This window comes from Gopherus flavomarginatus, chromosome 24 (genome assembly GCF_025201925.1).
Source record: "Gopherus flavomarginatus isolate rGopFla2 chromosome 24, rGopFla2.mat.asm, whole genome shotgun sequence".
Taxonomy (NCBI): Eukaryota; Metazoa; Chordata; order Testudines; family Testudinidae; genus Gopherus; species Gopherus flavomarginatus.
Window position 1 is genome coordinate 8,915,850 of NC_066640.1, and position 576,716 is coordinate 9,492,565.

At 46.7% G+C, this 576,716-nt stretch overlaps 7 protein-coding genes and 1 non-coding gene across 23 annotated transcripts; 3 read left to right on the forward strand and 5 right to left on the reverse strand.

Moving 5' to 3' along the window:
* The first annotated feature begins 31,045 nt into the window (after positions 1 to 31,045).
* Positions 31,046 to 33,733, forward strand: FEM1A (fem-1 homolog A). The gene has a single exon (XM_050934193.1). The coding sequence runs from the start codon at positions 31,181 to 31,183 to the stop codon at positions 33,218 to 33,220; it is 2,040 nt and encodes a 679-aa protein (XP_050790150.1). The 5' UTR covers positions 31,046 to 31,180; the 3' UTR covers positions 33,221 to 33,733.
* An 11,328-nt stretch (positions 33,734 to 45,061) lies between these two features.
* On the reverse strand, positions 45,062 to 50,058 carry TICAM1 (TIR domain containing adaptor molecule 1). The gene is made up of 2 exons (XM_050934188.1): positions 49,898 to 50,058; positions 45,062 to 47,696 (listed from the first exon to the last, which is right to left on the reverse strand). The coding sequence occupies exon 2, from the start codon at positions 47,456 to 47,458 to the stop codon at positions 45,344 to 45,346; it is 2,115 nt and encodes a 704-aa protein (XP_050790145.1). The 5' UTR covers positions 47,459 to 47,696; positions 49,898 to 50,058; the 3' UTR covers positions 45,062 to 45,343.
* A 1,680-nt stretch (positions 50,059 to 51,738) lies between these two features.
* LOC127040264 (perilipin-3-like) lies at positions 51,739 to 69,459 on the reverse strand. Of its 2 annotated transcripts, XM_050934190.1 has the most exons (8): positions 69,376 to 69,459; positions 59,894 to 59,973; positions 59,174 to 59,369; positions 56,424 to 56,506; positions 54,925 to 55,600; positions 53,729 to 53,928; positions 53,347 to 53,475; positions 51,739 to 53,257 (listed from the first exon to the last, which is right to left on the reverse strand). In XM_050934190.1, exons 2-8 carry the CDS (start codon positions 59,954 to 59,956, stop codon positions 52,676 to 52,678), a joined length of 1,929 nt encoding a protein of 642 aa, XP_050790147.1. In that variant the 5' UTR covers positions 59,957 to 59,973; positions 69,376 to 69,459; the 3' UTR covers positions 51,739 to 52,675. The 2 variants fall into 2 exon arrangements, with proteins under 2 accessions (XP_050790147.1, XP_050790149.1); XM_050934192.1 differs by lacking the exon at positions 69,376 to 69,459 and having other exon boundaries at positions 59,174 to 59,298; positions 59,894 to 59,919.
* A 5,366-nt stretch (positions 69,460 to 74,825) lies between these two features.
* Positions 74,826 to 83,247, reverse strand: ARRDC5 (arrestin domain containing 5). Its single transcript, XM_050934237.1, has 3 exons — positions 82,995 to 83,247; positions 79,676 to 79,887; positions 74,826 to 75,308 (listed from the first exon to the last, which is right to left on the reverse strand). Exons 1-3 carry the CDS (start codon positions 83,245 to 83,247, stop codon positions 74,826 to 74,828), a joined length of 948 nt encoding a protein of 315 aa, XP_050790194.1.
* A 1,735-nt stretch (positions 83,248 to 84,982) lies between these two features.
* UHRF1 (ubiquitin like with PHD and ring finger domains 1) lies at positions 84,983 to 113,451 on the forward strand. The gene is made up of 17 exons (XM_050934425.1): positions 84,983 to 85,152; positions 87,881 to 88,049; positions 94,812 to 95,075; positions 95,525 to 95,700; positions 96,284 to 96,499; positions 101,603 to 101,709; positions 101,899 to 102,085; positions 104,425 to 104,548; positions 104,640 to 104,747; positions 105,776 to 105,880; positions 107,264 to 107,370; positions 108,366 to 108,528; positions 108,640 to 108,777; positions 110,253 to 110,367; positions 110,474 to 110,631; positions 111,153 to 111,251; positions 111,936 to 113,451. Exons 2-17 carry the CDS (start codon positions 87,891 to 87,893, stop codon positions 112,080 to 112,082), a joined length of 2,373 nt encoding a protein of 790 aa, XP_050790382.1. The 5' UTR covers positions 84,983 to 85,152; positions 87,881 to 87,890; the 3' UTR covers positions 112,083 to 113,451.
* A 3,535-nt stretch (positions 113,452 to 116,986) lies between these two features.
* On the forward strand, positions 116,987 to 274,243 carry KDM4B (lysine demethylase 4B). Of its 8 annotated transcripts, XM_050934416.1 has the most exons (23): positions 116,987 to 117,098; positions 148,912 to 149,074; positions 154,698 to 154,873; positions 155,754 to 155,868; positions 161,183 to 161,376; positions 188,100 to 188,149; positions 193,062 to 193,165; positions 198,197 to 198,334; positions 223,145 to 223,341; positions 227,815 to 227,853; positions 232,801 to 232,973; positions 239,809 to 240,332; positions 247,488 to 247,608; positions 250,703 to 250,881; positions 254,348 to 254,570; positions 258,952 to 259,028; positions 259,230 to 259,285; positions 259,989 to 260,097; positions 266,810 to 266,995; positions 267,085 to 267,249; positions 268,338 to 268,457; positions 270,762 to 270,854; positions 273,446 to 274,243. In XM_050934416.1, the coding sequence occupies exons 2-23, from the start codon at positions 148,934 to 148,936 to the stop codon at positions 273,629 to 273,631; spliced, it is 3,366 nt and encodes a 1,121-aa protein (XP_050790373.1). In that variant the 5' UTR covers positions 116,987 to 117,098; positions 148,912 to 148,933; the 3' UTR covers positions 273,632 to 274,243. The 8 variants fall into 8 exon arrangements, with proteins under 8 accessions (XP_050790373.1, XP_050790374.1, XP_050790375.1 ...); XM_050934417.1 differs by lacking the exons at positions 266,810 to 266,995; positions 267,085 to 267,249; positions 268,338 to 268,457; positions 270,762 to 270,854; positions 273,446 to 274,243 and adding an exon at positions 260,816 to 260,907; XM_050934418.1 differs by lacking the exons at positions 254,348 to 254,570; positions 258,952 to 259,028; positions 259,230 to 259,285; ... (4 more) ...; positions 270,762 to 270,854; positions 273,446 to 274,243 and adding an exon at positions 251,238 to 253,042.
* A 44,194-nt stretch (positions 274,244 to 318,437) lies between these two features.
* PTPRS (protein tyrosine phosphatase receptor type S) lies at positions 318,438 to 562,495 on the reverse strand. Of its 8 annotated transcripts, none has more exons than XM_050934407.1 (34): positions 562,309 to 562,495; positions 450,990 to 451,157; positions 425,520 to 425,665; positions 424,203 to 424,344; positions 407,570 to 407,758; positions 394,359 to 394,469; positions 378,088 to 378,357; positions 375,459 to 376,040; positions 373,366 to 373,499; positions 373,049 to 373,193; positions 366,866 to 367,171; positions 364,823 to 365,016; positions 364,332 to 364,358; positions 361,750 to 361,867; positions 356,117 to 356,707; positions 355,341 to 355,438; positions 353,841 to 354,094; positions 351,923 to 352,016; positions 351,446 to 351,661; positions 349,001 to 349,158; positions 345,416 to 345,528; positions 342,592 to 342,639; positions 338,054 to 338,151; positions 334,904 to 335,027; positions 331,100 to 331,275; positions 330,365 to 330,484; positions 330,087 to 330,241; positions 325,605 to 325,890; positions 324,405 to 324,583; positions 323,210 to 323,336; positions 322,962 to 323,087; positions 320,560 to 320,714; positions 319,609 to 319,744; positions 318,438 to 318,534 (listed from the first exon to the last, which is right to left on the reverse strand). In XM_050934407.1, the coding sequence occupies exons 2-34, from the start codon at positions 451,075 to 451,077 to the stop codon at positions 318,466 to 318,468; spliced, it is 5,775 nt and encodes a 1,924-aa protein (XP_050790364.1). In that variant the 5' UTR covers positions 451,078 to 451,157; positions 562,309 to 562,495; the 3' UTR covers positions 318,438 to 318,465. The 8 variants fall into 8 exon arrangements, with proteins under 8 accessions (XP_050790364.1, XP_050790366.1, XP_050790365.1 ...); XM_050934409.1 differs by lacking the exon at positions 562,309 to 562,495 and adding an exon at positions 557,587 to 557,851; XM_050934408.1 differs by lacking the exon at positions 562,309 to 562,495 and adding an exon at positions 508,713 to 508,863.
* Positions 562,496 to 563,249: 754 nt separating this feature from the next.
* TRNAR-CCU (transfer RNA arginine (anticodon CCU)) lies at positions 563,250 to 563,322 on the reverse strand. Its single transcript has one exon. It is a non-coding gene; the product is annotated as a tRNA-Arg (tRNA).
* Positions 563,323 to 576,716: the final 13,394 nt, after the last annotated feature.

The following is a 576,716-nucleotide window of genomic DNA, read 5'->3' on the forward strand; positions in this document are numbered from 1 at the left end:
CAGCAGAGAACCCAACTAAGAAAGCAGAACTGCTTGCTAGAGTTTTCCAAAGCTGTTTTTAATCTTAATCCTGGCTGTGGATCATATCGCTGTGCCTCCATTCACTACTGTCAAATGGGCATAGCTAAATTTATCCTCTTCCCAGACCGCGGGGGACTGGGAGACTTAATTAGCTGACACTTGTAAAGCTCCTGAAATCCTGGGGTGAATGGGACCAGAGAAGTTCGAACTGTAATTACCTTGTCACGTCTGGTTTGAAAGGAAGATTATCTATCTATCTATCCCCAGACACACCCAGCAATGAATCAATCTGTCTATATCATCCCCATACACATCTATCTATCTATCTAACCTGATCTATTTATTATCTTATTTTATCTTCCTAATACATTCAATCTCATCTAGCTAGAATTTTTTTTTTATCGCACTCCTCGCCATGGCATGCTGATTAGATTTCAGACATAGGCCTATTTATTCACCCACTTTTTTTTCATGCCACCTGAGATAGTTCACATTGAAGCTGATTGGATAATATTTGTTGAATAATTTATTTGATTAATTTCATGACTTATAAAAGTAAATTATATGATTTTCCCACCTCCGCTCACCTAACTCTTGTATGTACCCAGGGTGTTTATTCCTCTGCCAGTACATAATAGTTCACTTGAAGGAAAGCATTGGATACAACAACTGTTACCTTTTAGGAGAATGTAGTGCACCAGAGCCCTGCTGTCAGCAAGAGATTAGACCCCATTGTGTGTAACCTACATTGATCTATATAGTGCATCTATACTCCATCCCATGAGGAATGCGGGTATGTGATACAGAGCTCCAGGTAGTTAAGTGGGATGCAATGTATGTAATAAGCTTCAGTGGTGTGACAGACCTAGTTGCATAGTTTGTGATCATGCAGGACACGGTGATAATGAATATAGCAGGGATAGTAGCTTTTTCAAGTGAGGCTTATGGCTTTGCAATACTGGCTCAGAGAACACTGTGAAATTTGAGGACCTCCCTGCACTCCCCTTTGCAGAGCCAAACAATCAAGTCACTGGAGGTTGGGAGTATTCTGGAGATCAGCTCCCACTTGAATTTTTACTGCTCCTCGGCAATCAAACTGCGCCCATTTTCCACTTCAGTGCTTGTAAACGCCTCAGAGTCTAAGCTTTTCTCTGTGCTCTCCAGAGCAGCACCCCAGCACAGATTTGCAAACAGTCCTCACCTAGGGCTGGCTAGGAGCCTGGCAAAGATAATTACATTCAGACCATTGCAGCAGAACTTCCTTGGGCTCTCACAGGTGCAACCTCAGCCTAATGCAGGAGTTACGATGCTGAACAGGCTTCCATTAGGGGGGCTATCTAGCTAGATTGATGCCCATCCACCCGCAAGGAAAGAGCACCTTGTTAAAATGCACACCACTAGCTCCCAAGCACAGCATCTTGGCTGGGCTTCATTAAATCACAAAGCCATTCCAGGGGACATTGTTTCAGAGAGGAAAGAAATTCATTCCTTTTCAGCAGCATGCTTGGTCATTCATCATGGAGAGAATGAAGGTTTGGATAGGGTTCGGTTGAAGGCTTGGTTATATTTTGACACCAAAGCATAGAAAACCAGCCATTTTTGTCAAAAACGAGTCAGATTTATATTGCAGGTTCTTTGAGGTAGGAATGATCTCCTGCTATGTGTATGTGTAGTAACTGGCCCAATGTGGATGAGGCCTCTACACGCTACCATAATATAAATAATTAGACCGTACAGGTCTCAGTTCTGTTTGAGGGATCTGGCTATATGTGCATGTGCACCACTGTCCTCTGCTGGATGGAGTGAAAACTGCTCATCTGTGCATCAGAGGTCCTATATATTTCATGGAGAATCTCTAGAGCCCTGCAAATCTGCAGATATCCACATTATATCCATGCACCATTTTTGTGCATTGGGTGCTGATACAAATTTTGTATCTGCTCAGGATTCTAAGAATCTCTGCCCTTGGCGCTGGTAGGCAGTAAGGAAGTGCTTCACTCTCTTCTCAGACATTCCTTTCAGCTGATATGCAGGACAGCAGGAAGCAACTGCATTTTATTATTGTATTACCTTTGAGATGGTGAATGGGGGACTGCTATGATCCAGGAAATAGTAGTCCCTCTGAGACAGGAGTTACTTATTAAATAAAAGAACTACAAGCAATAAATACAAGCAGGAATCCACCCAGCTTGAGTCCCAGCTTTCTTTTACTTGTTAACCAGGGACCACACCTCATCTGGAACTCTACAGCAAACACAGAGCTGCTTAGTGGCTGACTAAGGTACTGCAAGTAAACATCTCATTGCTGGGACTAGGAGGGAGGGCAACAAAAGGACTCCCCCTCTCCCCAACCCATTCATCCCACAAGCTTTTATTTCCTGTTAAATGTCATGAAAAATGCTGCTCACTCTTAGCCCCCCACACATGCCTCTTAGGATTAAGCATGGAGTCTATTTATTCACCTAGCTCCGCTCCATTTTAAAAACCTACTGTCTCCAAAAGGGCTGTCTTAAAAAAAAAAATGTACAGCACAAGGGGATGAAATTGCTCACCAACAAAGGGGCCTATCAGCAGCCCATCAATAATGTGCCAAAGGCCAAAACCTGCCTTTCAAAGAGGCTTTGCAGCCACTGCCATGCACTTGGAGAGCAATTAAGGGACGTGAGCAACATGTTGATTATCCCACCTGTCATTTCCACTCGTTCTTTGGGAAGGGGGGAGCGCTGAGATGACTGAGATCAACACACAGCCCAGGCCTGCGTAAGAAGGGCAGGACTGCAGGCTGCAGACGGGCCAGGGGAGAGAAGCTTGGGGGGGGCGGGGAGGAAAGAAGAGAGGAGGGGAGGGAACAAGGATAAGGATTGTAAAAAACAAACACAAGGAAACTAGAGGCCTAAGGAAATAGGCTTGGAGAGTTGTCAGTTACTGGAGGAGACTATCTGGGAGGATTGGAGTGGGAGTGGACGATCAGGATGCTAGCAGATCTCCAGAGGGCAGGGAAAACTGGGGCATTGGAGTCAGACAATTCATTAGGGAGGGGGCAAAGGGGGGAGGAATTGCAGGATCCCTGAGGCAGGTTAGGGGAATGGAGAATCCTGTGGGGAGGCCAGATTGGGGGATTGGAAGATCCTTGAGGGAGAGGAAGAGGCTGATTGGAGAGTTGGAAGATCCCAGGAGGGAGTGGCAGATCAGGGGAATGGTGGTTCCCTGAGGGAGTGGGAGGGGCAGATTGGGGGACTGGAGGTTTCCTGGGGTGAGGGAGAGGCTGGTTGGAGGATCCCTAGGGCAGGTCTCAAGTGGGGATGAAAGGTATCAGGAAGGGGAGACTTGCCATTTTTACAAATCAGAGCTTGGGGGCAATAAAGCAAATTGTTTTCTCAGTCATCTAGTAAAGACTCATACTCGTCGAGCAATGTATTGGGGAGAAACCCTTTGGCCAACCCCTGAGTCGCCGAGGGGGGCCCAGGAGGGACTGGGGAGGAGAGGGAACTGGTCAGATTTTATATGAAGGGTCCACCTGTAATGAGTTCATAAGCAGTGACCAAAGGATGGCCCGACGTTACAGGCATGTTGCAGACAGGACTGGTACACGCCAAGGTGGCTCTGATCAGTAGCAGGTGTCAGAGAGAGTTATAAGCATCATTTTGACCTGCTGGACTCTATAACAATTGATTATTCCTTGATGACAACAGCTTGCAATCATGCAGCAGCCCTTTCTATGCGACTCATGAACATGCCCCTAGAAGTGACTGGGGTACGTTTATTTCCAGGGAAGCTACAGAACGGAGAGAGATGTTCCACAGGGAGATTACAATGGGAGGTGGACTAGATAGGAAAGCTTGTGCCTGGAGGGCAGTATAGGCTCAGTGGGGCTGCGGGTCCTTTAACCAGGCGGCAATTCGACATCCAAACTGCCCTCTGAGTCAGATAATGGGGACTGAACAGCACTCAATTTTATCTGGATCAGCTGCAAAAGCATAGCCCCAGCTCACCGCAAAATGGTGCGGAGGGACTATAGCTGCTACTCCAGCCTATACACAGAGCAGGGGATTGGCAGGTGGGTGAGTCGTGTGTCTGCATTGCAGACCTGTGCACTGATCCCAGGCTAGGGGATGGATTCCATCTCTTTGATCCCCTGCACCCTGAATTGCCAAAGTTCTCCAGCTCTGTTCTGTTCTCCTGGTTCTCACTGGACACGCCGAACAAAGCTAGTCAGGAATTTTTCAATCAACCTGTTTTTGATGGAAAATACTGAATATCCGAAACTGAAACTGTTTGCAAAACAGAGTTGATTTTGACCAAGCTCCCGACTCCAAAATACTGTAGGAGGAGCAGGGAAAAGGTTCTGGAATTGTCAAAACATCAAGTGTTGACATTATTGAAGTTTCAATTTTTCAAGTTGACACAAATTTTTGTTTTGAAATTTTAGTAAGTTTGGACTAAAAATGTTTTTTTTTAAAAAAGACAAGAGATGGGAATTAAATGTTTCAAAATGATCTACACAAAATGTTTCAATGGATCCAAACTGAAAATGTTTTTCAAATTTTCATTGTGGGAAAATTTTCACCACTTTGACTTTTCCTCCTATTTGGGACAGGAACATTTTTTGATGCTCACAGGATAGGACAACCATTTCCCGCTCAGCTCCAACTTTGAATGCCCTTTCTTGCTTCCTTACCACTCACAGGTGCCCCTGGCTGTTTTTTTCCATGCTTGGAATTGGGTACCTTCCACCTAACGTTGACGTACTGCCCAGGTTTGGAGAAGGAGAGGTTTCATCTCTGGGGTCGCTCTCCCAGAAGAAGTAATCTTGGCTGATGACTTTCACTGCAGATGCAGACATACCTTGTTGTCGTTTCAATAAGCCCCCAGCTGGCTCCAAGTCACCTCCAGATTTTGAACCCCCTGACACATTGAGGTGTTTAGACTGAGTGTCCTGCTCCAGGCCCTCCTCCATCTTAAACATCATCCTGGGGCAAATTCCTGGGTGATTGGACATTACTGGAAGTCAAAAGACTCAGCAAAAGAAAGACCCATCAGGTGACTTGGCTCATTTCCCCCAGCTAAAACAGTACCAATCCCTACAGTATAATAGCCAATGTTTTGTCCAGTCTGACTGTAAATGTCTCAGCTAGGGATGGAATTTCCTCCAGTTCCCCTGGGAGGCACCCCACAGCCCTCAGGAAGCTGGTCCTGAGATTCAGCCCTGATTGCACCCAGATCCCTCCACGTAAAACAATTGCTATTCCTCCCTAGAGTGTACCTGGGGACTGCCCCACAATTCACGTGCATCTTCAGTTCTTGTAATCGGTCCTTCCAAGGCCTGGTGTAGACTGGGCCATGTCGCACCACTGTAGTTATACCAGTGTGAGTCCCCAGGATAGACACCCTGCTTTGGGGTAAGATGGGGCCTCCACCAGTGTGCAAGCTACCAAGGTAAACTGCACCAGTGTAAGCCCGGTTTTGCACCAGAGAGGTGGGTCTGTTAGAGATTTGCACGGGTGCAATTTTCTTTCACCAAGAAAAACCCTTATTGCCTCCAGCCTCTTTCTCATTTTTGTTGCTTGTCAATAGCTCAGTAAATTCAATGGGTGAAATCCTGACCCCACTGAAATTAATGGGAATTTTGCCATTTACTTCAATGGGGCCAGGACTTCTCCGGATGCCTTTTTCATCTACACCCCACCCCTTTCATCTTTGTGCATCCCAGATGCAGTCCTGTGTTATCATATAATCATAGAAATGTAGGTCGAAAGCTTTTCCTAATGTCTAACCAAATCTCTCGCTGCAGATCAAGCCCAATGCTTCTTGTCCTGCCTTCAGTAGACATGAAAACAACTGATCATTGGCTTCTTGATAACGGCCCTTAACATATTTGAAGATTGTTATTGGTTCCTCCCTCGTTCTGTTCTCAAGACTAAACATACCCAGTTTTTTTTAACTTTTCCCCCCAGGGCAGGTTTTCTCTGGACTCTTTCCAACTTGTCCACATCTTTCCTAAAGGGAGGGACCCAGAACTGGACACAATGCTCCAGCTGAAGCCTGACCAGTGCTGAGCAGAGCAGGACAATTACCTCCCATGTCTTACATATGAGGCTCCTGTTAATACACCCCAGCATGATATTAGCCTTTTTCACAACTGCATAACACTGTTGACTCACATTCAATTTGCGAAACAGTGTAACTCCCAGTGTAACTTTTCAGCAGTATGACCACCTGGCCAGTAATTCCCGTGTTGTAGGTGCACATATGATTTTTCCTTCTTATGTGTGGTACTTTGCGCTTGTCTTCGCTAAATTTCATCATGTTGAATTCAGACCAATTCCCTGATTTGTCATTGTCATTTTGAATTCTAATCCTGCCCTCCTAGGTTGGTTTCATCTGCAAATTTTATAGGCACACTCTCCACTCCATTATCCAAGTCATTAATGAAAATATTGAATAGTACCGGACCCAGGATTGACTCCCGCCTGGCCCCAGTTTGACAGCGAACCATTGACAACTACTCTTGAATGAATTAATTAGTAACCGTGAGTGAGCAAGAAAATCCTAATCAATTGCCCCTTCCTTAGGGAATTGGACCCTAATTAATAAATGATGATTGATCACTAGTAACAGAAGAGCAGATAACAAATGCTACGTATTTTCTGCAAAAAAAACAAATGAAACAAAAAATTTTCATTTTGTTTAAAATCTTCTCTGAATTTTTCAGTTTTTCAGCTAAACAAAAAACAAAGATTTTGTTTTTCATTTTTTCCTCTTCCTTTTCCCCCCCCTTTTAATGGATAGAAAAGTGGGGGGAGGGCAGACAAATGAAAAAAGGTAAAAATTTTTGGGTTTCAGTCTTTTGTCAAAGAAAAAAAGGAATTTTTGATCAAAACATTAATTTCCCCTGGGAAAATAGTGCCATTTTTCAATGCAAAAATGTTTTGAGAAAACATTTCAATCAGCCCTAACTGATTGATAAATCATCATCATCATTATAATCAATATCTAGTTCCAAACACATGCTAGAAATACCTGTGCAATGAAATTATGTGCATGTACATGTGTGAGTGGGTCTACACGCATATTTGACTGCATGCAGACATGTGTATATGTCCGTAGGAGCGGGACATCCACCTGAGCACTTCCTGCTCTCTATCCCAGAGAACCGGGGGTACATTTGCGGGGTTTGCAAGGGCAGGAGACTATACTGGTGGCATGTCCCCTTGTCTCTCTCTTTCCCTGGGCTGACAAAATAGCAGTGGATGACCTTGCCTCACAAGGTAACCCTGGGTTGCAATCACTTTGAAACGGCCCAGGAGAAAGGGAAGATTATGACGGTTCCACTCGGAGCCTGAAATAAAGCCTCTAAACAGTGTGACAGGCAAAGAGGGCTAGTTTGCTTTTTACCTGCTTGTCTCATCGGGGCGGCTCGCCTCCCTGTCACCCTTGCTATCTGTGTGGTATCCCCACCACACAGTTGCTTGGAGCCTTTCACTTTAAATAAAGTGAATTTTGGAGTGTGGTATTACACCCCCCTGGGTTCGGCTCTGGCGACTACAGTTTCAAGCTTAGAGTGAAAGTCTCCCCTGCTACTTGTTTTAGAGTTAGAGTCTCTAGGAACGCAGACAGACCAAGGATAGTGACCACACAGACACTCACAAGTACAAGGTCTAGTCTGTTTTACAAGTTTTATTAAAGTTACAATGAAAGTTATGATTACTCAAACATATGGAAATTCTATACAGACCTATGCACAAGCTACAAATATAGTGATACTCACATCCTTAACAACACGGTTAGGGTCTGATGGGTCTCTCATGGGTTGGTCATCAGCAGAGGGATGGTTCCTGCTGGAGTCTCCCATAGGGAGCTCAATTTTCCCGTTCTGGGCATCCCCTTTTTATAATGTGATTCTGTCTATACCTACACTCTGTGCATGTCCACCCGCTTTTCTCTTATTAGTCTGTGTCCCCTGGAAACTTAAGGGATTCAATTTTTCTGTGTCAGTTCCCTTTCTTTTCATTAGCATGGCCGCACAGCCTGTATCCCGTGGTTGACACGTCGGAGACAGATGCGCCTTTACAGTATTTTTATGATCTAATACTAATCTTCTGGGTAATTTTGCACAATATTACCACTTGGTACCTCTTTTCCCATAATCCAAGAGCACTGGGTTATTTTCCAGTTACTTATGTCATCATTTCTTCTCTCCAAGGCCTAAAATAGCTAAGCTAAAGTCTTGCAGACCTCAACCTTATGGTCACTTGCATTTCAGCTTGTCTTACTTATGTCTATTACTTGGTTCCTTTAAATACTGTTCAATCTTATACTTTTATAATCCTACAAATTAACTTTAATTAACATACAATAAATATACATCATATATCATATTAATTAATTATAACACCGCACAATCAATAAATAATAAACTAAAATCATTGGCTACACGCTTATACAAGCCCAGCGCTGAGTATGTGCCCGTGATCATGTATAAACCCCACACGGGCAGTGACAGGGTTCTGGGGAAGCAGAGAGACCAATTAGCCTATTCTTTGGCACCTGGAGGAGAGGTAGGTAATTAAGAATTAAACCCAGCTGGGGAGAACCAGACTCTGTGGTTCCTATAAAGTAAGGACAAGAGGGGGAAGAGACCTAGGAGAGAGGGAGGTGGGAATTTCTTCTCTCTGGTTCCCGCCAGGCCTGCTGGAGGGAGTTTGTATCCCGGGACTATGCCTGAAAGAAGAGGGCAGAAGGAGACTCCTAAGGAGAAGAGAGACTCTAGGGAAGAAACCCTGTAGGTCAGTGGCTCGGGAGGAGCCTGGGGTGCTGGGAGAATGCTCTGGGAGGGAACGCTCTGTAACAGAGCGAGGATGAATTCACCAGAACCGGTGAGAGGGACGGAGAGTCGGTGGGGAACTGAGCCCAGGAAGTGCTCTGGGGGAGTTTTGAGTCCTGTTACCCTGGAAGGGCTGAGACACTGAAGTGTGGCCTGGTTGCAGGGCCAAGTCGCTGTGAAGACCCCTGAGGTCTGGAGGAGGGAGAACAGAGAGGTTGCAGTGCTGGGTCTCACCATGGGACGAGGAGACTAGGAGAGTGCCCTCATGGACAGCAATGCATGGAAGTGGTTCTAGTGCTGAAGGGCCCGCTAATGCCAGCAAGCTGCACTGAGGCACATAAGCCCTAGTCATAGGTGCCAACTCCGTGGGTGCTCTGGAGCTGGAGCAGCCATGGGGAAAAATTAGTGGGCGCTCTGCACCCACTGGTGACCCAGCTCCCCCCTCCTTGCCTCCTTCTCCCCCCCCCCACAGCACACTGCGTCCCCGCTCCTCCCCCTCCCTTCCAGCAATTCCCGCCACCCCACCGCCTAACAGCTGTTTGGCAGCACTTACAACTTTCCAGGAGGGAGGGGGAGGAGTGGGGACACGGCACACACAGGGGAGGAGGCGGAGAAGATGTGGGGCGGGGACTTGGGAGAAGGGGTGGAATGGGGGTGGGGCAAGGGCAGTGCAGGGGTGGAGCCAGGAGTTGCAGGGGGTCAAGCCCCTACCGGGAAGAGGGGAAGTCAGCACCTGTGTCCCCAGTGGAATGCTTGAGTTCAGCTGCACGGATAATAATGCCCCGTGCATACTGTGCCTCATCAGCTGGGCACAAACACAAGCAGGAGGGCCCGATGCAGATCATGCCATGGACCTGATGTGCAAGGACCCAATATAGACTGTGCCGCATTGCAAGGCCATGAATGCACATGCCAGGGCACCGCGCAGACTGGGCCCGATTGTATGCACACTCAGTGCAAGAGCCCAATATAGCCGGCATGCCTTGGGACATGGAGCTAATGTAGCCACGAGAATCCGTGCCAAAGAATTTGCCCAACCACACAAACATTAATGGAAGCACACAAGCACAGTGCTGTGACGCTCTGTGGAGAGCAATGCAAGGATAAGCATTCACAGCTACATTGCAGCACGAACTTTGGCCCTGAGAGGCAATGCACTGCTTTTAAACCCTTAACCCATAGCTACACATTATTCTTATGTCTCACAGATTTGTGGGTGGGTACGCAGGCATGCGTCCACACGTGCTTTGCAAAACAATCCGAGAGGCCCAAACTCTGGTGACTGCAGAGCAGCTTCTTATCTCTAAAAAAGAATATTCATAATAAAAATAATTTTACTAGCTAAACATCGGGAATAACCCGGCAAGCGGGTGTGAAGAGACGGATCAAAGAACGTTCTGAGGAATCCCCTGCAGGACCAGAAGGATATGTTAACGGGGCATTTGAGATGTGACAGGAGGCGCACAATGCAAAATAGGATGCAAAATGGCTAAAAGCAGCTTTCTCATCCTCTCTAACTCCACCACTCAGTGAAGCCGGTAGGTCTATATGGGCCTCACTGGGCTCCACCCTGTCGAGCGCAGCTGGTCAGAAAATGTCGACGAAAAAATATTTTTCGAGGGGAAAAATGGTAATAAAAATGTTTTAACTGTTTTGTGACAATGGGGGTTTGTTTTCCAGCCAGCTGTCAGCACGAAGGTGCTTTCCAGACCAGGACACATATACTTCCCCCTTTATGGGGAGATTTGCAGTGACACAGTGGTAAGTTAGGAGCCCAACCACTGTTGACTTGCAATGGGAACTAGGCACCTGCCATTTATGCCTTTTGAAAATCTCTCTTAGGCCAAGGTTTTCAAAAATAAGAATCTAAAAGTTAGACTACTAGGTCCACATTTAGGATCCTAAATAGGTGACCTGATTTTCACAAGCAGTGAGTATCTAAGGCAGGATTTTCAAAGGGGCCTAAATGATTTGGAAGCACAAGTCCCAATGTAATTTTTGCACCTAAGTCACTTAGGTATCTTTTGAAAATCCCACTCCTAGCACCTCCTGTGGAAGTCAATCGGTGTTGCTGGGTTCTCGGCACTTCTGAAAATTGGGCCTCTGATTTAGGAACTGAAATCATAATTTAGGAGCCTAACTTTAGTCTCCTATGACTGAAAATCTTGACCTTAATATATTTTTTTCCCCGACAGCCAGGCTACCTAACGGCCGTGTTTTCTTTATCAGCAGGTTTGTTTTCTGTTAGCGCAAGCAGAGAGGCAGGACGCAAAAGAGACGGCTGCTTCAAAGAGATGGACAAACTGACTGTTCCTGACAAGGATGCTGCAATCGGACACACACGTAATCCTCCGGAAAATTCATCTCAGTAAGATGGCCTTGAAGGGGTAATTAAAATGCACTGAGTGAAGGCTGCACCTGTTTACAAGGGAGTATGCTGGTAAGTCTTACTGATACGTTTCAGGGGCAGGGAGCAAAGAGGGATGGGGCAGCAGAGAAAAAAAGAAGTGGTGAGGAGGAGGGAAGAAGAGATGGAGGAAGAGGGAAAAGCGAGAGGAGAAACAGAAAGCAGGCACGGGGGAAATTGGGAAACACACTTCCTGTTGGAACTGTTCTATCTCCTCTCCTGACCCTGGTGCTCACATGTGCCCAGTCCCTCCTGCCCTCTCACACCCACTGATGGAAACTCCAGGAGGTGTCCCTAAGCACTCCAGACACCAGATCAGGTGCTCAGCTGGTGTAAATTGGCATCACTTCGTTAAAGTCCAGGTGGTGCTACACTGGGCTATGCCGACTTACATCTGCTGAGGATCTGTCTCCATGACACTTATTATCAGCCTCTCGGCTCTTCACGCTAGCAGCTGAAACTTGCTGTTTCTTGTCCTCTGATTTGTGTGTCTGTGAAACACACACAAAGGGGCATATTCTCCTCTGTTACTTACACCACTGAAAATTAGGGTGACAGACAGCAAATGTGAAAAACTGGGACACAGGGTGGCGGGTAATAGGAGCCTATATAAGAAAAAGACCCAAAAATTGGGACTGTCCCTATAAAATCAGGACATCTGGTCACCCTACCAAAAATCCAGAGTATCTCAGTTGAAGACAGAGTTATTCTGGATTTATACCCACTTTAGTGAGTAGAATCTGGCCCTGCAAACCCCCATAAACCAAAAAGAGATCTGTATTTTGATAACAACTTTTGCCTAGGAACTAGATGTTCCTTAGCTGAGAATGCCAAGGCCTTTACGACCAAATTCTGTGCTGTATAAACAATGGAGCTGTGCCGCTTATGCCAGCAAAGAACGGAGTATGGCCAGAGTTCGATCATCATACGGAGCAGCAGAAAGCTACTCTAGATGGCAGTGAGAGATCTCCAGACCTCTGAATGGGGTAGGAGCGCAAGAGAGAGAAGAAACTTCAATGTAGAATTCAAAGCTGGCGCCGCCACCCCACGGCAAGGAACAGCATTGGGTAGTTAGCCAGGTACGTGCTCAGGTGGATCTGTCTTCCTGAGAGACATCAAGGAAAGGAGGCAGGAGTAGGAGAGGTCTAGAAATCCTGAGTCCCTTTGTCATAGGGTCAAGTCTGTCCTTCATCCTGGGACATTGATAAGCAGAGGGCCATGCAATCTGCTCTGGGTGGGTGTTTCAGAGAAGAACTCCTGTCTGCTCCATATGGAGATTACAGGCACTCCTGATGCTACTTGTAACAATGGAGATGGAGATGGTGGTTAACTGTGTGTCTTGCCAACAACTGACTCCCCACCCCCACTCATGCACTACTGATGTATGCCCCACTGGCTACCTCCTTCCACCCTAGAGGTGGCTGCATGTCAGTGGGGCTGCATGTTCACTCTAGACATATAAGCTATTAGCACTGTGTCACAGAGTTTCCGGGCAATGCTTTGGAACTGCTCCCTACAAAGACAGTCAGGACTTTGGTGAAGTTTTCTCTCTGTGAGCAGACTGTTTTCAGGGCAAGCTTATATGGCTTCCACCTTTCTGAGTCTGACATTGGAGAATTTAGCATTTTCTGCCCCTCTGTGCACTTTCCACAGCGAGTCTACCTAGGCAGGGTCCTGGGGAAGCCAGAGGGTCCAGCACCCCAACTTTGCAGTTAGACGTGACTCTTAGCCAGCCAGTAAAACTGAGGTTTATTAGACGACAGGAACACTGTCTAAAACAGAGCTTGTAGGTACAGAGAACAGGACCCCTTAGCCGGGTTCATCCTGGGGCACAGCGAGACAGACACCTATGTTTGCACTCACTCCAGGTCCCCAGCCAGCTTCAAACAGAAACTTTTCAGCCCCTTCTCTCTGGCCTTTGTCTTTTTCCTGGGCCAGGAGGTTACCTGATCTTTCTGAACACCTTTAGCTATCCCCTTGCAGGGGAGAAAGGCCCCGGCCATTAGTTGCCAGGAGACAGAGTGTCGACCATTTATGCACACTGGCCTTTATCCCACCACCTAGAGACTTAAGAAATGCATAGAGGAAACTGAGGCACCCCTACAGTATTTAGAGGAAACATTAAGAACAGTTCCACTTTGTCACACACTGCAATCCTCCCTCTGCTACAGCCAGGGTTTTCAACTTTTTTTTTGTTTGCAGACCCTACAAAATTTCAAATGGCAGTGCAGATTTCTTGGGAAATCTTAGACACAGTCTGTGGATCCCCAGGGGTCTGCGGACCACAGGTTGGAAACCACACTGTGCTACCAGCTGGGATTCCCTGGGACTGGAGTGATTCGTTCTCCAAGCAGCCAGAGGCTGAGCTGAGCCAGTAATTCAAATAGTGCTTGCAAATGTTTCTGTCTCAGATGTTTTTATGGCAAAGAGCCTCCTGTGAACACCAACCCTCTTACTGGGGTGGCTGGCTGGGATCCCAGAGTTAAGCCAGGTGATATTGTTCCTGTTCTCTGATTGCTGGAGCATACAAGCGTGCCTGGTGTGAATGCTATCACATTTGCTTTCTGCAAACGCTGACCCCTGGGCTTCTGAATCCTGCTCCCCACCAATGTCTGTGCCAGGACACTTGGCCCTGCGGACATTCGTGGGAGGCGAGCGCAAGAGAGTTGAGTGTAGCTGAACAAAGTCCTTTAAGAATGCGGGTGGATATTTGCTGGCGTTTGCCCAGCTGCGTGCAGAGACATCACCACTTGGAAACAGGATTCCCATTAGAGCTGGACGATATTTTTTTCGGCAAATCGTTTTTCATTGAAAACTGCCTGGGAGGTGGGGAGTATTAATTGAATTTGGGTCAAATTCAGCAAATAGTGTTGGTTGAAAATACTTTTTTTTTGAAAAACTTAAAATGTTTAGTGTAGACATTTTTATTCGAAATGGCGTTTTAATGTCATGTTTGGCCAGGTTTAAAAAAAAAAACAAGGTGAAAACACTCCAAATGTCTGAATTGAAATGAAACACCCTCCCCCAAATCAAGTCAATTCAATGTGTGTTGGTCACTTCAGAAGGAAATCTTTTTTGTGTTTTTCAATTTGTTGACAAATTTTGAAGTCATTTTGGTTCAAATCAAACCAGAATTTTAGGAGGAATTTTTTAGTCCAGACCCTGAACCATTATTCACTCAGCTCTAACTCTCCTGGACTTCTCCCCCTTTCTCTCTCAGATTTCTGTCCCTTAGTTGCTCCAGAAGGGAGTTGTGGAGTATATACCTTCCCCTAAAAACTGCAGCCTAATCACAGGAGAAAGCCAAAGGCTAGAGACATAGGCACAGATCTGCTGAGCCTCTCTACCCTCCAATGCTCCCGGGCCTCAGCAGGGAGCATGGAAGGCAGAAGGATCTGAAAAGGAGAATAGAGGCTCAAATACACATTGGGTGAACTTCTGCTTTCCGTTAAACCCATGGAAAACAAAAGCAGCTCCATTGATTCAAGTGGAGTTGCTCTGGATTGACAGTGGTGTAAATGATAGTGAGTCTGGCCTAGTAAGTAGTTCCCTAAGAGCCTGATTCTGACCCTACATGGCTTTCAGCCCAGGATGACTCCACTGAGTAAAGGGCACTCACTCTGGATTCATGTTGGTGTGAGAGCAGGAGCTGCTGGAATTTCACCCAGGGTTTGCAATTAGCAGTGAGGGTGGGGAAAGGGAATAAGAGGTGTGGCCACCACAGAACGAGAGTCAGTCGAGTAACGATCCTAGTTAGGGTCTGATACTGGAGTGCTTCTGGGGTTTCGATGGTTGCAGGATCAGTCTGTGAATGGACACCAAAGTGGTGGAGAGCTTGCTATAGTATGATTTTTTTTTTCAAGAGGGGAATTGGGTCCTGATTCTTCATTTATCCTGGTGTAAATCAGGAGTCACTCCATTTTATCATTCGTAGTAATTACAGTGTCCAGAGGCCCGAGCTGAAGTCAGGGCCCCATTGCTGGGTGCTGCACAGTCACAGAGTGGGAGACAGATCCAGCCTCAAAGTGTTCCTAGGCTACATCAGGCGTCCCCAAACTTTTGAGGGCCACGTCCCCCCTTACACACCCCTGGAGCTGGGAGCAGGGCGCAACTGTGTGGGGGATGCTGATGGGGTAAGGGGGCCGAGGCTGGGACCTCAGGGATGGAGCTGGGGCCAGGAGCGGAGTTGCAACCGGGCTGCGGTGGGGGCTGGCAGCTGGGCCCACAGCTGGGGGTGGGACCGGAGCAGAGCTTGGTGTGGGGAGGGGCTGGGTGGTACTCCCTCCCCACCCCCCATGGGGGCTGGTCCAGACCCCCTGCACCCCTCTGAAGGTCCCGCCATACCCCCCTCTAAGAGGATGCGCTCCCCTTTGGGGACCTCTGGGCTAAATAGATGAGACAGACGAAGAGGTGGGAAGGAAACACGGGTCAGATTGTAAAATATCTCAGCATCCAATGTGCAGTTCCTTCAGACATCAGGCCACTTATTTTAGTGCCTAAAAGGGAACTAAGCTTTTGTGAAAACTCTGACCCGACGGGACTTGCCTGAGGACACTCAGGGAGTCCGTGGCAGAATCAAATCCCCATCTCCTAAGTAATAATGTAGTGCCTTGTCCTCAAAACCTGGTCTTCTGCTTTAAGGTTCCCTGAGACCATGTGGAATGATGTTGAAACCCCTCCATTTCTCTCTCTTTCTTTGTTCCCCAAACATCCCTCCCTTCCCCTGCCCCCAGATCCCATGTCTCATGTCCCTCCATCCTCCTGGCTGCCGAGCAGCTCTTTGACTTTTCCATCAGTAACTCTAAAGAGCATGTTTGAACCAGGCTGGCTGGTCTCCCTCCATCCCCATCACCCAGCTCCAAATCAGGCAAATCTCATCGATCACAGCAGCTCAGGAAATATCTGGTGTTTTGTTGTCAGGATGATAATAACATTGCCATGGTGAATGGGCTGCTGCAGGCCTGACCCATGGACACCTGCAGGGTCTGTTTAATTGCATTTAATGACAACTCCTGTACAGAGCCGCGGTGCCAGATTTATTTATTTTCCGTCACATTGGCAAAGCACAACAGCTCAGAATATCATTTGCACTGAGCATTTCCACCCCGTCTCTCCTTAAATCATTTTAATAAATTACCAATCAGGTAAAGTGGGCACCATCAGTCTGAAGTAGGGGGAAGATTTAACTCAGAGGAAATAACAGCAGTAAGGCCATGCTGTTCGTTCCACCGCTCCCTGGGTCTGCTACATAGGAAATACGGTTTGTTTAATTTACAGCCTGGAAGCGCAGCTGGGGATCTCTTCAGGAAATGCCAACCTCTTCCAAGATAGCTTGCAGCTACGCTCCTTGAGCCCCATTCTCTCTGACTGGGCTGGTTCCAGCGTGCTCGCAGCCCAGTTTAGATCCTGTCTGTATCTGTGGCAAGTTACAAGGGAAGCTATGGTGGACTCCAGCACCACTGCTTGCAACAGGTGCAACCTGTAGTGTAGAGAGACAATCAATTCCTAAATTAGTATTTACTTACTGCACTCTGATTGGCTGATGCTCACTGTCCCCTGAGCCAATCACATAAGCATATCAGGGTTTATTTCCCCTATTGAATTCCGAATAAGCTGGTTTCTGACTGCTGGCAACTTGACTCTTTTTTCCTAAACATGTGCATGACTTCAGCAATCTGATTGGCTGGCACTGATTCCGTTGGGGATCGAATTAAGGTGGGATTTCTGGTTAGTTCCCAGTCTCTGACTTGAAGCGGGATTCCCCTGCCTCTGGTGGGGCTACCTCGCCTTCTTTGAATCCCAGTCACGGATCTGTTTTATCTTCAGGTGTTAGGTCTAGCGTTGTGCAGGGCTGAATTTCCCCGAGTGGCACCAACCAATCAACCAAAATAAAATCTTCCAGGGGCTCAGTTACCCTAGGTCAGCATTTGTCTGCTTGGCAACCCCCTTATATGAAGTCAAAAATGTTCATGACCCCCTGACATTTACTGGAAAAATAACGTAAAAATATCCCCCTTCTCATCCCCCCACCCCCAGCCAGCTGAAGAGCACCGCCCTGAAGTTTGAGAGCGTCTTCGAAGAGTTTTCTCATCCCCTTTTCAAGTCACTTGGCTTGAAAGTGAGGCACAAGCCTAATACATACATGGGTGTAGGGTCTTGTACTTATTCTGTCAAATATCCATTGATTTAAAAGGGAATTTGTGTTTAAAAAAAGGGGGGGGGCAGATTCTGATGATCTTATGCTGAATGGCTATGAGCCAGGATGGGCAGGGACGGTGTCCCTAGCCTCTGTTTGCCAGAAGCTGGAAATGAACAACAGGGAAAGGATCACTTGATGTTTACCAGTTCTGTTCATTCCTTCAGCGGCACCTGGCATTGGCCACTGTTGGAAGACAGGACACTGGGCTGGATCAGGGATCAGCAACCTATGGCAAGCTGATTTACAGTGGCACACTGCTACCAGCCTGGGGTCCCTGCCACTGGCCCCACTCAGTCCGCTGCGGGCCTGGATGGACGGAACCCCGGGCCGGCAGTGGGCTGAGTGGGGCCGGCGGCCGAGACCCCGGCTGGCAGGGGCCAGTGAACAGAAACCCAGATTGGCAGTGGGCTGAGCCGCTCAGCCCGCTGTCAGCTGGGGTCCCAGCTGCCGGTCCACTCAGCCTGCTGCCAGTCTGGGGTTCCATCCACCAGCCCCTGTAAATGTAAAATGTATGATTGGCACGTGAAACCTTAAATTACCGTGAATAAATGAAGACTTGGCACACCACTTCTGAAAGTTTGCTGACCCCTGGTCTAGATGGACTTTTGGTCTGATCCAGTATAGCTGTTCTTATTTTCTATGAATAGTGCTTTACTCCTTCACAATTATTATTTTGTATCTGTATTGCTCTAGTGTCTAGGAAACCCCAGTACTGGACTCGGATCCCGTTGTGCTTGGTGCTGTACAAACATCAAACAAAAAGATGCCCCAAAGAGCTTATGATCGGGGTATGCCTGTCCTGTCATCACAGGGTGTGGCTGGAGCTCGAGTAGATACAGCCAAGCTAGCTTTCATCTAGCTAGTTTGGGTCCTGGAGCCACAAAGCCAAGGCAGCTGGGCTTGTATGGCTCTCACTGAAGGACACACTACCGGGCTTCACTGCTCTGGGGCCCAAGCTGGCAAGCTCGAAGGTAGCTCAGGATGCCTGCCCAAGCTGCAGTCGGGCCCAGTGATCGCACCATACACGTGCCCTTTGTGTAAGACAAAAGACGACAAGTGGATATGAAATTGATGGGGCATTTTGCCAAGGAAGTTGCTACGTGATGTGAGTAAAAGTGGTTGCTCTCGCCCCAAGGGGACCCTCTGGATTTGCCCCAGTGCTCCATTTCACAGTAATGTATTGGTCATTGACTGCTGCTTCCAAAGGGACTTTGGGTGGTTGAGAGAAATTGGCCTTTTCAGCCACAGAATAAGCACCCAGCCATGCACTCCCTGCTATGTTTAGTTCATGTCTATCTCTCAGGCACTAGCCAGCTACTCCCTCTGAAGTCACCTGTGTATGTCAGGGCAGAACTCAGCCTGTTATTTCCCACTCTTCAGTAGCAGCCTGTGAAACAAAGAAAGAAGGCTGTTTCACAAAGGTCTCAGTCGCAAAATCCAGGTAATAACCAGCATCTGGAGAGGTCATTACATCAACCGGGTGTCGAGTAACACCTGGACAGCAGCTCCAGCCCGTCACCAGGACAATGCAGGCAGGACTATTCTCACTATTAAATAAGACCACCTGGACATCACCCGATATCTTTTATCAGCTCTAGCCATTGCAAACACTCGCGCTACCCGGGTTAGCACAATGGACTTATCTGCTGAGCAGCACAAACTCCCAGATTAAAATGTCCATCTGGAGTCAGACTCAAAAGTCCACAGAGAGCACAAGGGAAAAAAACTGAGTTGAGTGCCTGGGTTGTTTGCTTGTTGAAGGGCTTGAGCACCTTTCTCAGCACTAGCGCACAGACCCTTCCCTCAGGGAGAGTCTGGAACAGACACAGCTTTGCAAAGCTAAGGCCAGAGCAGCCTGGGTTTGCTGGATGAGAGGAGATGACAAACAGTGTGAACCTGCTCTCGTGAACTGTGTTCACACAGGGACAGTCGAAGATCAGACTGAAGGGAAGAACGACGCAGGGTAGATGCCTCTGTCTGAGCTTTCCATGGCTCAGGTACGTCTGCCTCAGGGTATGTCTACACTACGGGATTATTCCAATTTTACATAAACCGGTTTTGTAAAACAGATTGTATAAAGTCGAGTGCACACGGCCACACTAAGCACATTAATTCGGCGATGTGCGTCCATGTACCAAGGCTAGCGTCGATTCCCGGAGCATTGCACTGTGGGTAGCTATCCCGTAGCTAAGCCATAGTTCCCGCAGTCTCCCCTGCCCATTGGAATTCTGGGTTGAGATCCCAATGCAAAAACAGTGTCACAGGTGATTCTGGATAAATGTCGTCACTCAATCCTTCCTCCGTGAAAGCAACGGCAGACAATCGTTTAGTGCCCTTTTTCCCTGGATTGCTCTGGCAGACGCCATAGCATGGCAACCATGGAGCCCGTTTTCCCTTGTCACTGTCACCATATATGTACTGGATGCTGCTGACAGATGCGGTACTGCAGTGCTACACAGCAGCGTTCATTTGCCTATGCAAGGTAGCAAAGATGGTTACCATCCCTATTGCACTGTCTGCCATTGTAAATTGGCGATAAGATGATGGTTATCAGTCATTTTGTACCATCTGCTGCTGTCATGGGTGCTCCTGGCTGGCCTCGCTGAGGTCGGCTGGGGGTGCATGGACAAAAATGGGAATGACACCCCGGGTCATTCCCTTCTTTATGTTTTGTCTGAAAATAGAGTCAGTCCTGCCTAGAATAAGGGGCAAGTCTACTTGAGAACCAGAGAGCACAGCCGCTCCTTGTCAAAGCCCCAGAGATCCCGCAGAAATGATGAGCTGCATGCCATTCTAGGGGGTGCCCCTGCAACAACCCCACCCATTGCTTCCCTCCTCCCCCAACCCTCCTGGGCTACCTTGGCAGTGTCCCCCCACTTGTGTGATGAAGTAATAAAGAGTGCAGGAATAAGAAACACTGACTTTTTAGTGAGATAAAATGAGGGGGAGGAAGCCTCCAGCTGCTATGATAGTCCAGGCAGTACAGAATCTTTTCTTTAGACATGAAAGGGGGGGGGAGGATGATAGAGTTCAGCGTCCAGCTGCTATGATGAGGACGGTTACCAGCTATTCTGTACCATCTGCCGGGAATGACCGGGAGTCATTCCCATTTTTACCCAGGCGCCCTGGCCGACCTCACCGAGGCCAGCCAGGAGCACTCACAGGCTGCTGCTGATGATGGATAGCAGCCATATTGTACCCTCTGCCACCGGGAAGAGGATGCTGGTGTTCAGCGCTGCAGCACCCCATCTACCAGCAGCATGCAGTAGATATAGGGTGACACTGAAAAAAGGCGAGAAATGTTTTTTTTTCCCTTTTCTTCTGGGGGGGGGAAGGGTGTAAATTGACGACATATACCCTGAAACACCCAGGAAAATGTTTTTGACCCTTCAGGCATTGGGAGCTCAGCCAAGAATGTAAATACTTTTCGGAGACTGCAGGGACTGTGGGATAGCTGGAGTCCTCAGTACCCACTCCCTCCCTCCATGAGCGTCCATTTCATTCTTTGGCTTTCCATTACACTTGTCACACAGCACTGTGCTGTGGACTCTGTATCATAGCCTGGAGATTTTTTCAAACGCTTTAGCATGTTGTCTTCTGTAACGGAGCTGTGATAGAACAGATTTGTCTCCCCATACAGCGATCAGATCCAGTATCTCCTGTATGGTCCATGCTGGAGCTCTTTTTGGATTTGGGACTGCATCGCCACTCGTGCTGATCAGAGCTCCACGCTGGGCAAAGAGGAAATTAAATACAAAAGTTCGCGGGGCTTTTCCTGTCTACCTGGCCAGCTTCCAGAGTGGTCACAACGGTGCACTGTGGGATACCGCCTGGAGGCCAATACCGTCGATTTGCGGCCACACTAACCCTAATCCGACATGGTAATACCGATTTCAGCGCTACTCCTCTCGTTGGGGAGGAGTACAGAAATTAGTTTAAAGAGCCCTTTATATTGATATAAAGGGCTTCGTTGTGTGGACGGTTGCAGGGTTAAATCGGTTTAACGCTGCTAAATTCGGTTTAAACGCATAGTGTAGACCAGGCCTCAGCCTCACCCCACAGGGAGCTCTGGCACAGAATAGCTGTTGGCTTTGCCTTATGAGTTGCTATTGCCCCATCACAGGCTATCCAAGAGATGTGCAAGACATTCAGAGAAGAGAGCTGGGACGTGGAAGCAAAGCTGAACAAAAATTACAATCGCGCTCAGAAGATCCAGGGAAGACGAGGGGGAGGAAAGAGCATCACTAGTAAGCAAACCACACTAATTTCACTCACGCAGTAGGCTTAGGCTGGGTTCAAGGAGACTCCAGGAAACTCCTATTATCTTGGTTTTCTCCTCTCTACGTGACTGCTTCCTTCTAGCGTCCCCAAATACCTATTGCATTGACTCACTGGGACACAACCAGGAGACGGCCGAGTTGACAGTGCTTTGCACAGCAGCCCAGCACCGGGAGAAGCTGGAGGTGGAGAGGCCAGGTGAGCAGGAGGTCCTGCCGAGTCCCTGTGTGCTTCAAACAATGTGATCTGCATCCTCCTGGGGGGGTGTGGTCCCCTCGCTGAGAGAATGGAGTGGGAAGTCTCAGTGAACCCCCTGACGTGAGACAGAAGGTTACAATAAGATGTGGGACTGACCCACAGAGGGCACTTTGGAGAGGGTATTGGCCCACTAGGGCAGGATCTGGGGCCTGCAGGAGGTGGGGAAAAATCAGAAGAAAAAATGAAAGAGCATTTCCTTAAGGCATTAGGAAGAAGTGCTGACACTCATGGTCTGGCTCTGTGTGGAAGACTAGTGATTTTGTTGTTCTGACTTATAAAAGTGACAACAAATCATAGCCTGCCATACAGCACGGACCACAACTGCCCACCGACAGGACCTGCTGCCATACGGCCTGGACCCCAGCAACCTACCGACAGGACCCGCTGCCATACGGCCCAGACCCCGGCAACCCACCGACAGGACCTGCTGCCATACGGCCTGGACCCCGGGAACCCACTGACAGGACCCGCTGCCATATGGCCCAGACCCCGGCAACCCACCGACAGGACCCACTGCCGCACGGCCTGGACCCCAGCAACCCACCGACAGGACCCACTGCCGCATGGCCCGGACCCCGGCAACCCACCGACAGGACCTGCTGCCATAAAGTACGGACCCCAGCCACCCACCAACAGGACCTACCGCCATACAGCATAAACCTGAGCCACCATATGGCCCGGACCCTGGCCGCCCACCGACAGGACCTGCTGCCATACAGCACAGACCCCAGCTGCCCACCGACAGGACATGCTGCCATATGGCCTGGACCCTGGCCACCCACCGACAAGACATGCTGCCATACAGCCCAGACCCCGGCAGCCCACCGACAGGACATGCTGCTATATGGCCCAGACCCCAGCCGCCCACCGACAGGACCTGCTGCCATACAGCATAAACCTGAGCCGTCATATGGCCCAGACCCTGGCTGCCCACTGACTGGACCCGCTGCCATACGGCCCAGACCCCGGCTGCCAACCGACAGGACCTGCTGCCATACAGCACAGACCACAGCCGTTGACTTTCTATGAGGCTTTGGGGCTATTGAGAATGTTACCCTACAAATATCGATACCTATGCAGACTTTATATGGAACTGATACAGCATGTCTGAAAGGACAAAAGAAGTCCATTGATCTTCTAATCCCTGGCTTTAAGGTTACAAACCCAGACTGCACTCCTAGGAGCCACAGAGTCCATAACTCCAGGCCATCGAGGTTTCCCTTGTTTCTTTGTGTGCAGTTGGCAGCAAAGGGAAAGCATTTTCTAGCGCTTAGAACACAAGATTGGAACTCATGCCTCCTGGGTTCTATTTCCAGTTCTGACACTGACTTGCTGTGTGACCTTGGAGAGCAAGTCTCTCCCCTTGCCTGTGCCTCTGTTTCCCTGTCTGTAAACGAAAAATAACATTTTCTACCTCTTACAGTAATGACATCACATATGCTGTTATCTAGCTAAATATGTCTCTGTCCCTCATCATCTCACAATCATTAATATATTGCTCCTCACAGCCCCTGGAGTAAGAACAGGAGTACTTGTGGCACCTTAGAGATTTAAAAAATTATTTGAGCATAAGCTTTTGTGGGCTACAGCCCACTTCATCAGATGCATAGAATGGAACATATAGGAAGAAGCTATATATATGTACAGAGAGCATGAAAAGATGGAAGTAGCCATACCAATGGTAAGAGGCTAATTAATTAAGATGAGCTATTTTCAGCAGGAGAAAAAAAACCTTTTGTAGTGATAATCAAGATGGCCCATTTTAAACAGTTGACAAGAAGGTGTGAGGATACTTAACATGGGGAAATAGATTCAATCTGTGGAATGACCCAGCCACTCCCAGTCTCTATTCAAACCCAATTTAATGGTATCGAGTTTGCATATTAATTCAAGCTCAGCAGTTTCTCGTTGGAGTCTGTTTTTGAAGCTTTTCTGTCGCAAAATTGCCACCTTTAAGTCTGGTACTGAGTGATCAGAGAGGTTGAAGTGTTCTGCTGGTTCTCCTACACTCTTGGAGTTGTATCTACAGACAGATAACAGCACAGGGGAGACTCAGTGCTTTCCCTAAGGGCACCCAGGAAGATGGTAGTTGAACCAGGGACTCATTGCATCTCAGTCTGGTACACTATCCACTACACCATTCTTCCTTCCACCCACTAATCAGTCCTTCCTGTTTGTGGAGGGTTGGGTTCTGCAATCCTTAGCTGAACGACTTCTTACCAATTGTTATTATGGTCCTGGATGGGCAGTAAGATGGAAGCTGGAGCAACATTTACACCAGGAAACCCAATGCTAAAGAAATTCAGCAGCTCCACAACACAGCAGCCTGTGATGATGCACCAAAGGACAGGCCTGTTTCCCCTTGCCCACCCACCGAGTGCAACACTCATGCCAGTCATGAGAAATTAAATCTGCAAAAATTCAGAGGGCGGCAGCGCAGCCGCTAATGTCCAAAATTGCCGGGCTTGTGCCTAATGGAAAGGAAACAACATTCATGTAGCGTTAGCCAACGTGCCTCTCGCTCTCCCCTGTCTGCTGCTGGCTTATTAAAAACCCTGCTTCCCAGGTACTGTGGCCTCAGTGCCCTATTTAAGCAGAGGGAATAATGTCATCGCAAGCCTTAATGATTAAAGTAGTTACAGAACAAAAGCCCCTGCGGTGTGTTGGATATTGGGTCACTGTCCCTGCTAATGTCACACTGCCATTTCTTGGTATTTTTAGAATTCTCCCCTTTGTAGAGCAAATTTATTCTTCAGCTGCTTAGAAGCACAGGGGACATTGTCCTCTGACAGCCTAGTAGCAACAGGCAGGCTTCCTCTGGCTCCTGTAAATTGGCCATGCCCCTGAAAGCTGCTTGGAGAGTGAGATTATGAACTGAAGAGAAACCTAACTGCAACTCCAGAGCCAAACGGTGGGAAAGTTCTGAGCCAGACCCAGTCATCAGCACCAGCATTCACACTAGAACCAGCTGAATGCAAAGATAAAATTGCCAAACGTGTCCAAGTGACATAGGAGCCCATTTTCAAAGGTGATTTAGGCACTGAAGAAGCCTAACTGAAAGCCAAAGGACGTAGGCACCTAAATCATTTATAAGCTTTTGGAAATTTGATCCCAGATCCAAACCACTCCCACTCCAGACCCATGATCACACCGCGTCACTGTGGTTCTGAATCAGACATCCAACCCCTTTTATTATCTATTTATGGTAGCACCCAAAGGCCCCACCATAGATCCAGACCCCAGCACACTGGGTACTCTATAGACAAAGAGTGAGACACAGGATCTACCCACAGAGAGCTGGAAGTCCTAATAGACAAGGCATAGATTATTTTCCCCATGTTACAGGTGGGGAGCTGATGCCTAGCGGGATTAAGTGATGTTCCTAAGAATGCACACGGACTCTGTGGCAGAGATGGGAACTGAACACAGATCTCCTAAGTGCCACTTCAATGCCTTAACCACAAGGGCAGCCCTCCATTTGCTTGTCAGAGCGCCGTCTTTATTCCAATGAAGGCGATTGCATAACCACGCCTGCAGCCGGGACTGTGTAATTCAGCTTGTCTGAAAGGGAACATGAAACGGCAATATAGAGAAAAATTAACCCTCCTGGCACACAGCCCTGTCAAAATGTCTCATTTTCACCTTCTCTTCATCCCCTCCAGTATTTGATTTCCCAGTACATTTGCAGAGTACTGCATAAGGTTTTATCTGCACCAGCTCCCAACACCTTAATGAGCGTCCTACCTGCCAGGGGCATGACAGCTCAGACCGCAGAGCCTTCTGTTAAGTCAGTGGTTCAAATCCGCCCCTTGCCAGTCAAGGACAAAAGTTGCTACTGAAGGCTGTTTGGTAGCCTGGCAGAAATGAGATGAAGGCATCAGACCCGTCCTAGGAAGTTACAACCTGCCCATGGTATCTGAAGTTTATCCCATACACAGAGCTGAGCCCCGGCACCTCTGGGCTTGGCAGTTCGTAGCCCTGACACCTCTGTATGAAAGTAAAAAAATTGCTTGAGCCCCAGGACCTCTTTCATTACAAATTAAGCCCTGCCCACACCGCTGAGATAAGAGAGCAGTTTGCCTGAGGACAGGTTGAACACATCCCAGTAGTCAGGGATGTGGAATAGTCTTGGAATCAGAAGCCACGGAGGTGGTTCCCTGTGTCTTTCCCAATGAGATTTGCTCACACTTTCCTGGGCCAGCTGCTATTCACTGGCTGTTCCCATCCCTCATTGCTGGGTCCCAGCCCAGCAGAAGTGGGAGCTGCGGCATTCAGAATCTTCTCCAATGACCAGAGGGCAGAAATATCCTTTGTCAATGTAACAAGGTAGTGGCCTCTTATGACCAGAAGAATAATCACCCTGTTCGTGGGTCCAGGGAAAGTGGATGGTGGCCTCACAGCGGTCATTTGAAGAGAGGAAGTTGATGCTGGTGAAGAGGCAATGTCTGGGAGAGGGAAGATGTAGGAAACCCCCACATCACTGTTCCTTCAAGGGCCCTGTAGACATCAGTAGCTCAGCCAGAGGTTACAGAAGTGGGTGGGGGCAGTTCTGTGGCCTGCAGCATGCAGGAGCTCATACTAGATGATCATGATGGTCCCTTCCGACCTTAAGGTCTAGGAATTTGGGCATGGGCAGGGCAAGGCTCCCCTCTCTCCCAGTCAAGCACAGACAGGTGTTTGGGGTTATTAGACCCACCTGGGAAGGATTAAGAGACTCATTAGATGAGTAGGCATGGGAGGCTCCAAGCCCCAAAATAGGGAGAGGCTGGGGGGTCGGGGAGAAGAACCAGCCCTAGGAAGGCTGAGCAAACAACCCCTGATTTTGAGGGGTTCAGCTACAGTCCAGTGAGGCCAGAACTTAAAGCCACGGTCCCAGGAATCAGGACTGTGGGACCCTAGATGCAGGGACAGCTCCAGGTTTTCTGCCGCCCCAAGCGGAAAAAACAAACAAACAAACAATTGGCAGCACTTCGGCGGCAGCTCAATCGCGCTGCTCCATTCTTCAGCAGCACTTCAGCAGCAGAAGAAGAGAGGGACTGAGGGACCCGCCGCCAAATTCCCACCGAAGACCTGGATGTGCCAATAATGGACGGAGTGTCGCTGCTGCCCCTTTGTATTGGCCCCAAGCACCTGCTTCCTTCGCTGGTGCCTAGAGCTGGCCCTGCCTAGATGTGAGGGAGAGAGCCACAGGCTGGGGAGGCAGGACTGAAAGCAGAACACACAGGTCCCAGCAAGGCGAGCTGTGAAACCCCTGCCCTGAGGGAAGAGTGTACAGGCTAGGGAGACATGGACTGGGAACGCACAGGCCCCATGACGGCAGGCTGTGAAACCTTGAAAATAAAAGGGGAAGTGAGTAATTTGAATAAATTATACCCCACCCTCCCCTAGGGGAATATTGTTTTAAAGACTCTGAGTATATGTGAATTATTTTGGGGCTCAGAAGAAAATGGAGGCAGGGTGCCAGCAGGACCACCTTGGGCCACAAGGGTGCACCCTCAATGGCCTCTGTCTACAGTCAGTCAGTTAAAGGAGGCAGGGACTGCACATGGGATGCCTGCAAGGAGCAACTTTATTGTCCTCGCATTGGGCAGATTGTTGCACTTCTGATGCTGTCAGTGGGAGGAGCTTCGGAGAGCAAGGAGTGAGGACATGGAGGGATTTGGGTGGAAAGAAGCTGGAGCATCCCAGGCCTTGGTCCCTCGTTATACCTGAGCAGCTTCTTAGCATTGCCGCCGAGCCAATTTCTTTATTCATAGCACAGATGTTTCTAGTGGCTGCGTTTCTGCTCTAAGATGATGCGTGGAAGATGTCAAATGCCTTTGGTGGAGCAGCTGGAGTAAGGCTTTGGTTTAAGTACCCAGTCGCGGGCCCGAAGGAGCCTGCAGGGTGCTCCCCTAGATGCCACATACCTCTCGTAGAAAGGGCGTTACGATGGAGTTTTAGTTAATAGCCACTTCAGATTAAAGCGTCAGTGCATCTGATCACTATAGCAACATGAAGAGGCAGGGAGGAGAGGAAATGTGTTTCCCCCAATGTCTTTGCCTTGAAATTGGAACTCATCCAGTCTTTTAAGTACCCCAGGTCTCCGGCATGGATGCTCACACACAAGAACACGTGTTCACACAGAATATTCTCACATGTATGCACATGCATCCAGGCATGCCCACACAGACCATGCTGTGACACATCTGCTCGTGCACGTACTGATGTGCCCACAGATGGAGACTCACCAACACAGAACTACAGTGATCCCATCCCGCACCTGTACACTCTGACTTCTGGCATGTATTCACTTGTACACACATAGATGCTAATGCACAACCACTGTTCTCATACATATATAAACACAGGTGCACCGGCACACGCATTCCCTCCTGTGTGCACAAGAGACACAGGAACACACACAAACACCTCTACACAGCCATTGTAGCCTCCTGCACACCCACATTCAAGCACAGACCTGTGCTTTTGCACGCAAACCTGTGCCAAGGACACGCGGCCACTCATGCTCCCTCACAAACATCCGTGTACTTTTGCGCACGAAGCCACTCAGAACTTTGGCACCTGCCGTGCACAAATCCTGCTGTCTCACACATGCAACCACCGCCTCACGTGGGAGCTAAGGCACAAATCCCTTGGCCCTGATTCTCAGAGCTGAGCACCTGCTGCTCCCACTGACTTGAGGTAAAAATCCGGCTCATGCTGTTTGTTATGCAAAAGCAGTTTCTTAGCAACTAAAATCATATTCTCTGTTCAGGCAACACCCATTAGCAGGATAATCCCAGGTAATTCCAGACAGCTATAATTAAAACATAATGAGTAAAATCCACCCCTGTGTGGATACCCAGCATGAGGCACCTGAGCCCTCAAAACAGGCCTCCTTAACTGTGCTGGCCCTCTGAGCAGGGCTGAATCTCACCCATAAGTGAGCATCCCGCAGGTATTTCATTGATTTCCTCTCATTTGGTTTGACAATATGTTTGACTCAGATCCTCAAAAGGATTTAAGCACCTAACTCCCATTGATTTCAACTGGGCCAATTAAGACGGTGGTTTCTGAGCTGTGGACACTTTTCCATTAGAATTGAGACCCAGCAACTAGCTTCGGCGAGGCCATCAAAGAGTAGGAAGCTGAGATCACTGGGCACCTAGGCTGAATTTGAACACCTTGGATTTCAACTTCTACAGATGAAACGCCCTTTGGCCAGTCTCCTGCATCACCCAGTCCTCTGGGGTGGCAGCTGGCTACCTACTTGTGATCCATTCTGCCACTCATCAGCAATGTAGGCAGGACAAAGTCATGGAAATAAATGGTTCAGTTGAGGAAGGCCAGCCTGCTTTTATAACATTAATGTAACGCTCTAACAGAACTTTACACGCTGGGAATGGTGCCTCTGCACAACGAATACAAGTTGGGGATGATCTCTGGTCTCCCCCATGTGCTTCTCTGTTCATCAGAGACTGAGAAGATCTTTGGAGGTGACGCTCGCAGTGCCCAATTCAGCCCTGGTGCAAGCAGGTGCAGCGACGCTGAAGTCAGTGCAGCAGTGGCTACTTTCACCAAGGGCTGAATTATGTATTTCCTGACTCCAGTCACACAATATAAGCTTATGTGCCTTGTCAGGTGGCAGGAGTCAGCACACACTGGTCCCAGTGGCTACTGTTACACACATTCTGATTGTTCTCTCTAGACCACGTTGTCCCAGCCAGGAGTTCATGGGACCCTCCTGAAAGCTTTACTAAAGACAAAAAATCCTCATAGATATATCACGGGTGCTGCATTTACCTTTGTAAAATATACCAAGTTAGGGCTGTGCCAAGCACAGTGCACGGCACAGCTGTATTTTTGTGATGTTGATCCTTCTAACTACTGTATTTGGAGTTTAACCAGTTCAAGACATTTTTAAAAATAAAGGTATCAGATTCAATTTATACATATTATGAAGTCACAACTGAAATCTTAAAAAGCCAAGGTTCTGTCTGCTTTGAAGAAGATACAAAGCACTTTTTGCAAGGCTCTTGGAAAGCCATCATGTCCTTGGAAAAACATTTGCCTTCTCTATCCTGATGTGTGCTGGGACCGGTTGACTGACCCTAAGTGGCTGCATCTCCTTCCACAGAGGCCTGTTTGATGTCACTACACAAAGTGATAGGTGCTATATAGACATCTAAGCTAGAAGGAGAGATGGATGGAGAGATAGTGGGATGGGTAGAGTGGGTGCTGGATGGATAGTGAGGGAGAGGAGGGAGGGTGGGATGGGGAGAGGGGATGGTGCAGGGGTACTGTGAGCCATTGAACCCAACTATAAACCCTGTATATGATGGAAACCACTTCAAACCAGGGGTGTGGCAACCTATGGAACGAGGTAGATGGCTGGATGAAGAAAGAGGGGGAGGTCGCCCAGTTACATCCATTGACCAATGCCCGTTGCATGCTGGGTACAGTTGCCAACTTTGGTTGGATGAATTCCTGGATGTTTAATCACATGACATACTATTTAACTTAACAATTAATCTTTAATTCCTGGAGACTGCAGGGCAATCCTGGAGGGTTGGCAACCCGATCACGCACTACAATCCTATCCCCAGGCCACAAACCCTCTGGCAGGTGTTCATTTGCACTAAATGCTAGGAACCCATCTGGGAGGGGGAGGGATGAATTAGGACCTGTACAGATGCTCACAGACTGGTGAAGTTAGACAACTACGTTTCCCAGAACCCCCTACGCCCACTAGAGGCCCGGCAGGCTCCCAGAAAGGCGTCGTTCCCCATTGCCCTTCTGGGAAATGTAGTCTCCGATTGGCCAGCCTCCCCACGCTGGCTGCGAAAGAGCGCCAACGGCAGAACTACATTTCCCAAACTCCACCTCGCACGCTCCCGGCGTCGCCCGCGGGCTCCGCTCGCGGAAACTCCTTCCCGTTGCCTCCTGGGAAAGGCAGTCTCCTGCCCGCCGGGTTCCTAGTGACAGGCCACGGCAGAGCGGCGCCGGATAAACTACGCGTCCCAGAATTCCCCGCCCCTTCGGACGCTCGGGGGACGCCATTTTGTTTTGTCTGAAAACCCTAAGATGGCGGCGGGGGAGAGGCACTGAAGGTTGCCGGGGTCTCCGTCGTTCGGTCCCCGTCCCTCTCTCGCGCCCCCGCCCCGGGCAGCCGCCCCATGGCCAGGGGGGGCCCGGGCCGCTCGCCGTGGCCATGGACCTGCGCACGGCCGTCTACAACGCGGCCCGCGACGGGAAGCTGAAGCTGCTGCAGAAGCTGCTGGGCAGCCGGAGCCGGGAGGAGCTGGAGGCCCTGACGGCCGGGCCGGGCGGCGGGGGGACCCCGCTGCTGATCGCCGCCCGCCACGGGCACCGGGAGGTGGTGGAGTTCCTGCTGGACCACTGCGGCGCGCGGGTGGAGGAGGGCGGCTCGGTCAGCTTCGACGGCGAGACCATCGAGGGGGCCCCGCCGCTGTGGGCCGCCTCGGCCGCCGGGCACCTGGCGGTGGTGCGCTGCCTGCTGGAGCGGGGGGCCTCGGTCAACCAGACCACGCTGACCAACTCCACCCCGCTGCGGGCCGCCTGCTTCGACGGGCACCTGGAGATCGTGCGCTACCTGGTGGGCGAGCGGGGGGCCGACCTGGAGGTGGCCAACCGGCACGGGCACACCTGCCTGATGATCTCCTGCTACAAGGGGCACCGAGAGATCGCCTGCTACCTGCTGGAGAAGGGGGCGGACGTCAACCGCCGCAGCGTGAAGGGCAACACCGCCCTGCACGACTGCGCCGAGTCCGGGAGCCTGGAGATCCTGCAGCTGCTGCTCCGCTCCAAGGCCCGCATGGAGCGGGATGGTTACGGCATGACCCCGCTGCTGGCCGCCAGCGTCACCGGGCACACCAACATCGTGGAGTACCTCATCCAAGGAGGGCTGCAAAACGAGGAGGGGGACGAGATGTCGGGGAACGAGGCCGGGGACTGCACTGCAAGGGGGTGGCAACAGAGGGGTTGCGCTCCTGGCCAGGAAACGCATCCGTGCTGCCCCGAGGAAGTGCAGCGTGAGGGCCAGAAGGGATGCGGTGCCGTTAGCCAGGATGAACAGCAGGGCCCTTATGAGCGCTGCAGTCGAGCGGCTGCTGTAGAAGCCCTGGAGCTGCTGGGAGCCACCTTTGTGGATAAGAAGCGTGACCTGCTGGGGGCTCTCAAGTACTGGCGAAGGGCCATGGAGATTCGGCACCAGGGGGGGCAGTACCTGACCAAGCCTGAGCCCCGGCAGCTGGTGCTGGCTTATGACTACTCCCGGGAGGTGAGCACCCTGGAGGAACTAGAAGCCCTGATCACTGACCCGGATGAGATGCGCATGCAGGCGCTTCTGATCCGAGAGCGCATCCTGGGCCCCTCTCATCCGGACACCTCCTATTACATCCGTTACCGGGGGGCTGTCTATGCTGACTCAGGCAACTTTGAACGCTGTATTAACCTGTGGAAGTATGCCCTGGACATGCAGCAAGGCAACCTGGAGCCCCTCAGCCCCATGACTGCCAGCAGCTTCCTTTCTTTTGCTGAGCTCTTCTCCTATGTGCTTCAGGACCGCTCCAAGGGCACCTTAGCTACCCAGCTGGGCTTCTCCGACCTCATGGGTGTGTTGAGCAAAGGGGTCCGGGAGGTAGAGCGGGCGCTTCTGCTTCACAAGGACCCAGTGGCCGACTCTGCACAGTTCACCAAGGCACTAGCCATCATCCTCCATCTGGTCTTCCTGCTGGAGAAGGTAGAATGCACCCCTGAGCAGGAGCACCAGAAGCGCCAGACCATCTACTGCCTGCTGAAGTGCAGTCCCAGGGCCAAGAACGGGTTCACACCCTTGCACATGGCTGTGGACAAGGACACCACCACAGTGGGGCGCTACCCAGTGGGCAAGTTCCCGTCGCTCCACGTTGTGAACCTGCTGCTGGAGTGTGGGGCTGACCCAGACAGCCGTGACTATGACAACAACACCCCGCTGCACATCGCTGCCCAGAACAACTGCCCACTGATCATGAGTGCCCTGATGGAGGCCGGGGCCCACATGGACGCCACCAACGCCTTCAAGCAGACAGCTTACGAGCTGCTGGATGAGAAGCTGCTTACCAAGAGTATAATGCAGCCCTTTAACTACATCACCCTCCAGTGCCTTGCTGCCCGTGCCCTGGACAAGCACAAGATCCCTTATAAGGGCTTCATCCCTGAGGAGCTGGAGGCCTTCATTGAACTTCATTAGAGTGGGAGGACTGAAATCACCAGTCTTTCCCACGAACTGGCTCATCATCCCTAAGAGGAAGGGAAATCCGAGGTCTGGAGGCAGATCCTTTCCCTGGGTGCTGGAAGCCTTCGTTGCACTGAGGCAGGCTGCAGCCATTGTCCTTTCCCATCATGGAGCTTATCCCTACAGGGGAAGGGAACTCAAGAGCTTGTTGCTGTGGCTGGCTTGCTTCCTCTTCATCCCCAGGTGCCAGAAGCCTTCACTGAACTGAACCAAGAGGAAGCTGCAGCTGCTGCCTTTCCCCTTCGCCAACCGTCTCATCCTCAAGGGAGAAGGCAATTGGAGATTTTGTAGGAGGTTCCCCTGCATCCTCCCGCCTTTCCTCTTCCCACAAGTGCTGGATTAATTCGGTCTTTATGCTTTAGGGTTGCTACAAATTCCCATACGTGCACCTCTCCTGTGCTCCTTACCCCAAGGGACTGACCCACTAGTAATGCAAGCAAAGGAATAAAACATCCACATTCAGTTTAACCTAGTCCCTCTTTCCTTCCCACATTTGGCACATGAGCCTAAAAGCTGGGTGGCTAGTGCCCAGCAGGGCTAGTTGCCATTTGCGCAACTTCCCAGCGGGGTGATTTCCCCCCACGCCCGGCCCGAGTAGCCATGTAACAAGTGGTGCAAAATTGTGAGATTTTTGATGGCTGTTTGCAAAGCTGGATTTTCTTTTTCCCCGCCAGAGCCAGGCCCTGGTCACTCTGCAAGATTTCTCCAATCCTGTACTTACATCTCAAGGACAACCTTAGTAACGTGGTTTTGTCAGCAAACCCTGGCTTATATGAAGGAGGGGACTTATAATTTAAAAAATAAAAATCTCTATGGATTTGTGGCTGACAAGATCTTACCAATTTGGCACAGGCCAACCCCCTGTGCGTACATAGGCTTAGCTCTGCATGGGCTCAGCGGGGGTTGGCCTATCTAGAATGGTCTGCAGGCCAAAACCATGTTACTTGAGCTGGTGCTTAAGATCCCCTTTTTCAAGCCATTCCAGGATCAGAGAATGTTTGCAGGGTGGGCTGAGCTTGGAGGTTTCTTTAAAGCAGATGAGCATTCGTTGCAGTGTGGGGTGGCCCATGGTTGGAGGAAAGAGCAGGCAAGGAATGTTAATGAAGGATGATTTTTATTTTATTTTTAAAGGTTGAATGGCACTGATCCACTGGGCTTTGAAGTATCCTGTTCTGAGAACCTCCCTTGAAAGGGCCACTGACGCTGCTTGTTGGCTTTTGGTTCTTTCTGCAGCTATACTACGTATGGTGCTAGTTTAAAGATTGAAATAAAAATCTCTTCATCTGGCTACTCTTGGGGTGAGCTGGTTTTTGTTTAAATAGGACCTGGACAGACGTTTCTTACCTGTTCCCTCAGGGCAGGTATTTGTCCACCTCAGCAGAACCTTGCTTTGTGTTGAGCAGTTGGTGCTGCCAAACATGATGCAGTCCCTGCATTTTATTTTGTCTCAGCAGGAATGACTTTTTTAGCAGCCAGTGGCTCCTTTCTTGGCCCACTCAGAGCAAAATGCATAGCTAAGGATGAAGCAGCTTTCAGGAAAAGTCAGGATGATCAGGAGAGCAGGACCTGCACTGTGATCTAACGAAGCTGCTCAACTAGTATTTACAGGCCAGCTAAACCATAAACCTCAATAATCCAATGTTCTCTGCCCTTTAAGGGTATTGTAGAGCTGCCATTTAGTTTTGCAGTGTTAACTATTAAATAAATGTTTTTATTTATGAGGCAAGAAGTTTTAACTCATTATCAGGGTGTAAAGTGCAGGGTTAATTTAGGTACAATATTTTTTTCCTCCTTGTGGCTGATACAGATTAAACTGCGCAAATGACTTAACTTTGTGAGCCAATGAGTGCTCCTAACTTCAAATAATAAAACAAAACAAATGCTGATGGAGTGCAAACGCCTTGGAATTCCTTGATGCTGGGACCGTGTTTTCAGGGTCTCGGTTTCATTGAGGGGTGGGGGAAGACAGTGAAATTCTTTGGGCAATAAATGGGAGGAGTCGCTCATAAGAATGGCCAGACTGGGTCAGACCAAAGGTCCATCTAGCCCAGTATCCTGTCTTCTAACAGTGGGCAATGCCAGGTGCCCCAGAGGGAATGAACAGAACTGGTAATCAGTGATCCATCCCATCGCCCATTCCTAGGTTCTAGCAAACAGAGGCTCGGGACACCATCCCTGCCCATCCTGGCTAATAGCCATTGCTGGATCTATAATCCATGAAGTCAGTGGATTTCCACAAGAGCTCAGTGAGCCATGCTAGCATCTTGTGTTGCTGGATTTAGGGATCTTAATTTAGCAAAAAACAGATGCCTACATTGTCTGTTTACACTTCTACCTACATTTCTCTGTTTTGTCACTGAAAATAGTTTCCCTTCTGTTTCTAGTTATGCTCACTTTCTGGCTCTCTTGCATTAGCACCATGCTGTTGGGCTTGGGTTGCAAAAATTGCATGAGAAGGTTTAAACGCAAATGCATTATTTTACTCAGCATTTAAAATGAACGAAAACATTCACTGACAGGAGATTTCTAAAACTTCTTAAGTCTATTTCAATAAGACTTTAAACTTCAGGCCTAAACTAGCTGACTGTCCTTGAACCCTGAGTTTCAGTTTGGTCACGGCTTTTGGGCCAGACCCTCAGCTGGTGTAAATCAGTGTAACTCCCTCAGTGTCACTGAAGCTGTGGGTACTGATTTTAAAAATACAGGCTCTGGGAAGATTGTCCTAAGTGCCTACAGATCTTAGGTGCTTCAGTTGCTGAATGGCCAACTTAAGTTATCTTAAAGGTGCCTTGACTTTCATAGGGCAGATGCTCGGTGCATTCTGGGAGTCAGGCCGCTTTAAGGTGTCTCAGGTTGGATATCCAAATTACTAGCCACTTGGAAATCTTGGCTGTGGCGTGAGGTTTTGTTTTTGTTTTTAAAAGGGACCGATTCATACTGTGACATTCTAGCTGCCCTGGGCCCCTGCAGGACACCCTTTGATTAGCTTCCCTCTTGTACCCAGGGCAGTCATGAGGCTAGTAATGGAGAGCCCTTAAAGGGTGGTAAAAAATCTGAAGCTGTGACCATGTGATCAGGTAACTGTGGAATCTAGCCATTGATTGGAGCCTCATGAAAGGGGAAGCTTAACATGGCAGAAAGGCCAAATTTATTTTGCACCTTGCAATTGCATGTTGATGGTAATTACTGGGTAAGTGAAATCACTGCATGAATTGAAGTATAATTACCATGTAAGAGCTATTATTTACTGTAGGTGTTGGCTGGGCTGACTGCCGTGCAGGGTAGAACAGGCACTTGGCAGGCGCAGTGAAATGTTTAGGGACTGTTTTAGTAACTGGATGATTAGCTGGGGCGGAGGGTAGAGATTTTTCACTAGGGCAGTCATAAACCCTGGCTTATGTCGCTCTCCTGAAATGATCCTGCAAATTCTCCCTCTACAGATTTCTCTTTAGTTTTGCTTACCAAATTCCAGCTCTGATTTCCCACACTCAGCTCCCCAGGCCGATTAATGGCTCCTGTGCGGGTGTCTGTAGAAATGCATAGAAGGGAAAGATTCACCTGAGGCTTTGCTGGGGCCAGTTGCTAGTGCCCTTCTATGGAGATCTTCTAGGCTCCCCGGATCATCCCCTACTCATGTTATATGAGCAGTGTTTACAAAGTGCAGAGCCTGGAGTTTAAAGATAGGGATAGCATCAGCATTTCCCTGGCTCTCCGGGCATAGCAGGAGCACTTAGAGGGTCGCAAATGCTCAAAAGTATCTCTGGTGAAGACAGGATCTGTGTGGCAACCCTTGGGGGTGTGTCAGTGTTATGTGCTTCCTTGGGCAGTCATGGGGTGCAACCCACGTTGGGGGTTCCAACTACTCTATACTTGACTGGCCTGGGGGACAGCTGAAACTTTCGGAGAAGCTGGCGTGCAGAGAAATGGAAGTGCTGTTAATTAACATGGGGGGGGTATGCACCGTGGATTCGGTCAAGTCAGAGTTTTGGATAAAGGGCATTTGGATGACTGGAATTATACTGTATCGCACTAGAGACACATGACACAGACTGCTCGCGTGCCGAAATGAGAAATGGCTATGGAGAGCCCTGCTGGAGCTCAGACAAGCCTGGGTGAGACTGTAAATGTCCCAGCAAAGTCCTCTCTGTTCCTGGGTGGTTGGGAGAGAGGAACACACAGCGGAATTCTCCCTGACCCCAGTCCCTTCAGGACGGGGGGGAGGCTGGAAAGCACACAGTAAAATTCTTTCCTCGCCAATCTGTCTCCCTTCCCCTTTGCTTGTTGCACGTTCTATCGAATTCAGCGGGACTGCTCCTGTGAGCACAGGTATTTGCCCATAGAGCATTTGCAGGATCAGTTCTATAGTTTGGCCACAAGCATACAGACCCCATTGTGTTTGCCCTGCATTGTTTGTGTAGGGTGGTAGTGCCTCAAGGAGGGGGAGGCCTATTGTCCTAGGCACTGTACAGACACACAACAAACAGCTGGATCAGATAGAACAGACCAGAGGAGTACAAGGTAACAGACTGTTAGTCTGGTGACAAGCAGTGGTCCCACCATGCCATGGTTGAGTGTTTTGTAGGTGAATTTTAATGAGGCTCTTAAAACATACCTAGTACCTCCCCTTGAGAATGTGCATTGAGATACATACACGCAGCTCTGTCCTGACTGCTCCTGCCAACCAGCCTGAGTGCTCCCTAGTTAAGGAAATCTTCCATCCCCAAGGGAGAGTCCGTGATTCCCGTGTGGGAGTCACAGGCGAAGGCCATGGCTGGTGTTAAAGGTGAACTGTAAAAGACAGAAATGGGGCTGTGGCCTCTTTTTGCTTTCCTGACTGGTGGGTTTTGTGTGTGTGCACTTGAAAACCAAACGCTTGGTTTTTACACCAGTAATTCAGGACTTGGCAATAAATGGCAAAAGCACCTGTGAGTGTTAGGCACCTAAATCCCATTCTCCAAAGTCCCTTAGCTGAAATGTTTACCCCTTTTCTGCCCTGGTTTTCCTGGCCGTGTCTTTGGTTGGCTGAAGAGTTAGGGGAATGGGGACCTCGCTGGTACCAAGTGAAAGCTGAGCGGTTGAGGGGGCAAAGGGATTTGGAGTCATTCTGGTTGAAATGCTGTGAGTTTTGCTTGGCAGTAACACCCATTGGCTTCAAAGCTGAAAGTGTCTGGAAGGAAAAAGCACCTTGTCAAAGGTTCTGTTCCTCCCCTGTCTTTCACATGAGAGCTGAGAAAGCTCCTCCCCCCGTTCTCTGGTCCTCCCTGGAGATCTCTGGCAGAAATGGGTAACACTTGACATTCCTGCTACATCTAAAGTGTGAAAAACACACAGTCAAATTTCTATAGGCCTCCGTTCCCAATCTAACTCATCCCAGCAAACGGGTCCCATCTGTACAAGCTACATCAGTTGCCCTCTGTTGAGCTGTCAGCCCCGTCACCTGAGCAGTCAATTCCGCTTCTCCATAAATGTGTCATGTGAAACTGGGGAGGGGGAGTTACATACTCTGTTCCCTAGGAAAGGGTGGCCCTGGGTATCAGACCAGGCAGTGGTAACACAATACCTAGGCAAAGGAAGGTTACACAAGGGGAGGGAAAATGTTGAGAAGGAAACTCTGTTTGGATCCAGGCCCCTGGGTCCTGCCATTCCCTTTGGAAGCCCTGAGCAAAGGCTATAAAAAGCAAGTCGCGCTTGCCATTACCGAGCCCCCTTACGCAGCTAAAAACAGAAGCGGAGCTGTTCTGACAGTGGAAGCCACAGCCTGTGGGGTTGTTTATAAAGGGGCAGTGGGGTGCAGTCCCTGGTCTGGCCGGCAGCGGGGGTGGGAGGCAGGTTGTGCAGAAGGTTGGAGTGTGTGATTAGGCCAGAGGTGGACAAACTACGGCCCGTGGGCTGGATCCTGCCCCCCCAGTGGGCTGGATCCAGCCCGTGGGATTGCCCCCCCTTGGCGCCATGTGCCCCGTGCCACTCTGCAGAAGTGGCTGCCATGTCCCTGTGGCCCCCAGGGGGCAGAAGGATCTATGCATTGTCCATACCTCTAAACACCGCCCTCCCAACTCTCTGCCCGCACCTCGCACCCCTCCTGCACCCTAACCCCCTGCCCTGAGCCCCCGCCTGCACTCTGCACCTCTCCTGCACCCCAGCCCCCTTCCCTGAGCCCCCTCATGCACACTGCACCTCTCTGCCCCAATCCCTTGCCCTGAGCCTTTTCTGCACACCGCACCCCCTCCCATACCCCGCACTCCCTCCTGCACCCCTGCATACAGTTTCCTCACCCAGATGTGGCAAGGTGCTGCCATATGGCTTGACGGATAGAGGCAGGGGGCCAGGGTACTGGGTTGTCCCCTGGGTCCCTTGCCGGTGTTGTGAGCCATCTGATTGCTAGATGGCTACATGGCATTTGAGAGCCCCCTACTGCCAGACTTGCTGAGTGGCGTTTCAAGAGACAAATGACCAGGGAGGTGGTGGATAGTTTACTCAAAGTATCTGTATCTGTGATATTGTAAATCCCCATTAAGGTGAAGGTCTGATTCCAACACCCACAGGCCCGCCAGTGCAAATCCTCCCACTGCATCCTTAACTCTCACTGACCCTAGGCACGCTCAGGGCCTTGTGAGGGCTACAATATGTACCAAAGCACAACAGGGCGTGTTAGGGGTGGAGTGCTGGCCAGCTCTCTGCAGCCCTGGTTTCGTCCATCCACAGAGAGTCTGGCTTGGGCTGCATCCTCTAACCCCCAGGGCTAGTAGTATTCAGTGGATGCTGACAAACACTTGGGAGAGCCCAAGGGATGGGCCTAGACCTGAGTCAGAGAGAACCGTGCTGCCACCCAGTCACAGCTAACAGTTGGCAGCATCAGCGGGCACAGAGTATTTTTTCCCCCCAAGGTGGGTTAGCTTAAACCCTGTCACGGACTAACCCAACTTACCAGGCTCAAGCATGGGGGCAGGCTGGGTTCAGAGAACACCACTCATTTCAAACTCTTTCCAGGCAGGGCCTAGACAATGTACAGAAACGGTCCTAGTCCCATGCCTGACTCTGTTCCCTTTGCTGTTACTGAAGATACTTACAGAAGGTCATACTCCCTCCCAGCCCACCCCCTGCGTCCTGGTGTGCACTTACTTTCATTTGATTATGTGCTAACTTGCCCTGGCGATGATGCTATTGTCACCGTTTTTAGCACTGCAAGATCAAAGCAGAGAAACCTGGCTGGGAGAAAGCCCTTCCTCAGCCACGTTATTATTTGTATTACAGTAGCACCGAGGCTCCAGCTGAGGTCCAGATAGCTGGGTGCTGTACAAACACATGGTAAGAGACAGACCGTGCCCCAAAGAGCGTGTGATCTAAATAGAAAAGATGGACAAAAGGGAGTGTTCTCTCTGTTTTACAGGTGTGGAATTGAGACCCAGGAGATGAAAGCCTCCAGGATATTTAGCCTCCTAATCCCCATCAGTGGGAGGTAGGAGTTGAAATACATTTGAGGATCTGGGCCAAAGTGACTTGCCCAAGGTCCCAGAGGTGGCCTGTGGCAGAGACAGGAATTGAACCCAGTTCTCCCAAGTCACCTCCCAGTGTCTTAACCACAAAAACACCCCTCCCCCCTGAATAGCTTGTTTCCAAAGATACTAAGCTCTCATTGACTTTTTCTGGAGCTGGGGGTGGTGTGGCGCTCCCCTGAAAATCCAGCCTTGGGAGCAAAAAAACTGATGGGGGGATGGGGGGGGGGAGTCAGGATTTGTGTGGGCAACTGGCAGTTCTGCTTAGCCGAAAAGTCCCTCTTGGAGGAGGTGGAAGGTCAAGGGAAGCTACAGCAACGTATCAGGTATTTTGAAATATTTTACATTACAGCCAGGAACTTCCTTTCTGCTGAGTATTTCCCCTAAATACCAAACGTTTCTCTGGCTGTGACTCAGCCCGGCAGCTCTTCCTGGGAGAGGCTAATGGAGCTGAGTGCCCCACACTGAGGCTGCACCGCACCCACTTCTCATTTTGCTCCGCTGCTTGTGTCCAGAGAGGTGCCGTGAGGAACGTCAGCGCCTTGAAAGGCTCTTGCTGTTGCACACAAAAAAGGCCTCGATGACGGTGCACATAACTCACATGATGCAGCAGCTCTGGTAATGATGGAGACAAGAGAGCCACAGAAACGGCCTGTGCACCACCCCGACGCTGTTTTTTTTTAATGAACTTTGCATGTGATCATGGCCCAATGTTTACAGTGTCAGACCCTGATATATCCATTCTGATTGTTTCCCAAAAGGCCTCACGTGGTACTGGCACTAGTTTTTCAACAGCCAGCAGGTAGCTTTGAAAGCATGGATGGTGGGCACTAGCAAAGCAGGGTGTTCTGACTGTGTGAGAAGACCTGTGCGTAGGGAGAACCGCAGCTGCTGGCTTCAGGCACTGCTCACTGCTCTCCGCCCTGAGGCTCTGGAGGAATGAGCTGGAGTCTCTTTGGACTTGTGCATCCTCTGCAGAATTGTTGGCCGAGTTCTAGTGGCAGGGCCACCTGTTCAACCCCCCTCTCTTCAAATGAGACGCACACCACTTCCCGGTGTAGCAGACCTCGGCCAGCAGAACCCCGTCATGGTGATAAGAAGTGAGCCAGACAGAAACCAGTTCGACGCTGCTGCACGACAGCTGTAATATGGAAGATGCAAATCCCAGACATGCAAAGTTAGAGAAAGAAATCAGGAACCTGCTGTACATTTCAGCAGTGGGGAGGACTTTGATTTGGAACAGCAGTAAAAAGCTAATTGAATTTTGAAAGTCCCAGGTAACAGTCACCCTTTTATAAAGACCAGTTATAAGCGTTTGTAAGCCTCATGCTCCGTTCTAACCTACAGCCCTCACCAGCACTAAGTCCTGACCTGGATTTGATCTTCCAACTCCTGGAGTGCAAATTTACAGGCCCTCGGCTTCATCTCCTTTTTGTTTCAACCAATCAGCCCTTTCCACGTTCTTTCTATTTAATGATTTTTTGCTTTATTTGAATTATGAAAACACTTTTCCTCTTTAGCTTCCTGCAGCCAGCAATGTATCAGGGAGGGCCCCCCAACAGGATGAATTAGAACAAACCATTACCTAACACTGGGCAGTTTTCCACCCTCACAGGAAGTTGTAGTGGTGCAGTCTGAGTCCCAGGTAGTGCTGGGAGAGGGTATAAAGAGCAGCGCTCATGCTAGCGGCTTTACAATGGAGTGGTCCACTGGGAAGGACATTGCGATGGCTTCACCTGGATGTAGAGGAAGCTCCGGCCAAGTAAAGAGCTGTTTCCCCCAAAGAAGTGTCTGGGTCTCTCCTTTTTGTAACTCGAGGAGGAAGAAAGAAGCCAGCTCTGCAGCTGGGCTCTCCAGGTCCATCTTTCCCCTTAGGGCTTTACATGTAGCTTCAGTGAGACGAGACAGCCTTTTTGTAATAGTCCACCACTTGGGTTTTCTCAACCCCAGGGCAATTTGCTCTGTCTCTCGCTGAGCCCACTGAGTTGGCAGTACTGGTAGATAGAACAGCCTCCCCCCCAGCCCACATACACCCTGCACCATGACCACCATCCTATTCTTTCTTAGGGCAAAATTTGCTCTAGCAGTCGGTGGACCACAATATATAGGGAGCATCTGTGTTTGCACAGCAGCTAGTGAGGGCCCTGCTCGCACTGTAGGGCCTTCAAACACAAGTATAAGAGATGTAATAAGTAGACAATTCCTCGCCCTCCCCCCATCAGCCATTTTCATAAAATTGCTTTTCAGACTAGAGCCATATATGGGAGATTTCCCTTATGGCTTCCACCATTGTGCGCATTGCCAGCTTTTGGGCCTATCACGGGTCTTTGCATTATTTGGTCTTAAAGTCCCAGCACCTGGAGTCAAGTGATTACATAAGAATCTCAGCTTTCCTTTAAAACAGTTATGTTTCTGGTCCTTACGGTTGCAATTAAACCCCCTCCAAAGACTCAATCCCAGCAGGGAAATAAGAAGAACCCAACACTTATTAAAGTCCCATGATTTTTAAGCCAATCTCATAACTTTTTTGGAGGGGTGGGTGGGGGGGGCGGAGCAGGGCTGATTCATGATGTTGGATTGCAGAGGGATGGCCCTGCAGGTTTGTCCTCCTAATGCTGCACGGAGGACAAAGAGAAATAACACATATAAAAACTACATTGACCATATAGTTTGAAGGTTGAATCCCAAATTTAAGGGTGCAGTGACAATCCTAGCTTGCCCTGTTGGAAGCGTTTATTGCTATATCCATAAGGGGAGGCTACACATGTCCTCTGCAAATAAAGAAATTGATTAACTCTATCTTAATTAACTGGCAATTACATCACAGGTGCTGTGAATGGCCCCTTATCTAGGCATTTCTAAAGCATTCATCCCTGTGGCATCTCTGTGGCAGTTTAACACGCCTTGATTAAGTCCTTGGACATGGACAGTTGCATTAAGTAACATCTGCTGTACATTTGTCTGGACCATTGTGCTGTAGGTTGTTCTGAGCTTTCACAGAGTGCTTTAAAACTGTGGTACAACCTCAGTTGTCCTAAGGTGGTTGGGACACACCAAATCTTTGGATATTGAAGGGTACAAGCGCTGGGGACTTTAACGGTCAGGCTCACTGGAGCTCCTGAGTACCTGCAGCTTTACCAAGTGTTGTTTGCATGGAGTGAGCACTGTTGTGTTGCTGTTTGGAATCAGGAGTGAAGAGATTTTGGGCCTGGGCTGGTACATTTTCATTACAGTTTTTTGCAAAGGTCTTTCATAGTCTGCTAGCTGGTTCCTCCAAGGATGGGCAATTGGCTGGCTTGCCTAAGGCCAGCCTGTTCCACAGGACGTTCACACTTGCAAGGTGGAGGAAAGACACTTGCCCTTTGACTTCGTGCTGGGCCCAGCGCAGTCACACAACTGGATTTGTTCTGTCACCTTCCTGCCAAGGCTCCGCAGCCCTGTGTTGTGGGGTTGATGCAGACTAGTCAGGGATTTGATTTGTTTCCACCTGAAGTTGCACATCGACACCCACTTCTGCACGCACACCCGCAGGTGTGCCCACAAACACGGGGACCTGCTGTCTATGTTTTCTACTGACCGTTATCACAGGGGGAGAACCTCTTCCCAGATTCAGGTGCTTCTGGTAACCCTCTCCCCGACTTGCCTCAGGGATCATATGGCCACAGAGTGAGTGGCACTTCAGCATTTTATCCTTGTTTCTCACCAGAGGGTGCTAGACAAGCTCTTGGCAGCAGGTAAGGTGCTGCAGGGTATTGAAGTGCAGGGATCATCATGCTGCTCCGTTGGAGCGGGTGACAAAGGGGTGCATCACTCTGTGCTTGTTTGGGGATTGATAATACTTAGCCCTTGCCCTGTAGCTCTCCACTCACTTCACAAAGGCATATAAGCACCACTATCCCCATTTCTCAGAGGGGGAAACTGAGGCACAGTGTGTGTAGGGGAAGGCCTAAAGGAGTGGCCACTGATTTTTTTTTTTTTTTTAGGTGACACCCTAGGGCCCCAAGTATCCACCCCTCCCACTGAAGGCAATGGGAGCTCCAAGAGTCAGGCTCCAGGCATCTCAGGCTAACCATTTTTGAAAAACTTTGGCCTAAAGTAACTCACCCAAGGTGATGCAGCAAATCAGTAGCAGGGCCAGGAATAGAACCCAGGAGTCCCAGCCCCTGGCCCTATCCATTGGGCCACGTTGTCTCCTCCTTGCTATTGGCACATAGGACAGGTCCTAGAGTGGTAGCATTAAGAATAAGACCAATGACTGCCCTTCCCACCCTGGCAAGAAGGCAAAAACATAGAGGAAGAGGAATAAATTAACTAAAATTTATTTCAAAAGACTTTGAGTCCCTCAGGAGTTCTGGGAAATATTTTCCCAGGAATTTGAGTCTCATTCTCATTCTCTTCCCTCCAGCAGAAAAGACGGTCACTTCCTTCCACGCTCTCCATGTTCCACCGGAGGCGAGGAGGGGGACCTGTCCTCACCAGGCAGGCAAGTAACAAAGACCACAGCCCCTGCCTTAGGCAGCTTGCAATTTAGCAATGAAACTAAGTGCTACTTTCTCCAGCCCATGCTGAGTTCCGGCCCCTCCAATCAGTGACTCTCACTGGTCTCTTCATCAGAGCTCTCAGCCACCAGCCTGCTCCTCTCCACCTGCATCTGATTGTGGTCCCCAATCTGCACCATTTGAGCATTCTGAATGATGAGGGGCTGGGGGCCTCCTGACCCCTGCATCATGTTTTGGTGGCTTGGCGGGAGGATGAAGTGCTGGGAAGGGGAGGGAGCCGACTGGGTGGGCATGAACTGACTAGCTGGGTGAGGCTGGTATGTGGCAGAGGGGGCAAACATTGGAAGAGAAGATGCCTGGAGTTGGAGAAGCTGCTGCAGAAGTTGCTGAACTCCTGCAGGATACGGCAACAGTCCTGGCAAAGGCATTTGGGATAGGTAGCCAGGCTGGGACCCCAGGTTCAGACCAGCTAAGTTCTGTTGCAGCATCTGGAGGTGTTCCTGGTATTGCAGCTGTTTCCTGTGCTGCTCCCGGATGTGCTGTAACTGGCTCCACATCACCTTCAGCTCATTGATTCTCCTGAGGCGGAAGGTGTTCTTTACTGTATTGGAGAACACAGGGGAGTTCTCATCCAGAGGCACCACCCCCACCAGAATGGTGGGGATTGGACACTTCTTTGAGGGGTTCTCCTTGGGCACGAAAGGGATGACCGAGTTGTACTTGGGCCGCCGCTGGAGGGAATCCATCAGGGCCGTGTTCATCTGGTGCATGCAGAAGCGGGACTGGAAGTTCTGGGTCAGCAGCAGGAGAGTGAAGGCAGAGTTGTCTATGGCATCCTGGAAGCAAGTGAGCTGGCACTGCCCAGGGATGAGGAACTCCTCACAGAATGTGGCACCGTCGGGCACCCCCATGCTCTCCAGCATCTCCTTAACCCGGCAGGCAATGGCCACATCTTCGCTGGCGTGCAGGACAACGAAACTGAAGAATCTTTTCTCACCACAGTCCAGCTCTGGTGTGGGGGCGGCTGCTGCCTGGGAAGGAGGGGGGCCCCCTGAAGAGGAGAAGGATGCCGTGTCTGCTTTCTCTGTTAGGACATAGGAATCTTCCACTGGCACTCGGATGGAACCAGCGGCTGGCCCTGCGGTACACAAGCTAGGGAGTTTGGTAGGTGACTCTTGTTCTGGCTTTTGGACCACGTGCTCTCCTGGTTCCTGCAGTTCTGCTGTCAGCATGGTGGGAGGGTCAGTGCATTCCACAGGACAGTCCACAGCACTCAGATGCGGAAGTGGGGTTTTGGGAACTGGAAGAGATGGGGGAACAAAGCTACCGGCCTGAGAATTCTCAGATGGGTGTCTTCTTACTCCGCTTTGCAGAGGGGGTGCAAAGGAACTGCTGACCCGGCCAGCGTCCTGTGGGCCGTGGCTGACTCTCCCTCTGCCAGGCTGCACGGTGCAGTTCGCGGCACCCCCACAAAGCTTGCTGGGCTGCAGGACGTGGTTACGGTGAGCTGAGCAGGTGTGAAACTCCATCGTGGGGGACTGGCTAATCTCAAAGTGGCTGATGAAGGAGGCCGGGCTTCCAGAAGAACGCAAAGTCTGTGGCCCCGAGAGAACTGATCTGCTCCCGATCTGCACTGGGGGGCTTCTCACCACTGGCGCCAGGCTGGCAGTGGGGAAATGCCCAGGGTCAGACCTCAGTGTCTTAAAGTCATTACCTGTCTCCGTGGGGCTGAAGTCGATAGCGCACTTTTCCTGAGCCTCGGCCAAGATGCTGCTCAGTCTGTCTCTTCGAGGATCTTTGCTGGCTCTGAAGGCCACAATGGCAGCCTTGTAGACATTGTCCCTAGCCAGGTGAGTGCAGAGATTTTCCTCTACCAGCAGCGAGTAGATCCGTGCCAGGGCCAGCAGGGCACCTGCCTCCTGCTGGGGAGTCAGTGGGTTCTCGCTGCCTGCAGTACCCCATTTACACCTCCAGATGCAAAGGGCTCCTTCATCATCACCCAAAGCGTCCAGGCATATCCTTGCCTCTGACTCTCGTCCCAAAGTCAGCAGGACCATGGCTTGCAACAGCTTACAGCTGCTTGTGCAGGGTCTCATGTGCTTCAGCTTATGTTTGAGGCTAACGAGTCTCTCTTCTGGGATCCTAGATAAAATGCTGAAGACCTCCTTAAAGCCTGGCTGGATCTCGCCAGCCTCTGCCATCTCTTCAGCTGGTTATCCAGACAGTTTGCTGAAGAAGCAGGTGATGAAAAAAGCATATTACTGCCTCTGGATGCAGGGACGGAGCAAAGGCCTGTGCCCCTGTTGTGTTTTGTAAAGCACCTGGCACGCTTTGGTAATACATAAATCCTTTTGTGCTCAGCAGCTCTTCTCCCAAATACTTTCAGGATCAAGGGGTAGTGCTGCCATCCTCATCCTCTTTAAAGCTCACCAGCTGGATCTGCAATCAAACAGAATGGGAAGTTACAGAAACGTGCCTGGCAGAGTCTGGGCGCTCCATGCTAGGTTGGCCCAAGGTCACTGTGCTGTCAGCATTGCGTCTACACCACACCTTTTTAAAGAATGTCACTCCTGTTTAGTATGTAGATAGTCTTTGCCATTTGCTTGGTATTATTCATCTTTACTACATACATTATTGCTAGTGTGTATATATAACTGTAAGCAAATAGCAAAGCTATAAACACTTGCTATATACATTTGCAATGCACACCTTAAATAATCAGTGCTAAGTTACTGACACAGTTAGGAACATAAAAATTGCCAGACTGGATCCGAACAATGGTCCATCTCATCCAACATCCTGTCTCCAACAGTGGCCTATTCCAGATGGAAAGTGCACAAATCCTCTTAATGGGCAGGTATGGAATAAGATGTCCATAGGGAAAGCATCTTCCTGAGTCCAGATTTATGTCCTTTCAGTTAGTTTATGCCCTTAAGCGTGAGGGTTTATATTAATTACATATATACAATCTCATGTAATTGTGGATGTTCACATTATCCATATTTAATCCCTCTTCTGAATCTTGTTACGATCTTCGGACTCACCAATGTCTTCTGGCAGCAAGTTTAATTTAATATCAGAACTCACTCTAGTAGGGTGGAGAGGCCCGGACCAGAAGCGGAAGGTTGATGCGTCTGTCAGTCAGGAGGAATACTGGCTATAGAAGACCAACAGACTATCTGACCCTCTGGAAAAATCTTCCAGTATTTAAAGGTGCATCAGAAAAGAGTGCCCTTTAAAAAACGCAAACAAAACAAAAACTCCCACAACAATCTAGCTTTCAGGGGGAAATTTACAATTTCACTCAGTTTTTAGCTACTAGTTTTTCTACCTCACAAAAACCCTCTGATTGCTTAATGTATGAGATCAGACATATATCTAAGGAAGTTATCCTCCCTCTCCATGAACAATTCTGGTTCACAGAAACTTCTTCAAAAACAAAAACAAACACAACGATCACAGCCCTTTCAAAACAGGTCCAACTTTGTGAGTGGTGATATTGCATTCATCATCCAAGGTTCTGTTTATGCACTCTGCACCACGCGAAACTATTTTTTTGAAAGGGGGAATTGACACTTCGAACATGTTCATGGTGCTCTATGAAATGACTTATTAAAAAATAAAAACAAGCTTGGCAAGTAACAGTGGCTAAGCTAGCAGCTGAAGAGCAGGTAACGTTTTGGAAAAGAGGGACCTCAGTCAAATTTTAAGATTTGGTTTAATTTTTTTAGAAACCTTTACTTCCTGCAGGTGGAAACTGGAGACATCAGTCTCCTTCCGCTCCGCACCCACCTTCCTCTATACCTGTTACTTTACTTTACCTTTCTAGTCTTCTGTTGTTGTTTTTTTGTTCTCTCATTTGGGGCTGGGTGGGATTCTTCAATAAAAAAATCACTTTAAGCAAAGAAGTGTGCTGAGCAGGCCTCTGTTGCTAATCCTTTCCCCATTCAGTCTTTCAAATCCATATGAAGTTGGGATCTCCCCCCCCCTTTCCAATTATTTTGTTTGTATTTTGAAACATCCTCCAATGGAAGCTATTAGAACAGTAACTGGGAAGTAAAGTGCAGAATCAGGAAATCTGCCCAGAAGTTAAAGATCGTAAAATCCTGCTTCTCCCAAGGAGTCCCTTCCCTGCCATCCTCCCCTACCCCTCAACATTTGTGTGGTGTAAATCGACATAGGTCCACTGACATCACTGGAGTTATGCCAATTTACACCAGCTGAGGATCTGCTCCCTACCAGTTTACCAATTCCTTCCCAGGGTATTTGGAACCAAGATTCCTCTCCTGCTGTTCTTTACCAGTCCTGGAAAAGTACCAAGGCCAGACTTTTCTCCAACTTTGCTGGCTAAAGTCGGGGCTTTGATTATTTTGCATTTAGGGGCCGAAACAGGATGGCAGGCTCCTCGTTCTGACCAGGCCAAGTTTGAAAATGTTGCCCTGGCTGGCAGCAGCCATGGGATGAATGCAGCTGGGACTTGCGGGTTGGATCCAGCTTTTAGCTACACCCCAAAATCTGCTGGCAGAAACGTCCTGGCTCCTAGGACCTTGTCCTCGTCCCCGCTTGGCCCCTCGGAAGGGCATGGCTGGCTGGCTGCACTTGTCACCTTCCTCTTCCAGGGCCCTTGCAAGGGCGATTACCTGGGTCGCTTGGGTGCACTGAGCGTGGGAGTCCTCAGCCGCTGTGCGCCCGTGTCCCAAGCCAGGTCCCGAGCCCCGCTGGCCGCCGGGGCGAACGCGGATCCGAGACGGCCGCGGGGAGGCGGAAGTTGCCTGACCCCGTTTCACATGGCCCGGGAGGAGGAGCCGCGGCCGCGGGGTTGCCCCGTCGCCGCCCGCGGCAGCAGCAGCCGGAGCCCGCGGGCGCAGGGGGCGGTGACGTAACACGGGGAAGTGGCTACATGTCGCTGGCTGGTTACAGCGCGTTCCAAAGGGGGCGGGGCTATGGAGGACACTCCCCCCACGGTGGAGGGATGGGGGGCAGGCTATGGGGGAGCTCAGCCCCTGGAGGGGAAGGGGGAGGCCGGGCTGGGGCGCGGGGGGAATCTCGCCCCTCAGCAGGAAGGAGCTGGAGTGTGGAGAGCCCCATGGGGACCCCCCCCAGCGGGGCTATGGGGCGCTCACCCCCTTGCAGAAGGGGGGGGACAATGGGGGATGTCGCCTCCATTGAAGGAGAGAGGGATCTCGCCCCCCGGGGGAGGGCTATGGGGAAATCCCACTCCCAAAGGGAGGTGAGTGGGCGTGGCTCTCTCCCCGCGGGGAGAGCTAGGGGGGAATCCCTGCCCCAGCAGAGGAGGTGGGAGTTAGAGGGGAGTCCCTGCCCCAGCTGGCGGGGTGGGAAGCTGTGGGGGGGAAACTGGCTCCCAGCAGGCGAGGGAGGCTGGAGAAGTTCTTCCCCCTCCTAAGCAGGCCAGGGCTGCTCCAGGGAATTCAATCCTGTGCCCTTCCACGTGCAACCCCGGGGCAGGCGCCCATGCGCTGAGATTGGGGCTCCCCCCGCGGTACCCCGCACCAGCCAGAGGCTGGACTGATGCGCCTCCAAGTCCAAGGTGAGCCCGCACTGTTCCCACCAGCCGAAGCCAGGGGGCGCGCTTGCCATAAGTAAATCTACACTTCTCCCGGGGCTCCAGGTTTGGCTCTGGCAGGCTGAGGGTCGGGCAGACCCTTGTAGCGATTTCTTTGCAAACCGCAGAGAAGGGTTGGGGTAACATGCAGCCCGCTCTTTTCCTGGGACAAGGCTCCCAGTTCCCCGCGGAGCACAGAACCTGCTTCACTCTCCTTCTCAGCAGCAATCTGACACCATGTTACCGGGTAACCTGCAGGGGATGGTGCACCTCACCTGTTCCAAACAGGATGGTGGGAGGGCAGCTCAGTGGTTTGAGCATTGGCCTGCTAAACCCAGGCTTGTAAGTTCAATCCTTAAGGGCCATTTAGGGCAAAATCAGTACTTGGTCCTGCCTAGTGAAGGCAGGGGGCTGGACTCAATGACTTTTCAGGGTCCCTTCCAGCTCTATGAGATAGGTACATCTCTATATATTCTAATATTCCAGAGTGACAAACACCTGGGGAATGGACACAACATTAGGGCTGTTCTTTCAAAAACTTACAACTGAACCTTGATTTAACGCAGCGCTGACACTTTCCTATGCAGAAGAAAAAATGTTGCTTTTAACCATCTTAGATGACAGAGATAGTTTCCTTACCTTTGCAAATCTTTTTTTAAACCTTCCCTTTATTTTTTTTTTTTTTAGTAGGTTACATTTAACAGCACTGTCCTGCATTTGCTTTTTTTTGGTGTCGCTGCTGCCTGTGTACTTACCGCTCCAAATGAGGTTTGTGGTAACTGATGTTCATAACTGTGAGGTTCTACTGTATGTATATTTAGTCAAGAGCTGAACTTCAGTCTTTAAGACGTTAGTCGTAGAGTTTAAGGCTACTAGTGAGATTTTGAAGACCATGTTGCCATTTCTCCATAAATTCAAGCTCAGCACTTCGTTTCTGGAGGGACTATTAGATTAAGCATCAGTAGTAAAGGAGTCAGTAGGAGTTGATCACCAAGACACACCAGCACCAGTCCTTCCCACTTTATAACTCAATGAATCCCACAACCATGGCAATGTTGGATCCATCTGAGCAACTCCTGGCAAAGCTGCTGTTAGCCATTTTTTTCAGTGGCTGCAGAGCGCTTGGGGTGAATCTGACATGCACAAAGTTAGTTTTTTGAGTGGGATTTTTAAAAGCACTAAATATGTTGGGAGCACAAGTCCCATTGCACATTGGCACTTAAAAAAAAATCCCTCCCTTGATACTATTTCTGTGCAAAAGAAAGATTTGGAAATGGTCTTGGGAAGGAGACATCCACAGCTGCTGCCAACTGTCCTGCTGATGGTCTTAGCCCTGCAGGGAGAAGTACAGTCAGGAAAGAGGTAGTATATTGTAGTGTACATGATGGACAGCTATAACAATTAAGAGAAGGAAACAGTATCAAAAGTTAAGGGCATCATTTTGTTGTGTTAAGCTGTCCACAGCTTGGACGCATGCGTGACTTTTTGCAAGAAATGCTGCTTTCCTCTACATCTGTCCACAGCTAGGCATAGCAATCCATGCATGGACTGCCACAGGCGTGCAGCTCTTATGGCCAACACTGCGAATCCCCCCTCCCCCACCTCAGTACAGGGTGCTTCAGAAATAAGGCAAGAGCGATAGGTGCACAGTCAAGCCACTTTGGTAGGTGAATTTCCTGCAAGATACAGCTAGATGAGCTGACTGTATGTTAGCTCTGAGCATGGGCTAGTGTGTCAGGGGTAGGTGCAGAGAGGCAATCACCCTCCCTTTAATGGGTCTGGCAGATATATGAGTGACTAAAACCTACAGGAAAGTTCTGTTCTTCTGGAAGCTGGCTGCAATAGTTGGAACATTTCAAGGATCTTTCTTTGTTTTTTCAGCCACCGTCTTCTCTGATGCCCCGGTCAACTCCTCTAGTGCTTTCTTCAGTGCTTTCATTGCCTCCTTTGGTGCTTTAGGTATCTTGGTCTCCTCCTTCAGTGCCACAGCCATCTCCTTCTCTGGTGCCCTGGGGACCTCAGCCACCTTCTTCTGTGCTGAAGCCACCTCTTGCAGTGCAGGCGATATCATCTCTGTCATCTTAATTTCTTTCGGCTCCTCTGTGGCTTCTTGGGTCGCTCTGACTGACGGAGCGAAGGGGCCAACGAGCCAGTTGAGGGGAGTGTTGTGTGTGACGTACTCCAGTAGGGCATCCAGAGACTCCTGGGCCGTTGTCACTTTCTCCCGGCTCTGGGTGAGGGAGCTGCTGGAGAGGTCCTGGAAGGAATCAGCTCTGGAAAAGGAAGCGTGGAGCTGCTGCACGTTGTCAACAGCCTGCTGCACTGTTTCCTGGATGTTGCTAGGGAGGCCTTGGATGCTGGATACCAGATTCACATAGGCAGAGTGCAGCTGCTGGGTGATGGTACGCACCATGGCTAGAGTATGAGGCTCGACCTGCTGAGAGGAGAGTATTGGGTAAGACCTATATTGTGAAACCAATGTTTAGTGCACCATCCGTCCCTGTAAGTGCTCCCCACTAGAGATACCTCAGGCTGGGAAGCACCTTTAGCTGGGCTCCCTCTCTGCTGGGTCTGGCTCCACTCAATCCACAGCTGTTGAAGCTTCTCCAGCCTATCCTGAAGCTTATGCCCAACGCCCTGTTTTAGGTATTCGATCTGGCAGGGAGACAAGAATGATCATTGCAGATACCTGTGATCAGCAAGAAGCTCTTCAATGCCCAGTCCCTCTTACATAGTGGGGTCCCGAGAAGAGGAAGCAGACAGTACCACACCAAGGAAGCTGCTGCACATCAAGCAGAGATGAGAACGTAGGTAGATGTGTGACCCAGAGGGCACCCTGGGAACAGAGCGATTTAGCACTGGGGTGGAAAGCTTTGCACTGCCAGGGCGGGAAAGGGAGTGTACTTACTAGGTTTATTGCCAGCTGGAGTTGGGAAAGAGTATCCTGGATGTTTTGTTTGGCGAGCTGCAGCTTGTTCAGGGAGTGCTGGTAGGCTTGATCGCGGACTTTGTTTGAGAGGGAACCCAGGCGCACAAAGTAATTCTGCCGCTGTTTCTGCTCTTCCACGGAGGCCATGTTGAAGCCCTCGATGGCTATGGCAAGTTTAACTGAAGAGAACAATCGTATAAGGGTCAGGTTATCAGCAGAAATGCCCACCCTCAGCGATGGTCCTCTCGGGCCCATTGCACAAGATCGTCGACACACAGTCTAGCACTAGCATGACCTAATGGCCCCACTCCTTGTCTCTGTGCCTCTGTTTCCCTATCTGTAAAATGGAGATAATGATACTGACTGCCTTTTTAAAGCATTTTGAGATCAACTGAAGAAAGAACTAGTGGTGATTATTAGTGCTCAGACACAGGTTTTGAGAGGACAGCAGCTGCCTGAAGGGATGAAGAATGCACGTTTGTTTGTTTGTTTTTTGCACGGATCTCACCTGCTTTTACCCACCAGTTTCAAGGCAAATAAGACAAAGCAGTAGCTAGTGAACATCGGAACCTCCTCCCTGTGTCGCATGCCAGCTCCTAATGTTGAGAGAAAGTCATTGGGGTGACAAGTCTAAAGCAACTTACCTGTCCCAAGACCGGAGAAGGCCTCTGCCATCTAGCAGAAGCAATAGTTCTGAGCTTGGATGGAGGAGAGGGGACTGCATTTTCTATTGCTAGCATATGCTGTAGAGCAGTGGCTCTCAACCTTTCCAGAGCACTGTACCCTTTTCAGGAGTCCGATTTGTCTTGCGTATACCCAAGTTTCACCTCACTTAAAAACTACTTGCTTACAAAATCAGACATTAGTATACAAAAGTGTCACATCACACTATTACTGAAAAATTGCTGACTTTCTCATTTTTACCATATAATTATAACATAAATCAATTGGAATATAAATATTTTATTTCCATTTCGGTGTATAGTATATAGAGCAGTATAAACAAATCAGTGTCTGTATGAAATTTTAGTTTGCGCCGACTTTGCTAGTGCTTTTTATGTAGCCCATTGTAAAACTAGGCAAACAGCTCGATGAGTTGACATCCATGTACCCCGACGGGTACATGTACCCCTAGTTGAGAACCACTGCTGTAGAATGGCTAAGCACTTTCTCACCCAGTTCCTCATTTGCCATGGGGAGGTAATGATCCACCAGCGTCCCTGATTTCTCCAGCACAGCATCCACTCCACTCGCCACCAGCTGTCCCGCTGCCTTGGCTTTATTTAGGCTGTTGGTCACCACAAGACTGGTCATCTCCATTCCGTCCTGGACAGCCTCTCTGCTCCGTCCTACAACTGTATTCACTTTGCTGGTCACGATGTCCTTTGCACCACAGGCAGCTTCCTTGGCAGTATTGACAGTGGAGGACACCACTGATTTGGTCAGCTCAACGCTGTCCTGGACAGTCCCTCTGGTCAGGTCCACTGCTTCAGTCACCCTGTTGGTCACAATGCCCTTTGCACCATAGGCAGCTTCCTTGGCAGTATTGACTGTGGAGGACACCACTGATTTGGTCAGCTCAATGCTGTCCTGGACAGTCCCTCTGGTCAGGTCCACTGCTTTGGTCACCCTGTTGGTCACAATGTCCTTTGCACCAGAGGCGGCTTCTTTAGCAGTACTGACAGTGGAGGACACCACTGATTTGGTCAGCTCAATGCTGTCCTGGACAACATCTTTGGTTACATCTACAGCTCCGGCCACTGTGCTGGTGACCGCATTTCTCGCGCCATAGGCAGCATCCACAGCACTCATCACTTTAGTAGACACCATCTGCTTGGTGTCTGAAATGACCTAGAGGGGAGAGCCAGAGGAAAGATTATTGTGCACTCACTCAAAGACTGGTATCTCCCCACTGGAAAAAACAACCTCAGATACCCCTTCCTTCCCAAGTGGCCCTTCTCTAGATAAGTAGTGGCATGGCTTGGTAATGTCATCCATTAGTTCCCAAAGCTGTAGGGCAGGGGTCCCCAACGCAGTGCCCCAACGGGGCATCTAAATGCGCCTGTGTCCTGGCCGGCGGTGGAGCATCCGCCGAAATGCCGCTGAATTTCTGCAGTGTTTCGGCAGTGACACCTCTCGATGACGTCAATTGCTGCCGACAAGCGACATCCTTGAGAGGCGTCACCACCGAAACGCCGCAGAAATTCGGCGGCGCCGCCGCTCAATTATGTCACTTGCCGTCGGCATGCGATGTTATCGAGAGGCGTTGCCGCAGAAATGCCGCCGAAATTCGGCGGCATTTCGGCAGGTGCTCCACCGCCGTCACGGTCCTTCGTCTGGCACCTGCCAGACAAAAAGGTTGGGGACCACTGATGTAGGGCCAACAGGCAGCATGAACTGGTGTAGCTCCATGACGTCAGCGCCACTTACACCTGTCAAGGATCTGGCCCTTAGCCTCTCTGTCAGTGGGAAGCTCCTTTTCTAGCCCAAACACTTGCAAAGCAAATGTCTCTTAAATCAGAGTTCACATTGCTCTGTCTCTACCTCTCGGCTAAGTGCTGCAACCCATCTGTTTCCCTATGGCAGACCTATGCCTCCCTGTCCGTAGCATTGGCCCTCGAGCAAGTTGTAGCTTCCCCTCCTGGGGCAGGACTCTGGTTGCAGAGACACTTACCTTCTCCGTAGGTTGTTGAAGGAAGGGCAGGCTCTCCTCCAGTTTGTCCAGTCCCTTGCAGGCGTACTCGTTTACCGATGCGACTAGAGAGAGGGAGAGGCACAGACTTAGTTCTCTGAATCTGTTTCAGTTTGGCTCCTGCTCGCAGTGGCAAGGCCAGGCAGAGGGAGCCTGGACGGCCAGGATAAAAGCTTCACAAAGACAACACAACCGGATTGGTTTGTGTAGCCTTGCGGCCATGCCATGCCCTTTGGGGAACCTGACCAGGAAGTTGCTCCATGCAGAGCTTAGCACACTTCTCCATTGGAGGGGGTGTCTTTATTGCTCAGTTGCAGCCACTTGGGAGCCATATTAACTGGGAGGAAGGGATCCTGTTGGGCCTCCAGCTGAAGGTTGGAGGATAGGAAGAAAACCTCAAGCTATGGGACAAAAAAGACTAAACAGCCCCTCTTGCCCAAGAATGGAATAGCTGAGTAGTAGGCACCCCGGACTCCGATTTAATACCAGGCTCCAGTACTACCCTGGGTGAAATGCACAGCGTCCCAAGTTCTGGATGGCAAACATGTCCAGCAGGTTAGAGGACACAGAGTGGCACAAAGGGCTAGATTCCAGTCTCACTGGAGTCAATGGCAAAATCTTCCATTAATTTCATTGGGCTCAGGATCTGGCTGAACCCATGGGGCAGCAGGGTGGAGGAGTCAGCAGTGCTATGGTTAAGCAAAGAAGTGAAATGGAGGAACTGTTTGGTTCCTTGCAGTCTGTGCCAAGCAAGCCCAGCTATTGTTGGAAAGAGTTTGTTAAGGTGGATGGGAAATATGGCTACGAGAGGAGACAGAATCATGGAGATGTAGGGTTGGAAGGGACCTCGATGGGTCATCAAGTCTAGTCCTCTGAGCTGATGCAGGACCAAGTAAACCTTGACCAACTCTGACAAGGGCTTGTCCAACCTGTTCTTAAAACCTCCAGTGATGGGGATTCCACACCCTCCCTTGGAAGCCTGGTCCAGAGCTTCTCTATTGTTATAGTTCAAAACACTTATTATGTTCCCCACTCAGTCTTCTTTTCTCAAGACTAAACATGCCCAGTTTTGTTAACCTTTCCTCACAGGTCGGGTTTTCTAAGCCTTTTATCACTTTTTTCCCCTCCCCTCTGGATTCTCTCCAGTTTGTCCACATCTTTCCTAAAGTGTGGCACTCAGAATTGGACCCAATATCCACCTGAAGCTATGCCAGTGCAGGGTACAGCAGGACAATTACATCCCTGTCTAACGTATGACACTCCTATTAATATACCCCAGAATGATATTAGACATTTTGGTAACTGCATCACAATGTCAATTCAAATTCAGTCTGCGATCCACTATAACCGTCAAGTACCAGGGGGTCGCCATGTTAGTCTGTATCCACAAAGACAACAAGGAGTCTGGTGGTACCTTAAAGACTAACAGATTTATTTGGGCATAAGCTTTCGTCAGTAAAAAAGTCTCACTTCTTCTATAACCCTCAGATCCTTTTCAGCAGTGCTACTGCCTAGCTCGTTATTCCCCATTTTGTAGTTTTGCATTTGAATTTCCTTCTTAAGTGTAGTACTTTGCACTTGTTTTTATTGACTTTCATCTGGTTGATTTCAGACCAATTCTCTAATTTGTCTCGGTGGTTTTAAATTCTACTCCTGTCCTCTAAAGTGCTTGCAACCCCTCCCATTCTGGTGTCATCCACAAATTTTATAAGTGTAATCTCCATTCTCCACATCATTAATGACAATATTGAACAGTACGGGACCCAGGACTGACTATGAGATACACCCTCCCAGTTTGACAGCAAACCAGTGATAACTGCTCCTTGAGTATGATCTTTCAACAAGTTCTGGACCCACCTTGTAATTATTTCATCTAGTCCACAGTTCCCTGCTTTGCTTATGAGACTGTCATGCGGGGGGGGACTGTATCAAAAGCAGGGGCGGCTCTGTGTATTTTGCCGTCCCAAGCATGGCAGTCAGGCAGCTTTCGGTGGCGCACCTGCGGGAGGTCCGCCGGTCACGCGGATTCGGCGGCTTGCTTGCGGGAGGTCTGCTGGTCCCATGCCTTCAGCATACCCGCTGCTGAATTGCTACTGTAGCCACAGGACCGGCGGACCTTCCGCATGCAGGCCGTCGAAGGCAGCCTGACTGCCACCCTCACAGCGACCGGCAGGCTGCCCTCCTCCCCTCCCCCACAGCTTGCCGCCCCAGGAACGCGCTTGGTGTGCTGGTGCCGGGAGCCACCCCAGTCAAAAGCCTTACTAAAAATCACAATATATCAGGCCCACAGCTTCTCCCCATCCACTAGACCAGTAACCCTGTCAAAGAAGGAAATAAGGCTGGCTTGGCATGATTTGTTCTTCACAAATCCTTGTTGGCTATTCTTTATAATATCCCTGTATGACTCGGAAATAACTCAGATGCCAGTTGAGGAGCACGTATAGTAGGAAGGGTGTTAACCCCAAAGCTGTTTTTTCTCTTCCTGCCCCATATTGGGCGTCACAAACAGACCTTAACCACATCACCAATACTCTCAGCAGTTCATGCCATGGGCTAATGTGCTGGGATGGGAGAATGAGCCAGCTACCTAATGCTGCTCTCCTGTCAAACAAGTCTTCCCTGCTGGTCTGTGTCCTCCCGCTCTGCGGCCATGCAGTGTAGTCTGAGATGTCCCATGAGGATTCTCCCACCCCTGCACAAGGGAGGAATCGCCTGTCTTGGTGTTTACTCACTCTGAGGTTCCAGGTGGCTTAGAATTGGCTGCACGCCACCAACTGCGCTGCCCACTGCCATGGCAGCCACGGTCTCTGCCATGCTGCAGATGTTGCTGATGTACGGATGTATCCCCCTGGTGTAGCTGTAAGCAGAGGAGACCAGGTTGTAGGCAGAGCTGATAAAGGGCAAGCTGGCCACCCTGTTTACTACGTTCTGAGCAAGGGAAAGAAGAAGTGACATTAGTAGCAGATCCTATGGCTGGTGGGTGAATATAAACTGTAGTCTGAGCCATGCATATTCCCAGAGAGGGCCTTTATGGAAACCACTCTGTCCTCTATCTGCTCAAGCACAGTGACAGAGAGGTGAAGGGACCTTCTCAGAGCCACACTAGGAGTCAGTGACAGAGCGGGGATTAGAACTCAGGACTATGCTTCCTTGTCAGTCATGTACCGATTTAACATCACCCTACCTGGATATAGCACTGGAACCCATGACAGATTGGTCTCCCAAATTTCAGCCTCATGGAGCTCCCCCAACATGTGACGTTACCGCCCTCTCCCGAGCAAGAGGAAACTGCATTCTCCATATTAAACTAGAGCCTCAAAGCAGTCTGTGTGGCTGGACTCCTCTCTTGCCTGGATGCTGGGATGCCGGCATGAGTTAGTGCGCTGAAACACCTGTTGGCAGGTGAACCGAGGATTACACTTTATAATACTAGCTACCCGTGTTTTACGTACCACTTGCTGCTTTTCTTCAGCCTTTGGAGGGCCAGTATTCATGGCCTTGTTTCCAGATGCCATTGTAAAGTTGAATGCAACTGAAAGGAGAGAAAAAGAACAGTTACAACATTATGCGTTAGCCTTGTGATATTGCCAGCAACAGCCGGTGGACAGTATAACGCCACATGCACCTGGATTATTGGCCACCACAGTTTAGGAACTTCAGAGCTTCTCTTCCTATTCCTTACAAGAAGAACGTGAAGATATTCTAATAGCTCCATCTAGTCATAGAAATTTCATGAGTTAATGTGAATCTTTACCAGGGACCAGAATGCGCATGTAGGAGGGAAGCAATATCAATCTACCCAACCTTCTTCCACCATCCCAAGTCAGCTGGATGTTCTCACTAAAATAAGCAGCACTGAAATTGCATGGATACATTAATTTCTTAGACATCAGAGTTAGCACCCCAGTGAGATGAATTGGGGCAGTACTTACCTATATGAGGCCTGATATCTGTCTAGAAGACAGAGACACTCAGGCATCAGTTTCATGTTCTGAATGTCCTCTCTGCAGCTATAAAGTCTAGGATGCTTGAATAAAAGCTTGCACCCTGCAGAAGGTGATGGCTTGTGGCACTGCATGTTGTTCCTCATCTTACTATAATTAATCTTGGCAGAATTTGAGGTGTATTTTTTTAGAATTTTGATGGATAATATAGATTTTTATTTTTAAGCACTTTTTGATTTTTATCAATTTAAAATTTTCATGGTTGTGGGAAATTAGAGGAGGTTCAGACAATAATTATTTAATGACAGCAGACACTGAGATTCAAAAAGTTAAAGCTTTATAACCATTAAAATGCAAACTGGCAACATCACATGTCAAACTATACAAAGTTAATAGCCTTAAATCAAACTCATACATTTCTCAAGCAGAATTTTTCTTATTTTGCCAATCTTTAAATTTTGACCATCCTTGATGGAAATATGTTTTCATGGGTTTGAGTGTGTATGGTGGAACTGACGTTTATCGACATTTACCGATAAAAATTGAATCCTTCCAAGCTTAACTGTAAAGACGAGAATTAACAATCCAATATGTCATCTTGACAATGACTGTTGCAAGAGAGAAACTGCATCTTAGCCGTGGAATGAGTGGGGAAGGCAGGTTTTCAGAATTCTAATTTTGGAAACCTGGTTAGCTCATTGTCATGATATAATGACAATGGTGTTTAAAGTTCTATTTTTAAGACAACTGAACTTGCTTAACAACAGCATTGAAAAGCTCAGATTTCCCCCATTGATTCTGACGTTAAGCTGGGTTTCCCCATGTCTCGGTCTATGTCCCAACAGGATGTAGTGTTTGAGAGCACCCTGGCAAAACCTTAACTCCCATGAGAGAGACACACAAGGGCCAATCGCCTAACAGGGATGCTGACACAGTGGCAGGCACTTCCACCATTAACAATTTTATGAACTAGTAACAGTGACTGCCATGTTTGTTTCAAGACTCATTTGACACAGTCCTCTGCGAGGCCACTGATCTTGGAGTCTCTCTCGCCGCAGCTCTGCCTACACTAGGGATGCTTTATTACATTCCCCATCACTGGTAACACCAGTTCAGCTTGTATCGGGGTGGTTACCCGCTCCTGCCCTTTGCAGCTTAAAACAGCCCGGGAGAGGGCTGTAGCTGGAGCCAGAAGCCTGGGTTGATGGCAGGAGTGGCTGCAGCTGGAGGCCATGCCCCAAACTGAGCGATAAGGCTGTATACGAAGGCTAGGGAAGCCAGAGGCAAAAAGAGTCTTCCTCTGGCTGTAGAAGGAGAAGGGCCTGGCTGCTGGGAACTAGACAAGGTACCTAGCGTGGGGCAGGGCTGGGGAAAGGCAGCGGAGCTGGGGAGCTCCTGCCTGGAAAGCCCCAGGCTGCGGCCTAGGATTAGGCCAAGAGGTACTGGGGTTGCAGGGTGCAACCCAGGGGTAGGCCAAGGCAGCAGGTCCAAACCCCTTTGCTGATGATGAGTGGCTGATACTGCAGTCTGCCTCAGGGCGTGGGGCTAGACAATGACTGGCAGTAGCCAATACTGAAGCGAAGTGGGGATAGAGGGTGGCGGGTTCCCAGGGAGGGGAAACCCTAAGGAAAAGGGGTTGCTGCCAAGGGGCCGAACCCCATGTAAAAGGGCACCGGGTCCAGGGAGTGACCCGGGGGCCAGCTGGGACAGGTGGATTACTGGCCTGCAGAGGGCGCTCCGAGCTGGAATATTGAGCTAATTCCTGAAGTGACCAGCAGGAGGCGCTGTTGGGGTGAGGCCGCCCGGTTACAAGCTCCACCAGCAATAGCAACTTTGGAAGTCTTAGAAATTGGGGGGGGGGGGGGCGGAAGGAGGTGGAGTGGAGAGGAAGAGGGTATATCCTGCTGCCTTGACTTGCTGGCTAGTTCAGTTCATTTATTTTGTCCGTTGGAGTTGCTATGCTGCCGGATGCCTGTTCCCACTGATGTGTTCGTCTGTTGCAGTATCACCTACCCTACAGAGCAGACAGATGGCTCCTGCCCTGAAGAGCTTACAATCAAATTCAGGGCAAGATGCAACACTGGATGTAAGCAGTAGGGAGAAGCTGAGGAAAGGAGGACAAGGAAATCCTTGAAGACAGCATGTGTTAGAATAGGCTAGGGGAGACTGAAGAAAATACACAATATCGCTATCAGCGTCCTTACCAACCAGCTACTTGGTTGTTATTGGTTGATGTTTTATGGCAACCATTGCAGCAGTCTCTAACCGACTCTCAGAGCACCGAGGCCCCAATTCAGGAGAGTACTTAAGTCTAATTCTACTTGAGTCTAATTAGACTCATCCTGAAGTCTCACTGAAGACAATGTGACTCAACTGTGCTTAAGTGCTGCCCTGAACTGTGACCCTGGAGCTTGTGGACTGGGCTCTTGGGAGGCACGGGCTGTAGCAGTGGCAGGCACAGGAGTAACAATTTGGCTGCTTTTCGAGGGGCACTTTCTGTGCCCCCTGTGGCTGGAGGAGCTGCCTCCTCCCCCTTCCCCAGCAGCCCTGGGGTCAGAGGAGTTCTGTGCCCCTGCTGACTGGGCAGGGGCTGTCTCCCTGCTTGCTCCCACCCCCCTTGCACATGCCTCTGGGCTGTGGTATTTAAGTCTAACACACATAGTGTGGATGGACTTCTGGCTGCCCTGACATTTTTAACTCTGCACCGGTTAGACCGCGTTTTGTGGATGTACAGCACCTGGCACAATGGAGCCTTGATCCTGAATTGGGCTCGGTTAGGCCCCGCCGCTGTACAAATTTTAATAAGAGTGTTAATGCTGGTGGCAGCATCTGGCGAGCTGTTTCCACCTGCTGCAGCCAGCGCTGCTTGGTAAGCCCTGTGGGTACAGCACCTTGCGCAAGAGGGTGCCTGAACAGGGGGCCCACTAGGCACGGCCACAATCTAAACAACACCTACCCTGGCGAAACAGCACCAGGGTCTGTCTGCACTGCTGAGCCGGCCCCGGTGATTGACACTACCCCAGCACCACAGCAAAGCCCTGTCCTGTTCCTGTGTCCTCCTCACTGGCGCTGTGCTGCCCAGCGTGCATGGGTCTTTGTGTTGCACTGAGCTGAGACACTCTAGGGTGCTTTCCCAGTGAACTGTGGGAGAACTTGTCTATCTTTCTGGGCACGCGGTGCGGGCGAATGGTGGGAAGGTGCTGTTGTCAGAGGTGTTGTCAGAAGCGCTACCGGTATGGTGCTCTGCTCTGCTCTGCTCTTTCCTTGTTGGTATCACTCGGCTGCGTGCATGTATTCCCTCTGTGTGTGTGGCCAGGTGTGTGTTGTCAGATGCTACCGGTGCGGTGCTCTGCTGTCTCCTTGTTGGTATCCTTCGGCTGCGTGCGTGTGTTCCCTCTGTGTGCTGCCCCAGCTCTGCGCAGATAGCTGACACAGCAGACCCGAAGAGAACCTCCAATGACCACAGAGTCTAGTAAGGTACGAAGGCACGTCGGCCAGGTTTATTGCCGTATTGGACACAATAATAGTTCCCTCCAGATCGTTACTCTACAGAGCATACTACGAGTATGTGCCCACGGTCAATGGACTCGGCTCAGTCAGTGGCGGGACTTTCCACTGTTCCCTAGGCCGGACCAAGACATCGCCCCAGGGATGCCTTCTTATACACAGGTACAAACAAGTTACACATCGCTCCTGACGTATTGAGGTGCAACCCCTCTACATAGTAAGGTGCCGCCTCTCACCTTGTACATGTTGGTTCGATCAAAACAACTCTATCCATCATTTTACCCTTTTGCCCGTCATTGGGATGGGTCGGTCTGTTCTTTCTTATCTGTGAAATGTTCCAGTATAAGGTGTTCTGGTACAGTGTTTATACTTCAGTATGCTAGGTGAATATATGTTTATGCAACATCAGCCCTTTCCTTGCCAACATCTGTGAACTGAGCTGGCCTTCAGCTCACAGCTTGACTTTGCTTTTTAGCTAAGTCTAGACCATTACTTTAGTTCAGGCCTCAGGCCTCATGCTGGGCCTTTATTAGGGCTTTCACTTACTACAGGTGCCAGAGGACTGTCAGCACTCATGTGGTTTGTCCCGCATCCTCACGGCAAAGTGGCTAGTTACCAGCCCTGGGGGAAGTAGCACCTCCCACCCACCCCGCAAGCAGGCCAGCTTGCCTGGCTTGAAACTAACACCCCACTCGGGTGAGAAGATTGTGTGTGGATGGGAGGGGGGTTTGGGGCAACACCCGGGTGAGGGCTCGGGCTAACTCTGCTGTGAAGACAAACCTCAGTGTTAGCCAGCCTGGGAAATTTGTAGAAAGTTTTCCTAACGTAGGCAGGACCTGGGAGTGGTGCAGGGCCGCCCGGGGGGGGCAAGTAGGGCATTTTGCCCCAGGCCCCGCAGGGGCCCCCACAAGAGTTTTTCGGGGCCCCTGGAGTGGGGTCCTTCACTCGCTCCGGGGGCCCCGGAAAACTCTCGCGGAGCCTGGGCCCCCAGAGCTTCTTCCGCTCCGGGTCTTCGGCGATGGGGGGTCCTTCCGCTCTGGGGCAGAAGGACCCCCCGCTGCCAAATTACTGCCAAAGCAGGACCCGCCACCGAAGTGCTGGGTCTTCGGTGGTAATTCGGCGGCGGGGGGCCCCCGCCGTGGGCCTTCGGGGCACTTCGGCGGCGGATCCTGGAGTGGAAGGACCTCCCCGCTGCTGAATTACCGCCTAAGCGAGGGCCCCCCACTGCCAAAGACCCCAGGCCCCCGAATCCTCTGGGCGGCCCTGGAGTGGAGAAGGCCCAGTACCAGGAATCAATAGGCTGCTCACAGGACGCACCAGCAGCTAGTGGATATTCCTCTTACACTTTCAGGAGGCTGGTTTGTTGTCAAAGGCTAGGCTGAGTCAGCTGCAGCATTTGGTAAAGGAACCCTTCTGCCCTTCCACACACACACACACACACACACACACACACAGCGCACAGATGATGCAACACCATGCTGGGCATCTCCTGCCCACAATTAGTTCTTGTTTTCAGTCTGGAAATGCACTTTGTTTTTGCAATATATCTCCCTGGCCTTGGAGTCTGGGGCCATGGCTACACTGGCGCTTTACAGCGCTGCAACTTTGGCACTCAGGGGTGTGAAAAAAACACCCCCCTGAGCACAGCAAGATACAGCGCTGTAAAGCCTCAGTGTAAACAGTGCCGCAGTGCTGGGAGCGTGGCTCCCAGCGCTGCAAGCTACACCTGTAGAGGATGTGGAGTACACACAGCGCTGGGAGAGCTCTCTCCCAGCGCTGGCGCTGTGACCACACTTGCACTTCAAAGCGCTGCCGTGGCAGTGCTTTGAAGTTTCAAGTGTAGCCATAGCCTGGGTTAATCTAGAGTTAAAACCTTGCACTGTAAGATTGTCTCCTAATTAGTGTATCAATAAGTAAGGACAGAATAGCTCAGTGGTTTGCGCATTTGCCTGCTTAAACCCAGGGTTGTGAGTTCAATCCTTGAGGGGGCCACTTAGGGATCTGGGGCAAAAATTGGTCCTGCTAGTGAAGGCAGGGGGCTGGACTTGATGACCTTCTCAAGGTCCCTTCCAGTTCCAGGAGATTGATATATCTCCAATTATTACCTATTACTCCTTGGGCAGCCTGAGAAAAACCAAGGGCCTGAGTTTCCTCTCACTCTCGCTGGTACAAATCAGGATCAGCACCTCTGGCATTAAAGGAGATCTGCTGGTGCTAAACTAGACACTACAGGCCTGGTTTTGGTACAGTTTTCAATATGTGAGTGACACGGTGCTTGGGGCATGAGCGTGTTAAAACACAGTTTGCACGTGCCTGCGTAGGTGGGACCAGCCCTTCTTACAGCGCCAGTCTCTGCAGCGTAGGCAGGCCCTTGCAATCCTGCGGCCTGATTTTTCAGAGATGCTGAGCAGCCTCACGCTCCCATTGACATCGGTGGATATTGCAGGTGCTCAGCACCTCTAGCAGGGGAAAAATCAGGCCACTGGTATCTCAAGACTTTTTTTTTTTTTTTTTTTTTTTTTTTTTGCTAGTATAGCTCAATAGTGTTCAGTGACTGAAACTTCCATCTGATTGCAGAGACCAGAAGCCTGTTCATCCCTTTGAAATGACTTGCTGTTGCAACAAAAATGTTTGATCCTAGTTGGAAGAGGACCTCTTTCAGACAGGCCAGTCTGCTCTTGTGGAATACCCCAGCTTGCTTTCCCAATTCAGCACATTCTGGACATTGCTGTCGGCAGAGGATGGGCAAGATGTTTGCTCAAGACCACATGAGGTTCTGCTTATCAAAGTAAGGACTAAGCTGCTTCCATTGCTTTATCAGCCTGAATGTGAATTGCTTGTGTGAGCCACGAGATGGCTTGAGTGCAAAGTCGTTTTTACCTACATGTGGAAACAGGCTCTGCTCCTGTTTGCTGCTGGTTATGTCAGCTTTATTTGCTACATTCTTATGCAAACAGAAATCTGGGATCTCATCAGTCTGGAAATCTGCTTCCCGCATTCAAGTAATCTTTGAAGTCCAGCCTCTCTCCTCTAACTGGCAAGGACTGATTGATCAGTAGGAACTAGGAAATTAGGTAGACTGGATAGCTAATGACTCTTTTATGAGAGACAGCTAGGGTTAATAGTTTAGATGGGAGGAGGGAACACTAGAAAGTATGTGAATGGGTGTGTGGTCTTGTGGTTAAAGCACTTGACTCTGTCAGGTGTCCTGGGTTCCTCAGGTGTCCTGGGTTCTGTGCCTCAGATTCTCTGTCTGGAATGTGGCGCTAACAACAAGAGTTGGTTGTAAAGTGCATTGTGTTCAGAAGAGGTATCACAGCCAACATTTTCAGAAGTGGCCAGTGATTCCCAACATGGGCCTTAGGTTTCAGAATTGCTAGGAGATGTGGCTCCATAGCTTCTCTGACAATCAGGCCCAAGAGGTCTTGCCCTGGCCCCCCAAAACTGATGCACCCACAAAACATAAATGTCACAGGCTGCCTTTGAAGACATTGGTCCAAGGAGTTTTGTAACATGGTGTGAGGCTGTGCATGAGGTAAACCAAGGGTTCTCAACTTTTTTCTTTCTGAGCCCCTCTCTCTAACACTATAAAAACTCCATGCTACAAAACATATTTTTCTGCATATCCAGTATATTAAAAGCCAGGGCCAGCATTAGGGGATAGCCAGCAGGGCAACTGTCCAAGGCCCCACACCATAGGGGGCTCCGCAAAGCTAAGTTGGTTTCATCCCCAGGCGGCAGGGTTCAGGCTTCAACTTCGGCCCTAGGCAGCAAGGCTCAGGCTTCGGTGTTTGTCCCTCCCTGGGCTCCAGTGACTCTAACGCCAGCCCTGCTTTCTGGTTTATTTTGGCGGACCCTCTGAAACATCCTCAAGGCCCACAGCGGGCCTCGGACCTCTGGTTGAGAACCACTGATGTAAATGACCCGTATGGATTGAGTAGAGAGTCAGACTGTGCTCTGGTCTTTTCATTGCATCTTGTCTACTGTCTATCTTGTTTACTCTGAAATCTTTTAGGTCAGGGACTCTATGTGTATCTTGTACAGCACAGAGCATGTTGTCAGTGCTTAATAATTAGCACAGCTGGATTCCCTGTAAGGTTTCTAGCAGAGCCTTGTGTAATTAGTTGCTTTTTCTTCCCTTGGAAGCTAGTGTCTAAAGCAGCAACACTAGGCATATACAGCTACCACCATTTTTCAGGTCCTGCTATTATCCTACTGCAGAAATACCAGATGTCTGTATCATGCCTATGCCAGATGGTCACCACTACAGAAAACTTACAGGCAGGTCTCAAGGTCCTGGAAACTGGAGCGAGCCCCTAAGGTTTAACTCATCAGTTTCTCTTAGTTATTGGATTGCTGACCTCCCCTTGGATAGCCACAAAGTCTGTGTTAACATTAGAGGTAAACGGAACTCAATAAGTCAGTTCTTTGCCTATAGCCCACCTCACTTCACAAGGGATCAGCTCTCCCATGGATTGCCTTCCATTACTCGCTTCTCAAAATGTTTTCTTCTGCAGGCAGCACTAAGCAATCACACCAAGAATTAACTGAACTTTCAGGAGCATCCTCACTACCAGTAGCAGGCTTCTGAAAACCACATGCCCCTTCTAATTTCTATTATGGTCACATCCATAATAGGTCCAGGGGTGGAATTCGGCACCGTATAGACATAGGACGATGTGTCTGCCCTTGAAGAGCTTACAGCCTAGGAAGACACCCCTCCCCCGCCCGAAAAAAAGAACTGCACAGAAGGTAGGGAACAAAACAAATACACATAAAGCTAAGTTGTGTGTATGTGAGAGAGAGAGAGAGTAGGGTGACCAGATGTCTCAATTTTATAGGGACAGTTCCGATTTTGGAGGCTTTTTCTTATATAGGCACCTATTACCCCCCACTCCTGTCCCGATTTTTTACACTTGCTGCCTAGTCACCCTAGAGAGAGACAGAGAGAGAGAGAGATTGTAGGTCTTGTTAGCGCTGGTCTCCCCACAGCTCTTTAAAAGTCTCTCTCCCATAGGCAGATGCATGGGGAAGGGTTGAGAAAAGGGCAGCCTTAACTGGCTACTTTTCAGCCTTGCTTGCCCTCTCAGTTTGGAGATGGTCTTGGAGAGACCAGGGATAAAAGGTCAAAACCAGGGGCCCGATTCTTCCTTTCCGCTGCAGTTTGTGTCGTTTTTATGCCAGACATTCGGATCTGGTAGCGTTTCACACCCATGTTGCACGGCTGTAAATAACTACACAAGGGGGGGGGGGGGCAGAGAAAATCTGACGGGCCCCAAATCTCCCCAGAGCAGAGAGTGATGGGCAGGCTGACAGTTTGATTCTCCAGCTGTCTGAGCTCCCTCCGGGTTGCAGTGGAAACGGTTAGTTCCAAAGATCCCAACCCAGCACTGAGCTGGGGTAGAGAGTTCGCCTGAAATTGAACATGCCAAGCTACCAAGTATATCCAAGGCTGCAGTCCTACACCTGCCGCCCGGGCTTACCTGGTGTCGTGTCCCCTGCTCGCTCCGGCGCCTGGGAGCCTTTTGTCCTCCCGTGCAACCGGCAACGTTCTATGCGGAGTCTGGCTCAGGACTGCCCTGCTCATGACAGACAGCTGGAGAACGCCAATCCAGGAGCGGCACTCTCCATCCTGGCCAATCAGAAGTGGGATGTGGGTGGGACAGGCGGGGCTAGAATGTTGGAAACTGGGGGAGAGGGCAATGGCAACGCAAGATTGCAAAGGGGCCCCTGCCCTGGGCCGGGAGCAGAGGGGAGGTGGCTCCAGTTCTCCAGAAGCGGGAGGTAGGAGAGGCCCAGCTCAGCCCAGTGCTTCCAAGGGCTCCCAGTCCCTGCCTGCCTGAACAAAGGTGGGGAACTGCAACAGTTACTGTTCTGCTTCTCAAAAGCATCGCTCCGGTGGACATGGGTGGTGGGCTGCTGGTGGCATGTCCTGAAGGAGCTAGTCAGGAAGAGCATCCGCAAAGCATGGTGGGGGTTCTAGGTGCAAGCCCCCATAATAGCAAGAGGTTGGGGGGGGGCACCCCTGTAGGAACTGCCTCTCTTCAGGGGGCACATTTATCGGGGAGCTGGGAGTGACTTCCTGGGCACTGCAGGGCTTGGGGACAGCACGGCATGTCGAGGTCCATTCACGTGGCAATTCAGTGTTTGTTTTCACAGTGCTTTTATGTATTCCTGAGTCTAAGGAGATGCTTCTGAGTCTTTCTCTCCCCCTCCCCCAATTGACTGGCATAGGGTGGTATTGGTGCAATTCCCAACTCACCCTCTCTGTTTCCTCTGTCTGCTGCTGAACTGCCAGAAGTAGCTTCATCCCCATGAAACCCACCCTGTCTACAACCCCCAAGATGCCTTCTCCACCCCCATGAACTCCCATTGCTTAAATCCTTGAGTTACCACACCCTGCAGCTCATTTTTATGCCACCCCAATGCCCATCCTTGCTGCTCTGTATGAAGGAGGGCGGCCTGGCTCCTGCAGAGAAGCTAGTAAATTAGCCAGAGACCCCAAATGTTATGGGGTACCCCATAAATAAAGAGTCACAAAAGCAATCCAATGTGCACAAAGTGCCTCAAAGAACTGGAGTGCATGGTCTGACTAAGCCAGAATATTTACCTTCCAGTGCTCTCCTGCCCCGAGGCCAGGTCCCATTGCTAACAACGGAGGTGGCTGGTCCCTCCTGTTCTAAAATCTTAGCTGGCTACAGATTGGCACACGCAGCAGTGGGCTGATACATGTGACTGTGCCTCCATGCTGCACAAGGAGGAAATGACATGAGCTCTTTGGGGCAGGGACTTTTCTTTGTACAGTGTCCAGCATAATGGCTCTCTGATCCTGATTGGGATGTCTAGGTGCTTCTGTGATAGAAATAATAAATAATAAATATAATGAATACTTTGTTCTGCTGTAGCGTCTTTCATCCTGGGATCTCAAAGCTTGTTCCAAACAATTGTTAGCTGAGTTCCACAACACTCATTATTATACCCATTTCACAGAAGGGGAAATTGGGTCACAACAAGGAGTTAAGGCCAAAAATTTTCAAAAGTGGATCCGTTATTCTGAGTATTGTAGTTTCTGGGTGAGAACTTAGAGTCTGATTTTTCATGTGATCCACAGGATGCACTGAAATGACTAGGATCTGGGGGTGTTGGGGGCACTTGTGGAAATCTGAAGTTAGGTTGCCAAAAATGTCAGCTTCCAGAGTCAGTTGCCACTTTTGAAAATTGGACTGCGTGTGACTTGTCACATTCCTAGGTGAGGTGGTAAATGATGATGTAAATTAAATGTCAGTGGGTGAAAGGGAGCCTAAGTAGGCCAGTTTTGGAAATGGTGGTGAAAGTCTTTTCAGACATGTGTCTGTTACGCCATTCAAGGCATGTCAACAGGCAGCGCAACTTGGGAGCAATCTAAATGTGCTGCACGTGGGACTGTAACGTGGCACAGCAGTTGGTTGGATGGATTTGAATGGCTATTGGCTGTCTAAGTGACAGGTGGCATGGGTGTGCATATCCCAACTATGATGATTAATTATATATATATTGCCTTAAGTGTGGGTGATCTGAGCCTCACCATCTACTGTATTTATCCTCACAACATCCCTGCTATTATCCCCACTTTACGGATGGGGAGATATGGTACAGAGGGGCTAAGGTTGGGGTCTGCAAGGGGCTTAGGTGTCTAATTGCTACTTTAAGCACTTAAGTCCAGCATTTAGGCTTGGTCTACTACAGAGTTAAGTCAACATAAGGCAGCTTATGTCAACCTCATTGTGTCAGCGTCTGCCCTAGAATGCTGCTTCCACCCAAGTAAGTGGCCTCCTATCCTCATACAATAACTCCACCTCTATGAGAGACGTAGCACTTGTGTTGGTGTAGTTAGGAAGGCGCAGTGTCCATGTACACACTGTGTTATTTACATCAGTTCTTGGCTGTCATTCTTGTCCCTTTCATGACTGCCTCTGGCTCAGAGCAGCACTGCTGGACTCACAGCTGGAGTCATGAAACTGACAAGAATGTCAATTTCACTGTTGGTAGAATCTATGCTATGAAATTGAGCCTGGCACTGGTCTCACAGCTGCCCCTCCACCACAGCTGTCAGCCAGGCACTGAGCTCACAGCTGGAGCCCCCACCCTGGAGTGACAACCTCCTGTTTCCCACTCACATTTGCCCCAGTTAGTGGAGCTCCATTCAGGTGCATGCATCTGGCCATGCAGAAATGTTTGCAGGATCAGAGCCTTAAGCTGTATGCTCCCCCAACTTTCTCTCCACCTCCCTCCCCTGTGTGGACCCTCGTAGCCCAGTATCTTCTGCCTGGGGACCAGGGTCCCTGAAGTGCTGCAGCCTAAGGGTCACATGTGACCCAGAATGTCTTAAAAGGTGGCAAGCGCAGTGTAACTGCAGTGGGGAAGCCATCACTGATTCACCTCAGGTTTGTTGTGCTGGCAAACTCTGCCAGCAAGCCATTCCCAGCTGCCTATCAAGGCAGATGCAAGGAGGAGCAAAGACGATTTGTGAGGGCAACACTTAGCTTTGGTTTCTAAATGGCACATAAATCAAACATGGCCCTCGGGTTACTCGTGGTGCCACAGAGCCCAGCTGCCCCTCCTCCAGGAGCTGAGGAATGACGTTATTTACTACCCATGGCTGGTGGGTGCAGCCCACAAGGTCTTTGCCAGCCCTTGCAGGCGGCGATGGGTTAATAAACACTGGCTATCATTCCTGCATCCTTCTTTCCCCTGCTGCTTTGGGATTCCACCTCCTCATGTTCCCCTCCTCTCCCCTGCAGAGGCGCCTTTGTAGAAAGGTTCTAAGGTTGTAGAAATATTTTCAGCTGATAGCCTTGATTAAAAACATTCCCCACCCTCTCTGCAGCATCTTCGCTCCTTTGGGGACTACTGGCCAAGGCCATCATCTGTGGGGGAAGGAGCGTGGCGCATCCTTGTGCCGAACCAGATCAATAGCCCCAGCATGTTGGGTATGCAGACCCCTGAGCAGAGCAAAGGAAAAGGTGTAGGTGGAGATTTTTGCTGGAGCAGTAGCCTTTAAACATAGTGCTGGAGCTGCCACGGCTTGTTGTCAGCCTGCCTGGCCTGGTGAAGAGAACAAACTGTACTTGGCACTGGTTATATCTGTACTTTTTAGTTCCCAGCCCTGCGCTGGGTGCTGCTGGGAATCCTCGGGCACGGTGAGGAGGAGTGCTCCTCTCCAGGCTCCAGAGAAGCAGTGGATCCACTCCACAGCTGCCCGTCTGCCCTAAGAACTGGCGTAGCTCATGCTGCCGGAGTCTTTTTTTGCAGTAGTCGTATTAAGTCTGGCGAGGGGGGCTCTCGCCACCAGGTGGCCTTAGTCTCAGCAAGCTCTCTTTGCCTGAGGGAGAAAGGTGCTATTGTCCCTTAAGAAGCCTGGGGGATACCTCAAGGGCCTTCATTTTCAATTTTCATTTTGTTTAAAATTTCCTGGGAATTGATCAGTTTTTATTACCAAAAAAGAAAAAAAAATCACAGTTTTCTGGGTAAATATCAGGGTTAGTACTGAGGAATGTGAGGACAGAAAAAAAGCAACAAGTAGAGAAAAATAAGCATATTGAAAGTAAAAGCAGTTTAATGCTCTGATACGTTTCATGAACTGTACGTTAACAGTATGTGCACATGGAGGCACATGTCTGTATATGTGCATCTTCCCCACTACATTGTCCAACTTTAACAGACAGCGTCACATTTATACCAAGACTAATGTATTATTAACAGAAACACATCTACCTATTGCAGTGGATTGGATGTTCTGAACTTACTCAGTCTTTTCATGGACTGGACTGGACTGGTTCAAAATTTGAGTGAAAAGCAGGAAAACCCCAATAATAGCTTTTGTAAAACGTGGGAACTTGCTGGTAAAAATGGTTAAAAACTGGAAACAAAGGGCCATAGGGATACTCCAGTCAAGCACCTGGCTGTAATTCTGAGATTCCCTCCTAGCCCGACTCCTAGGCTGTATATTGTTTTCCTGGCTAGGGGATTGCTACAGTGCCTGGCAGCCTCCTTTCTGCACCAGAAGATGCAGAGGGGTCTCATGTATCTTTTGCTTCCTGTATACCTGCTGCCTGGTCCCCTTCCCACCCTGGTGGCTTCATTAGTGCCTTCCCAGCCTCTGCCCCACCCCAGGCTCCATATGCAATCCCACACAGCCTGGTTTCTTTCCCCAGCCTCCCCTGAAGCTACCCAATTAGCAGGCAGGCTGGCTTGTTCCCAGCCCCCTGCGGCTGGCTCTCCACCTGCCAGTTCTCCACCCAGACCTGCTCCTCCATTCTTCCCTGGACTTGCCAGCTCCACACCTTTAGGTGTTGTCTCTGCTCCCACTGTGTGTGTCCATCCCTGGGGGCAGCTATTTAAAGGGTATTTGTTGTTCTGGGTCCAGGCCACTGACCTGGGTCTTCCTTCTCACCTCCAGACAAACCATGACACAAGACACTTGGGTGGGTGAGGAATGAACCTGTGGATCTGCTCCAGTATCGTCCTCATTCTACAGAGCAGGAACCTGAGGCACAGAGGAGGAAAGTCACTAACCCAGTGAGTTAGCAGCAGAGCTGGGGTTAGAACCCAGGTCTACTTGATGACCATGCCTCTGGTCTAACTAGAGCACATTGCAGCCCTGAGCTGGGAGGCAGGCAGTGTCTCTTGGTATTCTCACTCTGCTCTTGGGTCCTAGCTAGCCCCACCCTCCCTCATTTTGTGACTCATTCTGGCATCTCGGCCCAATCCAGAACCCGCTTGTGCAAAGGTCTGTTGTGAAATGAGGCAGCTGGCACACACGCGTTTCACAGCAAATCTTTATTATCTGGACCTCAGCAAACTTGTTCCTGGATCACTGTATAGAGATTCATCTGAAAATGCTGGGTAGGTACATGTGGTCACTTTGCTTCTGGTGCAGATCTGCACCCCTCTGCTAGTCCTCAGGGATGCCTGCAGCTGTGGTTCTTATGATGATAGGCACTTTGGCCACGATTGTGTTCATGGACCAGGGAAGGTAAACTGTCCCTATCAGCTCATACCGGACTTCCATGATTTCGTTGGCTATGAGCATGCTACTGACAGACAGTAACTTGGGCAGGGAGAACATGCTGGTGATCCTTGTGACCTCAAAGGGGGCTGCCTTGGTCCTGGACTCCAGCCTCATCACTTCATTTCGATCTTCTAAGGAGCGCTGTTCTGCCCTGATGGTGTAGCCCAGGTAGAGGATGATGGAGTACAAGGCAAAAACCACCTTCCTGATGGACCTGCCTGTCTGGTTGTCGATCTCGGTCATGAAGATGATTTGTTCACCGGGAGCGAATGTGTTTTTCTCCAGGGAAATCCGGAGGATGACGAGGCCATGTTTGAAGCAGCAATGATAAGCTATGTGCTTGTCGACTTCCACCACCAAAGGGTACTGCATGGGGGTGGGGGAAGGTAGAGTACGGTGAGTGCCTATCACAGGATACAATATGATTGCCTCGGTTCCTTACACACAGGGAATTGCAGATGCAGGAGCAGAGGCTGCTTCACACTAAAAGAAATCTGCAGACACCCAAAGCTTCATGCTGCATGTGTGGCCCTTTGTACTTCGTAGAAGTGGTGAGGATAGACCTCATATCCTTCTCCACAGGCCCCTGTCACTTGAGCTATAGGAGAATTTTTGTTAGCAGTACAGGGCATATGACACACAGCTTAGCAGTCCTGATTCCATCAAGGAGAGAGCAACGGAAATGCACACAATATATATTTACACCAAATTCAGGGGAAGGCCACAAACAGGCCATTAAAAGTAGCATTTTCTCACCATCTTGATGGAGTGATTAGCATTAGGTCTCAGTAAGGCAGGCAGATTGTATGCAGTGCAAAGTTCACTCAAGGGCTCAGACCCCCAAAGCAAAAGAATAACATGAATAGTCACACTTCTCTAGCCTTTTCCATCCACAAACCTCAGAGGTTGCTACAAACAAGAATGAATGAAGCCTCATCATCCACCCTGGGGGGTAGAGAAGTGTTATCTCCTGGGGCCCACTTCAGGAAGGAAGCTGGCAGAATTTGCTGATGGTGCCATTTAAAGCAAACAACTAAAGATAGTAGTAAGGTTAGGAATCACTATAGTATTTACACCACCCCATAAACCGTGTATGGGGCTGGGGGCTGCCAATAATACAAGTGAAGTAATGAAAGACCACAGGCCTGAATCAGCACTCACTTACGCTACCGTAATTCCATTGACTTCAACAGAGTCAATCCTGATTTACACCTGAGAGTGAGAGAGCAGAGTTTGGCTCTACTGTCCAGATCTTCATTTACGCTCAGGCCCTTTTACACCACTTTGGCAGTGCAAAGGGTCCGTAGGGTAAATGGGAATCAGGCCCCATGTCTCTACCATAATGAATTTGCAGTCAAAGGGGCTAATCCTGACACATGTGAGTAGCTCTACTTACCCATTGAGTTCAGTAGGACTACTCACGCGAGTAATATTTTCAAGACTGATCCCTGGGTATATGTATAATGTAGCCATGAAATAAGAATGTGCATAATTATTGTTCAAGGAAAACGACGTGCGAGGAGGCTGTGTACTGGAAGCTTTGAGATGCTGAATGATTCAGGATCCCTTTTTTGTCCTGTACCATTTTGGCTGGGACGTTAATGTTCCCTGCACCTTTCAGATGTTCAAGTCACTATCAACTCTCTTCTCTTCTTTAGTGTTAAATCCAGTCTCTGCCCTTACGCCACGTCCTTAGGGACACTTGACACTCCTGAAAAGAAGTTATTTCATCCTAGTAGGCTCAAGTGACTCTACAGCTTCTGGCTGCCCCAGGAACCAGGGTTGCTGAGGGGGAGATTTCTCCTGACTCTGCAGGGAGCATGGATTTCAAGGCCAGAAGGGACCATTGTGATCACCTATTCTGACTTCCTGTATAACACAGGCTAAAGAACTTCCCCAGAATAATTCCTAGAGAACATCTTTTAGAAAAGACATCCCATCTATATTTAAAATTTGCCAATGATGGAGGATCCACCACGACCATTGGAAAATTGTTGCAAGGGATAATGACCCTTACTGGTGAAAATGTTTTCCTCACTTACAGTCTGAATTTGCCTAGCTTCAACTTCCAGCCTTCGGATCGTGTTAGACCTTTCTCTGCTGTATTGAAGAGCCCATTCCAGGCATTTGTTCCCCATGTAGATACTTACAATGTGTAATCAGGTCACCCCTTAAACTCCTCTTTGTTAAGATAGACTCAAGTAGCTTAATCTACTTATCACTATAAGGTATGCTTTCTAATCCTTTACTCATTTTTGTGGCTCTTCTCTGAACTCTCTCCAGTTTATCAACATCCTTCTTGAATTGTGGACGCCAGACCTGGACAGCGTATTCTAATGGCAACTGCACCATTGTCAGGAGTAAAATAACCTCTATACTCCTACTTGAGATTCCCCTGTTTATGCATCCAAGGATTACATTAGCTATTTTGGCCACAGCATTGCACCCAGGAGCTCATGTTCAGCTGATTCTCCACCAGGACCACCAAATCTTTTTCAGAGTCACTACTTCCCAACATAAAGTCCCTCATCCTGTAACTATGGTCTGTATTCTTTGTTCCTAGATGTATACAATTACATTTAGCTATATTAAAGCACATACTGTTGTGCTTGTACCTAGCTTACCAAGCAATCCTGTCCTCTTCAGTATTTACCGTTCCCCCAATTTTTGTGTCATCTGCAAACTTTATCAGTGATGATTTTATGTTTTTTTCCAGGTCATTGACAAGAATATTAAATAGTATAGGGCCAAAAACTGATCCCTGCAGGACTCCACTAGAAACCCACCCCTTACACGATGTTTCTTTGTTTACAATTACATTTTGAGACCTATCAGTTAACTAGTTTTTTAATCCATTTAATATGAGCCAAGCTAATTTCATATTGTTTAGATTTTCAATCAAAATGTCATGTGGTACCTAGTCAAATGAGTTACAGAAGTCTAAGTATGTGACATTGACATTATTAGCTTTATCAACCAAATATGTAATCTCATAGAAAATATATCAAGTTAGTTTGACAGGATCTATTTTCCATAAACCCTGGCGATTGGCATTAATTTTATTATCCACCTTTAATTTTTGTATTAATCGAGTCCTGTATTAACCGTTCCATTATCTTGCCTGAGACTGATGTCAGACTAACAGGCTTATAATTACCCAGGTCATCTCCTTTTCCCATTTAAAATATTGGCACATCATTAGCTTTCTTCCAGTGTTCTGGAATATCCCCAGTGTTCCAAGATTTACTGAAAAGCAACATTAATGGGCCAGCGAGCTCCTCAGCCAACTCTTAGAAAACTCTTGGAGGCAAGTTATTTTGACCTGCTGTCTTGACCTGCTAAATATCTAACTATAGTAGCTACTGTTTAACATCATCCTGAGATACTAATGGAAGGAGTGTCATCATCATATATGACATGACTACATCGTCTGTTTGTTTCCTAAATAAAGAACAGAAATATTTATTGAACACTTCTGCTTTTCTGCATTATTACTAATAATTATTCAAGATGCATCTGATGATGCTTATTGGCTCCTCTTAGTAATATAGCCAAGTAGATGCAAAAATTAATTCCAGTGTTTCTGTTGATTAAATCATTGTAATTTTAACAATGATCTTCAAAGGAAACAGATAATGGTTGTATGATTTTTTTTTTCTGCTTTATGATATAGAGAAGAGGCCTGGAAGTTCTTTTTCCCCCAATGCCTGTTCTTTTTTTAAACTTCCCTATAAATATCAGGAAAGTTCAGCCTGTACGCTTGAGAAAGAAGCCACAGGGAACACCTGCAGCACATCTGTTGACCAACGTGGGCTAATGAGACCACGTTACTCCAGTGCTCCATCTCTTCACTGGCTGCCAGTTGAATATCAGATTGGGCTAGAAAGCCCTGGTGGGGCTGAGGCAAATGATGCTACCAAGCCTAAAGTCATGGGGGTCCCTGTGGGATGGACTGAAATGTGAGGATGACGTTTTCCTTTTACAGTGTCACTTGATGTGGAGCCCTGAGGAATCGAAGTGTCTCCTCCTTTCACCCTGGCTCTGTTGAGGCACATCTCCTATTTCCCCTATTCTCCTCTTTAATAGGAAACTTCCAGCCACTAATTCCCCAACTGCCCTCCACAAACATACATGCTATCCTATTGCTACCCTTTACCATCCATGGAATTGCATCCCCTTAGCTGACAAGGCTGAGCAATTAGGTAGGAGAAGGTCATGCACTGACTCTTAGGCTTGGCCTGCACACCACTTTTGTACCAGGATAACAATGTCCATCAGGGGCATGACTTTTATTGTTAAGCATCTTTATACCAGTGTAACTGCATCCACTTTTGGGGGGGCTGGAGTGTACCGCTTTAAGTATACTGATGTACCTAGAAGGTCGCACATGGTACAGCACGTAGCCATGCCCTTGGAGTGCACGGCCCCTGATTCAGGTGGCTTTACTGTGGGTCCCCATATTTGTTTGAACCAGCTCCCAAGTCCTGGTCTTGCTCTCCAAAGCACCTCGTAGGCCAAACTATGTGTCTTTGGAAAAGGGGAGAGAGGAGACAATTCTAGGATCTGTGTGTAGACCACCTGTCTGGACTTATGTAGTTTTGTAAGGGCGCTCCAATACCATGGGGATGGGCCTGGCAGAAACAGCTAGCTAAACCTCATTGGGAGCAGCACTGGACCCTTACACTCTTTTTCTCTCCTCCTGTCACAGGACGAATATTCTCTATTTACCTTACCTGGGATTCTATTTTATTTGTAGGGAGGCTAGAGGAGGTCCCTTGCACCAGTAAATATTTCTTCTGCTTGGCTAAGATGAGCTCTCGGGTGGCGCAGGAGGCTTTGAGGAAGTAGGAGACACGGGCTATGTTGCTGGTGAATGTCGATGGAAGTCTATCAGGTAAGTTGAAATGGAAGTCAAAGATGTGGGTGCCTGAAGCCAGCCAGTTACCTGAAAGCCAAACGTCACTCCCTCACTTACTGAGCTAAAAGATCACCTCTTATTTATGGCCTGTCTTGCGTTCTCGATGGAATTTTTTTAATGAGGATAGCAACCCACAACTGCTTGCAAATTATTGTTAAGGGTCTGCTCCTGCCAAATGCTGAGCGCTCTGAACTTTGAATGTGGTCACTAGGCATGAAGGGTGCTCAGCAGCTTTTAAACCCTACAGAAATCAGGCAGTGGAATGAATATCTACTTCTCCTTTACTGGTGTCACTGGATACAACAAACCCTCACAGAGCCTAATTCTCCACAGCCTGGCTTTTTGTGTTTTCAGTTACACCCGTGCAAAGTAGGGGTAAAATTTCTATCAGATCACTTGCACCAGTGATAATATTTTACTTTCGCTTTGCATTAATGTGAATGACACAAGATGCAAGGCCATGGAAAACCATTTCAGTGTCTCTGCTTCTGCCTCTTTCTTAAATTCAGTTTGTAATGTAAGCAGGTGCAATTACATTTAATTTAATCGAGAGGTTTAGGAAGCCACTAAGCCGATTACCCTTACGAATGGCCCAGGATAGAGGACTCTGGAGATCTGTTGTTGGCAGCCCATACCCCGATTGGGGTGACGGGCATGAGTTAGTGAGTGAGTTCCTGCTCACACCGGGCTAAAGTTGGCCGTGTCTCACTTTGAACTAATAAGACCATCTTTCTGATACAATCCCCCACATAAATGTACTATTTTGGGATTTAGAATGCCTTTTTTTTCAGTTTAGTTTAAACTGCTTCTAAAGAGACATAAGCTAAACTGAAAAAGGCACTCTAAATCCCCAAAGAGAATGTGCACATAGGGAGTTATACTGCATTGCTACGGTGATATAATTATACTGGTATAGGACTGCTGGTAAATTCTGTGAGAGAAACCTTGAGAGTTGTGGTTTCTTAGTATCTCTGAAAATCAGGCTGTTTATTTAGGAGACTAAATATGGATTTACGTGCCTGCCTTTAGGCCCCTAATTTTGAAACATTTGGCCTTTTAGATACAGAGTTGAAAAGTGTGATAGAAGCACTGCTTGTTACTATTATGCTAAATATCGGAAAGATAATTTCACCCTAGATTTACAATAACACCTAGCACAACTTTCAACTTGTAGGAGGAATTTACTTGCCACAGCGAGAGCTAATAGGTCAAATCCAAGACTTGATTGCACATGTAGGAAAAATGACCTTTCCGGTGGGGCATAGCCTTTAAATCCTAATAGTCTAGGAGGAGTTGAAGTCTGACCATTGGAGATCATAGGTCAAATCCAAGATTTAATGCATTGACATGCAGCCTAACCTTCAACTCTTAACTGTGTAGGAGTTGTTCACAACCCACTGCTTTTATATTCCTGTAAACACTGGGGGTTAACTAATTGTGTACATAAAAACACAGTAAGACCCCGACTAATTTTCTTTACCTCCTTTGTGTAGCTCATAACTTCCCTGCCTCTCAGCAAGGATATAACAGCATAAGCTGTAGTGAGGTCTCATATTATCAAGACTTCATTATTTTTATAAAATGTATTGTGGTACACTTATCAGCACATAAATAAATTAAAAATGATAGTTGACAAAATAAATGAAGAAAGTACATTGATACCTGGTCTACACTTAAAACTTGTCTGCACTTAAAGTGCTACAGTGGTACAGCTGCATCCTAGTTCTTCATTGTAGACCAGTGGTTCTCAACCCCTGGCCTGGGGGCTGCTTGCAACCCAATCAGTGCATAGCTGCAGCCCATGTGACATCCTCAGGGCCATACAGGCACATGATAAAGCTCCATATGCAGCTCCGTGGTAAATAGGTTGAGAACCCCTAGTGTAGACACTACCTACACCGAGAGGAGGGATTCTCCTGTCAGCATAGATAATCCACCTCCCCGAGAGGTGGTAGCTACGTCAGTGCAAGAATTCTTCTGTCAGCCTAGCGATGTCTATATGGGGACTTAGCTTCATTGGTTTAACTACGTCACTCAGGGCTGTGGATTTTTCACAGCCTTGAACAATGTAGTTATGCTGACCTAATTTTTTAGCGCAGACCAGGCCTTAGAGGTTTTACTGGCATAGCTGTGTGTCATCTAGGGGTGTGATTCATAGCTATGCCAGTAAAAGTCCTAGAGTAGATGTGATTATACTGATGTAATTGTGCTTATGCTATTACAGATTATACTGACTGGGAGAACTGGCATATGTTATACTGGTATAATCACTTTTATCCCAGTATAAATGTGTTTACTCTAGAGGATTTTGCTGATATAGCTATATTGATATAACTATACCAGAAACCCCTTCCTAGTTTAGACAAGGTCTTAGTGATGCATTACTGTGACTATATGCATAGATATGTATACACACTTACTATGGGCCACATTGTGATTCCTTTCTTCACACTAAGTGGTACCTTACTCCACAATAAATCCTTAGATTTCAGTGGGACTATGCATGGTGTAAACTACTACTACGTGAGAGTAAGGGTCTCAGACTGGCTGTGATGTGCAAAATATAATCATTCACTTTAGGTCTCCTGTTTTCCTTTTCTCCTAATACGAGGACAAGGGGACATTCCCAGAAATTGAAAGGGAGCAAATTTAAAACTGATAAAAGGAAATACTTTTTCTGCACAAACACAGAACTAACCTAAGGATATCCATTACCACCATTTTTCATTTACACTTTTTAAAAAATGTAAATCTAAATAAATAAAGCCCTCACAGAAGGCAAGGGTTCAGTGGGAATAAAAGGGACTGGACTGTTACATGGATGATGAGATCATTCAGAGTTTAAAATTATACATTTTTTTTAAAAAGTGCCCAAAGTTTAGCTCCTTGCTCCAGGGCTTAAGCCAACCTCTAATCAATAAGGGTTAGGAAGAAATACTTCCTGTGCAGGTTATCACATAACTGCCTAATGAAGTGTTTCTTGCATTTTCCTCTTAAGTAGTTGGGGTAATGACAGGATACAAGGCTAGAATGATCACTGATCTGATCCAATATGGCAATTCCTGTGTTCACGAGTGCAAAATTAGTGAGGTTTTACTCTGTGTTCTTTGGCCTCTATGGTTCCAATTCCTTACCCTCTATATAGAATGTCTTTGTTTTATTGACGTAGTCAGCCTTGTTATTGCAGATAATGTTTCTGCTGTAATCCTTGTCAGCATTAGTCTCTTCATTCCACTGCAAATAGCCCCTTCCCACAAGCTCTGCCTTCACTGTGGGGTTGATCAAAGAGTTGTTAAGGGTCAGAATCACTTGGCCAGCTACGCTGGACCCTGCCAAATACACCTTTTCTTCAGGCAGCACCAGGCTAATCGATTTCACCACCGACATCGGGGAAGAACAGAAGCCAGCTCTTGTCTGTGCTTCCTAAGGATCTTGCGCGTCTGTGATGTCAAAGGTTTGTGACATCACTCCACTTCCAGTGGGTGCTGAGCAGCTGCAGTTCTGCTTGGCTTTGATAGCAGTGCCAGGTGTCCTGCAGCTTTCAGGATTTGCCCCATTAATGATGTTATTATTTAGTATTGTATTATAGTAGTGCCTAGTGGCCCCAACTGAGATCTGTGTCCCATTGTGCTGGGGCCAAATATACATTCAAAATAGACAAGACAAAGACTGGGAAGGAAAACAGAGACTAGAGCCCCAGTCTTGTGATTTCTGAGACTCTTTTAGGGATTTGATTATTCCTTAGAGAGAGGGGACACTTCAGGAAGACAGTTTGAGGGGTCATGGCCATCAGGGGAGGGCACTTGCTTATCTTTGCCAAGTTTCCTTGGAGCTTGCATGCATTACTTTTTGTCAGCAAGTGTCTTTTGAGGTGTCACGAGGAATCTGTCTGCTGAGAGGTCCATTGTTCTGCTACCCTTCGTTTCAGACTGAGTAATGCGCCATATTTCTTGCGCTTTTTATGAGCCACAGGGGAAATGCTGGGCTTTTGCCTGCAGACCAACTTTTCTTGCAGGCACTGGCCCTGCTTCCGGAAAGCAACGAAGCACATGCTCAAGTCGGTCAGGTGTTTAACTGCTTTTGATGCCTTGATTTCTTTTGCTAAACTGTTATCCTGGGAGATGAGCTGAGTAAAGGAGAGAGAGTGCATGATATCAAAGGCGTGCCCTTCAGAGAGATCTTCATGGATGGAAGGAACAGAGCCCGCTCTGAGCTGCTGGGCTCTTTCTTCTCCTTACCCCTCTGCTTTTTGTGGAAATGATATGTGTCCAGAAGCTCCTTGTCTCAGATCTCCTGTGGTACCTGAGTGGAAGGGGAGAGTTCTGCTTGCCAGGGGCAGCAGCTCTGACTAGCTGTCCTTGCAGAAGAGACCGGAAATGGGGAAAGAGAATCCATCAGGTGTTTTCCCCAGGGGGTAGACCTGTAGCTTAGGGCAGAGGTGACAGGTCAACATTTGTCATCACAATACATTGCAAGCAAGGGGGATGGAGTTCAAAGTGTAATGGACGGGAGATGGTTGCTCCATAGGCCATTACCTCGGATGACCCTTCTCACTGTGAACTAGAGTCCTGTCCTCTCCTGTGGTTTACTGCCTATAAACTCCCGGCCCCGTTGTGCGGCCTGGCTGTGCGCTGTTAAACTTCACCCCTGTTCCACCCCAGAGGAGGCAGCATTCTCCTACGGAGCGATTTCTGGCGGGACGTGGCGCTGAAGAGGGCTGAGGTGGAAGGAGTTGTGGGCATTTTACCATCCACGGGAGAGAGCTCACCGCTTCCAAAGCCAGGCTGGAATGAGCCTCAGCACCCAGGGGCTCATGCGTCTTGACCCGGGCTGGCAAGGCTGGGAACAAAGCAAGCCCCAGGCGGGATGCAGCGGCACCTTCCATCTACCGTGCTTCGGTCCCCGCATCCCAGCGCACCCACCCGTGCTTGCAGGGTGCACCCCCCTCGCTGCAGCAGCAACCCTCCCCTCGCCCCCGGGTACCCCGGGCCGGGCGTGGGCTCCTCCCCGTCTTCCTCATTCCCGCCACCAGCTACCAATCGGCAGGAGCCCGCCCCACCCTGGGCTTTTCCGCGCCAAACTCCAAAGCCAGCCGCCGGGTTCGCGGGCGGTAGCAGTCGCTGCGGGGGGAAAGCTGGGGCGAGCGGCTCCGGCTCCTGGCGCTTCCTTGGCAGCCCGTGGCACTAGATCCGGCGGCATTGCATTGAGTCCAGGAGCGGACGGAGCATCGCTTGCACACGCGCGCGCCCTTCCCCAATCTCCCATCCCATTGCAGGCACCCGATTGCGAAAGGTGAGTGTCTCGTGGTGGTCCCGCAGTGGGGCTGGCTGGGGAGGGGGTGAAGATGGCAATTGCTTATTTGCAGGAAAGGGCTTTGCAGCGTGAGCGGGGGCCAGCCTGTGGCAAATGGGAGACTCTTTGCCTCTCTCCCCACCCCTAGCAGAAACCAAGTCTTTGCAAACATCGGAGGTCCTGTAACTGTCCCAGCTGGGATGTAACCTGCAGCAGATGTTCTAGGGTGACTGATACATTTGTTTGTAAAGGATTATTTATAGCGATAAGGAGGGAGGGGAGAGGTTATCTCATCAGTGGTATCCTATAGGAAACTTGCTCAAGTATGAGATCAAGTCACTGCAAAGGTCCTGGTGCCCCTACCTCTTTTGAAATACCAACGCGGAACGGAGCAACTTACGGTTTTTGTTTTTGCATATTTTTAAAAGTTTCTTGTAGAAGGGAGGAGCCATTCGCAGATTGCTTATTCAGTGACAGCAGCTAGGAAGCAGGGGATCCCCTGAGCCCGCCTCCCAAGTGCAAACAGAGAGAGGGCAAGCCTATGCCAAAAAGTGCCTTGCTATAGCAGAAAATGCCAACGGGCAGGGAGACATTTTGAGACTCGCAGGGTGTTTATAATGTCGATATTTAGAAGATGGGATCTTGCTCGTACAAGGAGCATCTATCTGCTGTGGGCTGCCCAAACGGTGGGATACACACACAGTAGAGACAGTCCCCGTCTTTTAAGCAGTCTGTCTTTTCCCCAGCTCAGTCCTTTACCCGCAAACTATAACTGGTTCATGGTATGTCAGTAGAGTTAAAAATTGTGTGCTCCCAGGTATGGCATAATAAACGGATTCTACCTTTTCCCGTCTCCAAGTACAAGTTCTCTGTGCCTCAGCCCTGAAATGCAATGGAAAGGCTGTCTGAAGAATGCAATCGGTTTTTATTTTTAAAGCCTGTTTTTAGAGAGGTTAATAGGTTTAGGTAACCAGCTGGCAGAGTCTTCACCGTTTCAGAAAGTGAACACTCCATTCCTGCTGCCGGGTGCTGAGGTGGAACCCAGAAATCTTGCAGTTATATGTGAAATTCATTTTAGGGACCGGTGGGGAGGGTGGGTTTGCAGATTGTATTGGGTTGCCATTGCATGCACAACTTGGAAATACCTCCTTCTGAGAAAATAAATCTAAAATAATTGAAAGTTTAAAATGCCCTATTCCCGGGTGGCATTGAGAGCTTGCCTGTGATTTGAGCTCTGTACTTAGAGAGAGCTCTCTGGGTCTACATGTTTATTGGCAGTGAATGACAAACAAGGAACTCCCTCCCAAGTTCACACAGGGACCAACTTACTGTTAAAAAGGTGTCCTGCTGTTCTGAGGTTCTAAAATTTAAACCGCACATGGTCACGTCTTTCTACCTCACTAACTCTCTACTTCCTTGAAGAGGATTTGCAGATCGCCATAGACTACCCTCAGATGTGCAGTTTACATTCCCCTGTCCCCACCTCCGCAAGTACTCCCTGATAGTATGTAGGTGTTTGTTTTAAAAGGCCTCCCTTGCCCCTAGAAATAGAATTACAGAAGCTGGCGGCAGCACAGCTTTTGTGGTCTCTGCATGCACTTGGAGGACTGCTGACCACATTCACCATATGCTGCCACTGAATATGCAAACAAGTTTCCCCTCATCCTAAGTGCAAGTTGCAATGGACACAGAGTTCCTATACACTGGTCCCTGAGATGCAAACGTGGGAACAGGCCTTGTGACTCTTCCACTTGTTCATTCTTAACCTATATAGTATGGGCTTTTTGGGGGTGCTGGTGGAGGAAATTGGATTTGCACAAGACAAATTAATTGTCAGCCTATGACAATTTGGAAAGGAACGTTGCAAAATATAAAGGGAGCGTGGGGCAGATAGATTTGCACCCTCAGTGGCATCTCTGGTTGCCTATTCCACGGGCCAGGCCCTTGCACCCCTTCTCGCTGACCCTTTAGAACTGCCCCTTTAAAAAGCCTGGCAGCTGTCTTCTTTTATTTACATAACCACGCGAGATGTGTGTAGTGGGGGGGAAACTCCGCGAGATTTAAGAGAGCGTTTCAATTGTGGCGCGAGATACAGTTGGCGCGCGGTGCCTGCCCGCGAGGAGGGAGACGGATGGCCTGGCGCAGCCTAATCAACTAGGTTGCGGGGAGGGGCGGGCTTTTAGGTCGTTGGCCAATCGGCGTTGAGGCCGGCCGGCTGCGAGCCAATAGTTTGGGAGGAGAGGGCGGGTCCTCGGAGCGGAGGGAGGGTTAGGGTGAGAGGTCTCATTGATTCGGTGGCTGAAGAGCGAGCGTCGCCCCCACTGGCTGGCCCCCAAGTTGTGACTGAGGTGGGCGTTTGGGAACGTAGCGAGCGGCCGGGGTGGGTTCAGGGCCTGGGGTGAGGGCTGCCTCCCGCAGCGGGAGTGGCCGGCTTGGGGAGATCTCCGGGGGGGCTGGTCCTGGGTTGTTTCCGGCGCTGGGGGTGTCCGGCCGGCCGGGGTGCGAAGGGCTGAGGCGGGATGGTCCCTAAGCGCGGGAGGGGGGGGAGTTAAACGTCTCCCTGGAGCGCGGTCTCGCGGAGAGCTGCCCCCCAGGATGGGCGGGGGGGGCGGTGCCAGGCGGGTCTGCCTGCAGGATCTGGGTGTGGAACCAGCCCTAGACCCGCCCCCCCATCCTGGGACATCCCTGTTGCTAGGTGAGTCACCCGCTCCCCCTTCGTCCTTGGCAGAGCCGCCACCATGTGGATCCAGGTGCGCACCATGGATGGCAAGGAGACCCACCGGGTGGACTCGCTCTCCAAACTCACCAAGGTGGAGGAGCTGCGGCTGAGGATACACGAGGTGTTCGGCGATGGCGTGGAACCTGACAGGCAGAGGCTCTTCTACCGGGGCAAACAGGTACCTGCTCTGTTCCCTTTCTTAATGTAATGAATCGGCGCCCTCCTAAACCCCCCCTCACATTCCTCTCCCCATAGCGCGTGGGGGTGAAACTCCCACCTTCTCTATCCCCTGGGCTGCATGACATCAGACAAGGACTCCGCCTTAAACTGTGATCAAAGAAAGTAACAAGTCTAAGGGTAGTGTTAGATGTTCCCACCCCGCTGGAGTGACCAAACAGTACAGTACTATACAAATCATTACTTTAACATTCATTCACATCTCCTCTTGCTCTTCTGATGTTTATGTTGGCAAAGCACTGTGGCTTTGAATTCACTAAAAAAAGTAGTGTTAATGTTGTGACAGCCTGTACCCCATAATTCACCCTTTTACAGAACTATGATACATTTTGTACAAAGTATACCTCGTGAGATATCATTTGAAAACTCATAATGTGCTGATTATTATTGTTGTCCTTTTAAAACTTGTGGCAACATTGCATGTACAGTTATAGGATTCCTCTGTTTGGAGTTATTAAGACATGTTTCATGTCTGAGAGGAGCAGCCACAAATTAGGTGTCAACAAAGGACCATCACCTGGTTATGTGGCTATTCTTTGGCAGGGGAGGTGGGTGAAAATCTAAATCATGACAAAACAGCTGAGGGTTCCTGTCCAGATAGACTTTGTCTCCATAACCTCAGCTGGAGATGTTTCTCGAAGAGAGAGAACTATAAGAGGAGAGGGGAGATGCCCCAAATTATTCCTCTCTTTCTCTAGCTGTGGCATCCACAACACTGAAGAACAAGGGAAACAGTTTTGGCCTGGGGAAGGGATCCTGACTGAAAGAATTCAGCTAGTAAGACTGCTAGAACATGTAATGAGAGAGAAATTAAGATAGGCATTAGTTGCATTTTACATTTATTTTCTTGTAATCAATTCTAACTTTTATGCCTTGTCATCACTTAAAACCTATCTTTTGTGGTTAATAAACTTGTTTTGTTGTTTTATCTAAACCAGTGTGTTTGGATTGAAGTGTTGGGGAAACTCCATTTGGGATAACATGATTTGTGCACGTTGTTTTCTATTAATAAAATTATGGACTTTATATGAGCTTGTATTGTCCAGGAGAGAGCTGGGGGAAAATCTGGGACTGGGAGTTTGCTGGTGTTGCTCCGCAGTGTAATTCATAAGTGGCTAGCTGTAGCACTCGTACAGTATAATTGGGAGTAATTTACATGCTGGAAGCTGTGTGTGAGGAGACTAGGAATGGTAACCTTCACAGTGAAGCATATAAAAGGCACCTCAGTTTGGAGAACTGAGGGAACAAAACTGTTAATCAGTCCAGATTGTACCCTGGGTAAATCAAGCACAGCTTTCATGTGGTGAAGACATAGTCTGTGTGGGCCTTGAGCATTACTATGTAAAGGGAATAGTATATCTTAGTATATGAGAGAGCCTCCCTGCGATTCGGGGTATGGTCGTCGTGTTCCCCCCCCCCCGACCCCCCCCCGAGCCCATTGTTTACCATCTTTGTTATTTGAATGCAGTGCTGGCAAAGATCTATTGAAGAGATGGTGGTTGTGTGCAGGGAAGAATTTACCTTTCTTTAGCTCTCATGAGTGAGAACCACATGGTATTGGGTGTTAACAGGGTGGGTTTGTGGCTTAGCAGAAGTAACTAGTTCAGGTAGCATGTCTGTTAATAGAATAGACCAAGAAATTAGTGTAAAGACAAAGGGGCTGGTTAAACAGCGCATTTGAGTAGAATATAGTGATTCAAACTGGAGAAGTACAGTGGCAAGTTTTGTCTGGTGTCAGCTGGAATAATTTTGTTTTTAAAACTATGGATTATGCTGCCATCTAGTGATTTTTTTTTTCCTTACACGTTTCTCTACTTTGTGTTTGGGATGTTCCATGAGGGATGGTGCTTGGCTGTACTTGCTGTAAACTTAGGGGATACTCCCATATACAGTCAGTGTTGGCTTTAATAGTAATTTTCATAAGCTGTGTATTTTTTCAATTTTAGTTCAGCTGTAGCTGTATAATGTGTACACACACACATACGGTCAAAGAGGGTAGGGAACATAGTTGTGGTCTGCTCAATATGAACCATTGTCCAATTAGAACATAACTTGTCTTAACTCCCCTAAACTTAATCTTCAATCAGTTTAACTGCATAGGTATGATGGTGAAGTATGATTTACAGACTGATCCAAGGGCTTGTCAACACATTGATCTGTTCAGAAGCAGCTCAATATGTGGACACGCTTATATCAGCATAAGAGTGCCCTCTTCTGGTTTAGTTTGCTGTTCTCGAATAAATGTGTCCGGACATGGAGTTATTCGGAAATAAATACTCAATTTTAAATTCACACCTTATCTTATTCTGGAATAATATTCATGTATGGGCAAGTCCTAAGATTTTTGATGATTGTGAAGAAAATTAATTGGCTGTAAACCAACTGTAGTGTTTTCCTGAGTCTGCAGGCAAACAGGTCAGTGCCTCTTGTTCAGCGCTTCATCAGTTAGTTCTGAATAATTTATTACTGCTAATTAGAATCTGATGGGTGGTGGTGGAAATGTCACTCATCAGTTTCATGTTGCTTTGCTTGAGAAAGCTATGACCTGCAGCTAAGTCAGGTGTTCAATTCATTTGGTGGTAGGATATAAAACAAAGGCTGTGGGAGTGTGGAGAATCTCTCCACCATCATAGTAGTCTGGGGAGTGCTTAAACTTGACATTTTAAATAAAAGGGATGGAGTCCCTGAACATCGTTCAGTGAGAGTGCTCTAAGAGACATTCTAATACCTCTTCTAGAAACTGGGCTTCTCACTAGGACACTAGTCCTGGACTTCACTAGTGGGGCCGTCATCTTTCATTTTTCATATCTACCTCTGTCTATGGAGTCACATACATGTTGTAATGTCTGCAGTTGTGCACACACATTGCACGTAAGTACTTTGTGCAAATAGCTGAAAACAGACCGCTGTTGTGAAGTAGATGACTGAATAAATAAATGAAATCTAGGAGTTGTCTGCTGTCTAAGATCCAGATCTATTCCTAATCCTGGTTCAACATCTTGGTGTTTATCCAAAGTAGGACAGCTCTATTTTAGTTGGTCAAAGGGTACTTGTAAGAAAAAGGCAGTTACTGAGTCTGTGAAATCACATGGTATCTATGAAAATCAGATTTTACTAGGATCTGTGTGATCTCAGATTGTTAGGTTTAGTGCTAAGTTTTTCAAGTTCTGGAATTTTTACTGCTTTGAGGGGCTATAAAGATCTTGATTCACAGGAAGTAGTCTGTCTCTGTAAAACCTGATAGCAGAGCTTTTTAAAAATCATGGGTAGCTGCTATCAAGTTAAACTTTGGCTTGGTAATCTCGAGTGATTCAGTAATATTACATTCCTGACATTATGTTGGATGTTACATTTGTGTAACAAGAATGTGTTTCCTTCCACAAGAAGTTACTACTACTATGACTAGCTGAATTTGTAGTAAAATAAGCTTAAAAGGCTCTTAAATACAGTGCTCATATCCTACACTGATTTGCATCATTAAGTTACATTCTAAAGCTTCATGCAAACTTCAGCTTGGCTAATTGGAAATTAGAGTGCTTGGAGATGGAAGAAACCCCTTTTATTTTACTTGACATTTTTGCTTTAGCAGCACGTATAACCAATTTTTCCCTCAATTATGGTTACTGCCTTCTGTTAATTGTTCTAACAAAAACAAACCCCACAGTTGTAAAGGGAACACTTGCCACTTGTCTGAGGGAAATAGCTAGGGTTTGTTCAATATGAATCTCCTGTCATGCTGGCTGGCTGCTAAATTCTCAGAATGCGTGTGGTGGAGTACTCTAAGTACAGTGTTGATGTATTGGGGTACCATCGGAAAGCTGAGAGGTTATTTTCTTGTGTTCATGCAGAACTATGCACCAAGCTGTATGCCTTGGGAGCTGCCAGAAGTACATTTGAGTGAGATTCTGCAGAGATTGTTCGCGTATTTGGCATATGAAGAAGGATTCCTTTTGAAGGAGTCAAGAGGATAGAGAATATTTTGGAACAAATTTGAAACAAATGCAGAACTTTAGCTCTCATTCAGTGCTTAAATGCCATGGTGCCTTTATAAGTAACTTGAATGTGTACAGACACTAACAAATAATGGCTGTTCTAAAATATTTGGGGTCCTGTTTCACAAATTGGGGCCAATCTTATCTTGGAATCGAGCTATCGGGGTAGTAGGTGGAATCAGGCTGTTTGTTTCTTCCCTTTTTAATGTTATTGCTAGAGTTGGAAGATTAAGATGAGTTGCAAAGCTGGTCCAGGGGCCCAATCAGCTATTTGCTTTGCTTGCGCTTAAGGCCAGCCTTGCTTTTTTGGTAAACATTTTTGCTAAAGAAGTTGTCCCATAGTACTTTTCTCCAGTGTGGACACAGTTCAGAGAAACTTTATTTTTTTTTTTAAAACCCTACCAATCAAATACTGGTAGCCCTGATGCAGGCAAGGTTCCTGCACCCAGAACTGTTTTATGGGTGTTCACCCACGAAAGCTTATGCTCCAAAACATCTGTTAGTCTGGAAGGTGCCACAGGACTCTTTGCTGCTTTAACCACTGATGTAACTTTACCCTGCTAAAAAACAAGCCTAATCAAATATGTACCAGAGTTATGGACCCCCTCTGGTTTTAATACCTGACCCAGTGGAGATATTTTGTTGTTTTCCTAGTGTAGGTGGGGCTTTGAGAGTCTGAGCTTTGGTTGCCATCATCCTTGAAAAAAAGAACTTGAATGGTACTCTTGTGAAAGCCATTATTAACATCACTGCTTTCTTGGCTGGAGAGGTGATTGTTCTTTCCTCCCTTCCTAGCTCCCTACCTCCTTGCTTTAGCTCATTTTTTGCATGGTCTGTTAGTGAAACTTGCTGATGTTTTTGCTTCCTGAAAAGCTGATATTTAACAAAGAAGGGTTTTTGTAAAATACAAGATTTGCTCTAGTTAATATGTGGGTAAAGATAGTAGTATAGTCGGGACTTTTAACAAGAATTCTTCCAAAGGTGAAGTGTCTCAAGGTACTCCTATTTAAATAAATGACTATTGGACATTGACACACTGGGGCCTTGAATTAATAAGAGCTTTGGGAACAGTTATTAACAGAGATTAAAACTTCCTCTGCAAATTGCAGTGCTTTTGGCAGAGCGTAGATAAAGCAGCATATTGTTATTGTTGGCTATGAAGGAACTAGTGCTGCTGTTTAGATCCCCAAGGTATCTTATTTTGTTTCACCTTGTTTTGGGTGAGGCAGGGAATGTAGCTTGCACAGATGTTAGCATCCTCAAATGCATGAGGGAACCAAAGAAAACTTTAAAAAATGCAGACTTAAGAGAGCTGTGAAGTGTAATACTAGTACTGGATTGCTATGTATTTAATGGAGTATTCTCTAGTATGAGATCAGAGGGACTGGACCACAAGAGACTCATTCAGAGCACAGAGATGGAATAATGGACTCTGATGGAGAAAATGTTTGAGGGTAGGGTTTAGGATGAGATTTTTCCCCAACATAGTGCCTTTCCTGATTTGAAGTCTGTCAAGTTTGTGATCTGATTCTTATTGCAAAATGATGGAAGAGGGAAAAAACCTCCAATAATAAAACATTTTGCATCCGATATTGCTGCTTTCAGCATGTCATCTAGTACTCTATGCTCCTGTGGCTGCTCCTTGTGCATGTTCTCTCATCCTGTGCTGCTCTCTTCTTGACTGTGTCCTTTTGGTGTTCTCTATGCTATTCTTCTGATACTTATTGCTAGTTGGAACCTGATTTTTGTGATACCATTACTCTGGTAGTAAGTATAAGAAGATTCAGCTGATTCTCGATTTTATGGATTTGATTAGTGCTATGATTCTTCATCTATTCACAGGAAATAACTTGACCTTTGCTGTTCTTATCCATATTTCCAGTAGTAGCCCCATAACTATTTTATGCCATGAATCATAATTCATTCTCAGTGATTCTTCTGAAGTGCAAGTTTTTGTGGTTAACTTGTTTCCCGCTGATAGAGAACAAAGCTCTGAGGATCACTTTTTTTGTGTGGTTTGGGCTGGGAGGAATGATGATTTCCTGTAGAATTTCTATTAGTCAGACCTTAAATATGTGGTGAAGCTTGTCTAAATTGCTAAACTTTCTCCAGCATCAAGTCTTATGCTTTAAATCTGGAATAGTAGTACTTCAGTAACTTCAAGAACTTTAAAAGGTACAGATTTATTTGGTCATCTATTTATATAGTCAAAAGTCAGAGTTCTGCCGTTGTGCAATGCCACTTTTCCAAATTTTAATTTAACTTTCCTTCAAGTTAGCTTTGATTAGACACAGTCCAGTCTTGTGAATCTGTAGACTAATTCCAGTGACTACAACTTCTGCTGGCTTTGCTGACCAGCTGCAAAGTGAAATTAAGACTGGTTCATTTCACACTGCCATTCAGAACCTAGTTAGAGAAGTGGAGTGACTTGGCCACTGAAGCAGTTCTACCATAGCGCGGATGCATTTTTTTTTTCTCCAGTATTTGCATCCGAGTTTGTTCTATGAACAAAAAAATTTCCAGACAGTAAGAATAAAAATCTGCTAGACACTCAAATGTTTGAAAATTACAAATATTGCTTAATTCTTGTTAGTGCTTTTCAAGTATAGTTTGTACATATACCTGCAAATGTAATCAAAGGCAGTTTTGAGTTGGCTTTAAAATATAAATGAAATTTAACTAGATTGTTACTTTCTCAATTTATCCTGTAGATGGAAGATGGTCACTCCCTCTTTGACTACAATGTTGGATTGAATGATATTGTTCAGCTACTTGTAAAACAGAGCCCTGCTATGCTTCCTACTGTTAATAAAGAGAAGGACTTGGAACTCTCAGATACAGACTCTGGCTGCGGCTCAGGCCAGAGTGAGTCTGATAAGAACTCCAACAATGGCGAGGGTGCAATAGAGTTGGAGTGTCAGCCTAGTACAGTAGCACAAGCTGACTGGGTTGATCCAGGATTTGGACTCTATAAGGTGAGTGTACGCTAGATTCCTTTCTCAGGTACAAAGTACTATACAGAAATGAACAGCAAAGCCTCTTTCTAAAACCTTTGAGAAACTGTTTGCTCAGAACAAATACCTTTTTTACATGCTTTTTACAGTGGAATTTTTAAGGTATGAGTGTTTTTACTGACCGAGTACAGACTATGACCATCTTGCAAGGCTGTCCTACATTATTTACTAAACCAATGTGTGCTTGATGATGCACAGGACAAATGTTAAGACAAGTCCTGACCCTGTCAGAGAGAGAGGGAGAAGTCAGGATGTGCTGTGGGACCATCAAGAGAGTTCAAACATAGTTTTTTTTGGGAAATATAACTAGCCACTTGTAACAATCTAAGCCCTGTAGAGAGTGGCTTAATTGAGTTTCAAGCTTCCTCTGAAAATTTATTTTGGAGAGTTACATGTCTTGCTTTGTTTAGATCAACGAGTTTGTAGATGCTCGGGATATGAACATGGGAGCATGGTTTGAAGCCCAGATTGTAAATGTGACCAGGAAAGAGAAGGCTGCAAATGAATCAAGTGATAGTGATACAGAGTCTGAACTGCAATCAACTGCTGCTGAAGAAGATATCCTATATCATGTGAAATATGAAGAGTGAGTTATAGCTAATGAAGGTCATTTGATGATGTTGGAGCATTTGGTCATGTAGAGAAGCAAGATTTTTGGCCGGGTTTGCACTAGAAAGCTTTATCAGCATAGCTGTATTGGTAGGAGTATGAAAAAAAAAATTCACACCTTTAAACAACAAAGCTATACTGGCGAAAAAGCCCTTTTACTGGTATAGCACCTTCCATTTGGAGAAATGTTTGTTAAAGCTGCATTTGGCAACATAGCTCTGCCATCTGTAGTGCCAAACCATTTTAAGTGCAGACAGGCTGTAACACTGCCAGCTTGTCTGAACTGTTTGCACTTTAAAACTAGAGGATAAGTAGACCAGAGTGGAGAAGTGTCACTTTTTTGTTGAAGACTAACTAAATGGCCAAAATATTAAATGGGATGCAGCACTGAGAATTTTGGTGTGCCCTATTCTAGCAATGGATATGCTGGGAGAGAGAAGAGAATCAACTTGAACAGTTGAATGTTATCGTGGCATTGACTGTTCTTAAAAACAGGTGGTTAATGTAATGTGAAAATTAGATTATATTAAATAATGTAACCCTTTTTTCCCCCATAAAAGCTACCCAGAGAATGGAGTTGTAGAACTGAGTTCAAAAGATGTACGTACTCGAGCACGGACTGTTTTGAAGTGGCACCAACTAGAAGTGGGGGAAGTGGTGATGGTCAACTATAATCCTGATGAACCAAAAGAGAGAGGTTTTTGGTATGATGCAGAGATTCTGCGAAAACGGGAAACCAGAATGAACAAGGAGATGTATGCAAAGATACTGCTTGGGTAAGTAATCCTGATCCTAAAAGAATGAAATAGAGATGTAGAGTCCCAAAATGACTTTGAAATGTTCTGTTTGCAAGTATTGCTCTTCTTGTCATTGCCTTCAATAAAGAAACCAATTACTTCCAACTCTTTTAAAAAAGCAAACTTGGTTATGGTGCTAATAAGACTAGCAAGCTGAATGGAATGTAAAATTCTAACTCTTAGGCCTTGGCTACACTGGCCCTTTACAGTGCTGCAACTTTCTTACTCAGGGATGTGGAAAAAACACCCCCCTGAGCACAGCAAGTTACAGTGCTGTAAAGCGCCAGTGTAAACAGTGCCGCAGCGCTGGGAGCGCGGCTCGCAGCACTGCAAGCTAATCCCTATGGGGAGGTGGAGTACATGCAGGGCTGGGAGAGCTGTCTCCCAGCGCTGGCGCTGCGACCACACTCGCACTTCAGAGCGCTGCCGTGGGAGCGCTCCCATAGCAGCGCTGTGCACTTGGAAGTGTAGCCATACCCTTAGCTATTTGTTTTACTTCTGTGGTTCATTTTGATTTGGACAACGGATATTAGACCAGTGAGTTCCACTTGTTAGTTTTAATTCCTGACAATGATTATGAACATTGTCAGGAAAGGTCTACAGTCAGATAAAAAATTTTGAGAGAGCGAGAGAGCGAACGAACGAACTCATGTTTCCATTTTACAAATGCTGTGTAGAAAAATCCCTTTGTGTATAAGTTGCCATGTTAAGCTCCTTTTGACCAAGTCCTGATCGAGAACATGAAGGTAGATGCAAATATCTGGACCCTATGAACCCATGCCTTTTGAGAAAAAAGTATATTTAAAAAGAGGCAGTGTTCTATTGTTACATCATTTAAATGTTAAACTTTTTTTTTTTCTAGGTCTTATCTGCACACTTTTATTTTGTGTTTGGTGGCAGTTTTTAATTTGCACATTTTTGGCCAACCTTGCAAATGGCTTATACTCAAATCAGTGGCAATTTTGTTTGTGTATAGTGAAGTATTTGAATGTGGCATTTGGAAAAAGAAGACTAAGATTTCAGGGAATGTTCTAGGCATTGATCAGAACCCTGTTGATTTTTAGGGAATTCAGAAAACTGAAAATGGGGGGGCATATAGTGTCTCTCTCAGCTCTTTAGCAAACCCTAGCTTCTAGAATCTAGAACCTCTGCAATTGTCTACAGATCAAAGAACTGCTTGATGGTATCCATTAATACCTTCCAGCATAATAAACTTGTTCACCTTTGCTCATCATATCAATAGTTTTAATATATTAACACACTGACTTTTCTCCAAGACAGAAAAATGAATAATGGCGCAGGAGGAAGTACACACACAGTCTCTGGAATGGGAAGGGAGAATAGGGGAAGGGGAAAGGTTGGGCTCACGCAGTCCCTTACATGTGAGGGAAGAGGGTAATGAAAGTTCATACAGAGCCCTGCCATGGGGAGGGAAAAATGGAGCATGCTGGAATAGGGGTGGGGGTTGCTGTTTTGTGATTTAGCCCTGACCACTAAGGGATTGTCAGGACTTTCTCTGTAACTCTGGTTGCCTTAAATGGTAATGCTGCTGTGGCTTAAAGCCCTGACACTAACAAGTAGCGTGCAAGTCACACCCTCGCGTCCACCATCCAGTTACTTTTTGAAAAGTAACCCCAACACCCGCTTCATCTTGAATTTCCTCAAAACAGTCTGCCTCTGTAGCATCCAGTCCTCTCCTGTAACATTAAAAGAACAACATTTAACCACCTGTGAAAGAGGCAATATACTGCAATTCATTAAATGAATTTTTGACAAATACTTATTTCAATCACAGCACTGAATTGGTTTAGAGTAAAAGTAAAACACTTATTAAACAAAAAGTCAGAGGCTTAAGTGATGCCAACTATAAGGAGTAAAGACAGAAAGGGTTACAAATAAGTAAAAATGTTTCTAAGATGAAAATGCAACTTTGGCAAGTTACAATCTTTGCTGAGCAGGTTTCTCACCTATATTCAGTCCCTAGAGACTTCAACAGCCTTGGTTGAAGACCCAATGTTTTGTGATTTCAAGAGCTCTGGTCCCTAAGTGATGGACCACTAAGTAGTTTTCTCTCCTTTTTTATAGTCCAGGCAACCTTTAAAATGTATTATTTGAAAAGTAAGCCCAGACTAAGCTGCTCTCTCCTGCTTGATAGGTTTGTTTACCTTATGTGTTAATGTATCTTCTTTGTCTCTGCCTGATGATCAGGCAAATGCATGTTCCCTTGACTAAGGCACAATGTGCTTATGCATTCCTTGCCAAACACACTTTAAGAATACAATTATGTGCTAGAATTATATCTTTTATACATGACCTACACATATATCACTCTAATATTAATGATGAGTGAGTTATTAGTTTTTCCAATGAGATGTTACATGACACCTGTTGGATATATATCTTAATACTGTTAGGTGTAGTATGTCGGGCCTGATGAGTTACTGACACAGAACAATGAATTACCAATGGGTCTTTGTGTTATGGGGGGCATACAGAATCCCTAGTGGGTGATGGGAGTTTGGAGGATCCTGGTAAGGGGGAATGGAAGGTGTGGGAGCAATAGGGATACACTCTAGACCTGGTATAGGGGAATGGGAAACACACAACGCATGCCATGGGGGGGATATAGGAATGGCACAGAGCTACTGGTGTGGGAGCAGAATGGGGGACCCTGGTATGGGAGGAGGGTGGGGTGGGGGGCACATTGAGACCCTGGCACAAAAGAGATTGGGAGGAAATGTAGGGAGTTCTTGAAAAAGAGTGGGATGAGGGGTGGCACATGGAGTGTTCAGGTTCCATAATAAAAGTTTGCAACCTTTTGAGGCTATCGTAATAATTTAAGCATAGTTTTTTGCTGAGAAACTCTTCTGTGCTGTAGGTTCAAAGTCTGCAAAGTTCAGCTCAGCCCCTAAATCTACTTCAGGTAGTGTTGCCTCCAGCCAATCTTGTCTGCTGTGTTAAGGGATATTAAACCCTTCATGGGTGAATTTATTTAATGTGAAAAGGAATTCAAGTTGGTAGTAAGGATTGTAAACTTTCAGGCAGAGGCTGTCTTTTGGTCTCCATTTGGAATCTAGGTGGAGTCCTGGTCCATGACTAGAGCTCCTAGATGCTACCTCAAAACAAAGAACAGTATGGGTGGGAGACCAGGCTAGAGGTGCTGGAAACAGCCTGGAATTGGTGGGTGTGGAGTAGTCAAAGTGCAGCTAGAGTAAAGAGGCTGTTAATAGAGGAGGAATTTGCTGTGGAACTGGATTGAAGAGGCATTGGTTGGCCAATGGCAGAGAAGCAGTGGCATAAGGCAGGCATGTTCCAGGTGGGTGTGGAAAAGACAATTGAGGAGGGTGGACATGCTGTAGTGGAGGAGCAGACACTAGAGCCTGGGAAGAAATGACCAGCTGCGTAAACAAAGCTTTAGTTTTACATAATAGCCCTAACTTGACTGAAATAGCTCCTTGGAATGAATTGATTAAAGCTCCTGTCATTTTTGTAAGAACAGGCATTACTGGCATGCTTTTAAAGAAACAAAACAACATCGTTAGCACCTAACTCCGAACCCAATCACCATTTAATGCTCCGTTGCAAAGACTTGGGGAACTTAACACACATTTTAAAGACTTTTTTTCACACAGGTTTTGCACCACTATAACTATGGCCACGTCCAGACTAGGAATTAAAATCGATTTTAGATACGCAACTTCAGCTACGGGAATAACGTAGCTGAAGTCGAATTTCTAAAATCGAGATACTCACCAGTCTGGACGGGGCGCCATCGATGTCCGCGGCTCTCCGCGTCGATTCCGGAACTCCGTTCGGATTGATGGAGTTCCGGAATCGATGTAAGCGCGCTCGGGGATCGATACACCGCGTCCAGACTAGACGCGATATATCGATCCCCGAGCAATCGATTTTAACCCGCCGATGCCGCGGGTTAGTCTGGACGAGGGCTAAAAAGCACTTTTTGTACAGGAATAACTGCATCTATACTCAAGTATCAGAGGGGGAGCAGTGTTAGGCCTTGGCTACACTGGCAGTCTACAGTGCTGCAAACCCCCCCCCCCCCCCCGAGCACTGCAAGATACAGCCCTGTAAAGCACCAGTGTAAACAGTGCCCCAGCGCTGGGAGCGTGGCTCCCAGCGCTGCAAGCTAATCCCCATGAGGAGGTGGAGTACGTGCAGCGCTGGGACCACACTCGAAGGGTATGGCTACATTTGGAATTTCAAAGCGCTGCCGCGGCAGCGCTTTGAAGTGTGAGTGTAGTCAGAGCGGCAGCGCTGGGAGAGAGCTCTCCCAGCGCTGCATGTAAACCACATCCCTTACGGGTGTAGCGTGCAGCGCTGGGAGCCGCGCTCCCAGCGCTGCTGCCCTGATTATACTGACGCTTTACAGCGCTGTATCTTGCAGCGCTCAGGGGGGTGTCTTTTCACACCCCAGTTGCAGTGTTGTAAAGTGTGAGTGTAGCCAAGCCCGAAACTTCAAAGCGCTGCTGCGGGAGCGCTGCCGCGGGAGCGCTTTGAAGTGTAAGTGTAGCCATACCCTTAGTCTGGATCTGTAAAAGCAGCAAAATGTTCTATGGCATCTTACAGACTAACAGACGTACTGGAGCATGAGCTTTTGTGGGTGAATACTGACTTCATTGGATACGACGTCGGTATTGACCCATGAAAGGTCATGCTCCAATACGTCTGTAAGGTGTCACGGAACATTTTGCTGCATCTATACTAGGGTGTTTTTGTGTTACCTTTAACTATATCTGTTTCTAAATCAGTATAACTGCCCAAAAATGGGGTATAGACCAGCGGTTAGTACTGTTGCTGCTGTCCAGCTGCAGACTAAGGCCACATCTATACTATGGGCACGATAGCAACATAGCTACAGGGCTGTTGCCTCATTGACTATTATAAATCTGTTAATTGATCATCTTGTACATGATCCAGAATGCTTAATTGAAATTACTTGTGATCCAGGATATACTGCACCTGCCTCCCAGTCTGCATTACGTAGTATACCTGTGCAGCAGTGAGGTTGGTTTGTTTTTTTTTAAAGGCTGATTTTGTTGACTTATGAATTTCTACCCTTAGGGATGCTGGTGATTCCTTGAATGACTGCAGAATTATCTTTGTGGATGAAATTTACAAAATTGAAGAACCTGGCAGTGTTAGTCCAGCTAGCACCAGCCCCTTAAAAAGTGAGATGTTTTTTTTTCATTGTCCTTAAACTTTACACTACATCCTATTGTTATGATGATGGTATTGGATACCCAAGAAAATTAAACTTTTTAATATGTTTGTGATTCGAGGCTTTTTGTCCATTTTAGTGTAACTAGTATTTTCTGAAATCTGAAGCAGCAGTAATTGTTGTTTCTGTGTGTTCATAGGGCAGAGTGGGCCAGTGTGTAAACATTGTAAAGATAACCCAAACAAGACCTGCAGGATGTGTGCCTGTCATGTGTGTGGAGGTAAACAGGATCCAGATAAACAGCTAATGTGTGATGAGTGTGACATGGCTTTCCACATCTACTGCCTCAACCCTCCCCTTAGTAACATACCAGATGATGAGGACTGGTAAGTCATGAAAGTGCCTGCTCAGTATTGTAACTTGTATGTATGTAGACTTTAGGTAGTGAAAAGTGTAAGGCCTTGTGTACACACATACACATCTCTGAAGGTGTGTGTTTTAACCAATTTTGTTATACCAGAGCAAGACCCCATGAATGATGATAAAATCAATTTAAAGCTGAATTATAGCTATTTAATTTTAGTTCAAGTCAATTCCTTTCCTTAACTATAATTCAGGTTTAGATTGGTTTGTTTGTTTGTTTGTTTGTTTTTTTAATTGATTTCAAGAGATTTTGCTCATATTTATTAACACACTGTCAGACATTTTTGTAACTTTGGCCTGTCTGTGCTCTAATGTCGCCCAAACACCCAGTGTAGATGTGGCTAGGTCTACAGAATTTTTCTGTTGACCTAGCACCGCCTGTTGGAGAGAGTGATTAACTACATTGATGGAAAAGCCTTTGTCAATCTAGAAAGCGTTTACACCAGTGGTTCTCAACCTCTTTACCAGTGTGGGCTGCATATACAGCTCTGTCATGTGGGCCACATCCATACACTATATATTCTAGCCATGTGGCCCTGAGGATGTCTCATGGACCGCGGCTGTATGCTGATTGTGCCACATGTTAAGAACCACTGGTTTACGCTATGGTGCTACAATGTCACGCTTGCGGTGTCATAGCTGTGCTGCTATAGCAGCTGTGCTGTAGACAGGCCTTTTTTGTGTATAGTCAAGGCCGAAATGTAAAAAATAGTTTTGATGGAGGCTATGCCTTCTAGAAGTATTAGGATATAACTATGTAAGACTTTACTAGCCCTATTAAGCTATGCCTTATCTAAATTCGGATGGATCTTTGTGAATGAGGCCTTGTCTACACTACAGGGGAAATTCTATCTAAGCTACGCAATTTGAGTTACATTAATAGCATAACTCAAATTGACGTAGCTTAGATCTACTTACCATGGGGTCCACGCTATGCAGTGTCAACTGGAGTTGCTCTCCCATTGACTCCCCCGTCTCTTCTATCGATCTGGTGGAGTACAGGAGTCGACTGGAGAGCAATCTGCAGTTGATTTAGTGGGTTTTCACTAGATCCACTAAATCGACTGCAGCTGCATCGATCACTGCTCGTTGATCCCCCTAGTAAGCGTAGACGAGCCCTAAGACTGTTCTGAGCTTTGGATCATTTGATGAAACACAAATGTTAGTTTATAGTACTAAAAATATGCTGGGCTTCTTACAGAAACGTATGAAAACCAGGTCTGTGATTCAGTTAAAAATCTAAAATACATTTAGTAACAAAGCGAAGTTTATAGCATCATAAGCATGGGGTTTCTTCAGCCAGATTATTACTCTTCTTATAGGTAAGTTTCTTGAATGGTAGTTCTATGAACAGTGCTGATTTTGTGGAAAGCAAAATAAGCAGCCACTTTGCTGCTGTTAACACTCACCAATCCAGTTCGAAAATATGCAGCACATACATTTCACAAGTTAAAACTTTCTCCTGGTCTCCTTGGACTAAATTTTCTAGAGTGATTAGTGATTTGGGGGGGTGGGGGCGGGGATTGCTTCAGTTGACTCCTTAAAGGGGTCTTCAGTACTCTGGGACTCAAGTCCCTTTTAAGGCATCTCAACTTGGGCAAGCAAAATAACTAGATTGGAGGGGGGGGGTGGCTGGGCGGAGCAGTAGGCACTCTTCTCTCAATGCTGCATTGTTGTGGAGGTGATGATGGCTTATGTACTTTTAAAACTAGGACATACAGATATCTTATCTGATAAATGCTCTCTTGTCAATGTGATCTTTACAGTTGCTAATCTGACTTGTAGTCTTCATTGATAGAAAAAAATGTAGCCCTTTGGCAGAATGTGAATGATGCAATTTGTTTTAGTACAGGTTGCAGTCACTTGCAGATCCTATCCATAGTGGAGTCAGAATGATGCCAGCTAGTTGAACAGCTATTGCAGACTTTGTGTATGTCTTACCTTACCCATCATGAACAGGCCTTTTTTTTTGAGACCCATGTCTGCTAAAACATGCTATATGTTAACATTCTTTTCTCTTCCACATGCTCTGTTCCAACATTCCGTAAATTGGCTTTATAATATTTCTCAGAAACAGCCCTGTCTATGGTGGCCAGGAAAGCTGTGCAAGAACCCTGTCTGAACAGCTGTAGTTAGTACAATTTTAATTCTCTTGTTGAGAGGCTGTCAGTAAGGGGTGTACGCAACTTCAGATAAACTTCCCAAGTTTCTACTTTATAACCCACCAATACACTCTGAGAAAAACACCATTTTTAACTTGAGGGGCTACCACAAGCTAATTTTTATTGGCTGGCAATTTTAGGTATTGCCCTGAATGTCGGAATGATGCAAGTGAAGTGGTTTTAGCAGGAGAGAAGTTAAAAGAAAGTAAAAAGAAGGCAAAGATGGCATCTGCTAATTCATCCTCTCAGAGAGACTGGGGCAAGGTTGGTGTAAAGCTTGTTTTGTCTTGTATATTAATATGTAAAGCATGATGATCGATGGCAGTTCTTAGATATGGCTTTCTCATTGAAACAGGGTATGGCATGTGTGGGTCGCACGAGGGAATGTACCATTGTCCCCTCTAACCACTATGGACCAATTCCTGGGGTTCCAGTTGGCACCATGTGGAAATTCAGAGTCCAGGTATGAAATAACAGTGCTGGAGTGAACTTCCAGAGTGGAAAATGGGAATGATGTAACTCCTTGCCCAAGGAATTTGAATCGGAAGCTAAGTTGGCACACTTGCCACAGGACTTCAGCGTGCAGAGAGGAAAAGACTGGCTTTGTCTGTTGCGAGTGTGAAGTGTGGGGAATTGTTTTGTCTTACACTTTTGATGTAAAAAAGACATGAAACATTTTAAAAATACAAACACAAGCAGACAGAAAAAACAATCTTCTACAGTCTTGCTGGAAACTTCCTTTGAGGCCCTAGATATGTGAAAAAGGGGGGCTCTTTCACCCCATAATTGAAGGGAGTGAGGAGTGTGAACTGAATTAACCAGAATGCTTCCTCCCTCGCCCCCAAACTTTTGTGTTATGAACAGTTGGAATAAAATTGCTTTCCCTCTCAACAGTTTCACTTCCTTGATATCTGGAACATCATATACTTCCTAGTTGTTTAGCTGGCAGTCTTCCAGCACAAACATTAAGATAAAACCTGAATTTCTGATGGTTACCCTCACATAGTCAAGCTATTGTTTTAGAGGGGGAAAAAAGTAGATTTGCCCTTTATGGGTTACTCTTAAGACTTCATTTGTTCCTCCTCTCTTCAACCTGAAGTTATAGGGCCCAATTCATTGTTTTTCTACACCTTGGGGAAAGCAGATGCAAAATGCGACTGTATTGATTTGACATTATTTTACACTCACTTTGCACTGGTGTAAATGACTGCACATTGTGCAGGGCAACAAGTCAGGACTCTTATCTGTTGGAAGATGTGTAATATTAGATATTTCTTGATACAGGTAAATAGGAACACATGAAAAGATTCTATTTTTGTACATACAAACAAATATCTGAAAAGGATAAGGAAAACAAAAAAAGAAAAGTTGTGTGGGCCATCAGCAACTCAGTTGTGCACATGCATTGATTCATGTTGGTGCTAAATAATTGCAGCTATTTGTGGCCTGTTGGAACAGCTGTCCAGTAAACTTTCTACTGATCTCTTCTAGGTGAGTGAATCTGGTGTTCACAGGCCCCATGTAGCAGGTATACATGGCAGGAGCAATGATGGTGCTTACTCCCTGGTCCTGGCAGGAGGTTATGAAGACGATATAGTAAGTGAATCTTGGAACTGTTTACTCTCTGGGATCTTTTGTAGAGAAGATCAGAGTACTGAATTACAAATTTGTATTTAAAACAAACACTTGGGTTCATCTGATACTCTTCATTCTACATCTCATCTTTCATCTGAAGAACTTAACACCAGTTCGGACAGGGAGAACCAGGCAAAGAAAAAACATAACCCTGAATAATAGGATATTCTTGCTTGGAATGAGAGTCGGACAAATTAACTAAGCTTATATGACACTTGTGCAGCCTATCCCCTCTCCAGGAAACACTGTCCTCTTCCTAGGAGACCCATTTCCCACTCTAAAAAGTGCACAGAGGACCTCCTGTTTCCTTCTTGCCATATCTCCCTGTGTCAACAGTATTCAACACAGAGTTAGGAAGTACAATTGAACCAATACTGTTAAGTATTTGCCTGTTGGCTTTGTGGGGTGGATAGGTTTGACTGGCACTGACTTTGCCCAAGGATACGTCTCATTCTTCCACCTCTTCCCAGCCTTATTTCCCCCAATGGGTGCCTCCACAATCCATGAAATAGCAATTTGAAAACATAAGATATAACTAGACTGCCCAGTGGCCTAAGGCTTAAGTTTACTAGCCACAGGGTCACACTTTGGCAGATTTATGTCTACTATTGCAAGGACCAAGGGGAGGCAAATTGTATCCCCCCTAATTCCAGGGCTGCAAGGGCTGGTTTGATTTCCTGATGCAGGCTAGTGGGGAGCCCTTGTAACTTGTGCTGTTGGCCCTGTCCTGGGCTATTTTAAATAGGAACAGGAAGCTGGGTAAAAGAGAGGGGGGCAGAAGCTGTGAAGTAGGAAGTGGGTTCTCTCTGGCAGCAGGAGACTAGCCTGACCAAACTTGACTTTGTTCGAGAGTTTTAAGTTTTTGGAGCTCTGAGTCCTGAGGTGAGGACTATATGACATGTTTCCAAATATTTCAGGAAAGGAGCAATTACAAGAAAGTGGTTTTGCTGTTTCGTTACTGTGTGTTGGCTTTTCCTCCCCCAGATCTGCTAAAGTGAATTTATTGATGCCCATTTGGAAAAGTAAGGTTCAGGCTCCCCTGCAGTGCTAGAGCTGATCACAAGTAGGTGCATAGGGAGTGCCAACGCCTTTACAAGTCCCTTGTTCTGGTGCTGTACACCAGTAGTCACCTTGTTCCTGTCCTGTGGCTCCTTTTGTAGTGGCTACCCCAGCACAAAGACCTACAGGACAACTGACTCTGGCAGAGCTGGGATTAGGAATCTGAATCCCCTGTTCTCTCCACTAGTTCAGTGTATTAATCTGTACTATTGCACTAGATCTGTATTTATTTTGTTTCAGCTGTTTTGTGAGTATGAATTACTGAACAATCGATGTATATTTCAGGATCATGGAAATTCTTTCACTTACACGGGGAGTGGAGGTCGTGATCTTTCTGGAAACAAACGTACGGCAGAACAATCTTGTGATCAAAAACTCACCAACATGAACAGGTTGGAAACATTCACGCTGTGCCTCATGAAACTCAGAAAACCAAGAATAAGAGATCTTCAAAGTTATGGCTTCGCTGTGCATGATGGTTATACATCAACGTGTAATGGGAAAATTCCCAGTAGGACACTAGAAATGGGATTAGACTCCAGATTTAATATTTGCTGCAACCTCCAAGAACAGAGGGATGAATTATAACACAAGTTTTCAAACTGTAGCCTGTGGTACATTCATGATCCGTACAGCACTTGCTACTGATCTGCGGAGATGGCTGGTCACATAGGACTGTTCTGCTCCACCTTATTTTTAGCTGCTAAATTACATTAAAACAACCAAAAACACCTTTTAAATCCTTTTGTTAGTACTCTTTCAAATAATCAGGCACTCTTGTTGGCAAGAAGATGTGTTTGTGAATGGAAGGTAATTGAGAGGCAGGACAGGCAATGTATTTGATACTCTGTGTATTCAAATTTGGTGATGAGGATCATTATCATGTTTATACCCAGGTGATTGGCCTTTCCTGAAAGTTAATATTTCTCACTTTTTGTCTGGGCAAAGGAATAAACAAAATGGGTGGGCAAGATTCCATACTGTCACCTGGAATTTTAGAAGAACAGAGTTTGAATACCTTTCTTACTGCAGGGAGGAGTAAAAGCACAGATTGGCGATAATAAGTACACCCCACTACTGAAAAGGAGATAGTGGCTGAGCAAAACCGGTCATGTCAGACTCCATGGTAACAGTGATTGAGAAACTACTAGCACTGGTTGAATCTTGGCTGTATATCTCTATTCTGCATTGTACAACCCTATGTTGTGTTTCCTGCTTTGGCTTTGATATATGTGCTGCTCAGAGGGGTACTGAACATTAGTACTACCTTACAGTACTTTGTATTCATATCCTTTTTAGTAGGCTTATTACTAGGCTTTTGTTGTTTCATGTCTGCTTCTGGATAGTTCTTCCCTAGTAAATACATTAAATCGGGTTATTCTTGCAGAGCTCTAGCTCTGAACTGCAGTGCCCCCATCAATGATAAGGATGGAGCAGAGGCCAAGGATTGGAGAGCTGGGAAGCCGGTCAGAGTGGTGAGGAATGTAAAGGGAGGCAAACACAGCAAATATGCTCCCCGAGAGGGAAACAGATATGATGGAATATACAAGGTAAGCAGGCATTCCCACCTTGGAATGAATTGGGAGAGGATGATGACTGATGTTTGGTTATGGCAGAAATGTTTCTGTAGCTTCTAAGGGGCTTATGTCCTTCCTTTTTAGGTTGTGAAATATTGGCCTGAGACGGGGAAATCTGGCTTTTTAGTGTGGCGTTACCTACTTAGGAGGGATGATGAGGAGCCTGCCCCCTGGACCAAGGAAGGGAAGGACAGGATGAAAAAGCTTGGCCTAACAATGCAGGTACATGATTCTTATTGAGTAACTAACTGTTCCTGCTGAAAGAACTAGGAGTGGAAGGATTGTTATATTGTCCTTTTACCTTGGCAGATGTTTAGGACTCTCTGCTTTGTCTCTTTGAAGAAGGAACTTAAGAATTAGAATAGTACTTTCTTGACTGAGGACCTGCACCTTTATTACTGTGAATTGTTTGTTACCAGTCTATTAGCATATCTGAAAACTAAATTTGGTTTAGTGGAATATATTCACTGTTTACTCCAAAATACAGGCAAAATGTACTTAGTCCTACTGGAACTCTTCTGTCCCAAACTGGTGTTCTTTGGAATATAGAGTTTTTTGCTGCTTGTACTCTGCTAGCAAATGTATCTGAAGACTTTGTCCTCATAACTCTCAAAGGTGTCACCCTTTCCTGTTGCCCTTAGAGCTGGTCATAGGGTGAGTGATTATGGTCAGTGGAAATTGGCAACTTCTTAATCACAAGTGTGATCTGAGTTCTGTCTGTTCACCTTACTACACTAAATTTTTACTCCTGTTGCTGCAAAACCGGCACAGTACAAGGTAGGTTGAATTGAGATTCTCTTCTGGCTAGCACGTCGGCAACAGAATGGTTAATTTCTAATAGCAGGGCCAAATTCTGCTGTTGTTGTTCGGGTGCAAATAGGATTGTTTAGGCAAAATTTAGCCCATGAAATCTTACAGGTGGTGATGTACAAATTAGGAGTAAATCTTAACTTCCAGAGACCAGTTTGAGCTTGTTGAACAGGTAGTTAGTAAAATTCCCTTTATTAGTGAAGCAAACTTGATCTGGGCTCATTGAGGTATAATAAACATGGAATCTCACAGTACAAATTTGTGTCACCTTTTTGGAGTAGAACTGCAAAAAAAATTTTTTTTTTTAATTTTTATTTGCTAGCAGCGGTTCCCAGTGTCACTTGTCAGCAATGTATTTATCAGTAGGAAAATTTGAACTCTTGGAGCCAGGAAGCTGCTACTTAATGGATCTCTTTTGAGACTGGTTCACAGAATCCCAGGTTACAAGCAAATGATGGGCAATTTTATTCTTTGTCTTGGGTTTTCTAGGAGAAGCTTCTGCCTGAAATCCTTGCAGTGTGTTTAATATCTACTGATAAATACCATCACTAAACTTGAAGTTCTTAAATGGCATAATTGTAGCGTGATATTTTGTTGCTCCATTTGTTTACATAGACTTTTCCCTACCATTTGTCTGTAAAGTTATGGACTAGGAAGCCAGAAAGCTTGACGTTTCTCATTTTCTGTAGCCTGAGCCTGACTTGTTTTCCAAAGGAGGAGGGGCAGGAGGTTGAGAACTGGAATATCTTTTTCTAAACTGGCTTTAGATCATTTTGATTTAACCTAATCTGAGAGGTCCTACCGATGAGTGGTATGTTTGCATCTGATATTTTATCTTTTTCTCCTCCTCTTTCTCTCCCCCCCCCCCCCCCAAAAAAAAAAAAAAGTATCCTGAGGGGTATTTGGAAGCTGTTGCAAACAAAGATAAGGAGAAAGAAAATAAGAGAGGTGATGAAGAGTGTGAAACACCAGGGAAGGGAAAGAGGAAAAGGAAATCAGCAGGTTGGTATAATAGGCAAGTGAAGGTGACAAACTCTTTCTGTAGCTCTTTTAGTGCTTTAGCAAGCTGAATATTTTGTCTCTAAAAAGGTACACGTGCTTTTTTTAGGTGATGAGATAAAGCTCCCTGCCTCTCCTAGAGGGACTCCAAAAAAGACTAAAGTTGAGCCATACAAGCTGACATCCCAGCAAAAGGCTCTTATTAAAGATGATGAATCCAATGAAAAACTATGGAATGAAGTACTAGAAGCTCTCAAGGATGGACCGGTATGTCAGATACTCCTCAGCCCAGAACCGTAGTAGCAATAGCTACCTGTTTGTCTTCAGATATGTGCCTCTTGGCCTCAGTACTTACGGGGGAATAGCCTTGTTGAATTCCATGGGAAACATTCCTTTGCATCAGCAAGGGTGAAGGGATGGCTATCTTCTTTCAGAATGCTGCAGCCAGGACTGCTGTGCATTGAATCCTGTTTCTGGCTTCCTCAGTTGTTCTAAGCTCTTCAGAAAAGAATAACTTGCAGAAACCAATTCTGTTCAATTATGTCAACTGCTGTTTTGCTACCTTGAAGTCCATAGCATGACTCAAATTGAATACTAAATATTCTGATTGCAGAAATCTGTTGTAATTTAGGTTCCTTTCTTGGAATTCTACAGATTCTGCTTTCATCTTCAATTTAAGAAAATCTCTAGCACTTCGCAGTTTTATGAATGGCGTCTTCAGTAATTTGGATTGTGCTGCATGTTTAGAGAGCAGTAGCAATGGAATGACTCCGTATTTTCTTTCCTAGAAATTCCTGAATAAAGTGGAAGAAACCTTCCTGTGTATTTGCTGTCAGGAGGTGGTATTTCGGCCAGTCACAACAGTGTGCCAGCATAATGTGTGTAAGGTGAGTAGCCAGGATATCTGTTGCCCATTAAGAAAGCGGTGAATTTCCATACTCAGAATAAAACTTCTCTACAGCCTTTAAGAATTGTATTATGCCTTGACAATTATGTAATAGTTCTTCTCATCAAGGTGTCTTTCTATCTTGGTTACGGTCACGTGAATAATGGTGACTTGAATGTTCTGTGACACAAGTGCCTGTAATGAATTATCCATTGTTCTGTCCTGCCAGCATCTGAGTAAGAGACAGCAAAAGATTAATCACTGTTGGTTGAGTAAGCCTGCTAGCCCACTTAACTGTTGTTTGCAGGGTTGTTGGTACCAGGATATGAGCAGGACAAGATACTGCCTCACCCACCTCGTCACCCCCCACTTTAACTTGTAAATATGATTGTGAGAATTGTTGTGAATTATTTCCTGCAGAGACATTGGCTGTTCTTAGCAACTATGGAGTTCTTGCTCTTTAATAGTGTAATTATATATTGAAACAATCCATATCATATATTTAAACCTCGTGTCTGACCAAATTGCTTCACGGAAGAAAACATGCAAATACTTCCACTGGGTTTTTGTCAAGTGAATGGACTTTGCACATACCTTCCCCTCTGCCCAATAGGGGCTGTGTAAAACGAGCAAAGCTCTGCAACTTAAATCTCTGAATGTCCTTTTCTGTTTCTTTCTCTCCCAGGATTGTTTGGATCGATCCTTCAGAGCAGACGTGTATAGTTGCCCAGCTTGTCGCTATGATCTTGGCAAAAACTATACTATGCAGGTGAATGAAACGCTGCAGGCCCTTCTAACTCAGCTCTTCCCTGGTTATGGCAATGGACGATGATTCTGTAAAGCACTTCTAACTTCCTTTTGTTTAAACTTGTTAATGGGTTTTCAGTGGGCTTAATTTAAAGAAATAGTTTCCCTTCCCCAAAAAAGTTTTAAGTCTTCCTTGTTACAAAATCTATAAACTTTGCGAAATCTTCTTTTGTATGTTTGTGGGTATTTTGTTTTTGTTTAATGTTGGATTTTGCATTCCTATTTTTCCCCGAAACCTGCCGTTCATCAGCACAGTTTTTTTTAAATGGATTTACAGACTGCTTCTGGTAAGGCTGCATGATCATGTCTCAATGTTCCGTTTATTTTTTATTCAGAAAATGGCTTATTTGCTTAGAACAATCTTTATGAAGTCTATGGATTTGGCCATAAAAGTAGATCTGGGTATCTCCCTGGCAGAATTTTGATGCTCCAGTTGTACAAGATGGTTCCTGGCTTATGACCTGTGACCTAGGTTGTTTTTTGGTAACCTTTTTTTTTTTTTCCCCCCTTGTGCTTGTATCAAATTTTATTAAAAGCCATTCCCCACCAGTTTTGTACACAAAGCCTTCATGCATTAGCCAAGTAGTTGGGGCAATAAGAACTACTACCTCAGTTGGACTTGTCTCTTAGGGAACTATTTGTTCAACCAGGTGCTATTTTCTATCCAGAATGCCATAGTAGAACATACTAAAGCCATTTTTAAGTGCCTTTGGTCCTTTATGGGAAAGACAGGGGTCTGAATTGCCAATTTTGTTTTCAAGCACTGTAATGTTTAAATTGCCAGCCGGATTTCTTTTGGGTAAAAGTAACACTGTAGCTGTATGTCATTAGTATGGAGTTGCAAATTTTAAGGTTTTTTCCTGATGCTAGATGTATTATCGTAACGTGCATTTACTTTTTCACTGCATTTCTACCTGGAAATGAAGAAGTTGTTGAAGATTTTTAATTAAACATCTTATGATTGTACATGAAACCAGGAAACCTTAATTTTGTGAACGGAATGTCTTTTCCTAACAGTACCAAAGTTAGCAGTTTAATACCTCATCAGGGACTTTGTAATTACACTTTACAGCACACAGACTGGAACAAATGCCTTAACTTCTACCCTTTTTTAAAATTATAATGTTAATATGTTAGGGAAAAACTTTTTTATAGATTTTTGCTGAATTTGTCAATTTTTGTAAAATGTGCAAGTTTAAGTTCTCAAAATAAATATCTTTTCAGATTAAAATGTTTGCCTTCGTCTCCTTAAATTTTGAGATTGTGAAAATATTGAAATTAGTTAAAATCTAGATTGAGATTCCTTTGAAAATCCCACCCTAGATCTGTAGTATAAATATGAGAACAAGGTAGAAATTTGACTTTAGAAAACTTTGTACTCTTAACCCCTTTTGTTAAAAGATTTTCTGGAGGATTGTATTCGTGATTCATTATACAGAACTCATTAAAAATTCTGACAGAAGTAGAAATCTTGTCAAGGTAATAGAATAAGATTGTGGAAAATAATAGTGATAAAATATCTTTGAAAGCTATTGTATTGATTCTGTAAGAAAGGATTATATAGTAATTGAAAAACAAAACGATCTTGGTACAATCCTGTATTGACTTTGACACATACATATGTAAAATATTCCTGCAGATGTACACTTCTTTATATGAAGGCTCTAGCTATATGTGAAAAACTGTCTTCCTCTTACATTAAAGAATAAAATGAACATTCTGCAGTTTAAGGCTGTTGAAATGTGCAGAAGAGTGCTTCATGTAATCTGTTAGACACAATTCATTGGAATAAGGTTTTCTTGTTTGCCTTTGAGGAACTTCCCTATGGCTTCTACCTTTTAACACCCCCCCCCATAGGAAAACTGAAAAAAAAAAACCTATGTGGTGGTAGATGGTTGAGAGGAAGGCTGCTGTGGCCTCTAAAGATGCTCCAGAAAACTGCAGGGAGCTCCCTGCAAATTCCTGAACTGTGCTTTATTGCCAGGGCACCCCCAATCAGTTGGAAATTTTGTTTGTCTACACCACACAGAAAAATCCACTGTACAGAGTCTCTGAGCCCAGATCAGTTGACTCAGGCTGATGGGTCTTGGGCTGTGGGGCTAAAAACAGCAGTATAGATGTTCCTGCAAGAGGCAGAAGGATCTTGGAGAACAAATGTTTTGACTAGAAAGTTTTTTGCTGGCATACTGCTACAGACAGCTATTTTGGCAGAGTGTGTTCATATCTGTCTGCTTTTGCCACTGCAGTGTCCTCACAGCAGCTGATTGTATCACCTAAAGACTTTTTGTATGGACATCCTCGTATCTCTGCACTGCCTTCTGGCACTTTATCTTGTGGGAAATTTTTGCAGTGTATTGTGCTGCTGTCTACTGTGGGCTACCATCACTTTCAGGGAACTGTGAGACTTTGAGGTCTGTTCCGTCCAATAATGTACTCCCCCCCCCCACACTTTTTTCCATCTTGCTGCTAAAAACATAGATTCAGCACAAATCGTGGGACTGAGCCAGTAATTCTCTTCTATTTGTGGAACCACAGTAGCTGGACATATAGCAGGGATACTGAGGATGAATGAATGAATAGACTGTGAATGAAGCTGACTAGCTGCTGCAGGTATTCAGACTGAGAGCGCACAGTGGAGTGGTGGCTTTGGTCCTGTACAATGAGGAGAGAGGTAGTGGGATTAGATCATAATCCATATCTGGAATGACCAGCAGTGGTTCCAGAACTTTTTGGATGCACAAGGCCATGTTCTGGAGTTCTGTGCCAAGCTCACCCCAGCCCTGCAGTTTCCAGATACCAAGATAAGAGCTGTTCTGCCAGTAGAGAAGTGGGTGGCAATTGCTGTCAGGCTATGGACAATCAGTCTGGTGTTGGAAAATCTGCAAGGGGTGTGTGTCACTGATGTAGGTATGTTTCCTGCTGCACAGGATTGTCATACTGTGCAACCTGCAGGAAATAGATTGATTCAATGAAAAGAGCTGGTAAGGTGATATATGGGATACATATCCCAATTTCCTCCCAGTTGTCGGTCTTCTCCCCCAACTTTTCACACACCCAATTGCTTCTCAATACATAAATTGAAGAAGTACTTCTCCATGAATATACAATCACTGTCTCACCATGGGTAACTTACTGACATGGAAAGCTGTCTGGTCAGAGAAGGCTGCTCTTTTCTGTAGGAATATAGGCCTTTATAGGACAAGCTGAAAGCAGGGACACTTTCCCCAGAGCAGCCTACTGATGCCATAGTGAGATTGCAATACCGACTGTGATTCTCTGGTACTGAACCTCTCATTGGCTTCCTGGCTTATGAAGTCATTCAGTGGGTATCTGGACAGAAGAAAGATTTAAGTATTGCCTGAGCAGGTGCAAGATGGGTGTGGAGTGTGTTTTGGAAAATTGAAGAGCAGGTGCATGTGTCTCATGACCATGCTTGGTCTCAGCAAAAAAAGATATTCCTGTTACTGCATGCTGTGTATTGCATAATATCTGCAAGGCCAAGGGGAAAATGCTATTACCAGGTGGAAAGGTGCTGGCTTTTGATCAGTCTGAGACCATTACTGATGCTACTGTAAGTCTGTGCAGGTAAGGGAAGTGTTAAAAGCATACTTATAGTATGCAGTACCTAGCCAGTTACCTGGTTTATCCGTTGTGGGGAGGGGGAAGAGGAGCCGGCTGTGGGGCATTTGTATCAGTGTTGTATGACAGAAAAGAAATTGGGTTTTCACAAAACTTTTTGAATTGCATTATAAATGTTAAAAATTCCTGAGGGGCAGTGGACTATATGCTGCTATTCCTACCCCCAGGTGTTGCTGCAATTTAGATGTCAAAATTGTTCTTCTTGTAGACTAGACAGAACTTGGATGCAAAGGATACTAGGGCAGGGAGGACAGGTGTCTGGAGTGAGTTCTTCAACCCTTGCCAGAAAGAATAGTTAAGCACTACTGTGTATTCTTCCCTTAAATACAAATAGAGGGGATTGGGAAAGATCTCTATAAAATCTTAAATGTGTAGTGTAGCTTTTTAAAATCTTAATTAAAAGTTACGTTCTTTTCCTGCCACACTAATGTAGCAGAAGAGCACAGTTGCAAGAAGGAAGTATTTGTAATGCTTGTGGAAACTTGCACTTGGGACCTGCACTTACTTCTCAACAGCATTTTTAGTGTAGGCCGGGTTGGTATAGAATGAGGTGCAGGTGAAGGGGTGGTGGCTGCTTTACAAGGGCACTGTACATAGCGCTGCAGCAGAATTGCATGCAGATGTGTGTGCCCAGGGTGCAGCCTGGGTCTCCGCTGTACCCTTTGCCCGATGTTAATATCGTTCAGAACAGGCCCTTAGAGAGCAGCACGTTCATATCTTGCACGACGGGTTTGTGGTAGGGTGAGAGGAGAAGGAAGGTGCAGCCCTGTCTCAGTCCCTCCTCTCCCTGGGGAACAGCCCTTGGGCCCCTGCCCTATTGGTGCACAGAGCCCTGCAACCCCCCTGCTTGGAGCTGTGCCGCTCCTCACGTACTCACTTCCCCGCAACTGAGCCTGACAGCGGGGACGGGGGCGGGCTGACTGGCACCTCAACCAGCCCCTCCCCGTGCGTTTCACCTTATCTCACCCAATAGCAACGTCGCAGGGGCGGGACCGTCTCGTTCTTCCAGCGGGTTGGCAGAAGAACGCTGAGTGGCGTGAGCGCAGGCAATGGGCCTGCCTGATTCGGCTCGAGGGGTGGGCGGGCCGTATGGGAACGGCCTCTACCACTGAGGAAGCGCCGTTGGCTTGTTGTTCGGAAGAGAGGCCAGGGAGTAGTGGACGCCGCTGTCAGTCACGAGCGAGTCCACCACTGGGCGCGGAGGTAGGGGCGGCCGGGGCCAATGAGGGAGGGAAGGGGGCGGGCGGCAGGTGCTGGCGGTGGGATATTGCCAATAACCAGCCTCGGCCCCCTTTCCGCTGTACTCCCTCGCCCCCGGGCCGCGCCGCGCTGTGCTGCCTGGGAGCTGCGGGGTGGCCGCCGAGGAGGCGGTGCAGGGACGGGAGACCGGCCGCAGGCTCAGGTAGGGCCCCGCCCGGGGGACGGGGATTCTCCTCAGCGGCCGGGCCTGGGGCTCGGGCTCCACCGCCAAAGCTTCACTCCACCCCGTCCTGCCTCCCCCTCACGGGACCCGGCCCGGCCCCGCTCCCCCCGACCCCCCTTCCCTCCCTGCCCGGCACCCGTCCCTTCCGCCGCCCCCGGTGCGGCCGGGGCCTCCAGCCTGCGCCCTTCGGGGCTGGGGCCCCCTCAGGCGCTACCCGCCCCCGGGGTGGGGGAGTCCGCTCATGAGGGCAGCGGGGAAGCGCCTGCTCCCTCAGCCCCCGTCCCCTCCCCGCTTTGTCTCGGGGGTGCCTCGCTGCTGTTATTTTAGTACCGTTAGCTGAGCCGGCTGCTCCGAGCGCCCCCTTCCCACCGCCCGCTCTTCCGCTGGGCCTGGGGAGGCGCGTCCAGACCCCGAGCGAGCTGACTGAGAGTCCCCAGATCTGCCCCGGGTGGAGTGTGTGTGTGTGGGGGGGTAAGGCTGGGAGAGCAGGGCGGGGGCTGTTGGGGGAGGGATTGGCGAGCTTGGGGGTGGGGGGAGACAGTTGCGGGGGCTCCCGCCCCCAGGGAGCCTCCCCCCCATATGTCTGTTAATGTCTTGTGAAAATAAAGCGAACTGGGTGGGCATGTGGGTGAACATGATGTGCCAAGGCCCCAAATTTCTCTCAGTGGGCCTGTGCAAGCCCCGGGTCTTTGGGTGTGTGTGTGTGTGTCAGTGGGCTTGTGAACAGTTGTTACATGCTGGAGGATTTATTGATGCAGCGAATAGTAAATGAGCTGGTTTACAGCAGGATTTTCCTCTGTGAAATGAGATGTTCGTGTTAGTGTGTCTTTTGGGGCGGGGGGGGGTTGTTTTGCTTTTGGTAGCTGCAGACAGATCTGTGGTGTACTTTTAATATCTCACTAGTTCACCAAAAGCTCTTACTTAGTGGAAATGTGGGTAATACTATTATACTGGAATTGGCACCGTCTTGGAGCAATATTTAGACTTTTAGCTTCTAATATAATCCCAGTGTTAATGGAAATGTCCTTGTTTATATTTAGAAAATTTTGCCCTGCAATGTTTGTGCTGCAAACATTGCAGCTCTGTGCTGCTGAATGAGAAAGTGAAAATGATTAGCTGGGTAGTTTCCAAACTGATCCTGAGCTGGGAGTGGTCTGCAGAGGACTAGTTGTCTGGTCATATTGTGCTGTCCTCCTCTTGTTTCTAGCTGATAAATTGTGTTTTAAAAATAACTGGAAATATACTTTTCTGTCTCAGTGGTAGTATGTGATTACCAATAGGAGGGGAGGTGGGCTATCTCTATGCTTGAGTATGAGTGTCTTGTGGACAGTCTGTTAGTTAAACTGTGATCTAGCCTGCCAAAAAGTTTGGTAGCCCCTAAACTGGAGACCTTGCATTCTTCAAGATGAAAGTGTTACATGGAGATGGAAGCACAACATAAACTGTGAAAAGTAAACTGGATTATAGATATGCTTTTAGTTTTAACCATTTTTTGCCCAATTTTAACACTTTGTGTTTTTTCTCTGGTATTTTATATCTCTTGTAATGAACAAATATGTTATACATATGGATATTACCTCAGTGTAAAATCCAGACCTCATAAAATTCAGTTAGCAACCCATTTCTCAAAATGAGGATCAAAACCTCATTAAAGAAGCTCTGACAATTTGAAATTCAGCCTGTTTTTTTAAGTGTTAAATGTTAGAGGTTCTACTTTAGCTTCTGAGATTCCCTTCTACTTTTTGTAGCTTTATGTTCCCAGTTACCTGTTTTAAAAGTTTGTGTCCTGCCACTGTGTATCTTAATTGGAATGTCATATGTAAGCTGCAGGAGGTAGTTGTCCTGCTGTACTCAGCACTGATGAGGGTTTAGCTAGATATTGTCTGGTTTGGGACACCTTGCTTTACGGAAGATATGTCCAAATTGGAGAAAGTCCAGAGAAGAGCAACAAAAATGATTAAAATGTTTAGAAAACCTGACATATGAGGAAAGATTTAAAAACAAACCTGGACATGTTAAGTCTTGAGAAAAGAAGACTGAGGGGGATGGATCTAATAGGTTAAGGGCTATTATAAAAATGATGGTGATTGATTGATCGGGTCCACTGAAGGTAGGGTAAGAAGTAAGTTGCTTAAGTTGCAGCAAGGGATATTTAGGCTAGATATTAGGAAAAATGTTCATACTTTTAAGGATAGTTAAGTATTGGAATTGGCTTCTAAGAGAGGTTGTGGAATCCCTGTCATTAGAGGTTTTTAAAAACTGGTTAGACAAAACACCTGTCAGGGATGGTTTAGGTCCTAAACCATCTCTGACAGGTGTTTGTCTAACCTGTAGGTATATTTGGTCCTGCGTCTGCATGGGGGATGCTGGACTAAGTGACCCATCAAAGTCCCTTCCAGCTATACAATTCTCTTGTTTTGTTTTGAACTGAACTGCTGTTGGATCAGATGTAATGGAAACATATTATAGCCTGCAGCCCACACCGGGGTCTCATCCTTTACCACAGTAGTTCTCAAACTTTCCAGATTACTGTACCCCTTTTAGGAGTTTGATTTGTCTTGTGTACCCCGAAGTTCCACATCACTTAAACTATTTGCTTACAAAATCAGACAAAAATACAAAAGTATCACACTATTACTGAAAAATTGCTTTTATCATTTTTACCATATAATTATAAAATAAATCAAGTGAAATAAATATTTTATTTACATTTTGGTGTATAGTATATAGAGCAGTATAAACAAGTCATTGTCTGTATGAAGGTTTAGTTTGTACTGCTTTCGCTAGTGCTTTTTACGTCGCCTGTTGTAAAACTAGGCAAATATCTAGATGAGTTGATGTACCCCTTTGAAGACCTCTGTGTACCCTCCAGGGTTATGCATACTAGTGGTTGAGAACCACTGCCTTAACAGATAGGGTAGAAGTGTGCGTTACTTACTCATTTACAGATCATAGCAGGCACCTTAAATGATCAGAAAGAAATTCAGGTATCTTCCATATTCAAAACTTAAACTGTTCTTGTGGAATTACCTTTCAGAGGAATTTTAATGATTGGGAAAAACTTGTATAGCCAGCCATAGTGGGTAAGCGCTTTGGCTGTGTGATTTCTGGGAAATTTATCAGCAGTTATATAGTTAATAGTTTTCTGGTAGGATAATCAACTGTGATATGGTAAACAATGTCTTGGCATTTAAGTGGCCATAATTAGGCTACAAAGTTTACACCTCATTAAGATGAATAGGGAAGTTCACACTTGATGATGTTGTTTCAGTCTGTCTTCTTGCAGGCTGAGGCAATCATGCATCAGTTTAACACATTGTGAAGTGTCTTTGCAACCATAAGGGCTAGAAACTTTTGAATATTTTTAAATTAAATTGAAACGCTGGGAACACAGAAAAATCTAGGAGACAATGAATGATTTTTCCACCCCCTTCTCTCCTGACTTTTCAATGTTTGGGTTGAAATATAGAAAGTGCATTGTAGTGGCTGACCAATGTATCTCCATTTGTTACCTGCTTGCATCTATGGGCAGCAATACATACAATATAATGTCCATTAGCTGTCACCTATGTTCCAAATTGAATTGGCAGTCTAAGAGTGAGAGATTCTTTTAATACAGTTAGAAGCCATTATGGTTTTTCTGTGGCAATGGAGGATGGTGTGTTTGAATAATAGGTTTATAATCCATGTGCTGCATTATGTACTAAATACTGATTTAAAAATTATTGCATATAAAATCTGAATCTCTCAGATGTTAAAGCCAGTTTTAAAATACAAAGTAATTTATCTTTATCATGGGCTAAGTACAAAATCCTCAATCACTAGTTAGTTTTCTTGGCAAATATTTTCTGTCACTGGTAACATATACAGGAGGCCAGACTAGCTGATCTGATGATCCCTTCTGGCTTTAAATTCTATAAATAGAGTGTGTTTTAAGTTTGTTGGAGGAAACAAAAGTTTACACTACTCTTGGGCTGACTTCACAGGGTTTCAGAGCAAAGGGATTAGCTGTAGTAATTACTTTGAAGATGCTATAAAGAAGGTTACACACTCTCCCCCAGTAGCAATGTACTTGGATATAATGTCTATGGCAGTGGCTCTCAACCTTTCCAGACCACTGTACCCCTTTCACGAGCCTGGTTTGTCTTGCATAGCCCAAGTTTCACCTCACTTAAACACTACTTATATACAAAATCAGACATAAAAATATGGAAGTGTCACTGCACACTATTACTGAAAATTTGCTTATTTTCTCTTTTGCCATATAATTATAAAATAAATCAATTGGAATATAAATATGGTATTTACACTTCAGTGTATAGTGTGTATATATAGAGCCGTATAAACATTTCATTGTATGAAATTTTAGTTTGTACTGACTTCACTTTTAAGTTTTTTATGTAGCCTATTCTAAAACTAGGCAAATATCTCTAGATGAGTGGATGTACCACCTGGAAGACCTCTGCGGGGTACACATACCCCTGGTTGAGACCCCCTGGTCTATAGTAAACCATTGTTGAGGGGGATGGCATTTTCCCATCTTGGATTTGTTCTACTGAGCTAATTCTGTTTGCTACTAGAGTTTTTTCTTAGTCTTGGACCAAATATTACCTCCTGTTTGCTCAATTGATTAATATATCCATAAGATTAGTTAACAAATAGGATATGGTGGTAGGATAAATATATTTAAATTTATACTTATAAAATGAAATACGATTTTTAAACCATATAAGTTGTGCAACTCCATAATTATGTACTTGTTGAATGGCTGAAGGCACTAGAAAACACACCTATGCTTTATTGTGCTGTTTTGGTGTAATAAGATCTTTGATCTTTCTGTGCTTAGACTATGGTGATGGTTTGCAACATTTCCTCTGCACTTTCACACCAATTACTTTGAGTGGCTAGTATATTCATTTTCCCTATCCCCAAAGAGACAGAGCTGGTTCACAGATTTTATTTTTAAACTTAATTTTGGAGTCATTGTATTTGAAGCTGCAGTTCAGTGAAATACAAGGTAATCTTGTTAGCAGTTCACAGAGTTCATCAAGAGCCTGCCTTGAAATGTTTGAGAACTAATGCTGCTAAGAATCCGTAATATTTTAATGTAGAGCACTAGAAGAGAGCTCAGTAGGTCTTATGTCTTCCTACGATATTTGAATAAATGTTGTTGTGATATTGAACAAATAGGGCAATAGTTCATTGTTGGCCTAACAACCAGCATTTTTTTGGATCAGTAATGCATATATTAGGGTTTGAAATTGTAGACTCGAGAGAACAGAGCTGCTTATTAAAGCCGAATTGAAGAACTTTTATCTTTATAAGACATTAAGGGAACAGGGATACTATCTTGCTGCCTTCTGTGTGACATTTATGCTGCGCATATTCATGTCTTTGCTTTTTTTCTTTGTATCCAAGGCACCTTTTTAAATATTATTTTCTGAGAAAGTAGCTTTCTTTGTTCCAGATTTTGTTTTAACTTTGTGTTTTTAATTTGCAACTCTTCCTACAACCATAACTTTTTAAACACTTAAAATTCAGGAAACAGATTTGTATAATGTACATTTGAAAACTGTTTTTACATTTTTCCTGGCTGGAAAGCTAATATGTGTAAAAACTATCTTAATTCATACTAATGCAAATGCTTTTTGATGCTTTAAAGGTTTCTTCCAGAATAGTATTTTACTAAGGTATGTTTACAGAGGCAAGTAGAATATACTCTGCTTCTAGGTCCCTTCTTTCTCTCTGCTGTCTTTCTTTTTCTGAGCTGATCATTTTCTGGCAGTGCAGCTGCTGTAAAGCATGGAATCTAGGTCAGTGTGTCACACCCACTGTAGGCAGGGCCTATGAGTATCTGGTATAGAGAGTACAAATAAAAACCTGAATTCATAGGAAAGTAAAGGCATTTATTAAAATCTCATGGGATGAACCGTAAATATCTGAAGTTACAACCTCATGGACTACCAGAATCCAAATTGCTGAAAATGTTATTGCAGGATTGTAATCATGGTAGGGTTGCTGAAGGGGGGTTGTTGGGAGTTAATCTTTATGAAGCAATTCATGTGCTATAGGAGTTGTGTTGAGTGGTGGAGTAATTAGGTTATAATGTAAAATTATTTCAGCTGCTCTGATACAAACAGCAAAAAGACTGTAGATCACCTCATAACATCAAGTTTGCAGCACTCTGAATCAAGTGCTGTGGAAAGAACTTAAAATTATTGTTCTAAGTAGGAGTATAAGTAAGAGGTGTACTAGACTTTTCAAGTTACCATGCCGAGAGGAAGAAGCTGCCCCTTGCCACAGCCTTGGCATTTGAAGTGGAGAATCCTGAGGGCTTATCGACACTACAAAGATAGGTAAGCTTAACTATGTTGCTTGGGGCTGTGAAAAAAATCACTTTCTATGCAGTGTAATTAAGATGACTTAAACCTCAATGTAGACACTGCTCGGTCAACGTAAAAGTTCTTCCAAGCATCTAGGAGAGGGGTTGGCAACCTTTCAGAAGTGCTATGCCGAGTCTTCATTTATTCACTCTGATTTAAGACTTCACATGACAGGAATACATTTTAAGGTTTTTAGAAGGTCTCCTTCTATGTCTATAATGTATAACTAAGCTATTGTATGTAAAGTAAATAAGGTTTTTGAAATGTTTAAGAAGCTTCATTTAAAATTAAATTTAAAATGCAAAGCCCCTGGACCAGTGGCCAGAATCCGGACAGTCTGAATGCCACTGAAAATCAGCTTGTGTATCACAGCTTGCCTATTTCTGATGTAGGATAACTGCTTTTCGGAGAAATGTAATTACTACAATAATGAAAGAAGCCCTTCTGTTGCTGTAGTGTCTACGCTACAGTGTCTTGGCAGGGAACACGGTAGCGTTCCTAGTGTAGACATTCCTTCATGTTGTGGTGTTTGTATCCTGGCTAAGTTCATTATCTGAAGTGCTTGCATTACGAAGAAACTAGGCTAGCACCCAGGATAGCAATGCACATTAGTGTTAGTTTAGGCTTTGTGACCCCTTCCTAAAATTTAATCTGTCAGTGTTGCTAACCTTAGTGATTGTTTTGCCGATTTGGGCTACTCTTCAAAGGCCTTTTGGTAACAAAAGATATTGAATCAGCAACAGCTGACATTTGGAGCTACAAATTACTGTCTTGTGGCAAAATTTGGGCAATTTTACTTAGAGCCCTGCTGCTCCCCAGTTGCTGTTCTGGTGGCCTTTTAAATGAACAGCTACTGGGGCACATTCACAGCTGGACCAAATACACCTCTCCCAATAAGCAAAAGCCATGTGTTATGTGCACTGTTGGGAACAGAGCCCCATTAGCCATAGCAAAGCAGAGCTTCTAACTGGCAGTGGGTTGTATCCTGTTGGACAGGGAAGCAGCCAATAGGAAGGCACGGGTGGGGTATAAACCTGGAAGTGGCTCTCATGTGACTCAGTAGAGTGGTCGCTGCTGTACCGTTTTGCAAACCTCCGGGTTTTTTTTATTTTTTAATGGCCAAAATTTGAAAATTTTGAAGCAAATTGTCTTTCAGTGATTTGAGTTGTGAACACTGCTTTGTGTTTATCCCTGTGCAATTTCTGTCAGCCAGAAGGCAGTTCTTAGACCTGCAAACTGCTTTATTCTCTATAAGTGGGTGTATGCAAATGAATACCATGCCTTGCACGAAGGCAGTTAACTTTGTATATATTGATGTTCTGAATCCTAACTCTTGGGTGTCCTCTGCATTAGGAGGAAAGGTGCTTCTTTCAGTTGAATTAGCTTAGTTGAACTACTTTTAACTCAGTTCTTCTTGTCGAATGTGAGGCTTGCCAAACCCATGTGCAGCAGCCTCATCAGTGATGTGCAGAGCCCTGAGATCACCACCGAATCTGGTCTGAATGTAGTTGCAGTGAAGTGAGACATTGTCTGTTGTTGGTCACAGTCACATGTGGGATCCTTTCATTGGTCTCATGGGTAACGGCTGGCTGCATGTTGATCCTGGCTTGTTTGAAATTGTTTCAGAAGAGTGGTGTGGCAAATCAAAGCTGGCTACATGCATGGTCAGGTCAGTTATAAGATACTGATTTTTGACGTCAGCTGCAGACCATTCTTCATGCCATGTCAGCATCACAGAGAAATCTGGCCATTGAAAGTGGGTCCACGATGGGTGCCTCGATGATAAGCGTGCTCTTGGATGGTCAGAGAGGTTTGTGTATAGTGGCATACTTGGGTTTGCTCTGATCTTCTCAAACATTCTGGCTGTAGCATCCTCACAGTGGATGAGTGATGTTGCATAACACATGGTGCCATGGTATTGGTGTGGGTCAAAATGTCCCAGTTACGATGCTCATGGTTGAGTTAGAGTCAGCCAACTTGTTATGAGACAAATGAAGCCAGATTGGAGCATAGAATTAATAGGGCTAAATCGGATGATTGCAGAGCTTGAACATTTACTCATGAAGTGAAGGCCTATTTGCTTAGAAGGTTATGTGATCTCACCTTAGCTGCAGTTTTCGTCAGGCTGTTAAGATGTGTGTGGGATCTATCCAAGGTTATTCTGAGGTAAACTGGGTGGGCTGTTTCAACAATTTTTTAACTCAATTGACAACCCCAGATAACCCCAATCGAGTTGAATTGTCTCAGCTGAACTAACTCATTTGAAAAACTTTCCCCACCCACATACTCCCCAGCCGTCTAGACAATGTCTTGGCTATGGAATGAGCTAATGGGACTATTGCAGTATGCAGTTATCTGCAGTTGGGACTATACTTGGTCCTAGATTTGGTCTATTTATGAGGCTGCTGCTTCTCTTTATTCTGTGAAACCTCCTTAGGCTTTCACATATTTCCTGTAATTTTAGGGCAGAGTAATAGATATTCATTCCTCTGGGATCTGGGTATGAACTTAGTTGAAATAAACTCTGCAGTCCTGCTCATATTGATAAGCTAGTACTGTAAAATAATTTACTAAATACTAAGTTACATTGCTGTCGCTGTTAGATTAAAATGTATAAAGCACTTTCTGCTTTTAAACAGCTGCTTTGTTTGTGATTTCAACTTTACGTGGTTTTACTTCATGTTGAAGTACTGTTTAAAGAACTGTCTTGTTCTTGCCATATTCAAAAGGAAGTTGTTGAGGGAATTGTAGCTATTAATGTAACTGCATTATTTTACTCGTTATCTCATTCCTTGCTCAGTTTCAGGTATGGTAAAATCCACAATTTCTGAGACTTCCTCATGGGTTTCCCTGTTGCTGTATTTTATGCAATTTAGAACTTTAGGAAAAAATAAAAAAAACTAGCTAAATAGAGTGAAATAAATCTAAATAACTGTTTTGCATTTTCACACCAAGTATATACACAAGACAAAGGCCAGAAAGAGAATACGTATTTAGAAATTTGGTCACCCTTTTTAATGTACTCACAGGAAGAGGGCTCCCAGAATCGTTAGCCAGGTTCTTTGAATATTAACCTGATCCTGAATAAGTAACCTATGATGTAGTAAGTTAATATTTTATTGTAACTTTGCCTTCATAAAAAGTGTGGTTAAAAAAACAAAACAAAACCCACACCCCTTCAAAAAAAACAAAAAACTTGTGCAGCCAGCCAGATACTTAATAGTACTAAGAGGTGAAAATTTCAATTGCTTATGTTAGTGGACAACTAACTTTAAAGCCTGATTATGGTCACTTAATTGGTAACATAAACTTTAATTGAAAATCTTAAGAAACTTTAATGGATTGTCTATATTTAAAAAAAAAAAAGGGGGGGGGACACGAGGGAGAGAGACTTGGACCAATGTAATTAAATAGGTATAAATCATGCTTAAACTGAGTTAGTTATTGAGCTAACCTAAACCAATATAAGTGCAGGTACATTATTAGTTTGCATAAGTGTAACTAAAATCAATGTTGTTATGCCAGTAAAAGTTTTCTTAAGCGTGTTAACTGAGGCTTGGTTTACATTTAGTGTGGGTATTCTACTCTTGAGAATAGCCCACTTCCTCTTTAATTGAATTGTCTTGTTATCACTGACCCCCAACTTGGTAAGGCAACTCCCATCTTTTCATATGCTGTGTATATATATATACCTGCCTGCTGTATTTTCCACTTCATACATCTCATGAAGTGGGTTTTAGCCCACAGAAGCTTTGCTCAAATACAGTTGTTAGTCTGTAAGGTGCTGCAAGTACTCCTCATTGTTCTTGTATACACTGAACACTCTTAATTCTCCCTGCCCTTGCATGAGCAGCAGTGGAGGTTCACCAATAATATTGATGGGGAGGGGTACTATTATAAGTGGAGCCTCTGCAGCTGCTGACATTTTAATGACTTATTACTATTTGTATTACAATAGCATCTAGAGGCCTTGACTAAGATTAGAACTACACTGTAGAAACATAGCAAGGCAGTCCCTACTCTAAAAAGTTTTGCCTCCTATATTTGTCTATTTAAATTGTAAAACAGGCACAGAAAGGGGAAGTGACTTGCCCAAAGTACTGCAGAAGGTTAGTGGTAGGTGAGATTAGAGGGAGGTCTCTGGACTCCTAGCGCAATGCTTTAGCATTAAGCCATGCTGCCACTGACTCTCATCTAGACATGCTCAAATCTGAGTTAGAGGACACATGTTAAAAACGCTAACAGCAAATCTATGCTATTGCTGCCACTGTTATAACTGTTGCCTTGTTAAAACAGGGAAATATACAGGCATAATAGTAATGCTGTATTAGTACTGGTGTAACTCCCTATGTGGACATACTTATTCTAGAATGAGTGCCTTTTTCTGAGTTAGTCTGTCACTAAGGCACCTTTTGAAGAAACAACATGAAACTGACCTGATTGACAGTTTCACTGCTGCCCACAGGTTTGGAGTAGCAGCAGGAACCTGACCAGGCTTGTTTAGTCTGCAGTGCTGCTGTTTGGAAAAACTACCAGCTGGAGCAGTCACAAGAGAACTGATTGTCTGCAGACCAGGGAAGACAACACTGCATTGCTTACCCAGGTTGTTCATAGTATCAGAGATACCTTTCCAAATGTGAAGTCAAGCAACTTGGAAAAATTAAGTCACTATGTTGAAGGTGCTTCAGCCCATTTCAGATATTCCAGTGATGTGTGAGATATAAAAACTTTGATAGATCTGGTTGGATTGGTGCATACTAATTCTCATGGAAAAACAAAATTGTCAAGTAAGAAGTGAATTTACTCACCCAGCAACCTAGATGGCAAAATTAGACTGGATGCTTTAAATATCTGTTCAGTTTCATGCTTTTAACTGTACAAAGCTGCAAAGCTTGAATCACAAACAATGTGAGAATGTTCAAATCCCAAAATACTTGAATTTAAACTGGAAAAAAGTTCTATTAAGCTTTTTTTCAAAAGTTGAGCCTACATTATTAGTATTTATTTATGTAAACTAATAACAGATCAATAAGGTGAGTGTACATGGTGGTAACCTCCCTTGCTGAAAAGTACAAGATATACCTTGAGGAAGAAGGTCTGAGTGCAATATACATTTTTTTAGCCTTAGAACTAATACACATTCTGTAGTTTATTTTTTTGTGCGCGCACTTCTTGTATGAGAGAAGAACCTTACATTTTCAATTATCTGAGCCATTTAGACTTGACATTGTTATATCCAATCACCTTCTCATCTGCTTTTTAGTAATTGGGGTTCCTTGTGTTCATTATTTCACGTTAGAGCAAATTGTTCTTGGACTAGATATGCCTGTCTGCTTTAAAAGTGTATAATTCAATGTTTTCAGATTCCTTAGGTAGTGTAATGAGCTGTGAAAGTTAATTTTCTTTATTGTTAATGGTACTTCCACCAGACTTTGACAAGTGCAGTGATGTTTGTTGTCTGTATTGATTAGATTAAGTGGTTAGTAGGTTCAATGTTCTGTAATAAAAGGGCAGTTGTACTGAAGAACACCAATAGTCTTGTATCTATTGAGTATAAACTACAGGTAGAGGCTGTTAGGGGCTTTTTTTGATGGGAGGAACAGATAAGCTCCTCTAAGTCCTTAATCATAGAATCTCAGGGTTGAAAGGGACCTCCGGAGGTCATCTAGTCCAACCTCCTGCTCAATGCAAGACCAATCCCCGGACAAATTTTTGCCCCAGATTCCTAAATGGTCCCCTTGAGGATTGAACTCTCAACCCTGGGTTTAGCAGGCCAATGCTTAAACCACTGAGCTATCCTTAATATCTTGCATTGCGTTGGGACTCCTCTCTAGAGAAAAGGAATGTTCCTTCGCTGCTAAGGCCTGGTCTACACTACAAAGTTAGGTCTATGCAAGCTGCCTTGTATCAACCTAGTTGTGCATGTGTCTAGACTTAAATTTGTCTCCCGTAAATGGAAGCACTCCGTTACAGCAATGCAATAACTGCATCACCACCCTGAGTTCCACTATGTATGTGTATGAGGAACCTGAGTCACAGGCTCCTGCTATGACCATTGAGGAAGAGGAAAATGGGGGAGATGCAACTGGGGAGGGCCGAGCTATGCCACAAACCAGGATCTGTTTGAAACTCCACTACTGTATCTAGTCAGTCGTAGTAGCTGAGCACAAGTGTGCCTGATGCAGGAGAAGGAACCTTGAGTAAGTGTGTAAATGTATTTCCCATTACAGTAATGTACTGATGGTGCTCCCAACTTAACAAGACACAGCTATCAACTTATTTATTTACTCACGTTAGAAGAGGTAGTGGTGAAACGAGTGGTAAAATTGTTATCTGCTTCATGTTCCCCTGTAGAGTTGAGTGAATTGCTTCCAGGCTGGCCATGTGGAGCAGTTTATGTACACAAGGATGATCCTTGAATCCTGAGAGATTTTGATTAAACTTTCATGGAAGTACTCTGAAATCTCCCAAAGGTTTATAGGGATGGCAGCCTTATTTCTTCCTCAGTGATAGGACATTTTCCTGCGCCACTCAGAGGCGCCAACTTTTTCTGGCGCCGGTGAGTGCTCGACACCCCCTCCCCAGCTCTACCCTGCCCCCATTCCAACCCCTTCCCCAAAGACTCCCCCACCCCACCACTGGACCCCTTTCCCAAATCCCGGCTCCGCCTCTTCCCCGAGTGCGCCGCGTTCCCCCTCCCTCCTAGCGCTTTCCACCGCAAAATGACTGTTTCGCAGCAGGAAGCCTGAGAGCTAGGGGGAGAAGCAGGGAAGGCGCGTTCAGGGGAGGAGGCGGAGTGGAGCACCCAGGGAGCTGGCACCTATGGTGCCACTCATTCAGTGGTAACTTTGGCAGGCACGATTGTAATAAACAGGCTAGTTGAATATGAGCCTGGGCAACTCTGGTTCGCCAGCAACAGCTGTGCTCTTATGTGCCTTTGTCATACTCAGGAGTGAGATGCCAGCTAACATCACCACTACCTGTGGAAAATGATGTTAGTTTCCAGTGCAAATGCCCAATACACATATATTCCTGCAACAGCCTCCTCAGTTCTCTCACTCCTGACAAGCACTCCAAAGCAGAAGTGTCAAAAGCATTTCTTGTTTAAAATTTTATATGACTGAGGGAAGAGCGTTCTCTGTCTTAACTTTTGCTGTCTGTTGTGACTCTACTGACAATGGTACCTCTGCGTTTTACCTGTAGCTGCTGCTATTGTGGCCTTGAGGGATTGCCCTTCCGCACCTGTGGTGCGTCTAAGCCAGATGAGGAGGAGAAAGGAGAGGACTTGGGATGACCTGTTCAGTGAGATGCTGCAAGCCAGTGCTGCATCCAGACCATAAGCAGAGGGCTTGGAGGGTGAATTTTGCAGACTGTGTGGAGAAAGGGCCAGGTGTTCTGTCAGGAAAAGGAGAGGGAGATTCATCAGGGCATAATGGGGCTTTTCCAGCAGCAAACACAAGGTTCAATAATCACAGGCTTGCCTCTCTTTGCAGTCCATTGAGAACTCCATTGTAGCACCTCCCTACACCCCCCTCCACATTCCTTCCCTTCCCACTCCATGCCAGGGGACATTCAGGACAACGACAGCTTTACATATGCTGTCTTGTGAGAGCTGCAGTTGCTGTATTTGTAGCTAAACTTGGCATGTACTTTGTTTCCCTTCTTGAGCTGTGTTCCATAATGTATTTGTATTTGCTTTCAACTTGCACACAATTTTTTTGTAGTGGTTTTCTTACTCAGTAAAATTCTATTGTTTGGAAAATAATTCATCTTTATTAGTTCTCACATGGTACAGAATGCCTAGAGGTACTGAAAGTATGCATTTGTTTTACAGTGATACACGACTCATAGCATCAGTGACAAAAGCAGTTTTGTGGTTCTTGCTGTATGTTTATGATTAATAGATGCATTGTCAGGATTACATTCATTGACGTACACCAAGTACCATGCAATTCCAAACAGGCCCCAAAACAGCAGGGCCAGGTAGAGCATAGTATACCACAGTGCATTACTGTGACTCACTGTTAGTTTGTTCAAAGGCTTTCCTCAACCATGTATTTCCTCATTGAGCTCTACTAATAGCCCTTGTGCTGGGCTGTTCAAATTCAGGAGACAGCCTCTGCACCTTCACCCTATGGCATCTTTTCCATCTTTGCTTCACAGATATGCAGGAAGATACAGCAGGCAGCTATAACCATTGGCAGGGTGTGGCTTTTTTTGTGTGTTGTTTTTTTCTTTTCACTGAGGTCCACTTTTGTGAGTAAACAATGCCAATGTCCCTTCAGTCTACCAAAAGCACATTCAATTGTCACTCTGCTCCTGCTGAGCTGGTAGTTGAATCTTTCAAGGTGGCTAGTGTAAGGCTTCATGAACAAGAGGGTAGTCTATGGGCCCAGCATCACCACTGGCATTTCAACATCACCAATGATAAACTGCTGGTCGGGACAGAAAGTCCCTGCTTGTAGCTTTCTGAACAGTTCAATGTTCTTAAAGGAGTGAGCAACGTGTACCTTCCCCGGCCAGCCAGCACTGATGGTGGTGAAGCATCCCTGGTGATTCACTAATCCTTGCATGTGTATAGAAAAGTAGCCCTTTCTGTGTATGTGCTCTGTGCCAAGGTGTTCTAGTGCTATCTATCACTTCACTGCAGTTCAGGAACTTCATTGCTGCAAATTCATCCTCTGTGTTCTGAATGTTGTCTAGAGTTGCAGTCCTGCATAGCAGAAGACAATTAATGGCCCTGCACATTTGCATGGAAATGGCCCTCACAGTGGATTTTCTAATTCCAAAATGATTTTCCACTGACCTGTAGCAATCCAGCATTGCAAGTTTCCACAGTGTGATCATTGCTCACTTTTTTCCATTGTCAGTGCAGCTCTCATTCTGGTCTCCCTGTGTTGGTGGGTTGTGGCAAGTTTGATGCACAGATCCAGGAATGCGGCCTTGTACATAAGAAAATTCTGCAGCCGCTGCTCATCATCGCAAGCCTGCATTACAATGTGATCCTACCAGTCAGTGCTTGTTTCTTGGTTTTAGAATCAGCATTCTACCATCTGCAGCTGTTCTGTGTACACCAACAGCAGCCATGAATTGAATATTGCTGTGTCCCAGAGCAGTCTGGCCTCCACAAAATCATCCTTTCCCCAGTGATTTGGTTTTTGTGGGTCTGCAATGCTGGAGGATTGTGCATCCTGTGCTTGCAGCGGTCATGACAGTAGTGCAGAGCTGTGCAAGCTTTGGTTAGATGAGATGGACAGTGAGGAAGCCTATGAGGGTCCATGGGATTTTTAAAAAGGGATGAAAACTATGGGATGTGGATGATGATATGGGATAGAGACAGTTGATGCTGGGAAGACCCTTTGCTACTAGTCACCCCTGGCTGGGAGCTTATGTTCAGCTTATCGTCCACCACAACCCCCAAAGCTTTTTCAGTCACTGCTTCCTGGGATAGAGTCCCTCATTGAGTATGGCCTATGTTCTTTGTCCCTAGATAGTTACATTTAGCCATATTCAAACACACATTGTTTGCTTGTATTCAGTTTACCAAGTGATGCAGATCACTTTGAATCACCAACCTGTCATACTCATTATTTACTACTCCCTACAAATGTTAAAAAATGTAGGGCCAAGAACCTGCCGGACCCACTGGATGCACACCTGCTTGATAATGACACCCTGTTTACAATTACCTCTTGAGACCTATTGGCCAGTTTTTTTATTCCTTTAATGTGTCAGTAACTCCTCACTTGAAGTTGTCCTGGTTAACATTGTTTCGTTGTTGATCAATTAGGGAACATGCTTGTTTAAAGCTGTGCAATGCTCCCCGCTAATGTCATTTGGCAGCCGCCTGCTTTGTCCACTGCTTGCAGGAAGAGCAGCCTGTTGCAGTTAGCTGGTGGGGGCTTGGAACCAAGGTGGACCAGCAGCCTCCCTATAAGCTCCCCCATAGGCTCCCGATCCCCTAGGTTCCCTGTGCAGCTAGGTGCCCAGCAGGCTAGCAATTGCAGCTGGCCCTCCCCCCACTGCCATGTGCTGCTCCTGCCCTCTGTCTTGGAGCTGCTCCCTAGGACTCCTGCTTGCTGTTCGGGGGGGCGGAGGGGAGGAGGAGAGGGGCTAATGTCAAGGTGTTCCCCTGCTCCTGCACCCTGCTTACCCCATCTTCCATAGAGCAGGGGGGACACACAGCAAGGCTCAGGACGGAGGGAGCTTGCTGGTAGCAGCTGTGGTCTCAGCAAGCTGATCTAATAAACAAGGCAGTGTACTTAAAGGGAAAATGCTCATCTCTCTCTCACACATTGTGTGTCTCTGTCTGTGATGCTGTCTCCACTCCCTCCATTCCTGCTGCTTTGTAGAGTGTGAGAGTTAACCCTTGAGGACTCAGCCAATTGCTAATTGATTAAGGCATTCCCTGGGAAATATCCCACCCTCTGACTCCACCTCAACCAAGCTTCACAATCATCACTGTGTACCAGTATTAAATTGTTAGTTTAAAACTTATAGAGTGTGTGTGTAGTCTTTTGTCTGGTGGGAAAAAAAAATTCCCTGGAACCTAAGCCTCTCATTTACATTAATTCTCGTGGGGAAATTGGATTCACTTAAAATCGTTTCGCTTAAAGTTGCATTTTTCAGGAACAAACTACAACGTTAAGTGAGCAGTTACTGTATTTATTGAACACTTCTGCCTTGTCTGTGGTGTTGATAATTCTACCATTTCCATCTAGTAATGGACCAATACCACTGGAAAAACTTTGTAAACTCACAGCTTGCACATGCTCAGTAGAGACTTCTTAAAGTTTAACAACTAAAATCTCCACTGAATCCATCTGCATTGAAGATACTCTGGCAACTTCCATATCCTGTGTGTGACTGGACAGTGTACATGCCATCCTGGCAGAGTGACTGAGCATGCTCCAGCACAGGGCTACAGAGCTGAGAATGACTTTCTCTATAATTGCTGCTGTGTGCCAGGAAAAGGCAGATATTGGAAATGAGAGCATGGAGTTTGTCTTCTGTGTTCTGTGACCACCCTCAACTTGCTGTCACTCGGGTAGCATTGAGGAGAAAGCTGAATTGAAAGCAGCAGGGGGGACAGAAGGCAGACTAGGGCTTTGGAAAGGAGTGGATTGAGACAAGGATCCTGGTGGGACTGTGGCTGGCTGGCAAGGAGACTGGGAGCTGGGGAGAATGACAGACTGGGACTGTGAGCTGAGGAGGGGAGGGAAAGGAAGACTGGAACTTATTGGGCAAGGAGACTAGGAGCTGAGGGGGGCGGGTTTCTGGGAATCAGTAAAGGAAACAGGAGTTGGGGGGGGAAGATGGGACTGGGAGGAGGAATAGGAGATCTGATGAGGGGGTGTGGGGGGAGACTCACAGATTCCTAGTGGCAGGGGGAAATGGGCACTGGGAGAGACAGTTCTGACAAGGAGTTGGGATGGGGGAGAACTGGGACAGTGTGCAAGTGAGGTTTAGGAGACTGAGATTGGATGAAGACCCCAGGAAGGGAGAGTGGGACTGAAAGCAAGTGTAGGGGAGAGGCAGACAGATAGGATGAGGAATGAGAAGAGGGGGACTATACTGAGTAGGCAAGGAGACTGGGACTGGGGTGACAAACCGGATGAGTGGGGACTGGAACTGGATGTGCATATCTGAGGAGGAATGCAGATGTTCTGGTGTGAGGTTTGCCATATTCTCTTCAGTTGTCTGTAAACTTTAGTCACTGCTGGAAGGTGTTGATGACAAACTTGTGCTCCTCCATATTGGCCTTGCTAAAGGTCATTATGCTTGTGTCATCAGCATATGTGCACCAATAGTGATCCATCCAGATGAGGATAAGGAGGATTTCTGCCAAACCCTTGATAGCATCATCAGGTTGGTCCCATGTAATCTCTAGGTGATTTTAATGGCAGGACTGGTCATGACTACATCATGGGGCAATGTGATAGGTCATGATGGAGTTGGTAATGCAGGCTCTCACAGCTTGCTACTACTTTCCAAATGCACTGAATATAACCTTATCACCAGCAGTGTTTCAATAGGCCAACAAGCATAAGATGACCTGGATGCATCCTTGTTTAAAACACTGACGTGATTGGTTACATTATTGTTTGGTGAAGAGATCTCCAATGTCAGACTCTCTCATGTCATGAGAGGCTTCAAATGCGGGTCAGACCATAGATTTATAAGAAGTCAAATGTCTTTTAGTACTGCTCTCAAGCAACATAGCAACTCAAGCTAGTGGGGAAAAAAAATCAATATTTCAAGCCTGGAAAACTGAGACAAACAGTTTGAATTCCCAGAGAAAATCATGGAGGTATTTCCCTCAGTTACAGTATTCTCCCAGTGGATGTTGAGGCGTGCTGGAAACATTTTTGGGACACTGCATATTATATGGCTGGTGAAGTTCTTGACTTCATCAGGAGGAAACATCAGGACTGGTTTGATGAGGATGATCCCCAAATATGTCTGCTCTTGAATTCACTGCATGCTATCCATTGACAACATAGCAGACAGAGATTCAGCATCCAGGAAGATTGCATCATCAAGCAAAACAGATGGTTAGACCAGACTTTGGCAAATGAAAAGCCCATGGTGTGAAAAGAAAGCAATGGAATCAAAACTGGCAACAGATAACGAAGACGCCAGAAACATTTTTGCTGGCCTTCAGGCTGTGTGTGGCCCCAAGTGCAATGGGATAACCCTCATACAAACTGTGGACTGCAATAGACTCTTAGGGCTGGTCTGCACTAGAAAACTTGGTATGTTGCTCTGGGGTGTGGAAAAAAATCCACACCCCTGAGAACTGTAGTTGAGCCGACTTAAATTTGTGTATGTGGAGGAGATGGATTACCTACATTGATGGGAGAGCCTCTCCCACTGGCATCTGTGTTGCTGTAGCTTTTCAAGTGTAGACCAGCTCTTAGTTGACTGAAGGATGGAATGTTTTAGTTAGCTTCTCCATCACCCTCCCAGTGCTTCTCAGGAATCAAGCAATGCTCTTCTTCAACACCTATTAAAAGAACTTGTGCTTTTTCCCCGCCTTATGAGAAACCATAGTAGTAATCATGCAGATGTCATAAATGAAACCACCTAGACTAGATGGCTTTCCAGCAGAGATCTGTAAGCAGGTCCCTATCACAGTGCAAGGCACCTCACGTGGCACTCCTGCATTGTCTGGGAATGAGAATCGATGCCACGGGATTTCAAGGATGCCAGCATTGTTCACCTCTATAAATGTAAGGGTGACAGAGCAAACTGCTAATCCCTGTAGCTCTTCCCTATTCTTTGTTGCTCAGAAAATTCTTGTAGGGGTCAGACTGAATATACTGAACACCTACCTTGTGAAAACCATCCTCCAGGACTCTGTGTGGATGGGGCACTATAGACATGATCATCCCAGCCCCCCAGCTTCAGGAAAAGAGCTGGGAGCAAAATTGTGGTCTTTGTATGGTGTTTGACATAGCTAAAGCTTTTTTTACTTTGTAAATTGTGAGGGACTCTGGAAACTTTTGTTCCTTTTTGGATACCTTGCGAAGTTTTTCTGTCATTTGGCCCTTCCATAATGAGGATGACGGTCACAGTGGTGGAAACTGGTGAGATATTGGACCCCTCTTCAGTCACAGTGGCTCCTAGGCAAGGTTGCAGTCTGGCTCCCACACTTTTTACATCCTTTTTTTGGCTATGCGTATGGATTAGTTTCATGATACTGATAGAGTATTTATCTATTTCCACACTGCTGAGAAGTTGTTCAATCCAGAGTGCTTCTGTGTTTGCACAAAAGTGGCAGATTTACTCATTTAAGGGGCTTTTATTTGCTGAGTGAGCAGCCAGTGTATAATCATCAATTGATGACATTTAATTTATAACTGGTCACTTTGCTTGTGTAATCATTCATTTTGGCTTCACAGTCAGCCTAAAGAGAACTGAAATACTGTACCATCCTGTGCCTGGGGATATGCACGCTTACCCAATTATTAAGATCAATGATGCGCCTCGTAAGTCTGTGGACAAGCTTTGCTATCTAGAGAGTATGCTGTCTCAGAATGGTACTATTGATATTACTCACCATATAGCCAAGGCCAGATCTGCATTTGGAATGCAGTCACGCTGCCTATAGAATGATGGAGTTGTCAAAATAAGCACTAAACTAAATGTTGGTAGTGGTGGTGTTGTAGTAGTAGTGTTGGTCCCAGGATATGAAAGACACAAGGTGGGTGAGGTAATCTTTTATTGGACTGACTTCTGTTGGTGAAAGAGAGACTCACCTTGTTTCTCACTAAACTAAATGTCTATAGAGCAGTTTGTGCTTACTAACACTTCTGTATGGTTGTGAGACCTGGACAGCAAGTCACTGCCACATTAGGAAACTTGATCAATTCTGTATGCAGGGTCTTAAGTCTGGTCTCTTTGCAGGGTCATATGGGTGGGACAGGATTCCCAATATCAAAATTCTTAATTGTTGTTGCATGTCTGATGTGCAAATTATGCTCAAAAAAGTTCAGCTGTGTTGTCAAGCGATCTCATTTGACTCAAACAGCCAAGTGGTCAGCTAAAGCCAGCCACCGAGTCTCATGGTGGCCAATGCAAGCAATATAAAGACACTCTGAAGCTAAACTTGAAAACATGTCAGGTTTACCCCAGCAGCTAGAAAACAACATAAATGAGAGAGCAAGGTGGTAGGAATTTTTCATGTCAGAGTTGGAAGGGACCTCAGGAGGTCATCTAGTCTAACCCCCTTCTCAAAGCAGGACCAATCCCCAGAGAGATTTTTGCCCCAAATCCCTAAATGGCCTCCTCAGGGATTGAACTCACAACCCTGGGTTTAGCAGACCAATGCTCAAACCGCTGAGCTATCACTCCAACCCCTTACCATTAACCACTTTGAAGCAAGGCACATTACATGATATGCAATACATGAAGAGCACAAACAAGGGTACAACAGCCTGCTGTGGTCTTGGACAATTTTGTCAGTCCCACATGTAGCTGTCTGAGGTTCTTGCGTTGGTCTGACCTTGCATATGTGTTCAACTAAAACGTTTGCTGAATTTTCATATGTTGATGTTGCATGAGACTCCATTATCACATAGGAATAAGAGTGGAGGAGGATAGAGAGAGATGTATGGAAGGTCTGGGAGAGTAAGAGTGGCAGTGATAGGACCAAGGGACAAGGATTGGAGGAAGTTGGGACAAACAGCAAGTCAGCTAGCAGAATGTCCAGAGTTCACACGTATGTTTGTTTTTTAATAAAATTTAATTGTAGAACTGCTTTGTTTTTGTTTTTTTCTTCTCTCCCCAACTGCACTTTCTTCAGTCTAATCAGTCCCTTGAAAGATCCAGCCATATTTCAACTGGATCTGGTGTTTTTGCAACAGATCAGAGACATGGTCACTCACCATTACTGCTTATAAGTAATTTGATTCAGCTCAGTGATACTCAGGCTGAAGTTCATCAGCTGCAAGTGGCTCTTTAATGTGTCTCCTGCAACTCTTTGCAGCAAATGATATTAAAACACATGGGATTTAATTATTAACCAATAAGCATGCTTTTACTATGTTGTTAACCAATTGTAGTTGATATATTTGGCCAGTCACTTTGCAGTGAGAAATATATATACACTAAACATTTCACCAGTTATGCTGTTTAAATGTGAATATATAGTACTATAGTAAATGAAATAATGAATTCACACTATTGTGGCTTTTTTGGGTAATGCTGAAGGTGTATTTGGCTCCTGAACCACTGAGGTCTGAGTATCACTGGTTTAGTTTGTGTCCAGGCAGCAGTTTGGGGATACTGTGTGCTCATTAGCACATCCATACCTACTCTATACCTAATCATGTGTGTATCTGGGTTAGTTAACCCATAGCAAACTTCTGACCCATAGAGGATAAAGTGCCTGCATGACATACACACAGGAGCATCATCAGCACATGAAAACAATGCATTCTGGGGATGTCCTACCACACACTGCCAATAAATGGTTACAGACTTAGTTAAAAATTATAGCATGAAGTGCGACACTGTCTCAAGAAGTGGGCCATGTTATGGTCAAATTTGGGAAACACTTCTATTGTAAATTGACTTCACAGGAGAGAAACAAAGCTGAGTAAATGAGGGAAGGGCAGAAGATTCAGTAATTTTTATATTTAGTGTTTATTTAACTTGATGACTAATGCACCTTTAGAAAAAACATTCCTTCTCCAAAGTGTTCAACAGCCTCTTATCCGTTACTGCTTGAATTATGGCCTGAGAGCTCACAGTTCACATGCTCAGAAACTCCCAAGAGGTCCTTCAGCAAACTCAGAGAAGACCAGACTTGACAGTCCTAAGGGCTTGTCTACATGGGGCAATTTACCAGTGTTACTCCTCCTGTGTTGACATTCTTCTTTCCCTGTGTAGATCAGACCTGATATTTCTAAGTTAAGATAAAGAAGAAAGTCAGATTTTTTTTGCAAACAGCTTTCCAGACCTTCATACAACATAAATAGGCTTTGAAGGATTTAATTTTTATTGGTAAACATTAATAAGCATTGAGTTCATGGTACAGCCTCAAACAATTTCCATTGATAATAACTGAAATGTACTGATAGGCAAAGCAAGAAAAAGGCTGCTTAGAACTTAGCTTGACTTCAGATTATTTACTTGGACATGGGATGTTGACAATTTGTGTTTTAACTGTTATAAAGTTGTAACTGCTTGAATCTCAGCACCTAGTATCATTAAATAATTATCTGATCCCTCCCATAATTTCCTGCATTGTGAGAATTTAAATAGATAAAAATAAAATCAATTAAAACACACTTTTCTGCAGCTGTGAACATTTAAATAAATTATAAAAATGTTCAAACATTGATATGTCAAAATTATAAAAAAAAATCAAACTCAGCGAAGTCTTAACATAAACAAAAAGGTTTTAAGCCCATTTTTAAAAAAATGTTTGTGCTAACATTGTTTCCTCCTTGAAACTGCAAAACTTCTGATGGCATGGCTTGTTGCTTCAGCTGCTTTCTTGCTCATCCAGTGTGATTGGAAGATGGTGAGTAGCCAGCAGTAAAGTGGTTCAGTACTTTACAGTGAAGGGTGGTGTGCAACACAACAGCAATTTTCAAAGCAGTTGTAAAGAAAAAACACTGGTCTTTCCACCTCAAAAGCCAGGTGTCAGAGTGCTCCGTTGGAGCGTCCATGCTTCTACTCATGTAGAACAGCACATGGCCTTGGTTGGTAACAGGATGTCGTTTACATACAGGTGTCCCTCTGCTGATCCTTTTATAATGAGAAATGAGAGAACTGACTCCCCTGGCCCTCATGGGTGTTATAGTTAGCTGTTGTAATAGTTTGATTAGGTTAACTGGCTGAACATCAAGTGTTATCTGAGGTGTCTGTTAAGATTCTCATTAGAAAAATGACATCAGATTAAACATTATGAAAAAAATCCAAGGTGCTTTGCTCATTCCTTTTGTGTGATGCTCCAGGGCACTGAAATACACATTATTGTCTTGCTTTTTCTGGGGCATTCATAACTGTGATAGATGAAATAACCTTCCATGCATAAGACTATTCACATTGTTGTTACAGTTTTAGCATACGCTGCTAGTTATCCTCTCCTGGCAGATCGAGCGGAAAGCAGAATGATGGGAAGGAGTTTTGAGAGAAGATGGGCTAAGAGCTGGCTATGAATACTTATATTGCAGTCAGGGAACTATAATAAAGCTGCCAAAAATGGGGAGGCATCCCTGGAACAGATGGCCTCAACAGTATTAGCATGGATTCTCCTCAAGAAGGCATTCCTGAGTCCGTGCCCTATCCCAGAATCTTTTAGGTCAGTTTTTAAACAGTGCTACTACTGGACTTGAATTTGATTCTTCTGCTTGTGCAAAGGATCTTTGTGCATTTTCCTGATGCAGTTTGTGCAGCCTTTTGGGTGAGAATTTACATGCTTGTTCTTTTGTAAATCTCATCTTGAAATTTATTCTTGAGTGTTCACTCATCATCCCTGGTTTGAATTCAGCACCAGCTTGCTGGCTTTCATGGTAAATGGCATTTTCCTGAATAACGAATGAGAAAATTACTGATTGATGCACCTGCATCAGATGCTAATTAGCTCCACTGGTCAGTCCCTGGCAACAGGAGATACTATTCACTCTCCAGTATTATTGTAAAACGTTTATATACTACAGTATGTGTAAATGGTACATACAAATGGAGATGAAACATGTTTCCTGCCCAGGAACTTGCAGGCTTAATATAGAAGCATCCCAAAACATGTTAAGTACTATGTAGAAGAATATCTTCACTCACCACTGAAATGCAACCTCTCTATGGTGAACTGTGTCAATTGCTTAAAGGGATTATCAATTTGAAGATGATTATTTCTGAGAATTATTTAGCTATTGCAAGTAAATTATAACTCATAACACTACTAGAGTAGAGAGGACTTGGGGGAAGGGGGGAATGATGCAATCTGTTTGTTTTTCCAGTCTGTTGATTTTGTGGCATTTGACAGCACTTTGAATAGTTGGTTTTACTGTCTTGCTGATGAGCACTTGTACCTCTCATGTTCTGCTCTGGGTGATGAGCTCTCCTGCCTGCCCTTTAGGCTCTGCAAAGAGGGTATATACTGGTAGCTGCATTAGCAAAGCTGCAACTGAAGAGGCTCAAGGCAGATGTGTACACAGAGGAGGATGGGATAAGAAGAAATGGGCCCAAACTTTTTTGGTGGTGCTGGTTTTGGTCCTGCAGTAAAGAACACCTTATAAACACAGCCTTAACTTGTAAAAAAAATATTATTTAAAAGGGTGCATTATCAGAAGCCCCCCTCAAAGTTCTCATTAATATTAGACATAAATGATATTATACCCAACTGAAACCATAGGGAGAATTTTCTATCACTGTGACCAGACTTAACACCTACTTTAGAAGAATAGGCTGAGAGGTTTTTTAATTATAGGTGACAAGTGCCTGTCTTTTGCAAAAACATATTTCTTCCCAGAACAGTGCTGAGCGTTGGTTCAGTGTTAACAAACATAGAAATGTGTTGCCAGCATCACTTACTGCAGCACCTGGATTTTTTTCTTGGTGGTTTCCCATCCTAGTACTTACCTGGCCTACACCCAACCATGCTTTACTTTGTGAGATCTGACAAAGTCAAAGCCCGAGTGGCATTGCTTCGTGCAGGTTGTAGTAACCCATTTTACATACTTTAATCCTTAAAAGTCCTTTACTGCCCTCTAGTGATATTCCATGAGTATAGTGAATAGAGGCACACAATTTAAAATATGTAAGTGTCTCTCTTCATAGTTAAGTTTGCAATCAGAGTTCCATTAGGACTTATTTTTGGCCATCCTTGTAACTTTCTAAATTAATACTTGAAAAATTTACCATTGTGAAGTTAACATGGCTCATGGTGAAATAGAATGTTTACTGCAAATTTGAAGGAAGTTATCCAATTGCTATTTGAGTTGATGGAGATTTAAAAAATGACTCATCTGCATTTTTATGAAGTGTCTGATGCGTCTCTCTCTCCATACACACTGCAGATTTAATCAAATTATAATGCAGGGTTCGCATACTAAATAGCTTCTATCATAACCTTGAAAAACTAGTACTCAGGCAACCTAGTGAATGAGTTTCTGTCATTGAAACAGATGGAGGAAAAGAAAAAAGCATGCTGCCACCCTTTTAAATGACAAACACTTACTTCCATATACATACTGAATTAGAGAGGGCTGAAGTTGGTGGAAAAGCTTAGCTGTCGTCATTCATTCAGGGCCAACCACTTGCACATAATGAACAGAGGAAACTGAAGGTTGTGGATAAGCCATCAGCTATCATTAGGCCTTGTCCTAAACATACAGGGGGTACAAGTTGTACAACTCCTACCCCCCTGTGGACAGTTACATTGGTATAAACATACTTATTCTGGTATAGTTCATTCTCATAGGGGAAGGGGAATAAACTATACTGGCGTTATCTATCTTAGAGTTTGCTCTCTGTCACCGACTATCTGAGAGACTTCATAGAGTTTCTGGCGTTCTTCCCTTTATGGTGTCAGAGTTCTGCTTGCTTTTTTTGTGTGGATGATTTGGGGTGAGGTTGGGAGGGATTCTGGAATAAAGGGGAATTTGGGTTGTGAGTATCATGGTGAAAAGGCTTTCTCAGAGAGAGAGGCTTTGCTAAATTTCCAAAAGATGATCAGGCTCTGGATTTGCTTGATCTCGTCTGGATAATTGTTCATAGCTGACTATCCTTGACAAAGAATGCTTTGTCCCCAGTTCTTGCTTGCCTCATCCTGGGCTTTGTGGTGTGCATTGCCCCAGAGGCGGCATTCATAGATTGAAATTTGGTCTTTGCTGTAGCTTGACATATTAATCGCTTTGAAAACTTGGACCAAGGCCTTAAAATGGCACCAGAAGCTGACTGAGAGCCAGTGGAGGGAATTGAGCACACACCTGATGTGATCATGGCAGCCTGAACCAGGGAGAAGATGGGTAGCCACATTCTGTACCAACTGGAACTTGTGCATAGTCTTCTCATTTCATGTTGAATACAATGAATTTACTCCTAGGGGAATTCTGAACCAAAAAGTTAAAAATTCTGTGGATAATATTTTAAAATTCTGCGTATTTTATTTGTTAAAATAACACAATATAATCGTGCCAGTTTCAATCATTTTGGTAACTTATTTCAAAACACCTGTCAGCAAGTATATCTGTAGCAATACAGACAACAAAAGAGATTCCCACAGGAGCAGAAAGTTAAAGAAACCCCTATGACAACCCAGTTCCTGTTTTCTGTTATGATTTTGTTGGATGACTGAGTCTGGTGTGTTATGTGCCAGCTGGGCACATCCTGGGGGGAAAACTCTGCCCCTCCGGTCTTTTAGTCAATTCGTGTTTTTTCATCCGGCCACTGTAGGGTTACCATATAGAGGTACCCAAAAAGAGGACACTGCCAGGGGAGGAAGAGCTGGAGGGGGGGAGTTACAGTTGCGGGGCCCCCCTGCCCCTGAAACCTGCTCTTCCCCCCCACCCTGAGCCCAGCTATGGGGTTAGACACCTGCACCACCCCTTTTTCCCCCTAGAGCCCAGGGATCAGAGGGTGTAACAGCCTGATACTGGTCAGGCTGGGTTTGTATGAAATTTCCTGTGGTGACTTCAGTGTTGGACTGTGCAGGGCTGAGACTGCACAAGGCCTCCATCCCTGCTGGGCTGGATGCTGCGCTCACTGCATGCTGCCTATTTCCTTCAGGGTATGCTAGAAACTGGAGCAGCTGGGAACCCCTTCCCCTCCCACAGGCAGTTTCCTCTATTTGCTATCTGGGAAGCCAGGTTCTGTTGCGTCCAGTGGCCCCTAGTGGTGGCCAACAGTTCTGCAGTGTCAATTCTGCTGGGGAAAAAATGAAATTCTGTGCAGAATAGGATGACCATCTTCTCAAAAGGCAAAAACAGACACATCAGGAGCCATGCTCCCAGCCTCTCCTCTTTCCCTTAAGGCCTTGCCCCCTGACAAAGTCAGAAGCTGAAGTTGGGCTGTGGTAAGAGCTGCCCAGGGAGCCAAGGCTACTCCACCTGCCCTGGATGGATGCCCTGTGTCCCCACTCCCCTGGGGCAGGTGGAAGGTCTGGGGTTCCCTGCAATGGCCCAGGCTCCCTGGGCAGCTCTTACTACTGCCCAGCTCTGGCTTCTGGCCTGGCCAGGATGGGGGCCTCGTGGCAATGGGGGACAAAGGCCCACCTCAGCCTCCCTATTGGGAAGAGGCTGGCACTGTCTCTGAGCATTGCACTGGCGCAGAGCAGTGCTGCAGGGAATCTGGGATATTGCTGTACCAGAGTCATTCAGACTGGGACTTAAACTCTGCATTTCAGGCGTGTCTTGCCCAATTCGGGATGAGTGGTCACTCTAGCTCAGAACATTAATTCTGTGCAAATTCTTCATTGTGTAGTGGTGCAGAATTCCCCCAGGAGTATGAATTACAGCTGGTGACATGCATGGATTACTGTGGCCCAGTCCTGATCCATGAGGAAGGAACAAAGTTTTCTGGCAAGCTGGAGGCAAAAAAGAAAAAGAAATTGAAGCTACTTGGTCAACAGGTTTAGCAAGGAATCAAACAGAATCTTGAGGTTTTGCACTACTTTCACTAATGGGGAATGTGTACCTTTAGTGGAGCATGAAGACTATGGGCTGGGCTACACTTATGAGTTACAGCGCATTAAAGGAGCTCCGGGCGCACTAGCTCGCTACCTGCCCACACTGGCAAGGCATGTAGAGCGCTCCGACTCCCCAGCTAAAGTGCTCCTGGTACTCTACCTTGGCGAGTAGAATAACGTTTGAGGCGCCCACGCTGGAGCACCCCAGTGAATGAGGTGTTGTATTACTGCACTCTGATCAGCCTCCAGAAACGTCCAGTAATCCCCTTAAGTGGCCACTTTTGTCATTGTTTTGGATATGCCCTTTGAAAGCTCTGTTTGACAGCTGGCTGCTTATCTGCTCCAAGACAAAGCAACCATTACTGTGGAATGCTGTGTGTGTGTGTGAAAGAGAGAGAGGCAAGGGGGGGAGGTCTGCTGCTGTCTGAATTTACAAGACCACGTGCTGACATGCTCTCAGCCCCTCAAAAACCCACTCTCTCTCCCCCCACATACACGCAACACACTCCCTGTCACACTCCACTCCCCCCATTTTAAAAGCACGTTGCAGCCACTTGCATGCTGAGATAGCTGCCACATTGCACTGCTCTCTGTGACCGTTGCAAGAGCTGCTAATGTGGCCATGCCAGCGTGCTGTCAGCTGTCAGTGTGGACAGAATACAGCACTTTCCCTACTGTGCTCTACGAAGGCTTGTTTAACTCAAAGCACTCTACGTGTGCAAGTGTAGCCATGTCGTATGTCTTATCTAGCTCTCTGAAGTTTTTCCCCTTTCCGACCAGCTTTATTCTAGTCTTGCCTGGTCCAGCTCTTCTACATCCAGGGCACCTCTACGCTGGTATAACTGTGACCACAAAAGGGATTGTACCAGTATAGCTATACATGTTAAAAAAAATCACACCCCTAACGAGTAGTTACACCAGTACAAAAACTGTGTATCAGATCTGTACACTCTAATATTGAAAAGAGTGGAATGTAAATATAAGTCATAAGCCTCAGCAAAGGAAATAAACTGTGTTAAAATGAAAAACAGGACTGTGCTGTTTTAATCCACATTAAAAAATGTTTGTTGGAACAAAACATCTAAATATAGTGTAAACCTTCTGGAGTCAGCAGCAGCAAGGGCTGGGTTCAATATCCAAGGGTCCGTCTTAACAATACAACACAGAACTGGCTTGAGCCCCACCCAGTAATCTGGGAAAATTAAACACCACCCCTGGGTGCCTCTGAGGGGCAATACTTCACCACTCGCAAACAGTGAGTCTGGGTTAGCAGAGAACGCTTTTAATAAACAGGGCAAGGAACCTGGCATTAATCTGTGAAAACACCATGATTTGCACATATCTGACCATTAGCAAAACTCCTGCCCAGAGTACATTGGCCAGTGGCCTTTGCCTCCGTTTCTCACCTTTCAGTGTGAATGCCCAACAAACAAATGTCCCTTTTAACATGCCACTTCCCTCTTCCTCCATCCCACCCCACTTACAGCTGCTGTCCTTGGTCAGCAGAGAACCAGAGTTCAGAAGTGGGTTCATGTGAGTTCGTCTCCAACAGGGACGTGACGGAGAGGGACATCAAGCAGTGCCTTAGTTCTGCTACTGCCACAACTGCTCAGTTACCATTGTCCACCTGTGTCACTGCATGTTGTCATTTGTCGTGGCACCATTCACTTCACCACTCCATCATCTGCTCTGCCACCGATGTCCCTGTGCCATCACCTTCTACTGCCACGTGCCTCTTTACTGAGACCTCTGTGAGTCAGTCTGTTGAGGTTCCATTCGGCTCTCATTGATTTTAGCTGCTAGTGAGGGAACCTCACTGCTAGTACAGGCTGGGCCATCCCTTCCACAGAAACACTGTCCTGCAGCAAGTCTAAGGCTATGTCTATGCTAGCACTTTTGTCGACATAACATATGTTGCTCTGGGTTGTGAAAAAACACCCCTCTGAGCCTCATAAGTTGCACCGATATGAACATCGCTCTGTCGATGGGAGACCCTCTCCCACTGACATAGCTGCTGCTACTCGCTGGAGGTGGTTTAATTATGTCTATGGGAGACCTCTCTCCCGTTGGCATAGAGTGGCTACACAAGCTATCTCACAGTGGCATATCTGCATCAGTACAGCTGTGCCTCTGTAAGCCTGCTAGTGTAGACATGGCCTGTGGCTCATCACTTAGACCTGATTAGAGCTGAAATCACTGAAAGTGATTGCTTGACAAAACAAAAGACTGTCAATGGAGCCTAATCAGCTCTGTTTTTAAACAGTGGAGAAGAGCAGGTCAAATGGTGCCCTGACTCTTAGGAGAAGCCCACACCACCAGGCAGAAACACCTGTCCTCACCCTCTCTCCCTCCACTGCGATTTGGCCTCTGTACCCCATGTCAGCGAGTTCAGTTCAATTGAAGGTGACCCCCTCCATCAGGACAAGCTTCAGCTATGTCTACACTACGGACTTTTCAGTGGCACAGCTGTGCCACTACAGCCGTGCCGCTGTGAGGTCTCCCGTGTAGCTGCTCTTTGCTGGCGAGAGAGCTCTGTCCGGTCAACATAACTAAACCACCCCCAGCGAGCAGCGTTGGCTATGTCGGCAGGAGAGTCTTTCCTGCTAACGCAGAGCTATCCACACAGCACTTTTGTGGGTGAAACTTAAGTTGGTCAGGGGTGTGGTGTTCATTTTTTTTTTTCCACACCACAACCAACAAAAGTTTCACTGATAAAACTGCTTGTGTAGACAGAGCCTTAGTACAGTCCTGCTGGCCTTTACTCTTACAATAAGGATGGCAAAATTTCATTATCTCTGTATTCAATACTGAAGTGATTTGTAACTCAACTCCAACCAAAACTGATCACTTGGGCAACACAGATGTCTGCTGGATACCTAGGCATAGTAGGTGTGTTCATGTAAATACAATCTGGCCATGAAATCTTACACTCCCCCCACCCCACCCCCAAATCTCATAACTAGATGTCAGGGAAAAGCATAGAATTTTTGTTTGCAGTTGTGGCTCTGCATAGTGTAGATAGGCAATGATTATAAAAATATAGTGTTAAAATTGTTTCTGGCGAAAAGCTCGCCATCTCCTTACCAATGGGGCTCTGAAATGTTTGATCAGTGGGGAAAATGGAGAAGCTTGCATATGTTTATCTTGAGATTTGTACAAGAGAATGTGAAGAAAGGAATGTTTTTTTGGTTTTTTTCCCCCCTTTTAACTTGTCTGCTTTCTCTCTCTCTCTGTCACTTCCCCACCCCTTTGCCTTTTCATTTTTCAGGTGCTGAAAACTCACTGGAAACATGGGGTCTGAAAACCCAAGTCCACAGAACCCTGGCTGTAAGATCATGACCTTCCGTCCTACCCTAGAGGAGTTTCAGAACTTTGGGAAATATGTTGCCTTCATCGAATCGCAGGGAGCTCATAGGGCAGGGCTTGCCAAGGTGAGCTTGATCTCGACATACTGGGTTTAGAGAAGTTGAAAACCTCATAGGTGGAAACCTCAGCATTGGGCTTATGAACTGTTGTACTGGAAACAATATCTCAGTTGAGAAGTACAAATTATGTTGCAAGGAAGGAATCTGGGGACAGGTGTCTACAAAACAGTACTAGCAAGAAACAGTTTGCTTTTATTTAGTGTTGCTCTTTCTTTGAGTGTTATCAAAGTTGTCTACATGTAATGTGCATGAATAATCCAGGCAAAAATAGCAGCCAGTATGTGCCTGGCTGTAGTTTGTATGTTGTTTGGGAACTAGAACATTTTTGTTAATGAGGAGACATAATGGCCAAACCATTGTGATTATTCCATATTCTTCAAACATAAGTGATTTTAATGTCTAGCTGGAGAACTAGACACTGACTTGTGTTAACATGATGTCTGAAAGACTCCTATCTAATAGCGTGTGCCCCTTAGGCCTGAAGCAGCATGACTTATAATTTGAATGTGTGCTGGGAGTCAGAACTCTGAGTTTTGCTTCTGGTTCTGCTGTGGACATGCTCTGACCTCAAGCAATTTACATAGGATGCATATTTTAAAATGCCAAAGGGAGTTAGTGCCCAAATCCCAGTGGAGTTATGCTCCTCATTCCTTTTGGCACTTTTGAAAATCATACCTATAATTTCTTTTAAAACAAACAAGGAAGTATTTTTTCACACAACGCACAGTCAGACTGTGAACTCCTTGCCCGAGGAGGTTGTGAAGGCCAAGACTGTAACAAAGTTTAAAAAAAGAACAAGGCAAGTTCATGGAGGATAAGTCCATCAGTTGCTATTAGCCAGGGTGGGCAGGGATGGTGTCCCTAGCCTATGTTTGCCAGAAGCTGGGATGGATCAGTTGATGATTACCTGTTCCATTCATTCCTTCCGGGGCACCTGACATTCCACTGTGGGAAGACCGGATACTGGGCTAGATGGACCTTTGGTCTGACCCAGTATGGCCATTCTTTTATGTTCTTTGAGCCTGTTTGCACATCGTTAAAAAGTAGTCAGTATTCCCCCTGATAGGGAGGTGAGTGGGTTTATTGTGAAGTGCTCTGAAGTAGTTTGAAAAATGTTATTTTGGTGTAAATTATTACTGCATTCCCATGTAGCATATCTGCTAACTATCCCTGCCCTTTAAAAAGCACCCCTAGTTCAGTGTAGTTCAAAGGTATCCCTATTTTTCTTCCCAAATGTCTGTTTGCTAATGTCAAGCTGGCAGGCATGTATGAGCGGAAACACCGGAAATTCAGTCAGAAAAGGTTTACTGATTCTGCAATGTTTAAAATTTATTTTTATTTTTGATTAACAAGTAATCCTTGTACACCTCTACCCTGATATAACGTCACCTGAGATAAAACAAATTTGGATATAACGCGGTAAAGCAGTGCTCTGGGGAGCGGGTGGTGGGGAGAGGGGCTGCACACTCCAGTGGATCAAAGCAAGTTCAATATAATGCTGTTTCATCTATAATACTGTAAGATGTTTTTGGCTTCCAAGGGCAGCGTTGTATCGGGGTAGAGCTGTATAACATTTAGTGTTAATCCTTGCAATAAATGTATTGAATAAACATGGCTGGTGATTAGTCAGAGAAGTAGATGTCCTCAGTTTGTCCTTCTTTAGGGGAAAAGAAAATGGGGTAAATTTTGTCAGACGCTCAGTTGATTATAAAAATAGTCATTCCTAGTTTAAAAAAATGTATTCGAATTTTTATCTAACGTCTCAGTGTAAGATAGAAAACACAATGAAACTAAGTACTGGGTCATTGTGAGAGCTGGTCATATCTGATTTCTAAGTTTAAACTCTATAAACATAAATGTTAGAGAAAATCAGGGCAAATAAACTAGGAAAAATCCTTTTGTGATCATATCTTGCATCACAGATTGACTAATTTGTCCTAACAAGAGAGATATACACTTGGCATTTAATGGAACAAAATAGAGCCCACACACAGAAAAGTGAAACTGTTAGGCATGATAGAATAGCTCCTTGTTAAAACAGGTCAATTACTGCTTTTATTGCAAAATGGAGCCTGGTATTGATAAAAAGCTCTCCATGAAGTGTTTCCTTGCTCACTCAAGCGCACTAATGATTTAATTCTCTCCGAGTCCTCTGGAGTAGATTATTGTAACTAGTCTAAAAACTGTTGGTGAATTCAAATCTCAGAAAGAGGTAGCTTTTCCAATAGTACTATGTCCTCAGCTTTGCAGAATATTGGTTTTGTACCTTGACAACTTTGTCCAGACACGGCCTTCTAATTGGCAAAAAAGCCCACCTTACTCTGGAGAAACCGTTTCCCTGACAATCAAATCTATCCTTCTTCCATATCTATCAATCATAATTAATCTCTCTCTTTTTTGTTTAAATTTGTATGTTTTATTCTTCAAGTTTGAAATACATTTCCTTCCTCATTGTCCTTCGACATGCACCTTCCATGCACAAGGGAACCTCCTCAGCATTTAGGCCTAGAATTATTCTATTTAAATTGACACTTTCACCTTCCAAACTCTACAGTGCTCTGCAGCATCTTTTCACACCTTCAGCATTTGCCTGAAAGAGCCAGGAAACAGTGGGACATCTATCCTTAAGGAGAGCCAATGGTTATATCTTTAGTGGCTCACTTCTTAAAACGAGTGCTCTGTCCATCATCTTTGTACTTTTGTCTTGCCTTTTCCCTTCCTAAGCCTTTGTGGCTGAGTCTATACAAAGTCTATTATCTCTACCTAGGAGTTTACCCAGCAGGATTTCCCTGACCAGTGCGGACACACTTTTATTTATTTATTTATTTATTTTGTGTTGGGATGGGGGCAGGGGGGAAGGCCTGTGCTCTGTAACACAGCAGACCACCTGCATCTCCCCAGATGGCATCTAGTGTCGTTTTATAACACTACTTTTAGCACAGATCTCAGACAAAAATCCCCATCTGTGCCAGCCAGAGAATCTGTGCTGGCAGAAGCTATTTAGACATGGATGTTGCTGGTAGGGCTACAGCCATAATATGGAGAGGACCTCTGTCTTTTCATCAAATTTTGCTTTTCTTTATGGTAAGCCTCTTCTAATGGTTTTCATTGCTTAAAATAGAAAGGATTCCTTTTCAATCCAGCTTTGGCACGAACTAATAAGCATATGAATTCTAAATATGTGCCCCTTTATTTACTTCAACTAGGTGCTAGCTGTAGTATCTACTTATGTATCAGAGGGGTAGCCGTGTTAGTCTGGATCTGTAAAAGTGGCAAAAGAGTTCTGTGGCACCTTATAGACTAACAAATGTATTGGAGCGTGAGCTTTTGTGGGTGAATACCCGCTTTGCCACAGAACTCCTCATCTGCTTTTGGCCATTTATTAAGCACAATGACAAGAAATATTGCACTGGAATAAAGAGAGTTGGTTTGAAATAACCATACTGAGTACTTATATAGAACTTTGTTTTCCAAGCAATTTATAAACACTAGCTACCTAATTAAGCTTCTCAATGCCCCTGTGAAGAAGCTGAATATTATCTTCATTTTCCAGATGGGCAGAAAGGCCTACAACACAGTTCTTCTCATGGTTGTTTTTGGCCCATCTATTTTACAAACCATGATGATCCTGCCACGTGGCCTGAGTGTGAAGAGAACTGAAGTTTGCTTACTCCCTTTGTGCCCTAATCTATCAGCCTCTTCTTGTAGCAAGGTCTTCTAGTCAGTAGGGCAGGCATGTTGAAGTCCTTCCTAGATATTGAAATTTAACAGTGTTGTCAGTGGGTTTCCCAGACATGGCTAAAAATTGTTTTGTTTTTACTGATGATGGAACCTAACTGTGGCTTAATAGTGTTCTTGAATTGTGCTGCTCAAGGTTTTAGCATGGTTTAGAGCAGGGGTGGGCAAACTACTGCCCGGGGGCTGCATCTGGCCCTTCAGAAGTTTTCAATTCGGCCCTTGAGCTCCAGCTGGGTAGCAGGGTTGGGGGCTTACCCTGCTCTGTGCATACTGGGGCTCTGCGTTGCTCCTTCAAGCAGCTCCCCCCTCCTACGCATAGGGACAGTTGGGGGCACCACACACTGTCCCCACCCCAAGCACCACTCCCGCAGCTCTCCTTGTCCAGGAACAGCGGCCAGTGGGAACTGCAGGGGCGGTGCCTGCGGATGGCGCAATGTGCAGAACTGCTTGGCCACGCCTCTGTGTAGGAGCCATGGGGGGACATGCTGCTCCTTCTGGGAGCTGCTTGAGGTAAGTGGGTCTCAGAGCCTGCACCCCTGACCCCCTCCTGCGCCCTGATCTCCCTCCCACCCTCTGAACCCCTCGGTGCCAGCCTGGAGCACCCTCCTGCACCCCCAACCCCTCATCCCCAGCCCGGAGTCCTCACCGTCTCCTGCACCCCAGCCCTCAATTTCATGAGCATTCATGGCCTGCCCTACGATTTCCACACCCAGATGTGGCCCTTGGGCCAAAAGTTTCGCCCACCCCTGAGCTAGGGTGTCCAATTTTGGTTGGATGTATTCCTGGAGATTTCATCACATGACATCTTGAATTAAAGATTAATCTTTAATTGTTGGAAACTCCAGGACAATCATGGAGAGTTGGCAACCCTATGTGGAAGAGCTCTTATAACCTGTTTTGAAACCGTCTTTCTAACCCAGTCCTGATCTACTGTTCCAGGGAAAGTACTTTAGCATTTCCTCTTGCAAGAATAATGTATAAAAATCATCAGGCTAATTCTGTTCCTGTTTAGTGTAGGGAGAGCTTGAGAGCCCTTTGAAAGCTCAGAAGGGTTTAATAATCTGTAGACTTGAGTGTGACAATCTCAGCAGGGTTTGCCAGCCTTCTTCATGTTACCACTGGTCCTGAAATCATTCCATGAAGCAAATTAAAAATAGAGTAGTACTGCAGGTATCCAATAGAAAAGAAGTTCTGCAGTTATGGGCCTGTTCTAACTCCTAGTGAAGGCAATGGGAGTCTTGAGTTGGATTGGGTCCTATGCTGAGGTGTATTCCACAACATACTGCTAACTGGGGCAATTCCTTTCCATTTTCACCAGGTTTTAGCTCCTATTTTCCATTTTGGGGTAAAATCAGGGCTTGTACAAACTTATAATGGAAAAGAAGCAAACTACTAATTGCTTGTTATAATTGAGTTATACCAAACAATTTCAGTCGTGTTGTGAATCTCCCTATTTTTAATTGTTTTTCCACCATGGAGAGGATAGTGTCACTAGAAATCTCTGAAAGGCTCTGATATCAGTGGGTGTGGGTACTGTCTTGTAATAGGGCTGATAGTGGATTTATTACAGTTTCTTAGGGTGGAGGAGAGGGAAAAAAATGCCACTTTCCAGGAAAGAAGGGTATAAACTGTTTTGATGTACAGTGAAAGTCTAAACTAACTTCAAAAAATATTTCTCACCATTGATCTTCCTCTGGTTCAGCTCCATCAGTGGGAGAGGCTTGTAGTAGACAGGCTGCCTGTGTTTTAACCACTGTCACCTAGGCCTGCTCTAAGCAGAGTTAGATGGACTGCAGCAGTGTGAAATATGCCTACACTAGTGTTTGTCTTAAGAAGTTAAGTGTCTGCATGGCATAGATGTGTCTTTTGTTTTTCTTTCCTCCTCTTTCAGGTGATTCCTCCCAAGGAATGGAAGCCCCGAAAGACTTACGATGATATCGATGACATGGTCATCCCAGCGCCTATCCAGCAGGTGGTGACTGGGCAGTCGGGATTATTCACCCAGTATAATATACAGAAGAAACCCATGACGGTGGGAGAATACCGGCGTCTGGCCAACAGTGAGAAGTATGTAATTGTTATGAGTGACAATCTGGTGTGGTATTGTGAATTGGGAGGGGCAGTTGGAAAGCCTTTCTTCTTTACAAGCTGGGAAGGAATTGCAGCCAAACTTGTTAAATTGGAAACATTCTGGTGGGAATGGCTTGTACTTGTAATGTTTCAGTTTTGTAATTGGAGGAGGCTGTGCTGGAGCATCCTCGTATGTTCTGCTGAACATGTACAGGCACCCTCCCTTGACCCAGCCTGGGCCGAACCTGCCACAGCTGGGGGCTAGGCACCCGACCCAGCCCAGCCCTGAACCTGCCGTGTCTGGGGGACAGGCGTGCCTTTCCGAGCCCTAGCCCAACCCGGACCTGCCGCGGCCAGGGGAGAGGTACCTCTCCTCCCCAGCCCAGGTTCTGCAGCAGGAAGAGAGAGCTGGAGGGTGGGGGGCAACCTCTCTCCCCACTGTAACCCCAGGGAGCCCCACTGCACCCTAAACCCCTCATCCGTGTCCCCAGCCGGAGCCCTCAAGCCCACCCCCCGCACTCCAGCCCTCTGCCCCAGCCCTGAGCTCCCTCCTACATTCCAAACCCCTTGGCCCTACCCCGCCACATTAATTTTGTTATGTGCACCAATATGGAGGTGATGTGTCACACAGCTTCATGTCACACATCGGCTCCGTATTGGTGCGCACAAAAAAATTCATTCCCCACATGGGTGGGAAAAATTTGAGGAAACACTAGTTGCAGCCAATCAGTTACAGTAGGCAGAGCAGAGTGATTAACTAGGTGTTCGGATATAGGTTCCTCTGGGTCTGCTAAGTAGCTCAAAGTGTAAAAGACAGTAACTATACTTGTTGAACATCTAAGTTCCTAAACTCTTAGCTTTTCCTTTTGCTGGTCAGGTACTGTACTCCTCGTCACCAGGATTTTGAAGACCTGGAACGCAAATACTGGAAGAATCTGACATTCGTCTCACCAATTTATGGGGCAGATATCAGTGGCTCACTATATGATGCAGTAAGTGATATGTACATACTTTTCAGCTGCTTGTTAGATAGACCATAACGTTTAGTTCCCACTGAATAAATAGCAATAATACTTCTGCAGTGCCTTGCAATGCACTAGAATTGCTTTGCACTTTACAAACAGTTAATTTAGCTTGGCAACACCTATGCAAGGGCAGGTATTGTCCCCATTTTCTTCATGGGGAAACTATGTGGTCTGATTTTCAGAGTGCTGGGCAGTGGAGTCAGTGGAAGCTGAGAGTGCTTGGCTTCTCTAAGAATCAGACAAAAAGTACCTAATCAGAGATCACACAAAGCCTCTAGCAGAGATGAGACTGGAGATCTGTTCTCCTGATTCATCCGCAACACCGTTAAAGAAAATGGCCACCCAGTTAGAATGGACTGTCCAACCAGATGGACTCTAGGAAAAGCAAGCGCACCTGCCACCTTCCTGTTTTGGGTGGGTTTTTTTTTCCCTTTGGAAAAGCAGCCAAAGAGTGAAATAGATTTCTGCTGAAATGCTGTGGCGATCCGGAAACAACACTTTAGGCCTTATGCTGGTAGTAAAAAATTATCTTCACTATCTGTAAATACAACCTTTTAACGGAAAATAACACTCATTTTTGAGGAGATAAAGTAACGGACTATAAACTGATAATCTCTTTTTTTTAATACATCTAAAATGTTTGGTTAATGTGGACAGTTTTATTTATAGGCAAGTATTTTAGAATCCGAGTACCCTGGCAAGTAAACAGGTACTATATTATATTAAGGATAAAGCTGGATTGGACCAATGAAGGGTCTTTTCTTTCCCTAATATCTGATTTTTACAGACTTTGCCTATTTTTAAACCATCTAAAACTGTAATTCAATCTGCCTTAACAAAGAGTAACTAATTTTTTGTCTTTAAATATGTAAATGCACATTTATATAAAATATTTTAAACTAACTTCTAAACCAGACTCAAATCTACAAAATATTTGTTATTAAATGTGGTAGTGTATTTTTTTTTTTGTACACAGAGTTAGGATTTTCAAAAGAATTCACCCTTGGTCTAACTCTGCTCCTGTTGAAGTCAATGGTGAAATGTTCTTATATAAACCATTTTAGCTTCATGGATGAGTAGGAAATTGATATGGATTTCTAATTCTTTATTTTGGGTATAGTTGTCCTGCACACACCTATCTACACTGAGCTGGGATAAAGAGTGAACACGTTTCACTGGTTAGACTCCAATGTGCAGAGCAGAGCAGATATCCAACTGGAACTACAGGGGTTATTTAGGTAACTGTAATACCTCTTTTCAGAGGAGTGGACACCTTTTTTATTGGTTGCGAGTGTCCTAAGACGACTTTTGTGTGTTCACTAGGGAAAGTGACTAGATCAGGGGTCGGCAACCTATGGCACGTGAGCCAATTTTTAATGGCACACTGGGGCCTGCCGGGACCCCAGTGTGCCATTAAAAATCCTGCCAACGCTGCAAGCTGCAGGGTCTGCGCTCGCGGGCTGGAGAGTCGGGCTGAGCACAGCAAGCCTCTGGCCCCGGCCCCTCCCCCTCCTTCCCCCCCCTTCCCCATGAGCACAGCGCTCTGGAGGCCGGGGATGCGCGCTCCTGCGGGGCAGCGTTTGGCTCTGTGGGAAGGGAAAGACAGTCCCCGCTGATCTGGAGTCCTGCCGCCGCGCGCAGCCCCACCCCGCCCCTCAGAGCAATGCGCGCGTGGCGGCGGGACTCCGGATCAGCGGGGAGCCTCATGGAAAGGGGTCTGGGTCTGGGGGAGGGGGTTGAATAAGGGGTGGGAGCAGTCAAGGGACAGGGAGCAGGGTGGGTTGGATGGGAGGGTGATTAGTGGCGGGGGTTTGTGGAGGGGGCAGTCAGGGAGCAGGGGGGGTTGGATGGGGCATGGGAATCCCAGGGTCTGTTAGGGGGTGGGGGGTGGATAGGGGTCAGGGGACAGGGAGCAAGGAGGGTCCTGGGGAGGCAGTTAGGGTGGGGGGATCTCTGGAGGGGACGGTCAGGGGAGGGAGCAGTGGGGCGTTGTATGGGTCCAGAGTTCTGGGGATCCTGTCAGGGGGTGGGGAGCGGTTAGATAGGCATGGGAGTCCGGGGGGTTCTGTCTGGGTGCAGGGGTGTGGATAAGAGTTGGGGCAATCAGGGGACAGGTAGAGGGTAAGGTCCTAAGGGGGGCAATCAGGGGACCAGGGGCAGGGAGGCTTAGATAGGGGGTGGGGTCCCAGGAGGGGGTAGTCAAGACAAGGAGTGGGTGGGGTTGGGGGTTCTGGAGGGACAGTCATCCAGCCCTCTGCCCTGAGCCCCACACCCTCCCCCAGGCCCCTGCCCTGAGCCCTGTACCATCCAGCCCTCTGTTGACTCCACCCCCCCCGCGTGACCCCAGCCCTGACTCTGGCACCCTCACACATACCCAGCCCCCCTACCCTGACTGTTGCACCCCCCTCATATGTGCCTAGCCCTCTGCCCTGGCTTTTGCATCCCCTGCATCCCGAGCCCCCCCCCACATCACCTGCACCCCGCACATCCCCAGCCCCACCCTGAGCACCAAATGGGAGCTCCTGCACCCGCACTCAAATTCCCACCTGCACCCCTCACACCAAATGGGAGCTGCCCAGGTAAGTGCCCCCACACCCAAACCACCTGCCCCAACCCTGAACCCCCTCCCTCATTCTAGCTCCTGGCCAGACCCTTCATCCCCAGCCCTGTGCTCAGTCCACTCCCACCCTTAGCTCAGGGCAGAGAGAGAGGAAGAGAATGGGCCTGAACCAGGGAGATACCTGCTGTATGTGGGCAGGGCCGGGACCCCAGACCGGCAGCGGGCTGAGGGGGTCCCGCAGCCAGGATCCCGGCTGGCAAAAGCCAGTGGATGGAACCTCTGAGCGGCAGTGGGCTGAGTGGGCCAGCAGCGTAAGATCAACATTTTAATTTAATTTTAAATGAAACTTCTTAAACATTTTGATGATCTTGTTTATTTTACAATATAGCACTAGTTTAGTTATATAATATATAGACTTGTAGAGAGAGACCTTCTAAAAAACATTAAAATGTATTACTGGCACGTGAAACCTTAAATTAGAGTGAATAAATGAAGACTCTGCACAGCACTTCTGAAAGGTTGCCAACCCCTGGACTAGATAGTGGTTATAAAGAACTTCTAAAAATCAGAATAAGGTTCTCTTTGAAGAGGAGAAATATACAATGGTCCCCTCATCCTTCTTTCGTTTTGAGTAGAAAACTGCATCTCTGGAGTGTTGACTGACTGGTTGTAATATTTAGACAGTTAAAATGAGATCACACTGTCAAATGTGTAGTGCTTCTGTATACGCAACAGAGCAAACATTGGGAACAAACATTCTACACTAGAGCTACTTGACTGTATAAAGAAAAATACACCCTCCCCCCCCACTTATCTGATTTGGAATAAATACACGTTATTGAGGCCTTCCACAGCAGTGGTTACTCAAAATGTTTGTTGACTTGACTTAAATACATTAATATTAGTGTCTCTTGCATGCCTGTGGCATTTTCTAGTGATGATAACCTGGATGAAATATATTGTTTTTTTTTTTTTAAAAGAAAGTTTTTCAAAATTGATTTTTGCACCGGTATTTGAACCTTGTAAGTAGGGGTTATTCACTTCAGATAAACAGATAACCTGTAATTGGATTACCAGACATTTAAATGTATGCGCATGCTCTTCGTAACTGGCTTTGTCTTAATATTTATGTTGCTCCCATCACTGAGGTTTTGGAATGCTCAAATATGTAGTTACGTTACACCTATTGTTCCACTTCCTTTTGTGTTTTTATTGGGATCCTTTCTGAGGTGCTGTGCAGGTTGATGTAAAAGTGGAATCAAGGGACACTTACCTTTAATGTGTTCCATGTTTCCATGTATTGAAAAGTGCATTTGAATTGGTGTTTGGCATAACAGTAGAGATACTTTTAATATGGTTGTGAAAAAGGTTTAATTTAACAGTTAGCCATTTAAACCATGTTAAGTTAAATTGCTTTTTAAAAGCAATAGTGTGGATGCAACTTGAATCTCTACTAATCCTATAGGTGCTGCAAGCAAGCTGAAGCAGGTATTTCAAGAACAATTTTGAATACATACGGGGCACTCAGAGGGGGAGGGGGAGGGTACTGCTAGCTTCCTTTTGGAAATTCTGCACTCGGTCAACCTTTCCGCTACCATCTTGTGCTCATCTGTGGTCTTTCCAGTCTCTACGGAGATGGAGAAAACCAACGAACAGGAACTGTTAAACTTTTTTTCTCTCCACTGTTGCTTCTCTTAAAATCTTGAAAATAGCAAAATTCCACATCCCAATTTTGTCTTCATGACATCTTTAGGCCAGCATTTGAGGTGGGCCACTGTAATTTTACTTTGGCTTTGCATGTATTCTCCTTAATTAAGGGCACTTTTGAAAGCACTGAATCTAACAGTCTGTTCAGTGAAGGACTGCTGCTGCTTTAGAGCCATCTACTGGTATAGGCACTATACAGTCCAGTGCACTTGATCAGTGTCCTCAAAGGGGATCCTTCACTTGAAAGTTATTTGAAAAGAGCGTGTAAATTTACTTTACTGTCACTCAATTTTATTTTTCTGATTGAGTCAGTTTTCCAGTGGTGGAGCCCCCACAGAACACACGTGCCTGCTCTGGAGATAATGCAGCTTCTGATTAAACACTATCTTGAAGCCTTACCAAAGAAGTAGCAAAACCTTTCCTTAGTATATGGTGAACATTTATTTAAAAAAACAACAAACAAATATATTGGAAATGATTGGAACTTAAAGGGACTGAATTAGTGCAGACACAGAAGCCTGTCTGGAAAACACAAGACGTTAGAATAAATTTATATCCAAATTTTAGGCTTTAAAGAGAGAAAATTTTGGATGTGAACATAATTCCTTTTAACCTTTTTGTGTATCTTATAGCTTTTGTAATCACTTGGGGGGTGGGGGGGGGGAAGAGGAGATGTAGGGCATAAACTGCACTGCATAAAATATATGGATTTAAAAAAAAAAAAGATTAATCTTTATATAAAAGAGTAGCATCTGACTTCATATTAACCAAGATAAAAATGTTGCAAGATCTATCACTGTCATGTTTCAAAGCATGCATTGATCCCTCTTTGGGCTCAGGAAGTTAGCCCTTATTTCTTTGTTGTGTCGTGTTGTACCTATGACGTACCTGACTTCAGCAAATTTTAGAGACAGAATACTGGAGCAGATCAAGGATTATCAGTCTGTTCTGCTAAAGCAGCTCCTGATACGTTTCTGCTTTGAGTATGCTGAATGGAGCCCTCTTGTCTTGTAGGATGTAGAAGAATGGAATATTGGGAATCTGAACACCCTGTTGGACATGGTGGAGCATGAATGTGGGATTATCATAGAAGGTGTGAACACCCCCTACCTTTATTTTGGCATGTGGAAAACAACATTTGCATGGCATACTGAGGACATGGATCTCTACAGCATCAACTACCTACATTTTGGGGAGCCGAAATCCTGGTAAGTGGGTAGAATGTTGATGAGAGAAATAGTCGTGAACCTTTGTCTCTGCTCGGACACTATCCTAGCCTCATGTTCTGCTTCTATATAAGGTCTTGTGTATCACCCCAATACACAACCTTGATAGGAAGCCAACTGCTAGTAATTGACAGTAAGATGAAAGTGAATATATTTGGTCATAAAGTTGACATCACTGTAAGTTAGTACCCCTTAGACTTTAGATTAGTTATACTGACATAAACAGCTGGCTTCTTCCATTGCACAAAAAACTCCTGAAAACCCAGTCTACACTAGCATTCCTTTGCAGGCTATTTCAATAGAGGTCTACACAGGCTCTCCTTCCCCACTCTTTCTCTCCTACTTGCCATTTGAATACATTATCTTTCCTTCACTTCTCTGTCTTGCTGTCTCACTTTTTGAAGTATAAGTCCTGGCTCTGACATCCTCCTTTAAGGGTGTCCATAAGAGAATAGGGCTCTTGGGGAGGGAAGGGGATAAAAACAGTGAGAGCTGTATTTCAACATTGAGACTTTTTGTAATGAATGCACAGGATTGAAGCTGAGAGACATAAGCAAACAGTGACAGTGAAACATGAGCACTGCCGAAGCACTTCAGTATTAAAACACTGCAGTCCTCACATTTTGCTGTGGGGCAGACGGCATCTGTTATCGTAAGCTTCTGCAGTTCAATATGCCAGATATTCCCAATCTCTGGAGGAAGATGAGGGAATTACTTCTTCCTGGCTGATTCTTGAATCAGCATATTAAGTATTTTTTGGAGGTGCTTATGCATTTCCTGGTTAAAACTAACTTTCTATGAAAATGATCAATAAATAGGGTGAAATGGAGGAGTCAGGGAAGATGGAATTAAATAGCTTATAAAAAGCCTGTATATTTGGTTTCCACAGGCTTCCTTCTGTTTAAAAGTATAACCAGAGAGACTTGGCAACCCAAAAGAGTGATTTGCTGAGGATCTTGATGTGACTAATAAATATTGACATTTGCATGCAAATTCAAGCTTAAATGTCACAGTAAAGCTCTTGTCTCTGTGCCCTGGCACTGGCAGACAAGATCTTTCCGTCTCTCAACAATATGAGTCCCCAGTGATGCCACTTATTTCCAGGCTGATAGAGCCTGCGGGTGTATGAGAGTTGCCAGGAGGAAAGAGCCTGTAATGGCTAAATATGGTGTTCCATTACAATACAGAGGGAATGGGGGGGAGGGGCTGGTCTGTGTCACATTCAGCTGTGGTCTTGGTGCAAATCTTTGAATCACCCAATGGAAGATATTAATCTATTTTTGTGGCTCACCTGGCTTCACGGTTTCTCTTATTCAGGCAGAGGTGAAAGGACCTACAGGAACAGTTATGCACTCTATGATAAACTAGTGTGACTTGAGGAGAAGTGGATCTCTGGGCTCTGAATAAAAAGTGACAAACTTTCATTTTAGATACCATCAAGTTGTCTTTGTCTTTGGAAGCAGCACATCTAAAATCATCTGTATTTGGTCCTTGGTTTCCACTAGGTGGTGCCAGAGGCACATCAGAAATTTTTACTGTCCTTTAACTATGTAGCAGTGAACATGAGGAAAGGTCAAGCGTAAAGTCTTGGTTTTGGTAGTCTAAAGCCACACATCAGCAAATAGATATAAGTTGATGTAAAATGTGTGCTCTGAAATGCTGCATGCAGAACCCGTCTTTAATGTAAACAGGGTTTGCATTTGGGGACGTGGTTTTAATGACACCTGTCACTCCTTTACACCTTTGTGCATAGTCAGCCCCTTCTCCTTTGTTTCTTGAGGTTTTTCATTCTTTACTCCAGAAGAGGAGTGTTGCCTTCAGAAAACAGGAATGAGACCAGTTTATCTCTTGAGAGAAACATAGGCCCAGCACCAAAATAGCAGCTGCTGCTTTGTGTACAAAGATCCTACGCAGTAGCATTTGGATTTTGTGGGTGAAGGTTTAAGAATAAAGGCTGTGGGGGTTCCATTCCATGGTTAGCACGAAAAGCGAAAAACGAGTATAGTCAAAATGACATTGAATTGAATGATGGGCGGAATCGCCCGCACTACAAGTACAGTATTAAAATTGTTGTTTTTCTCTTTTTTGTTTTTGTTTTTGTCGACCGCGTAAAGCTGAAATTCCGCATGTTAAATCCGTGTAAGATTCAACAGACCTGTAGAATCTAGAGAAAATAAGCCATTTTTAAATGGCACTGTAGGTATATGAGGCCTGACTTGGAATGTTGCCCTTCTACCCTGCATTTTTCCAGTTTCACAAATTCTTTGTGGAGTAATATAAGTAACGGGCAGTGATGCTTATCAAAAGGACAACCAGCCCTTCCTGTAATGCTGTTGCGGCTTCCCTCAATACCAGTTCTGCATTAAACAGTGGGATTCCCACAAGTTAGCCCCTGTTTCTGTGGGAGAAGTAGAGCTTGTAGCTAAAGATGGCTGTGTGTGCTGCACAGTTACCTGAAGGACGCAAAACAGAAGAACTGAAAGCTCAACCTGTGTTGTAGAGCCAACAGCTGCCAAAGTGCTTAGAGGGTTTCATCTGCTTTTGTTTCTTTCATCTTGCTCAGGAGTTGGGGGTGGGGGCAGGTGAAGCAAGAGGAGACCTGCAAAAACTGAATCCCAGTTCCTAGTGGAGAAGTAAAGAGGAATCACAGTTGTTGGAGAGAGCAACCACCAGACATTTGTGCATGGGCTGGGGAGGAGAAATGATAAAACCTGCTTTTAAAGGGACTTACGAGATTTGTGTGTGTATTTATTTTTTGTTTTTTGCCCATTAAAATTACAGGAGAGTACTCTGCAACTGGTGGAGAGCTGATTGTGCCACGTTTAGCAAAGGAGAGTGGATAAGATTTTAGAGTAACCCAGCCATTCAGTGTCTGGGCAGGTTTTGTATTGTAAACAATTACATAAAGTAAATATTATGAAAAAGAAGGATGTTGAGGTCAGGCCGTGGGTTGGGCAAAACATTTTTCTGTTGGGCTGAGCTTGTTATATAGATGACAGTCTCTAACACAAAGGTAGATGTGTTTTGACAAGATGCCATTGCTGGTTTGGCAGGACTTCCGCTGTTCCCTTAAGCGCAAGACTAGAGCACATCACTTGCCCAGGTCTCTTCCTCCTTGCTCTTCACCCTGACAGCTCCGATTAATGATTTCTGAAGCTCTTCTGTGAAAGCACATCGATAAGGAGTCTGGAGTCTGCAAACGGCTCTGAGCAGACCTGAGAATTTTCAGGCATGCTAGCCAATTCTCATTTCCCAGCTATGGTTGCCATGCTGCTACAGATCAGTGGGGGGAGCTCCTGAACTTCAGAGCAGAGACTCCTGCACAGCAGGCTGGCCTCAGAAATGTCTGTAATGATGGTTCTGTTTTTCTGGCCGCACCTCTGTGGAAATTTCCCAGCGTTCTTCATCCTTTTTATAGACTCTTCGACCCTGGCAGTGATCATCTTAGAGGCACCTCGGGGAATAGCAGGAATGGAGAGAGTTACAAACTCGACCAGTTTGGCTCTGTGCTCTGCAATAATAGAGGGAGGGCTATTGTTAGGTTGTAAGCTAGAGATATTTCTACACTGAAACTGAATGATCCTTTCTATATTGGTGATCTTCCACCTGCTCGAAGTAGTCCATCAAATAAATAAATATACCCCCCATACACATGTAAATATAAATATTTTTCTTATCCACATCATTTTTTTTAGGTTTCTTTAGTTTAATCCAGAATGATGCTGTCAGGTCTCTAGTGAATAGTCCTGCTTTGCAGTGGAGGGGATCTTGCCCAGCCTAAAAGGCTACTTATCCTCCTCCTGCTGGGAAGGGGGCAGAAATCAGGCTAAATGAGGTTGCCTCCCAGACTCTGGCCCTGCTGGGTTCTGCTGGAATTATCCCTCTCCAAGTTTTACTTTTCAGTGGACTTGGTAAAGGGAAGAAGCCCTTCAACTCTCCTCTGGGAGGGTGAGGAAAGTTTGGACTGTGGAAAGCCACCTCAGGACTCTTTCCAGTGAAGATAAAGTGAATATGATAAGGCTCTCACAAGAGAGGGAGGCATGCAATATAATATGGGAGAGAGATTTTGTGTGGATGAGTCTCAGTGGGTAGTGTGCCCAGAACAAGTCACTGTGGAGTAACCTCTCCATTCCTGTCCTCTGGGGTAGGTCAGCCTCCCACAAAGCATGGATTGTGTATGTTGGTATGGGAGTTACAATTAATGTTTGCATTTCGGAGGATGACGATGACTTCTTAGGACCCTGAGTATAAACTGTTTGTACAGCTGCTTGTTTTGTGTATGTGTGTGTCTCTATTTCATTGCACAGAAGCCCTGGTGCCAACGCCTCCTTGTGTTACTTCACTTTCATAGACTGAGCAGAACAAACTGTGGCAAAATCAGTTCCTCCTCCAGTCTCATTTCCAAGGGAAGCAGATGCGAAATGTTGAGAGTAAAGTGAAGTGCACAGACAGTGGAGGGTCATCCAGTGATAAGAGAGATAGAAGGCGTCAAGAAGGGCAGCTTTCTCTCTGCTTCCAAACTCTCACTAAACAATTGCCGCGGTCCCTCAGCTTCTAGATCAGGGGTAGTCAGTTATTTTTGTCAAGATCTAAATTTCTTGGTCAAGGTATAATCAAGGATAGACTCCAGAGAACATAATAAAACAACAACAATAATGATGATTAAATAAAAAGATTTCAGGGTCCATTCAAAAGTGTGTGGCTGTCCATATTTGACCTGTGGTCCGCCTATTGACTTACACCTCTTCTAGGTCATCACACACATCCTGGGAGAAGAGGTGGGTAACCGTGTCTGTCCTCAGCTGGTGCTGTTCCTGCTTAGAGATCAACCCAAAGGGGGCACTGTGTTTTGCTTGCCTCTTGTCGGAAAAGCTTGATCATACCTCCTTTGATTCTCCAATGTTCAGATTCGTCTGTAGCGTGTTGTGATGACCATGTGGCTGTCTCACACCCAGCAGAGGCCATTCTTTGAGGCATGAGGTAGGAAGGGGGCACCTCGACTCAAACAACGCTTCAGGAAACTTTGAGCTGTTGAGTAATTTCATTTTAAGCTTCACAGTCATGGAGCTGCCAGATTGAGTCTCTTGCTTGCATGTCTCTCCCTAATTATAATATACTGTTCCTCTTACATTAGTAGCTTAATTACAACCTTTTCATAGTCTGTCTTCATTTTCTAAAGTTTGAATTTATTCCAGTTTGCAGCCTGTATTAAACCTCTTGTGGTAGGAGTTTTTGCTGTCTCAATTATACGTATTATGTATAATTACCTTATATACCCATATGTGGAGCTTTAAAATGCAGCAAATTGTCAAATGACGTTAACAGGAGACTTGACTTTATAATGGCAAAAGCAACTAAATTGAATGCCAAGACCAATGCTCTCAGCTCATCACACTCTGCTGAGGGATGTCTTTTGTCTCAGCCTTTCTGAACTCAAAAGTTTGTGTTGAAGCCATGACAATAGTAATGCTACAAGGTGCCATATACTGAGGGTATGTCTGCACTACCCACCGGATCAGTGGGTAGTGATGGATCTGTTGGGGATCGATTTATCACGATTACACTAGACGCAATAAAAATCGATCCCAGATTGCTCTCCCACCAACTCTGGAACTCTACCGCGGCGAGAAATGGAAGCGGAGTCGACAGGGGAGCAGCAGCAGTCGACTCACCACTGTCCTCACGGCCAGGTAAATCAACCTAAGATACGCCGACTTCAGCTACGCTATTCGTGTAGCTGAAGTTGCGTATCTTAGGTCGACTCCTGCCTCAGTGTAGACCTAGCCTGAGTTTATATAAGTTCTCTTGTATCCTATGTTGAAGCTTGGTCACTATATCCATTCAAAGCTGCAGTAGCAGTCATGCAGATTTAAGGTATCTGAATCAGCCCTCGAGGGCATAACGCTGCTTTGTACTGTCTGTTGCCATCTGAAGATTTCCAAGTGCTTTCCAGACATTGCCTCGAAACAGCCTTCTGAAGTAGGTGAGTGTTAATATGTACCCATTTCACAGAGCAAGTTAGTAGCAGAACTGCTGTCATTGGTTCCCTTTATGCAGCTTGTTTAGTCTGCTGAGATACAGTTAGAGCATGAATTCCTAACTTAGAGGGTGCAGTTAATTACAATTGAACAATTTTTAATTGTGTTCTGGGCTTTAAAAAAGCTGGCCATTGAGGTTAAAGCTAATATAGTCTTTAATCTACCCTTGCCCTGAAGTGCACAGCTGAGTTACATTTGAAATATGTCTTTGCCCTAGTATGAAGAATTATTCAGTACCTAAACAAGTCCTTAAATTGTGAATGAGTTTGATACTGTGGATTTAGTTGGTTATGTACATGAGACAGTAAGTCTCATACTGTTAGGTAGCCTCAGATCTGTGGTGTGGAGCCCACTGAGTGTGTAATAAGGGTGTGTCTTAGATGTTTTGAGAGCATCCCTATATATGGATAGTCGCATTATTGGATCTTTTTTTCCCCCCAAACACCAGTGGAGTAATGTTCTATAAAACTTTCTCTCCAAAAACATAGCTTGAGTCAAAGCAATGTGGGAGGAGGCTTCCCTGCATAGGCTAAATCTCTGTCCACAATGGTCAGGAAACCGTATGAGAAACTTGCTTGCCTCAGCCATACTCGTAACTAGCCTGTTTCTGATCCCAGCATTCTTAGGGCCTGAAATGGGGAGGTAAATTTGACAAATGTTTGTTTCCGTGCTCAGATATTGTTTATCTGGAAATGGAATGTATTTGAGAACCCTCCTTCCTTCTCTCTTGACCAATGGCACAGACTGTAGCAGCTGCAAATGGAAAAGATTTGATAGTTTGACTGCAGATTTTGTTTTTCATTATTGTCTCAGGGTGCATTGCAGCTCTCTTGGCCCGAACCCTTGCCCTCCCCGTCCTCCAGGATAGAAGATGTAAATCCCTTGGGAATGATCTTGGATAAAGAAAATGACCTGCCTAATGCTGTTGTGAAGCTCAGCTGTGCCAGCTTCTTTCCTTTCCAGTGCTAAATGCAGAGGCAGGACATTTTATCCTTGCTTGTCCCCATCTCCCCTATGTGGTGTTCTTTACCCCTCACCCACTTTAACACACCCTCACATATGTTGCAATTTGCTTTGAGCTTGGTGCAGTCTCATTTCAGACTGCTGAGTTTAGTGTTTGGTACTGAATTGTCTGGCAACGGGGGAGTTGGGAGGGATATTTGTCCCTCACCCCATTATTGCCTTCTGGTTATTACTCTCCCACAGCGGCAACAGCACAAGGATGTTCAAATGTTTAATCAATCATTTGTGTGATCAAACTTGATTAGTGGGATCCCTTTAACCCCGTACACTCTGGAGAGCATGTGAGTCTCTTAAGGGTAGATTAGCTGGAAATTTGAATGTGCCTGTTAACCTTTAGGAAACTGAGAACACTTTAAATACATTGCACTGAGAGTTTTTTCCTTTGATTCATCTTCATGTAGATATTTCTCTGCTGTGTTTATTTTCTTCACTCTTTGCTTTGAGAGATTTTCACAAGAGAAAATATTTTTTTCTTCCTACTGACACCTTCAGCAGCCTCACATGGGAAGCATATAGGGCTGGCTTGTTTTAGTATTTGTGCACTGCGCCCTTGCATTGTTTGCATGTTCCATTCTGGCAGGAAAGATTTATGGGTTTGGGGAAGTAGGGGGAAGGCCATTCATGCAGCGACAGGAAATTTGTGAGCTGCAGGGAGCCATCCAGCCTCTGTTCCTCCATGTAATCTGTTTTATGGTTCTGCAGTTTTGAATGGAGGGAGGGTAGAATTTATGATGGTGATTGATTTATGGATTAGTCGAAGCACCATTTGCGCTTGGGGTGATTTGCCAAAGCAAGGCTCTTTTCAGTTGGGGGGTGTGTGTGTGTGTGTGTAGCGGGGGCAGAGTAATACATATTCCCTTTATTTCTTTTAATGGGGGATATTAAGAGGCAGAGCAGCTCCCCCTACTCCCTTCAGTAACCCAACTGTGTTTTGGTCAAAGCTGCTCTGGAATGTGGCTTCTGCATTAAGAATCTGTGCGTGCATGTTGATCACTCTGGGATTCATGAAAGGAATGATGTATTGAGATGCAGAGTTGCATCCCCCTGTAATTCAGTGATAGATGGGGGGAATGCAGCAGTGAGTTATTAATACAGGCTTTCAGGCTTCATATACCGCAGTCATTAGTTAATCAATACAAACCAAACCATACTGCTGATATTCAAACAAGCCTTCTTGCAGACTCCCATGCTGCCTGAGCAGACACAGTTTGGCCTGCAGGTGGTGCTATAGTGAAGGACGCAGTGATCACGTGAGGCAGGAGCAGTGCTGCTTTTACACTTTGTTCTTAGGTTCCAGAGAACTGGTGTATTATAGGGAGGCTGAAGCTTGGATGAGTTGAATGGTTTTAATGCCATTAGAGAACCAAACAGTTGCCCATGAGGAATCGTTATTCAGCTACTGAACTGTCGCACTTGTTTCTTTGCCCAGAGCAGGAGTCCACAGTTGAAACAATAAGAAATTCTCTTTAATCAGATAAGTGTTTAAATGATTGTGTTACATTGCTGTGGACGTTTTGTAAACTGATAATTGTCCCAACATGTACTGTGCACCAGAACCCAGGTGGTGCCCCCCATGTGTTCTTGGGGGGGAAAAGCCTTCAGAGAGACTCTCCAGCTAGTAGGAGCAGTCAAAGCAGAGACTGCTGCCCTGCAGGAGAGGATGTAAAAGGGGACCCTGCTGGGCCACCCCTCCCCCAGCATCCCCACATCCCTAGAACTGTGCATGGGAGATCTTCCCACACACTGTGAGCGCAGGTGATGCTTCCCTTCCCCCACAATGTAGTCATAGAATCATAGAATCTCAGGGTTGGAAGGGACCTCAGGAAGTATCTAGTCCAACCCCCTGCTCAAAGCAGGACCAATCCCCAACTAAATCATCCCAGCCAGGGCTTTGTGAAGCCGGGCCTTAAAAACCTCTAAGGAAGGAGATTCCACCACCTCCCTAGGTTACCCATTCCAGTGCTTCACCACTCTGAGTGAAAAAGTTTTTCCTAATATCCAACCTAAACCTCCCCCACTGCAACTTGAGACCATTTCTCCTTGTTCTGTCTTCAGGTACCACTGAGAACAGTCTAGATCCATCCTCTTTGGAACCCCCTTTCAGGTAGTTGAAGGCAGCTATCAAATCCCCGGGGCCGGCGCTTCCATTTAGGCGACCTAGGTGGTCACCTAGGGCGCCAGGATTCGGGAGGGCGGCAGGCTGCTCCGGTGGACCTCCCACAGGCGTGCCTGCGGAGGGTCCGCTGGGCCCGCGGCTCCGGTGGAGCATCCGCAGGCATGCCTGCGGCAGGTCCACCGGAGCTGTGGGACCAGTTTGGGGCAGCGAAATGGCTAGAGCCGGCCCTGCGCCTAGGGCGGCAAAAACCCTGGCGCCGCTCCTGCAAATCCCCCCTCATTCTTCTCTTCTGCAGACTAAACAATCCCAGTTCCCTCAGCCTCTCCTCATAAGTCATGCACTCCAGCCCCCTAATCATTTTTGTTGCCCTCTGCTGGACTCTTTCCAATTTTTCCACATCCTCCTTGTAGTGTGGGGCCCAAAACTGGACACAGTGCTCCAGATGAGGCCTCACCAATGTCAAATAGAGGGGAATGATCAAGTCCCTCAGTCTGCTGGCAATGCCCCTACTTATACAGCCCAAAATGCCGTTAGCCTTCTTGGCAACAAGGGCACACTGTTGACTCATATCCAGCTTCTCGTCCACTGTAATCCCTAGGTCCTTTTCTGCAGAACTGCTTCCTAGCCATTCGGTCCCTAGTCTGTAACAGTGAATGGGCTTCTTCTGTCCGAAGTGCAGGACTCTGCACTTGTCCTTGTTGAACCTCATCAGGTTTCTTTTGTCCCAGTCTTCTAATTTGTCTAGTCTTGAGGAAACAGTGCAGAGAGGAATCAACCAGAGGTTCCAGCTGTTCAGAGCAACTATAGAAGGAGCGAAACCAGGGGCCTGGAACACTGAAAGAATTACTTACAGTTTTGGCTGGGCATCGTCTGCCCCAAGTTGATTGGCTGTTTGATCTAAATCCTCTTCCCTCAGTCGCTTCACCTCAGCTCCATTCCACAGCTGCCCCTCTTACCCTCTGCTCCCTGCTCTGTTCCCCTCATCCCACTTCCCTTCAATGTCCCCTTGCCACTTGCTTTTCTTTTCATTTGGCTGATCATCTTATAACTACCTCCCCTGTTCTCCAAAAATAATGGCGCTAATACGACATTTCCTGTCATCGCGTTGTTCATTTGGCTCGTTATGCCCCTTTCCCCCACCCTGTACCTGTCTTGTCTATTTAAGTTGTAAGATCTTCATGGCGACGACTGTCTACTACTGTGTTTGTACAGTGCCTAGCACAGTGGGGCCCCTCCATTTTTGGTTAGTTCTAAGGCACTACTGTAATAAACATGATTAATAATAATTGATGATTTCATTCCTTTTTCTACAGCAGTGTGTCTAAATGCGTTCCAATTCTGCTGGCTTAGCGTATAATGCATGAACTGCCTTCTCCCCCAGCACGAATAATTCATCACAGCTATATAGTCCCAGTCTGGATTGAGAGAGGCCCATCTTTGATGAGAGAGAAGGCTCTTGCTGAAACTCAATCTTCTGTTTTGCAAGTGTCTGCTCAAAGCTCAAACCTGATCTATGGAAGTCTGACAGGATCACAGATTGGTTTTAATAACTTAGGCTTTTGAACAGTGCACTCTGTCATTGATACAAGATGTGAAGGAAATAGAAGTGTTTTCCTTCTCCATATAACCCTCTCAGCCTCATCTGACTTGAGCCCTGTGGGAGAATGGGCTTGTAGACTCTGGCTTCATGTGGCAATGGCAAATGGGCTGGCTAAGACTGAAAGGACCCACCAATGGCACTGGAGGACTGTTTTCATTCATGCCTTCTTAATATTTGGGCACGAGTCAAGTTTTTCTTTTTACTGCACTTGTGCCATCTCAGATCAATTTCCTCTTCTGAGTAAAGAGTAATTTAAAATAGCAGAATTCCTACAGTGTCTGATATTTATAGTGCTCTACACCAACTAAGTTCTATGTAAGAATCAACTATTTAATCCTCCTCCTGTGTGAGGAAGGTTATTAAAAATGCACTTCACTAGACCTGGGAGGTTGGGAGGCATAAAGGAACCTAGGGAAGCCTCTCATTGACCTGTATGTTATCTGGAATACCTCTTAATTTTACTCTTCAGTGCAGTGGGGGACTGGAGCAGGGATACTGACTTCAGACTGGAAGGTGCTATTGTCATGTGAAAGGATATTTTGTCACAGCAAAACCCGCTACTCTGTAAAGTTCCTGCTAGAATGGGCTGCTTCTCCTCTTCAAATTCATTTAAAAGAGCAACCAAAAAAAAAAAGAAGGGGGGAGAGGCTTCCAGATGAGGCCACCATCACAAATGGACAGATTTGTTTTGTTCTGCTGCAGGCATTTTGTTCTGCTCCATTCCAAGAGCAACAAGGGGGGTGCATGCGTTTTTCAGTGCCCAGTGAAGGGGACAGCTTTTGCAGGCTAGTTGGTAAAGGATAAGAACATCTGTTAACGTATTGCCAGGCACTTAGTGGTCTCCCCCCACAGTGCATGTGCATAATTCTGGCTAACATTAATAAGAGTTACATACGCTCATTAAGGAGGAAATAGGTCTCTTAATCTTTCTAGACTTTCTGCCAATAAACATTGCACTATGTTTCTTTCTATGCTGCACTTCTACTCTGTTCTGCCCCCATGAAATGGCTGTTGGAAGTATAGGATAGTATTGTGGAGGGTTTTGGGGGTATTTTGGTGGGTTTTATAGGCATTTTAAGGTGCCTTACTAGTAAGAAGGCGGCTTCAGTTAGTGCTGATAAGTTGTACGGGTGAATCTGACCTAGTAGTCCTTAAAACTGGGACCCTGTCCAGAAGACAGACAGAATTGGAAATCTGTGAAATGTGAGTGCACTTTTATCTGACACACTGAACTCCTGATAACACAGGTTGAGGTTTTTCATTTTAATCCATAAGAATTTATTAAATTTCCTGTTGTGGAACAATGGATGGAGGCCTCTGTGTTAACTCCTCACTTGGAGAAGTGGTTTAATGCTGTGACTAAAGGGGCCAGCGTAGCCAGGAAGCTGTAGAAAATGTATAGCACAGGCAGCACTCTTTGGCTCTCCCCTCACAGGGACTTCACCCTCAAGTTGTACACCTTGTCCAAATCACTCTGTCGTCTCTGATATCAAGGGCTAGGGGGTGGGATCTTGTGCATGTAGGATAGACAGGATTGTATAGCCAGCCTGACAGTGAAAGAGGAGTTATTTTGGCATTTTCTTTTTTACCCAAGCTGACTTCTGGTAAGGAAATGTCAGCATGTTGCTGTATGAAATGCCCTTTATATTGCCAAGAGTTACCAGGAGCACCAAGGTGGTCTCTCCCTTGTGAGTAATGGAAGGATCTTAATTTCCCTGGCCGGGAAAGTCAGGCTTCTTTTGTGGAGGAACATGTCATTCTCTCCCCCTACCCCCACCCCCACCCCACCCACACACACAGTTGTGACTGCTGGGTGCCGAATACCCACCATTTTTTTTCCCATGGGTGCTCCAGCCCCAGAACATCCACAGAGTCTGTGGCTATGGTTTTCAGCAATGGATACTCTATCTACCTCTTTCCTTCCTAAATAGGCAAAACTTCCTTCTGGATATGATAAGATACAGCTGAAGAGATCATAGAATCATGGAATCTCAGTTTTGGAAGGGACCTCAGGAGGTCATCTGGTCCAACCCCCTGCTCAAAGCAGGACCAATTCCCAACTGCACAGGCTTGCAGAACTTGTGTGTTCTGAGATGGGATTTCCTAATTCTAAATTACAGCACAAGATGGTGCAAACTTTATTGGTGGGTAGTGGACTGAGTCTCCAGTAACCTGTGCCTTGGGGCCAGATTGCTTCCACTATAAAGGCTTATTCAATGGCAACCTGAATCCTGCATCAGAACTACTGTTGGCTCCACCTCCAGATACCTCTCATTATCATGAAATCTGTGAGGTGGTGATTTGGATGGCAAGAAGGTGGAACAAATTCTACTATTAGGCTGATGTCAATTGGAAGTAACTTCTGTGACTATGGATGTAACAAAGCAGATTGTGGCCCATTGTCGTCTTTGCATATATAAAATGCTTTGTAAAATGATGGTACTGTTGAGGTGGAGATGAAAGCTCCTGTTTAATCTAGAGGGCCGGCTTTTGGCAGTGTAGCTGCCTGTCACTGCAACAATAAGGTTCTTCTGTTTGTTAAATGGGGTATAATAAGACAAAGAAGGACTTGATGTAGTTGCAGGCCAGAGAAATCAAATGTACTCTTGCAAACATCTTAAATTTTTCTCGATGCTTTTAGGTCACATCACTTTTTCCACACAGGGCACCTCTCTTGGTTCACTTTTTGCACCTGTTCCTATAGCAAGGCACCCTCTAATCTCCATTCCACTAATTATTATTGTAAATAAAGGAATTCATATGGAATCTTTAGTGTGTTACTTTTGTTTATCCCACTCTTAGACAAGTTTTCCTTTCCGCCTCGTGCTTAAGGCCTCACTCATTTGGACCCCAGCTGAACAGCTGGGGATGGCTGTGAGCAAATACCATGTTAAAGAGGAAAAGGCTTCCTCCTTGTTCTGTGCTCCTTTCTTATGTTCACTGTGAATCATCAGGGAACATCTGATCTGTGTTCATGCTGTGCGCATGTTAATTTCATTGAGGTCTGTGTGTGCAGCTTGCAGAGCAATTTGCAGAGAGCCTAAGGGTGACTGTGCAGCCTGTACTGCAGTCACTTGTCCTGATCTTCCTCCCGTGATGGCTCCCACAAGATTGTATTTGACCACCTGTCTGCAGAGCTTATTTTTCCTTTGCCTTTATAATGTGGGTTTATTTGATGCCTGTGTATCTGTAATCTTGTTCTGTCATTACCTATTTACACTTTATTGTGGTTTTCTGAGCAGATACTCCCTAGTCTGTGTTTATCTTGTGCACTTGTGTGTTTCAATAAATGTCATTATTTGAAATCATTGACACTGCTGGTTAAAGATACTAAATTCCATCATCCATTGTCCCATAAAATGATCCATTAAAGATAAAACTGCAGAGATTAAGGTTCTTTCCTCGGAACAAGGAACTCTCTGATCCGTGTGAGATCTTATCTCCAAAGCAAGTGTGTGTATTCATAATGTAAAAGATTCACAACAGAAGGGGGCAGACAGGGAGGCAGAGGTTTTCCTTTCCAGATGGTGATCCTCTGACGTTAAAAGATGGTTGCTTAAAGCAGATATTGTTCAGTGTCAGACAGTTTCGGATATCAATGAGGAGAAGTAAGTGAATTGGGGCCTGCCTTTGGTGACTGAATTTATTACTTGGGTGGTGAAGGACTGTGAATTAATGGGGAAACCTGGAGCAATTGCAGTGTTTCTAATTCATTCTTAAGTTGGCCTTAACTTGCAGACCAAATGTTGACACTGTTTGGACAACTATTGTAAATATTCTCCTATCCTTCCTAGTAAGGGCAAAAATACTGTTTGTGCTTTGCGAGACCCACTAAGGTTAGTTTTTTTATTTTTATTTTTTATTTTTTTGTTTTAAAATAAAGGTGACCAACAAAGGATTTTAAAAATATTAGGCTTGTGCTCTCCCTCCTCCTAGCTCTCTCCCCCCCACTTTTCATTATGGATAAAGGCCAGAAAAGTGGATTTGTTTATGTTATCTTCTATTTCTTCCCCCACCCTCCCCCATTAGAAACAGGAGTATGACATTTGGTTTTCATGGATGACTGGGGGTGGGAGGGAGGGATATCTGTGAATGTGGTGATATGAATCTTCAACAGACACACCCGTTTCCCAGTATGTTAGGTAGTTGTAGGAGTTAAGAAAAACACAAATTAAAAATCTGGCTAAAAGTTCCTTCCTCTCTCAATTGCTTAAGGATTATCCTCCCACCCCAAGCTGTTAGAAATTCAAGATTTTCTGCTCTGAAAGACACTTTTGACTGAAGAACTAAGAAAACAATACCAGAGTCAATAGTGAAAGCTGAGCAATTGAGAAAATAATGGATTTTTAGTTGTTTAAAACTTCAGATTCCAAGACCAGAACGACTATTGGGATCATCTGCCTTGATCTCCTATATAACACGTGACATCAAATTTTCCTAAAATAATTCTTAGAACAGATCTTTTAGAAAAACATATGATCTTGATTTAAAAATGGTAATAACAGAGACTCCACCGTGACCCTTAGTAATTGTTCCAATGATTAGTTACCCTCACTGTCAAAAATTGACACCTTATTTCCAGCCTGAATTGGTCTAGCTTAACTTCCAGCCCTTGGATCGTGTAATATGTTTCTCCACTAGATTGAAGAGCCTATTATTAAATATCTGTTCCCCATATCTTTACTTATAGACTGTAATCAAGTCACCCCTTAACTTTCTCTTTATTAAGCTAAATAGCTTGAGCTCTCTGAGTCTCACTATTCTAAGACATATGTTTAAATCCTGGAATCATTCTTGTGTCAATTCTCTGAACTCTCTCCAATTTATCAACATTCTTCTTGAATTGTGGGCACCACAACTGGACAGTGTATTCTAAGTGAAGTTGCACCAGTGTCAAATAGAGAGATAAAATGACCTCTCCACTCCTACATGAGATCCTGTTTTAGTGTTTAAAACCAATTTAACGCAACACTTAAACATTTTGGAGAAAGGACATCTTTGTTAAAGGTTCAGAGCTCCTGCCCATTCATTTTAGGTGGTAGAGGATGTGTAGTATGTGACTTCTGTGACCCCTCTCACCAAGGAGCTCTTCAGCAAAAGTAAGGGAAGAAGTGGCTTGACATTCCTCATACTTCTAATGTTAACTCCCCCCCCCCCCCCAAAAAAAAAAAAAAAACCCCACACATACAAAACAAGCAACCCAATAAATATCCCCGAAAACCGTGACAGGCAACCTTTTTCATTATAAGGAAGCAAAAAGCGCACAGGCCTGTTTCCGCCCCTGCCCTGGTTGTCCTTCAGAGTTTGGGAGTGCTGAGAGTGTATACAGGTGGAGTGTCTGGCTTATGGAGAGGAAGATGGTGGGCATGTCTAATATCTCACCACCTTCACTGTTTTATTAGGAGGTGGTCTTGACTAATTTTGAACGCTAATTTGGGTCCGTTTTCCTGGCCTGGAAAAAATAGGACTAACCATATAATTTTGAGTAGGAGGAAATTAGAGACTTGAACCATTTTGGAGGGAGAAGGGATAACTTGTATACCTTAGATGAAGGAGCAATTAATTTATTTTATGTAAATGACTAGACAATGGTTGCAAATTATCCTAGAGTAAAAAGAACAGAAGTACTTGTGGCACCTTAGAGACTAACAAATTAATTTGAGCATAAGCTTTCATGGGCTACAGCCCACTTCATCGGATGCATAGAATGGAACATATAGTAAGGAGATATATATACATACAGAACATGAAAAGGTGGAAGTAGCTATATCAACTCTAAGAGGCTAATTAATTAAGATGAGCTATTATCAGCAGGAGAAAAAAAAACTTTTGTAGTGATAATCAAGATGGCCCATTTTAGACAGTTGACAAGAGGTGTGAGGATACTTAACATGGGGAAATAGATTCAATCTGTGTAATGACTCAGCCATTCCCAGTCTCTATTCAAGCCTAAATTAATGGTATCTAGTTGGCATATTAATTCAAGTTCTGCAGTTTCTCATTGGAGTCTGTTTTTGAAGCTTTTCTGTTGCAAAATTGCCACCTTTAAGTCTGTTACTGAGTGACCAGTGAGGTCCAAAGCGTTCTCCTACTGGTTTTTGAATGTTATGATTCCTAATGTCATATTTGTGTCCATTTATTCTTTTGCATAGAGACTGTCTGATTTGGCCAATGTATCCTTAATGAACAGAAGAAGTTTCTGTTCTTGCTCTGATGCCTTGACATATGTTCTCTTCTATCAGTATAATAAATGCTTCACTTAAAAAAGATACTCAACCTTCAAGCTCTAGCATGAATGTAGATTTGTGGGGGTAGAGAGCAGCTGGGAAACTGGTTTGTAAAGAGCTCAGTAATCTGTAGGGCCCTGCCAAATTCACGGTTGATTTTGGTCAATTTTATGGTCATAGGATTTTAAAAAATGTAAATTTCATGTTTTCAGCTATTTAAATCTGAAATATCACGGTGTTGTAATTGTAAGGGTCCTGACCCAAAAAAGAGTTGGGGGGTAGGGGTCACAAGGTTATTATAGGTGGGGTTGCGGTACTGCTGCCCTTAGTTCTGTGCTGCTACTGGTGACAGCACTGCATTCAGAGCTCGGCAGCTGAAGGCAGAGCTGCCGCCAGCAGCAGCACAGAATTAAGGATGGCATGGTATGGCATTGCCACCCTTACTTCTGCACTGTTGCTGGCGGGGTGCTGCTTTCAGAGCTGGGTACCTGGTCAACAGCTTCCACTTTCCAGCTATCCAGCTCTGACGGCAGTGCAGAAGTAAGGGTGGCAATGCCACCACCTCACCCCGATGAAATAACTTTACGACGCCCCTGCAACTCCCTTTTGGATCAGGACCCCCAATTTGAGAAACGCTGGTCTCCTCCATGAAATCTGTATAGTATAGGGTAAAAGCACACACAAGCCCAGATTTCACTGGACGAGACCAGATTTCACAGGCCATGATGTGTTTTTCATGGCCATGAATTTGGTAGGACCCTACCAGTAGGTGGTGGTGTTTCATTGTGGCTACTACTGTATATAAATGTTCTTGATTGATCAAAGGATTTTCTTAAGGGCATTGTTGTTGCTATCAGGGCTGTAGGCATGAAGGTTAGGGTTCAGATTATGCATTTGTGGACACACTTATGTTTCGTGGAGATTGAAATAATGGCTTTTCCATTCTGCCTGTCACCTGGGAGGGATAGGTTGGCATTTGAATCTGCTAAGGGTCATTATTCTTGGCATGAGTAAATCTGCTTTGAAGACAGATAACTAACCCTCAGCTTGAAGTGTGGTCTTAGGCATTTTAAATGTGGTGTTCTATTTTGTTACCGTTCCTTATTTCAGTAATTATATCTTGTTAAACTGTGTGGGGCCTATTTGTCCAGACCTTGTGCAGACACTGTGAAATTAACTTTCTTACCCTCCAACATGAGTTGTACTGAAGTGACACTTTGAAAAGCCTTGCAGTTGAACCTCCTGCCTGTGGTGCCCATTCTGTTGAAGTAAAAAGGGGCATGAAGATTTAGTAAGGTAATTGATGCTTAATTGCTTGATGTTGAAGGGAGACTGGAAATCTGACATGCTGTGGGAGTAGATGAGGTATGGTATCTAATCTACCTGATATTTTGCATCTATAAGAGGTACAACTGTATCAAGAAAAGGTCTGGAAGCTTCAAAAGAAGCTTGGATGGAGGGAAGAGATGGCCTGGTGCTCTGTAGAAGCTAGGGAATTGCTTCAAGTGGAAGCAGTTAAGTTTAAAGAGGGAGACCCCAGTGGAGAGGGCATGAACAGGCTGAGTGCCTGAGGCAGCTATGTTCTGATGTGGAGAAGTTTTTAATAGCTTGCAGTGACTGGGAACAAGAAAAAATTAAAATTTCTTCCTTTTCCCCCTGCCCCTAAGCAGCAGCCTTGAGGGTAGAATATAGGCTAGATTGGAAAGTCCCTTTAGGAACACCTACCTGATGCTAGAAGTAAAAGTGAATCCCCTGCTGATATCTTCTAATGGCTTCTGAACTGGTCCTTGTACCCCAAAATGGTTGGTCTATGCCTGTTTCCTGACACATGCATTTAATTTTTAATTTGCAAGGCATTTGCTTATTTATTTTCCTTGTTCCTGATGATAATTCTAAGCCATTAGAGGGGAAAATTGTATTCAAAAATGCAGTTTCACACTTTATTTGTTTGATGATTTAGAGTGATAGAAAACAGCACATTTCCTGGCTTTTATAGTATGATAATTATTCACATCCATCAAGCCATTCCAGGGGAATAAACAAAACACTAAGAAAATTACACTATTAATAGCATCCTCCATCGCAAATATATGCAGGATCTTTTTCATGCTTTCATCTTAAGGATAGAAAGGGGGTTGTCCAGTTAAACTCTCTCTCTAAAGGGGGAAAAAATCCACCTCTCTGTGGAAATGACTGTCTAACACAACTTCAGCATTTGATTGAGCACCTTCTGAACCTGAGATCCTGAATTTTTTTGTCAATAAATGAGACCAGAATCAGGTTTTGGAGAGACCCTATGACTCTGAAGACCACATTAGAAAGAGCTTTAATAAAATATTCTGGAATCCTGAAGCAATGGTTGGGAGGAGATCTCTCTCATCTTGCTGCACTGGGTAAAACTGAGACCATTTCAGTGATCCCTTTTGAGTCCCCTCAGATGTCTTCTCAATAGCAGAATCAGTCTGTAAAAAGGGATTGTTCTTATTGAGGGTTATTAAAATAGTTTATCTGCCACCATCCCTTCTGTTTAGTTTTGAAGCTGTTCAGTGCAGAGTGGAAAATCCTTGCTCCCTAATCTGTAATGGTTCAGTGTAGCATCATATCAAGGTTAGATCAACGTTAGGCTGATTGTTCCCTTACCTTTTGGTTGTACTCAGTGTGAGCTATTCGCAATGCTGCTTCTGTCAATAGTGAAGCATCAGATAATTGTCAAGAATGATACTTCCTGCTGATTATAGCTCAGCTCAGGATCCTTTCAGGATACCAGAGATTCTTTTGGTCAGATAAAGTAAAAATCTCAGTACCTGACTGATGAAGTGGGCTTTATCTGAGCATAAGCCTTCATGAGCTAAATTTGTTAGTCTGTAAGGTGCCACAAGTACTCCTTGTTCTTTTTGTCTTCCCCTTGTAAATCTGCTTTTTGTCTATCTGTCTGATTTTTTAAAATAAATTCAGCGATGTTCATAACTAGAGGGGTAGAAAAAATACTCAGGAGGAGAGAATTACACTGCATAGTGAACTGGAGAGATCAGAACAGTGAGAGCTGCAAACGACAAGGAAAGAGTCAGTACTAACAACTGTAAATACTTATCAGTGAAGGAAAATAAACAGTACAGATACAAAATAGTGAAGTTTTCACCAAGCAGCTATAACCATTGCTTTAAAGCAGGTTTATTTTGATCTTCTTTACTTATGACTGCACGCTATTTTTAATTTTCCCTGTAACTTGGCGCTACAGTTGCTAGAGGAAAGGTGTGGGATTGTGAGACGCATAACAAGTCAAAAGGGTAAGGTGAAACTTAGGCTTTGTCTACACTGCCAAGTTGTCGACACAACTTTTGTCTTTCACAGGAGCTTAAAAAAGCCTCCCCACTCCCGGAAAGACACAAGTTTTTTGCTGTGTGAATGCGGCTTTGTTGGCAGGAGTGCTCTCCTGCCAACAAACTGAATGCCGCTTGCGGGGGAGGAAGTATTTTGTCCGCGAAAGTGATGACAAAGTGCTGACGTGCGTTTACACACTCTGACTTTTAGCGACAAGACTGTGTCGACACAGCCCTGTCCTTAAGTCCCTTGGGGCAGGGAATATATCTCTTGTGTGTTCAAGACCTTGTACAATGGGGTTCTGGTCTCTGATGGGGCCTGTAGGCATTATAACAATACAAATAGTAAGCTCTAAGGAAGAATAGGCAATAACTACAACTCCAGAGATATTTACATAAAAAAGGAACCTATATGTACAAGAAAACTACTAAAATTTGTTTCAAAACTTCAGAGACTAGACAGTTCAGAGGAATGGTAATGGGTAGAATCTTGTATCTCAGGGTGAGCAGTGAAATGCTGCTCCAGGCCAATGGGAGCTGCAGGAACCGGTGCGGGCCAAGGGACGTACTGGCCACCTCTTTCAGCAGCTCCCATTGGCCTGGAGCAGGGAACCGCAGCCACTGGGAGCCGCGATCGGCTGGACCTGTGGACATGGCAGGTAAACAAACTGGTCCGGTCTGCCAGAGGCTTTCCCTACACAAGTGGCACAACAAGTTTGGGAAACACTGATCCAGAGAATTATAATCCAGTCAGCCTGACTTTGATACTGGGAAAGATACTGGAACAAGTTTTTAAAAAATCAATTTGTAAGCGCTTTGAGAATAATAGGGTTATAAGTAATAGCCAGCGTTGATTTTAAGAGCAAATCATGCCAAACCAACCTAATTTCCACCTTTGACAGGGTTACTGGCCTAGTGGATGGGGAGGGAGGGAACCTCTAGACACAATATATCTTTATTTTTAGTAAGACTTTAAACATTCTTATAACAAACTTGTGAAATGTGACCTAGATGAAATTATTGTAAGGCGGGTGCAGAACTTATTGAAAGAGTGTAGTCAGAGGAGTTATCAATGGTTTGCTGTCAAAACTGGGGGATACATCTAGTGAGGTCCCACAGGATCTATCCAGTACTATTCTGTGTTTTGATTAATGACTTGGATAAAGGAGTCAAGAGTGTCCTCGTAAAATTTGCAGATGACACCAAACTAGGAGGGGTTGCTAGGACTTCACAGGACAGGATTAGAATTCGAAATGACCATCACAAATTGGAAAATTGGTCTGATATGAACTAGATGAAATGCAAATAAAAAACAAAATACTACATTTAGGAAGGAAAATCAAATGAACAACTATAAAATTGGGAATAACTGTCTAGGCGGTAGTACTGCTGAAGGGAGTGTGGAGGTTATAGTGGATCACAAATAGAATATGAGCTAACAATGTGGTGCAGTTGTGAAGTCTATTATCATTCTCGGGTGTATTAATAGGATTGTTGTATATAAGACCACAGGGGGTAATTGACCTGCTGTACTCAGCAATGCTGAGGGCTCATCTGGAGTGTTGTACCATTCTTTAAGAAAGATCTGGAGTTTGTCCGGCTTGTCCACAGGAGAGCAACACAAATGATAAAAGATTTAGAAAACTTGCCCTATGGTAAAAGATTTTAAAAACTGCATGTTTAGTCTTGAGAAAAGACGAGTGAAGTGTGACCTGAAAAAAGTCTTCATATATGTTAAGGGCTGTTATAAAGATGATGGTGATCATGTCCACTGAAGGTAGGACAAGAAATAATAGGATTACTTTGCATCAAGGGAGATTTAAGTTAGATATTAGAAAAATTTTTCTAACTATATGGATAGTGAAACAATGGAATATGCTTCCAAGAGAGGTTGTGGAATCCCTGTCATCAAGAGGTTTTTAAGAACAGGTTAGACAGACACCTGTCAGGGATGGTCTAGGTCCTGCCTGTGCATGGGGCTGGACTAGATGATCTTTCAAGATCCCTTTCAGCCCTACATTTCTATGATTCTGTTAGATTGCACACTGCTTTTAAGGGGACCAGTTCCCTTAATTGTCAGTGCAGGACTTTATCTGTTGACAAATCTTATTCCTGAAAGAAGCACATATTCAGAGCTCCAACAGTTTATTTGGTGTTACTTTTGATTAGAGGATTTTGAGAGACCCTTCCTGTCTGTCTTTAAGAAGCTCTCTTGCTGTCTGCATCTACCCATAATAGAATTGGCTAGTTCAGTGGCCAGAAGAGGCATGTAATTTCAACTCATGATTGGTATGTGTGGCTTGCAGAGGAAGACATAGGTTGCCCTCCATTTCATTAAGGGAATGGAATTTACCCTGTTCTGGGAAAGGTCTAGACACAAAGACATTATGCTAAGTACACTTACTTATTTTCATATCTTCAGTGAGAGTTGCTTTAGGACCCACAAGTTGCCAACATAAAAAAACAGGCCCTTTTTGGTCTGAATAAATGGCCATCTCTTATTGTTAACCTGTGTGCCCTACAGGATGTTTCTATAGAGAGGTGGAGGCAACTGATCCGCCAAAGCAGAAAACTAGAGAGATGATAGTGTTATCTCTCAAAACTTGCTGCGACCAGTTATTGGTCGGATGAATAAATCCTGCAGTGCTGAAGGGGTTTTGGAGCAGCAAGCAGAAGCTGTGGCTGTGTCTACACTTAAAACCGTACAGCAGCAGCACTGTAGCTGCACTGCTGTAGCACTTTAGTATAGACACTTAGGCTGTGTCTGCACTACAGCCAGGATTGAGGCTCTGAGATGGATCCACCGGTGGTCGTTTTAGCGGGTCTAGTGAAGACCTGCCAAATCGACAGCAGATTGCTCTCCAGTCGAACTCTGTCCTCTACCCCCAACAAGAGTGAGGTAAGTCGATGGGAGGGTTTCTTCTGTCGACCGCCCGCAGTGTACACTTTGCAGTAACTCTACCTAAGTTATATCGACTCCATCTGCGTAGCGTAGGTCGACTTATTGCAATGGTGTAGACAAAGCCTTATTACAGCAATGGGAAGGTAGGTAATCTACCTCCCCAAGAGGCTGTAGCTAGGTTGATGGAAAAATTCTTCCATTGACCCAGTTCTGTCTACAGCGGGGGTTACGTTAGCTTAACTTCGTCTCTCAGGGGGTGGACTTTTCACATCCCTGAGAGAGACCAGCATGCCAACGTAACTTTTCAGTGTAGACCAGCCTTATGTTTCTGGGCAGTTGACATCTCCCTTTGTTTTGATTTGTTTTGACACCTCATCCTGAGGTTAATGAATTAGTATTTTGATTTTCATGACATTTTGATGTTTTAACCTGAAGACAAACATCAAAGTTATCTGTCTCTCAGCATGAGAACTAGAGTGCTTTAAATGTGAAATTACATTACTGTTTAGCACTAAGTAGAAATCTCCAAGTGTTAAAGTGGTGCATGTGCCATGAGGAAGAGGATCATGTACAGAAAGTAATCCTGTTGTACCTGCAGAGATGGTGTATAGTAAAGCATCTGTCTTGGAAATTAAAAATGTTTTGTTGTTGAGCAGAGTCCAAGCTATGGGTACAGTACCTGAAAGAGGTTACAGCAGCTGCTATTGAACGGTAGTGTTTTTTTTTTCCAGCTACTTCTGTCAAAGATTTTATCCCTAAAGCAATCGCCATTTTTCATAGTGCTAGCTACGTGAATGCAGGAGGATAATGCCATTATTAGACCATCTATGATAGCCAGACCGTACACTGTTATAATTACAGTAATTCTTTTGATTGTGGCAATTTCTAATCTTTCTGTCACCTCCTTTTTCTTCTGCCTTTTGATTGATAATTTCATATCTGATCTTATAGGCTTTGTTAGCTCAAATCTACACAGTACTTACATTGAAAGGAAAAGTTTTCCTCCTTTTTGGTCTTAAAACAGAGTTGGCCAGATTCCTGCTACAAACACATCAGTGCAACCCTATTGAATTCATTGGGATTGTGTTGGATGTAACTGAAGGCAAAATTTAGCCTACTTTTAATTCCACTCTGTGACTGATTTTGTTGCTTGCCAAGAGTAAATCTGTAAGATGGCCCAGCACCTCTTCTTTGCAGTAGTCTGATCAGGATCAGGACTGGTGCTAGGGGTTTGAGCGCCCTAGGCGTACGGCCATTTCGCCGCCCCGCGTGCTGGTCCCCCGGCTCCGCAGTCCTGCCTGCGGACGGTCGGCTGCTCCCACGGCTCCGGTGGAGCTGCCGCAGGCGTGCCTGCGGGAGGCCCACTGCAGCCGTGCGAGCAGCTGACCGTCTGCAGGCACGATTGCGGCAGCTCCACCGGAGCCGCGGACCAGCGGACCCTCCGCAGGCACCACTGCGGCAGCTCCACCGGAGCTGCCTGCCGTCCCCTAATAATGCTGGCGCCCTAGGCGATTGCCTAAGCCGCCTAAATGCAAGTGCCGGCCCTGATCAGAATAAAAAGTTTTTTATAAATTTTGAACCAATTATTGCACTGTGTGCTCCTGCGAGTTTTGTGGTGGTGGCGGCGGGATGTTGACCTATAGATTTTTACACTAGTTTTTTGAGCACACTGGAAATTCAGTTCTCCTGTATTCCTATCTAAGCAACCCTTATTCAGGCTCTCCATGGACTCAGCTCAGCTTCTTGCAGTCTGCAGTTTCAGATAACAGAACGACCATGTGTCAATGTATTAAACTTTTAACATCCTCTGGATTCAATTAATCTTATCTTTACAACTCCCAGTTACAGGCACTAATTAAGTGAAAGTAGCATTGTAGACTGGGGATATTACATTAATCAGCAGCAGCCTTGTAGACATAAATTAGTTCTTTCCCAATCCTTCATTGTTTTCCCAGAAGAAATGGAATGTTTCATTTCCCATATTTAAGGGACATTAATCCCACAAAGGAGTTTTGGATTAGGATTATTTTTATCACTTTTATGTAAGTGATAAATGGCCATTTAAAAATAAAAGCTACTAGCTTTATCCAAGACAAATGAAATTGTTTGATAATTACACAATTTAAAGTGCTGTCAAAAGGTACTGGGAGCACATTAATATCTTATTATGTAACATTAAATGCTGCATGGTGTTTTTCTTGTTGTATTTATTTTATTTATTTTTAAAGCTGCTAGTTTAAATCAGCTTAGAGGCTAAATCTTGAAGCACTGCCTGTTATCCTCCCTCCATTAGATCATGCACCTCCAGATTGCTATATGTGGAAATTCACTTTGGTTTCATACAAAGGGAGTTTGAAATATAACTTTCCCCCTGTTATTCTTTGCAGTCTGGATATATGACTCTTAGAACTGAGGAACAATATGAAGGGGACTGGCCTCTAGAAGAAATGTAGACTTTCTAATGTAATTGAGAGTCCTCATAATAGGTAGAGCTGGTAGCACTGCTTAGTAGGATTGCCCAACTCTTCCTATCATAGGACGCAGTTTTCAGTTGCCTATAATTTTGCCAAGATTTAACCAGCATAGGCAACTGAAATTGTGGCACTTCATGATTTCTAAATGATTGACTTTGTGACTGTGACCTTAATGTTCTTTTAATGTTTTTGGTGGTAGTTCAGATATTAAGAATCTATTGTGGCCCTCTCTGCCCCTTTCCCAAGAGATAAGATAGATTCTGCATCTTTGCAAAGAGAGGAGAGGCCCATTTCTAGCTTTGTGTAGCCCATTGATGATATTTGGCTAAGGAACAGGTACTTAGAACTGAACCATCCTCTCTTCTGTTTGAACAGAGGATTTTGTAACTCTTGGGACAATCTCTCAGATCAAAAATAAGCATATAAATTACTGGACTTCTGTCCCATATGTTCTGCTGAGCTTTTGCCTATGTTGAGTGCCTAGATACTACTTCGATAAAGGCCATATACATTCATAAAGTAGAGATTTAGCCTAGAGCTTCTTATCAGTTAAGTTCAATTTTATCTTGTATGCAACTTTTCTACCAAAGAAAATTTAATTCATTCTCCATACGTGTTTACTCCTGAGCTTTGCTGCATTGTATCACCATTTTACCTCATTAAATCTCTTTTAAAACCTTTCTCTTCTAGTTTATGAATCACTCTCTGTGACATGTTATGATGCTACATAATAATACTGCAGAAAAAAAGAACTCGTATAAAGTTGCCAAGAACTTCAGCTCCTTCAGTTACAATCTAGCTTTCCTCCTAGAATTGTATTCATGTTTTTATCAATACCTTTCACACTTCTACATTTTTTTGTTTGTATGTCCTCCTTTCGTTTGCAGATTGGGGCTGAACTGTAGTAGGGATGACATTTGCCCCATCTGGTTCCATTTTGAGGCTGTATTCTTGATTTGAGATATGGCATTTATTTTCCTGACAAGTGTTTTGTTTTTTCCCTAGGTATGCCATACCACCAGAACACGGCAAGCGATTGGAACGCCTGGCAAAAGGTAAGCTTTAGCTGCTGCTTTGTTAATGTTGCTGTTGCTGAGACTGAGTATAATTTAGAGCTGCTCAATGAATTTGCATTGGCTGTACTAGACCCAGAGTCATGGCTGTTGAGGGCTGAAACCTTGTTGTCTCATCACTATTTCTGTAAACAGTAAATACTGGTGCAGCTGGCTTTTCATGGCTACACTCTCCTGACCTACCAAGGCCAGACTAAAACTGATGAAAAAAACTTTCATTTTGAGCTTTTGAGACCAAACCATTCTGTTGTCCTGGGCATGAATTTCAGTCAGAAACCCATCTTGCATCTCCATGTGCAATTGATACCATGTTAAAGCCTGCCTCGGTGAGATGAGAGCTCTACTGATCCCTTTATGTGGAGGACCATCACTAGAGCATCTATGGCAGCTTGCCTTCCCCTACTGCTGAAGGAGAGTATTGTAGTATTTTTTTAGCGGCCCTCATAAGTCTGTTAAATACAAACTGCATTTGTATGGATTGTTGCGGAGCATTTTTAATTTTAAAAAAGTGCTTACAAACTCAGTAATGGTGGATACAGGGGCTATAATTATTGGAGTTCTCTCCATGATGTATGTAATGACACGCATACTCTCTTTGGTGGCATTCATGTTACTAGAGGGCTGTTTACTGGATAGATTGTGTCTCTCCTTATAATAAACTTCATCTTAAAAAATAAAAAGATACGGGGACACAACCATGGCTAACTGCAACAACGGAGTACGCTCTTCCTGAGTGGGCTGTGGTCTAGAGCCAGTTATTTTCATCTGATCAAAAATAAGGGAACAGAAGGGGGAAGAGTAGCAAGGAATAGGGTTTGATATAGCCGAGTGATATTCAGGTATAAGTTTTCTCCAGTGCATTGTGGAGTCAGAGCTCATACATCGACAGAGCTGGGTCCCACTAACTAAGCACTGTATCCTTTCAATTTAATAGGTCTTTCCCAGCCAAGTATCACATAGTAACCTTATGCCTAATACCATGAAAAGAGTTCCCTTCATGTTCTGCTCTTAAATGTGTACTCTAGTCCTCCCAGTAACAGTTCATTCAGTTTTCCACTCTTTTTAGAATCATTTAAAAGAGAAAGGTAGAACAGATGAGAAATGTTGGACAGTTTAATATGTAAAGAAAAGAGGACATGTAACAGTGATGTCTGCAACGTGGTCACAGAATTCTTAAAGGGTAGCATCCTATCACATTTACTCTGTATGACTTAGATCTGAAAGGCCTTTGCTGATGCAATCCCATATTCCTTTTACCACTCCCTTCTATATAACCTTGAAGAGTTCCTGTGAGAGAATTTTGTGTGCCTTTTCTGTGATCATGAGAGCCTGTGAATCAGCAGGTCAAATCTGACATCCCTCACATTGCCACTGGATCACAAAAGCATCTTCCCTATTCTCTCAGCTCCACTGATTCAGATACAATGGTTTATAGGTTTAACCCAGATCTTCTCTATATCCCTCCAAACCAGGAATTACCCCATTTTCAGGGCTTGCCCTGGAATCTCTGTGTTTTACAGGAATGGATGTCTTATCTTGTTAGATTCCATAACCTGCAGACTTCAGACATCTAAAGAGCTGCCTGCCAACTGAGCCAGTGAAATTGACAACAGGCTGCCTGGGTGCATATGCATATCCAAGGTCCATTTCCAACCAAGCCTATTGTACTTTGCTGGCCTCCCAGAGAGCCTCTCGCCCTCAGCTGCTAAAACACTATTGTGTATACACACCTGCCTGACACGCCACCAAGGTCGGCCCATGTGCTGCTATCCACCTCCAGTGTATTATGGCACCAGCACCTCACTGGTGTGGATAAATCATTGCATCGCCATTTTGAGAGGTAATAATGGTGTGGATTTTAAATGGGAGAAGACTAGCATGGGAAGATCCTCTGTTTTGGTGACTGGCTCCAGAAAGGATATTTATACTTTTTCTTTTTTTTTTTTTCCTTCCATGGAGTTCTATCTCTTTGTACTTACAAATATTATAGGCACACATGACTCTGGACCCAAGTAGGGAGTCAGTACCAACCAAAGTCCCTGCTCTGGAATTACTAACTAAAAACCAAATCTCCCATTTATTGAGGCAAGCTTTCAGCTACAGATTTCAAGCAGTCATTATCCTATAGATGTGTCTCCCTTGTTCAGTCATTATGCAAAAGAGGGTGGGGAAAAAAGACAGTCTGGAAAACTATTTTTTCCATTCAATTTTTAATCTGGTGCTAACCACCAGAATACACTTATAATATTAACATTTCTCACTGATAGTCCTACCATTTTTACTGATCATGTCCTACCGCAAAAAGCCAATCATGGGTCAAGACTAGTCTAAATGTGTATGGGCTTCCCAGGGGAAGGGAGTCTTGTTCTCTTGGCTTTTAAGAGCCATGTACACCAATGACACTATATAAACAGAGATAACATGTTGAAAACTACTACCTGAGAAATTAGGGCTTTAAAGCAATTATGGATCATACAATTTTTTGTCTGTGATCATATGTCAGGTTTCCTAGAAACTACCATTTCAGCCATCAAAAAACAAAACAAAAAAAAGCCCATAAATACAGATGTCATATAGAAATAGAATTTTATACCAGATTAAAAAAAGTGAAGGGATATTTTCAAATTCTCTTTTGTAATACACTTTTTACTGACAGTGAGACAAAAACCAATTATATATTGCTAATGACCTGGTCTTTCTTTTTGGACTCCCCCATTTCCCACCCACACCATCCCTTTAGTTCAGAAAAGAATGTCACTTTTTAAACATCTCCCCTTTTCCCCCCACTGGTGTGTCAATGGACTGTATTATGGAGATGTTTGGTACAGTGAAATGAGTTTGCAATTAATATGGAAAATGAATAGCTGAGCTGTAAATGGGCTCTCTGGGAGAGTTGTGGAGCCCTTGGAGAGAACGTTAATATGTTGCCACATTATTGGTGCTAATCACTTAAAATGTGCTCCTTTATTAGTAGCTTTAATGAGAGCCACTTAAACTGTGCATTAAAAAGAGGAACTGCAGAGAGGGACGACAAACTGGGTGGCAGGCAGTCATAATTCTAATTGAAATGCTTTTAGTATTTAAAAAAAAAAAAAAGGGTTGTCAGAATCCAGTAATCCTTTGCACTTTCTAAAACGTCCTCCAGTACATGCCATCAATTTAGTTTTGTTTCCAGGGCTCAGGTTATATTCCTTCTTCCCTCCCATGGTGTTTTTTTTTTCCCTTCCACCCCTAATTTGGATTGGTTTAATCAGCCATCTGCAATAGGAAACATTATCTAGAACAGAGGTTCTCAAACTTGGGGGTGGGCTCCCCTGGAAGCACGAAATGTATTCTGAAGGGGACGCGAGATGCTTTAGGGGGAAAAATAAAAACCTTACTGCTGTGCACATTTTACCCACAGCAGTGAATAACTAGCAAAGCTGATTCCTCCAGACATACCAGGTCCTCAGATGGTGCTGTGCATTTGACTGTTAAGTTTGCCTAGCATTATGCAAAGTCATTGCTGTGTGTGTGTTAATCCATTTGCTACAACATGGTGTGCACTTCATTGTAAGCGCCGACCACAATCACCGTTTTTTGTTTTTGCTCTTATTACAATGGATTGTTGGTTCTCTTTGAACCAATGCTTTGCTGTTTTTAATATTTAGTGAGAGTTGCATGTTTTTTATTGGTATATGTACTTGTGTGGCAGGAGAGATGAAGGCGTAAAGTACTACAGGTGCAAAGAAGGGGTGTGTGTGAACAAATAAGTTTTTGAGGACAATGCAGTAGTGTTGGAAGTCCAGGAGGGTAAAGGGCGGGCACATCAGTAGAAGACCAAGCTTTACTGAGGCTTGTAATTTTTTATATTGTTAGTGCCTGAAGGCCTCAGTGAGGATTGGGGTCTCCCATCGTGCTAGGTGCTATAAAAACATTAGGTAATATGGTCCCTGCCCTGAAGGGCTTAAGACAATTTAAGACGAATGTGTGTGACAAGCACTAAGAGGGAGGATGAGGGTAACACTAATAAAATACACTGGACAGTTGTTAAATTTGTGGGGTTTTGTTTCTCTGTTTACCCCTGCCCTAGGCATCATTCTGAAGTACAGCAATTACTGCCATATGTGACCTTGGGCAAGTCACTTTGCCTCTGTGCCTCAGTTCCCCATTTGTAAAATAGAGATTATAGCACTTTCCTCCCCCACAGGGGTGCTGTGAAGTTAAACCCATTAAAGATTGTGAGGCACTCCGATACTACGGTGATTGGGGGGGCCATATAAGGTAGACAACTTCTAAGAGTGAGGATGAACCTTTTGTTCTAGACACTGTATTATTGGAAATGGGAGTATGTGTAGGCACTGACCAGACAGTATTTGTAAGAGATCCTAGTTTTTAATCACTTTCCTAGGGCTCAGTGTACAATATTTGAGCTGCAAACCTTATTGGCAGTGCTTTGTGGATAACCTGTAGCAGGTTGGAATATCATAAGATCTCAGCCCAGGGAAACCATAGGTTGCAGGGAAGATGGCTGACACTAGAATTTTGAGACCCCTGATCATGTATTTCTGGGGAGCACTGATAAAGCATCAGTATGACGCAAGATGAGGTGTCTTGGGCCTCTTCCTTTCTAGTTTTCAATAGTGTTCAGGAGGCTGGTCTTCTCTTGTGAAAGGGTAATACTTGTTAGACTGCTATTTTAAGACCACTGTTATCCCTGTCACTATTTTTTTAGGCAATGAGGGCATTGCTACTTATCCTGCCACAAACTGCAATTGTATACCTGTTGTTTCAACTGTCTACAAAATGTTTGGGCAGATTAACATTTTGCTGTCTGTTTGCTGGTTAATGGGTATACCTTGCTGGGCAAATCTGCCTGTGGTGATGTTTTGTTTTCCTCTGAATCCCTCTGCAGGATTTTTCCCAGGAAGCTCTCAGGGATGTGATGCCTTCCTTCGCCACAAGATGACCCTCATTTCACCCTCCATCTTGAAGAAATATGGCATCCCATTTGACCGGGTATGTACAGAGGCTGTTTTAAGAGAAGTCTGTAGGTGTGTTGACAGCCTGGGGCTGTTCTCCTCTGCTTAAAGGAACCAGTTTCAGGCCAGGCAATCTGGGGAATAGAATACTTCATTTCTCATGCATTGTTATGTAAAATATATACTATCAGTTAAAACCAGGTGGCTGCTTAAAAATTAGCATTCAGGGCTTGGCTGAACCAATTTTTTGTGAAGTACTTGTAGTATTCGAGTGCCATCTTTCATCTGAGCCTCCCAAAGCATTCTGCCAACATAAACATAAGGGTGGAGGTGGTGGTATGTGTGGGTGCGTCTTATTAATTTTGTCCTTTGCCATCCCCATTTCTGAATGAGAATATTGCCACCATGCGTTCTTCTAAGTAAAGTAAGGATTTTACTAGAGTTAGTGTCTGAGACAGAGTACAGAACTGAGTTGAAAGGCCCCATGATACTTTGAGATGGAATTAATATCCATTTGGAAATAAAAGATCCTGACTCTTGTACAGCGTCAAGACTATGAATTCATTCAATTTGCTGCTCCACAAGCCGCTTCATTTTTCCTAGCGAAAGGCTGTGATGAATGACATTTGAAGTGCAATCATCTGACTTCTCAGATGAACTTGCTGTCAGTGCAGTGGAAGCTTGTGAGATGCAGTGTGACGCTTGTGGTTCAGCATCAGACATTTGACTGGGGCCCAGTTTGCACACACCGATCCATATTACATTGCTGTTCATAAGAGGTCAGCAAACTTGAATCCTTAATGTGTTTTCATACTTTCACTTGTGGAGCTCAACTTTCAAATGGAAGTGCATAAATGCTTGCTTTACACAGCTAAACTCCAGTGGGAGCACCCAAACTTGGGATTTGAATATCCTCTTAAGATGCTCACAGTGTAAATTCACTGTCTTGAGAAAATAGATGGATGGGCTGGAGCAATACGTGGAGAATATGGGAAGTGTCCAAGGGTAATGCATAAGTGACTGTTTGGGGAATTATTTATTCCTTTTGATAAAGGATTTTGGAAATTCACTATCCCTACTGCTTACCTTGAAGTGTGGGGTCCAGAGATCTTCAAAAGAGCACCTAGTTGCTTATTTTGGAGCCTAAATGGCTGTTGAGTTTTGAAAAATCTGGATTTCTCCTTTGCATTCCTTTGCACGCTTGTATTGGTTGAACTCTAAATCTTGCTTCTCACATTATTCTGATATCTTTGAGTTTAGAAGCTCAGATCCCAGTAAACATAATCAGCTGAATTGAGCCTAAAGATTGGTCATTGCTGCATCTCAGAATGGTGATGAAAGTAAAAAATCAGGAACCTCGTACACCTTTTTGACTATCTTCTAGTAAGAGGAATTTGCCACTGTGTCCTTCCAGTGTCATGCTGACCTGCTGCAAAGAAGGAGCAGGAAATGGGGAAACAGTTTCTGATATTTCATTCAGGAAGCCTGCTAGGGCATTGTTTTTACCTCTGTCAAAGTCCAAAACTTAAAGTAAATATAAGAAAATCCCACAAAATTTCAGTTTGTTGCATTTTCCAGGTTATGGTGTCTTCTGCATTGCAAAACTGTTGCAATATGCCTGCTTTTCTCTGTACTTACTGGTTGGTGCAAAAGTCACACTAATGGCTAAAGAATATCTAAGTGAATGGTTTCTGATCAATAACCAAGCAAATATCTAGTGGTGGTCTTGTAAGACAGTTTGTAAAAGAAGGGTGTGTGTGTGTGTGTCTCTTTCTCTCTCTCTCTAAAAACTGGTCCCAAGAAGTGTGTATTGAACAACATGATCCTAGGGATAATATGGAAAGTTATTTCCAATTCACTGCTTGGTGAAAGGGCTTTTCCATCTTCCTAGCTGTTATCCCCTGTCCTCCTCCCCCAAATAATTTGATTTGTGAAGAAAAGAAAATGTGCAAGTGTCCAACAGACAAGGCTTTCTACTGAGTGTATATATAAAAACCAGTGAAATACGAGGGCAGTGTGTCTTGTGCCAGTGTTAGCAGAGTCACTCTGTCATTGAATTCTATTAAAAGCCAAGAGAGACCAGCATAAAGAACAGCACCGTTTTGAGGACCGAACTCTCCCTTTAAAGAAGGGGAGGATTTTGAACGACCTATATCTCAGAGATCTGGCACAGCTTCCCTTCTCCTTCTATGACTGAGGCACTCACTGAAAGGCCCTTAAGAGTGAAGAGGGGGGGAGGACCTTTTTAGTGTGAGCAGCCCCCCTCTGGATGAATTCTAACCAGAAGTAGCAGCTTCAAATACAGTATTTTACAGGGACAGACAAATATTTTTTCTCTTCTTCTAAAAATACAGGCAGGATCCCTTCATCTAAATTCCTGGCAGACTTCAAACAAGTGAATACACACACATTTATAAATCTCTGTAATGGTATTTACTTCTGGAAAAAAAGCAGATCAATACCAGAGCTTTTTAATAATTAAAAATGTGTATTTCTGTAATCCCCTATTGATTTCTCCATTTATTCTGCAAGCTCTTGCAGAAGTCAGTAAATTCAGGGCTTTCTCCATGAGTGGCAGTTTGTGCTGGCTTTCCCTCAATAGTTATTACTTTTCTACATGGCCTATCCATCATCTTGAGTGCTTTCTAATTTATTGTTGGGATAATGTTGACAGCGGTGACATGGAGGACATACACTGTGGGCTTGAAATGAAGACACCAGGATGTAGATTTTCTGACAGGAACATAATCTTTCCGCCTTCTTAATTTAGCAATCTTCAGCTTTACCTTGATTTATGAAGGGGCTGGTTGGTAGGATGCTGCATGAAGCTGGGTAGAGACTGGACTTGAGTTTCTCTCACCCAGAAAACCCACAGAATCCTCTTGGAACAGCTTTTGCTGTAATAGTCTTTCTTTATTCTGATGCAATTAACAGTATTGAAAAGACAAGAAGGGGTTAGTATTTCAGTTCTAATAATGAGGCAATTCTGAGTTTGCACAGAAGTGGGAAATTTTCTTTAAAATTACCTTTTTGAATCCTTCCACAGACATTGATCCAGGTCTGTCCCTCTCTGATACTTCTCTAATTTAGTTCCCTCATAGGCATTGTCTGTGTCCTACATCGAGTGAGCTGAGAAGAATAAAAACCCTTACATAAAATACACAGGAAGAGACATACAGTGCTGCTTGCAATATGAATGTGCAGCATATAACTCTTGTTTGATGGTGAGGGTCCTATACAGATGACAGCCTTTAAGTACCAGTGTTCTGCAGTATGCTGCTGGAATGCAGTTTAGTCCAGATTGGACACTTTGATCTCCCAGTGATCTGAAGAAGGCAAGCAGTTTGAACATTGTCTTTTTAAACTTCTTTCCTCCACCTCCTTTCTGGCTGATGCCTCATTTGTTTAATGTGTGGTGGATTAAGTTTTGAGGTGCAGTAGCTCTTAGTTTGAAAGGATGTTTGCATTGTTCATTGAGACAACCAGAAAGACCATTTTGAGTAGGGCTTTGCTAAGTAAGCCTTAAAGAAAGGAATGAATTGGGAATCTGCAACAGAGGGAATATTTTCTTTGTCCAGCTTTTCAAACATAAGTGTTTGTAGAACCTGGCTGACTTTAGCACCCCCTCTCCCATCCCCTCTTTTTCCTGTTTGATATTTCATGATTGTGTTGAAACTCATATGAAGCCTCAAAAGGTTGAATTTTTTTTTTACTTGCAATCTTTTACTATCCGGGCATATTTTAGTATGGCTCAAAGTTCCTAGAATCCTTTTTAGGCTGTGAACTAATGAATTCCTCTTGATAGGAAGTATCTTGAGTATAACTGATAGCCATATAACTACTCGTATAGTAAAGGATCAGCCAACACTTTTTGTATTAAAAAGACAGTGTCAGATCAAATTTTGCCTCTTTCTCAATCTTTAAGATGGAGTTGCTACCACCGACCTTCCTGAGATGTTGTATTAATGTAAAAGCACTGATCTAGTAAAAGCACTGATCTAGTGCTAAGTATCTTTAGAATATAAATCTGATCAGCCAGATTTTCAACACTTCCTTACCCCCCTGTAATTTTAAATCACTAGTTTTTTTGGGCACCATGTAATTTTGAGTGTTTTCTGACTGCAGGTATCATCTCTAAAGCTTTTTGTTCTGTGACTTTTAAGCTTCCTTCAGTTCCTTAAGTCAATAGTGTACATAGATGAAATTAAAAACAAAATACACATTAATAAGTAAGTAAATAATAGAGTATCATTTTTTCTATTATTTGGCTTGTTATGCATGTACAGCTAAGAATGAGGCTAATGTGTTGGGGGGAGTGAATGATGTGAATTAGTTTAAAGCTAAGCTACATGAAAGGTAGGTTCATTTCCAAGTGGAAGCAGTAACGTTATGGGCATGTTTGGGAGGAAAATACAGATTTGCCTAATCCTTCTAACATGGCTAGACAACTAGAGATGATGCACTTGGTGCTACGATTAGCCAAACTACTCACTGTTATTGGGGATGCTAGACCCTGGGACCAATTTTATAATCTTAAACTCTACCCTGAGAGTCAGGTGGTGGTGTTTAAACTGAATGGTTTAAAGTGACAAGGATTCAGAGCTCCCTGACAGCTACTATCCATTTTAACATCCTTTTCTATGGAAGTATTTTAATCTCTGTAAAAACAATACAATGAGGTTAGTTGTACCTTTTACCCAAGATTCTGCTCCTCCATCTACCAGGATTAACTATTTATAAGCATGGATGATGACACTGTGTGTAGGCAGCTAGTTAGTGTGGCTAGGCTCTGTGCCAACTTCCTTTCTTCTTCCGTCAGTCTACCAATGCCTATTTGTATCTTCAGCAGGAACACCCGTTGACCTTTCAGTTCTCTGTTTGCTACTTTAGAATAAAAGTTTTAGTTTTTGTTTGTCACACAAACAAATACTCCATAGGTGCTGGATCGAGACAAAGTTGACTTTTCACAGTTTTCCTTAAGTTTGTAACCCTGCTCTCAAACCACGAGGCCACCAGATATCCCCCAAGGGATCTCAGTTTTATCTCTTTCTCCTTTATTTTTTCTCAGATCACCCAAGAGGCTGGAGAGTTTATGATCACATTTCCTTACGGCTACCATGCGGGATTCAACCACGGCTTCAACTGCGCTGAGTCCACCAACTTTGCCACATTGCGGTGGATTGACTATGGCAAAATGGCTACACAAGTAAGTGTCTTTGTTTGGATGAGTGGGTTCTTACTACCTTTTAGCTGATTTAAATACAAATGAATGTGGAAGTGCCCATTAAGATACACACAAGAATGAAAATATCATCTAGCTGAGAACATATACTCTCCACATACCAGTTAAGTGTTCTGTTCTTGTTGTTGCCTTTGATTGTCCTCCGCTGTAACTGAACAGTTCAATAACTAGGAAGGGGAAGAAAAGACTTGCAAAATAGGAGCCGGGGTAGGATGAGAGAGGATTTTAATTAATCCCTAAGTCCTAGTTCTTGAATGCGAGATGTGCGTTGCATTCTGTGGAGAATGATGCTTTGGTACATGTGTCTTTATGGGAGGTTGGTAAGAGACATTTTAATAGGTTTGGTAGCTTTGTGCTGCACCCCAGCTAAGTTTCATAGGGAACAAATTATCCCAGAATAGTCTGTGACTGCTGCATTTTAATACTATGTACCCAAACGCATAATAAATAAATAGAGTTTTATGTAGCCATTTAACCCTGAACACAAATGGACAAGTGACCTTCTGAAAATGACTCAATTTCTGTAATTCGCTCCTGAATACTTGAAAACACCCTTTGCTTACTCTTTATCTCATTTAGAATCAACTGAAGTGCTGCAGCTGTTGGTTCCTGGGACAAAACTGTGTCGGGAAAGCTGCAGGGTGTCTTCAGTGGAAGGTCTTTTCCTGTGTAACTTGTTCCCTTTGACAGCGCACCAGAATTAGAGCTGGTGGCCTTCAGGGTGCAGTATATGGAGCATTTGTGTTGATACTCATTTATCTGAGTGCTTAGTAATGGCAGAAAGGAAATACCTTCCAAGCTAATGAATAGAGCTAGTGGCTGGCAGAAGTGTTTCAATGTCTCTTCCTGAATGGGTAGTGTTTTTAATGTATTTAGACCATGTGATGTGATGTGCGCAGATGCGGTGGTGCCATGTACAGAGGATGAATAGGGGTGTGTTATTTCTAGTCCTTTTAAGGATCCCCTTCCCACAGGCTATGAAGAAGGACGAATGATTACACAGGTGATGATGGTGCTTTAGTTTGGGGTATTGCCCCAAATGTGCCATGTTCCTTTCCAAACACAGAGGAAAACACAATCTCTGCCCTGGAGTAGCTTACCACAAGCATATCCTTCAGGAAAAGCATAGTTCAGACCCAGGAGGAGATATCTTGAACACTAATGTTCATAATGATGAAAATAATACTTTGTTCCATGGATTGGGTCCTTGAAATGTGCATAGCTTATTTATAGTGAAGGTTCAGTTTGATCCAGAAAAGGTAAGTGTTCACTTTTCCTTAAGAAATGACTTGTGTTTTGTGAGTAAGAGGTGGTGTATGGTTAGTCATAGAAGTTTTTTACCTTCTCTTCATCTCCCCTGGGACATCAGTGTTTTTGACAGCTCTCTCACTTTAACATACCCATCTTCAAGGCATAGTTCCTTCCCAACCAAGTCATCCTCCCAACCAAGTCGGGACATCCTAGACAGGATTCTATTCAGAACTAATCAATGCTGCTCATTTATCACCATGAGTGACTGCCTTTTGAGTGATGGGAGGCACTGCTTTCTCTCTAGAGGCTGGATATGATCTCTCTCCGTAACTCCAATACCAGGCTGTCAAGGAACTTGTGGAATCACAGAAACCATGATATCTTTAAGAAATGTTACTGTTTATCTTCTCTACTTATTTCTTTCATATTGTCATTCTTTATTGGATTCATACCATCTACCCAAATAGAAAGCAAAGCTGCTTGTGAATAACTTCATCCTGAAGAAGCACTTTTCTCTGCTACATCTCCTTCCCCTCCCTGTTCGGTGTTCTGTAAATTTGCTTAAGCAGGCACAGGCATACTGGCTATGACTATCAAATGCCATAATCTTCAGTGTCTGAGCAGCTCATCCTACAGAAAGTATGCCCATCCCTCTAGGCTACTGAAAGGTGAAACGCCTGCCTTGTTTATTTTTTCCAGTAATTTTCAGCCCATGGTCTCAGGGGATCTATTATTAGCTGACAGATTTGACATCTGAACTCTATGCTTGTTCTAAAATAAATTCCCCTTAACTCCACAAACATACATCTTAGCAGGGTATTTTTTTATTGACAGTTTGTAGGAGATGTGAGACCACTTGATGGGAATTCCGCTGAGCGCTGATATAGCTCAGGGCATGAAGAGAATTCATCAGCCAGTGCTGTCCTGTCTTGTCACATTGTGATCAGTGCTTGTTTCTCTCTATCAGTTTGACTCTGCTTTTAGTCTTATAGTGGGAAGGTGGTGAATGAGAACTATAGATGTAGACACACTTATTCAGATTAGGCTGGGATTAGACACCAATGTAATAAACACTAGAAAATATAGTTATTAGCCAAGGGGAAAGGGGTAATTATCATTGAATGAGTGCCACATCAGAACAGATCAATTTTACATCTAGTTTGGTCTCATGTCTCTAGCCATGGTCAATACTAGCTTCTTCAGGAAGAGATTTAAACCTTCAGACTCTGCTTAACCGAGCAATCATATACCATGGGACAAAATTTATTTCTAGCCTCCAACTAGTTTTATGACCTGAAGCATGAATCCTAAACTCACTTTTTGAGACACTACCATTAATTTTCCAAGGAGTGATGATTCTAAATTCACAAAAATATACGCCAAGGAGTTGCAGAGCTTGCTGTTTTGTTACCAGATGGGCCAGGTCTTGAAACTATTAGTACAGTTGCCAGTTGGCCATTGCTCTGGAAGGAATGTTAGAAGGAGGTTCTGGCAGTATTGACTGGACCGTAGCTAGCCACTTAATATACTTTAATTTCATTCTTTAATCTTTTATATGCAATTAAACCAAATCTATACTGAAATAATACCCAGCAAACCTCTTCCAGTGCAAAGTAAGATAATGGGCTGTCTTAAAGCTACAAAAGCCATGAAATTCATAATAGTATTGGCTGTCCCACCTTTAACTAGCTCCTTTTGTGTCTGTGCACAGATGGAATAGGGATTGGCCAGTATGTCATAAACTCTTCTCTGGAGGAGAGTGCATCAGTTAAAAAAAATTAAAAACTTACCCCCCTCATGGCTATGTAGAAGACTTTCTCATAGGATCCAATGCAGTGCTCTGTCTGAATCAACAAGGTGAAATGAGTGATCTCATTTCAAATATTACATATGCTGAGCTTTCTTAAAATTCCCACTGTCAGACTAGCACCACTGCAGCTGTGGTTGGGAATGGTGGGAGCGCTAGTATAGAACATCCACTACATTTTTATCATTGTGTTATCTAGGCCATCTTTGAACAGAGTTAGGAGATGTACCGTGGTAATAAAAGCCTGCTGCCTGCCAATGCCAGTGTTTTTACCATAGCTTGTACCAGTGCTTGTGTAATGCTATGAAACTTAAAGAAAAAGCTTCTTATAGATAAATCTCCCTGGGGTATAAACTCCCAAGCTTAACAATAACAATTTGGTCAATGCTGACATTTAATCAAGTGCAGATCTTTACAGCAGAAACATCCAGCTACTATGGGATTATGGAGATCTTGTGTAGTTACCTCCTCTTTCCCCACTCGAATAGCTGAACCCTACCCTAAGGTGTTTTCACCCTGGTAGATGTCAGATGATTTATTGAGATTGTAGACTGAGCCATATTCTATTTATATCTGTGCTCTGCAGAATAAGGAAGGGTGGAACCGAAGCCATAATTCTGAGATTGTGTTTTGGAGTTAAAGGAGCAATAAGAAAAGCCTAAAAGCCACAAGAGGTCTTAAATAAGTTTTGTATGCATCAGACTTAAAAAACAAACAAACAAAAAAAAAAGCTACGTAAATTTGATCTGAAATTTTAAAAATAGTGCTCAGGTCTGCTGCAACCTGGCATAATAAATTTCAGTTTGCAGCAAATGTTCCTGGAATTCTAAACCCCAGAAAATGGGGGTTTAATCATTGAAATTTTGACAAACCCTTAACTACAGCAGCGCCATCGGGCACTGCTCTAATATTAAAAGCAATTTTGAGCTCAGCCATGTGTTCACAAACAAGTGACATTTGGGAAGTGCAGTTTTAGATTGAGCCTCCATGCTCACATTGTTAAGCGGCATAGCGTGAAATTACTGAACAAACAGCATAGAGAACTCTGAGCAGATCTGGGGAAAGAAAGTTGGAGAGTGGAAGGAGATGCCCAATTTATTTCCATTGCACCAGGTGACACTTCTCTGATTACAGGATTTCCATTTAATATTTCCAAAATCATGAGTTGCATTTGCATGTGTATGTGTTAACCCTTTGTTGCCAGGGTAGGGGATTCCAGATGAGGTATGAGCTCTGTTATGGTATATAAGCAATAAGTTCATTAACCTCTCCTTTTTAAGTTAAACAAGGATTTAATGAAATATCAGATGGTTGTGTTGTGTGTGAACTCAGATTGCCTGTGCTTTTCATGATGAAAGAAAAATCCTGGACTGTGCTTTTCTGGTTAAATACCACAGGTTTTTTAAATGAGTTGACTAAAGCAGCTATTCTGATTTTGTTCATTTATTTTGGTTTTTTGCTGTCAGACATAGCTGTATTATATTTGCTTATACCAGAGTGATTTTTCCGTAAGTCACTATCATAGTTCTTAAAGTGCTTAGAAATGACACTGTGGAAGTACAGAATATTTATTTCAGTACAAAAAAGTCAATCTGTTTGGTGTTCCATCTCTCCTCTCTCCAGGTTGCAACAAGCAGGGCTGACTCCTGTGCTTACCACAACAGAGGACGTCAATAACAGGCCTTTCGCAACTAGCCAGATGGACAGTGCTCTTTTTTCCATATGCTCTGACATTGGGGACTCAGAGCATAGATTTTGCTCTGCTTACAGCTGTGAATGGAAGGAAAGATATTAATGACATACAATAAGAAGGTGCTCATATACTGGCGTGATGGGTGGCCTTAGAAAAACCTACATAGAGTAGCACTCTATGTCTGCCAGGTAGAAAGTACTGCTAACTACAGGAGAACCTGTCTAGACTGCAAAAATGCATTATAACCAGAGCAGAGTTTAATGATCAGTGTACTAGAAACTAGTTCTGCTGTAATTGTAGGACAAGCATCAACATTTGCAGAAAATCAACACTTCAGCAGTGGCTGTAAAGTTGCATAGGCAACTAATTATAGATGTGTACCTTACATCTATGTAAACTTGTAGCTAGGGCTAGTAAACACCGGAGGGCGGGGGGAGTGAGAGAGGGAAGGGAGGTTAAGATTCAATTAGAAACTGGTCTGGTGGGCATTTAACTGGCTAGTTTGCTGCTGTAACATGAATTTTTTAAAGAACCCAGTGGAAATTAGATGTTTCTGAGGTGAACATGGGAAATAGTCAAAATGACTATAGAGGGGTGTATAATTGTAGCTGAACAGGAATCTATAATGTTAGAGATGTGAACTGTTATCTGTCAGCTAGTTACTGATAGACAGCCTATTACCATATTAGCATCTTTATCCAAGAAATCCTTGCCCTAACTAAGCTAAGGGTCAGTGCATGGTGTGATTATCAAGTCAGCTTTGTGTGTCTCTCCTGTATCTACTTACTGTGTCCGAGTCAGGTCTGGGTACTTGGCAGACAGCTGATCATCCAAGGTATCCTGAATTCTGTGGTTTCTGCCTCAGGCCTGGCCTATCTCTCTTTTTTCTTCCCAGTTCTTTGATCAGAATAGGTCTTCAAGTCAGGTCAACTGAACGAAGTAATCTGTCAAGTAATTGTTTTCTGCCTCTTTCACTTATCATAAACCAATACCTGGCAAACACCTTTCTGCCTCAAGGGGTGTATAAGAAGTATCTGAAACCTCTTAACATGCTATTTTAAACATTCTACTTCTCTCAAAGTAGGGAAATTGTCCCTATCATGCATACCTCAATTGCCTCCTGCAGCAGAGCTTAATGAGAGGATGTTTCCAAGCTGTTAACCCAGTTTAGGGAGTGATTACTTTGTGCTTTTAAGCTTTCCTGAGTCTGAACTGAGTTCAGTCCCTGCCTCTGGCTCTGGGATTCTTGGCACACTCTCAGGGTATGTTTATACTGCTGCTGGAGGTAGGGGAACATGTGCTAGTGTTGACTGAGCGAATGTGCTAAAAATAGCAGTGTAGTTATGCAGAGTACAGGCTTGTTTGAGGACCCAGGTATGTACTTGGGGGGCTAACCCATTGTGCTGCTGTGGCTAGGCTATTTTACTGTGGTAGCTCAATCAAAGCTAGTGTGTGTATGTCTAGCCAAGCTGGAAATTACATCTCCAGCTGCAAAGTAGATGTACCCTCATTCTCTTTCCAGCACCCCCTTCTTGGAGATGATACTTGGGGTTCAACTGCCTAGTCATGAAACTAGTATCAGCACCCCCAGACTCCCCAGATGCTTAATAACGTCCTTTCCAATCTTGCGGTGACTCTAGCTTAGGGTTTACCTCGTCAGGGACATGCCTGTTTGCTTCAGCTACCACAGTCTTTTGCAAAGGTTTCTAACAGAATTACTCTTTGCTTAGTACAAGTGAGAAATGGATCGAGACAAAATAAAGATCACCCGCATGCAAATCTCTGCCTCAGTTTCTTCACCAGTCTGCAGTGTTCTTTGGGATTTGGTCAGAGTCTAAGAAGTCCAGGATCCCATTCCTGCATATGACTTCTCTTCTTGAATACAGAGTCTCTGTCTGACCTCTGCAATCAGTGTCCTCTAGCTCCTGGGTGGTCTCGTAGTCCAAAAAGGTCCCCTCTGCTATGAAAGCATGCCTCTTTGTTCCTCTCTAGTGTCCCAAGTGTAATTCGTCTAGTCTTTAAATACTAGTATAAACACCAGGTTTCTTTGTTGCCTCCTCTTCTGGGCAAAATTCCTGTTCCAAACCCCTTCCCCATAGACCACCAAGAATAACCAGATTCTCTGAGGTTAAGCACCCTCTTTAGTATACCCATTGTCCTGCCAGAGCAGTTATTAAACTGTTAATGACTACTTTTGTTCTTTCGGGCAAGGGGTGTGTTGTGTTATTTGGCCCTTATCAGCTCATGGCTCGTTTATTACACATTGGGGTTTGGAATTAGACAGAGTTCATAAAATTAGTCAGAATCCATACGTTGTACATAAATCTCCAAATCATCATATTATCCCTGTAAATGCCTCAGCCTGTCCTCAAGAGGTTGCGTTGCAGCCATCATCCTTCCAGTCAAGAGGGCTTGAATGGAACCTGCCAGAGGCTGCTGATGCCATTTCAACGAAGAGCTGAAGTTGAGCCTTGCACGTTGTTTCTGGCTGTCTTTGTGGAACCAGTGGCTCTACTGTCCTATGGGGTGGGGTAGAAATCTGATATCAATCTTTAGACTCATGTATATCCACATGGAGCATTATCACCAGGCCTTCCCAGCCAATTCTAGATTCTTTGGTCTGTCATGTGGAGAGATCTAACTCCTGCAGGAAGTGTTACTTTTCAAGATTCTAATGTTTTTGGAGATGGGCTGTATTAGTCAGTTGGTATTTACTGAGTGGAAAGATTGCTAAGGGGATAATATTGAAGGGTTGTGTTTGAAAGGGGGGCACAACATTTCAGGTGTCAGCCTGCGCTCTGAATTTCCTTGTGTAGATCCATAACTTAATGCAAATGATATTGCCATTTTATTTGAGTGTGAGTGTTTGGTCTTTGTACGCTAGTAGTAAGTGTTTGCATGCAGACTGCTAGATGCGGAGATTATAAGAGAAAATGCTTCATACCCTCACACGTTTTTACCCCCTCTAGCATCTTCTCATGAACCCTGGCCCTTTTGGTAGTGGGCTCCAGTTAATTGTTTTGTTTGGTTTCTCTGTTTAATGCTGTCCAGGAAGTCTTATGACTGAAATAAAGCAACTGATTGTTTTCTCTTCCTAGTAATGTGTAATTTTGCTGATAAGACTGCAGTCACATTCTGCATTTCTGCTTTAGTTGGCTTTGGTTTTGGTTTTGGTTGTCATCTGTACAAGGCCCCTATCAATCAGTAAAGCTTACAAGATGATACCATTTAATCAGGTACACTACTAATAACCCTTTTTATAGCCTGCATTTACAGAACCCCCTAAACAGCCTATACCTATAATCTTCCCTTATTCAAGAAGGCACTTCTGAACCTGCAATTACTCAAGAAATTCATGTGTATATCACAGGTCAGCTTTTCCATTTCTTTTGCAAACCTGACTGGATATAGGTGGATGGGAGCAATTTCTTATGTTCCTTATTATATTAATAGCAGACACTAGAGGCTGATAACATCTATGTTACCGCAGGCTGGCATTTTCATAGCTTCATTTCATCTCCCATTGACTCCAAAGACTGTCTTAGAATTATCTGTCTCAATACAAAATGGGGTCAAGATGCTCTGTCTGCTTGAGTCCTACTTTTATGTGCTGGTACAAGTAGCCTTCATCTCCTCCTGGTTAGCTTTCCATCACAGATCTCCACTGCAACTCTCCTGCTTGCCTGTTTTTCTTTTTTTTTTTAAATATAGTCAAGACTACATACAATAATATATATAGCCTGCCTTTCTTTGGAAAAGGTGCTCTTTTCGGAGCAGTATTTCTTTCCCATAATTTACTGTGCCTGAACCTTTTCCACCATAGCTTACCATTTGTCACTGATATATGTCTAATTTAGATTTGAAGTGCCTGGATATTAGAGACCTTGTCTATAAAGTGCAATGTACAACAAAGGCACTGTGAAATAAGCAGAGCAACAGGTTAGGGATGCATCAACTGAAGCATTGCTTATTTGACGCACTGGTGTCAGTAAGTTTTATCGAAGAAGGTGGGTTTAGTTTCCTGTTAATGTAATTCCCGAGGAGCTGGCAGGAATAATTTGAAAGCATGGCCTGGGGTCACACTGCAGGCAGGCTGCCTCAGTTTCGCTCTTGGACTGTTCAAATAAAACTTCACCCAGGCTTGTTCCCTCCTTGGGCATTGAGTTTATTAATATGAAATAAACGCCAAACGAAACTCAAAATCCCAGAGCAAAGTCATTCTGAAAGTCCACACACAACAAAAGTTTCTCTTCCTCCTCCCAGGCCTTCCTGCCTGGGGCCTTTCCAGCTTTGGCAGGTCCTGTCTGGCTGGTGTCTCAGTCCTAACTCCCAGGACTCTGCTGGAGAATGCTCATGCCTGGCAATCTCTGATCCCTGAACATTTCCCCCCTTCATTGCAGCTTCCTGCTGATCTTTACAGAGAAGAGACTTCATCTCTCCCAGGTGTGGCTCCTTAGTAATCAAGGCAGACTTGCTGCAGCCCTCTGGCCCTTAAGGTCAAGCCACCCTGTTACAGAGCTGTTGAGATTACTTTGCAAGCTCTCTGTTATCAGAGGAAGAATATTTACCTTTTTAAAGCAGAATGATGGTGCCTCTTTCTTACTTCGGTTCTGAGGGGGATCAGTGAAGATTGCAGCCCATCTGGGATATTTCTCAAGTTCAGTACTTGGACAGTTTTTAAAAGGAGAGGCCTTTTCTAATACTTAGCCTGGTTTACTTCGAACTTAATTACCATACAGTGTAAACCAGATTGCTTTTGGTGCTTTTGAAGACTTTGTTCTTCTGTTTGGTAATGAATTTGCCTGCTCTGGGTGATTACTGAAGGGTCCGGAGGAGATGGGCTGGCCTTTTGGAGCGGAAAGCTGCCCCTGACCAGTTGATTCCTGAGGTATCTGGGTGACATGATCTCCTGGTCTTTCTCTGTCTTACTAACTCTCTGATTTATTTTGTTGAACGTGCTTTGTGGTTGCAGTAAATAGCTATGTGAAGAATGGGCTCCCTGCAGCTTATTCTTTCAGCTTCTCTGTCACACAGGAGTCCACCAGCCCCAGTCATTCATGTGGCAGAGTGGAGGCTTAAGGAGGTTCACATTACAAGGCTATCAAAAATCCTTTTGCAGATATACCTTACAGTTGTCAGCTGGTGTCATTCCATTGGAATAGCTTCAGAAGATGATACTGGAGAGTCAGCCAATGAGTGTGGGCATAAAGCAAAAAGAACAGTTCCTAAAATGCCTGTCACCAAACAAAACATTGGTCCTCTCAGGTCAAGTAGCTCATAAATAGTGGACACTTTAACAGGATAGGTGGTTCCTTGCTGATAGCTTCAGTGGAGTAAATCTTTCTTGAAGCATTATTTACAAATATTGTGTTCCAGTTGGTGAGAGTTAGGAGGAAAAACCCTAGTGTTCTCGATCATTCATGTTTCCCAGCCATTCATGGAAGGATTGCATATGTCTTAAGCAAGTCTGGGATGGATCAGAACTTTTCCTCCTGTAAAGTCTGCCTCTCTGGCTAGAGAAGTATGTAGCAATGTAGCTGTGAAGTTCATGGCGTTTCAGTGGCAAAATACTCATGAGAAATGGAGATTGCCATTGTTACTATAGAACTTCTCTGCAGCCTTAAAACCCCAGTAAGGAGGGGGGAGAGATGAGGGTCTCTGCCCAAGAGAGGTTACCGCTGGGAGCTGGAAACCTTAGATGGGTGACCCTCAAGGGGCCCAGAGGGGGAATACAGGTGCAGTTACCCTGAAACTATGATAGTTAATTAGGAATAAAAATGTACATCCTTGCTCAGTCAAAACTCTCCTTAAAGTCAGCAGAAGACTTGGCTCCTTACCTAAAGAGTTTGGTCAGTAAGATTACTGAAAGCATGTGGTGAGAGAACTTTATTTTTAATCTAATACTGGTGCCTAACAAACTGTGTTTTATCTTTATTTTTCTTGTAATCATTTCTGAGTTTTATGCCTCATCATTACTTGTACTTACTCGAAATCTATCTCTTGGCAGTTAATAAACTTGTTTTATTGTTTTATCTAATCCAGTGTGTTCAAATTGAAGTGTCTGGGTAGCAAGCTGTGTGCATATTATTCCCTTAAAGGAATAATAGACTTACTATATTTGTTCTGTCCAGGAGAGGGCTGGGCAGTGTAGGACATAGATTTCTAGGGGAAAATCTGGGACTGGGAGTGTGTTGGGGTCACCTTGTGGTAATTGTTAAGGCTGGTGTGATCCAGGATGTGGCTGGCTGGCTGCAGCACAAACACAGACATAGCAAGGAGTGACTTACATGCTGGAGGCTGTTCCTGAGCAGTCCAGGTTGGAGGCTTCAGAAGCAAGGCATTGTAAAGTGCTCCCTAGGTTACAGGGCAGGAGTGACATAGCTACTCATTAGTCTGGATTGTACCCTGGTACGTCAGAGTGGGTTGAAGCCCGAGCCATGCTTTAACTTGGGCTGAACCCACTCACTTTTCAGTGAGGGTGCAGGCAAGATCACTCAGGTGCTGATAGTTTTTCAGTGCCCTTCCTACAAATTTTTCTGCAGTTGACAAGGTTGACTGGGAAAGAATCCTACAATGCCTCAGCCCAGAGAACCATGGGATATGCCCACAGACACGCATGGGCAAGTACAGAAATAACAACATGACTGTGGTTCTGCTATGAGAATGCTCATACTTGAGGTAGGCTAACTGAGTGCCTGGGGTGACTGTGTGCTGTGTAGTTATACTCCGAATGTTGGGTACATTCTGATTATTATTAATACTGCTTGTCTCTTAACTTCCACTTGGCTGTGGGGGAGAAGGTAAGTTGTCTTTTTATAGCCCTCCTACATTCCCAGAACTCAAGTCCCCATTGTTTGATCCTGTTGAAAGCCCAAATGCAAAGCTAGTATTCTTGGTGAGTACGCCAGTTAAAACAGAGCAGCTGGTTTGGGAAACGAGTTGCCTTCTAGATGGTAACTTACCTAAGTTACTGAGATCAGATGTGCTTTGAGATTGAAAAGCATTTTCATACTCCTGATTGGCAGGGCTGGCTACAGATCTTTGTGCTGGAATCTGGGCCAGTGCATCTGTCATGGAACTCTGAATGAATATTGAGTGGGTTGATTTAAAACTAGCACTGTCTTTGTGGTTCCCTGTTCCCCCTTCTCCTAACAAGTGAGAGCAGCTTTAACCATTCAAAGAATGGGAGTACTTGGCTGCTGTTGTAAAATAAATCCATACTTCCAAACATCTCTATTCCTGTGGCTTTTTCCTGCTGGTGACAGGAATCTAACTTAAACTCTGTGGGTATCCTAGAAAACGATTACAAGTGTAATTTAAATGCATCTTTATTCTTTCACGGTAAACATGCTTCGAGGGAAATGAGTCATCTCATATCTCTGTCCTGTTCATGTTCCCTAGGAGTGTGCATGCCGTGGATGTGCTTGCGGGGTGTGTGTGGGAAAAGGGTGGTGTGGTGGTCAGGCAAGTAAGAGGGATGGATGGGTAAGCACAGGCTGGGAGTTTTTTTCCTTGCCTTCAGGGTGACAGAGTCCATATTGAACAACCTTGTGCTCATGGCTCTTTGGAAATGCTGAATGTTCACGTTAAACCGATGTCACTACATCTGAGATGCTTGTTCGTTCTACTTTCAGCACTCCTGTCTACCCTGCTTAAATCATTTGCTTGCTGAGCAGGGCCCCAATTTTCTTGCCTGCTCTGCTCCCCTCCCCAAGGCCCTTAGAAATAAAACAACTTCTTTTTGTTTTTTCGCTGCTGCTGCTTTTCCAGTGGTCTAGTTGGAGATGATTCATCTTCAGCTAGTCTGCTGTTTTGTCTCTCTCTGTATTGTAGATGGCCTCATAGCAGGAGAACTCTGAGAGGAGTGCTACCTGTTGGATAGTATTGATGCATGGTTAATATATTAATACCATCTATTCCAGGAGCAAATTCCCTTGGCAGTGCTGGGAGAGGAATGGCTTTTTTCCCTCTCAATGCCCTTTCCTTTGACTCCCCCCCCCCCCATGCCTTTTTAAATACCTTCTAAACACTAGTATTCATTACTCCCCCCCCGCCCCAATCCTTAGCCATGTGTACAAAGAACACTTTACAGTGAAGGCTGCCTTTTGTGACAGTTGGAGCAGATTCCTTCCAAACTGCCTGTCTTGATTTTTGGCTCCAGTTTGTTTAATCATTCGTCTTTCCTGACAGAAGTGCTCCTAATTTTCTTCCAACTTGGTTCCGTGGTGACAAGTGCAAGGTTTTCACCGGGTGACTCAGAGAGGAGAATTATGAATAAGAATTCAGATCTTGTGTGTTTTCAGTAACTCACCAGTTCCTCATGCTGCTTTGAAAGTATCTGCAGGTGGATGTAGATTCTGACTGAAAGGGTTAGGAATGCTTCATTTATTGCATGGTTTTCAAAAGAGCTTTGGTTGCCTGTGCTGTCTTTTGCCTTTTTCAGATATATACATAGTTTCCTGCCTGCCTTATTTATGCACAAACTTGCTCTCTATGCCAGATTCTTGCAGTTGAAGATACACAAAGTGAATTTTAGCTGCTTAACTTCTGAAAAGAGGTTAATCCAAAGTACATACGAGATGCTAGTAATGCCAGAACATACTGTGACCAATTCATTGTATGGTAAATGAGCATTCTCTGTACACCATAAGAGAGGTGTTTTTTATTGGAAGAGGTGCCAGTATTCATCCTAGACTGAAAAGCATGTCAGGTCTGGTAGAGTTTGCTTCCAGGACTGTTTCTAGAAAAGTATGTGTATGCCAGTGTGTGGAGGGGGAGCAGTGAGGCAAGGTAGTCCTGAGCTGGTTTCACCGTATGGAGCAGCTGCATACCTGTTCAGAACAGGAGTTAGTTTTCCCTCATCTGGACAATTTGATGATTATAGAAGGAAAAAGTGCTCTTTTAACTTAAGGAGTTAGAGGCCTGCCCTGGGATCGTGAAGGTTCAAGCCCTGTTGACAGCCAGAGTTGGAAGGTTCTCATGATTGCTCATGATGGAATTAGTGTTTTCCAATGTTCTTTCTGTTTGATTTAATTCACATAATGAAAGTTTTATCGTTATAATTGACTGATTATAATAGTTTTTGGCATGATACCCAACAAAACACAGGTTTTCCATATGCTGGTTGTTTGTCACATACTTTAATTACATGTTACCCACTGACAGATTTGAGGCTGGTCCAACTGATGGCTCACAGGACAATTCCTTGTGGCCCCTGAACGCATCTGCCCATGCAGCAGACCTGCTGTACAAAATGGTGTCCTTTGCGCAGCATGACTTTGCATGCACTGGACATGTGAAGTCATGCCACATAGAGGATGCCATTTTGTTTCGGTATGTGACACATGGAGGTGCTACTCATGAGGCCTACATCACTAGAAAAGTTGGACCACCTCTATGAACGGTTGTTCCGATTGGCTGCAGTTGTATTTGTGATACCAATGATACACAACTGCACGTGAGGCAATCTGTTCCATGAGGTCCCTGTGGTCACAGGTCAAACCCCATAACAATGTGGTTGTGTTCCTCTGCGATATACTGATTTGTGCTAGCCTATGAAAAAGTCTGATTTGCAATTAGGAAAGTACTTCCAAATTCTTTCCCTAAATTATAGTAATGATGGAAGTATCATCCTGTGGTGGGAAACCCACAAAGAGGTGTTCCATAGGCAGGGCCCTTCAATGTCTCCAGGAATCCAAACTTTATATGAATATTTTGGAAATATCTGTGATCCTTTGTGTGTTCTTTCTTTTGGACCTGGTTACCAAAAAGATAGCTTCATTTCAAAGTGTCAGGGCCCTGTGCTGCACGTAAGCCAGTATGCTATTTCCTGCAGGATGTGGGACTGGACTGTGATTTATTGGTGACCTGGGACAAAAGGAGAAAGTGATTACAGACCAGCTTCGCCAGTTGATAATACACCTTCATGAACAGTTCCTAAATCTTAAATGTGACACTTTGGACATGGATGTTTTACGTTCCACTGAGCAGAGTTACGTTTCTGCAAAACTATGACAGTGATGAAGGTCTTCTCTCCATAACTTGGTTGCATCTGGAATATAATGACAGATTCCTGGTTCCTTTTTTTTGAGCACAAAAGGTAAAAAACACATGGAAAGCAGAGTATGCATAGAGACTGCTTTACCTCCTCAGCGGGGTAGTCTAGGATAGCTATGGCTTAGCAGCTTGGGAATTTTGAAGTTGTGTGGGTGCTGCTATCTGCTCACTTAAAGCATAACCCAAGAATGGTGACTGTTGTAGTTCCTGAGTTAACTGTACCTCTGACCTCCTTATGGCCTTCTCAAGGCCATCTCACTGAAGTCTCAGCGTCTAGCTGTCATCTTTCTTGGGGCAGAGTCCCATGACTTTTCTCCCTCTAGACCTGGACCTTAGGCTGTAGATTGCTGCAATTCACTGATTTTTTTTCAGCAGACTTAGCTTTAGCGCAGCTCCTGCAGGCCTGTTTTCTCAGGGGCAATTAAAGGGTTAATCAGTGACCAACCAGTTTTCATAGAGCAAAGTACTATTTATTCGGAACAAAAATATTAGAGAAAACAAATCGTAATGGCAAACAGCTTAAATAAAGATCTGGCTTACCCAGGACTGGCTCCAGGTACCAGCATTCCAAGCTGGTGCTTGGGGCAGCAATTGGCATGGGGTGGCAGTCCCTGTTGTTTTGCCCCCAAGGAGCGCGCCGAATTGCCGCCGCGGACAGCGGGGACAGTCCGTGTGCCCTTAGGGCGGCAGGCGCGTTTCCGCAGCGGCGGCAATTCAGCAGCAGCTTCTATGTTTAGCTGTCTGCAGCGGCTTCAGCTAAACATAGAAGCTGCAGCCGAATTTCCGCCACTGCGGAAAAGCGCCTGCCGCCCTAAGGGCGCACGGACTGCTCCCGCTGTTCGCGGTGGCAATTCGGTGCGCTGCTTGGGGCGGCGAAAACTGTAGAGCCGGCCCTGGGCTTACCAGATGGTCACCCCTCTTCCACAGGGAGAGTCTGGTAGGATTTAAAGTACTTCAGGTCCACTGCAGACCTGTTACCTGCTTTGTTTCAACATTGTTTCTTAGTTCCTACAGCAAACATCTTTTAGCTCGCCCATTGAGCCTGGTATACAGTCACTAGCCAGCCCATAAAGTTACATAAACATTTCTAAAGTTGATGCAATAGTGTTTGAATATTCTGTGTTTCCACAGCATCACAACTATCAGTGGGCTATTGTAATTACATAATTTCAGAACAAGAAATACAAGTGAGTAGCCTTCTTTCACGAAGCTGTAAATCTTGTACAACAGTGGAGAGAATTGAACTTTTTCCTACTAACGTCTCAAGACACTCAGCAAGTGTTGTTCGATACACATTTATAAAATGCTTACTACATAGGCAATCATCATTTTATTTAGCCCACAAACTGGAATGAGGCTGTCAAGAAATAAAGGAGTTCATATTTTATTGAATCCCCATTTGTAATGCTTCTGAGAGGATTCTGACAGTCCTGTTGGGCTCAAGCTCTGGGTTTCACTGATTTTTGAATTGTTTTGTACTGTAATTCTGTTTGCTGTATAGAGGAATTGCCTTCATGTGTTTAGGATAGATCCTAGACTAATGCCTTGAGAGAGTTGGAGAGTAACCACCTGATGTAGATCTACAGAGACAGGAACATAGGTCTGAAAGGGACCGCTGGGGTCATTGAGTCCCATTCTTTGCTATCGCTGGTAACCCAGTCATATAATACTGTTCATTAACTTATCAAGCTGCATCTTAAAACTAGCTAGGTTGCTTGCCCCCACTACTCCTACTGGAAGGCTGTTCCAGAGTCTCATTCCCCGGATGGTTAGAAACATTCGTCTGGTTTTCAGCCTACGTAGTGAAGGCTCTGAGGGAAGGCGCACAGTAGTTTTGGGGAATTGTTTTTTTAGTTTAAGATGTCAGAAGAAGCTTTGTATGAATCTATTAAATTTTTCCCAACGTGAGAGAGACTTCTCAACACTGTCTACCATTCTATTTCCTGAACCAGAATTCTCTGTTTTGATCTTGTTTATGGACAGAGTGGAGGAAATCTTGCCCTTATCTGACACCATTTGTCACCTATCCACCATCATTCTACCCGCAGAAACCTGCACAGAGCATTACAGAAGCAAGCAGAGAGGAAGCATGCCCTGCAGCCGAGGACCAGGGGGAGTCCTTAGAAGTTTTTGCCTAATTGTTTTGTTTATGAAACTCTACAGTGTGTTTCCAATGGATTTCCTAATGAACTGGTTTGTTTTTTTTAGACTTACAGCAATGCTAGTAATTACACCAGAAACAGGGGGTCAGGGCTCATTCCTTCCCACAAGCTCTCAACTACCAGCGAGTAAACACGCACATGCACATTTTTTTAGCTCTTCCTATTTTTCCCCCTTTAAATTTAACTCTTCATTAACCTAAGGACAGGTAGTCCTAATTTGCCTTTCCCATCTTGCATAGGCATCTTCCTGAAACTTATGGTGCCTTGGCCAGTTTACAAAACTTGGGCATCTAGATGGGTGCCCGCTTGAAGCCACAGAATGTGGAGTTTAGTGGAAGGAAAATTTAGGGGAGGGGGCACGTGACCATGTTTCCATTGCCATATGGGGTGAGTAGTAATTAGCTGAACCCTAAGTCTGTCTGAATTAGGTCAAAGACATAAATCTGCAGGTTAGGGTATTATACTGGGAAGGGAGCCTTTTGGAGACAACTACTCTGAGAGATGCAGGTAACAGAAACCTGTAACTGTCCTGCTCAGTTAGCGTTCTGGGATTTTATGTGGAAAGAGGCAGTGTGAAAAGTATTAGCAATATATTGTTTTTCCCCAATGTAAGTGAATTAGTGGATAAGAATTTTAGCTTCCTCTTGGAAGCAGCCATTTTGCTTGCAAAGCAACCTTCTCTGCGACCCTAGTATCGTGGGCAATCCAGAGTTAGAGGCATTAAGTCAAAGCTTCTGTCCTGCTTTTAAAACTGCTTTAACAAGGAGAAGAACTCCATCTTTGAATGTGTACATTTTTTCTTGTGTTTAAACCAGCATTAAAGCAAAATGGAATTTAGTTCAGTCTTGGCAGATCTTGCATTTTGCCAGGTCTGAATTCAGCAAAACATTCAGAACAGGCCTGAGTTCGGCAGGAGGCCCAGAACTGCCATTTTTTAAAACTGATTTATTTCATCTAAGCTTCTATTTCTGTATGGAGAGAAATGTTTATTCGCATTAACTTTCTATATGCTACTGAGCAGTTTGGATTCTGTTTCCTTTTAGTAGCTGGGAAGTCAGTTGTTGGGGAGAGAATCCACCTTCCATAAAAGCGATAAAATGAAATTCAGCTTTCTGTATATTTCTATTTTATTTTCATTACTGTTTATCAAATGAGCGATTTGACGTAATCCTCTGTTAAAGGACACAAATTATTATTAGTGGTCATAAAAGACAATTTGACATATCTGAAAGACATTGGTGAGACTTAGCAGTTTCCCTCCTCCCCCCTAGTGGGAATGGTAAAAGAATGGTAAGAGAGAATGGGAAGGAAGTCCTTGGCTTGACTAAATAATCACTTCTCCCATTTAGACTGTGGTAACATGGCAATGAAATGACGTTTTAGCCTTTGCAGGGCTAGGACACTGTCTCTTTTGGGAAAAAAAATTTATTGTGTTCATGCAGTCTCAGGCTCTCAAAGGGGCCTGCTTTACCAGGTCTGAATTGATCAGATCTGCTGGGATGGGATAAGTTGCAGGACTCGAGATGGGGATTTTATTTACTACTTTGTCTTTTTTTTGTATTTTTATAAGCTCTGTCTTAATACTACAGTAGACTAACCTGAACTCTGCGTTCTGTGATAGTGTGAAAAGAGGGAAATCTGTTCAATACTGACTGTCCTCAAGCTGGGATCTTCAGCTTATCTAAACAGATTTATTTATGGTTCTGTTACATTTGCTTTGCCATGCTTGGATAACCAGATCCCTATTTCTCCTTGGGGAGGTGGTCAGTGAAGTCTCTAGCTTCTGAAATGAGAGAGAAGATGGGGGCAGAGGAAGCCTCGATAGAAAATATATGGAGAGTTCCCCTGCATGTGATGAATTTCCCTGGATTTGGTGAATTCCTAAAAAGCCCTTCTGGGCTATGAGGAAGGTGGACTTTTTGTTAAATACTTAGGTCAAGGGCAACACTAAAACTGAATATATATATTTCAATTATTTCACTAAATGGGCCCTTGGAGTCTGTCTGAGAATCATGAATCACGTGGACACCAGGCTTCTGCCCTCTCATGCTTCATGTAGGCACCAGTCCTGTGTTCTGTCTAGAGTGCAGGCAGGATGAGAGAGAGCTTGTTATGTTAAAAATGGTAGGCATTCACCCTGGGGTGCAGGATTTTAACAACAGGCCAGTGAGGGGTTCACTGGGTGAAGCTTTTTTTACTGAGCTGTCATTATTTTGTTTTTCTGAAGTCAATTTGTTGCTGCTTTGGGTCTCTGATTCCCTGTAACTGAAGGAAAACAGCAAACCCTACAACATTCTTTCATTTTCCTCTGAACTTGCCAGCAGGTCCTAGGAGACCCTGGTTATGAATATTCTGCTGTTTGATCTGTCACTTTCTCGGCATGCATGGTGACAGCCACGCTGTTTCCCAGCAGTTCGGTATGCCAATCTGGGTACCAAATGAGGAGGAGGAGAGACTCAAAGATGCATGATTAGACCCCGGGGTCCCTTAACTCCATAGCTGTAAGTTTTTTCATCTGTCATTTCAACTTGACAAGTGTACGGCCTTCATGTTGCCATTTAGTCATGGTCCATGCTTTTGGGGACCTTGTCACTCTAACGCCTTCTGTGGGTCTAAAGCAGGGATGAGTTCCACTGAGAGAGCAGAGGAGGAATCCTGTTAGAAAGATTCCTTGGGCTGCTTGAATGGGTTTTTTTGCAGCATTTCACTTGTAGCATGTATCGGTGGGTAGGGAATGTAAAGGGGAGTTGGTACTGTTGTGCTGTGAAGATTGGGACTTCACATCAGGGTTTCTGTAGTCCAACCAGCACCAAATATGTCCATCCAGCTCCATTTTTTGAAGAAGACATTTATTTTTTATAAAAGTGATTAATATAACGTATGCTGGCTAAGCTGCACAGCAAATCAAATCCTGTACCTATTAAATCCAGGCAAAAGGGTAGCAGTGGTTAAACTTTTCTGCCACTGAGAGGAACTGGGGCAGCGTTTTCTGAGCAGATTTTTTTTCCTTGTGCAGATCTTTTAAAATCCAGTCCAGAACGCCATGGCCCAAGGCGTGCCATCTTGTCTAAAGGTATTAGCATTTAGGGGCTTACATAAAGGGAACAAGATTTCATACCTCTCCTTAATGCTATTGTTTGGGTATAGACACGCTCATTTTATAGCATTGCAACTAAAAGGCCTAGACATATTTTACTTTGAAAGCACAGATTTTTGGAAAGCAAATTGAACTCTGTAATGAGGTACTAAATCTCAGGCTTCTATGTAGCTTTAATTTAAATGTCATTAATTATTTTTTGGACTATTTTACCACACTTTATTTATGTACAGACTAATTTTATTTTCTATCCTATTTATACTTCATAATTTGAAGGTACATCATAAATATTGAGAGCTACTACCTATGTTGCATGCACTCTCTACAATCTCTAGTGAACTATCGGTGTTCCAGCTTTAGTGACATAGCTTATTAGGCAGTGCTACTTATCCCATCCTAACCCTCCAGCAAGGAGAATGGGGAGAGGCAGAGTAGACATGGGCAGGGTTGTTGATTTGCGCATGCCTGTTGATCTGTGTTTTCTGCAGCAGTCACAAAAATCCATTACAGACATCCCAGGAATTGATTAAATTGTCACAAACAGCTGTACGGAGGGGGGTTTCTTGAAGCACGGCTCATCAAGATGTCCAGTATCTCCACATGCGAGGCACAGCTGAAGGGAATGTCACTGTCACCAGAGTGTATAACAGTAAATAAGGGGCAGGAGAGAGGAGAGCAGCCACATGGCTTCAGTGCATGATGTGTGGCCTGGACTGATTGTGAGGAAGGTTTAATGTCTTAAGATGTAGTGTCAGCTCCTTGTATCCAAATGGTGGCTCTTCTGTTCTTGAAGTTGTGAGGAGACTGATCAGCATCCCTCATCTGGGTTCATGCTTACCTGAGATCTGACACAAGTGTTATTTCCTCTCCATTCTGAATGTGTCCTCATCTTCTGCACCCCCTTTTCTGAATATCCTGCAAAAAGAATTGGCCTCATTTATTCATAGCTAGATTATAAGCAGAAGAGGCCTGGCTCCTTAATGTAGTCACCATTTTTATACTTGAATGCATCACAAAGGGGGATATTTACAGAGCAGAATCAGAGTTCCTGCAGTGCAAGTCATTCAGGGGGCACCAATTACTCCTTTGTCCTGGTTTGTTACCATTTTGTAGGATGGTTGGAACACAATAGGTCCCCAGAGTTCTCAGTACTTGAGAGAACCTTTCAAACCTCTTTTAATTGCCCTCCCCCACCCCCATTTATTCCTAATTTTTCCATTAGAAACTAACAGCACAGCTAAACTCCCTTTCAGAGAGCTTTCTGTCCCTGTTTGCAAATTGGCAGAAGGCGGCTAAATGGGAGTGGGGAAGGAAAGAGTGTGTGTGTGTGTCAGTCACTCACCTTCAAAAATTCTAGCGTTTGTAGCCACATTCAGATACTTAGCAATATTTGCAAAAATGGAGTGATGGGTAAGAAGATGTGGAGATGGGGCAACATATTTAGGATTGGGTGAGTTATCTGAACAGGAAAACTGAAGAATATGTGCTTTCTTTGTCCTGTTTCAACTGCAAAAACAGCTGATGCATTTAAAGCCAGCCTTCTCTTTAAAGCCAGCCTCTACAACCCCCGATTTGCAGTTGCATTGAGAGTACTTGCTGCTTGAAGCAGGATTATGCTGCTGTGGGAGAGGGAAGGGAGTGAGGGGAAGAATTGTTTGGCCATTGTGGGACCATGAATACGACACAATTGTGGTGGCTGAGGAAATATTGTACAGGCTGGAAGAGGTCCCAGTGGAGAGAGACTGTGTGTAAATTATTCATACTCGCTAGTGTGAAAGCAATAAAATAAAATTAAAATTGAAATATAAACATACATCATGTTACATTTGTGCAGAAGGCGGGGAGCTTGGCTGCTGCAGACTTGTGGCATTGTAGGGGATTGCGGAGGTTAAGCCATAGAGACTGCAGCCTGGAGTGTCACTTCCCAGAATAACAATTGGACCTGAAATAGCCCAGTGTGTGAATTCCTGGCAATTTTTGTACATTGAGCGTTTGGGGCTTGCAGCCCCTGCCTTGTGGGAGTTAATGTTACCTGTTTTGGCTTCCATGGTTGCATTCAGGATACTCAGCCCCATCTGGCTGGATATTTGCCCTGTATTCCCTGAAGGGAGATGACCTTAGTGTGCTGAACACGTGCTGGTACCAAGGCAGAAGCAGGAAAGAGGATGTTCCTTGTCTCTACAGCTTGGTGTCTGGATTAGCCTTTTGCAAAGGGGAAAAGGGCCAGTCTCTAGGACCAACTGGTGATGTGCTCTGCAGGGTGCAGCTTCACGTTCCATCTCATAGGAGCACACAGGTGCCTTTTTTAATGATTTACAGGAAAGCAGTTGAAAAGCAGCTCGATACAAATCTCTTAAGCCACCATTGATGGAGACACTGGGGAAAGCTTCTGCCCAGCCCAGAATCTGAAGCATGGGGCACCATCTGTGTTCTGGCAGCTCCTTGGCCAAATTACATTCCAAGCCTTTCTTTCCTGCACTGTTTTTCATTAAATGAATTGAGTTTGCTGGAAATTGTCTGGTCATAAATATTCCCTCCCGCTCAGTACAGTCAGGTTATTACTGCTTCCCAAGTCAGTGCTTCGTTGCAGAGCAGAAGGTGGCCAGCACTCCTTATGAAATGAAAAACAGGAATGGGAAAAAAAATCCTCCGGCTGAGGAACTGGGGCAGCAGGGAGCTCTGCAGAGAACCTTTCTTTTCTCTACTGCTTCACATTCAGGGCCATAAATATTTTAATGCTGTTAGTAACAAATGAGAGAAGAGAGGGGAGGAGCACAGCCATACACTGTCTAATTTAGTGCATTTCTGCTGAGAAAGTGATAGAAATGTAAACGGATGGCTTGGAAAGGGTATATGTGGGTGTGAATCGGCTTTAAAAATATAGTCCTGGAAAATGACTCTAATTACATCATCCTCTGACTACAAAGCAGAACAGAAATCCAGTGTGAGTGCAAAACAAGACAAGAGTTTGTGGTTATCTGAGAGCACAGCTTGTAGGGTGCTGTCTGCTTCTGAGCACTAGAAAAGGAGTAAGCACAACTCACTTGGGTGATCAGTTGGTTTTTCCCCAGATTTGCTAGCAATTAACAGAGAGGCATATATACTCTGGTGCTTCAGTGCTGGGGGCAGAAAACGCTCTCTGTCAGGGGTATGGATAGTCTCGTACATGACTCATATAGTTTGGCATGGTGAAAATCTGTCCACCTAAAATACATTTGTATCTAGTCTCTTGCACAGCTGCATACAGTAATAAATGTGTATTTATAGTTCCACAGGTCAATTTTAATGCTGTTTTGGTAGCCCCCAAAATGGTATAAATTGTTCCCTGGTCTAGAGATGCTTCCTCTAAATGTCAAACAGTTATTGCTGTTTAGCCTTTTCCTTACCTCCCATCTGCTCAGCTCTTTTCCCCTCTGCATCCCCTGCAATTACGTGTGCCACTCTCTTCTGAAGCTGCAGTAGCACAGATCATTTTTCAGTGCTGTAGCCAGTCTTTAGTCACCAGAGGCTGTGTGTGGACACAGCCAAGCCTCTGTCTCTGATGTTCAGTTCTAACCGTTTAATTTAACTGTTACCATCCCACTCCTGGGAATCTAATAATTATCGTGACAACTGTTTAGGAGTAATAAATCACTTTTTAAGCATCTTTTGAAAATCATTTCCTTAACATGTGGATAAATGTGTTCTCTTGGTTGAACTGCAATCAAACTCAGGCAAAATTAATAGCAGTCAGGTTTTCCCTGCAGGCTGTTGGCTGACCACTCTACTTGATACACATCTGTATTTTTATTCTAGTCTGTTTTGTGTGGGCACAGCTGCTTCAATGCCAAGCAGGCCTCTTGGTTACTAGCTGCATCCAGAGGGGTCAGCGCATGCCCCCTCCCTACCCCCCACCAACTCCTGCCAACTGGTCAGTTAACTTTTGGTAGATGGGGACAGCTGGACAATGCTCCTCCTCGCATCCAAGCTGTGCTCCTGTGCCAGCAGTGAACAAGCCTTGATTCTGGATGCTACCACTTGCTGTGCACAATCCTTTCCAAACCAGACATCTTGATTTAGGAATGTAAGATTTAACAGGTATGGTGTGGCACCAGGTTGGGCTTTTGTTCCTTTGAGGCCTTTTTTTCAATTAGGAAATGTTGTCCTGAGGGCTTATTTGTATTAGTTACATGCTCACAAGCGATTGGATAATGCAGATCTAGAATCTTTCACCTTCGAGCTTTCAGGTCAAACCCTGCCTGGGTCTGTAGTAACCAAAGTTTCTTACCCTCTGACTGATGGCCTCAATCAATTTCAGTAGACCAGAATCCCATTACCTTAGTTGCCACTAATTGGCAAATTTGTCAGCAGCATCAGAGGACAGGAAAAGGATTAATTGGGGGCTGAGGTCTCAAATGCCCTCTTCAAGTTTCACCAAATCAAGGATGAGGGATACTGGCAGGCCTGCGTGGGGAGCTGGCACAGTCTCTGCCTTTGCCTTATCTGTTCTAAGGGTGATGGAGTAATTCATTCTCCAAGGTTTTCACCAACTAATCTCACATCTATACACCCCTGATATCAGCTGTGGGAGTTATAAAGTAGATATGCAAAGTATTAACCTGCTTTGGGAGGGGGAAAGTCTGGAGGGGTTGGGAGGGGGAAATTCCTCAGAGCTGGGCACACTGATGGAGGCATTGGACTGATCACGGTGTCTGGAATTCTCTTGCAGTGCACTTGCCGCAAAGACATGGTGAAGATTTCCATGGATGTTTTTGTGAGGGTTCTACAGCCGGAACGTTATGACTTATGGAAACAAGGGAAAGATGGTGCTGTCCTGGACCACATGAAACCCACAGCTCTGACCAGCCCAGAGCTGGATGCCTGGAATGAGACAAAGCCTGAACTGAAAGCTAAGCTGCTCCGCAGGTAAGGAGGGGATGGCATCCACTAGATGCTCATAGTTATCGTGGCTAGAGTATTTGAGGCATCTCTGTCTGTCTGAGGGATAGCTGCCAACCCCTGCCTGACGAGTGCCTGAGGAGCTGCTGTGCAGTCTTGGTGGTACAGGCTCTGCTGCTGGGGTTAAAATTTCAGTTGCCCATTTCTAACAAGAAAAGTTCATATGGGGCTCAAAATTCCTAGGGCTCATGGGTTCCCATTTATCTAGGCATTTGTACTGCATTAATCACTGTGATATAAGAGCCCTAAAGCAGCTGGCTTGGGTGTAGGGCAAGTGTTGTCAAAAAGGTCCTACTTGGGACATGTGGTGGCTTAGTGAATTGATATTTCCAGGGAGGTGTTTACGGGCAAGTGAGAAGAAGGGTTTACATTTCTCTAACAGCCCAAAGTCCAGTGTCTTGTCCTCCAGTGGTAGCCAATACTGGCATCTCTTAGACAAAGCCATATTAAACCCATAATTCACCTGGTCCACTCTGCAGTGGTGCATATAGCCCATCTCAGTGATTGGTACAGTATGAATACGAACATAGACAGACATGGGGAGAAATTGCTTCCTGACTTTTGCAGGCAACTGAAGCATGAGATTTGCTTACCTTATTTTAGCTTCTCTAAACCTGGGAGAAACTGTATTCTAGTGTGTACACCTGGGGCTCAGGAGTCAGGACTCCTGGGTTCTGTTTCTAGCTCACTGTGACATTTTGGGCAAGTTACTTAACCTCTGTGCTTGGTTTTACGCATGTGAAATGGTGTAATACTACTTTACTTCCCAGGGTTAGGCTTAATGTTTGTGAAGGACCTTAGTTGAAGGACACTAGAGAAATTCAGAGAACTGTTAGTATTAGTACTGGCACATACAGATAGTCTTGGAAGGATTTTATTGATGAATGTTGGTAACCCTCGATTTCACTGTGCACACAGAAACCAACAAAAAATATTTCCACTAATGATTATCAAAATCGACAGATAGCCACGTTCTTCTGTCTTTGCCTTAAGTTTGATTTAAGGATATTTACTTTATATATTTTGACATGTTTTGGCAATTTGTGAGTTAATGGTTATAAAACTTTAACTTTTTGAACCTCAATGTTTACGATCATGAAATCGTTTCCTGAACCTACCAATATTTCTCACAAATGAACATTTAAATTGATAAAATAGAAAAAATACTTAAAAATGAAAATTGATATTATCTGTCAAAATTACTTTTTAAAAAATTCTGCCAGATGTGTATCTAAAAATCCTTTCCCCAATACATCCCTGATTCTTAGTTTTGCTTAATCTTTTCCCTTTGGACAGATGCCCACATCTCCGCTGGCCCTCTTATAGTTTCATCAGAAGGGTCAAGGGTTGAATTGGTCATGGAAACTGAGCTGCTCTTAGTCCAAGAGTCCAACCCTCTCTGTAAGGGTTGAAGCTCACTGGCAGGGTTGTGTGATGAAATATGTGCTGTATCTGTCCATGGAGTACCTACTTTGCGGATGGAGGATTTCAGTCAATCTGACACTTTTTAACTAAAACTAAATTAATGCAATGCAAAAATGTCTTCCCTAGCATATGGAGTAATTTTTAGCAATAAGAGACTCTTTGCCATCTGAGACAGTTCTGGTGACACAGAAATATTGTCCTGGATTTCACTCTCCCTGTTGATGAAACTGACCATATAAAATTGTCGTTTTAAAATTAGTACCCAGAATTTAAACCTTGTAAATACTGATCTAAAGTCACTTGAAAAGAGTAAGTCAGAACTATTCTATGTCTTTTGGTTGTATAACTCCTTTGCAGTTTTTAAATATTATGGCAACATATATTCTTTGTAAATATAAACTTGTGTGGCCCTCATCCTGAAAAACAAGATTCCATACAGTAAGTATGATAGCTCCATCTACCAGGGAGCAGGAGGGAAAAAGACTATCAGCAACACAAAGTATATCTAGCTAGGCTCCTTCACATTTTCCTCAGTCTTTTTTCCCCCCTCTCTTCTGGAAGCATGGAGTCCTCTGTCTTTTGCTGCGTTTATGTCTAGTTTCGTTTCTGCGTTTATCAAAAGAAAGTAGTAGAGGAAGTGGAGAGAGGAAAATGACCTTTAAAGGATTTATGAAGAATTGTTTTGAGATTGCATTCCCTATGAATGTTGCAGTCTCCCAGTCCACAGGTGGATGACTCCCACTCTTTTCCCCCCTCCCTGTCCTGCTCTCCCCCTCCCCCAGGGCACAGTCTGGTCTCTTCTGTGGGATATGGTTAAAATGAACGAGTTGCTGAACCTCTGATCCAACCTGAGCAGCCAGCTCTGGAAGGCTTAGATGCCTCCAGATCCTCAGGGTGCAGTTCTGGACTCAAACCTCTCCTCCAAGCAAGCCATTACTGGATCTTGGATCCTGATTTCTCAGGGCATGTCTACACATGGAGTTAATATGTAGACAAGTCCTTAGCTGTCCCTCCCAGGGACTGAGGGCCCTGAGGAGCCATGACTCCTCTCATTTTCTTCGGGTAATTCTAATTTTTTTTACTCAGACAAGGGTGTAACCTTCAGGCTTCCTTTTTATTTATTCAGTGGGAAAGTACTATGTTCAGGGAATCCAAGACCTCTTTATTGAGTGGAGGCATCAGCCATATTCATTCAGGCAACTGAGTTCCATATCTCTGTGCTACCCCTCAGTCCTTGCTTTCACTTTTCTCTCTGTACTTTCCTGCTCTCTGCTCCTCGGTCACATATATCTGTGGGCTTGCTGGTGAGCTCTCAAGGGGCCTGCTTGCTACTGTGCTTCTCTTTTAGCTGCCATGTTTGTGTGATTGCCTTTATTGCAGCACCCTGGAGACCTCCCAGGGGTCCTTGATTCCTTTCCTACTGCCTTTTCACTTCTTGCTAACTACCTTTAAGGGCTTTTCGTCGCTACCGGGATAAGGCGACCTAAGTTATGCTATTCCAGCTACGTGAATAATGTAGCTGGAGTTGACATAGCTTATTTCGACTTACCCCGGTGTCTTCACTGCTCTGCGTCGATGGGAGATGCTCTCTGCTCATGCTTCACTCAGTGCTGACTCTAGTCCTTGTTGGCTGGCTTTATCTCCCAGGTTTTTTGTTGGGGTCCAGGTAGTGCTCCTTTTCCAGAAAGGGATTAATTTACCCTTACATGGATCGCTTCCTCATCAGGGCATTTTCTGCCCATGAGCTTTGAGGAGTTGTTTTTCCCCAGCTTACACTTTCTATGAATGGAGAAGTTCAGTTCATAGCAATAAACAGTATGGTGCAAGTCTGTCGTCAGAAATAGAGCATGAGGTGTGCTTCTAGTGAAACTCTGCAATGTAAGGTTCCACAGGGGCAAAAGCCAATATTCGAAGTGCCATCAAGTTGAGCATAAGACCTTGGTTCACTTGGCCAGTTACGGCTCTCAAATTTCTCTAGCTTTGACTTTCAATGGGAGCTAGATGCCTAATCTGCTTAGGCCTTTTAAAAAAAATTCTGCTAGGTATTTGCATCTAAGCACCTAAAATATAAATTATCCCTAGTTTCCAGATCTTTTATATAGATTTAGTTCCTTGCCTCAGCAACTCCTGCATATGGAGCTTCATATTGTAGTTGGGATGAAGTATGTTGTAACATTGTGGCCTAAAAGCTGCCTTAATCTTGTCTGCTTGTTGGCAAAACAAGAGTTTAATAGCTTCTAAAAGAATCATTACTTGATTACAAGACTTAATACGGCCTCCCTTTTGTCTGTTCATGAACATATTTCTAGAGTCACTGCTACCACTTGGGTGGAGGCATCTGATGTGGTTGACTTGATTTATGGAAGGCCGTGATTCTGCAGCTGTGTAATTCACCCTTTGGCAGAGTACTGTACTCCAGAATCTAAGATTTCATTTAAAAAAGAGTTTCTCTCTCGCATGGCTGTAAAAATAACCTTAAATATGTGAGCTGAATGCAAACCAATGTGGTGATGTCTGCAGGAGTCTACAGACAGCCTGAAACAATAGTATACAGGGCCGTTGTTTTAGGTAGAGTCACCCTACGGTGCTGTGACCACCATCACTCCTCAGCGGTTAGATCTTTCCTTACTTTATAAGGCTGATTTTGGTTGTCACATAAAGCCTACATTTTGTTCTCCCTGCTTATCACTTCTGCTTGCTGTATGTAATCTTGTTTTGTAGGATGGGAGAAGAGTGGGCATGCTACAAGGGAAAGATTACATACCAGTAATTGTTGTTTGTAGTCCCCCCTTTTTTCCCATCGTCACTTCCTCCCACCACTTATACTTCGTTGCTCTTTTACACACATGTATATGTCTCCTAATTCCGTTTGTTTTTAGGGTGCTTTTTAAATGATTTGAGGGAAAAGGAGTGGAACGTGGCTGTATAAATCTCCTGTGCTTTACGGTCTTTTTGACTTAGCTTCCTAGCAGGTGGCACGCTAATGTTTTGCTCTACTGGAATCTTGTTTTGTAGGATGGGAGATGAAGAGGAGGACAACAAACAAAATTACCGGTATGTAATTTCCCTTTTTCCTTCCCTGTTTGCCTGAGGTCCCCATTATGAAAAAGGAAGAACATTACTTTATAGCAGTGATAGACGGGATACTGAACTCTTCAATAACGGACTGCTGGACAAAACAGAACCCAATCCCAAGGCTCTGATAGTATGGGTATGAGCCACAGCATAAATACTTAGAGTGAGAGAATGGTCTGATTGCTTTAGGGATGTTTGAACCACACCTTCTTTTTCTCCCCCATACTTTCTTTGGTGGGAGGAGATTAACTGATGATTAGCCATTTGTTCCACTGCTCCATTCGCTAACCCTGGTGATAGGCATTTATGCTATGCTCATATAATCCAATTATATGCTCATATAAACCAATTCTAGCTTCTCTGGAAGAGAAATAGCATGGCCTGAATTCCAGACATACTCCCTAACTTCCTACTGTTGAATGTATCTCTGGGTTTTTAAATCCTTTTTCCTAGTGTGGGAATAGCTTCTCATTTCACTCTATCAAATCCCTTCATAATTTTGAATATCCCTGTCAGGTGACATGTCTGACTGAACTGAGCTCATTGTGATGCTGGATTTTAGATGGTTGTCAATGTCAACTGTATTTGCCACACTGGATTTATAGTCAGGATTCAGTTTAAAATAGCTTACAACTGTGAAAGTTTTTCAACAACCTGTGCAAGAAAACAATCCTGCACTACCCTCTAGGACCTTGATTACCTTTCTTTTGGTTTTGCCTGCTTTGCTTTTCACTTGAATAGATGAGTAATTGGAATGCTGTAATTAAGGATGCTTTATCGGAAGAAGCTTTTCCTGTTCTATTTTCTGACTCTGCCCTGTAGCTGTAGCATAGAGCCACATCCCAGAATCCCTTGAATGACTTTCTCTGTCCTTTTATCAAACTACCTCTGCTGCATTGCCCATGTTTACATCATTTCTCTCTGCAAACTAATTGCCATCAATCTGCCCTCACAAGTAACCCTGTTTTATTTTCCCTCTTTGGTAAACAGTCTCCTGTTTTTATTTAATCTGAAGATGTTTTCCTGGGTTGGCGAGGTCTCTGTTGTTTCAGTAATACCAGTCTTAATCTTGAACACCTGTAGCTGTAAAATCAGCAGTTGAGTCATGTAAGATCGCAGTGGCATGGAGTATATTCAGGTACTGTCTCTGAGGCATCCTTTGTTTTACCTTTGCTTGATTTCCGAATGGTGTGCAGCTCCTTCTGTCAGGAGAGAGGCTTTCCAGAAGCTGTGTTTGTCCCATTCTAGTTCTGATCCGTCCTTCTGAATGTGCAGCTGATATACTGAATAAACCTAAGCTAGTGAAGATGCTGCCCTGACATGGTATTTGCATAATGGTTGATTGTGGCTAAAGCTAATTGGTCAACAGAGTGGGTTGCCAATAAACAGCAGCTGCATTCCAAAAAGTTTAATTGGATTAGAAGGTTTTATAAATGAGCTGCCAATAGGAGAAGCAAATGGGAACTGGAAGGAGAATGGTTTCTCCCTTGGTCATGCTTTTTTAAGAGGAAAAGTCTTTATAAAGAGGAAATTGAATTACGATAGAGATTTCATGTGCCCAGATAGAAGCCAAAAGAGCCAGTGTGTGTGTTCTCTTCCGCATGCTCTCCTGCTTTCCCTCTCCTACTCTTTTTTTTTTTTCCTTTTCCCCACGATGTTTGCTCTGCAATATGCAGGCTAGTTCTGTCCCCTCATCTAGTATTGTGCAATGTTAGAGCATTTCCGGAGATGGCTCCACTTCATCTGAAATTTATTTAAATTGATAACACCAGCAGAATATTAATCACAATAGACCAATGTTTCTCAAACTGGGGTCGCCGCTTGGGTAGGGAAAGCCCCTGGCGGGCCTGGCCAGTGGGAGCCGTGATCGGTTGGACCTGCGGACGGGGCAGGTAACCAAACTGGCCAGGCCCGCCAGGGGCTTTCCCTACCCAAGCAGCGATCCGGTTTGAGAAACACTGCAACAGACCTATAACTTTTTTTAAAATCCTTGAACAAAGAGTTAGGTTCATTTTAAAAAATAGTGTCTGAGACAGTCTTCACTAGGAAGCCTGATGAATGAGTAACTGTTTAAAAACTTGCAGACCTAATAAATGTGTCTGTTATCTTAAATCCAGGCATTACTAGCACCTAGGCAAGAAAGAGGTTGCTTGTATTAATTGGAGCTTATCCCTGCTTTAGGGTAGCCCTGTGTTGTCCTCCAGGACTCTGCCATTCCCTTTTGTTGCTTTGTGTCATTCCTGCCCCCAACTTTCCTGCATACAATAATTGTCCTGTTACTTTAGAGAAAACTGAGTGATGTGGGGAAATTCTATGAATGCCCATTTTATATGATGGTCCTAAAATACTTCAATTAGGATAATTTTACAGGTAGTTGGCCTCTTAAATATTGCTCCGTCTCAGAGCCGATCTTCCTAAAATGATTTCAGTCTCTTTCTTCTCCCACATAAGCTTCAGCATGGTCTGGTAGTCAGAACACCTGGGTTCTTTTCTCTGGACTGTGACTGAGTTACTGACCTTCTGCAGGGTCACTTAACTTTTGTGTGTACATTGGAAATGATACTTGCTTCCCAGATGTGTTGCGAATGTTGATATCGGTGTACAGCACTTTATGAATGCTAAGTGGTATTCTTTTCCCTCTTTCTGTTTGCTCCCCACACCCTTCTTTCTCTGTGTGAGCCTACTACTTAGCAGTGAAGCCCCTCAGTGAACCTGGGCTGCTGTAAAACGTCCACCTACCTGTGTCCACTCTGCACATTGCTTCCCAGATTATTCCAAAATCGCTGTGATGCATTTTTCAAGCTGTTGAACACTTGGTCCAGTGACCTCACTTCGCCATATTCTCTATATGTTTACAACTCCTGGATTAAAATAATTCTACCTGAACACCCCTGCTTCCCTCACGAGGGTGAAGTGTACCTTGTTCTGTGAGTTTGTCCAAACTCTTCAGTTTAAACTACTCCTTAAATCACGTTGAAATAGATCTCTTTTGAAAAGAGGCAAATGCCACCTTTCTGGCTTTTTCATCCTTTCCAGATAGTTTTCAAACCCTATAATCAGCTAAGTGCTCCACACTGTGAGCTTTCCAAAGCAGTAATGTTCTAATGGAAAGATCACCTTAATTTCACGTGGTCATGTAGATTATCTGCCCATGGCTTCCTTTTAGCTTGTTTTACAGTCTGACCGTTTCTGATATTGGAAATGTGTACAGGTAGGTAACATAGTCTCTTTCTTCTAGTAATGTCAACCCGTCTACTTGTAACTCCAGAAATACAATTTCATCAGATGGGGAGTGCTGTCTTTTTTTCTCCCCTGCTTATATCCCTGCAGCTTCAGGAGGGAGAAGAGCACTGCAAAACCTTTATTGCATCCAATATGAAGTTAAAGCTTTACAACCTGTTGCAGCCTTTGTGCCATGCTTGTGAATAATAGGGGTAAAAGACATCCTTTACCACAAATAGCCTCCAAAACTTGATTCTACTTTACCAACTACAGAAGACTTAACGTATAACAGAATTTTGTTCATTTCTCTCCTGTCTGAGGAGGTGGTATGTTTTCAGGATCTTAGTGAAGAGAAGATCTGTGATCCTTATGGGTTCAGCTGAATGCTCTGGCTAATGAATGTCTTGCAGGTGTGAAGTTTACATCTATACTTAGAGGGCGACCATATGGTTAGAGTCTAGCAATTATAAATTACTGTGCACGTTGATCAACTTTCTTCTGTATTATTCATTATTTCTCAGGTTTTTTTTTTCTTTTATGATTTGTTGCCTCATTAAGAGCTCTGTTAACTTCATTCTACTCCCAGTCTAATTAGCAGCTGAGTTTATGGACAGGATCTGTGGATGTGAAGCTGGATTCCAGCTCCTGTAGAGTCTTGGGCAGATGAGTTGTCATAGATGGCATTGCGTTCCTTTGTAATGTGGTGGCAGATTCAGTGGCATGGAATGGGGACGCCATATGGAAGCTGATACTTTCGAAAATCTCTGCATGCTAAAATGATGATGAAAGTCTCAGCTCTCTGAATCAGTCTTTGCTGATAAAGGGTTTTGTTAGGCTCAGAGATCTATTTGAGATATTATTTTAAAAACTAAATGAAATGTGGCTCCTAAACTGGAGAGATGCCCTGGTTTCCTGTCCCCTAGGTGCTCAGGGTCACTATCCGCAATCTTCCCCCTCTTGGACTTCATCAACAAGCCATGTTGCTCTCAGTAAGGGTGTTGTCTCCATTAGGCTGTTAGTGTCAAATTGATGCTTGATATCTAATGTGCTTCTTTATTTAGCCTTCCCCATCACCCTTGAGCCTTGTGAATTGTACTGCTACTCTATCAAGTTTCTCAAAAAGCCATAGACTGTCTATATTGACTTAGTGTAGTGCCCTACGCAGTCCATGCCTTGCTTTTTAAAAATTGGCAGCACTTGATCGTGTCTGCTAGCTGGATTGTCTTCCTTTGCAGAGTACCTTCAAATTCCTGTAGGGAGGCAAACAGGCATCTAGAAAGAGACGAAAAGGTGGAGTACAGGCAGAGAACAAAATGACACTTTCCCCCCTACTTCTATAGAAAGTTTGCAGAAAGTGGGCAAAAAGAGCTTAGATTAAAAATATGGGTTTAAAATTACTGTAACCACATAGCATCAGTTTACATTAATGGTGAAAACTTTCTTGGAGAACTTTAGGGACTCCTCGAATTAATAGTCTTTCATGGCTCCTGTGAATGGATCTTAAATATTGTGCTGTGTCAGGCTTACCTGTTCAATTTTAGACGTCTGCTCTGTCCCTGCGGCTGGCATAGGCCATTGTTAGCCAGCCTGTGTTCTCTCTTCCCGGGAAGATTGATTTCTATACTGAGCCCTTTGCAAGACAGTACTATCATTTATGAGCTGAAGACTGTTTCTTTATGTGAAACATTATTTCTGCTCTTCCAGGTCTCACAGAAAAAGAAGTCAACCCAGAAGGCATAAAACAGAGGATCAGAAGTCTCTTGGGGAAGTCATAGCTATGGAGACTGCCCTGGAAGAAGTCAAAATGAAGGAGGAGGTGAAAAGAGGACCAGACCTAGATGAAGAAGAGAGAAGTAAAGTGACTGAGGGGGGAGAAGGTAAGAGTCACGTTCACTGATGGGCACATTGTTCTTAAACAGAAGTGGAGCAAACTGTTTCTCCAGAATGCATTTTTAAATAAGTTATCTAGCGTTGTTTATTCCTCCTGAAAAATCAGGGGAGTCTTTCCCTGTATTAAGTCTGTACTTTCTGAGATACACCATCATTTACAGTAGCAATTGATTTTTCCCTCTAAGAATGCAGTCCAAATAGCTTTCTTGGCAGGGCTTGGTAGTTTTGCCAAAGCTATTAGTTTTGTAAAAATATAATTACAAGAGTAGTATTTTTTTAAATATTGCATAAAGGAGTGACTCAGTACACTTTTGGTCCCTTCCTATGAGAAGGAATGTTTTGTGCATTCTCGTGGGCATTAGATTCCCCCTTCTCCCCCCCGAGGAGGCTGCAAATAAAGCTGATCTTTAGATGCGTGAGGTCCCCAGGTGCCACAGGAGTGAGGGCAGAAATTTGACTGAGCTTCTTTTTTCCTCCAAACCATCTGGTGGAGGGGAGAGATTAGATTTATCTCTGAGTGGCTGAGCTAGCAGAAGTCCCTGGGATCCCCACAGAACCAGCACAGGTTCCAAACTTTGCATCAGGAGAGGAAGTGTTGTCTAGTCTGATCAGGGAACTGGGAGTGAAGACAAGGGCTGCTTTCCCCAGCTTTGCCACTGAACCTCCAAAAGTGTTTTGGCAAGTCACTTGGCCTCACTCTGGCTGCTTTTTACACATCCATTTGGTGGATGTGATATTTATTAACCTTGCAGGATTGTTGTGAGAAATGTTTTTGTAAAGTGCTTTAAAAGCCTTGGTTTAGAGGCACCATGTCAAGGAGAAAGTATATTGAAGGTTTGGCACAGTGTGTGGCCTGGCTTGCGGCTGCTGAGTGATCTGTTTCTCTCTAGGTCACATGATATGTGTTGATGCTCACTGTTGAAGAACCAAGTCTTTTCTTAGAAATCTGTAGCTCTTCCCACAAGGGGCCCTTTCTGTTGCCACTAAAGCAGTGTGTCTCAGTGCTGTATTGATTGTGGCAGTTCATCCTGCTGGTAAGCTTTTCCTTCACCTGACTTTGGAGGAACTCTAAAGCACTTAACAAACATTAATGGATTCATCTTCATATAGTGTATACTCCCTTATTATTCCCAATTAAATTTGGGGGAAGACTGAGGCAGCAGAGGTTTAAATGTCGTGGTGACAATGTCACACAGGAAGTCTGTGGAAGACCTGGGACTAGATCCCAGCTTCCTGATGTCGTCCCATGATCTGTCAACTAGACAGTGCTCCCTCTAGCTCCAAGGAAGATAAGATGATGTGGAATATTGGCATATGGAGAAAGCACAGCACAGCATGAGGAGGTACTACCTGTCACTCCATCCTGAAAATGCCAGCAGTGCATTAAACTATACACTTGGCTCATGTAACTGTTAAACTCATACTGCTTGTAATAAATGGGCTGAAAAAGCTGTCGTCTCATGGGAGACTAGATATAAGTGGCAGGGACCGATCTGAGATCCTTAGACTGGAAGAGAGGAGAGAAGAATGGCTGTGTTCTAGATGAGCAGATTTTTAAATCACACACTTAGCTCTGGTGTTGAAAACTGCTAGCTTAGAAGGGACAAATGGCATTTTCAGCACCATTGCAGAAAATTTGACAAGCAGCTAGTCTGTTTTCAGTGCAATTTCAGGGGGACACTCTGCTGATAACCATTGTCAGCAATGAGTCAGTGTCTTAGGGTATGACTACACTACCTGCCAGATCAGTGGGCAGTGATCAATACAGCGGGGATAGATTTATCGCGTGTAGTCTAGACGTGATAAATCGACCCCTGAGTGCTCTCCCGTCGACTCCTGTACTCCAGCGCCGCGAGAGGCGCAGGCAGAGTTGACGGGAGCGGCAGCAGTCGACTCATTGTGGTGAAGACACCACGGTAAGTCGATCTAAGTACGTAACTTAGATCGATCCTCCCACCCAGTGTAGACCAGGGCTAGTGCAGTTTCTTAGGGCTTTTGAAAAAGTTAAATACACCTGATTTTGCCCATCTTCTTGCATGCCATAGTCTGCATTCTCATCCTAAAGCTTCATACAGCTTTCAGCTAAATGATTTGATTTTCCTTTGTTTACTTTTGAAGTCTGTACAGAGTGCAGAAGAGAGCACCTGGCTGACCTGAGCAAGTAGTTGCATGTTTTCCTCCCCCTTTTTCCTTATCTCCTTCCCACCCCAGCTTCCTCATTTTGCTTTAATTTTTAGTCTGGGTGTAAAGGGATTTTCCAGTTATACCAGAAAAGAGAAGGAAAGCAGGTTGGGAGAGGGAGGAGGAAGAGTGGGATTCTTCAGAGATCACTGGCAGCTTTCAAGAAATAAGTCTGTTTCATGTTGTTTTGGATGTCTTGAATATTAATAGTTGTGGTTTTAAGGGTTTCTCACCCAGAAACTTGACAGTGTTTTCTCTTTGCCTTTTATGACTAAGCTTTGTTAGTAATTTATCATTTCAGTATCAATGCTTTCAGAATTTCCTAGCACATTTCCTTGTGACTAGAAGTTAAGGAGAATGCCTTCCAGCTCTGCTCCTCTCTCTCAGTGAGTTAGAAAGAAGGTAATGCATGGACCAACAGGCGCTGTCTGCCATGCTGTGCATGTTATCAGTGCTGCAGGGTTGGGATGTAGACTCCTGTGCTTCACAGGAGAACCCTGTCTTTTGTTATGAAAAGAAGCAATGAGACAGCTAACTGTGAAGTGGTTATATATGTATTTTATTGTGCACCACTTTGCATTTAAAGATGACACAACCACATTAATCCTATTGCATTTTGCAATCTCTCTCTCTCTCTCTCACATGACATAATGCTTTGGTTGGAATGCCCACGATTTGTATTGCCATGTCCTCTGGTGCCTGTAATAATACCTTTTTATATGTTTATAAAATAACGGATTAGACAGCCCTGCAATACCTAAACACTACAGATCAGTCAAGAGTACAGTAGCCATGTCATCTTGAATTCTTTTATTGCCAGGTAGGACATCACTGAGTGTCACTCTGTTTTCTTCCAGCATTGTTTGGGGTGGGATAAATAAAGTTCCTGGGACACAGTAGTCCTGTCATAATGTGATACAAAATCATGTCTCGACACCACATCAAAATGTGTTAAGGTAGTGTTGACCAGCAAGGTATTTCAGATCACTTTCTAGCATCCTTTCGGACAGGCACCCCTGTCAGAATGAAAACTGTTCATTATTATTATTATTATTAAAGTCAAATGTCATGCTAGCTACCACCTGCTCCATAGAGAGTCAGTACTGCTGCTTCATTTGACCACACATGGCTGCTGGAAGGTGCTTCCTTCCCCTAGGGTTCAGTGTGCCACTGTTGTATCACTTCTAGCTTCTGTTAGCTTGCAAGTTTGAGACCCGGTTGGGTTCCCTCACAAATAATTTGAGGGGTGTAAACATAAAGGATGGAGAGGACTGTTTTAGGGTGTGGAGTCCACACCAAGAAGTAATTAAATGAAGATAAGAAAGTGAAAATGAAACTATTACTGGAAGGAGACAATGAAATAGTCTCCATGACTCCTAGAGAGAGTCTCCAAAGTGGACAGGTGAAAGCCCTGTCATTTGGAACACTTAAAATGATTTGGACAAAACACTACAAATCACTTCATGAAGCAATGCAGCATTATTAGAGGGATGCAGTGGAGAAAGACTCGCTAGGTTTCTCACATCTCTAATTCCTATTGTGGTTCTATGATTGCTGTGCTGCTAGATTGACCCGTCCATCTTATAGTTCCTTAAATTGTATTGTCGACAACTTAAAAAGCATTCAACTACAGCTGGTCCTGAATTGCTGCTGCTAATGTCTGTCTCCAGTCTTCTGTGCCAGTGCAGATATTTGGGCTTACAGTTGTTTCTTAGTAGCTGATGAAGTTATTACTCTTCAGAGTTTTCAAGTGTGGATGCCTAAAGTTAGACTCCTACATAAGTAGCCTGATTTTTCGGAAGTATTGAGCATCTGCAATTTCCATTGAAATTGGCCTACATTTTCTACCTGCCTCTGCCCAGCCAGCTCCCCCTCCAAAAATGAAACTACGATTGCATTTTTAAAGTTTTCATGTCTACTTGCTCTGCTATTTAGATCCATCTTCAGTGAATGAATAGCTACCCAGGGTCCCTACACTAAACCATTGTAGTGAAAAGGTAGTAATTTAAAAATAAAGACCTCTTCTACATCTGTAAGTGCTCCTGATTAACAGATTTTCCCTTCAAATCTCACTCTGTTATTCCTGGATTCTGGTGTATCTTTCAGATATACCTGTAAATTACATCTTTTGTCGTCTTAACATTTAAACTTTTGAACATAGGCCTGGATACCAGCTGCTATCAAATTAGCCTGTTTAGAAGTCAACAAAGCCAGTGAATGACTTTCATTTTGTTGCTTGGGTAGAGAACTCTCTGAGTGTATAGAGAGTAAATATGATCTGTTCTTGTGTGACTGAGGAGAAATCCAATTTGACTTTCATTCAATAAGTTTTTCTCTCTAAGGAAATTCAGTATTGCTTTCTGTGTGATACTACAAACCAGTTTATCTGAAGTGCTACTTACACAAATACAACAATAACTATTTGGGCTGGCCTTGTAACCAGTTTTATAAATTAGTATAAATAAAACCCTCAGAACACACACTCCTGGGAAATGTCCAGATTTAGATGTCCACCTAAAAGACTTCAGCAGGGATTCTTACAGCTTCATCTTACTCTGGGTTTAATCATTTTTAGAGTATCACATTATTCAGTGGCAGCTTATCTGATTTTCTGCAGTGAGCTAAGCCTGGCCAGTGGGTTTTGCTACTCTTTTTAATGGCAGATTCTGAGCTTGGGAGTTGGTCGGTAACCTTCGTTATTAGGGTAACGTTCTCTCTGTCTCTGCTCCCACTTCTGGGTTCTGGTTTTCTCCCTCCCCTCCCCATCCTATTAGTAGGGAGAGTGGCCTTTTGCAACAGAGTCATCCAGCCCTAGCAGCTGTAGTTGAAAAACAATCTTTTATTAAACAAATTGTGGGCTGGCATTGTTTGTGGAACATCTATTATTTACTTTCCTTTGAGTGAACTGATAACTTTATTCATGAAATGTGGGGAGGGGTGAGCATGGGGAGCATAATTCACTGCAGATGCAATAAGGGAAACAGTCAAGACATCTTCCATCCTGACCCAGAGATGCTCACCAAGGCCCAGGAGGCATTTTAATCATGGCTGTTCTGGAATGCTCTGAAATCAAATTGGCTCAATCATTTTGCAGGATTATATTAGGAGGGAAGGTGGGGAGAGAGGAGAGAAGGTGTCTGTTTTATGGGTGGTCCCCGTCTCTGTAGAAAAATATTGGGGGATCTGTCTGCCCAAGAAATTTGTGTGCTGTCACCGCTTTGTAAGAGAGACGTGACAATATGCAGATAAAATGAATGGCGAGGTCTCGGGAGGGAGAAATGAAAGCAAGCGTTGAAAATGCGCAGAACAGGAGCCACTACTGAGATGGTGTTGGTAATAGACCTTGTTCAGTGCTGTTTGATTCATGGTTTAAAGCCATCTTTCTAAGGACCTTGTGCTAGAAGTCTTTCAGTAAAGAGATTTAGGTGGCTTGGTTCGATGCTTCATTTCCCAGGGTTGTTGACTGCAATGGCTATACAGTAATACTCACATACCAGCAATGCTTTTACATGGAGGGAACAGTAATTGGGGATGATTTTGAGATGGGGCATGAAATGGGATATGGAAATCCCCCAAATACATGTTGTTCTGCTCAGAGTTTGTCAAAGGCAACACTGTCCTTCCACCTCTGGACTATGACCCTATCAAACCGGAATCCTAAAATAAAGAGGCCTACTTACATGTGACTTAATTGTGGGGATTTTGGGGCCAAATGGCCATATTTTCCAGCTCAGGTTTTGTCAGGGTGCCAGGAAGTGAGTGAGATGCTTCAATGTTTAGTATCTTGATTCATACAAGCAGCAAAGAATCCTGTGGCACCTTATAGACTAACAGACTTTTTGGAGCATGAGCTTGCGTGGGTGAATACCCACTTCATCAGACGAAGTGGGTATTCACCGATGAAAGCTCGTGCTTCAAAACGTCTGTTAGTCTATAAGGTGCCACAGGATTCTTTGCTGCTTTTACAGATCCAGACTAACACGGCTACCCCTCTGATACTTGATTCATACACTTCCTTAAGTGGAAAGAATTTTCTGACATTGTTACATTGGTTTCTGCTAACTATCACTTCCCCCAGTGAATAGTAAGGCAAATGAGAAACCATGTGAAATAGCTAATGAGGGAAGTACGTAGAACTTGCCTTCGCTTAATCTTCTATTCCAGTGCTGTAACCCAATCAAGCTGGGTTCTAGGATCAGAATTCCAGTTAGCTTGATGGCACTCTCTGCCTAGGCTGATGACTGGTATTGGGTAACTCACTTATATTAATACAACATACATGTGAACCTTGAAGCTCTCAGTCCAGTCTCTGGTGGACAGGTGTCTTCTGTCCCCATTGACATTCACATTGGCAGTCTCAGCAGGCAGGTCAAAGACTGAATAGGACACAGGCAGAAAATGAGCTTCTGATTTCTAGAGCCAGTCCTTTGGTGTCAGAGCTGAGGGGCAGCATTGTGTATCTTGCGTGGCCAGTGCCCATGCTGCATCTCTTTCAAAGATGATGGGGTTTCTATTGCCTGTCCTGTTAATCCAGTGCTTTTTGACCAACATTAAACTCATTTGTACACGGGGGAAGGTGAAATAAAAGAATGTCCTGACATTTCAGCATGTCAAGTTGATTCTTGCCCGTTTCTTTAACAGGAGACAGTAAGGTAAAGGGCCGTCCCCCAAAAGTAAAAGGTGAGAGAAAGAAGAAGCACCCTCACCATCAGCACCACCACCACCATCACAGTCATCATCTGCAGCCACCTCAGCCTCCTTTGCAGCAGCAGCTGCTGCCACCTCCACCGGCACAGCAGCAACCAGCAGAGGAAGAGGCATCAGCAGCACAGCCATTGATTCCTGTAGCAGCACCAGCATCTGCCACGCCAGAGAAGAGCTTACCCTCTGCTCCCCTCAACATCGTCCTGCCCTCAGAGGTACCAAGCGAGGAGGATGACTTTAAGCCCCGACCCATCATTCCCATGCTTTATGTGGTTCCACGGACCAAAAAGGTGGTCTTTGAAAAGGAGCGCATATCCTGCCAGCAGGCCTTTGAGCAGTTTGCCACACAAAAAGGCCAGGTTTGGCGGGAGCAGGTGGTCCCTTTGGAGCTCACTGTGAAGGATGAGGAGAGGAGAGAAGTGGAAAATGCAGATGTTGCCCCTGAGGTCAGTGACTTACAGGTATGTTCCAGAAGGAGGGCTGTGTAGCACCTGCTGCTGATGTAAGTAACCATTGATTATCAGGAGATCAATAAATATTGCTTCCAGGGAAAGTACTGGTGGGACAGCAGTATGCCTCATGGGATCTGAGCTAAAATTCTGTAATGCTTTGGAGCAGTGGTTTTCAACATGTACCCTTAGGGTTACACAGCGATCTTCCAGGAGGTGTACATCACCTCATCTAGCTATTTGCCTACTTTTACAGCAGGCTAACTTATATTCCAATTGATTCATTTTATAATTATATGGTAAAAATGAGAGAGTCAGCAATTTTTCAGTAATAATGAGCTGTGACACTTTTTTTATATTTTTAAGTCTGATTTTGTAAGCAACTAGCTCTTAAGTGAGGTGGAACTTGGGGGTACGTAGGACAAATCAGACTCCTGAAACGGTACTACAATAGTTTGGAAAGGCTGAGAGGACTTACTTTGCTTTGGAGGACTTACTTCTAGCCATGTGGGTTCTCCCTCTTTTCCTCCCCAAATCTGACTCTGCTGTGTCTATTTGAGCTCTTAAGGACCATTCCCCACATTATACAATGGAACAAAACACAGTGTTCTGTTGTGCAGCATTTTATCTTGTTCTCTTGTATAGCTATGCAATATACTGTGTCCCACTTGTGCCTTTAGAGTGTAAGCTTTTCTTTGAGGGACGTGCATCTTGTACAGAACCTCATACACTTATAGGGACTTCCTTTGCATGTGGGATAGCTGCAAGAATTGATGTATCTAGGTCCTCTGGAAAATTAATTGGTTCTATAGAACTTTACCCCAGCAAGCTTTTGATTCAGCTTGCAACGGCATGTTGTGTGGTGGAAAGTGGTGCGTTGAACCTAAATCTAGGAAAAGGCCATAGTGATGCTAGTTGGAAGAGGGAAATGTTTTTAAGAATTTACTGACTCTGTCCTCTGCCCCCCCCTCCCCATTTTTCAAAAAGATGCCAAGCCCTGGGATCCTGTTTGACTCAATACTGAATGTAGTCTGAACAGGAACTATCAGTGGCACAAAAGCCGCCACCTTTCATCTTCAGCTTGCTAGGAAACTCTGCCTCTCCCCGCCTAGCCCCCCGGATGAGGCGCTTGCCACAATGAACAATGCCACAGGCCTTGTCTACACTAGAGAAATCAATCAGTGGTATTTCAACACTTGGTTTTATCACCAGTTGTTCAGCTGCCCATTTGAGTATTTCCACATTGGCAATGCGGCACCAAGTTAAAGGCCCCTACAATTTTGCTGCTGTGCTGGTTGTGGTGCCATACCCACTGGGAATGTATCTGAGTTTCTAGCACTGCTATCTGTCATCGTGCTATATTGGGAAACATTTGCCATGCCACTGAGGACCTAGGAGGGTTGTGAGAGGGAGAGGTTAAACTCCTATAGTCTTTGGGACACTCCAGTAATTGGCTGTGGGGTATTCCAATATTTACCTTGTAGCCGGTATTAGTTCCAAACTGTTTTTGGAACATGTAGGCTAGCTCAAACACTCTCAAGTGTGTCCTGCACCTATGAAGAAAGGTTTATGCTAGAGTTTAGGAAAAACTACCGCGAGGCAGTAGAGGCAGCTGTTGAGATGCAGTGGATTGTTTTTCAAGACCTCGTGCTGAGTGTTGGAGACCAAAAGAATAGTACCTGGAGTCACCTGTCAACTTGGATTTTCAGAGTACATTTCTCTGATTTATTCCTGAATGAGTTTCCAATGGTGGGGAGAGATGCTTTGGGCCATGCGCACGAGCACAAAGTGGTGGGACCTGAATGTGCTTGTGATCTGGGATGTCCAGCAGTGACTTCAGAATTTCAGGAAGAAGAGAGACTTTCCTGGACCTCTGTGCTGAGCTCACCCGGGCATTACAACACCGGAATGCTCATTTCTCCAGGCTGATGGAGGATCTCAGTGACAGCAGTGTGCGAGCTAGCTATCCTGGTCAGCTACCAGTCAGTTAGGATCAGTTTAGGGTCTATAAGTCCACTGTAGGCACTGTTGTGACAGAGGTGCCCATGACCATGTACTGCAAGGAGCATGTGGTCAGCGTGCAGGACATTATGGCAAGCTTTGAACCATTATTTCCTCAGTTGTACCAGTGCATTGATGAAACACAGCTGCTATCTCAGCAAAGCCTTAGAGTGCTTTAACAGGAAGAGGTAGCACTCCTTTTGATGCAGGTCACTGTATATCATTGTAGTCAGTTCATATATATATCTGTGTTGGCTGGCCCGAGAAGGTGGAAGTGATTCTCAGATCCATCCATTTTCCACAAAGACCAAAAATTAGACCTCTGTTCCTGCCCCCCAGTTGAATTGAAATTAGTTAAATCACTGTCTCTAATGCTATTCTGCATATGTGCTTCCCTGGTTTATGAAAACAAATCCGCAAGGGAATGGAAGACTCAGCTATACCCTGAGGAAATGAAGGATATCAGTGGAGTCAGTGATAGATTGAAGGCCACCTTGCAAGAACTGTCTGGACAGACTTCCTTATTATCCCTCCTGCTTGTTGTGTCTTGCACAATATACCTGAAAGAGATTTAAAGATGACTGGAGTATACAGTCCTAGACACTTGCATCAGGCCATGCACATGTGGAGGCAAGAGTTACTGTTAGCAGAGTCACCAGCAGGAGGGCTACTTGGATCAGGGGTGCTCTGTGCACCTATTCTGAAAACAGGGCAGACTGTATTTCATTGTCAGTATGTTGTGACCTCTGTATTCATTTGCTGTACGGAGATAATGAGGAAGGGAATGTGTGTGTGCCCAGGGGGGATGTTATTTTTATAGCCTCATAGATTTTAAGGCCAGAAGGGACCATCATGATCATTTAGTCTAACCTCCTGCACATGGCAGACCACAGAACCTCACCCATCCATTCCTGTAATAGACCTGTAACCTCTGGCTGAGTTACTGAAGTCCTTAAGTCAAGTGAAATCTGTTATGCTAGTGATATACATTGCCTTTCCATTGCATTGCTGCATAGACAAATACATTCTAAAATGGCCTTAATGTATATTCTGAAGTGTAATAGTGTATTAACTAGAGCAGATCTGATGCCCCAAGACAAACACATACAAACATCCAAACTTAGAATGCTTTGTGAGGTAAATCTGACAAGTTTTTTTCATAGTTGGATGTAATACTGTTTGCAAACGTTCTCCTTGTCTTGAGTGAAAAGTTTCTGATACAGCTGGGATCATGATGTGGGAAGAAGCTCCCGATAAGGGATATTTTCAGTGTTTTAAAATGCAGGATATTGGGCAAGAACAGGGAGTCCTATAGCAAGAAGTCCTGGAGGACACATCCCTTCCATAAGCCTGGAATGCCCCTCTATAAATTCTCATATCTGTGAATGGTGAGAGAATGATAGGGAATTACAGGAGAGAAATTCCAGCCTCATATACCTGTCCATGTGTGGATCATCATATGCTGGAGAAACAGAGCAAGGCTCATGACTCACAACTTTTCCCCTTGCAGCTGGTAAACTTTCTGCTACTCCCATCAGTTCAGCAGATATGTTGTACTTGGTCTTTGGCTTTCTGTCTTAGGCTGGGTTGGTGTTAGTTTGGTGTCATCGTCCAGGTTGGCGGACTGTTTTGCTTGTCTATTAGTCTTGGCTGCCAATAGTCAACTACTGTCAAAGGGTAAAATGGTGAGAGAGCCAGTAACCATAATAACCCTTCAACATTCTGTTGCATTGCAAGGCTTCTGTGATGTCTGTCTCGCCCTTGCTTCCACTTATTAAGTACGATCAATTGTACAGTCTGTCCCAGATGGTGAGCAGATTGCCTGTTGCCCCCCCAGTATTGGGCTGCTGTGTAACCCAGGAGTGTTTTTGTGATGTGGTTTTGGGAGGCGGATGGGGAGACGGGGGTAACTTTTCAATAACAAATACAGTAACAACCTTAACCTATTACAGGCTGCCCTACCCCTGGATGATATCACCTTGAGGAGGATTCCCAAAAGGCAGCGAAGGGAAATATTCAAGAGAGTTAGCGGCAAGCCGGAGAGATACGCTGCAGCTTTATTTTCCCGTATGGTTCCCCCTGATAAGCTGAGGGAATGGCGAGGCACTGTTAGCTATCGTGGGGGCAGAGGGAAATGTGCTTTGCCATGCAATACGGTGGCTCGATTAAAACACCTTTTGTATAAGCGTTTCTCAGATATAGTGTCTGCAGACTGGAGGAAGATCAGGGCTAAAATCGACAAGCTGCTGGAGCTGTGATTGGCTGCACGTGGTGCCTGCACCTCTGACTACTGTGTAGCATGGAATGCACTTCACTTTTATTCTTAATGCCATACTAAGGACAGTGATGCTGCCTTTGAATCACTAACCCCCTGTGCTGTAAATTTCAAAGCAGGCCAACTTGTGCTCTAATGTATGTGCCTTACACCAAAGAGAGCCGTCGATACTGTGATTACCAGTGCATGCTGCTGGGTGGCAAGTGGGCTGGCAGATACAATAGAATGTAAATGCTTTGGCCACAGCCTGTGTGGTTTGTGCTGGAGAAATAAAATGCTTCTGTTTTTATGCTGCTTACGTTGTGGTCTCTTTGTACCTTTTTTTAATTTGGTTTTATTTTTTGCTGCTTGTCCTCTGTTTTGGGCGTGGCTGCCACTTAACCTGCCATTTCCTCCTGGCCTGGTGCATCTGGCGGGAGCTGGGAGATGATAGGGGGAGTTGGTTCAGTAGATGTGGGAGCGTAGGGGAAAAAAGGAGCATATAATGAGGTGGAGATGATGGAGCAGTTGATGTTCACATTCTTGTGTAGCTATGTCTACCCTGCCACAAATGCTAATGGTAGCAGCCATGTGAACCCCAAGCATGTTCCCCAAACATGTTATTTGATTTTAAGCTGCTTAGCAGCTAGAGTTATAACCTGGCAATGCCAGCATTACTCTGTATGACCTTCACTGCCAACGGGTCCTGGCTGATGAGGTCTAACTCATCTATCCCCTCCCTACATTTGGGTTTTCCTGCCTGTCGTTTTCATCCTAGCTGATCCATCCCCCAGAGTTCCACTGCTGTCTGCAGCAAAGTTGTAGTGGTGAGTCTTTGGCTGGAGATCTGGTACAGATCCTGTTTACTTTTTTTTTTCTTTTTTTTTAACACTGTGTGTGGGGAAACATCAGAGTGACTTCTATTATTCTTAGTTTTCCAGTCCTTTTGTCTCAAATCCTTGCCTTTCTCCTGCCATTCCTTATTTGAACACTTGTTGCCAGTGTGGCTAGCTGCTCAGACAAGCTCCTACAGATGTGGCATTCCTGTGATATGTTCCCAGCTGGGAAAGGGCATGCTGATTGCCTCACTGTGAGGGGATAGTGTAAAGGTTTTCCTGGGACTGGGCAGTAGAACACCAAGGCATCGTATTTCTGAACTCTTTCTCAACTTTATAGCGGGAATATGATTGTCAGAGCCCTGTTAGCCCGGGATTTTCTCTGGGAACACTCCAGTACCATGATCATGATGGGATGGTCTTTACTGGAGGATCTTTACAACACTGCATGAGTGGAAATCAGTGGAGATGGGACCAGATGTCGGCTTTAACACCTGTTAACAATTTTGAGTATAGTATTGTAAGAAAAGTGAAATATGTTTTGGATTGGACACCTTGACTCAAGCCCTAACCAAATGACCCTGTGCAAGTTGTTGAATTCATTCTTGAACTTCATGGCCTGTTGTTTCCATGGGACAAGACGATGACGACAACAACAACAGTTGCAATCAGTTAGAGTTGAAATACTGTTCCAGAAGTCGCTTGCTCTGAAAATGACTTGTTATCAAACTCCAGGCAATGCTACGTGTATGGGTAGGTGGTTTCTTGTGGAGCTGATCCTTGAACTGTGGCATGCAGAAAGATGATCAGAGAGGCCAGTTTTGCAGTGGCTGATGCACTAGGGAACAGCAGTGAGAAACATGCTGTAGTGGAATGGGTGTACTTGGGTGCTCAGTTGAATTAGCATTGATTGAAATGTACTACAAATTTTTTTTTAGGGTAACTATCATTGATGCCCGGCAAACAATCCATTAAAGTATTGTGTGGATGCAGGGGCACTTTCCACCAATTAAAAAGCATTGCAATCTATCATTTTTCTCTAGTGTAGACAAGGCCTTGGTCACCTCCAGAATAGGTGACTGAAACTCAGTAAATCTTGGACTGAATGTGGGTAAAATGCAGATGTCCCAGTTTGTGCAGAATGCAGCTCCCTAGCTCCTCAATGGAGTGGGTCGCAACAGGCCCATCTGGAGTGTAACCACTTCAAAGGCTCACTGCAAGACCTCACTCTTTGACAAAGCACTTTCATTACATCCAGCATGATGATGATGGTGCGTGTGTTTGCAAAGCTACCTTTTTCCAGGGAGAGGAGAAGAGCAGAAAATTCCTTTGTAGATTTCAAGGATCTATACCAGGGGTTGGCAGCCTTTCAGAAATGGTGTGCCGAGTCTTCATTTATTCACTCTAATTTAAGGTTTCACGTGCCAGTAATACATTTTAACGTTCTTAGAAGGCCTCTTTCTATATATCTATAACATATAACTAAACTATTGTTGTATGTAAAGTAAATAAGATTTTTAAAATTAAATTAAAATGAAGATCCCCCCCGGTCTCGTGGCCAGGACCCGGGCAGTGTGAGTGCCACTGAAAATCAGCTTGTGTGCCACCTTCGGCACTCGTGCCACAGGTTGCCTACCCCTGATCTATACCTTCAGACTTCATTTGCCTTAGATATTGTGGTAAAGGGCACTATAAAAACTCCCTGAGTTAGATAAGAATTTCACTCAAGGGAAGAATTTTTACCCTGAGATTTCCAGCTGAAATGCAGGCACCATGTTACATGACTAATCACACCTTTCAGAGGCTAGTGAAACTGGTGAACTCCATTTGACTTTGAGGCTATTCTGGGTAGAGGAAAATGTTGTCATTTACCTTTACCTGGCATGATCTTATGGGAGGGTGTTGGCCTTATCTACCAAAATTACCTCTAGGGAGGTCCTTGGTGATTCTGCCCAAAGGCTATGATGATTTTTGTGTGGAAGTTAATTCCCCAGGATGGGAACTTTAACTTGAGTTGGCCTCTGTTGCTCCCCTGAGTTCTGGGATTCCCACATAACATGCTCTGGTTTGTTTCAGGCCACGTCTGCTTTTTCAAAAATGAAGATGGAGATCAAGAAAAGTCGCCGTCACCCACTGGGCAAACCACCAACCCGCTCCCCATTGTCTGTGGTTAAGCAGGAGGCCTCAAGTGATGAGGGTGAGTGCAAATGGCTGTCGAGAATACTGATATGCCGGGGTTACTTGCTTAGCCAGCCAGTCGCTTGACAAGCCCAGACAAATCGTTGGGGTGGTCGTTAACGGGACACCATGGCATGAGATTCTTCTGCATTTTGCTTAATTGGTGGCTGCCTCTATGCACTCAGAAGGAAGTGTTGGTGAACGCTAAACCCAGCTCTAGTTTGTTTTTCTGACTTTCTGGGTGAGACCTGTTAGCTACAGGAGATGGGGGGGAAAACATCATGGGAAAATTTGGGGGAATGATCTGGGCAATGAGTGTTTAAATTCCTGTTTGGAGACAGGCTGCGGGTGCAGTGGAGAGGGAGGAAGGGCAAGTTCTTTGATCTTACTCAAGAGGCTACATCGGTTGGCAGATCAGGACTTCAAAACATCTGCCTACAAAATCACTTTCAGATGGTCAAGCTGCACTTGACACTTCTGTCCAAAGGAGGTTTCTGTGCTCCCTGGAAGAGCTTTCTGTTCACAGCTGTCCTTGCCGCACTGCTAAGCGGAAGTAATGCAGTTTGGAGTCTTAAGCTATGTCGACACTACAAGCTAGGGTGTAATTCCCTTACCCATGTTGTAACGAAGCTGGTTCTGGTGGGACCCAACTGAGAGTGCCAATTCAGGACAAATTGCTTAAAACAAGGCAGTTACAGCCCAAGGCTGGGGTTTTTCCACCTCTAAGGCAAACCAAACCAGCCAGACAAAGAGGACTTTGGTCTCGCCCCACTGGCTAACCACAAGTCACACAAGCAATTCCCTTAGACACTCCAGTTTCCCAGTATCACCACCAGTGCCACTCATCATGGGGATGAATGGTTATGAAAACCAACAGCCAAGTAAAAGAAAAAAGGTTCCCTTGATCCCAAAGAACCAAACCCCAGACCCAGGTCAATATACAGATCAGATCTTACCCACAAATCATGCTGTTACCAATCCTTTAGAATCTAAAGGTTTATTCATAAAAGGACAAGGAGGTGAGACCTAGAATTGGTTAAATGGAATCAATTACATACAGTAATGGCAAAGTTCTTGGTTCAGGCTTGTAGCAGAGATGAAATAAACTGCAGGTTTAAATCAAGTCTCTGGAGTACATCCCCCACTGGGATGGGTCATTCAGTCCTTTTTTCAGAGCTTCAGTTTGTAGCAAAGTCCCTCCAGAGGTAAGAAACAGGATTGAAGACCCGATGGAGATGAGGCATCAGCCTTTTATAGTTTTTTCCAGGTGTAAGGACACCTCTTTGTTCTTACTGTGGAAAATTACAGCAAAATGGAGTCTGGAGTCACATGGGCAAGTTCCTGCATACTTTGCTGAGTCTCAAGTCATATCTGCCATTCTATCAATGGGTCAATTATATCGCTGATGGTCCTTAATTGGCCATCAAGCAGGCTAGGCAAAGCTAACACCATCAGCTTGTCTGGGGTGTCACCCAGAAGCATAGCATACATTTGAAATACAGACAGTATAGAGCCAATATTCATAACTTCAGCTGCAAAAATGGCACATGCATACAGGCAGCATAATCATAACCAGCAACCCATAACCTGGTCTTAGACACCTCATTTGATCCCCTTTATACAAGATTTGGTGCCCTTGCAGGACTTCGGTTGCAACCGTGTTCTATATGGTCCCAGTTCAAATCAGTAACATGACACATGGACGCATACTGGCACTGGCTTGTGGGTATGTATTTGGCACAACTAAGCCTTGCCTTTGCTGCCGCTACCAGTGCTACTGCACCTACACTGGTATTTATACCTCATGCTAGGTTGATGAGAGCTAGTGCATGTATGTGTACGCAAGCAGGGAAATCACCCCCCTAGCTCATAGTGTAGACATACCTTTAGCCAGGGAAAATACTGCATATGAGTATAGTGCTTCTGGCATGAACTTGTGTTTTCCTTCATCCTCATATAGAATGAATGGAATTAGTTGGGGAAACAGTTAAAGGTTGAGGTCCTTTTTAACAAACTGGGACCTAGACTTTACTGCAAGGCCCCTTGGTTCCATGCTCCTGCAGTGCAGCAGTCTGGAAATCTTGCAGCAGATTCAGAAGTTTTTTGTTTTTTTTTTAGAAGGATGGTCTCCACTGAATGAAATCAGAAAATGAATAATACAATCGGTATACTATACCTTGTATTAATTGTAATGTTTAATATTTTACTCTGCCTCGGATGGTTTTTCCGCATGCCCCATGTACTTGAATGTGTAGAAGTTGTCATGGGGAGGCTTTGGCAGCTAGGTAGGGGAAAAATGGGGATTTTGTCACCCAGAAAAGAATGGGGAGGAAGTTTAGAGTTGTGGGAGAAGCAAATTAGCTGGATGTTTCTGCTAAAGCCATCACAATGCCTGGGGCTCCAGTCAGAAGTTTGTGAAAGCAAAGAATTGACAGAAACTAATCAGCACAAACAGCTGCCTGTCAGGCCTGTGCCAGAAGTAGATGAAGGTTGCTCATTAGATTGCGTTGCTGAAAGTGGGCTGGGGGAATAGTTGCAGAAAAGTGTAGAGTAGAACCCGGACTGAGCTTGCCTCTTGGGCACAGTTTAAATCTCTAGGGGAGTAAGGAGTGCACCCTGTGGTGGTAGTTGAGAATAGAGTTGCCACTCGCAGATGGAGACTGAGTGATGCTCAGACCCCTCTTGGGAGCTGGCCTGTCCAAATGAATCATCACATAGTTTCCTGACAGGTGAAACTACTGTCTATATTACTATAGATCTGTATTGCACACCTTCAACTTGGCTTAATTAGTGGAGGCTGCATGATCTAATGCATGGACACTGGGACTGAGAGTCAGGAAACCTGGCCTCTCTTTTCTCCCACTGAGCTGTCATATGAGCGTGGCCCAGTCACTCTCCCTCTGTGCTTCAGTTTCCCCATCTGGAAAATGGAGATAATGATAGCTGGTTTTGTAAAATGCTTTGGCACCTATGGATGAAAAATGCTGTAGAAGAACAAACTGATGGTGTTTGTTCTTTAACTTCTTCTAAGTGTCACTGGAGTGTTTATTTTACACCCTCTTGCTGCATTGCGTCCGTACTGAAGACACTTCCCATTGCTCATTTTGCTCTAGAAACGTTTCCATTTTCCGGGGAGGAGGATGTGAGTGACCCAGAGGCTTTGAAGTTTTTACTTTCCCTGCAGTGGAAGAATAAAGCACATAACTTCCCAGCTGAGCGAAAATTCAATGCAGCTGCTGCCCTGAGCGAGCCCTACTGTGCTGTCTGTACCCTCTTCTACCCTTATAACCAGGTAATTTCTGATACTGCTGCAGATAGGTGGGTCAGTGGAGGGTATTGCATAGTGGGTATTTTAGTCAGATTAGTGTGGGTTTGTTTTCATGGTGTGTCGGTGTGATGATCTAAGCTTTTATTGTAAATTGATAAGTCAGAGCCCCAGGTTTGTGTGCCATAGAGATGTATAGCAGAGACGGTGGGAAAAGCCTACTGGCTTTTCATCTTTCCTTGCATTAATTTTTAATTTTACTTAAGTAAAACAGAAATTCCATGGCAAGGGAGTATGCCGTTAACCTCAGATTGTCTTGTGTTGAGCTCTGCCACAGAATTCTTGTGTGACCTTCAGTACCTCACTTAATCTCTCTGCCTCAGTTACCTTATCTGCAAATGGGAATACTGCCCACCTCAGAGGGATGGTGTGAGAACTGATGTGCAAAGCTCTTTGAGATCCTCTGATGGGGAACACGATAAGTGCAAATTATTATTATTATTAATGTTGTCTACGCAAGGCCACCAGGACTGTGCAAAACTTGCCTTTCTCCTAAAAACTGGTGGACCGCATGCTTTTTCTCCTCTTTGTCAACCAACACTCGGAGCTTGACAACTTCTCAAGCTGAGTAGGCGCAGCTCAGGGGTCTGTACAGAGAAAGCAGCCTCTGCTCTTTGTGGGTACATCTATACTGCAATAAAACCCAAAACAAAACAAAAAACCCAACCCACAACAGTGAGACTCAGAGCCTGTGTGAACTGACTTGGGCTTGAGGGACTTGCAGAGCAGTGTAGACATTCCTCTGAGACAACCCTCTTTGCTGGGTTTCTGAGCCGAAGCTCCTGCCCAAGCGGGAATGTCTACGCTACTATTTTTAGCCCCATAGCATGAGCCTGGGTCAGTTGACCCCGGCTCTGAGACTTGCTACTGCTGTAGACGTACCCTGAGACACTCTGCCTGATTGAAAGAGGATTCTACCTGGATCTGTGTTTACGCTCTCCAGGTTGTTTGAAATTTGAGGGTGGATTTACAAAATGCTGACTGAGAGTAATGTCAGGACCTTCTGTGGTTTTGTCCCTACCTAGGAGAGGCCAACCTCAGTGCTACTGAATTGCGAACATATGCTACAGCATCCCTCTTTTCCCAGGCTCATACAGGCAGCTGTAACGTTTCAGTTACGCAAGCAAGAGCAATGGTGTTGGTCTCGGTTTTATAAATTAATGCATTGGAGCCTGGGCTTAGTGTAGTGCGGGGGGCACTGTAGAAGGCAGCAGAAAGGAGATATGCATATGTAAATCTTTGTGGTGTGAAATTTGTTTTAATTTCCTAATCATTTGAATAAATCAGAGCTAATACCCAGAAAGATTTTCTGGGCACGTTCAGCTTTCCTCACTTGCCATAAGAGGCTGCTGGGATTTAAAATTCTGGGAACTTCAGTTTAAGATGCGGATTTTCTTGGCAGTCGTTGCCAAGCAAAACATTGGGACCCAAATCTAACCCTGTCCCACCTATCAAATGTATATTATAAATCAGACCCCACAGGACGGGAGACATCCAAAATTTGTAAAGCCCCTCAACTCTCAGGATGGTAAATTCTTCTGTGCTTTGCGTACATAGTGCTGGTAACTTAGCTGTGCCTGGTTTAAACACCAAAGCTGAACATTTCAAGGGGACTGGAAAAAATAAGATTTAACACACTGACACATTTGGGTCCTGTAGTGATTTACAGGAGCAGACATTAATACATACAGTGCTGCTACACTTGCATATGCATCAAATTGGTAGTCAGCATGAGGTAGCCTTGTAGCACAGGTAGCCCTGTAGTAATAGGGGTGTGTTTGTGTAAATATCAATGAATATATTTGTATGCAGGCATGTGTAATTACCCTCACACCCCCTATAGCTGTAGAGACAGAATCACACAGAGAAGAGAAGGGTTTTTTATCAATTTAAATATGCTTGTTCCAACATCGTGTCCCCCAGTTACTAGTTTGATGGCCTTCTGTTTTCTCGCATCCAGTTCCACTAAGGCAGCGGTCCCCAACGTGATGCCCGCAGGCGCCATGGCACCTGCGGGGGCATCTAAATGCGCTTGCGTTCCGGCTGGCATTTTGGCGGATGCTTGACCACCGCCACGGTCCTTTGTCTGGCGCCCGCCAGACGAAAAGGTTGGGGACTGCTGCACTAAGGTATTGCTTTTCAGAGATGTACTGAATCTCTTCCCCCTTTATTTAAAAAAACTGGGAATAAAAATCCTAGTGGGCCTCTTGCTGTCCCAGCAGGTCTGGGTGATTTTTTTTTTTTTTAAATATATGATTAGTGCAGTATTTTTGTTCAAATGTGCTTTAGCCCCATTCACATCTTTGTACATTGCTTTCCCTGAGTGTTCAAGCAGTGTTTTGGAAACTGGTATTTAAAATCACACATGCAAATCTTTGCACAAGAAATCCTAGCACACACTCCCAGTCAGGGAACAGAAACATACAGTGCTATTAGTCTGACCACTTGCATCTAAACATTGTATCCAGCTTCTGAATATTCACAAGCAAAAAGTAAGATTAGAGTAAAAAAAAATCATCCACTGAATTTGAACATCAGTTTTAAAGAATTTTCAATTTGCTTCCAGATATTTCATGAGCAGGAGGGCAAAATTTGTTAGATATGTTATTTACTCAACTCTGCCCCAGTTTGTCCCTGCATAAAGAGGGCACATGGAGCCAGACACAGCTCTGTCTTCACTTGGAGCATGCGTGTTTAAAAAAAAAATCCCTGATTTATTCTGCAGACAGAAAATAAAGTATCTCTGCAGGATTGCATGATGTTGCTGTATAATGGATTGTGAGGAGACTTGGGTGCAGCTGGGCTGTTTAATCTGTTATTTTTAGCTCTAGTTTACTACCAGAAACCTTTAAATGTCCTTCTGAAGAAAGAACAGGAGAGGGTGCCAAGGGAGAGGGGTAGATAGTCGTCTTCTGCAGCATTTGCTGATTTGATCTTATTTTGTAAAAGTATAAATGTAAAAATAGTGAATTCTGCTCATTATTCTAATGCAGGGGTTCTCAAACTGGGGGTTATTACATGGGGGGGTCACGAGCTGTCAACCTCCACCCCAAACCCTGCTTTGCCTCCAGCATTTATAATGGTGTTAAATATACAAAAAAGTGTTTTTAATTTATCAGGGGGGTCACACTCAGAGACTTGCTATGTGAAAGGGGTGACCAGTAAAAGGGTTTCAGAGCCACTGTTCTAATGCTTCCGTGAGCTTTCAAACCAAATGACAAATCCCCGGGCATACCCTGTTGGAACGGAGGGAATGACAAGATTCTTGTCATGTGCGGTAGGAGTTGGGATAAGAGCACTTGTTGTGGTTGCAGACAGCATGAGCTAGTGAGGATTGATTTTTCACAAGGGCAGTATTCTTTGAATTTTAGAACAGCTGGTGGATGGGCAAAGTGGAGACTCTGTGTACCACTGTTTCCTTTTCCTCCTTAAGTCCTTACAGATGGATAAAGAGGCTGTCCAGGTCTCCACAGGGGAGAGCTCCTCCTTGCTCCAGCTTTCAAAGTGTGGACAGAAGACAAAGCCTCTGATCCCTGAGATGTGCTTTACCTCAGGTGGTGAAAACACAGAGCCCCTTCCTTCAAACTCGTACATTGGAGAAGATGGAACCAGTCTCCTGATATCCTGCGCCAAGTGCTGCCTGCAGGTTCATGCTAGTGAGTGTTCCTCCTTCCCCACTAAGGGCTCTGGGCATTCAGTCACTTGTGAGTTTCTTTACACCTGTGCTTTCTGCATTTGGACACTTTCTGGACGTGTTTGCGGTTCCTGCCACACTCCCTTTCGCCAGTTCCTGTACTAATGTGCATATACATTTCCTCTTCGTTGTGTTCTCAGGCCTGCCGTGGCTATGACCCTCCTTGCATATTTCTGCACATCTGCTTTCTATTCCTCTTCTGCTCCTTCTGGAATTATTTTCTCTGCTGTGTGTCGGGGCGGGGCGGCGGCGGCGAATAAGGAAAAGATCAGATCCTGCCTGATGGAAGCTCCCTTCTTATACAGGCATCTTCCGTGTAAACTCCTAATATGCAGGCTCTCTCCCTAAGCCACGCTGGTGAGTCTAGGGGATATGGAAGCCAGGCGAATACAGCAGTGCCACCTTAGACATGTAAGTCAGGTGGGAGACACTGAGTAGAAATCCTTAGCTGGGGTGATCAGCCACGGTACTGATTAAAAGCTGCTCATGAGGAAACACCTGAGGAAGAGAAAACAGGTACATTCACCTCAGTGTGTCAGCCTCCATTTCTAAAGTTGATTGGGGTTGTAACAGGGGACATTCCCAAGAGCAGTATTCAGTAGTGGCTGAAACTGCAGCAGATCAGCCCCTAAAATGTTTTCAGCTATAGATTGGGCTCCCATTGAGATACTATCTTTTAGAGGAAAGTCCATTATTTTATCGGACTCTTTTCTCCTTCTGACACATCTATTACAGACTGGCCTTCTCAAAGCCTGCATGAACAGAATGGAGGATCTCATGAGGACAAATAAATTCTTAAATTTCTCTCCCAAAACTTGTGCCATTGACCTAGTCTCATCCAGGCCACTATGGGGAACTGACTGGAGCTTTTAAAGGACAAGCTGTGTCTAAAGTCCTTCTCTCCCCCGCCCCCCCCACCCATCTGCACTAACGAAACGGGATATTGCATCCTTTTGCTGTGGTGGGACATAAAATCCTGAAATCTCCTTTCAGCAATTAAGATGACAGAGCATCATTCTGGGAGATCTTTTGAAATGAAAAGTATAAAACCATCTCATTGAAACAGCTTCATTACATACCTCCTCCTTGCTCACTTGGCCCATGTAATATAATGACTCCTGGCTGGTTTGACCCTTGTGCTTCCATAAGAGAATCCCCTGAGAGAAATGGCCCTGGGGCAGACAATGAGCCTTTTGCTAGGGTTAAAAAGAGTACAGATACCAATAGTTCCAGGTGAGTTACATGGGGAGTAGAATGGAAGAAAAGGGAAGAAAAAGTTCATTAAGAATTCTATCTCCCATTCTATTACTACAGAGAGAGTGCAGCATGAATATCCCAGTTGTCCATCATATTCATGGGGATTCAGGTTGGAATTACTTCTAACTAGTTTTGCACTTACATGTGGTTATCTGTGATAATGCCCTGTTAGAAATGAGGAAACTCCAGAGCAGACATCTTTGAGCAGATCCTGTTTCTGTTTTTCTGCCTGCTGTTTTACCTGTTCTGGTCTTTGTCAGTGCAAGGAGTCTGACCATATTGGTATGTAAATTACCATTTATGTATGTCATATCTTAGAAACCAGAAATTGCAAAGTAAGCCACTTACAATCCTCTCACTTGTTCAAATGTTGGCCTACTAGGTGAACCAGTTATCAAGGTTTCATGAGAGAGGGTAGTTAATACCGTGATTTCTGTGAGCCTCTGTTGTTCTTGGGAGCACCTGGGCTTATGGAGTAGTTTCTGAGATACATCTTCATAGTGTCTGTGTTGCTGTTTGTGACAATGTTGGTTTATCACAGGAGACACATACGTCTGGTTCTTTAGAGAGCTAAGGTGGGTGAGGCAATATCCTTTATTGGAAAGGTCCTAGACCTGAAGAAGAGCTCAGTGTAGCTTGCAAGCTTGTCTCTTTCATCAACAGAAGTTGGTTCAATAAAAGATATTGCCTCACCCATGTTCTCTTTAACATCCTGCGACCAACACAGCTACAACAACACTACAAACCACTACATGTTTCTTTGATTATTATGCCCAAGCGAGGATTTCTGATGGCAGCTGATTGAAGGTACTGGTCTGCGTCAGGAGTACTGTAGATTCTACAGCATCTAGTTAAGATTTGCACTAGTATTAGGAGGTGTGGTGTATTACTGTTCTGCTGTTTGACCTTGGCAGATGGAAAGAATTATTTGACCTGTATCTGCAAAATTTGCTTTTATGGTCTCAGCTTTATAGACGAGCAGTTGAGCACAAATGTCTCTTGTGGCGAATTAGAATAAAGGATGAACTTTTCTTGCATCCACGAGGTGGTCACTTCCGGATCATGGTGTGTAGTATGCTGACATAGGGTGAGTGCACACATGATAGAGATGGCTTTCTCATCTTGGAGATAGTTGTCACTGGAGAGTTGAGTCTCTTTATCCAGTACATGCATACATCTCCAACAGAAAGGCATGCAAGAGCAATGTTAGCAAGCCAAATTTTGATTTGGGGAGAGAGTTAATCTGCAGTCGTAGACAGAGCCTGGTGCATTCTACTAATCAGGTTTAGCTGTGCTGGACCCATGAGGCTTGGCTCTAGTTTAAGGTTGCAGGTGCATCACTGTCTGTTTGCACTGGTAGATTGCAGTATCCATTTGCCTTTGGTGTGGTGAGACCAGTTTGTTCACTCTGTAGAATGGAGCTACAGCATCGGGGCTTATTGAAGCTGGTCTGGCTGGGTGCTGTAAAACTGCTCAGCAGGCCACTTATTACAGTCCGATTTGGAGGAGTCTCACCTGGCTGTGATAGGCTGTGACAATGGGAGGGATGCCAGGAAACCTTGGCCAAGATTTCTAGGCCCTTGAGGTGCTGACACAACCTATTGAGGGGAGAGAGTAGTTACTTCACTTGTTTGCTAGCCTCTTTGCATTAACTATCGATTCTGGGCTTCAATCACTCTCGTTCCCCTCAGCACACACTTCTTCCCCTCTCTCTTGCATAGCTATTTCTGGGAGCTGAAAGCCTCCTGTTCAAAAGAATGAGATTTTGCCTCTTAGCTACATTCAGAAACACCCTGGTTCCTGAGGAACAGACAGCCACACTGAAAGGTTAATATTTAGTCCAAGCAACTCTAGTCTGGCTGGTTTGCTCCTAATAAGCAAGATTTAATTTTTATTTTCTGGAAAAAAAAGAATATTAAATATGTTTCTCATCGTAGTTTCTCCTTTGGGCTCCTCTTTTCTTTCATTCTTTAGTTTGTGTCTCTCCCTCTCTCATCTGAGAGCTGTGTTCCTTCAGAAGATTTCCCCCCTCAAGTCCAGAGGTCCCCCGACCTGTGGTCTTGAAACAAGAAATCAGTGTTGAAATTTCACAGTCTGTTCCACACAGGTTTGGGCTCCACAGATATTTCACTTAAGGGCTCAAAATAGAAACTCATGTCAACTTCCTAATCAGTTCTCCAAACTTCATCACCCCGCCTCTTTTGCCAGGTCTGGATTGGATCTGCTTTCATGACCTGTCACATGATGGAAAGGAACTTCATATGCAGGAGGCAACCCTGGGCGTATATTATTGACTCTTTTCTGAGGTTGGTTGTTTGAGTTAGGTAGCTGCTTGTTACGGAAGTGGGTACTGTGTTGACCTCACTTGATAGCTGAATATTTACCTTTAGTTTACCCAAGTTATTAACACTAAGTATTGAAGTGCTTTGTATACTAGAGACCTTTTTTGCCTGTTCAGCTGAGATGGTAGTACCTTGATTTCCAGCTTTTACTGTGTTTAGCTGAAAATTTCTCATGAGGTGTTTGGGAAGAAGGATGGCCTACTGGTTAGCCTGGGATTTCCTCAGGTTCAATTCCCTGCTCCACAACAGACTTCCTGTGTGATGTGCAGCAGTAAGCACATGGAGTGTTTAATTCCCCATTGCTAGTTTACTTTATTCTCCCCCTTTCCTCCCCTTCAAATAAGGTCCTTCTCAGTCTTTCTGCAAAGATAGCTGCACCAGCTGGGTTTAAATCAGATCATCATTCTTACCCCCTTTGATGTGTCCATTTCGTGTAGCAATAGGGGCATATCTTCTGAGACCAATCTCTAGACTGTAGTGCCAGACATCTCCTCCTAACCTCTGGCCCTGGGAAGGAGTTGGGATTTCACATTCTGTTTCATTAGTATGTGACATCAATCCTAGCTGCCTACCCCTAAGTGACTCCTTGTCCTTGTCATTTGTGTGTTGTGGTCTCTTGGGTTTTGAATTGGCTATTCCAAATACTGTGTCTAATTTCCAAGGTGTATCTAACCTGAGCTCTCAGCGATGGGCTTCACGTATGTGTTACCAAGAGTGCGAGAAGAATACTTTGCTTTCTTTCAGGTTGCTATGGAATACGCCCTGATCTAGTGAATGAAGGCTGGTCTTGTTCCCGGTGCTCAGCCAATGCATGGGCAGCGGTAAGTATCCACTGTAGTGGAGACTGGAAAGGAACGTTTCTGGGGAGAATTAACTGGATGCGTCAACACCGAGGGGAGGTGGAGAGACAAAGTATTTCCCGGCATGCTGTTGCCCCAGCTTAATAAATGTCTGCGGAGGTTTGGTTTGAGATCGCCTTGGTTGTCTTTTCAATTAATCTTTATGATGGTTTTTTACTGTAGGACTGCTGCCTGTGTAATCTCAGGGGAGGAGCTCTTCAAATGACCACTGATGGAAGGTAGGTAGCATTGAAAATGTCTTGCCTGTATCCTAGAGAGACAAGGTGAGTGAGATAGTATCTTTTATTGGACCAACTTCTATGGAAAGCTCTCTCACCAACAGAATAAATAAGATTTATTGGTCCAATAAAATATATTACCTCACTCACCTTGTGTCTCTAATATCCTGGACCAGCACAGCTACCACTACAATGCATTGCACTGTATACTAGCTCTCTCACCCAAGCACTAGTGCAAGTAATTTTGTTTATATTGTGAACACTGGTCAGGGTGCTCCAGTGGGGGAGCAAAATTTTGCCTCACATGCATAATTGCTGCTCTTTAGAGTGGATGGATGAACTGGGATGTCTGTGTTGTCCCTCTTCCTCTACTTTTAAGGGTTTGATTCTATGTGGCACTGAACACCTTTAATATCATTGATTTCAAAGGCAGCACCTTTCAGATAGTGCTCAGCACCATGCAGGAATGCTTCCCTATGAAGAAAGTTGATCCCAGTTGTTCCAGAGACCTTTATCTAGTGCAGTGCATGATTAATAACCAGATGCTAATATTACCAGTGCTGCCAACTATCATAAATGTGTCCAGATACTATAGAAGGGAAACCGGGAGAAATTTTAACAGCCCTCTAGAGTTTATTCATCCCATAAATGTGCCGACATTTTTTTTTTAAATATGGCAGCTTCTGATTTCTCTGATTTCCAGGTGGATCCATATAATCTGTGCTATCACTGTCCCAGAGGCCCGTTTCCTCAACGTAATAGAGCGCCATCCTGTGGACATCAGTGCTATTCCAGAGCAGCGGTGGAAACTGGTAGGTGCTTCCTGAGGATTGCTTGAGTAATAGCAGGGCTTGGCTTAGCTTGTGAGAAAAACATTAAATGTTGTGTATGAGTCTCAGGCTGCAAGGGCTGGAGGATGTTCTCCTCAGGAAGCAGTACCATTGAGATATGTCCAAGAGGGTCTGCTTTCCTTTAAAAAGTTTCACTTTCTCTGTCACAAAATCTTTCCCATCTCCATCCTCTGTGCAGAAATTAACAAATGCCCCCTTGTGGTCATCTCGATAAGGAGGGAATCAGGAGAAGATATATCAATAGGTTACATGCCAGTAGATGGATTTTTAATTCCTTTCTGTGGAAGTTGCAATAGCTTCATCCCGGGGGCTTAATGATTAGATGGAATCAATGAGTCTTGGCTTTGCCTACGGTGCTATGTTCTCCCAGCTGGTTCTGAATACCCCTCTGTTATGAGTGCATTTGGTAAGATAAATTGTGCTTTTTGCGTTTCTTTTGCGTGGGAGTCAGTTCTGGACATCAAGAGGGGGATATGGTGGGGGAAGATGTCATTAGCATTGATGTATTCGGTAGTTACTGCTGATGTATTCATTAACTGCGCAGCTTTTCAGTGTAGGCAGCCCAGCCCTTCCTGGATGAGAGGTTAGGAAGAATCTATGTATGCTTCTAGAGTTATTCCTCTGTTGTGCAAATGGGTTTTGTACACAAATGTGAATGTAAAAAGCATTCATTATTCAGGTTGCGTGATGGAGCAATGTGATGCGACAGTGATAAATCTTGAAGCACCAGCTCTTTATGGATTGTCTGACATTTCCAGCATGCATCCTCTTCATTACCACCACTTGTAACGATGAATTAAAAATCCTTTTACACAGAAGTCGCTTGTATTGCTTAATGGGGCCTCACAAGAAAACCTGTTAACTCCTGCATGGCTGCCTTGCAACTGTGCTGCATTCATCACTGAGTCTGTGCAGCATCACTTTGTCATCATGAACTCCAGACTGCTTGGCATGGGTCTGTGTGGGAGGACTCTGATTAAAGGAGAAGACTTTACAGGCAGAAGATGATTAGGGGAGTATGGCATGTGTATTCGGGGTGTGGGGGAGAGAACCACAAATTGTGGGGGCAGGAAAGTGAAGGTGAGCATTGGGAAGCCTTTGATGTGATGCTACTTGATTCAGTAACAAGTTTCCATGGATTTCTGTCCACTGTGCAGCATTTTACAGGTGTCCAAGGGCATCATGGATTTAATTTGCCTTCATCTGAAGCATTTATTTGTACAAAACCGGGCCCAATTGGCCCGTGATCCTGATTAGGGACTTTGAGCTGTACCTCATTCATGATACACGGTATCCTTTATGGACCAACAGTCCAATCCAGTATCCTGGTAAATTCCATGTTCCTCCTTTAGCTGCAGTGGGCATTTTAAGAAAACCATTCTTTGTAGTAGCTTACCTGTGTTGGTTGTCTCACTGAGAACAGCTGGACTCAGCTGCCTCAGCTTTTGGGAGGAAGAGAAACACTACTTTTCTAGGTGTGAAACGAGCTTAGCTCTTACCAGGCAGAGCGTGTGGGGATTTGTTGGATATGCTGGTGGGTTTTGCTGTGTAGCGCACAGGAAGTAATATTGGAAATGACAGAATACTAAAATAACATCCTTCCTTCGTGTGGCATCCCAGCCAGCTCTGCTTTGTAGACAGGTCAGTCCAAACATACCCACATCAACCATGTCTTTTTCTCACACACTGCAATGTTAAGAAATGAGAAGGACTAGATTTTCAGAAGTGCCTATAGAGAGGTTCATGCACACACTTGACATATATGTGCAAGTAATGAGGGGGTTGAGTTTCATGCCTAAGGCATTACAGGATTTGAGATTGCTACGGCTTGCCAAATTTGCTAAATTACTTGGGCACAGCAGGGTGAGTGAAGCACAATGTGGGAGTAAGAGCGAGTGACTGATAGCATGGTCTAAAGCTAAGCAGAATATGGGCAGCAGCTGTGAGCTTCTCATATACAGCTCGACCAGTATACCTCAGACTAGTCATACCCAACCTGAAGCACTCCCTACTATTTTCAACCTGGGCCCCCGCTCAGATCTGTTAAAACAACTCCTGCTGTTTCAGTCCTGAATAGACAGACAGTCTTGCTGAATTGTACAGTTGCTTTTATTCTGTGGATGAACATCTACTTCGGCATGGGGCCAAAATTGTCCCTTATGGTTTCCTTCGTGTTTCATGGGAGTTATAGAATGTTCACATTTGATGCCTCAGATTGTAAATCAGGACACTTAGTTAACTGTCTATTGTTCTAAGCACCCATTGCTCCCATTGGAAGTAAGAGCTGCAAGTGCTTAGCACCCCCTGAAAAGCCTAGCATTAGGCACCTGGTTTTGAAAATGTTAGTCTGTATGACCCACTATGCGCTGCTTCATCTTAATCAGAGCAGCCTTTCCCATTGTCTGCTGGCATCTTACATGTTTATGCCAAGATCACACGTTACTCTGCTAGCAGGCAACGTGGAGGAGCTCAGATACCTGCTTGGACACACATGCAGCACTGAAGCTTCTGGCAAGATGCCAGCATGGCCCTTGTACAAAGTTTCTGCTGCCCCTGCAAGTCAGGACTAGTTTTAGGAGGTAGGAAGTAAATTGAATCTCAGCCCCTTTATCCCACACCACCAGAATGTCTGTTGTTTGTTTACTGTCTGCTTGCTAAGATCCCTTTTTGGTTTTTCACTTGTGGGTGCTACTATAATAGATATGCACATGGTGCAGGAAACAACGTATCGCAGTGTTACCATATATAATGCTGCATTACTTTTGTAGGTGTCATAACTAAGGGAAGATAAATTACATTTTGAGCTGAAACTTGAAATGAGATGTAAAGTCAATGAGTCAGATACGAGGCTTTGTTCTTGACAGTAGGATGTTAAGGAGAAAGTTCTTGAACTAGCAGCCCTGGTAAAATTGCATAGGAATTTTGAGCTAAATGAGCATGGGGGAGTGTACAGAGAAACATGGTTTGTGAGATACCATGGAGCAGGTCCATTGAGGTTTTTGGCAAGTGCATCCTGATACAAATGGGGGAGCTAGTGGAGTTGTTTAGAGAGAGAGGGACAGGCAGATTGTGGTCACCTTTCTTTGTGTGTTAGAGGTATCCTGTGTGTAGTGAGGCTTGTGGTGAACATGGAGAAGGGAGCTGAAATCAAGATGAGCAGAAGAGGAGACAAGGCTGAAGATTTCAGTAGTGTTTGAGTTGAGGCAGATGAAGGTGAGTGTGGAGCTGGGATGAACAAGGACTGGGAAAGGAGGGTGAAGAATGATAGGAAGATCATAAGTAGCTGAAGCAAATGAACTGGAGTAAAGAAGGGAGGTGGCAGGAGATGCTTCTCCAGTGGATTAAAGTGCATTTTGTTACTGTTCACATCTCTTTTTTCCTTAGCAATGTGGGAGTGGTGGGGCAGCACTCTCTGATGTAGGTGCAGGGTGAGGACTTGGGCTGACTTGTTTGAAAACAGTGTCCAGTTCATCTGAAAATATGCATTAGGTGCAAAGGCCTGGGCTCCCCTTGCAGGCATAGACCTCTGAGTTCATTTGAGCATGCTGCATCGTTTATAAAGAATGCAGTTTGCATGGTTTCTGATTAATGGTGTATTACAGGCTTGTGTGTGTAAATTATGTATGACGTGGAAATTCAGAATAATTAGCTGTCATCCCTCACCGGAGTAAATGAATTGTAGTGTTCATCATGCTGTAGACAGCCCATTCCTTACTCTCAGCTATGATCTGATTTTTTTTTTTTTTTTGGCTGTACATTTGTTCAGAGTATTTTTCTCCCATACCTTAGATATTCTTTCTCTTCTCGCCTCCCCTTCCAAATTAATTCATATCTATCGGAGCATCTTCCCCACGATACCCAGTCCCATGTCCCACACCTCCAGGTCTTCCACTCATGCTCTGCTTTCACCATCCTCCACATCTCAAGGTCCCTGTACCTTAAATTTTCCTTTGTCCTCCGATTATATTTGATCTATCTAGTCACTTCTTTTGGTGTGGCTCTTCTGCACAACAGAGTGTCTCTGCCGCTGGGATACCATTAGATGCATGTTAACCCTCAGGCTTGGAAGCAGGCTTTACAGCAATAAAATCAGGCTCCCTGGACTCAAGGGTTAATAGTCCCTTGAGAGGCTGTATTGAGCACTTCGTATATCAGTGCTTGTTCCTGCTAGGGAGAGAATTAGGTATTGACAGTTTAATAATGAGATCTCATTGCTATTGACTTGCTCTCAGTGCTGTATTCCTGCTGCGCACTTTGCTGTGGTGCTTATCTACCTTTTGAACATGGCTTACAGAGCGATAAGGGCAGAGCTTATTAAATACTAAAAACTACAGTCAGGCAGTGCGAAGGACCTGACTTTGACTAACAAAAGCTAGGAAATTCAGAGTGAAAGCACAGGGCCAAATTCATCTCTCTCTCCACTGATTCTGATACTTACAAGAGAAATGAACTTGGCCTATTGCATCCACATACAGGAGTGTTACTGATATATCTGGGCATGATTGGGAATGATGGGAACGTATGAGGCAGAGTGATTTCATCTCTTCCTTTCTCAGTTTATGGCGGGGAGAGGGAAATAATTGCCCCTCTTTGGGGCAGGAACAGTATTTGTTAGAGCACTAGTGCAATTGAGGCAGGGAAGGGAGGTGGGAAGGAAGGCTACACCTGATGGCAGGGGCTGCAGAGGGAGGAAGGTTCTCTCTCCCAGTGAAGATGGGATACTGATGTTTAGATGAGCAGAGGGAATGGGGATGAGAGGGGGAGGCCCAGTACAGTGTTTTCTTCTGGAGCATAATATCAATCTTCAGGTGACTGAAAAATTTCCACCAATCCCCATTCCCACCCACAATAAATGGGGAGATGATTTCCATATGATAAATATTTATCCTGTATCTGTGTCCTAATCACTTGTCCTTGAATCCATCTCCCCAGGATTCTATCCATATGATCAGTTTGAAACAGTTGCATTCTTTTTAAAGGGCAGCCTCCTTCCTTCCACAAAATGTGGAATTTCCTCTTTCTCAAGTCATCCCAATCTGTGGCCCAGGCCAGCCATCAGTGACAGCTTTTCTAGACATAAACATTTTATGAACTAAGGCTGGGATTTCCAAATGAGCAAATAGGCATTAGGAGCCCAATTCCCCATGAAAGTCAGTGAATTCGTAACTCCCTGAGGCTCCTTTGGAAATCCCAGTCTAAAAGTTTAATATTCCACATTCCTGCAGGGCTGGAAATGGGAGTTTGATACCATTGGAGTGAGGGGCGATTCTCAGCTTCCCCGTGGCACCCAGTGCTCACTGCCAATTCCACAGTACCATGAGATACTGGACTTTTAAAACAAGGCCATGTTTGTTTAGAAAGGGTATTTCAGATCCATTTCAAAGGTGTCTTAAAGGTTGTCTGCAGTTGAAAGTTAGTTTACATTAAAGTAAGGTGTGAATTTAAAATGCAGTAGCTATTCTAGAATAATTTTATCTGCGGATACCCGTATTCTGGCATGATAAGAATAATGAACAGTAGTTTAAAAAAGACTTGCTGGCTGCATATCCAGTTCATCATAATCTCATTCCAGAATAAGAGTGCCTTGTTCCAGTTTAGTTTAATCTTCTTTCAAAGAAGATTAAGCAAACATGACACATTTATTCTGGAATAAGAGTGTGTCCACACACAAGAGTTATTCCTGAATATCTATTTTGGACTAACTCCATAAGTAGACAAGACTTTACATTTATTATTTGCTTTCCTTTCTCTCTAATCCGTGCACAGAGTAACCAAGGCAGCTGGCTTTACAGAGAGGACTATAAGAAACAGTCCAAATGAGAGGAGGCGAGCAAGACTTTAAAGCATTTTAAAACCTTTTTTGTAACATCTGTGAGGTATTCAAAATGCATGGTGTAGTGTGAAGGTTTTATTTACCCAAGAGTGGCAAAGCAGTGAGTGAGTTACATACTTCAGATAATCCCACATAGATGCCAATCAAACTGTTATACCATGTCATCATGTATTCCATGTGTGTATATATAACAATAAAAAGAGCCTACTTAAAAATAAGAAGTTAAACTGTTGTTCTGTGTTGCGTTGTGTCCAGAGATGAAAATAGTCTGTTCTAGTAGCTTGTTTCCCAAGTTTCAGCTACAATGTAAATTAAAATGGGTACAATCTAAAAATCTCTGGAGAATGGGTGTATGATGGAAGTAGAAGTTTTACCATAATGCTTGTAGGTAATGCTGATACATTACACTCCAGAGAATGTCGTCCCAAATTGTTTCTGTGAGGACTTAATTGATTAATATGTGTCTGATGGATTGTGTCATTGATAGCTGCTTGAGAGGTTAAAATGATGTCATCTTGTTGCTGTGTAGGGCAACAATAATTCTATGTGTCTGTTATATTTAGGATGTGTGTGTTTTGGCTCAGGATGGGTTCTAGATGAGTGCATATGGTTGAGCAGGCAGATCGAAGGGAATTTGAGTACCCTTGTGTCTGTAATGCCCTGCGTGAGACATCCTCAATCCTAGTTGGGACCTCTGAGCTCTATTTCAGTGTAACTGTTGATAACAAGGAGTTTTGTAGCGTGTCTGACTCTGGCCTCCAGCCTCAAATATGTTGATTAAAAACTGCTGCTGATTTTGTCTCCTTTGAATAATGTGAACCTGTGTTTGCTTCCCTTCAGAAATGTGTGTACTGCCGGAATCGGATGAAGAAGGTATCGGGTGCCTGCATTCAATGCTCCTACGAGCACTGCTCCACTTCCTTCCATGTGACCTGTGCGCATGCTGCTGGGGTACCCATGGAGCCGGATGATTGGCCATATGTGGTGTCCATCACTTGCTTCAAACATAAAGCAGCCAACCACAATGTAAGTGTCTTCTATTTAAAATGCCTCCTATGTACTGTTTCTCTCACATCTCTTGTGATCCCTGTTGGTCCCTTTCCTTTGTTCCATAGGTCCCGTTTCGGAGGGAGGTATCGCTGGGACAAACTGTGATTACGAAGAACCGCAATGGACTCTACTACAGGTGTAAAGTAATCGGCATGACAACACAAACCTTCTATGAAGTGAACTTTGACGATGGCTCTTACAGCGATAATGTTTACCCGGAAAGCATTACTGTAAGAAGCTCTTTAGATTCCTCTGTAACTGCAGGTAGAATCTGTAGCAGAGTGGCCAAACTTACTGACCCTCCGAGCCACGTACGATAATCTTCAGGAGACGCCTGCCGAGGCTGAAGCCCCACCACTCCATTGCAGGGCAGAAGCCTCGAGCTCCCCTCTCCTCCAGTCTGGTAGGCAGAGAATGAGGGGAGAAGTGATGGGCTCCGCGAGCCGCATTTTAACTGTAAAAGAGCCACTTGCGACTCTTGAACTGCAGTTTGGCCACCCTTGATCTATAGGATGCAATGCTGCATACTTGCTTACTTTGTGGGAAGGAACAACAGAGCATACCCTGAGAAATCTTTTTACAATAGGTTAAAAAGGTATTGCTGGCCGCATAGCCAGTGGATAAAGTGTTCTTCATGCATCCCCTTATATATGGCTTTACTGATTATTACCTGGTTTCCTGTCTTTTGTTCCTTGACCAACAGCTGCTGCCAGTGTTGGTCGCTGAAATAAGAGAACATAGTTTGTTCTGTCTTGCACACTAATTGCATTTTTAAAGTCTCATTTTTCCCTCCCAAGTCCTGTTTTGAGTAAATAGACTGGACAGTTTGTATGTTTGTTTTAATATAGTAAATAGATTAGAGTGGGGGAGAGTGTATTGAAGAATTGGAGCAGGGTACTAAGAGTCTAGATTCTTGGGTTCTATTCCCAGTTCTGCCACTGACCTGCCATGTAATACTGTGGGCAAGTCAATTAACACCACCTCCCCTGTGCTTGTAAAATGAGGGTAATACATCACAGGGCGTCTGAGCTGCTTTGAGCACCTTGGATGAGTTCCAGAGAATTGCAAAGTACTATCACCAGCCACTGGTGCAAACAGTTGGTTCAGTACTTGAGCAATGGCTTGTAACCCGCCTATGCTTAGTGAGGTTTTTGAACAGATGCAGATTTGCTTATGATATGGTAGCCTCCTGGGTTCTTATGTTAAAGCATCATGTTATTGTGGTATCTTCCATGGGTGGTCACTATGGCAAAGATGGTCAACTTGCTCCCAAGTTTTATTCATGTCTGTTTTTTTCCTGACTTTCTTCTGTCTTCAGAGCAGAGACTGCATTCAGATGGGACCCCCTCCAGAAGGCGAGTTGGTTCAGCTGCAGTGGACTGATGGAATCATCTATAAGGCCAAGTTCATTGCAGCCCAGATCAGTCAGATTTATCAGGTAAATAGGGAAGGGTCTAAAAACTCCACCACAGCACCTGTGTGTTGCACAAGTTTTATTCCTCAGAGATACAGGAGGCTTGTTATATTTATGAAGGCGTAATGTTACCTCTAGAGTTAATATTTCCTATATTCTTATAGGAACTGTAATGCTCCGAATGAAGAGAGTCAGGAAAAGGGTCCTCAGAGGCAGATTTGGATGCATGTACACACACATACCTGCTGTTAGAAATTCACAATGGGTTCCTTTCATTCACACCCTTTCTCTGTGATGAAAAAGGATGCTTGAGTTCATTTATGTAGCTGTGCAGTGGATATAAGCAACTGTAGAGAAAAGGGACATCAAGGGACCCAGGTCAGAAGTGACTTGATATCACCACTGTCTGTTGGCTGTTCAATGGCCTGTGTGAAATGAGCTTTGTGACCTCCGCTTCCTAACAAACAGCTATTTAGGTAATTAAAACTCTCTTGGCAATAAAAGTGTAGATCAGAAATGGAATGGCTTGGAGACTTTACGCTCACTCTGGAGACTCATGGGAAGGTACGTGGCAGAGCAGTATGTGGGAACAATGTCCTGCTGCTGTATCTCCTTTACCTATTCTGTGACTAATTAGAAGCCTTCAGTCTCCAGTTCTGTCATTCATGTCACCAACTACCTTTTCCAGCAGAGAACAGAAGCAGCCAATTCTGCAGCCCACAAAACTGAGTGCCGAAGCAGTTTTGTCTTGTGTTTTGTACCACATATAGGATTTCTGTTTACAGAAGGTTAGCAATCAGAAATCTGAAAAAGGGTCAGCATTTCAACATGAAGTTCCCCAAAATTCAACACTGTCATTTGATGACATCTAGGTGAAATGGTCCACAAGAAGTTTCAAAATTACCAGGATTTTGGGAGGTTTCAAGTGCACCCTGCGCACCTCAATTTAACCAAACACACGCAATGAAACTTACAGAAAACTATTTTGTGCAGTGTAGATTCCTGTTTCTGAGTAATCTTGAAAAGTGTGGTGGGAGAAATTTCCCAGGACACTTGTCTAAGAGGCATTTATTATACTGTTTAGTCCTTTCACTAAAATTGCCTAAGGTCTCGATATGCAAACAGAAGAGCATCATAATCCACAGACTTTTATCCTAAAGATCCCTTTGGCATGATGTTCCAGAGAAGTCTGATTTTAACATAAATTTTAACTTTTTTATGCTTCCACTGAAAAATCTGTTCTTTGTTTGCTGTCTGATTTAGTCACAATATAGGAAATTCACATATTGATTGTTTAAAATAGCATTAAAAGCTAAAAAAAAAAAAAAAAAAATTTGTAAAAAAGCATCTATTTACTGAAACTACTAAGCATCTACTCTGAAACCATCTATTTACCAGCACTAAATGAGAATAAAATATTCAGGCACATATGCATTTGTACATTTTGCAACTCATGCAGTTACTTTTTCCATGTTTTGCACATTCAGGTTAGGTGCATATTTCTTCAAAATTTAACTCCAGTGGTTTGTCTTTAAACCTCATTTGTGTGTGTATTCAGACTGGAGACTTAAACTACCCATAGCGTATTCCCTTGTGCCTGGTTGTTACAGCTATGTCTGTGGGAGAGCATCTCCTGCCAACTTAGGGCTGTCCAGACCGGTGCTTAGGTTGGTGTAACTTGCATCGCTCGGGGTGGGGGTGTGGCTTTTTCACACCCCTCAACAACATAAGTTACAGCAACATAAGCAGTAGTTGTAGACCTGCCCATAGATTCTTTCAATCCTCTGAATTTTCCCAGTTTAAATCAAACCCTACCTTTCTCTTAAACCGTATTGTGTATGTTTTCTGCATTATCCAAGAGGCTACTGTAAGTCTTCAGCAAAGCAAGCAAGAGGCTCTGAGAACATTTATTTTATAGTTTAAAATTTCATGGGCTCATTTTCATGAACAAACTTCCCAGTAACATCTCCTGTTACATAATTCATGATGTAATCAGTGCTCAGTGAAAGAGGTTTGGAATGAGGCATTAACACCACCATTTTTACACCTGACTGATTATTGTTCCTTGTTGAAACACAAATATATTTTGACTTGTGTGAAAAAAAAATCTTAATTTAAGAAGGAAGAAGGGCTTATTAATGTGAGTGTAATACCCATGTTACAACAGGAGGGGGGAGGAGGGAGTGTTTGCTTCATGGTTCCCACTGTGTTTTCTGTGTCCATCAGAGACTCCTGGGCACCTTTTAGGCTGATAAAAGGAAGTGAAGAAAGAATTGGTAGCTGTAAATGGAGAAGTCAGTCACCTGATTGCTACTGTGCTCTCTGCAGGTGGAGTTTGAAGATGGCTCCCAGCTGATGGTAAAACGTGGTGATATTTACACATTGGAGGAGGAGCTTCCTAAGAGAGTGAAATCTCGCCTGGTGAGTATCAAATCCGCAGGAAAAGAAGAGGGAGCTGCTTCTCACATACGCTCATTAGATTTTCTTTAAAAGGCTGTTTCAAAGGGACCTAAAAAGCTCCCTCTCCCTTCTAGAATTATAAGACCCTAATTCACTCACAGAATATGTGTAAGATTGTAAAATGACTAATGAAGACATTTGAAAAGGTTTTAAACAATTCCTGCTTGTCAAGACTCGATTTCTGTGTTCCCTAGTTAAGAGATCTTGTGTTCAGTAAAGTGCCTTGCATCTTGTAGGATACCAGTTACAAACTCCGCCTCTGAAATGTTGCCACCTGCGGGGTGAGAGAATAATGGTCAGGTGAACTGACTTGCAGCCTAGTGGTGTCTTGGAAATTTTGGCCAAGGACACTGGAATAAAAAACTTCCAAAAGATATTAAAAATCCCATGGAACACAGAGGACCCTAATTTTTTAAGCATCCTCTTAAAGACCAACATATAGTCTATGTCTACATTATAAGCTAGCGGTGTGATTCTTCCTCCTTATGTATATATACTCACACAGCATGCTATCTGTGCTACTGCAGCTACACAACTATTTACACTCATGCTGTCTGGATGAGAGTAAGTGTGTGTGTGTGTGTGCGCGCACAAGTGGGGAAATTGCACCCCATAGTGTAAGCATAGTTCCATGCAGTTAACTGTGGCTGAATTAGTCGACCTAGAAAAAAGGAATTGATATTACTAAGATTGGAATCTGTGGCTCAAGGGTTCCCCCGCCCTTCTTCCCCCAACCTGATGCTGCTTTTAAAGAGTGTGAGATCAGATGCCCAGAGCAATGAAGCACATACAGCTTCTTGCTTTGTTCTAGATGCCTGTGATGTCAACTGTTGCATGATAAGGACAAAAGGATTATAGGCACTGCCATACTGCGTTCCACTGCTGATCACCAGAGTCCCTGGTCTGTCTGACCGCTAACACTGTCTGTGGCCACTAACAGATGCTTGATGTTGCACATAAAATAAATTAAAATAAAATAACCCTGTAATGGACATTTATGTAGAATAAACTACCCATGAACAGGGGTGGCCAGCCTGAGAAGGAGCCAGAATTTACCAATGTACATTGTCAAAGAGCCACAGTAATAAGTAAGCAGCCCCCCATGAGCTCTCCCTCGAACTGGCAGCCCTACTGATCAGCACCTCCCCCTCCCTCCCCACATCTCCCTAACAGCTGTATCATGGCATGTGGGAGGCTGGGAGGGGGAGGGAGAGGAGCGAGGGCATGGCAGGCTCAGAACATGGGTGGGAAGGGGTAGAATAGGGGCAGGGCCTGTGGCAGAGCCAGGGTTTGAGCAGTGAGCACCCCCCAGCACATTGGAAAGTTGACGCCTATAGCTCCAGCCCCGGAGTCGGTGCCTATACAAGGAGCCGCATATTAACTTCTGAAGAGTGGCACATGGCTCCGGAGCCACAGGTTGGCCACCCGTGACTTACAGGGGTTAGGAAGAAGCTTCGTCAATTGGTTATAGGTTAGTTTATGCCATGAAATATTGAAGGGATTTTTAGTGCCTTATAAAATGCTTTTATCATCTCTAATGTAACTCTAGATTTTGTCATTGTCCATACAGATATCTCATCCTTCTTTAAATCCTTGATCTCAGACATCTTGTGGCAATGAATTCCACAGGTTAACTATGCTATGTGTAATTTACTTTTGTCCTTTTTTCAAGTGGATTCTGGGAGCAGAGGAGCTGCTTGCGTTTGCTTTTATCAGGTGAACAGAGATCGTCAGTCTTTTATTTAGACAATATTTTTGATAGTATCTGGCTGCAGTGCTGCCTTTCAGCAAAGCTGATGAATTTGAGTGGTGAGAGAGAGTGCGTGGAGGTGTCACTTTTGATGGATCCTGACCTGCAGGCTTTGTAACATTTCCAGAGTGACTGACACACACATCCACTCCCCTTCGTGCACACTCTCTTACTCGTTCTGTCTCTCTCCTTCATGCGCGCGCGCACACACAATGAAAGGTGAATAATTCGCATCTGACTTGAAACTCTTAGTTCTTTCTGCATACCTCCTGTTCCTAGAGATTTTTAGGAAGAGTTCTGTGTGAGTGACCTACAAGATACTCTAATAAAGAGCGGCTGGATGAAGGAAGGAAGTAACCATGCTTACCAAGAACCTTCTCTCTACTTTGAGAGTGAGAGGCAGTGTATAATCTGTCATGTCTTCTTACAACAATCCCTTCCCCAGACAGACCCCTCTATGCCTAAGGAAGTAGGAGAAGCTTCTTTTTCCAGGGTGCTTTGTACGATGAATAACCTGAGCAGACAGAGAAGGGTTGCAGTGGCAGAGGATTTGTGGGTAGGAGTTAGAGATTGGAAGAGAACCTGCTACAGAAATGAAGCTGACTTGAAGTTTTTGAGTTTGGTCCTACAAGCCAAGTGTGTTCCTCTGAGCCAGTCCCTGCAGTTTCCGGCCTTCAGTGGTTCTCTAGCATGGACGTAACACGATGTTCACTTTCTCCTGTCCAAGCAGTTTTGTTAAATAGGTACGCTTCTCTCTTGTGCATCTTCTCCTCTAATGATTGTACTTTCCTGTCTCCTGTAGTCCCTCAGCACTGGGGCCCCTCAGGAAGGAGTGTTTTCGGGAGATGAAGTGAAAGCGGCCAAGCGCCCCCGAGTGGGGAATTCCAGGAATCCTGAGGATTATGGACAGAACCCAGATTATTTGGCCTTCATGGAGACCCTGCTGCAGACGCAGTACCAGCCAGGACCACAGAGTAACATGTTTTAACCAGGATTAATAATAATAAAAAAAATTAACCCTTTTCAACCCTGAGGAAAAGTAACCAGGAAACTGTGGAACAAAAGGCCAGCCCCGTGCAATAGCCTGCTGTGAATTCCTTTCTTCTGCTCTTGGTTTGGACTGCAGGAAAATCCTGTCTGGCTACAGGCTACCTCTACTCTGTCAGCTGCATTGCTGACCAATAGAATAGGGAGCTCAGAACCCCTTCAGACAGCGTTTCACATGAAGACTTTGGAAGAGTTTCTACTAATGGAGCTTTGTGACTGGCTCCTTTTTTTTTTTTCTTTTTTTTTTTTTAAAGGTTTGGAAAGGGTTAAAATGAATGAAAAATGAAATGACTCAGATTTTTAAACCACATCAAACTCTTTTGTCTTTAAAAGGTGCTATTTCACTGACTACTGAAGCAGCCTTTGGAATCATGATTTCTGTACATATAAATCACCTTTGTGATGTTTTCTATAAATGAGCATTATTAAGAAAAAAAACACAAACAAAAATAGGAAAGCAACAGTTTCCACCAATATTTTTTTCTAGGTCATTGCTTTAAAACAGAAAAAAAAAAAAAATCATTTCCCCGTCCTTCCCACCACTGAAATGTAATTTTAACACTGCAGTGGGGAGAGAGAACAAGAGCAGACATCGTGGGTTGTTTTTTAAAGCAATGTTTTCTTTGTAACCTGGGGAAGGGGGGAAAGAAATGTCTCATAACCCGAATGTTGTTGCAGTCGATGAATTAGATGGTGGGTGTATGCATTTCTGCCCTGTCATCAGCAAAGAGCAACCAGTGGAGAAATGGCTGGACTTGATATTTGCTCCTTCTACTCCTCTTCCTTGCCTTTTCCTTCCCCATCTTTGCAATCACTTAGACTCTGTCACCTCCAGCGTGCATGCTTTTCGCTTCAGATATGCCATTGATTCCTCCCCATCACAGACCTGGCAGGCACTGTTCTGTTGCTACCCTCCCCTTCCTGTCAGACAGTGATGTGCAAGGGGATTGTTCTGGCTCTCTATTAGGCATGGCTTTGAGCTGTGCAGCTTACAGTTGTGCGAATCATTCCATGACAGAAGCCTTGGAGGTGTGTATATATTTTTTTTTTCCCCTCCATTAAAGAAGAAATTCCCCAAACGCCTTCGATTGTTGTGACATCCTTTACCTAGGTAAGGAGTGAGCCTTTGAGATGCTCCTGGTGAAACGGGATGAAAGTCTGCATTTGTTTGGGCTCAGTTCATTGAGTATTAAAATGAGTTTTAAAGTCAGAAACAAATCTTGAAATACTGAGTGGGCAGCTCCCACCTGAACGCTGTATAGGCACCTCCTGCTGTAGAGCTGTTATGGAACAATGTTGCATAAAAGGCCTGATCCAAAGCCCATCAAAGTTGGTAGAAAGAGGGCTTTGAATCAGGTTTGAAGTGAAGAGAAATAAGTAGACTTCATGGAGAACTGCAGGCTGCTGCAGCGTGCGTGTGGGGGGACGAGGACAGGGTACATGTACAGCACCTGTTCAAACCCACCTTTGTGTCTTTGCCTGTGAGTTGACAAAGCTATCCAGGAAACGCGTCCTCAGCTGGGCAGGGAGGAACAATATTCTCTTTTTAAGCCCCCTTGTAATAGAGTCAATATTTTTTTTTAAAGTGACTGTGTTTAGATATCTTCAGGGGAGTAAGTGGGAAGCATTTGGGGAATAACATGGTAATTAGCATCTTAAGAGACTGGACAGATATTCAGCTGTCCCAGTCAGAGAGTGGAAATGGAGTGAAGTGTTCTTTCTTGGGGCAATTAGAATTCCCTTCACTTCTTGCTGCCTCTGCTATGAGGTGCTTTGCTCTCTTTTTTTTTAAGTGTGTTTTGTAAAACAGTTTGAAATCCTTTCAGGCAGTTTTATTCTTTATTTTATTTTAAACTTTCAACTTCTCCAAATGAATCTGTCTCCAAAAAAGCATTAGACTGAATTTATAAAAGAAGAATGTACTTTTTTTATTTTTTAAAAAAAGGAAAAAAAGACATGGTTCTTAAAAGCCTCCGTTTGTGTCATTTTGGATAGAAGAAGAATTAGAACCTAGCTGAAGTCTCTTTTTCCTTTATTTGCTGCTGCACCTGTGTAGCGATTACTCCTGCATAGCTGTCTCCTGTTGGCTAGAACATGATTTAAAGGATAATTTGCTTGTATAAAAGAAAAAAAGAATGGTTGCCAGGCCACAGAAATATTTAAAACAATTGAAAGAGAATTTAAACAGCAGAGGATTTTTTTTTTTTTTTTTGGAAATGGGGAGAGGAAGGGAGGTAGAGTGGGATGGGTTGTGAGCAGTGGACGGATTTCCTCTGCATGTTAAAGTCCTGACTGAAGTAGCACCATTACTGTATTCATATGTAGTACCTTTTTAAATACTATTTATATTGTAAAAACAACAAAAAAAAGTGTGTTTCCCTGACCCCCATATTCAGATGGTGAGTTATGTTTAAACGTGAATCTGGAACTGTAGAATGCCCTTCTTTGTTGCTGGGTTTTTCCTGTTTTGTTTGTTCTTAAAGCCTTCTTTTGGTTCAGGAATGACTTGTGCAGTTTATCTATAATGACCATGTTGAAGGTTTCTGTGCATCAGACTATGGAAAAGGAAATAGGAAATGCACACTTCTTCCCCATCCCCCAGTGAAATATATTTGTAAGTGTCTGATTATGTGCTATAAAATTGATTTTTTTTCCCTTTTAGATTAAGGATGTGATGTATTTTTTTGCATTTTTTTTCTCTGCCTCTAGGTTCATAATGAATTAAAGGCTGTTGAGCACTTCAGAATTACAGTTTTTAGAAGGTTGAAGTTTCTTCATTTCTAAATAAAAGCTACTGTGCTAAGGGGAAGAAATCTCCCTAGTCAGAGTGGTTCTTGAAAGCTGACCAGTAACTCAGTCATGAGAAGCTCAGGTTGGTGAATAGCACCAGCAGAGACTTTGGCTCTCACATCCTTCTCATGCCTCTGGATCAAATAATACGTTTATCAGACTACCTTGAGTAAAGCACTTGCAGCCCGTCTCAGTTCAGAATTGAAATTGCAATGATCCAAGGTCCAGGACTTGGTATAGCTAGATCAGTGCCATAGAAGCACTGGTTAGTTACTGATCAGTGAGAGTTTTAAGGCCCAAAATAGGGAGGCTGTGGAATCTGTCAGAGGTTTTTAAGAAGAGGTTAAACAAACACCTGACAGGGATGGTCTAGATAATATTTAGCCCTGCCTTCGAGCAGGGGACTGGATAAGTTGACCTATCAAGGTCCCTTCCAATCCTACATTTCTGTGATCTTTATAAACCACCAGTGGCTACGTATTACAGGGAATCTGTCTTTTAGCCATCTCAGTAGTGTTTCAGCATGCCTATCTAGCCCTTGCAGGTCACACAGATAATAAACCTTTTAAAATCGCATCTTTTCGATTGTTAACAGCCCTTTTCCCCCCACTTGAATTCTGACATTGTTTTGTAGCGACATCTCACAAACTGCTACAGTTAGTGACTAATGCTTCAGATCAGGTGAAAACAATATCCCTTAGATTTCAGCTCACCAATAGCTGTTTCCTAGCTTTACTCAAGGTAGTCTGATAAAAACCATATTATTTGATCCAGAGGCATGAGAAGGATGTGAGAGCCAAAGTCTCTGCTGGTGTAATTCTATTGCAGTCACTAGCAGAAATTTGTCCTGTGATTTTAAGGTCCACTATCTTGTGACCTGCCATAACCAGCAACCCTTTGTGAAGGGCCAATAAAGCCACATTAAGGACCAGTAAAATGTTTCCAAGCAGAGGCCTTGGACCAATATCACAAAGATGAAGATCAACATTTCCTATCAGAGCATCATAGAGCTGGGATGGAGCAGATACTCTCACTCTGGCCTTCCCAAGTCTTGACACTCTGTTGGTCTAGGAACTATTCTAGGCCCTTTCCCTATTCAATCTCCCACTGAGGTAGATTCTGCGGGGCTGAATAGAAAACTGTGCTATCCCATGTCATCTCTCAGTGTGAGCACCATGGGGATAAGGTGTGAATACTGCTTAGCTAGCTAAGCGTCTCATTCATTATTCCTTACTCTGAGCACCATTTGGGGTGGGGTGGGGTGGAGAGTCTTCTGTTGAATGCCCCTCATTAATCTCTTCTTCCAGTCTCTCTCTGTCATATTCCTGAGGATTTGGGATGTTTCTTACCTATGCACCTGAATTGCAGTGGTAGCTGGAGATGTTACTCTGTTCTTTTTAGTCCCATGTGTCGTCCCCATGTCTCTCCCCCGCCCCCTCCTGGACACACACCTCTCAATCGCCTTGATTTGCCTCAGTCCCATTTCCTCTAATCTCTGGAATTCCCACTCCTTCCCTTCTCATCTCACGTCAGATACAATCTGTTTGCAGGAGTTGCTACGTATTCCGCAGGTTCCTGTTGCCGGGCAGCCTGGACCAGTGTGATGAACAGACTGCAAAGCCCTTCCCTGGCCTGCCCTGTGGAGTGCTTGTCATAGGCTACGTCCAGACTACCCGCCGTATTGGCGGGTTAAAATCGATTGCTCGGGGATCGATATATCGCGTCTCATCTAGACGCGACATATCGATCCCCGAGCGCGCTTACATCGATTCCGGAACTCCATCAACCCCAACGGAGTTGCGGAATCGACAGGGAGAGCCGCGAACATCGATCCCGCGCGGTGAGGGCGGGTGAGTAATCCGATCTTAGATATTCGACTTCAGCTACGTTATTCACGTAGCTGAAGTTGCATATCTAAGATTGATTTCCCCCCATAGTGTGGACCAGCCCATAGATGCAGTCAGTGATGGGCCCAGATTACATGGGTCTTTAGCCAGATAACCATCTGTTATGCTCCCTCCCAGCTCTGAAGCCCTGAAGACGACCTCTTTTGCTATTGTTGTTTCAGAGAAGTACAGCTCCTGTTTTGGCGCTTGTGATTAGCGGGATGTATTCACGAGCAAACATCTTAAATCCTGTAGTGTAAAAGCTGGTGGAGTTCCCTTTGTGAGTCTGTGTCGCAAATAGTCACACGCACAATAAAGCTGTTCTGTGATCATTTCTGGCAGCCTTGAAAAGATAGGAATGAACAGGCTGCTTATTCGTGCCCCAACGCTGCCAGACGGAGTTTAGCCCTAAGCCCGGAGGGTGGAATTGTGGAGGAAGAGAGATGTTTAACTCTTCAGTTTCTCTGTCTGATGGAAGACACAACAGCTCAGTGAGGGATGAAAGGAGGATTCTTTCCTTGCAGGTGAGTAATTTGGAATGTCGTATTAAAATAGCAATGCCGTTGGGAGTATCCGTGGCTACATACTTTACATGCATTGCCTCTTGATGCTCAAGGTCAAAATGCTGTGGCCTTTATTAGGAACATATGGACTGTTTCTCCGATCAAGATGATAAATGGTCCAAACTTCTAACCACATTGGTCAGCTCGTCACATTTTTGATTCACCTGATCCAGACGTGGAAGTGCCATGAGACGAGTGTTCGTGTCGTATTTCGGATCCCATTGGAACAGTGACTCTCATGGGTGCGTTCTCACAGGTCTCCAGCATATAGGTCTGGGTGCTTATCTGCACCATTTTGAAGCTTGCCCATCAGTTCTCCCATCTTCCTGCAGCCTCCCAGCACTGGGATCTTTGAACACAGAGGGCCAGGAATTTTCAGTACAGCTTCCATGCGCTCTCTCCAGTGCCCTTTTGTGCTTTCCTTTCACTTGGCTGTAGTTCCATGATCACACTCCTTTTAAGAGATGAGATGAAAACAAAGAGAAGGGTGAGGGGTGATTTGATTACGATCTATAAGTATCTACATGGGGAACAAATATTTAATAATGGACTCTGAATCTAGCAAAGAAAGGTATAGCAAGGTCCGATGGCTGGAAGTTGGAAGCTAGACAAATTCAGACTGGGAACAATTTACCAAGGGTCATGGTGGATTCTCTATTACTGACAATTTTAAAATCAAGATTAGATGTTTATCTAAAAGATCTGCTTTAGGAATTATTTTGGGGAAGTTTTATGGCTTGTTATACAAGGGGTCAGAAAAGATGATCAAAATGGTCCATTCTGACCTTGGAATCTCTGAATCTATAAAGGGCCACCTCAGATGCTCCTAGAATCGTGTGTCAGCTGTTTCTTATAGCACGTGTATCAGTTGGGGTTATTTTGTTTTTACATTTCTCGTTTGCAGCCATTGGTATGAGTTCTGCATCAATGCTGATGCTTCAAAGGATGCATTGAACTAGAGCAAGTTTGAACTTGGCGTTTCTGTTTTGTGGGAAGTCGACATTTTTTAAATTTTGTTTTCATTTCAGATTACAGCAAAAGAAGTTTTTGAAATTTGCAGCAAAATGGAAATTAAAGAAAAATCCATTTTGAAAACTTTGTATGAGGAAAATTTTAAAATTTTGTTTCAGAACGAAATTATTTGTTTTGATTTTTTTCATTTTTATTATTTTTACATTTCATGACATGCCAGTAGCAGTAGTTCATAATCTGACGTGAGATTGAATCCTAGAAATGTAGGGCTGGAAGGGACCTGGAGAAGTCAATTCTGGTCTCCTGTGCTGAGGCACGACCAAGTAAACTTAGAACAACCGGGACAGATGTTTGTTCAGTCTGTTCTTCAACGTCCGGTGATGGGGATTCCACAACCTCCCTTGGAAGCCTGGTCCAGCACTTAACTACTCTTATAAAGATGTAGTCATGTCCCTGAGTGAGCTTGGACCATCAGCCTTTCGGTTAACAGACAAACATGCTAACGGATTGTGCTAGAGATCCAGCTGCTCGCTGGAATGTTGCACTACCAGTTTAACTTAAATCACTCTTTAAATGTGTTTAAACACGTTGTATGTCAAGCCATGTCATATTATGCTATATAGTAACCATGATATAATTGATGTTGTGAAAAGTTAAATGGAGCTGCTACTTAGCACAGATTGAAACTTATCTTATTTTCTAGATCAGGATGTCACCTGTTTGTGCTGTGAAACAGTTTGACACAAATTTGTGAATTTTTTCATCCAAATAGACAATTTCACTAAAAAATTCACTTTCTTGAAAAAATTCCAATCCACTTTCTTCCTAGCTGCCTTTATATCTCTGTTTTACCCCATTCATCCCTCCAGGTATTTGGAGAAGATGAATACAGTGGAGCCAATTAAAAATGAAAATCAGGAAAGAAAAAAATGAAGTGTTCTCTTATCTGAGGGTTGCCTAAGAAAGGGGACTGGAAGGCTTCATGGTTACAGAATGAAAGATAGCTCTGAAAAACTGTCTAACCCACTAGTTTAAATCCCACCCAGATCTGTAGGGATCAAAAGCTCATTGATATTCCACGGCCTGTGAGAAATGAGATGGACTCTAGCTGCCCAAGGACAAAAGTCCACAACTCAAACTATTGCTACGAGGTTCTCCCTCCTGCTGCTGATCTCAACAGAGAGGCTAAAGACTGATTGAGAGAGTGTCACTAAACTCCACTCTTGCATTTGGTCCCCTCCATAGCAGGGTTGAGGCTTATCTGTAGGCAAAGCTTGCCCTGCTCTTGCCTGGGTTTTTACTTCTTCTCTTGAGTTAATAGGATTTCAGTCTCCGGGGCTGTCAATCCTGCACCTTTCACCAGCACTAAATACATGAACGAATAAAAGGAAATACAGAACCATCCTCCTGCAGATTGAATCTCGGGGCTTGTCTACCTGAGGAAGTTGTACTGGTGTATAAAGGTGTGATTTACTCTTTAACCAGTACGTCCCCCACATGGGGATGCACTTATTTGGGTTTGAGTGACTTGTTTCAATTTAGCTTAAATTGATCAGGTAAGCTAAACCTCAGGAAGCCAGTCTTAAACTGAAATAGCATTCGCACAGGTTTTAATAAGTGATTTAAGTTAAACTGGTGCAACTTTTCCGTGTACTCAGGTCTCCAGAGACTTCCTCCCCTCCCCTCTCCTTCCTCCTTTCCTGAATGTGGAATCTGTAGCTCTGCTTATAACAAGATTCTGTTTTTTAAAAGAGTGATACAGTGGCTCATTTTGGGGCAAAGGAACATAAAGTATTTCTGTTTGCTTGATGCTGGGGTAATTCCACTGAGGATTAAAAGTGATGGTGTCACATCAGGGTGTTGCTTTAGACATCTCCTCCTCTCTGGCTTGGTAATTTTGGGGGGAGAGGAAGCAAAAATGAAGACTTTCTCCAGCAGTTTCTTTTACTGGAGCTGAGGCAGCTGAGTCTTTTCCACTCTACTCCTACGATAAAATCCCCTAATCCCATTGCTCTGTACCTCTTGCAGTCATTTATACCAAGGGAAAATGGCCTGGTCTTTGCAATGGTTTAAATGATGGGCAAGGTGCAGGGCAAATGCAGACTCAAGACCGCTCTGTAATGAAGTATCTGAAGGACTGTTTGGGCTGGAGAAGAGAGGAGGCACAGATGTGTGACTAGGTTAGTATTGGCAATGTATTGGGGTCAAAGGAGAAGCTACTGTAGTCTTCCTGCAGCTAAGATGCCAGTGGATCAGGGAGACTCTCCATGTTTGTTCCAAAAGGGAGGTGGTGAACACTGGTTTCACAGACTCTCAACAAGGCCCAGCGAGGTGCACCTGCTGTAGTCAGGGTTTGGGGACAAGTACAGTCTCCGATCTCACCACCCATTATTGACTGCCACCTCCTGGGAAGTCTGTTGTTTTCACACTTTCGGGCCTGCAAAGGTCACGTTCCTCTGTAGAATGCCTGGAGGACCCAGGTGGCTGATACCTACCTACCAGGCACTTTTTGTAGATGCCATTGTTCTCATTTAAGGTGGTGCTTGGAATAAATTGACAGTTCTGTCTGCATAGCACATGGGGCAGAGTGCCAAGAGCCTAAGCAGAGGACCTGTGCTTCATACCGATTGGGCCTATCACTGAGATTTGAATGATACTTAACACTGTCTACCTCAAAGCACTGCAGAAAAATGACTCCTCCCAACACCTCTATGAGCGATTTCATGCCTGCTGCACAAACAGAGGCAGAAGGGGCAAGCGAATTGCCCTAGGTCACAGTAGAAGACCGTATGAGAGCTTGAAGTTTCTGTCTCCCAGCCCTGTGTTCAGATTATGCCTTGCTCAGACCCTTGTCCACAGATTACTGTACCCTCACCCCAGCTGTAAACTGATATTAGGGTGTTAGCCCCAAATGGAATTTTGAGCCAAAATTACTCCGCATCTCTGATGGAAGAAAAGTTAGCTGTCCCTGAGTTTATTTTGGTCATGTGCCAATAGAAAGTGGTTGGGAGTATTTTATATATTAAAGATTAGAGAAGCAGAAACAACGGCAATTTATTCTCCAATCTACAGGTCATTGTGTAATTCTACCCATAGTTAGCCCATTCTTCCATGGGCTGAACAGGAATCTGGCTGAGCAGCGGCAGGGCATGGCAGTGTGCTGCTGACTTTGTCTTACCTTTCAGCCCTAGGCTTGTCATTTCAGATGCCTGCTGCTAATATTAGAATATCAGAGCTGCAGCCTCTCTCCAGCAAACAGGCTCCTGGCCAGGCTGTTTCTAAAGCAGGAGTGACCTCGTACTCGTGGCTTGAAAATCAATGGACATATGCCCTCTTCATGTGGCCAAGCTGGCTCTAGACTGCACAGCAGTTCTTCATGGGTTGGAGGAGAATGGTCGGTTACTTTTGATACAAGCCAGAGTGCTGCAATAGTTTTTTTTCTCTCTCAGCACAACAGAGAGGCACAGATTCACCCACTAGACAACTGTCAGCAAAGAAAGAACCTGACTTGATCCTAGATACAGGAGGATTCACGGATATTTTAAAGAGGTGATGGTGGTAAGAAAGCTGTGCTTAAATTCTCCAAACAGCCTAAGGCCTCCTCACTCCCTTCCTGTGGATAAGGACTGTCTCTCTTTTCCTTGGGTTGCTCTTACCTTTCATCAGTTTGGAGCTTTTGGAGCGTAACTAGGCCAAGGAAGGAACTAAGATGCGTCTGGGTCCAGTGTAGTCAGGTTCAGGCATTAGACTCAACTTGAGGCTGGGATTTAGAGGGGCTGTGACTTGGCATAAACCATTCACGTAAGATTTCTGACCACAAGTGGTGGAAATCTCGTGAGTGCAGCTGTTCCCATGCATTTCCCACCATTTTGGTTGAAGTTTGATAAGAACAGCAATTGAGAGATTATTCATAGATTTTTAAGGCCACAAAGACCCTATATAATCTAGTCGGAACAGTACAACACGGGGCACTGAATTTTACCATTACTCCTCCATTTAAGCCCAATAACTTGTTTAGATAAAGTGTATCTTCCAGGAAGGCATACAGTCCTGATCAGAAGACAGCCAGAGATGGAGAATCCAGCACTTTGGTAGTTTGTTCCAATGATTACTCACCCTCACCGTTATAAATTTGGGCCTAATTTCTAATTTGAATTTGTCTGGCTTCCGCCATCAGCCACTGGTTCTTGTTATGCCTTCTTTTTGCTAGATTAGAATCCTTTAGTGTAGCTGCTTCTGACCTGGGACTGGAAAATAGGCTGCTTCTGGGTTTGGATCCCACTTGGAACCAAAACTATTTTCTCTTGGGGGAATTCTGTGCTACTGCATGCATAATTAATAAGCTATGCATATTTTTCATTTTTTGCACAGAAAAAACCTGCCAAAATGTTACTACAGTTCTGCCTTTTTCCCACCAGAGGGCACTCTGGTGATAGAACACAACAGCAGCTCCTGGCCAGCTAGAGAAGGGAGAGCCTGCCTTCTTCACAGTGCCTGCAGGCCAGGTCAGGAGACAGGCTGAGGGAGGGGGAGTCAGGCTCATAAGGGCTAGTCAGGGAGGACAGACTGGGGCAGGGGCTGAATGGGAGTGGAGGCACAGGGTCACAGGGGAGAGGGAGGTGCAGGACCACATGGTGATGGGGGAATCTATGCAGAACTACATGGGGACAGGGTGTGGCTGAGTGGGGGTACAGGGACACACAGACAAGGGAGTGGCTGGGCGGGGGTGCAGAGATGGATGGGGGAGGGGGTGCAGGGCCATATGGGGATGAGGGGAGTGAGTATCTGAGTGGGGGTGGAGGGACACATGGACGGGGTGCAAGGACACATGGAGATGGGGCAGATGTGCTTGACTGAACAGGGGAGGCTAGGGGTCAGCCAGGATCTTCATGGGGGAAACTCCCTAACAATCCCTCCTTGACCCCCAAAAACTTGTTCTATACTTTTCCCACCCATACCCAACAACCCTCCAAGTTCACACCCAGGCAATTTACTTCCTCTCCCTCAGCTTCTCCATTACCCCTCACTCCTACAAGCCTTTGCACTGCTTCTGAGGGATGTGGGAAATACATTTCTGTACTGTAGTTTAAATGATTTATTACTGAGCATTCTGTATTAATATGCCTAGTAAGGAATCTTTCTGACAAAAAACATTTCCTGAATCTTTTTTGTTGTCTGTATTGTTACAGACATACATGCTAGCAGGTATTTTGAAATAAATGACCAAAAATAATTGAAACTAGTATGATTATATTGTGTTATTTTGACAAAGAAAATATGCAGAATTTTAAAATATTGTGCAGAGAATTTTTAATTTTTTTGCACAGAATTCCCCCAGGAGTGAAAACTAGGGACAGGCTTGACTTCAGATGTTCAAATACACATCTGAAAAGGATGGCAATCCAAAGCTTTGTCCTTATTCTGGGGATGAAACCAGTTTATAGGCTTGTACCGTCTTTGTTCAGCTCTGCTGATTGGACTTTTCTGCACTGAATTCTCCCTATTTAATGATGAATCCTAATACTTTTACCTTCTATAGGTAAAACTAAGGACCTCAAACCACTCTGTACATGTTAATAGGCTCTCATAATCCAGCCTGGGAGGGGCAGAGGAGGTATCTATCTTATCACTGTGGGTTAAGGCCTAAATCATCAAACATTTTCAGAGGGGCTGAACATCTGCAGATCCCATTGACTTCAGCCCCTCTGAAAATCAGGCCATTGCTTATTAAGGTGTCTACGTTTAGCCACCCAAATTTGGAAGTTGACAAGTGACTTTCCCAATGTCACCTGGAAAAGAACTTAGAAATCCTGACTCCTGGCCTCTGCTTTGAACAATAGATTCCTCCTTACCTATTCAGTTACCCCTCTATATCTTTAAAATACTGCATCTCAGACGGAGGTGGTGCTAGCCCAGTGGGCTTCCTAAGCAGGAATATTTTTTGGGGGTGAGGACCTGTTACCCCTCACCCGCTCCCTAAAATACTAATTGCATTATTTTCATGAACCAAACAATATACCAACACAAACATATGAATATACTTGTTTAAAAGTCCACATTAAATAAGTCCACGTTAAATAAGATGAACGACCCTTTGGGGGTAATATTAAATTGGGGACCCCCTTGAGCTGCTTGGTACCCAAAGCAGTTGCCCAGTGCCACCACTGTTCTCAAAGTCCAAACTTTGTACATCTACTAAACTCCTCTGCTTGCAGGGCTGCAGTATTTTTCTCTCAGCAGAGTGGGTGACTTGGAAAGAGGGGAGAAAACCTCCCTTGGTGCTGTTTTTCTGAAATAACTTTATTTTCACCATGTATTCTCTTCATTGCAGTAATGTTAGAGGAGTGTGTGTTTTAATCTCTCTATAGTCACTCTTCTGCCTCTCCTCTGCACCCAAAGCCCAGTGAAAAGAATTGCCCTGCTGGGTCTACTTTTGTCAAGGCCCCAGTGTGCTCCTGGCCCCTTGCAGTGCTTTGATGTGATAGGACTACGGCCTATCAGTGCCTTGTCACTCCCAACACCTCTCTAATATGCTTCTATTTACTGCACTAATCAGAGCCGTTCAAAGGCGAGACTGAACTGCCGCTGTTAAACATAATTGTCATTGTGACAGGTCCATTGTGGGTTGGAAAATTTGTGCCTTTCAAAGCTGTCTCTGTGATAAAGAGCAGCAGTAAAATCAGAAATTAATCCCCTGGCAAGAGAATGACATGGTGATCACTGGACTGGCACTAACAACTCAGTCAGGGCACCTGCCGAACCCCCTTCTCACCACGCTAAAGGGCTCTCCAGCGGAGGGTAAGCCACTCTTCACCTGCCCAGCTTGCAGCCAGCTTTATTTTGTCCCTGCTTGAATGAAGAGATGCAAAGCACTGACCACTCTATCATTCACGCCCCTCTGCAGATATCCTCTCTTGCAAGCAACTGCTCTCTGCCACCCGCACCTGGGGGAAACCCAGAGGAGCTGTACACTCCAGCACACAGGCAGTGCTCACCGTTGTGTGTGAACCCACCCTCCTTTTGTTGTCACTTCCAGGCTGCTGGCTAACCATGGAACCATGCGGGGAATGAGGGGTAGGGGAGTTTGGATCTACTTGCAGAACTCCAGTGTGCAGGTAAGTTAATTCTGTCGCCTGCCACAGAACCCTGGTAATCGCCTGCGTGGGATCCCTGCTTTGGCATTCGATTGTTTTGCATCGACATGCCTTATTAAGAAACACGAGGAATCAGTCCCCCTGCTGGGACTTAAACTGAGGGGCCTCACTTCCTGCATGAGCGTGTGATCTCAAATGGTAGCACTTGAGCTAAAGGAGAGTTGCCATTAGCTGTAAGTAGTGTAAGTGGTGCTCATTATGGCTGAGAAGGCACTTTCTTTGTAAGCCTCTGCTGAATGCAGTTTATCGCTACATTTAAAAATAAAAAGGTAAGTTATCATCAGGGCTGAAGTGTCTCATGTATGATCTCGGCCTCAAAATGTGTTTGGGGACAACGTTTGGTGAAAATTAGTTTGATCACTTGGGGGGGATTTTCTGTGATACAGCCAAACGCACAAAAAAAACGTACCTCACTGGTGAAGAGGTTTTAATTGCACTGAGAATTCCAAACCTGCTTCGCTTAACGACCTGAGACTATCCCCAGCTTTCGTCAGGGCTGCAAACAAACAATGACCTTTGAAGACTTTGAGATTGTGTATTGCACTGCTACAGTGTGCAAAACACCTGCGGCATTGCACAGGGAAATAAATTCTTAAGGCCAAATTCTGGGATGATGCTACACTATCTGCTGTTGCGTCGAAATCTGTAGCAGTGCACAGGATGAAAGTAAGTACAGAATTAGGCCATTAAGGGCCAACAGAGTGCTACAATAAGTCCAGCTCCAGTGAGAGGCAGTGGGTTGGCTGAATAAGGTGCTAGATTAGGAGTCAGAAGTCCTGAGTTCTGTTCCAGTTTCTGCCACTGACCTGGAATTTGGATGTTGTTTCGCCTCCCAACGCCTCAGTTTCCCTATCTGTAAAATGGAGATAACAATCCTTTCTTTCTCCCCTTCTTTGTCTAGTCTATTTTTATTTTGATTTACCAGTGCAGGAAAGTTTTTCCATTTAGTATCTGCCTTTAACGATCTTGCTTTCAGTGCAACAATTGTATGTTTTCTTTGAATAACCGCAAGTGGGTTCTTGCAACTGGTTTACTCCTCATGTCAGGCTGATTTATTTCAAAGGGCTTTGCCTGCACTGTGCATGGTGCAAGAAGAATGCCTGCCATGGACAAATTTCTGTATGCAGTGTTATAGCTGCCTCGATCCCAGGATATTAGAGACACAAGGTGGGTGAGATAATATCTGTTTTTATTGGACCAACTTCTGTTGGTAAGAGACACAAGCTTTCGAGCTACACAGCTCTTCTTCAGGTCTGTAAAATGTACTCAGAGCAGCACAGCTAAATACGAGGGTGGATCGTATTGTTTAGCATAAGTATCTCACACATGTGATCTCTGCGCCAACATGAACTGCTGCATCCCTGAAGTCTGGCATCTTTAATTGTGGCCCAAACGGAGATGTTCTCTAGAAAATCTTACTGGGGGGGACCCACTGTATTACTGTAAACCGCTCATCCAGGAGGATCTTGTCATTGTTTCGTATTTTAATATGAACCTGAAAAAGGCGACAGTCAAGGGGAATTTATTACATTTCCATAGACTTTACCATTGTCAGATATTTCTAGTAATACACGACAAAGAGTCCTGTGGCACCTTATAGACTAACAGACGTATTGGAGCATGGAGCTTTCGTGGGTGAATACCCACTTTGTCAGATGCATGTGGTCAGTAATACAGTGGGCACCAGGTGGGTTGGCAGAAATGACCATTTCAATTGGATAAATTTATTTGAGATTCTTGATTTTAAAAAAAAACCTAGACTCCCCCCAAACATTTCTCCAGTGCTGTAAAAGTACCCGGAACTCTTCGGGAGCTAGAAAAGCCGCACAGCTTGCTCTCAAGAAAACCAGTGAGATTGCTGGCATCTTATCGTGGCACAAGCTCAGATGTTATGAGCTGAGGTGTAAGACTCAGACATCCAACATCCCCCCCAGGAAATGAGCGAAGAAAGGAATGTAAATTACCCATGAGAGAGACATCAAATGTGCAGTCAAGACTGGATCCCATTGCTGCTGGAATTCTTCGGGGCAGAGAAACCAGCTTAGATTATTTAAAATAAACACAAACACACAAATGCCCACGTATTACGTGAGGCTTAAATTCTTTGACGTTTTGGAGGGAACTGAAGAGACGTTCATTCTCATTCCGCCCTCTTCTTCTTCTTCCTTGGAATTCGGCCAAGAGTTTCGATTTGGAGCCAGCTTCTTCCGCAGCGGGGAGATGATACAGATCCACCTTAGACTGGAGGCCCTTGCGCTTTCTGTGTGACGAGAGTTGCACATTTGGGAGCTGAGGCTTAACTGCTGTACCCCCTGTGTAGGGGCATGGGGGAGTCACCCCAATATGCTTAGAAATATAGAATCACAGCAGACAAAAGCCGCTAAGATCTGATGATAAAATCTGCTTGAAACAGCTGTCTGCTGACAAGTATAATAAACTGTATTAATGGTGTCATTATTATTCCCTAATTAAAAGCTAATAACTAAGAGTTAATTGCCTTTAAAAGATGAAGCTGTGCTATGGCAAGGATTTATCTCTGTTTTTCTTTGCTTGCCTGGCTGTGATGATATTCTCAAGCTAATTAATGGAATCAAATCGTACAGAAAACTAATAATCTCCCTGTGTCGATTCAGCCAGTTGAATTAAAAGGTGTTTGGTGTGTGAGGTTTGTATTTCTTTTTTTTTAATCTGTGTTCTGTGCAACTTCTTACCCCAGGTGATGATCCAGAGGGGTGGAAAATAAACAACCTGTCAGTGAAAAGCATTTCTCTCCCCTCTCAACAGGAGGTCATTACAAATATCACTAGACACCTTGATAGCCCAACTGGAGGAGCACTGGTCCTTCCACCTGTACTTCTGAACAGAGGGAACTAGGAGCATGTAGCACCTAACCTATAACACCCATAAGGCACTGTAGAGGTTCTTCGGAATTGAAATATTTGGGATTTCACTTTTTCCACCAGGTAGGGGGAGGAACCCATTAAAAAGGCTTGTAAAGCACCTTTGATTGTTTTCAGACTAAGACAGGCCTATAATTACCCAGGTCATCCTGTTTATCCTTTTTAAATATGGGCAAAACATTAGCTGTCTTCCAGTCTTCTGGAATGTCCCCCGTGTGTTCCAAGAGTTATTGAAAATCAACATTAGCATTTCAGCCAGCTCTTTAAAACCTTTTAGTCTCCTCTCGCAAGACAGGCTCACCATTCCCCTGATCATCCTAATAGCCCTTCTCTGCACCTGTTCCAGTCTGAATTCATCTTTTTTGAACATGGGTGACCAGAACAGTGCTCCGTATTCCAAGTGAGATCTTAGTATCACCTTTTACAATGATATTAATTCTATTGCTACTGAGTGGCTAGGAATCGGCATGTCCTATTCCCCTTTGCCAACGCACGTTTGTGGCTCATCCATCCGTTACATCTTGTCTTTCAGACCGTGAGCTCTTTGGGGCAGAGACTGGTTGACTATACTTTTGTGCAGTGCCCAGCACAATGTTTGGCTGTAGTGGGGCGGTTCCCCTGCTTGGATGGAGGAAGGCTGGGCTGATTGGGGAGGCAGCCACAGCTGGGGCAATGCCCCAATCAGGCTACACCTGGCCCTGTTATAAGGGCTGAGGTCGGAGCTGGGTCAGTCTCTCTCTAGCTTGGAGAGGGAAGGACCTTAGCTGCCTGGGAGCAGGGTACCGGAAACAGAGCAGTGCTGGAGAAAGGCAGGAGGAGCTGGGGAGTTCCAGGCTGGATAAGGCCCAAAGTGGGTACTGGACCTGGGAGGTGCAGCCCAGAGATAGGCAGAGGCAGTTGGTCCAACCTCCTTGCCAATGACGAGGGGCCATTGCAGACTGCCTTCTGCCCCAGTGAGCGGGGGCTAGATAGGGACTGGCAGTAGCCACTGAGGTAAGGTGGGAATAGAGGGTTGGGGGTTCCCCGGGGAGGGGAGATCTAGCGTGTGGGGATACTGCAGTGGGCAGAACCCCAGGGTAAAGGGGCACCGGGGTCCGGAAGGGACAGAGGCCTGAGGCAGGCAAGACACCGGCCAGCAGAGGGCGCTCTGAAGCTGGTGAAGAGCTAATTCCCAAGATGACCAGTAGAAGGCGCTGCAGGGGTGAGTACTAGATCTGCCACAATGGCCTTTAGGTGTTACTGCAATATAAATGTTAAAGAACAATAATAGATTTAGGTGATTGCAGATGAGCTTCATTCAGTCAGCACAGCTGAATGAAGGGGAGTCCCCTGGAAGATGGATGTGTTTGAACTGCCTTGCACAGTCTTTTTAGATTGCTTATATCTCTTTAGAGACGTTGCTCTTGGAAACTAACAGTATTAATAGGCCTCAACAATAGCAACTGTTTTTTATTGTTCCCTCAGCTAAGGGCTGTAAATAATGCCCCTTGTTTTATTTGAAATAAAATACCCACAAACTTTAAATAAACTGCCAAAAAACCTATACAAATTTGGACTTTATCCATGGGAGGAGAAAAAAGATACGGTTACCCTGGGATTTCCTCTTCAGATGTTGACTAAATCTAAAAACTTTTGCAGTCAATGAGGCATGAAACATTGTCTGGAATCTACAGTTGCTGAATATTTTATCCTGCTGACAGCAAGCCGCTCACAAGTCCGCAGCTTGAATGGAGCTGAGATTGCATCCAAGCAGCCTGCGGTGGTTACGTTTTTCCCAGTCCCTCCAGCTAGGGGATGGCAGGCGGAAGTGAGAGACGCTGCCCCCTGGTTCCCAGCTCTGTCTGAAAAGTTCAGTCTTGGGGGGGGTTATCGTCACAGCTCTCTCCCTGTCTTGCTTTTTCCCTTAAGGAGTGCTTGCAAAATGCTCCAAAAAGCCACTTGCAGATACTTGTAGGTTCTCTCATAGCCAGCCTGGGCTTTCACTGTGTCTATACCCTTCACCCCAGGCTCTGCCTCTGATTCTGATTTTCCGTAATGAAAGGAAAGAAGGTTTTGAACTGTCACAGTCTTTTCAGTGTCTTAAAAGTGACCTGGAAAGGAGAAAATAATGTTTATTCCCTCTCTTTGCTGGTTTGTGGGGTATAAAGAAGGACCCGGGAAGGTTTGTTGAATTTCACTGAGAAGTATCCAGGAATGTGTCTTTCAAGATCTTTCCAAAGAGCATCTGCTCCCAGCAGCTCCCAGTGAGGCACCTACATAAATGGCTCAAGACCCAGCAGGTCTTGTGCTCAGTAGAAGCGGCTGAGTACGGATTGCTTTCAAGAAATCCAGCCACTTTATTTAGATGCTTTGATGGGAGCTGAGCACTTCTGAAGATCTTATCCCAGTTGTGGGTCTGCAGTGCTTCTGAAAATGTTCCTACAAAGAGCCTGGTCTTCCATGTTTTTGCTGGACGGCTGGGGTCTGGAACCACCAGAAAAGCTTTTGTAACAATGTTTGAGTTAAACAGCTCTTGGCAAAAGCAAAAAAGAAAGGGATTTTTTTAAATAGTTTGATCTCAAATCCCTTCCCCTCTCAATTGGTCATGTTTCATCCCTTTTAATTTCTGATGTCACAGTACCCTTTATTCTCTAGTCATCCATAGAGTCCTCCTTCCGATACAGGAAAGGCAAGGTCTGATATTTCTAATTTCCCCACAACCTTTCTTTCTCTTCTCCTCTGCCCCCCGGGTGTAGGATTTCTCACCGTTACATCATAAGAATGGAGGAGAAAAGGCACGAATGAAATGCTGTGTGCAGTTTGCAAGTCCCTTTGAATCAGGATTGCAGGGGTATCAGCCGTGACAAGACAATTCTTCTTTCTAGGAAAAATTAGGTTGGGAATTGATGTCTGCTATACGCCCTCAGGATCAGCATTAGATGCAAACGCAGGAGAACTCTGACCTCCATTCTGCCAGTTGGCATTGGGCTTTGCTGGGCTTTTGAGAGCATCTAAATTGGCTGTTAATAGAACATTTTCTGGAGCCTCCTAAGCAATGGCAGCCCTGGTGAGTGTTTGTGCCCCGGTGAGTGGCAGCTGATCTGTCCTGCTGTCTTCTGTCTCGCAAAATCCATTTGCATTTAGAGATTTTCTTGATAGGTTTGTGGTGCTTCCAGTGGAGAAATCTGAAACCATCTTGGTGCGAGAGATGGAAATTAACAAATCCTGGATGTGACAGGCCAAGGCTCAGAAAGCTGATCATGTCCATTTGCTAGCTGTAAACTAATTGACATCTGCCACCTCGTCAGGCTTCTGCAGATCGCTGGAGAGAAGCTTAAACAAAGTCAGAGTGCTGAGTTTCACAAGCAATGTGGTGTAACAATGCAGCCTATTGAATCTGTAAATGTGCTGGTCGTGACATCCATGTTCTAAGTGTTTCATGTGGTAAAAACATGCCGCACACAATCTGGATGCTGTATTGCAGAACTCAAGCAGTTATAAGCCCCCTGCCATTCAGGCTCTGGGCCTTAGGTCACAAGCTGGGATGAAAGGGAGATAATGCAATCACAGCTATGGCATTCTGGCTATTGTGTGGCATTGTGAAGCCAGTAACAACAGACGCGTACTAGTATTTAAGCCTCTGGACTCCTGTTGCTATTTATAGCATAGTGCCACCCAGAGACTCCAGTATGAAACCTGCCCCACCTTCTGTGTGAAGCTAACTCGGAGCAGCAATGAGGTTGAAATACACACACAAACACGCACGCGACATGTGATGTGTAGGGCTGCAAGGGAACTCCAGAGATCATCTAGTCCTCCTCCACTTGCTGAAGTTGGATTCAGTGGGTGTGTGTGTTGTTGCCCCTTTTGACCTGAGTGGCTAGTTAAAGTTTGGACCCTGTAGATGATTAATTTGGGAGTAGAAATTGACTATGGAGTTTGGTGTTTACTTTGATACAGGAGTGCTTATTTATAAGAAATAGGCCAAGTCCTGTTTCCTTGGAGACAGAAGGAACCAAAGGACCGTGTCCTTGTTCACAGCACCCACCACACTTCTCAACCAGAAGCCCAAAAGTTCGTGTGCTCTAAGCTTTTTCCAGGTTGAGGTGCCAGCTGCTTGTTCTCGGTGTCGTCTCCTTCAGCCCGTCTGTCACAGACGCATCTCTGATCAAACAATACCGAATGGAACCCTCCGCCCTGTGTAGTGCTAGTCTGGGTGGTCCCACATACCCCATTGTCTTAGGTGTGGGCTTGTGAGTAACTTTATTTTAAGTGAAACGTGGTGGCTAAGCGTGTGTGTGTGTGTACACATACTAAATAATTATTTTTACTGCTGATCATCTCCTCGTTGCTAAGCATTAATGCAAAAGGCATGTGTGTTTCAGCATGGGGAAGTGTCAACTCCGGATACCAAAAAGCTACCTCTTATGCTTTCACTCTGTGTGTCCATCGGAGTTCATCATCTCCAGAAGGTACTAAAGGAATAAGACTGGCCAGTAATGGAGGAATAAAGGTTATACTCACCCTAAAATTAATTAGGTGCGTGGGAGGTGGAGGGAGGTGTTGCTTGCGAAGATATTCACAGCAAATGTGGATGCTAACAAGCGACTGACGTCTTCAGCACCGCAGTTATTGGCCAAGCAAAGGGCAGTGTGCATCAATGCTGCCACCTGCCAGGGCTCATTACAGCATTATGCTTTCCCCTCCTGCATTGGTCTCTTTCCCCCCTCCACTGTCTGGCTTTGCCACCATTTTCTGTACCATGGCGAACTGTTAGCAGCTGGGGGCCTTGCAGCCTCAGCATTTCATCTTTCCCTCTTGCTGTAACTCTCTGCACACGGGATATGGAATAGCGGGGTACTGGATTAATCAGAGGGTCAGAGGCCAGACAGCCACGGAGTGCCCCTTCTCACTGTCCAGAAATGTTTCAAGAATGATCCTACATGTAATCAGACCCTCAGGCAAAGTATCTCTAGAGCATCTTCTCCTCCTCTCCTGACTCCTCTTCCCTTCCCTCATTGTGCTCAGAAGAGCCTGCAGCTAAGGTGCCCAACAGGGTACATAGCAACACCAGCTGACCAGTCTGAGGCAGCCTGTGGCCCCGTCTACCCTTAAAATGTACACCAGCATGGCTGTGTCACGCAGGGGTGTGAAAAAACCTACAGCCTCTAGTAGCAGAGTGACATCGGCAACCCGCCCCCCCGTGTAGACACAGCTTGGTTAACATTCAGGGAGTTCCTCTTCCGGCAGAGCTCCTGTGGGCGCTACGTTGGCACAGGCTTGGTAGTGCAGAAAAAGCCTATGTTGCTTATTTCTAAAGTTGGCCTAGCGCTTACAGGACAGCCTTTCTGAACCTCAGACACATGCTCTGCCAGCACAGAACACATGTCAGATAGCCCAGGGGTTTGTCAGCACAAACTCGAAGCTGGCAGGGCCCTACATTTGAGAATCTTATGATAAAGGGACCTTATAGTTCTTGGTATCAAAGGAAATTGAGTGCCGGCAGAGGCTGGCCCATGCTGGAATGGGAAATCCTGATTTGGATGAATCTAGGCCAGGGGTCGGCAACCTATGGCACGCGTGCCAAAGACGGTAGGGGAGCCAATTTTTAATGGCACGCTGGAGCCTGCCGGGACTCCAGCATGCCACTGAAAATCCTGCCCACCCCGGCGCGCTCTCCTCTGCCCTCCACTTCCCCCGCGGCGGCAGGGAGCAGAAGCATAGCCGTGCGCACAGGGTGGGCAAATGGCCCCACTCTCCTGGCATGGCAAGCCGCGGGGTCCGCGCTCCCGGGCCGAGCGCAGCAAGCTGCTGCCCCCCCCCCCCCCCGGAGCCCTGCCGCCGTGTGCAGCACTCTGGGGGGTCGGGGCTGCGCGCTTCCGAGGGCAGAGTTTGGCCCTGCGGGGAGGCAGACACGCTCCCTGCTCAACCGGAGGGGCAGGGCAGGGCGCTCCCACGGAGCAGCCCATCTAGCTCTGTGTGGAGCCTCCTGGTAAGGGGCCCAGAGCTGGAGGGGTTGGATAAGGGATGGGGGCAGTTAGGGGACAGGGAGCAGGGGGGGTTGAATGGGGGTGTTAGAGGTGGAGGGGTTGGATGGGGCATGGGAGTCCTGGGGTTTGTGAGGGGGCAGGGGGTGAATAGGGGTCAGGGCAGTCAGGGGACCGGGAGCAAAGAGGGTTGGGGGGTCTCTGGAAGGGGTGGTCAGGACAAGGAGCTGGGAGGATGTATGAGTTGGGAGTTCTGGGGGTCCTGTCAGGAGGCAGGGGTGTGGAGAGGGGTTGGGGCAGGCAGGGAGCTGGGAGGGGTGTATGAGTTGGGAGTTCTGGGGGGGCTGTCAGGAGGCAGGGGTGTGGAGAGGGGTTGGGGCAGGCGGGGGGGTTGGATGGATCGGGAGTTCTGGGGGGGCTGTCAGGAGGCAGGGGTGTGGAGAGGGGTTGGGGCAGGTGGGGGGGTTGGATGGATCGGGAGTTCTGGGGGTCCTGTCAGGAGGCAGGGGTGTGGAGAGGGGTTGGGGCAGGCAGGGAGTGGGGGGGTGTATGAGTTGGGAGTTCTGGGGGGGCTGTCAGGAGGCAGGGGTGTGGAGAGGGGTTGGAGCAGGCAGGGAGTGGGGGGGCTGTCAGGAGGCAGGGGTGTGGAGAGGGGTTGGAGCAGGCAGGGAGTGGGGGGGCTGTCAGGAGGCAGGGGTATAGAGAGGGGTTGGAGCAGGCAGGGAGTGGGGGGGCTGTCAGGAGGCAGGGGTATAGAGAGGGGTTGGGGCAGGCAGGGAGTGGGGGGGTGTATGAGTTGGGAGTTCTGGGGGGCTGTCAGGAGGCAGGGGTGTGGAGAGGGGTTGGAGCAGGCAGGGAGTGGGGGGGGCTGTCAGGAGGCAGGGGTATAGAGAGGGGTTGGAGCAGGCAGGGAGTAGGGGGGTTGGGAGTTCTGGGGGCCCTGTCAGGAGACAGGGAGTGGTTGGATAGGCATGGGAATCCCAGGGGTCGGGATGGGGGTGTGGATGAGGGTCGGGGCAGTCAGAGGACAGGCAGGAGGTAGAGTCCAATCTGGGGACAAGGAACAGGGAGGCTTAGTGGGTGGGGTCCTGGGGGGCAGTTGGGGGCAGGGGTCCCAGGAGGGGGTAGTCAGGGGACAAGGAGCAACGGGGTTGAGAGTTTTTAGGGGGGCAGTCACCCAGCACTCTCCCCTGAGCCCCGACCCCCCCCCCACACACACACACCACACCCTCTGCCCTGAGCCCCGCACCCTCCCAGGCCCCTGCCTTGAGCCCTGTACCTCCCTCATACATACCCAGCCCTCTACTTGACTCCTTCATCCCCCTCAGCCACCCACCCACCCACCTGCAGCCCTGGCCCTGACTCTGGCACCCCCACCCATACCCAGTGCTCCCTCTGCCCTGACACTTACACCCCTCACATACCCAGCCCTGACTCCAGCCCTGTGCCCCCAGCCGTCTGGGTCCTGGCCGCCAGCCCTGCACAGCCCACTGCTGGTCTCGGGTTCTGGCTGATGGACCCTTGCCAGCCGGGGTCCCGGCCGCAGGCCCCGCTCAGCCCGCTGCGAGCCTAGGTGAACAGAACCCCAGACCAGCGGCGGGCTGAGCGGGCCGGCAGGGTAAGATCAACATTTTAATTTAATTTTAAATGAAGCTTCTTAAACATTTTGAAAACCCTGTTTATTTTACAATACAACACTAGTTTAGTTATATAATATATAGACTTATAGAGAGAGACCTTCTAAAAAACGTTAAAATGTATTACCGACATGCGAAACCTTAAATTAGAGTGAATAAATGAAGACTCGGCACACCGCTTCTGGAAAGGTTGCCGACCCCTGACTAGGTAAATTGACAGCTGTAGCCTGATACTGTATCCATTCTTTGCAAAGAACTCCTCCGGTGGGCAGTGGGAGTGTTGCGAAAAAAAGACCCTGACACTGCTAGTCTAGCTCTGAGTAAAACAATTAACACACATCTTCCTCTGGGTCTTAGCACTGCAGCATGTGAGGCAGCTGGTGATTGTGTGCTGGCAGGTGAGACTAGGGAAGAGCGTATTTACCATCTTCTCTCCCACCTTGAAACTCCCATCCTCGCCCCAAGACATTACTATGTTACTATGCTTCAGCTGCCCCTCCACATGCTCCTGGTGCTTGTAGGACACTAATTGATAGGAACCAAATGTTCTCTTTGGAAGTTCACTTTATCAGTGTTAATCTTCTATTTGGACTAATTTTATTAAACTTCCCAAAAGAGCAAATTCTAAATTCATTAGTGCCCATCTTGGACCGCACCCTCTGTCACTCCGGGTAAAAAAGATTAGAAGTCATCGGGGCACTGCGATAATTAAAAAGAAGATGCTCAAACATAATTCTTAATTAAACTGTAATGAGATAAGAACTTGTGTAGTCTGCTTTTAGTCTGTCGGGGAGATGCAGAGGTTCCCATTGTAATTATGTGATTTATGATCTTCCACACAAGGATGTAATTAGTTCTCTCTCCCCTCTTTTTTTAAATTGAAACATTATTTAGATAAAAAATAGTGCAGCAATTTTAAGTCTGTTTTTCCAGGTGGAACAGTAATTTATTTATTTCTACTTTTTTTAAGACAACACAACAGCCATGTGGTCGAGAGCTGATATTCCAAAATGTTTATCAGGCACGCTACACCCAGGGTAACTGACCGAGGACAGATCTGTGGAGCACACAAGGCAGCCCTGATTATAAAGCGAATGGAACGCCATATGGAGAGAGTGCAGCAGGCAGACACAGAGATAACTAAGGTCTGTAGATGGGTAAAGAGAGTCAGAGGTGCATAAACTGTGGGTGATAAGAACTGAAAGAGACAGATAGTTTGTGTGTGCGCGAGAGAACGGGGGAGGAGGGGTGAGATCTTTAGCACCGAGGAATTGACAGAATATTGTATCTGTTAAGAAGATGGAGTTTTAACACTCTCAAGTGAGACCCGTGGAATGATGCAATGCCCCCTTAATTTGCTATGATACCGTATGTGGCTCAATAAATAGTTATCTAACGCTGTAAAGAGAAGCAGGTTTTGGACTTGCCTTTTGCTGTCTCAGTATCTTCAGTAAGGCTGAAATATTCAGCCACTTTTTCTGGAAGCCTCTAGTTTTTGGAGATGCCCAATTTCGGATTCGCCAGGCTTATTTTTGAAGCTGCTGGGCAGCCAGAGCTGCTGTTGGACTTCAGTCAGATTTATGGACAAAAAACAGGCCAAAGGCATCTAAACGTCGTGCACTCAAAACCGGTGTCAATTGGAGCAGCCTTCAAGAGTGAGACCCGGAGACAAAGAGAAGTGGGATTGCAAAGAGCACAGGGAGCGGAGTGTGGTATGGGAGGCAGTGAGGGGCGTTCAGCAGGAAGTATAACAACACTACCTAGCTTTTAGTAGTGCTTTTCATCAGTAACTCTCAAAGCGCTTTATCCTCGCGGCACCCCTGTGAGCGCCTTCTCCCTATTGTACAGATGGGAACCGAGGCACAGAGAGAGTAAGTGACTTGCCCAAAGCCACCAGGCAGTCTGTGGCAGAGGAAGGGATTGAACCGAGGGATCCAGCCACTAAACTAGTTTCCTAGACACTGGACTATCCTTTGTCTCTCTAATTATTGTTCTCGTGTGTTGAGATTACCTCTTTGTAACCACATCAGCACCGAAAACTCTCGGTCTCTTTATCAAGCCCGTTTACTGGAAATATATATGACCATCCTGCCCATTATCAGATGGCTGTGACCACAGAAAGTACTGTCATGGTCACTCAGACAGCGAGCTAAGTGCCTGACAGGATTTCTCCCTGCTGCTTTTTAAAAAATGAGACTCTCTTTTCTTTTAAAAATTGTGATTAATTTAATATTAGTTAAAGGTGCTGGATTGACTGCCCCAGAGACGAAGGTCACAGAGCAGATACAACAGAGGTGATGCAAAACTCCATTGTGCTTTAATCCTGATTGGACTTATCCAGTTCTGGAGCCAGATAGGTCTCCAAGACCTATTTAGTCCTTGATGTCTCTGCTGAGACATCTAACAAGGAAGCCAATAGGGGACATGGTATCATAATCTAGTCCCAGATTTGGACCTTAGCGTCCAAAATATGGGGGTTAGCATGAAAACCTCCAAGCTTAGTTACCAGCTTGGACCTGATAAAGCTGCCACCACCCAAAAAATTAGAGTGCAGGGACCAATCTGTATGGAAAACAGTGGGAAATGGATGAAATCTGACCTGTAGAATAAATGGAAAAATATCAGATGTTTCCAGACCTTGCTGCCTCCCAGTAGAAATGTTAAACTGCCCTTGCTGAAGTGAAAAAATAAGATCAAATCTTTGCAGGTGTTATGTAGATATTCTGCATGGCTTCTGCACAGAATGGAGCAATACTTTAAAAATCATAAGAGGAGCAGACATATTCTGTCTGCGTGCTTTGAATGAAAGGAGATTTTTGTTAGTCCGGCTGGTTTGAGTTTTATTTTGTATATCCAAATGTGGAATTTGCCATAGTGGATCAAATCACTAGTCCACATGGTCCAGCATCCCCTGCTTCCATGTGGGCAGTGGCCAGTATCAGCACCCTCATAATGTACTTGGCTAATCATATCATGCGATCAGGGAGGATTCCTGCCTTGCATACTCATAATAGATATCTGATTTACAATCACCCTGAGGCATGGATTTGGTCACCAGCCCTTTTTCTTAGCTGGGCTACAAATGTAGCTTTCAACTAATGGGCAAATCTAGTGACTTGTTTTTAACACTGAGTGAAATCTACTGATGATAAACTACTTTAGCAGAACTAGATGGTCTTCGTCCTCTTCACAGAGAGCAGGGGCAGAACAGGAAATTTAGGTCATCCCTCCTTCCTGCCTACCTTTTATTAGACGTGTCATCCTCTCATTCCCTCCTGTATTTCATTTGCTCGGCTCCTGGGACAACTTTCCTGACAGTGAGCTTCTCTCCGCTGCCAGTCAGGAGCAGCTCAAGAAAACCCCCACTGCACAGACAGCTATTTCTGTAGCTATTGTTCGTCGCTCTCATCTCAGTGTTGTCTTTTGTGGATTATTTCTCTCCAAATCAGAAGGCGAGGAAAGGGTTAACAGCCAGATTTGACAGATGCATGCTGGGAGCTGTGGTCCTAAGGCAGCAAGAATCATTATGGGAGTGGTGGTTCACGTTAACTCTTCTTCCTGGGGTAATGCCTGCGGCAGCAGTTTGTTCTCTCTGGGAAGGTTTGTTTTTGCAGGAGAAGCAGCTTTAGCGTGGTTCAGACTGATGATCAGGAACTGGGCTTGAGGCTTGGAGCAGTTGAAAAGCGGAGGAAACGCCTAAGCCACGTGCAGAACCTGCTCCTGTGGTTTGTCAGCTCCCTGCTGCTGTTTGGTTACCTTGCAACTGCTTGGACTTTGTGCTCGATTTGCAGAGAGAACATAAGGGGGACCACGTCTTGTTAACCATGTAGATTTGTCACCCCCAGATGGGAAGCCTTTTAGTGCGTATTGCAGAGTGTGCTGCTGCCTTTGAAAGTCCCTGGTAGCAGCTCACTTTAGCCCTCTGCCCTCGCTCTGTGTGTCCTGGGCAGTGGGGAGCCGAGAATAGCATCAGCTGCTATTCACAGGTGCGGAGTGTTCAAAGACAGGTACAGTACTGTACAGAAAATGTGCAAAAATTCTCTTCTGAGGCCTTAACGTCACCCCACAGAGTTAGGCCAGGTTCACTAAGCGGAAATGAGTCAGTGACCCGTTATTGTTGCGTGGAAGTAACAAGACGGCAGCATTGAGTAGATTTTAACTCTCTATTACACTGCTTGATTTCTTGCTCTTTCTCTCCCCTCCCCCACCTCCATTTTGCAGGACTCTCTTCCCTGCATCATTCCCACAGCTGTTTTAGTTGGTCTGCTCTTCAATACTTTCACCAGAAAGTGCTCCCCCGAGAGACAGAGTCAATTGATGCAACCCCATGGAAAAGGTTGGGGCACTGGGACATCTGTCTCCCTTATTCTCACTCAATGGCTCTGCCTAGACCAGAATAAACCTGCATGGAGTAGATTAGCCTAATATATGTCGTGAAGAATGGTGGCAATGCTGTTGCTTTTAATCGGACATTGTATCCACTTCATCCCTTGGCAGTACAGTCCAGGGTCCAGGTCCTTTCCTGTTTGTCTGGCCTAAATTTTTCCTTCCATAGCTTTTGGCGGCTGCTGTTTGTACTATCATCCTGATGCCAATGGTAATTAACCCCCTTTCCTTCCTAGGTATCACAGAATCTCCGGGTTGGAAGGGACCTCAGGAGATATCTTGTCCAACCCCCTGCTCAAACAGGACCAATCCCCAGACAGATTTTTGCCCAGATCCCTAAATGGCCCCCTCAAGGACTGAACACAACACTGGGTTTAGCAGGCCAATGCTCAAACCACTGAGCTATCCCTCCCCCCGCCCATCTTTCTATAGGTTTGAACCCCAGAATGCAAGACGGCTCATGGAAATTGTAATGGGCTTTTCAACATTATTGTAAAATCACTGGTTGGTGTTTTGGTTTTGTAGTTGATGCTTGCAGAGTTCCTCTGTCTCTAAGATCTTTCTTCAATTTCAACCTCCCACCCTGCTGCCTGGCCCCCCTAGTCTCCCCACTGCCCCTGAATGTTTACAGGGACCCGCGGTGCTGAGCATTTTTTTTTTTTTTTTTTTTTGCAATTGTATTTGTAACTTTCCTGATTCAGCTAGATGCTTTACACCTTGACTGTCGTCTACAGACCAATCTATATGAATGGTTTGTTTCCCTGAGCAAAGATGCTTTACTCATTTGGGGAAGGAATGGTGTCCCTAGCCTCTGTTTGTCAGAGGGTAGGGATGGATGGCAGGAGAGAGATCACTTGATCGCTACCTGTTCAGTTCACTCCCTCTGGGGCACCTGGCATTGGCCACAGTCGGTAGACAGGATACTGGGCTAGATGGACCATTGGTCTGACTCAGTATGGCCGTTCTTATGTAAATGCTTTGCTAATTTTATCTTATTTCAATGTGCCTTTTTTTTTAATAGTTAAGTGCGGTTCGAGAAACAGACGTTAGCAGATTGCGTAGTAGACTGATTTTTCACAGTCTGTTCCTTTCCCACTTTGTTTTGGGAGAAGACGTGTATAGATCCCTACACTGTGTTCTGTTATGTTAGGTAAATGTAGCAGTGGGAAACGGTACTTTTAAAATGATTTTATGGATTAACAAACCAAATGGGCCATGAAATCATTTTAAATGTACCATTTTCCACTGCTTCATTTACCAAACGTGACAGAACGCAGTGTAGGGATCTGTCCATTTCCTCTCTCATAACAAAATGGGAAAGGAACCCAGAATGGAAGCTTCCAAAAACCATGAGTTGCTTTTGAGAATTGAGGCCAGTTCTATTAAAGACAAATTTTCTTGCTCAAAACCATTTCAACTGTTAAAAATGGCTGAATTAAAAGAACTCCGAACAGCACACATACTTTTCACCATGTACGCTGTGCCGGTCTCTTGTGTCTCAGGACTTCGCCAGTGAAAACGAAATAGTTCTGCTTTGGTTTCTTGTTTTTGAAGCCACTATGAATAAGCGGAACAGCTGAATCCAAACAGAGAGCTTTGTAATGAAATTATAAACAGACAATATGAAATCAATCCAGTTCATATTACTGCAGCATTCATTAAATTTCCTTTACCAGCCCCTCTACATGAGCGCAAATGTCCTGCTTTTTCCAGGACTGTCCCGTTTTTAAATCATCTCTCCTGGAAATGTAAAGCCTTAAAGCAGGACACTGCAGTGTCACATTCATGTTCTCCAGCTCCCCTCTGCTGCTGCTGTAAGCAATGGTAATCCGTTCTCTCCAGCACCCACCGCCTGGGAGGGTAATCGCAGCCGAGCTTCCAGACACAGGCTGATGGTGGCTCTGGCACAGGGCCTGGCAGATGGCACTGGCATCACCTTACCTGGCAGGACGGGGGGTACAGCCAGTGGCGGCTGCAGCGGCAGCACTGGTACCACCCAGGCTGGCAGAAGCGGGGCCCAGCCGGCTCTCTTGACAGCCCTGGCACCACCACAAATGGGAGGAGCGTGGCTTGACTCAACCAGCTGGCAGCAGCACCAGCTCAGGAGATGGGGCGGAAGGGGAGGGTGCAAGGAATGGGTTGGGAGAAGGAGAAAAGCACCATGTTCCCCACTGGTGAGGAGGTTGGAAGTTACTGTCCCCACAGGGACAGGAGTCACTCTTTCTCTCACCCCCCCCCCCCGGCTGCCAGTGGACAGGGGTCTTGGTTTGTGCCCACTCAGCTGATGACCTGTTCCTTCAGGTTGTACATTATGATCTTGTCCACTTTGGTAGATGGTTTTCACTTTACAGAATCACGTTTTTTTGTTTTCCCTAAGCTAGCTGCAGGTGGGTCAGTCTTCTAGGGCAGAAAGCAGTGCGGTGGTGCTTTTGTCCCGCGCCCCCCCCCCCCCAAAAAAAAAACAAAAACAAAAACAAAACAGAACCAAAAAAGCATTTTCTGCCAGAAATGTGGAGGTGGCTGTTTTGTCTTCAGTGACACTGATACATGGGTTATTTGGGTCTCACAATGGGCTGAAGACCACCTGAGACCTCTTGTGAGGGGCTTTAGTCCAAAAAGCTCTGAATGGAAATTCAGAGGTTGCCTGAGGACCTTATGGTTTTGTCCCTAAATAAGAAAATGTGTGTTTCCATATAGATAATGATAATTGCTTGGAGTTAGTCTCTCCTCCCCTCTGTGCCTAGAACTGTCCCAAACCGCTGAACATCTCTTGATGTATTTCTCCTCATTTGCACCCGACATCTTCCTGCCCAATGCTACTGATTACTGTTGTACAGACAAAACTACACAGGATCTTTTCAGGGAGCAAGACAAAGATGCCACATTTATTATAACAACAATCTGATTTATGACCAATAACTAATATTTTAATCCTCATACATACACACACACACACACACACACACACACACATTCACACACACTCACATCCATCAGATCTTCTGCAGCTGATGCATAGTTACCAGTCCTGGACATAGCGTAAGTTCGTGGCTTGATTTTGCAGCTTGGGTTTGTAGCTTGTGGTGACTAACTGGCCAGGAAAGCCGGGCACAAGGACGAGCTGGGTCTTTGTTGGGCCTGCACCGATTCCCTTCCATGTTGGCAGCAGAATGTTACCCTTCAAAGTCTTCCATCTTACCCATCCTTTTTGTAGGCTTTAGTTTGAATCCAGAGTCTATAGGTCTTGCTGTGTCACACTGCCTCTGGGTTTGGTGATTGATCACCCGTCAGTTGCAGGCGTGACTTTCAGCTTGGGACCTGGCTTTGATCTTCCTTCTATTGTGCATTTTCTTTTTGGGTGGACTCTTCTTACTTTGTTAGGGCTCTTGTCTGTATCTTCAGCCGGTGGGGTTTGAACTCTATTTCTTCAGGACAGGCTGGGGCTGGAGGTTGATTCCATCATCCATCCATCCATACCTCAGTCACACATCTAAACTAAACTAATAAGATTGCAGCAGGGTTTGCAAAAATGAAGGTTGGAGGAAGCTTTTACAAAATGGAGTGAGCGTTTTAAAATGGGATTTGAATTACAATATGGTAAATAGTGAACAGAAGTTACAGTATAGACAAGTGTAGTGAATGGTGAACAGATCTTACATTAATAAATTGAACAATTAAAAACAATTTCATTTATCAGTTCTACATTGTGTGGGAGCAGCTGCACCTTCTGCAGTCTGTTACCCCCGCTGGAGCGGGAGGAGAGGCATTCCCACTGTCCCCTCCCTAGTGTCTGAGTCTGTCTCTCTTTCAAGGCTCATACTTTGCATGTGACTGTGGCCCTTGAAAAGGCAGTGTCACTACAGTGAACGCTCCTGCTCCTAGTGAAAGCGAAAGTGTGAGATTGTGTCCTCAGTTTAGGGTTAGGCTATCAGTTACCCTATTGGTACACTGCCTAGCTTTCTCCACCAGGAGGATAGGATGAAGGCTGCCCTGGATGTGAAATGTTTTACCAAGTTTGTTGTGTTGGCCTTAGTAGGAATGACATCTTCTTCACATGCAGCCAGGCAGCTGTCTGTGTGTGAAAACGTTCGGAAATTAATTACATAAAAGGGATTTTTGATCATTTGGGTATGTTGTAGTTTTCCTGAAAGAGGATATATTGTTCTGAGTAAACCCAGGATAGATACAGCCCTTGTGTAGCCTATTAATCTAAGATGGCCATCTGCAGATATAGGAGTGTATGTTCATGTACGGTATATATACACTCTGCATACACAGATGGATGGATATTAGTTTTCTACTCAAATATCTGTGTCTTTAATAACTGCGAAGAAATTCTGAGTGTTTGTCTTTCCAGAGATAGTGATTAGATAGCAACATAAGGATTTAATCTCTGTACAAACTGTAAAGAGATCTATGGTATGGCTGGCTGGATAAATAGATTAGAAAAATAGGCAGATTAAAAATGGACTGGAATGAACAGATTAGATAGATGGCTAGAGAGAGAGCGCTATTAATAAATGGAGATATATAGCTGTTGGTCAAGCCTCCAGCCCTTTGCTAGCTTTGAAAGGATCTAATGATTTACTATTACTGTGGACGGTTCGCATAAGCTAAAGATCAAGACCAGTGTGTGTATTTGAGTGATATTCAAAACATTCACCCCGTTCCTAGAAGTTGTTTGGATCCAGTTTATAAGGTGCTTGGGGTTTCACGCTTAGGACATGTAAACACATCCATGTGTGCATGAGCAGCAAAAGCCTCTCTCCATTAGCCCCTGCCACTGCTTGTGTCTGTCTCTTTATTCTGTGTCTTTGGGACCCTGTCCATCCAAATGGGGCCTATTGTCGTTTTATTTCCCACCACAAAGTGGCGCTGAAGAACAGCAAAGACAGACCTGACATACCCTGTCATAGGTCCGTTGGCCCGCCTGCCCTCCATCTGGATACGTAAGTAGCACCTTTCCTAGCGCCATATTTACATAATCTCTTCTACAGCACTAGTTCTTACTAGAAATTAAAGGTGGGCTCAAACCAGAATTCGGGGCTCAAACTGGGGCTTGGATTTACGATGTCTGCTATGTCTAGTCCCCTGGATCTCAGTGCCAAGCCAGGGGTACGTGAAATGTGGGTCAGTATCTAAATTTCCCTGTAGCGGAGTGGACACCTGTTGCTTGCCCTGAGGGGTTTAAAAGCAGCCCTGCAGAGGGCTGCAGCTCTAAATGCCTGGGCTTATTGGGGGAAAGTAGGCTCAGCTGAGGCCATGCCTCAATCAGGCCCAGCTGGCCCCTATAAGAGGCTGTGAGCCAGGAGCCCAAAAAGTCTCCCTCTGCCTGCAGGGAGCTGGACACAGGGTACCCGAGTGAAGCAGGGCTGGGGAAAGGCAGAGGAGCTGGGGAGCTTCAGCCTGGAAAGCCCCAGGGGCAGGCCAAGGCAGCAGATCCAAACTCTCCCTGCCAGGCTGATACTGCAGTCTGCCCCAGGGTGTGGGGCTAGACGATGCCGGGCAGTAGCCATATACTGAGGCAAGGTGGGGATAGAGAGTGGGGTTTCCCTGGGGAGGGGAGACCCTGAGAGGAAGGAGTTACTGCCAGGAGGCAGCACCTCAGGTAAAAGGCACTGGGTCCAGGGAGGGAGACGGGGGCCAGAGGACAGGTGGATCATCGGCCTGCAGAGGGCGCTCCGGAGCTGGAACCGAGCTAATTCCCAGGAGTCACCAGCAGGAGGCGCCGCAGGGGTGAGTCCGCTCGGCTACATTCCCACAGGGTTTGGTGTATGCAAATTCAGGGTCTGGATTCAACCCGTTGTGGAGCTAGGTTCAGACCTGGATTTGGGATTCTGCTTCAGGCCCATCCCTATTAGAAATGTGCTAACAGTTTCCTGGGCCAAGTGCAGGTGCTGCCAGATGGTTCCAAGAGGCTGGTCAGTTTGCCCACGTCGGCTCAGCAGCTGAGATTCTAATAGCTTTTCCAGTGAAGTCAACAGTTGGTATCGACTATTAACTTTGGTGGCAGTGAAGGCAGCTAGAAAAGGCATCGATGCTTCTGCTAGGGCAGACGCGCAGGGCTTCTGGGTTGCTCTGTTGTCGGATTAGTGACAAGTAATGGCAAGGATCCTGAAGGCAGCTAGAGTTCTGGCTTCTAAGTTTGCCTTGGAGCAGTTGAAGGTCCTATACTAGGAGGTTCTCAAAGTGTGGGTTTCCAACCCTATTTTAAAGGGGTCGCCAAGGCTGGCACTAGATTTGTTGGGACTAAGGTTACATGTCCCCCTTCCCAGGGCAGCAGGGCTCGGGCGGGCTTGGGCTTTGGTCCCCCTCCTGGGGTCATGTAGTAATTTTTGTTGTCAGAAGAGGGTTATGGTACAATGAAATCTGAGAAACCGCTGTCCTGTACTGTGTAAGGAAGAGCGAGTGGTTGGATCATGGGACTGGCAAATCTGAACTAGAGCTGGTTGGGTTTTTATTAGACCATTTTTCATTGAAAAAAATGCCAGTTTGTTGAAACTAAATCTCTTTGTGGGAAAGGGTCGGTTTAGAGGATTTTCTCGACTTGAAAAAAGTGGAAGAAAATTTTTTGAAGTTGTCGAAACATTTAGTTGTGGTATCTCTTGAAATGAAAATTTTCTGGTTTGAAATGACTTTTTTTTTTAAGAAATTTAAGCAGAATAGAGTGTAAAAAAAAATAAAAAATGGTTGAAGTCAAATAAAACATTTGGATTGACCCAAACTGAAATTTGTTTTGAATTTTTGTTTTGTGAAAATTTGAGATTTTTGACTTCTATTTTTTGTCCTCATTCAGGACAGGAAAAAATGATCTCTCAAAAGATTTGCGGGATGGGGAAACTGGTTCCTGCCCTGCTCCAATCTGGACTTGTGGGTTCTTATTCCCCAGCTGTGCTACTGACAGCCACATATCACTAGTGGCCTCCTTTTCACACTTTTCCTGCAGCTGGGCTGTGAGGTCACACCAGTGGCGGTGGTTCTCAGCGTTTAGCAGTGCTCGGGTTGTGTCATCATGCTCCTACGTTTGGTTGCCCTCCGGGGGAGGGAGACGTGACACAGAGTCCATAGCGCACCTGCAGATGTAGAACTGCAGAAATTCTAGGGCTATGGTTAGAAACACTGTTCAGGTTGCATTTTATGACTCTCCAGGAAGAGTCTGCAGCTAGTTCTGGCGACCTCATTAGTGAATGTAGAACAGTCTCGCCTGATCCTCTCCCCAGGGCATGGGCTAGATGAGTTAAGAAAACAAACTTCGCTGACTCAAATGTATTTACTTTTTCTGTTTCAGTTCTATACCTATTTGATTACTGATTTGAGGATAGCAGCCATTACTGAATTTATTTAGGAAAAAGCTATTTATTTCCCTTACTCTGCCTACTTTTCTCACTATAATTAAAGAACACTAACACACAGGGTTTCTAATGGCAAAGTGCTTCCCCTGGCCTGGAAACTGGCTTGCCACATGTTGTAGCTCAGTAAACTGAGAGGTTTTTCTTCTAGGGATACACTAAGGTCCCTTTGTACTGCCATGGTGTGTAAAGGGGTCTTTGTGTATATGAAAATCAGGTCCCTTGTGAGTTTTGTCCATATTGGTTGCCTCTGTCCCCCTACAAGCCTCCTGTGTATCCTAAGAAAACATCTCCTCTCTCAGGATGTCTTCCCCATCTTCCAAACTAGCCTGCCAGCTATTGCTTCATTTTAGGAGGATGCAGAAGTTCACACAGCTGCAGCAGGTCAGCTGAGTGCATTCAGGTGCGTCTCATTAACTGACCCAGCGGTGTAGCTTGAGCAGATATTCCCATTATCAGCATCTGGACGAGGACTGGAGACTAGGGTAGGTCAATGCTTGTGACACCATCTACTTAGCGTACTCTTCCCAGTGGATTAACTGATGTTTGCTCAAGCCAAAAAAGAAGGTGGATCATAGATGTCAAGGGATTTTAATTGGGAGTAAGAGTCTCTCTCCAATGGGTGACCCCGTAACTGGCTGGCAGCATCTTTTGGGTGTGCTACTGAGAGATGGTTGTTGGCGGGAAGTCGGTGCATGAGGGTGCATTCAGTCAGCAGGTGAGGGAATGCTGTAATGTTAAACTTAGATCTCCAGGTGGCAGTGTCTATGAGCTGTGCTCGAGCGCTGGTGATGCTTCACCAGCTACATTCGAGTTGAGGAAGAAGAATTCGGAACTGACCTTTGGAAGCAACATAAATAGACCATTATGTTTAAAAGGAGAAGAGACAGGCAATAGAGATGGTTTAGAGAGACATTTGTTAAACTAGGGAGAGACTCTCTTCAGGATTTGCATATAAATGATTGCATAATAGTTGCTGCAGGAAAATGTCTTAAAAGTCCACTGGCTCTGAGCAGAACAAGACCAGGCGTGGTTGGGAAAACAAGTCTCAGTAGCTGTTGGAATAATTGTAGCTTCTCAGAGGTGAGAAGTGTGATTTCCATGCCAATGCCCTTGATATATAGAGAGACCTGGGGTTTCATGTAGCAACGTCTTTCGGAGGGGTGATTTGGAGGTTCTGCCCATATTAACTGGAGTGATGTGGGTGAATCCTTCAGGGTTAGGGACTGAAATGTGTTACAGCTTCTTCGAGAAATAAATTTGCAGCTTAGCCTGTTCGGCTGGAGGGGTTTTGGTTTCCACCCCGGTCACATCCCCATTCTCCTGCTTTTTCTTGTCTGGCTAGTTTGCCTTTAATAAGGTCCTGCCACCAAGACCCCCCATAAAGCCAGTATATTTAATAACCCTTCTCCTGGCATAAGGAATTATGCCAGTGTAGATCCCTAACCTCTGTCCTGAGATGCTGCTTTTGGGTACAAATACTGCCTGCAATTATTTACTCTTTTCACATATGTGCTAACATAGCTAATCAACTCACTGTCAAAGCTGACATTAAAAAGCGATGCAAAACCCTCTTCCTGTGGATCAATAGTAAGTGGCCAGCCAAAACCTCCCTGACTACCTTGCTGAAAGCTGATTTTAATGGCCCTAAAACTAGGATTTTGTTAATAAGAATGTGAGCTAACAAGGTGCTGAGTTTCAGGCTACTGCAGTCTGACAGTAAATCCTGAAAACTTGGGTTTGTAGTGAAGATTCAAACTCCACCTCGATCATTCCAGCAACAAGTACCCCTGTAACACCATAGATAATGCATTATGCACATCTCGTATCCTAGAATACCTTATGCTCAATCAAACCTGAAGCACGTCAGTCTATTGTATTCAGAATCAATGTATTAGAATGTAATTTCACCAGCTCATGAACCAAGTAAAATGTACATCAGCTAGGCTATTAAAGGCAGATTTTGCATGTATTAATTTCATTTCTGCTTCTCAGAGGTCCAGAGCAGCCTGGGCTCAACACAGAGAGTGTAAAATCTATGCTGGTTACCTTGCATCATAAAATGAATCCATGGAAAGATTTGCAGTGTGCATCATACAAGTTATGCCTGGTGAAAGTCAAGTTTTCCAGACAGGAGGTTTTTCGAGGGCTGAGAATATGTCTTGGAGGGTCCTCTATTATCCCTGTTTGCCCCCTGAGAACTGGCATTTGGCATCTTCTCTTCATGTTTTGCCCTCCTTTTGTTTTGCAGCCTGAATGGGATCCTGGATATGTTTCTAAAATAGGGAAGGCATAGGTCAGCTCTGAAGGATCACAGCTGTCTTCCACCTGTCCCTCAAAATGGTACGGAGCTTTGTGATTTCTCCCAGTCCTTCTGGGGAGGGAAGAAATGCTGATCTATATCGTTTGGGTTCCAGTCGTGAAGCCAAGTGATCAGTCATGCTACTAGTTTAATTGCAAAGAGATGGCAGAGAGAGACAACCAGGGGAGCACCTGCTACATCTGAGGATCAGAGAGAATATCCGTGACCAGGCAGAATCTCTCTCATCTGCTTTCAAATCTCAATTCCTTTTTCCTCTTTGTTTTGTTTAAGTGGAGAAGGGATTTGCATAGATTCCACACTAGAACACCAGTGCCTGCTAGGCCATTCTCACTATTGATAATCCTCTGGGTCAGAACAGCCTCCTTTACACCTTTCTTCTTCCCACTTATGCTTAGTTGCCCTGGTGTGTGGGTTACACTGAAGACAGGAATTTGGGTTGACGTCTCTACCATTGGAGAACTTACACCCTTCACTTAGATTGCCTCTCCATTGGCCTTTTCTAAAAGTTCCACGGCCCCATTGGTTTGGCACGGACAAGTTTAGTGTAAGCAGGACTGCAAGATGGGAAAGAGATAGTCCTGGTCAGAATTTTTCACTGAGCAAATAATTTTTTTGGTTCAGTGACTGAATGAAAAAAAGTCTTAAAAAAAAGTTGGTTTGGGATGAATTAAATGGTTTGTTTGACTCAAAACTTTTTTTGGTTTATTATTTTATGTTTCCAGGTGTTTTTTACCCTTTTAAAATATTTGTAAACAAATCTAACTAAATTTCTAAACAAAACATTTTTATGAAATGGAAAGTTGAAACTTTTCATTTAGAAAATGTCTAAACTGTTTTGAGTTTTTCAAAAAAATGTGCTAGATTTGTGAATAGTTTTGGTCACTCTGAAAGTGCATTTTTCAGTAATTAAACTAATAGATTGAAAAATGGTGCTCAGCTGTCATCATAATGCTTTTGTTTGTTATTACAATGTAGCGGTTGGAACGAAGACGGGTGTTGAAGTGCTGCTAGTGGGACTGTCACCTCTGCTGTATTTTGTTTGTGTGGAATCAGTTTAGTACAAGACTTTTTCCTGCTTTCATGGGCTTTCATTTTACATTTGCTTTTCTAAATGGCTTCCTCTGCTAGCGATTGGTTTTTTGGAAAGGTTTACGTATTTCCCAGCTGCTGTTCCAAGTCTCTGTAGCATTCACTTTACTGTAGTTTGCTTGGTATGTACTTACTTCTGCGTTCAGTAGGAACTTTTACATCTCTCAGCACGGGAGATGGTCATGTCATCTATGAAAAGATGGAGCAGAAATAGGCTGAAGACTGGTGATGAAAACCATTAATGGCATGGAGAGACTTCAGTACCACTAGAGAAAAAATGGGACTGTTTCAGTGCAGAGAGCATAAGAATTGGTAGGCAGTTGATGGAATGCAATGAACGGTGCAGAGAGAAAATTGGAGATTCCTTTTTGCCTTCTGATAATACAATAAAGGGACATTTGAAGTCAACAAATTGATAAAAAGAGACACTTTCCTTTTACACAATGCCTGGCTTGTAGCCTTGAGTTCCAAAGGTCAGTTATATTAGAGCCCAAGATCTCACCAGGAGTCAAAGGATTATGAGCCATATACATGTCTGAGAATATCCAGGTACAATAGATAGAATTCAAAATGGGGGAGATTTTCCTTATCTGTCCCCCCGCCTCCTTCAGATCCTCTGTGCCAGGTTAGAGGCTTATGGTAAATCTCCCAGCCAGCAGCTGGAGACTATACAGTGTCAGTCCCTGTAGAGGAGGAGTTTGTTAGCCTGATACTTGGAAAGCAGGTCTGTAATAACTTGCTACCTTTCCCCTTTAAACTTAAACTGAACCAATGTGCAGAATGAAGCTAGGCTGAACGGGGAGGAGCATCAGAGTAGGATTCTGGGCACCTCTTGGTGGACTGCAGGATGCTCCTCCGAGCACTGCACCTGCCAAGGGCTGGACTTCCACATTAATGATGTTTGGAAAAAGTACTCTCCTTCCTCCTGCTGGAGACAGGAACAACTCAGTGAGCCAGCAAATACATCCCTTCTAGCCAGAGGGGCTCTCACATCACTTCCCTGTCTGGCAGCAGGGACTATATCCAAGCACCTGGAATGGCACAGAGGATTGAAGAGAGAAACTTGGATTATGCCCCAAATAGGGGGAGTTAGGAGGAAAATTCCCCCATGGTTGTGGAAATTTATCCATAAAGAGGATGCTGGCAATTGTCTATGAAGCATCTGCTGCTGCCTTAACCCAGTTATTAGAGTAGATGGACCACTGGTCTGTTTTGCTATGACAGCTGTTCTGCTCCCCATCAGAGCCCCTGTGAGCGCTACTGGCATTCAGTGCTGTACAAGTTAATGACAGTCCCTCTCTCTCCTCCCTCCATTTCTGTTTTATTACAAGAAAAAAACCAGAGGCAAAGTACTGACTAGTGAGACGTACCGGATGTTTGGCCTGGTCCTGGAGGGGCTGCACAGATAGGCTCAATCCTAACTCCTGTTTAGAAGTGCTTTGTCCTTTGACAACACTCTACCTGGTGCAGACAAAATGTTCAAGGTGTCCAAATTACAGGACTCTTCTCTGGGGCCAGGAACTCGTCTATGAAAAGCAGGCAGCAGCTGTCATCTCCTTCTTCCTGTTCTCAGCCTCTTCTATCCCTAAGTCAGTATTACCTCGTGGTTTTGCAGGTTGTGTGCATCTGGGATGCCTGTCTTTTCTCCAAGTGGAGTAGCTGTGCCAGGCTGCCATCTCTCTGGAACATCGTCCTCTAGCTGAGTAAGTGCTCGAGAATCCACTGCTTTGCATTTGCTCTAGAAATTGTGCTCGCTAACGAGAGAACAAACCTCCATCTGGCCCAAGAGCAGACAATTGATTGCTTCAAGTGGATACAGGCGCCTTTGAATTCTAGCTGTTTCCCATGGGTGTTTTTAGTCCAGTTGTCCAAGTGTTGTAGTTCATTGTGTCGTCGTTTTCTCTACATCAGGGTTTTCTTGTGTCCATGTTTGGTACATACTAGAGTATGGGTCAGATCCACAGTCCAGTTCCACTCCTCTCTGGTAGTGGCTGATTCCAATTCTGCAGAGAACGGGAACCCTCTACCCACACTGTGCAAGTGGGGCCAGCCGTGCAGTGCACTTTAATTCATTCCTGTCCCTTTGGCCATCTCTCCCTGAGAATGGCGGTTCTTTGAGTTGCTTCTTGCCGGACATGTTGTAAAAAACCTGAGGGGATATTATTCAAACGTGAAACGCTGGTGTATTGACATGAACTATTAACGTTCACTCCAGGAAGCATAATTAAATCATCCCTGCATACTATATCAAGGCTGTACAGAACCATACCAGGGGGGCTCTGATTCTTGAGGGGGGCCTGTAATGTAACACCTGCATCCTTTCTGTCACCCCATATTCTTCGCCAGATCCATTTCAAGCCCTTTAAGGCCTGCTGAATCCTCCAGTGGGGCTGGTATTCTTTTCCGAGCACTGCCCTCGGCTGCTTGGAGCTTTTCTCTGCTCCAATGTGCCACATCCTCTCTGTCTCCCTCAATCCTTGCATTTCACTGGGCTTGATGGGCACAGGGGTGCCAGCTGCCCATGAGTTGTGGGGCACTAGTGATTCTTAGGCAGCCTCCCTTGGTAAATGATGGGAGAGGGAAAGCTTCCCTTCTGCTTTGGTGCTCTCCCTCTCCTACAAGTTTGTGGCAGGTGCCATCTTTGCGTTTCCGTTCTGCAGGCCTAGCAGATTTTCCCTCTAGGCTAACATCAACACACTAAACAACAAAAGGTGCAGCAGCAAGGTCTCAGCCCCCAGATCACTGACTCGGGGCTAAAAATAGCAGTGGAGATGTTCGAGGCTCCCAAGCGTAGGGGAGGGTATCAGAGAACTGGGCTCCCACACACCGCTACCACTGCTCGCGTTAGCCCTGCAAGCCTGAGACTTTCTGCCAGCACTTTGTTTTGCTGTGCAGTGACACCTGCATTATCCTTTTGAAAAGGAAGAAAGCAGAGTATTTTCTCCATTCTTGTTGAGGCTCTGGTCTTCCCAAAGCCAAGGAAAAGCTTCTTTCCTACTGGCCCAACTTGACTACAGGCCCTTAAAAAAGGGCAGAATAGCACAGGTGTGCTGGCAGCTGGAATAATGAGCAGCATATGTTAGTGGTTAAATTTTGGAGTCCAAGGCCTCTCTGAGCCAGGAAAAGCCTTGGCAGATAGTGGGAACTGGAGATGTTCCTTTAAGAACCATCTTCTTGACTAATGGTATACTGACTGGTCCGAGGCCTCATTCTCAAATCTAGCATCTAGTGTTAGTTGGACAAATCCCACTCTGTCTGTGGCAGGCAGCTGCTTGGGCGGGGCTGGCTGCACCCTTTCACTGTGCTCTCTGGAAAGCAGATGCATTTGTGTGCTAGCACCAGGGTTCCAAGGTCCTCCAATTAGCAGCTGGAGTTCAGCAAAATATAAAGTAGCTGTGCGGGTTGGTTCTGTTCTGCATGCATCCCACCAGTCTAACAACAAACGGGGCTGCAGGCAGGCCTTTCAGACAATCTTCCTTTAATACAAAGTCAATATATCTACATACACAGTGGTCTGAAAACCACTTACTGATTCAGTTTGAAATAACAGTGTGAAAGCAACAGCACTGTGCTGTCATACAAAGAAAAAACTTATTCTCCTCCCCCCCCCCCCCCCCCCCCAAAAAAAAAACTCCTCCCAGTAAGATTTTTGCTGCAACATACTTAGAAATTTGGGAAACTTTCACACAAGTAGGAAGTAAAATCTCAAATAAGCCTTTTTTCCCCCTTTTTCAAGACAAAACATAGGTTGATTGGGAGGTGGAGGGGGTAGCAGTTTTGGTTGCATTTTAGCTCATCCAACAGTACCAGCTTGTGGCCATGTTTACCTGTCTAGAAAATAATAAAATAATAACCAAGGGAGAGTAGTATTGGGGCAGTGTCTCTGCTTCATGACACACTCTCTTCACCACACTTTGGCAACACACTTTCCTTTTCATGTACAACGGCTGGACTATTCGACACATGGTCCCCTGCATGAAAAGTTCTGGCTGTTATTACAATACTCGTTGATGTAATGTTTTAAAAAACCATGTGTGTGTCTGTGGGCACCTGCCCACCATGGCTCTGAATTCCTCTCCCTCCACTTCAGTCATAAGACCTGGTATGGTTCAATCTCCCAATTCACCACTGGTCCTGGGAAGAGCAGGCAACATGGCCATAGGAGGAGGGGGAATGAGTTCGTATTAACAACCACCTGTAAGCCAGCCTGCTAACCTCATGCCCTTCCAGTGACACTTGATATGTCTGAGATTTAAAATAAAGAGACAGTTTGTTCTTACATGAGCAAGTTAAACCTTTTAAATGGTAGAAAAGCAATATGTAGAAGTAGCAATTTGCACTGCATTTTTATATCACAGCCATTACACGTAACATTTCTACAGTGAAAAAATAGACTGTCTTTGAACATAATATGAACAAATAAGCAAATTTTTCTTTTAAATTCATTGACTGATATTCTTTTTTTTAAAAAAAAAGGAAAAATACACTATTTTAAAAAAGGTAATGTCACTTGTTACAGTTACATCGATACTTTAAAGAAAGCCACTCACAGCATATGCCACTGACTGCATCTTGCTTGATCCTTCCAGATTATACAGCAAGGGCATGTTCATAGCTGTGCCTACGAACTTGGGGTGACAAGGACCGTCACAAGAGTGTCTCTGAGATCTGTTGTACTGGAGGTGGTGCGTTGGCAGCAATAGCTTATTGGGAATGAATCTCTTACAGAGGCTTCTTAGAATCAACCTTGTAAGGGCTCCATTCAAAAATTGCTCCCCCCACCCCCGGGGAAAAACAAGCAGCTGTGTGCATAAGGGGGTGGTTTAATATGGAAAGAAGTTCTACTTCTGTACAGCTCAAACACGTCTCATTCAAAGCAGCGCCTGTGTGTGTGTCTGGATGAGCTGAACAGGGGAGAAGAGAACCAACAGTCATTGTACCCAGTCAGGGAAGAGCCCGTCTCTACCTGACCACACCCTCAGCTCTGCCCAAGCAGGTCTGTGCCCCAGGTAGGGGACCCCTAGGGCACAGCCACTTTTTTCCTTTAAATAGCCTAAAAAAAATAAACGTGGGGATTAGGAGGAATGTTCCAAGTATTCAAAAGATGAGCTGTAAAACCTCTTGGGGGGCAGAGGTATTGAGGGAATGGTGTTGGCAAGGGGCTGATAAGCCCCGACTCAGCCTGATGATGAGACTGAGGTTTATTAAGACTCCAGCTAGAAGTATTCCTGACCTTAATTTTGCCTAAGTATTGAGATTTTTTTTAATTATATATATATATATTCTTTTTTACACAGCACCTTCAACTCTGCAAGTGACTTCCTTTAAAGGACTGGCAACTAGATTAGTAAATAAACTTGAACTCTGATGATGTAACCAAAGCTGGTTTTCCTGCTCTTCTCCAGCCCTCTTCTCTCCTTTCAGCAGTAACGTTTCACACAGGGCGCGTTTAACTTTTGGATCAGTTTGAGGATGTCCGTACGCCCTCCACAGCAAACACCACGCGAGGTAACCAGAGCAGTTCACCACTTAAAATCATCCCTCAGCGCCCTGCCGAGCTGCCTCGTCACTTTCCGGGTTACAACATGGGAGTTCCTGAAGGGGCGTTCCTTTCAAATCCTTCCCCCGCTCCCCACTGCATGGTCCAAATGAAAAGGGACTTCTTCTGAGTCGGGTTTATAAGTCCGAGCACTCCTCCCGGGCCAGGAGAGGCCTTCCAGGGCTGAAGTGGTGGGCGGAGTCTGCAAGGCGGATGGCTTGTTAGGTTGCATAGTGATCGAAACTTCCCAGATACTCCAGAGCTGCCTGGTAGCAGAACTGATACTCATCCTAGGCGAGGCCAAGAGAGACAATCAGCGTGTTAGTGGCTGTGGAACACCTACCCAGACATTCTAACGCACACCTTCGTCGCTCGCCACCTCAGCTTTTCTGCTGTTGAGTGGAGACCAGAACAGCCCCTGCAAGAACACAGAAATGTTCTCGGGACAGCCCCAGAGCGAGCAAACACTCGGATGGAGCTCCACAGGATGATAAATGCCTGCGTAAACTGGGACAACCATGCCTGCCTTTCATAAAGCACCTACATCCATGGTTAACTGACAGCCAGGCGGGTCCCTGCTCCCCACAGGCAGGGTGAGGTCAATCTGCTAGTGCAGTGGTTCTCAGCTAGGGGGGTACATCAACTCAGCTAGAGATTTGCTTAGTTTCACAACAGGCTACATAAAACGCACTAGCGAAGTCAGTATAAACTAAGATTTCATACAGACTCTAACTTGTTTATACTGCTCTATGTGCTGTACACTGAAATGTAAGTACAATATTCATATTCCACTTGATTTATTTTACAATTATATGGTGAAAATAAAAATACAAAAGTGTCACAGCACACTTAACTGAAAAATTGCTTAAGTGAGGTGAAACTTGGGATACGCAAGACAGATCCGATTCCTGAAAGGGGGACAGTTGGCTGGAAGGGTTGAGAGTCACCGTGGTAATGGACAGAGCATGGGGCTGGGAGTCTGACAACCGCGGCCCTTGAAGAGAGCCTGTACCAATGTGCATTTGCCACTATACGGAATACTTCTGCTACACGACACAGTCGTTCAGCAATGCAGCCTAGGCCCTGATGCTCAAAGGCATTTAGGCTCCTAACTTCAATTGAAATAAATGGATATTAGGAGCCTCAATAGCTTTGAGGATCACAGCCCTTATTCAAAAGGAGTTTATGGAGTTTAAAGTTTTCCTATTAGCACGGTGGTTAGAAAGGCAAAAAGCTCATTCATCCTCCAGGTATATGAGAGAGGTTAATAGCACCAGAGGAAAAAGAGAATTCAGTGTGTTCCTGCTCGCTGTTCCATTCACAAACACCCACGTGTGCTAGGTAATTGCTACAATGTTCTTTACCTCTGTCTGCACCATAGCTGGTCGTTGTGTTCGCAGCATCTTAACTGTCTGGAAAATATCTACAACACCCTCATAACGCATTCTCTCCAGGACGATACTCAGGGTGATAAACACCCCAGTTCTGCCCACTCCAGCGCTACAGACAAGAGAGAACAACAAACACTGTGTTATACTCCTGTGTGTATTTTAGTAAGGAAGCAGCAGGAAGTGTAGCAGTTGTAAAGGCTGAAGGTTTTATTTATGTTCTAATATTTCTTAAAGCAATAAATTGGCACCCCTGTCCAATGACCATAACAATAGAGGCAGAAGGCCCCTGCCTATCAGTCCTTTCCTGTCCGGTGTCAGATTTCCTGGCCAACGTCCTCTACCAGCAATCGATGTACTAAAACCACCAGAGTCACTGATCCACAAATGTCAAAAGCTCCAGCAGTAGATAAATATTCAATTTGGAAATTATTTTTATTGCAATTAGAAAATAACTTGAGAAAACCTCCTCCACAATTGGGAAGCAACATTATCTGATTTAATGAAAGAAGTTCACACAGATTTGATGAGGTAATGCCCTCTATTACCTGCTTCAGCCAGTCAGGATGCAAGAATAGTTCTTGCTCCAGCGTAGCATCTGGCTTATCTGAATTAAAACAAAACAAAACCTACACAGCAATTTGCTGTGTTGGGTGAGCAAAATGAGGCCCTCCACGCAACGTGACGGCATTTCTCTGTTTGTACGTAACACAATAACATTAATTCTGTTTTGGCTGGGAGACCAGAGCTGGGGATGGGGTGGAGGAGGAGAGCGTGACCCACAAGGACCTTGTGGAGGGGAATGAAGGAATGCACGGCACCCCTGGTGTGTCCAAGGAGCTGGGCTTACAGAAATTACAAAATACCAGGTCACCCACTCTGTTAAGGAATTTGCACGGAGGCAAAGATGGCTGCTCGTTTGCCTACCTGCAAGTGGACAGAAATGGCCCATCCTGACCGAACTGTTCCTTTGTCTTATGCACCTGTCCAATGAAATCGATAAAACCCTCTCCTGATTTTGGCACACCTTGTTCGGGCCAGTCAGTGAACTGGAACTGACGAACGGTTCGGGACTGACCATCCTGGGGAAGAGCAGCAGAAAAAACAAAAGTTGCAGTTAAAACATGGGCTTTATTCGTGCCATTAAAAATACCAATGCCAAAGCTCCCGGCTGCCCCGTTAGCAAAGGAGGAGATGGAACGCTGAAGCACACTGCACGGGGGTCAGATATCGCCACAGCTATAGACCAAATGTACTCACCTGTGAATGAAGTCCCTGGAGTAGTGTCACTACTGCTTCATGCCCCTGGAGTCTACCTGCGCGCTGCACCAGTGCCCAGAAAGCATCGACCATTCTAGGGGCTGACCACACACAGTCTTCTGCTGCAGACCCTTCCAGAAGAGGCTATCGCACCTCCAATTTGGGCAAGTAAGTGCCATGGTGTCAGAATTACAGGCTAGAGCAGGGGAGGGCAAAGTGCTGGCTGGAGCCGGCCAGTCAGGGCTTTCAGTCCAGCCTGTGGGATTGCCAGCCCAGTGGCGCAGCAGGGCTAAGGCAGGCTCCCATAACTGCCCGGGTGGGCTCCTGGAGGGGGGGCAGAGGGCTCCATGCATGGCCCTTGCCTTGAGGCACTGCCCTCCATAGCTCTCAATGGCTGGGAACAGGGAGCCGCAGCCAATGGGAGCTTTGGGGATGGTACCCACAGGTGAAGACAGTGTGTGGCGGAGCTGCCTGCCCCACCCCAGGAGCCACTGCTGGGGGCCAGGGCAGGCAGGGAGCCTTTGAAGGAGAAGGAGGTTTCTGGTTTCACTCTGTTTCATCCCAGGGAATTAAAATCACATTTTAAAAGGAAAGCCGCCGAGCCAGTCAAAGTTTTTCCAGTGGAAGGGTTTTCCACCAGGAAATGCTGATTTGACTAAACTGAAATGTTCTGTGGGAAGATGTCCCTTTTTGTCAAGTGCTGACGAAGGATCGAGGTGGACTTTGTTTAGACTTTTATATTAAAATGTTATGAAGGGCTCAAAATGATCTGATCCTGACCATTAAAAAAAATAAAAATTAAAAAAAAAAGAGTGGGTTTAGTGAGGAATGTGAAAATGTGCGTTTTTGTAGCAGTTCAGACTGAAAGGAAATTTCAGAAATTTCCATGGAACGAAAATGCCAAGTTTCAACCAGCTCTAGAAGGCAGAGCGGGAAAGAAGCTACCTTAAGACTGTAGTAGTCTCTCCTGCATGGGAAGGACGGAGGCTCAGTTCCTGTATGTGCCAGGAGCTAAAAGGGCATGTGCTAGTGTAGAACTGCAATTGTAAAGCTAGTTCCACATACCCAGGGGCTTCCAGTAGCTGAGCAAAGCAGCACACCCCCATTGTTCTACCGTAGGACACCTCCCGTGGGTCCCCCATTCATTTCAAGACCTGGCTGAAAATTCCCCTCCCTTCTCTTTAAAGCCCATCACAGCCTCTCTGTCCCTTCATGCAGCCATGTACCACACTCTGCCTTCAGCAACTCCCCAGCTCTCTGCAAATCTTAACTAAAAGCATCTCATCTTAATGCCTGTCCTGTGGGATGCTGAGGGTGTTGCCTCTATAAAAGCCTGTTGGCGTTCAGTGTGTATGAAAGACACAACAGAGAGTACAGCTTTCGCTATTAGCAAGGTCAGCCAACCTCTTCATTCACTTGTGATTAATGAAACCAAATGGGTGGGGACTGCAGTACTTGGGGATGAAGCCACCTTCCATGCGCCTGTCCAGAAGAGTCTAGTTCCTGATCATTCCCCACATGCCTCAGACAGACCAAAGACAGCAACATGTGCTCTGTGCATTTTGTCAAAACATCTCCCTGACCTCAGCAACTTCTGTACAAATCTGCCGAAGCATCCAAATGGGCACTGCCGAAGTTGTTGCTCCAAAATCTCCCTAGAATATAAAAATCTTTGGAAAAGAATTCAGAGAAATTACCCAGTGTGAGCTAACAGCTTGAAGGAAATACCACTAGTTGGAACGTGGTGGTGGAGTCAGGGGTTTAGGAGAAGCTTTGTAAACAGCTGCATAATAGGACCAATGTTGAGCCTGAGAAGACAGGAGCTAGAGAAAGACAGCCAATTTCAACAGCTTCTGAAAATCTCGGTTCATTTAACAGTTCTGCTCCCCACCCCGCAACAGGGGAAAGGAACCCCAAGGGCCTGTTTTCCAATCTCCATTTCTGCCACATAAAATTCTGAGCTGGGACTATTCTCTGGATAGTCTCTTGTAATGAGAACTGTACGGTTGAGGCATGAACGTAAAATTCACACTTCCAGGCCCAGAAAAGAGAGAAGACGGAGCACTCACCCTGGCATCAGTAACCTTGAATTCTCGAAGGATATACTGAGGCATGTTGTATTCAGCCATGGGATCCACCACAAAGTACTGGTACCGTGCTGACCGCTCAGCGGGCCAATACTGATGGCACTTTTCCTGCCGAGGGGAGAAAAGACACCAGGTTAGAACAACACAGTTAACCCCTTACGCTGCTGGAGGGCTTTTCACTGTGTTGCCCTCCCACCCCTCAACCACCCTTCCCATGGGTCCGTGCTTACCCGACCCATCTCTCGCAGCTTGGTCAACATCACCACAATGGTGGAGTTGTTCTCCCAGAGCATCCGCCAGAAATCCTCAGTGGTCTCTGCCAGCGGCCCTTGAGTGGCAATGTAGGCTTTCTGTTGTCTGAAAGAAAGCACAAACCCCACACACAAGATGACAAGTTATTAGCAGTGGGTCTGGGGTGATGAGCTTAGCAACTAGGGGGACAGCATGAAAGCTGACACACAGCACCAGACATTTGGAAGGCCTTATAAGCTAGATGGGAATACAGCTCTTTGGAGATCTCCTAGGCTTGGGCTAGGGGTCCGTGACTCAAAGGCCTTGTGCTGGGTTTTCCCAAATTAGACTATGGGCTAAATCCTGACTAGTCATGCAGGAGGAGGTTGCAGCATGACACTTGCCACCCTCCCACGCACGTTTGCGCATGACCTAGAGGGCAATCTGCTGCTTAGCCTATCTGAGCAAAACAGGGGAGGGTCAGTGGCCACATGCAGTGCATTTCGGGGACCACAGGCAGCGTATTGCCTACTCTGTGCACCCAGAGGCACGAAGGAGGGAGAGCCCTTGCTACATCTGGTGCTGCTCAGTGCCGTCCCTCCGCATTGAGCCTCTGGCAGGCCTGCACAGGCAGAAGGTCTTAGAACACTGCTGCTTGGATGATCCTACAGCTTTGCTTGCTGGCTCCAAACAGCAAAATAAGGGATTGTTTCCCAACAGCTAAAGAAAGGCTGAGATAGGAACGATCTGTTCCATAAACATTCCCCATAGTGAATTCCATCCAGCCAAGATACTCAGAGTCTAACACGGCAGCTGGATGGTTTTTTTCAAAAAGGGAGAGAGAATGTTATGACCATTAACAGCTGAGGTTATACTCTGGGGAAAACCCCATATTTCAAGCTGCGATCTGATCACAAACAGTGTCAGGAGGGAGTCTGTCCCATAAAACGTTCAGAATTGCACAAGTGGCAGAGTGTGGGTGGATGGGATTCAAGTTCCTTTCAAGCACCAGGTGTGGATTAGAACAGATCAATGATGTTCTGACCCGGGCTGGAAAATCAATTCATTCAGCCTTCCTTCCCTTTTTCTGTCACTACCTCTTTAAACTGTATTTCTCTGAGCACCTTGCAAAAAGGGAAATCAGCTTGAATTACTCCCTGTTAAAACAGCAGGCCGCAACGTGTTGTCATTTACCTGTATCCATCGATAAAACTGGCATTGATATAATCTGAGCCCTCCACTCCCCTGATGGGCTGAAGACAGACCCTGGTGGTCTCGTATGGCATGATGTTGACAAGGCGATTCTTGAATTTGTTGCATGGGAGGTTGGCGCTTATGAACCTGGAAGTGTGGGCTTTGGAGTTGGCAAGTCGCTGAAGGAAAAAAAACACACACACTTGTTCTAACAGGTGTTTTTTCAGCTCCCAGAAAAGGGTGAGAATTGCTCAGATGCCTGGGAAAAACTGGCTTATTTAGGTGGGCAGGACGAAAGTTTCCATTGGTCTGGGTCTGATCTTAGACAAATGGTTCAGCAGCATCTTCATGCGAACCCACTGAGCCAGCACCAAGGCAGGTGAATTTCTTCCCCCTCCAAGTTCCCCTGCGTGGTTCTGGCTTTCATTTATTTACTGGGGGACAACTCCAGAAGCAAAGTGCCGGAGATGTCAGGGCCTTCCCCAGTGCAAAGCCTTGTTGTGATTTGTTGACAGTGCTCTTCACGTTGGAAATACAGTATTAAAATCAAACGTGAGAAGGGGAAGAAAGTCAACCTGGATTTCAGAGAGCTGGACTAAAGTCTTGCAGCAGCAGCTGGTCTTTCCCCTGGGACCCACTGCAGTAGCCCTGGAGTCAGAAATGTAATTACTACTTTAATGTAGAAACACAAAAACATTCCTTTCCCCGTTGAAAGGGCCAGTTGTCTGTCATCCCTTGGAGTCTAAGCTGCAGAAAGCTCCTGTCAGAAGCACAGACCTTCCCTCTCCACCCTCCTTTACTCTCCAATAGGAGAAGGTTATTACGATTAAATTCCTTAGGTGCCAGGGTTTTTGGTTTAAGTCCCCATTATCATCCTGCTTAAAAGAGCAACTTCAGGTGCACTGCAGTCTGCTGTCTGGGCTCTGCCCTCCCTGGAATCCCCATGTTAGAGCTGTGTTATAATGCTCGGCAATAGTCTACACTGCAGATTGCCTCAGGGAAGTGACTACAGTGTGGTTCTCAAAAACATCCCCATCGCACTGAATGCAGCAGAACCATGTGGATCAGCACGATGCGAACACTGATCCCGCACTGACTGGGCCCATGGCACTGCCTGGCTGTCTCCTGGACGGTCCAGTTCAAATGGAATCCCACCAGCACATTTTCTCCTCCCCCTAGAGCTGAGTGTTCTGCCATTACCTTGAACTCCAGCTCCATGCCTGTCACGTGCTCCCCCACCTCTATCTGCGCCAGTTTCTGGATGTAAGTGTAGAGATTCCTGGCTGGGACCTCTGTGTTACCGCAAGCGACAGCCTCCAGCAAGGCGTCGTGTATAAAGCTGTACTGGTCTTCTGTCTGGACCATGTAGTTCCGCTGTGACCTCATGAGGGTGACGTGCCCATAAATGTCCACTGTCTTCTCATGCTTTATTCTCTCCAGCATGGCATCAATCACGATGAAACAGCCTGTCCGTCCAACTCCCGCGCTGGAAGGAGAGGTGGAAAGGTAAGCAACATAATCCAAACCCCGTTGAGAAATGTACCTTGATGGTGGACCAGACGGGAAGGGACAGCTCCTTAGGGGGAGCGCGCGCCATCGGGAGCATGGAAGGGTGAGCAGATGTGTATGTGAGAGGTAGACAACGAATGCAGTATGTGACGAGCGTGAAAGAGAAGTAGAAAGCAATAGCGACCTTGTAAATATAGATACAGGCAAAGAATATAGGGTGGCTGAATTACTGGGAGACTAGAATGTAAATCAGCAGGGCTAGATATTTCGTGCATTCTGTTGTGTTAAGGGAACTTGCTGAATGACATAACCCAACTCCCATTGACATGAATGGGAGTTGTATGGTCAGTTTTAAAAGCTGGTTAGAGGATTTAGCCACACATGGAGCATTTAGTGTTTTTAATCTCAGGGTTTTGTCCTATCACCCAATGCCATAGCAACTGAGCATGCAGCATCCAACAATTTGGGGGTGTAAAAAGTAAAAGGTGTCACTGGTTTCCAAAACAAGGGTACGAGTCATCCTGGCACTTATCTGCTAAGTATAACTGCAACTCTGGTACATTAACTGCTCAGGTATTGAGAGGAAATGATTTGTAGCCATCTAGGATAATGGAATTGTGAGCCATAAGCAGTATGGCTCTATGAATAAAAAGTAATCAAGTTTGCCTGGCATGATTTGTTGACAGTTACCAAATTAATGGATAAATAGAAGCACTGGACATGTAATATCCTGATTTTAGTAAAGCCTGAGACAAAGGCTCAAAAAACCGTACTCCGAATTGATTCAGATTGGCTTGGAGGCAAACATTCCCAGGGCTGCAAGGACTGCGAACACCAAGGAATGGTAAATCGCAGTGTATCGAGTTGCAGGGAGGTGCCTAGTGGGGTGCTCCAGAAACTGGGTGTGAAGTTAGATCTTCTTTAGGGCAAGTCTACACTGGCAGCGCTTTAACGGGGCTTGTGTAGTCATGGCAGAGCACTGGGAGAGAGCTTTCCCAGGGCTCTCAGAAAACCTCCTCCACAAGAAGTGCGGCTCCCAGTGCTGGGGCACTGTTTACACGGGTGCTTTACAGCACTGAAACTTGCTGCACTCGGGGGTGTTTTTTCACACCCCCTGAGCGAGGAAGTTGCAGCGCTGTAAATGGCCAGTGTAGAGAAGCCCTCAGTATCATCTTTGTTAATGATCAGAGGGGCAGGGCAAACAGCATTGCTGATAAATTCCCAGATGAGACTGACTCAGAAGGCGTTGCAAACACCAGTGAGGACAGAAATACACAAAGGACCTACCTGTGGACAGGTTAGAACTATGGGCAGAAAAGCAACCAAATGAGGCTCGACTTGGCAAAAACACAAGTTAATTGAGTTAGGTGGAAATAATCCCAGCCCCAGCTTCTACACTGGGAGATACTGGAAAGCAGGAATGCCAAGAGTGACCTAGGGGTGAGAGCGGATGGCAAACTCGACACCAATTTCCAGTTGTGACGTAGCAGCCAGAACCCCCCGTAAGATACAGGGCTACAAACACACAGACGTCCCATCAGTGAGCAGCTGGGGAACAGTGACCCCCCGCAAAAACACACCTGTAACGTGACGTTTAATTCTAGGCCTCACAATCGCAAAGAATTCAGAGTTAAGCAAGCTAAATGAGAAAGGGGCTGGCAGGAAGGATTGGGATTTGCAGTTGGGTTGGGTGGAAGCTGTGGGCTCTGAAGGGAGCATGATGCTAGTCATAAATATCTGAATGGTGAGGATACGTAGAGGAGAGAATTATTTGAAGGGGAACAAACGGCTAGAGCTAGAAGTAACAGGATGAATTAAAAAAAGGATCTAGGTAAAATCTCAGGAAAAGCTTTCAGATGTTAAGTCTATCACGGAGTGAAACAGCCTTCCACAGTAAGTGGTGGAAGGCCTATTGCTTCAGTCACTTAAAACTAGATAGGAGAAAGCACTAGAAAAATGTTGGGCACTGGCAGGGGAGAGACCCTTGATACTCATAGATTCATAGACTTAAGGTCAGAAGGGACCATTATGATCATCTAGTCTGACCTCCTGCACAATGCAGGCCACAGACTCTCATCCACCCACTCCTGTAACAAACCCCTAACCTACGTCTGAGTTATTGAAGTCCTCAAATTGTGGTTTGAAGACCTCAAGCTGCAGAGAATCCTCCAGCAAGTGACCCGTTCCCTACGCTGCAGAGGAAGGCGAAAAACCTCCAGGGCCTCTGCCAATCTGCCCTGGAGGAAATTTCCTTCCCGACCCCAAATATGTCAGTCACTTTCCCTCTTTTTTGCACTCCCTCCCTGCATCACCAGGGTGTTTTAGGGCCAGATCCTGAGCTGCTATAAATCGATGTAGCTCTGCTGAAATCAACGAAGCGACACCAATTTACAGCTGCTGAAGATGCAGCCTGTACTCTTTATAAAGAGATTTGGGATTATCCAGTGAAAAGCCCTATAACAGTGCAGGGTGTGTCCATGCAACATACACACTAGTTTTTGTAGGCACCGGATCTGAAACATGAAGGAAAAGGTTAGGAAGGAAGAGAACACAAGAGTTAAACCCATCAAATAGGTGGGGAAATTCCATTAAAATATAGAGTCTTGAAACCCAGAAAGGTGTTTCTTGAGCTACAGGTGTGTGCTAACAGTCCGTCAATCTATTAGAGAAAGAGGTGGCCACAGCTAAGAGCTGAAAAACAGAGTGGTCACGTCACCTCTCTATTAGCCCCAGCAGCAAGTTCAGCTCAATCCAGTCCACAAAACAACACAGTTCCTGCCCCTGAGAGTTCCCACTCTGAAGAAATTTGCTCCAAGTCTGAGCCCAATTTACTAAGAACTTCAGAAAGTTATTCTATGTCACTTGAAGGCACAAGACGAAAAGTCGTGTCTGCTAATGTGTGTGTCATTCCTCGATACTGATCAGCCCCCTTTCTTACACCTCTTCATTTGCAACATCACCATGACAGGAGATCTCCTGTCAGACACAATTATGATAATTCTAGGTAGGGGGGTTCCAGGTCTGAACAAAGGGCTGGTATAATCTAAGGGCTTCAGAAGCACGTATAATCACTCAGACCTTTAGGCAGCTGGGAAACTACTGATGCTATAATGAATAACATGCGTCACCTTTTACCTCAACGCACAAAAACATTTGGGTAACATCAGACTTGCATGTGAAGGCATTTATGAATCAGCAGGGCCCTGCAGGTCTAAACACTCACAGCTAGAAATAAAGAGTTTCCTTCTCCTATTCAAAGGCAGTCCCCTCTTTTCATAAAAAAAAACTCCTGGATTTCCATTAATTAGACTTCATAACACCTAAACCAAGCAGGTTGCTGGAGCTTTGGCAAGAATGGAGCAGCCGATGAGGGATCTGGTCACAGTAAATCGCCTACTGATGGTCCTTTTTTATTCATTTTTGAGAAGCACATGATAATAGCCATCTGCAGGGTTAGTGATAAATTGCCCTCTTACAAAGACTGTTTAAACTGTATCCTCCAGGAGAGGGAGGATTAGAGTCCCCGACTGCCTGTAAAATTCAGATGTTACTTTCCCCAGCACTGAGTGACCTGCAGGCCCCTCCAGATTTCTCCTGAGGCAGGAGGGGGATTTGTCTGAGCTGAGTCTGCAAATGTTCCTCATTGGATGGTAAATTGAATTAGGGAATGCTACCTGCCCTGGGGGACCTTCACCACTCTGCTCTCAGAATGACTGCGGCTCTCAAAGCTCTTTCAAGACGCTGTTCGCTCTCTCCCTTGGACAGCCCAGCCCACTCTGCCTCTCGCCCTCCACATGGTGATGCTGCTTCCCCATTTCATCTTTCAGCCATGCCCACCGTGACAGAAACGAGCCTGCACGCTCCTCAAAGGCCAAACGTTACTGGATAGCACTCTGGCAATGAGGCCTCATCAAAGATGCCAACTAAACCATTCTAACTCCAACCCCAATCAGTTCAGGAAATGCTGCTCTGAATAGAAACCAAATGGGAGAATCCTCCTCAGATGCTGCACGGGAGACTGAGATGAGACAGCTCCTGTATGCTGGGAGCTGCATTGGGAACGTGTTTGCATGCCCCACTGAAAAGGGGATTCGCTTGGCAATGTGCTTCCCTCCTCCAGCTGGGGCTCCGTGTAGTGGGAGGCTGTGGTTCTGGTAATAAGCGGGTCAGTACCTGCAGTGCACTACGATTGGGCCAGCGTCAGGAGGGTTGCACGTTTTGACCCTTCTCAGGAAAGCCAGGAACGGGGTAGGGTACTCAGGGACGCCATGGTCGGGCCATGCTGTGAACTGGAATTGGCGTACCTCTCTCTTCTCACTGGAGCCATTCTGCAGAGTGGCAGAGGAACCAAGAATCACGTGAGCTAAGCAAGGGCCATGAGCTGCATACAGCAAGTTACAGAACGTAGGAATGGGACAATAGAGAGACGTGGCACCAGAGAGAAACATCACCTTGTGAAGGGAAAACGTCCGAACGCAGAACGTGGCCAACTCAATAGTGTCTAGTAAGGTCACTTGGATCATCCCATAGGTCTCCGTGCCCCGGCCTGGCCAGTATTGGTCACACTTGATCTAGAAAACAAAAGTCGACAATGATTTCGGGAACGTAGTCCAAAGAGCACAGTACACGGCACGGGACGCTCCCTCGTGGCACGGAAAGTAAAGATGTGCCCCTGGCAAGGGAGAGCGAAACAGCAAGAAGCATTGCTTGCTGAAGCATCAGAATAGGGTGAGACCCCACAGATTCAGCTACATGTCCTACGTGATCAAATGCTGCTTCTACTCTCAGAGCTGGAGTGCTGAGGCACATTGCTGGTCTGATGCCTGATCGATTGAAATGATTCTGAATGGCAGAGCACTCAGAAGAATATTACATGCGATAACAGGATTCTAACCTTGCCACCTGAGCTAACATGGGGCCAGGCTCAGAGCATGTTCCCTCTCCCCTTAGAGCAGTGAAGGGATCTAAGACTTCGCAGGTGGACAGTATTTTCACAACAAATCAGTGCTTGCAGGGGGCCAGCAAGGCAGGTAGCAATCTCCCAAAGGAGCAGATGAGGGCTGCAGATCAGAGAGACTGCTGTGCCCCAACTCTCCACATGCACCTCTCTTGGGGTCTCCACCTCTCCCCCTCCACAGCATCTCCCTGGAGCATGACTAGCCAGCCATCTCGCTGAAGTGTCTCACCCGTGATTTCTCCTCAAGCTTTGTCATCATCACAACCGTAGCTGAGCGCTGCTCCCACACCATCCGCCAGAAGTCGCCAAAAGTCTCCGGCAGAGGGCCCTGTGTGGCAATGTAGGCGTTCTGCTTCCGGTAGCCATCGATGTAGTTAGCGTTAATGTAGTCACTCCCCACAATCCCTGCATTAAAGTGGCAGAGAGAGTCAGTTGATTCGGCCTTACTGGAAGGTGGGGGGAGCGGGGGGGAAGAGCTTTCCAGCAGCTTGAATTCCTCATCAGAGAAAGCAGGTGAGTTCCCCAGCTCGAGTAAATCAGCAACCAAGTTACCTCAGCTGAGGATCTGGCCAAGGACATCTCCACTAGACAGCTACTTTTGGAGGAGACAGGATATCGAATACCAAGCCTGGCATATCTTATTTATTCTGCACTTGCACCTAGGAGCTGAGGTCACGGACCAGAGGCTCATGGTGCTAGGGGCTGCACAAATACAGAACAAAAAGGTAGTCCCTACACTAAGGGCTTACAATCTTCTGGGGCCAAATATGGATCTGGTTCATGACATGCGCTGCACAGTTCACAGGAGAGTCACACCCTGGGTTGGACTGATGCCGCAGACACGCCTCTTCGCCATGAGTTTCTGAAGCAGTGTGTCAGGACTCCCTGGATCGTCTGTGGATGAGCCCATCTGCACTGTGACTGGACAAGGCATGGAAAACAGGGCTGGGGTCTGCAGGGGAAGTAGGCGGCTTGGAAATTACAGACAGCGACTCGCACCGATTGAAGCATGTCGCGTGACAGCTGCCTGCCTGAGTCTTTGGCAAAGCGTTTTTAGGTGGGTGGTGAAAAGCAGGATGCACGGCTGGAAGAGAGCCGCACCCCACTTAAAATAGACCCTCTGAGGTATCTGTCTTATGGGTCAGAGTTAGAAAGCCACTTATGATTGGCGAAGAGGACTATTGCTGTGTGGGGATTTGTCCCGTAACTCCTTACACACAGCTGCTGGCAGTATCGGCAGATTTTTGTTTTCTTAAGATTAACTCAATAGAGAAACATTTAACTCAAGTTTTGGGAGGGAAGGGGGTGCAAATGGGTTTCCTGTCCTCTTTGCCACTGCTGCCAACAGGGTTAGCCTGGTTTATGTGCGATGTTAAACCCATTCAGAATTGCCTGCCAGTCTTCAAAGGCAGTGGGTAACTTCAATCAAAGGCTGTTTCCCCAGGCACGTGAATTTCTGGAGGGACCCTGGCCTCCCTCCTCCAAAATTTAAAAATTCCAAGTGAAAGAGCAGCTGTGTAGCAACAGCATGAGCATCAACAAAGGCTGAGCTTCTGGCATTAATCTCCGCAGCCCCCTTGGGCCAGCTGTGTCATTTGAAATGGTGGCTGGGAGCTCGAGTGATGTTTTGCTGTGTAACAGGCCTTGTTACAGAGAAGTCATTGAATGAAAATTACCCCCTCCCTTCTTCACCAGGCACAGCTGACATGCTGCAGACTTGAAAAAAGCAGAATTTAAAGAACTGAAAAAAACCCAACCACAGGCTTCTGAGAGGGAACCTGCCAGAAGTACAGAGGAAAGGATTTGGCTTCAGTAAATCTCTCTGCAGATCATTCTTCAAGTGGGGTTGCAAATCTGCTGCTGTCTGCCTTGCCAGTTCCTCCTCTGTGTTACCATCTCTCTTTAGTTAAGGGCATGAAAAGGGCTGGACAATGGGTGCACGAGACAAGAAGAAACAACTGCTGCCTGGGAACTGGTGGAGCAAAACATGCCTCCTCTCCCAGTGCTTTTGGGCACCAGCCACCGTCATGCAGCTGCAGGCTTATTTCTACGCACAGACTAACGCAGAGCTGTCTGGGTGGAGTGGAAGAAGCAGAACAACAGGCAACACCCAAGCACAGAGCGTTAAATTCTCCAGCAGCTCACTGGACGGCCTTGCTGGGAGTGTGCAGTGTCTGGATTAACTAGAGGAAGCACATGACTGGAAGCAGTTACCATCCGGTGGCTTTTCAATGCCTGTGTAAGATAACTTGGGACCTAGGCCCATTCCTCGCATGTGGGTGTCCCCACTGCACAACCCAACACCACTTAATTGGCAGAGGTGCTAAGCACCGAAGGGGCCATGAAGACACCACAACCATCGTGCCAGGGTTGTGATATGTTGACTGAGCAGGAGAGAAGCTTCCCCATCACTGCCGGTGCTGTCTCTCTTCTGGAGAGACAGAAGGGACTACATCAGTGGTACTCAATCCGTGGCCCAATCTGCTGGGCCCACGGAGTTGGGGGTGCGGGCTGCCCCATTGCCTGGTGTGGTGGGGTCTTCGGCCCTGCTGCCCTGCCTGGTGGGGTCCCATCCCCCTGCAGCAGGGTCTGGGCTCAGAGCTGCCCTGCCCTGCTGCCAGGCGGGATCCAGGCTCTTGGCTGCTGTGTGGTGGGATCAGGGTAGGGTCTGCCCTGCAGCCCCGCACCTGGGGTCTGCTCCTGGCCCCACTCTGTGGAGGGGCCTGTAGGGTGATGGGGAGGAGGGGGTCCGTATACTGGCCCACAGTAATAAATAGGTTGGTCTAGACCATAGGGCTGTTAAGCCAGCATCTTTTAGCAGCTTGAACGCTAAACATAAATAGAGCCTGCACCTGTGCTGGCATCAGACACTCCCTGGGCTTTGGGCAGAATTAGACTGTTCCAGGTGTTCTGAAAATATCAGGAATTCTTCCCTCTCTCTTCCAGTGAATACGACAATGTGACTTTTGAAAGCCTAGCTCTACAATTTAAATGGCTCATGCAATATTAATTTCAGACAGAAAACAAGCTGAGACACAGTCATCTTTGTAATGAGAAATGTTAGAAATTCTCCTTCAGCAACAGCCAAGGCTAATCCAAATGGATGCTGGTTTCTTGGCAGATCTCCATTATCACGCTTTCCTCAGAAATGGAAATGCCACTCCCCTGGAATTATTTTGGAAAGGGATTGATTCTAGCCAGTCACCTTATCCCTAGAATTTCTCAACTAACCTTTAACACCAGCTAGGGGGGACACCAGAACTTGTCCCAGGTCCTGCCCTTGATGCCTAGATGGACAATTCTTGACTGAAGAAGGCCAACCATGCAAGGCACATTCCTGGGGAGTACGCAAGGGTGAGAGGCTTGGAGCAGAATGTCACGTCAGTGGCAGCCATCCGAGGAAGCCCCACTGCAGGGACTCTGTTAGAAGAACAGCTTCTCTCTCCACTAAAGCAGCTCTCAGCCCAGTTTGCAAACTGGTGGTTGTGATGAGAGCCAGGACCTGTGCAGTTTATTGCAAGTGACTGACACCTGAGGTAGTCAGAAGACATGTCAGTTCAGGAAACTGCTTAGAAAAGGGACGGTAGGACACGAAGCCAAGTGTTATTGCTAATGAGCATTTTAGTGGAAAGGTTTCTGGTTTGGCCTTGAATATTCAATGAGGAGCAGACCCAGCGTGGCAAAAACATCAGCAGGGTCTCAGAGGCTCCCTTCAGGCCTGTCATGGGTTTCCTCCAACCAGTATATAGTCTGGATTCTTCCCGTTACTCGGGAGTACATCTAGCTGAGAGCTAAGGCAGACTAACCTTCAAGTAAAAGGAACACAGCTTCTAAATAAACGCTCCTTTGAAACTAAGGATGCAGGGACTGTGACCAAGATCAGATCGTATTCTCATGACAGGACTCTGCCTGCTGCTCTACCAGAGACCTGGTGAGAGGAAACTGAGAGCAGTATCATGGGACTCTGTGGACCACAGTGCCCTGCGTTCCCCTGAAAAAGCCACGGGCTAGCAGTAGAGATCACCATGGTTACCTTCAATGGGCAGCAGGATGACGCGGGAATGGTCGTAGGCAATCACATTAGCGTAGCGGTTTTTGGGCTTGTTCACTTCAAGGTTCGAGTGCTCCCAGGTGAATTGCTGGCCAGGGTCGATGGACTGGAAGAATCAGGAAAGAAAACAATGTAGTCAGAAAGGAGGAGCAGTGGTGGTCAGCTCTGTGCATCCTGCCGCTACGGGTCAAGTCCAGGCTCTGCAGATCTAGCCAAAGAATGGGGTGCTCTCCATCCCTCACTGCTTTCAGTATTGTCACGGTGATACGTTCCCCCCTCTCCTTTTCTGTAACATGCCCCAGGCGCACTTGGGATATTTTCCATTACAATGCAAACAAACCCAAGCCCAGTGCAATTTCAGGCTGCACGTAAAGAGGCATCAAGTCAAGGAGCAGGTAGGCAAAAACTTCCTCTCCATACCGCTGTGGTACAACTGTGCTTAGAATTATTATTCTAGCTTTCTCTGATGGGCACCGTATTACCAAAAATAGATTGACAACTGGGAGGGAGCTGGGACAAGAGCAACAGATATGATTGGGGGGGCCAAAGGGCTGGAATTATGAGGAATAAACGGAAGAGCAAAAATCTATATGATTTAGCTAAGAAATTATTAAAAAGAGACATTTAACTCTACCAGTACTGAAGGGATGGGACAAAGGGTTATAACAAAGCATAATGGAATAAAGGAAAAGAGGGAAAAAATATGCTAAATATCAGGGAAACGCTTCCTTATCAGTGAGAGGTATTCGACAGTGGGAAGGGAACTATCCTGTCCCAAGAGATGCAGGGGAAAGCAGCATTGTTTGGGATATTTGAAAACGACAGCACACTGAAGAGCAGGGAACGTTCTTGTATGAGCAAAGTAATGGACAAGAGGACCCGTGGAGGCTTTGACCCTGCAATGGTTGGCATGTGCCCATTTGGCAGGAGAAGTGGTGCCTCTCCCTGGTCAGACAAGGGTTAAGGAATCTGGTCCTAAGACACTGAATCGACAGTAGCTCTTTCCTGGAAGGAATAAAGGGGGCAACCGTGGAATACACTGGAGAGAAAAATCCTCTCCCTGCCTGTCCTGATGATTTATGCCTGGGTTGGTGGGTTTTTTTTAAGTCCAGCTGTCCCAGATATGGAAATTAGGTTAATTATGTTTACCTCTAAATCCTCAGCTGGAGAATTAAATAAAACTCGGGCTTAATTCTGCCATCACTTTGGAGAGTCTCGGGGTGTGGGGGGAGAGTCCTCCAAACGGAGCTTGGCAGTGGCACATTCCACAGTACTCCCTGCTGTTCAGTCCCGCCTGTGCCCCTCCGAGGGGGCAGGAGTTTGGGGGGGACAGGCACACTGCATGCACACGCTGTTTGAACCAGTAGCTGCCAGTTCCCCTGAGCATGGGCTCTGGACCCTTGCTGTGCACCCACAGGCAACTGCTAGCTAGCTCCCTCGCCCTCCCCTCGGCACCCTAACCCACAGTGTTTCCATTCTCCTGTGGCATGGCTTAGATCTGGTGCTCTTGGTGTGTATTTTATGAGCCATACAGCTGAGAAGAGGTGGAAAAGCTGGTACAAAACGGCAAGACACTAATGTCCTCTCGCTCTCTTGCTGTGGAGCATTTCTAACTAATGGGTATTTATACTGTTGTAATGTGTCTGTCTGCTCTCTATCCCTCTAATCTCGCCTCGCTTTCATTTCATTAGTGCTGTTTGTTTAGCTCTTGCTCCCCAACTAGAGGAGGTTTTGCTGGAACTAAGCCAGGGCACTTGGGATATTGCATTATGCAAATGAGACTCTGAAATCTGTATAGAGCATATTAATTGGCTTCCAGCTTCCACGCACTCCCCAGACTCTGAAATGGGGGTGAAAGACCCCAATAGAGCCAAAGGATCTTCCCCACACACAGCTCCTATGGGGAGACACTGTCTATAGACCGGGGTCGGCAACCTTTCAGAAGTGCTGTGCCGAGTCTTCATTTATTCACTCTGATTTAAGGTTTCACGTGCCACTAATATTTTTTAACGTTCTTAGAAGGTCTCTTTCTATAAGTCTATGACTAAAATATTGTTGTATGTCAAGTAAATACGGTTTTTAAAATGTTTAAGAAGCTTCATTTAAAATTAAACGAAAATGCAGAGCCCCCCCAGACTGGTGGCCAGGACCCGGGCAGTGTGCCACTGAAAATCTGCTCGCACGCCACCTTCGGCACACGGGCCATAGGTTGCCTACCCCTGCTACAGAACATCACTAATATCAGCAAGTAGAGCTCACAACCAATCACTCCCTTCCTTTTTCCTTGTGAGCTGGCCCGTCTAGAATTGAACCATTTGCCTAGCGACTACCAGCACATATTATGAACAAATAATTAAATCGTTTGGTCAGTTTGCAATTTATGTAACTTAAATCACAGCGTGAGCTGGGCCAGTCAATTGTGACAGCTGCACTTGGTGCTGGGATTTTAACTAACTAGCCAATGCCGCACAAAAACTGAGTTCTAGGGGCAAACACCCACCTCGGAAACTTGCTTTCAGTGACGTTCCAACTACCAACTGGCTTTGGCTAACACTTGAGTGCACAGCGCCACAGTGTTTGCAGAGACCAGAAATGAAAGCTTCGTGGATGTGAGCAAATCAAAATGCAAACGGAAGTAGCAGACTGTGGTCTGGGGTTTTATTTCTCCTATTTGCTCCTAGGGCCCTGCTAGCGACTGGCCATATTGGGACCCAGAGCTATCGGTGATACGAAGGAGAGCATCAGACAGTCCTCTGGGTATTAGTAATGGATGCCTAGTTCCCCTTGCTTCAGGAGAGCTGGCTGAGGCTCACAGATTATCCTACAACCTGTAGGTCTCTTGGGAGCCCCAGTTACGGACCAAGACCCACTGTGCTAGGTGCTGCTAAAACACAGACCAAAATGATGGTCCCTGCCCCAAAGATCTTACAATCCAAATATTGCCCACACATTTGTCTATTCTACACTGTTTGCTCTCTGCATCCCAAAGCACTTGAGCAGGTGTTTAACTTCAAATGTTTCATTAGTGTTATTGTGCTTGTGCCCTAACTGCATTGCTGGACTGGGGTCTGGGTGGATTTCCTAGGCCCACGCTTCTGAGGACCTACCCAACGTGCCCTTTGTTGCCCGTACCTCATACTCTTGGGATAATTTCAAGTTGTCGTTGGCTTTGAGATGCTCCGTGTGTTCTGCCAACTCGGAGATGGGGATGGGTGGGTGGTTGAGCATACCTAGCAGAAAAGACAGCGGGAGAAAAGAAATCTCATTTAATAATTTAAAAAAACCCCAACCAATTATCAATGTTGCATGTTTTATAAGGGAAAAAATGAAAACAAGAAAAAAATTACAATGTGAGATCTGCAATGAAAGGAGGGAACGTTAGAAGAGAGAAGATTCAGGGCTCGAAATTGTGTCCTTGGAAGTAAAAAGGAAAATGAGCGCTTTCCCCTGTGATGGCCCCATTCTCAACATTTACCAAAAAAAAATAACAAATCCAAAGAGCAGATGCTTGTTAACGATTCCAGGAGTGGACTTGAAACGAGCAAACTCTGCCAAAGGAAACCTACGCAGCAAATGTCACAGCGCTCGGCATGGTCATAAACAAACACCAACTCAAAGACAGGGAGGGGGCAGAATTCTTGCTGATCGATGATGGGGGTGGGGAGGGGAGTGCAGATGGGAGAGAGTTGGGGAGGCTTTTCAAAGTTGTTGTTGTGGCTCTGCATGTGATAATAAACCCCTCTAAAGCTCACTGGGGAGCACATTGGCCTAGGACTCCACGCAAATACCCCAGGGCTGGGTCAACTGCCCTTAATCCTGTCCAGCATAAAGGAAATGTTACATCATTCTGGGAACCTCTCCTCCCCCCACCAAAATGCCAAGCATGTGTTCAGTGCATCACTGTGAATAGGCTCCTTCCACAGCATGGCTGGCCAGTGGCCATCGCTTCCCACTGCTCTTTCCTCTGGGTCATAGAATCACAGAATCTCAGGGTTGGAAGGGACCTCAGGGGGTCATCTAGTCCAACCCGCCTGCTCAGAGCAGGACCAGTCCCCAGATTTTTGCCCCAGATCCAGAAATGGGCCCCTTAAGGATTGAACTCACAACTCTGGGTTTAGCAGGCCAATGCTCAAACCACTGAGCTATCCCTCCCACCTCTTTTGAAGTGGAACAGCTTCAACAGGAAAGCTAGAGCAGCTCCCTGTTGAAAGCCTGCTGCACTATCTGGCAGAGAGGAGAATTGAACCAGGACGCCCAGCAGCTTAAGGAAGCACCCTAACCACTGCCCTATACCAGCTCTTGAGCAACCATGCAGGGACAAACACCTACACTACAGGCAGACTCCATGGGCCTGTTCCGGTGCTGCCACTCTCTGATCAAAGCGGCACCAGAAGGGGGCGTTTTTCACCTTCCGGGATGAAAGGAGGATGCCCCTTGCCCTCTCCAAACTTGGCCCCCCATGGGCGGTTTGCCAGACTGGAGCACTCCTAAGCCCCACTCCGCTGAGTTCTGGATGCCATGGGTCTCTGAATGCAAAGGGAGCTCCCACTGCATCAACATGGACATGTCTGGCAGGAGCCATGAAAAGGGATCACACTGCATCCTTTCCTAGGACGTTTGGATCTGATGGAGGCTGTCACAGCAGGCTAATGAGATTGGTGACGGGGCTCGGTCAGGAATCGGTCTGACTATCATACTAATCTGCACATCCTGCTTTGAGAGTTGTAGCTAGGATTAGAGAAGGGACAGCGGAAAAGGTGGTTGGGGGAGAGTGAACTCAGGAATAACCCCCACCACCCATCCCTTGCTCTCAAGCGCTCAAATAGAAACCTGCGTGGAAAAGCTTTTCACGCTCTCCTCATCTGCATCAAATCACCCTGGCCAAGACACTACAAAGATACTGAGGCACCTAACCTCCAGAGTGCAATGGGAGTGAGGCAACTCAATACCTGGGAAGATCTAGGCCCTCGGTCCAGCAGCATCTCCACTCTGCTGCCTGCCAGCCAAGACACGGGCAACCTTTTGAGAAGCTACCACATTGTCGTCCCCTCCTCCCCCCCGAATGGAAAGGGGAGATGGGGAGGTGGAAGATATGGAGAATTTCGAGCCCCGTTGGTGGCGTGTGTGACAAAGTAAGTAGCGGCGGCAGCAGCATGGTCAGTTACTCTGAAAACTCAGCACAGAGATGGCAAAGCAAGCATGACAATCCTCAGTTTTACAGTGTGTTTTTCACCACCAAGCCCACAGACTGGGTTCACCGCAGACAGAGGAGGGCTTGGCCCAAGATCGGTGCCCCGAGTCAGATGCCTTTGTTCCCAAACTATCTAATCATCCCTTCTGGAACTGGATAGCCAGGCAGAAAACGGGGACACGGGAGAATAAAAACCAAAACAAAACCAGGAGGCAAAAGGATTATGGAGGGTAAGCTAGACCAGTATGGCCTCTGAGGCCCAACGGGGTCAAGTTAGAACATTTCTCCTGGCTCGTGGAAGGAAGGGGTCATAGCCAGTGGGTTTCTAGTTTGCCTGATTCTCTACACACCTCTTGCTGTCCTCAGACAAGAGAGTCTCCTTCAGTTCCTGCAGTGTGGCCGTGTTACACCCCAGAGATAGCTGTGTTTCAGTGGCGGAAGCGAAGTGTTTCTTTCATATACATCTAGCTCATAAAGAGCTTTGGGACCCTTTTGGCCAAGGGGCGGCCTCTCCACGTATAGAAGAAGTGACGCACTACACTAACGTTATAATAAACATTCAGCACAGAACCTCTGCTTCCTCCTCCTGCCCTCTCTGAGGATAAGAGGTAGGTGCTGCAGAGGGCCACAAACTTCCCTTGATCATTAGAGCAAACTGAGCCCTGTTCAGAACAACCACTGGCAATGTAATAAATTGTTTCCAGATCTGTACACATTACCCCTCCCACTGACTTCCTTCCACCTGGGGCAGAAGGCAGCGAGGCAGGCAGCCAGCATATGAGCCAGCTGCCACCACCTGAATCTGACTCTGCTGGGAGGAGCTACAGATTATTAGCTGAAGTGCAATTAGAAACAGAGTCATAAATTAAATCCCAAACAATAAATATACAGGTTTTTAAAAAACAGGAGCAAACGAAGCAAGAAAACCAGAGGCTCCCAGGCTAGTGGGTTCCAGTACGAGGTCTCTGTCCATCCCATCATGCAGACGATGAGGGGAAAGGCCCCATCTAAGATCTGCACCACAGAAGTCACATTCTCCTTGAATGGATTTCAGGAGATATTTCCTTTGTCAGAGCTCCAGCGAAAAAGCCTCAGCCATGTCAGGCTCCCTGCATCAGTGTGTCCCTGCCCTCCACCCTTCACCCCCATTCGTAAACCAACAGCTGAGAGTGCCTGGGAACTGGCCTCTCTCCTAGTCTCTTAGGGCAGACAGAAAAGAACCCTTGGAATTGATCCGACATGAGGATAAGGAAAATAGGCTCGAATTCTCTGAAATGAGTAAACACTTTCCCGGCCAGGCACATCAGGGTTTCCCGTAAGATCCTGAAATGCACTGTGTCGAGAGGGAGAGGAAAGATATAGGTTTGGATTAAGCAACCAGCTGGTAACATCATTTCGCAGAGGAGCACAGATGGGTTCATCTGGGACCACCCCTGTATCAAGAGGAGAGGGTCCTTTCAGCTCAGTGCCAACAATGGACAAAACTGTCTAGAGGCCTGTTCCAACTCCATCATCTAGGACTCCAAGCAAAGGCTTTAGAGCTGCATCTGCAGCTCCTACTGAAGTCAGTATGTGTTGGAAGCACCTAGCCAAGGGGTAAGTAACTGCCTAACACGCCAAAAGGACTTAGGAGACTGGATCCCAGCTTCTACTGGGTCAGTCTTAGAGCAGGTCTCATCTAGCATTTCAATCACTTGAGCCTCTCTGATCTTATCACTCCACTTTGTACCAGCCAACTCTGCAGAAACGTCACCTGAACATCTGGTGCGGGCCACAACCTGTTTATCTTAGCAAACTCCCTGCAGTTGGACGGTACTTTTTGTGAAACCCAGCGGAGGTGCAGACCATAGAGAGAGGACTGTGCTTCCAGGTCAGGGCCAAGGAGCTGCCAGGTACCCGAAATGGCCTTTTCCCTAGTTTGTCATAAAAGGGTGTCGGTGCAGGTCTCTTACGAGGAGAGCAGAGGAGTATGGTCTATTGCTACAGTCTTCCCTTCACCCAGACAACGGAGCAACAGACACACACGCAGACCAGCGTACATAGAGCTGCTTTCTCCCTTAGATTCGAATGATGCACATTTAGCCGAGCTTTTGAGGACTGTTCTAAGATCAGACTTGAAACACCTTTAACACGGGAACCTTGAAACCCAGATTTTAATCCTGCGAGAGAACAAGACAGACAGAAGGACGGACGGCGTCTCTTAAATCAGCCACTAGGAGCTCCGTCCCTATGTTACTGTCGCCACTGCTGTCACTTTGACAAGGCCTGTGTTTGGTACTGTAAAACTGCAAGCGCGGTTCAGACAGACAGATGGCACAGAAGAGGGATGAGATGGCGAAGGCCACTGGGACACAGAGAGTTCAGCGAAAAACAGGGAAAAAAACAAAACAAAAAACGAAAGAAAAAACGACAAAAGAAACAAACCAACAAAAGGAAAAAAAATGTAAACCAACAGGAACAAAAACACACAGGAACTAACTTTCAAAGTCAAACTCAGGGTCACTGAGAGGGCTGCTCAGACCAGAATCTGCAGAAAACAGTAAAAAATAAATAAATAAAAATACACTTCTTTCCTTTTTTCTTTTAAAATTTCATGCTAATCAAACGGAAAAAGCAACATAAATTTAAGAGGAAATGAAAAGTTAATTTTTTGTGCTGATTCGGTAGGGGCAGGGCCACTGAAAAGTGTTTTATTTCCCCCAACCCCCTGTGTGTGCATCCCACCCCCTCAGTCCCTCATTTGTTACTGGGGACAGAATGAAGATTCTCTGGATCACAGGGAGCCTTGATAGAGAACAGGGCATGGGCCAGTCTTTGTGCCAGACTAGATTTTATTTTAGTGGCTTCACGGTACCCAGAGAGTCTCCCACCTGCAACCGGAGCCATGGATCTCTCCTCACCATCGACACACTGCAGGCTGGCATATTCCAAGGGGCACCCAACTCCTACAGAAATTCAGTGGGAGCTGGGGGCCTGTCTTGTTTAGGCTTCTTTGAAAATCCCCACCTGGATTATCAGAGAAGTATTAAGATAAAGTCACCACCACCGAGCTCTTTGTGTAATGGTTCCCTAAGGGAAGGTTGGAAGCATCACCAGCCTTGAGTGCAGGGAATTAGACTAGATGACCTACTGAGGTCCATCCAGTCCTACGATTCTATGGCTGGGGCCATTTAAAACTACACTGCACACATCCCCGAAGGACACACTAGAGACCAATCCTGCATTGGCCAACGGGGAACAGACCTGCTGGTCTACAATGGTCTGAAATGGAAAGCTGCTTTCTGATCAAGCCAGCCCTCTGCAAGGGCAGCAAAGACTCTGCCAATAAAGAATACATCAGCTATTACACTGAGACCAACTAGCTTCTTCTGAGCTTGCTGGCTACGGCTGAGATGGAAATGACTCCAGTCCGGAGTACTTCTCTCATGTGCTGGCCTCCGTTTGCAGATGGAGTCTAGCTCTGGATGCGCCAATCAATACCTATGTGCCAGAATGCCTGGGGAAGTGGGCACCCTAAGCTCGATGCCCAGGTGTGCAAACTCCAGCCTCCTCTCGCTCCAGCTTCATTCTTCCCTGGGGTAGAGGCACTGGTATGAATGGAGTTACCCTAGGGATGAATTCGCCTTCCCTGCCCAACAGGAGCTGCTCTGTTGACCGTCCCATTTGCACCCGTCATAAAGCAAGTTTCCCCAGTGGGCACTTGGAAACGGTTCCTTTAACGCAACGTGAATTGCTGCGAGTTGCTGCTGGAGCTCCTCTGGGAAACTGCTTCTACAAAGGGTGGAAGGAAGGTCAGACAGTGCTGCAATAACCAAAGCTCTCCAAGCAACACTGGGCGTCATCCCCGCCTCTGAGATTCAGGCTGCAGGAGGATTTCAAGGGCACGCTGGCCTCCCTGCACCATCCGAGAGACAGCACTGAGGAGCTACAGAGTGGTATCAGCCTGGGACCCATTGTGCTCTCAGCTGTACCACTGAAAATCCAGAGTAACTCAATTGACTCTGTTGCAGTTACTTTGGATTGACACCAGTGTAACATAGCAGAGTTTGGACCAGCGTCCATGACAACTCTGGCCACTGCTGAACCTTCCTGTGTGTTCAGTCCCCAGGGGCTGCATTGAACCTGTTGCCTTTGCTACCTAAGGAGATTCAGCCCTTACCCAACCACAAAGCTTGGCTGCTGAGACTGACCATGGGGAAGGCGGTTCCCATCTCCACACTGTGGGAATCTGAACTGAGCACTGCCCTTATGCTCAGCAGCAATCCTTGCCCTTCGATTAGCTACCAACTCCCCAGTTCCCCCTCTCCCCCTAGAAACCTGAGGCAATCTCAAGTACACAGATGGGTGGGGGGAGCTGCAGAAACATTACTAACGAGCACAAAATGGCAAAACTGACAACCAGCCCCAAAAAGCACAACAAATTCCTTTCCAACTCCTCCTGCTCTAGGGATCAACCGGCTGAGCAGCAGGCCAGTGTGCAGGCATCGCTCTGTGCAGCGGTGCGGGGGTCCCTCTGTGGGGAAGTGCCCGTGCTGGGTGCATGTCGGTGGAGGCTTGCAGAGGTGCCATGCAGGCAGCTGACCCATGCACGTGTGGAGGTGTAGAAGGGAGGGTGCCTGGTGCCTCTCTGCAAGGTGGGTAGGTGTTTTTCTACCTGGGGAAGGAGACCAGCAGGACCCCCTAAGAGGGTGTCCACACTAAGCGAGAAAATGCTGCCCTGGCATTTGCTTGCACAAATGACTGGTTGTCTTGCTTCTCCTTGTGATGGATTAATGTGTCCACACGACAGAGCTGTTTCCGAAGAACTATTCTGGTGCATCGGCACACAGTGCCCGTTACAGATGTGCTTGCACCGGTGCAGTCTGGGAATCCTGTAGCTCCCATCCCTGAGGCCCTTGGGTAATTTCCAAAACTGAGGCATCACAGTATGAGATGGAGTCAGGAGGACTGGCTAAGTCACGGCTGCCTATCTAACCCAGCCTGCACCAGTCCAGTTGGACCACAGCTACAGTGGTTCCAGCCATTGCAGCCATCTGGCACAACCCATTTACAATGGCTGGAGTGGCTGCTGTGTGGGGACACAAGATGCTGCCACCCCAGAGGGCTCCAAGCATGGATTTCTTGCAGCACTCTCGCTTAGCATAGACAGGGCACAAGAGATCTCTCCATTGTGTATTTAGCTAGAATTGGATTGCAGCAGAGGCAGCATTGCAACAGCCTTAACGCAGGCAGGAAGGGACTGGGGGAAGGGCAGTCACTCCACTTCTCTTTCCTAGGGAGAGAGCTGGTTTGCAGCCAGTTACCTGGAGTCTGGAAGTTGATGCGTCTCATCTCCACTGGGTCCTTGGGGTGGTGAGGAGCAATCTCAGCGTTGTTCAGGAGACATTTCGTCCGCGGCTCAGAGTCTTTCCGTTTGCTTTTAAAAATCAAAGTAGAAAAGCCTGTTGGTTTGGGGCCCTTTCTGCCTTTCCGATTGACTCGGGCAGGCCAGCAGCCGAGCACCAACCTGATGTAAGTGGGTGCCACTCTCGTGCGGGGCTGAGAAATGCAGCCATGACCTGAATGATCTACTGGCTCAGAAAACGGGTGCAAGGCACAAAGAATGCGACTTGCAGTCACATGGCACTCAGCGGATGTGATGTTCTCCCAACACCCTTCAAGCCAACAGCAACGTCCTGGAAGCTACTCCATCATACGTCAAAGGATACAGCCACAAAGACGCCTGACAGCCTTTTGTATGATCAGGGACTTTACCTTAAACCCCACGAGTGGCTCTTCTGCTACAGCCTCTTTTCATCGTCTCGGTTTGCAAGTCACACACACTCACGAACTGACTCAGGCTATGTCTATACTGGCACGTTCATCGTTAAAACTTTTGTCGCTCAGGGGTGTGAAAAAATACCCTCCCCCCAAAGAATAAAAGTCTGAACAATGAAAAGCGCTGGTGTGGACAGTGCTTCGCCGGCGGGAGCCATGCTTCTGACGATGAAGCTACCGCCCCTCATTGGAGGTGGTTTTATTTCGTCACCAGGAGAGAGCACTCTCCTGGCGATAAAGAGCGGCTACACAGCTCACCTGACGATGGTGCAGCTGCAGCCTAACGTACACTGGCAACTTCATTTACGGCACTGGTCATTTACCGAGCCTTATCTACACACAAAATGTGCACTACTTTAATTAAACCGGAGCTAATCCCTGGGTTGACCCTCCAAGGTCTTGTCTACATGAAAGAGCTGCCCTGCTAAAGGTGTGATTTTAAACTGATTTAGTTTTGTTGGTGCCAAAGGCCGTGTGGACATGCTTAATTTGGTTTAGTTTAATATTGAACAGAAATCGGTTTAAGTCAAACTGAAATAAGACACTCTTAAATCGGAATATGCATGTCCACACAGTCTTTGGCACCAGTTTAGATATGTTATTTTAAAAACTGATAGAAATTAAACAGGCGCAACATTCTAGTCTAAACAAAGCCAACTTCAGCTTAAGTGCCTTATTTTTAACTTAACTTGTTCCTACTCCTGTTTGGACTTGTCTACACATAAACTTGCCCTGATTTAGTTAAACCAGTGCAAATGCCTGAATGGACACTCTATAGGTTTAAAACTATTTACATTGGTTTAGTAAATTTACAGGGGCGAACTAAGCCAACAGAAACCAGGGTTCAATTGATTTAAGAGCGTCAACACACAAATGGCTTGTCTTCGCTTAAAATGCTACAACAGGCACAGCTGGGCTGCTGCAGCTTCATGGCTGTAGCACTTAAGTGTAGCCCAGGGGTCGGCAACCTTTCAGAAGCGGTGTGCCGAGTCTTCATTTATTCACTCTGATTTAAGGTTTCGTGTGCCGGTAATACATGTTAACGTTTTTAGAAGGTCTCTTTCTATAAGCCTATAATATATAACTAAACTATTGTTGTATGTAAAGTAAATAAGGTTTTTAAAATGTTTAAGAAGCTTCATTTAAAATTAAATGAAAATGCAGAGCCCCCCGGATCGGTGACCAGGACCCGGGCAGTGTGAGTGCCACTGAAAATCAGCTTGCGTGCCGCCTTTGCCACGCATGCCATAAGTTGCCTACCCCTGGTGTAGATACTACCTACACTGACAGGAGAGATTCTCCCCTTGGTGTAGGCAATCCACGTCTGCAAGAGGCGGTAGCTAGGTCAACAGAAGAATTCCTCCAATGACTAGCACTGTCTACACAGGGACTCTGGTTGCTTTAATTTAACTGCGCTGCTCAAGAGTGTGGATTTTTCACACCTGACTGATGTAGTTAAACCAACCTAATCTAGTGTACTCCTGGCCAGAGTTGCACCAATGTAACTAAATCAGTTTTAAAAGCCCATCTTTAGTTAAACCAGTGCTGCTGTGGGCGTAGACCAAGCCTAACTGACTTAAGCGAAGATGAAATAAACCTGGTTTAAACCCAAATAAATGTGTCCACCCAGCCTTTTGCACACCTTTACCTACACTGGTTTCAAGTCACACTGGTGCAACTCTGCGTGTAGACAAGTTCTGGTGTCGACTAAGGGATTTTAAGCCCCAGAAGCGCCTGCAAAGCGCAGACTGTTCTACCCGCGGCTCCGAGGCAGAAAGAAATGAAATTTGCTTCGCAGTCTATTTAGAAACTCTCTCTAACTCGTTGCAAACTGAGACTCATGTATTGTTATAGCCCAAGTCACTTCATGGACACCCCCCCTTCCAAGGGTACACGGCACAGAAACCTCCCTGGTTCTCATGCCTGCTGCAGCTACAATAATTACATACACTGAGGTGTGGAGTGTTGAATGCATGTTTAGTTGTCTTTTAAAGCCCGTAGTAGCTGGAGGCAGTTCGATAAGCCCAGACTGCTCTACCTGGAGCACTGCTTGGGAATCATGGCACTTGGGGGGGTGGGGGGTGTGTGTCACTTTATTCTGCCTCCAGTCGGAAGCAGCAGTGAATGGTTCATGGCCAGATCTGTGAGTTATTACTAGTGAAGATACTCCCAGCCTTGGAAGTGACTGGAAAGACTCCCAGAGTTTCAGGGAAAGTCAGCACAGAGCCATCGGACAGGGAGAGGACACATCCCCTGGCTCTGCGCTCGGCTGAGACTGCAACATGAGCGGGCACTTCTCTGCTCCATTAACCTAACATTTACTGTCACCCTCACTCTCCTTCAAACAGGATTTGGCTTTGCCTTGAAGAAGAGCCATCCTATCATGGACAGGCAGCTGGGCTTCCCTTCGTCCCCTCTGCCTTTCCACTGGCACAAACATGTGCCTGTGAGATCTTGGTATCTGATGTCCTTTAGGACAGTGGGAGTGCCAAGGGCAGGAGATGAATCATCATGTGGGCAGAGATCTCTGCCTCAAGACACTGCCAGTCCAGTGCAGTGGGGATCTACAGAGATACCAAACCTGGTGCTCTTACCTGTCTGGCTTGCTGTCCGGGGAGCAGTAAGTGGAAGGAAGAAAAGACAAATGTTAGGGTTAGAATGGAGCGTGAATGCCCACGACACACATGGAAAGGCGAGATCCCCAGCTCAGAGCGACACCAACAGATGGCAGGAGGGGGACTCCTGAGCCCTCCGCCCCCAGGGTATTCAGACATTTCAAACCCAGTGGGGATAAAGCAAAGGCACAGCCAGCCAAACTTATTTCATTGGAGGCCACTGGACTACCACTACAAGGACACAGCTTTATTGACTACGGACTGGGGCTGGATTTGAACCAAGTGGATCCCACTACCAGTCCCCTGAGCTGTCCAGTCCCTCTCCATTCCCCCAGTGCTTTGCTCTGTAGCTCTGACCAGGGACCGTGCCCTCAGCCCAGCGACTCTGAGACAGAATGTGAAATGCCCTTGAGCCTCTGGGAGCGGGCACATATCTGGGCGAGAGGCCACCCTTACTTTTTGTAGAGCAGGATGGCGATGACGATGCAGATGATGAAGACCACGGCGAGGACTGGCCCGATGACCCATATCAAGCCCTCCTCTCCGTCGATGATTGGCTGCGGATCGGGGTTGTCCAGCTGGATTGGGTCGGAGAAAGGACTAGCTGCGAATGTCTGGAAAACACAAGACATCATAAAACAGGATTCAGAAAGGGGTCTGGACCTGGGAATAGCCACAGCTTCATTCCAGAAGAGAAGCCCCTATAAGGGAGACAGACTCACAAGCTTTGGGGCAGACACCAACCCTAACACATGGGGTTAAGAAGAAACTTCCTCTATGAGCAACTTTTCCCACAGCTGTCCAGCAGAGGGGTTCTTGCACCTGCCTCTGAAGGAACTGATGCTGTCTGACGGGATGCTAGAATAGATGGACCAAGGAGACCCCACGGTCTCATGAACGGGCAGACTGGCTTAGTCCAAGGTCCATCTAGTCCAGTGGCTCCCAACCTGCGGCCTGTGGGCTGCTTGCTGCCCAATCAGCACACAGCTGCAGCCCATGTGACATCCTCAGGGCCATACAGGTAGTATTGGAAGCGGCCCATAATGGTAAATAGGCTGAGAACCAGTGACCTTGTCCCATAGCCTGTCTCCAACGCAATCAGCACCAGCTGCTTCAGAATCTGTTGTGCAGGCTTCCATTTCACACTATCCTAGCAGCCCCTCCCCGACACTGCCTCCAATTCCTCACCTCACTCTCTGGATTCGGCACTCAGCCAGGATTACATTGACACAGGGGAGGGGGAAAGGAGTGAAGAGGGGATTAATACTCAGACAAAGAATGACCTGGTGACTCCCCCCCACTAAGTACAAATTAACAAACAGAATTTTTCTCCCCTTCCCTCTCCTCAGCCTAGGCTGTGCTCCCAGTACAGAACCACTGACACGCTCCACCCCAGAGGAGGCTGCCTGCCTTCTAGAGGAGCACTGTACGTTCATTCTATTAGGGGTCCGGCTGGATGGAAAACGCTACCACACATAGTCCATTACGGCAGAGCCCTCTTAGCCAAAAGCTTCTCATGTCTCCAGACAGGCCCCAATTCCAAGGAAATGCCCTCCTTGCACACAACCCAAGAGATTGGTATAATATCAAACAGTTATTTAGTACTTTCCCTTGTCAAAGCTTTACAGATGTTACGACACCCACTGACCATGAGGGAGGTATTATCACCCCCATTGTACAGATGCAGTAACTGAGGCACGGACGGTGATGGTAGCTGGGGCAGGATGACAACTCACAGGTGGGTGGCACGCAGCTTTGGGCTCACTCCCCCAGAGTAAGCGGCCTTCCCTGAAATTCCACCCCTACCCCCGCAGGGCATTTGGAGGAAGGGGCTGTTCCTGTCTACAGACACCGAGGATGGCTGCTGTTATTTCAGCCCATTGCTACTGACTCTGCAGGACCTCGTCCTTAAAGCAGAAATTACCACAAGCAGGAGTAATCTGATTGGGAAATCCGTTCCCAGGCATGTCAGCCTAATCCTTTAATATTAAATAGACAACGAAATATTTATTTCCAGCCACCCCACTTTAAAAACATGATTGCAATAACTTCTCGCTACAATTCTGCAGGGGGATTTAATGCGATGAAGTATTAGACTGTTCCCTACTTCGCAGCAGAAAAAAAGGCAGGTGAATATTAAAGCAGTTGCTCTCACAGTCAAATTCAGGCCTGTGCAGCGCCACTGAAGTTCACGGGATTGCCAAGGATGCAGAAGAGGACCCAGAGCATGCCAAATTGATTCCCTTGGTAAGGCACTCCCCGCTCACACTCCCCAGGCGCAGGACACATTGCTCTGAAAGGAGGACGCCTGCCTGAGTTTATTGCTCTGCTAGGGGAAGGGACACTTTTTGCAACAAGTTAGGGTTGGTCCTTGGGATCTTTGAACCCCTGGGTACCTCTGAGCTGATATTTCAGTATCTTCCGGTTCTAGACTCAAGTCTGGAGCAAAGTGTAGAGCCCTGCACGGATACCAAATTTGTATCTGCATCCGATCCACAAATATGGTCCGCAGATACCTGCAGATTTGCAGGGTTCTACTGAAGTGTGAAAAACCACCTCCCAAAGCATGCCTGTAAAACTGAAGGGCATTGCTAGCTGGCCCTGCGTGTGAGAGTGTATTTACAGCCAAGGGTATGTGCACCTGCAAACAGCCCTGCTCACAAATTTTCCAGGGGGATTTTTGGAAACTTTTTCAATATGTGGCCCCCCGCCCCAAAAAAGCCATTTTAAAACGTTCTTGGAGGAATATGGTTCCCAAGCGCCATACAAATGGCACGTGCCAGGTCCCAGGCTGGCTTGCAAAGTAACTGCACCTGCAGCAGCTGGTTCTGGTATGTAAGGGGATAGCAGGATCCCTAGCTTCTGCGAGAGACGGACAGCAGAGGAACGAGCGACACTTACAGCTTCCAAGTCTTGCAGCACCGCCAGGATGAAGATGACGTATTTGTGTCCCGGCTCCAGGGCTTTGTTTTCGAAGTTGTCGTAGTGTTTCATGTCCCCCAGAATGAAGTGGGAGGGCAATGTGCGGAAATGGGCAGCGATGTACGGCTTGGGGAAATCCAGCTGCCGGGAATGACGGAGGCTCCGGCGCTGAAGCCTAGAGATGTCCTGAATCACCTAGAAAAGAGAAGAAGAATGCAATGCTTGAGACCCAACGGCTCCAGTGCCCCAGGACCAGGAGGAAGAATTGAACTGTTCAGTGCGAACACATTAGCTCCACTTGTTCTACATACTGTGGGGGATTCGCCCTGCCCTACTCTCTTTGCTTGGGGCTGATCTTTCCAGGAAAGGGGTCAATGGTGCATTATGCATCACCCAGTTGGTTATCTGCAGACGTGCCTCTCCCTGCGATGGGAGTGGAGCTGACCGAGTGCTCACCTCTTCCAGGTCCATCTCCTCGGGGCTGCTCACGGGGTTCACGAACTGGCCTCCCCTCGATTTCTTTAAAGGCACCACCACGATGTAGTAAGCACTGAGAGTCAGGAAGGAAAAGACAAGAGGGATGAGGCTGCCGTCAGGAATCTCACACAGCTGATATTCCTAGGATGTTATTTTTTCTGCCTGGCATTACCGTTCCTTAGGGAAGGAGCCTGGCATGCTGCTGATGGGAAAGCACCTGAGCAACACGATGATGATGGTGGTTATGTTAGCGTTGGTCCCACGCCACCTCTCCCATCCGCACCCACACTTGCTGGCTGCAGGTGGAGGCCGCTTGCATCCCTGACTTACGCCATCGTTGGCGCTGTGAGTGGAGGTCGGCCGTTTCCTCCTCTCCAAGAACCGCGCCCTCATGGCTGCCTCCCCGCTGTGCACCACCGCAGGATCTGAGCAAGCACCTTGCAGCAACTGAACCAGCCCCCACCCGTGACTCTGCATCAAATCATTTTCCTGTGGGCGGCTGTCTCTCGGCTCGCACTACAGCGGAAGCCTTGGGTTTGTTCTTGGGATCCAATGTTCCCAGGTCACCAGGCCCCTCACACCCACTCCCTCATGGCGTTGTGGATGGGAGAGGAAGAGCCAAAGCCAGTTATTTGCTTTTAGCCCCTAACTTGGTGTAAAACACTAGCTAGTTTCCACCTTGGCACCAGGGGCCTTTTTCATTTTTCCCCACAGGTCCTTCCTTCCCTCACAGGCCTGCTTCTGAAACCAGCATTCGATCCCTCGCGTGGCTTCTGAGCAGGGGCAAAGACAGCAGAGCAGAGTCGCAGAGGCTGGCACATCCCACTCTCAGGCCCCGGGCTGCGAGGGAAGTTGCAGTTCCTATCAACTGTTCTAGGCAACTCTGGGGGCTGTGCCATACCGGAGGGGCCTTGTCTCCAGTTTACAAGCTAAGGGGGAGGTTTCCCAAAGCACAGATGGCTGTCGAACTCTCCCCCCGACAGACAAAGGATGGATTATTGGGGTTGGCAGCCTTTCAGAAGTGGGGTGCCGAGTCTTCATTTATTCACTCTGATTTAAGGTTTCGCCTGTCAGTCATACATTTTAACATTTTTAGAAGGTCTCTTTCTATAAGTCTATAATATATAACTAAACTATTGTTGTATGTAAAGTAAATAAGCTTTTTAAAAAGTTTAAGAAGCTTCATTTAAAATTAAATTAAAATGCAGAGCCCCCTGGACTGGTGGCCAGGACCGGGCAGTGTGAGTGCCACTGAAAATCAGCTCGTGTGCCGCCTTTGTCATGTGCCATAGGTTGCCTAACTCTGGATTATTATCCCCCTCGGGCAGACAAGGCCCAGAGCAGTGACTTGCCCAAGGTCACACAGGGTATCTCTGTGCCAGGGCCAGGAATCAAACCTGGGTCTCGTGTGTCCCAACCCAGTGCCACCCTTTCTCTGAGCTTACAAGGGCTTGCAGTGCTGCAAGATGAATCGAATAAGACAGTGACCCCCTTGCAGATGAAGAAGGCTGCATAATAAGGACACCAATCCTTCCCCGCCTACATCACCAGCGTCAACCTGGGCCAGCAGTGACTGACAGCCATTACCAACTCTCCGGGGGCTGTTTGCTGGTCCGTGAGGGAATGAGCTGGGGAGCCCGCCTGCTCCTAGTGGGTAACTTTGCTCGCAGCCTCAGTGGACAAGCCAAGGACTGAATGGGCCACAGAAGCTCAACGTTTCTTAGCCCAGGGAGGCTGCTCCTCCACACCACGGTTGAGGCACACTTGCAGGACAGCTAGTGGGGAGATGCTTGCTCTGCCCCTGCCCGTGCCTATTCTGTGGGCACTGCGGCTGCCTGCACGGCCCAGTGTGTTATGATCGGCCGCCACTACGTTCACCGCAATAACAGGAACCTACTGGACAGGCACTGAGCTCTTCACGTCCGGCAGGATCACCACCACGTTGCCATCCGCGTCAGCCTTGTGAGTCACCTCCGGCTTCTTGGTCAGCATGTCAGTGGTTGTCCAGGCCGCCACGTTCTGCTGCAGGCCGCCCATGCTGTTTCCCCGGTTCGTCAGGACAAAGTTGTAGAAAGTGCGGGGCTTCAGATTGGTGATGAGCTTTTTGGTGGTGCGGCCGTCCACGTCGATGGTCAGCTCGTTGTACTGGATCTGAGCAAGGCCAGAGCACCCAAAGGAGTCAGCTTCCTCTATGCAACACCACACTGCAGAGCTCCTGCCCTCCCCAGTGCCCAGAGAGCACGCGGCATAAAGCAGCAGCACTGCCCATGCACTTCAGCCTCTAACCCCACCATGCAACTGCCACGTACATGGGAACGAGCATCTGGGTGGGGAGCAACCGCAAAACTCCTTTGGTTTTCTATAGTGCCCTCCTCCGCAGTGTCTCGCAGCACTTTACAGGCATGGGATGAAGCCTCATGACTTCTCTGGGAAGCAGTATTCCCATTTTAGACATGGAGAAACTGAGGCAGGGACCACGGCATCGACTTGCCCAAGGTGAGAGGGACTCAATAGCAGAGCTGGGAATGAAACCGATTCTCAACCGCACCAGTCACATCTATGAGACACCACTCCCTGCCTATGGCTGGGAACACAAGTCAGCAGCCCTGGCTCTTAAACTCCATGCTCTACCCACTAGCAGGGCCGCCCAGAGTGGGGGGCAAGTGGAGTAATCTGTCCCAGGCCCTGCAGGGGCCCAGCAAGCCCTGGCCAAGAATCCTTTCCCTGGCTAGAGGCATCTTTTTAATTTTTACTCACCTGGTGGCAGTCCGGGTCTTCGGCAGCACTTCAGTGGCGGGGGGCCCTTCAGTTGCTCTGGGTCTTCAGGGGCATTTTGGTGGCGGGTCCTTCAGTGATGCCGAAGACACGGAGCGAGTGAAGGACCCGCCGCCGCAGACTCAGCGTGCCGCCCAGTGAGTATAAACGCCGCAGCAGGTGGTACCTTTTTTTAATGCCTGCTCCCCCACTTTGCCCCAGGCCCCCTGAATCCTTTGGGCGGCCCTGCTCACTAGACCATATTCTTCCCCCACCCTCCATAGCCGGGAAAAGAATCTGAGTCCCAACTCTCCATCCCCAGCTCTATACTTCATTGCTGCTCAGAGAAGGTTTTGAGGGCAGGGAGAAGAGGCTGTGTTCCAAAACACCACAAAAAGCCCCCGGCAGGTTCAGGTAGAGGTAATGGAGATGAGCTTCCCGCAGTCAGACTCCCCATGGGAGCAGCCTGGAGCTGCTGAACCCCGAGCAGGAGATACGCTTCTCTCCAGGAGCGCCCGAGGGAGCTGGCTTCAGGGAGGGACGAGGGTTTAACCCTGAAAATACCATCCCCAAATTCTACCCCCTGCTGCCCTACAGCTCCTGAGAGGCGGGCCACGAGGACAGGGTCCCCAGTCCCACTTGCCTTGTAGGGGATGGGAGAGTTGTAGTTCTCGGGGAACTCCCAGCTCAAAAGGACGGAGGTCTTCATCACCATCTTCACCTTGAAGTTTTTTGGTAAAACTGCTGGAAGAAAGTGCAGAGGGACGGGGGGAAGGGAAAGAATGGGTAGGGGAGAGAGAGAGGGGAGAGGTTATCAGACACTGACAACAGGGGGCTGGTTGCACTGATGTCAGGAACAGAAGGACCTGCTCCCTCTTCCACACTCTGCTTGGGTTTTGCCAGAGTCCCATCCCTGATGCCCCTTCCCACGCCTAACCCAGGGGCAGGATGGGGGAGGGTCTCTGCCCAAAGACATCCCGCCTCCCTGCACCCCACCCACACTCCCTAAGCCAACCCCCCCCCCCCCCCCGAAACGCTAGGCGCCTGAGCAGCTGCTGTGGAGAACAAGGCTCTGGATGTCTGAGCAGGCTCGGCTGAGGACAAGCCCCCGCCGGTTTTGCGTTTGGCATCTGGCTGAGTGGCGGCTTGCAGAAGCTGAAGAAAAGGCTCGTCCCACCTGTGCGAGAGGCTGGCCTGCCCCGGGAGCCAGTCAGGAGGCGCCTGGACTTAACTTGGAAGGAAGCAGTAAAAGGGACTTACCTGGCGAAGGCAGAGAGGAGCGCGGGGCCCGTGCGTGAGACCAAGCGCTTTGCATTTACTCACCAGCCCGTCCTAGGCTGGCTGGACCGCCCCCGGCTCTCTGCCTCCCGGCGCCAGCCCCGGTTACAAGGAGAGAGAGGAGAAACCGGTAGGTCCTACCTTGGTCCAGTAGGAACGTCCGATACTGGACAGTCGGGCTGTATGGCCCGGGCCCTTTACTGGTGTGAGCCCGGATTTTAACGTCGTAGGCGGTGTTGGGTTTGAGGCCGTTGAGCGTGTATGAGTTCTCAGGGGAGGGGGACAGGTCTTTTTCCAAGGGGCTGCCAGGGGAACCGGCTTCCCGGTAGGCCACAGTGTATTTGACAATGGCGCCGTTCCTCTCGGCCAGCACGGGGGGCAGCCAGCTGAACTGGACTGACATGGAGGTGATGTTGCTCGCCTCAAGGATTTGGGGGTAACCTTGGGGGATGTCTTCGGGGATGGTCAGCTCCTGCACGGCCTCTTCCCCAAAGCCAGCCCGGCTTTTCACGGCCAGCTTGAAAACATACGTGGCGCCCTTGTGGATGTTGGTGGCGGTGTACTTATCCTCCTGGGCCGTGAACTCCAAGGTGGACAGGGGGTCGATGTCCTGTCGACCGAACTGGAGCCGGTAGCCCATGACCTGGCCCTCGGCATCCAAGGGAGGCTCCCACTTCACCAGGAGAGAATTCTCCTGAGTCTGATGCACGGACAGGATGGGCTTCCCTGGAACTGGGAGAGAACAGAGAGTAGAGACAAGCTCAGTTCCATGCCAGCTTTCCTCCTTGCACCAGGGATGGAGAAGCTGGGTGAAGGGGTCAGAGGGCAGAGCATCTAAAATCCTTGCTTCTCTTGTTGGCTCTGCTGCTCGCTTGCTGAGTGACTTGCCCAACGCCACACAGACCAACACTTCTGAGTGGCCGCTGATTTTTGGGTGCCCAGTTCAAGACATCTTCAGGCCTGAATTCAGCAGGGCCAGGCACCTCCAGCTGCCACCGACTCCCAGTTGCCCTGAAAATCAAGCGCCAGGTGTCTTGAGTCAGGCTCCCAAAATCAGTGGCCACTTTCGAAAGCATTTATCTTAACTTCCCTGTGCCTTGGTGTCTGAAACGGGAACGTTAACGTTTGCCCACCTCGCAGGAAGCTTTGTGATGACAAATGGGTTAATGTTCAGGCAGCATTTAGAGCCATAGATTCCAAGGTCAGGACAGATCACTGCGATCACACAGACGATCCAGCTCGATAACACCAGCCAGAGAACTTCCCCAGAATAATTCCTAGAACAAATCGCTTAGGAAAACATCCTATCTCGATTTGAAAGCTGTCAGGGATGGAGAATCCACCCCAAACCTTGGTAAATTGTTCCAGTGGTTAATTACTCTCACATAAAATTTACACTTGTTTCCGGTTTGAATTTGCCAGGTTTCAATTTAGGAAAGGAAACATACTATCAAAGTGCTAAGTACTACTCCAGAGTCAGATTTAGCCATACAGTTGTGATACTTTAACTCCCTCTCCCTCCAGAGTGTTCTGCAGGAAGGGTCCCATGTTGTCTCAACGACACGACTTGGAACAGATCCCAGGGGCCCAACTTCCAGCCTCTGGCTGTATTCACTAGACATGACTGCCTCCCAGAGCTGAGAAGAGAGAACCCAGGAGTCCTGTCTCCCAGCCTCCTGCTATAGACACTAGACAACACAACTCATGCAGAAAAACAGGGCAGGAACAGATTGGAGCAAGCTGGAAAGCGCAGAGTTGCTGAAGGTGAAGTAATGAAGGATGGAAAGGCTGCATTTCTGGGCAGCCTGGGGTCCTGAGCAGCAGGCACGAGGCCAGCCGAAGCAAGTTTGGCAGCTGTCTGATCACCCAGCTGAGAAGAGAAAGATGGGGGCAAATGGGGACTGGAAACAGACTCCAGGATATGGGTGAAGTGGAGGAGAGGAGAGTCTCTGTCCAGACAGTTCGGCTTCTTCCCTCTTGGATATCACAGGGACATTGTTCTCAGCCAGCTCCCTCCGCAACCTGTCAATTCCACGGAGTTTATGGGATATTGTGGGAGTCTGGTGATGCCTCTGCCTAACAAGCCCTGTCCCTGCCTGAATGCTAAATGAGCTAATGGCCAGGGTTTGATTACATATGCAGGCCCGGGGGTTACTGGAGTCAGAGTGGTGAGGGCATTAATTCCAGCAGCTCATGCGTGGTTTACACTCACTCCACTCTATTAAAGATCTAATTTCCTTCTCTCTCCCAGTTGAGGAAGCAGGGGAGGAGAAGGTAGAAGGGAAGGAAACGGGTTTCAGAGAAACACAAACCAGCTCTGAAGTTAATCTGGCTGGGGGCATGCAAGTGAGGATGAGAAAGGTGCTCTGGGACTAGCTGAATCAGCCGATGCAAGGCATCATTGGGCAGAAAGGCAAGTGTGTGTGTGTGTGTGTGTGACACACTCAGAGACTGGGGAAGCCTGCTTGGTTAGAAGCAACAGCCTCGATATGTGAACACGCGGACATGGGCTGCTTGGAACGAATGTTTTATTCATTTCAAACAACTGGAGAATGGCTGGTGAATGCTGCTGGGAAAAGCTCCTTTGGAAACACTTAAGAAACATAATGTTATTACAGAGAAAAACAATGCCATTATCTTTATGTCTCAGTTTTTATCACAAACATTACTATAATCAGCCAGGCCTGGAAATATTACATTTGCACTACAAATATAATTTGGAGGGGGGGAAGGAAGGGGAAAAAAGTGTTTTATTTTGCAACTGGGTTGGACGCTACAGGAGAAAATTGGATGTATTACAGTATTTAAATTCAGCCCCTAGCCCTGAATGATAAAGAAAGAAATCTCTCCTCTTGGAAGGTGTATTGACTCAATAGTGGAAAGGAGAATGTTTCAGAGCCATTTGAAAAATGCTTTTTAAAAAAAAGCAAAAAAAAAAAAAAGCTATTTCATGTTGGGGGAAATTGAGTTTTGGGTAATAGCTGCTCTGCTGGAGAAAATATATCTGGGTGACTGATGCACCTCTTCTGCAAATTCTAATGGGAGAGATGAGGAAGGATGACAAGACAGAGGAAATGAGTGACAAGGCGGGGGGGAAACGCTACAGAAGAGAGCACAAAAAGGGAAGAGAGACCAGTGAAGAAGAGAGAGAGTGAGAAAGACACAGAAGTGAAAGAGGGAAATCTAGGCAGAGTGAGTGGATCAGAAGAGAGATAGGCAGGGAAAGGGAAACACTAGGAGGCGATATGCCAGGCTGAACTGAAGTGGCACTGAAAGGAGTGAGATGCAGATGTTCAGGGGGTTTGCTGCTGGCGTCAGAATGAAGTTTGCTTAAGTGTCTGGAGGATTTGTCCTCTTCAGTACCGGGACCCTCTCCAACTGGGCAGGAAAGGTCACATTAAAGGGGGAAGGCTCCAATGCTCCAACTCCACGCTCACTGGGGAAAGAATGCATGGAAAGGGAGACTCAGGGTTGATTTCTGCCCTTGCCATTCCAGGCTGGGAAGCCAGATTCCTGGCTGCATCGCTCCATCCACTGCGGCTCTGCATTGGCTTTGTAGCCTTGGGGGCACCCAGGCTAATGACGCCACATTTGACCAAGGGCCTTTGATCAGTGGAGTGGCAGCTCACATTTCCAAAGGTGGCTGACGGCAGCTGACGCAGCTGCCCTGCGCAGAAGGAGGCAGAGAACCCCTGAATGGAGAAGAAAAGGAAGGGGAAGAAAAACCAGCACGAAAAGAGAGAGATGAAAGAAGGAAATGAAAAGGGGAGAAAGCTGCTGCCTGAGAGGAGTGAATGCGAGAACATGGTGGGCAGGGAACCATAGGAGCAGAGGGAAGACACAAGTAAATGCGATTCCATGGTGATGCTTTGAGACACAAGGGGAAGGTGGAGTTTCAAAGGATCAACTGCAGGTCTAGGCACAGCAGTCCTCCCCCTCAATAAAACCTTTCAAGTGCTGCAGAGCTGATGTGAGCTGTAATAGCAGAGGACTGCAGCATCACTGACCCCAGGGATGAAAGGAGGTGAAGGCACCCATTTCCGAGCGCAGCAGAAAGGTTCAGGGGAATGACAGACAGACAGATCCCGCCGTGGCTTTTGTTGTTCCTCTGCTCTGTCCCTGCCTCCTCGCCGTGACCCCGTTTCTTTGTACTCAGACCGGGAGCAGCCCTGCCATAAGGAATAAGTCAAAGGGATGAAAGATTCGGGGTTTGGGAGGGCAGCTGCATGGCTGCCAGAGCCTGGCTCCAGGAGATCAGTCTAGCAAAGGTCAATGCTGTCTGTTCTTCCTCTCCGCACTGACCCTGGTGCTGCTAGCACAACCATCAGAGACAACGCGATGGGAATGGGAGAGCGGGTGGCCTCAGCTATCCCTCCGTCTGTTCTATACCTCTGCTGTTTGCTAGTCTATGTTCGCTGCGTGCTCTGACCGGCCCAGGGGCCCAGCAACTGCTCGCTGCAAGGCCGTGCTGAGGGTCCCAGTTGAAGTCTGTTTCCCTAGGAGTGGGAGCACTTCAGAAACTGCGTCCTCGGTGCCAGGGGAGCAGGGCCAGGCCAGCCCCGTGCGCAGAAACCCCCTTCACTGGGTCTGCAGTGGAGGTGATCGCTCTGGACAGAGCAGGGCCTAGCCCCTCCAAGCTGGAAGGATGGCTTGAGGGGAGCACAGGTGGAGATTATCGTCAGGGCTCTGTGAACTGCGAGCCTCTTGGTGAGCACATACCTCATTCCAGGGCTGTGCCAGGAGATTATTTGGGGACTTTTAGATCAGCACCAGTTGATCCTGTGTGAGACATGATCTGACTTTCCCTTCCCATCTCAGCGCCCTATGTCTGCTGCTCCCTCCTGCCACAATCACTCCCCGACTAGGATGCTCCAGCCTCTGGTTTTCTTGTCAGCTGACACTACAATTTCCATCCCACTGCACTCGCAGCCTGAGAACTTCCTGGCCTTTGCCTCTCAGTTCCATGTGGCTGGTCCGCTGAGGTCCCCGGCAGGGGGAGTTGCTCTGAACTCCAGCAGGGCCATGGAGCCATCTCCTTCCAACCTCAGGGGCTCCCATGCTGCTGCCAGGTTTGCTCAGCCCTCTGGCCAATTCCCTGCTGGGCCAGAGCCACTGATCTCATAGGCAGCAGGGAGAGGTGATCAATACCCCTCTGGCTCCAGCCTTTCCTCCAGGTAAACTTTACTCAAGTACTCACAACCACACCCCGGGCATCAGCAGGCCTTACAGACCCCGCCGATGTACACTGCCCTGTGCCCTGCCCAGAAGTCTACACCACACCTCCAGCATGGCACAAGCGGGACCAGATTCGAGTTTCCCTTTATCAGCAGGGTGGTTTGAGGAGGTGGGAGTCCTTAGCTGTATTGGGGATGGAGCATATGTAGTATAGGCCATTGGGAGGTGTAATGAGTTGTTCTCTGCTGCATTGGGTGAGAGGGTGTTCTCTTCAGGGGAGAACTGGGAGTTCTCTGGTTGAGATGACTGGGGGGTGTTAGGCACTGGGAATGCTCTGCTTGTCTGTATAAGGTGGGAGGTTCTCTGGGGTACAGGACTGGGGGAGTGGTGAACTGAAGGTTCTCTGCGGTACCAGGGTAGAAGGCTGTCTTTAGGGGGAATCAGGCGTTCAGTGCTGGATTGGGGAAATTGCTTCTCTGCATAACGAGGTTGGGAGAAGCGATGAGCTGCATAGAGAGGAAAGAGTTTCTCCAATTCTGGGCCTGGGAGAGTGAGACGACTTCCAAAGGGGAGGGGTGGGGAGGAGGAGAGCCTCTCACCTGCACCCTTGGTCGTGACCAGTTTGGGTTTGCTGCGGGCACCGTCCCCTTTCATGGTGTAAGCCGCCACCGTGATGGAGTACGAGGTCTCGGGCTGGAGCCCAGCAATGATCATTTCCTGTTTGCAAAGTGAGAGAGAGAGAGGGGTTTTTGTTTTTTTAAAACAAATGCTTGTTTCCTTGCAAGAGCCTCAGCCCTGTCCAGCATGCAGGAATGTTCACCGACACTGAAAACACAAGGCAGTTCTAGGAAAACATGGAGATGGGGAGCGGGGCGGGGTGCAGTCTTTTGCTATGAAACACAACCACCCCAGCTGTGAACAGACCCGGCGTCCGCAGGGACCGGGACGAAATGCACACTCTCTCGAATCCACCTCAAACGCAGCCCCTATCTCAGCGCCAACCAGTTGAGCCGTCAAAACACGGCGGTGCTCTTCAAAGCTTCCCTCTCTCCCACACTGTCTCAGAGGAGGGCTCCGTGGCTTCAAGGAGATTAAACTCCCTCCTCCACACCCGCCAGTCAGAGACTTAAAAAAATAAATAAATTGCTGTCTGTAATATTAAAGGGATTGCTTTAATGCAAACTGCAAGGCAACATTTGCTGCCTGCATGTTAGGCTGCAGTGTTCCCCCCCACCCCATTCGCTATCACTCTCACCACACCTGGCGCCTAAAGAGCTCTTGCTCTGAAGCAGGACTCTAGCCTGGCCCTTGGCAGGGAGGTACTCTGCCCTTCAAAGACTGTCATAACAATAACACGCATGTTAAAACAAGCAGGATGGGGGCATGCACAGCAGGGTTTTTGCCAGAGCCCTGGGTGGGAGGGTGAAGGGAACTTTGCATTTGTTTGATCTCTCCTCCCTCTACGAAGTCTGGGGCCCCAGGCTAGCACTTGGAAAAAGGTTACTGCTCCTGAGAACCTCTGTCCTGCCCAAAGTGGGGCCAGCAGTGAGAGAATGGATCTTAAAAACAACATGCTGCCAAGGAGGAGGGATGGGCCAGTTGTTAGGAACCCAACCTCCGACTTACAACAGTGGCTGCAGGATTTTATTGCAGTGTAGAGGTACCGCTAGGGTCTGTCTTCCCTGCGGCTGAGAGCATGCTTCCCGGGTCAGGGAGACAGACACACAGTAGCTCTGCTTGAGCGCTCGTGCTAAAAATAGCAATGGAGGCAGGGTTAGAATGGGCAGCAACTTGGGCTACCTGTCCGAATTCAATCCTGCCCGGACCCCTGGGTGTCGGTGGGGGCATTCTTAGGAGGCAAGCCCACGCTACTCCTAGCTACACTGCTATCTTCAGCATGCTAACTCGAGCACAGCTAGCATGTCTGTCTATTCATGCTGAGAGGCACCCTCCCACTGTAATGTAGACATCCCCTTAGCCTTCCTGGGATGTCTACACTACAGTTAAAAACCTGTGGCTGGGCTCACGCTAAAGGGTTTGCAGTGTAGATGTCCGGGCTGGGGTGCAGCCCAAGCTCTGGGACCCTCCCGCCTCACAGAGTCCTAGAGCCCAGGCCCAAATGTCTACACCACGATTACACAGCCCCTTAGCCCCAGCCCAAGTCAGCTAGCACGAGCCAGCCATGGGTTTTTAACTGCAGTGTAAACACACCCTCTGCTCCCCATCTGTACAAGGAGGATCAGAGGACTGCCCTGCCTCACAGGAGCATCATTCTTAGCAGGAAATCAAAATCTCAGCCTAAGTATTTTTATTCTAGCAGTCTAAGCCTCAGTACCCACTAGCCCAAGGGAGGAATGCCTTCCCTCATGGCTTTGTGGCTACCGTCATCCTTAAAATCACGTCGGCATTCAAATGGAAGACGTAAACACTGCAGCTGGGAGCAAGCGTCCTGACCCAGAAACACAGACTCGCAGTACCACTGCTTGAACTAGTGTGCTAAAAATAGCTGTCTGGGCATTGCAGCCGGGGCTGGACACCCAGTATGGACCCAGGGGATCAGGTGTGCTGATAATCTACCCATGCTGTGAGGAATCCTCCCAGTTGCAGTGTAGACACACCCTGGATCCACAAAGTTGCTTTTAAAGGTCAGCCCCTTGTGAGTTGCTAGGATTAGCAGGGAGTGCTTTGTACCAGTGAATAGCTGGGAGCCTCGGCTTTCTAATGGCATAAAGTGTTCACGTTCAAACCCTGATGGTTTAGAAGCTACCGAGCTCTTATGTCTCTAACCCAGCAATGTTTTTTCAGCAGTGGACCAGGTGTGTGATATAGTCACAGACCTTGCTCCTACCAGCCCGTCTTTAAATATGCAGCTTAGTTACTCTGTTCCCACTTTGATGTCTGAATTGCTTCCACTATCGAGAAGCAGCTGACTCGACCTTTCCTAAGAGCTCGGGGGAAAACCCTGCGGTATTGCCATGTGCTGACTAAAGGAGCAATCGGGATGGCATTGCGAAGTGTACAGGGTGGGGCGCGAATGCTTAGAAACACTGTAACAAGCTTGAAAATAGACAAACTAGCACTGAAGAAAATAAATAACGAAGATACAAAATGTCACACCACAAATGAAGAGGGTGGAAGGGAGAGGACAGAACCGGGACCAGGCAGGAAGCATTGTACTTACATATTCAGCAGTGTCATCTGTTTCCCACTGAGCAGAGAACAAGAGAGGATTTGCAAGTGAGAACACAAGAGGGAGAAGAGGGGAAGAGAGAGAGAGAGAGACACAGCGTGAGGAAGAAGTCCCTGGGCAAGTGGCAACTGGAGGTCAGAGGTTATCAGGCCAAGGTGAAGGAAGAAGTAGAATGGGAGAGATTAGTAGATTTTGTAATAACCTCGGCTTGATTGAAAGGAATGGGGCCCCGCCCTGGGGCCTCCCAGAAACGGGAAGAATGAAGCCTACTTATCCCAGTGTTGGGAGAATGGCTCATGGTCGTCCTCAACAGCTACAGTCTGGGAGCGTGAATTAACTGAATATGACAAGGGACTTGTTTGTTGGAGAGATGCTGTGCCACTTACCAGTATTTTGGGTCACTTGCGGCTATAAGCCAAACAGATGGCCAGGGTGCGCTCCCCACAAGAGACCATGGGAGAAAGGGGGCGGAAAGTCCTCACCTGGGCATCAGCCAGCATGACATCCTTGATCTGGGGCAACCCTTTGGCCTCTCCGTTCTCCATGCGCACATAGTGGACCTGATAGCCACGGATCTGCCCGTGCTGGCGGTTCTGGACTGGAGAGCGCCAGAACACTTGGATGGCCGTTGAGTTCAGAACCTCCACCTCTACTTTACGAGGTGGTGCGCTGGGCACTACGGGGTAGGGAGAGAAAAGAGGGTACAGACGTTAAGACTTAGCGCTGGACGTTTATCCAGATTGCATGAGGCAGGCATGTACTGCATCTAGAGCCTTGCAAGTGGGCTGAGAGACAGTCAGACTTGTGGAAGGCCACCACATCTGCTGTAGGCCATTGCACACTGTCATGGGCAGTGTCTGGACGGCTGCAGCATAGCTCGCCAATCTGGATGCATGAAGGTGAGCTCATGTCTTCTCTCTCTGCTCAATCTTCCTTCCATGAGCCCCTTCCTCAGAGCTGCCTGCCCAGAAGGAGCTGTATAATCCTGGATCAACCCACTGGCAAACCTGATTTCTGAGGAGCTAGCCAAGGAAAGCTCCGGCTGTGCTTGAGGGACACTGGGACGATGCTTGATGCAAGGAAGATGGGACTGAACCAGCCCTTTCAAGCCCTTGCCCCTCAGGCATTTAAATGCATCTGGTACTCAGCAGCAGCGGTCTGATCTCAGGGCATGAAATGGGAAGAGACACTGTGGAAAGGAATTGGGATGGAAACGGGATTTGGAGCAAACAGTGTATGGGACCCTGGCTAGGACAACAATGCAGCTCTGTCTCCCAAGGGCGGCAGAACAGGGTGGGCCGGGCGCCATGGCCCTCCCATGTTTTACTGGCCATAAGGGGGAGTGATGGGGGAGGAGGGGCTTGGGGGAAAGGGTGGTGTAGGGGCAGGGCCTTGGGGCAATGTAGGGTGACCAGACAGCAAATGTGAAAAATCGGAATGGGGTGGGGGGTAATAGGAACCTATATAAGAAAAAGACTCCAAAATCGGGACTGTCCCTATAAAATCGGGACATCTGGTCATCCTAGAGCAATGGGTAGCTGGAGGGAGGGGCCTCAGGAAGAAGGGGAGGTGCGGGGATGAGGCTTAGGGGGACGGGGCCGGGCCACGGTTTGGAAGCCTGTAGCCCCCTCCCCCCCACACACTTTTAGGGCGCTTCTGCCACTCCTGTTGTCTCCTATTACTCTGAGCAAGGTATTACCTCCAGTAGTGGGTATCGCGTTAGGATACGGGCAGAGGGACGGGCAAATGGGAGAGCTGTTAAAGGTGACCTGCAACGGAAAAGAATATTGGACTTGGGTCCATTTTGGCTTGTTTGTGATGGAGAAAGACAGCCCAGAAAGGTTGCGTTTGTTTTTTAAATCATTTCCCCTTTTTCGCTTGCTTTATTTTACCCAAGAAATACCAGTTAAATCAAATCTTCCCTGTTCTTATTTGAGGTCTCCTTAGGAGAACCAGAGAACTGGAACAAAAGATCTCTTTGTTCTTACATGAAGAGCCTGGGTTGTTAATCCTTTAACAAAGAGATCCCTTCACCTGTTTCTCAGGTTTTCGAGTTAAATATTCCTTAACAACAAAGATGGGAAGGGAGGAACCCTCACATATTTTTAAATAATTCTGGCTACAAATCCTGTCCCCTCTCAATGGCTCAGATTCTGCATCCTTGACAGCTGAGAGGTCATAATCTAACCAGCTCTCCATCCTGCCACAGAATTTCCTGGGAAAAGCAGTGTGGACAAGACTTGAATGCCTGGATGTTAAAAAAAAATCAAGCAGGAAAAGAAAACCACAGAGGGCCTAATTCTCAGAGGAGCTGATGTCCATGGCACCTCAGGTTCTTAGGAAGATGGGTGAGGAAATCTGAGGTGGGGGTGAAGGGGGGAACCTTCAGGCTCTCTTCTGGCATCAAAAAGCAGCAATAAAAGGGACCCAAAAATCCAATGTCTTTTCCTTTGCAGGGAAGTCTCCTCGGTCATGTATTTGTGGCGGACTCGGGAGGAAAAGAAACCGAAAGGAGATGGAATTACCATCTTCGTCTGTTCGGACGACGACTGGCGAGCTCTCCGGGCCTGGCCCCACCTCCGTGTGCGCCACCACAGTGATGCGATATTCTGTCCACTTTTCCAGCTGTTCCAGGAGAATCTGATTGGTGGTTGGGGGGATATCATTCACCTCCTTAAGTTCCGTGTCCTCAGAGTCCAGCGCTCGATAGCGGACGCTGTATCCAGCCAGGACACCATTTTGGCTCTCGGCCGGCGGAGGCCGCCAACTTACCAGAATGGCAGTGGATCTGGTGCTGACGCATTTTATGTCTTGAGGGGGGGCGGACGGTTCTATGATGGGGGAAAATTCAGGGGGGAAGGGAAAAAGGGGAAAAACAAAAGATGGGAAAGATAAAAAAAAAAGAAAATGATAACAAAAAAATCTAAAATAAAACGTACAAAAAATTTGGTTTAGGAAGGTAAATTAAAAAGAAGAGAGGGTGTTGGGGTTTTTTTTAAAATAAAAAATAAAGGCAAGAGAAATGAAACGGAGGCATCGGAACATAAATGTTACAAAGCAAAGGAATAAAACATAGAGCGGGCTAGCCCAACGCATCCTTTATTTTCAGGTATGGGTGACTGGGCCACAACTGAGCAACCAGCCCTTCCATCCTGGGACGAGCAGCTTTTAGCTCCTGTTTTTAAAGCAGCCTTGCAAACTTCAGTACAATCAAAGGCAAGTCATGTTCCTGATGAACTGGTAAAGTTGCATTAATCCAAAATTTTTAAACTAGGCTTAACACAAAGATTTGCAAAAGGGACTAACTAGGGACTTGATCTTCAAAGGTATTTAGGTGTCTAAAGATGCACAAGTATGCCTAGCAGGATTGTCAAACGCTCCTAAAAGTGCCTAACTCTCATTGGAGTGAGGTGCCTAAGCCACTTAGGTGCATTCGAAAATCTCATTAGGCACTTATCTACATCCTTAGGTGCCTAAATACCTTTGGAAATCTGACCCTAGGTGATTTTGGATGCTTTGATTCCCAGAGGGCAGGTGCTTGGCACTTTCTGAAAAGCAGAAATGTGTCTCAGGCTGGGGACCTAAACTCAGCAGCCATTTTGGAAAATCCTGGCTCTAAGTCCATGGTTAAGCACCTAAATTCGACAATGTTGGCCTTAAGTTCCCCATCCCCATGTGTTATCATCATCCGTAAGCCTGATAAGGGCCAGGTGACGCACATGTGTCTGGGCTGGTAGATCTGCAAGGCAAGTCTGCTGATGTGCTCTAAAACAACAAACCACAGCCCCAGTAGATAGCTTTTCAGCCCCTGCAGGGGTGGGCAGATGCTTGGAGTGCACTTGCAAAACCCAAGATGTCCGTCAGGATGAATACATAAGTGCTGACCACCATTTAAAGGTTATTTAAAGATTATTCCTGGGCCAAATCCTACAGTCCTTACACAAAGTCCCACTGAAATAAATCAGGGTTTCAGCTGACCATACAGGGCTCAACTGTGGTCTGACAGTGGGGAAATCAGGGCTAAATTCACTGAAGTCAATGGCATTACACTGGTCTGTAATGAGTATGACTGAAGGGGGGACTCCGTCCACAGGACTACAGGGTTGGAATCCCTTCCTTTGTATTACTGACACCCTGCTGCGGTGTTTAACAATCTCCCCGTTTGCTTTAAAAAAATCTAACTGACTTTTCACCATTTTTGCTGTGCCTTCCCTTTACTCTGCTTGGCCAGTGCAAATAGACTAATCACTTTCACTTCTGTTTACATAGTCAGTTTCCCTTTCTGACTTTCATGCACTGTTGTGTTTGGGTTGCAAACTTCATATTATATGGGATTTTTAAAAAAAAAAAAACTGATTTTCACAGATTTCTTTATTAATTGAACACAAACTCTTCTATTAAGATTAGTTTTTGTCAGATCTTTTCTCTCTCCCTGTACCCAAAACCTTAAGTTTTGGGCCTAAACTGCCTTCACACGGCTTCTTTAACAAAACAATTAAAGCTTTCCCCAATTCGCTCCTTCCCATCAAGAAAAGGAGATTTCTGTGCAGTGAACAGGCAAAGTTCTGCTCCCTGGGGTTATGATCTCCAGCAGCTGGCTAGCCACGTCAAATAATAGAAAACATGTCAAACAAACAACCAAAGAAAAACTTGAAACAAAAAATAAATCAATCCATTAATTTCAAAACGAAAGATCTCTCAAAAAGGAAATCATAATAAAATAATATCGATATATAAAGCAAATCCTTCCAGAACGATCCCCGTCTGTTTACCTACCTTCCAAACTTCAACTGCTAACTTATAAGACTTTCTTACGTGAGAACAAGAGAAACTGAGCTATGAGGCCAGACCAAGCTCCTGGTGGGTTCCTGAAAACAATTTGCTTTTAGGATATTGCCCTTCCCCGGCAACTACTAGTCCCTCCATGCTGGCTAGTCTCCCCCTCCTTCGGCTACCTAGCTCCTGCAGTAATGACAGACGATCAGTCTCTGATCTATCCTATTTGTGACAGATACCAGCACCCAGACTGGTGACAGCATGGCCAGATTCCCCATAACAGACAATTCTCTCCACCTGGCCGACCATAAAGGATGATGAAGCAAAACAGGCCGGTGTGCTGTCTCCTTCTGCAATTTAGAGGCATCTACGCCTTTTTCATACTGAGCTGGAAGACGAAACAGCCCCAAGGTGCCTCCAGCTACCTGTCCTTTGCACCCAACGCTCAGCCCTGCGAGTGGGGTCAAAAACTGCCTCCACTCCTCTGAACCCAGCTTAAACCACAAGGGCTGTGAAACCCACTGCAGAGAGGGTCTGACCTGACCTACCCTTTCCATCCCGAGCCTAAGGCTCCTGACACTCATAACGAAAGCCCCAGTAGGCAGAGCATGGAGCTCCGGCCTGCGCTTGGGAGCGCTGTTTCCATCAACGGTGGCTGTGCCTGGCACTCTCTCACTCACCCTCTAAGACCCAGCATGAGGACCTGCCGCATGTCCCCGGAGCGAGACCTCCTTTCGGGATCATTTGTAGCACTTTCCCTGGTTAAAAGGGAGGTGGGGAAGAGGAGGGGGGCACCTGTGCCCCACGCCGCTCTCAACTGACCACAACGCCTGGATGAAAACACCCGCCAAGTGCTGGCCATGTTGGAGAGACACTCTTGGGAATTCATGGCATAGTGAGTTTCCTTCACAATCCAGCCCAACCTGCAAGGAACCGGGGTGGGGGTGTGTGTAACAGGTTATATGCTTCACTTAGACCAGGGAGTTGTGTGCACTTAACAAAAGTTCTGTGGACCTGGGCTCCACCTCTCCACCAAATGCGTTGGCTACACAAGGGACTGCCATACAGCAAAAAGCCCACTGCGAAGCATGTAACTTTCTGTGCTCACAGATCTCTTTTCACCAAGCAGGCAGCTTTTTGAGACCCCCCCTCTTCCCGCCCATTCCTCCCCCAGGGGCTGCAGGATACCCAGGGTGCGTAGGAGACTGCGCAGTGACAGGGTGGACTGTATTTGTGAATCAGCTTGAGACCAGCCAGTACTCACCTGAGCTGCATCTTTTACAGGCTTTAAGTTGACTGTCCAAGCCACAAGAATGACCCTTACTGACCTCATACAATACAATGCGTTTAACCCTTTAGGTACCATAGACTTTAGATCATTGTAATTTCACTCAGCGCCTATTTGGGGTGGAGACAAGGATCAGAGCAACTGGGTGGGGGAAGACCCCTCTTAGGAAGAAGCAGAGAGGTGAAAATCCCTCTGGTTCCTTTATAACTCATCCCACAGGTCGCGCCCCTCCTCCCCTTTCGCTCCTGTCAAGTGACACCTGCTTCCTACACCAGGAGAAATTTTTGAATGAGAAGGGTATTAAGAAACTCTAAGGGCCCCACAGCTAGGTTAGAAAAGGCAACATTGCCGTAGGCCTCCAAGCATTTGGTTCATTACTTTCCAATCTACGTCTCTGGTACTTGAAGAGTTAAAAGCCAGCTACTTCAAGAAGAAAAAGATACTTTACCTTTAGTTTAATGGATTTTACTTTGGTTATGATGCTCGGGAGAGACACCCTGACAAGAGATGTGGAGGGGGCTGTGCAGGTGATGCATGCAGGGAGGGGCAGCGGGCCAGGCATGCATGTGTGTGACAGCTGAGACTGGTGGGGAAAAAAACCACACAGAACACCACAGCAGGTGGCTGGGGTGGGGAAAGCTTTGGTGTTGCAGAGACGAGGTGGGAAACTGCCCAGGCAGTAAGAGAGACAGACGGTGCAGGGAGCTGGCTTCACTGGGTTGTGAGGGCATGCAGAGAGAGACAGACAGGCAGGCAGGTAGATGGATGGGGAGAAAAAGAGAGCCAGGGGGCAGGCCAGGAAGGAGCTGAACAGAAAAGGGACTGCAGAGGAAAGACACGAAAGCCTGCCCGAGCCAGAAGGTCTGTGAGCCGAGGATGCCACTCGGACCAGGGAGAATTGACTCGTTCATCCAGCAGCCGGCCAGGAAAAAACGTTTCACCACGTTACAAAATGTTGACAGCTCCCCCAGCTGAGGTTCTTAAGAGCGTTAAATTCGTGAAGCTGACAGCTATCCCTCTACAGCTGAGCTGCAGACCAATGGAACAAACCACACCTCCTCCCGGGCGAGTGCCAGGATAGAAAGATCCTCAAAGAAGCCCCCCACCTCCCATCTCCTCTTTTTTTTTGGAAAACCTCCAGCATCGCTAGGCCCTACAGCCATTTTCCACCCCATGACGCCCACCCCTCTGGACTGCTTGCATCCAACCAGAAAGCCCAGTTCCCAAATCCTGCCCCCTAACCCAGTCCCATGACTCCCAGAACGAAAAGCTCTAGTAAAACAGAAGCAGAGTGTGGGAAAGTTTTGACACCTATTCTTGATCCTTTCGATTCATTCTTTTTATTTCTTGGTGCTGATCAAGGACATCTGGTTCCTTCTACTGGTACCGAACTGGGTCAGAACTGGAACCAGCGGTGTTTCAGCAAAGCCAGGAAAAAATTTTCTTTTTAGATAGATACCGACTTTTATAAAAAAACAAACAAAAAAACCAAAAAACATTTCAAGGAAGGAAGCAAACAACCAACCAAGCAAATCTCTGAATGGACTGGAGGCTTGAGAAAGCCCCGGTAAGAAATTCTGTCTGAAGTAGAAACAGAAACTCCCCTTTCTTCTTGCTCCTGGGCAAGAGAGAGAAGGGGAGCTGACAATTAAAATGGAAAGACGAGGCGGGCCACCCAGCTGAGAGGCTGCTGCTCCCACTTGTTAACGGTTGTGAGCGATGGGAGCTCGCTTGCGCTCTCACCCGCTGACCAGTGCCATTTCTGAGCTAGTTCTGCTCGCAGCTACTCCAAACTGCGGCGGAGGGATTTAGTAGAGATGAGAGGAGACAGAAAACACAAAGAACAGCTGCCACAGCCACTCATGCAGTGAAAAAACACCTCATTTAAAAGCAAAGATCTGTGAAAAGCCCAGGTTGAAATATTGCCATCCAGGGCTAGTCATCCCCAGGGCAACAGCGAAGGGAGACAATCCATTAAACTAAAACCAGCACATTTGGGTTACATACACTCCATCCTTGCATCGTTAACCCCCCCCAACCCCCCGCAGTGCTCCTCTCTCCAGCTCTGCACAAGCCCCAATGGCCTGTCTCTGCAGGCTATGAAGTCGCTTATGAACAATGAGGTGGGGGCTGCTTTCTATCATACCGATGACAATGTTAGTTTTATTAACCACCATCTACCCCTCTGGCTCACAAACCTCTTGCAGAGAGCTCTCTTAAGCCCCTCCTGTGTCCCTCCCCGGGAGCTCCCTCTCAGTTTCTGCTTGTTAACAACCCATAGCTTCAAAGGTGGAGGCGGGAAGCCATCCTCACTGAGCATGCTCAGAACAAAGGGCCGCTGAGGACTGCGTGAAGCTCATTAAGCCGCCCAGCTCGTTAACCCGCTCCTCTTGGATGGGTGGTGCTAACTCACACCCTGGCCCTCGACCCACCCAAATCTTGGCTATCTAGATCAGTGAGGAGGGAGGCAGTGGGATCCCTAAGTACCAGGATAACCCCTCCCTACAGAGTACCCCAGTCGTGCAATCCTCTCCTGTGAGGACAGTGCCATGAAGTCCCCATGGTTCCATACTCCTGTACCCGCCATCTGTGGCTCCCTGACTGTCTTCCCCTCAGACAAGGCTGGGAAAGGAGAGACACCTACTAGACTGCAGGGTCCGCTCCCTGACCTCCGGGGTGTAGGCCCCCAGGCCCAGAGCCGAGCGGGCAGCCAGCCGGAAGACATACTCAGTGTTAGGTTTCAGACCTTCCACTGTGAATGAGGTCGTCGGCTCAAAGGTCTTCAACACCTGGACGTGGGCGGCGGGGGAAGAGAAGAAAAAATAAAAACTCGGAGCAGAGACATGAAAACCCACCCTACTTTCCACACCCCCCAGCCACCCCAGCTAAGGGAGGGTCCAGCCATTATGCAGGGGAAAGAGGTGGAACCATCATCCCCCATGCCTCCCTGATGGCACTCACCTCCCTGCCGCGATCTCCTTCCTTGTAGCTGAGTTCGTACTTCACAATGATGTCTTGCCGGGAAGGGCTCCACGACACTCTGATGCTGGTCTCCGTCCTGGCTTCTGCTTGGAAGTTCATCGGCTGCCCAGGAACTAAAATAGACCAAGGAGGAATCCACGGGGTGGGGTTGGACAGCCAGCGCAGAAGAGGAGAGAGAGAGATGGGCCCAAGATTACTGGACTATTTAGAAGACTCTTCCGCCAACCCACACACACACAAGACTTATCCATAAGTAGCATACAGGTACATGGTCCTAACTCTTTCTCACGGTGCCTGCAGGAAGGCAGGGGCTTTTCTTTACAGGAGCCCAGTGTCTGTCACCCTGCAGGGCCAGGACAGGAAACCATCTACAGTTGCTGGAGACAAGACAGTCCTGGATCATGGTGTCCATTGTCCCAAGCAATGCAGGACCTAGCCCTCTAGCCTTGAGAGATGGTCTCAGCCTCTCCATGGCTTGGACGGTTCCGGGAACCATAACATAGAGAGAGCAGACTTCCTTGGCCTGCAGCCAGAATGGGGCTCCTGATTACCGGGGAAGGAAGGGGTATGCATTTCTGATAGAGAAGGGTACTCGGAGGAACTCAGACAGAAGCGAAGTCAAATCCTCTATTAATTCACAGAGCATTCTGGGTAATGACATGCAGATGAATAGAGCCAGCATATCCCACTTGGCTTACAGACAGAATACGGCTCTGCCTTCCTGTAGTACCTTTGATCAGAGGCTCTCAGCATCCTTTAGAGACACCACACCTTGGGAGGTGGGGGTATTAGTCAACCTACTTTAGAGGAGGGGAAACTGAGGCACTGTTTTACCATGAAGTACTCAATGTCACACAGAGAGGCAAGGATAGAGCATAGGACCCCTGTCTCCTAGCTGCCTGCTGTAACCACTAGACCACACACCCCCTGACAAGAGCTAGGAACAAAACCCAGGAGTCCTGACTCCTAGGTCCTCTGCTCCAGCTGCTGGACAGTGCTTCCTCCCCAAATAGCTATTTCTATTTAAGTCGAAGACACTTAAGCAGATGACACTAAGCTGGGGGGAGAGGTCGATATGCTGGAGGGTAGGGATAGGGTCCAGAGTGACCGAGACAAATTGGAGGATTGAGCCAAAAGAAATCTGATGAGGTTCAATACAGACAAGTGCAGAGACCTGCACTTAGGATGGAAGAATCCCATGCACCGCTACAGGTTGGGGACTGGCTGGCTAAACAGCAGTTCTGCAGAAAAGGACCTGGGGATTACAGCGGACGAGAAGCTGGATATGAGTTAACAGTGTTCCCTTGTTACCAAGAAGGCTAATGACATACTGGGCTGCATTAGTAGGAACGCTGCTAGCAGATTAAGGGAAGTGATTATTCCCCTCTATTTGGCACTGGTGAGGCCACACCTGGAGTACTGTGCCCAATTTTGGGCCCCCCTACTACAGAAAGGATGTGGAAAAATTGGGGATAGTCCAGTGGAGGGCAATGAATATGATTAGAGGGCTGGGGCACATGACTTATGAGGAGAGACTGAAGTAACTGGGCTTATTTAGTCTGCAGAAGAGAAGAGTGAGGGGGGATTTGACAGCAGACTTCAACTACCTGAAGGGAGGTTCCGAAGAGGAAGGATCTAGGCTGTTCTAAGAGGTGGCAGATGACAGAACAAGGAGCAATGGTCTCAAGTTGCAGAGGGGGAGGTCTAGGTTGGATATTAGGAAAAACTATTTCACTTGGAGAGTGGTGAAGCACTGGAATGGGTTCCCTAGGGACGTGGTGGAATCTCCTTCCTTAGAGGTTTTTAAGGCCCAGCTTGACAAAGCCCTGGCTGGGATGTTTTCGTTAGGGTTGGTCCTGCTTTGAGCAGGGGGTGGGACCAGATGACCTCCTGAGGTCTCTTCCAACCCTGATATTCTGATTCTATAAAGATGATCAGTAAAGAGGAGGTGCTCTGGAGAGAACCCTGGGCCCCGTGTTATCATTGCACTGTGAGCCAGCTAACCTTCTCTCCCTACAGAAGCCGCCTGCGGCAGCTCAGCCTGCCTGTGTCTACGTGAGCCCAGAACTCACCTCCTTGCTGTGTTTTGACCTGGATGGGGTCAGAGAGAGGCCCATCTCCCACGGAAGTGAATGCCAGGACCCGGACAGTGTACGTTTCATCCTCCAAGAGGCTGCCCACTGTGGTCAGGAGGCTGTCGTCTACATTGTGTTTCTGCCAGTTGCTCACTGGCTGGTCAGGCTCCATGGTGTAATACACCCTGTAGCCGCGGATCTGCCCGTTGGGCTCCACCGGTTCTTCCCACTGGATAAGCATGGTGGTGCCGCTCAGCATCCGCCCCTGGACACTGCGAGGAGCACTAGCTGGCGCCTGTTCCCCGGTGCGGGTCACCACAGACTCGCTGGGAGGCCCCTGTCCAATGGTATTGACGGCAGACACCCAGATCTCATACTCCGAGTTGGGGCTGAGTCCTCCGATGCTGTAACGTGTCGTAGTGATGTCCTCTTTGATCTGGTATGGGCCATCCTGACTCTTGGACTTGTACTCAATGACGTAGTAAGACACAGGGTCGGGGTTCCCCGAGTCCCAGGTGATGGTGATGCTGGTTGCCGTGGTTTCTGTTACCACAGGCGTCCCGGGAGCCTTGGGCAGCGCTGAGGATGGGGAAGAATAAACACTTTAGAACCATATGTTAAAATGGTGTCTAATTGGCAAGTTAGAGCTCAGAGCTGGCAGCGCGGTACAGATCACAGCGCGGCTGTTCAGTAAAATGCTGGTGAAATATTATGAACCTAGTTACGCTCTTTATTACCCTTAAACTGCTCCATCAAAAGGAAGCATTCAACAAAACATCTGGAATCGTTAACACAGACTTCAATTGAACATCCCAATGTGCTGAGGAAAGCTGGTTTCACACCCAACTCCTTTAGAATACGGAAAAATATCTCCTTAAATACCACTAGCTGTCCCTAGACCTGGGCACCTCTGGCTCTCTCTGTGCCTACAGTACGCAGTTACTGGACAGCTTTCTCTAGAACTACGCAGTTCTCCTTGGTCTAGAAAGCTACAAGTGTATGAGTTTGCTTTGGTTCCCCACCCCCACACTCCTCCAAATGTGCTCTCTAGATCCACCTTCTCCCCCCCTGCCAAGTCTGCACTCCAGGGCTCCCCCTAAGCACACACTCAAGAACTCCCAAATACATGCTCTGCACCTGGCATTTACCTAAACGCATGATCTAGACCATCGCCTGAAGCACATACTCTAAATCCCTCCAAGCACATGCTGTAGACCCAGGCCCTTTCCAGATCTACCTCCCTGTTCAATTTTCTTGCTGGAACATATTGCAGCTATTTTCAGACAGGAATAGAAAGAGAAAGACAAAAGGCAGAATGTGCCAGCGGGACATAGGTTCCCTATCTGGGGAGGTAGAATATTCGAACAATGCATCATAGCCATCAGCTTTTAAGGTTAATATTATGAGACAGGAAAAAGAAAAGAAACAGAAAAGCAAAGGAGTGTTTCAATCCATCCCCAGGCGTCCTTTTGCCAGCATCTCAACCTGCTCCCTGCGCAAACAGCTCTGGTGGAGTTTTGTGCAATGATTCTAAGGGGTCTTTGTTCCCCGAGCTCCCTTTCCCACATGCTCTGGCCAAGAGGGATCTACTTTCCATTTACTTCCCTCTCTCAGGCCCTTATGAAGGCATCCCTTTCCCTCCTCCCCAAATTCCCTTATAGATAGGGTCAGCGCTCAGAGCTGACATCAACCCTGCACTTCTCCCAGCCAAGGGGATCTGCTGCTCATGCTCCCCAGCTGAGGAGGAAAGTCTTCAAGCCATACATCTGTGCTCCTCTTGGGAATCACAAGCTTCAAGCTGTGTTTCCCATGTGGTGAGGCAACAGAGAAGGCTTCCATAAGACACCACGATGAGGCTGTGGCGAAGGAACTGCATGCCAGAGATGGGCAGGTTCTGAACCCTCAAACAAGAGTGAGATGCAAGCCCCAGTCCCCAACCGCTCAAGGCTCCCCACACATAGGCCAGTCAGCCTCGTGACCCAGGATGAAAACAGAACATACAGGTTTGAATCTTGGTTCCCCTGATAAATAACAGCTGCTAAAGCCAGGAAAGGCCCTAAGCCAGTGATGGAAGCTGGTGGCTTCCAATCAGTTGGGGATTTTTTTTGTACCACGGGCACACTGAAAACCAACGCACTAGCATGCCATCCTCATGTGTGCACACACAAGCATCTGCACACACATACATGCACACCAATGCCTGTGCAAGCTCATGCACGCACATGTGTATTTGTCCATACTCGTGTGCACTTACACCCACATGATCACATGTAGTCACGTACCCATATGCTCACATAACCATGCTCATCCCTGATCTTGTGCACACACCACCACGTGCCTACGTGCATGAGCATGACCCCATACGCTCACGTGCTCATACAACCACATGCTCGCATGCATCTGCACACTTCCACACACAGCCACATGATCACAACCATGACCACGAACCCACATGCTCACCTGCACGGTCATGCAACCACACACTCATTCGTGCATGCTCACCTGCATGGTGGCTCACACTTGCACACATGTGCATGCTCATACACATGGCCATGCATCTGCATGGTCGCTCTCATGTGTGCACGCTCACATGCATGGTCACGCCCCCACATGCTCATTCTCTTACATTTCACTGTGATCTGAGCCACAGCCTCTATCACCCCCAGGCTAGACATGGCCACGCAGGTGTAGTTGGCTGAGTCCTTGACGTCAGTGAGCTCCAGGACGTTGCGGCCCACCGGCATGTCATCCTCAGGCGTCAGGTCTTCTGCCCCCTGCATCCACTTGACATATGGCATGGGAGAACCTACTGCCACGCAGGTGATGTTGACGTTACCCCCGGGCATGATCTCATGGCTGACGGGCAGGATGGAGAAGCGAGGTGCCACCCGGCGAACTGCGGACGAGACGCACAGAGGTGACAAAAAAAAAAGAAAAGAAAAGAAAAGAAAAAATAGGAAAAAAAGGGAAAAAAGAAAAAAGAAAGAAAAAGGGAGAAAGAAAAAAGAGCAGAAGATAATTTAAATATAAACGGGGCTCATCTTTTTTTTTCTTTATTTAAAAAAACCAAAACAAAAAAAAATTCAAAAAACCAAAACCAAAAAAATTAAACTTCAAATAAATTTTACTTCACAAACAAGATATAGAATATAGACATAAAGCGATATTTCATAGCAACAGGGTTCCATTGATCAAGATTAGACCCATCACAGCACAGATAAATACACAAAAATTTATTAGCAATTTCTCATCTTTACTTGACAAGTGCTGGCATTGCACGCATTGAACAATCTCCTCCACAGCTGCTCGGGCCCCAGCTTCCCCTCCCCCGAGCCCCTGCCACCTCCCCTTTGTTAATGGGATCTAATTCGCCTGCTCCACCTCCTTCTCCCATGGAAATCTGGAACAAGCCCACTGCCATGTTGTGAACTGGTCCTCTCCAGAGTAGCAGATTCATGCCCCGTGGAAAGGACCAATCTCACACCAACGAGCTCTCATTTCTGGCCAGTGTCAAGAGGAATGGAGGAAGAGGGGGAGGAGCTCGGGTGGGGAGGGGGTGAGGAAGGCTTCCTCTCAGGGTTCTGCTCTTGTTGGAAAGGCCTTCAGCTTGTTGAGACCCTGAGAGGGGGGGAGAATCCAAGGAGAAATCAAGTAGGAGAAAGAGGCCTCCTGCCCCAAAGTCCAGAGAAGCCACCTGAGAGGTAAAAAGACAGGGGGAGCCCCCAGAGCAGGCTAGAATTTAGGGTGTGTTTGTGTGTGTGAGAGAACCCTCCAGGAGGAAGGAGCCCCCTCCTCCCCCACCCCCCGCACCTGGAACGTGAGAAAGTGGGAAAGATGAGAAACTCTAATGAAATTTTTGTGGTTTTCGGGTATAGAAACCCTAACGAAGCCTCTTTAAGATCTGACACGGTTCCATCGATAGATGCAGCTCTCAGAGTCACAAACATCATGCAAAATAGGTTAAAAAAAGAGAAAGACAGAGACAGAGAGAGAAGAAAATGCAGAGGAGTATAACTTATGGGCCACTAGCAAATGCCCACATGGATACTGAAGAGAGAAAGAGACAGAAAGAGAGAAGGAAGAAGAGGAGAGTGGAGAGAGAGAGACGGGGAAGGGGAGGGGGAAACCGACTTTAATGCTGCATACTTTTTCTAGCTGATGTGACCCAATGTGGTGGCTCACATTGTCACATCTCAGCCCTGGCAGAATAATAAATAGAATAGAATTAATAATAATAAGAAAAACAAGGTAATGAAACTTTAACGTTGAGAAAACAGTGACATGTTCTGTGCATCTCCTTAGCAGAGAAGTGGATGCAGCTTCCAGACCTTACACAGGAAGAACATGGACGCAAAGGCGAGGGCGTGGTTTCCGTGGCTCCATTTTCTGAAGTGACTGGGACGGATGGACAGAGGGACCCGCTGCGTGGTTTCCTCACACGTCAAAGAAGGAGAAGGGGACCAGAGAGAAGTTTAGTCATTAAAACCCAACCCAGAGACTAACTCTGCAGCCGGCTGCCCAAGGGACACTGATACCTTTCCCTGCCCAAGGGCTGACCCTAGGGGAGTACGATCTCCATAAGCCCCCCCATCTGTCTCTGGATGACCCCCCTACTATTTATTCCACTGAGTCTGTGTACAATGGGGGGAGGGATAACATCCCCCAGAGTCCAAGAGGAAGAGAGGGATCATGGGCAGACAGCAGGTGACCTAGAAAGATGTAGTCCCTGTGGGGAGAGAGCTGAATGGGACAACATCCCATCCCAGGTGTGAGGGCAAAGGGACAAAGGTTGTGGAGGCTGCAGGTATAATCGTAGCAACAGGGGAAAGATCCGTGTGAGGATGAGTCCCTGCAGGCTTCAGAGATACCTGTATAATTCCTGCATGTACTGAGCAAGTAAGGACACCAGTGGTTGTGATGAGCCCCGATTCTCCTCACTCCTACATCACGGTAAATCCAGAGCAACTCCACTAAAGTCATTGGGAGGAATTTTCCTCCAGGGCGGATTGGCAGGTGCCCTGGAGGTTTTTCGCCTTCCCCTGCAGCGTGGGGCACGGGTCGCTTGCTGGTGGTGTCTCTGCAGCTTGAGGTCTTCAAACCATTTTTGAGGATTTCAATAACTCGGTCCTGGGATAGGGGTTGTACAAAATTGGATGGGTGGGGTTCTGTGGCCTGCCTTGTGCAGGAGGTCAGACTAGATGATCAGATTGGTCCCTTCTGACCTATGAGTCTATGAGTCTATGGGAGCTGAACCCATACAAAACTGGTGCCAAGGAGAATCAGGCCCAGAAGCTCTCCCCACTGGGTCATGCTGGCTTCAGATCTCCTTAGACCCGGTGTTCTGGATCAGCCTCTAGCTTACAGCACCAACCTAGCTTCAGGTTGCTCCTTAATCCGTGGTTCTCAAATGGTGGCCTGCAGTATTCTGGGAATGAAGACGGGGAAGAGGGGTGAGGGCACTGCACTGCTGGGAGAGGAGACAGCCCATTAGAGGGGGTTCTCTCCCACAGAGTGGAACAGTTGGAGAAACAAGGCCTGACCCTGCTGTGGGGGAAGGACAGAGTTTTAATTAGCAGCGGGTGAAATTTTACAGCTGAAACTCCCCTCCCCCTGCAAAAAATAAATCCCTATAAAAAATTCAAATGCTTAAAATTTTGGGTTCAAAATGTCTTTTGGTTCTGATATTTCCTTCAATTTTATTTTTTAAAAATTAAAAAAAAAATTAAAAAAATGCTCATCATTGACACAAAACATCCAATTACTGGTCCCACAAAATGTTTTGTTCGATTCAAAACAATTATCCCCTCCCCTCATTTTTAGGAGTTGCCAGTGAACCAAAACCTCCATTATTCAAGTTTTGATGCCCAACCCGCGGAGGGGCTGGAAATGCTGTACTCTTTGGCACGGGGGGGTGGGGGTGGGAGGCGCATGGTCACAGCCCAAGCTAGTTGCAAAGCCTTTGCTCTCCGTATCTGCCTTAGCTTCAGCCATCCAGCCCAGCCACTTGCCCATCTAACCCTGTTCCTGATCATCTTCTTTGCTTGGAGAAAGGAGAAGAATTTGAGCCACTTGGCAGCTGCATGAGCTGTCGCAGCCCACATCGTTCAGAGGGGAAGAACCACAGAGCATTATTATAATAGCACCCACCAGGGTCTCTGGAAGGGGCACCTCCACCGGAAGCCTATCAGTCAACTAATGATAGTATCCCTCTCCCTGTTACCAACAGGCTGGAAGCTCGATGGAAAAAATTAGCCTCTGCCTTCTTCCCCAGATGTCTCCTCTCAAGGGGAGCTCACCCCACTTGGCTACCAGACCCGCTTCTGTGCGGTCAGCCAGAGAGGGCAGCAGCACCCATGGGGCAGGGCTTGGGGGGAAGACAAGGCGAGTCAAGGATTTCAGGCAATGAGGAGCATGGAGACTCAGCACCAGGGAGATCCTAAGGGACAGGGGCATGAATGCATCCCCGCCTTGACCCGAGCTGGGGAGAGGAACAGGGCTGGGAGGGTGTATAGCCTCACACAGAGGCTGCCATTGGCTTGGGAAAAGCTGAGTGGGGGGATGTAACCTCACTTACATCCTGGTCCTGGCTGGGGAGGGTTTGGCAGGACCTACTGGTTCAGGAGAGTGGGGAGGCATCTCCTCCCCTGGGGCCTGGCTGAGGAGGAGCACCTAGACACCAGCAATGGTTGAGTGACAGGGTTTAAACACACTTGGCCATTGGCACTGGCTGGGGCAAATGGGCAGAAGGCCCCCCCATGCAGGGAAGTTCTTAGCCCTAGCAAGGAGGGCCGGAGGTGTCCCAGGTGCTGCTCCCATTCTTCATTCCACTGGGATCCAGTCTGACTGGGTCGCTCGGCCTTGAAAAGAGCAGAGAGTCCTGGCTGCTTCCCTGGAGCTGGTGGCATTTCAGAAAATGGAGCCACACGAAGACTGCGCCAGTCACATCGGAGACAAGATGGAGAGTACTTAAAAAGAAACAGGTGGGGAGTCACATGCAGACAGATCGGAGTGGGGGTGGGAATGAGTCTTCCAAAGAGGGGCTGATATGTCACTTCCTGGGGGAGGTGGGGTGGGAGAGGTTGAGGAGAAATGGGGAGACACACACTGACGGACAAGATCCAGTCAGCAAACAGCATTGACAGCAACAAACAACGGCGGGTGGGATGCAAACACCAAGTTGTCATGGAAACAGAACAAGACAGTTAAATTCAAACTGAGGTTAATTAAAAAAAAAGAAAGAAAGAAAAAAAGAAAGAAGAAATCAGAATTTCGGGACTGAAAATCATCATTCAATGGGGGCGGAGTGCTGAGAATCGGAGTCTGAAGGGAACAAACCAGCGTTGTCTGTGTGTGTCTGGTGGGGGTGGAGGATGGGGGACAGGGACCACTCACAAAACACAAGCTGAGGGCTGCCCAGCCGACGTGCTGATTTGCAACACCCCACGCTGATGCTGAGGGGCTCTGTTTTACAGGCCCTCAGTGCAGCATTAACGCTCGGCTGCTTTAATGGCAGTTAGCACATATACCAAGTGGGGAGCAAACGGCAGGTCTCAATGCCAGACCGAGATCCAGGGAAGGGTGAGAATTTGGAATATGGTTGGCCACACAGCTATTCAAGGACAGAAAGCATTAGTAAGGTGCAGCATCTCTGTGGGCAGTATCCTGGTTTAAAGAAGCCTCTCTCTCTCTCACACACACAAAATGACAGCAACTCCTGCATTAGCGCGGGAGCCATACAAAGAGCACACGAATGCAGGCAAGGCAGGGCTCAGGGCAGTGACAACAGGAAACACCCAGAGGGCCCTTTGCTTGAGGTCTGGTAGGGGTTGGGCAGAAAGAGAGCCAGACTAGAAGCCATCACGGCTGCTATTTATTTTAATAACTGTACTGCTCCTATTTGACTGTTGACATGAGATTTCACAAGCTGAGATGCTCTGGGTCAGTGTCTAGGTCAGAGCTTTGGGGCAAGGAGGTTTAAGCAGCAGTCAGAGACTCAGCAGAGAGCTCTGGCCACTCACACACCCAGGCTGGGTTTCATAAGCAGCAGCTGGATGAGCAAAATCAAATGCAAAATGCAACCAGAGGAGACCCTGACGCTGTTATCAGAGACAACTGGAAGGACAGGGAGGAGACCCCAAGAAGAGCAGAGGGGTAGTGGGGGGGGGGGTTCTGCTTCTATAAACAATTAATTTAGGGTTGCAATAAACTTCTTGTAATCCCTACCTCCCTTCTTTCCCAGAGCCGAGCTGCCTCCGGGACTGTCACGCTGGGGCAAAATAACTGCCAGCACAAAAATACAACAACGGCTTTGCCCTGCTATAGTATTTTTCATCCCAGGATCTCACTGCGCTTTTCAGACGTTTGTATTATTTATTATCCCCCTTGTGCGGATGGGGAAACTAAAGCAGGGAAGTGATGTGCCCAAGGTCAACGAGTCATCGGCACTGCCCACAACAGAACCCAGGAGTATTGACTCCCTGTCTTTGTTTTCGCCATTAGACAGCACTGAATGTCCTCTACAAATTCGCACTGTGTTCTACCACAGGAATGGTCTGTGCTGGTTGCAGTGGAAGGAATGGGGGTGTCAGTCATTTTGTAAGTGATCTGCCAGTGGGCAGAGAACGTGGACCAAATCTCACTCCATGCAGCCCTGACACCCCGTGGAATCCCACTGGCAACACAATTCACCATGCAGTTCAGGTGTCATCTGCAATAGGGCCAAAGGGCAGCTATGGCAAAATAACCACCACTCCCTGGGGCTCTGTCCTGTTTGAACCTAGAGCCAGGCACACCGATTTTAGAAATGGGCTCGGTCAGAGGGGGCATGGAGCTACCATCCCTTACTTCGCTAGACTGAAACTCACCAGAAAGGAGACGAGACAAGGTTCTAGACCTGTCACCAGGGGTGAGATCCACTGCGGAGGACCCTGACACCCAAAGTGCGGCTACAGGGCCAGGTTGCCACCCTTTCCCATGGGTTTTGAGAGCTGAGTATCTGCTGATTCTGCACCACTAGTTACCCCATGTCCCCAGGCTTGGGGAGAGGCTGTACAGGGGATGATGCATGTCACCTCTCCTCCTTCCACAACCAAGCTGGTAGGCGATCCAGACAGAAAACGAATGCAGCCTCGTCATAGGCACTCCCCACAGCCACCTAGCTGAGCAAAACCTCCACCTTAAAACTGTTCCAGCTGTGAATGACTACAGAGAAGGAACTATCTGCTATAGCTACTGGACTTCGTCTTCATTTTCCTTTAACCGCTGCGTCGCATGACCCTAACCATGACACATTTCTGGGTGGCTCTCCAGGCTTCTTTGACAGCCTCTCCCCATGTGCAGCATCAGGATAAAAAGCAGAATTTGGAGAGTGGAGAGATGGGAAAAATGGAAACAGCTACGTTGGGATCTGTAACTGCTGTCCTTCAATTGTGAGTTCTTCAGGGTGGGGGCGGGTCTCTTTGCCCCATGTTTGTACAGAATCCAGTACAACGGGGTCCTAACCTATACCTGGAACTCCTTGGTGCTACATAAACACACATAATACAATAGCAAACGACAACCACCACATGCCTCTCATTTCCCCCTTCCCCCTTCGCACCAGACCCTCAAACTGAGCTAAGATTCAGGATCCAACCCTCCCTGTGCTCTGGGGACATTTGGATTGGATGCCATCTTCTCCCCAATTTTCTAGAAGCCCAGATCTGTTGTACAGACTCATTCTCTCTCTCTCTCTCTCTCACACACACACACACACACACACACACACACACTTTTTCAGTGGCCACCAGACTCTTGGAAGCACTTTTTGAGTAGTGCAACAGACATGGTTTTAAGAACGAAATGCTAGAGGCTTGTGGTTCTAGCCAATTACTTCAACACACATTCTGAAGAGAGGCTCACTATACGCAACGTGACACATAGTAAGACTTGTGATATTAGGTTGGCTGTGTATCTATGCCCTGAGTTAAACTCTGTTCAACATCCAATTCATTAGCAACTGAACAGATTAAAGAAGGGCTGTGGTTTTTATCTTCCAATGGGCCAGGTAAAGCCCACTGGTTTCACTGCTGCTTCCTCCTAATGCGGTGAAGTTAACACAGGTTGTGTTCTGTGAGTGGCATTTTCAATTAGTCATGACCAACAAGACAATACTCATTAACATTGCCAAGGGTTTTTTTTCTCTCCCCAGTTAGAAAGGTAGCCAGAAGATCCATGTGATGAGAGACATCGATGTTCTAAGGGGCAGATTTACAGACCTGATTGGAAGAGAAACTGGAAGATCCAGGTTTGGGGTTTGCAACACCAGAATCCGTCCTTAAAAAGGTGTCCCCAGGACGCAGCTGGTGAGAGAAATCTGAGGACTGATCAATCAGTTTGTGCCGACGAAAGCCACTGACTCCATTTTCTAACCCCCTTCCGAATTAGCTCAGGGAAAAAAAAGATACTGGGATGGGGGAAAAGGGAGGGGATGCTAGACAGGAACCCGTCACTTCAAACCCCGATTCACATTAACCAACTCAAAAAAGAAGGAAAATAAATAAATAAAAGAGAAAATTAAGACTGAAGGAATAAAAGTGAAGTGACTGGTTGAAAGCACCAAACAAAACCAAATGGTGTTAACGTTTTGACACTCAGCAAGCTGCTGCTCCGAATGAGGTGAGAAGGCGGACATTATCGGCCATTTTGGTGAGACAGGAGTCATTCCGTCTTACTCCAAAATGAGGACGAGGGAGTAGGGGAAAGGGTGCCAAAATAATGTGCAGCCTCTACATTATTAGTGAAGTTTAGATTACACCTGTCCTCCCCTCCCAAAAGGAAGCCTTCTCTCTGCCCCCTCTGTTCTCCAGACAGCCGCCTCTCCCTCTTCTGCCCCACTCCTTCGTCTCCCATTCCAATTGCAGTTCGCTCCACTGGGGCAAGATGCTATTCAGATTTCCCACCTCCGTCCCTCCAGAAGACGAAAAGTTTTTCCTCCTCCTGCCCAGCTCCTTCCTAATTTCATTAATCCTATACAGATAAAAATCGGACCAAAATCTGGATTTGGTCAGAAGGAAATTTTGCCTTCAGTCTCTCCCCAATCATGGTGATTATTTTGCCATTTAAACACATCAGTTGAGCGACCGGCTGGCTGAACATCTCTGGTCTTTAAAAAATTTGGTTTTTGCTGTTGCATGAGTGAATACAAAATAATCTAAACCCAATTGATTTCCAAGCAGTTCCATTGTAGCTGCTATAATATTAGATACAGGCATTTTTTTTTAATTTGACAAGGTGTAATCTAATTTTTTTCCCCTAAAACAAAGAACAGCGATGCAAAAGGTGTAAGAGACACAGGCAGGCAGAGATTTCGAGATCAGTACAGCACAGTGTTCCTGCAAAGTGCCCTTTATAGATACACATATTTATTTTTGTTTCCAGTTGCTTTTCCTGGTGAGAAATCCTTCTGCAGAAACACAGCAAAGTTGTTTGTTCGCTTTGTGTATACATATATTTAAACTCTCAAATTTCAGAGCTAAGGACACCCCAAACTTGTACAAGGCGTCCCCCTGCTTGCTTGGAGTGACTTTCTATGATGACACTTTTGGGTAGGGGTGGTGCTCTGAAATGCATTATAGTCACTCCCCCTCCCTGAATTCCAGAACATGTTAACAGAATTCTGGAAAATGGACTTACAGAGGATCGAGAATGAGGTGGCAGGGATCAAGAGTGGCATTACATCCCCCAACCTTGGATGCATTCTAAAATATATTAACACTATTCTGGATTGGTATTAAGACTCCCTCACAGACACACACACACCCCGTCCCAGGGTTTCAGAAGCTGTGAGCATCCTGCAACAGAATGACACTCCCCTACTATTCTCTGTGTTCTAGAATGGTCCTGCAATTCCTTCTCTCTAGCCTCTACAAGGTATTGGAGTGCACAGATTTAGCAGCAGGACACCATTCCACATGGCTCTTGAGGGACATTTGCAGCAACAGACTGCTCTGGAGTAACAGTCCTGAGTGACCCAAACTCGCCCAGCTCTCTAGGGTAGGGGGCTGGGACTCAGATCGTCAAAGGTATTTAGGTGCTTAACTCCCATTGATTTCAATCACAGTCAGGTGCCTAAATGAGATTATTTTTGAAATTACACATATTTTTAATGCATTTGTTTAAGTTATACCTGCTGAATTCACTGGAATGCTAGACGGCCCAACTCAGCTCCAAAACCACGTCTCCAACCCCCACTGAGATATATTTTAATTGATTTTAATCTATTCTTCTATTAGCTATTTACCGCTGCCTGTTTTCACCTGAGAACCCATACCAAGTCACATTTTTCCTACAACCCTGAAGAATATTTGGAACATTCTCAGCAAGAACTGGACTGCAAAGGCCAGACTATAATGGAAAAGGCACAGACGCAGTATAGGTAAGAGTGATCTGCTATACGCATGCCTGAGACAGAGACGGTACAGCTATTTAAACACATACTGGATTATCTTAACCCTCCTGGGCTGCCAAAGAGAGGGATGGGGTCACACCTACAGAAACACAACTGCTGTGTTTCTGAAATACTTGATAAAGCACTAGATGCCACGTCCCGTGCACATTTTGGGAGATGCTTAAATCCAACCAATTCACTTCTCCAAAGGCAAGGAAGTTCAGCAGCAGCAACCCTCCATGCTAAGAGTTGCTAAAGCACAGCCCACAGAGTTCTGAGATGCACTGTGCAGGTTTCTCTTATCATTAACATCGGCGAGGACGTACAGACTTCAAGTCTTGGTGTGTTATGCTCCTTCCTGAGCCAAGGAGTTGGCCACTCGAATCGAGATGGCCGACTACATTCTGGGACCTCTAGCTTCCATCTTCAAGAAGAGGATGGCTGCATTGTAAGAATTATCCAGGTTCCTGGTAAACCACCAACGTTGCACCTCTGCTGGGCAACGTTTGGGCCCCTTTGGTTCAGTTCAATGACGTGACCATCAGACATGCAGAGATTTGATCCCGGCATTGGCCCCAAAAGTGGAGTGAGCGCCTCAGCCTGTACAGGCAAGATTCAAAAAATCGTCAAGGAGGCTGATGAGCTGCTGCTTTCCTGAGCTTGCTGAAACCCTTCTGAATCATCCTGCCCTGAGAGACGCTCCAGAGTAATGGGCCCCCTGCTAGCTAGAAAAGGGAGAGAAGTACTAATCTTTAAAAAAAGCTGGCTACCCACACTAACATCCCAATTTCACATTACATAGGGATGGTGCAAAGCCCACCAACATCAATGAAGCGATCCCCACTGACTTCAGTGGGCTTTGGATCAAGTCCTTACTTATAGTCACAAAGGGTATGTCTACACTGCAATTAGACATCCATGGCTGGCCCATGCCAGCTGATTCGGGCTCACGGGCTCAGGCTAAGGGGCTATTTAATTGTGATGTAGATGTTCAGGCTTGGGCTGAAGCCCTGGCTCTAGGGCCCCGCGAGGTGGGAGGGTACCAGAGCTCAGGCTGCAGCCCCAAGCCTGAACGTTCACATTGCAATTAAACAACCCCATAGCCCGAGCCTGTGAGCCCGAATCAGCTGGCATGGGCTAGCTGTCGATGTCTAATCGCAGTACAGACATACCCTAAGGCTCAGATTTACAAGTGTATTCAGGGTATCAAAACCAATAGGACTTAGACACCTAATATTCTTAGGTCTCTTTGTAAACTCCAACAGGATCCTATAGCTACACCTTTAGGTGCCTAAATACCTTTGACAGTCCGGCCCTAAATCACAGAATATCCGAATATTCTTCAGTAATATCAGGCTCTTCTGGACCACTGCTTCTCTAGGTCCCTAAGGGAATTCTGTTCTGTCCGCATGAGCCCAGCGAGGGCAGCTCCTTTCAATCACTACAGACTTTTCCTGGGTTCATCTAGCCTGACCTCCTGGGCAGCAGCGACAGCATCTGGTTTAATAAGCATCCGATCTCGACTGACTTGTCATGTGCCATTCCACTGCGTCTTGTTTAGGTTTATTATACTTATTATTGCAACTTTAAAAAAACCCTGGATTTAAACCTAGGAGCTTCCCAGATCACCGTGCAGCTGCAGAATCCACTGCACTGAAGAGCAGAGGGGCGATTCTACCCGTGGCAGGGCAATTCGGACACATTAGAAATGTTTTATAAAGACCAAAACCTTTTTCGAAAGAAGTGTATAAATCCCTTTTTATTCTAACCTGAGTCTTTAAACTCAAACTCCTACTCATGAAGGCACGTCCTGTAATCAGTGGCAATTTTAACTGGGAGCACTGGTCCAGGGGAAATCTCGTTTCAGGCTCTACCCACTCTGCTGTTCTTAAATAGATGTTTTTATAGAGGGTTTTTTTTTTGTCTCGCTGGAGATGGAGTCAGAAGAGCCACTATTGGCCACGTCAGAAAGACACTGTCAATAATGCAGCATTTCTGAGTGGTACCCTCGTACCTTATAACCAGGGGAAAGGGGGAGATTTGGAGGGGAGGGGGAAATACCAGCACTGAGGGTCCAAGCACTGAAATCTCAGCATCTTAAGAGAAAGAGAAAGACAGACAGAGAGAGAGAAAGAGAGAGAGAGAGAGAGGAAGACAGAGATACTGTGTCAATACTGCACTGGATTTCTCAAAAATCACACAGCTTTAATACCTGTACACTGGGAAAGCCACCTGTCTGGTCCTGTATTGCGTAAGGAGGCCCGGCTGCCAGGGGATAAAAGCTACACACCGGGGAGGGAAGGACAGTCCATTTTCCAAAGGCAAAACCAGAAGTTGACTAGTGCCATGTAAAAATCCACCAGCCTGTTTCTGCCTGGGGAGTCACTCCCGTGGAGTGTGTGAGCATGTGTGAGAGAGAGTAAGAGACAATGGGGGAGTGGATGGGTGGGCGGGAGAGAATCCCCGAAGCCAAACAAAATTCACCACAAGGATTCAGCTGCCAGAAGCATCAAGCCAGCTTCTCCCGAGTCTCCTGCCGCTGCGCTTTCATCTTTACCCATATCCCTTCAGAAAGGAAGGTTTCTGGAGTTGGCTTTGCTGACGTGCATCTGTGCCCAGGCAGCAGCTGGTTAAACAAGCCGAGGTTGGGAGTGTGTGTGTGTGTGTGTGTGAGGGGGGTAAGGAAAGAGGAATAGGCCCGAGACCCTGCAGCCTCCTGGCTGCAGGGTAGAAGGTGCACAGTGGGCTTTGGAGCAGCAGGGATCTTGACAAGTCACCTCTTTTTAGAGCAGACTTGCTGTAGGCTGGTGATGAGAAGATCCAGTGCCTGGTAATTGGGGCCTGTGTGTGCACATGTGTGGCAAAGGAGACAGGAGGGTGGGGATCACTGAGTTGGATTCAGTAGCACAAGAGAGAGCTCCTCTTCTCTCCCTATCCTGATCTGCAAGCAGACTGGCTGCTCCGTATATGTGATGGCCAACTCCTTGGAGCAGGTCTTAGTTTGGGTACAGAACGTATCAAGTGCCACACACCCCAGATACTATTCCAAGGTTTCCTGGTGAATTGGGGTAATGGTCCGATCCCTTGTTAAAAGCACCCAGGATTTCCAACCCCCAGTCTCTCTCCCTCCCCGAAACAAGGCTTGTCCTGAATAGCAGCACTTCCACAGACAGGTGTTAGAGCTGTGTGACTCCTTTCTTCTTCGAGGGGCTGGGGGGGTTCAGTTACCATTGGGGGCAGGAACACTGGCTTCTCACAATGCGTTTGGAATAAACTACAGCACAGCATAACCAATCCAAACCAAAAGAAGAAAACAAGAGAAAGCAAAAAACCCAAAAGAAAACAATAAGAATAAATCCACTTCAAATAAATCAGAATTTAAAAATAAATTATATATATAATATATACAGGAAAAATAATAGTAATAATTAATTTAAAAGAGTGGCATGCAAAGAAGATCGTTACATTCTCCTATCATGCATCAGGCCCAATGTCCAAACGGCAAGGTAACCATGACGACAAAAAAGTGCAAGAACTCAGCAACATTACCAAAGGATGCATAGAGAGGCCCACAATGCAACTCAACTCATCTCTGCGAGACCCGGGAACGGGCGGGTCTCGCTCATCTTAAAGATTTCTTGCTTTTTCTCTTTTTTATTTATTTATTTTTTATTTCGTTATTTTTTTTTCTCTTAAGAATGTAAAAATGTGGGTAAAGAAAGTAAAAAAGAAAAAAACCACACCAACCTTCTCGTAGCTCTGAGGGATGTTAAGGGGGTTTGATGCGGAACACAATGACATGAGGAGAAGAGAAAAATAGGGGAAACACAGAGAGAGTAAAAAAAGGCCTTCTCAAGGCTGTCAGCTGCAAACTGATTTTTTTTCTTTTATCTTTTAACCAAAAAAAAAAAAGGAAAAAAAAAAAAGAAAGAAGATAGTAACGACCCTTTTAATTTTCTCCTTTCCTTCCTTCCTTCCTTCCTTCCCCCCCTCCCGTGCTTGTGTTTAAGAGCATCCAAGCTCTGTGAAGAGGTCAGAGTGGGAACAATCCAAATTCAGAATTAGCACCCAGCAGAGGGGCAGAGCCCCAGCAGGGAGTTCTCACCTTCACAAGCTCGTCTGATGTTTTACAGAAGGAGAGGGGATAGAGATTATTCCAGGCAGAGTGAACCTGGAGCAAAGAAGATCCCCTACATTTAAACCTTGGCTCCTGACCCACCTCCCCCCACACCCTGCTGCGTTCACGCTAACTCCAAAATAAGACTTACTTTAAAAATAAATAAATAAATAAAAAGAAGAAAAGAAAAGACATTTCCTTGCAAGGTTAAAACTTACAACACCTATCCCAGGTATTCTATAGAGACAAGCATGTTATGGGAGAAACAAGTCAATTGGAAACACAAGCATGTTCAAGACTCTTTAAAAACAAAAACGGAAGAAAAATGTGTGTGAACTTCCCCCTCCACTTCCTCCCCAAATGACTGCAGTTCAGAACTTCAGTTAACTTTCAGCGAAATTGACACACAAGAAACAAGGAATCAGCATGAAAAGCACCCCAAACACAGCACGAGCTAGCCTCCATGGTATTCTCTACACCTTCTCAGCCAGCAGCTAACGCTGGATCACAGAGGCTTCAGGTGCACACACAGGCTAAGTTTTGGTATAGATGGCCATCCACCTGGAGCTGAGACTCATCCAGGGGCTTGAGACAAGAAGCTCTGGGCAACCAGAACCTTTGGCCAATTTTTAACTGACCAGAAAGTCCAGGGAGATTTAAAAACATTAACAAAAAAAAAAACCCAACACATTTTTTTTAAAAGCCCATTCCAGCTAAAAGCTGCTTGCAATTCATTTAACCCTTATGTGGTGTCAGATCCTGGATTTATGATGTTCCCACCCGTGGATTTTCAGAGCACAGATGACAAGGCAAATTTCAGAAGCGATTTTCCAGCTGGCCACAAAAGGCTCTTTAAAATCATAGCTTTTAAATAATTAAAAGCCTTCTCTCCATGTGCATGTGATTCAGTGAGCATGAGACACAGAGAGAGGAGAGCATGGGTCTGTGTCTAACTGCAACGTCAATGCGGGTGAGGGGAACGCTTCCTTGGCCAAATGGGATGGACATGGCAACAGCTGACTGGGATGCAACGTTCTTTGAATGGCGGTTTTACAGTGAGAGGGGCTGGCCCTTGCTCTCTCATAATCAGAGGGTTTTGCTGTGGAAAAACATTAGTCTGTAGGAAAACATGACCTGTCCGAGAACTTAAACAAGGTGAATGACAAAGAAAACGCAGGGGGTCATTGAGCCAGCAAGTGCTAAAAGGCATAGGAATTCAATATCTCTATTTCATCTGGCCCCCACAAGCTATGTGGGTAGGGGACTTCCCATTGGTTATCCCAGGAGTGTGCTGGCGGAGCCTGTTTCTCACCATGCATGTATACCCAGCCCAGTGGCATCTCCAGAGGAACCAGGGCTAGAAAGACCCTGTGGTCAGGGAGTTCGGGAAGGAAAAGCCAGCTGGAACATGAGTGAGGAGCAAGAACCTGCAGTTCAATGCGGTCTCAGTCCCATGTTGGGAAAGCTCCATAGAGTATGCCAGACCGCACCACTCCACGCCAGGTCAGCCAAAGAGCAATGCCGCTAGAGGGACCGGGCTAGCTGAAATCCCCCTTCTGCTGCCTTGCAAGGGCAGTCACCCTTCCCCTGCTGCTATGAGATTCGCCTGCTGCTCCAGACACTTGATTGTCCCCCATCCCAAAGCTCCATTTTGGTGAGACTCAGATGGGTGGGCAAACCCGAGGGTCCTGAACATGCCCCGCATCCTCTAAAGCTCACACCAGCTGAGCAGACCTTACCAATTCCTGCAACTTCCATGGGAAAGGTGGTAACCCCACAAGTGGCCATAGCCTCTCTGCAGCAGAGACTGTGAATTCCCCTCCACGAGATGGGACCCCACGTTGACCCAAGAGCTTTAACATTCTTGAGCTAGCTTGCAGGGGCACCGTGGGGATCAGAGCTGACCTCACAATGGGGGTCAGGCCTCTGTATTGCTGCTGCGTGCGCCCCAGGGCAGGGGCCACACCTTTTGGGGGCCGCTGCAACAGGTAGGATAAATGATCCCCATGAGGGCTAAACAGGCTCTGTTCAGTCTGCTGCAGAAAAAACATTCCAGGGGCAGGAGGTGGCACCTGAGGGGGAATGAGGTGATGCTTAAGGGAGCCACACTCTAGCTGCCCCCCTTCCTTTGACTCAGGTAACCTCTCCAGAGGGATCCAGTCAGCAATGGAGAAGGGACTCCACCACTCATTCCCAGAGGTGCCCTCGGATCCTCTTTTCCACCCCTCAACCCCCATGATGATCTGTTTCAGTGGCAAGACCTCCCCCTGGCTCCGTGAAGGAAACAAATCAAACAGCAGGGGCAGAGGGAGTCCATGCATTTGCCAGTGTTCTGAGCCGAGGCACTCCCTACCTCTCACGTAAAGGTTAGCGGGTGAAGAGTAGCGCACCCCGGCGCTGTTGCTGGCCACACATTCATACTTCCCCTGATCAGTCTCTTCACTGCTCTCAATCTGCAGGCCACCTGGTGGGAGAGAAGAAGACGGCAGCAAAGAAATTGTTATTTTATTATTTTTTTTTAAAAGGAGGCCTGGCACCAACGCCCTTCCCCGTCGTTTTTCACCAGCGTCAACGCAGATCCGAACGGTGGCCTGGGGTATGGGGCTTTTTGCTCCCATGCTAGAACTTCACTCCTTGGCATTGCTGGCAGCAAACCTGGATCAGAATGATCATTGTCACTGCGGGACTAGTCGCCGGACTCAACCCCCACAATCCTGATCTATAACGTGGGTAGAAGCTGTACGAGCTGCCCCATGCTGTACTACTGGTCTGCGTCAACCCTGACCTGGGGGTTCACTTCTATCAGGGATAGGACAGCTCAGCATACAGGTCTTGCCTTCTGTGCAGAGAAGACCAGCACAAACACCAACTCTGGTGGCTTCTGCAATGTGGACATTTTCCTCTAGGAACGAATACCAACAACTCAACTCACCCGGGACACCGAACAGCCACTGGTGGAAATGACTTCCTGTTGCTACTGATCTAGGTTGGAACTGAACCAGCCTTCGAGGTGAAAGGCTCTGTAACCTACTCCCAGCCCCCTGAGCCATCCCCGTCACCGCTGGGTTTGTTGTGTGCATAAACACCACACTCACAGGAACTGAGAGGGTGCTTGAAAAGTGCGTTATCCACCAGTGCATGTGCTAAAGGGAAAACAGCGTAAAAAACAAACAAATTTTCTAAACTGCACATGAGTTTCTATCCCATCTGAATGGCCAGTATGCCTGACCAGCCCAATGAGAATCAGGGCTTCATCTATACCTGTACACTATTTCAGCTGATGAAAATATACCCAAATCCAGACTAAACACTCCTACCATCAACTAGTTCAAAAGAGACCTGCACAAATATGCACCACATAACTACACAGATGAAAATCACCTTTGTTTTTAACCCTAGAAAGCATCAGGTCTGCCAAACTCCAGTTAAAGTATATATCCTATAAAATAAACCAGTATGATATCAAATATTTCTTATATGTGCACATGTCAAGGGTAGAGATCAGAGCCCTTAAGATTCCTTGACTGCATGAAAAATTGCAGCTTGGTAGAAGAGTGCTGACAGATCCTAAGGGAGAGTGGTGCAAATGGTATTACTGCTGATTGCAGGTTCAGATTCATTGCAGGGCAGGGGAGAAGTGCAGACTGGATAGAATTTAAAAAAATAATAATAAAATAAAATAAAATAAAAACCAAATTCTCAACAAAAGAACCCACGGACATTTCAATCCAGCAGAGTGACTTGAAAACCAAATGGCCCCTGAACTCGAGCAGATCGGTACCTTCCCACTGAGCCTTCAACTGAGCAGATTTCTTACAGGACTGAAGCCACAGCACTCTCCGTTGTCCAAAAGCTTCAGCTGGGAGGAGGCTGTGTCAGGTGGAGGCTCTGTGAAGATTTTGTTTATGTGGGTCGGCTCCCCTAATCCCAGCCAAGGTTTTATTTAGCTCACGGTAGTGTTTGTCTGAATGCCGGATGCTAGGGGAGATTTTAAACAGAACTCAGGGGCGGGAACAGAATGACGTGGCTGCAGGTGGGAAAGCATGCCAGGGTCTTGTCTACACTAAGGAAATCAGGACCACTTCATTTTCCTTGAGGGCAGCTTTGCCGGTGATAGTAATGAGGGAAGCTGTATTGTAGACAGGTCGGTGTGTGTTCACTACCTGCTGAGAGCAGGTGTAGACATGGTGGTAAGACATGCCTGGATCCTCTGCTATTGCTATCGGTAGTAGAGAATTCTGAGCTTGAATTTTGCCCGTGTTGAGGTTCCCAGAGGGAGAAGAGCCTAGAAGTTACAGCTGGGATGTTCAAAGGGGCCAATAGGAGTCATGCATCCAAATTCCATTCACTTCCAATGGTAGCTGAGCGTCTCACTCCCTTCAGGTTAAAGACGCAGCAACCTAGGCTGGGTACAAAAGTTACTTACTAAGAAGCACCTGAGGTTAGAGAAAGAAAGAAGGCTCTTTAGTGGGTTGGGACTGAGCATGCTCAGGACCTGCTCCAGCAAGACGCTGGGCAACCTCCACTGCCATGGACGTCAAGGGCTCCAGGGCACTCAGTACCAATCACGATCAGGCCCCTGAGTGGTTACTAAGCTCTGACAGTGCTTAATGCCAGACATACACCTGAGTCTTTCACAGCCCTGGAGAGATCAGCTCTTAAATCTCCACCATAAATTTCAGACAGCAGCACCTGAGCCTTGTTTTAGAACAAAAATAGGTTTCACCAAGTTCACCCAGCAAACAGAAAGAGACGTTGGAACAGTATTTAAAATAAAGACGGACACAAACAGAAGTAAATATCCAAAGGTGAGGCAGAAGCAGAAACCACAACAAACAACAACGAGACTTTGGGTTGAGCAGAGATCACATGAAACAGGAACTGAGTTGGAGAGAAATTGTTTGGTGAGGAGCAGGTGGGTGAGTGACTGAGTGAGCGGGGTCTCTTACCTCGGATTGGAGTACCTTCTGCAAGGGAAGCAAAGGAAAGAAGTGAAAGGAGTGAAAAAACCAAAAACGCTTGGACTGCCGGTGGGAAAAGGACCCAGCTCAAGGAAGATCATTCCTGGCAGGAAAACTCCTACACTACCTGGTTTTATCTTACTGACACAGACAGACTGGAGGGGGTTGGGGAAAGGACTCCAAGCAGCACACTCCGGGATGCTTAATCAGGACACTAAACTTGAAGAAGAGGAAGCTGGCCAAATCAACACTCCCTCCATCGGTCACAAAGAAAAGGGAGTCTCTGCACCCTCAGTCCACGTAAGCTAGTATAAATATGTACTCCTTGCATAGCACTGGGCAAATCTGCTTCTACCCTCCCAGCCCATGGGGAATGTGATCAGCATTATTAACCTGTTCTCCTATACAGGGAAATGGAGACCCAGAACCTTGCCCAACGTCACACGACAAAGCTGAGGCTAGATCCCAAGAGTTCCTGGTTCCCAATTCCACACTCATGCTAGTGACACATTTGGGGCACAGGGTTTCGTATAATGCCCTGGGGCCTGTGGTCCCTAGTTATCCTGAGAGCGACTGGCTCTGCAGAACATTACTGGATGCAGCCACGCAGGTGCGATACAAGGGCATGTGGTTGTTTTTGTACCTGGGAAACATGCAAAGGGGATTGCCTGGTGCAGCTGCTCTGGAAGCCACCCTAATAAACTGCAGAGGGGATTAATTAAATCTCGGGAATCCCTGAATTCTGGGAGAGGAGGAAGAGCCTTGTTGTGGTTGGCCATCTCCCATACTCCAGGGCTTCCTTCAGCCAAACCCCCTCCAGCTGCCTCCACTGGCAGTGCCCATCATGAGCTTTCTGCCCACGCACGTGACATCTCGCGGGCAAGAGGGAATGACATCATGGCTGGCAAGCGATGTGACAACCCTTTTGTTTCATGACATCACTGCCCCTGCCTCTGATTTCCTGTCACATGAGCCTGGAAACCACCTTCCTTTGAAAACACGAAGGGTCCTTTTCCCCACAGGCATTCAGATTTTCTGCACAACTCATTCAAGAAATGTTTTTACCCCAATCCTGAAAACAGGGCAGACTTGGCAAGTCCCCAGTCCAAACTCTCCCTAACATATAGAAGCATAACAGCTGCTCAGTGGTAATAATACTGACATTCAACAGCACCTTCCATCCAAGGATCTCACAGTGCTTGACAAATATCAGCCTCTCATTCCCCTCCACCCCACCCCAGGAGGTAGAGAATTATCCCCATTTTACAATGGGGAAATAGAGGCACCGAGGGTGACGAGACTTGGCCAAGGTCACAGAGGGAAACTTGAAGCAAAGGCAAGAGCAGAAAGCAGGACATCTGCTGGCAATCCTTTGCCTTAACCGTAAGGCCATCCTTTCCTCCTTATCCTTCAGCCCTGCCCATCCTCCTTTCTTTGCACGTCAGTGCACCATTTTCAGGATAGAAGGTAAAAAGAAATATGTATCACTGGTTACAGTTAACCTTTATTTGAATTATTTCCAAAGGGGTACAGGGAAAGAAGTGTTACATTGTTAGGCTATTAGATTCTAGTTAGACTCAACTTTTAGTTAAAAGGTTAGACAGTTTGCTGGAGAAATGTTAGCATCTAGTTAGGGTTAGGAACTAGCTATGGTTAATAAAGCAGGTTGATTAGCTGTCAGGACAAAGATCAGAGAGCGCAGGTGAGAAAGAAAGAGGTGGGAGGAGTGTTTACTGGGACTATCTCCACATAGGAGCGGGCGGGCAGGTTTTAAAGAGAGCGAGAGACAGAGAAAGCAGCAGAGGGTTATAGAGAGATTCAGTGGAAATAAAAACAGCCTCTAATACACCCTTGTGTCTCAAAATCAGAGTGAAAAAAATCTACCATCTGTGATGCAAATGTGGAGCAAGACTAAAGGATGGGGGTGGCAGAGACAAGAACCACCCCGCTTCACCCCCCTGCTAGGGATTGGCTGTTACAGTGAATCTGATTGCCCTGGACACAGCAGCTTTCAGTGGAGGCACGCTCTGACTGTGAGGAAATGCACTGGAAATCATGGCCACGTATGGACAGAAGGCAGGACCCGCCTTCCTGAATTATCACAGTTTATGGCTTGTCGTTAACCATTCACTCCCGCTGGAGCCTCTAGGAACAGGTGACAGCAGCTCCAGTGCTTGCGGGGAGCAGGCCACTTCCAAAGTGAGGCTGTTCTTGGCTTCCCAATTTTAGCCAGGCGCACGGGAAACCGATCTGGGAATGGCAAAAGGAGATTTCTGGTGGGACCCACGCCTTGAAGGCAGAAGATGAGAGCTGGACCAAAATGGAAGTGACTCGGGGGGGGAGCAAATCATCTGAATGGTTTCTGGGACACAGATGGTAGATTTTCACTGTTGGAGTTTCACATCTAACTAGCTTCATATTCAATTTAGTGGCAGCTGGATAGCATTGGAGGGGGATTGCAAAAAACAAATCTATTTTCCAGTGGGCCAATGCATCCCCCTGAGATTGCTTGGGGACAGCATCTCTGGTCCACAGCTCGTTAACACGTAGGGCTGCCAATTTTGGTTGGACGTATTCCTGGAGGTTTCATCACATGACGTAATCTTTCATTAAAGATTCACCTTTAATTCCTAGAGACTCCAGGACAACCCTGGAGGGTTGTCAATCCTATTTACACAGCAGTCTGAGAGTCCCTCAATGAGCGTACGAGCGCAGGGCTGGTTCTGCTGGGCAGGGCAGGGCAGGGCAGGCGGTTGCACAGAGCACCAGCACAGCAGGGGCAGCTAAACGTATAAGCTCAAATTTTCAGAAGTGGCCTCTGATTTTGGATGAAGCCCACCTTGAGCCTGTTTTTCAAAGGCTATAGGCCCATGCAAGTTCCACCGATTGCAACTGGGGTTGTGGGTGCTCAGCGCTTCTGAAAAATCAGGCTCAAGGTAGATAAAGGTGCCCCCAATTTAGCCCAAATCAGTAAGGTGGGGAATTTCCCAGTTCATCTAGGACAGTGTAAAATCTGGAGATAGTCCTAGGTGCTCGAGGCCATGCAAGCAGGGGGTGAGCCTCTGGAATAGTGGGGCAGCCAGGGCTCAAGTTGGCATGGGCAACTGATACCCACCATACCCACGGTGTCTTCCCCAGCCTCTCAGGGCAACTCTTGAAGCCTGCATCAGTCCAGGAGGTCAGGATGCTCGCTGGAGTTCAACGACAAGACAAAAGATGCTGCGTTCCAAGCCGGGTTCCCTCAGGTTACCATCCAAGCCTCATCCCCCTGTCACGGGCACATGGGGCCTGTTCTGACACCCCCTCCGTCTTTTCTAAACAACCAACTATGTGGCGAAACTGAGCCCTGAAAATGGGAGATGCGGCGGACCATCGCCATGGCAACCACAGGAAATGTACCACCACGGCTTACCAGGCCACGTGTGAGCGTGTGCCTTGCTATCTCCTGGGGGTGGTGAGCAGTTTTCTAAACCCTCAGCAAACAAGTTAGCATGAAGGACCAGCTGCAATTTTTATGCCTGATCCTGTCTGAGAACAAGCTGGGACTTGGCACAGGGAGGAAAACGTGACGTGAGTGTTGTTGGCAGATTCCCATCAATGTTCTGGCACCTCAGGGAATAGGAACAATCTAGAAGGGACATTTCTGTCTAATCACTCCCCCCATAACCTTCCGAAAGCCCTTCAATAGATGGCTTCCATTTTAAAATTCAGTGCCTGACACCCCCCGTAAGTTCTCACTTAGACAATGCCAATAAACCCATTAGATGTGAAACTCCAAGACCTCCTGCAGGTGTGAACACAATTACCACAGTTCCAGGGTAAAAGCTACGGTCTAATTGGGGAATTCCAGGACAACTGTTGCTAAGTTACGAAAAAAATCTATCCAATGTTAGGAAGTTTGTGTTTAGTTATATTTCCTCATATAGATATATTTTAATTATGATAGTGATGGTTATTTTTGTAGCCTGCAATACCCCTGCGGAAGTTCATTAAGAGGGCAGAATATCCCTACTGAAGGAGTTAGTACAAGAAATGCACAGCATGCCTCTCAAAAAAGCTGTTAAGAAGGAATTAGTTTAAAGGACGAGGGTTACAAATCTGGACATTAGCAGGTTTGTTTCTGTTTTCTTTTTTTAAATTGAACAAAACTTACCAAAGGTCTCTGAATGTTAAAAATAATGAAAAAACAGAAAGGAAAAGAAAAATAAAAGTTTGTTATAGACAGTTATTTCAAAAGCAGAAGACGACACACAAGATACAAAAGGGTTCAGTGCTCATAAGGTTTAAGAAGTTGGCTGCAGAGTATCTCTTGTTTTCCCCTCTATGTAACACAGGCAGGCACCAGACATTGGCTTGACCCAATTCCATTGTGTAGTCCTGAAGTGTAAATTTCTCTCTCAACAACATACAGAAGGAACACTTTTTGTTCATGTAACAATTAGACAATCCTTGGGCTGAGATTTTCAAAAAAGCCTCAGGGAGCTGGGTACCCAAATTTGGATGTCTTCTTCATGCTCCTTTGAAAAATCCCAGCTTTTAATTCCTTCAGGGACCCTCAGGGTTAGTTGGCCCAATGTCTGTCAGAGTTAAATTATTTCCAGTAACCTGGAAAGTGTTAGGGAGGAACAGATCCTAGATGGAAAAAGGGTGTCTATGGATAATGTCCCTAAATTCAGATTTCCTGATCCTTAGTAACACTGAAGCCCCGCTGCCCTGCTCCAGCAGTATAATGGGACCTCAAAGTGAGTGTAAACGGAATATATGCCCACTGTAAAGCCACTTTGCACGGCTAGAGAAATGTAAAGGCTTTAGCATAAAAGAGAATCAGGTACAGACAGAACTGCCAATTTTGGGCAGCTCCATGTGTGATATTTTATGCAAAACAAGTAATGAGCTAATTTTCATGGCTGCAACTAGTTGCATACAGCCATAAACTCAGTCTAACTCAACAGGGTGCATTCTCTCCTACTGTATCTGTTCCTATACAGAGCAGCAGCATGGGAAGGTTCCCATACACACTTCCCTGCCAGCACATCTCAGTCCCAATCTGGGGAGAGCTCTTCTACAGGTAACAGGCATTTGAGTCTCTACGGCCCATGAGATTCTTGGCCTTTCTGGTGAGAGCCTGCCAAGCGGTGGCAACAGTGGTGGTGAGCCTGTGATGTGGGATCTGTAATGGAACCCATTAAAGTCATCTTGTACAGGGGCCACCACATATCCATTAGCGGGCAATGACTTTTAATCCTTATTGAGCTGAGCAGGCTTCCTATTGATGCCGTCAGGCAAAAGGCTCTCCAGCACCGTAGCAATATCCTGAGGCATCCCGCACCCCAATATGAGCGAGTGCTACACCCTCAAGAGCGAGATTTGCTTTCTGGAAAGATAAATGTATCCAACTGAGTTTGGACGTTTGTGCAGCTCACATAGGCAAGGTTTCTCTAACCTGCTCCGCACTCAGGCAACATCTCCCACACATTAGATTCCTCACAAACACACACACTAGGGTGGCCAGATGTCCTGTTTTTATAGGGACAGCCATGATATTTAGGGCTTTTTTTTTTTTTTTTTTTTTTTTTTTTTTTTTAATATGGGCTCCTACTACCCCCCCCCCCATCCCGATTTTTCACACTTGCTATCTGGTCACCCTAACACATGCAGTCAGCCACATCCAGCTCTTAAAGTCACAGCCCCTGTTAACCAAAATACAAGCACGCTATGTACAACCCTAAGGGGAAAGAAATTTACTAATGTAACATCTAAATTCACATCCCCATACAATGTCCTGCAATATAAAATAATTTAGACAATTATTCCAGCATCCTTACGCTAACATTGATTGCACTCCACATGGGTCACCAGCCAGCTTTGACCCCCATAACCATCAGATCTACAACACAACCCTCCTTTACTTCGGCTACCGGAGGAGGAAGGCATACCTTTCTCTGCAAGGAGCAGCCAGCCAAGTGGGAGACAACTATTTATGTACTAGCATTTAGAATGCTGGAGAACAGGAGTCCAGGATTCCTGTTTCCGGGAGTAGAGTATGGTCTAGTGGTTAGAGTTAGAGACAGCACAGCCAAGGATAAAGAAGTCTTAGTTTGGTTTATCTCCTGGGTTTAAACTTGGGATCTCTAGAATGAAAAGCATAAGTTCCACTATTTGAGCTTTCTACATTAGCACCGGGCAGTAGCAGGTTCAAACTTCTCTGTTGTCTAGCCACTAGATAGGAACAAAGTTCCACCCTGTGTTAGTGTGGGTTACACAAGAGCATATTTTGGCCTATTTCTTCTGAAAGGTAGTGTGGCAAAATGAATGAGATTTGGGTCTGTCATAATAGAGCCCTGGATTCTTGACTGCAGTGATCTTATCCTACCTCTCAGTTATCCTATCTGTAAAATTGAGGAATGATAGCTGCCTCCTATAAGGTAGATATACAGCCTTGCTTAATAAGGGCTTGTGAAGTGCACAGAAATATTAAGAACAGTCAGTGAAAGAGCTCTGATTAGAATTCATGGACTCCCGTCTTATAGTTCAATGCACCTTCCCCTAGGCTACAGGGCACTGAGTAAATGAATGACATTCTATCAATTGTGCAGGAATGCATGGGCCCTGCAAGATGCATGATGCCTGCCAGGTCTGCCTGGCGTCCTTATTTCCACCTTTATAAGAGGAATATATTATGCTGCATTTCTATAGGACTTGTCATCGGAGAACAGACAAGCTCTTCGGAAACAATAATTAAAGCCCGGCAACATCATACCCCATTTGGTAAATGGGTGAATGGAGAGTCAGAAATCAGTGGTCTTGTTTCCCCAGAGGTGCTGAGCATATGAAGCTTCCAGTGACTTCAGCTTCCCTGAAAATCAGGCCACAAAGGCAATCAAAGCAGGAATAGAACCTCAGAGTCCTGGTGGTCAATCTCCTGCTCTAACCAATAGAACACACTTCCCCCTGAAGTGGCGAAAGAAGTGACAGGTCTGTAAAAAGGACAATAGGTCCCTTTCAGTGTTTTGTGAGTTTACTGCTTCAAGATGACTGACTTTCTAAACAGCTATAAACGATGTCAGTTCCACCCAGGTCCCTAAAAAGCAGATTTATCCAGAGAAACAAACATCCTGTACAGAAGCTAAACGATTTATTGGGATGATAGTCTAAAAATGAATTTAGTAGGTGGCTCTAAATGAAATACCAAATCGAGCCCAGCTAGGAAATATTAAGGGATATTGTCACGATCATAATTGTATTAAAAATAATCTGAAAACGTGTTAGTAATACCGCCTGTTATGGACACAAAGCATTTTAACATTCTAATTTATCTTTCAGTATTTATACTGGTTAACTTTATTTGCATTTCACCCAGCACGTATGTAATGAAACTAAGGGAGATCAGTTTCATTTGTGTTTGAAGGCTCTTAAATCAAGAATCCATCCTGATTCAGCAAGCGCTCAAGTACGTGCATAAGAGCTGTGCTGAATGGGGGCCACGGTGAAATTAATGTGTGGGTCTTATGGACCAGCCCAATAAAGTTGTATCTGAGTTTCCAGTGATGCAACAGAATGTACAAGTAAAACAATCCTTGTCACTGAAATAATAAACAAAGATGGACTGTGTTTTCAAAAGTGCCTTGTGATTTTGGGTGCTTTAGTTTATGAGTGTCCAACTTATGTCATCTTAATGGGGCCTGATTTTCAGAGGTCAGAAGATCTGGCCTCTCTAAGATATCTCAAGTTGGGCACTCAAAACCCGATGATTCTAAAAAACACAGGCACTTTTGAAAATTTCAGCCTAAATATATAACTGCCCCCAAAATGCTTCCATTCATCTCAGGGAAAATTTTTAGAAATGCCTCAGTGACTTGGGAGCCTAAAGTCTCCTGGAGGGGATTTAAGATCCTAAATTGCTTCGGTGTTCTTTTCAAATTATATTCATTAAATTTTACAATTCTCCACCCCCTTTTTTTAAAAAATCTGAAATATAGGCCTTACATTTAGGAGACAGTGTTCTCTTGTGCCGAACCTTTGCTATTATAAAGTTCTAGAAATCAAAGCAATTAGGAAATTAATTTTTCTGGACAATAGGAATGCAAAATATCTGATGTGGAGGAAACAGTATATAATTAGAATGCGGAGGTACACAAGGAAATTAACCTTTAACCAGTCAAGGCTGGCCCTCCAGTACCAAAATTCTTTGAACTCACCCTATGCCAAACAGGACAAAAGAGCAATGAGTTTGTCATATTCTCCGACATTCAGATCTTGCATTACAAGAATCAGACCTGAAGATTTCAGAGCCAGGGGCGGCCTGGATAGCAATAACTGGCTGTTACCCCCTTGACTGACTTGCAAAATGGCTGAGCCTCAGAAGATGCTCCCACAAAGCAACCCCAGTTCCCACGCTAAAGCCTCTTCCCCCTTCCGTCCCCTGTTCCTGTGCCAGGAAAAGCTCTTAAAAATGCTCCATCTCGTAGCCGAACAAGGGTTATGCTCCTCAGGGCAACTAAAGTGAGGCTTGGTCTAGTCTAGCTAAGCCCAATCAGATAGCTGTGTACTCTCCAGACTGGCTTAAAGAGGCAAGTCTGAATTGTGGTCAAAAATCTAAACCAGGGGTCGGCAACCCGCGATTTGGCACATGAGCTGATTTTGAGCCGCATGCAGCAGCCTGCCGCGGTCTCGGCCCCCGCCCCCAGCCCCATTCAGCGCCCCCGCCCACCACTCTCCCCTACAGGGGCAGGAGGCAAAAGCTTGGTCCTGCGGTAGCCAAGCTTCCCTCTCCCCGGCTTCTTCCCCCAGCCTGGTGCTTTCCTGCCCTGCCCGCTCTCCTTCTCTGCACCAATCAGCTGATGGCCCTAGTGAGGGAGAGGGGGGAAGAGCAACAGTGTGCTGTCAGTTCCCTGGAGGAGACAGAGAGAGGTAGGGGCAGAGCCTTGAGGAAAGGGGTGGAACAGAACATATCCCTTCCAGCCCCCTGCCCTGAGTGGCTCAGGGCAGGGAGCACCCCAGCCCTCTGCCCTGACCCCCCCCACACACACTCAGTCTTCTGTCCTACACCCCCCACACCCCCAGCCCTGACCCCCACCACACCCAGCCTTCTGCCCTGCACTCCCCAGCCCTCTGCCCTGAACCCCTCCCACCCCAACACACACGCAGCCTTCTGCCCTACATCCCCACAGCCCCATCCCTCTGCCCTGAACCCCCCCAACACATCCAGACTTTGGCCCTGCACCCCCTACACACACCCAGCCCTCTGCCCTGACCCCTCAAACCTCCCACCCAGGTCTGGGGTCCCGGCCGCAGGCCCTGCTCAGCCCACTGCCGGCCTAGGTGAACAGAACCCCAAGCCAGCAGCGAGCTGAACAGGCTGGAGGCGAAAGATTAGCATTTTAATTTAATTTTAAATGACACTTCTTAAACATTTTGAAAACCTTGTTTACTTTACGTACAATAGTTTAGTTATATAATATAGACTTATAGAAAGAGACCTTCTAAAAATGTTAAAATGTATTACCGGCACGCAAAACCTTAAATTAGAGTGAATAAATGAAGACTTGGAACACCATTTCTGAAAGACTGCCGACCCCTGATCTAAATGGTTGCTTTTGTTTTAGTTTCCATTGAGAGGTGAAGCTCCCAAAGGTGACTTTCTGCGAGAGAGAAAGGATGGATATTTTTAAACGGGACAATTTGACAGTGCTTTATCTGTAGCTTTCAGAAATAAAACCACATGCACAGACACGCATGTTATTTTACTGACACGCACATGCATACACACAAACTGCTCCTGAAACGTGAACAATGAAAGATGCCACACTAACATTCACAAAACCAGCAAAGGACAGACAGACGAACAGATGGGGGAAGACAGAGAACTGACAACAGCCACAGAGCTGGGGTACATCTGTTCATGGAGTACCACTCCATTGCCGCCCACTCCCTAAGGTTGACTTGAGAATGCTCAGAACTGCTCTCCGGCGATGGCTTCGGGAAGGCGATAGACCCAAAAGGATTAGATACCAAAAGGATCCTAGGAGAGGCCTGGTTCTGCCACAGACTGCGGAAGCCGCCGTCCACATCATGGATGGGACCGTCCCAGCTGTGACAATACACAGCTGTCGTGGCTGTGGTCCTGATCCCGATGTGGATAGGGCTGAAAGCTCCATGCTTGGTGCTGTCACCCTCCTTCCTTCATTTATACAGCTCATCGTCTGAGCATGACCCACCTCTCCCCACCCGTTCCCCAACTCCCCCTCCACTCCTATAGGTCCCCCTGGTTAGGCAGAGCACCATTCCATGAGTGTTGCCAAATTAGCAGATTCCCTGGAAAGGGAACCAGGTTCTCAGTGGAGTTTGGTTTCCTGTCAATCAACTTGGGGGGATGGATGCAGAAGATCATGAAGAAAATGAAGGAAACCACCACCAACCCAACCACCTTTCGGGAGCTCAGAGCCGTTTTTACCAGGTCTTCTGTAGAACTTATGTTTTAATCTACAGGCCAACGGGATTGGCTCTCACCAGTCACCATTCCGCCCAGAAAGCTCTGCTCGAGCACTCTCTTTGGGGTCAGTTCCAGGGTTCACTCCCTACTGGGCTCGCAAGGAGACCTTACCTGATCTCAGCTGCTTTATCCTCCCATTGCTGGCGCTGGGGTCAACGGGAAGGAAATCTTTGAACCATGTGATCTCCGGGTCTGGGTTCCCGCTGGCTGCACACAGCATGGTGGCCGTCCGTGTGCGCTCAACCACCTTCAGCTGGGGTCCCATGTCAATGTTTGGGAAGCCAGAAGGCAGCTGGTCTTCTGCGGGAGGAGAGCAAAGGAGAAGCGGCTTAGTTTAGTGCTCTTTCAAGATCGAGGTGGTATCGAGGAGGCTTAATTCAACAGAGTACGCTAAAGAGAGACTGTCAGCAAGAAACCCAATCCATTTCAAAGAGCGAGTTCAAAATATTTTCCAATATGGCCCCATCTCAATTGTTGTGGCTTTACAATTATTCGTATTACAGCCAAGCGGCTCCAAACAGCAACCGAGGCCTTGTTGTGCAGGGACTGCAGAAATGGAAAGACTATCTCTGAGTCAAAGACATCACAATCTGAACAGGTCACATTTTCCTGTGGTTTTTTGGGTTTTTTTTTTTTTTTTTAAAAGTTCTTCTTTCCCTCACTGCCCAGCGACCCTTGGAAATCGGCCAACTGCACAAGAGTGAAAGCGACTATGTGTGAAGTCATGTCAAATGGACAGTGGAAACTAGCCGAGAAAGGAGGGGAAAAATCTTTCAGCTGTAGTTACATCAGGGGACACTTGGTAACAACAGGAAGCAAAACTCTTTCAGACAGAGCATTTTTAAGGTTATTAATTTCAACTGTTGAGATTCTAGGACAAGACAGACACACACCAACAGCTACAAAACAGCTCATGGTTACCCTCTTATCCTCTAGGCCAGGGTTTCTCAATGACCGGTCCATGGACTGGTGCCAGACCACGGCAGCCTCCTTGCCTGTCCCTGAGATTTCCCTGACATAGTTTAGGAATGCAGCAAGCCGGTCCCTAGTCTAGAGTACTCCTCTAGAGCTTGTCTTTCCCAGGGAAAAAGGTGTAGTCTTAATTCAAGTTAGCTAACTCATAAAAACAAACATGGGACAGGCTATCACATAGTCTTTACTATGCTAACTCATGCTAAAGCCTAGAGTGACTTGGAAAATGGATTTTCCATCCCGCAAAAAACGTGGAAATTTGGGGGGGGAGGGGGGAATCAAAAATCTCAAATTGGAACAAAAAAAAAATCAAAATTTTGAAATTTTCCATAAAATGAAATTCTGGAAAAAATAATTTCATTTAGGTCAATCAAAACATTCTGTTTCAATTTTAACCATTTTTAACATATATAAGTAAATTTCAAAACAAAATGTCATTTCAAAACAAATGTATTGAAACTTTCCATTCGGAAAATGTCAAAAGCGGGCCTCAGACATTTTAAAAAATGTTTTTTGAAGATCTTTTTCCCCAACAAAATTTTGTTGAAAGAGAGAAAATTTGGCCAAAAAAAAAAATAATTTTGTTTTAGCTGAAACATCAAATATTTTGGCTAAATGTTATCACCCAGCTCTAGTTAAAAACTACAGACTGCCTTACATTCCCTAGGATTTTACTTTGCGTTAGGTACCACGTGTTGACTAACACGCGTTAAGGACACATCGTTTTTCGTAGTGATGACACATCCCTCGTGCCTGGTAGCCTGCAAAGAGGATATAAGCAACATGGGGATATCTTACAGAGAGTCTCCTTTAATGCCAGTGTTTATGCATTAGGAGCCCAAGGATCCTTGGGTTCAAGTCCAGGGGGTTGGGTGAGACAGCACAAAAATTGAAGGACGGGATTTTTCCAGTGCCCTCAGTGTTGGTCTAAATCTGCTCATGCTGAAGACAATGGGTGTTTTCATTGGCAGTGGCGGCAGAGATAGGTCGATGTGGAATGCTTTTCAAAAACCCAGCCTACAATGCCCAGGGTTGTGAAACATCGCAGACAATTTCCAATGCAATGGTGAGGTTGCATCCTTCTCGCACCCAGCTGTGTTCCCAGGTCACAGGCCAAGCTGTGTACCACACATACGGCTGAACCCAAGGGACAATGGGAGAAAAGAGAGGCACTGGAAGCCTAGGCTTGCTGCTTCTTCCCCAACGCCCCTCTCTTTTAAATGAGAGGCAGCCACAATTCCCAGGTCCTAATGCTGGCTCTGTTAACTGTGTTTTCGGTGAGTTACTGCATTTTGCTGTTCCTCAGTTCCCGCATCTGTAAAACTGGGGACATCGCTGGGACACGGAGTCAAGGTTTGTACAATGCTTGGAAGCAGCGGAGCACCATGCAAGCCCTAAGAAATGCAGTTCTTAACAACACTCGGATACTGCAGCGATTAACAGGATAAATGCTTAGACTGTCTGAATTTTCAAAGGCAGCCTCCCTGCTCTGAACGTGCCAGGGAGTGAAAGGGGCCTGCGGTGTCCATTCACAGCTACTGACCCGTCAAGAGGGCGAAGCACTAAGCAGAAGTCAGGTTAATGTACAAGCGAAGGGCTTGTTTACACACAAAAACTGTACCACTTCTTAGCAGTGTAGCTAAAGCAGTACAGATCCCCTAGTGTGGGTGCTGATCTATCAGTATAAAGCTGCTTTATCATTCCCATACAGGAAGGGGAAATAAGTTATGTTGGTGTACTAGGCACCTTTATACCAATACAACTGCATCCACACTAGGAGCTGTACTGATTATAACTATCTCAGGAAAAAAAATCACATTCCTAACGGATACCGTTATGGCAGACAAGCATTGCGTGCAGACAAGGCCTAAGGGACGGCACTGCAATTACAGCTTGCCACGGTTTAATACACGAGCCCACGTTTATTGCATCAAATTCATCCGCGGGGCAGAATAAAGAAGAACTTCTCTCACCGTTTAAACGTATAGTGGAGTCTGGTTAGGGGTCTGAGAGATTGGCTGCCGGGTTCTGTCCCTGGCTCTGCTGTAGATTGGTTTTGTGACCTTGGATAAGTCCCCTTTCTGTGCCCCATTTCTGCCCCCCCCCCAATCTGGTAAAATGGGGGTATTAATAATCCTCCTCTGGTCCCTCTCAAGATTGTTTTGTGATTTCATGTGCGTGGCGTGTTTTAGGATACTTAGGTGACGGGGCTTTTTGAGTGGCTCAGTATTATTTTGTTTCCACTCCACAAGCAGGCAGGGAATGTCTCTCGCTACATCTTTGTGCAGCACCTAACACAAGGGGTCCCCCAAGCAGGGGGAGGGATTTTGGGTGCTACCCAAATAAAAGATTAATAATAATAAAAGCAGCTGGGACATGCCATGGATTATCGACCCTAATCCTGCACGCTGCTGGGAGCCCTCCACTCCCAGCTGAGAGACACTTGACAACATGCAGGACTGAAGCCCCAAACAGCGTCTCAAAAGAAAGTCAAGGGAAGGTCTTAATTTGCTTTCTGTATTGGAATATAGAAACCAATTTAAGGGACTGAGCCACACCAGGAGACCGAGCTGTGGCTGGGTATTGCAGCGGTCTCTGAGCAGCATGCATTCCTGAAGCTCATATCTGCTGCACTACACAGGCCCATCCAAGAGTGAGCTCAGGACAAAGATGCAGCCAGGGAACTGCTTTGCCTATGCCCACTTCAGCCAGGCTTTTAATGCGTTCCCTTCCCCTTTTTAAGCAGGCCGTTGCATGCTGTTAAAGTAGCCAGTGTCTGATTGGCTGAAGATGACATCATTATTGATTACTGCATGCATTCAGTTTCCTGGTGATGCTACTCCACCAGGCTCAAACCCGAATCTGTTAATTTCACAAACCAGTTAATCCGCAGAGAGAATAGCCCTCTTGACTGGCAGGGTGCGCGTGTGAGTTTAAGTGTGAGCATGCGTTGGGGAAGGCCTGGTACAACTATTATTACTGAGTGTTTCTAATTAAACAAAAATGTTAATCTTGCAGCACATTGTGCAGAATTCCTCTGAGTTTAATTAAACAACCGCGGCTACAGTCGTGATCAGATTTGAGGATCAGATCAGCAGAGGAAGCATGTCCAAACACAGCATTTTCCACTGATTCAAGTGCTCGGATTTCCTTCCTTCCAGGAAAGAGAGACTGTTCTTCATCCCTTAACAATTGGATTCCCTACAATAATGCAATCAGCTCAATCCCCAAAAAGACATGAACATACCCCTCTTTCCAGTTGCCAGACACCAAACCACACCTGCTACAAACTGCCTGGCTTGGACTGCGAGTTCTATTTCTAAAAGTAGTCCAGGCATCTCCAAGAACAGAAGTCTCATGATGCGAGATGAAGAAACCTGGAGGACACCTCTGGGCAGATGTCTGCAGCTGACTCACATTGGCTTTGTAGGGAAACATTTCCAGGTGTTGCGCTTGCTACATTATTAGAGTCTCCCAAGCACCTTGTTCATACCTGCTCTTGGATTTAATGGTTTTAAAGGCCTCCCCTGGGGAAAAGCTGGTGAATTACCTCAAGGCCACTGAACAAAGTAGCGTGAGAAAGTGCAGGGGATAGGAGAGAGTGCTTCAGTATTCATTTATAATAAATCCTACCAGCGCACAGCCTCTGCGCTGGGGGAAAAAATACATCAAACCGTCTGGGGCGCATGCGCTCACAATCATACAAATAACACCGAGGTCACCGACTAGCAAGCAAAAGCACTCGCTGACGCCGTCTCCTTGTCGCTCTGGAAGGTGGCAGCTCTGTGCTGAGATAATTAACTGTACTGGAAATGAGGATGAGGAAGAGAGATAAAGCGGGGGTTGCTGCTGCTCTTTTCCCCAGGGTTGGCACGGTTGTTTAATCATTTAAAAGATGCATGTGCTATGTATTAAATGCTATGCTGAAGCAACATGAAGGATGCATAGTCAAGCACCTGGATGCCAGGAAATGCATAAGTGAGAGTACCCGTTGCCCTCCTCTACAGACATCCAGATGTCAGAGTTTGACACGTTAATAAACTAAGTCTCACATCAACACCCCCTACCCTCCCAGGATTACCACCACTGCAGAAGCAGGGGCAGAGAGCAGAAGTGACTTGCCCAAAAATCACACCAAAAGTCGACAGCAAAGCCAGGAAGAGAAGAACCCAAGTCTGCTGAGTCCCATTCCTGTGCCTTGCTCATAAGGCCATGAGAACCCAGAACGAGCTCTGATCTCTTGCGTATGGGTGCATGATATGCCTTTGATACGCTGATCCAATACGATTTCTCTTTGTACTTCATCCAGTGCACTAGATGTCCCAATAACTATCATGTGGGTGAAACGAGACAATCACTGTGCTCTAAAATAAGCACACAGAAAAATGATAAAAAGGTAAAAACACCCTATCCGCCGCAGACCAACACTTTCACAGAATGATCCCTCAGTCCTCCTCCTCAGAGAAAACCTGCCCAACTCCTTCAGAAGATGAGTTTTAAATTCATAACTCTGCTAGACACCAAAAATAACAGATTTAATAAGACACTGGATTTATGGCTCATTACTACAATCTGTAACACACTAACCCTCCTTTGTCGCACAACTGTAGAGATGTTACTTGCCCACTTCAGCTTGAATGGTCTCTTGCAACATGTGTTATCTCCTTATCTGTTCCACTCTTGTATTTAGCTGTGACACTGGGTTTGCCTAGACAACAACTAGACACTCGCGTCTGGCCCGTGCTAGCCAACTTGAGCTTGCAAGGCTCGGGATGTGGGGCTGTTTCACTGCTGTGTAGACTTCTGGGTTCAGGCTGGAGCATAGGCTCTAGGATTCTGCAGGATGGGAGGGTCCCTGTAATTATATAATTGAAGACTATCTTAAGGCACAGTTGTGTGTCCAACCTTCAATTTCATATATTCTGACTAACAGTTTAGCTACAGAACCATAACACTTCATTATGTTGTATTCGTTTCCTAGGTTTTTCGTTTTTTTAAGAGAAAGAAAAAAAAACAACTGGCGACCAAACCATTTTATAACGGACAAGACCAGCCAGCAAAAGCCAACTGGTGCCTAGCAACGCTATTAGAAACTTGCATGCTTGTAGACAAAGGGCACAAGTCTGATGGCTTGAATCTGCTATTGCAGCACTGCAGGCTAAGCATGTCTTTCTATACCTATGCATCATTTTTAGAATCAAGATTGAAATAAAGCATATCTTTTACAAAAACATCCAAACAGGAATTATTTCAGGGAAGTTCTATGGCCTATGTTATACCAGAGGTCAGGCTAAATGACCACAGTGGTCCCCCTCTAGCCTTGGAATGTTTGAATCTATGAACTAATTTTCTTCTGACTTGGCTTAATTTGTAGGTCAAATCAAGATCTACCAAACAAGTTAATTTTGAAGAAAATCTGGTGAGAGCTTTAAAGTTAGTGAAGCAATTTAAAAACAAAAAATGCAAACTTCACTCTTTTTAAGTGTGCCCCTTTCGGACTCAACACTTTCAACTGTGCATTCAAAACTGAAAAAGTATTATTTATTTATTTTCACTGCATGGGCATAGACATGAGTGGGCCACGGCTCACCCAAATCTGAGCCTGTGTGAATGCAGACGTCAACTTCCATCAGGTTGTGGATCAGGAACCCCTAAGCTAAAGAGTAGGCTCTCAGCCTATCTGTGGAACACCATGGGTGGCAGGGAACAGAGAAGCAGCCTGCCTTGCCCGTCGCTGCCTCTGCCCAGAGCTGCAAACTTCTCCCAGCCCTGGACAAATTTGGCGAGAGCTGGGCCCCGTGTAGGTGCCAATCTGCTTCTAGTGCCCTGGTGTAATCATGCCTGCCAATGGGACTATGGAGATCACTCCTCCTCATTGGCCAGTCCAGCACCCAGGCTCCATGCACTCAAATCCCTTCTCTGCACCCAGTTACTCCTATAAAATCCTACCTCTCAGAGATTTGCTATGATGTCCGATCTCTGGTCATTGCCCATCCACCATAAATTGGGTCTCACCCAAATTTCCACTCCCAGCTTCACCAGTCACTGCTTTGTTGATCTCAAAAAAAAGGCAGACGGGATTTTGCTTGAGCCTTCCACACACCCACATTGGGCATTACCTTTGGGTAGGGATCACGTGTAGAAAATTCAGCACAGAAGGCAACTGTTTAGGACAATTACAAACACCTGCAAAAAACAAGGTGTTGCAATGGAGAGAGTTTCAACCTTGCTTATAGCAGGTTCTCACAGGCTTCCCTAATAGTAATAAGAAACCTCAGATTTATATAGCCATTGTGACAAAGTTCCTCCTCTACCTTAGTGGTCCTGCGCTTATTGGCGGATTTGTTCACCTCAGTGATCTTCCCCTCTTGTGGAACCCACAGTCTGGGTCAGCTCCTCCTGTGTCTGACCAGGAGTTGGGAGGTTTGGGGGGAACCCAGGCCCGCCCTCTACTCCGGGTTCCAGCCCAGGGCCCTGTGGATTGCAGCTGTCTATAGTGCCTCCTGTACCAGCTGCATGACAGCTAGAACTCCCTGGGCTACTTCCCCATGGCCTCCTCCAAACACCTTCTTTATCCTCACCACAGGACCTTCCTCCTGGTGTCTGACAACGCTTGTCGTCGTCCTCAATCCTCCAGCAGTACACTCTTTCACTCTCAGCTCCTTGCCTTCTTGCTCCCAGCTCCTCACATACGCTCCTTCTCCTCTGGCTCCTCTCTGCCTGACTGGAGTGAGCTCCTTTTTAAACCCAGGTCCCCTGATTAGCCTGCCTTGATTGGCTGCAGGTGTTCTAATTAAAGTAGCTTTCTCTACTGCCTCCTAGAAAGATCTTAATTGGCCCCAGGTGCCTTGATTAACCTGGAGCAACTGCCATTTGGTTACCAGGGTACTAGGGATTTGTTTAGCCTGGGGCTAACAAACCTGTTTCTCAGTACTTTACTGTAGCCATCTGGCCTTGGCCCATCACACCATGTTCATCTCAAAGTTTTCCAAAGTACAGCCATGGTTGTAGCCAGTACACAGTGTTGTACAAGTTGTAGGGGCAGGGGAATTTTATCCTCGGACATGTACAGGGTCAAACATCTACTTTTACAAGATCCATATGGAGGGAATGGAAGGGTTTTTTTTTTGTTTTGTTTTTTTCAAGTTGCACCTAAAAGCTACACACAAAAGGGTGAACTGCATGGAACTCAATGTATCAACTGCTGAGGGCGAAGGATGAAATTGATCCTGTTGGGATTTAATCCCTTGATTCCTAGGAGTCTGGGTTTACACTGCCCAGCCAATTCCCCTCCATCCTGTAGAAGCATAAAGAAAATCCTTGAGCAGACAGCCAGCGTGGATGCTGGAATGAATGGCTGTGAAAAGTACAGTCCAATTCCAGCTTTAAGAAGTCATGCATACCAGGCCCATGTATGTCTGGGAGAGGACACAGCCACTCGACAGAGAATTGCCTTCCTCTTGATCCTGCTCTCTGGCCATCAGTTCCAACTTCTTTGTGTGTATGCATACATGGCTCTCTGCCCACAGCATCCTTGCTGGAGAGCTAACATCTCTGTCCAGCTACTTCCTTCCCTTTTAACCAGCCTCCCTCTCTCTCTCTCTAGACCCAGTTCCTTCCTCTCTGTGGTTCAAATTCTCAGAGTATTTCCCAGAGCCCCAAGGCTTCTGCCTCGTGGGTTCGAAAATATTTACCAGACTTCTGCTCTGGACAGCTCCAGCTAAATTTAAGCCCTGTCTCAAAGCTAACCCTAGATCCTTCCCCAATGCTTTTCCTTGTTCCTTCCTAATTAACTTCCTCAGCTAGCCCTCTCCCTGCACCCCCTCTTCATTGAACCTCTTCTGCTCCTCCCAACATCAGCGTCTCTCTCTCTCTCTCTCCCCCTCAATTTCACAGTCTGTTCTCAACACAGCCACCAAGCCTGCTGCCTCCTGATGGTGAAGGGCAGTTAGACAGACAGTTGCATCAGGTATAGAGCAGCCACCCACCCCAAGCTGCTGCTGAACATGATGGCATGAGGCCGTCCGAATGTGCTGTGCATTTGCCCAGCCTGCTGTAGCAAATATCTGTCCCTGGTTACTCCTCCTGTGCTGTCTGAAGAAGGGGATGGAAAAATACAATCTGCTTATGCGGGGGGGAGAGCGGGGAATCCTCCCGTGTATGTGGAGCCTAGAGAAACTCCACAGGCTGGAAGTGGGGTGCTTGTGCCAACCAACCGCCTTCCCTTTTCTGTAGGCTTCCGTGCAGAATGTCAGCAGCTGCAGTCAACAACTGAAAAACACTTCCATAACCTCCCCCATTTCTCTTGCTTTCTCCACACCCTGCAGGACCAGCTTTGCAGGCACAAACTCTGGCCACGTGGGGAAAAGCAGCCACTCTTGAGAATCATAGAATCATACAGTTAGAGGGACTGCAAGGGTCTTATCTTGAGTTCTCCCAAGGCTCTGATCCCTTGGGAAATGGAGCAGGAAAGAGAAACCAGCCAGCGTGGCTCGAGTCAGAAAGACACTCCTGGAAGTTGAATGGTACCCGCTATAGGGTCTGCCCCTGTTGAGTTCTTCTGCTCCTGATGTGTCTTTGCTTCCTGCTTTTGACCAAAGGGACACCACCTCTTATCTGCTGGGCACAGCTTTCAAGACATGAGGAGCTTCAGGGGTCTGATCCTGGGGCAGCTGATTCCCAAGTGTATAGGCAAAGGGGGCTACCTCTGACCCCTGAAGCACCAATGAGGAGAGTGCCCTCTCTTTCTGTTCCTCTGACTGCCTGCACAGGTGCTACGGTAACCCTGTAACTGCTCAAACCTGTGCATGACATGAACGTGCACACACGTGTATATGAGCAAGCCTATGACAATGGAGCTGGCACGCTGCAGAATGACTGCTACCCCATTCCCGCATGGCCCGTCAAAGCCAGGCCCCGTGTTCCCACACTCAACGGCGCACTAGAGTAGCAGCTTCTGCAAGTGACAGACCACGTATGTTCTGTGGGTGAGAAAGACAGGAATGAGGGACACAACAAGGGAAGAGGAGGAGAGGACAGGTGAGGTGGGGAGGGAAGAAGGGGTGAAAGGAGAGGGAGGCGGAGGAAAGGAGAAATAGATGCCAGCATGCTATCTTTCAGAGTCTCTCTGTGATTGTAGAGGTTAATGGATTCATGCTTTGTCCTTTTAACTCTACCAACACTTACAAATGGGTCTGGCTCAGGGTAAAGAGAAGTCAATCTCTGCTGTCTGAAAGCCAAGGAAAGGTCAGGAGAAGAATAACTTCAACTGAGGAGGAGAGAGGAGTGGGGTGGGGAGGGAAGAGAAATCTATAAACAACTTGCAGCTCTGTCTGCCTCCCAGGCTTCCAGCATTCCCACTCAGATTTCATTAAGTGAGGATCCAAGCTACCCTCACACCAGCCAGCTAATACAGGTACCTAACAAGGTCCCGGTGGGCGCAGACAGCTAGAGCTTGCTGAGAGCAGAATGCCGCAGGTATGCTGGAGAGGTTCCGGTAGTAATGGGGCTCTGCTGGGCCTGACTACACACGGAATGAGTCAGGCAGACAGGAGAGGCAAACTCTCGTTTTGTCGTCTGTCTCGCTGACTGACACTTATCTGATGCCGGTACCTGAGGAGCCGCTGTCACACGGTGCATGTGAGGAGCCTCGCTGCCAAGTGCAGCTCCTCATTATCTGAATGATGCAGCTCCCCTGCCGGAAACAGCATGCTCCTATTGCTGGGGCAATCCAGAGGCTTCGCTAGTACCAGGACTGCAGGACAAATGCTCTCTCTGCTGCTTCCTCTTAAGCTCGAGTCGTGGAAACCTCTTCCTCAGGAACTATTTACAAAGGTACCTTCCTCAGAAATCATCACAGCTCCCCAGAAATGAGTGGCAGCCTATTGAACACAGCTCCAGACCGCTCTGTGGCACCCAGAGACAGGATCGGTCTTGTCAGAGAGCAGCGGTCCTAAGTCGTGATGCCACAGATTCTACAGGGAGCGACAACCTGCCACATGTCACCGATAGGAGGTTAAGTGCCACACTGTAAAGAAATGTAGGAGTGACATGGAGACTTGGAGACATCTGCATGAAGGGTGCTGGGCGGGTGACAGAGACAAACAGGATGGTATGAATGGCGTCAGGCGAGCAGCACGGACACAACTGCACAAAGGGTGTTGGGTGAGCAGCACGGAGACACCTGCACGAAGGGGGGCAGTTGTGATTGAGCCATGGATCTGTCTATTTCAAAGACAGCTGGCATTTTGACAACAGGAGGCCACCAGCTGGACAGCAGGAGGGTGCTCTCTATCACAGGTGGAGGTGCTTTGCTACATGAGCTTTGTGTTAGGTCTTTGTTCATCACAGTAAACCAGGGACCTGTGCATAAATTCAGCTCACCAAGTCACACTAGAGAACAGGATGATTGGCTCCTTACACACCTAACTATAAAGTGCAGGAAAAAAGCTGTGTGATCTTGGGGGACTTTAATTTGAGTGACATATGCTGGAAGTCTCATGCTGCAACACAAGGGAATTCTACATTAGACCTTGTCTTGATAGATAAAGAGGATCTGACCACAGAACTAAACATTAATGGCAGCTTAGGTAATCATGACTTGATTACATTTATAATATGCAATCAAAAAAAAGTCCAGAACAACAATAGCTGAAAACAATAAAAGCTGAAAACGATTATGAGTTGAATCAGGTTGGAAGAAGAATTTAATCAGAACATTGTGCATGGTAATTCGGAATTGTTTAAGAACACTTTACTAGGTGCCCCAAAAGTCATAATTGAGGAAGAAGGCTATACTGTTAAAAAACTTAAGAGGCTTAGAAGGGAAGTGAAGGCAGCTACAAATTAAAAAAAAAAACAACACCCCATAACAAATGGAAGGATGGGGAAGTTGATAGCAAGTAATATAAATCAGATGTTAGGAATTGTAGAAAATTGATAAGGGAAGCAAAGGGACACAAGGAGAAATTTATGGTCAGCAGAGTTAAGGACAAAAATAAGTTTTTTAAGTATATTAGGAGTAAAAAGAATCCTAACAATAGCATTGGTCCATTACTAGATGGAAATGATAAAATTATCAATAATAATGCAGAAAAGAAAGACGTGTTCAATAAATATTTCTGTTCTGTATTTGGGAAAAATGATGTAGTCATCATTTGATGGTGAGAACACTCTTTCCATTTCACTTGTATCTCTGGAGGATGTTAAACACCAGCTACTAAAATTAGACATTTTAAAAATAACTTGCATCCAAGAGCTTTAAAAGAGTTGGCTGAGGAGCTCATTGGACTGTTAAGGTTGCTTTTCAATAAATCTTGGAACTACGTGTCAATATTTAACAAGGGAAAGAGGATGATCTGAGTAATTATAGGCCTCTCAGTTTGACACTGATCCCAGGCAAGATAATGGAGTAGCTGATTTGGGACTAAATTAATAAAGAATTAAAAGATGGTAATGTAATTAATGTCAATCAACATGGTTCTATGGAAAATAGAGCCTGTCAAACTAAACTGATTTTTTTAATGAGATTACAAATTTGGTTGATAAAGATGATAGTGTTGATGTAACATACTTAGACTTCTCTAAGGCATTTGACTTGGCAGCACACGACACTGATTAAAAAACTAGAACAATATACAATTAACAGGGCATACATTAAATGGATTAAAAGCTGGCTAACGAATGAGTCTCAAAATGCAATTGTAAACAAGGAATCATCACTGAGCGGTGTGTTTCTAGTCAGGTTTCAGAGGGATTGCTTCTTGGCCCTAGGCTATTTCGCATGATTATAAATGACCTGGAAGGAAACAAAATCATCCCTGATAGTGTTTGCACATGACACAAAAACTGGGGGAGTGGCAAATAACGAAAAGGACAGATGACTGATATAGAGCAACTTGGATTGTTTGGTAAACTAGATGCAAGCAAATGATGTGTGTTTTAATATGGCTAAATGTAAATGTATACAGCTAGGAACAACGAATGTCGACCACACTTTCAGGATAGGGGACTCTATCCTGGGAAACAGTGATTCTTCAAAAGATTTGCGGGAGGTGGCGGATAATCAGCTGAATATGAGCTCCCAGAGTGACACTGTGGCCAAAAGAGGTAATGCATAAATGGAGAAGCTCAAGTATGATTAGAGAGATTATTCTACCTTTGTATTTGCCACTGGTACAGCCACTGCTGGAATACTGTGTCCAGTTCTGGCATCCATAATTCAAGAAGGAGGTTGATAAATTGGAGAGGGTTCACAGAAGAGCCAAGAAAATGATGAAAGGATTAGAAAACCTGCCTTACAGTGATAGATTCAAGGAGCTCAGTCTATGTAGCTTAACAAAGAGAAGATTGACGGATGACTTGATTAATCTATAAGTATCTACATGAGGAACAAATATTTGCTAATGGGCTCTGCAGTGAAGCAGAGAAAGGTATAAAACAATCAAAAAGCAGGAAGTTGAAGCTAGACAAATTCAGACAGGAAATAAGACACACACTTAACAGTGAAGGTCATTAACATTTGGAACAATTTACCAAGGGTCTTAGTGGATTTTCCCTCACTGGCAATTTTTACATCAAGATCGGATGTTTTTCTAAAAGATCTGTTCTAGGAATTATGCAGGGGCAGTTCTCCAGCCTGTGTTATACAGGAGGTCAGACTACATCAGAGGTTCTCAAAGAGAGGTGTGTGGAATTTATTTGGTGGGAGGGGAGCACACAGGAGGGCATGAGAAACTTTAGGAGGAAAAAAAACCACCTTACTGCGCACAGCGACGTGCACAACAATACAAATTTGGCCGCTTTTGGAGGGGCACTTTGTATGTGTGCCTCCTGCTGCTGGAGGAGCTTGCTCTCCCCCAGCGACCAGAAGAGCTGGCTCTCTGTCTGTGGCCCCGGGGCCGGATGAGCTATCTCCTGCCCCAGCCCTAGAGTTCTGCACCCTGGTTGATTGCAAGGGGGGGCATACCCCTGCTTGCCCTCCCTCGCTCTGACCATGCATGTTTTACTCACAGCAATGAGTAACTAGCCAAGCTGATTCCTCCAGACATATCAGATCCTCACATGGAGTTGTGCATTTGTCTCTAGATGGCGCTGGGCATTTTGATGGATTTCTGCAAAGCTTGCCTAGCATTATGCAAAGTCATTGCCATCTGAACGTGAATCCGTTTGCTACAACACATTGTGCACGTTTAATTGTAAGCACGGACCACAATCGCAGCTTTGCTTTCGCTCTCATCACAACGGATTGTTGGCTCATTCGTGCAACAGGAAAAAAAAAAAAAAACCTCAAGTGAAAAAACAAGAGTCGAAACGGATTCAAGTGACGCACCGCCACTGCATCCATCAGTATATGTACATGTGTGTGGTAGGAGGGGTGAGAGTGTAAATTACCACAGCCACAAAGAAGGGGGGCATGATCCAAAAAGTTTGAGAACCGCTGGACTAGATGATCACAATGGTCCCTTTTAGCTTAGGCATCTATGAATTAGGAACTTGCTCATGGGTCATTCAGCAAAAAGGACTTTAAAAGCTACCGGAAGGAATCCTTCGCAGCGGACAGAGATTCATACAGCCTGATGGGCTGGGAGCTCGTATGTCATGCTCTGCCATGAGACTGGCTGGGAACTCCTAAACGTATCACTAAAGATGCAGAAACAGCTGCACAACCAGTGCTCCTACCGGAAGCACCCAGACATCCAACACATTCCTACAGCATTTCCTCTTGGGAGCTCCCCACCCAGGCAGTGCTCCCACTCCTTCCCTACAGCAACACCTGCTGGGAACGCCCTCCCAGCTAGAGTATACACCATTCTCTATAGGGCCTTCCCATCAGGATGATTTACAAGACTAATAAATAACCACCCAGTAGGCAGGAAACATCTGGAGGCATCAAAAGCAGGAGAGTAACGACAGCAGGCCCTGCATCTCCCCCCGGCAGTCCCCAACACACACACTGTGCTCACAGAGAATGTTTCAAACAGATGAAACGTAACAAGAGTCCATAGACATATCCCTTACAGTGGAGACTGGTACAAGAGAATGAAAGGGAGATGGGGTCTTGAGGGAGAATGTGGCATAAGCCAGAGATTCTCAATCTTTTACTTTCTGAGACACCCCCTTGCCCCCAACATACTATAGAAACTCCATGGCCCACCTGTTCTGCCACAACTGTTTTTTCTATGTATGACCCCCCCTGAAACCTGCTCATGGCCCCCACAGCTGAGACCCACTGGCGTAGGCAAAGGCAAGAAGGGGCCCAAGGGAGAACAGGGGAGGGAGTTACCCAAAAGAGGGAGGGAGGGACCTGGACAAGGAAAGAGAGCTGGAGCGGAACCTGTTCCGCTGGAGCTCAGCCTCACTACATCAAATGACAGGTGCTCTCCTGGGTCCCTGGATGACAGGGATTAGATTTCAGAGGAGAAAGATGGAGCCTTCCTGAGCTGTCCATAAACGTCCTGAGAAGGGAGTTTCCATGGGACAGAAGAGAACAGGGCCGAGACAGAAAGGCCACCTGAAACATCTGAGGGAGGAAAGGAGCGAGCAAGAGCGAGGATGTCCCAACACAGCCCCATCTACACTGAGATAGCTGGGCACAGCTCCTGCACCATGCTCCCACCACGGGGAGGCAACTGAGGAGAAACGCTGCCAGGGGTGCTGGGGAACATAGTCAGGAAGTGATGAGCTTCTCCCACCCAGCTGCAAACAGAGCCACTCCCAGCAAGCTGCCCTTAATATAATGCCCCGGGCAGGTGAGGTACACTTCTGGGGCTGCTGACCAGAATCAGCGATGCTTAGGGAGCAGGCAAAAGGTGGGCATTTGTGCCTCAGCCCCACTGCTCATATGGTAACCTCATAAGAACATAAGAATGGCCAGACTGGGTCAGACCAAAGGTCCATCTAGCCCAGTATCCTGTCTTCTGACAGTGGCCAATGCCAAGTGCCCCAGAGGGAATGAACAGAACAGATAATAATAGAATTATAGAATATCAGAGTTGGAAGGGACCTCAGGAGGTCATCTAGTCCAACTCCCTGCTCAAAGCAGGACCAATCTCCCAATCATCAAGTGATCCATCCCTTGTCGCCCATTCCCAGTTTTTGGCAAACAAACAGAGGCTAGGGACACCATCCCTGCCCATCCTGGCTAATAGCCACCAATGGACCTATCCTCCAGGAATTTATCTAGTTCTTTTTTGAACCCTGTTATAGTCCTGGCCTTCACAGCATCCTCTGGCAAGGAGTTCCACAGGTTGACTGTGCGTGGTGTGAAAAGAAAATACTTCTTTTTGTTTGTTTTGAACCTGCTATGTATTAATTTCATTTGGTGGCCTCTAGTTCTTGTGTTATGAGAAGAAGCAAACGAGAAGTCCTTATTTACTTTCTCCACATCAGTCATGATTTTATAGACCTCCATCATATCTACTCCCTAGGTCGTCTCTTTTCCAAGCTGAGAAGTCTCAGTCTTATTAATCTCTCCTCATATGGTGGCTGTTCCATACCCGTAATCATTTCTGCGGCCCTTTTCTGAACTTTTCCAATTTCAATATTTTTTTTTTTGAGATGGGATGACCACATCTGCACACAGTATTCAAGATGTGGGCGTACCATGGATTTATATAGAGGCAAGATGATATTTTCTGTCTTAATGTAGAACTGATAGGGAAGAAGAGGGGGCAGGAATGGGGAGCTGAGGCAGCCAGACCTCATCACCCAGAGAGCAAGTATCCTTCACCCTTCCTGCACCGCTGCACCGACAGGCCGGCGTGCTCTTTACCTCGGAGAACGGTGAGCTTAGCATGGACAGTGATCTCCCCGTGAGCATTCTGAGCGACGCACTCGTAGACGTTCTCGTCCCTGGGAGTCCGGAGGGGCTGGATCCTCAGGACAGCACCCGCACTCTCATCAAATTCAATGGTCTGAGACAGAAAGGAAGACAGAGTGATTGAGTACAAGGCCCGGGCATGCTCAGTCTTGCCCGCACAGGGGGCAGCTGCACACATCGGTCCGGATATAGCGGCTCCCTCTTCCTGCCCTTCCTTCTCCTCCATCAGTTCTGCATTTCCCCCTCAGGACCTGCCCCAACGCTCACGGGACTGAATCGCACCTGACCACCCCGCCCCCTTCATTCAACCCCCCCCCCCCCCTCAGCCAAAAGACCCAGAACACCAGTGGAAAGATGAGCCTTTGCAGGAGCATGGGGAAGTGGAGACAGGTCATAAAAACAAAATAAAAAATTCAAGCCCCCTCTTTACCCCATCTGTCCAATGAGCAGACGACAGAATGTCCCTCCCAACCCACAGCCGGCTAGCAGGGTAGCAGACCCACTGTGGGCCAAGACTAAGGGTGTCAATATATGACTACTGCCCTCTCCTGGCCCTGCCACACACTCTTATTTAGATATTACAAATAAATTGGGTCTGGCCAAGTATGCCAGTAACGCTCACCCTGGGCTGTGGTAAACCTTAAAAAAAAAAAAACCCCAAATGGGAAGGGATAAGGGAGGTGTATTTAAAGAGCTGGCGGAGCTGGAGAAATGTCAGATTAAAAGAGCCAGTCCAGCTTGCGTTTCTTGGTGGAGAGGAAGAAGCAGCTTTATAATAATATACACTTAAAAAGAAGCAACAAATTTGCCTGGTCTCCTCTCATTTTGCAAAAATCACACAGCTGAAGCCTCCCAGCTGTTAAAGGCTGAGAACTCACAACTCCCTTGCCCTCACTTCACACACATTTTTATTAACGTCTTAGGGCATTCATGTAAAAAAGCTGCTTTATGCCTGCTTTGCTCTTTTTACATACTTAGACGCACAATAATGTCGACATGCCAATCAGCGATGTGATGATGACAGCCTGTGTCGATGTACCTGAGCTAACTCTGATCTAGCTAGCTCCAGTAACAACGGCAGTGAAGCTGGAGCAGCATGGACTGCAGCCCGGGCTGTTTGCTCAAGTACATACCTAGGGTCCCAGGTGGGCTTGTAAAGACCATGCTGCCGTGCCTAGATCAAAGCTAGCTCAGATATGTTTATACCTGCTGCAGTCACACCTCTGACTGCAGCCGCGTGGACACACGTACTTCCAGGCTGTCTCTTACCTCAAATCTCTGCGAGTTCACTTTCTTCCCCTTCTTGTTCCAGGTGACTCGGGGCTTGGGATCCCCAGTTGCTTGGCATACAAAAGAAGCCACGCCTCCTGACACACCAATTTGGTCCACTGGTTTTTTAATGAACTCGGGGGGACCTTCAAAAAACAAAACAAAAACAGTAGACAAGCCCTTGTAAATAGCAGTCATAGTTAATAAAAACCCACCATTGCTGATACTATTACAGCTATCTGCCTCCGAGCATCCCAAACCAAATGAAGCCTCCCAGTACTGCTGGCAGGGGAGTTTCCATCAGCTCTGTTTTATATATGGGGGAACTGAAGCACAAAGAGATTAAGACCCCCATCCTGCAATCAAATACTTGTGTTTAAGCAGAGTTTCGTTGACTTCAAAGGGAGTCTGCATAGATTCACGAGTCCAGCCACGCGGCTCCAATGGTGGGATCAGGGGCAAAAGTCACTACCAGAGCTGGGGAGTTACCATGGAGCCTGTCAAAACACTAGTTTCCAAGGAGACACCTTCCTTGGTGCTGCCTGGCCCCTCAGTTTCCAAAGGTGGCACCTGCTTCTTTGTTCCATGCCTGCATTACTCTTTTTCTGTGACTTAGAAGACAGAACTCAAATGTCCCGTGAAACTTTACACCAACCCATTGGCGTATCTCTATATACAATGCTATAACTGGGAGCACACAGATCCCCTGGAATAGGGGGAGCACCTAGGAGGGGAATAGGGGTGCACCCAGAGCCTCTGGCATAGAGGGAAACGGAGGATGCTAGCATGGGAGAGAGGGCACACAGCGGTGAATGAAGAGAAACTAGGTGGGCATGGGGGAAAAAGGATGAGGAATAGGGGTTCACCCAGATCCCTTGGGCATAGGGGACACTGCTATGGAGGGAATGGGGGGCACACAGAGCCCTTGCCATAGAGACAATGTAGGACAATCGTATGGGGAGGGAGGAGGACATGGTACGTTGCAGAAGGAATGTTGGGGACACACAGAGCCCCTGGCATCCAGAAGAGGGTGGGGGTGAGGTGCAGGGAGTCCCTAAAAAAATAAAAAGAGGGAAATGCGAGGGTGGAGGGATGCAAAGAGACCCTGGTGTGTGCAACATGCTTAGCCTACAGAAGCTAGGAAGCGTGCGACCTATTTTTGTGTCTGTGCACGTGTATGTGTATTTTCACACACACACACACACACACACACACACACACACACACACACACACACACACACACACACACACAGGAAAAGTGATCTGACAATGTAGAGCAACAAACCAAATTCATCACCACTTGAAACAATCAAGTTGTCAAAACTGAGTGCACAGCCAGAGTTTGCAGACTGCTCCTGCAGCTTTCCCCCCAGCAAGAGACTCTGCAGGCTTTGAAACCCAAAACCAGGAGATCTGCGCAGCTCAGAGAGGACTCCAAAAGCCCCTCAAACGCCTCTCACATCCAGCTGCTCAGAGATGCAGGGATGCCTGGGAAAAAGAAAAATAAACCCCACTCACATCTGTGGGCTGGGTTTTATCCAGCAGGGACCTGACACTCCAACCTTTAGCAAATCCTTCCCTAGTCAGTGACTTCCCTCCAAGCCTGACAGCCTTCAAGTGCTACTCTGGAGAAAGAGGGAGAGGGGAAGACTGGGCAAACATTACAAACAAGAAAAGAGTCAAGGGGCTTCTGGCGGGAGGAGGGCTAGACAAGGAGGAGTCTATCTAGAGCAGTGGTTCTCAACCTTTGTGGACCGCAGCGTTACCTGGGCCACAGGTTGAAAACCACAGCACTTCTCCCCCCGGTCCACCGCTATGCACAGCCCAACCCCGGATCCTGCTGTAGGTGACCAGGCAGCAACCCAGGCCCTGGGTGGGCCCCACTGCCCTTCAGCACATAGCTGGGCCGCAGGTTGAGAGCCACTGATCTAGAATCTCCCAAAGAGGCCTTCCTTCCATGTCTGTTCCAGCTCTAACCTGCTCTCCCAGCACAGTTTCCTCTAGCCTAGTTAGTTTAAAATTGACTGAAATATTTAAATCACAAGGCCACAGCTGTGTTCAAATAAAAATCACTCAGATCATAAAGTTGCCGTCTGTTATTCTTGTGGAAGTAGACCACACGACTGTGAAATGTGCATATTTATATGTACATATTCAGGGTCTATAAAGCAAGATGCAGACAGCCTACAAAATATTATATATATATAAAACAAAAAAAAAGAGCTTCAGAAGAGGGTGAATGGGAGCCCAGGAAAAGTCCCCAGTGAATTGCAGTGATCTAAAGTGAGGAGGAAGTGCCCTCTTCTCTTTCCCAGCTCCGTCTCCTTGCTGGGAGACTGATATATAAATAAAAGTGTGTGTGATGGAATCAAGTGTTTGTTTCCATGCTGGAGGTAAATACAATTTGTTGGAACTGTTTATGTCCTGCTGAATGCTGTGTGCACAAGCATTAGATTTATAAATATCTAAATCTATATTTAGAGAGGTCACAGAGTTGCTTTTGCACTGTTACAGCTCAAGGTTGTCAGAAAGTCCTGTTGGAAACTCCTGCATTCAAGAATTTGTCATTTGCTTGTAAAAATCTGTTCTGGGCTAAAACTTAAATGCACAATCTCTGCCCAAGGCCTTATCTCTCCCCCGCCCCCCCTGCCTCCTGAGTTAAAATCTTAAAAGTCCACACAGGTCAATTTTTGAGCTGTACCAGAACAGCTGAAAAGGTCAAGGGCTTCTTAAAGACATCAAACTTACACACTAGTCTTAGAATCAGATTCTTCACTAAAATTAAAAATCTAGCCTGTGCCTAATCGTCCATAATATCAACTATTATTTTAGAAGGCAAGTTATTGGAGTAAACTACTGGAGATAGGACTCTCTGGTTCTACTTCTGGCTCTGAGAGGGGAGTATGATCTAATGGTTACACCAAGAGAACTGAGAACCTGGACTCCTAGGCTCTATTTCTGGTTCCATCATTGAATCATTGTATGCTCATGGGCAAATTGCTTAATTCGTGGCTCAGCTACCTTCATCTGTAATCTGGGAACAATAGTTACCTGCCTTGCATGGCGGCTGTGCTGCTAAATTACATATAAAGCATTCCCTACAAATGGAAAGAACTACAAACTATTAAGCTGGCAAATGAGAGTTAAGGGGGTGAAGAGAAAATGAATTCAAGAGGAGTTACTGTTTCTAAAACTCTGGGTCCCTCAGCTCCAGCATCTGCCTCTAATCTCTGGTAACCACAGCACCCACCCTGATTCCCACACTGGTCACACAGGTGCCACACACCCCAATCCAATCAAGCACATGAAAGTGTTCTCCCTTAGTCATATGAAATAGAAATGAGGCTGTTACAGAATTCCCACATGCTGCACCAGAGAGTCACAGAATCCAGGGGCTCTGGTGCAGAATTCAGATCCAGCCTGCACCAGAATATGCAAGGTGTTGGTTAGAATCCCTGATATATTGTATAAATGACTCTGGGAACCTTCATAACACACAGGTGCTATATGAAAGTAAAAAGATATTAGTACAAGTAACCAGAGGGTCTGTATATTTCTTCTGACATGCCAGGACTGTAGTTTCTTGATTTTGGGGGGCGTTTTTTTTGGTAGTTATTCTGAGACACTCATTTTTCCAGACATCACTGTTACATTCGAGGAGATTTTATACAATTTCACCAATCCTCCCAGGTGGTTACAGATGAGTGGACGAAAACACAAAAGCTGTCCCCTCACTGACCTGGTCCTGGAAAGCCGTAGCCTGATGCTTCTTGGGAGCCGGGCACGAGGGATTTTATTTTTTCCTCCGTTTGCTGATTTAAAAAACCCAGCTTTTTCTGGGAGAGCCTGAATCAAACAGGAGGGGAAGATGCTTGGATTCAGTGAACCTTCCTATGAGGAAAGGCTGCCTGTGGGGTTTGCTGCCCAAGAGATGAGGCTGCAAAGACGCCTGCTGTGCACCTGTGATTTTTTTTTTTTTTTTGCACTGCTTAATGGAAAGCCCATCAACCTAAACAGAACCTTCCATTCCAATGAGGGCCTGCCCACCTCCTACTCACTTCCCGAAAGGAATAGCCAGGGGCAACCCGGACACACTGGACATTGACAGCAGACAGCAACAAAATCTTTCTTTCCTGCTGATTGCGTTTACGTGGAGGCAAGCAGTCTGCCTCCTCCCCCTCTTTTGGAGCGGGATGCATCCCTCTGATCCCGTCCCCACCCTGCCCCCAAGCCTGTTCTGTTCTTACCTTACAACACCCAGGGTGCCTGGCAAGGACATTCTTCCCATCATGGTGCCTCTCTCTCTGTCTGGCTTGACCTGCTCTAGCACTTGTAAGTGGGCTCTTTGTGCCCCTGTTGAGAAGAGAGCTGACCCACATGCAGCATCACCATTTTTGAGCCTGTGTCGGGGCCTTTAGGAAGAAACGGGTTTAGGATCTTCAGCTCATCTCCCAGGCACACGTGGGTTTATGGGACATCTCACTGGAGAGGTATAACAAGATGTCACTTCTGGTGGCCTTAGAGAGTTAAATGACACGATGGTGGGAACACCACCAACTTCTCTCTCCTTGCCCAGTTCTTTCACGAGGAACCTTAAAGGAAAAGCTCTTAGCTCATCTTTTGCAAAGCCCTTGCAAGAACAAGCCACCTCCTTACGACACATGCAAGCTAAGAGAGTCTGAGGAACTTTGCAGCAAAGAAGAACTATGGGGAGGCCATCTAATCTTGTAAATCCGAATACCCCACAGGAGGTGCATCATGAGGCACAGTAAGCGATGAACAGGAGAAGAGGACAGCCCAGTATATGCTTGTCTGAAACATCAGAAACTGAAGAAAGAGCAAGAGAGACTGAAAAATCCGAGGTGGTTTAATAAGGCAGGCGGGATTAACATATCTGAACTGACAGCTGAAGGAACAGAATATAGTTGCTGACTCACTCCACCAATCTTGTCTTCCTCTTTCCTGTCAAATCTGGTCCCCAGATGGACACAGCAGCCTGTAGCTGGGATCTTCAAGGGGTAAAGAGGACAAGAGAAATATTTAGCCCAAGAGTGGAGAGTCTTTTGTTTATCAACATAATGGATGCAGCACACGCTTCCTCCACACCATCTCACCAACATACTCCCTCCAGTCATGAGCTGGTGGGACATGCACCCAAGGTTGAGCAGGAAATTTGGTTGCCTCCACTCTGCTGAGGCAGCGAACAAAAGTGCCAGCCTGTGATGAGGGGTTTCGGGGATGTTAGCATCTACCCTGCTTGCTAGAAATTGGATAGTAACCACCAACTCTGTTCATAAAGGTCACCAAACAGCTGACAGAAGGTAATAGCCTTCAGTCACTACCAGCATAGGCTGGATCTGAACCAGTGACTTAGAGCTGAAAAGTCGTAGACAGTGCTATGTGGACGGGAGAGCTCCAACATAGCTGCTGCCTGTTGCGGAGATGGATTGACTGCACTGATGGGAGAAGCTCTCCCATTGGAGGAGTAGCACCTTCACTATAATGCTACCGTAGCACAGCTTTTTAAATGTAGACCTGCCCCTCAGACTAGACAGATTCTCAAAGAAAATCATGCCAACCTTCCAGGTCAATTCTTTGAGATACTCCTAGGCTAAAACTCCCTAGGTGCTAAATCACGAAGGTGGCACGTGAGCTGATTTTCAGTGGCACTCACATTGCCCGGGTCTTGGCCATCGGTCCGGGGGGGCTCTGCATTTTAATTTAATTTTACATGAAGCTTCTTAAACATTTTTAAAACCTTATTTACTTTACATACAACAGTAGTTTAGTTATATATTATAGACTTACAGAAAGAGACCTTCTAAAAACATTAAAATGTATTACTGGCACACAAAACCTTAAATTAGAGTGATTAAATGAAGACTTGGCGCAACACTTCTGAAAAGTTGCCGACCCCTGTGATAGATTATTTGAGAAGACGACAGTTTGGGAGATGTGTAGAGGGCTCGGGAGAGAGAAAACAATGGTGCTTTCTCTCTCTCCTATCTACGCTATGCGACCAATATTTCACACCCTCCAGACCAGAATCTGCCCTACGCTGAGGATGCTTGAGTGTACAGCCCCACTCCCCACGGAAAAAGGACTGGCCAAAAGCTGAGGAACACAAGCTTTAAGGAGACCCGTATCTTCTTGCAACCGCCCTCTCAATGGAGGGGAAAGAAACAAGTCCCCAATCCACCACCACCTCTTCTATGGCTAAAGAACAGGAGGGAGAGGAAACCCATGCCCTGATTTTATTCCCACCCTGGAGCAAAAAACTATGTCCCCAAACCATCACGGATGCCTTGTATGGAGAGCCCCTCCACCTTTTTTTTTTTTTTGGGGGGGGGGGGCAGACATGGGACCTGATACTCTTTTCTGATAGTCATCCATCCCCCTTTCCTTCTCCTGGCAGAGAGGGTCTACTCCACCCGCCCAGCCCCCGGGTGCCGGCTGAGAATTGTCTCAAGGGCACAGCCCAGGGAAAAGGCTGGAGCTGACAGGAAAACAGAAGCAAAAGGAAGGTCTGGACTGCTCCGTCGCTATAGTAACCGGCCCACGTCTCTTCTCTTTACATAGGCCTGGCTTATTTCCTTTCCTCTTCAGGTGGAAAGTGGGGGGAGTGCGAATCTTTCTAGCGCCGCTGAGGGGAGGACGGTACCTCACCCTGCTGCCAGCTTCCTGCTCCTGGGGAAAACCCCTGGCGGCATCAAGGACTGCCCACAGAGAGAGAACAGCAGCACCACCAGCTTGAAGGCAGATTCCCCGGGCAGGCCCCTGGTACTGGGCTGGCGAGGAGAGCAGCTGGGGAAGAGAGGAAGAGGGTAGCGCAACCAACCACTTTAAGATGGTTGCCAGCAGCGAGATCTGGCCATGCTCTGTCTGAACCTAACAAGGGACTTTTCAAAACACCCATCTCCCTGTTGTTGCTGTTTCCTGTCCCCACGGTTTTATCATCTCTCCTCTAGCCCTGAGGTGAGGTGGGCAGCTCCAGCTGACTGTAGGCTGGAGAATTCATCTTTGCATCAAGCGTCAGCTCCCTCCATGCCTCTCCGCCTCCAGGAAAGTGCCACAATGGACAACAAGTCAAGACAAACAATTTATTCTTTCAGCCAGCCCTGGGGCAGAGAGCAACATGAGCCTGGCTGAAAGGGGCCCCTCGCCCACAGCAGCAAAAAAATTCAACAGAGACAAAAGAAATCCAGTTACAAAACGTATATTTTAAAAGGTTTTGCTTCCACTTTCCAGGACCCCCAGTCTCTGCAGTCAGCATTGTGTTGGAGGCCTACGCACCAATCATGCTGACCCAAGGAGTCTGCATGTGGGGACAGCAGATTTCAACTCCTACCCATGTTGGTGAAAGAACATTCATTATCCCCTAGCATGAAGAACAGAGACAGAAAGAAAAACTAGACTGTACCTGGAGACAGCCCGGAAAGAATGCAAGAGCATAGGAAGGAACAGACATGCAGCCCGAGCTGCTAAGGCATCAAAAAAGTCTCCCCTCAACTGAGGTCCTTAAAATAACTTGGGGTGGCCCTCACAGACCCCGCTTCTCTGGACATTTTGCAACAGTTCCTATGCCAGCAAACAGATAACCATTTGGATATTTCCTTCTCCATTTTCTTGTGTCGGTTGCCATACAAAGTACTTGTCTCCACAAGAAAAATGGGTCAAGGTGAGGTCGGGGCGTGTTAGCAAACTCCTACCTTCTTCCTACTGTCGAGACATTGAGCAGGTCAAGGAGTACACTGGACTTTGCCCTAATGCACCTCAGCCTGCTCCAGGGGGGTAAAAGGTGCTGGAACGCCAGGGAAAAGGTGACACGAAAGCCCGGTTTTGTGGGTAAGGCACTGGACAGAGATTTGGGAAACCTGCATTCATTTCCTGGCTCTGTCACAGTTTCCCTTTCTCTCTCTCTCTCGCTCTGTGCTTCACCTCCCAACTGTAAAATGAAAATAATAATCCTTCGTTTCTCCCACCCTTTGTCTGCCTTGCCTGTTAGATTCTAAGCTCTTTGAGGCAGGGACTCTCTCTACTATCAGTCTGCATAGTACCCAGCACAAGGGGGCCCCGATTTTGGCTAGGCCCTTGCACACAATCATGATGCAAAGAGTAACGAATAACAGTCCACTAGAATCACTAGAGCCAGCAAGGCAGGGACTCTTGCCAAGATCAAACAACTTCACAAAAACAGAAGAAAGTTCTGGCATTTCCCACTATGCCCTGTAATTCTAATGGGAGCATCTCCCTTGACAAGATGGTATTCTCTCTCAGCACGTGTGATAAGGAAGGAGCCAGGCTGAACCAGGAAGAGTTCACTACAGACAGCAGAGGAGTAAAAACATGCTCCTTTTCCTTTGTTCTTTTTGGGCTGAAACCTTCTACTGATTTAGTGAAACTCACTCTCCATTTTCACAGCTGCCAACAGTTTTATGATTAGAAAAGGAGCTTTACCCCCCTGACCCCACAGTAACTAGATCGCCATGCGGCAGCTTTAATCTCCACTTTTAACATGCCTCTCCGAGTTTGTGATCCAGGTGCCACTAAATATTGCATGGATGTTTGCTGACTTAGGCAACGGCACCCACACCCACGGCCTCGTTTGGGTGTGTGTGCTAGATACATACACCCAGTGCTTGAGGGAGAAAGGGCAGAGACAGAGCTGAAGTGCTAGGGCAAAGAGACAGGGAGGGTAACGGATGGTGGCAGTGGGAGAGAAGAGAAGAACTATATGGGAAGGTAGACCTGCAGTTGGGTAAAAACGAAGAGAGAAAAGAGAGCTAGAGAGGTGAAGGGTGAGGACAGAGGATGACAAAGGAAAACGGGGCTAGTGGGGGGGAGACCAACAGGAAGAATTTAAAGGGACCAGGTAAGGGAACTGCAAAGGGACAACAAGGGTAGAGCTGAGAAAGAGAGCAGATAAAGGAGGGAAGCTAACACAGGAGAGAGGAGCAGATTTAAGACAGATGGAGAGCAGGGGAAAGAGCAAATGTGACTTTGAAATGGGGACTGTTCAAAGCACCAGCGTAAGGGAGCGGAGGTTGGGGTGGAGACAAGAAAGCTGTATCCATAATTTACATTTCTCTATATGAGAGAAATGAGAACAGCGGACTGGAGCAAGGTTGGTGCAGGGGGGTGTCTCTATGGAGATTCTCAATGAGACTGAAAATACCCCTCAGAGAGCTCCTGCTGAGACTTGTGTTGCCTCAAAATCCACAGTTTTACTGACAGATCTTTTATTTTTTTCAGGTCTGCTTCTCGGTGCCTCGCAAATAAAATTAAAATGAGAGCTTTCTGACAGAACAAACAAACAGGGAGTGAATTATATTCCATTTCCCCGTCAATACCTTCTCCCCAACCTAGTCGTCTTATCATCATAAAAAGTCCATTAGCAGTAATTGGGGAAGCAGCAGGATGCGGGGCCGCTATGTGGAACACAAGCAGGCTTGCTCACCAACTGGCCTTTTCTGGGAAGGCAGACAGGATAATTATAGTCTGCAGGCAGAGATTTCCTCTGCCTGCCAGTGCTTCTTGGCTCCCTTCAGGGAGACAGCACTGGCAGGGCTGAGGTGGGGAGAGAGAGCGAGAGCAGAGACATTTTGTTAGCGGTAACATCTTTCCCTTGCTATCAACTGGCACTGGCCCAACAAGCCCAGGCAGCTGTTCCGCTTGCCCTTAGCCCAGCCCTCCTGGGCCAGTTAATTACTTTGGCTTATGTAGCCTCTGGCCTGTCCTTCCACAGGAAAATATGTCATTTGAAGAGCTCCCTCCTCTCCCCTCCCCCCCCCGCCTCCGTCCCCCACAGGTTTCCACAGATGATGACACAGCAGCGGGTCAAAGTAAGGGGGTTTTGGCCCCCATACAGAGAGCACAAGAGGAAGTGGGAAAAGACAAGCCAGTCAATAAATGTTTCTTGCCCCACTATGTCACGTGTTAGCCATTGCGGAGTCACCACAGGATCTGGCTACTGTCAGCCATGTCCATCCTCCCTCCCGTGCTGTTCATCCTGACTCCTCATTAGCAGGGCAGGGATTGCAGCACTAATTTTTGCCACGAGTTTACCTAGCACACTTTTGGGGGCTGTAATACATATATTGCCACTGGGATAATCTTTGTAAGGCACTCAGACCTGATACTTCAGAAGTGGAAAGACAGGCCCATGGTTAAAGCACTGGACTGAGGACTCAGGAAAATTGGGTTCAGTTCCTTGCTCTGCCCCAGACTCTGGGTAAGTCTATGCCTCAGTTTACCCACCTGCAAAATGGGGACAATAATCCTTCCTTGTTGTCTATTTAGAGAGCAAGATTTTGGGGATGTGGCCATTGTACAGCACCCAACACAGTGGGACTCCAATCTCAGTCATGGCCTCTCTGTACTACTGCCATGAAAACATTACTAATGGTATGGTATGAAAAGGCTTAGATTGGATACATCTACAGGCCTGGAAGGGGTTCAATCTTCTTCTGAAACATCACGTATCCGGCACGGACAGAGGCAGCATCCCAGCATTGGGGAGCTGATGCCCAGATCCACTATGGCAACTGGGCCTATGGATTATTATTTAAGTGGCATGGTTGGGCTCATGGGGATACAATTTTCATAACACACACACACTCAGCACTCATATAACTTTATATCCACAGATCTCAGGAGGCTTAACAAGGCAAGGGATGTCTAGTTATCCCATGCAACAGCCAGGAAAGATAATGCAGAGAGAGGGGACTGGCCCAAGGTCACACAGCAGGTAGGTAAGGAAAGCCTGACGCTCCACTCATGCCAGTGTAAATCCACTGTAACTCTATTTTATGCTGGTGTAAAACTGGTGTGAGGGGAAAATAGGTCCCATGTCTCCAGTCTCCTGCCGTGGTCCTCTACTCACCTGGACCACACTGCCTCCTCTTGTCCTCCCTCTCTAACAAAACATGATCCCTTCCAGCATGTCACCTTACAATCTAAATGGACAGCACAGATTGGACTCAAACATACTGGGCTAGCCAATGAAAATGGGCTACTGACAGCATTTGTAATGACACGGGTTAATGCTGATGGGACTGTAGTTTAAGGGTGTGACAGGGAGGTGGGACACCTGACCCACGCGATACGAGGGGGACTTCCAGGTATAGGGGGTAGCATGGAAAAAAACACCAATGGTTGAGGAGGAGAGGGGCAGGATTAACATGGAGCGAATGGAGAGAAGCATTGTCTATCAGATAGAGTAATGGGAGTCAGATGACCTCAGTTCTAGTCTAGACTAGCCAGGTGACCTTGGCTAAATCACTTCCCTCGCTGTGCCTCAGTTTCTCCTCCCACTCTCGGTTTTGTCTATTTTGATTGTGAGCTCTTCGGAGACTGAGACTGTCTCTTCCCTATGCTCATGTACAGCACCTAGCACACTGGAGTTCCAGCCTCGGATGGGGCCTCTACATGCTACAGTAAATACAAATAAATAAATGAAGCTATGGGAGCAAAGGAGTTGGTGCTGAAGAGGGCAGCTCTCTGGGCAGGAGCCTCACTCATGCTCTCCTCGCTGTGCTCTTGAGGAAATTTGGAGACAGGCAGACAGGAAGCACCTTCTGGTGCCCAGCAGTCAAAGTGAATAAGCAAGTGAAGCCAAGCGCCAAAGGGCCGGAGAGCGTGGGAGCAAATGCTGCTGGGGCGGCGTGGCAACCCAGGGCCCTGTGGCGTGCAAGCGCTTTCAATCAGCTGTAACAACATCACATTCAATATTTGTCCACCAGCCCGGTAACAAGGTGTAACGAGCCAGAGCAGAGGGACAGCTAGGCACCAGAGCAGCTATCTGGCCACCTAATGAGGCCTCCTTGTCCATCACCGTCACAACGACTTTTGTGGTCCGTTTGCAATTGAAACCAACTGGCTTATGGATTTCAGTGGCTGCTTTAAATGGGAGGCTCTCCTCCCCCCACTCCTGCCCTAGCTTCCTCAAGGGCCAACTTGTTCAAACTGTCTCCACTTAGCCTTGGCTGCCTAGAAAGGTTCAATCTGCCCACAAGCGAGAGAAGATGCAATCAGAAAGGCTCTAGCCCTTTGGTCAGCATCTGCTGCTCTGTTTGAGTCATTAAAAGAACTGGAGTCTACAAAAGATACCAGAGCACAAAAATTATCTCCCGTGGGATAAGCCTGAAAGCTCAACGAGAGGATTCCAGACCCTCACATAAGGTCCATGCCATCCTAATATAGCCCAGCCGAAGTCCCCAGCACTGGAAAGTGACAGTGTAGTCAGCTTTGACAGTGCTACCAGATTCCACCCCTTCTCATCCTTCCGCACAGAAAACACAGTGTTGAAAGAATCCGACCAGACAGGCCCGTTCTGATCAGTCACTTAATGATAACATGCACATTTTTGTAAATGTAGAATCCTGCCTGCCTTTCACTCCCTGCCCATCCTATCCCAAAGTGGCTGCATCACAGTGGTAGGTACATGATCCCAATTAGATTAGATGGATACGTGTGTCTGGAGATCCTCTGGGATGAAAGAGACACTGGATAAATGCAAGATTATTTCTTATAACTCTATTCTTTCACTCCTGTAAATAAAGCTATCTGAGCTCTCCAAGGAAAAAGGTCTCCACTCTCTTATTTCCAATTCTTTCCCACACAGCCCACAGTTCCAACACATCTGCGTGCCTGTTACATCCCCACAAAGCTAAGCAGCATTTCTTCGGTTGCAGACAGGGAGAAAGCCAGGGATAAGGCATCAGATCTTGGGTCTGCTCCCAAGTCTGTTGCATCACTGACGTATCACCTCAGACAAGTATCAGAGGGGTAGCCGTGTTAGTCTGGATCTGTAAAAGCAGCAAAGAGTCCTGTGGCATCTTATAGACTAACAGACATTTTGGAGCGTGAGCTTTCGTGGGTGAATACCCACTTCGTCGGATGCATGCGTCCGACGAAGTGGGTATTCACCCACGAAAGCTCATGCTCCAAAACGCCTGCTAGTCTATAAGGTAACACAGGACTCTTTGCTGCTTTTACACCTCAGACAAGTGACTGAAGTCAGAGTTTTCCATTGATTTTTGAGACACTTTCATTTTAGATACCCAAACTTTTGAGACAACTGATCTGAATTGTTTTTAGTCAGCTTCAACCATAGTTGTGGGAGCAGCTCTGCATGCATGACAATCGGGACTAAGCTGCTTCTGACTGGGAACACAAATACGGAAATACCCAGAGTCAGTGTGCACTTTAAGAATGCAGGAGCGTTCACCCCATACATGCCAGGGAAGGGTTAATATGGGCCTGAGAGATCAATTAAGCTGGCTGCTCATGCATGGAGGTTGGACAGGCCTAATCCAAAGCAAAGCCCAGCTGGGGAAGAGCAGGGCTCGTGGTCAGAGGGGCCTGGGTGAGCCCAACTGGAAGAGGAGACAGGCTACTCCAACGGCCTGAATGGAAGCAGGGACCCTGAGGAGCTGTAGCCTGTCTGAACCCCTGAGTAAGCGGAGGAGTGTGCCAGCCCCTGGGCTGTGAGCTTGATCAAGGTCCAGGAGCCCGTGATTAGACAGGAGGGCAGCCTAGAGCAGCAGGAACATGCCTGTTACAAGGTGGCTGAATGCTATCGAGGAGTTCAGGCCCAGCAGGACCAGTGCATTGTGTCAGGCTGTCAGCTGAGCCCAGTCTGGCTGAAAGTTTGGTTTCATTGACATTTGTTTTGGGCTTTGCCCAGAAGAGGCAGAACTCTGCAAAGTTGTCTGGTCAGAGGGCCAGGACATCCCCTATGGCCAGAATCGACCAAGAGACAGTGGCAGCTTGGTCAGCAGAAGCATTCTTCTGCCAGCCTAGCTGTGTCTACACCTGAGATTAAGTTGGCATAGCTATGGCCCTCTGGGGTGGGAATTTTTCACATCCCCGAGAGCTGTAACTAGGGCAACCTAAAGGTTGAGTGTAGACCAGGCCTAGCTCCCAACCCCAATCCTCTGGCGTTCAGACTTTTACTACCTGCTTGTGCATAATGGAGGAAAAGGAAGAATCCAGCTACCAGCGCTGGCAGGGAGACGGGAAATAGGAAGTCAGTCTCAGGGTAACTACAGGCACAATGCACCATTCAGGTCCAGTGGTTAAGTCCATGCTAATAAACATGAGAGAAAAACTAGTGGACTTTCTCCTGAACAAGCAACCCAACGCGAAGGAGAAAATCTTCGCCATGCATGTTCAGGCTCACTTTCCTGCCAAGTCACAACACGGAGGAAACTGATGTACTGTCTCTCAATCCAGAGAGAAGCAGCATCAAATAAGCCCAGAACTCCTGTCCTCCCCCATCTCCATCCAGGGAAGAAGAGGTTCTCTCATTGCAGGACAAGTTTCCATAAAGGATCTAAACCTGCCAAGAGCCTAAGGCTCAGTGTCCTGGTGGAAGGTTAACAACTCCTTTCCAGAGATCTGGGGTAAAGTGTGTCTTTCATTCAGCTGAAGAAGAAGTGGATACTGGAATTAAAGAGTCATGTATCTGATGCTGTGAGGTACCGACCATCCTCAGCTCCCACTCAGGTCAATGAGAGTTGAAGGTTCCAGACACCTCACAGTTTGGGATTCACTGGCTGGGGGCAAGGGCTGGTCTCAAGGTGACCTTTAATAGGTGGAAAACCGTAAGTATAGGACAATACGTCCCCTTAAAAAATTCCAGGGAGACCTATCAAAGGCCGGGCTCAGTATTTGGATGCGTCCCCACTCTTAACCGAAAACAAAGACTAATTTGTAAATAAAATTATGGGGGGGAGGGAAGAGTCAAATTAATTTGATTTTCTTGATTAAAAAACGCCAACCACATTTCAGAACCCCTCCAAGCCTCCCCACTTCAGAGGCTGTAAGCGGGGTGGGGGAGCTTTCATTAATTATGCAGAAAATGCATGAGTTTAAAACGAGGAGAAAACCCTTTCAGACTGGGGAGAAGTTACTCCCCAAGGCAGCTGAAATTTCTCTTGCAACTTCAAAGAACAATAAATTATTCAAATCGCTCACACCATTCCTCTCTCACACTCTCTCCTCCCTTCTTGATTTTATGCTCCTGAATCAATTAAAGGTTTGGAGGACTTTGGAGAAACTTTCTAGAACGATAAACAGCTGTGTGTGTGTTGGGGGGCGGGGGGGAGGCGGCGCTTGTTTGGTTTGGTTTAAATATAAGCTTTTCTTTTCCCTTTGGCCCCTGAAAGACACATCAGAGCTAGAAACCGCAATGGCACCAGCCTCAATCCTGCCCATCAAATCTGTAACACTTTATCAATAACAGCAGGATGAGTCACACTAAACTCCACTTGGGAAGAGATCAACCTATATTCTCCATCCCAACCATCCAAATAATTCATTGCAGCATGACTTTCGCAAGAATACCTGCAACTCTCTCTAAAAAAGCCCCACAGCACTTTCTCCCACGAACAATAAGACGTAGATTAGTTGTGATCTTTGCTCCAGTCCTGGAGCACCCATGGAGTCAGCACCTATGAGGTCTTGCCCCGAAGAGCTTGCAGTCTACACTTACAAGACAAACACTGGAGGAGAAAAAGAAGCAGGGAGATTAAATGACTTGCCTGAAGATACACAGCAGGTCAGCGGCAGAGCTCCTCACTCCCACCCCAGTGCCTTGGCAGAGGCGAAGACTGCCACTCCCACTTCATTACATGCTGGGAGAGTTTACTCAGCACTTAAATTTGTAATGAAAGAGCTGCCAGGGCTCCAGCAATTTTTTTTTTACTTCATTAACTGACGTCGCAGGCCCAGAGGTGCCAGGCCTATGAACTGCCAAGCCTAGAGGTGCCGGGGCTCAGCCCTGGCACAAATTAAGCACTGAGTTTAACAATGCTATCGCGCAGCTCTGAATTTGGAGCCAGCGCATCAGTCAGTCAGATGATGGACTTTGCGGTTGGTTGGTATTGTTTTTTTAATCTGTGCCTGCTTCCAGATGTGAACAATCTAAAAAGTTCAAGGCAGCGGTCCAGGCAAAGAAGATAGGATGGCTTCCTCCAAGGCGGGGACTGGGACACAGTTACCAAGAGATCCACTGATTAGAGTGCAGGGTAAGGGTCTTGCCCAGCAGGTACAGTGAATAGAAATGGCCTGTAAGACAGGAGATCAGAAGTGCAGAGTGCTCTGGTCTGGCCAGATGCATCAGGGAATGCGTTTCATGCTTCTTGGGCAGGACAAGAGATACTAAATCAGGGCTGATCAGGTGGCCCTGCGTGATGCCTGGCTTCCGCTTCTAGGGTCTGACTCTTGTGCTCTCCCAGCCAGCAAAAGGCTGAGACATTCTTGCAGATACTTGGCGGTGACCCCTCCCACCTATATTGGGTTGGACCCCAAAGGAGGGCCTATTCAGCCAGAAGGAAAATAGATTCTCACAACTACAGTCAACACATGCAGGATCTTGCTGGGAGAAAGGCCAACCAAAAGCAAGCCATAAAGGGAAACTAATAGCTTATGGGTGAATGGGATAACATGACACGGGGGAAGAGCCCCGGTTTTGTCACATGCATATGGCGAAAATGTGGGTCTAGATATCCACATACACTTACATAATGTGTTGCATGAAGGCTGCAACAGAAGCAGTAAGTAACATGCACATCATTTCAGTATGAGCCACCGGTCGACCCAGACGCTGGAACCAGCAAATGGCTGCTCCTTTCCCACCCTACAATCAAAAGCCAAAACCTTAAAAGAGCTGGTATATTCAACCTCCAACCTTTTCAGGACCTTGGTACAGGACACAGGAAGGCAGCTCCATAGACACGACTTGGCCACAGCTCCACTGTCTCCAAATGCCCAAGCCAGCCAATGGCAGATGTTCCCCTGAGGGGAGGAGTGGAGCATTTCTCACACAGGCACTGTCTTAGAAGACTCCAAACTCCGACTGGAACGATCCCCAAAGCAGTGAGAAGGAGCCATCCTGCTCCAGCCAGGTAACATCCATGAGATAAAGTGCAAGGCTAGCATCAGGCGATTCTGGGCCACATCACTCCAAAGCCGGAAGTAGGAAGCGGAGATGCCAGAAGCAATCTGTGTCTTTATAAGGAGCAACTTTCAGACCAGATCCTTGGCTCTGGGAGACAGAGGGTGGAGTCTTCTCAGCAAGTCATGAGATGCAAGTTAAGGAAATCAGGGCATGTAAGTTTTTAAGGGTTCAGTACCCTACAGTCTATCTAAAATCTAAACCTGAGATTCTGGCACTTATCCAGCCAAACAGCTGCTTTAGAGGACATGGTCTCCAGAGTCAAGTTTCATAACGCTGGGTCAGCCCTTGCATGGGAAATCAGTAAGGAAAACCCAGGGTGAAGCAGTAAATGGTAGAATTGACTCAGTGGTGCAGTCGAGGGTGCTTTCCTCGGAGTCAGTATGGATTCCAATGCAGCACTAGGGGGCGCTGTGCTGCTAGGAGCGGTGTTGATGACTAAGGAGGGGTCATCCCACCCAGCTCCCCCGAGTCTGTGCTGTACATAATGCCCCAGAACCAGACTAGGAGGTGCTGTTTTAAGAACAAGCGGAGCACTTGGTCATTACAAAAATCCACTGCATTTTTTCCATATATTCCTGCCAGGGTCCTGGTCAAGCTGCAATTTAAATCATTCCATTCGTCGTGCCTAAAAAAAGGGCGAAGAGGTTTGATTTATGTTAAACTTCAAACAGACTATTTGAAGGGAGGAGTTCGGTAGGATTTGTGGACGTTTTTACCATGCCTGTGCCCAGATCACTGGCCGGATGCACTTAAAATAAATAAAATATTCCCCTGGTAATTTCAATGAGGTAAGTGATTTTTCTGAGCATGATCGCTGGTCTTCAGCTCAGAAGTAGCTGTAATTTCAATAGCAGATAAATAAATTCCTATGTATAAGTCTGCAGAGTCAACAATCTAGTTTGTAAAGCCCTTTAGGAGCCTTTTGGATGAAAGTCGAAAGCAGCAGCATGGGACCATCTCATCTGCTGAGCGGGCTTTTTCCAAAGCACTCAAATGATTTAGGAGTGCAAGAAAAACCCAGGGTTCCTAACTCTCAGATGCCTCCACTCTCCCTCCAGCCACCATTTTCTCCCAGTTGTCAATCCCATACTGGAGAGCTGGATTATTCCTAGTGATCCAACTACACTCAAAAGCAAGAACCTTTGGTAGGAGGTCAGTTTTTCCAATGATGGATGCCTCCCTTGCTCCTGTGGAAAACCAAAAGAGGGTGTCTAGCGCCCCCTGGCTGTAGCAATCCCAATGCACATTAGTCTGGCAGGTGGCTGCAGCTGCCTGGGTGCAGGTGACTCTCTTTCCCCACTGCGGAGGCTTTCCAAAGATGATTTATTTCTTCTCTTGTTTGGATGGAAAAGTCAGCATTTTCTATTTGATTTAAATAATAACAATAGAAAAACCAAGTGACATCACTTGATCCGTGCAGACAAGGTTTAATTTAATCAGGCACTTAGCAAGGTGACACACAGGCTTAATTTGGCATCCTTGAGTGGGAAGGCGTCTGGTCCACAGCCCTTGACAACGGCAGACTGGAGAGCAGCTGAGACACACGACAGGGAGGGGGCTCAGAAGGAACAAGGGTGAGCAAGGTGTCTCCCATCTATGGAGGAGCACGGCAGCTGGTAAAGCAAGCAGGTGTGGGAGGGGAGCACAGCTCCCTGCTTCGCTGTGCTAGAAGCAGATGGGAGCTCCCCTCCTCTCCTTGGCTTGGGTAAGCAGCACTCCCTCCCACACAGGCCCCATGGAATTGGTCGGTGCAATTAAGGCTCCTCTTCCTCTCTCAATCCACTTGAGACGCTGCTGGCAGAGGGAGTGAGGAGCGGCTGCAGACAGACACTCCACCAGTTACCAGTCCAACCACTATCGTCCCCCAAAGCATGCTCCCTACTGGGTATCCCTCTCGCAAGAGCTGCTGCTCCATAAACTCGCATCATGGTTCTCCAGTTCAGCGTCTTGATTTCTGCAGGAGGATCCCCCATGCACTACTTTATGCTCACAGGACGCAAATGCGTCCAGGAGCCCTTTTGGGGCCGACGAAAATACCCATCACATCACAGCGTCAGTGTGGCATCACGAGTTGCTCTCAGGGTGCGCCTATTTGAAGAGAAGGCAGCCGTCTCCCATTATATCCTCTGCTCCCTGAGAAAGATCCATGTACAGCGGGGGCCATCTTAAAAGGTCCATAGATGCCCGAGATGGACAGCATCACCTCCTTTTTGGTTTCACTACAACTGCCATCTTGGACAACCCCACTGATTGAACCAAAGACCTCTGCTAAAAGCACGAGCTGCTACAGGTTAAGCTAAAGAGTCAGGTTCTGGAGTTGTAACTGGAACCAATTCACATCCTCTGCGGACTCACCATAAAAGGAGATATACGGGCACACACTGACCAGTGGGTTACACTAACACGGTGTGTACAGAGTCTAGCTGTAATATTGATCTAGACCGGCATATTCCCCACTCACCACATCATCTCCTAGGGTACGTCAACACAGCAGGCAGGGTCCCACAGCGATGAGTCACAGAGCCCAGACTCTGCTAAGGCACTGACAATAGCTGTGTAGATGTTTGGGCTTGGGCTGGACTGTGGGCTCTGAAGACTCAGGAGGAGGGGAGCTCCAGCCCGAGCCCAGATAACTACACATCTGTGTTTAGCACCGTAGCATGAGTCCTGCGAGCCCGACGCTATAGACCCAGACTCTGAGACCCACTGCCACAGCATCCTGCTTCCCATGTAGACGTACTAGATGTATCTAGACTAGACTCCTAGGTGTGCAAGACGTACTCTCTGTAAAAGAGTGCCCTTACCACAGATGTGCCCCAAGGGCTGGGATTGGCATAGCAGCTTGTTCATTGCCTAGCACTCTTGCCAACAGCTGCTCCAGCCCTTCAGCAGCCTCTCTCTCTTCTTGTGACTTGGCCTTCCAGACAGGTCTCTTTAAATTCCCCCCCCTTTCTGGTGTATCGAAGTCCCACCAATTAACAGTCCAGTAAAGTCTTCAGCCCTAACTCCAGGCCCCACTGTTCTCACCCCTCTAAGGTAACCAGATGTCTTGATTTTATAGGGACAGTCCCGATTTTTGGATCCTTTGTTTATATAGGCTTCTATTACCATCCACCCCGTCTCGATTTTTCACACTTGCTGTCTGGTCACCCTACACTCCTCCCCTCAAGGCTCTCTGCCATCCTTGTCCCGTTTCTGGACTCATGCCACCTGGCCAGTGGCTGGCAGGGGAACCCAGGTTCTCCCCCTACACCAAGTTCTAGTCCAGGGATCATATAACCAGCAACCAAGATCTGCTCAGTCCATCTCCTTGCTGCTGCTTCACTGGACTTCTCTTCCTACCCAGCCTTTCTTAGGCCTCTCTAAGGTTAGCCTTTGGGCAGGGCCAGGCTTCACAGGGCACTCCTCTAGAATCTCCCAATCAATTCCCGCATATATGTACAAACTTCAATATCCTTCTGCCCTCTGGGGGTTCTTTCCACTCTCCGATCCCAGAGACTGACTGTGGAATCCCTGACTCCAGCCCTGCCACAACCCACTACAGACTTCCTCTCTTCATAGGAACCCTCAGCTGGGATTCATCACTAAGCGGGAGCTGGGGCACTCACCAGACAGATGTGGCTAGGTACCTTCACAGAGCTCTCCAGCGCTAGTTAATTCTTTTCATGCTGGTATGGGGCACATACCCAGGCACAGTCCCCTCCTTAAACAGCAAGCCAGCCATGCTGCCGCCTACAGCCAGCCTCCACAACAGCATTATATCGGCAGCAGCGCAGTTTAAAAGTGCAGGAGAATTGTGAGCCCACTGAGGGTTACGGCATTCTGAAAACCAGGCACAGAGCAAGCACAACGGAAGGAAAGACGCCCAGGCAATGCATCATAAAATGGGCTTTATCCTTTTGTTTTGGCGATTCCAACTGAGCTGTAATTATTTTCAGCAATACTTGGGAACATGGTAGGAATCGTTCTAGAACATGATTTGTAACAAGAAGGGAACATCAATCATAAATAATGCTCACTACAACACCTGCTATTAAAATTTGCAGGCTACCAGCTTTTTGTGCAGGGCCGAACGAAGTACCAATTAGCAAGGTTCTACTGTAAAACGCACAGGTTTAATCAATGAGCGAAATGCACTTTAAGAGCAAATATGCTAATTTTGCTTATAAGAATAAAACATTTCTACGCGGTAAGTGGCTTTATCTGTGATTGAGGAGCACTTAAAAATGCATATAGCTCCTTCAGGTCAGAGATGGGGATAGGAGGCCAAATCTATATGGCCTATCACACACTACTGCATCAAATGGATTTGTACGTCACAGAGAAGGGGCCAGGAAAGATCCTGTGGCTTTTTTGGTTTTCCATTCCCTGAGACAAACCTTACTGTGTATATTCACATGTGCAAGTAAGAGGCTCCAAGGTTCTAGCTGCAGAGGCAGCAAGGCCTGTACTGGAAATCAAGAAATCTGGTGGTCCACTGATCTTGGGCAAGTCATTTCCTGGCTCTGTGCCTATTTCCCTTGTTGAGTTAGATTGTAAGGTCTTTGGGGCAGGATCTGTCTCTCACGGTGTGTGTGTGTGGACATATGTACAGTACCTAGCACAATGGGATCTCTGGGAAGGCCTCTAGGTGCTACTGTAGTACAAGCATTAGGCAGCAGGTTTAAAACAACCAAAGGGAAGCACTTCTTCACACAACAGACAGTCAACCTGTGGAACTCATTGCCGGGGGATGTTGTGAAGGCCAAAACTATAACTAGATTAAAAAAAGAATGAGAATTTCATTGAGGATGGGTCCATCAATGGCTATTAGCCAGGATGGGTAGAGATGCAACCCCACGCTCTGGGTGTCCCTAAACTTCAAACTGCCAGAAGCCGGGACTGGACAACAGGGGATGGGTAACTTGATGACTGCCCTGTTCAGTTCATTGCTTTTGAAGCATCTCACCCTGGCCACTGTAGGCAGACAGGATATTGCGCTAGATGGACCACTGGTCTGACCCAGTGTGGCCATTCCCATGTTAAACATTATTATTGCCAAGGGTTGGTTGAATAAACAATGATGGTACTTCTCACTTAAGAAGCTTTAAAAAAAAAGCCACACAACCAGAGTTAACCATTTGGAATTCTGTGCCTGCCCCCAACTATACAAGGAAAGACTGAAAGTGTCTACACACAAAGGAAAAAAAACATCAAATAGAGAAAATTTACTTCTTTATCCCCTTTAACTTATATTTGTCTTAAAAGTGTCTAGTAAGAGCAATAGGTTAAAAATAGAGTACGATTTATTTTTTTCTTAATACCACTGCTGTCTTTCCATGCCGCGTTCTCTTCAAAAGTCTCCATCAATTATTTAAATCTGACTGCATGCCTGCGAAACAGGGGGAAGTGTTTGAAGAGCCCTTTTACAAGGGGTAAACTGAGGCACAGAAGAGGCAGTGGTTTGCCCAGTGTCGCACAGAAAGACGACTAAGGTGGGAGTAGAGTGCAGGAGTCCTGGCTTTCAGCTCTGTGCTTTCACCACAAGCCCACTCTTTCCCTCTGGAGCTGGGAAGAAGCCACCACTCAGGAGCAAGGAGTTTGTCATCTCTGAGCTGGGACTCCTAACAGGCAAGTGGCGATAGCACCCGCTCGCAAACACCGCCTTGGTGGCTGCAAAGCCGTGGTGTCCCATGGGGAATGAGGACAGGAAAACAGGTCAGTGCTGTGGTGAGCACCAGCCAAATGGAAGCTGGCCAAGAGATTACACGCGAGAGCCCAAGGCCATACAACCGGAGACAACATTGTCAGAACCTCACACTGCCTCAACGATTGTGACAGGCAAAGCTGTTTGCTGTTGAGATACCTCCACGGCGAGTGGCACAGGCTGGCTCCAGCACTACGGAGTGGGCGGGTGGAGGCTGGGGCATCCCAGGCGGCTCCTAGAAATCTCTTCCAAATCAGCGGCTCTTGGAATGCGTGTGTGTGTGTTGGGGGTTATAGATGTTAAGGCCTTAAGGGCCCACTGGATCTAGTCTGATCTCCACATCACAGGCCACCAGCACCACCCAAACCCTAAACTCAGCGACCAAAATCAAAGCCCAGTATTCCAGCCCACAGGAGACTCAACTAGCACGTGCTGCAGGTGAAGAACAGGAGGGACTGAAGTGCACCAGTGCCCAAACCAATTCATTATCCCCGTTCATTTATTCATAGGTACAGCCCAGTGAGGTCTCCAGCAGCATCAGGCCTCTAGGAACAGATTGGGAGAGAATCCCTGCCAGCCACAGCCACACACACCTGCTTGTCAGACCACAAGCTACCCTGAAATACAGAGGAAGAGAAACCATGACGCTCCCTCGCCCTTCCACCAAGGGGACACAATTCTGCAAGACAGGGAGGAAGAGAAATTCTGTTCCCCATCCTCTTAGCAATCTGAGTTGAGAGAGAACCCTGCAGGATAGACGGGAAACCCTGCCCATCTATACACCCAGCATAGGGCCGGACAGAGTGGGAGGACCCAATAATCATCTCCCACTCACTCATCTGCCCATGACAGACAGCAGCCTGCAGGTCAGGGCAAAACAGCCTGGGTCTTTTTAGGTCTTGTACTGGAGATGTGGGAAGGGCCGGGAGGTAAAGCTGCATACAGGGAGCAAATAAACCCAGAGAAAGCAAGATATAACACATACACACCCAGGGCTTTACTGCCAGGGATCTGAGGACACTGCAGAGTTACTGTGCAGAAAAGCCAGGCAGCTTCCTGGCAGCCAGCAACAAGGTGTTTAGTGATGCCAGTCACCGGCACAGCTTGGGCCATGCAACAGGTGCCTTCAGCCACAATCTGTCTTTCCCAAACAGCTGCACTTCCTAACGCACAGCCTGGTTTCTCTCAAAACACAGCAAAGATACAGGGAAGTTGTACAGCAACCTTGGGGGATTTCAAACCATTTCACAAATGTCCCATAACTAAGCCCCACCCCACCGGAGCTCGGTACATAGAATCCCCCTCCCATGATACAGACAGGGAAAATAAAGTCTGCAAGAAAGTTAAGGCTTATGGGCCCCCAAAGCTCCAACAGGCATCAAGAGGGGTTGTGAGCACTCAGTTCAGATGCACACATCTTAAAAAACAATAATTATGGGGCCTGATTTTCTCAGCTGCTCAGCACCCACAACACACACACAAGTCAGGGCTGTGTGCAGGCAAAGATGCATACAAATGCAAACACTTGTGCATGAACATACACTGGGTTTTTGTGCACGCTTCACAACAGGATCACACCATGAGTCGGTGGCAACAACAGAACCCAGGACTCCATGTTCTCAGCCCCCCCGTTTTAACCACTAGGCCACACTGTCACCATTATAACAATACACATGCATATATGTAGAACTGTACATTAAAAACGCTGAGATCCCATACCAAGGAATGACCCAGCTCTGAACCTCTTGGAAATCAATTCCCTTCCCTCTCTTAGTAAATGAGGAAGTACCATATCTTCCCATACATGTACAATCCTCCCACACGCAAAGGGGCTAAACGGAACTTGTATAAACGTGAGTGCTATGCCAGGGAATGGCAAACACCTGCCCCATCTTCTGCAGAGAAGACAAAGTGCTATCAAACAAAAAAAATCCCAGCGACATAGGGTCTCCTTCCCCATTGAATCCCTGACGAACACCTCCTCTTAATAAACCCCGATAATGAAGTGATTACATGCAAAGCTGTCAAGCGCTGTGCTGACCAGAACAGCTCTTTTGCCAGCTTCAAGAAGTTTTGCTGGGGGAGAAGAAAAAGTCATAATTGAATCAGCTGGGAAAAGTCTATTCTGCTGATCCCCGAGTGATCGGCCTTTGTGCTGAAGGACCATTACATGCAAGTCGCTGAGGTTTTTACAGCGACCCTTGCAAGGCAGAGAAGATAAAAACAGTGTTAAACTAGGACTGGCTGGCTCATGAGATGGGGAACAGAAAACTCATGCTTCAGCTGCTGGTTTGACTCCAACCCCGGTGAGCAGCGGGCCAAGGGTCGCTAGTGTCTGACAGATGCTTAGGGGAAGGGGAAAATGGGACAGGACCACATGAAATGATTTTGCCGGGTCTCAGCCCCGTTCCCAACAAGCAAGGGGTGACATCAGTAAAATACCCAGGCCAATTTAGCAGCCTCTGCAGAGACTGAAATGGGCAACAGAGACTGTGCTGCTCCTCCCTCCTCTCCATACAAGATCCCTTGAAGGCAGGGTTGGGAACAATAGCTGAGGAACACATGGGAAGCTTGAGATGCCTGGGCTGGAAATAAGCAGAGGCCTTCAAGGCACCAAACCCTTCACCTGCACCAAATTCACACTCAACATTTATTAATGGGTTGGGGAGGGGATGTGCTAACTGGTCCCTTAAAAAGAGACGCTCCATCGGGCCTGTCCCTTCTATGAGGACTGAGCTGCAAAGGAACGCAAGTGGTGGAGATGCCAGGTAAGAGCCTAGAAGCCACGGGGATGGGGGGTGAGGGGGGGTGTCACTTACTTTCAGACACGCAGCCGATCAGAAGCAAGGAGAGGAGGTTCACGAGAGGGACCAGCGAAGACATTCCCGGGCTGCAAAGGATCCTCATTCTCGGCAACGACCTCCCACCCCAGCCAGGAAGGCCTTGGTTCAGCGAAACTCACAGAACCTCCAAAGGGATGTCAGCACCTGCAGAGACACAAAAGGAACCGGCAGACAGTTAAACGAGAGCGTGGGGGGCGGCTGTTATCGAAGTGGGAACTGAAAGCACATTGGAGCAGGGGGCAGCTGTACACAAGAATGGAACAGTCCCACGTGGAAACATTGGAGGGCAAGTGACTAAAATGGCCCTGGAGCCGACTCCATCATGAATTAGCAAAGCGCAGGTCTAGTCACGGCATCAGGCTGGCCTGCCCCAGGTTTACGGCTTTGGCAGATAACGGCGAGCTGCTTGCACCCTCAAAAGGGATCAAGCCAGGGAAAAGAAGAACGAGCAGGAGACCTCGGCAGTTTAACCCTCACCACCATGCGCTCCCTCCCCAATCCCTCCCCCTTCCCCGGAATAGCCGCACTGGCTGGGCGACGAGGTGTGAAGTGATCTGACCTGATGGACGCAGAGACCCTATGAAAGAGAGATTTTCCACACGCTGGAGCGAATGGAAAAAAACAGGGGAGGGGAAAAACAAAACAAAAAAAAAGATGAGCTGGGGATGGACGGGGGACGTTTCCCTTGTGCCCCCTGAAGAGATCTCTGTCTGGGGGAGGGCTTTGCTCCCTGCTCAGCAAAGCTCTGGGGGCAGCAAAGCAATTGCCCGGATGTGCACAAGCAGAGGTGCCACAGAGTCACTGGTGCAACTTCAGTGCCAACAATAGTTCAGACTCCCGAGGGCTGTAATACTTTGGTCTAATTCCCATTGTCGGGCTTGGTGATGTTGAACAGCCTGTGACTGTCAGGTCACACTAGGTGAACGGATGGTCCCTTCTGGCCTTAAACCTGGGGACTCCAACCACCTCCCGTGAGTTCTAATCCCAGCCCTGACACCAGCTACCCTCTGTGTGCTTGGGGCAAGGGGCTCTCCCTGCTCCATGCCTCAGCTTCCCCCTCTGTCAATGGTAATCCTTTCCCAGCTCACAGGGCTTAGGAGGAGTCATAACGTGCTTTGATCAAGACGAGTGTGATAAAAGCACTACATGTTTTTTTATTACTGCAGGACTGAACGGGGAGCTGGAAGCCTAGGGGTGGGAATGAATCCTTGCTGAAACACAGTTTTAGTTATTTAGCAGCCAGGCCCCAAAAGAACATGACACCAAAAAGATGTAGGGCCTGTGGTTGAGCCTGCTTGGGGCAGGACAGAAGGGGGCGCCAAGGAGCCGGCAATGGCTCCATCATCCTGATTCCTGAGTGCCCAGGCAGGAGGTAGAACCGTCCAGCCAGTGGAGGCCTGGTGTAGCACATCACATCCTGCTTCTCCACCCTCCAGTGGACCTGGGGGAGTCTGGGAGGCAGCCAGTGCAGGAGTCACCTCCTCCAGCTTTAAAGCAGCAGGGAGTTCTGTGGGGACAGATCCCTGCCTCTTTGAGCTGCCTGAGTAGCACCCAAGGGTGGTATTCTCAGTAGTGACTGGCCCCCATCTCAATCGCCCCGATCATTTTTGCCAGCACCAATGGCAGATGGTGCCCCACAAGGGCTGGAAAGGGAGACCGAACGCAGGGCACAGCCCACCTCATGCCATCGATGTTGACAGAGACATCACAATAGTCCGGCGATAGACATGAAACACTAGAATAATGGGGAAGGATTCTCTGTCTGTGGGGATCCCCTTAGATCTAGGTAGGGTCTTACCCACTGTACGTTACTTACATTAAATACAAAATCTGGGGTTTGCTGCCTTTTGGAAAAAGCAGCATAGGATACATTTTATTAGGAGGGGCTAAGGGGGCAGACCCTCTGATACGTACTGCAGCATGAAGCCACCCGGAGATGCAATCTGAATGACCGTCTTGATCTTTCCCCATCCTAATAACTCATCAAGACGGCCTCTTTGTAGCACTAAGCGGAAAGACCCAGGATAAATAAGAAAGTCCCTTAGATATTACAGCTTGTAATATTCATCCCCAAGCAGCAGCCTCTCAACCAGCAGCTTTGGACTCGTACTTCACAAACTCTAAGCCGCCTGATGCATGCGGGAAGCAAGGATAGCTCTTTAACAGCTATTTAAAAACATGTGCAGGTGGCACAGGAAAGCAGGGTTCTGCAAGCCGGGCGCTCCTGGAACGCTTGTTCGAGACACCAATAGAACAGTGCCCGGAGGCTCCCAACAGACTTAGCGTGCCGTTTTCACAGCAGCGCTGCGACTAAGAACAGTGAAGTGTTGGGTTTTTTTATTTTAACAGAGAAAGGCAGGGTCCAAGGGCATCAGGAATCGTCGTGATGGCAACTGTTAATTAAAGGAGGACTGGGCTATAAACACAGCACAAAGAAAACTGAATCAAGTTGGTTAGAGCTGGGATGATTTTCCTGCTACCCGCAAACAAGTGGCTTCTGATTCCCATTGGTGGGAGGAAATCCTCCTCACTATGATGTTTTTAGGCACTTAATATTTCAAACCAGGGCTTGTTGGGCCTGCACCCAAAGCACCAAGGAGGTCAGCACCTATTTATCTAAATGAAATCCCAGTGGGTTACAATAAATGCTGTTAAATGTCTCTTTGTGACTCCACTCTTTTCTAAATGCGTCACCAGCGACCTTCTTTGGCTCCGAGCTCCGTGAGCAGGCTAGAGGCAACCATACCCGCCTCGCCGTCCCCCAAAAAGCGCCGATTAACACGGACAAGTCGTGTGGAACATTCCACTAGATCAGAACTGACACCACCACTCCCCCCCCCAGTTCCACGAGGGCTTTTACGCTGCATAAATGGTTGGGATAGAAAAGGTCTGGTGAAAGGGCGACTGCAACAACTTCCGGCTGAGAGAAAGAGATGCCAGAGGGTGACACTTCTGCTCCAGTGCTAACGTGCTTCCCAAAGCACTTGATGGAGACTGAAAGCACGGGCAGAGATATTAAGACATGTCAACCTCAATCCAGCAACTCATCCTTCAGAGCAGGTACGTCACCTGGCTGTCTCCCCCTGGACTCGCCGGCCTCGGGATTACAGGGATGGCAAGACAAGGTTCCCACCTGGCTCTGCTGTGTAAAATGAGGGAGCGATGGGGGAGAAGGCAGGGAGGGAAGGAGAAGAGAGGAGGTTGCTTCATTGTCTTAGGATCATCTGGAAGGTGGCAATGAAAGCACTGGATATGGATGGAGTCACTAGATGCATCCACCAGAAATCCCCTTAGCCACTAATTCTCTTATCTACCTCATGACTGTCTCCCCAGAATAGACCTAGTCTGCCTGTTGGATTCTTGGGGAAAGGCATAAGCCCCCCAAGTGTACTTAGCTTCCTGGAAGGAAATTTCTCCCTGGCCTCTAGCAGGTGATAGCTGACATCCTGAAGCATGAAGACCAGCTGGCCCTTATAATAATAATCTGTGTTATTTGTACTCACAGCAGCATTCCTATGCACGTTGCAGAACGCACACCGCTGGGGGACCCGGCTACCGGACAGATGGCTTCTCCCATCCTCCAGCGTGGTTAAGCACAGGTGTGAATTACCTTGATGTGTGCTCAAATCACATGGATTTCATCACTTCTTGTCTCCCTTCCTGTGTCTGTACACGGTCTGCCTAGACCGTAAGCTCTTTACAGACAGGCAGGATGAGGAGATATCTGCCCCAAACCCCAGCAAGCTATTGGCAGTGCACAAATAAGCACAACGGTTGCTGTTCTCGTGCTGTTCTACTGCCTGAAAAGTCCTACCGGGCTCCCCGACACAGAATCTTCTGCGGCACAGACAAGACCTACAGGCCTCAGTCTCTATTGGAGGATGCAGCTAAGTGAAGAGCTGGGGGTCAGGATTGGGCTAGATTTAGCCATGTTTCAGAAATGAGATGAATTCTTACAGTGAAAAAGCTGCTTTAAGTTGTTCTTTCCTCTGGGGCTTCCTAGTGCGTCGGATCCTCTCCCATTCTCCGACTGCAAGCTCTTTGGTGGCCCGTACGGAGCCACGCCATGGTCAGCGTTTAAAGAATAATAAAATGTGAAGTGCTTTGCTGCAAGCCCAGACTCTCTCACCAAGAGAGACAGGGGACTATTCAGAGGTCTACAGGAGCTAGGTACCCAGGGTAACATTTTCAAAAGCACCTATGTGATTTAGGAGCTCAAGTTTAATTGAAAGTCAGGGGTCTCCAGCTAGATCGCTTAGGTCCTTTTAAATATTTTACTCCCATCTTAATGGGAGCTGGACACCTAACTCCATTAAACTCCCCAGCCAGAGTGAGGGTTTATCCAGAGAACATCTCAGCCAGTGTGATTCCCAGAGAGAACAAGAATCTATGCTACTTCATGAGGGAACCTCTCTCCAACCCTGCTAGCAACAACTGTGTTTAAACAGCCATCGCTAGAATGGGCCTGAACGCAGCAAGGGTAGTACTACGGGACTGGGATCTGGATCTCTGGTTAAGAAACTTAACAGGTGAAAAGTTGCCACACAAGATACAGCTTCTCTTCCTCATTTCTCCCTGAAATGCAAAAAACCACCACACCCCCCACCAAATCTGGTGGAAAAAAATTCAAAGTGGTTTTCATTTTGAAGGATCTGAAAAGAGCCCCTTTTTTATGGCTTTTGAAAAAAAAATTGCTGACATTTTTAAAATCAAACCCAAAAATTCATAACCATTTTGATGAGGTTTTAAATTTAAAATTTGGATTAGTTGGGGGGGGGTGAAACATGAAAAAAATTGACAATTTCCCCATATAAAATCGTTTTTAAAACTTTCACCCGGCTCTCATCATCCGTGATTCGCTTTTGCATCTCACCTTCCCAGAGAGTGCAGTGGAACGAGTCCCCCGCACTTCATCAAGCCTCGTCAGTCTATTACCACAAGAACCTTATCGAGAAGAGGCTGCATTCTGAGAACTCTTCTCCACGCGCTAATGCATTCTCTGAGTTGCCAGTTCAGTTTGTACTGCACATTAATAAAGGTCAATGGGTCATTTCATTTCCTGCCCCAATAAGCGTGTGGTTTTTTTTTTTAAAAAAAGCTTTTAAAGCACAATCAGTCACCAACCAGCCTGCCATCTCCTCTCCAAAAACAGAGCTCTGACATCTAAATAAACAAGCATGCACCTCTAGCTTGCTGCTTCATTATGAGTCAGCTCTCGTTGATCTGCCCAGCCAACCACCTTAACAGAGACCTGAGTGAGAGGTTTGTGTGATGTGGGGAGCCCTCCACCCCTCAATCAGCCCTGCTGACAGTTCCAGCAGAGGCTTGGGAGCGAGTGGATCTCAGTAGGATGACTTCTCCGGGTGTTCCTATAGGCAGGGCCCAGAAAGGAGACTCCAGCACCATGTTCGAGGCCAGCTTGCAATTCTGTAACTCGAGGGTTCTCCATGCAGCATTTATTGTCCTCGCTACATTCACCTTTTTTTTCCTTCTTTTTTTTAAAAGAATGAGCAAAAGCGCCAGAGAGACCCACTCCCCCTACCACGCACTGACAGCATTAAATTACACACCCCACTCCCCTCCTTACAATAGGGGTGTTCCCAAACCTCCCTGCTCCGGTTCAATCAAGCTAACTGGCACATTCTGGGTAACAGGAGATGGTTCTGCTTTCCAGGCCGGTTTCATCTCAGCATGAAAGTCCTAATGCGGAAACTTTTTGCTTATCAATGTTCCAAACCCAGCACAGATGTGCACAGCTTCCTTCTCTGTGTGACTGGAAACGCGACCCCAGCTGGGACCTAGGTTCCTCAGCGACAGAGGGTTATCAGACACATTTTAATAAAAAGGAGGTGCCAAAGACTTGTGTGCTACCAAAAAGCACTAACCAGCCTAAATTTTCAAAAGTAACTAATTGTTTTGATTGCCCAAGTTGAGACTCTGTACTGAATAAGGGCAGGGGCCCTGATTTTCATATGGCGGGTTATTGGCAGTTTCTGAAAATTAGGCCTTTTTAAAGGCACTCAAATTGAGGCACTCAAAATCACTAGCCCCTTTTGAGAATGTAGGATACAGGTTTCAGCCCAGCTGTCATAGTGGATACGGCCTATGGTCATCCAGTCAAGACCCTTATTAGATGATAAATGATAATATCTAGCTCTTAACAAGTACTTTTCATCTTTAGATCTCAAAAAGTGATTTACTAAGCAAATTAACATCATTATACCCATTTTTAAAATGGGGAAACAGAGGCACAGCAAGGGGAAATAGAGGCACAGCAAGGGGAAATGAGTTGCCCAAGGTCACTCAGCCAGCCAGGCGCAGAGACAGGATTAGAATCCAGGTCTCTTGAGTCCCAGTCCGGTGCCCTAATCATTGGGATATACCTCCTTATGCTAGGCTCTAATATACGTGCATCTCACCCCTAGGATTTACAAAAAAGAATCTGAGCGCCATTACCCTCCATAGGGAAACTGAGTCACAGAGTGACGACCTTGGATCTCTCTGACACACACATCCCAGACCTGTTCATGAACTTGGTAAACCCAGCTCTGAGTGATATAGGCTCCAAGGGAGTGGGGAATGGGTGCATCCATTTTGGGTGAGAGGCAGTTTGTTCTCAGACAGCTTCATCAGGGCATTCTGGCATACAAAGGGTTAAACCATAGGGATGGGGGAGAGGCAGGCAGGCAAGATCTGAATTGTGTTTAAATCACCAGGAGAAATAAATTCCCCACCCCCACCTGCTTTTTTCCAACAGCGACAGCTCTGACAAGCAGTGATGAATTTGTTGTGTCCAGTAAGTGTTAAGCGGGCGCAGCATAGCATGGACGGGGGCAGAGGAAATGGCAGCTATGGCCAAAGGGGGCTCGCCAATCCAAGGGATCAGGAGCCCACAACAAAGGGCAGGAACGGGTTCAACTCACTGGGCTGGGCTGGGCTGCACCTGCCCTTTAAAACACGCAGACACCAGCAGCACCCGCTGGCTCCTAGCTCGCGGCATGCACCAAGGCGGGGAGACCCCAAAGAGTAGGTCAGCTTTGCAGCTGGGGGCAAGACTCCCAGTCTGGGCAGACAGGCTCGTGGTGTGGATGCTCCGGCTTGGGACAAAGCTCAGAGCCCACCCAACTTCCTAGGCTTGAGAGCCGGGATCTCCACACTTCCACTCTTAGCCTGCTACCTTGAGCCCCTGATGCAAGTCCGTCTACGCGGGCTGGGAGGCTTGCTCCCAGCTGCAGTGGAGACAGACCAAGTGACCCCATGTGTTACAACAGCTGATGAGCTGGGTTCTAGCCCACGAAGGCTTATGACCAAATACATTTGTTAGTCTCTAAGGTACCACAAGGACTCCTTGTTGTTTTAACGAAGACACTGACACTGAGAACAAACACCTGAAATCATGCCTGTAGTACGGCTGCAGCTCTCTCTTCTGGGATCCTGGAAAAAGGGGCCAAGCTTCAGGGACTGCACAAAGCAAAGGCTTTAAAGACAACCCCTCTCCCCCTTAAAGAGGGGCTTTGGGAAGGGCTCTCCAGCAGTCCAATTAGGCAGCCTCTGAACAATGAGCGCCCCCAGAATCCCACTCCCCAGGGAGAGCCCAGCTCTGTCTGTAACACAAAGGGCTGGAGTTGCAGTCTTTTGTCTAGAATACAAAGGCCCTGATTCTCTGCTGCCCTGCACCCTGGGTGGTCATTTACACCAGTGCGAAGTGGGTGCAAAGCACAAGTAGCATGTTTTGTGCTGGTGTAATTGCACAAGGTGTAGGATAATGGGTAACGGAGAAATCAGGCCCAGAACCTCCCTCTCTTCCTTCCCCACCCCCTCCTTCTGTCTCCCTCACACACAATCCTTCAGCATTTACCAGCAGATCACCACCGAGCAGCTGACAGCATCAGGGATAACATTTGCTTTGGCTCCAGGTTAATACTTCACATTTTTTTCATGGTTCTGTTTTTTTGGTTTTGATTTGTTTTTTAAAAGCTGTGCATCATTAGATCCTCACCCCAGTTGCCTGCCAGAGCCTGGGCGCCTCGTGGGGCGCAGCCAATGTCTTCTCTAGAAACCTGCCATGCACATATCCATGGTGCTGTGTAAATAATCATCCATCATCATTACCTCGGTGTCATCAGCACAGCGCATCATCCAAAACCCCCAAAGGAGAAAGAGTCCAGACAGAACTGGGGGAATACTGCAAAAATCAACTAACTGGGTACGTGCAAGCTTTCCCGAGAATATAGCCAGATACAACAGCAGCCATCCCCCCACCTCCCTTAGTCACTGTGCAGAAACACCACCATTCTGCATACTTGTGTAAATACGCTGGGGCGCGTATAAATGCACATGTTCCCAGAAGAATGCTTAATCACAATTGAAACTAGTGGAGGGATGGAGGGGAGCTACCTTCAACAAGTTACGGAGCATGCACATTGCACCAGAGGATTTCACCAATTACTGTGTGGATAGCAGAGACTAAATTAATACTCGTAAACGTAGTTTGGGGGCTGGGATTGGTTTACATTAGAGCCCTGCATGGGATAGTTTTTAATCTCCCTTCTGTTCCGATCTCACTATAATGGCAGTGGGTCCTGCGGGAGCCCAGTCTCGTGCAAGGCACTAGTGTACGTGATGCACTCAAACAACTGAGGACAATGAACCAATTCTTTAAAACAAAATCTGTTTCTTCTGCCCAAAGCATGCAACAGGTGCAGCACAAATCTAAACACAGATACAGATCTATTTTTAATCCACAGTAAATGCACCTGTCCATGGTAATTGCATATATACAGCATCCCTCATACGAGTCTAGAAATTGCTAGTGGCCAAGTTCACCAGCACTGCAGTCATAGAACCAAAGAATCTCAGGGTTGGAAGAGACCTCAGGAGGTATCCAGTCCAACCCCCTGCTCAAAGCAGGACCAACCCCAACTAAATCATCCCAGCCAGGGCTTTGTCACGCCTGACCTTTAAAACCTCAAGGAAGGAGATTCCACCACCTCCCCAGGTAACTCATTCCAGTGCTTCACCACCTCCTAGTGAAAAAGTTTTTCCTAATATCCAACCTAAACTTTCCCCACTGCAACTTGAGACCATTGCTTCTTGTTCTGTCATCTGGTACCACTGAGAACAGTCTAGATCCATTTTTTTTGGAACCCCCTCTTTCAGGTAGTTGAAAGCAGCTATCAAATCCTCCCTCATTCTTCTCTTCTGCAGACTAAATAATCCCAGTCCATCATACTAAATTACAGGGAGAAGGCTGCTATGGGCGATGTCCTTTGGTCACTCTTTAGGCGTTCCCCAGAGTTCACAGACTGGATCTTCTGGTGCAAAGATCAACACACTCTCCCTCCTAGCCATGCCCTTTTTACCGCAGAGAATTTAGCCACAATGATCAGTGCAGCCACAAACTCTTGGTATCAAGTACCCCAGAGAAGAAAAATCGCCAGTAACCTTCCTGACTCCCAGAGCCCTGCAAAAGGAAAGCACTTCTCCTGACAGCCCCCTCAAATGAAATGTAAAGCAAAGGAACAGCGTTACGCCGGCTCTCTAGGAAGAGAGACTGCATATGCTTTGTGTGCCTGTTTGAAGCACAAATTAAAATAAGCTCTTATATAAAATATTTTCTGATGGACACATGAGCCATGAAGAACTAATGATTTGTGACTGCTGACAGGCCAACCTTCAGTACTGTTCACATATTAGTGTGCTATCTCATGACTTCAGCAAAGAATACACTGGGCTGGAGGGTAGGCTGGACGGCTCAGGGGTCTGGTCATAGGCCCCTTATTCATTTACTGACTATCTTCTAGATCAGGGGTAGGCAACCTATGGCACGTGTGCTGAAGGTGGCACGTGAGCTGATTTTCAATGGCACTCACACTGCACAGGTCCTGGCCATCAGTCCGGTGGGTGGGGGTGGGGGCTCTGCATTTTAATTTAATTTTAAATGAAGTTTCTTGAACATTTTAAAAATCTTATTTAACTTTACGTATGACAATAGTTTAGTTATATATTACAGACTTATAGAAAGATCTTCTAAAAACATTAAAATGTATTACTGGCATGTGAAACCTTAAATCAGGGTGAATAAATGAAGACTCAGACCCCCACTTCGGAAAGGTTGCCAACCCCTGTTCTAGACACTACCGTATAGGAAGTAGATGCATACTACAGTACCCAAGTCCTCTAGGTTGGTGGCTGTCAACCTCTTCCATATTAGGACACTTTCCCCTAGCTGGGAATTGGCCCTGCTTTCAGCAGGGGCTTGGACTAGATACCTCCTGAGGTCCCTTCCAACCCTGAGATTCTACGATTCCATGAACTCCCCTTCCATCTAGCCAGGACCTAGCTGGGATTCCCCTCCCACTTAGCAACGCAGGAAGAGCAGGAGTAGTTGTGCTCCTCCGACACGTGTTTGCGAGCTCCTAGCTGAAAGCCCACACGCTAGCTCACTGGTTCGAATTTAGCTCAGGTTGGAGGTGGCGAAGTTGTTACGATCAGACAGCTGTTTGGTGGTCGACAGGAAATGGGCCTGGCCCCACTTCCTGGTGACCTTTCCGGGTGACTAGTGATTTTGGGGCGCTCCATTTGAGAGGCCATAAAGGCGGTTGATTTTCAGGAAGTGCTGCGTTCCTGCCCCTCTGAAAATCGGATCCCTTTAAGGCACCTCAAGTGGGGAGGCCCAAAAATCACTAGCAATGACTGAAAAGTCTTGGTCAAAGCGTCCATATCACCCAAGCCAGTACCACTGGCTCTGCTGACAGCCCCAGTAGATGGGCCAAGCGCTGAGTACCCAGAGACCAACTCTCCTCTCATTCCCTAGAGATCCGTAACTCCACGGTGGGACTGTGACAGGCTGGCAAGTAGAGCTGGGCAGCTCATGCACTACCTGGGCTGTACCACAGACGATGGCTCCAGGCCTGCAAAGGGAGCATCTCTCACCTGCTCTACATCCATGCAAAAAAAGTAAAGGGCAAACAAAGGAGTTAATTAGGGGCATTCAGGTGCTTTCTCAGTTCCAGCTCTGCACCGGTTTAGGATGTCACAAGCCCCTCTCGCTCGAACGGCCTTCTCATTACACACAATGGCCGATCGATGGCCTCCCTTCGTTATCTTCATTTGAGCCAGGGCTCCTTGGAGCTCTTAATTGGAAACCGTGTTCCAGAGAATAGAGCTCTATCAACAGAGAGAGATGTCTGCTGGTTTCTAGGCCATACTAGTGTGGCCGAAGGGTGGGGGAAAGGGAATACTCCTATATTTCCAGGAGGAGATCTAAACAAAAGCCGCTGGCCCTGATTAAACTGAACAAAGGGGATATCGAGTGCGGGAAGGAAAGGGAAAAGGAATGCCCCCAGATGTGTGAACACAGAGGAGAGAGGAACCATAAATTGATCTCTGGCCTTGTCTACACTAGGATTCAAAACATGCGACATTATCACACGTATGCTAACATCACACCTTTTATCCTAGCCTAGACAAAGCCACAGGCACAGCAGGCCATGGTGCAAAAAAAACACACCAGCATGGAGAACTGCAAACTCCACAGACATGATCCTGCTCTGAGCTACGCCACAAACTACAATGGAGTTACTCTGGATTGACACAGGGGAAAGAGAGCAGAATTTGGTTCTAGGTTTACACTCTTGAGGGTCCCAAGCAGCTGACCTTCTCTTGGAGAGAGAGGCCGACGGCACCTCTGAGGCTCCGGCTACCAAGCGGACCTCCACTGGGGGCTGCACTGGAGGCCACGGTGCCCACTGGTACCACTGTCCTGGCCACGGGGCCCAGTGCCACTAGACCTGCTGCAGCACCGACGGCACCGGTTGTTCGGCCTGGCTGGACTGGCTCACTGAAGGGCAGCTATGAACGGAGGCCGGACTGATAAACGACCTGGGAGGAACGGTGGTGCCTGGGGCGACGTTGCCCATGAGACTGCGACCTTGACACGGAGGACCGGTACTGCCTGTAGCTGCTGCTCCGCGATCTGCTCCCAGAGACGGTGCCTTGGCGGAGACTGGGAGTGGGATTCCGAGCGGGAACGGTGACGATGTCCGTGCCGCAACCGGCTGCGTAACCCCAATGAGACCAAGATCTCTGACGACGTCTGCCATGGTCCCGTCGGTAATTGCTCCGTGGCGTGGAGCGGTGCCGGAAGCCCTGTTGGGACGACTCCCTCCCAAACCGCCTGGTGGGTGTCGAGGGCAATCCACGAGGACTGCTCCTCGAACGATTGCTGGGCAGCGAACGGCGTCGGGAACAATCCCTCGACCGAGACCTGTGCTGAGCTGGGGGCGACTGCAGAGAACCCAGTGGTGGCTTGCCTCTGGAGTGGGGGCCTGATACCAGCAGCGCCTTCAGTACCAGCATGGTCATGACATCTCTGGCTGCCTGCAGGGCCTCCAGCATGGAAGACTTCCAGACATCCGGAGAGGCCTGGTCCAGCATGGCCAGGCCACTCCGCTCTATGCGAGTCGGAGGCCTAGGGGCCAGAGGGGATCGAGGACTGCCCAACATGGGTCTAGCCTCTGCCTCGGATTTCCCTCGGTGTCGCTGCGAAGAAGGCGTCTTTTTGCCTTCTTGTGCCCCGTGGATGGGAAGCGGTGCCGACTGGTTGAAGGCTCCGGAAGGTTGCTGCGCACCGACACCTCGGTGCCCGGTGCCGACACAGAGCGGCACGCTGGAATCGGGGTCAGCACCGACTCCATCAGAATAGCCCAGAGCCTAACGTCTCTTTCCCTCTAGGTCTGAGGTTTGAACGACTTGCAAATCTTGCAATGATCGCTTATATGGGCTTCTCCCAAACAGCATGAACAGTTCGCGTGCGGGTCACTCCTTGGCATAGATTGCCTGCAAGTGTCGCACGACTTAAAACCCGGGGCGTGGGGCATGTCCCAGCCCGGGCTCTCTAACGAACTGAACAGCTAACTAACTACAGGTACAAACACTGAACGAACAAGCAGTTCTGAGGACGAGCTACAGCAAAGCTGGAGCAGAGTAGTTCCGATGCACCTTCACTGGCGGCAAGAAGGAACCGAGGGTCGGGGGGAGTGTGCAGCTCCCCTTATACCACGCCATGGAGGCGCCACTCCAGCAGTCGCAGGGGTTCTCCCCCTATGTGTACTGCTAGGGGAAAAGACTTCCGGCACCGGTGCACGTGGCGAATGCACACACTTATTGTGGAATACACATGAGCAATCATTCGAAGAAGTACCCTGACTGCTACAGTCACTGCAAGGGTGGGGAGGGAACCCAAACAGAGCTAACCCTCACTCCACACCAGTCAAATCCCACATCCAGGCCTGCTGTCTCTGCAGAACCCACAGCGAAAGGTTGCAGGAGTAAGAGGAGGCTGGGCTGGGGTGGAAAGGGTGAGAGTGTCATGTCTTTCCATGGCTGCGTCCCACATTGCAGGCTCTCTGGGCTTCGCACTTAGGCCATGCCCATCACCATGGGAGTAGGTCACCAGCTGGTGACCCACTAACAAACAACGGAGCTAAGCAGGGCAGAAGTCAGCGCTGCTCCTGCATGGAGTTTCATCGAACTGGGCAGAACTCCACACCAGCCCCTTTGGGAGTCCCTCGCCCACACCTGCAAGCTTCCCTGCAGGGTGATAATTCCCCTGCATCACTTTTATACCACCCTACCTTGTCTAACAGAGACCCACCCAGCCAGCCTGGGATCCTGGCACCCACATCCTTTGCCTGTGTCAGTCAGATACCTGCAGCCAGCAGCCCCCCAGCACCTCCCCCAGCCCTGTCCTGACGTGGACACAAAGTGCTGTTGCCAGTTCTCTGAGCAGAAGCTGCACCCCCGCCCCTCGATCCTCTGCCCTGGCTTCACTCTTTGCGATACATGGGCTTCACCACAATCAGATCCCTCCGGGCTGCGGGCTGATCTGGGAATTACACCCATTACCCTCTCCCCTGCTCTCAGCATGTGCCAGCCCCTGCCCTCTCCTCCTTCGGCCCCCTCAATTTCTTTCCTATGCACCACTCTCCTTCCAGGCCGTGCACGCAGATTCTGCCACGGGGTTTAATTCCATAAAGAGGATTTGGTTCCGAGCCTCTCCAAGGATGGACAAATCCCTCTCTTGCCCTGGCAGGAATCCCGTGTCTCAGACCACTGGCTGGGGGGAGATTAAACGAGGAGAGAAAACCTCTCTCACACACACCCCTCCCACCCTCACCCCCTTGTGATCCATTCTGAATTTAAAATGGATTCAGGGCTCTGGCTGGATCATTACTTGGGTAAGCGGAAGCAGTGCAGTCCAGTACGTAGGGCACTAGAATTTTATTCCCAGCTCTGCCTCTGATTTTCTGTGAGACTCAAGCAAAGCACTTCATCTCTCTTCCCTCCATCCTGACTTACCGATTTAGATACCTGCTTCAGGTACCACACAGTCTTTCCGATGTATCCATGCAGCACTGCCATACTGGGGGCTCTGATTTTAGCTGGGGCTTCCAGGCCCTGCTGTAATGCACATCTTGAAAGAAGTTCTAAGCAGTGCAAGAAGTGACGGGGCACGGCTCGTGGCAGAGGGGCACCTTTCTGCTGAACGTTTCAGCCTCTAGGCGAGATGCAAAACTGAGAGTTTGCCCACATCCTAGCCATATTCCAGTGCAGGTAACCGCCGCCTGACAGCCTAAACTCACTTTGCCCTTTCAGTTGTATGACATACTGTTTTCTTCACAACGGCAGCGTTGGTATCCACTATTAAAACAGCTGCCATGTCCCACCCCAGAGGTAGCTGCATTTCATTGTTAAGTGAAGCAATCCATGCATCCACACTACAGCAACATCAGAGGGGTGCACAACATATGTATAAAGCCCTGAGGTCTTTAATAATACTTCCTCCATAGCACCTTTTAAGATCGAAAACTCTGAGGGAACTGGGGAAAACACACGACTACATCAGCTTTGCAAAACTCTACCTGCCAAAGGCAAGTGATTTTTTTTTTTTTTTTTTGACGGAGCAACTAAGTTCATGAGATTTCTATCACCACCAGTCAGTCATCATAGTAAACGGCAAGCAAGCAGATTTTGTGCCTGGGCCGGCTACAATTTCATGGTGAATTTGCAAGGCTGGGTAGATACACACACAGACAGAGCATAATACACACAACGAGTACACAAGGAATTAAAAGTTAATAGTATTTGCTCTGCAGTTTAATAGGTTTGGTGCGCAGTGAAACAAGCCAGGACAGAGGGGAAACCAGTGCTGTCTCATAAAAAGGAGACTCGGTAGTACATGAGAAACATTAGAGGAAGCTTTTCAGAACTCACGTGCCTGTGCTGACCCTTCCCCTGCCCAGCTAGAAAGAGGAGCATTGAGTCATCACTTGTCCATCTTTGGAGGCACACGGCCAAACAGGAACAGGGCCAAAGAGCAGGGATCTGCAATCGTCTTAAAGGGAAAGGCTTCCATACTACACATGCTAAAGGGGACCCGCAACGGGGAAAAAGGAGAGGGGGCTGTGCCTCTTTGGGACATCAACTCCGTTTATTCCCATCCCACTCTGGTCTCTGCACCAAGCCTGGCTTTTCAGAAAACCTCCCTCCCCCATCTCAGAACGGACTGGACCGTTTGGACACTCCCACCTCCTCAGAGGGGAAGCTCCCTGCAATTCAATCAACCAGGGCTAGCAGGAGGCAAAAAAAACGGTGACCTTTTCGTAACTGTTGTTCCTCGAGATCTGTGGCTCACGTCCATTCGAGGTTGAGTGCGCCACGTGCACGGTCAGAGATTTTTGCCTTAGCAGTATCCATAGGGCTGACTGTGGCGCCTCGAGTGCCATGCTCAGGCGTCGGTATATCAGGCACTGCCAGCCCTACGCCCTCTCACTTCCTTCAACTCCGACCGAGGACAGGAGGGCGGGAAATGGACTGGACACAAGCAACACATCTTAAAGAACCGTTACAAACGGTGGGTAACCAAAGCCAGCATCATCTCGAGCCTGCTGAGTCAGTGCATATGTGACACAAACGTGTGGACAGACGGCCAGGTAGCGGCCCTACAGATCTCTTGGATTGGTACCTGAGCCAGGAAGGCTGACGCTTGTGCCCTTTTCAAGTGTGCCGTCACAATCACCAGTGGAGGCACCTTTGCCAGCTCATAGCAGCAGCGGATGCAGGCCAGGATCCAGGATGAAATCTTCTGAGTAGATGCTGGGTGACCTTTCATTCGGTCTGTCACCGCAACAACCAACTGTGTGGATTTACAGAACGGCTTTGTTCTCTCTATGTAGAAAGTATTCCCGTTTGTCCGCATTTAACCACGCAGTAGCCATGATGTCAAGTGCAGTGCCACCAGGTTCAGGAGCAGAAGGCTGTCGTGGTTCTCAGACAGCAGGTCTGGCCAGACGGGCAGCTGCATCAGGGTGGCTACCGAAAGGTTCAGCAATGTGCCAAACCAGTGCTGGCGAGGCCACGTCGGGGCTATTAGGATAATTCTCGCCCTGTCTTGCTTCATCTTTACAAGGACCCTGTGAATCAAGGCACTTGCGGGAAGGTGTACATCAGAGCCCTCGACCATGGGGTGAGAAATGCATATGATAGGGAGCACCGCTCCATCCCCTGGAATGAACAGAACACATGGCATTTTCTGTTCTGCCTGGACGTGAACAGGTCCACCTGGGGAGTCCCCCACCTCTGGAAGATTATGCTATCAGCCTCTGGATGGAGTGACCACTTGGGACGGGACGAGAAGGTCCTGCTGAGGTGATCTGTTAAGACGTTCCTGGCTCTGGGCAGGTGCGCAGCTACCAGACGAATGGCATGCCACACACAGAAGTGCCAAAGGTTGAGAGCTTCTTGGCAAAGGGTTGACAACCTGGCTCTGACCTGCCTGTTGATGTAATACATTGCGGTGGTATTGTCCATCAGGATCTGGACCACCTTGCTCTTCAGGTGGGGCAAGAAAGCCTGGCAGGCCAGGTGAACTGCTCTGAGCTCCCTGATGTTGATATGGAGGGCCAGATCGTCCCATAACCAGTGGGCTCCCCAGCCCAGGTCCGAAGCATCAGAGACCAGAGTCATTGATGGGGTCGGGGTTGCAAAGGGAACTCCCTCCAACACCGACTCCAGGGTCCAACTCCCAATCCAGAGACGACTGGATGTCATCAGACACCCTGACTACCCGGTCTGGGTCGTGCCTGTTGGGGATGTAGACAGATGCCAGCCACACTTGCAGAGGCCGGATGCAAGCAGCATGACTGACCACATATGGGCATGCGGCCCAACCACCGCAGGCAGCCCTAAGGCTTGAAGTCAGAAGAGACCAAACTGCTAGCCCTTGCTATGCAAGGAAAGGCAATCCGACTAACCACCACAGGCGATAAGAAAGAACTTAAAGGGCATAGAGCTGGCGGTGCCTGATATACCAAGGCATGAGCGCAGGACTCAAGGGGGTGCCACAGCTGACCCTACGGATACGTCTCAGGCAAAAATCTTGGATGACTGCACGTGGGTGTGTGCACACTTAGAATGGAATCGACAGGAGCAAGTACCAGAAGAAGAATTGTAGCTCTCCTCCATTTCACGAGCATGCATGGTTTTCTACTGCCACATGTGTCCTTGGGATGTGGTGGGTGAGGTCTCACTGCACTGTATTAATTTGCACTTGTGAAGCACCTTGCAAGCACTGAAAAGACAAGCCTGCCCCAGACAGGCCTGGTGTAAACTTAAAGTTAAGTCAAAACATTCACACCCCTGAGATGCCCAACTTTGTCAACCTAACCCCCAGCGTAGATGACACTAGGTTTGACCTAGCTACCGCCGCTCTGGGCAGATTACCCCTACAGAGACGAAAAACACACTTCCGGTGCTGTAGGAAGCGTCTACACTACGGCGAGTCAGCAGCACAGCTGCCCCCATGCTGCTGCGGCCCCCGCAGTGAGGGGATGAGGTCAGTGGCTGAAGGTGCATGAAGAGGAACACAAGAGGAGGCAGGACGGAAATCAGAGCAAAGTGCAATGTGCTGAATCAGCAGGGAGTATCCCTGACCCATCTACTGCCAGTCAGCCCCCTATGTCCAAATACATTCCGTCCTGCGGCATTAGAAGCTAAGCCCTGACCCTGCTGCTCCAGTTATACAGAAAACACTGACTCTGCTCTCCCTGCACCAGGCTCAGGGGTTTATCTGCAGGCAGTGACCTCCCATTCTCATAGTACCAAAGCCTTGCCATCAGTCCTCACAACAGCTCAGTGCGTTGGGAAGTTTATCCCTCCAGTCCCTCCCCCAGCTTACAGATAGGGAGCTAAGACAGAAAGAGGTTAAGCAACTTAACCAAGGCCACACAGGAAGTGTGTGGCAGAGCTGGGAACTGAGCAGCATTCCCAGCTGCTGCCCCAAACACAAAGCTACCCTCTTCCCCTGAGTACCTGAACTCCCTGTAAGCACTCCCGTGGTGATCTTAGCAGGTCTGTCCTTTATCTTTGTTAGATATTCCCACACAGTTTAGTTTGGTACCATGGCTTTCATAAGAGGCTCTTAGAAAACAGAAGCCTGCTCCATGCTGCATGGAAACTAAAGATCCCCGGGGGGCACTTTCCTCGAAAGTGCAGAGGTTTACTCAGGAGGCGTGGGTGTAAAATTTCCCCTTCTTCCCCTAGTGTTAAGCAGCATGCTGAGAGCCAGCTGATCCTCGAGCTGGCTGGATTTCAGTGGTTCTGCACATACGCTTGTGAATTGCCTTGACGTGAAAAGACCCAATTGACGGGTCCGACTGTTGCTGTTCTACATACATCAAACCCAAATCGCTGCAAACCTTCGGTCTCGGTCATGCTTATTCTTCAGCAGGGGAGGCAGGCCACGGACAAGTGGGACAGCAGTTCCGTGGCACCTCTGGGGCATGGCAGCTTATTCATTAGAGGCAGGAAAACCCACCTCTCCCATGAACCGAGTGCTATTCAGAAGCCCATCTCAGACAGAGAATGCAGCAGCTCAATCCTTAGGGAGCCTGACGAACCCTCAGACAGCAGCTCAGCTGCTCTGCTCAGCTCTCCGAGCCAACCTGCAGCAGGGAATGTGCTGCACGGCCCTGGAGCAAGCTGCTACCAGCGAAGGGCACAGGCCCCCGGAGCTCGGTTAACGTGTCTGTGAGCACAGCTCGCACTGGAGAGAGGCGGATTGAGCTGGCTTCCATCTTGGCTTGATAACAGAAGGTATCGAGGGAGCCCCTCTCTCAGTTTCGTGGGGAGTGACTGAAACAGGGGCAGGGGGCAGAGAATAACCTGGCAGGGAAATGAGAAGGGGACCGATGTGCTTCCACAAGGGGGACAGGAGATGCTTTTAGGAGGCAGGGGGTTGTGGCTCCTGCAACAAGGAGCCCAATTAGAGCCTTAAACGATGGAAGTCCAGGACCTTGCTCAGCCCCAGTGGTCTCCTCCCAACACTAATAACCAGGCGCCGCTGCGGAACGATGGGATTTTGGTTGCTTTGAATATTTATGACAAACTTCCATTGCCTCTTCCCCTCCATAATTATCCCCTCCTGCCCTGCATTAATCCCCATGGCCCCCTTCCATTAACGAATCCGTCGCGATGCAGGCACAGCCGACCACATCTTCCCGCATCTCCATTCTGCCCCGCTCAGCCTTGAAGAGCGCCAGCATGCCTCTCGGGCCAGGGCAGGAAGCCAGCGTGATTTTCATTTCCACCACCATCTCGGCTTTGGTTCTCTCGTTAACCGAATGGTTCTCCTAATGAAGATCTGCAATTCCTCAAACATTAATTACCGGCAGCAGCAGCAGCAGCCGCCGCTGTAGCACAAGCGTTCCCCTTTCCCTGAGAATAGGCTATACTCTCGGCTATCACAGCTCTACGTAGTTTTGGAGGATTCAGGGGGTAGGGAGAGCAACAGCCCCCAGTGCTGGGGTTTACAGATTCCATGGGGACTCAGAACTCTGGAGAGCCCTTAACCCCAGCCCAGCTTCTGAGTCAGCCTTGGACTGTGATGCTTCAGTCACCTCGAGGAGAAGGGCCACAGTACAGCCCCCCAAAGAACCAAACTCTTCTCCCTTCCATCCCATCGTTTCCACCATTGCATAGGTGGGGACTGTGCTGCTTTTTTCCTAGCTAAAGGAAGCAGGGAGGGGTGTGTGTGAAGAATCAGCTGGTGGCCCATAGTCAGGACAGGCAATTTTTCCTGAAGGGGGCCCAGCTTGTTTGCAATGCCCCACAGTCACACGAACAGCCTCACCTAGTTGGCAAATTCCAGTTTGCCCACTCGCTCGTCCTCCCTCTAGAGTTAGCACAACCCTGGACCCCACTGAGGAGTCGCTGTTTGGAACTGGGCTGCGTGCAGGGAGCTTTGCATAAAAAAAGAGACAAAACTTCTGCCCTGGAAGAAAGAAGCCTCTCCAAAAAGCTGCAAGACCACCTCCCCTACGCTGCATCTCAGCCCTGCCCAGCAGCCTCCCAAAGTCATCTTCTTTGCTGTCCTCACAGCAGAGGGCGACCGGTGCGATCCTCTGACCAGCCAGTGTTGGGATTGCCCCAACAGCATCTTCTTGTGCCGTACAGCCGAGCAGTGCAGAAATGGAGCAGGCCGTACAGAACGAGGGGTTAAATGCTGACCAGGTGTCTATAAAGCCGTAGGTCGCTTCCGGTGCATAGGAAATTAATGGGAAGTGAGTAGGTAGAAAAGCTGGAAAATACAAGCCCAGGAAATTGCAGGATGGCACTGCAGGATATCAAAACCTGAGATCCGCAACCCGGGCTTTGGCTGCATCTACATCGCAAAGCAGGCAGGTTTGAGCCCGCCTTACATTGAAACCTAGGCTCTAATCTTTACCCGGTGGTGGGGAAGCAAGCTCAGGTTAAAAGCACGTATAAACCTGTGTTTCTGGGTTGTGTACTCAGATGCAGGGGGATTTAGGCTGAAACCCAGGTAAGAGCCCAGGTAAAGCCAATAGTAAAGATCTATCCTGGAGCAAGAGAGCAGCTCATCTTGCATGGTCCATTCAACCCCTGGTCTTCTGTTGAGACTGCCTAGCAACAAGGCCGTTCTGAACGGTAGGTTTTGCACACTCATCCGCCTGGCACTGGAATGGGGTCAGCAGCCTCATTCCATGTTGGCCACCAATGTCAACCTAGAGTGGTGACTTTCTAAGGACAAATAGGGGTCGGAACCACGTGCGGGGCTCTGCACGAGTAGGTCAGCAGGAAAGCAAGCAGGGCACAACACGTGGGAGGCGAGGGGATGCCTGAGGGTCAAAAGAAGAAAGATGAAAGAGGAGAGAGGGTCAGGGTTTGGGCAGTGCCTACCACAGTGGGGTCCTGGACCATGGCTGTGCCTCCCAGGTGTGACCACAGTACTGATAATAAAAATGGGAGCACATACGTTGAGGCGAGGGGGGAAGAGATGGAGCAACAGTGAAGGAAGGATCTGGCGTAAGTGCCAAGGACTGGTGAGGGAATCGATGGAGGTGGAAGAGGGAACGCTGATGGAAGGAGTAAAGTGGGAGAAGATGCCCTCACTGATTTTTAAACTCAAGCTTGGGCCTTTTTTCATTCCAGTCACAAGAAAACGAAAATTAAAGGGAAGATTGGTGGTGACAGCAGAATTTAAGTGCAATTATAAGGTTGGGAAGGGTACTCCCTCTCCTATGCACATCAGCAGAGACTGCTTGAGCGGACAGACTGCTAGCTGGCTGCACATCAGCCCGGAAAGCTGGAATTAAAGCAGCTCTTGATTGCAGCCATTCAATCGGTCAGCTTGAGTGGATGTTTGGGAGTCTCTCTCTCTTGCTCTCACTAGAAACACAGCGGGCAAGTGGTGTACTCAATTCTGCACAGTAATTTCCCAGCAAACCAATCAAGGCTTTGGTTCTGGTATGAGAGGTGGGAGGAGTACAGCTGATCGAGGCTGGGGAGTTTGAATACGCAGGCTGGGGGTTTTCAAAGGAGCCTAAGGGAGTTAGATGTCCACTGGATTTCAATGGGAGTTGAGTGTCTAATCAATTTCCTTCCCAAATCCCATACTTGCTCACTGGGATAATGCAGAGACATCCTGATAAGAACTGCCATCCACAGCCTTCCCATCCAGAACAGCGGCCACCAAGCCTTCTGGGGGCAGCAGGAGGGAAAAAGACACCCTTTGGAGGGGAATATTTTGGCCAACCCCTCCCCTCCAAAAAAACAAAACGAAGTGGGGACAAAATTATCTGCCTCAAGAAAGCAGCTGGAATGACTGAAGCCAGCAAAAGCTCGAGTTAGTACCTCATGCCAACAAGCAGCAGCCAAAAATACACCAGGGGAACAAAAAATAAATAAATAAAAAATAAAAACCCACAAGAGTTTTCAGGGACAAAAGCAAGCAGATAGATTTGTGAATAAATATTGATTTGACAGGAAGTCAGAGAAACCCATCCAAAATGAGTAACATGTATTGGCAACTGTCTCACTCTCCCTGAAAGACCCAGGGCTGACATATATTCCAAGTGATGACTGATTTTCGGGGCACCCAACCTCAGCCCCCTTAGAGGGGCCTGATTCTCATAGGACGGGCACTCAGTGCTTTCTGAAATGCAGGCCCCTTTAAGAGGTCTCAAACTTGGGCCTCCAAAATCACTAGTCACTTTGGAAAAAAACTTAGGCTGGGATTTCCAGAGGAGGCTCAGGGTTTGTCTTGATGACGATTTCAAGGTGCGATAGAAATCATTAGTTAACACGTTCTAGAAGCCTACTGTAGGCAGGACAGTGTACACACACTTTGACAGGGGCTGGTTGGTCAAATTGTAATTATTTATTTCTATCGTGGTTGCACCTATGAGCCCAGCCATGGGCGAGGACCCCATTGTGCTAGGTGCTGTACAAACAGAACCAAAAAATGATGCCCATCCCAAAGAGTTCTCTTGAAAGGAGAGGATGGAGAGTGGGATCCTTCTACTCTCTCCCTGCTCAGTTCTGCAGAGGCAGGAGGTGGCCAGATAACTCCACTTCCTCCAGGCTCAGTTTGGGCTATGCGGGGCTACACTGGATTTACAACATTGGTTCCCTCAGTCAAGTCAACAGGTTTGAGCTAGAGACACGCTGGAAGCAGAAGAAGGGACATAGGGTCGGATTTAGGGGCAGGCGACCCAGGCAATGACCCACCTGGGGTGACAGGCTTGGGGGACACTGTGCTTAGCGTGTTGTTTTTGTTGTTAGCAACAAAAGGGAAAACAGAACATTTGAAGTAAAACGTTCCAGGTATTCCGTAGGTGGATTCATTTTTCACTAACCGCCTAGAATATTCTGGACCTTTGTAGAATTTCGTGGAATCTTCCAGACTTTCTGAGCGCTATGTTTTCCTCCAACCTCCTAGATTGGTGTCAGCTTCGCCCTCGTAAGGGGTAGGGAGCCAGTCAGTCAGTTGAAGAGTGGATCATTTTGGGGATTCTGCTTATGCTGCAGATCACAGTCACGAGGGGGGAGCGCACCTTTTTGAAGCTTGGGCTCATTAAAATGCATCTTCAGTCGACGATGGCTGAGCAGAGACTGACATCACTTCTATTTTACCGCCTGAAAATGCCATTGCCCATTAGGATCTCTCCGACACCGTGCTTCAGTTCGTGAGGGCAAAGGCTAGAAAAGCGACTTTCAGAACTGAAGGACTAGGATTAACATTCTGAGGCTGTCATCTGCTCCAGCACTATTCAATACAGGTCCACCCAATGACGGTGCATAGTTCAATGTCTTGATGTTAGTACATTTCAGTTATTCTTAAAATTTAAAAGTTTCTATAAGCTTAGCGGAAACTGACGTTTTTATTTGCTTATATGCAGCATGAACAAATACAGATTTACAGAGCCTAGCGGGCAAACTTATTGTCTTATAAGACAGGGATAAATCATGCATGCAAATTGTGTATCAAAGTTGTGAAAGAGGCTACAAATGCAATAAAAATTAAGTATTCAAAAGTTTAACAAAGCGGGGGGAAGGGTGCCCAAGACACTCTTTGCCTGAGCTGCCATTTTGGTCTAAGGCCAGCCCTGGACACAGCAATGCCATTTTCTGACTACAGCACACTGGAAGCTACTCTCCTTCCCTGCCCAATAGTGCTTCACAAATGATACACTCACTATCAGGGATTTCTATTTCACCCACCACTGCAAGGCAGCCACCTCTGGGGTGGGGTGCAGCAGCTATTTAAAAGCACACTGCAACAATGCACTTTAAGATAGGAAGTAAAGACCTTACCCAACTGAAGTTGCAGGGAGAATTATTTTAGGCAGAGGCCAGAATATGGCTAGGACACCCCAGCTGTTAAAAAGAAGGGCCGTAGGGTCTTTAACAACAAGCTACCAGGACCCTCAGTTCTCTCTCATCCACAAAATGGCACCTCCAGCCACAGGCTGGGGAAACGGCTCAGTACCTACTCATCAAAGACCGCCAACCAATGAAGCAACAACTCCACTTGCCTTTTCCTTAAAAGTCTCACTACTCCCAGTTCCGACCCAGTCCAGCCCTGCTAAGCTTGTGAAAACTAACACGAGCAGTCACCTCAATGGCAAATTTTAACCACCATCCCTAAAATAATCTCGTACCATAAGAATTCAGATACAGCTTGGAAAAGCCCCTGCGCTTTCAATGTTCACTCGTCAGCAGAAGTCATCACAGCCATTAGAGGATAGTGGGTTCTGCCTTGATGAAGGGATGGGAAGCATCCATACTAGGCATCAGCAGAGAGAAGGCAAAGAGGACTATACAACAACCGGCCTTGGACTCAGAGCGTGGGGATTTTCAGAAGCGCCCAAGGAACTAGCCTGATTCTGCTGCCATTGAAGCAGATTCTGTTCTGGAGAGATTCTTATCCCAGCCTCATCACTGGAGCATCTGAGCACCTTCCAGTCGTGAATTAAGTACCATGATTAACATCGGTCACAGGAGGTTCATTGTCCCTCACCCCTTCCCAGGGGGAGAATTGTACTTACAGTACAGTGTTTCAGGAGGGTTGATGAGAGTTCAGTGAACGTGCTTTTGAAAACCTCCTGCTGCCTTGCTCACTGGCAGCAGACTTCACAGGCCACCAACCCCTGGGGATGCCCAGGGGGGCCGCAGCACAGATGCTGGTGAGCACAGAGAAATCAGGTTGCATCTCAGTGCAGAGACTGCGCTCCTTGGAAAGGGTTTCCTTTGTTTGGTTTCTTCCCAGCAGAGTGCAGCAGTTCTAGCCCCGTGAGCACCAGGAGAGGCCAGCAACGCTGATCGCCGCTTTCCTGCTCATTTCTTTTTCAATGAGTGAATTAGCAGGCAGCCAGCCAACTTGAACATCCCCTTATCTCTGCACCAAGCTTGCTGCCGAGGATTTGCATAATTTTAATCTCTCCCACCAATGAGCATGAAAAAATTAGTTTTCCACTATTTTATCTTCTATTTGTGTTCAATAAACAGAGCTGGCCGCTTTGCTACCAGGAGCCATGGGGAGGAAGGAAAAAAAAAATTGCACTCATCTCTACCGCCTGCCTTCTCGTTGGGCACGTGGAGGGCTGCGGGCTGCTGCAGCATCGGACAGGCTATTATCTTTAATCAGCCCACGAATCACAGCTAGGGATGGATTCAAGCAGAGGCTGAATTCCCTTCTCCCCTCCTGATCCCTGGCCGCAAGATTAGCTGTAGTCTTCCTTCTATGCCTGAGATCTTGTGTTCCTCTCAAGCGAAGCAGCCTGCAGCCCAATCTACACCACCCAAACTCTGCCCTGCATTAACGCACTGCTCAGACATCTGGGCTCTCACTGAATGTAGACCCAGGACCCCAAGAAACTTGGGAATCTGCCCCTGAAGAGGAGACTCATGCCAGCCTCACCACAAGCGTTCTCGGAAAAAGGGAAGCCTCCTTGCCCTGATAAAGAGAAGACTTGTGCCCCCAAGGGGTTAGATTACCCCAAGCAGCTCAGTTCCCAGGGAAGCACCTAAATAAAGGCCAGATTTGCAGGACTGAGATGCTTTGAAAACCTGGCTCGTGTTATCCTGCTATGTTCACATCACTGCTGACTCTGAGCTCCCACCCACTCTTTTCTCCCTGTCTGCTGAATGCTCTAACCCAGAGGTTTTCAACCTGTGCTCCACAGATCCCTGGGGGCCCACAGATTATGTCTAAGGGGGTCTGCGAAAGGCTGACGTTACCACAGAACAGTGGTTTTCAACCTGTGGTCTGCAGAGCCCTGGGAGTCCGCAGACTATGTCTAAGATTTCCAAAGGTGTCCACACCTCCATTCAAAAATTTTTAGGGGTCTGCAAATGAAAAAAGGTTGAAAATCCCTGCTCTAGCCAAACTATTTGCTATTTATGGGGGGAAAATGGGTGAGGGGGAAGAAACAGGACTTTTTTTTTTTAATGTAATGGATTTTTGTAAACACAACGGAATTAAACTGTTGCCTGAATAAAAAGACTCTTCAAACAAAATCTCCTGCTCTTGACCTTTCTGCTGAAGAGCTGGTAATAAAGATGGTCTTGAACAATAAGAGACACCACCAGCTCTGTGAGTAAGTGCCTGCATTCAGAGCCACCACTAGGCAGCAAGGCACAGAGCAGCTGCTGCAAAGTGCCCCGGCAGCTCCCCAAGATTACAGATCTATGTGCTGGTGCTCAGAGCCACTGTCAGGTCAAGGGGAGATGGGAAGATGCAAAGAAAAACAAGGACCCCATCTCCCCTATGCATCCCCCTCCACCAAGATGCCGCATGGGCAAAACCTCCTCACAGGGGGAGGGTGGGAGAGAGCCCCTCACTGCAGCCTTGGCGGGGGAGACACAGTCTGTTGTGCTCAGAGCCCCCCCACCCCCCCGTGAGCTGGGGAATCACAGAGAGGCGGCTGGGATACCTCTCACCTCAAAGCTCCATTTCCAGTGCCTCCCCTGGAAGTCCACTGATGACGGAAACTGTGGAGCAAAACCCCAAGGCAGTGTGGCTCAGCACATAGAAACCCAGGCTGGGAGGCAGGATTCCTAGGTTCTGGTCTATCTTTGCCACTGACTTACTGTGTGACCTCAGGAAAGTCACCTCCTCCCCTTTGTGTGTCTCACTTTCCTTTGCACAGCTGAGGCAAGGACACAACATTTAGGATAAAATGTCTGTTTCATGGGTTCTCAATCGGGGGTGATCCCAGCCATGTTTTGGGGGCCCGGGGCACCTTCAATGGGGGGGGGGAGTTCCCCAACAAAGGGTCACAGTATGGGGATCAACCCCAGCTCTGTTGAATGCTGCATCCTTAATGTTGCTCACTACCGGGCCCGACCACCCCTCAGCCCTTACCTTCCTCTGGCCCTGTAGCGAGCTTAACGAGAGTGGGGACAGGAAAACCGAACACAAGGAGAAAAGCTAAGGGAGGCCACGCATGGCCACACAAAGCTGCAGGGATTTCTGACTCCTCTGCTGGAGGGCGGGTTCTTTCCTCTCTCTCCGCCAGCCCTGCCCCTCCTGATCCCAGTCTCCAAACAAACACTGCCTCTCCCCAACACCGGCTAATCTGCACTCTGAGATACAATTACCTTCCAAACATTCTCTAGTTACGCTCGAGGAACCATATAATTTTCCTAGACCAGAAACATAATTAAAGAGCCGGAGATTCCTGGAATGGAGCCCTCTGCCCTACCACCTCTCTCCTATCTTTGCTAAAAATATACCCCAGCCAGCCCTCTTCATGCCAAGGGCCAGCTCAACGAGTGGGCTGGGTTCACAGGGAAGGAGCAGCCCTGATCCGAGAGCCTTTGGTTCAGACTGGAGACGGCCAGGGAATAGTTGGGGGAGGGAAGAGTGTAAAAAGCCTTGTCTACATGGGGGAAACGGACCAGTATAGCTGTTCTGGAATAAGCATCCCGGTACATTTCAGTTATTCTGTAAGAACTCACCCATGTGGACCCACTGCCCTGGAATATATTATTGCCCTTATATAAATCCATGGTACGCCCACATCTTGAATACTGCATACAGATGTGGTCTCCTCACCTCAAAACAGATATTCTAGCACTAGAAAAGGTTCAGAAAAGGGCAACTAAAATGATTAGGGGTTTGGAGAGGGTCCCATATGAGGAAAGATTAAAGAGGCTAGGCCTCTTCAGCTTGGAAAAGAGGAGACTAAGGGGGGATATGATAGAGGTATATAAAATCACGAGTGATGTGGAGAAAGTGGATAAGGAAAAGTTATTTACTTTATCCCATAATACAAGAACTAGGGGTCACCAAATGAAATTATTAGGTAGCAGGTTTAAAACAAATAAAAGGACGTTCTTCTTCACACAGCGCACAGTCAACTTGTGGAACTCCTTGCCTGAGGAGGTTGTGAAGGCTAGGACTATAACAGAGTTTAAAAGGGAACTGGATAAATTCATGGTGGCTAAGTCCATAAACGGCTATTAGCCAGGAAGGGTAAAGAATGGTGTCCCTAGCCTCTGTTCGTCAGAGGATGGAGATGGATGGCAGGAGAGAGATCACTTGATCATTGCCTGTTAGCTTCACTCCCTCTGGGGCACCTGGCATTGGCCACTGTCGGCAGACAGATACTGGGCTAGATGGACCTTTGGTCTGACCCGGTACGGCCGTTCTTATGTTCTTAAAAGTGATTTTTAGCTGGAATAATAACTCCGGTCTGTGAGCACAGTGGTTATTCCAGAACGGAGTGTCCACGCTGGGGAGTCACTCTGGACTAGCTAAACCAATCAAGTTCACCCAGGTAGACGAGACCTACGACAGGGTATTTAGAATTGGCAGCCAGGCTAGAAGGCACTGGTGTGGGAGCCTTCTGCAGAGAGCCCTGCCTGTTCCCTTTCCCCAACCACACCCAGGGGCCCATGAGGGTCACGGGACCCCTAAGATTGTAACTGCATCCCGCAGCCCCTCACTGAAGCCTAGGCAGGGGAAGGGGGAGCCCTTTGTGCTCAGAACCATCACCCGGGAGCTGGGGGATCACAGCGAGGCTGCTGGGACGCTGTATCTGACCCGTGCCTGTTCGTAAAGAGGCCAATACATGTCCAGATCTCCAAATGGTGGAGATCTAAGCCTGCCCTGTGTGTTTAGTCTATGGGTGCTCGCAGGTTGTACCAAGACACAGAAGTTCAGCCACTGGTTCAGACATCTCTGCCTCTCCAGCCACCTTGCTGCTGGCCAACACTCAAAGGACGAACAGGCAAACCAATCCGGCTCTCCTGAGCCAGCCAAACGGGCTGCGTGGACATCAGAGACAGGCAGATAAGAGTCTAGACAACCTCAACTCTACAAAGCCAGAGAGCTCCAGACCGGCATTCAGCATTCCTGTCTCATCGTATGTGGGTTTCACCAGCCTGAGAACGGGAACTGAAGATGCTCTGACACAGTCATGGGCAAACTACAGCATGGTAGGGGTGGCTCAGGCTTCCATTTCTGGCCAGTCTGTAGAAAAACCAGACCACTTTGGATTTCTTTCCCCAGCACTCCGAGTAGGTCTTCCCTACTCACTCAGGGCCCAAGCTGGCCTCACTCAAGTCAATGGAAAGACTCACATGGGATCAGTTTCTTGTGGAGGACGCAGGTTTGGAAATCAGGGTTCCTTTCCTTGCTCTGCAACTTTGGGGCAATTCACTTCACCTAGTTGTGCCTCACGTTCCCCAGCTAAAATACGGGGATAACAATGTCTAGCTGCCACCGAATGGGACCTTCGCATACCCTGGCACCACTTCAGTTAAACCAGTGCAAACTCCCGTGTGCTCTTTTATTTTAGTTTCAAAGGGACTCATTTTCATTTATCTAAGGCCTGTCTCCAATCTCTTTAAACCTGTGGTTTTCAACCTGTGGTCCGCAGACCCCTGGTGGTCCACAGACTATGTGTACGGGGTCCACGAAAGATTGTCGTTACCAAAGAACAGTGGTTTCCAGCCTGTGGTCTGCAGACACTTGGACATCTGCAGACTATGTCTAAGATCTCCAAAAGAGTCCGCTCCGTCATTCAAAATTTTGTATAGCTCTGCAAATGAATATCGGTTGAAAACCTCTGTTTTAAGTTAAACTAGAATGAGGTACTTACAGTGAAAGAAGTTCGTCCACACCAGTCTTTCGCACTAGTTTAACTGAGCTGGTTTTTAAAAAGTCACACAGTTACGTTAAATTGATGCAACTCTCCACGTACACAAGCCCTTATGGGCTGTGTCTTCATGAGGAAATACAGCTCACTGAGCGATCTAATTTAGGTACTTATACGTCCCCTATCACCATCGTATCTGAGTGCCTCATGACCTTTAAATTGATTTATTTTCACATCACCACTGAGAGGTAAAGCAAGGCAGGGCTATTATCCTCATGTTACAGATAAGAAACTGAGAGACAGAAACTAAACAACTTGACCGAGGACACACAACATGGAAGTGGCAAAGCTCGGAATAGCCACCTGTTTTTTTATGTCCCACTAGATCATATTGCTACTTCGTTCTTTTCCAAGATTTTAGAAATGCTTTGTAAACATCAAGTCAGTCACACAACAATCTTCCAAGACAGGCAATGAGAGAGATCGATCACTTCCTTCTGGTACTGAAAATGCAGCCACTTCTGCGGTGGATTATGATGGCTGTTTAACAGTCATGTAGCAACACTGCACAACTGTATCGGACAGAAAGATAACACTGTAGACGAGGGAAATAGTGATTGTTCCCCAGGTCTGATTGTGCAAGTAGTCTTCTTGCCTAACAAAGGTGTTTGCATACAGAGGAGTGATGCTGATATGTTCAAGGATCCTCAGGATGACAGATACCGAGACAGCACAATCTCCATGGGAATTAAACATTTGCAAAGAGACAATAGGGAACCAAAAATAAAGAAATGCATAAAAATTCTCATCGGGAACATACTATTTAAATAATCAAAGCAACCACCACACTGACACAGGCTGAGAGGGGAAGCAAGCAGGCAGCTGAGATTCCAAGAGTAGCAACTGTGTCCTGGGTCAGGGAGAGAAAGGAGGCAGAATGCACCCCATCACACCCACCCCCCAGGCCTGGCTGTGGGTCGGTGTTCAGTTCTCCCCTGAGCTCAGATCTTGGAGCTGCTTCATTAATGGCCAGCTACCAGGGACACAGAGATTACCGTCCTGTTCAAATCTGCACAGACGTGCCGAGTAAAAGCTAGCCAGAGATTCGCCGGCCAGAGCAGCTGCTCTGGGTCCCGGCCAGCCAATCCTCTAATCTGGCTCAGGGTAGATTGGCTGCAGACCCCGCTCACGGCTGCTCCTTTCCAGCTCCGAGTTTGCCTAAGCTGCTCTTCCTCAAGCCCTCGTGCCTCCTGTGGCCATGTCTCCAACTAAACCCCTGACTGCTCCCATATGGGCCTGGAGGGAGTAGGGGTGACACAGATGCTGTGGCACCAACCAGGGGAGAGAGAGAGAAAGGGGGAAGAGCCTGGCTACGCAACAGCCGCTGGAGAGGATCAGGCGCTCGCCTGGACTTGCTGTAATTATAAGTCTGCTTCCAAACAAAATTCTCGGCTCTGCCGTCTCGTAAAAACCAGGGGGCGGAGAGTAAAGATCTACCCTGAAGGGTCAAAACAACGTTTCCAACGTCTCAAGCAACAAGTTCGAACAGGACAGCAAGTGTTGTTTTCCATAGCTCCCAGGCCACTCAGACTAGTCATCCGAACTTGAGCTCTTCAGGCAGACGAGTGTAATGCAGGACTGCTTCCTTATACAACAACAAGTCAAGCACAGGCCTAAGAGCCAAGGACTCCTTTGTTCTAATGCCAATTGTGCCACCGGCCTCCTTTGTGTCCTTGGGCATCTCACTTCACCTTTCATGCCTCAGTTCGCACATCCTTCCCACTACTTGGTCCCATTCATCTGTCTCTCACACGCTCAGCTTTCGGACGCTGTTTGGAGCATCCCCCCACTGCTCATCCACATAGCTCTGGGCCACACAAGGGATATTTTGCAATTCCTTTTCTTTTGTTAAAGCCAGTTCAGCTTCATTGTTCAGCTACATCGGAGGCCCCAGCACTGATGGCTGCCAGCTGCTGCTGCCATTAAACACCATGTTGGTTAGACCAGCTCATTGTAGAGTTAGACAACCAAGGTCTTGTCTACACACAAATCTGTACTAGTTTACTTAAGCCAGTGCAATGCCCTATACAGACACACTTATTTCAGCTTAAGCGTGGCTTAGGGTACGTCCAGACTACTCGCCTGGTGATCGATTGGTGGGTAGTCATTGATTTATCGGGATCGATATATCGCGTCTCGTCTAGACGTGATATATTGATCCCCGAACGTGCTCCCATTTACTCCGGAACTCAACCAGAGCGAGCAGCGATAGCGGAGTCGACAGGAGAGCCGCAGCAAGTGATTTCTAAATGGTAGAGTGCCTAACCAGAGACGACTCAAAGTGCCTGTCCGTGTTGCACTCAGAGATTGATTGCAGGACGTGTGGACAAACCAAAGCGAGCTTTGGTCTAACTAGTCTGGGTGCTGACAGTAGGGAAGCGGATGCCGCACAGGCTAGCTGCTGGCGTACAAGTCTGCCCGGGAGCCTGAGGACACACACGGGTGACTAACCCACATTGTAGCAGCTTCACTGCTATTGTTACTCACGTATGTCTACAGGTACTGCAGTCATAGCCCTAGCTGCAGCACTGACAGCCAAAGTTGCCTGATTTAAAAAAAAAAAAAAAAATGCTGAGCATCTATCCTCTGAAAATCAGGCCTCTTCAAAGCATCTCAGATTGGGCACCCCAAAAATCATCCAGCCACTTTTGAAAGTACAAACCTACGTGCTGTGTGCGTGTGCATATCCTCTAGGTCTGTAAAGCACCGCGTGCCATAAATTCCAATTAGGTTTTCAAGTCCTTTTGGTCTTCACTAATCAGAGCAAAAGGCTTTTTTGGGGGGCGGGGAGAGGAGCTGGTTTTTATATTTGTCAGTTTGCCCATGTACACAATGAATAAGACAAAAAATGTCCAACTAAGACATTTTACTATGGGTGCAGATTTGTAAATCATATTTTCCCCCCAAAGAGGATAGCAACAGAAGCAAAGAAAAAAACAACCATGAAATAGAAGTTTCAAGTTGACAGCCTACCTTTGAACAGTTTTCAAAGACTGTCATGCAGCTGTTTTTCTATTTGATTTTATTTTTTAAAATATCTACACTATGTTCCTCAAAGTTTCAAAAGATTCTACCATTTAGAAGTTCTTCTCTGAAGTGTTTCTGGGAGAGACTGCCCCTGGGTCACATGCTGTCAGCAGTCACCATAACAAGAATTTCTGATGTCCATGTTTGGGACCTATGCTTTTCTGGCCGTCTCTCTTACAGCATGAGCCAGAGGCAGTGTTGTCTAGTGAACATGGCACTGGAACGGGACTCAGGAGACCTGAGAGGTCTACTCACGGCTCTGCTACTGACTGGTCCTGGGCAAGACACTTTATGTCTCCGTTTCGTGCAGATAGCAAGTGTTTCGGGGCACAGATAATCTCTCACTGCGTATATGGTTGGGGCCATGAGAATAATAATAATTATATTTTCAGTCCTCTCCACCTCCACAGCCACAAGGCATTTAAGCAAGTGTAACTCAAGTGGATGACCAGAAACCCTTCCACAATGATCTCTGTTATCACCAACACCCCCCGCCCCCCAAAACAACATGTGTCACTGAACCTGGGACATTTCTCCAACGAAAACATGAGTCACTCAAATTTCAGGAGGAGAATTTACAGACACAAGACTGAGGAAATCCAGATACAAAGCAAACGGCTCCACCTTAACTGCCAAATGCCTCGGCCAACATGGCCAAACAGCCTCCACCTCCTTTGACGCAGCCAGATACATCCTGGCATTGCTTAGCAAATAGCTCCGAGTGCACAACACCCCTTCTGCGAGCCGGACTCCACCAACACACCATCCGCAAGTCAGACTACAAGATGGATCGCAGAAAGAGACCATCCCAGCACTCCAGGACCGGGCAGCACAGGTCATTCCAGCAGGAAGCCTGATATTAGGGATCCAAATTGCCCCAAGGCAGCATTCTGGATGGCTGGATCTCTCCAATATTAGCAGAGAACTGGGACGAAGGCCGGGTCTATACCCAAAACCTAGGTAAACCTAGCGATGTAGCTGAGGAGTGTAAAAAATTGAGCCCCTTCTGACAACAAAAATTACTATATGACCTCAGGAGCGGGGGGGGGGGGTGTTGACTGAGCCTGTCCGAGCCCTGCCACCCCAGGCGGAAGGCCAAAACCAGAGTGCTTCATCCCCAGGCAAGGGGCCTGTAACCTGAGCCCCACCACCCACGGCTGAAGCCCTCAGGCTTCGGCCTTGGGCAGTGGGGCTCAGACTTTGGCCCAAGGCCCAAGCAAGTCTAATGCCAACCCTGGGTGGCAGGGCTCAGGTTACAGGCCCCCCACCTGGGGCTGAAGCCCTTTGGTTAATGGTGACACCATTAAAATGGGGTTCTGACCCACAGTTTGAGAACCGCTGAGTTAAGTCAATCTGAGCCCAGTCGTAGACCCTGTTCGGTCCACAGAAGCTTCTGTCAACCTAGCTACCATCTCTCGGATCGAAAAACCTCTTCTGATGCTGTAGCAAGTGTCTGCGCACCGCAGCTGTGGCATCGGAAGTGTAGACACAACAGCAACACACTCAGAATGACTCTGTCTCTAATGAGCTCCTCTATCATCTACGATTCGGGACACAAACCATCCATCCTGATTGGCTGATTAAACTGCTGATCAAGACATCCATCATCTTCTCTCATCTCCACCTCCCAGTACGGTGCTCCCACAGGGATCAGGAAGACAGCAGCTTCCTGATAACTTTCTCATTACAAATGAGCAGGTAAAACGAAGACAGATCTCAGCGACCACGCCACATGCTGTGCCTGGAACCTGCTCCCATGATCTGTAGCTAATGCAGGATCCCCTCCAATGAAGCAATTCCCTGCATTAATAACCTGAGATAGGCCCAAGTTAAAACCCCCACTGAAAACAACCTGGATTCCAGGGCAGTTTAGATCAGGACTCTACAGCTCCAGCCTACCTCCCTTAGCTAGACTGAGACAAGAAGAGGGGAAGAGAAAAGAGAATGTTTAGACAGAGCAGGGAAGAGACGAAGCCAAATGAGGGCCAAGGGCCACTGGATCATGGGTGGGCTTTGCAGTCTCACCCGGGACCCTATCCCAATCTGTAAGTCACATAAGTATGTCTACACTGCAGATGGTGCGTACCTCTCAGCCTGGGTAGACACATACATGCTAGCTCTGCTTCAGCAAGTACTCTAAAAATAACAGTGCAAACCCTGCTGCACTGGCTAGCCACCTGAGCCCAACCTCTCCTGGCCCCCAGGGTCCATATGTCGGTGGCTAGCCCATGCCGTCAGGGCATATGGCTATTTTTAAGCACACTAGCTCTGCTCAAATAAGCATGAATCTGTCTACCTGGGCTGCAAGGCACGCTTCAGGGCAGACATACCCCTGGTGGCCAGACCAAGAAAAAGGCATGGTTGCTTTCCTGCTGCCACCCAAAACACAGTATTTAAAACAACCCCTGCTCCAATACCACCTTCCCAATCCTGGAAAGCACATCAACTCCTCCTCCATCATCCTCAACAGAACAAGAGAACTCTGCCTCCTTCTGCCCACCAACACACATGGTCCCCGCCATCACCAGCACACTGCCCCAGCAGCACACCAATGCCATCCCCGCTCCACAGCCATATTCTCGCATGGCTGGCATTAAGAGCTGCAAGGGGTCCTTTAACTCTCCCGCTCCAGCATGGATCCTCCTAACCCAATACTTCCCTTTACAATAGGAAGATTCCATCCAAACATAAAGAGAAGGAAAAAAGCTCCACCTTTAAATAACCAACCTCCAGCCTGACTCTGAGAAGCTCCATTCCCCTCCCTCGGTCCTTGACAGCGTATCAAAGTCCAGGATTCAGATGCCCGATCTGACATCACAGCCTGATCCCTCTCTCATCAACGCATCACAGTGGGGCCACTTTGGCAGCATCAGCTTTGCAGAACCCCTCAAAGGTTCTGAACGGCCTCGCAAACACCCCAGGGACCACCGACTCCCAGCATCCGGCTGAAAGGAAGATCCACAGGCAAGAGAAGTGAACAGCAATGGAAAGAGACCCCCGCAGGAACGGGCGGAGATGCCAACCAGCCAGATCATTACAAGTGGCCTTTTCCAAGTAAATAACTTTAGCTCCAGTGTTTATCGCCTTCTCTGTGCTGAGTAAAGGCAGCATCATATACACAGTGGCAGTGTTAACGAGGCAAAAGACAGAACTGTAAAGAGTTTCATGGCAACCACCATATGGCTCCCATCTGGGAAAGAGGAGTAGATGGGAGCCACTAAGGGGGAAACAATGCTATTGTCTGGAATCCCAAAGCAATTAAGGATCCCAGTGAAATTTCAATTGCTCACTATGTCAAGGGAGCTCTTGGCCTGCACCTAAATCCTGGGAGCACTTAGGGCCAGATCCAAAACCTACCGACATTATTTGGAATCTTTCCACTGACCTCCACTGGCTTTTGGATCAAGCCCGAACCAGCCAGCGTGTCCAACTAGATTCAAATGGCTTCCCATCACCATTTCCTGCCATATGCTACCAGACCCCACAAGTGGAAGGGTTACACATGCACTACCCCACGCTGCTAAATTCCACCTCCAGCTTCACTGGGCATCCCACGGCCTGTCTACATAATGAAGTCAGCATGTGTGCAACTGCACTGGCAATGGTGCAAACCCCTAGTGTAAATGCACTGGGATGGTGCAAAGCAGAGCTTGCACCATTCTGATTTACACCAGTACTGCACCTTGAGACGGGTGCAACTAGCTATTTGCATGGGGCTGAAAAGTCAAACGGGGCAAATGTATTTTGCTGGACAATGACTGTGAAGATCTGTGTTATCCCCAAAGCGCTCTTGCCTGGTTTGAAACAGTTATTAGCTAATGATGACCAGCTAGTGCATGTTATTAGGACAGAAATATGCATAAAAACAGATCTTGTTTTACAAGGACAATTCCCTGCAGTTTAAACACCTACTGTGGCAAATAAATTTATTAGGCAGAATGAATACCCAGTGATCCTGACCTCTCCTCCCAGATGAGATCCTGCCAATCACCATGCAATATTTAGCAGAGACTGCATAAAGTAAAAGGATGCTCTCCGGCCCTTCCCTCCTACAGCTCACTGGAGAGACATTTTCCTGTGGGGGCTTTGGCTGCCATCTGGATTATTATTTCTCCATTTGGAGGGGTGGGGGTGGGGAACCATCCAAGAGAGAAGACGCTCAAGCACATGGCAAGGCTAATCCACAGAGAGTTCCAATTAGTGCTGGCAGATCTGTCCTCTGACCCAGTGTCAGCTGATCCTCGACCTCCCTGTCCCAAGGATGGGCCAGCTGATTAACGCTCTGCAGAAGGATGGAGACCCACAACGCGCTGCTTGGCTTCTCCAGGACCTGACTATCCAAGGAGCTCTCTCAGGGTCAGGGAGAAAAACTGGCGCTAAAGGGGCATCATATCAAGCGAGTTGGAAGAGTGCCCTGTCTAGACCTCTTCTGTACCAGCACCACTCACCGCACTGCCCACCAGAACTCACTGCCCCACCAAAGGCCGGAGAGGGAGGTTGGGCACCCAGAACATTCTACCTCACTGGGCTCCCTATGCTGGGACCAGGCCCAAAACCTTCACTGGCCCAACCAACCAACCTTCAGAACCAGCCCAACTCAGTGCAGACTGAGACCCGAGCCATGTAGGGAAGGCAAGGCTAAGCTATTCCTCTGAGGCCAATGAGCCTTCAGGCTGACGGCTAGAGGTATCATGGAAATCGATGGGGGCTGAGTCACAAGGAGACATCAAGTCTGCCTGACAAATCAATCCTACTCATCCCTCCTTCCTCCATAGCTATGGAATCTGTGCAAGGCTGGGTTGGTGCTGGTGGTGGAGAGAGAGGAAGGACCTTTCGGGGACAGAGAGAAAGCTAGGCGTCCCTTAAACAGAGAGAGGAGCAGGACTGACTAGGAACTGGCCTTTTCCACACTGCCTCCTCCCTCTGAAACATCCTGAGGAAAGGGGTTATGTCCTACAAACTGGAAGGCGGTGCTGAAGTGGTATTTTATTATATATTTAACCTAGGCAGAATTTGATTTTTAAAAAATAATTTTGATGGCCAATATCAATGTTTATTTCCATGCATATTTTTTTTAATTTTTATTGATTCAAAAGTTCACAGTTGCAGGAAGTTGGCATGTCTGGGGCTCAAACAGCAGATGCTCAGATTCCAAAAAAAGTTAACGCTTAATAACTGTTAAAACACAAATTGTCAACATCACATGTCAAAGCAGACAAATGCCTCAATCAACAAACTATACCTGTTTTTACTAGTCAGTCAGTCACTAGCCCATTTGTAATAAGCCAATTCAAAGTTTAAATCACTGCATTTGGACTTTAACAAGTTCTCAAGCAGCATTTTTCTAACTTTCCAGCATACTTAGAGCACCAACCCACTTGTCTCTTCTGGAGCACGAGCCACAAACCAACACAGGCCACAGGCACGGGGCACGCCAGTCCTGAGGTGCAGCAGCTTTCAGCAGAATTGGACACAGCTCCCTCTAGTCTCCAAGTTCAGCGGCTCCTTTCAAAATGGGGAATCAGCCGCACGTGGTGATTTATGGAGGGAAGAGGGTGTTAAATGTCCAAATGCAGAACATGGACGACAGGCAGATGGAAGGTGTTGCCTCTGCCTATATTGTAGAACCTGAATGTGTTAACCTTTGGGCCTTGGTCCTATTGGCATCCAGCGGGGGCGGGCGGGCAAAGCCCGCCCACTTCTAAAGGGCCTCCCCCCAGCCTAAGGTGAGGACCCACAGGTCTGGGACACCAAGTAATTACGGGGGACAACTAATGAAAAAAACAGGATTGGGAGTGAGGTCATAGGGCTAAACGAAGGGAACTGGATGGGGACACCGAGCAGAGAACCCCGGACAAGGCCCACTGCTCCTTGAAGGCGTCAAGGGAGCCAGTGGACGCCGCCCAGAGGAACTCTGCCCGGATGCGTGAACAGACGGAGGAACGGAAATAGGCCCTACAGTCGCAGGAAATCCCGTCGGCCAACCTCCTCTCCCTGGTGTTGTAGATGGCCAGTTTGGCCAGTGCCAAAAGGAGGTTGAGAAGGAGATCCCACAACTCTGTGGGGCCACAGATGGGGAGCGTGTAGATAAAAAGGTGAGGGGAAAAGTGCAACCAAAAACGCAAAAAAATATTCAGGAGGAGCCGGAACAGGGGCTGCAACCTGGCGCACTCCAAATAAATGTGCGCCAAGTTCTCCTTCTCACCACAGAAAGGGCAGGTGCTAGGGACAGACGTGAACCGCGCCAAGTACACGCCCGTGCTCACGGCCCCGTGAAGGAGCCGCCAACTGATATCCCCGGCGGGCCTCGGGACCAGGGCAGAGTACAAGCTGGCTCCTCACCCTCGAGAGGCGGCAGGAGGTCTCGCCATTTGGTATCGGGGCGGGACGCGAGGGTGAGGTAGTGAAGGGTGTGGAGCACGAGCGTGTACAGATGTTTCCGTGGCACGGTCTGGAACAGAACCGGCTGCAGATCATGCAGCCGGCTGGCAGTGAAAGGGTGAGGGGCACACCTGTTGGTTCAGGCTGTTAAGAACATAAAAATGGCCAGACTGGGTCAGACCAAAGATCCATCTAGCCCAGTATCTGGTCTTCCGACAGTGGCCAATGCCAGATGCTTCAGAGGGAATGAACACAACAGATAATCATCAAGTTATTCATTCCCTGTCACCCATTCCCAGCTCCTGGCAAACAGAGGCTATGGACACCATCTCTGCCAATAGCCACTGATGGATCTATCCACCATGAATTTATCTAGTTCTTTTTTGAACCCTGTTATAGTCTTAGTCTTCACAACATCCTCTGGCAAGGAGTTCCACAGGCTGACTGAGCGTGGTATGAAAAAATACTGCCTTTCGTTTGTTTTAAGCCTGCTGCCTATTAATTTCCTTGGGTGACCCCTAGTTCTTGTGTTATGAGAAGGAGTAAATAACGCTTCTTTATTTACTTTCTCCACACCAGGAGGATGGGGCAGGTTTGCATCCAGTAGCCCAGGCAGGGAATCCAGTTTGCTCAGCAGTATCTGAATCAGATACAGCACGATGGGCACGTGTCTGCACATTGACCAGCAAATACACCGACAACCGGAAATTCTAGGCCAGCTATTGGCAATAGCCTAGTGACTAAAATGGAACGCGGGACGTCGGCAGAGCGAGAATCAATTAGAAAAAAATATCAGGACGTTACTCTTGCTCTCATACTAGTTTAACTGCATCTCCTCCCCGACAAATTTAGTGGTAAGCAGCAGCATGGCCCAGTGGTTAAAACATCCGCTCAGCAGTCATGGCTCCTGAGTTCTAACCCCAACTCCACCACTCACTCCCCATTTGACCTTGAGCAAGTCACTTCGCTTCAGTTTTCCCAGCTGCAGAATGGAGGCGACGATAAAGTTCTACTGAACTGAGACACTGAGAGGCTTAATTTGTTAAGGTTTGTAAAGTGATCTGAGCTCCTTGGAAGGAGCCGCTATAGGCATATTATTACTATTCCTATTTATTAAAAACCTGGCAGTCTAGGAACTCCGCGTCAGACAGAGCTGCTTCCTGCTTTTATAATGATTCAACAATCCCCAAGGTAGCTTCATTGTTAATATTCTCATTATTTTGTTTTAAAAGCTGCACTTCTTCAGTCCCGTCCATTGGAGGATTCCAAAGTGCTTCACAGAAACGACATTCTAAGCCCAACATCGTTACTTGTCTTGTGCACACTCCTCCTAGTAACCCCTGGCTAAAGAACGAAGTTATGTCCAGGCTGAGAGAACGTAACCTACTGGGCAGCGTGCATTGCGTATCCTCCTTCCACATCCGTTCCAGTGAGATTGCAGCCCCAGCTGCTAAGCCTGGCTATCTCTCTAGATATCTATGATACTTATTTGCCCCTCCCTGCCGCCATTACTGCAGTATCTGAGCCCCTCGCAATCTTCAACACCCAAGACCTCTACGAGGTAGGGCAGTTCTATTATCCCCATTTTATTGGTGAACAACTGAGGCCAGGTAATTTCCCCAAAAATCACAGAGGAAGTTTGCGTTGGAGCACAGAACTGAACCCGAGACCGTGTCCACCTACGCAATTAAAGTCGACGTACGTTAGGTAGACGAACAGCCACTGTAGTAATTACTGCGTTTTTTCATGTCCACGCTACCCTCCTTCTGCCAGTGGTGTGCATCCTCACCAGGAGTACTAGCAATGGCTGCCTTGCAGCCCGGGCTGTCAGCGCGGTGTCCAGCTGGGAGCTCGGTGCGGAGCCGACAAGCGATTTAAGTAACACAGTGTCTACAGACACTGCATCACTCTAACTACATCGACCTGAGCGTTACTTCCCTCGTGGAGGTGGCATTTTTCGGTTGGGGTAGCGAGGGATTTACATCAGCAGTGGCAACGCGGAAGCATAGACACTTACAGAGTTAGGTTGACCTAAGTCTACAGTGCAGACCTGACATGAGTCTCTCAAGTCCCAGACTAACACCACAGCCACTGGACTGTCCCTCCTCTTTTAGCTCAACCTGTAGCAGCTCACAATTTGAGCTCCGAAGGTCCCTGGTTCAATCCTGAGTGTGCCAGCCAAGATGGTGGCCATCATAACAACATGGTAGATTCCTCCAAGGGAAGATACACAAAAAGAAAGCTCTGACCCAGAGCTCATCTAATCAATTGCCCGCAGGCACTGCCCGTCCTTGTCTAAAAGGATGGGCAGGCAGATGCAGCGGGGAGTGCAGTCCAGCTGGCGGGGAGGGAACTAAAACTGAACTGACTAAGGGGAAAATTGTGCTGTACACTGAGAGGCTACCCTGAGATATAAGGTGATGCCAAGGGGTTAAAAGGACTCAAGGAGGCTGCACTGGTAGTTAAATACCAGCCCAAGATGGGGGGGAAGTTTAGCTGTGTTTATTAAACAAAAGGAAACCCCAGAGGAAACAAAAACCCAAAAAGATTTAAAAAGAAAAAAATTTAGGCTCCACCAAGGTTACTGATCAAGACAGAGGCTCCAGTGTGCAGCCTGTTCACGTTTTGCAATACAAAGCTTTAAAAAGAAACAAAACAAAACAAAAAATAAAAGGAAGAGCAATGCATCTTTTCCCTCAAATGTTAACAACGGCGCAACATCATCTCTGTATTGTCTCCCTGTTTTATCACCACAGTACAGCTCTGAACAGATTCCACCCCAGGGCAGACACAAAACCACGGGGCCACAGTTTCTAATTATCCCCTCTATTCTCAGGCAAATGGTTTATTTATTAGCTCTTTGAGCTTCTCTTTCATTCATTTTCAATCTGACTCCCAGCAGCGAGAGGCTCTCAACAAGGGGAAATTTATTAGGTGCTGTTGACTCTCTTCATCTTCTCAACTCTCCTCTTCCTCCCACCCCTACCATTCAGAATTATGGGTCGTCTTTATCACCGTTAATTCAATAACTTGCTGTATAATTAGTCCATAATAACACTATTATCTTAACATTTACTCAACAGTTGTGATCCTGTTACAGTACCGGGGGGGATTCTCCAGGGGAAAGGAACCAGGAGATCTGTCTGCCTGCCAGAGAAAGAATCCCGTTAGATCAAAACTAAACCCCACCCAGAGAATAATACGACAAAGAGATGAGAGGTGAGGGGGTAGGGAGAGTACCATTCTTGCAGCTTAGGCAGAGGGTACAGACCCTCGGCAGAAAGCCAAAAGTCTAATCCACTTTATTCCCCCTTTATAAGGATTTGAAAGGTTTTGCTATACAGACAAGAGAAAGTGGAGGGTTTCTGTGCACGCAGGAGACAGCAAAACTGAGGATGCCATTTGAATAAGCAACGCTTAACCTCATCAAACCCTTTAAACGAATTGTGCAAAAATCCTGCGGCATAATTAGGAAAACAATGAGGGTTGGAAAAAATGTTCAGAGACCTCAGAAACACATCCTCTAGATCCCTGTCTTTTGCTATAAGAAATCAGATAGTTTCCCCCAAATTCCAGTTCAGCCTATTAAAAAATATACATGCCAGATACAGTTTATCATAATTGACACCACTAGGAAGTTTGTTTTTTTAAATCCAAAAACCCCTCTTAGGCTGAACTCCAATGTAAGAGAATGTCACAGCAAAGCATCCAGCAATTAAGCAAGGAATTACTCTAGACTCATTAACTAAAAATGAAATAACTTGTGCACCAAACGAGGCTGGGAACATACTATCAAGTATCAAATGCTTAAACTCTAACCTTGACTAGTGAGGCAAAAATTCTATCCACAAGCCTTAGCTAATGCTTATGAAGCGCTCTGGGGTTGGCAGCTTTCGTTTCACTGCTGCTGCTGCGATTTTACTGTGATATTTATACAAACACGCATACTGCATAGTTACGCACAAATGCTCCTGGGTGCTCAATAGAAGCAGCACGTTACTAAGCAGCTTCCCAAACCTGCAAGATTTTAAAGTCTACAAGGTGAGGTCAGGTTCACGCAGCTATCAGCACCCAAAATCACATACACCACTGACTGAGAATACCAGCATTAAAGAATGTTGCACGCTATAATGTATCAGTTTCATACACATGCTAGAGCAAAAGAGTAAAACACACACTATTGTGATTGATTATCCATCGTGTAATACAGGGCCATAATTCCATCAAACCATCAAAGCAATTTGGCAATTATATTAATCATGAGAAGGGAGCTAGAAAGGTTTGCCGTTAGAACCTCAAAATGGAATTTCCTCCTATTATATTGCTGCATATTGGTTTTGTTTTTAATAATAGAAAGTCAGATTATTTCTGCATCAAATTTGCTTACATGCCACGATCATAAACCAAAGTCACTGGTTAGCGCTGATGACAGATCACATCAACATTAATAAGACATTTTATGCTGTCTCCTGCTCCACAGGAAATTTCAGAAGCAAACTGAGAATGAACGCACGGGGCATGGTGAAATTCACATCCTAAACCAGGTACCAAACCCCTTACAATAGCTGAACCTCAATAAATCTGTACATTTCATAATCCGCACAAAAGATACGCCCTTCCACTTGTCAGCCAAGATATGATAGCGTATGTCAAAGTGAGGTCTCAGTTCAACTAAGGTTTCATTTTTTAAGAACATATGCTATTTACACACACACACACACACGGAGAAAATAAATTAACCCTGAAATAATATCATAATAAACTTAAACCTAAAATAAATGAATAAAGCACGTTTTGTGAAGCATTATTGTGGCCGTATTACTGAATTTCTGCACCTATTTATTTTGACTGTATACAAGGGATAGACACACAGTCTAGGGACTCTTGACAAACTGCTACACTTGGATGTTTAAATTAAGACAACCCAGCACAAATTTCCCCTCTTCTCTACATTTACAATCCCCATCACTCCTCATTTTCAAACACTGTTGAGGGACGATGTTGAGACCTTGTAACATTCCCTGAAGCACATCAGATCCAGGCTGTTTCAGCCCCAAGTCCAGAGCAAACCCCAAAGCTGCGGGGACCTTTGCACAGAACAGACAGCCAGCAGTCCACCCATGTTTATGTCAGTGGGGTTCCAGGCTGAACTCTTCCACTTATCCCAGCTGTGGCAGAATAGCATGGGGGAGAGAGGCAGTCTCCAAGGAAGTCTCAATTTATTGCCAGCTCAGGTAAACAGACCCACACTAGCTCTGTTCAAGCTCGCATACTAAAAATCAGCAATGCAGCCACGAGACAGACTAGCCAACACAAGCACGGACCTAGAGTTTCAGATGGGGTTTTACTTGCACCCCAGGTCAGTATAGTGCTTAAGCAGGTGACTAGCCCCCACTGAAGCCAACGAGATTACTCACACGCTTAAATCTAGAGACACGTGTAAGTACCTCGCCGAATAAATTCTCAAAAATTCAGCCACTTCCAATGTGCCTTCTAGCTTTTCAGTATACATTTGCAATGTTCAGCTGTGTATTAAAAATACATACAAGATAAACTGAAGATACCAGTATGGTGTGTTTGGTGTAGTGAAAATAACCTGATGCCACAGTGCGACCCTTGGGTTCTTACCTTGCTGTTTGCTGGTACTGTAAACTATCACACACTTTAAAAAAAAAAAAAAAAGTTTGTTCAATGCTCCATAAACTTTAGTGCATTACAGAAATATATTGAACTGAGAATAGAGGTTAGAGTCTGCCAGAGGGTATCAGCTGGTTCTAGGAGTACAGAACCATACTTTGTAACAGGGAGAGAGCAGTCAATCTCCCATTCGTCTGCAGAAACTACAGGCATGTTTTAATTGCTATACTCCTCGTTGTCAAAAAAAACAGTGAAATTAGTCATAAAGGTGGATTTAAGAACTCTCGGGAGGGGAGAGGGTCAAGTCCTCTTCTACACTACATGGAGATATCTACACACTCTGAGGATACTTTGTTTTGTCTATGACCACTACATTTAAAAGACACTTGAATCTAGAATGTCAGGCAGCACCACGAAGCTCTTCAAACACAAATAAAACATATACATATTCCAGAAGGCTGCTGCCATGAGAACCACACACATCTACAACAGAGGACTTTCAGAAAGCGGGAGGCACTGGAATCCATGTTTTGTGCCTTTCAGTAGAATCATATGGGCTGAGAGTTCCAAAGTAGCTTAGGAGGTTGAGACTAGGGCTAGCCAGGAAACATTTTCATTTATCAAAAAAGTGAAGTTCTGACATTTGTTTTCTTTCCACATCTGGGAGTCCTGGGTTCAAGTCCCTGCTCTGCCCGGAACTGGGCCACTGCCTGTGCTGGGGTGGGTTTCTCTCTTTACTTCCCTACCAGAAATTCCAGCCTGGACCTGAGAAACCTTTCAATAAGGTTTTCATTGGGCCTGCTACTTTTCCAAATTGAGATGTTTCAATTTCAATGAATTAGCAATTTCACACACACACGACAAAAATCCCAACCAGCTCCAGTTTAGACACATGGGTGCATTTGAAAATGTTGCCCTAGGTGACTTAGAAGTCCAGCATTCAATGACATCAAGGGTAAATTCTTCAAAAGTACCTAAAATGGCTCAGATCTGCAAAGGTATTTAGGCACCTAACTCCCATTGACACTTGCACCAAGTTACTACACTGCTGGAGCGAGGGGGGAGCAGGGAGGGAATTGTGTCTCAGGGTCAGCCTGTGCTGCAACTGAAAACCCCTGGCTGGCCTGCACCAGCTGACTCGGCTCTTGGGAGCTCGGGCTAAGGGGCTGTTTAATTGCGGGGTAGACATTCGGGCCAGGCTGGAGGCCCGGATCCAGGACCCTGCAAGGGGAGAGGGTCCCAGAGCTTGCAGCCTGAGCATCTACACCCCAATTAAACAGCCCCTAGCCAGAGTCCTGCGAGCCTGCATCAGCTGACAAGGGCTAACTATGGGTTTTTAACTGCAGCATAGACATGCCCTCAGAGTAAATAGCTCCTGGAGCTACTCCTTTGGGCCATGAAGTTTACACACAACCTCTTGCCCACAACTGTACATGATGCACAATCTCCAGCCATTCTCAAACTTTATCGCACCGCAACCCCCTTTCTGACAACACAAATTACTACACGACGCCAGGAGGGGGCCCCAAGGCCGGAGCCCGTCTGAGCTCCACCACCCAGACGAGGGGAGGAGGGTGGCAAAGCTCGAGCCCAACAACCTGTGCGGCGTGGAGGGAGGGGTGTGTGACAAAGCTTCAGCTCAAGGCAGGGGGCCTGTAACCTGAACCCCGCTGCCCACGGTGGAACCTTCGGGCTTTGGCTTCAGCCCTGAAGCTTCCTGGCGCCTAACACCATTCCTGGCGACCCCATTCAAACAGGGTCCTGACCCACAGTTTGAGAACTTCTGATTTCTAGCCCATACAATCCACATCCGTACACAGCTCAGGCCCCTCTTATGAAATAAGCATTTCAACCCACACAAGCAGTTTGGCTCTATGGATCTGTGCACATTCAGGGATTAGCACTAGCACGCTCACCTAGCCATGCTCCTCTTTCTGTAAACAAAGAAACAGGCTATTGCCAATGCAATATGAGTCCTCCCTCACGGAGAGCCTGGTACTATACCCATCGAACATAACAGGCCAGATCGGACAAATGGTCCATAAAGTCCAGAAGCCTTTCTCTATGAGGCAGGGGGAAGGGGTTTCACAAAAAGGGGCAAGAAATCCTGTTGGGAAGAAATTTCCCTATGGACAGATCATTCCAACTCCAAACATCTAATGCTTATGTGAAACCCTGAAGCAGGAGGGGCTCAATTCTGCAAAGGACTGTGCCTCATTTTCACTGGGAATCAAGGTAGTTCTGGTTCTCAGGCACCTTGCACCGTTCAGGGCCCAAAACACCAGTTCAAATCCATTCCGTGGCAACAAGTTATTCCCATGAGATAGCTGTTTGGTGGCCTACATGCAATGAATTGGTGGCTTCAGAGCCATTCCTAATGAGGGGGGGAAAGTTCAAGCCATCATCAGCAGTCTCAGCTGAGCCCAGAGACTGAATGGGCTTTGGAGACTGAACGCCTTCTCCCACACAATGGAGCACCTTCCAGTGCAAGGTTAAAGCATATGAACAATGCAGCATAGGGCAGTCCATCCTGCTGTTACCACCAGTGCCTGGCCTAGTCTGACTCTGCTCAGTTTCCAGAAGTTCGCCTTTCCCACACACAAGATAATTAGAGCTGGTTAATAAAATTAAAAAAAAATTTGCAAAATAATCACATTTTCTAAGTTGTTTCATTGTGAATCTTGTAAAACAGAAACCATTTTTTAATTTTTGTTTTTATCCTTTTTTTTGGCACTGAGCTAAAATAAGTTAACCCCATTTCCTAATTTTTCCCCTTTGCTACCCTAACATTTCAAACCTTTGCCAATTTTTAAAAAATATACAGGATGGCAGAATTACAGATTTTTGTTTCTCCTTCTGGTCTTCTATAACTAACACGTATGCTATAATTCTTTGCAATTCTCCAAAAGAAAAAGTCTAAAAAGTTAAAGTGGCAAAAGGACAAAAGAAAAAAGTAAAATAATCCAGACATCATTCCTTCCATTTCATTTAGTGGCAAAAAGAGGGAGAAACCCCGCCTCCCCCAAATGAGCAAACAAAAACCTCATAAATTTAAAAATTGTGGTTTAAAATGAAAAAAACAAAACAAAAATTAAATAAACTAAAAGCTTCTCATGAAATTGGTCAGTTTCAGAAAAGGTCATTCAGAGTTGTGAATTAAAGATTTTGACCAGTTCTACTAAAAACCTCACTTTTTAAAAAATGAGTGAAAACAACCTTTAATATGCATAGTACCTTACTCACTATACAATTACGAATGCAAATTTCAGCTGCTAGCATCACAGACTAGTACATTTACCCTTGTACAGCACATGCCTCTCAACTGTCCCTCACATTTTGAGATACATCATTCGTTTTAGTCCCAGTTTCCTGCACAAATTTCATACCCTGTCGTCATTGTCCCGTCCCTCCGCTCCCCCCAAAAAAACGTTATTGGATTTTTTTCCCCAGCAGAAACAATAATGAAGCTGATCTTATAGAAGGAGCTCTTTACACAAATGGGAAAGACTCCCAAGGCATTTTAAGTTTCCAGCATGAATAATTTGTCCCTCTCCTTTTTTGGGTCTTTATCACACACAACAGGTAGAGAAGAAGAGTGGGGAGTACAGCTGTGTATGTTTCACTGTGTAAAGTAAACATATGCCTTTCAGAACATGATCAATGCTTTCTGGGGGTGTATGATTTCAGGCTATGATATACATCACCCTCCTCCCAAAAAAAAACAAAAACAAAAACACATGAATAAAAGCCCCAACAGAACCACAGAGTGCTTAACTCCCCAGGGGTAGAGCTTGCAAAAGGCAGGTCGAATAGACATTACATCTTACAAGCAGTTTTTACACAGAGGGTTGATCCTACCACTGAGAGTGGTGGCAGGATATTGGATTTCACCAAGACTCTTCCTAGAGGCCCCATTTTAAGTAGCTCCCACGGCTTCATAAACATTTCCCTTTGCACATAGACCATAATGGTGGGATGGGGGGAGTTTCCAGTGGAAGGGTTTAAAAGCAGAGAAATGAAGATTCCACTTTTATTGCCAGGGCCTTGGTGCAAGTCTCCCACCCCAACCCAAAATCACTGAACAGGAGTGAGAGGAGAAAGTGGACTGAAAGATCTGCCCTTGGGGGAAGGCTCTGAAACAAAAGATCTGCTCACTCACTCCTCTACCAAAGAAACCAGGGGCAGTAGGAACCTAGCATCCATTCACCCCCTCCTGCTTGCAGCCGGGCTGTTTCCCTGTCTGGAATCCCCGGTCCATCTGCTAGCTGAAGGGAAGATGATGCACAAAACTACCCAGATCTGATGACAGAAGGTTTGGAGGATTTCTTCTTTCTTATTTAACTAAGAGGATGAAGTTTTAATTTGAGCTCATCTCGGGGAAGGGAGAAGGTTACTGAACCCGGTGCGCGCACGGCTGCATGGAGCAAATGAAGGAACAAGTGGTCCTAAAACTGGGGATAACTAACTGAGATTACAAAGGGCTGGTTCCAAGTCTGAGCTGGTGCGGAGGAGCAGCCAGAAGAGGGGGGCATGGGCAACAATTTTTTTTGATGGTCCCCCACCTCCTATGCACATAGTGAAAAAAGTAATTTTTTTAAAGTGGGGAGGGGGAGAGAGAGAGAGAGACTCACTTCTTGGGAAGTTTTTGCTTTTTCTTCCTCCCGTCCCTCTCCTTCACAGTGAATATAAAAGCGATCTGAATCCCAGCACTCTTTCTATCTGCAAGCCCTGAAGTACTGACCTCACTCCCCTCTTCCCTCACCTCCTAAACTGCCCCACTCCATCAAATTCTCTAGAGTCAAAGGCCACCCCGCCCCACCTCCAACCACCACCACCCTGGCACCAGATGTTCACTGACAAAGGGAGAGTGAGCTATAAAAAAAAAAAAAAAGTAACCCCTCCACCTTCTGTAGCCCAACTGGGGCCTCTGGCAAGAGAAATTCAAAGCATACACCAGACCCGGCTGTCAGCCAATTACTGTCCAACCAACTAACCTTCCCTCTGCTCCCAACCCCCCAGCTAAAATACCCTAGCCGATCTCAGCAAGATGTATGGTCTTGCCATAAAGGGGCTGTGTCTCTCGCCAGAGGACTCGTCAACAAAACCAAAACCACATCTGAGAGAGTCTCTCCTGTTTTACTCTTTGCTAAAATATCCCAGCTCAAGGAGGGACGGGGGGGAGGGGGAGGGGGAAATGGGACGGACAGAAGGCAGGAGTCACCGTCACCATTTAAAAAGGAATTTAAAAAGAGACCAAGACGTCTATGCTCTGTCCACACGAAACAGCCTTAGCAGTTACTTTGTTTAAACACTGCTGTTGCAAACACTGCTTCCCAGAATCCTCCTGTGCCCTCCCCAAGAGGGTCCTGCTAGCCAAACCAGGCTACAGATTAGCCATCTGGATTATCTATACTTAAAAACAGCCTGAACACTGGCCTGCCACATGCCTTTCTCTAGGGATTTATTTGTAGGAAGGGAAGCAAAAGGAAAATTCCCTCTCCGCCCCGGACATGTAATAATTTCCCCCAAGACATCTATTTTCACTCTCCCTTTCACTCAGATTTTTGGGGGGCGGAGTAGTCTTTTACATTCTCGTTTGCTGCATCAGGGCAGAATAGGTTTATCATGCCTGCAATGTTAAGACTTCTGGGAGGTTTACTCCCCCACCCCCGTTCTGAGAATCCCACAAATGTAATTGCCGGCTTTCGCCCCCATTCACAGCACAAAGGCCGGAGGAGCGATGCAGATGTACACTGTTTGCACACAACCCAAGAAGAGCATGCGTACAGAAGTCCCGTCTCAAATTAGTCCTGGAACATTACGGGGCTACACGGCCAGCCCAAGAGCAAAACTGAATGCCCTGCGGGAGAAAAGTGACAGCCCATTTATACCACTCATTCTTTGTAACAATCTCCTAGGCTAGGTTTTGAAAAGGCTCCAATGAAAAGGCTCCCTGATTTGTATGGGCAACACGTCACATGGCAAGCGCTTTCTCCTCCCACTTCCAACAGCATCACAACCACTCTGGAACAGATCCCTGGAAAAAGCAGATCTTCACTAGCCCTGCATTGGCAGTGGGGAATAGCCTTGCCACTCCCCAGGGACAGCGGCCATACATAAAAATCCTCTCTCACCATTCAACGATGAAATCTCAAAGTGCCAGCCTCGGGGGAAGTGTGTACTGTCGTTTTCTCTATTACATGTGGGTTTAGTGCTTGTGTTACAGCAGCGTTTTACTTATGGTATGACTTCTGTTAGTATAATGATTCGATATAAATTCCATATCCTGATTCCGTAACAATACTCTTTGCTATTATACTAATGGCCCCATCAGAATGGCACAGGCACCATTACCAGAGAATCTGTTTGTAATAGAGAATCAATTGCAAGAGAGGCATTAAACCCAAATGAGCTATTGAAAAATGATCAAAACAGGGGCTGGATCCGATTCTTTGGGTACAGTTACAGAGCAGCAAACAGCCCATCTATCAGGTCAGACAGTTAAATGTCCTTAACAGACAGAAACAGGAGGGAAGTCACCCTACAGACTCAGACACTGATCCTGAAACCCTAATTTGTGCGACTTATTTGAGTAAGGGCTATTCCTGCATGTAAAGGTTGCAGAATCCGGCCCTTGGTTTTTAAACGCTCCTTTTACCATAGTAATCTGAACACCAATCACCTTGCCAGCAAGGAAACTCACGCACCCCTCATAAGCATGCCTGAAGTGCTTTGTAAATAAAAAGTCGGTTCCGAATAGTCTTCCTTAAAGTCTCCTTGTCATGAGTGTTCCTACCTGTCCCAGCAAGTGAGCTTGTACCAAGCTACGGAGTGAGTCACCATGCCAATGTCACAAGATGTACGGGCTTAGTGAAAATAATGGTATTGCATGGCTCTGTTTGATACATCTCCATACCTACATCAGCCAGGCTGCATTTACTGCTGTAACATCTCCCCGGTGCCTCTTGATTCAGAAGGTTTCATATATTGAAACAGTTATTATTACTCCTACAAAATACTTCTGGAAGGGCAGCTACTCCTTCAAAGAGAGCTTTTGACAGACGTTTTCCTACAGTCAGCATTTGAACACACACAATGTCTTACACTCTCCAGAGTCCCTAATTTTACCAGTTCATTTTTCACACTCACAAACGCAGCATGAAATAAATTCAAATGTAACAAGATTACACTCGCTTGCTGCCAAAGGACCTGGTGCATTCTCTCTGCTCAGTCCAACAGCAAAGCCCTGCGCAGAAATAAAACGTACCTGGTGTGTACAAAATCTCTTCAGATACAGGGGCACAGGATGGCTCAGGGGAAGCCGGCAATGATAGAGTCTTTTATGACTAGGCCACTGGTTAAAATCCACCCTGAAGTGACTAACGGCTATGACGTGATGGCTATACAAAGAACAACATGAAATGCGCAGGTGGCTTCAGTCTAGCTCCTAATGGACAGGTGTCAAACACGCACACAAAAACCCCATTCTTGCACTTGCCACCCTCTTTGGCTGTTTCAGCAGAAGCACCAAGACCTGACTGGCTATCCAGCTCAAATTTTCTACTCTTATGCTACAGGGGAGTCCTTTTGATGGCAAGGTAGCATGAACAAACTGCACTGTTGCTGGCTGGCCTGCATCCACTCTACAGACAGAGGCAAGATGCCAGAAGCACTGGACTACATATCAGAAGACCTGGGTTCTAAACCTGACCCTACCACCAACCTGCTGCGAGCTTCAGCTAGTCACTCTATCCTTCTGTGCCCACCTTTCGTCTTTGCTCTTTTATAATAGCTAGCTCTCATACAGTGCTTTCCATCACACCTCAAAGCACTTTACAGAGAAGGCCAGCATCATCATCCCCATTTAACAGACGGAGAAACTGAGGCACTGAGAGAGTAAGTGACTTGTCCAAGGTCACCCAGCAAGCCAGTGGCAGAGCCAGGAACATAACCCTATCCCCGAATCCGTATCTGTGGTCTATCCATAAAAAAACTCTTTGCTATTACAGAGCACACTGCCTTTGGGGCAGGGACAATTTTGATGCTCTGATCCTACCCTAAGATAGGTCTCAATTTCCCAGGTTATTATTGTGATACATTTCTAAACTAAATAGTCATACCATAGGAAGAAGAGGTAACTATCGGCAGAATTCTGCGATGGCCTCTACCAAACAGCCTGGGAAGAGGAGAGGATTGGAACTCTCCAGGACTGAGGTTAAGAAACAGGATAACGTATCATGTGATAAGGAGGAATTTATGTATATAATGTAACTATCGCCTTTCCAGGAAATGAGCAGGCAACTCCAACTGTATTTAACCACCCCAACTCTGAAGCCTCCAAGATTCTCTTCTGAGTTTTGGAACACCCAAATGAGGCACTTCTTTCCCCAGATGAAAGCACAGTTCCGTCTTCTCTGGTCTGAGGGTAAACAGACTTAACTACCAGGGTGACCAGGTGTCCGGTTTTCGACCAGAACACTCGGTCAAAAAGGGACCCTGGAGGCTCTGGTTAACACCTCCGACCAGGCCATTAAAAGTCCGGTTGGTGGTGCTAAGGCAGGCCAGTCCCTACCTGTCTTGGCACTGAGGTGCACCCCAGAAGCAGACAGCATGTCTGGCTCTTAGGCAGGGGAACCACGGGGCTCCACCCGCTGCCCCTTCCCCCCCACAACCTCCCGAGCACCAGCTCTGCACTCCTACTAGCTAACTGGCCAATGGGAGCTGGGGGAGGCCTACGGGCAAGAATGGCGTGTGGAACCGCCTGGCCTCTCTCCCTAGGACCCAGACCTGCTAGCTGCTTCCAGGGCACACGCAGCACAATGCCAGGACAGGCAGGCAGCCGGCCTTAGCCCTCCTGCTGCACTGCTGACCGGGAGCTGCCTGAGGTAAGCCCAGACCCCAGCCCTGAGCCCCCCTCCGCAGAGCACCATCCTGCACCCAAACCCCCTGCCCCAGTCCAGAGCTCTCTCCCACACCCTGAACCCCTCATCCCCGGCCCCATTGCGGAGCCCTCACCCCCTCCTGCACCCCAATCCCCTGCTTCAACCCACAGCCCCATCCTGCACTCCAATTTCCTTGGCCCCACCCCCATCCCCCTCCTGCACCCCAAACCCCTCCTCCCCAGCCAGAACCCTCACCTGCTCCTGCACCCCAAACCCCTCATCCTCAGCCCCCCCTCAGCTGGAGCCCTCACCTCTTTCTGCACCCCAAGCCCCTCATCCACAGCCCCCTCAGCTGGAGCCCTCACCTGCTCCTGCACTCCAAACCCCTCATCCCCAGCCCCCCACCCCCTCCCAGCTGGAGCCTTCACCTCCTCCTGCAGCCCTCATCCCCAGCCCCCTCAGCTGAAGCCCTCACCCCCTCCTGCACCCCAATTCCCTGCCCCAGTCTGGAGCCCCCTTCCCACACTCTGAACCCTGAACCCCACCCTGGAATCCACACCCCCAGTTAGAGCCCTCACTCCAGTCCAGTGAAAGTGAGTGAGGGTGGGGGAGAGCGAGCCACCAAGAGAGGGGGAATGTAGTGAGTGGGGGCGGGGCCTCGGGGAAGGGACAGGGCAAGGGTGTTTGGTTTTGTGCGACTGGAAAGTGGGCAACCCTATAACTACTACAACAATCACTGCCTTGTGTGTCTGCTGTGAAAGGAGGATGTCTACTAGTTACAGCAAGGGGCTGGGAATCAGCAGTGCCTGATTCATTTCTACCTTCGTCTGGCAGTGTGATCTCAAGAGAGTACCTTCACTGTTCTGTGTCTCAGTTTGCCTGTCTGTAAAATGGGGATGACACATTTCCTACCTGACAAAGATATGTTCATTAATATTTGTAAAAGTTCCTTGCCATTCCTGGATGGTCAATGTGAGTGGAACTGATTTTATTCCTGGGGGGAACAGACAGGAGAAAGGAAGAGACACCCTCTAAATGGTGATCCCTGCGAAGTTTCTGCTACATCACAGTTCAATCCAGCAAGGATTTAACCAGAACCCCTGCTGTGTAAACAGAACCCCATTCACCTCCCCCAGAGACCTACACGCTACCACCTAACACGTGTGAGGTCTATTTTAAATGCACAAATACTAGGTATCCTATACTAAATAAATCTAAGGAAAAAAACAAACAAACAATCACAAAGACACATTTTAAACAAGAAAATTAGCAGTTAAATAAAGATTTCCCCCCCACTCCTCCTCTGGAACAAGCCAAACAGCATCAGTTATAAATATCCACCTCGTAAAATTCTGGAACGGACAAGCACCTTCACAGACTGCATAACTGATTGTCAGTGGATGGACAAAAGCCTGCCTGATGTACATGAAACCAGTTAAAAAAGAAGGAAGATCACACAATGCAGGTGGCGGGCTATTTAGGGAAAGTCTCTTTTTTAGCATGCTACTATGATATTATTAGGGATTTTATTCTCTACCACGTGTGGTGATCTCAGTGCAGCTGAATCTGTGATTTGCAGACTTCTAGCTGGTATTTTCAGAAGAGGAAAGGAAAGTAAGCACAGACATTACCTTGGCAAAGTACAGTCTAGAGAAGTCTTTTTTTAAAAAAAGGACCATCATGGTAATGTTTCAAAGTGCTTTTCATAAACAGTAACGATCTGCTTAATCTTTACATTTTCCCCCTTAACTGCAGGAGAGTTCTCAGACAGCGAACGAGATAAATTTAAATTTAAGTTAAAGTGTTCCCGCTAACGGCCGGGCTGCTGAGAATTCCAGTTGGAGTTTTGCTGTGAAAAGTTCCCTCTAACAGAAGGGTATTAATCCTTGCTGGAGTGGGAACTCCAGGGGGTTTCGAGGTGGTGACGGGGAGGGAGGAGAGGAGAGAGAAGATATAAATCATAAAAGGGATGGAAAATGGCCACTTCTCTCTGAAAGTTTCCAACAAAGCTGCTCCCATTTACCTTCACATTCTAATGTGAAGGGTTTAAGTCTCTTCTACCTCTTGGTCAAAAAAAAAAAAAAAAAAAAAAAGGATTACATTTTTGCAATGAAAATAGTGGTGTAATAGATATTGCATCCAAGTAGCTCTATAAGCAGCACAAAAACGGTTCCATTGTATTGCAGCAGAATACAGAAGCTGTACACAAATTACACCTTGTAAATAAGCACATTAGCCCTGTACATAAAAGAGACGGTATCAATCACATCCCAGTGCTATGCATGTGTTAACTGTGTATCGTGCCTTCACCTAGCCCGTCCTTTGTTCAGAAAAAAAAAAAAAAAGAGGAAATCTCACGGAGGAGCTGGAGCGATTGGAAAAGTAAGTAATAAAAAGGATGATTTGGAAAAAGTCGATTTTTACACAGAGGAAGCCAGTCCTTGGTGCACTTTTATAAAGGGAAGAGAGGAGTTTTGCACAAATTGGGGAAGCTTGGCACAGTCTGTCATTTATTTGTCACTTGTTTTGCAAATAAACGCACTAGTAAACGATTGGGCAGATTTAAAGGCGGCGGGGTGGGGGAGGAGGAGGGGGAGAGGGAGAATCAATGTGCCTTTAATGATTTCAAAATAATGCTGACCTACACAATTAATCTTCACTGCACTGAATCCCCCCCCTTTCAATTGAACAACATTATTGATCCCCCAAGACAAAAAGGGAGGGGAAAAAAGATGAAATCTCGGTGTTATAATTTGGATGCCACTGAAATCTGCGAACAGCAGCAAGCCAGTTCCCAGTCTGACCCCACACAAAACAAATCCACCTTTCCCCTGAAGTCTGGCAGCAGCTGGCTCAAAGAAGGATTCTTTAACTTTATTTTTAAACCTTATATTTTGATACCAGATGCAATGTGCCAGACACAGACAGAGGGGTATTTACAGACGTGGGGGAAGGGCGGATCTTTGCTGAAACACAATCAACCCACAGCAAATAAATAAGGGTGAAAAAAAAAAAAAAACACCCTTCATCTCCACTTTGAGAGAGCCAGCGAGACACAGAAACACACACAGACAGGCAGGATCAACCGTAAAATTAAAGAAGGCAAGAGACGGATTAACAAGCAGCCCAGGGGAAGCTCTCTGAACTGTAACTGGCTCTGGATGTTCCCAAGCTGGAGAAGGGAATTATTCCCTTAAAAAGGAAACTCTGGACTGATGTCTTAAACTCAGCCACCAGAATGGAAAGTAACAAGTAGAATCTGCTCTGGGTTTAACCTAGCACAGAGACAGGGGAGCAGCCCTAGGGTTCCTGGCGGACTGGGGGTGGGGGGCAGCTCACGGGAACATGTCGGGTGGAGGGCAGAGGGGAAAGGGGGCTTCTATTTATCCTGCCCCAGGAAAGCGATGGGGACCAGCTCCTAAAACGGGCAGTTACTGAGCTGAGCACCAGAAGTTAACAGAAGGGTTAAAAGGAGAGGGGGAATGTGGAGAGGGGAAAGGGGGCAGGGGACAGGGAAGGAAAGAAAGCGGTAGGAAGAGGGTAATGGGGGAAGAGGAATAGGGGAGCAGACCAGGCAGAGGATGGGAAGCGAGTGATGGGGGAAGAGGAGGACACGGAGCAGGGGCAAAGGGATGAAATGGGGGGAGCAGAGGATGGAGAACAGCCCCCATGCAGGTCCCACAGACCCAGGGTGCCAGGAGCCACCCCCCCACACACTTCAGACCCAGTCGGGCTGCAGGACTCACCGTGAGCCTTCCCATAGGAGCCCCCGAGAGGGGCCCCCAGCTGCAGCACTGGAGGCCAGAGGCAGTGGCTAGGGAACCATGAGGCGCCTGGTTCCCGTTAATCCAACCTGGGTTCGGAGGGGGGTAGGGGGTGACACCTCTTGCAGGGTCCGGAGCGAGACATGGGATGGGACCAGGAAGGGGGGGGGCAAAGACTGGGAGGAGCCAGGGGAGGGGCAGGGAGCCTACAGAGTGAGAGGGAGGTGGGGAGAGGGGGAAGGAAGCAGCTGTGCAGGACAAAGTCTGTAGGGGAAAATCCATAAGGGACAGGGGAGGAGCGAGGCCCAGATCCATGGGCACGAGAGTTCCATAGGGGATGGGGTGTGGGAGGGGGTGCAGATCCAGGGGGGAAGAGATCCATAGAAGAAGGCACAGGTGCTGTAACTAGGGCTGCTGCAACACCCCCTGGCTTGAAGTGATTTCCATCATATCCAGGGTTTACAGTTTGGTTCAATGGCTCCCAGCACCCCCACTACACACATTGTTCCAGCCCCCCTGGGGGAGGGAGAGCTGATCCATGGGGGGGAGGGAGCCATAGGGGAACGTGTGTGGGATGGAGGAGGAAGAAAATCCATTGCGGAAGATCTTTTGGAAAGAGAGGGAGGAGATCCATGGGGGGATGGAGGGTACTTGAGCTGGCATGGCCCTGTAAGGGATGATGGCGTGAGGGACAGGGATTGAGTTGGGGGAAGCCCCATAGAGGATGTGCTGCCTTGGCGGAAGGGGGGCAGGAGGCCCCTCCTGCCCACCCCCAAGGCATAGCAGCCAGTAATGCATTTAGCTCCCCAGGGGAAGTCTCTCTTCCATCCATGAGTTTGGCGAGGCAGAGGAGGTTGGGATTTTGTTTCTGAGGGGGTGGGGAGGGGGTGACTTGTCTGGGCCCCAGCCTGGTCCAGCTGCACTGTAGCTAGAGACGGCTCATACATTTCCCTTTCCAAACCGGCTGCGAACCTCATGCCCCAGAAGGCGAGAACCAGGGCAAGGAGAGAAAGACACACTCTGTGCTACTGTTTCTAGGGGCTTATTCTTATTAATTATTATTATTAAAGAAAGTCTTCCAGCTTCCTTTTTTATCTGTGGTTCCCCATCTTGGCATCTTCCAGCTGGAGAATCTCCAAGCCACGTGCAAACAGCTGAGACTCACATGCCCCCTCTGGAGAGCAGTTAATTATTCACTATTATACTGAAGGGAAACTGAGGTACAAAAAAGACTGAACAACCTGCCATGGGTGCACAGCACAGTTAACAGAGCAGCCAGCACTAGAACTCCGCTCTCCCTTCATTCAGGCCCTGTCCCCACTAGAGAAAGAAGTGTGTTTTTAAATACAGGTTAGCCAGCACTATTACAATCCTAGCAGAGACCAAACAGACCAACAGGGCTGCGGGCAGTCACTGGTGCTTTAACCGCGGCGTCACACAGATATGTGCTGAGCTCGGTTAGACACCATCACAGTTAAGCTGCCAGTATCTTCTCTGCACTACCACTGCCGCTGGTGGAACTGAACTGGTGATAGCAACGATGAGAAACCTTGGGACAAGAGGATATTGCAGATGCAGTCAATGATGATCAGGGCCCAGGAAGGCTGGCAGGGGAATGACTGCAGGATAATCGCCGCTACAAATTTTGACAAGACAAAACATAAATAAATCAAACATCAATTTTTTGCTACTGTGGAGAAAAACTTTATCGGACTATAAAAGGCCTGGGGATTTTTTAAAACCCATTTGTTATTTATGAAGCACCACAGGTGTGCATGGCTCTTTACAGGCACAAAAAAACACTGATGATAATCCCTGGCCTGAGGACTTTATAGTCTAAATAAGACATAACACAGCACGGGATGACAAACAAAAGACTACGGAAGGGGATCTGGGACAAAAGAGGGCTTCTGCAGAGAAAGACTATGATATGCTTATTGTTACCCACATGTGTTCAAGTTAATCTGAAACCCCACAGAGATGCTACGCTTTGCTTGAGGGTGGAAGCAAATCATTGTGTATTCGCGGTTTTAATGACTAGAAAATCTAAAAAGGAATCCTACAAAAAGCGGACACACGGACAGGTGGCTAAGAAAGAGCACAAAAGAGTAGCACAAGCACATAGGGACAAAATCAGAAAGGCCGAGACACAAAATGAGTTACCCCTTGCAAGGGACATAAAAGGCACCAGGAAATTATTTAAATAGGAGTAAGAGAAAGATGAAGGAAAGGGTAGGTCGTCTACTTACCAGGGAAAGAAAGCTAATGACTGATGACTTCAAGTAGGCAGAGGTGCCTCGTGCCTATAAGGTGGTTGATGGCGACCAGATACAACAAAATTAATGTTGGTACCATGGGGGAGGGGAAGCAACCCCAAACCAGGAAAGAACAGATGAAAGAATATTGATAAAAGTTAGATGTATTCAAGTCAGAAGGGCCTGATGAAATTCACCCGATGGTACTTAAGGAACTAGCTGAAGCAATCTCGGAATCATTAGCAGTTATCATCGAGGGCGCACAAGTTCCCAGAGGACTGGAAAAGGGCACAAAAATAGTACCGGACTTTAAAAACAGGGAACAAAGACGACCTGGGGAATTATAAACCAGCCTGACTACCCTCGAGATCTGGAAAGATACTGGGTAAAGTTATTAAACAACAAATTTGTAAGCCCCTAGAGGATAACAGGGTTCTAAGGAATAGCCAACACGTATTTGTCAAGAATAAACAAACTAACCTAATTTCCTTTGTTGACAGGGTTACTGGCCTAGTGGATGGCACAAAGCAGTAGACAGGATCTCTCTTTATTTTAGTAAGGCTTCGACACAGTCCTACATACCATTCGCATAAGAGAAATGTGGTCTAGATAAAATTACTACTATCAGGTGAGTGAAAAACTAGGTAAAAGATTGCTCTCAAAGAATAGTTATCAGAGATTCACTATCAAACTGGAGGAGATGTTTCTAGTGGGACTGTGCAGGGTCCAGTCCTGGGTCTGGTACTATTCAATATCTTCATTCATGACTTGGATAATGGAGAGTCTGCTAATAAAATCTGTCGATAACACCAAGCTAGGAGGGGTAACATGCACATTGGAGGACAGGATTAGAATCAAAAACAACCTTGACAAAATCAAGGAATTGGACTGAAATGACCAAGATGAAATTCAATAATGACAAGTGCAGAGTACCACATTTAGGAAGGAAAAATCAAATGCACAACTACAAAATTAGGAATAACGGGCGAGGGGATAGTACCGTGGAAAGGGATCTGGGGTTACAGCAGATCACAAATTGAATATGAGCCAACCCTGTGATGCAGTTGAGAAAAAGGCTAATATTCTGGGGTGTATTAACAGAAAGGCCAAATATAAGACACAGGAGGTAATTATCCTGCTGTACTCAGTACTGGTGAGGACTCAGCTGGAGTAGTGTGTCCTATTGTGGTTGCCACTCTAAGAAAGATGTGGATAAATTGGAGAGAGAGTCCAGAGGAGAGCAACAAAAATGATAAAAAGGTTTGGAAAACCTGACCTATGAGGAAAGTTAAAAACCAGGCACGTTTAGTCTTTAGAAAAGAAGACTGAAGGGGTCCTGGTAACAATCTTCAAATACATTAAGGACTGTTATTAAGAGGACAGTGCTCGATTGTTCTGTGGCACTCTGAGAGGTTTCCCAGGCCTGAAGAACTCTGTGTAAGCTCGAAAGCTTCTCTCTCACCCCAACAGAAATTGGTCCAATCAAAAAATATTACCACCCACACCTTTGTCTCTCTAATTGTTCTCCATGTCCACTGACGGTAGGACAAATAGTAACTGGCTTAATCTGCAGCAAAGGAGCAACATCCTAACTTTAAGAGTAGTTAAATACTGTAACAGACTTCCACAGGAGGTTGTGGACTCCCCGTCACTGGAGGTTTTCAAGATCAGGTTGGACAAACCCCTGTCAGGATTGATCAAGGTTTACTTGGTCCTGCCTCAGCGCAGGAGGCTGGACTTGATGACCTCTTGAGGTCCCTTCCAGCCCTCAAAAAGGAACACTCCTGGATCTCCCCATCCCAGACTTTGATTTCGCTGTTTCCTGATGGATCAGAGTTTTAAAATCTTGGTCATTTGAAAATTCTGCAAGCCGAAGACTGGAGTAGTCCCTGGACTCAGAGGTTCTCTGGGCAAGCCTGTGTGTATATATACACAAGGCAGGCAAAGTAGAAGGGCTGCATATGCCTTAGCGTTGAGTATTTAGGGAAAGGGAGGAAAAGGGTATAAGGGAGGTCATGTTCCTACTTGGGTGACTTATTTTTTTTTTCCCCCTAAGCAGACTCCCTTGATGTGTGTGCCCCAGCGGATGTGGAGGAGGGCATGTAGGAGCGGGAGCACGGAGGAGAAGATGCTTAGGAGATGCAAGGGGGGATCCAGATTGAAAACAGATGGGATTTTCCATGCCAACCTGACATCCGATACCAAGAGAGGCGGGGCAGAACTTCCCGTTCAGAGAACGTTGGCAGCCAATCAACCGTCAGAGGGGAAAAAAATTGTTTGGTTTAAAATCCCCACTCTCTCTCACTGCCTGGGGTTGATGGGAAGCAGGGTTTCTGGCAGCAGATGGGCCTGCAGTTTGGTGGTGCTGTTTTTAAAACTTTGAAATGTTTCATTTGATCATTAAGAATCCAACGGCCAATGGATCTGCTCCGTGCTGCTGGCCCAAAGCCCAGCCAGCCAGTTAGTACCTGACTTCGGGGTAGCTTCATAGGTATTCAGCACCCACAAAAGTCCTTAGACCCTTGCACAGAGAAGTGAGGGAAAGCTGTGTTTTTCCAACCACATGCACCCTCCCCCAAAAGAATATGGAGTAAAGCTAATGCTAAATGTAAATAGGTGATTATGCAGGAAGGGGTGACAATGGGGCTGCATCCAAGGGCTTGACAGAGGGGTGATACCAAACTTGGGGAATCAGCAAAAAAGGGGTGGCAGGATTTTGCAGAAGGAAGAATAAGGCAAGACAGCAAGGTGGGTTAAAGAGGCCTAGCTGTCTTTTCTAGCTCTGACTGCTACTGTCTCACACTAAAAAGTGCAAGGAGCACAAATAAGAGTGGTGCACGAGCGCCTACAAAGCCCAAAGAGGGTGTTGCCAATGCACGCTAGTTTTGATCACCAAGGTAGAAAAGCAGGTTAGCTACAAGCACGATAGCTGGAGTGACAAACACAGAGAGCTGATCCAGGGGCCAGTATGCCCAAAGTGTGCACATGCCAGGACAAAGAGGACAAGTGTTCAACCATGAAGGAGTGAGGGTGAAACAGCTGAAGCCTGAGCACGTGAACACTCGTAGACAGAGCATGTATACACAATCCTTGCACACACCTAGTGATTGGCAATTATCCTCCCCCCAGACCCAGTTGACACCACCAGGGACAAACGAAAACTCCCTCTCCATTTTTTCAGCCCATGGCATCTGCCTTCCTCGTGGATTTCGCAGTTCCTTTCAAAACCAGAAACAAAAAATTAATAGCGCAGGCCTGACCACATACTTTCCAGGGGCTCTGGGAGACCAGCTCCCTGCAAGCCCTGTAACACACACTCTTTTCATTCAGGGATTTAAATACCCAATTGTGTCTGTTTTCAGCGCATTCATTTTTAGCATTTTAATGATACGGTCCCCAGCTCTTGCCCTCCTTGGATTGGCTGCAGCCTTTTTCACTCTTCACCAAATGAGATTGGGAGGAAAGAGGGGTTAGCAAGAGGTCAAACATTTATTCTAAACCAAGTGTTTTTCCAGCAGGCAGGGGGTCCTGCAAGAGACAAAGACAAAGCGGTCAGTCAATTTCTCTGCCTGCAAGCACTATGCCTTCCGCTCAAGGGCTTTCAGAGGCTGGAGCTGAGATTTGCAGTGCATCTTAGCAGGGTAAAAGATCATCTCCAGAACAGGGCATCAGCCAGAGAAGCTACAATCACCACCTCAGATGGGTTGCTGCCTCCATTTCTCTCCATAGAGCGAAGTGAACCAAGCTGGTCTCAGAAGAGAGATTTCTTACAGCTGTCCACCCTTTGCAACTGAAGCTTTCCCTGGGCACTGTCAACAGCATCCAGCTGCAGCCAGGCAGAAGACACCATCTGCAAGTGGTAACTAGAGATGAACTAGGATTAATGCGGAGAACAGACTCTGGCTAAATCAATACCTTTGTTATCCTAACACAGGCACCAACCTGCTTCCTTCTCCTCCCATAGAAAGGTAAATACGTCTACCTGCCTCAGACGCCCACCATGGAGCCGAAGCGTATAGCTTAAAAGCGATATACAAATGTGATGAGTGTTCGAGTCCCTCCCTTCCATCCCCTTGCCCCTAGAGCCTGTCAGGGCAACACTGGTTTTTCCACTGGAAAGCTCACAAAGACATTTCAGGCATGTTAGAGCACAATTCAAGGACTGTACCAGGAACTACAAGGAACCTTATAAGACAAAGGACCAAGCAGGGAAAAATATCCTCTCTCCTGCCACCAAAGAGATCCGTAACCCTTCCCCACTCCTGGAGAAATCTCACACCCCTGCTCTCCCCTCCGGTAAACTCTGACCCCACCAAGGAGGGTTTAAAAGGCTTAACATTGCTTTATTCATATCCCACCAAACTGGTCACAAGCTCAGCCAGTGTAAATCCATGTAGCTCCACTGACTTCAGTGGCTCGTGTAAATGGGCATAGATATCATGAAGCACCACAGATTCCTATCAGCTGACGATCTGGCTCAACTTGTCCTTGATGTACTGTTTATAAATATTACAAGTTCTAGCACTTAAAACACCTTCTGAGGGCCCTGGTCCTGCAAGCTGCCTCAGACGGACAGATCCCGACCCTTGTGCGGAGCATTGCTGGAGCCTCTGGGAGTGCTCTGGGTGGGTAGAGGGGGTCAAACTGCAGAGGGCCTTGAAGCAGAATTAGGACCTAAACTTTTTTTTTTTTTTAAAAAGGGACAGTGCATCCTTCAACAGCCCCCAACCCCATGTCCTCACACTGCCAGAGAGCATCATCAAATCCTGTACCACTTCCAATTCATTTGAAACACATGCCTCCACCCGTGCCACGCCCAGCGCCCATACAGCCCTGCCCCACCATTAGGTGCCCACTACTCGGCCCTAGCTCAAACATGTGACATCTGCTCTTTCGGCCCAGCCTCTCCCTCTGACCCAAGCGAACCTCACCCCCCACACCCCATACTGATGGCGTTTCCACCCTTCTCCCCAACACAGACCCTATCATAACCAGCCCCCATTCCCTCAGCCTTCACCACAGCACTTCCGACAACAGCTGCTCCGAGGATTTTTTCCACCAAGTAATATCGAAATGATATTTATTAAATTTGCTCTCTAAGTCCTTCAATCTGCTCCATAATACAGTGAATCTGTGAGGTGGTTTCACTGATCCTGCCTCAATGAGACCAGATTAACACAGATGATCCCGGCTTTGCAGCTCCCTCATTCTGAGGGGGGGGGGGAAGGAGGGGACGGGGTCAAAGGTTATACAAGAAAGGCAAAAAACACTGGCAGTGATGCTCTGGCATGAAGACAGCGTCTCTGCTTCTTTCCTTTCATGTGCTCAGCTCACTGCCCAGGGGGAAAAGCACCTGGGTTCTTAAGATGGCTTCCAAGGACAGTTTCAGGTGGCAAGGTTGGTGCACTCAGAGTGGACCTGGTGCTACCTGAAACCCCTGGAAGATCATTCAGATTTATTTCAGCTTCTATTGCTCTTCTCTTACCTTTCAAGTGCATCAACGTTTTAACAACAACCCATGAAGTCCATTAAATCTAAAATCAGCTCCATAAAAGTTCATCAGATCCATTACCTCAGCATTCAGTTAAATTATGAAAATCATCAAGATAAGGAGGCACAGGGTCTATTAGTTTCCTGGAGAGGCTGCTCTACAAACTCTCATCCCCCGCTTACAACAGTTAATTACTTCAAGTTTCACTGGATTTAACTCATTTATTAAGCTTTTATTATTAAAAAAAAAATACTCCCTGAAATCTCCAGGAAGTATGCTGAGCAAGGCTGGGAAATTGCACTCCTATTGCATAACCTCCCACACCCACCTACTTTTCACTGGCTGCATTTTACCCATGCAAAGGTCCCAATCCTGCAGTTGGAGCCACATGCACCCTGCCTACTGCAATGGGGAGGCTCAAAGTCAGGAGCAAGGATCCCCCTACATGGATCCAACTGGAGGATCAGGGCCTTAGTAATGCGAGCTACTAGTATACACAACGTACAGTCAACCTGTGGAACTCATTGCCAGGGGATGTTGTGAAGGCCAGAAGTATAACAGAGTTAAAAAAATAACTAAATAAATTCATGGAGGATGGGGTCCATCGCTGGTTATTGGCCAATATGGTCAGGGAAGCAACCCCATGCTCTGACTATCCCTAAACCTCTGACTGCCAGCAGCTGGGACTGCATGAGAGGGGATGAATCAGTTGATAACTTGCCCTGTTCTGTTCATTTCCTGTGAAGCACCTGGCACTGGTCACTATCAGACGACAAGATACTGAGCTAGATGGACCCAGTGTGTCTGTTCCTATGAACTCTTCCAGGCAAGGCCCATCTTTGTTCTTGCACACCTATGGGTGTGCTATAGACCCCCACCCCTGCCCTCCCCCCCAAACGTGTATTCACCACCGCAGCAGCGACATGCCCTGGGAGCCCATGAATTTAACTACATGCTTGACTATAGGTTCAGTACCCACAAGCCTCTCTGGCCTGCTCCTAGCTCTCTTTCCACCTTCCCCACTATTTGAACCCTTAACCATAGGAGCTCATTGGGAGTAGCTGAAGCTCTCTGCTGCCCCGAAGCCTCCAAGTCTGAAAGGAACCTCTCGCTAGCCAGCCTGGTCTAGCCAAGTGTTCCGGTACTGGCAGATGTGGTTATGGAACATTCGGGTCAGCACCGGTTTCCCCAAAGGCTCCAGCCTTATTTTGGGCTCCTCTGTTCCTTCCCCATGTCACCTTTCCCTCTTCCCACCTTTAAATGAGCTGAAACGTTCAAAGACACCTTACAGCCAAAATAACCCAGGCCTGTGGACCATTACAGCAAGCGGTGAGGACCCGCTTTGTTTTGACAGGACTTTTGGAAAGTGCTGAAAGTTTGGGTGGGCTCAGAGAGCCTTTCGCTCTTTAAAATTGCAGCTCACTGAAACAGGGCTGCACGTAGGCATCCCTATTAGCCCAAGGGTGCTTCCTCCTTGCATGGAATGACAGGGAACCTATAGCTGGGGCGAGGTGTAATTTTTGCATTCAAATCAAAGGAGGTAAAAGGCACCTCACAGCAGAACCAGTCATTAACAACACTAACTCAGCAGCCGTACTAGTCTAGCAGCCAGGGTGACCAGACGTCCCGATTTTATCAGGAGTGTCCCGACATTTACTTGTTTGTCCCACATCCCGACCATTGTTGTCCCAATATTTTGCCCTCTGGTGCACAGGTGGAGGGGGCTCACACCCCCCACTCCCTCCCCAACTCCACCCCGGCCCCACCCTGACTCTGCCCCTCCCTCCTCCATTGGATCCCTCCTCAAATCCCCGTCCTGGCCCTGCCTCTTCCCTAAGCACGCCGCATTCCTCCTCCTCACCCCCATCCCAGGCTTGCGCTAATCAGCTGTATGGCGGGCGCAAGTGCCGGAGGGAGGGGGGAGAAGCAGGATGCGGCAGCCCGTTCAGGGGAGGTGGAGGCAGAGTGAATGCAAGCTGGTGCCGGGAGGGGAGGAAGTGGGGGAGCTGCCGGTGGGTGCTTAGCCCTCACCATTTTTTCCTATGCTCCGGCAGCTCTTTTTTCTTTTTTTCCCTCCGCCGGCAAGCTCAATCTAGTTTTCCCTCACCCTTCCCTTAAAGTCCTGAGGACAGAGAACCCTGGGGCCAGCTTTCACCATTAGGAGTAAGTGCTTGGTTTTCTTGGCTCTCCCACGAGACGCAGATGTGCCTCATTCCAGCTTTCAGCATCGTCTTAGCATCAGCGCCCCTACCTCACTGCCGCGAGCCAACGTTAACCTGCCGGACATTGCCTGGAACCCACAGCTCCAAACGGAGATGTCTCTTCCCCTCCGCGGCTCTGAGAGGATTAAGCCGAAAACCCGGCCCCAGTTTTGCATTTGCTTTTTAAAATGGGTAATTATGGAAAAATTGTACCAGAAAAAAAAATTGCTAAAATGTTCCCTAGCAGCATATCCAAATACTTTAATTAAAAAAAAAAGCTGCTGCTAATTTAAAAACAAATGTTTAAGCAATCACGCATGTTTATTTAATTTGTCCTTTTTATGCCAGAAAAGGCCCAGCGCTGCTCGGAGTCACTGCTACCCGGAATTATCAAGTGTATACGCAGCTACTTCCCGGTCTGTTACAAAATGGAAGCAGTGGAAAGCATTGAGGAGAGGGTATGGAAGGGGAGGAAACGTTCACCAAGGGTCTAGGCTGTCCTAATAGAAATTGACAGGGGTGGGGTTAAGGTGAAACAGGGCACCAATCCCCGCAGCCCCTGAGGAGAGATGGTTCTGCTGTGTTGGGTACTAGAGGCAGATCTCCTGGGTTCCAGCAGCAGCTCGGTCATTCACGACATGCTGTGGTGCAAATAAATTCCCTTCTCTCTGCCTCAATTTCTCTCTATAAAGGGTGAAGGCTTAGTTCAGTTATAGCCAGTAAATACCCCAGTGTCCTCTGACAGAGAAAGCTGTGCATTATTTGCCCATAGGCTCAGCCTTGGCATTGAAGTGCTTGAATATATTTGTGGAGTCTATTCCCTGTTCAGCTCCAAAGGGCTGTTAAGAGGAACCAACCATGCCCTGGCAAACCTGGAACTCCTAGCAAGGAGAACAGAAACACTGCTGCCTCGCAGATTTGATGAACGTTTTATACCACACGGTTTTCAACTGTCCCTCTGCAAGTTACACAAACTTTTAGACTCTAGTTTAAGACGCAGTAACACACACACAAAATCTATTTAAAATGTTTTGAACACCAATTAACTCTCGGTTCAATAATTATGGTAGCCTGGATGGGAACTGATCGCCCATTGATTAATGGATTGGAAGGATTGTCTCACTGCAACATAGGGCCTACAATACTGCTCCACCCACGGTTCACAGAGAGGAAAGTATAGCAAAGCTTATGATGAAATTGTCTGATATGTCACCTCTACCATCAATAAAAGACTTGTTTAATCCACCCCATGGTCGTTTGCTCTCACGGTGCCTGTTGTGGGTAAGTTTATCGAGTGAGGAATTTACAGTAGAGGAGGCGCAGCTTAATAGTCTGCAGAGAAAGTGACAAATAATTATCTTGTCTCGCACCCCACTCAATGTCAACAGGGTTTGGTTTGCTGTAAAGGCAACGGCAGACATGGAATTTGTGCTGCAGCAGAATTTCGGTGGTGTTTGAGAGACCTTCCGCTATGTCAATGTGGGCAGCCACAAACCATGACACACATTCTCAAGGGCTGCAAAATGACTCAACTTCCTGGAGGTCTCTGTGCCTTTGAACATCATTGGTAAGAACGCTATGGCTTGGCTTGACCAGACTACATAGGCCAAATCATAAAAACAAGACCTACAGCCACTTCTGCTATCTTCCACCGAAAGATCGTTTTGTAATAACGTGCACCGATATTCCTCCGTGAGTCAAGGCAGAGAAGACTACGTCTCCTACGGCAACAGTGAACTTGAAGGGACCATCTTTGCTCTTTCTAGTGGTAGAAGAGCCTCATTGCCAGTACGCTGTGCTACATCAAAACCCTCTCCTCCCTCTTCCACTCACCAGCAGAAGGGATCTACAATGGGTTCTATCTAAAGAAAGACTCTGCCTCTTTCTCTTCTGATATAAAGACGGCCTGTAAAGAATTATTTTCTGCATCGTACCTTTAAAATACCAAAAATATCAGCTCCATGGTTTTGCTGGAGTGATTCTGGGGGAGAGGGGGTGGATATGCACTCAGAGCTCTCAGTCTTAAGGCAAAAGGGGCAAGAATCATGAATCTGCCAAGACAGCCGAGGTGTTCATTAGCCCATGGCTCCCCCTGCCCACAGGTCTGGACTACACGATGTCGTTAGGCCAGTTATTTAACTAGTAACAAGCTAAAACCAACATAAGCCAAGTTTATAGCTACGTAGGGCTCTACACACACAGTGACACCAGTTTAAGTGGTGCAATAGCACTCCGTTAGTTAAACGGTGCAACTTGGTGTTTAGACAAGCCCTCCGCCTCTTGCAAGTTCAGAATTTCACTAGTTCTCCAATTGCCGGAGAGTCTGCAGGAGCAGAAGAGACTCAAACGCCTAAAGTAAATTAGTGGTAAAGCAGCTTGTGTAGTGAAAATTAAAGCATCCATTCGTGAGACCTGGGTAGTGAGAAGAGCCGTTTTTCCAGCCAAGATTTGAAGCAAGAGGGAGAGATTTATGAAGGCTGTTCCAAATGGCAGGAGCTGCAAAGAAGGTGGCACTCACATTCCTGGCTAGACCGCATGGAAGGAGCGATATGAGCAGAAACTGTGAAAGAGACATTCTGCAAGGTAGGGTAGGGAATGGTTTCCGAGAGTTGAAAGTGAATAGGTTGTCAGTGAAGATGCTGAAGGATAGGATGATGTGGTCCTACTTCCTGTGCCACCCAGATGGTGGGTATTTGTTGGTCTGAAGTCCTGAAAAAAACAGGAAGTTCAGGGATAAGCACAGCACTGCTCTGACGGAGGAGCAATGGATACTGGGTGTTCATACTACAGAACTCACTCCACAGCAAGTCCAGCTATGGCCAGAGGCATGATGCTCCAACCAAGCTGATGGCAAAGTGGCCAGCTCTCAGACAACATTATGAACTGCAAAATGGAAGCAAAACAGTGTGCATCAAGGAGGGGACAGATCCACTAGAGCAGGGCACTCTGCTCCTAACACCACAAGTCAGAGCAGGATTTCTTGGTTAATGTTCATAAGACACTTCAGGTCTGTGAACCGCGATACAAGTACTGGAATGCAATCTTGAATGTGAAAATGCAACTTACCAATGTAGAATTTTCTTTTTTAACATAACTGCACTTAAAAACAAAACAATGGAAAACTTTAGAGCCTAGGACTCGAACCATGATGGGGCATACAAATGTTTATTATATCTGGCTCGTAAATACCTCGCAGTGCCGGCTACAATAATGCCATAAGAACGTCTGTTCTCACCTGCAGGTGGCATTGTAAGTAAGAAGCAGGCAGCAGTATCTCCCGTAAATGTAAACAAACTTGTTTGTCTTAGCGATTGGCTGAACAAGAAGTAGGACTGAGTGGACTTGTATGAGGTGAATTGAAAAATGCTATTTCTTTTGTTTAGTTTTTTTTACAGTGCAAGTATTTCTAATAAAAAATAAAATAAAGTGAGCATTGTACATTTAGTATTTTGTGTTGTAACTGAAATCAATATATTTGAAAAATGTAGAAAAAACTTCCAATAATATTTATAATCAATTTAAATTGGTAGTGTATAGTTAACAGTGCGATTGAAACGGCGATTCACCACAGCTTTTTTTTAAAATGTAGTTAATTTGTTTTATATTAATCACATGCATTAACTGCCATTGACTGACCATAATTTTTAATTAGTCCACAATTTTCAACATTTTTTAGATACTTTAAGGGGCCCAATTTTCAGGGCCTGTGTGCTCAGCGTTTTTCTTTAAAAGGGCCTTACTCGGTGTCTTAAGTTGGACATTCAAATGTAATTTATTTCAGGGGTTTTTTTTGGGGAAGTCCTGCTCCCTCCTCTTCCCTCCCCCAAATCAACTTGTCTCCTGTGGGGCTGAAAGGCTTGTACACAGATTTCGGAGCTCACAAATAAACAGATCCCTTTTCTTGGAAGTATTCTTAAAAGGCAGCTGAGCCAGGCTCAATTTTGCCCATCATTATCTTTGGCTTTAACAAATAGCTTCTGGGGATGGCAGGCGCTGTATTAATTTTTCCCCTGTGTAACGTGCAGGATGATTGAAGAAATCGCTGGCTTGTTGATTCGTTTGCCTCCCCGGCCCAAAACAAAAAGCTACCTATTTGTAAACTGCAGGATGCATTAAGGCCTCAAAATCTGAGCTACGGAGTCAGAGGGACTGGGGAGTTCACAGGGACAGGTCTTGGACACATTCAAAACACCCATGTGAAGTCAGGCCAGGTAAGGTTTCCAAGACCCAGGCCTTCAGATACCCCATCTACCTCCCACTTCAAGGGGAGTTTGGGACCAAGTCTCCGGGCCCTACTTAGGAAGGAGGGAGACAGGGATTTTTCAAAGGAGCACAAGGTGTCAAGAACACGTCCCAAAATGCTGCCACACCAGGTTTGTTCTGCATTCATGAATGTAAGACCATTGATGGCTTTCTACCCTCCCTTCCCTGCGGGAGCCGGGGCTCCCATGGAAAGCAGCTGGGGTTAGAGCATTTACACCAATTTCTCCCTGGGGACGATACTCCCTGGGCAACTTACTGCATGTTTCCAGGCGATGCTAGGGCGGGAGGGAACACGAAGGGCAGATCGCGTGCCAGTCTCTGTAATTGGAGCATGCATCTCCTCAATTACTGAAGGGTGCAGCTTTGGAGACACCATAATATACAGAGAAAGGGGATGACTCTGAGCAGCACCTTAGAGAACAGTGTTGGGAGCTGGGCAAGTGGGGAGGGGAGTGGTCAGGTTTTAACTAAATTCTCCAAATCCCTTCAAAGCTCTTTATTGAGAGAGAGAGACAGACAGACAGACAGGACATCCCGTTCCCCAGTGAAATCATCTCTAATCCTTCACGCTGTTGTCCACAGCACCGTCACCTTTCACTTGCCGGGACAAGTGAAATTAGAGGAGATTAAAGAGACTGGGACTTTTCAGCTTGGAAAAGAGACGACTAAGGGGATAGATATGATGGGGGTCTATAAAATTATGACTGGTGTGGAGAAAGTAAATAAGGAAGTGCTATTTACTCCTTCTCATAACACACGAACTAGAGGTCACCAAATGAAATTCATAGGTAGCAGGTTTAAAACAAACAAAAGGAAGTATTTCTTCATACAACGCAGTCAATCTGTGGAACTCCTTGCCAGAGGATGTTGTGAAGGCCAAGACTATAACAGGGTTCAAAAAGGAACTAGATAAGTTCAGGGAGGATAGGTCCATCAATGGCAATTAGCCAGGGTGGGCAGGAATGGTGTCCCTAGCCTCTGTTTGTCAGAAGCTGGGAATGAGCGATGGAATGGATCACTTGATGATTACCAGTTCTGTTCATTCCTTCTGGGACACCTGGCATTGGCCACTGTTGGAAGACAGGATACTGGGGTAGATGGACCTTTAGTCTGACCCAGTATGGCCATTCTTACAGAAGAGAAGCAGAGACGGCAGGGGTAGGACAGAGCCTTTGCAGCAGAGGAACTGCTGGTCCCCCTTCCCTCAGAAGGCAGTGGGCTTCTCCAGCAATTGCAGCAGGAGAGGAGGTGCTAGAGCTTGGGATGCTGGAAAAGGGGGTGGCCTCACCCAGGGACACAGCTCTCCTAGCTACACACGCCCAGGAGGAAAGTAGGATGGAAAAGAAGGAGGTGCCAGGCTGGAGCCATGGTGCTGCGAGCGCTCACCCAGCAGGCAGGAATGGGAGCTGCCTGTTGCATTTTGTTTCCATCAGCGGGTGGGATGCTTCTAGCGTCCCTAAAGATGAGGAAACAGAACGATTAGCGTTTTGTCTCCTGCAGAGTTTCCATGAGCAGGTCCCCCTGTGGTAAGAAATGTTGCATCGAGAGGCCCGGTGGCATATCTGATGCAATGGCTGATCCTCCAGGATGTAGGCTATTGAAAAACAGGATTAATTAGTCCTCAGGAGGGGCAGTCCTTAGAGTCCCAAGTTTAGGATCCCATACACGGTGGTTTTAGAGCGCTGTCACAGATAGAGCTGTCCTAGAAGAGGGAGCATTTGGTCCTAGCTGCAGTGTGCAAAGAACTACATTCCTAACCCTTGTCCTGCTTGCTAGGGACAACAGTAGCTCAGAGAATGCAGGAACCCAGCAGAAATTAACAATTAGGACTAGACATGCCCATTCCCAGATTCCCCAGGAAGCAGGAGACCCTACAGCTACTGCTGTGCAGATTTAAGTTTGTATTTAGATGTATTCTATTTTCCAGCCTTTCCGGTTGCAGACAGAGTGCCTTTCATATGTGCAGTGAATGCAGAGCAGTGCAGTCTTCCTGAATCTGCAGTCAGCTCATTCCAGTGTCTCAGTAGCTGCTTAAAGCTTTGCTGCACAACCACGGAGCGAAGCTAACGACTCGATGCAGCTTGTGGGCAGCAGTGAATCTGTGAAGGATCACGTCAATGTCACTGTTTGGGAAAGCTCTGGGCAGCAGCGGAGGCAGGCCCAGGCATTGTTCACCAGGGAGGAGATCTCCAAGCACGGAGACAGGGGAGAACTGAGATGGGGAGGCTGTGCCCACCCCTTGCGAGGGTCTGGAGATGTTGGAGGGAGGGAGCAGATTTGCCAGACCCCTGCAAGTCAGAGTAATACAGACGATGGAAACGGGGACAGCCCTTTGCTAGATAGCTAAGCACCGCCCCCTTCCCCTTCTCCGATGTTGCCCTTGCTGGAGCCTCTCCCCACCCTGGCTTTGGTATCTACCAGTGGCTGGTACTGCAGTCGCAGAGTCCTGACCGGGAGGAGTCTGGTAAATGTCAAGCTCTGTCTGGCAGCACACTGAAAAACGTCCACACACACACCCCTCCACTAGCATAAGCCTCCCCAAAGCCCAGAGGTGGAGAGGTTATGGAAAAAAGAATCAGCAATATCTTGCACTCCCTGCCCTCTTCAAATGTTCCCTGAAATAAGTTCCTTGCACCGTCTCTGCCTTCAAACATGTTCAGAGAGCCAGGCTGCATTTCAGAGCCCCTCAGTGTGCAGCGATGCCCGAGTGACGTAAGCCAGAAATGCATGTGACAGGTTAGGATTGTCTTCAAGAACTCCCTCCCGCACTCCCACAGGCCTGTCCCTTCTCAGAAGCAGAGCTGCTCACCAGGACGTTGTCCCCATTCCCTGCATTAGGTGGAGCAGTGAAGTTCTGCTTAGCCAAGCATCTCACCAGGAAGACCTCAAAAAACTGGGCCTCCTGTAATAATTTGTCCAGGAAGCGGCTTTGGGAAACTCGTCTCTGGCACTTTTAAAGCTTCCATTTTTGTTTATCTGCTTTTTTTTTTAATATATAAAAGAAACCTTGCTGCAGTTTCTCCTGGGGACACAAGTCTCTCTGTGCAAATCCTCCAACAGGGTCACACCAGGTGAAAGCCAAACAGCACGAAAGCTGAACGAAAACAGCAAGAGCACAAAAACAGGGGAAGCGATCTCCCCCTCCTCCCACGCTCGCTGCCCCTCAGGGGTTCGATATCTTGTAACTGAATCTCTCTCTCTCTCACACACACACACTCTAAATAATGCGATACGTAACATGCTGTAAAAGAAAGTGCTTGGGCGACTGCGCTCTGCCTCTCCCTGAAATAGCTGCACTCCAAGAGCAGCGTGTCAGAGCTCACAGCACCATATTGTGCCAACTCCACCAATTGCAGCAACTGTGGATTTCTCCCTTCCCCCACTCCCGCTTTTCCAGCTGTAAAGCAAGATCTCTCCTCCATGCAAACACAACAAGCTCAGGCCTCGGGCTATGCATTCCGAGTGCAGCTCCTGCCAGCCAATGCAACTGGAAACCTGCTGTTTCCCTGTTAAATACATCTGAGCTTATGCTATGTTTAATACTATGCAGCATACAATACGCATTCCAGAGCATGAGCTGCCCAGGACAAAGAAAGAGTTTTACTCTAGCTTTGTAATGTGCTAGGTAAATATATGATATAACCGTCTGTATCCCTATGGTCACACTCTTTACAAAACTACAATGGGTTTTGTACAAAGTATGTCTTGTAAAGTATCACTTAAAAACACATAACTTGCTGATCATTATTGTCCCGGTAAAATGTGTGTGGCAACGTTGTAAATAAAAAGTTAAGATTCTACTGTATGACATTTTTGAGATATGTTCCAAGTTTAGAAAAAGCATCTACAAAACAGTTCAGAGACAAAAGGCAAACTGATGCCTAAGCTAGGTATCAGCAAAATTAAATGGACTATCCCCTGGTTAAGCAGCAATTCTTAGGCAGGAAAAAAGGGTGTGTGAGTGGGGAAAAATAATTACATTTTGGAAAGAAACAGATGGAGTTTCCCATTGCCACACACTTTGTCTCCTGAACCCTGAGTCTCAAAGAAAAAATAACTGTAAGAAAGAGGAACAGATGCCCCTTTCTCTCTGCCCCTGGCATCAACACCACCTGAAGGGCAAGGAAATTAACACTGATGCGGGGGGAGGGATCCTGGCCGAAAGGAATCCGGCCAGTAAGACTGCTGATAGCACGCAGTGAGAGAAACCTTTGTTCTGAATTCATTCAGCTTGTTAAATTAGTTGCATTTTACCTTTTCTTTCTTTGTAACCAATCCTGACTTCTATGCCTCATTACTTGTAATCACTTAAAATCTTTCTGTAGTTGTTAAACTTATTTTATTGTTTTATCTAAACCAGTGCGTTTGGAAAATTCCATTTGAGATAACAAGATCTGTGCATATCACTTTCTATTAATGAAATGATAGACTTTATATGAGCTTGTATTGTCCAGGAGGGGACTGGGCAGTACCAGATGCCCATTTCTGGGGGAAAGCATGGGACTGGGAGTTTGGTGAGTGGTACACTGATACAATATAACGGAGAGAGATTTACATAGAATCTCAGAGTTGGAAGGGACCTCAGGAGGCCATCTAGTCCAACCCTCTGCTCAAGACAGGATCAATCCCCAGACAGATTTTAATCCCAGTTCCCTCAGTGGCCCCCTAAAGGATCAAACTCACAACCCTGAGTTTAGCAGGCCAATGCTCAAACCACAAAGCTATCCCTCCCCCCATGCTGAGGGTTGTATATGTGAGCAGACCAGGAATGGTTGCTCTCACAGCGAAGCAGTGTAAGAGGCACCCCAGACTGGAGAAATATGGGGACACAGCTGTCCAGAGTCTATGCTGAGTGTTAGGGGTGCTAATGCAAAAGTAGGATCCAGGCCTGTTTTCCACCTGAGATAGTATTTGGGGTTTTGCTCGCCCGTTTGATTTTTGGATACAGATACATTCTTGCTAAATATGTGTAAACAGAGAACAAAGACATTGTGTATGTTGCTTCTGTCGAAGCCAGATGGGTTTGTTAGTATAATGGGAACAGATAAGAGCAGTTGAAGTGTTACTGGGTATGGTGGGAATAGTATATGAGCGCACACTTGAAGACTGCCTCAACTCCTATCACAAGCAATTAGTCAGGAAGAGCAAGGGGGGACTGGGGCGGGGAAGGTAAAACACTAAGGCCAGAGAAAGGCCTGCCCCTGACTGTAGCACAACCTCACTCCTTACTCTCCATGGGGTACAAAAAAGGTGGGAAGAAGACCCCAGACCCACAACCCCCCAAAATGGAACGTGACCGTAAGTTGTAAGGGGTGGGACCGTGGGCGTGCATTTCAGGAATAATTATGCCTGCTGACAAGGGGGCGGACGGGACACCAGGAAACAAGGCACTGCTGCATCAGTTATGGGACACGTGCTGACTGGAAACTAACCCCAATAAACATTGCATTGCCTGCGCTTTGGACTTCTGCTTGGGCGGAGAAGGGGAGCCTTCTCCAAATGAGGGCACTGTTCAACATCAATCTCCAAGCCACCGATGGAGAGGAGATGGAAGATGTGTCCACCTGCGTCCCCTTTGTTTCCTCAGTTAGGTTTTGGAGGAGAGTTCAGTAATGCAAATATCAGAGGCAACGGAGGAGAGGGGGGAGAATGGTTAGGCTGGAGGGAGGTTACTAGTGGAGTTGCTCAGGGACTGGTTTGGGGACTAATCTTATTTAATATTTTTATTACTGACCTTGGCACAAAAAGAAGGAGTGCGCTAATAAAATTTGCAGACGGCACAAAGCTGGGAGGTATTGCCAGAATGGAGGAGGACCGGAATATCGTACAGGATCTAAATGACCTTGTAATAAATAATAAATAATAATAATAATTGGAGATAATAATAATAATTGGAGATATACCTATCTCCTAGAACTGGAAGGGACCTTGAAAGGTCATTGAGTCCAGCCCCCTGCCTTCACTAGTACTGACTTTTGCCCCAGATCCCTAAGTGGCCCCCTCAATGATTGAACTCAACCCTGGGTTTAGCAGGCCAATGCTCAAACCACTGAGCTATCCCTCCCCCCTGGAGCAACAGAAATGGGATGAAATTTAATAGTGCAGTGCGAAGTCATGCATTTAGGGACTAACCAACAAGAATTTTTCCTATAAGTTGAGGCCCTATCAGTTGGAAGTGACAGAGGAGGAGAAAGACTTGGGTGTATTAGTTGATCACAGGACGACTATGAGCTGCCAATGTGATATGGCTGTGAAAAAAGCTAATGCAGTTCTAGGATGCATCAGGTGAGATATTTCCAGTAAAGGTAAGGAGGCGTTAATACTATTATACAAGGCACAGGTGAGACCCCCGTCTGGAATACTGTGTGCAGTTCTGCTCTCCCATGGTTTAAAAAAGATGAATTCGAACTAGAACAGGTGCAGAGAAGGGCTACTAGGATGATCCGAGGAATGGAAAACAGACTCTATGAGAGAAAGCTCAAAGAGCTTGGCTTGTTTAGCCTAACCAAACACAGGCTGAGGGGAGAGATGACTGCTCTCTATATAAACTGGCCACCAACAACTTTAGGCTTGAAATTAGATGAAGGCTTCTAACCACCAGAAGGGAGCCATAGGGCAAAAAATCTAACTGGTTTCAAGACTGAGCCTGATACGTTGATGGAGGGGATGGGATGATGAGACTACCTACAATGGCATGTAGCTGATCTGCGACTGCTAGCAGCAAGTATCTCCAAACGCCAGTGATGGGACACTAGCTGTGGAGGGCTCTGAGTTACTGCAGAGAATTCTTTCCCACATGTCTGGCTGGGGGATCTTGCCCACACACTCAGGGGTTAACTTACCGCCATATTTGGGGTTGGGAGGGAACATTCCCCTAGGTCAGACTGGCAGAGAGCCTGGGTTTTTTCACCTTCCTTCGCAGCATGGGGCACTTCCAGGTTTAAACTAGTGTCAAGGGTGGAGTCTCTCTAACTCAAAGTCTTTACATGATCATTTGAGGACATCTGTAACTACGCCAGAGATTAGTGGGTCTATTACAGTAGTGGATGAGTGAAGTTCTGCAGCCTGTAATGGGCAGGAGGTTACACTAGAGGATCACGATGGGCCCTTCTGGCCTTAAAATCTATGACAAAGAGCCCCACAAACACCAGCAGCTGATCCACAGTTGGGGGCAGCCTGGCCACTCAAGCACGGGCAACACAAACCCCAGATTGGTGAAAGTTCCCATCTCCGAGGCAGCAAAACTGAATTAATCTACAATCCTCCCATACCACCCGTGGAGTAAATCCTCTTCCCATTATTGCGGGGAACTGGCCCTGTGCCTCGGCGTCTCGCTCCACCTCCAGCTGCAAATTCCCCACCCGTCCACACCGACAGATTGCAGGTGTCTGGAGCTCTTGGCCAGGCTGTCACAGGCAGAGGCATCCACGGGTGTTCTTGCCTCTGGAGAAGAACAGCGTGAAGGAGACGGAAGTCCACTAGGACCACAGCGAAAACTCAGAGCAATGCAAAGTTCAGGCCTTTCCCCGAAGCCACAGGGAAGCGAAGAGCCCCAGAAAGTGTTACCAGAAGATCAGCATGTTATAGGGTGCTTTGGATTCCCCCCACCCAACTCATGCATGCTTCCCCTTCCCTTCCCCCTACCCTGTGTCCCATCAGCCGCCCGCCACAGAAGGCCCCGGAAGCTGCAGGTTAACAAATCCAATTTTTCAGACACAAGAGGCAAAAGCGTTTCATTTATGCCGGCTCCTTTCTTTATGAAATTGCTCAGACATTTGAGATGTGCCATGTCATCAAGTCACTCGATGGCAGAGCAGGAGTAGAAAGCAAAAAAAAGGAAAGGAAACTAATTCAACCGCATCTCCCCCTCCACGCCGGCCTGGCAGGGGGACAGAGCGCTGGATAGCATGAGGCGGGTGGCACGCTGCATGAGGCATGGATTCTTTGCATCTCTTCTATGGGGCAAAGCCCCGACTCAGGCTTTCACGTCAACCCCCACCTCCTCTCTGCCAAGGACGCCAGCCTTCGGCCCCCACTTGTTACATTTTCAAACAAGCCCCTTCCTGCTTTCTCCCTTGCAGCACCCAGGAGCCTCCGTCCCTGACCAGAACCCCACTGGGCTAGGTGCTGTACAAAACACTGAATAAAAAGGACCCTCTCTGCCCCATGGGAGCTTTCAGAAAACATCCTCAGAGCCACCTCCCTCGCTCTGTCCTCCTTCCCCACCGGCCCCCCATCTTGACACCTGTCACACACATAATGGCCAGGCAGCTTCTGGCTGAAACCAAAGCAGATAATGCTGACGAGGATTGTTTCCTTGTGCTTCCCTCTCCGTATGCATTTATCATCTTGTCTTAGACTTAAGATTGGAGGCTCCGTGAGGCAGCGTTTGCTTCTGTTCGTATAGCACCCAGCACTGTGTGGTCCTCGGGCTGTGACTGGGGCTCCCAGGCGCGCTTGCAGTACAAATCAATAATCCAGGCCCAATTCTCCAAAATAACTTGACATCTAATGGAGACTCAATCTGCTGGGACTACGCAACCCAAGCCAGCTATCCTGAGGCACAGGCAGGCAAAGGTCCCTTTTGAGTTCCTCCCCACCATCCCTGGCAAGAAGGCCAGATGCTCAGCTGCCTTTTAAGTGCTTGTTTCTAGGGCAGAACTAACTCAACCCTTCACCCACCAAACCCACCCGGAGAAGGCAAAAGATGGTGAGACGCACCTTCTCTAGCAAAGACAACAGCGTGGCCCTTACAGCACGCTGCATTCACGCCAAATCCCAGTGCTCTCCAGAAGCAGTTGAATGTTCTTGCTATTATCAGATGGGGGACATGGAAACAAAACCAAGTGATGTACCCCAGGCAAGCAGGAATCTGAACCCTGCAGTTCCAGCTCTACTCAATTCCACAGCTCTGTTTAGACAGGCTCTGCTCATTCCACAAAGGAAGGGAAGGGGAAGGAGATGCCCTGGGCATGGTACCGTGCACCCAGGCAGGTACCTGCCACCCCCTGCCTACAACTAGACCAGAGGTTAGAAAAGGAAGGCACTTAAGTCCTATCCAATCCGTCCTTCCGTGCAGGATTGCCCATCACCCAATCTTACGTCCAGTACAAATGCCCCAAGCAATCGGGCTCCCGTTACTTTCTTTTGGGGAGACTAATTCCCCCTCCAGGCAAAAGTTGTGTTATGCAGCTTCAGTTTCCCTTAGTTTCAAGCTGTTTCTCCGAGTTATGGCCCCATCCGGAACTGCCCTCTATTCTTGGTATTCACAGCTACCGAAGAGTTGTAGATGGTTTGTAGCCCCCCTACCCCATCGGCTTGTCACTGTAGCTACTCGGCATTCCACCAATTTGATCTCTGCTCACCCCATCACCTTGGTTGCTCTAAACTTTGCCTAGTTGGTTCACACTTTTCTGGTAAGGTGGTACGGAGAATTGGATGTAGCAGATCTGTCACACGGGAGCTACCTATGTTTAACCCACACAAGCAATGTGGCACTCTGTGCCCCTCCAGTGGACAGTCCATACACACGTTTATGACCGTGCTTCACTCTTTCAGTTACGGATTCCAGTTCTGCGGCTCGGACAGCAGAAAAAAGTTTTCTGCTTTTAGATCCAAAGGTCCCAGGGGTTCAACCCCCAACGATGAATCACGTTAGGCAGAGACGGAGCACTGCCGCCCTGCTCTGCGATGTAATGCCCCCGCCCTGCAGTGAAACTGATTGCCCACATCCCACGACAAACCCCTGCCTGATTGGCTATCCACTCTCACCCCAACGTCTTTGGTGTTGCTCCTTTCCGGGATTGTCTTCCCCACTGGATACGTTGGGTCAGGTTAATCTCCCTTCCCACCAGCGGTCTATTACCTTGCATTCCTCTCCCCGCCAATTTCTCAGTGCCTTTGCTGCCCATGTTCCTAAACGCTTAGCTCACCACGTATTATTTCTGCACTCATTGGCGTTTGCAACCCCTTCCAAATTAGCAACCACTGCCTCTCCCCACCAGGCACAGCAGAGGAACGAGTTCCCCAAACAAATCCAACTGAGTCCCATACAGCGGCTCAAGAATCTGCAGGAAGCATGGGGAAGAAGAGCTGACATGCATTAAAATGTCTGCTACTCCATCCTCTCAGGGCAAGTGTTTCCCATCAATAGTTCTCCATACAGCTGCCTTTTAAGCAAGACTATGCCTGGAGCCCGGTTTTCCTCCCACACGCTCAGGATACCTGCAGCTCCCACTAAAGCCAATGGGCGTTTCTAGCACAGCAGAAGAAAGGTTCAGTAACACCCCCGGTGACTGTCACCCCATGCTCCTGCTGATCAGGAACATCCAACACTGGGTAGGTAGACAGCAGATTCTCATCCATCCACCACCAGCGATCTCAAGCACCTTCCAACAACAGGCCCGTGTTCTGCTCCTGAAAGTGATCCTAATTGATGGTACCTCCCGGAGCCAGCGTGGGACATCACCAAAATTAAGTGCATTTAGTGGGTGCTGGATTCAGAGTACTGATGGTTACAGCCCTCCATTTATCCCATGGGTGACGGGTTATATGGACCCATGGGACCTGGGTCCTACCAGTATTCGGGAGGCAGGGGGTAGATGGGAGCTGGCACTCCATAGAGGGAAAGGCCTCAGATCCCAAAATTCTCAATGCCCAGCCGTAGGTTGCTGGTCTCCAAGGGGGGCAGGAAGGGTAGGCACCCCCTGTCTGTGCCTCTCACATAGGCACAGAGTTTGAGGAGAAGGAGAGAGGAGGAAGGAATCCCCACCCCCACGGGAAGGAGAAAAATTCCCCTGTGTGTGGAACAGGACAGATCAGAAGTGGGGTGAGGCACCGGGGTGGAGGGAGGGTGTCCCTGGCAATTCCCCCCTCCCACATAAACAGAGCCTGGGGGAGAGAAAAAGCAGAGCTTGCCTGATGATTTCAGAACAGAAGCAGTACACAGTGATGGTAACTTTTCATACAGTCGGCTTTTATCCAACAGACAGCAGGGTGACTGAAAATGTTACATGTTGTGGTTTAAAAATAAGGCTTTTAAAGCGATTTTCTCATATCTGGGGGAGGACTTCACCCTGCCTCCTCCACACACACACACACACACACACACACACACACACACACACACACACAGTGGGAACTCAGAGGCTGCAGGATTGTGACGTGTATACCCGTCCACCGGGACAGAGACCAAGCTCATTGCAGAGAGGCCAAGCGCACACTAGCTGACACAGACTTTGGGTCACATTCAGGCCAGCCCACTAGAGATGAAAGGCCCAGGGAATAGTCATTACTAGTCCCAAAGCACCTCGTCATCAAGAACTTTTCCGTCTAATATGAAGCCAACAGAGAACTGCAACCCATCTCCTGGGGGTGGGGAAGGGAATCAGAGCTTTCTCTTGGATTTCTCAGCAGCCAGGAACAGACTAGCCCGTGCTTGGCAAAGCTGGACACTATTTTTGTATCCCACTGTTGTAGTCCCAGCTTCATCAATTATGAAGAGGCCGAGAAGTGACTCGTAATTGCTGTATGGCTGGCAGCATTAGCTAAGCTCCCCATACAGGACCAAGCAGGCTCCGCTCCCCAGGCCAGATCCTTCAAGCCCATTGACTGCGTTTATCGCAGATGCACCATTCCTGCAATGTCAGACGTTTACCTGCCGGAGGATCAGCTGGCTCCAGACTTCTGTTAGTCAACTACTGCCTGATGTCTCCTTCCGTTGGACGCCAAACTCGTACCTGAAACGCATTTCCTTCTGGACATGATCCTAGGAGGTATGAGCGAGTACGAGCTGGTTGCTTTCTCTTGACCAGTCCCCAACAGCCAATGCACAATCTCTCTCTGCTGCATGGTTCTCCAGCACTTTGTGCCCTCCAGTTTTAGTGACCCAAACATTAGTGCCTCCACATCTTCCTGAAGAAGGCATTCCACCATTGCCTAGGTCTCAGCAGCAGGAAGCTTTGCCTGAAATCCTCATACTGACCCAGGTTCCAATGAGGGGCCCCCAGAGATGGTTCATTGGCTACCAGGGAGCACACTTGGCACTGAGGGACTCCCTGAGTCATTGCACCAGGCCTACGTCTTCCCCCATCAGCAGCCCTCAACGTAGGCAGGCGCAGATGTGGCCCACGCGCTCTGGATATTCTGGGCTGCTTAATACAGGCAGCCTACGTTAGAGCAGTTCCCAGGGCTGCTCTGATTTATGCCGGCTAGATTCCCAGAAGTGCAGGGATGGGGTGGGTGGGAGGTTGAACCTCAGAGGTACAGCACTGAACCACACCGCAGGCTGAACCTCAGAGGCACAGCACCACACTCCTTTACTTCAACCCGTTGTGCCTTATTACGTCTAAGCAGTTCCTCGCCACCGTGGTCGTGGGATGGGGAAGGTAAGCAAGCCCCAACGGGCCAGGTACTCAGCCAGTGGCAGAAGTCTGGCCCCACTGGGTTTATTCTCCTTCAGGTGGCAGGTCAAAGCCGCTCCCTCCTCCCTCACACTGCACTGAGGGTCAGGGTCCCCTGCACACATCCAAAGGGCAGCGACTGTGTGATGCTCAGACCAAGGGACACTGAGCAGCTGCGACGCAGTAACGTGCACGACCGGGAGCAGAGCTGGGATATTCTGGGTCACCATCCCCAACTTACAGGATCCAGCGTCACGACGAGGCAGGCCCCGGGGCTGGGGGATTGAAAGGTCTTTCCAATCCTGACCTGTTAGTTCTGTCCAGACAAATTCTGGTCCCCATCGCGAATGGCTGCAGTTTCGTCTGCCCCAGTAAACCTCTCCTCGGCGAAACAGCCGAGGCTGCACAGAGTGACAGCTCCGAACGGACAAGCACTCCGTTCCAATTTGTCCCTTCAGCCTGAGCGTGCGGAGCCAGGCTCAGCAGCCCGGTGATTGGATTAAACACAGTATGTGCCCTGCAGCAGAATGTTTACTGGGGGTGGGAATCTCCACTGGGGAGACATGGGCCACATGGTTACTCTCCGTAAACAAGCCTTCCACAGATGCAGCCCCAGGCGGCTAAGGGGCCTCTGCTGTTGGCTCATGGTTTCCATGTTTGATCCGCAGCCGGTGCATGGAGCAGGGGAAATTGAAAATTAAGCTGGCAATGCAGAGATGCCAGGGCTGACCCAGTCAGCACCGCGCTGTAGGACTGACTGGAGCCCAGGCATCAGCATCTCAGCTTCCGCGTTTAAAAATAAGATGTGAAATTTGAAAAGGATGATAAATAACTTGTTCCGAGGAGGAGAGGCAGGGATGCGAAACAAACTGTGCTGCTGTTAGCACCGAATCCATTTTGAGGAAGCAGCGGGCAGCCCACTTACTTCCACAGCAGCAGGCCCCGCGGGTGACAAGGAGCTGCAGAAACTTCTGTCCGAGGCCAGAAAGACCACTGGACGGAAAGCTGACAAGATTCCCATCGTGCCCCGGTTTCTGCAGTTAGCTGGGTTATTCGCTCCTTTCCTCTGTGTAAGGAAGTTTCCCCAGGAAATAAAAAGAAAGGCGTGAGAATTTACAGAGAGGATTCCTGGTTAGACTTGCCCCCTCTCCCCTTGTGCATTCCCTGACTGGATGCCACTGAAGTCAGTGGAAAAAAATCTGCTATCCACCTCAATGCAAGGAGGATTGGGCCCCTTGGCCCTCCTGGCTGCAAATGCCTAACTATAGACAAACACAGCAAGCTCCGGATCAGGAGGCTGTCTGCACTGAGACCTTCTGCAGCAAAGCACCCACTGCTGTCATTCGCCAGCTCCCCCACAAGCAGGGTCTGGTCTTTGCTCCCTCTAGCACAGCGACACTCAGAGTGCAGCTCGCGAGCCGCAAGTGGTTCTTTAACGTGGCTCTTTGCAGCACATGATATTAAAACACCATGCAACTGAATTATTAACCAAGCTAAGTTATTAACCAATCAGGGTGCATCTACTATTGTATTAACCAATTGTAGTTGATGAAATAATATTACTTGGTCAGTCATTTTTCTGCAGGAATAATTATATCTATATAAACCGTAAATGAAGCAACGAATTCACATGACTGTGGCTCTTTAGGGCAATGCTGATGGCTAATTTGGCACCTGAACCCCATCAACTGTGATGAGAAACAGTCTAGGCTCCTAGTGATGCTGACCTCTGGAAATTTCTCTCCAAAGGGCTTTGGGGGACCGAGCACTTTCTGCAGCCTCTCTGCCTGACTGTCGGCATTAGAGTCAACCAGTTAGAAGTCCCCAGAGGGCTCTGGGACAAACTTGACCTATTCAGTTTTCTTCTATAAAAAACCCCTTTCCTGTTTCTGCAGCATCTCTTCCTCCTTGGTCGATGCTGGACTGTGAAGAACTCCCCTTTTTGGGTTCCGTGTTCTGAAAATTGTCTCTCTCCCCTGCCACAAAGCCTGCTATACACACAACTGTGATGCAGTGGGGTACTGTCAGCCTCTGTGCTTCCCTATGCAGCGCTCCTGAACCCCTGAGGTCTGAAGGGAAGAGGACGGATGTGTAGCGGTAGAGAGGGCAGGTTGGCAGGGATCTGTACTTCCCTTCTGCATCACCTGCCTTTCTGGACATGCTGCTCCGGTCGGCTGGCGTTCATCCCTACGCTTGCTTCTCACCAGACAGCTTCCCCCATGCTGACATCCCCATCAGCTCCCCTGCAACTCCCAGCCTCACTCTTCGGTTCAGAGTCCATCCCGATCCTACAGGGAGTTACAGGCAGCGCCTCACCTCTGATTCTCTGTCTCGAGAGCCCATTCAGCAGGCAGCTCTGCCGATGGCTTCCTCTCTCTCCCAGGGCTACGCTTAGACTCAGGTCTGTTCTACACTACAGACCTATCTTGGTATGAAAAATGCACTCCCCAGAGCGACGCAGTTATACCGACTCAACCCCAGGTGTAGACAGATGGGAGGGTTTCTGCCGCCAACATGGCTACCATCTCTCAGGAAGGTGGATTAACAATGCTGATGGGAGAAGCTCTCTCCCATTGGCTTAGGCAGTGGTTCTCATGCTGTGGGTCAGGACCCCAAAAGGCCATGACTCCATTTTAATGGGGTCGCCAGGGCAAGTGTTAGACTTGCCGGGGCTTCAGCCATGGGTGGTGGGGCTCAGGTTACAGCTCCCCCTCCTGCCCTGCTTGGATCTGAACCCTTTGGGCTCCCTGCTTGGAGTGGTGGGGGCTCAGGCTTCTTCAATCCCCCTCCTGGGGTCGTGTAGTAATTTTCGGTCGTGGTGCAATGAACTTTGAGAACCCGTGTGTTAAAGATAAAAAAAAAGTTTTTAATTTAGAAGAGGGGTTTGCACTCAGAGGCTTGAAGTGTGAAAGGGGTCAACACAAACGTTTGAGAGCCACTGGCTTAGAACGGCTGCATTAAAGCGCTACTGTGCTGCCACATTTTAAGTGGAGACATGCCCTCAGCTAAGCTTTCACCTCTTCCCCCCTAGCCCTTCATCATACCCGCTGCAAGCCCATCTAGATCAAATAAAAGTCACGTGAGTGAAGATTCTGTTGCTGCTCTAGTGACCAGTGACAAGAATGGGTGAGATCAGAGAAAAGGTGGTATGAATGACAGCACTCTGTGAAACTGAACGTATGCGATTGTGTAGCTGAGTTGCACTTCCTGTCTCAGCAGTTGGCGTGGAGGGCAAGGCTCACGTCCATGCTCCTCCCCAGACTCAGCCAGTGTGAGTTTTCTTCAGGAACAGCAGCAGCAAAAAGCTGGAACTGAAGAAGCAACAGATAAGCACCTGGGCAGAAACAGAGTGGGTGGGAAACAGTATTTCTGCTGCTGCTGCTCTCAGTAAAACCTATGTAAGAGCCACCAAGCATAAGAGCAGAAAAATCTATTTCTACACGTTTAAACGACTGGGGGAGGGGTGTTAAATGTAAAGAAGAGAATACACTGAAATTTTGTTGCGGGGAGGGGTCTATCTAAAAATGGTATTTTTAAAATAAGTGAACTTCAGACAAAAATCCAGTTGACAGCATCACTTTAATTACATTTTGAAGATTAAAGAGTGTGCAAAGCATTCTGGGTGGCCCTATGCAAATCACCCTACATACAAGCTGCATGAGCACATTTTAATACTATTTCTTAGGGAAAAACCTGCAGTGGAAAGCACAGGTAAATGCTTATTACAGCAGCACTTAGAGACCCCAGCTGAGACCAGGGCCCCATTATTCCAAGCACTGTATTGTACACATCATCTAAAAGACAAAGGGTGGGAGGAGAAACTAGCATAGAATGTTGAAGTGACTCACCCAAGGCCACAGAGCAGGTCTGTAGCAGAGCCAGGCCTCATCTTCCAGGACACAGCCCTGCCACTCAAATCACTTGGACAAATCCCTTCCTCTCTCTGAGCCTCAGGTTCCCAGCCTGGGAACAACGAAACTTCCCTCCTTCGTAAAACACTTCAAGATCTATGGATGAAGAGTGCCATATGAAAGAGCTGCTATTCTTACCCATAACCTGGTCCGGGAATCCTACCAGAGCAGCGATCCCCTTCAAACCAGACTCAATAGATACTCTTCCCCTGTTCTCACTAAATATTGAACACTGACCTCCAACTGTATTTCTTCTCCCTCCTTCCCCCAGCAGAGAGCTCCAAGAGGCTGTTGGGACTGAAAAAGGAGAGAATTCTTAGCTACAAGAGCCATTTAATATTTTATGGACCTTCCTCTCTTACTTCTGAGAAAATCTTGACTATTCAGACATCACCCCCACCCCTTCCTTGCTTAGGAGAAGACTTGCTGCTGTTTCTAGGGTGCTTCGGATGGGAAGTGTCTCCTCGCCCTCTGGATGCAGCACGCCTCAAAGGCTGGAGGCAAGCGAGGCCGGTAATAGAATCCAATGCTGCCTGGGTCAGGCGAGGAAAGTCATGTTGCTGTTCCCACCCTCCGGGCCAGCAGGAGAGCGTGGTGAGAGCAATTTCCTCCATACGCTTGTTAAGAGCCACAGGAGATGAGTGGGCATGGGAGAGCGGGGAAGGAATCTGTGTGACCAAGGACATCAAAACACCAGGATTTGGAAGTTATCATTCAGATTTGCTGGGGGACTGGGATAACATCCCTCCTGTCCTCTCCAGCTTTTGCAGCTGTGCCAGGATTGGGAACCCCTGGAAATTTCCACTACATGCATCTGACGAAGTGGGTATTCACCCACGAAAGCTCATGCTCCAAAACGTCTGTTAGTCTATAAGGTGCCATAGGATTCTTTGCTGCTTTTACAGATCCAGACTAACACGGCTACCCCTCTGATACTTAACCTCTCTCATGTTATCCCTGGGTAGCTGGTCAGGCCAGAAGTTAAAAGGTCTGGGCTGCGGGGTGAGGGAGAGGTACAGGATAAAAACCACCATGAAATGGTGCTGTTGCCTATTCAAGGTATGGAAACCAAGCGATCCCATGGCAGCCTGCCAGCCACTCTCCTTTGGGAGTTAAGGGTAATCCTGAGCATCCTGTCTGCCTCACACTGGAGGCACATGTGGGTTTCATCTCACCCTCTTAGGAACCAATGGCAAGAGAGGTGTGCAGTCTAGTAGTCCAAGCACAGTTCTGGGAGCCAGGAATTGCTAAGCACTGGCCCAGCAAAGCTATATCGGGCAGGGGTATGTTTTTCCCCCCCACTGTAGCCATGCCAACATAGACCAAGCCCAAGTCTTCCCTCTCTGGCTCTGCACCAGCTGGGGTTAGCCGGTGCTAGGCTGGAACTGTCAGGGCTCCTCCAGAGGTCCACAGAGCCCGACTAGCAAATCGCCCCCCTACCTCGTCAATCATCCCCCAGCCCACTCGCCTCTGAGCTGCTGCCCCTGTGTTCGATTGGTCTGTAAGCGCCTCCGGGGGTCGGGACGCTGCATATTCAAGCACAGAGGCTCCCAATACCCACCATGTCACACGTGAAGCGTGTATAGCAGAGGGTGAGACGCACTATGGAGTGTAGCCTGCACAGTGGAATTTAGCTACCCAGTATTGGAGCATTGAGCTGGGAGCAAACATCCAGGCTTTAAAGAAAAGCCGTGTCCAGCCCCTCAGGCAGTCCCTTCCCCTTGTTAGTCCACAGTATTAGCCCCAAGGCCAGTGAGAACGGAGAGGAAACTAACTGAATCCCTTGTGCTCGGGCTGCCCAGAGGAGCCCTCCACTCAGGATTGTGTGGGGGGGGTGCTGTTTTTTCTTTGTCTTCCTGGACTTTAATAAACAGGTCTCCAGCCCATGATTAGAAGGCAGCTTAAGAGCTCAGCAGTGACAATATTTCACTGGCCATATTTTCTGATGGATTAGAGCAGAGACGCTAAAAAAAAAACAACAAAAAAACAGTCCAGCCCAGCAAACCAAAACTAACAGCTGAGACTGTATAAACAGATTTTTATCGAGAGACTGATCTAGGCTCCTGCTGATCTGTGGACATTCCTCTCCCCGGTCCAAACAGCTTCGTGGCAAGGGGGAAAGACAATTTTCAGAACCCAGAGGTACAAAAGACAACAGGAAATCTCAATTGAAAAAGGGAAATTCTGCACATGACCCAGCTTTGGCCAAGGAGGAAGAAATGCTGCAGAAACAGGAAAAGGGTTATTTTTTTAATAAAAGAAAAACTGTGGAGGTCAAGTTTGTCCCAGAGCCCTCTGGGGACTTCTAACTGGTTGACTCCAGTGCTGAAGGTCAAACAGAGAAGCTGCAGAAAGCGCTCCGTCTCTCCCCTAAAGAAGAGCTGTGGGATATTCAATAAGCAACCCAGAGCTTGTTCCCAGGCTCTGGTTTCTTCTGGTGAAGCAGAACCACACTGTCACTCTGCTGCTGTGTCCTCCTCCAAATATTAGCAGCCATTTACAGTCCACAGTGCATTTCAAGTCAAGGAACTCCATGGGATTCATCCTGCCAGGGAGGCAGGTGTCACAGCCACTGCAGAAGGGAGTGGGGGATAGAGGCCATCACTGGCAGAGATGGAAATAGTCCCCAGGAATCCTGACTCCTGGTCCCCTGCTCTATATACTCCATGCTGCTTTCAGAGGGGTGTCTTGCTCCCACTTCACTGCCGCTGCTCCTCCAATCTGGCTGGCTGACGGAGCCCGATGCCTCGCTCCCATGATCAGAGTCTCCGGTGAAGCAGCAGAACCTTCCGTGATAGTAAATCCAATCAAGAGTGGAATGAAGCAAGCCTCCCATCGGCAGGAAAGCTTGGGATTCAAAGGCTATTCCACTGCGTTCAACAGGACACCCTGGCTCTACCCTACCATGAGCTCTACCCTGCTTCGAGAGAGAGGGGGAGAGACACACATATTGCAGCTGCATCATTAGTTTCTGTATCTGCACGGGCATGGAAGACTCCAGCCTTTCTCCTCGCATGAGCCTGCTCTTTTGAGTGTCTCCCAGAATCTGTTGCCCCAGCTCCCACATCTGCTTGAAGCGGGAGAGTCAGGGGAAAGGGTCCAGCTGTTGACGGACCACCTGTGGCAGGCAGTGGGGTTGTGGCATGAGGACAGGGACTCGGGAGACCTGGTCTCTATTCCCAGCTCTAATATCCGCTGATCATGGGCAAGGCACCAGTCCTTTCTGCCTCTCGGTTGCCCATTCGCAAGGTAGGGGAGAATGCTTTGCATCTGGCAGGGCCGTGGAGAGGCTGCGTTTCCACAGCTCATTCAGATAGAGGCACAAGGCGGTGGTCAGTGACCTTCCAGAGCCCCTGCTGACAAGAGGCTACTCTAATGCCCCAGAACACGCTTAGAAACAGAACCAGGCATCCCCCAGAGATGGACTTTAAGACCCTGAACAAGGTGTTCACGCATGCCAATGCACTGGGCTGTCCTGGAAAGACGAGGTTTGCTTATTGCTTTATTTATCGGTCCAGTGAGCAATTCTCTCCCGACAAGGTGAGAGATTGGGGTGGAAAGACAAGGAACACATCGCCGGCTCTCTCTTCCAGCTCCAAAATGTATTAATTATCCCTGCGTGGCTTCTAGCAGAGCAGAGCGATCACTCCCTGATTAGGAGATGTTTATCAGGAAACTATAATGAAGGTGGGACACTGACACTATGATTAATAATATATTTCAGCAAGATTTAAATGAAATGATCCATCATCCCAAATGGAAGATCAGCAATCCCTGCTGCCAGTTATCAGAGTGGCTTGGGGATAGGGGCTCTCAAATGATTCAGTCACCTTGGCTTCCTGCTTACAATGAAAGCAGCTAGCGATAGGTAAGTATAGTCTTCTTCTATTTCACAGTCACTTCTCACCTACAACCTCTCCATCCACCGGCACTTTTCACTTGGAGTTTGACAAAGATCAAGCCGAGCTTCACAACATTACCCGTGTGGTATGCAAATATCCTCGTTTCAAGGATGGGGACAATTCAAATACCAAGAAGGGAAAGTGACTTGCCCAAGGTCCTAAAACAAAGAGAGCTGCAAACAGAACCCAGGAGTCCAGAGTTTCTTTCCTCTGCTCTAAACATGAGACCAGGGCTATCAAGCCTGCATTCCTAATAAACTGTTTCTAATGAAAATGTTTTTCCATCTAGGTTATGGGATTCACCAGACACCCAGGGGAGGTAACTATCTCCTGCGCCTAAAGACTTATATGCAGCAAAGTGGGGGGGAGGGGGGGAAATGAGGGAAAACCATTCCATAATCTGAAGTGAAGAGTCATTCCCCAGTCCAAGGCAGGCAGGCAGGCAACCCACCCCGCTCTTGGGAGGAAGCTATAGGAAATCTCTCTCTTTTTGATCATGCCTAGTCTACATTTGGTTACCTGTTGCTTTTTGTTGGGCTTTTGTGCTACAAAATGCAGCACTTTCAACAAGGGTTCAACACCGTGGTGCAGGGCATGGAAGCCAGAAATGTGACAGGCTGCTGCAATCCGGACTTGAATGCGCCACACGTTCATCTGAATTTTAAATACAGAGCGTTACGAGTGGCGTTCTAGCAACTGTCACAGCAGCAGTGTCAGACCAGCAGCCTCAGCACTACGGCTTTTATGGTAATTTTCAGGGAGTTACCCAGAAAGCCCTGCAGTGAGAGAGATTTTTCTTGGCAACCGTCCTAAAATAATTTTTTTATGTTCATGTACATTATATGTAAACGTTTTTTTGTTTTTGTTTTTTTTAATAAACTGGGAATGGAGAAAAGGAAGGATCTAACTGGCTGGCTTCTCCTGTTCTGTGATCACGGCATGGAAAGTGTGGTATGAAGAGAGCTGGGGGTTGTGGTCCCTGCCTAGAGGAACACACAGTCTAAGCAGGCTGACAAAAGATTCCATTTTAGGGTACTGTTTTGCCTTAGAGACCCCCCACCATGTGGGGGTCCAGCATAACACAGGTTAGTGCCCTCCCACTGCCATGAAAAGAGTCCCCCTGCGCAGCAGTAACTGGTGGGTGGCCAGGTGTCAAAGGAGGAGCAGCATTTTAACAGGCAGCATCTTCTTGCCGTTTCTGAACCGCGCCGTTTCTGATCCCCAAATTAGGGTTATCGCCACAGCCTTCCCTGTTCTGCGCACACCCGACGGCCGCTGGTTTACAATGAATGGCTATTTTACTGCAGAGCCATGCGGAGCGCAGAGCTTCCCCCACCAAGGAACCAAAGCAACTCAGTCCCTCGCGTGAGCCGCTGTGGCGCTTGGAGGGAGGCAGCTGGAACAGGGAAGAATTTCAGGGCACAAGGAAGGTCTCATAAAAAAAAAAAAGATTCATTACTGAACATGAGTAAGGGGTCGAAGAGGGCCAGGCAGGGGAGCAAGAGACTGATTTATATGAATGCTACAGAGAAAGGGGCGATATTAGCAATAATCCAGTTGCCCTACAATATATCCATGGCTATGAAAACCCTGGGAAAAGCTACCCCGAACCCACATCTCTTCCTCTTGCCTGATCTTCCATTAAAAAAAAAAAATCCCTTTTCGATTCTGGGCTCCCAACAGATGAGGGAGAACTACCCTTCACCCCCACCCATTTATCCCATGTCAGAATTCCTCATGGAAAGAGGCCTGATTGAGCGAAGGGAGTAGCACAGTGACCTGTCCTTTGCCCTCGCTCTCTCAGCATCCAGAACGATTCCTGTTGGGGCGAAACAGGAACGTCACGTGGAGAGTTGGGAACTGCTGCCCAGTTTCCTACGACCTCCGCCTTTCCAACGGACGGAGAGGAGAGGACGAAAACCCTTCCTCATGTGTGTGACAGTAAAGCAGGCAAGCAGCTGTTAACAGAGAGAAGCCAGGAAGAAGAAAATCCTGATTAGTGTGGGCTCCAAGAAACACCATCCACTTAATTTAGATTTCGTGAGAATAAAAAAGAAACCAGATATACAGCTTAAATCTTAATCTCTCTCTCTCTCCATCCATCACTCTTATCGGAGCTTTTTTTAAAAGAACAGTTCCTGCAAAGTTTGCAATCCACATACAAGCACCATGGTGACATTGGAAAACCAGGAAATGAAACTGACTACCCACAAAAGTGAAAGTGAGCAGGAAATGCAGGAAAAACTAAGATGTTGGGGGGGGGGAAGAGGAGGAACAATAAATTAGATTTTTATAAAAAACGTCTCTCAGCTTCAATGCTCTGCGAAGTTATCAGCGACATAAGGATTTTTAATAGTTTTGTTTCCTTTGCAGTACCGCTTTAAGCAGTTAGCTCAAAGAGATGTTAAGATAAGATTTAACCATCTCAAATACTGAATTTCAAACAAGACCATTGTTTCCTGAGAAGAGATTATTCCATTTTGAGGAATCATGCCCGTACCAAAGTATTATCTCCCCTCCCCTTTAAAGCCATTTGGAACGCTGCAACTGCTGAGTTTATTGAGAGAGGGTGAATGGTCACAGAGGCACAGTTACTAGCCTCCAGAGATGGAGAGTGCTTTGCCTCCAGCTTTGGGACTTATGTACCCAGAGCATGGGGTTAACTGGCGTAACCACACATCTCAACACACGTTTACTGTTTGCAAACAGAAAAGAAAATGAAGCCATGTTATGTGAAGCCCATGAAGAGTCAGGACATTCTTGAATTCAGAACCACATGCTGCTTAATTCCAGGCCCCTTTGGCCCATTGCTGACAGATGCACAGAGGAGCACAAATGTCATCTGGGTGGGAGGGAAAAGGGGAGACGACCCAGACCATTTAGAAAGCTTATTAAAACCTCCCAGACACAAAATAAGTTATTGTGCATTGCCTGGTTTGGGAATGACCAGAGTACATATTTAAAGGTGTCACATTTTACTGCAAATTAAGACAACAGGGTACTAGATAAATTCCAACTAATACCCTATTTAGTTAGCATTCTGGATGCTATCCCAAGACCAGGCTAATAATGCAGAACACAAAGGCAGCATAAATGAGTACATTACAATGCACATAAAGTGTGTGTGTGTGCGCGCACGTATGTGTGTTATATACACACACACACTATTTAGGACTGGTTTACATCAGAAGACTTGCATGGGTTTACCAGAACACGTATTTAAAGTCAGTTTATTTACACCCATGAAAACTTGTAACGTAACGTAGATGCCCTTAAACCAGCTTAACACTCACTGTAAATCAGTTTAGCAAGATACCAAATTAAACTAAACTGGTTTAACCAAAGCTTAAGCCAGTTTAAGTGCATCTACACTACATTAGTGGTTTGTCCAGTTTAGCTAAATTGATTAAAAACCCCAAATCAGTTAAACCACAGCAAGTTTTCTAATGTACACCAATCTTTACACTTGCAAACACTGCCATGGAAAACTGAAACAGGCTGTATTAGTTATTTGCACCATAATAGCACCCAGAGGCCCCAGCCTTGTTGTGCTAGGAGCTGTACAAACAAAGTTGGTCTCTGCCTTGAAGAACTCACAATCTAAGTGTAAGACAAATGATTCAAACAGACAGGAGGTGCAGGACAAGAGTGAGACCACAGCAGTCAGGGATGGAAAAAATGGGCCTGACAAGGGGCTATCTGCTGAAAGGCAGGATATTACATCCCTAGCAGAGGGACCACAAAGGTATCACCAGGATCCAGAAGGGAGGTACATACTGATGTGCCTTCCAAGCCTCAAGAGAGGCACATATCCCAGCACTTCAGTGCAGGGGCCTCTCCTCTGAAAGCCAACAGCTGGGCTCCAGTAACCCCTTGTCACCCCTCTCATTCCTCTCTGTAAACAAGCTGCCAGGGAAAATAAATAGTTACTAACATGGTCATTAATTGGATTTTGGCAGAGCTCTTCCAGGGCAGTTCAGAGGAAGCCATCAGATCTAAATGGACCCGCTCATCAGCATTCAAATGCTTGAATATTTGACATGGGGGAGGGGAATCCAGCTAAGAGCATGAACCCCCATCTCTGCCAGTAGCGCCCCCCACTCCCACACAGCTACTCTGCAGAGGCAACTATGCGTGGTGAGAAACCCGCCTGCTACAATAAGTGTCTCTTGTCTGTCTGGACAATGCCCCTCACTTCCACCCTCCACGGCAGTTCTAGCCTTTGTTTATCCAATAAAGGTCTGGTCTATTTAAGTAACATAGCTATGATCCGACTTCTGCTGTTAGGTGCGAGCAGATTCTTTGACCTGGGCATCTTTGAGGCAGGTTGGACAGACACACGACCCATCATCCCCACCAAGTCACCTAAGTGTCAAATTTAGATCGAGGCTACCGCCAGGCCTCACCCAGCTGCAGAAGGGACTATGGGCAAAGTGCAGGACAAGCAGACCCTTCCCCCAGGCCACGGCGGATACAAGAAGTAGGCACCACACTACCACGGCCCAGCCACGTGAGCAAGGCCAGAACGGTTTAAGGGAGCTTTGAGGGGCCCCAGCAGACACTGCAGCCAGTCCCACAGACAGTGACGGCATCAAGAGAGAAGGACCCCAGGAGGAATCGCTGCAAGGCAGCCGCCACTCACTCCAGCAAGCATCCTGGCCGCAACTTGAGGGGTGGGGGAACCAACCACAAGGACAGCACAGCTGGAGGAACAAGAAGGTCCTGAACAAGCAACTAGACATTTGCTTACTATAGGAGGGCCACGTTTCTTCCCCAGCTCCTCAACCTCTGTGCAAACCTCCTACTGACTTCAGTGGCCTCCACAGGGAGCATGCAGTCTTAATCTACACTCTGGTCTGCGGGCCACCATTAAATATAGAACGTGATCCTCTTCTCCTCCAAAGGCTGGGAGTGGGCAGCAGGGGATGGATCACTGGATGATAGCCTGCTCTGCTCATTCCCTCTGGGGCACCTGGCATTTGCCGCTGTCAGAAGACAGGAGACTGGGCTAGATGGACCTTTGGTCTGACCCAGTCTGGCCAGTCTTCTGTTTAGCAGCTTGACAGCTCTTTGCTCTATGTCAACATTTGAATGCATGCGGCACATGTCACCTAGCACCAGGGCTCCTGAGCGGCACCAGACAGCCACATCCTCAAGGAGTGCCATTCCCCAGCCAAACACATCCCCGGGGAGCTCTGGATGTTAATCCACCGTTCTGTATTTAAAAGCTGTTCTGGAACTCAAAGCCAACAGGCTTAGGAAAATCACGCGTCCCAACAGCCACCATCTCCAGGAGCGTCAAGAGGGCAACAAAGACAGAAAATTACTTTTAGAATCCCTGGGGCTGGGTTGCTGCCATCCAGCAGCGGCTTAGCGAGAACTCATGCATGGGGCACGCAGGACACACTCGGCTAGACGAGCAGAGCCAAAAATAATCAGCCAGAGTCCAGGCAGCTACTGCAAATATGGACGCCAAATTAGATAGGTTGGTAATCCGAGCAAACGACACAGGAGTGGGAAATGAAAGCCTGGGAGAAGCAGATTGGAACATCCCCGGAAGACTGGTGAGAGACGGAAAAAATAAATAAATAAAAAGACAAAAAAGTTTCCAGCTTACTAGGCTGTGCTGTCAAAGAAACCAGAAATCACTTCAGTTATAAAACAATCAGCACACTTGGCCACTGACTCCACGTCCAGAATATAGGGCTCATGGCCAAAGAATCAGATAGAAAAGGGAAGACCCAGGATCATGTGTGAAGTAGTGGCCCCCCACAAAACGTTATGCTTCGGCTGGGAAAAGGAAGCTGGTTTGTAACACACCCAGCTTGTTTGTGGAGTATAATTCCGGGACTTGAAATGAAAGAATTTTTTAAAGTTGTGATTGATTCTTACAATTACCTTTATATTACAGTAATATCTAGAGACCCCAACCAAGATCAGGGCCCTGTTGTGCTAGCACTGCCCAGACAGCAAGAGACAGGGCCTGCCTCACAGAGCTGATGTTCTAAGCAGAAGTCAGAGTGGCAGGGGAAGAGCAGACAGAGAAGTGATTTGCCCAGGGTCACACAGCAGGCCAGTGGCAAAGCTGGGCAGAGAACTCGAGTTTCCAAATGTCTAGACCCATGTGTGATGCATTAGATCGGGGGTCTCAATCCTCTTCTTTCTGAGCCCCCCTACCCCCATGCTATAAAGACTGTATAGCCCACCTGTGCCACAACATTTGTCTACATATAAAAGCCAGAGTCAGCATTCGGGGCAGCAAGCAGGGCTATTGCCCAAGACCCCACATCACAGGGGGCCCCACAAAGCTAAGTTGCTCAGGCTTCTACTTCAGCAACAGACTGCAGAGCTCAGGGCCTCGAGCTTCAACCCCACATGGCGAGGCTTCAGCTTTCTGCTCTGGGCCCCAGGGAGTCTAACACTGGCCCTGCTTGGTGGACCCCCTGAAACCTGTTCACGGCCCCCCAGGGGGGCCCCGGACCCCTGGCTGAGAACTGCTGCATTCGATCACAATCTCTAGATTAAAGTCAAAGCACTGAGATCCTCAGACAGGAGGGAGTAAGGTTCATTAGTAAAACTGGAAGGATCTGACACTAATTCACTTTTCACCAATATTTTACATTTTCCCTCTGCTTAGGCAGTGAAACTAGACTGGGCAATTTCACATTTGCTCATGATCACTTTCACTATTGGACTTCTCATGATGCATATGGACTTTTCATGCAGCCTGGGAATGTTTGAGTTCTCCCTACCTCTCCCTTCACAAACTCATGGTAAATTAGGGTGACCAGACAGCAAGTGTGAAAAATCGGGACAGGGGCTGGGGGGGGTAATAGGAGTCTATATAAGAAAAGGACCCAAAAATCAGGACTGTCCCTATAAAATTGGGACATCTGGTCATCCTATGCTAAATGGGTTATTTGTGAAATGCTTTTTGTTTTTTAAATCATGCAGACATTTATAAGTTCTATCAGGTGTAGTAACACTCTTTAGACTCAAAATTCAAAAGTCGTGGGTAAATTACACAATAGCACCCATTAAAAATGCAATTGAATAATCTCCCTCTGCCACAGATCTGGACTGCAGACGTGGTTAGGGTTGGCTTCACTGTACGTTACTCTGTAGTCTTGTAATTGCTACAAAATTATATTTTATTTTAATTAGAAACTAAGGTTCGGGATACAGTCCATATGGCGGGCCACAGGAGATCACTCCCGTGGACAAGCTACGTCTCATCTCCCTGCCCACTCAGTCCCCAAACAGCATGGAATAGTGGATGAACTACTCAGGAAGCCATATCAAATTTACTTTATAGTAAGCAAAGCACTTAGATTAGACTTGTACAGTTGCATCGGGTTAGGTCGATATTTCTTCAGCGCACTGTGCGGTGTCAAATTGTTAGTTTATTTAGCCACCTGGTCCAAGTGCTTCAGGGCGTCCCTGTTGGGTTAGGCCACACGAGCCCGGTAGGCTGTAGGGCCAAAAACTGCATTATGCTGCAGTGAATTAGGCCATTCTTCATCATTACGTGCCAAATCAGGAAAATTGGACTTTCTGTTGTCTTGCCACCAGCAGGTGATTAACTCTGCGTGTCAAGCCCAAGACTGGATTTGGAGAATGTCCAGTTTGCACCTGATTTGGGATATTTGAGTCAGTCTCTGCCAAGCCTCCTGAACAGATCTGGGAGGGGAGCAATTAATCCTAAACCATCCCTTTCCATAAATACCTTTTAACCAGAGACCTGGGACAGTGACCTGAATCAATAACAATGTATCAGCTGCTCTAATGACCTGCCTAGCTGGACATCTGAGATCTCTTTAAGCCAGGTGACGATAAAGACAACAGAATTAAGCGTGCATTTCACTGCAACATGTCACACTACATGAAGAAAGGGATATTTCCCCCCTCCAAAATAAATAAATAAAATAAAATAAAATAAAATAATGTGAATGTTATTTGTTGCCATTGAGAGAAAAAACAAACCCCTTCTCCTTTAGAACACAAGCTGCATTCAGCCACTCTTCTGTACCAGACTGAGATGGTTAAATTGTGAGTTCCTTGGAGCAGAGACCATCTTTTTGTTGTGTTTGTACAGCACCTAGTACAGTGGGGTACTGGTCCATGATGGGGGCTCCAATAATAGAAATAGTCAATACATAGATGCTAGGGAAATGCAGTCTCACCGAATTATCTTAGAAGGGGTTTACAAACCTCAGTCAAGACTTACCCCTACCGCTGCAAGGCTGGTAAGTGTTAACCTCATTTTACAGATGGGTTTACCGACACCCAGAGAGGCTGAGTGACTTGCTTAAGTTCTTAAGCCAGTCAAGAACAGAGCCCAGAAGTCCTGACTCCCAGTCATCCTGCCCTAGCCTCTAGATCAGACTCCCCTTTGGCAGAGCAGGAAGTTCAACCTAGGAGCCAGTCCTGTCAATCTCCTGCTCTACCACACTGACCACACTGCCTCTCAGCGCTCACTACTCCGCCTGCCTCCTCCTAATAGCGAGGATTAAAACGCAACTGTTCTATAAAGACAATTTTTCACACACACGCTGGCCTGCTCACAGTCTCCTTCCCAGGACATTTAACTGGAGTCCATTAGCAAAGCAAAGCAGGAGTATTATTTCAATCCGATGCACCTATTACTCCGCTAGAAAAATGTATGCCTTTCTCCTTGTGAAATATGGGACCTCGCTGCACACAGGAAAAAGGAAAGTGCCAGCAAACTCATTGGTTAATAGATCAGTCTGGCAGGGAACAATTAACAGTTTCCAATAATCAATTAGGCAAAAGCAGCAATTCTCTCCCATCCAGCAATTGATCTGAAATATGGCTCCTTTTGTAATTACTGCCAGTTGGGTGTGTTTCAGAACAGTGCACGTCCAGCTGATGGCTGCAGGCCTAGCAGCCCACTCCAGACACACTGAGAATCAGGCCGGGGGGTGGTCACACCTTGACCCCAAGCCAGGCCTTATATTGCAACAGCAAAGGGAGACATGAATGCAGGGGATTGGCATTCTGACTCCTGTTTAGGCTCAAGGCACTCCTGGAAGCCAGGAAAACTTTTACAGTAGTACTTTGCACTTCTCTTTGGTTTTCATCCGAGGAGCTCAAAGCCTTTCACAAATGTAAGTAAAGCTTCCCAGTATCTCATGGGTAAATAAGTTATGCCCATTTTACATATGAGGAAAGTAGAGGCAGGGTAAAACAAGCAACATGCACAAAGTCACACAGCAAGCCAACAAGCAGCTTGTGATTAAAACCCGTGCTCATGACTCCTGGTCCTGTGCTTTCGCCACCAGACCATCCCTCCTCCCAGGCAGGTACACATGCAGCTACACATGACAGCAGCACATGCAACACACTAGATAATGACTGCAAACAAACGGCACTACGATGCATCCTGCTGTTTGGGATGCAGGACTTCGGAGAACAAGGATTCTCCTTCCCAACCCTACTACTGCATGAGCGACCTCTCAGCAGGAAGCAAAATGCTACGTCCTAGCCCCAGGAACACCTAGAAGTAGATCTGGGCCCAGCAGGGAATGAACAATTGCTTCCCACAGCCACACTCCAGAGAGACTGCAAAAAAAATCAATCATTTCAGCCCCAAGCACAAAACGATCCTCCCTTTGGGGTCGATGCAGCCTCCATGGGGTTCACAAGAAGGTAATCAGAATGATCCCTAACTAGAAAGTCAGCTTGTCCCTCCCACCCTGAGCCAACACCTCTCCAAACGCTGAGCACTGGAATTCACTGTACTTGGAGGACATTCAGCATCTGAAGAGGGAAGGAAAAAGGTGGACACTCACTGTCTCCGCCTTCATCCCTCCTTTCCAGGCTATACGCCTGGGGAGGAGGGATGGCATTGGAGCACCCAGGTGGAAGGAAAGAGAATGGAAAATATCTTCTCTACCATAGACATGCACACACCTCCCCCTCTCCCCGCCCTCGAGAGGGCCTGGGAAAAGGAGAGGAGCGGTTGGCTAGAATGGTCCCACCCAGAACAAGGAGAAGCAATAATGAGTCATGCTGAACGCAGACTAAGGATGGTTATAATGCTAAGCTAGGACTTGAGACCTAGGCTAGATTCCCAGCTCCACCACAGACTTCTTAGGTGACCCTGGGAATGTCACTTAACTTCCCGCTTGTCCTCTGTAACATGGAGCTAATAGCACTGCCCCACCTCACAGGGGTGCTAGCATTAAAGACTGCATGGTGCTCAATACTACACATAGAAGCATGTTAAATAGAGCAGATACAAGAGGACACCACCCAGGCAGGGCACCTGCCCAAAGATGTGGGTCTGTGACGAGATGGGAAAGCAAGCAAGGGGGTGGGAAGTGGAAAAGCTGAAGGAGGTAGCGTGAAATGAGGTAGGGTTCCCCGCAGGAGATGGAGCACACTGCTCGGAGCAGAAAGGCTGCCCTGCCTCCAAGGCGTTTGCAGCCAGAGGCTTTTCACATCCTACACTGATGTTCTCGCTTGTCAATCCTGCAAGAGTGCTGGACGCAGGAGGCTCCTCCCCCTTCAGGGGCCCATCCTTGATCCGTTTCCCAGAGCCTCCTCCCTCTCCACGGGGACCAGAGACCTCCTATCTTTAAAGTCACCAAATCCACAGCTCTCCTCCATGGGCTTAGTGACCCCCCATCTGCTTCTCACAGTCCCAGTCTCCTGGTGATGGAGAGGGAAATGGAATTAAACACACAAAGTTATCCTTGTGGCCAGTAATTTTCTATAGCACCTGCCAGCTCAAATAATCCAGAGCATATGCCTACAGAGGCACTGAACATAGGCACAGACTCCGTGGCTGCTCTGGGGCTGGAGCACCCACGGGGAAATATTAGTGGGTGTTGTGCACCCTCTGCCCCACCTCCTCCTCCCCCGAGTGCGCCGGGTCCCTGCTCCTCCGCCTACTTCCAAGCATTTCCCACCTGGAGGCCGCCAAACAGCTGTTTGGCAGCATTAGCACCTTCCAGGGGGGAGGGAGAGGAGTGGGAACGTAGCATGCTCAGGGGAAGAGGCGGGGCCAGGGCAGGGATTTTGGGAAAGGAGTTGGAATGGGGGCAGGGCAGGGGTGCGAAGAGATGGGGGAGGGGCGGGGCCTCATGGAAGGGGTGGAGTGGGGATGGGGGCAGAGGGAGGGTCGAGCACCCATGGGGAAGAGGAGAAGTCGGCGCCTATGGCACTGAAATGCAGCCACCTCGTTAGTGGAGCGCAGTAGTTATGCACAGCTAAGGGCGGGGGGGGGGTGGGGGGGAGAAGAAAGGGAGAGAGTCTGGCCTATGACACCTAGGCGGACTCCTCCTCTTATCGAAAAGGCCTTGGGACATTTAGTGTCCAAGCAGGTCACAGCTCAGTTTGTCAAGTTCTCAGCTGAAGGAACAGACACGTACAAGCCACTGAATTCCACCTCCCGGCACATGCACCACGTGGGTTCCAAGGTGTGACACTGAGTTCTGCACCGTGAGTCACTGGTTAATTTGCACCCTCTGAGAAATGAAAAATTGACTGTTTTTACAGTTTTCCCCTGAAGCTCCTGAAACACGGTTCAGAGCAGAGGATGAAAAACAAGAAGAGAATCCTGTTAACGCCATCTCCAGAGCACTTTGCTTTGTGTGGCTTCGAGGCAAATGTTGCCACAGCTGCTGCAGCGTTAGATTGATCGGCTACCTGATGGTCAGCCCCATGCTTGATGGCAACTCGCAGCTTGTATCAGCCACCATCCCCAAGGCATTCGATAGCCATCTGCCTCCCAGCACAGCAGCCAGCATCACGCCAGGGGAGCAGCTGGTGTCTCCCCACAGCGCACACCCAGAGTTCTATGGTCCAGCCCGGTGACACACACAGAATCCACCTCTTAACAGATTAAGAGCACGTACTTCATTCAGAAATCAAACCCCACTCCAGCATCTTCTCCAGATTAAAGAGCATTTTACCACCCGTATCCCATCAGCAGCACTTCACTGGATGTCTCCTACAGAACAATCAAGCAACTTATATTCAAATTTTATGCGACTCAGTGTTTAAGATTCAACCTTCCCTCTTTATGCAAATCCAGACACTGTGCCTGGCACCATCTCCTTGGAAAGATAAAGTTGCCATGTCAATGGGTTTTTTTGGGCCAGACTCTGCCGGGGGCACATCATTTTCAGGGTAAAGGGACGGGCACAATGTCACCAAGACATTGGAGGTACTTTTCACGGACACCCCCTGCTTATCCTGCAAGCGGGTCAGGCTGGAGCTGTGCTCTGCCACTGTTTCAGCGCTGAGTGCAAATTAAAACATACATACATATACACACACACACACACACACACACACACACACACACACACACACACACAAGATGGGTAAAAAGAGAGAGAAACAGCACTGGGAAGCCCCATCAATAATTTCTAGACATAGGGGACACAATGGGAAGATGCTGCCTTTTATCCTTTCCCTTTGGAAAGTTTAAAAAAAAACAAAAAACAAACCCACAGTCTTCCTTTCTATTCAGCTAGCCAGCAGGCTGCAGCTCCTCTGACAACCCCACTTCCCTGGAGGGCTCAGCTTCCCCAGGCAAAGAAAGGGGAACCCAGCTGTAGCTCTTAGCAAGAGAAGGCAGTCAGAAGCTGGGGAAGGAGGGTAAACAAGCTTTCAGTGCCCAGTGCTAGGCAAGCAGCAGTTGCAAGTCTGTTAGAAGGCAGATGCAACCGCTTTAAACCAAGAGGGGGAGGGATTCAGCTGCTGGTGGAAAATGTAAACCGCCCATGCTGAAAACACAAGGTGGGGGTGGGGGGCAGGGAAGGACACACACAGAACCAGGATCAGAAGCCGGACAGTGCAGGCAGCATCTCTGCAGGGTTGATGCAAACCATTTTCCTTTTCGAGATGCTTGCCCCGATTCTCTGAGCATTTGTTCCTCATCGCCCTTGGAACAAAGCATGGCTGCACGTTAATGTTTTATACCACTATTCTAACAGCAACGCCAAAGACTAAAAGCAAGAGCAGTTCCTTGCAGAGCAGGAGACGTTAACACTCCCTGAATACTTGGATGGCTCTGCAAAAATAAATAAATAAATAAAACTAATAAAACAGCTCAAGCCAAACACACAGACTCTACATCCTAATATTTTCAATTGGTTTTGATTGATTCTGTAAATTGTGCTTTAATGCAGTCGGGAGAAAATTGCTCCAAGCTGAAAACATTAAAGCATTGTCAATTATCCCCCAAACACGTTAGGTTTACTTCTCTTCGTTTTTAGTACATTCCTCCGCTCGGCATTGGTAAGACACAGGCATCACGGATGTAACAATAGGCTTCAGGGATCCAAGAGACATCAGAACTTACATTCTCCTCCCCACCGGCCCAGTAAACCAGGGGTTTTGTGCAGTCCTGTCTTCTGGGGCTGGGGCAGAGGCAATTCCCCTCCAAACCAAGGCACCAGAAGCACTACTAAAAGCAGAACCAGACTTTCACTTTGCCCTTCTCATCCAAGGATCAGAGCACTTCAGAAACGTGGACCGATTGTCAGCCCTCCTCTTGGCCGCGGTAGCATCGCTCAGATACACCCACTTTACAGATCTGGTGCAAGGCAGAAGCAACTTGCCCAAAGTCACAACGGGATTCAGTGGCAGAGCCCAGGATTCCAGAGGCTAATGAGACAACTGCACCTCCCAGAAGGAGGCTGCCGTTAAGGAAGGGAACCAAATACGAGGGTTTGGCTGTCAATTAATACGCAGCTCACAGATAAAAGAAGATCTAGTCACTCATCAGCTGCTACTGCTCCCACCCCAGCCCCCAGACTTTTATTGGAAAGGAGAGATTCTCTAATATATACCGTACCTTCCACCTCACACCCAGCTGCTCCACCACACAAGAAGGCACACACACAACGGAAGCCAGAGCATTCTCTTAACAGCGCTCAATTTCAATCCCAAGAAAAGGGGATGAAGCGCTTAATGGATGAGGTCTCAGCTCTCCCCTTCCCCACCAACACTTAGAGAGAGCACACACTCACTACACCAACACACGTCTGAGGTCCCAGCCTGGTAAAAACCCTGCGCTGGCAGGAACCAGAATGGCCATGGATTGGGATGTGGCATTAGCTCGAAAGTCATGCCGCTCGCTGCACCCAGCCATCTTTGCAGCTCAGAATGCTTGGATGCCAATTACCTTCTGCCCCTTCACCCACACCGCCACAAAAAAGCAAATTACTATTTCCTTAAAGATCGGGGTTTCTTCAGCCCCAGAACTATACGGAACGTATCAATACAACAGACTGACAGGGGATAACGTAGAGGGCAAACAACCTCACACAAAGGAATAAAAGATCTTGAGCACCAGGGATATGGGGTTTCCCTTAAAAAGAGGATGCGACCCTAATACTCTCTTCCCCTCCTCCCCATAGCCAGTCATCGTCACATGAAAAAGCAAGACAACACACCTGAGAGCCATCCTTCTGTGCAGAACTGACAGAGAAGAGGGTATTTTTTAATCCATCAGCGTTTCCAGTTGAACACCACAGACCGATGTCGTCTGCAGAGTAGGTGCTACCGGAGGCAAGCCTGGAGACCTTATCCTGTGATAAATCCATTTGGTTCTGACAATATCCTACCACTCAAACCCCTCAAAAATACAGATCGTTTTACTCATCATCTGGCTGCATCCAGCAGCTTCCCCCACCCGGCCACCCCACGCACTTAAAAACAAAGGGGAGCCACTGGAGGACCAATTTACATGCTGTGCATTGCTGATGAAGAGTGTGTGTGTGAGGGGGGGGTCTTAAGTCTTCAATACAAGACGTTGGAGAGGAATTGGTTCTGCTGTCAGCCAGCTGCAAGAGGAGCAACCTGAAACCTTACAAATGGGTGTCTGAGGGTGAAGAAGAAGTTAGTTTTCAAAGTAAGTGAGGTGGGAAGACGGGTGGAACCATCTCCCCATGATGATGCAATGATTTCCCCGTGATGCTGCGAGTCGAGGTCATAGCATTTCTCTGCATATCCCCTCACTTTCCTAGGCGGTTTCTCATTCCCCTCCGCCCCCTTTCCACACATTGCACCTAATTATGCCAATCCTCCATAGGATTAGAGCACCATTAGACACAGCAGGTAGAAATCCTGGGGGGGGGGGGGGGGCAGCTTCAGACTTCAATGCAGCAAAATGGCTCTAAGAGATGATAATAGTCACCGGTTGCCTGTCTCCCTCCAGCATGGTATTTCACCCACCCCTCCTTCAGAGAGGCACAGTTGCATTACTGTTGGTATCAGAAACCCAGATTATAAATGACACTATAAAATCCAGGGTTTGTAGCCTGGGCTTCAGGCCCCTCTAACTGAGCCTTTGTTAATTTTATTTTGTTAGATCCTATCTTGCAGGTGGCTGTAATGCTAGAAGAGCATCACCAGTTGCACTTACTTGCCTCGGATTTGTGTGTACGCACACACACACACACACACACACACAGTGCATAATACCTTTTTTAATGGACCCTATGCAAATACCTGTGCCCCTTTTCTGACTCCCAATTTGACTGTAGACTCTCTCTTTATGAACAGCCATCTGAGATCTCAAACACCTTCACAGTGAGCAAGCACAGACACAAAGCATCACACACCTGTTGAAAAACAGGAATATAAAAAGAGCCTGGATTCCCAGAACCCATTAATAACCCCCTTGGCGGAAGCAGCAAGTGCCTAATAGGGGAGAGATTTGACCATTTCCTCATCCCCACCCTCCCCCGCCCTCCTAAAGGCTGCCCAAATCAATCAGGTGTTTTAACAGTGTATAGCTAAAAACGGAGGCCTCTCCCAGGGATGCTGGTGTCACACCCAATTTCCGTGAGATTAAAAAACATGACTCAAAAGCCACATGCACAGGTGTCTCTCAGATCCAGAGCAGAAATATGAATGCAGCTTGGATAAAACTGACTATTTAGTAGAATATATACAGTAATCAAAGACCACCACCACCCCCATGCCCAAATACTACAAAGGTCCACCCATCACATCGACTCAGCACCAGGGAAATGCAGGATTCCAGTCAAAGGCTGGCTACACGGCCAGCTAGCCTGAATGAACCAACTTGCTGGCCGAGGCTTTTCAGACCCTATGCACAGGTGCAGCAGCAAGTAAAATACACCAAGCAAACAGCAGGTTATTTCTCTGATTGAAGAAGCGAATGCTGATCTCCTACAGAGCCAGCCTAGAGGGAGGGGTCAGTGGGAAGCAGATTAAGCTCTTTTATTCATGGCTGGAGATAACCAAATCCCAATTCAAAAGAGCGAAAAGCTCAGCTGGGGCCCCTCTCCGCATGTGTCACGTCCCCTTTCCTGTTCAGTTAAGCCATGCCAAATAAATACATAAAACCCAAACCACAGAGAAAGTAAAAAGTGCAATCTCAAGATACCCCAGTTGTGGTTTAATGGGGAATCAAACAGGAAGAACAAATGAAAAAAGAAAAGCCAGAGCAGGAGGCGCAGCCATCAAGCTGAACAGAGACCCAGGACGCCCCCTTGGGAACAATGCAATCAATCTAAACACACCCAGACACACAGCGAGCAGTTTTCAGGGAGGCTGAAGGGAGCTCGGGCAGCAGGATGAACCCTATGGCCACACAATGTAACTAAAAAGATAACAGGAAAGATGGTGGCTGTTTCCACCGAGCCTGCCAATAAGAAATGATACAACTAGGGAGGGTCCTACAAGTCACACGGAGCGGGGATGAGCGAGGGCGACCGCTCCAAACGAGCAGAGGAAACGAGGCTCTTTGGACGCTGCTTCCAAGGGTAAAAGGCAGGGGGGACACAGCAGCAGCCCCTCTGTTAAAAGGCGAACAACTTACTTGGTTACACATCGAGAGTTTACACTTTTCAAAACATTTACTGCTCCAGCCGCAGGTTAAGCAGCATCTACACCAAAGTGAGATGTCAGAGTTATTTCTCCATCTCTCATGTGATTCGTTCCCTTTTCCTAGACACGGCTAAGCCATTTGTGGCTTATAAAAGGTACTTCAGAGGAACAATTCTCCCTCCTTTTGAAATACACCAGATACCACATATTATTAAACTACCCATTGAGGAGGAATATCACCCCAAAATCTCCTCTAAGGAGGGATTTTTCCACACACACACCCCACTTCTGGTGCCTGGGCGCGTACCATGATTTTTTTGAAGCCATCTTCTGATCAGCAAAACATACAGGTTTTTTACAATGCCTCTGGGGAGTGGAGAAATGGAGAGCAGGCTTGGTGTCTACCTGAAGCTGCAGTCTGTGGCAGTGACAATTCATGCTTGGAGGGGGGAAGAAAAATCACACAGGGGAAGGAGACCTACTTGTGCACATGATGGCATGAGCTACATGATGCCACAATGGGACCCAGGCACAATGGTGGCGCTAGGGTTTAAGCAAATTAAGCAATTGCTCAGGGTCCCGGGAAGCTCCACGAAGCCCCGATTTAGCATTACCCCCAAAATACTGTTCTTCTCTTTCAATGCAGACCAAACAAGTGTCTGGCCATGTGCTGGGCTGCTATAATTTTTGGTTCATGGAAATAATGCAATTAATTTTTTTAGGGGGCATGTGAATGGTCAAAAGGGCCAGGACTCCCATAATATTCCTGTTTACGGCCTCCAGTGGGCTAACATCAGCTCTGCCATAAGGCACAGCCTGCAAGGAGGTGCGGGGAACACAATGGGACCCAGGCAACAAGCCAGGGTGCCCCATGAGGGTGCAGTCCTGCCGAGCAGGGGCAGGCCATCGGCCATAAGAGGCATGAGACACGGGAAAGGCATCGCCATGGGGGACAACATGTCCACACAACCTGAGCACGGCGGGCAGTGGAGCTCACAAGGCAGCAGGCAAGCTGAGCAGGATGTTTGGTGCCCAGGGGAAGAGGCGCTGAGTCAACAGAAGGGGGCAGGATGCCCACAGGCTGGGGAGCAAAGCCGAGCGCTGGCGACTGTGCGTGGAAGCTGGAAGCAGCGGCCAGGCTGGGCTATGCACATCATGGGCTGGAGGAGGGCTGTTTCTGGAGAGGGGGAGGCTGCTTCGCTGTGCAGAGAGGGAAGAGAGCAGGGCAGCAGGGAGGGAGGGAGAAGCAATGGGGAGATCCTAAGGACTAGGGGGAGGGAGAGGGAGAGGGGGAGGCGAGGAGGGGTTTCCCTCCTGACTTCTCCACAGACCTCTCCCAGCAGCATCGCCTGTAGCAGTCCGGGAGCTGGGAGGAGCTCCCTGAAAGCAGCCTCCTCCCTGGTACCCAAGTGCAATGCCTGCCAAGGATGCAGCTCCCCACCCCCCACCCCAGCGCAATGGCCGGTTGCACCAGCGGCGCATCTTCAGCGGGCGCGAGCCCGGCTGCCTCTTTCCCTCTCTTTGTATCCAGCGTCTGCTTGTCCCCAGCGCATCCTTCCCGAGCCTGCCAGAGCGAGCGCCTCGGAGCCTCCCCTGCCCTCGTGCAATTCCCCCGGGACTCGGATGCACCCTGCCGTCAGCCCCAGGGGAAACCCTCCCCGGTGCTTTCCTGCGTCCTATCTGGAGCAACCCCTCGATGCTTGCGCGCAATCTTCCTGCCTCCTCCTCAGTTACACCCCCATTGCAACCTACCTCCTGCCCAGCACAGCCCCACTCCCAGTGCAATTCTCACCTCCACCCACTGCAATCTGGCCCGGGTTCAATTCTCCCCCTCAAATCTCCAGAGCTCGGGCGCTGCCTGATCCTGTCCCCAACGAAGCCCCTCCCCAATTCTTCACTGCAACCTGCTCCCCCTCCACGCCACTGTAACTCTCGGTGCTCCGCTACAACCTCTCCACTTCTGCTCCATTGCACCACCCCCACCCATGCACCCCTGCCCTGCTGCTCCAATCCACCCTGGCCCATACCCGTAGGGCTCCATTGCACCACCATCCCCCATGCAACTCCCCATCCTGCTCCATTGCAACCTCCCCACACCCCAATCTGCCCCACATGCAACCTGCTCTATTGCAATCCCCCTGCTGCTCCAATGCAAGCTCCCCACATCCCTAAAGCTCCATTGCAACCTCCCCTCCAACAACCCTCCTCCTGCTCCAACCCAGCCTGCCCCACACCCCTAAGGCTCCACTGCACCTCCCGCTGCTCCCGTGCAACCTGTCCACACACCCCCAGGCTCCATCGCGTCCCCCACCCCTTACCTGGCGGCTGGGCTGCCCGCTCACATCCTCGCCCGCCGTCCGGCCGGAGGAGGCGCATTAATCCCGGGCAGCCCCAGCCCCCTCCTCCCCCGGACCCGCTCGGCTCCCGGCTGAGGATGCTGCGCGGAGGAGGGGGCGCGCGGGGGACACTGCGGCTCCAGCTCCCTCCCGGGCTCCAGACACTCTCACAGGTGATGTCATTCCCCGAGCCTCCGCCGCCTGACGTCACCGGGGGCGGGGCCCGGGGAGGGGGCGGGGCGGTCGACGTCACCGCGGAGGCGCGAGAAGGCGGTGCCGTGAGGCCGGCCAATGGGAGAGTGGCGGCGCCGTCACGTGGGGAGGGCGTGGCAGCGGGCGGGAGGGGAGATTTAAAGGGCGAGGCGGAAGCGGCGCACGTGGGTGCGCGAGCACGTGGGGCGATGGCTGGTGGTTGAAGGTCTGTCGCGGCACGTGGGGTCAGTGGAAGGGCAGGGGCCGCACGTGGTGGGACGAGACCTCCGGATGCAAAGAGGATTTAAAGGGAAGGGGGCACATTGCGGGAGGGGGATTTAAAGGTAGAGGGTGGGGCCACATGCTGCAGCTGGGGAGGGTTAAAAGCAGGAAGTTTTGCAAGGCAGGGGGTGTTATGGCAGGATTCCTCTCTGGGTCTAAGGGCGAGCCAGGACATGGTGCAGAGACTAGGGAAGGAGTTAAAGCTAGGGAGAGCACCTGGTGTGAGTAGGCAGTTCACTGGAGGAGGAAAACAGTGCATCCAGCCTGTAGTCCTGCAGCAGCTGCCTGCACACCTCATTTGGAAGGGAGATTGCCTGATTTCAACTTTTGCTTTAACCCAGGGTTGTAGTATGGCTTTTAATGGGTCACACATCATAGAATATCAGGGTTGGAAGGGCCCTCAGGAGGTCATCTAAGTCCAGCCCTCAGCAGGAAAGAAAGCAGTTTTGCACCCCAGATGGGACTTGAACCCACAATCTCTGGCTTAGGAAGCCAATGCCTTATCCATTAGGCCACTGGGCCCTTGATGTCCAAGATCATCTTCTAACAGTGAACTCCATGTCTGCTCCTCACCCATGTGCAGAAAGACAGCTCAAATCTGAACCATCACTTAAATCCCCCTTAAACCCTGCAGGGACTTAAGTGCTACAAAGACTATATGCTACCTCTCCAAAGAGGGGTGAATTTCACCCAAAGAGAATAATGAGGGTGCTAACACGAAACCACAACCCAGCATATCACTTTGATCTAGAGGTATTTCCCCTGCTGCCTTTCAATGAGATGTTTGAGAATTCTCATAATAGACTCATAGACTCTCAGGATGGGAAGGGACCTCAGGAGGTATCTAGTCCAACCCCCTGCTCAAAGCAGGACCAATCCTCAACTAAATCCATTACCATCATTGTTATTTTTTTAACCTCCCTCTTTCAAAGAGTCATCTCTTGACAGAGCCCTGGGTTCCCACTGGAGGTTTTGAAGTCCTGCCAGAGATGCCAGCTGTCAGGAAAATTAACTAAAAAAACACTGCAATTCAAGGCTTCCAACCCCATAATTGCATTCCCATGTTCATATTTATTTTCATCAAACCCAACACGGGGGTGGCTTATTGAGAGCTCTGCAGATGCACTCATCACCCACTTTCCTGAGGGTGCCGAGGCTGGGGCAAAAGGAGTTTGGTTGCTTAATCACAGACTCATTAGAAGTAGAGACAGAAACGACCTCCTAATTCCTCTAGGCCATCCCTCAGCCAGTGTGGGATTGTTTGCTGCAGTATATTTTGTACCCTGGCTGGCTGGCTTGACATCTGTCACCATCAGTGCAAAGACTAAAATGTTTATGTCCTTCTGGTATGTCAGCACTTTCATGACCAGATCTAGATCTGCTATTTCAGGCAGTGTCTGGATTCTCCCCAATTATATTGCTATCTTTTTGGGAGATGATGGTAATACACGTACCTAGACAGAGACAACAGATAGGGAGCCCATCGCATTTCCAGAAAATGAAGCAAATGCTATCACCATTGTATTTAAAGTCTTGAACTGCAGACAAACTCCAGCGCAAGTGAGAGGAGGTTTAGCACAGGTGCACATAAAGTTAAGTGCTTGGTGTAGTCCTCTGTAATGAAAGTTAAGTCTCAAGCCGCTTAAATGTAACCTTTGGGAAGCAAATAAAAGCATTATCCTCATTCCTCCTAGTCATGGAGTGCTGTGTGTATACGCACTGTGTGTAAGTGAAAAGAAAAGCGCTACTTACACGTGGCCTGGTTCTGTATTAGGCCCCAGTTATCACTCACCACCAGCATATCCTTTTGTGTCAGGACGCAGCATTGCAGGGGTTCTTCCTCTCTCGTGCCCCCCTCACATCCTACTTCCGCAATGGTCCACTGTTTCTGTGGCCTCACCCTTCAGCCAGGTCAGTGCTCAGTCCAGTCCCTTTCCAGCATTAACAGAAGGCAAATTAAATCTGAACTCAAAATAGCCCTAGGCTTTAAAGTTCATAGTACAAACAGTCTCCATCACAGACGTCCAAGGCCAATGTTGTCATGGTTATGCCCCTACCTGGGCCACAATACTTGGATTAGGGCTAGGAGAGCCTTCCTTCCATGCCCTGGCTTTACCCAGAACTGACCCCTAAGAGAAACAACCAGTCTGACCTGCTGGGCTCTGATTGGCTTCCACTGGCTCCTGGCTTTTCTAGCTGCTGGAAGACCCACTCTTGCTGATTTTGCCTGCAGCTGATTATGGGAAAGGGAAGCCTCTCTAAGCAACCCCTGGAGGTCTGTCCTTGCTGGTCTTTCCTTCCAGAAGGACACCTTCTAGGGCAGGGTGTGTCAAGGCCTAGAGAACATGCCCTATGAAGGAAGGCTGAAAGAATTGGGTTTGTTTTGTTTGGAAAAGAGAAGACTGAGAGGGGACATGATAGCAGTTTTCAGGTCTCTAAAAGGGTGTCATAAGGAGAGGGGAGAAAACTTGCTCATCTTAGCCTCTAAGGATAGAACAAGAAGCAATGGGCTTAAACTGCAGCAAGGGAGGTTTGGGTTGGACATTAGGAAAAAGTTCCTAACTGTCAGGGTGGTTAAACACTGGAATAAACTGGCTAGGGAGGTTGTGGAATCTCCATCTTTGGAGATATTTAAGAGTAGGTTAGATAAATGTCTATCAGGGATGGTCTAGGCAGTATTTGGTCCTGCCATGAAGGCAGGGGACTGGACTCGATGACCTCTAGAGGTCTCTTCCAGTCCTAGAGTCTATGAATCTATGAAAGGCAGTGGTGGGGCCTTTGGCAATGGGCAGCACGTCTGCTACACCCAGTCACAGCCCGCAATTCAGTGAAGCATTTTAGGCAAGTCCCTCTGTATTCACCAAAGCACATGCTTAACTTTAAGTAGATGCTTAAGAACCAGTCCACGCTTAAGAACTTTGCTCAATAAGGGTTGGCAACTGAATCAGGGACTTACTGAGACGCTGTGGTGCACCTGCCAAGTTACACCTGCCTAATAGAAAGACTGAGGTTTGGAATAGGTGTGTAGCGAAGCATTTTGTTAGTGCTGAGGAGGATGCTAAGCCCACATCTCTCCAGGCACGTCCATTTTCCATCCACACATTGCCCCCTTAGTACCCTTCACATTGTGTGTGTGTGTAAGGGAGTGTGCCTGAGTCTTACATTTGCATTCAGTGTGGAGGCTATGACTGGTGTTCAGCCTTATTTCTACCCACCCTTAGCTTTTACTCACAACCATGCTGGAGCACATCAACCATGCACACCCATGCTGCAACTTAAAGCCAAAACGGAAAGGACTTGTCAATCAGTGCTCCGTCGGAAAAATCAGGGCCAGATCTGACTTACCCTGGTGAAGTGCCATTGATTTCAGTGGAGAGACCCATGATTTACACCACTGAAAGGAGAATCCTGCCCAGGAGTGACCAGAGACAGCATTATGGATCGCTGAGGACTGTGTGTGTCCTCTAGGCTGGCTCTGGGCACCCTCTGCATTAGTTCATTTGTGCCCTTACTTGTTGGAAACAGGGGTACTAGTACCAAGACCCCGAGGCATTTTCATTTTATCACCTGAGGAACCCTGTCGTAAAGCTGCAAACTGCCATGCTTCAGCAAAAGAGAAGAATATTGATCGCTGAATGGCTCGATTTCCAAAACTGGAGAAGTAATGAAGACGAAACAGTTTAGCACAGAAGCACATCTTGAAAAGAAGAAGCCCCTCCTCCTCCATTTTATTATGAAGCCTGTGTTTAGTTAGTTCTGAAAATACTGAAGAATCAATAGCACTTGGACAGGACAGAGGAAAGACAGAGGCAGCAATCATGCTAAGAAGGGTTGCAAAAATATGCCAGGAGTGGATGCTAACTTTATAGGGCTCCAAATCAGACAAACAGGTAGAGAGATGATCGTAAGATCACCTGGAATGTGGAAGCATTGGTCAAAATTTTCCAAGATGACTAGTGATTTAGGTCGTTCAGTTGTTGTGTGCACAACTGGAAACCCCTTCAGTTGACCTGATTTTCAGAAAGTGCTCAGCACCCAACCTCTGAAAATAAAGCCTCTTTAAGCTATCTCAATTTGGGCACCCATAAATGGAGACATCCTAAATCACTAGTCTCTTCTGAATATTCTGGCCACTCTCCTGTTTTGAGGTGTAAAGTTTCTCACTTGGGAATAGCATAGCAGTAGCCAGCTGGCCATTACTGGTGCTGTTTGAAGCTCAGTGCACCTTGGATAATTTTTGGTTTTAAATATTTGTATTTTATTAAAATAGAGTGGGAAGAGTGTAGGGAACAGGGAGCCCCACTCCTAAAAGAGGTGGTTTCATGTAGCTCTTCCCACTCATTATAGATCTAGGTTACATGCACACACCACAAAGACAACAGCCTACTTTAAAATAACACTGTTAAGGTTGCAAAGTCAAGCACTCAAAAGCTAGGGAATGCCAGAATTAAGGTTGCCAGTGCAACCTTAATTAGGCCCCCTTGTGCATACACATTATGACACCGTCTTTAATTACGTGATCCCATACTGTTTTTTCCTCTACCTTTGTAAACCACGTAACATCTGTATGGGAAAAATTTCCACTAAGGATTTTGGGTCCTGATCTTCCTTTCACTTACATTCATTTTACATAAGTGTAGCATCCCTGACTTCACTGGAGTTCCTCTTATTTGCACTGGTATAAGTGAATCAGACCCTTGGATTTTTATTTTTGAAGGAGATAAAAGTACTTGTGTTCTGTAAAATCTCAAACACAGCCCTCAGAAGGTTCAGTGTACTGAATGGCTCCTGCTTCATTGCACAAAATGTTGCTCTTTTGAGAAAAAGCAGGGAACTCTTGTCAGAAGGGTAAATATTACATTGTAAAGCATCTGTTGCTCTCTGAACTTTTGCTTGATCCTGTTGTGGGCATCTAGGATACTGACCAAATGTCAGCCTGTATATGAGTTTGAACTGCTTCAGTGAAAACCAACAGGAAAATATTGTTGTTTCATTCCTCAGCAGGTTGGGCAATATGTGAGAAATAAATAGAGCCACTCTGCCATAGCATGGATACTAATGAGATCACATCTCAGCAACCATACTCAGCTTTATTTTGTTTCAGAGTAGCAGCCGTGTTAGTCTGTGTCCGCAAAAAGAACAGGAGTCCTTGTGGCATCTTAGAGACTAAATAAATAAATAATAGAGAAATAAATTTGTTCGTCTCTAAGGTGCCACAAGGACTCCTGTTCTTTTTGCTTTATTTGTTCTTACTCAGAACTTACTGCTTGGTCCCAGTTAGGTAATTGACATGGGTGGCACTTAAGAACATGACTCAAGTTTGATTGTTTGCCTACCTGTCATCTAGCCATAACCCTGCCTAGCCTGTGGGCTCTATGGGGCAGAAACTCTGTTTTTCCCAGATGTATAGTGCTTGGAACAAGAGGCCCTGATCCCTTAATGAATTATTACTGTTATTAGTCATTTATTTCTATTGCAGTAGCAACTAAGAGCCTCAGTCATGGAGCAGAACCCCATGGTGCTAGGTGCTGTACAAACGCAGAGCAAAGAGAAATTCCTCCCACAAACAGCTTAAAATCTAAGGCCAGGTGTGCATGCTGTTTTCATATCAGTATAACTATGTTGGATAGTATCAGATATCAGTATCAGTATGTTGGATAGGACTGTGATTTTTTCTTAACATAACTATGCCAGGACGATCCCTAGTGTGGAATCAATTAAACTAGTATAAAGCTGCCTCATACTCATGGGGATTATTCCCCTTCCCTCTGAGAATTCTCTATGCTGTTATAAGCACATTTATACCAGTATAACTGCATCCACACTGGCAGGGTTGGATGTACCACTTTAATTATACTGCTATAGTTAGAATGGTACAACATCTGTGTTTAGACATGTGGCTAAGACAAGAGTCAACGGGTGGCTGCAGATAGACAGAGGAGGGAGCACAAAGGAACAATGAGATAATACTAGTCAGCAAGACAGGCAGCAATCTCGGCACACCAGCTGCCTAGCCACTCTCAAGAGTTGTCAAGAATAAGGCCTCTAGGCAGTACCATAATAAAAATGATAAGCGATCACAATAATTGTTGGGATCAATCCCAAGGCCTTTACTCAGTGCTTACTCATTGCTTAACTCGGGCGAAAATTTCCACTGACTTCGATGCAAAATCACCTGAGTTCAAATAAACCCCCCCATTTCAGAAACCGTCTCCATACAGATCCAGGTTGGGTCAATGTCTGATTTTAAGGCTCTATGATGACAAATCCAGCATCTCAGTCCTTATTTATCAAATGGCTGGAGGAGAGTTTTAGCAAGAGCATTTCTGATGGGCTCTTTTCACCCGCCAACATCTCTAGATAGTCCTCCCTCCATTAGTACGTCTGTTGATTATTGTACTTCAAACAGATCATATGCAACAAAAAGACAACCAATTGCTAGCCGCCCTAGATTCAGAATACATTGCAACTTCAATGCCATCCGTGGCCATATAGACATAGCTATAGATATCTTTTGTGCAGTCAAGAGGTTGCCATTGCTACAGCCTTGAAAACGAATTGTGGGTGTGGAATCTGCTCTGGGTTTCTCAATAGAAGAAGAAATACAAACACACATCAACGCTGTCATAGAGTATGGAGGGACTGATATGATTAATAAGCTAGGAAGGTATGTTTACCTTGAAGCCTCGGCTTGCTTTATTTCAGCTCCAGAGAGGTGCTAGCCCTGCACAGTACTTAGAATTGTGTCGAGAACTTTATCAATATGTTTTTAACTTAACGTTCTTATCTCTTTGTATATGGAAATAGGAACATTGTAGGTATAAGGATGTCTGTCTGAACTTAGATACCATGGGTTCAACTAATTGTTGCACTGCACAAGGGTAGTCGTACATATTGCCGGTTGAAACATTTCTAACTCAACATTTTTTTGCTGGCAAATGCCTATTTGTCAAAACAGACACTAATTTTAGGAAAAGGTCTATTTCAACAGATCTCCCAGTTTAAAAAGTTTGGATTTGTTTTAATTGTCAAAATGAGATGTTTTGATATTTAAAAAATGAAAATGTGAGTTCTTCCACTACCAAACAACTTTGTTTCAAAATAATGTCGTTAATTTATGCTACCAAAAAGGTTACTGTATGTTTAAAAGGTCAAAATCAAAACAAATTGTGTCATCGTTGTCTCAATTAATCATTTTGCTTGACTCGATCCAAAACATTTTGGGGATTCTCAGTTCACAAAAATGTTCAAGAGTTTGACTTTTCATCCTGCTTTGGGGCAGGAAATTTTTTTGCTATCTCAAAAATTCTCACGGGTCAGGAAAACCATTTCTTGCCCAGTTCTAGTCCCATGTCAGTGCCAGTCAGAATGGTGCATTTTGCCCTGGAGTATATAGCTCAAGAAGGGTCAAGGCAATGGAGTCCTGCCAAATCCCAAAGTCCTTACTCAGGGGGGGAAAACCCTCTAAGTGATTGAGTGGAATGTACTAGTATTGTGGGTGAGTGACTCTGCCCTCTAGTGGCTGGCATACAGAGTGACTAAGAGACCTGCTTCTGCAAACTCTTAAATCCTTTGTTCGTTCAGGTGGAAGAGGGTGGCACGCTTGGCGATGAAGGAGTGGGGATTTAGAGCCAGCTCTCCATGTGGGTGATTGTGATTTATATAGTGATTGGGTCAGATTCTCCATTGCCCTATATTTGTGTAGTCAGTTACACCTGTGTACGATACTGCTACACCAGAACTGTAGTATTTTGCACTCCCTTTGCACTGGGTAATTGACGACACAATGTCCAGGGCAACAGAGAACCTGGTCCATTGTGTCTCTTGTTTGTGTGACAAATTCATGCTTGCAATCACCCACAGCTCAGGCTGAATAACTGATCCAACAGAAGCTGCAAGTGCCCAGCGTCTCCCAGGATTTGGTCCAAAGGCAGGTTTGTCTGAGAAATACTGACTAAGGACTTTTGCCCAACACTAACATTACTGGCACTTGGCTTCAGTACTGGCTTCAGTTTGATACAATAGAGACATTACCTTGTATGCGGAAGACAGTAACTCCCTAGCTTCGCCCCAATGGTGATGGAAGAAACAGAATAGCGAGCTTTATTGATTATGGCTCAAAACTTTCCTAGGGGAGGGCTTGTGTGTAGGGCTGTGGTGGATGGATCACAACCCACCAGCAGGGCTCCAAAGCCCCTTTTACAGCTGCTCCTGCAAGATGGACAAGTGGCTGCAACCCAGGTGCACCCTATATGCAAGGAGTCAGTGGCCATGTAATCATGGACCCAGTGTCACAGCCTCTCCCTAATTCCTATATCCCAACATGTTCTTACGCAATAGTGCCTGTTGCAAAATGGGGCTGGCTTATTTTGTTCCACTCCCAAATGCCTCTTTGCTATATCTAGTTTCCTCACCTTCTGTCCAAGAGCCCTATTTTCCTTCTTGAATTTGTTACGCAGGCATTCAAAAATGTGTCATGTGGCAAACATCACAGCACCATTACTCTAGTTACTGTATCTCGTGCATCAGTGTTCTGGAGGGAGGTATCATATCTTAGAGTAATTTACTCATTTGTCATGCAAACAAATCTTTTGATCAGACACAGGAGAAATAGCAATTATTAACAATACCAATTTTGGTCTTGCTTGACCAGGTTTTTTTGGGGGGTGGGTGGGGGGAGTTAAAGGAAAAACTGATTCATTTACAATTCAACTCTCAAACATATTTTTAATTAGGAAGCTCAAATATCCTGATGTGCTATATCCTTGAAGGAAAAGGAGTTTGCCCTGGTGATCAATCAACACATCATTGTATACTTTGCGGCTGAGAGAGGTGTGTGAAGGGAAAAGTAAAGTAAATAGAGCTTGTGAAAGCTTGTACATGGATGAGTGGTATATTGCTGTTCAAAATCTTATTAGCTTAATTCTCTGCTGCCCTTCACCTGGTGCAAATCATTTTCACTGGCACAATGACATGCAACATGGGTGCAAAATGCAGGGCTGGTAGGAAATTTTCCATCGTGACGTTTTTTCCTTTGAAAAATGCAGATTCATCAAAAGTGAAATGTTTCCTGAAAACACGTCACCTGTGACAACAATGTGTTTTGAAATGAAAACGGAAAGAAAGCGTTTCCAGGAGGTTGAAATATTCAGTTTTGTCCTTTTTGGAATGGAACATTTCAATGTTCAGTTTTGAAGTGGCTCTTTGTTTTCATTTTTTTACGGTATATGAAAATATAAAATGAAAAAAAGCCAAAAAAAAGAACAAAACTTTTTGGTTTTGTCACAACAACGTGTTTCAATCCTTAATGTCCTGTGGGTCCTGCAAAGTGAGATGAAACTGTTTACAGGGGTGGGGGTCAATCACATTGTGAAAATCAGCCAGGTGAAAATCAGATCCTATATCTACACCACACGAGTGTCCCATTCTCAGTGAATTCCCTGAGTCCTGGCTCAACCTGCACTGGATTTGAGGTTAAAACTTGAGCTGGATTCTCTAAGACAATCTCCTCGCTGATTGAGCCAATGTCCTGGTCAGGAACATGGAAGGGAGGTCCCCAGGATATTACATATGGAAACCTAGCTCTGGAAAATGGAAGAGACAGCCAGGTACTTACATATTACAGCGATGAACTCATGTAAGGGAGCGGTTCTCAACCAGGGATCCGGGGCCACATGGGGGGCCATGAGCAGGTTGCAGGGGCTCTGCCAAAATAAACCAGAGAGCAGAGCTGGCGTTAGACTCTCTGAGGCCTACGGTTGAAAGTTGAAGCCTGAGCCCCGCTGCCTGGGCCTGAACGCTGAAGCAATTTATCTTCTCGGGGCTCCCTATGGTGTGGGGCCCCGGGCAATTACCCTGCTTGCTACAATGTAATGCCAGGCTTGGCTTTTAATCTACTGGATATGCAGAAAAAAAGTTGTGGCACAGTTGGGCCATAGAATTTTTATAGCCTGTTGGAGGGTCCTCAAAAAGAAAATTGTTGAGAGCCCCTTGCTTCAGAATTTTGGTTCTGGGGCTCATGCTGAATCCTCCTTTGTTCTGAGCATCTTTTCCCACCTGTTGTCATTGTAGCTATTAAGCCATATGAGAACTACTGCAGAGAACACAAGTGTGGTCAAATATGCTTCTGTGCAAAGAGCCATGAGCTGCATGCCCAGCAGATAATGGCGATCAGGATTTCATGGCTGGGCGGGTAGCAAGGGAGAGAATGAATTCTCAGCTTAGTTCCATCTTTGGTATGTCTCGGGGCCAGGCAGATTGCTTCCTGTAGTTTTACATACGAAAAGCCTGAGCGTTGTCACTGCTGAGTTATGAAAAAGGCATTGATCTGTCCTCTGTGGTATTTGAATTCAGTTCTTAAATTAAAGCTAGGCAAAACAACATGCTAAAGAACAAGCACAGGGCCAGATCGATGGCGCCTCGCCGCTCTGGAGTCGAAAGGGCGCAAGTGAATCCATAAATTCCTTGTCGAGCTGGGACTGTCCTCACCCCCTCGCAGCTCTGCCCAGAACTCCCGCATCCTGGGAACCACAGAGGCATGGACCTTCCTGCCAGCCCTGATGCCCACGGTTCCTTCCCTCTGGCTCTCTGATGGTGCACAAGAGGTCCCAGCAACCCCATTTAAGGGGGGATCGTGTTTCCCCAGCATGGATGTTAATACATTTTAGGCTGCACTGACATTTTGGCTTCTTTCCATCAGGTATGGGGGAGGGTGATGTGCCCCCCCTCCACATCCTCTCCAGCCACACATCCCAGATCCCCATACTCAGTGGAGGATTTTTGGCAGAATCCAGGTGTGGGGGACAGGCGTTGGAGGCTTAACATGGGACGGGGATGGGATTCAAGGAAGAAGCAGGGGGGAGCCCGGCTCCCCATCTTCTCTCTGACTTGGGTAAGCAGCGCTGTTCAAAGCTCCCCCTCCTTAGCTGATGCAATCAGATCATCAGCTTCCTGTAAATCCTGGCAGAAAGGACCCTTTACCCGCTTCAAACTGCAGCCCCAAAATTGGGCCCCATGTAGAGGTTTCTTAAATTCCATCACTGCATTGTTCTTCTGCTTGAGCACAGGTAGCCACAAGCAACACTTATCTCCACAGCTAATCCCTGGCCTGGGATCTTGCAGATCCCCATGATAATGCAGCATTATGGGACAGCTCTTCCATTCTCCTGTGTTGTGCTGTCATTTATACCCCTGTGCAAAGCAGCTGTAAAATACTGCCAGATCAGGCATTTGACACCCATTTTGCAGTCTGATTGCCCCAGTGGAAACAATAACAGGAGGCACAGAGACCAAATGCAAAATACAACAGGGAGGCAAATACCAGACTTATAAACTAGGGACTATTTCTCTGATCCAGAGCATTTACAACAAGAGGTCTCGCTTTTCATTGGGAATCTCTGAAACACTTGAAGGAAACTGAACATTCTGCTTTGTCCGTTCTCCTGCATTGCAAATAATCCTGTATCATGGGGGAGGGAGGGGGGGGAAGAGACTGGTGTGTGCGTGTTTTCAACAGGTGACAATCTTGACATTATTTTCCCTCTTCTCTCTCCTGGCAGCTGTTGGATACATAGAGATCATCCACCTAGAATAGACTGTGTGGGGTGAGGGGTTGGGGAGATAAGTGGGGTTTTTATTTATTTTTAATTATGGAACTTTTGGACCAATATTTTTAGCAGTGACCTAGTGAATGTGTGCAGGGTGTGTGTGTGTGGGTGGGTGTATGCCTGTGCGCGCTTTTGAGAGCCCAACCAGAGAAGCCTTAAAATCACTCCTTACTTTTGAAAACCTTGGCCTTAGGTCCTGCCTATATAGGCAACTTTTTCAGTATTAGGTGTGCGTAGGGTGACCATATGTCCTGATTTTATAGGCATAGTCCCGATTTTTGGGTCTTTTTCTTATATAGGCTTCTATTACCCTCCCCCGCTACCACATCCTAATTTTTCACATTTGTTGTCTGGTCACCCTAGGCGTGCATTTAAATTGCGGTCGTTCTATCAATAAAACCCCACCATGTAAACACACTTATTCTGGGCTAGTAAATGTGATGCTGTTGCAAGAGAGTCAGCCTTGGGTCAGATACCCAACTGGTGTAAATTGCCATACATTAAAGAGTCTTGTGGCACCTTACAGACTAACAGAAGTTTCGGAGTATGAGCTTTCGTGGGTGAATACCCACTTCGTCCGACGAAGTGGGTATTCACCCACGAAAGCTCATACTCCGAAACTTCTGTTAGTCTATAAGGTGCCACAAGACTCTTTGCTGCTTTTACAGATCCAGACTAACCCGGCTACCCCCTGATACTTGCCATACATTGACTCTCATGGATTTGTGCCAATTTACACCAGCCAAGGATCTGGCCTAAGCCCTCTGTATGCATAATAAGGGGGTTGCTTGTGCTGCTGTCCTTATATCTCCTTCCTGTATGGTGCTTCAGTCTTGTTCTAGGCCCCAAGGAATATTTTTCTAATAAGGGTCTGATCTGGAGCCCTTTAAACTCAATGGTTAAATCAGGCCCTAAATTCCCATCACTGCTACCACCGGGTCAGCTGCACCAGTGTTCGTAGAGATGGGGTCCTAATGTAGACAGGTCTCCGGCTCTTGCAGCCCCTTCTATTCTCAGTTCCATCTCAGTCTGACTCTGAGCCAGGGGAGAAGGTTGCAGCAGTGCAGGGTGATAGCACAGGTGCTTGGTTTCTCCTAGAGGTGAATCCCCATCCTGGCACCAGCACACATCATAATACAAGGAAACACACTGTATCAGAAGGGCAGAGAGGAGATGGCCTATCATGCAAAACAGCTTTGAACAGAGGAGAAATAAGAGCAGGAAATTATATCTTTTAACCTTTCCTTCCCCTGCCCCCCTTTGCAACGCTGGTAAAGGAATAAATTTATCTAGAATCATGCTGATGGAGAAGGAGGGGGAAGGAAAGTTAATAGAGATTCTAATGAAAACAGCATCAGCGGAAATGATGGCAAATTGGAAGGCTGCAATCCAGCCGCCACCCAGAGCTGCATGAATGCAAAGGACACATTGATATTGACAAAGAAAAATTAAAACTGCGACCATGTTCAAACAAACGGCTAATTCGTGTTTGATGTGGCTGCGCGGAGCCCTCGAGGATACATTGCTACGCACAACCCCCAGGCGGAAGCTCAAGGAAACCAGACCTGGATCTCTGTGCTATGTTTTGCCTCTTCCACTGAGAAAGAGTCACTGCAGGGCTTCTGTTGGGCTGTGGAATGGGAAACTCTCCAAACAATCTTGGGCTTCGTGAAGGATTTTAGCTACCGGGATCAGACCCTTCTTGGAAAAATTCCCTAGGCTATAGAAAAAGACTGAGGCACAGAAGTGGAGGGAGATGGGGGGTAATTAGTAGTACAAGCAACCCCTGTTCTAGGAATCCAGACAGGCCTCGGACCAGATGCTCAGCTCATTTAGAGCCGCATAGCTCCAGCTGGCCCCTTCGGTGTCCCAGGCTGTTCAGCCAGCGCTTTCATGGACATACCACTCTTTGTACTGTGGCAGTGCAGAGATTCCCCTTTGCACTCAGCATACAGACAGTGAGAGAGTCCCTGCCCTGCGGAGTTCACCGTTGAAATAGAGAAGCCAGACCATGGCAGGATCACTACTCCCCATTTTACAGATAGGAAACTGAAGCTTAGAGACTCAGGCCAAGATATTCAAAGGTACCGAGTGATTTTGGAGGCCCTACAGGAGACACTTTGAAAGGGCTTGCTTTTTAGAATGGGCCTAGCACCGGCCCTGTGAAAATCAGCATCCCTGAAGGCGTTTTAAGGTAGGCACTCAAAACTGCTAGTTGCTTTTGAAAATTTTGGTCCAGGGTCACGTCTGGCAGAGCCTGAAATTGAAGCCAGCTCGTCTGACTCCCAGTCCAGCCCAGACTCAACCACG

Bases quoted from the DNA above. Each gene is read 5' to 3' on its own strand.
- KDM4B (XM_050934416.1), top strand. From the start codon at position 148,934: ATGGGGTCTGAAAACCCAAGTCCACAGAACCCTGGCTGTAAGATCATG. The intron at 161,377-188,099 runs GTAAGTGGGTAG...TTTTTTCCCTAG, and splicing joins TTTGGGGAGCCGAAATCCTG to GTATGCCATACCACCAGAAC. The intron at 267,250-268,337 runs GTAAGAAGCTCT...TTCTGTCTTCAG, and splicing joins TTTACCCGGAAAGCATTACT to AGCAGAGACTGCATTCAGAT.
- FEM1A (XM_050934193.1), top strand. From the start codon at position 31,181: ATGGACCTGCGCACGGCCGTCTACAACGCGGCCCGCGACGGGAAGCTG.
- LOC127040264 (XM_050934190.1), bottom strand. From the start codon at position 59,956: ATGGCATCTGGAAACAAGGCCATGAATACTGGCCCTCCAAAGGCTGAA. The intron at 56,507-59,173 runs GTGAGTAAACAC...CCCTCTCTCTAG, and splicing joins AAGCCACCTGGAACCTCAGA to TCGCATCGGTAAACGAGTAC. The intron at 53,929-54,924 runs GTGAGAAAGTGC...TGTTCTCTTCAG, and splicing joins CATGGCAAATGAGGAACTGG to TTAAACTTGCCATAGCCATC.
- TICAM1 (XM_050934188.1), bottom strand. From the start codon at position 47,458: ATGGCAGAGGCTGGCGAGATCCAGCCAGGCTTTAAGGAGGTCTTCAGC.
- UHRF1 (XM_050934425.1), top strand. From the start codon at position 87,891: ATGTGGATCCAGGTGCGCACCATGGATGGCAAGGAGACCCACCGGGTG. The intron at 104,549-104,639 runs GTTGGTGTAAAG...TCATTGAAACAG, and splicing joins CTCAGAGAGACTGGGGCAAG to GGTATGGCATGTGTGGGTCG. The intron at 108,529-108,639 runs GTAAGCAGGCAT...CTTCCTTTTTAG, and splicing joins GATATGATGGAATATACAAG to GTTGTGAAATATTGGCCTGA.
- PTPRS (XM_050934407.1), bottom strand. From the start codon at position 451,077: ATGAGGATCCTTTGCAGCCCGGGAATGTCTTCGCTGGTCCCTCTCGTG. The intron at 364,359-364,822 runs GTGAGGACTTTC...TTCTCTGCTCAG, and splicing joins TCATGCTGGCTGATGCCCAG to TGGGAAACAGATGACACTGC. The intron at 354,095-355,340 runs GCAAGTGGGACT...GGCCTTGCTCAG, and splicing joins ACTCTCCCATCCCCTACAAG to ATCCAGTACAACGAGCTGAC.
- ARRDC5 (XM_050934237.1), bottom strand. From the start codon at position 83,247: ATGTCGGTGGTGAAATCGATTAGCCTGGTGCTGCCTGAAGAAAAGGTG. The intron at 79,888-82,994 runs GTAAGGAATTGG...TTTGGCTTTCAG, and splicing joins AAAGACATTCTATATAGAGG to GTAACTGGCTGGCTTCAGGC. The intron at 75,309-79,675 runs GTAAGGTAAATA...ACCCCCATGCAG, and splicing joins CAAATAAAATAGAATCCCAG to TACCCTTTGGTGGTGGAAGT.